This window comes from Lagopus muta, chromosome 3 (genome assembly GCF_023343835.1).
Source record: "Lagopus muta isolate bLagMut1 chromosome 3, bLagMut1 primary, whole genome shotgun sequence".
Taxonomy (NCBI): Eukaryota; Metazoa; Chordata; class Aves; order Galliformes; family Phasianidae; genus Lagopus; species Lagopus muta.
This window is the reverse complement of record NC_064435.1, coordinates 40,072,382-40,649,097: the sequence shown is the minus strand read 5'-3', so window position 1 is coordinate 40,649,097 and position 576,716 is coordinate 40,072,382. Positions and strand designations below refer to the sequence as shown.

General features: G+C 35.9%; 1 protein-coding gene and 2 long non-coding RNA genes across 14 annotated transcripts; all 3 read left to right on the top strand.

Moving 5' to 3' along the window:
* Window positions 1–88,194: 88,194 nt before the first annotated feature.
* LOC125690895 (uncharacterized) lies at window positions 88,195–111,133 on the top strand. Its single transcript, XR_007375824.1, has 3 exons — window positions 88,195–88,267; window positions 107,783–107,839; window positions 111,043–111,133. It is a non-coding gene; the product is annotated as an uncharacterized LOC125690895 (long non-coding RNA).
* Window positions 111,134–222,468: 111,335 nt separating this feature from the next.
* Window positions 222,469–547,594, top strand: SNTG1 (syntrophin gamma 1). Of its 12 annotated transcripts, none has more exons than XM_048940566.1 (19): window positions 222,471–222,885; window positions 368,577–368,618; window positions 398,401–398,455; window positions 410,111–410,245; window positions 421,750–421,806; window positions 429,744–429,801; window positions 433,330–433,373; window positions 433,481–433,522; window positions 451,130–451,232; window positions 452,556–452,638; window positions 455,519–455,649; window positions 458,715–458,844; window positions 483,558–483,596; window positions 500,802–500,918; window positions 504,556–504,627; window positions 519,743–519,895; window positions 523,748–523,840; window positions 537,658–537,768; window positions 546,180–547,594. In XM_048940566.1, the coding sequence occupies exons 3-19, from the start codon at window positions 398,429–398,431 to the stop codon at window positions 546,336–546,338; spliced, it is 1,554 nt and encodes a 517-aa protein (XP_048796523.1). In that variant the 5' UTR covers window positions 222,471–222,885; window positions 368,577–368,618; window positions 398,401–398,428; the 3' UTR covers window positions 546,339–547,594. The 12 variants fall into 12 exon arrangements, with proteins under 12 accessions (XP_048796533.1, XP_048796531.1, XP_048796530.1 ...); XM_048940568.1 differs by having other exon boundaries at window positions 222,471–222,889; XM_048940570.1 differs by lacking the exon at window positions 222,471–222,885 and adding an exon at window positions 223,355–223,371.
* A 10,108-nt stretch (window positions 547,595–557,702) lies between these two features.
* Window positions 557,703–564,063, top strand: LOC125691326 (uncharacterized). Its single transcript, XR_007376092.1, has 3 exons — window positions 557,703–557,740; window positions 562,738–562,796; window positions 563,679–564,063. It is a non-coding gene; the product is annotated as an uncharacterized LOC125691326 (long non-coding RNA).
* Window positions 564,064–576,716: the final 12,653 nt, after the last annotated feature.

Genomic DNA, 576,716 nt, shown 5'->3' with positions numbered 1-576,716 from the left:
ATGCTGGTTGTATTTTGTTCATGAAGTTATCACATTCAGAAAAGAAAAATATGCCAATGAAAGCAGTTTACATATCCATGGATAGCACTCTTAGAGGAAACACTTAGCACAGAGAAAACTGCTGAACTAGCATACCTGGAGAACACAGGGAAAAGTGACAGATTGCTTTCTATAAAGCAGTCACACAGCTTACAGTGGCAACAGTTTGATGTGCCACAGCAGTACTGACCCAAGAGCCATGTCACAATCAATCAGCATCTCAAAGAACAATGAAAGAATTTAAAATGCTTAACTAAGCACACAGTAAAAATTTATTAAAACAAGAAGTAACTACCTCTGGCTGCAGATACCTACTGCCTATTATTTAGCTTTACTTGGAAGAATAATCATATGAGCTTAATAACACTTCTAATAACTATCAAAATCACGAGACAACTCACTTTAGTTGCTATGCTCTAATAGTAATTTCAAGTCACATCAGAATGGCAAAATATGCCAAAACAAATCTCATCAACCATAATTTAATTCCAGATTTTCTTCAATATAATATACCTTTACTAAGCCATTGTGCAGTGCAAATCAAGATGTAAGATCAGGAATCAGTAGCATTTATGTGCCTCTTTGTCTCTGGATTAATATTTAGTCTATGAGCACACTTACTAGTAGTGGGACTTCCTTCACATGTATGATACAACTTCATGTTGAGGCTGCTATAACTCAGTAGAAATACCTGCTGTTACCTGTGCCTCACTCTGCTGTCATCAATGTGGATTTGCCATCTCCAGTTCTCTCCACTTCCCATCCCCTTCCAGCTTGCTTTATGCCTGTAGCAGGCTTGGGCACATGCCCCATAATATCATTTAGTAGCCAGGCTTCACGTAGTGTACTGACATAGACAAATCAGTCTTCTACAACTGCATGTGAATCTTTTTCTTGTATTATCTGATTTTTTTCAAGTGCAGATGAGATATAGGTCATAGGAAGATATTTTGCTATGCATTCACATTTACTTTCTCTGTTACAACTTTCACTTTTTTTTTTTTAGTGAAAAAAACAAAATTTTGCTTTACATCTTTAATGAAAATCTTACACTGCAGATGCAAAAAGAAGTTCTGCTGTAGATGGCATGCATTCTAAGTCGTAAAGAATTCAAATTCTAACTATGGTTTCTGTAAGTTCTATACATCATCTATAACTGCAGGAGTAAAAGCTACTCAAAAGTCTTTCTCAGGCATTTTTAAAACTAAATGTTGCCTGACATACTGTCTAAAACTAATTTCAAAGTCTTCTGTAATTATATTTCTATGATGTGATTCACCTTGGAAGTTTGATACCATCATTAAGGTTTCTTTATTCTTCTTTTCAAAGAACTGTCCACAGACAGTACAGATTTACTTCAAGGATTTAAGAAGTAATATAAACTGAATTTCAAAGTCTCACACACTGCTGTGTTTTTTTTTTTAGTCTAATAGTCAGTAGTGAGCTTTCATTAAACATCATTAATAAAGATCTTCTGTTAAGAATGATTGCAAATTTCTCATAAACAGGTGTAAACTGAATAAAAGCATAATGTTCTTAATGTGTATTTAAGTGCTTTAAGTAATTCATTGTTCACAATCATCATGGTAGAATTACATTTGCATTTGAATATCAATTTGAATAAAATATAATGTGAGAGTTATTTTAAAATGCTTGACTACTTCTGTAAGTGCTTCATGTGGAGATACATACACAGCAATGCCATTAATAAAAAATGGACTCCTACAGGCAATCTTCTGTCTGCAATCTCAACCAAGCTCTAGTCTAAATATCTGTATAGTCATTGAATATAAAGATGCTATAATTACGAAACAAGAGAGTTTGGCAAAGGAGATTATAATGACAAAAAGTGACTGGATAGAAAGTAGAAAGCTTACCCATATCCCAGGCTTGCTACAAAACTCCAGAGAAGGGATGTAGGGAATCTTCAAATTTGGGTTTGGGGCTTGCAGATCCTAGGAGAAACTGGGAGAACTGCAGCTGTAGCTCAGCACTCGTTGGTCAGAGTAGGTGTGCAAGCATACCAATCCAGTAGTCTTTTACTGTTAATATAGTAAAATTATAATATTTATGTCTGAAATTTTGAAGACCAAGAATGTTTTTTGTGTAAATCAATGTATGAAGCAAATGTCAGTTATGTCCACCTAGATGGCAGAGTTTTCTTGTTTTCCTGACCCAGCTCTAAGCAAGCGGATTTATACCCTTTCTTTCCAAAACATTCTCTGAGTAAGCATTGCAAAACAAAAATATGTGTAACTAGAGTCACTCAAGCTTCACCTTACAGTATGAAAATAGTATACAAATACTGAAGACAGAAGGATTTTTTGGGGAAGATACCATCACAGACAAGCTGGGAGGTCTTGGCTGGCTTCTGGAACTAGTCAATGGGCTGAGCCTCTCTTCCCTCCAATGGGGATGCCTATTAGGTAAGATTCACATACTCAGTTGCACTGAGCACTTCCCCAGGAAACTTAGAAATTTCTGAAGAATTATTCCATAATTTAATTTGTTTGTGGTTGGCTGTATTATTCATGTTCTTCGTTAACTTCTTATGCTTTGCAGACAGTGTATTTATCATCAAACAAATCAAAATAATCTGTAATCTGTTGCTTTAACAAAGTGCACTATTCACTAATGTGGCCGTGAGTGTACTCATTGAATGCAACCAAACTCCTTAAGGGTGGTTGTGACTAGATGTATTGGGCAGTGTGAAATTTGTGAATCCATAATCGTGATAGTTCATATATTGAATGTGACTGGACTCGGCATCACTCAAAATGTAAGCACAGCCAATCCTCAACCCTCTGATCTCTGAGGACAAGCTTGATTGCAAGGGTTTTATCTTCTGCCAAACTTTTTCCTTTTCCACATGACGTTGGACCTATGAATAGGGAGAAAAATGGCATCCTACAGTGCAATCTGAACAATGCCTCTACTCAGATTGCTCCTAGAGATGCTTCAGGAGCCACAGAATATCTGGTTAGTGACTGATTAGAAGTAATCAAATGCTGATGAAGAGAATAATAACCAGTAACAGGTAAATAGGATTTAGTGAGCCAATGTCCCCTTGCTGCCTATCTCTTGACCTTCTTTAGGAAGGATTTCAGATACAGTGTGATGCATCTTGTTGTTCCTTGAATCTCCCAAAAAGGAAACACATTGTCTGCTGAACCTATCAGTGCTGAAGTACTGTGACCTTCAGTGAAGTCAGCTATTTCTCTAACTAACTATAACTAAATTACATTTAAAAGAATATAAAGCAATACCACTTTTTCTTGTTTGTCAGATTTGTTGTACAAAACCATGGAAATATTATATGCCTCATTGTGTGAACCAGTACAAGAAACGTTCAGTGAACCTGTAGACAAAGCAAGGCTAAAGTGGTAGTCAGGCTGAAACATTGTTCTTTTATCTTGTATGTCTTATTTATTAAAGATAATACATATCTCTCAAAAGTCAGCTTCATCTGATTCCTCTAAGCCTAAGCACAAAGCTTTTCCTGAAGATGTTTAAAACTTGGCTGAGAAAGCAAAAATGGTCAGTTTGAACCCTTATTAAGTTAGTTTCAACTGACAGTTCCATTTTCTTTCTGTAACAATTCCCTTTCCTTGTTTGTTAGTTAGTTTTTTTTTTTTTTTTTTTTTTTTTTTTTTTTTTTTTTTTGCATTTTAAGATTTCATGTTTTCTATTTTGAAAATGCCGTTTTCCCTGCAAATGGCCGCGCGTAACGTCTTTACTATGGGGCTGAACAAAGCCCAAACAAACAAAAAGCAAACATGAAAACAGATCTGAAAGGAAAGAGAGAAACCCTGCAGATCAAGCATGTTTGTGCTAAGATTTATCAACCTTGCCCTCGGGGCCACTTCACACATTTACTGTGTCCTTGCAACAGATGAAACAGTTCTGGGCAGTGACTTTATAAAATCTGTGGCATACCTGAAATGTGCAGCAGACCATTTCTCACTGGTAACGTTTTTTTTTTCTACTCTCAAATGTTTCTCTTCACTGTTGTACTACTTCTAGGCACACCTGGCACTTAGTCTCTTTTACACACACACATACACATGCACAAGAATCATAAAGAAGCTTCTGCCCTTTCAGAGGCTGTTTTATAACTTGGAGTTCACAAGCAAATGTTGAAAATCGCTACTTCCTGATATGTGCTCATTCTCTCTTCTTCATATCTGTGGTGGACTAGGGCTCTTTCAGGAGCTGTCCTTTAAGAGCATGACCCTCTCACATAGCCATTCTGGAGATATCCACCTCTACAGTAGCAGTGGCTCTAAACATTTGTTTGTGCTCTGTGGTGTTGCTTCAAACAAATGGAACCTAATGGCCTGGGTGATTGCAATGCTACTTCTAGTGGAAATACTTTCAAACAGTATGACCTTGAGTCTGAAATCAATGTCAGTAACCACCGAAGACACAGGTGCAAGCCATGCATGGAGTATGAGACAAGGGATAACTTAACCAATGGCTGTTTTTTCCTTGCTGTGTGAATGTGCACACCAGTTGGTTTGTGCCCATCTCTAATACATCATTGATAAGCAGCTGTTACTTTTTCCAGTACAAGAATGTCAAGCAAGTGCCAGGAGTGTCAATGCTTGCCAGTGTAGATTTTCCAACAGATTATAATTTAATTCTACTTCTGTGCACTGGTTTACATCAATGCCCATGAAAGTATTAGATCTATCAAGGAGTATGGCAGATCATGTACACACAAATGGCAGTGCTAAATGTACTTGCACCTGCATCCTAATATAAGAAACTGATAAAAAAAGGGGAGATTTTCATAGTGAATGATTGACATTTTGATGAATGTAGAATGTATCCCAGACTTCAAATATAAAAATATGCCAGCCAAAAGTGTTGTGCAGTATAAAACAGAATACGAAAATTGAAAATTAGCAACTGATACAAATTGCTTTAAATAAAACATACAAAAAATTGCTCACATACTCATACACATTCATGCACATTTTTATCTTGCTAGGCAAATACAATTAATTCAGCTTATCTCTAGAAATTATATATTGATCTTGTGAAAAACGGGGAGGCATATTTTAATGATCCTGCATGCTCATCAGAGCTTGAGACAAACACAATAACTATTTTCCATTTAGGAAGTGTGGAGTAAAGCTGCACATTATTATTTTTTTTCTACTATTCTATATGGGTGGAGTGTCTGTATTTAAATTAAAAACTGAAATGAAACATTTCAACAGACAAAAATAAGCCAATCTAAATTAAAATGGTTAAAACAAAGTGTACTGTACTGCTGTGGAAGAAGAATCACTGCAAATAACATTAATGAATTCTTAAAATGGATTGAAAGTGTTCAGGAGTGTTCAAAGGCTTTGGCGCCTGCAGAACTCAGCCCACAGAGGATTAAAAGAATGACTTGGGGTTGCAGTGTTTAGTCTCTTTCCTTAAGCTTGTTAAAAAATCAGGCAGGCTGAGGAGAGAATGGTGACAGTAGAATGGAAATTTCAGATCCTCAAGTCTTCATAGCATAAAGCGCTTGAGGGAAAAGTATACTTCAGCCTCATTTGGCTATAACCTGAGTACAAAACAAAGCAACTGACCCTGGTGAGCTATGCTGCAAACCAGCAGCAGGATAACCAGCTTCTGAATAGGAGACCAAAGGCAAAAAGTGCTGGACAAATATACCATTGTATCACCATGGACTATCATGGTGGTGTCTGATTCTTACACGTGGCTTTGAATAGCCCCAGCAGTAGAATCTAGACAGACCATGGGCATGCAGGTAGATGGGCACATGGAAGATGGGTGCTTGTGGCAGTGCCACTACAGACTTGCCATGCTGCTGAGACTGGTTGGAGGAGACATTCCATTGGGTCGTACCATGATGACTTACTGGAGACATTAACAACTTTTGATTCCACTTATTTTCACAGTAAAAAATATATGAATATTTATCATGAGTCAGTAGCAAACAACAAGAAATAAGTGTGTGAGCAAGGTCTTTTAAAACAGAAATATGTAACCATACAATCCTCAGCACTGCTCAACAAGATTGAAAAGCCCACTGCCACTCCCATCTTCCCTTGCTAACCTAATTGTGGTTGTCTTAGTTATTTGCCTTGCCAGGGAAATGGGAGGAATTTGTTCATGGTCCTTTTGCTTTTGATACTGACGCGGCTTTAATGCTGAATCTGGTCAGACCTAGCAAGCATACTTAAGATTTCCTTGCACTCATGCTGTCTCCTGGACGATGTTACCTACTTTCATATGTTGTTTACCATCAAAGTTTCAGTTTCTGGGGGGTGGAAGCCTCCCGTCCAACACCATGTTTCCATACCAATTGTGGGGCATGTTGAAAACACAGTTTAGTACAGATTCTCTGTAAGTATAATCTTGTGCTTGCTTTTCTTCTGTTGCTTTGATGTAATTTGAATATGCAGAAGCTGGAATACAACAAATATTTGTTGTAAAAATATCAGTTTTACATTTGCCACTGTTTGCCAACTGTAAAAGAAATACTGCAGAGGGAAAACAATAGGTTTAAAAAACAACATTTAGAAAGAGGCACATAAATTTTACCTTCTCATTCCAGGACTCTCTTTTTCTTTTCACGGTTGCCATTGCATTACACACGAAGACACATACGCACACAAACACAAAAGCTGACAAGCTGGAAGTAATTCTATTTCAATATACCAAATAGATTAATATGGTGCCTTTTGACCAAAAAGAAAAGATTTACTCTTTTAAAAGGGAAGTATAAAAGCAAACCAGAAAAACCACAATGTTATTGTCACATCACAAAAATTAAGATTAATCAGTTTTTTCAGTTTTGCATCTGGATAATCTCAAGAAGTTAAGAATAAATGCAACTAAGAAAGAAAAGGAGAGGAGGAGAGAATGAGAGAAGGAAAGAGAAAGTGATGGAAGGAAGGGAGAGAGGGAGGAAGCGAGGGAGGGATACACGTGGGGAATGAGCAAACATCTGCTTAGATATTTGGCTGCTGGTTAGGGTTAAGCTCCCAAATTTATCACAGATATATCTTGCATTTGCTTTTATTAAACATCATGAGGTCATGGTCAGTCCATTTCTGTCCAGTTATCTCTGAATCAGAGATCTGTCCAGCATCTGTATGGCTGTGAATCCCAATGTCTGATCCTAGAACAAAGTTGAGATAGATTTTTATAGTCAAACACATTTTCAACAACTTCTTGCAAAAAAGTTTTTCAAAGAGATCAATAAAGCCACTGAGAAGCACAAAACCTATGTTCACTAAAAGAAAAATGTGGAAGCATCTGAAATCAGTGCTGAAGAGGTAAGATATATATTTTAACAAATAATGAGAATACTTTCCAGGTAATGAACAAATCCATTTCCTTAAGGCTATAAACTGTTGTCATTAACCGCCTTAAACCAAAAGCTACAATTGTTTTTTTGAGATCAGATGAAATAGGAAATAGACATATATATTTACTTATTTTAGAGCTGTTTCTCTCCTCAGTTACATTGATATAACTTAAGTGATTCTGTGACCCATCTCTTATTTATAAAGTTACAAGAGTTACTCTTTATTTAAGCAATGGTATATGTTTCATTGCCTATGGAAGGTGCATTTCAGATTTATGGCTCCTATATTCCGATATTCCTATTCCTATATTCCTGGAGGAGAAAATTGGCACTATGACTTGGATGAACTAATGATTGTGCTTTGAACAACTAATTGCACCTGGCAGTGGGAAATACATAAGAAGGCTAGTCTTCAAAATCCTCATTTTTAGCAGGTGTCATGGTAATTTAAACTTTCAAGTAACCTGAATTGCTGTAGCATGTGGCTAGTGTTTTAACAGAAAATGTGTTCTCTAGATTTACTATTAATATAATCACTGCTTTAGTCCATACTCTAACAAACAAAGTTCTATAATTTCACAAAAATTTAAATTGTACAACATGCTTTGCAAAACAGCCCACATAACAAGAGGAAATTCAATCTAGTTACTTAAAAAGAACAAAAAATTTTTGCTTTATTCATCTTCAGGCCCAGGAATACTGTCCCTTTGGAGGTCATCTTTCCAAGTTGCAACAGGAATGGAGGAGGAAAGGATTGCATATAAAAAATTAAAGTGATGTTTATGCCAGAACTATGCTGGAGGCTATTTTGCCTGGTTTAGCAGACCTAGAAATCAAAAATTCCAGGACACCTTGCAATTAAACTGGCTTTGACATGAAAATAAAGCTGCACTGCCAGCTATCGCTTATGGAATAACAGAATCACAGAATGCCTTGTGTTGAAAGGGACTTTAAAGACAATCTTTTTCCAGCTCCCTGCCATGGGCATGGTTGCCAACTCATGGGATCAACATGGGATCAGGCTGCCCAGGGTCCCATCTAAACTTATTTTAAGTACCTGCAGGAATGGGACATTCACAACTTCTCTGGGCAACTCAATCCTGTGCCTCACCACACTCAGAGTAATTAATTTCTTCCTAACATCTACATTTCCACTCTTTTAGCTCAAAGCCATTTCCCTGTGTCCCATCAAGTACTGGAAGACCATAATGAGATAAAGATGTGGTGTGGGACTATGTCAAAGACCTTACATAAGTCCATGTTTTTTTTAATTTGGCCACAATAACCCCCAGGCAATGCTGTATACTTGGGGTGGAGTGGCTGGAAGACTATGTAGAGGAAATGGACCTGGGGGTATTGACTGTTGCTTGGCTGAACATGAGCCAGCAGTGTGCCTGGGTGGCCAAGAAGGCCAATGGCATCCTCACTTGCATCAGGAATGGTGTTGCCAGCAGGAAAAGGGAAGTGATTGTCCCCTGTACTCAGCTCTAGTGAGGCCGTACCTCAAGTACTGTGTCCAGTTTTGGGCCCCTCGCTGCAAGAAAGACATTGAGGCCCTGGAGCAGGTTCAAAGAAGGGCAAGAAATCTGGTGAGGGGTCTGGAGCACAGGCCTTATGAGGAGCAGCTGAAGGAGCTGGGATTGTTCAGTCTGGAGAAGAGGAGGCTCGGGGGAGATCTTATTACTCTCTATAACTTCCTGAAGGGAGGTTGTAGTGAGCTGGGGGTCGGCCTCTTCTCTTGTGTAACTAGTGATAGAACTAGAGGGAATGACTTCAAGCTGTGCCAGGGGAGATTTAGGCTGGATGTTAGGAAATACTACTTTTCTAAAAGAGTGGTCAGGCACTGGAATGGGCTGCCTGGGGAGGTGGTGGATTCACCAACCCTGGAGGTGTTCAAGGAACATTTGGATTTTGTGTTGAGGGACATGGTTTAGTGAGAACTATTGGTGATAGGTGGATGGTTGGGCTGGATGGTCTTGTAGGTCTTTTCCGACCTAGGTGATTCTGTGATTCTATGTTGATTACATCAGCTGCCCTTCCTTTGTCCACTGATGACATCACTCCATCATAGGTCACCAAATTGGCCAGGAATGATCTGCCCTCGGTAAAGCCATACTGGCTATCTCGGATAACCTCCTCATATATTATGTGCCTTAAAATATCTTCCAGTAGGATCTGCTCCACAATCTTTCCAGGCACAGAGGTGAGGTTCACCAGCCTGTAATTTCCTGGATCTTCCTTTCTCCCTTTCTTAAAAATAGGAGTGATGTTTTCATTTTCCAGTCATCAGGGACTTTGCCTGACAGCCACAACTTTTCAAACTTGATGGAAACTTGGCGACCACATCAGCCTATTCCTTCACTTCCCTGGAATGCATGTCATCTGGCCCCATGGACTTCTATGCAGTTAGCCCTATGAGGTGATTCCTGACTTGCCCTGCTTTTACAGTGGAGGTATTTTGTTCATATGACCTGTGCCAAGAGGCTCAGGAACATATGAGGCATGAGAAATCTGACTGCCAGTGAAGAGTGAGACAAAGAACTCATTGAATATCTCAGCCTTCTCCATGTCTGTTGTTGCCAGTTCTCCCTTCCCATTTATAAATGGAGTACACTCCCTTGTCTCTTCTGACCAACGCTTGTTTTCTTATGCGGAGGGATGGAGAGCTTTTGTGCTATCAGAAAGGTGTCATTAAAGGGTGTGGAGATACTTAGCTGGGCTGTCAGCTGTATTACGTTCTTGGAGAAGCCCTCCCAAATTTCCCTGGCACAAATCTGAGTTTTTTTCCTGCTGCTTCTTTAAGTGAAAGTGTTCTTTAGCTCTTCTCTTTCACTCAGAAGCGTGTCTCCTTCCCTCATCAAATCTAGCTTAAAACTTGTGATGAGCCCAGCCAGCTTGCTGCTTATTATGTTCTTGTCCCTTCTGGTCAGTAGCACCTCATCTGTGTATGTCATAAAATATAAAATTAAGTCATTCTTTAGCATCTCCATTGTCTCAGAATCTTCTCCTAGGCCTGTTATTAAATTTCTTCTTTGTATTTTTTTCCAGGAGTAGGTCAACACTACACAGTCACTTTAATTAGTTTTTATTAGCGATCTATCTGCATTATGAAATCACTTGCTATAAATCCTCATCAGATCAGTGCTATGAAATATACTCATAGATGGGCCTTAAAAATAATTCTTGAACTATACAAAATGCAGAAAGTAAAAAGTGGGCATAGCATCTCTTAATGCCAGATTTTTGCACAGTCATCCATTCTACTGTGTCTCTTCTAAGAGTGCCCAGAGAATCATTTGAATTTTTCAGTTACAAATGACAATCTCTTCACATTGGAGGGGAGGGATGGATTGCTCATGTAAATGAAGCTACAGAACAGCATACTTATTAGCTGAAGGTACATTTGTTATCTGACACTGCAGAATGAATAGCTGGCATACTAATTAGAACATCTCACTAATCTTTGCTTTTATGGCCAAAATGAAGCCAATAGGGAAACTAGATTAGTAAGTTTTTACTTACTATTACTTAGTTTTAAATGAGAAAAGTATAATGGCTTGTTTCATGCATCATTCTGTAGGCTACCCTTGTTATTGTGTACTTAATTAATACCCAGTATGGGCAGAGAAAATGGAAAGCTGGAATAGGGTATAAATATAAAAAATGTATTCTTCCCCCAGAGAAAAGGATAAAGATGCCAGTGAGGACTCTGAATAAGAGATCTATCTGACAAAGGGGCTAAGGCAGATAGAGCAGATGTCACTAGAAAAGTGCCATGTGTTGCTAACAGTAATTTCAATATAAGAAGAAGAAATGAAAAAGTAAGATCCTACAACCCACTGCATAACTCAACTACAAACTCAACTACTACTCAACTTATCTCTCAGACATAGATCTCACTGTGCTTAGTAACTGTCCTGGATACTTAACAGATGCTTAGAATTTTATTCTTGCATAAGACAAGGTGAAGATCCAACTACCAAAAAACCTCTTAGTATTCTGTTAATGTGATTCCAGAGTAAGAAAACAATTAAATGTGAGCAATTACTAGAGTTGATCAATGTAGCATATCAGCCTGGGATTCTAATAGAGAGAGAGAAGACTTGGGAGAAGGAAGTAAATAAGCTAATTTTTTTTGTGTACTAAGTAGACAGAGAAGAGCAGGGAAGGGGACATTATTTATAAAGATTTAAAGTCATACTTTGTTTTAGCATAAGGTTAGTATATTCACTAGAAGCAATGAAGTCGGTAGCTTGGATTCATACTGATGAGACTGAGAAAATGATTCAGGCTCCAGAGTTCAACATTATGTGGATTTAGAAATACAGCATAAAAACAGAAGGGACTACTGTATAGAAAATATCGAAGTTTATGCATCAAAATTTGTACAAGTCTTAGGCTGTGTTTGTCAACAGTAAGAATCCTATAATTCCCTCTGAAAGAAAAAATAAAATTGTTTTTCTTAATGGGAAAAAACTGCAGACATTTTCAGGCATCTCTTAAAACTGTCACTACCAAAAATGCCTCCTAGAATGATTTTCATTTAATTAAAAATCAGTTCTACTGTTATGCAGCCTTTAGGTATATGAATATCAATTCAACCAATTGTCTCTGAGAAGAACTCAGATCCTTAATTCCAAGTATCACAACACACATTTGATTCTGGTTTATCATATTCCCAGATAAAACTGTAAACAAATGATTGGTTGAAACTGCATCAATTTGGAAACTCTGTTTATGGGACATTCTGTATAATTTATAAGTTATAGTATTAAAATGAGAGCTGTTTCCTGGAGTGTCAGACTTAACTGCTATGATGTGTTTTAGAATGAATAATGTACCAAACATACCTGTGTCTCACATTTGTCTCACCTTTGTTTGCATAGCAATGAATGCTGGCGAACACTTCTATCAATAAAAAGCTATTACACTGTCCAGGCTATAAAATGTAATTCTTTATCAACAGCTGTAAATAGATCTAAATAATAATGAAAAAGAGGCTAACCAAGTCAAATAAGTATTCTAGCTGTCTTCTGGTTAAAGTTTTACAAAAACATAATGAGAAATAAATCCACTCCCTTCCATTTATGTAGCCTCAATGAGAAGCAGCAGCTAAATACCAGCTGCTCAACAGGAGGGGAATAACTCTGTGGGATGCATAATGTAGGTGGCAGGGAAATGTGTATTAGTTGAATAAGTTTCAAGAAAAGAACATAGAACCATAGAATTATAGAATTGCTCAGGTTGGAACAGACAGATATTAATTTCAGCTGGATGTTTCACATTTCTTCTTTGTTTTATCCATCTGACAAAGCAAAAATTGATGTAATGAAAATAAGTATTTGAGTTACTATTTGGTCTAGGAATAAGAATAATATTAACTAAATGTAACTCAAATGTTTTACTTTTTGCATGTCTACTTGGTGGAATTGCAATCTTACAAAAAACAATCTTACTACAAACAGTAAAATTATTCCAAATTTTCAATAGAATACCCCAAAACTTAGAGCTTGTCAGTATAAGAAAAAGCAAACTTTACATTTCTATTACCAACAGAGAGCTGTAATTCACTAACTTGCTTCCAAAGGTCTCTATGGGTACTACTATTCTCAATTATAAGCACTTTTGAAGTGTAGAACAAACAAAGGAACACTTTGTTCCTCAGTATTAACAATCTGAATAATCCCGAGATCAATTTATTGCACTCTATGGGAGCATATTGCATTGCTTTCTGAACTGGAGAACAGCCATATGACTATGTTTGATACCTAAGAACTTTCATTTCCATGCTTGTAGACTGACCTGATTATCTCTAATCTATTGCTAAAAGTTTTCAGGAGATACCTTTCAATTTCTCTTAAAGTAGCTTCTGTAGGAGTTCTGATTGTTGACTCGGTTTATAAGAAAGTCCTTCCTAAAACACAACTGCGTTGGTAGGTAATGCTATTTGCAGGAACAACAATGAAATTGCAAGAAGACAACAGCGATTAACTTTATATGTTGTACACAAGGAATCAGTAATTCATCAGTTTAAAAATCAAAACCAAAACAAAAATAAAAACAAAAAAACCCAACACCATAACCTTTCTAAATATAGCCCTTCCTGCTCTCATCCACTTTCTTATATTTACGCAGTATTATTATTAAATTTTTTAGCCTCATTCAGGAACTGACTCAACAGTTCAAGTGACATACAGATGCTAGAAATCTCTCTACATAAAACCTTTTCCTGATTTAAATCAGAGCTACTGAACAGTTATTTATTCATTACCACATGCAGAAGTCCACAAGTATATTTGAGTTTTAGAAGATCCTCTTTTCTCTGATCCTGTTTTCTATACTAGCAGGTGACAAGAGTACTACATGCAAAATGTTGGTCAGGAAGGCATTTTATGGAGTTCCCCTGTACTGCACCTTCATCCATGCCGGAATGTCTGTGTCAAAGTCACTTGCTGCCATACAACTGGATTGTCTACCAAAAGAAACCAGAGAAGGGTAGGCAAATCTCCAAGGTCACTCCTGGGTCTCATTAGAATATTTAATCAAAGCACAACTAGTGGCTTTTTTACTGGGATTGAAGACTTCTGATTGTTTTCAAGTTTACCGGTTACCTAATGCATCAGAGCTTTATCTTCCCTTTCTAAACTATTAAAAGATTCCTTTTCTGTTCTTTACATAGATACCAGTATATCAACGTATGACTGAGATGCAAAGTAACTATGCAGCACCAAAGTCTGTCCTTGGTTGTGCAGGCCAGAAAGAAATCATACATCCAAGACAAAAATCAAAAGAAAATGCTAGTTAAGCCAGTGTCTCATCTCCACAGAGTCTTTTTGATGAATACTCAGGAACCAACATTACTCAGCAACAAAACTCTTACTTTTTAGTCTGTCTTCTATTTTGAATGTGAAATCATCCCTTGCATTTTAATGACACATCATAATTTCAAATACTATTAAAAAATGCATTCCTCTTTAGTGGTGGAACACTACGAATGACGAGTACTCTGAAAGTAATGCCTCTTATTTTATTATGTTGGTCCATGACATCAGAGGTAGATGTTGGGGGTATGGCAGTAGAGGTTGAACCTTCTTGCCAATATTCCATTACATTTTATTTAAGGGTGAGTCACCTCTGCTGGTGCACATTTCAACAAGTGTGGCATGCAGGCTCTTATTACTGGTAAAAAGGTAATAGCTAATGATGGTGACCGTGTTGAAAAAATTTACAGTTTTGTAGCTAATAATTTGTTCTTCCGAATAGTGTTATTGTTCTCTTTGAAGCACAAACAATTTTAGCTTTCATGGAAATAAATAGAAGGCATTAATTTTAGAGCAACCCGTGCATAATTAATCTCCTAAAATGACAGAGTAAATCCATGATTCAGCAAATTATCTGCATATATTTTTGACATGTCTTTGCAATCAAAATTTTCAGCTAAGAATCCCAGACTAATAGACAGGTAGACATTCTCTTGAGTTCAGCAGCATTATGAGTGTTAGCCAACTAACATGCTAAACATTTCTCTGTCTGTGGCATAAACTGAGAAGTGAAAGATTTTACCATACTGTATGGGAACTGCTGAGTCATGGCCTGAACCACTGACTGATCACCTGAGGAAAGGACTGAGACAGCCATGGGAGCACAGGTGAAGGAGATTCGCCTGTGTGACAGGAAGGGGTGTAGCCTGGCTGCACCTCTCCTAGACCCCACTTAAGGGTTGACTGCCACTGAGGAAGGATCTCTTTCTGGAGATCCCTTGTCTGTGGAGTCTTTCCTGCAAACATAGATCTTTGGATATGGGTGAGTATTCCTTTTCTGTTTATTTCTTTTCCCATTTTCACCAAGATAATCTTTCCAGCTGTAACACTATACAGAATATTTCCAAATATGTCAATAAAAATGGAGTTTCCCAGATGGCTAGGTGTCAGGTGTAAATGGCCATTTAAAATTGAGTTGCTATTAATGGAAATATCTTTTACTGTTTATGGTAATTGGGTCTTGTCTTAAAAGTAAGGCTGTAACAATTTAGTATGATGATGTGATTCTGATGAATGTTACTGAATTTAACTAATAAAATATAAAATGAAGGTATCAATTGCAAATACAAGTTCTCTCTGTTCTAGGGGGCTATTTCTCTTTAAGATCATCTATTTGCATGGGTAGTACTCTTTTGTTTTTTATATGATTAAGTATATCATAATACTATTAATGCAGTTTTGACAATAATTTTCCATGAGAATGTTGAGATCATGTTATGCAAGGATTTTTGTATCTTGTTTTGTTATTACAGTAAATTTCTTATATCCATCAATATAAATATTCAGTTGCCACAAAAAGCAGAGACTCTGCAAAAAATTTGGTTTTAAGTGCTGCATTTGCCTTTGCAAAAGTAGATTATGTTGTTATACTTCAGATTGCTCCCTTGATTAAAAAAATTGGCATGAATTTTTGGGATTGTTTTGTAACGTAAGTTGTAGAAGTTGTTAAAAATCTTCAAGATTTGGGAAGTGTCAAGTCTTATGCACTTTTTATTTCCTCAGTGCAACATTTTTAGCTTTTTTTCTAAGTTGTATATCTAGGAAAGATGCAAAGTAGTCGTTAAAAATTGCTAGAAACAATTGTAGAAGTGAGAGAACTGGCAAAAGTACTTCAAATAATTCAACGTGCTGCTGAAGTTCTCAGAACTGTAATGGTGGATGGTAATTGTGCCAATTGATAAAATAATAATTTTTCAATGAAGTCTGACTCTTACAGAAATCATTTTGCGCTTTTCCTTTTTGTAGAATGACCCCTGTTGGTTCCCCTTTAGAAACATTTAGTTTGCATCACATAAGATCAGATTAATATCTTCTGCCTGTAAAGAACAGTTTAAAAAATAGTTGTTGTAATATCAATCTCTCAGAATATTGGTTGCTAAGAACAGAAATTTGAAGACTAACTTCAAAGGTCAGTGTCTTATTTGGGTTATCTCCTGGACTGTATTTAAAGACCACACAAACACCGCCTGCTCTAACCTTCCTTTCCGTTGCTCTCAGATATGCAGATACAAAGGAAACCTTCAAGTCGCCAACATAACACTGAAGTAAATTTAAACACCATCAGAGCGATCAATCTACAGTTTAGTTTTCTTGAGGAAACCTACTTATAAGCTTATTTTTCAGATGAAGAATTGGAAGTCCAAGAGAAGTAGATAAAGTTTATTAGGCATGCTACCTTCATACATTATTTATCTGGACACATTTTTGCGTACAGGAAACCATGTGTAGGTTCAGATGATGATCCTGGGCAGTGGGAACTTTAGCACAACAGTACAGTATTTCAGAGCAAAGTATCTGTAAATAGTATTGGTTTGTATCTGTTGGCTCTAATACTTTGCATTATAGAAGAAAGGAAAAGTAAGAAAAGTGGTAAAATATATTTTGAGGAGGGATGTTGTTCCTTTTCTAAGTGATTTTTTTTTTTTTTTTTATAAACCTGTTTTGAAGTGATAATAATAGTTAAATATTAGCACGAACAGAGTTAATGGTCAGTGGTTACAAGTATAATTCATCTAGAAGTTTTTCCTTGCCTTTCAATGTGTGACTCCTTTAAATGACTCCTTAGTGCTTGAAGAATCCACTTTCCTTTATCTCTTGGAATATATTTTTTTGTTCATTAAAATTGGTCATGAACGTCTCTAGGCCTTCAGTGATACAAGACCTGTGGTCTGTTGCTGAAGAATTACTCTTCTATCTTATGAAGAGTGAATTCACAAATATTTTCAGTACACTCACTTTTAGAGCTGGATGATAAGGCATAAAGACTTGAACAAAACTGATGTAAATTAAAACTCAAATGGAAACTACTATCTCTTATCTCAACTACAAGTGACTGCTGTCTAATAGGAGAAGATACATAGTTCTAAGTTAAATTTATTTTTAAAGAAAAAAGTGAGACTAGATGACAGAGTTGATATAGGAATCTTAAAGAAATATCTTATTTGGTAAATAAAACATGCAGTGATATGGAGCAGACTGTTGAACAGGAAATGCTGTAAAGTATATGATCAAAGAACCATTGTGTGCATCAAATGTTACATCAAACAGCATGATATTAGAAAAATTAGATGCACTGTGTCCCAAAGGCAGGTGTCACTACCATATGCAAAAGATGCTTCCCATTATGTAGAAGAGAAGAGAAACACAAATGAGAAGACTTGGTTGGAATAATGCCACTGACTATTAAAGATGCTCATGTTATGAATTTGGGCCCTGGAGATCTATCTAGGTCATATCTGAAAAAAAAAAAAAGTGTTAAATATCTCTAAAAATAGCTCAGGTACTTAGAAAATGAGGGCTGGCTCCTTAGCTCCTTAGGTGAGAGTAGTTGAACATTGAAACAACAGAAACTGGAGGAAAAAGAAATCAATAAAGCCTCATATGAAAGAGAATTAAAAAAATAAATTGATAGGTTGTATTTATCTGCAGTACTCTGATGTAAAATTTTATACTTGCACTGATATTTTTTTCTAAACTACCCTACTAAGAGCATTCTCTAGACAGGCCATCAAACCTACACACTGATTTAAGAAAAAATCCTCTCTTTTTTCTGTCTTTTTTTTTTTAAAGCAGTTTGTAGCTGGAAAGCTGCTTTTTTTTTTTTTTTTTTTTTTTTTTTAATGATGTTGTCTACTGTCTACCCCTGAAGCTGCTCTGCATGCTTCTGTGGGATACACAACACCCTATTTGATGGTGTTGGCAGCACCAATTTGAGAGGTGTGTGGCAGCAGGAAAACTGCCTTTTCTTCTCCAGGTTTCCCATAGCCAGAAGCCACCCATAGATGTCTTGCAGCAGAAAGCTCTGTCCCAGAAGCAGCAGATGCTTGCTGCGAGGGCAGTGGTGAGCAGGTGTATGTGCTTGCAATGGGGTTAATGAGCTCAGTGAGGTGGCATGGGGGGCACCTGGGCAGACCAGCAATCCCTGGTGGGAGGTAGAGTGGCAGATAGTTGTGTACAGCTGGGTTTGGTGGGAATGTTGCACAGGTCAGGTTACAGCTTAGTCTAAGAGAAGGACTCCGCAGGCTGCTCAGAGAGGTGGTGGAGTTTCCTTTTCTGGAAAAGATCTTGGATGCCTTCCAATACAACCTACTTTAGAGAACCTGCTTCAGCGGGGGTTTGGTCTTGATCCCCAGAGGTTCCTTCCAACACCTATGATTCTGTGATTCTGTGACTCTCTGAGAAGGCATTTGATTAGACTTTGCAAGTCACTTCAGTCCCCTTCTTCTGGTATAATTACTTGCTCTTTTTCAAGATAAATGACAAATGTGTTTAAAAGACTACCAGCTCATCTGCAAGTTTTGAACTGTTTAGTTAGAGTAAATTATAGTATAAAGCAGAAGATGATGATTAGATTGTTCTATATGAAATTATAGTGCAGTAACTAACATTGGCTTTATCATGCTGTTGTGATAAAAATTGTTTAAGAATGTTTTTCCAATTGTACAAAGTATTTTACTTCCCTTCTGGAATTCAAAGAAAAGGAAAGAAATATTGTGAATGGAAAAAGTTACCTTTTGGCAGTGATATACAACAATCTTTCTTCTGAAAAAAGAAAAAGTGGAAAAAAGCTCCTCCATCTAGTAAGTTCCCAAAGACCATTCCTAAATTTCAGGAATAATTTGTATGTTATTTATTATGACTTAAAAATTCTTAATTTTAACTTAAAATTAAGTATCTATCTTGCTCAACCATATTCTACAGATCATTGAGATTTTTCAAAGAACTGTTAACGTGTATTACTTTAGAAGTATTTTTCTCTCTCCTCATGAGAAAGCAATTTAGTATTTTAAAATATTCAATATTTAAGCATATTCAGGATCTAAAGCCTAAATTTCTTTCTCTGTCCAGTATTATAAACAGTACTCTGTTTATGCTTTTTGACTCTTACTGGAATGTGCCTAATATTGTAAGGCATATGTAAGAAAAGTTTATTCCTACTGGCTCTTTAAAATACTGAAATTATTTTTGTAAATATAATGCAGATAAGTGATATATAATATCTTTTCACTTGGCAGTAGTGGTTCAGGTATTGCCATGTTCACTAACAATGTCTGTGCCATATTTTCACCAATATTTTCTGTGATTATTTGATAGTCTCTCTGTGTGAATGTGTTGCTTCTAGATTTTCTGACAAGATCCTTGTTGGGAGGCCATTGGGCTAAGGTTCTGGAGATGGTGACATCTTTGGCATGATGGGCCTCAGGAGAAATTTTTGGGCAAAAACTGAGGGATAGATTATTTTTCACTTATTTATGAGGTGAATGCTGAAAAACTGAGTTGGGGAACGTGCATAGGAATACTATATAGGACAGAATAAATTGGGAAGAGTCAGTAGTAAGTTATTTCATTAGATAAACAAATCTTAATACTTTTCAGGATAAATCTGCTCCATTTGTGCCTGTTCATGAAAAATAGTGGAAAGAAGAGCTTAGAAATGATAATTTTAAGGCAGGGTGACCTTTCTAGACTTTTAGTCTCAATGAAAAAGCTACTTTGTTTTTTTTTTTTTGTTTGTTTGTTTCCTGAGTCATGCCATCTGAGTTTGGGTCTGCTGACTAGGCAGAAGTTGAACTCTGCATGTAGCCTGCAGCTTAAAGATACATCTGCAAGCTAAAGTTCTTCTTTATAAGTATGTATTTCAGTGTTTGTGTTAGTGTTGCATTTCCACGTAGCTCCATTGTCAGAATGATGGACAGAAACAAGATTTAGTCTGTGCCAGAGTCTTTATAGTAATTCTGAAGCTGTAATGAAGTTCTAACACTGCTGATGAACTTTGTGCCGTGTATGTTGGACAACAAAACCATGATCTGTGTCCTCTTTAGGTAATGCCAGCTAATCAAGCTGAAAAATGTGTCTGAATAGGTTGTACATTTATTTGGCTATAGGGCTGAATTTAACCTGAGAAAGAATATGTAAAAGGAGGATGTCTTCTGCTGGAGTTTATTTGGATGGGAAAGCTCAGGAAACTCTTGCTTATCAGAATATACTGTTAGCTTCTGAATAACACTAAAAACAGAACAAAAAAATCCATTAAATGTTTTGGGTCTCTCCCTCTTTCTTCCTTTTTTTTTTTTTTTTTTTTTTTTTTTTTTTTTAAAGCAGGATGCAGTTAATCTTCTGAAGTGTATTTCAAATGAAAGCTAATGTAGCAAAATGCATTACCCTAATCAAGGAAATGATAATATTCTGCAAGTGTAACAGAGTACTGGGGGGAAAAAAAATCTTAATTTGTTTTTGTCAGTAGCTTTAGGAAGTGCAGTTGAACAATTAAAGTAATTTCTGTTGTCTGACTTATCTCCTGCAATTAAAAATTTTCTTGATTAGTGCAGTTCAATTGTCTTAACAGAGGTGACAGCCCATTAAACATAAAAATTGATTAGGTGAAACAGTATTTTTGGATAAGATTTGCCCTGCATGATCTGGTGTCTGATCTTCATTCACATCTTGTGTGACCTGAATTGTATGAGATCTGAAAAAGAATAAACTTGCTGGTCACTATTTTTATTTTGTAGACAAGTGCTTGTGATGTTAAAGTCACTCTACAATTTAACTTGGAGGAAACATTAAGGGAAATTGCCTTCCTCCTCCTTGAATCTGCATCTTAACTTCATGTTTTTGTTTTTTAGTATTTCTATTATGGGAGATGTAAAAAAGCTATTCATTTTTCTGTTTCTCTGTGCCACAAAGTTATTCCGTGATATTACTCATCTGTCTTTTCTAGGCTGAAAAGTCCCACTTCGTTTCATTGTTACTATAATAGGAAGCATTTCATGACTATAATATCTGTTACTCATTCTGTTAACTCTTCCAGTACTTTCTGACAGCGAGGGGAATCAGAACAGCAGGCCATGCTCATATATATCTGTGCATGGATTCATTTAGGTTGTTCTCAAAAGAAAATAGACCAAATAAATGAATCCCAAAACTCTATTAAAAAGAAAAATATTTCCCACAAAATGTGTCTCAGATATGATACACTAGACAGTATTTGAAAACGTAGTAGTTTTCTCAAGCCCTCCTTTGAGTCAGACTTCAAAGAGATCTTCAGGCTCCAGAGATGTCAGTTATTATCATGCAGGTGTATTCAGTTTACTTGTTATCCTTCTGCTCTTTTGTGGTCTGCTGGAATTTTAGTAAAGAACACATGAACTTGTCTTTAGTTTAGAAAAAGAATGTTATTCTTGACCAGCTCCCAAAATATTTTTAAGTAGTTCTTTCTGCCTGTTAATTCTATTACTGCTGGTCTAACTGGAAACTTGAATATGTTTCACTTTTTACAGAAATAGGTTTTACTGTTATTTTACAACAGTCATTAATGAATGTATTTTTGATATCTGAATATATAAATTCTTTCTCTTTTCTGTTTAGAAAATAGTTCAGCTGCTGACCAGCAAAGTGAGGGAGGGAATTGTCCACTTCTACTTTGACCTTACGAGGCCCCATCTGGAGTACTATGTCCAGACCTGAGGTCCCCAGCACAAGGAAGATGTGGAGCTTTTGGAGAGGGTCCAGAGGAAAGCCACAAGGATGATCAGAGGTCTGGAGCATCTCTTGTACTGAGACAGGTTGAGGGAGTTTGGCTTTTTCAGACTGGAAAAGAGAAGTTTCTTGAAGACCTCAGTACAGCCTTCCAGTATTTAAAGAGATTGTGGATGCCCTGTTCCTAGACATGTTCCAGGCCAGGATGGATGGGGATGTGGGCAGCCTGATCTTGTGCTTCATCTAGTGGTTGGCAATTCTGCTCATAACAAGGTTGAAAATAGTTGGAGGAGACCTCAAAGATCACCTCAAGACATTCTGCAATTCTTAAAATGTCTTGGTTTCTTTTGTAATATCAGTGTGTTGAAAATAATACCTCTTAAGACACTAATACTTCTGCCTCCAAAAAGTGCGTACAACTTCACTCCAAGTTTAGGAAAGGATGAATTACACTTTCTTTTTAAACATTAGAAATTCATTTGGCAACTACAGTATTGTCGAAGCAAATTGATTTATAAGATGCCAGGATCTCAACCGTTTTCTATATAACTGAACAGTGAAATAAAGGCCTGGGGAAGTAGTGATGATGTCCAAAAGAGACTTTTCCTGCAAGTGATAGATAGACCACTGGTTTTATGGAAGAGTGAGGTGGTGATAATACTTTCTTCTTGCATATAACAAGCCCTTGTTTAACCATAATTTGCAACATTCCACTTTCATAAGCTAGAAAGTTGTCTTACAGGACATGTTGAAGGACTTTGGCCTTCAAGCAGCTAAAGGAGAGGAACACAGCTAACCTGTTGTTTAAAGGGTGTCTTCAAGATAACACTGTTGTATATGCAAATACAGACCTTTTGCTACTATGGTAGTGTATTTGTCTTTTAATGTGTCTTAGATGACTAAAATTTCCCCAGATGTTTATTCTCATTTACAGGCAGCGATAGAATTCATTGTAGTGAGATTGTCTGAGACAAGTTGAAGAGACTATACTTCATGAAAGAAACAAATACATCTTTCTAGGCTTCAGTATGTGCCTCTTACTGAGGAGATGATTCAGGTAAAGACATCAGCCTAAAGCAGATCATTGAAACCAGATTTTAAACGCCCTGAGGTCAATGGTTGTTGAATTAATATTCAGTTTGATGTTTGCCTCACTGATTTCTTACTGATGTTTTTTAAAAGCCAGTGTGTTTGTATTGTAGTTTGTTATAAATAAAATTAAAAAATATATATTTATTCTGCGATTAAAATACAAGTTAAATAGTGATGTGTCTTCCTAAGAATTTTTGTTACTTATTTTGTTGAATTCATAAAATAACTTGCATGTGTTTTAGTTAAATGTATTATCAACCAGCTAGCTTTTATGCTGGTGGAAATTAATAATTACTATTACTAAGTACTATAACTACTATTACAAATTAAATGAGCACCCAACTCAGATTGAATCTCCTAAGGTTTTGTGTATAAGCTAGTCTTGCCTGGGTTCATAACAACCTAAGAATTTTCTACCTTATTAATATTATACTACCTTATTTACATAGAAACTGTATTTTTATTATAAATACCTGTTTTTTACCTTGTAAAAGGGGCTCAACCATTAGGAGGGATAAGAGGCAATATGAAATGTACAACAGGACTTTCATCTTTAGTATGTACTTGTTTCCATTTTTTTTTGGAACTGAAGGGTTCTGTTTTTAAACTTTGAAGCAAGATGAATATTTAAAGACCAATCTGCAGGGCCAATTTTGTGTTTAGTGGGAAGTTTGAGAAGAATTGTGATTCTTATAGCTCTCCTGAGCTCCAAGAGAAATTCTCCCCTCTTCATTTTCCCCAACTTTCATAAATAAACTGAATCTAATTGATCACAGTGACTGTGTGGGATGAAGTATTGTTCAAAGGAGCCTGTCCTCTTGCTGCTCCCCAGCTGCCTTTATTTTGTCAGAGGCAATGAACGGTAAATCTTCACAAATAAGACTGTCTTCTAAGTACTGTGTGTTTGAGTCCCATAGACAAGCATAACATCTATCGTTATCTAGCTTCAACTTCACAACCTCTAGGATGGTTTAAGGCAGAAGTCTGACATTTGTGAAGTCTTTATACTTTTTTGAAGACTTCTGAAATAGGAAAAGATGAAAGTAGTTCTGTTGAAGCCATTGTATTTTGCCAAATCCCCAGTGCCTGGTTCTCTTTAACAGCATCTACCTTTCTTCAGTACTGCTGTTTTTTCATGTGGAAGAAAAGGCTGCTTTGCAGTATGACTTGTAAAGAAAAATGTGATGCAACAAAGTGCTCTTTATGTGGGAAAGAAAACACCTAGACTTTTACCTTAAAATATGTGTGCATTTCTTTACCTACTACTCCAAGTGCAGAGTACTGCACTTGGGTCAGGGCAATCCCACACGTATATATACTGGGAGAAGCACTCTTTTAGAGTAACCCTGCTGAGAAGGAGTGCCGGTACATTAAAAAAAAAAAACAAAACTTAACATGAGACTTCAATGTGCACTTGCTGTCCAGAAGGCTAACTGTATCATGGGCTGCATCAGAATAAGGGTGACCAGCAGTGAGAGAAAGGGCTGTGGGAGTTGGGCTTGTTCCTTCTGGGAAAGAGAAGATCTTCCATTACAGCCTTCCAATATTTAAAGGAAAATTATAAACAGGAGAGAAATAGTTTTTACATGGGTAGATAGCAATAGGATGAGGGGAAAATGATTTTAGACTAGAGGAAGGGAGATTTAGATAAAAGGAAAGGTTTTCACAGTGAGTGGTGAGGTGCTGGGACAGTTTCCACAGAGAGATTGTGGATGCTCCATCCCTGGAGGTGTTCAAGACCAGGATAGATAAGACCCTGGGCAGCCTAATCTAGTGGCTGTCTAACTAAATAACTTTTCCTTCAGCAGAACTTTGGAACTAGGCTGTCCTTGAAGTCCCATCCAACTCAAGCCATTTGATGATTCTGCTTTGAGAATATTTTAAACATGGCTAAAGGAAAATGCTTTGGTTAATGATTCACAAATTTCCCATGCCTCTGTGGATATATAACCTTGTTTCAGCTGGGGCAGAGTTTATTTTCTTCACTTTGTCTGGTATGATGCTTTCTTCTGGCGTTATTTTGACTTCCGGAGAAAAATAAAGAAAGAAGTGTATGTTATAATGTATGCGGTGTGTGTGTGTGAAAGGTTGTGTGGTGTTTAGCTGCTTGCCAGGTTAAACTACAAATTCATAGAGTTGTTATAAAGTCATCATTATCAGTGAGACCCTAGAGTTTTCTATATGTGAGGTTGGCATCTTATTTTATTTCTATTGCTGCACTAAGGATGCAATATTATTACAAACTCATCAATCTAACTCATTCTTCAGCTCTATATTAAATATGTGATTGTTAAAAATGGTACTGAATACGAGTGCCTACTTTAGGTGAATAGTAAGAACCATACCTGAAGAATAGAACTGTTCAGAACAGAATTCTGGAATAAAATGTCTCCTCTGATTGTCCCAGAAAATTTTAGAGCTTTTATGAAATCTTGTACTTAGAATTTCAGCTTAGTACTGTATAAAGTTTAGGAAGTTCAAGTGAGATAAAACATGTTGGATATAGAATAAAAAAATGTTGGAATGCTGAAGTATTTTATTAGAAGGCATTAAGCCAAGCCTGAATAATTGAAAAATTTGACCCCTGAACATATCAGAGATGAAACTGAGCTCTGAATTTTGTAAGAAACCTTTAAAAAAGAACTACTGTTATCTATTGATTGTTGTCATTATTTGTTTCCAGATGCTCATGTGAAGGAGTGTGAGCTGGTTTCTGTGGGAGACATTTCTGGAAAATTAAGAGAGAGGCTGATGAAATTCAACTGCAGAGCTTTTTCCAGGGAGAAGGTTGAATTGATATTAGGAAATCTGAAAATTGGATGGTCTTTATGATTTTGGTTTGTTTGTTATTCTCACAACTGAAAATAACTCATCTAAGTTGCAAACAGAACATACATTATCTGTTTATTTCTGTGAACAAACAAAAAACCCATGTTTTCAATTGTTACTCTTCTTTGGCATATAAAGCTGTTCTTCCTGATTCTGTAGAAATATTGCATAGCACAAAAATGATGTTTCATTTGTGAAAAATTTCAACAAAATTTGCCTACCTGTGTGACGTACTGGAGGGTACCTGAATTAGCAAGGGGTTAGATGCTGTGATTTCTTGAGGTCCCTTCCAACCCCTGTGGTTCTGTTATTCTGTATTTCTAGTGTTTTTTTTTTTTTTTTTTTTTTTTAATACCTATTTTTTTTGGCTAAAAAAAGGCATCTTACAGATTGTTAGATTGTTATTACAGTCTTTTCCTAAAAAAAGTAAAACACTGATTTTGAAAAATATCTTTAAACTGTCTCAAATTAAATGTAATTTTCAGTATGATGGAGTAAGTGCAAAAGAATAGTAAAATACTTTAATTTTCCAATGAATAGCAGTTTCTGATTTGGAAGTGCTTATTTATTCAAGAGGTTGGAATGGGACATTACCATTTGGATGTTAATGTAAGAAATACTATCAATGTCCAGAAAAGCCAATTGTATTGCATTATTATTTACTTAAAATTTAATCAGTCATGTTCAAATTCTGGAGATTATTCAGTAATTTTTTTATTCAGTGCAGTAAGTTTGAAACTCCAAGCTTTATACATTTAGTGTATGCATGGGTTCAAAATATTCTGAAAATATTTCAGACAGAAGTAAAAAATACTTTATTTCCAGACTTTTAAATGAATCATCTACAAAAGCCATCCACCATTTTAGGCAAAATGTTACTTTCCATTTCTGATGTCCTGCAAAAAAAGGGTGTCTGAATTGATTTTGTTAAAGGGATAGCACTGCATGTTGCAATTTGCAACTGCACTTAGAGATGTGTGGTTATTAAAGTCTGGCTTCAAATGTATCTGTTAGAAATGTTCACAGATATAGTGAAGGTTACTAAAACTACATTAAAAAAGAAATCAGATATACATTTTTATACACTCACCTAGCACATATATATGTATTTACATATGTGCACACATGCTTATGCTTGCACATATTTGCATATATGTGGCCACATTCAAATTTATGCATGTGTGTGCATACATACCTATACACATGCAGTTACACACACACACAGAAATGTATTTATTCTCATTTCTGCACACACATCTATATATCTATATCTGGGCATATGTCTTTCCATGCACACACAAATTTACTCCTCAGCATGGGTGGGTACTTTGTTAATATGACAAGAGTATCTTAAAGAGGCAAATATAATGATGAAATATTACAGCAAATTCTTTGTAAGCATAAAAAGAAGCAAGGAAGAAATAAAAAATATACTTATTGGATAACTTGATAAATAAACAAGGAATTTGGACACACAGGAATTGTTTAACTGGAGTATTAACATCTAGCATAAATACTTAGAGAGAAGAAACTAGTAGAGATCATTAAAAGACTCTTTACGCTCCAAGAAATGTGGAAAGATATTCAGTGCAACACAGACAATACAAGGTGAAGAGGTAAGACATGATTGCCTTTGTCAAGAGAAAGTGTTTCAAGAATAAGGACACAGCGGGATGAAGATCTAAACACCTGTTCTGGCTGAGTAGGTATACAGGAAATGTATTTAGCAATCCTATGTTAAAAAAAAGAAAAAAGCATAAAACTCACCAAGATTTAGACACATCCTGCAACTGAGGATTTATCAGGGTCTGAAAAAAAAAAAAAAAAGCATGGATTTATATACCACAGTGTAAAGCAATATAGAATTTAATAGGATTTATGGTGTTGCTCTGATGGATAAGAATGCTGTCAAGAAGAGGAAGGGAAGGAATTAAGAGCTTTGTTTAGTCAAATTGTGCATGAGCTAATAACTACAAACCTAGGAGTTATTATTGGAAGAAGACGACAGAACTTCAGTTAGGTTATTATTTCTGCAGTGAAGCTGACCTTCAGATACGTAGTCTTTTCAGGCATTGGTACTTATGAATGAAAAGTGTAATCTTGTTACACCAGAGGGGAGAATCCATGAAAATATAAATGGACTATCTCTTCAAGAGAAGCAATAACAGTAAAGATGAAGAGAAAAGGAAAAACTAGCAGAGAAATGAGATAGGAAAACAATGAATCTATGGGAGAGGAGTGGGTATAAAGTAAGTGGACCATGAAAATGTCATGAGTAATTCAATCAGCATTTTTCAGGGATATAACGGTAAGACATTTCCCTTCAAAATGAGACTAAATGAAGACAAAACAAAGCTTAGACTTGACAGACTTTGTGTAGTATGTCAATGGCAGAGTGAAGAACTGGTTTCAGATCTTATATTTCCCTGTGCTGCAGTCTGTCCAAACAATAGCAGCATATGATAACTATGAAATACTGTAGGGAGAAAATGTGCTAATAAGGTATTTTTCTTCATTCAAGAATAGCAGGAGGGGTAAAATATTGATGAGTCAAAAATAAATAGTGAAATGTGAAAGTAAAAATAAGGATAATTACAACAATTGCAGTTATTAATGGATGTTTAACCCTCCAAAGTCAGAACAAATGACAGTAAAGTTCACTGGGTATGTGTATATTTGGAATGTTTGTGAGGGTGAATTGTGATAGAATAAGGGGGAATGGATTTAAACAGAGACAGGGGAGCTTTGGTTGGATATCAGTAGGAAGGTTTTCACACAGAAGGTGGTGACATGCTGGAACAGGTTGCCCAGGGAGGTTGTGGATGCCCTGGAGGCATTCAAGACAAGGCAGACAAGGCTGGATGTGGCTCTGGGCAGCCTGGCCTAGTGATTTGTGACCTTGCCCATGGCAGGGGAGTTGAAAATAGATGATCTTTGAGGTCCTTTTCAACCCAGGCCATTCTATGATTCTATGATTTCAGTGCATAAATCAAGTCCTGCTGATGTGCTCTCATTGAGACATGGCTCAGATATTTTGAAGACTGAAATGTTGAAAGGACTTGGTTATGTGCAGGCAGAAGAGAGGTCGCCATTAGAGTGTACCTTTTTGTATAACAAGTCAATGGTGGTTTCAGGTGGTCTCAGGTGAGCGGGGAGGATCAGTCCCTTTAGTGCAGCTGTGGAATTATCTTGATCAGCTGCTGCAGCTGGGGATAAACACCTGCCTTCCCACAGGCTTGTCACCTTCTATATCTTTGGATTATGAATTCGTTGATTACTCACAGTATCTGGAACTGTAATTTAGTTTAACGTATTTTTGGACTATTTCAGAAGGGTAATATAAACAATAGAGACAATTTTCTATACTTATATTCATGAAAAACTAAAGGGCTGAAAACAGTGTTCAGTCTTGTGACAGAAGTCTTAACATCTCTATAGAAATGTGTGCATTCTTGAAGGCACTTTGTTCATTTAAGTTTTGAATGAACACTGGATCTTGAGTGAAATGTACTGGATTTTGATTCAGATATGGAAGAGCTTGTAACTGAATATTTACCTACTTAGTGTTGCATTTTCACTAATCCACAAGGGAGAGTTTGTGTAAAGTTATAGACTTTGCTTTAAATTGCTATGGATTTTACTATCTTGCTAATGAAGGATGATGAGCAATGCAAGGATTTTTATGTTTGTAAACCTTTCAACCCTGAAATGCACAGCTTTGCAGCATCCTGAATGTTTTATCAGCCTACTCTCAAGCCTTCTTTCATCAACGCAAGATGATTAAGCAGACAAATTTCTCATACTGAAAGCAATATCTCTAGCTATTTGTTCTCTAGAGACCAGTATCAATCCAGAGCTGTCCATGTGATGCCAAATAAAATTTATGCAAATGATTCATCTGTATTGAGAAATTAATGATTTTATATCTTCAGTTTTTCTAATTCACTTCTTGTACTCATTAGACTACTTAGATCAAAAGAAAGGAAATATTCAAGGATGCTTTTCATAAGACATAATTTGCTCTTGAATGATAATGACAAACAGTATGATTGCTCACCTCTAAAATATATTGTGAATGTCTCTTCTAAATGTATTATAGTGATAATTAGTCTGTTCTGGATTCTATAGTTGGTGTGTACAAACCTTTCATACTTCTGCATTTAATATGGTTTTTGTCCAAGAATATGGATTTATAATGCTTTTTTTCTAGTGCATCAATATTTTCAAAAGTTTACTTTTACAAAAATTTCTTTAACAACATTCAAGTCAATCCTTGTTTTTTTCTTGTACCCGTAGGTCATTGGTGCATAGACAACCCAATGTGAAGCACTGTGGTGAGGTATAGACTATTTCTACATCCAGAGTGAGTGAAACTCTACCAGAATTGCTGTAATTATACTGATGAGGACCTCTGAAGCTCACACCTCATAAATTTAACTGGAGCGTGGTATAACTAAAATACCTTTGATAAGCTGAAATATATCTGACCACTGTGAACCACTCTCTAGAAACTCTTCTTTTTCATTTCAACTTTCCCAGTTTGTAGTGCATTCTGGAGTCTTAACAGTGAAATGTATCATACTGTTCAAGCTGTCCAAAATGTTTTTTCTAGTCAGTAGAAAGAAATATGTATGTGGATTCAATGAGACTGATTCATGCCAGATTCTCCCAGAGTTTGTAACAAAGAAAAGTAGTTAAGCATCTTTCTCTTCACAGACTGCTGGGTGACTAACTCAGATTTTGGTGTTCAATTTCTAATGTGTAGGGTAAGATCGTTATATCTAATTTAGCTGTATCTTTATTTTGTTCAGAAGAGCCTATTTTCTGTAGCATTTCTCTCATGTAGTCTTTCTCCAAAAGCATAACATAATAAATGTGTAACATTTTTTGGTGTTACAGGAAGAGACGTCTTTTTTGAATCTGAGAGGTTTAAGTTTGATGGGGTACAGGAAAAAAATATCAGCTGAGATCCGAATACAGAATAGAGAATCTTAAAGAATGACAGTGGAGATTGGTCTGAGTGAAAGGGATTCTACAGATGTATTTCTCTTTCCAAGGAAGAGATGGAAAAGTTTAGCAATGCATTTCCCCATAGTGTTTTAACAGTGCTTCCTTAAATGTTACTTGAAACAGTATAATATATGCATTTTGCCTAAAAGAAAACAAGCTTAATGTAATAATAATGTTACTAACTTCTATTCAACCCAACTATGTTGCGACTTCTGAAGATGTTTCTGAAAAACTTGTAGGTTTTACTTTGACACAGAAAATTGGTTGTCCCAACGGGTGTTGTTCTATATGATTAAATGCAAATTTGCATGATTTGTCAAGAATACTTAAAATGTCACTTTCTTCTCCAACCATTACTTACAAGGTGATACTTCTGCTTACATGTTTATTTTAGATCAGGTTAGATCTGTGCTTGTTCGATGGTTCTTGGGAAATACTGTTATGATATTCTAGCCATCTGCCTCTCACTTGAATGTTCTTCTTGCTCGTTTTAAATGCAAGGCCATGAAGCAGAAAAAAAGTTGTAAAATAAGTGGAAAGTACTCACATTGTTGCTATTTCTCCTCCCTTCAGGTAGGATGCTCTTCAACATGTGGGAGAACTAAAAAATACTATGAAATCATCTGGATTGTTACCAAGTATGAAAATGAGCAACTATTTCTGCATGAACTTGAACTTTATATGCCTGTACAATGAATTCCTGGGACAGATGGAAATCAACTGTACAACTACGTAAAGAGCAAGTGATAAAGAGGATCTAGTGCATTAGTTCATGCATATATAATGTACAGAACTTGTGGAACTCATGTAAATGCTTAGTTATTTGTGCACTAATCTGCACTAATGCAAGTAAGGAAACTCTCTGTGTCACTGTGTTTTCATAAGGAATGCACAGTGGACTTTCCCTCCTTAAACACTGTGTATGAAGTGAATGGCAGTTCACGTTTGCAAGTTTAACTTTGAGAAATCTATGTTACTAGTGAGGTGAGACACACCAAGAGAGATCAGAGCTCAGGCCCTAAAAGTGCTGCTGTCTAGGATGCCTCGAGTCTTGCAGGATTTTCCACAGGGCTTGAGTTTCTTCCTCTCTGGTTGCTTTCTACAATGCCTGCTAATTCTGTGATTTAGATCTATTTCATGGATGAATTTCAAGTGCCTGTACACTTATCTGGATGCAAAAAAAGAGTCCATTAACTTCTAGGTTAAATTTGTTTGTAGATGAGCCAACATCCTCCAGGTAGTTTGTCAAACAGAGTCTGTAATTTTGAATTTATTTGACTAACAGCACTGGTCCCTACAATGATTGCAAGGTGTACTTCTGGGACACGCTTTAGGAAAGACATTCTGTGATTAAAGCACTGAACTGGGAAACATGAGTTAACATCTATTCAGTCCTAGCTTTCCTTTGTGATCTTGAGCAAAGTACTTACAATATATTTGTAATCTGAAAAGCACCTATACTTAAACCTAGCACCTTGTTATTCAAGAGTATGAAAGCCTCTGAATATTCAAAATGTTATTTGCTGACAATTCAGAAATATATGTATATAATAAATATGTTATTCCTGTTCACCCTGAAAACCTATATGTCAGTGGAAGAAACCAGTGTTCCAGCTGATAAATCAAGTAAATGGTAATCACAGGGCCCACCTGACTTTCATTGCACATATAGCCTTGTAGCAGAAATGCTAAGTCACAGCTTGAACCATGATTGAGCACCTGGTGGGAAGGAAGGGCCCAGCCAGGGGAGCTTGGGTGCATGTGTGATGGTTTTGTGATTTTTGTTGTTGGTATTCCACATCAGAATATCAGGTAAAACAGTGGTAGTTAAAGAGTTAATGTTCTGGTTCCATGGACTGCTTTTTCTGGGCGTTTTGGGTTCTCAGAGTGGGGGAGGGGGGAAGGAGTGGCACTCCCAGAGAGCTTGACATGCCGAGGAAGAAAGGTGGAGCTGCTGGCAGGACATCAGCCACTCTTTCTCTCGCTGACTCACTCTATCTCAGTTCGCTGTGGAGAAAAGCACGTGCTTCCCCTGCGGTCTACTTAGTAAGACCCTGTATTTTGATACTTTTCTCTCTCACTTTGTTTGATTTTGTTGGATTTAGCAAATTAACATTCCTCTTCAGATTGTTGCTGTTTTATTTTTTATTTTTTTAGATCCATCTGCTATCTCCCTACTCATCCTACTCATCCTCCTCTCTCCCTCCTGGACCACATGGCTTGCAAGTGCCTTGCCTCATTAGTCACAGGCCGGGGCTGGGGGGCCAGCCACGCCACGCCACAAAAGGTGGGATAGTTTTTTTTCCCTTCTCTCTTTTGTCTCCTTTTTGGCTTGTGCCTCTGTTATGGACTCAGATCTAGAGATAACTCTGTGATAGCACGCAATGCACCTGAGTGACCAGAAGGGGTGGATCCTGGCTCCACCCCTTCCCAGACCTCATTTAAGTCTTGGCAGTGGAGGCAGGGGTATCTTGTTTGATGTCCCTGTGTACCTGAGGCATTCTGAAGTTAAGTAGCTTTTTTCCTTTGTTTCTGTGCCTACAGCTGTTGCGTTTGAGCATCTTCTCACTTCCTGAGCTTTTTCCCTGCTACTGCTTAGGACCTTGCTACTCTGATATTATTGTTGTGCTAATGTGTTGTATATTTCAAAGCATAATGTTTTTAGCTTCATACAAAACAAAATCAAAACTTTTCCTGGGGTGGGAGCCTGTGGCAGGTGCAAAAAGTTCAACAGCCTGATAATTGCATGTTGTCTTGAAAATATCACATAGTTTTCTGGAATTGTTTTTCCATTTGTATTTATTTGCTTGTTAATTTTACGAAAAAAAAAAAAAAAAAAAACCATTGGGAACCTGAAACTTTCTCAAGGTGCTTTTGAAAAGAATATGAAACAAAGTAGTTCAGAAGGTGTTCATTTATTTTAGAACAGTTACCAGTTGTAACAGTGTAACAGTTACAGTTAGAACAGTTGGGGAAGAAGAGGATGGAGGCCTGTGTCCCACCTGTAGTTTTGATTCAGAATGTTTTAAGTAATATGAGTGACTATATAAACTTACATCAATAATGTACCTGGCAGTAACAGTTTATAATATCTGAATGATGATATATTCAAGGAATATGAAGCAATATGAAATTGTGAGCTGAAGAACAAGAAATATGTCAGGGAAGCTGTGGCTTGCTTGCTTGAACTCTTCAGTTCTCTGAAGTTGTAGTACTGATTTTGACTAAATTTTTTGAACAAAATTTTGAACCAAATGAAAAGTTGAATCTGAACAGGCTTGAATTGTACTAAAAATAGAAAGGTTTATACTTCTCATAATCCTATTCTGATTTTTCTTTTTTGAGAACAAGAAGAAAGTTTGACTTTTATTTTTCATGCCACATTAAGTTTAAAACTAGTTCTTCTTAAATAAAAAGGCTAGAAGCTAGGGGAGATTCTTTGTTCTTTCATTTGAGTACTTTGATCAGTTTTGTGACCCTCACTACAAGGACATGGAGGCCCTGGAGGGCTTCCACGGAAGGGCAGCGAAGCTGATGAGGTGTCTGGAGCATAAGTCTTATGAGGAACAACTGAAGGAACTGGGATTGTTTAGTCTAGAGAAGAAGAGGTGCGTGGGAGACCTTACTGCTCTCTACAACTCCCAAAATGGAGACTGTGGAGAAGTCGGGGTTGGACTCTTTTCCTACGTAAGATGAGAGGGAATGGCCTCAAATTGTGCCAGAGGATGTTCAAGTTGAATGTTAGGACCTTCTTCTCTGAAAGAGTGGTCAGGTGCTGGAATGGGCTGCCCAGCGAGGTGGTGGAGTTGCTGTCTCTGGAGCTGTTAAATAACAGTTCAGATGTTGTACTAAGGGATGTGATTTAGTGGGGGAATGGGACATCTCATTTAAATTTTTAATTTTTTTTTTTAATTTAGCTTTACTACTTTCAAACTTTTTTTAAACTGAAAAAAAAGTTTTAATTTGACAATGAACATAAGAATAGAAGGTGCATTTCTAGAGTTTTCAGTCAGATGGCTCTTTATTACTCTACCACTTATTCATGTTATTCATAGGCAAATCTAATTTTATGCGTTCAAGCCTACGCAATCCGTTGCAGCTTGCAGAAATGTGGTATCCATGCATTTGTCTGTTGTTTGCATATGGTATAGAGAATTCAGCCTGTATTGTGCCAATTCATCTCTTTCTGAAGATTACATGCATAAACAGGATAAGAAGTAACTTTCATTCTGCATGAAGGGGGGGGAAGGGAGTTGAGGGAATCAAAACATCCTTCTTAAATCATTGAATTGATTAAAGTTGGAGACAGAATTATTAAAATAAAAAAGAATGCATCATTTAAAGAGTGATCTCTGTGACTTAGACCTTGTGTGTATTATTTAGCAGTGAGTTTGTGATGGCAGGCTGTGGTCAAGAGAAAGGAAGAAAAAATAAAAAGTATGGTTATAAAAAGACACAGTAGAGCAAAAGCTTATGGAGATTTAGTGCATTTTCATTAGCCCATTTACCTCTCTTCTGTGATGGTGCTGCACATCACTCGTTGCAGTGACAGTTATGTTTGCTAATTAATTATATGATGTCCCAGGGCAGTATAGAGGGCTGTGATGCAGCTATGCTTCTGCTTAACTTCAGCTGTGTGCTTAGAACAAAATGTGGCAAAAGGTATTCACACCACTACACCTGCTATGGGTGAAAATGATCAAACTTTGCATTTCACATCACCCATGCTATGCTTCCCATCTGCATTTGGGTTGTTTTATCTGGGGAGATACCTTCTCTTAGTGTGTAATCATTTTTGAACAGGAGTGCAGAATTTTCTTCTGAGCTTCAGAACAGAAATGCATTGAACATAGGTAGAGAAGAAAAAAGGCGGAGCTGAGAAGACAAAACCTGGTCCTTGACTTACTATCTCATTGGTTTGATGGCAGCACTGTGGTCAGGTTACTAACAAGGACCACATAAATTAACACAGAACAAGAGTCATACTGTCACTAACTCTGCCAATAGAAAACAGTACTGTTTAAATATATTCTCATAAAAAAACTAGGTAGGAGGGAGAGAGTCTCATTCTTCAATTATCTGTATGTTCTATTATCTCTTGATATTGGATTCTGTCACTTGAATTCATGAGCTAATTTATATATGATTAAAAACACAAATATAGAAGGAAAAAACCAAAGAAACCATGTGAAAAGTAACTTAATTTTGTTAGGTGTATATAAAAAGAGGGCTAAATAAAATAATCACAATGTAAATAACAATTTATTTGAAAAACTTTGGTTTACTGAGAACTAGCATAGGCTGTCTTTCATAAGAGCTGATGTTATCAATGCAATACTTTTTTAAGACATTGGAGAATGAAGAACTTTATTTAGAATTCAGATATTTTCTGGCATTGTTGTTGATAATGTAGTGTAGCAGATAATACAAAAAACCTTTTCCCTGAGAATAGCTTGAGATATAGACTGCATGGAGAGGTACATGGTACAAATTTGAAATAACTTGACTTCACTTGGCCTCTTCTAATAATTATAAAGTATTTTACTATAAATTTGATTGTCATAGGCTACATTCTCTGGTATTATCAGCACGCATGAATCAGGAAGTTAATACATTCTTCCAGTTTCAGAAGGGAATGGGAAAATACATAAAGCTAGATTCTTGCATCATCTTGTTACTTTCATGTCTTAATCATTCCAGCAAAACAAAGAGCTGCTGAGGAAATATAAGAAAGAAATAATCATTTGTATCACTGTACTTGAAATTGAGCTTAAAAAAAATAATTTAGTTGGAAACAGTAAGAGCTCAAACAATTTGCATTTTTATCTAGCGTAAATTCAGTTTACAGTGAGCATGTTTATTAAACATTACCTTGTTTCTTCTCCGTGGGAAACACAGGATCACTCCTGAAAGCACCCATGGTAGAACATATAAAAAGAAAAGACAAAGGAAAACTAAGAAAAAGGAAAACAGGTTTTCTGTTTTCAAAATACTCAGCCTAAACTTGCACTCAGGTGCTCTCGTAGATGTTCAGGTATTGGGGAAATCAGGGTATATGGAAATCAGTGATTGATGAAGAAAACAGTAATATTGCCCTCAGAGGGCAGGTTCTTATGAGTGTATGCTTTAGGTCAGAGTATAAATATGTGTACATTAAACCAGCATTACAGAAAACTAGTATTTTCTGATGGTGTCATAAACTGTTATTACTTCAGTTTCTCACAATGTTTGAAGTTGATATTGAATTCATAGCTAAGACTGACTCAAAAAATGAACAAAACAGAAGTTGTACCACCCATAGCCCCAGAACAATGCTTTCAATTTTTTTTACCATCTGATTTCACAACTATTATTTAATCATCTTAAACATCTTTCTCCCTCCAATCTTTCATTACTCTGTCTTAAACACATCTACATCTGCAGTAGATCTTATGTTGTTTGACAGACCCACCACTGATATTTCTTCTATGCACCAACCCAAACAAAGTCAAGAAATACCAGTGATTACAAATATAAGAGTGAAAAATTTCTTGCTCTGGGTGCAGCCAAGAATAATCCAGAAGGATTCTGCTGTTGCTTGATCTTCGAGAAACAACACCATCAGGTGTTTTCCTAAAGGTATAATGCCATTCAAATGTAATACACTGCAGGTAGGATGTTTAAATAGGCTCAGAATTGTTAAGAGGATGGTTATCTCCAGGCTTCCTCATTAAGTCTAGAAAATTCATTCGGAGTCACTTAATTTGATTGTCCAGTGATTTAACTGATTATACAAAAGCTTATTTTCTCTGTTAGCTGCTGAATATAGCAGTTAATTTCTGACAGTTAATGAAATATACAATCTAAGATGATAAGAGTTTAAAATCAGTCAGTGTTATGACTAACTATTCCCAAGCAAAGACTCTTTGTAGTAAACAGACTTTGGAACCTAATAGTGTTCTCCAAAATAGATGATTTAATTCTAGCTGCTTTGTATGCTGTCTTGATTTGTTTGTTTATTTCTGCACAGAAAAATGTGAGAGTAGACGGATGATTAAACAAACATTGCTTTAAGCACTGGAACCTCAATGAACCTTTAAAAAGTGAATGTGCAGCTGTATGTGTTCTAATCTTTTCTGTTATACTAGCCAATGGAATATATAGACAAATGTAGAGAAGTCAAGGCCTGTGTAGTGAAACACAGCAAGGTTGCATCAGTAAAGAGAGAAGAACATTCTACAAGAATGAACAGAATATAGATCAGGCTGGAAAAAAACAACCAACCACACCAGGAAAATTTTGACAAGCATTTCAAAACAAATAATCTAGATCTTCATCTTACCATATAGTTTAGTGGGGAAATATTGGTGTTAGGTAAACAGTTGGACTAGATGATCTTAGAGGTCTTTTCCAACCTTGCTGATTCTACAACTCTGATTCTACCTGGTAAAATTTTCCTGAGTTACTGAAAACCAAAAGAAATCTTATATGTGTGCGCATATCCTTGGTATATTAGCAAAAATAATTTGAGTGGTTGAGAGATGTAGGGCTTTTTGTTTGTTCTCAGAACATTTAATGCTTCTGCCTCTTCTGTTTTTCAACCTGCTGAGCACCCACAAGTCTTTCATATTTTTTCTGGGAAAAAAAAACATTGAAACATTACATAACAGAGCAAAGAAACAAACAAGTAAGCATCTAGCAGTATTAGAAATATCTGCTTGAATTCATTTCACAATCTTTTGAAGTAAGAAGGAAGACTTGTGGGATGGGGGGAGAAGAGTGTTGTGTCTCTGTATGGCAACTGCTGAATCAGGGCCTGAACCTCTGATTGATCACCTGAGGTGAGCAAGGAGTCAGCCACGGGAGCACAGGTGAAGGCAATTCATCTGTGCTGCCGGAAGGGGTGGAGCCTGGCTCCACCTCTCCTAGACCCACTTAAGAGCTGACGACCAGTGGGGAAGGATCTCTTCTGGAGATTCACTCTGCTGGAGTTTCATAGGTGAGCCCAGGATATGGGTAAGCTTTCTATCTATTCTCTTTTTGTTATTATAATCTGCTTTGCCTAACTCTCTTATTTATTTTGTAATTATAACATCTTAATATTCATTGGTTATACAGTCTCCTAGTCAAGTAAGACTCATTTTTAAGTAATTACTAATGGTAACACTACCTGTCAGTATTTAACCCTATTGCTGTTGAAAAACAACCCACCAGATTTCCAGCTGCTGTGAAGTAAAACTAACTCTGATGAAAGTGAGAATGCAATTTGAACATTGGAATCCCTCATTGCTTTCCACAATGTTTTTTCTTATCTGTATTGTAAGTCCTATGTCACTTCATGTGAACTGTTCTAAACTTCAGTTGTAGTCCAGGAAATCCATCTATCTTCAGTTTTAGTATGAAGTAATCTTTACAGTTTTATGTAGTAGGATCTGTAACTGTCATCTTTAAAACAGCAATTGGAATCACCACCATAGACAACAAATAAACCCAACCTATTTACAATCTAGTTAAGATTTTTCCAACAAGTGAAATTTATGGTTACTCATTACTGTCTTTTCTCATTACTATCGAGCATCAAAAGTAATGAAACCAATGAAAATGCTTTTGAAAAAACTACTTTGCCTTTTATTGCTTAATTTAGAAAGCAGCTAATGTTTTTATACAGAATTGGATGTAAAACATATTAACTATTTTGTCCTAATTTGAGGAACGTTTTCTGGAACGAATATGTGGATTGGTGAATATCAAGAGACTCACTTCTGAGTAACCATTACACGGATTCAACCAGGAACTCTAATGTGAGGTTATAAGTTACTAGAATCCAATATTGTGTAATATGGTCAAAACTCTCTAATAAGAAAGGAAAAGGAATGTGAAAGGGAAGCCTGGACAATTACGCGACTTGCCAGAGTGCACCAAAATATCCATAGCTAAACTAATACAAAATGATAACGATAACTTAATAGTTTCATATGTATCTATGTACTAGCTTTAAACTTTAATCCTACAAACAAATTATTATATACTTGTTCCAGTCATAAGGATTCCACTTACTCTTAAAAGTAGTTGCTGATATGCGTTAAGATAAATACATTCAAACTTCTGGTAGGATTGTAAGTAAGAGTGTCAGTTGCTTCATATCCATTCCTGAGACCTCTGTATATGTAATATATAGAAGACACTGCATTGTCAGGTAGATTGGATAAATTTGTTTTTCCGATATTTTAGTGTTACTGTTAAACAAACATAAAATTACTTACATGCTACTGTAATTTTATAAATATGGCTCATCCTTTTGAATTTAATTCAAATTCAATAAAACTCTTAGTAATTCTGAAGTAATAGAGGCATTTGTTTTCTGTTAGAGTCCATGGGGTTTTAATGGTTGTCAAGTACTAATGTTGCCAGGTATTCATTATTTTTAGACCTACACAAAAATGTAGAGAATGTCTCTTCATTTTTATTTGAAGTAAGCTAGTTGCCTTGTGCGACTTTTCTATTCGAACATAGAACATGCTCTTTGTACACTTTTATTCTGAATTCTAGAGAAGAATATTTTGGCTGGGGTCATGCAATACTTAGTGAACCAGATGCAGATATACTATTAAGCTCATCTATTGTTCTGGCCTTCATGTACCGTTCCTGGCATTTTTGGTATTATTTCCAACAGGAAAGAAAAAGATCTGCAGGAGATTTTTGCCTTTACACAGAGTCTAGCTACTCTGACTTATATTGTGGTTTTTCCTTTAACTTGACAATTCTTATTCAATACATAAGGTGACAGGTATTTTGTTATTAATTGTTAATGATGTATGCTTTTTCATTATTTTATTTCATTTTTATTATGGCAAAGAGTATAATTGTACTGGGCAAATCAATGGTAAGAATAGTAATTCCCTGCATCCCAGGAGAGGCTCATGGTGGAGCAGGCTGTCCCCATGCTTCTCATGGACACTGCAGAGCAGATCTGCCTGTGCAGCCATGGAGAGGCCAATAGTGCAGCACTGAATGTGGCCTGAAGGTAGCAGTCCCCCATCTGTACAGTGGTTGTACTGCCATCTCTTTCCCTTTGCACTTTCCAAAAGAATATTTACTGTTCCTTAAGAGCATGCTTTGAGACAGTGACGTATTTGGTGTTAATAGTAAGGTGTTGTGGTAGCTCTTTGTAAGTAATGAAGCTGTTCTAGAGTTGAATAGGTAGAATGCTTGCTTTAACAAAATATTGGCATGTTGGCCTACTGTAACAATCCTGTGGGGAATCAGTCCAGTCTCCTGCATGAAGCTGCTAGTTGCTTTGTGGCTGGGGTGAAAAAAAACTTCCACTGCAAGAAACCTTATGCACTAATACTAACTGAACTAACGCATTAGTATTTTCCTCTGGATCAGGTTAGACTACCTGAACTGTTCCGCTCATTTCTTATAAACCATTGGTCCTGTAATCCTGCAAACTACTCTGGTATCTGTATGATCTATTTATTAAATTAAGTAGTATGCAAAAACATTTCCAATCTTAGTAAGGGACTATTCTGTATGATAAATTCTATATCTGTGCAAGAGGTTTCTACTTAAGGTTACAGCTATCTATATAAACTTTGGCCAGTTTTACACTAGAAACTGCCTGGACAAGTCAGTGGACCTGCCATATTATTCATCTCAAATGTCAATCAATGCATTTAAGCTTACAGATGGTGCCTATCAATGGGTTTAGGCACAGTGGGAATTGCTTGGAGAAACTCCGATCTCCAGGCTCCTGACTGAAATACCAAATTGGAGAGCTTGTATATCAATTAAAACACTTGAAGCTGGCTACAGTTTCAAATGGTCTGCTATTCCCCTGGAGGCTGTTATCTCACCTGTGCAGAGACTAGGCAGATATTTCTTGCACTACTCAGAAAATTACTGACAGAGCATACATGCTGCATAGCGCTCATACTCAGCTACATCACAGTTGGAGTCTTTGGATAGACTTGAATTTGTTACTTATATCATGATTGTAACCTAAATTATATAGCTTTTACCACAAAAGCAACAGAGTCCTGTTGGAAACCCTGAAGATTGATGCATATATTTATACCTGAATTGAGTTTTGCTCAAGATCTTGTTCCTGAATATGTTAAAAGATCAAGAGACACGGTTGTGGTTTAGCTTTTTTGTCTGCTTTTTTTTTTTTTTTTGACTGATGTTTTCTTCAGTGAGGCTAAAAAAGAAAAGTGGAAAGTCCTATTTGTAGAAATGAATCTGGATCAAGTGCATGAGATCCTTATCTGTGTTCAGTGAGATCAATAGTGTTTACCAACTTGTGTTAGGGAAAAAAAAAAAGCATTCACAAGTCTGACAGACAACATAAATAAGAAGGTTACATATTATGACCTTTTTTCATTGTATTTGCTGTCCCTGTTCTTCTGAGAGGGAGAGTGACAGTAGTGTGGTTTAGTGTCCATTACTGTGGAACCACAGCATCTTTCTTCACTTCCATGCTAAATTTTTATTTACACGTATTTACATATTCAGGTTAACAAACTGGAATTTTTATTAATTGGGTCTACTTTGTGAGTTGAAAATGTCCCTTCAAACCAATGTTTGGATTACATAATTGTGGTCTTTATATTGTTTACCACAGTGCTTTTGTACATTGAGTAGTTCAAAGTATTCTGTGGTACACAGAAGTATTTACAACTAAAATATTTTGTCTTTCTGTTCTGAGTGCTGTAGAACAAGGTAGATCAATGTCTTTGTTCAAGTATAAGCTCAGTGGTACATATTTAAAATGCACGTATTTAAAATAACTTATAAAAGATGAGGAAAAGAAAAGGTCTGTGAGAATGACCCAGGGAAGAATTGTATTCTGAACTCTTGATAGTTACTAAAAATTCCAGTCTGTCGTTGCATGCCAGCTTATTGGAAACTCCTGTTGTTTAAAGAGTAAAATCAGACCTGTAATTTTAACTGGTCACATCAAGTGTCCTGTAAAAACACCTACCTTTGCTACATGTTGTATTTATCTGAAGGAGCTGTTGTGCCAGGAGCTCCTTGTTATACCAAGGGGCCTAGGAAGAAGCCCAAACATCATGTAAGTGGTAACTTCAAATCATCTCTATTTGTGACTGTAGAGGAACTGTGTGGTCGACGCCTGAACAGATGGTTGAGCTTGTGAAGAGCTATTTTTGCCCCAAGAAGCATAGGGGCAAACAATTTACCAACCACTTCTTTAGAAGGAGCTGTTGGCAGTCAGAGATCCTCATCCCCAGCTGGGTGAGTCAACCTTTTTTCCTGTGTATGGCTATTGGTATTCCCAGCTGTACTTTGACTGGTATTGCAAAGAAACTGTCAGAAGTACTTTTGCTGCTTCATATGACAGACAGTGACACAACCAGAAACAAAGAATTCTCTGGTGACTTCTTCGTTCTACATAAGTTTGTTTTTTGCACTGTGCTCTCTATGTAGTTCTGTACATTTCTTATTAGTATTTTTAGAAACTTAATGTAAATATAGTGGCTACTGTATTTGTATTTGTGGTATGATAACCAATTGGTGTAGAAGTATTTCTAGGACAGATGTGTGCAATTTTGTGTCCTTAAGAAGAGTAGCTAACTTCCTTTCATATTTGATGATTAAAACTTGTTCCAGTAAGCCATCTTAGAGATGAGTAATCAAATGTCTGTAGAGAAGTAGCAGCTCCTCTTGCAGTCCAGATTTGTGTACCTAACTGGGAACCAAGTGTTCTTCCCAGCGTTTTATTTTCTCCAGATTATTGAACTTTAGACTTATTTCTGAACTGTTTGAATATTTCTGAGTTTTCAGTAACGTACGTGGAGCTGAGGTACACAGTTAAGGCATGTGTTACAACATTCACCTTGACATCTTGATTATGTCTTTAAGGAAAATTATTCTGTTGTGGTTCACTGTAGACTTTGTAATGCGAATAATAATGAAAGTTCAAGCCTGTAATAACAATATATGCCAATGTGGAAAAGTAGTGGCACTGAAATGATTTCTATAGCCATTCCTCAGTCCTCTAAGCAAAGAATAATATTAAACATTTCTAACATAATGTGTATTCTCTCCTAGTAGAACAAGCAAGTTAGATTAAGAAAATTAGAGGGAAAACCCATTTTCTCCTACCATTTTCTCCAAAAGTGATCCTTTAGGAAAAGTCCAAGTAGTGGTTTACTCATACAAAGAAAGCCTTGAACAATATTAACGTGAGATGCTTGAGCACCTTTGGGAAGCTGGGTGTCAGCTCAGGGCATTTCATAATCAGTAGCAGCCATAGTAATATTAAGAATACGGAATATCCTGCCTATCTGACCCACTTACTGTCTCTAAAATCCAGTTTGCTTAAATCAATAACAAATACTCCATATAAATAAATGAGAAATAAAATGTGCTTGTGTATAAGCTGCAAAGATTAATCACTGTGAATTTGGCTTTTGATGTTGACCACATTAGGAACTAAAATGTTACTGCTCACAACAAATTATACAACGAGATGTTATGAGCCACTTAAAAATGCAGAAATTACCCACCACTGCTTAGAGATAGTTGTAGGAAGAGAACATGCATATAAATTCATTTGGCGAGAGGGGGAAAAATCCTTGGTATCTCAGATATATTTATCACATGAATAAGAGGTTAAAGGCTTAAGTAACAACGTTTGTTATACCTTTCAAGTTTTCCCTCTCTTGACAATGAATAATGATAATGTTCCAATCAAGTGAGCAAGAAAAAGTTAATTCACATGGCATATTTTACTTTCTTTAACATTAGTGTGATTCAAATAATGAAACGATAATTCTCAAGATATGTGATTAATGATTATCCAACACAGAATGATAGGACAGGAGAAAGGAAAACTAATGTGTTATACCCACAGACATGCCAACCCTGAGCAAAAGTCGATAATGGAGGCAATAACAGAGACCATAACTCTTGAGGTTCTAATTGATGAGCTATTGAAGGAACTGCTCAGGCATAACTCTAAGGAGGTTGAATCAGAACTTTGAAAATAATAAGATGTGGGGAACATGATTATTGTTTTACCTGGCAAAGTGGTAATATAAAAAATGGCAGAGGGGGATCATGATATAGTTTTCTTTCTCAACAGATGAAAGTTCATGTTGCATTTGTATGTATTTTAGTCAGTAAGTACTTTTAATTGAAGCTTAATTTTGGTGGTAAATGGGCTTTTCCAAACACTTCATGAATTGACCTTTGCAGAAAGTGACAATCAATCCAAATATCCCTATATCTTTAAAATTGTTAGTTAGGAATAAAAATTACCGAAGATAATTTTTAGATAATTTTTATAGCTGTGTTTTCTTTTTGGAAGAAATGTTATCCTGGTTCTGTTTATGATTAATTTTTGTCTTCTGCATTTTTTTTTTTATTTGGGGATGAGTAAGTAGATTACTACTCTGATTCTTTACATGCTTTTGTCTTTCTAATAAAGTCATTAGAAGCGTATAATTGGTACTCATTGTCACGTACTATAACTTTCTCTCCTAAATATATCAAGAACACTGTTATACAGAGATCAAGACAGACTTGATCAATGGGCCTAGGAAACCTCATGAATGTTGACAAGTCCAAGTATAAGGTCTTGCACCTAGATTGCAATTATCAACATGAGTTGGGGGATCCAAGGCTTGAGCACAGCCCTGCTGGAAAAGGACTTGGGGGTGCTGGTGAATGACAACTCGACATGAAAGAGCAATGTGCCCTCACAGCCCAGAAAATCAAACATGCTGGCCGTGCTTCTTTTGACTCAGCTCAGGAAGGCAAGGGAGGTGACTCTGTGCCTCTACTCTGGTAAGGCCTCATCTGATGTACTGTGTCCAGATGTGGAGTTCTCAGTAGAGACATAGACCTGTTGGAGTGCATTCAGAGAAGCGCCACAAAAATGGTGCAAGGGATGAAACATCTCTCCTATGAGGACAGGCTGTGAGAGCTGGGGCTGTTCAGCTTGGAGGAGAGAGAGATCTGGGGAGACCTGATTACCAACCTTTCAGTATCTAAAAGGGGGTCTGTAAGAAGGAAAAAACCAGATTCTTTACAGAGTCCATGGTGATACGGGAAATGATTTCAAACTCAAAGAGGGGAGATTTAGATTGGATGTAAGGAAGAAGTTTTTTACAATAATGTTTGTGAGGTACTGGAACGGGTTGCTTAGATAGGTGGTGGATGCTCTGCTCCTGAAGACATCCAGGGTTAGACTGGACCAGGCTCTGATCAACATGATCTAGATGTAGGTCCCTGTTCATTGCAGAGATGGCCTTTATTGGTCCCTTTCAACTAAAACAACTATATGGTTCTGTGGTCTGTTCACTGAAGAAGTTTAACAGTAAATTCATACAATTTTGGTATTATATTCTTCTCCCCCTTCCCCCCATGTCAATAGGCAAGTTACTCTATGGAGTACTCTTCACCTGCATTTTGTACTTGTAGTAGCAGAGTAATCACCATGCAGAAGTGTATGTGTCAGTGTGCATCAGTAGCAGAATTTTGCACAGCAGTCCTCTGTAAATATCTGTTGTGACAGTCTCTACCGTAAAATCATTGTTACAGTGTGATATGTTAGGCTCACCTTCAAACTTCTACTGCTGGAAAAACAATAAACAACTCATAAATGAAAAGCTTATTCTCATGGGGGGAATGTTATCTTGAGTCTGGGAATTATTGTAGAAGTGTTACTGTTTTGTTGTTTTTTTTCTTTGCTTTACCTATCATGTATCTCTATATACTTGCACAGCTATTTCCTACGTATCCAGAGCTGACAGTGAAATAAAGGTGCTTTTTTCTTGTTTTAGATGTAGGCATGTGATTTGTTAATGGCAATTATAATCTAGTTTCCACTGGCTCTGAAATCTGACCAAACTTGTATCTTTGTTAAATTTCTAGGACTGTGATTGGATAGGGAATCCCTGTGGCCCTGAAGATGAAGAAGAAATTATTATTTTTGGCTGTGATTGGAAGCATAAAAAATTGCCTTTTGATTGATAATCAAAAGGGTAAAAAAATATTTTATTTGGTAGCTTCCGTTATTATCATGTGTACTGGGTGGATGAAGACTTTTTTTTTTTTTAAATCTGAGTATCAGGTATTATTAAGCACACCTGCAAGGGAAGGAAAAGAGTGTGTAGATTGATAAGTTCAACATAGCATAGAAGGCAAATAGTGAATCATTTCTCTCAGTATGTCACAGGACATGATATTGACTGGAAGTAATGGAGAAATTTACTGGTGACTTTCTTGAGGAACCAAGTTATATAGGATGAAGTGATATGAAGATCTACATTGGTTTCTTTTTTTTTTTTTTTTAAAAAAAAAAAAGACTGTTAACTTATCAAATTTTAAAGTAAATTTTCCCCACAGTTTTTTTCAGTGAAGATTGTTAACTAGAAGTGTTGATTTTAAATGTATTTAGAAATGGGATACAAACTAATGCTTGCAGTGTGGCAATGAGATGAGTATAAGGTAGTTTTATTTGAGTACCGGGTATTGAACCTAGAAGGTAGTTCTTGTAGAAAGGGTTTATCACTGAAGATGTCATAGTAACCTATAGCTTTTCAGGGAGAGGAGGGGCAGAGCTGAACTCTGCTCTCTGTGACAGTGACAGGGCCTGAGGGAACAGCATAGAGCTGTGTCAGGGGAGGGGCAGCTGGGGATTAGGGAAAGGGTCTGCACCAGAGAATGGTGGGTATGGAGCAGGCTGCCCAGGGCAGTGCTTGTGGCACTAAGCAGTTGGAGTTCAAGGATTGTTTGGACAGTGCTCCCAGACATAGAGTTTGGATTTGGGGTTGTTCTGCATGGAGCCAGGAGCTGTGCTTGATCCTTGCGGTCCCTTCCAACTCCATGTATACTATGATTCTATGCTTGCTAATAGATGACAAAATAGATGATGTGTCAGTATATGATAGCTAAGCACCAAACACTGAGTTTGGTCTGCAGAAGTGCGGTATCACCGTGAAGATTGTACTGTATAGCAAAATGCAGCTGTATCCTGTAACAAACTTGCACACATCTTGGCACTCTGATTCCTGGAGGAGATTAAGTAGGAGAAAATTAATATAAATAAATCAAGTATTACTGAGTTATGAAAAAGGAAACCTGAGAACTTGGGCAACAAAAGATCCTATAGGAACAGGTCCAACTAAGGACCACAGGTAAGCCAAATGAAAGAAGCATATGTGAGATGTGGCCTCTTCACAAGAGCAAGTATGAGTCAACTCTTACTGCAAAGCTATCTGGCCTGCTATTATGGCTCTGTGCCTGAGTATTATTCACTACTTAGACGTATTTTAACTTGGACAAAGTGATTTGGTAAGATAGCTATTCATATTCTGAAGTGTCAGTCCAGCTGGGAATACAGATATAGCAAACTTTATGTCTACATCTACTTTCTCTCTTCAGTTTTGCAAGTGATATAAAATTGTGAGGTATAGTTGATATATGATATGATTATGCTGCCATTCAGAGGAACTTTGATGGGCTGAAAAGATGGACAAGAAAGGAATCTCATGTCCAGCAAATGGAAATGAAAAGTCCTGCACAAATAATTTCGTGTCCCAGCAGAGGAAGAAAGCCAGCTGGTTAGAATCCAGCTCTGCAGAAAGACCCAGAGATGCTGACAGGCATCAAGTTGAACATGAGCCAGCAAAGGCCAAGAGCATCCTGAACCGCATTATGAAGAGTTATGCCAGCAAGATGAGAAAAATAATCTTTCAGCTTTGTGCCACTGTGTTGGAGACAAACCCAGAGTGTTGTTTCCATTTCTGGGCTTTCTAGTATATGAAAGATATGGATAAGTGGGAGCAAAACCAGCAAAAGGCCATGAAGACAAGGAACTGGAGAAATTTTCCTATTTGGGAAGATGGAGCTGGATTTGTTTAGTCTGGAGAAATCTCATGGGTTACCTCATCAGGGTGTACAAATAACCTATGGGATGGAATAAATTAAATGGGCTTGAACTCTTCTCAGTGGCACTCAGGAAACAGAAGACAGGCAATAGTCACAAATTGAAATACAAAAGAAAAAGTAAGGAAACACTTCTCCATCCTTGGAGATCTTCAAAACCCTATTAGGCAACCTCAGATTTCTGTGATATTGTTATGTGTACTAAATTTTGTAAATATCAGATGCAAGCTCTTAATCTCATTTGATCTTAGAGAGTTGTTTTTAACTTGAAAGTCTAAGGGCTTACTATGGACGACAGCCCTAAAGGCCACCTCATGTATGGATGCCATATGCTGCTTTTCTCTCTAGTCTTTAAAGTTCTATGAATTGAGATGACAAATTATGACATGAAAACTTAACTAGAGTGGGTAGGAAATCTGCTGTGTTACTCTGGTTAGTAAAATAGCATGTTGTTTTATCTGCCAATGCTATGTTAAGGATTGAAGGATATAATTTCTTTCTGATTTTTCGTTTCCATGTTTATGTTGCTTAAATGAGCGTTGTTCACAAAGGGTCTGTGAAAGTAATGAATTTCAGTTGCTGGGTGCTTCAAACATAATAATGAAGATATAAATATACCTGGTGTAAAAATATTCTAGAGTTCAATTGTCTAAAAAACAAGCATGTACTGCCTTCATCATCTGTTCGAAACAATAACTTCCAGCAATCTTGAATCATCAAAAATAACCTATGGGCATTTGGATGGGATGGGCTTTATCTTAATTGGTATTAAATACAGAGCTTATGCTGCTTAAGACAGTCCTTTCCAGGCCACTTTTTTTTTGGGGGGGGGGGGGGGGAGGGGGAGGGGGAGCGCTGGGTGGGGATGGGTCAGTGAGGAGGAACTGAAGCAAGAACTGAAGCAGTATTGAATTTGTGGAACAAAATGATACAGCTAAAACATCCTGGCGCAGGATAATCTGCTGATTCCAAAGGCTTCCTGTAGTACTGCTCCTTATATGGAGTCATGGGCCTGCCTTGTTTACAGGAGGGCACCTGAGGATTTCTGAAGATATGCGATTGGCTTTCAGCTAGTCTAGCTGTTTCCTTTAGGGGTGAAGACTGGTGAAAGGCACAGAATAGACTTTTTGTTTTATTTTGTTCCATTTCAAGTCAGTTACAATAATAAGTAATTGCTTTGCATTATTTATGGTAAAACATTAGTTCTTCAGGCTTCTTCAGATTGACATAATTTGAAGGAATAAAACAGCAGTTAAATTTCCAGCAACCTTTTCTTAATTCCTATCTCTTCTCTTGCATTACACTTTTTAAAATAAGAATGGGATATAGCTGAATTTGAGAGCACTGGATAACATTTGTTCTAGTAAAGATTTTCCAGGCTACAATGTGGATCCATTCTGCTAGTAGCCTTTGAAAATGCATCTTTGTATATGATACAGGCTAATAACTGCAGTTTGCCCTACTTCTGTCTGAAGCCTGGTTGATCACACATGTTCTGGACAGCTGTTTAAACACAGCAGGTCTTGACCAAATCAGTCTTATGATTGTGAAGCATCAGTAGGAGATCAGTCAGGCTAGTTAATGCATTTTCTTTTGCTACTTGTCACTTTCTGAACACAGCTTTTCTTGGTTGTTTGCATTTCCTCCTTCTAAACACTTGCAGAAAAACTCAAGGTTTTTGGTACCCAGCTTTGAAAACTCTTTAAGTGCTTGTACAGCATGCATTGCAAAATAGAATTTTGTGCAATTAAAAGAAAATAATGTTATGGAAGAATGTCATTAAAACTGAAGTGCACGTTATTCTTATGGTGCTTGTGATAACCTGCATTCCAGCCTCAAAGAGGTTGTAATAGTAGCATTTGAAACTTTACTGTTTCCTTTGGAGATGCAAAGACAATCTATTTGGTAGCTAACAAAATACAGATTTTTCCGTCTAAATAGAGTTTTTCACAGTCTTCACATTTTCCGATTATTGAAATTCTTCTAAAATTAGTTTAAATGTATTATTTCAACCCACGCACTTGGCTTGTTTGGAAAAGAATATATGTGAAGAACTTTGATTTCTGATTTTTTAAAAAAAGTGGGTTTTTTTTGTAGGGGAAAAAAATATTGTATTGCTTCCCTTAAAAAAAATGCATAGCATTTTTTGAAGAATATGCTTTTCTACAAGTCATGGGAAGCAATATGTATTTTGACTTGTGGTATTTTGATTACACTGTGAATGCACAATAAAGCCTTTTTTCCTGCTTTACAGTTCAAATTTAGCTAGACCTTTAGTTTTGACCATGCAGAAGTAATGGCTATTATAGTGCTTTGAGTAGAACCTGAGTGAAGAGCCCAGCAGTAAAATGTGACAAACAGACAAAGCAATAAGACAATTGCCAAAATGAGTGCATTTCTATTGGTAGCAGGTACATTGGACCGGAAGATGAGCCCAAGTACAGGCATGTTGCTGTTGGTCAATCTCTGATGCTGCTTTGGCCTTGACCAAATAAACACTATTTGAGATGGTCCCTAGGTATGACTAGGCAGATACGTTGGCCTAGAGAGTACTCCCAAGAGTTTGTCTGGATGTAACGATCCAGTTTTAGAAAGTGCTGTGAGGCATGCCACACCAGATAGCCTCAGGATCTTACCTAGCCCACTTATTTAATCACGCAGGGCATAGGCACTGCATAATCAGTGTATACACTTTTATAAACTCAGGCTGGGTCCTATTCTGGTCCATATACGTGAGGAGTAGCTAAAGAAGCAGGATGGTGGGACTTGAGGTAAGAATACTGGCTGAATTCAAATTTTGAGATGTTTATTTCTAGACTTAAGAATTTGCTTCAAATACTTTCTCAATGCTTTTATCTGCGGAGGTGAATAGTGTGTATGATTAAAATATAAAAAAACTCAGAAAACTAACGCAACAGCTTCTATTAAATGTTTTACATTATTTATAGCTTCTCCATTTTTATATTCAAATTCCCATTTTGAAATGTTTTTCCAAAGGCAAATTGTGTGGCTTGTTTTATATATATATATATATATGTATATATATATATATATACACACACACACTTTTTTACATTGGCACTCTTATCAAAGTAACACGGAAAGTTCATAAATGTCTTAGACGTGTATTAAGTTTCGGTTCAGTTTGTTAATTAGCCACTCTTCCAACATTTTTTTCTGGATGGGGATATGTCTACTACCGTGAAGTATTTTGATCTTCCTGTATTAATGGAATCAAATTCAGACTTTTACATGACATGAACCATTTCTGAGCAATTTTTAGTATATTATTTATCTTCTTCTTACCTAACACCTCCCTTTGTAAATTCATTGCATTTCTACCAGTTTGAGTGCATGTGTTCTTTAAGGAAAATGATTAGCATTAATATCCAATGAGTCTCAAAATCTTAAATGATAAGGTTGCAAAATGTTGGTGTTTTTTTTTTTGTTTGTTTGTTTGTTTTTAATTAAAACCATAGAGATCTCTTTGGAAAAAGCAGATATTTTTTTCCAATGTTTTCTCCTTTTCCAACTTCTCAAGTTAATGGTGTACAAAATAAAATTTCCTCCCTATTTCTAACAGCTTTATAATTATCTAGATAGGCAATCTTTGTCCCAATGACTATTTTTTATATTTTGTACATATAGGTTTCTATGAGTTTATTTGTGTCACTAGGCACTCATTGAAGTGTGTGTAAATTGTACAAATGGAGTATAGAGCCCCTGATTCCAGCTTAATGGATAAAGTGCTGGTTCTCTGTCTGATGAGAGGAAATAAAAAAAAATCCCTTTGAATAGTTGACTTCTAATGGTGTCTCTTAAATTTTCTGTTGTCTGTTTGTTTCTTTGTTTAAACTTGTTATTATTCAGCATCAGGAATGTCTTAAAAGAAACAGCTGAGGGAAAAAAAAGGCAATCACTCAAACTAAGAGCTGAAAATCAGGGCTGAAAATAACTTCTCTCCTATGGGACTCTGAGATGGAAAGTAAAGCATGGTACTTCTGGGTCTGAAAAGTGCTATGTGGTCCTGATTTTGTCCTTATTTTGGTCAATTATAAGGTTTTTCATACATGAATATGAAAGGATAAACCTAGGTTTATTTTACCTGGAAACTGTAGAACTGAGAGCCTATAATGTGTTTGAAAAACCTAAATGGAAACAAAGATGAACAGAAAGTGTGAGTATTTAGCAGCAAGTTACAGAATGTATGGGGGTTTTTTTGAGATGCTGAAGTAACTTCTCTGCAAAGCTTTTTTTTTTTTTTCTTTTTCTGAGGGCAAAGGAAATGGCTTTAAACTAAAAGGAGAGATTTATATTAGGCGTACCTGGGTCCCACTGAGTGAAGGGGAGTTGTCTTGGGCTGCATATATGTAGGTTGCACTGAAAGCAATGCCTCCTATTTATTTCCATGTAATCTACAAAGAGCACAATAACATTGTTTGATGGAGAAAATTTTCAGCTACAAAACACTTTTTTTTTTTTTTTTTTTTTTCTTCAACTGCCATCACCATTAGATATGCATTTTCACCAGCCATGAACAGGACATGCTGTGCTCATAGGAAAAAAAGTCTGCACCAGCAAAAGTGATCCACTGTTCCTGTTACCACTAATGAAATGCACCACCTACCTCCTCGCAGTGCTCACATCCACTGTTTGGTCCCCATAAATGTTCAGTGAATGTCAGTAGGCACAATTTTTGCAAATGGAGAAATTCAGTGATGTATCATTGCTTCCATGTCAGATGCTGTTTTGTAAAACTGCTCTGCTGCTGCTATCTGTTGTCTGGCAATAAAATGTAACAGAATGTTGGTGAGAATACTGCCATACCACCAACATGCACCTCTGAAATTGTGGGGCAACATAATAAACTAGGAGGCATTACTTTCAGAGTAGCTCTCATTAAGTATATAAGTAATATGTATAAGTAACAAAACTTATTTTAATCTTTAATATTTTTTGTTCAAGCAACAAGTAAAAAGAGGGCTCTGAAACCGTAAAACTAGTGGGATATATGACCCCTTTTTTGTGAAACTAATGCATCAATGTCTGGTTCAATGTCAGTGGGTGCAGCTCTTAATGAGTTCTCAAGATGTTCATTGGAAGGGAGCAGCTGGAATCTAGAGTACAGGTAGTGGCTAGCTGGGGAGCTGAGACCTACATACACAGCACCTGTAATATTACTGTTAATGATTCAGAGAGGTGATAGGTATGCAGTACAGGTATGTTAATGCATTTCCTGATTTTTGCATAGAGGGTAGATGACTGTATCTGTTGAGCAGTCTCCATTACTGGTCACTATGCACTGACTTATTATGTCAAGCTGGAATAGAGTTCAGTTTTTTGCCACATCTGAGGCTTGGCAGACCGCAACTTCCATTTCATAAGTGGGGAAGATTTTGAGGGAAACCACATACACCTACTTTTACAGCAACCCTCATCATGAATAATGACTAATGACTTCTTTCAAGAATAAAGTGATTTTACAAGAGTTGAAGACTTTTTTTGTATTTTATGCTGAGAAAATGGTGTGTATGTGTGATCTGCCAGTTACACAGGAGTACAGTCAGTCATTTTTTTGCCAAAATAAAGAAAAATAGGTTGAGCACTGCCATTTATTTCTTGGACAGTTTCACTACTAGTAAAATTAATCTGGAGAATGATCCTCCCCATTTTTGTAGCAGGTTGAAGTGTGGTACAGTCAACCATGAAAAAGGATCAGAAAAATTCAAAATTGCTTGTAAGCACATTTCTTTTTCCAAGGCAAGAGGTTGTCTGGTGACTTTTTTAAAGAGCTGACCTCTACTCAATACAGTTATATGTTTTTGTTTTAAAGTGTTTTTAGAGAATGAGTGTTTATGTTTACTTTAAGTACGATGGAATACCTCTGGTGTGCAGACAACTGAACAAATTATCTTTGCACAAATTGTCTAAGCATCAGGAACTTTAGAAAGAAGACTGACAATTTCACAAAGGCATAGACTGTGTTGTGAGGAGGTGGAGGAAGAGCTGAAAAGCAGAATAATGCCTTGGACAAAATACACTGTATGAGTCTCTCTTTTGCTGCCCTTAATTGTAAGAGCTTTAATAATAAAGTACTGATGATCAGAAGGTGGTTTTGGGTATCATATTGTGTAAACCATACGCTAAAGTTTCTAGATGGAGAGTAAAGTTGTCTTCCAAAAAAAAAAAAAAAAAAAAATCAATAAGAAAGGAGCATTGGCATAATGTTGCCTTTGTAGGATAAAAGGAAGAGTTAGACGCTGTTGGTCGTTGGCTGCTCTGGAAAGAATAGCTGCTATGTGATCTTCAGTATTTTGAAGCTTCAAAATCACCCTTTGGTTTTCTTCATGATCTCTCCACACAGCAAACAGTGGAAAATATAGAGGAAAATCATAGTGTCTGATATTTCTGTAAAGCAATCCCTTTTTTATGGGAGGCCAGTGAGGGGCAGAATCATTACTTAGGAGTCTGACAATCTGCTGAGATCTCTTCCAGAACTATTTTGTATTTTTCTATGTTTCTCTAACTAGTAAATTGCAGTATGAGAGCTATACTGAAGTTGTTCTGCTGTAAAGTCTAATATCTGATACATAGTTCTTATTTTAGGTAGAATAAAGAAATATCGTGGCAGATTATGCATTTGGTATCAGGACTGAATAATATCTGAATAATAAAAGATTTATCATAGAATCATAGAATCACTAAGGTTGGAAAAGACCTAAAAGATCACCCAGTCCAACCGTTCACCTATTCCCAATAGCTCCTACTAAGCCATGTCCCTCAACATTTATCTTCATTGCAGGAGAATTTAGTAGGCTGAGCTTGATACTTAAAATTTATTTATTTAACCAGTAGTAATTGATCATTTTCTCAGTTTTTATTAAGGCTTTCTTTTCATTTTTGGGTACCTAGAATCTCCAGAAGAATGTAGTTCAAATGAATCAAGATGCAGACAAAACGGCTGAAAACCCAGACAGTTGAAGTCAGTACTGCTTTTAAGGTGTCTTTCTAAAACTCAGATGTTTTTAGTATCAATTTTTTTCTATACGGTGTTTTCAAAGATCAGTAGAAATGTAATCCCTCTTAAACGTTAAAATTGGCTCATAGAAAAATAATTTAGAAACTGAAAATGATGGCTTTCAGTACTCAATTTGTCACTGAATTGAATTAATTACTGTAATTTTTACACTCCATTTTTACATCAGTGCAAGTCCACTGAGATTTCCGTTCCAAAATTGGAGCAGTAAGTCAGAAGAGTAAGTCAGACTTCTTGTAGGAATATAATAAATGTCCAGTCAGAAATCTCTGGGGAGTGCACAATGAGCAATCTTTAAATAAGTTTTCCACAATACATTATGTGGAACACATTTATAGCCCAAGACCTTAGGGGTTTCCTTTCTCCTTACGTGGCCTCATTTTTTTCAGATAAAATGTGGTATTGTAATCAGTTCATTGAGCGACCAAATGCTAGGGTGAAATTTATGAGCTTTTTGATAGAATCCACATATTTTATTCACCAGAGTTGAATTTTTCTGACTATTTCAGTGTGGCAGCTTTCCTTCTAATCCTTCCAGGCTAAAATTCATGTCTGAAGTTTAGCTGTTTTCCACTTGCTCACCAGTCATTTTGTTTTCCTTTCTTCGAAAATTTCTTCCTGCCATAACCTCTTTTTTGTTTTTCTTTCTCCAAAAAACTCCTTTGTTGGTATATGTGTGTTGTTGTTCGTGATGGATTTTCTCTTTTCTTTGTATTTTTTTCTTTGTTCTAAAAGCCTATAGTTCCTCTAAATGACTGTAATTCATGCCAGATACACTAATAATATAAGACTGGGAAAAACATAAATGAAAAATCAAAGGTACGACAAAAACTGTCCTCCAAGACAGTTTTTGGTCTTCTTAAAGTGTTTTTTTTACTGTTAGGCAAGCTAGAAGTTGGATGTAGACAACAGTCTTCCAAACATGGAAGGAAAATCCTAGCCTTTGTTTGTTTGTTTGTTTATTTTGTGGAGGAGAAAGAGCGGAAAATATAAGGATTTACTCTCAGACATATACCTCCTTTGCTTTGTATCTGACCACAAGTTCTGCTCACTTTCTTTCAAAGCAACAGGGAAAAAAATATATTTGCAGCACTGCTCTGAGACTGAAAAGCAGCAACACCAGGGAGTGAGAGAGAAGCGTAACAAGGATGTCAAAGACCTTCTACATGGCTGTTGTTTGCCAGGGCAGACCTATCAACATTTTACTACTCTGCCTAGGATAATAGCAACCTGACCTGTTTCTGCTATCTTGATCCAACCTAGTCCTCCCTCTTATCATCTCTTAATTCACTTGGGAAGTACACCAACCCCTGACTTCCTCTTTAAGAGACTGAAGGTTGCTTTTCTATTGATAATTGAGTGTTTCACATTCCCAGCTATGCATGTTTCTTTTAAACATCTCTAATTAATAAATAAGAGTGAAGCATTTCAGTAAGAAACCTCGGCTGTTGGAAGAATAAAACAAAAATCACATCTAGACGGTCTGTTGTGAACTAGCATCAGTAAAGTTCACTTTCTTCATTTACTCTTCCTGAAAATGTTACAGAAATAGCTGAGATATCTAGATAATACAGCATTGATAGTAATTTGGTTTCCTTTCAAAAATTCATTTATCCTGATGGATTGTTAAACTCTTTAGGGAAAAGGTTTTGTTAGTTCTTTAGTATACGTTTACTTATTGAATGCTCTGTTGCTGACCAAATATAAATAACACTAAAATTCAGAGTTCTAAGATGATTATTTAAATGCTTCAGGGTGCTTACATTTTTTTGGTTCTGGCATCTAGTAAAATAAATAACCTTACAGAACTAAATAAAGGGTCTTCATTGCTTTAATCTGTAGGTTTTGTGTGTATAAAGCTATGGACCAGCAGCCATGGAAACTGAAATCCTTTGAATATAAAATTACGTGGCTATTATCTACACAAACTTCAGTACAAATACGTTGTTAACGTGCTTACTTATTCCTTGGCCGCTAGGTTGCAATCAGTAATTTAGATTTCCAACAGTGTAATCAAAGTTCATTGTGTTATACCCCTCTGCTATCCCATTTCATTCACGGAGCATGCCTATGTCCTAAAGCTTTTGATTTGGCAAATTGGAAATGTACTTTTCTCATAGAAAAACATTTTCATCTGAGTTCATAATGTAAGATATAACACCACTTGGGGATTCCTAAATTCAGTCCTCAGAAACAGACAAGGTGGGGGGAGTTGTCCTTTTGCCAAGAGTGACAGATTTTACTTTGTTTTCTTAGGAGAATATAAATACTGCATTGCCATTATAATATGCAATAGTAATAGTTGATACACAGAACTCTAAAATATTTTGTTTTAAGGGAAGATTTCCGGTGTCTGACATTTTTTTGTTATTGTGTTTGAATTGATACTCTTCTTTTTGACATATTTAGAAGGATTTGGAAGGATGTAAAAATCTTTACCTTTATTGATCCTCTTTTGCTCTAAATTACGTGAGTACACATTTGGGTTGTTTGTGCATTTGTGTCAGTGAAAAATGACAGAAAGGTAGAATAAAACTGGCAGAACCTGAAACAAGAGTATCCTTTCACTAACACCTGGAAGACTCAACTCTAACCCTCTTTCTGTTTCCCAGCCTCTGATTGCAAGATATTTTAGAGGAAGTACTGTTGAGCTCTTCTTTGAGAATGTTTCATGTGAGAAAAACATCAATGGAGAAATGACCAACAGTGGAGTTTTGTCCAGATAAAGACAGCTGCACCTACAAGAATAGCAAACATCTCTCTCACAGGATGTCCTTAACAGGTCTCATGTTAGGATGCTCACCTGAAAATAAAAACTCAAACCTCAAATTCAGAATTACTCTGATTAGGTGGGTGACATTCAGAAATCAGCTAGATTCCTCTTTGTGTTCATTATTTGTATTGCAAGTGATATTTCTGCAGCCTAAGTACATGAGCAGCGTGTCAGCCACAAATACTTTTATTGATGACAGCATCCACAGGAATTTAAAAAGAATAAGAAAGGTATTTCCAACATTAGGTTACCTGTTTGACATTCTTCCTCTCAGACTGGATAAAGTTGGGGATATATCTAAAGCAAGCTCAATAAGTAAAAAGAGAGTCTGGGAGAGATCTATTCTCACAATACTATTTCCCTGGGTTTCACAGGCATCCTGCTGACAGGTGGAACCTTGTATTCGCATCAGCAGAGCTGTTATCACTGGACATGGATGGCTCTCACATAAGGACGTGGGAAAGAAAAAAATCTTTCTTCCTCTGGGCTTCTATCTACCTAATATACTTCTATATACTTCTATCTATCTAATATACTGGTGTTTTTCATTTGTTTGTTTTCTGAAACTGCTTTAGATCATCCCAGATTACGTCATTTGTAGATTAATTATTTAAAATGTTGTCCATCCCTAACTGCTACTACCCTATCTTTCTAGATGTGTACATGATCTCAATTTTCTTATTATACCTATAATACTAGAAAAATATCCTAACATTCACTTTCCCCAAGTGCCTGTTTATATACTCATAGTTGGCTGCCTGAGTTAGCAAGCTACAGTGCATGAACTGAGTTATTTTAACTTAAGTATGTAGTTGCAGGAAAATGGCAATTCAGTTAATATTGCAGAGAAAGAACATTCATACAGGTCATTATGACATTGAACAATCCATTACAGTCTGTTAATGAGGCCTTTTTGTGTTTGTATGTATGAAAAAATGAATATATCTGCTTAAAGATGGGTATAATGAGAAAGCTAAATACTAGACATGACTCTGAATTTGCTGGTAAATTGATGTCTTGAAGTCAGACTGGCTGGTTGCATTACCTCTGCAGGAATGTAATGGGATACAGTACTCTAAAGGAGCTGGAAAATACCACTTTAGACAGTTCCTCTTGGATTGTGTCTGATTTAGTTTTTGGTGCTTTCTTTGTTGTTATTACTGAAATGCACCAGAACATCAGGATGCTAGAGCAAGCTGTTTGAAACCTGTCCAGAGAGACAAAGCAACTAAAACTTTCTTTGGAACAGGAAACAGAGGAAATCTCTATTAGTAGAAACAGCATAGACTAATGAATGTAACTTTAGTAAAAAGTTACTGCATTAAATGGATTAACAAATAAATTATTTTAATAGGACGTTGTTCTTCATGACAGTGTGCTTATTTGTTTTTCTAAGAATGTTCTGGTGGTAGATAGGACAAGAAGTAACATCCTCAAATTGCACTAGGGGAAGTTCAGGTTGTTAGGATGTTAGGAACAATTTATTCTCCAAAAGAGCTGTGAGGCAGTGGCACAGGCTGCCCAAGGAGGTGGTAGAGTCACTGTTCCTGACTGTGTTCAAGAAATGTGGAGACGTGGCACTGAGTGACAGGGGCAAGATAGGGATGGGTTGGTGATTGTACTAGTGGGTCTTAGAGTTCTTTTCCAACCTTAAACATTTTATGATTCTATGGTGTGGTGAAAGTGAATAGGCTGTGAAACTTAAGTGAAATCCTTGTTTTGCCACATATATCCTAAGTACATCTGGTACCTATCAACCTCTGATGCTTGGAGATGAAGGAGGTAGAAGAGAGAGAAATGGAGGAGTGAAGTCATGCTTGTTTTAAAGTATCTATGTTTGATTCTGGTTACCCAACTCTATTTTAATTAGCAGTAAATAATTTTATTATTATTGTTATTATTGCTTTGCCTGTCACAGTAATTGGTAAGTAATCTCCCTGTCTTCATCTCAACCTGTGTGTGTTTTTTTATCCTGTTACATACTTGTATATACTTGAGGAGGGGGAGTGAGAATACAACTGGATGGATGGATGACCAAGGCGAACTCACCACATCTCTACTAATTGTAAATCCCCATTGGTTTACAATTCTCATTGTCTGAATCAAAACTGGACACAAGAGAGCTGAATCTGAGATGAAAACTCAAAAGTAAGCACACAGTGAAATTACAAAGGGTGGATGAAAGAGATTCCTAGAAACTGTGGTTTTGATCTTGTATGAAAAGCTTCTAGGAGTAAAGCTCCTTCTTAAGTTGTCCATTAAAAATTACTCAGCCCAAAAGTTGGGTGAAAAACAAATATGCCATTTTAGTTAGTGAGCAAAGATATTTTAGAGATGTTAAAAACTGGCATATTAACATTTAAACTGTGATCAATCCATTATTTTTCATAAAGTGATCTGTAAAAAGCAAGCAGTAGCTGTTTGGTATTAAGGCATTTCTGAATCTATGATGATTCATTGATGATTGATTCAATCTATGATCATTCATTCATGATTCAGTGATGTGTCAAGACTAACGTAGAACAATTTCTCACTGTAAGAACATTAGATATTTATCTCTGAGTAAGGTGGATTGATTTGTTATTTTCAAATTAACTTGCTCTGCCCTGGGCATAATTTGTGATTATGTTGCTTTTTAATTTAATGCTGAGTTTGATGCTGTTCTAATATTAAGTAGGAAGAACAATTTTTTTTAAGGTGTAGTTGCATCAGAAGCTCTCCCAGGGCCACAGAGATTGCAACAGTTAGGGACTTTAAAACATATTATTGATGTGCCGCACCACTGTCCCAGAAGTTGTCACAGGCCAAGTTTTAGGACAGACAACATGAAATGAAATTGTATCTTTTGGTGTGCTGCAATGAAGCATTGCTATTCCTCATGACAATATTTGATGTAAAGCAAGTATTTGAAATTCTGAGCCCTGCATGTGGCCGTGGTGTCACCAGCAAGCATCTTCAAAGACTGTTACAATCCGTATTTTGAAAGAACCGCTATTTACTGTTATTTCATCATTATTTTTTTTTTCCTCACAGGAAGCAAGCTATTCAGATCAGAAATTTTCAGTTTAAGAAGGAAAGTCAATGTTATGTAACTAGTTTAGGATTTTAGTATAGAAATTATAGTGTCTGAGAAATTTACTGACAGCAAAAATCTATCAGCTTAGTTCAGTAGTTAGTTATTTGTTCATCATTCCAGATTGAGAATTTTATCCTAAAATAAGCTAAGCAAATACTGTATGCTGCTTTGTAACTTCTGACTTGATCTTAAGGTGTCATTGTTACAAATGAACTCAATTTAGAAACCAGAATCAGACGTTGATGCCAACAGATGCAGAGATATGGTGTACAGTAGATTCTCATATATATTTCAATGTTTTGTACTACTTCCTATCTAAATCAAGAGACACTACCTGAATCTGTTTGGGATTCAGGACTAAAGTTTACTCTTGAATCTTTACCTAATTTAGGTTAAATACCTATGCAAGTGCAATAGGAGAGGTAATAAGAAAGCTCATTGCTTTGAAAACAGGTAAGTATTCTAGCTTCTGGGGTATAATATGAGGAGCTTGGACTCAAATTCTCTCCCATGCAAATTAAAACCTTATATTTTTAAGAATGTGATCTGTGAGGGTATGGGATGTTTTGAGGAAGATAAACCACTCTTATTTTGTAAGGTATGAAATATTTTTAATTACTGCTAAAATAGACTGTCGTCTAGGTGGTGTCTGCCTTACCCTTTTTCTTTCTCTGGTAAATTCTGTAACAAGTGGGTACTAGTTCCTTTAACTACAGCCAAATGAATATTGCATTATTCCATGAAAAATGAAAGAATATCTGTGGGAAAAATAAAAGCTTTAAGTTAGAATAATTTATATCTGGGAGTAGACTTGGTTTAAATCACTTGGCGTAAAATGGTGTTTTAAAGTTCCCAAGCTCAGGTGGACCAAGCAAAGGTGGTCAGGTCGGGACTACTCTTTGCTGACCTTTCAGTTGAACTGAAACTCAGTAACATCTCTTAACATGTAATAAACAAGAAAATAGCTATTTCGTGGACACTCTTAAAGTTTCAGCATAAGAGAAATGATTCATTCAAGTTTTAATGTGACAAAAAGCTGCTAACAGACTTAGATAGCAGAAATATAGGTTTTGTGCTTAAACATTTGCACAGGTGTTCAGCCGCTAATTAGCTTCCCTGAAGTAAATTTTGCTAAACAAATATGGTGAGGAAGGGTAGTTTCATAATAAACTATTATGAATGCAAAGCAGATACTTTATAAATATCTCAGATGACTTGAATATGATGTACTGAATAATTTTTAAAGCATTTTTTATAAATTATAAAAAACAAATGAGCAAAATAAAACAAAAGCCAAACAATATGAAGGGGTAACATCAATTTCCTGCACTAATGATTGTAGAATCATAGAATGGCTTGGGTTGGAAGGAACCTTAAAGATCATGAAGTTTCAACATATCTCCATAGGCAGGGGCAACTTCCATTACACTACTTTGCTCAAAGCCCCATCCAGCCTGGCCTTGAGCATTTCTAGGGATTGGACATCCGCGATATATCTGGGCAGCCTGTTCCAGTGTCTCCAACTTTGGAGTAAAGAATTTCTTCCTAAAATCTAGTCTAAATATCCCTCTTTTTAATTTTAAAAAGCATTCTCCCTTGTCCTATCACTATGTAGTGATAGTGATATCTAGAATTATATCTATCATTCTACACTATTTGTGGAATATTTTCAATTGTATGCATCAAAACAGGGCTGATTTAGAAGTGTAACTGGCTTATAATGCAGGACTCACATTCTCGCCTTCTCTGTGTGAAATGACAGGCTGCAGGCAAGGAGAGTTGTTTCCTGCCTTCTCTGATTATTCTGGTAGCTGGAGGGTAGCTGGTAGATTGTGCTGGAAAATATCTTGTCTAATCATAATGCTTAGAACCATTTTATTCAGACTGCTCAGAGGAAAATTGAGTAACAACTACTATTCTAGCACTCTTATGACAAACCATTTAGCAAATCCTGTTTTATGTGGAGTTCAAGGAATTTTATTCATTAGCGTACCCAGCTGCAACTTGCTCAGACTTTTTTATATATACATATATATACATATTTATTTGATAATCTGGTTGTAAGGGAGCATAGAGAACTTGTACAAGAGAGAATACAAATAAAGCAGCAAGGGAGGTGGGGTAATTAAATGGGAGAGGAGACCTTGTGTATCATAACAATCTTATACCTGTATGTGGCAGCATCAGAACATGAAATAAACAGCAGGAAAGTAAAGTGTAAACATAAGCAAAAGTAAGAACTGAATGAATACACGGTTATTTGTCTAGTTTGCACTGGTGGCCTCATGAATGAACATTCTGCCATGGATCATCTGTTCATGATCTCTGCAGATGGCTCTCCTGTCATTACAGAGCATCTGAGAGCGCACTGTTAAGTGCAGCACCAATAGTGCATCATCTGGGACTGCAGCTGTTACCCAGAGAGGAGTGAGAAAGGAAGATGAGGAGAAGGGAGGAGTAAATCAGAAGCAGACTGCTTTTGGCACTTATCACATGATGCTCTTTCTTTTTTTTTCTTGCAAATGTTAACAGCTATGGGAATGCCGAGTATTTTCTGTAGCATACATATCCAAAAGGATTCTACAGGTGGGACATATATTCTGGAGTGTTTAGACTCTATTTTAGCCAAGAAATCTAATTCAGTCAGCGTTGTACTGACAATGCAATGCTTATAGAATCAATAGAAAAACATTTGGTTTAGCATGTAGAGACATTTATAAAGATAGAATGATTCTGACCAACTGCTTTTTATTCAGACAGAAATTCTCATTCTTTCAGTTTCCAGGATCTGGCTGCTTAGAAGGATGAAATCTGTATCCCTGTACAGATAAACTCTGAAACATAATGGAGGCTCACTTGGATACAGACATAGGTATTAGGACTAGAGGAAATGGTTTCAAACTGTGCCAGGGGAGACTTTGGCTGCATGTTAGGAAATACTACTTGTCTGAAAGAGTAGTCAGGCAGTGGAATGGGCTGCCCAGGGAGGTGGTGGATTTACTGACCCTGGAGGTGTTCAAGGAACATTTAGATTTTGTGTTGAGGGACATGGTTTAGTGAGAACTATTGGTGATCAGTAGATGGTTGGACTGGACCATCTTGTAGGTCTTTTCCAACCTTGGTCTTTCTGTGATTCTGTGATAGGTATACCTCATATGGTTGCTTGGGATGGTCTCCTTTAGAAAACAGAGGTAGACTTCAGTAGCCAAACTATCAATAAAGATAGATAGAGATTGAAAAAAACAGGCACCTTCTTTATTCTTTCTTTTCTGATCAATATAAGACTTTGTTATGTTGTTCACATTCTTTGCTAAATTCAGATCCAACTGTGTCTTAGCTTTCCTGATCCCATCCCTATGCACTTGTGCAGAATCCATGTAGTCTTTCTAGGCTTGTCCCCATTTCCATTGGCTATGCATTTCTGCCTATGCTTTTCTGCTTCATGTGTCAACTGATCAAAAATCAAATTCATTTTAGAATTAGAAATATGATAATATCTAACTAATTATAGATATACTGTAATAGCACATGTCTTAAAGGAAGAACACCTCATCAGTCAAGGGGTCAGTTGATTCAATAAGAGTCAATAAGAGTCATCTTCATAGCATGTTAAATAGTATCAAGTATTATGTTCATAATTCCTTTCTTGTGATTCTTAGAGTAATTTTGTAGCAAGTTGAAGAGGCAACGTTTTTATAAAATTGATCTTGCTTTCTCTCTCTTGAGTCAATAACCTGAGTCAGCTGAAGTCTTTCTAAGAGTATAAATAATGTATCTAGGTATTTCAAGAGTAGCTGCATGTCTCTGATTTTCTGACTAAGATTCCCAAACCTGTTATTATATGACCTTTACTGCAGCTTATAAATACAGTTTATGTGGTTGAAATATATGACCAGATGGATAACAGTGTCTGGCTATTGCTGCAAGCAGCTTGATACTAGCAAGTTTTAGTTTAGTTACATAGTAGTATAACTGCTTACTCTTCCAAGTAGGCTGGGCTGGAAGAGATAAATTGTGTGGAAGCACATATATAAATTGCAAAGCATCTCCAAATCAAATGTAATTGCATAAAAAGGTGTTCATTAGGAGAAATGACTTACAAACTAATTATTAAATTTAAATATATTCTGTTACCTCTCTAAAGTTTGAGGAAACTATTTCAGTTCTTCAAACATTACAGAAGAAGATGGAAGTTTATTCTCACCTCTGGATTCAGTGGTCTTGGTGTGGGACAGTACTGGGATTTATGACAAGGAAATGCAAAAAATCGCTATTATCTTTGGGTTTCTAGGGTTTTTCAGATGTGTTCAGCAAGACTTGTGCACTCTTTTAAAGAAGACAGAACTACTGCACAGATGTCTGACACCATCAACAGCTTCTCCTTGGTAACAGGAACAATCAGTTTGCCTCTAAATTTTGGCTAAGAGCCCAGGTTAGAAACAGGAAGCTTCATTTTATTTGGTGCTCCTACAGAAGAAATTCAAGTTTTAAGGGATGCCTTGGAGGCATAACAAACTTGGGCTTTGGTAGATTAATATGGAAAGTCAATTTAAAAATCAGAAAACATCTCAACACTGCCTACAGCACCATCTCATTTAGGCTCAGTGATCTCTAACTTAGGTATCTCTGAGGATCATAACTACAACATGAAATTTTAAGACTAAGAGTTGATGATAGCCTCTAACATTTGGTTAAAATGTCCTGAAGGTTTCTGACTAAAAGCAGCAAGGGATTTTGATCTGAATTTTCTGTATCCATTTCCAGGTAGAGAGTGCTGGTTTATTCACTGCTGCAGGGAGAGAAATCTAGAGAAAAAAAAATGTAAGGAACATATTCACACAGATGTTGAATGATTTTTCATTTGAATGCAGATGAAAATAAAGAATGTATTAATCCCTCAGTTTATAATATCCAAATATATTGAAATTGAGGGCAGTAGACCACTGTATAGAAATATAGGCAGCATTCTATTACTTTTTTACTTTTTTTTTTTTTTTTTTTTTTTTTCTGAATTAGATATTGTAAGCAGGAAAAGCAGGGTTAAAAGAAATAGGGGAGTCAGGTAGAACAAGCACCCTGGAATTTTCAAATAATAGAAAAGTAGTAGAATTCTGATTTACAGCAATAAAAGATTATGTTTACGAAAACATTTTTCTGTCTCAGCCATAGATACTTGAATAGTTTAATAAGTGAGATACTGAAATGGAAGATATGTCCCTTCTTATCATCAAGGATCTATTTTGTAAATTTTTCAAGAAGACGTTACCTGTCTGGCAAAGGATATCTTTAAGTATAGAAAACTATGAAAAGTAATATTAAACCAGCTTATGAATTCCACATTAACAAGAGCATGACAGAAATAACAGCTTCCTTATATGCTGTTGCTTCTACTGTATAATTAAAGAGGGAAGTGAAATTACTGCAGCTTCTGTGCAACCACACCATATTTCTGTGCAGTTGTATGTCAGCTTTCACTTTCACTTGTTTCACATATAAATAGGAAGGTTTTTCCTCTTTTCCAAGCATGATACTTCACTGGGTTTTCTTGCAAATTCTTCACTGAATCCACAGAAAATCCATCCCTCCTCCCTCAGCTAGCTTGGATCTTCCCAGTTCTTGCTAGTTGATTGAGTGCTGCCAATGTGAATGGCATTACAGAAACAATCTTCCTGGTGTTACAACTTAATTTAAAGGCTTTGAACGCTTAATTCATTTAAATGGCAATGAAATTATCCCATCTATTTCTCATTGTAATGCTTTCCAGTAAAATTCACTTCACCATTACTAATGACTAAGTCTGGTTAGTCAGACTATAGCATCTCTTCTTGTAGCTTAGGAATTTTCTGGTTCTTCTCTTTGAGGATGGAGCTGGACAGCATGTATAGTATGCACTATGGAAGAAAAGGAGCAATTTGGAAGCAGCATAATGGTGTGGTTAAGAACTTAAAGATCAAACGTTTCCTATACCATCTGTTATGATGCAAGTAAGAATAGTAGTATCAAACTTGAAGATAAAAAAGGGAACATTTTATGTAATTAATATCAGAATATACAGAAAAGGCAAGTTGGATCTGCACAAAAATCCCAACTAATTCAAATTATACTAGAACTGCTGTAAGTAAGTGTATAAAGAAGGTAGATGAGAAAAGGTTGAGCTAAACATTGAGAGCAGATGGGGTAACAGATAGTAGTTCTGGCCATCAAACAGAGATTATGGTTCATCACTGTTTAAGAAGTTAAACATTCAAATCTTTATATTAAGTTAAAAACTCAGTACGTATTTTAATCCAGTCACTTTTGCATTTCATAGCTTGCAAGTGAGAAATTGCAGAGGAAATCATCGCTGAATCAGTAAATGAGCAACATGTACCTGGTTGAAGTACATATATTTTCCTGCCTATGGAAACATTAGTTGTCAGCATTTAAATGCTAAATGCATTTAAATGTAAATCTAAAGTATTTGGCTGTCAAATTTGGAAGTTATAATATGCTAATATCTGAACTCATGGTCTTTGCATTTTGTATTTGTAATTTGTTGGAGAAAAAAGGGCCCTGGTACCCATATTACTTGGTACTGAAGAAGTGGTTGATATCTCCTGTGAGAAGAAATAAAAATAAAGTCTAAAGCCTTTGCATCATAATGTCATTGACATTATGGAGTTTATTTCAATGTTTAATATTTGTCACAGAGATTTGGTGAGGGTTGAGAAAAAAGGCTAGGTCTCTTATGGTTCAGGATCAATTTCATCAGGATGCTGTAAGTCACTGTTAATACAGTTAAACTTTTAGTTATCTCTTTGCTGGCAGAAAATAAGAAGAAAGCTCTTCTGCTTAGATCACAGAATCACAGGATGCCTGGGATTGGAAGGGACCTCAAAAGGTCATCTACTCCAATCCCCCTGCTGGAGCAGGAACATCTAGATTAGGTCACACAGGAATGCATCCAGGTGGGTTTTGAATGTCTCCAGCAAAGGAGACCCCACAACATCCCGGGGCAGCCTGTTCCAATATTCTTTTACCCTTATTGTATAGAAGTTTTTTCTCATGTTTATGTGGAACCTCCTGTGTTCCAGCTTGCACCCACTGCCCCTTGTCCTATTGTTGGGTGTCACTGAGAAGAGCCTGGCTCCATCCTTATGATGCTCCCCCTTTACATATCTACATTAATTAAATACATTAAACATTAATAAGATTGCCCCTCAGCCTCTTCTCCAAGCTAAGGACACCCAGCTCTCTCAGCCTTTCCTCATAAGGGAGATGCTCTTCTCCCTTAATTATCTTTGTGTCTCTGCACTGGACTGTCTCAAGGAGTTATCTGTCCTTAAATTGAGGAGCACAGAACTGAACACAGTATTCCAGATGAGATCACACCAGAGCAGACTAGAGGGGGAGGAAACATCTCTTCATCAACTAACCACATCCCTTCTAATGCACTTCAGGATGCCATTGACCCTCTTGGCCACAGGGTGCAGTGCCGGCTCATGGTCATCCTGCTGTTCAAAAGGTCCTTTTGTCCTCTGCTGCACTCTAACAGGTCAGTCCCCAGCCTATACTGGTACCTAGGGTTCTTCTTGCCTAGATGCAAGATTTTGCATTTGCCCTTGTTATATTTCATTAAATTTCTTGCCACCCAACTCTCCAGTCTATCTAGGTCTCACTGGATGGCAGCACAGCTTTTTGGCATGTCAGCCACTCCTCTCAGTTTTTTGTGATCAGCAAACCTGATGACAGTGCACTCTATTCCCTCATTCAGGGATAGTGATAGAACAACAGGGAATGGATTTAAACTGAGGCAGCGAAAATTTAGGTTAGATATTAGGAAGAAGTTTTTCACACAGAGGGTGGTGAGACACTGGAACAAGTTGCCCAGAGGGATTGTGGATGCCCATCCCTGGAGACTTTCAAAGCCAGGCTGGATGTGGCTCTGGGCAGCCTGGTCTGGTGGTTGGTGACCCTGCCCACAGCAGGGGTGTTAAAGCTAGATGATCTTTGAGGTCCTTTTTAACCCACATGATTCTATGATTGCAAGCCAGAGAACAAAAGTCAGAAATTATGTAGCATAAAAAAATAAGCGTATGAAGATATCTAGATTAACTTTGAAGCTGTTATTCAGCAAAACATTCAGGCCTCAGCAAATTGAGACAGCCAGTACCTTGTAATAAAAGTTGTGTACCCAATCTTGGAAGCTCTTTCGGTTCTTAATGTTTATTAATTTCAGGGAAGGCCAGTCTGTTACTACTGTGTGCTTTCATTCTGCTCACCGAAATGCATATTCATAGAATCATATTGTAAGGGTTAAATCACACTTCCCTGCTCCTTGGCTTTCCTGCAGTGTATATGAAACTTTATGTCCAGTTTAGGTAGTCCAGAGATGTTTTGTGCAACTCATAGTTGCAGTCAAACAGTATAATTTATAAATGTATGCTGGGGTAAAACTAAAATAATCATAGGTGTGCAGCTACAGGCATATTTTGCATTTTGGCTCCTCATCTTCCTGTGTACAGCTGTATTCCACTGTAGGCAATAGCATTTGCATTTTATGCATTTGAGGGATCTGCCTATAGCACATCAAAATTTCATGTGCTGCACAATTTTAACATTGAAAAACTAAATTAATATACTAATGGACATTTTATGTATTACACTATGATTTTCAAATCTTTATTTAAAAGTAGGCCATGGAATCTTCATTTTATTGAAGTAGTAGAATATATAATGTAAGAAAAACTGCAGAACCAACTCTTACCAAAAATCCCTCTCTTGTTCTTTAACATGCACAACTTTTCTGTCCTTTTCACAGCTCTGTAAATTCTATGACTTACCACAGTGATTTCCACTTGTAAAATGAAATAAAGCAAAGCTAATTTTTCATCTGATAAAAAATGAAGTTTATTTTCTAACATGAACATGTATTGGAAGTTTTGCCATTTTAAACATTTTGAAGTTTCTTACTGTTTACATTGACATAGCAGATGTTGTTCTGATTTTTTAATAAGATTTTTGTTTTATATTTAAGAATTTAAAAGCTTCTGTATCTTAGTTTTTAATTCTTAAGTAAATGATTAATAAGATTAAGCAACTGTAGACTTCAGAACTATGTATGTAAGTTTCAAAAATGTAAATAAGTATTTTTATGACGATTTTAGCATTGGGTTGATCTAAGTATTTTTTGATCACAATAGCTTCCAGGATTGTTTGAGATTATGCAGGGAATGAAAGTATTTGTCATGAGCATCTATGCAACTTGTAAAGTAAATATTCATACTTAGTTCTGTGTTTTATGTGCATATGTACAGTATATTCTCCTAATGAAAATTGTTGATTTTTTTTGCTTTGTTCAGAGGTGTGGCCATACATCTGTATTTTAAGTAGACTGTCTAATAGTAGACTGTGGAAAATTAAACAATCTTATTTCTGGGTTTACATTATTCTGTTAAGCAGAAATATTTTGCACGTAAAAGAACTGATAAAGGTTTACGCTAGAATTTCACAGTATAGAATTTGAGAAACATGATAAAAATCATTTGCTTACTCAAGGTGGCACAGGTGGCAGGACCTCTTTTGACATCAGAGAAAGCTAATACATGACTAGCATAGAAACAAAAATATTTTATTTACTAGGATAGGTCTTCTGTGTTGGCTGAAGGAAATGGTGATTCCCTTGATTACAGGGATGATTAAAGTTGTGTATAACATTTCATCAGTATTTCCCAGATGCAGTAAATTAAAGCAGAACTTCTGTTTTGCTGTATGAGGAATAACATGAAGATAATTGGAATAAACTAAAGTTGATATATCTGTGTGTAGGAAGTGATCTACCTATATCAAGTGATCCAAGAGAAGATCACTGTGCAGTGCTTAAGTAGTGAAAAAGAGGAAGCAGGAGGAACATAAAATAGAAACATTATTTAAAGTATATTGTTAAATTACATACTAGGAAAGTTATTTGGCTATAACAAGAATGGATGATATTTAGAAAATCATAGAACCATATAATTGCCTGGGTTGAAAAGTACCACAGTGATCATCTAGTTTCAACCCTCCTGTTATGTGCAGGGTTGCTAGTCACCAGACCAGGCTGCCCAGAGCCACATCCAGCCTGGCCTTGAATGCCTCCAGGGATGGGAAATCCACAATCTCTCTGGGCAACCTGTCCCAGTGTGTCGCCACCCTCTGTGTGTAAAGCTTCCTCCTAATATCTGACCTAAATCTTCCCTGCCTCAGTTTAAATCCATCCGCCCTTGTTCTATCACTATCCACGCATATGAACATTCGTTCCCCCTCCTGTTTATATGCTCCCTGCAAGTATGGAAGGCTGCAATGAGATCTCCTTGGAGCCTTCTCTTCTCCAAGCCAAACATCCCCAGTTCCCTCAACCTTTCCTCACAGGAGAGGTGGCGCCCCAGGCCTGGATGTACTCCTTTCCACTATTAAACATGCAGAAATTATAAAAATGATAAAAAAGGGAATGTTCCACTAAAAACAAAAACAGGTTGATTTGGAAGAGCAATGGTTACATTTCTGAGATGCCGAAATAACAGCTGAATGCTCAAAACTCAACTGCCTGTTTACATTCATCTCTGGCTAAAATACTTTTAGAAGCAGACCTTATTTATCAGCCAATCATGACCTTTAATATGGCCTTTGCACCTCTCATTTCCTCTTTGTTTTTTTTTTTTCCTCTGCGGATGTTGGAAGTATGGCACACCATGTTCTATATACTTCTCCCTGAAAAATTAACTTTACTTTCAGAGGAGATGACTCATTTCTTCAATTCTTTCATCTGCTAGTACCAGAATCCCTTTATGTTTCTTTCATCCCTTGGAGTTGCCTCCCAACTCTTATCCTGCTCAAAAAAATCAAACCACCTACCTTATTGTTATTTTCTAATTTAGGGGCCCTTTCCTTCTTCTTACATCCACCCCTGATTTGTCATTGATCTCATTAGACAATTCAGTCTTCACTCACTTCTCCTACTAAATCTGAAGGTCTGTGCTGGAAATCACAAATTAGAATATTTTCATTAGCAAGACTCTAGGAAATATATTCAACCTCATTCCCTCCACCCACAGCACACTCACACATTCTAGCAACCATTGTTCTTGCTAATACTAAGAAAAAATTAGAAAGACATAATTTTAGCCTAGACACTGATGAAATCTTGCTCTGCTTATGGAATTAGATTGTCTTGCATATTTAAACTTTCCTAGTCACTGTCTTTCTACTGTGGCTGTGATTGCTCATGCTTTCCATAAGGCTTCTGTTAATTTTTCTGACAATTTTTCTGAGATTCCCTTTCTCCTAGTCTATCTGACGAAAGCAAAATTATTATCACTGTCTTAGAAAGAGTATGTGTAGAATATTATTTATGTAAGGGGTCTCATACTCCTTAAACCAATTCCATTGGTTTAACAAAAATGTTTCCTAAATGAAACATTTAAATTAGTCATGCACAGTGTAATTCTGATATTGGTGCAACAATATTTGTAAGTACATTATTTGCAGAACTAAGCCCCTTTCAAAGAGGAACTGTAGAACATTGTACAAAATCTTAGGGAGGGTTTTTATGTACAAATGCTGTTCAACTGCCAGCATTGACACTTGCATCCAAAACATATTGTTCCTGGAAGTTTGTGAAGTTTGGTGGTTAGAAGTTAAATGAGTAAGGATGACCGGATAGTCAGCTAGACCACACCAACGTACTAAGCAGGCACTAGTATAGATTTAAATTTAGTTCTTGTAAATGTTCTTGTAGGACTACTGCTAGTTATCTGCAGTTGAAGTCGGGACCCTCCTCTTCTGTCAGTGTCACAGTGTTTGAATCACTTTTTAGGATATGAGAAACCAAGTGTGGGCCATATTTCCTTCTTTTGGAATGCATGCAGTATCTGTGACTTGGTTTTAAGATATTCTGAGAAATACCAAAGCCTGTTTACAATTCTTAGGTAGACTGAAATTGTTGTGCCACTCCAAGGGTAATTATATATTCATTTAAGGCCTCAGAGAAAGTGAACAGGCTTGATTCTATGGTTACATTATTAGGGCAATTGCCTGGAAGGGATTTATAGCCTGCTGAAGTAAGACAATTTGTATATTATATTAAAATACACAAAGAGCTCATTGAGAAAGTGAACTTGATGGTAAAAGGAGGCGAGCTGCAGTTCTGCTTTGAGCATCATCCCTAGGGTGTTCTTTTTTTTTCTAGTTCTCATTGCCATACACACAATTATTCTGGTTCTCAGTGCTTCTGAATTTTCCAAAGATGTCAACTATTACAGTAAATCACTGTAAATTTAAATTTTCAGTTATTCATCTTAGGAGACTTGATTTTCTTCTAGAAGTTGGAAAACAGCATGCCACTGTTTTTCTTCAATAATAAAGTATATGTTGATTTTCAAAATAGTACAAGTTCCTGTGATTTCCTTTTTATGTTTTCTCCCATCCATTCCCAACCAACTGAAGTAACAAACCTGCTCATTCTTAATAATTTTGATTAGTCTTGTGAGAGTTCTTTTTGCCTGGACAGCGGGGATTCAGCTTTCTGCCTAATTACTGTTTCTTTTTTGATCATTTCAATTTACAGTTCTTCTCCTGCTGTCCTTCATATACTGTCTTCTTGAGGTGCTTAATAAATTACAAGCTTTTTCTAGCATATCTGGCTGGACAGGAAACATTGTTTTTTGTTGTTGGTGGTGTTTTTTTTTTTTTTTTCCCCTCAGAATTTGTTTCTAGTGCTTACTCTTTTAAAAAGAATGCCTTTCCAAGCATAACATTTAATAAGATCATGACACTTGAATTTTGTCTGCTAGGCAACCATGAGAGGTTTTGGATTCTTTACAGTGAAGGAATGAGTATCTGTTTGAACAGAATCTGCACAATTATTTACAAATGAGGAAAATTACAACAAACTGCTTCATACATGTTGTTAACTTAGTCTGATTGGTGAGAATTTGTACAGATATGGAAGGAAAGAAGAAGAGGGAAATTACAGAAAGGAAGATTCAAATCTTAAAATATTGCACTTTGAAACAATTTAATTTGCATGCAAATTGAATATTGAATGAAAAAGCTTTAAAAAAGCTGAAGCATTAACAATTTTATAAATTAAGAGATGTAAAAAGCTGAGACATTTTTACATTTTTCTCTGCTATTCTCTGTGGTATATATGTAGAGATCTTTTGTATTACTTTTCTACTGAGTGTAAGAGTATATATTTAGCTTTAGACATATATAGCAGTACAAGACAGTATAATTTCAATGTAGTTATTAGTATTAATAGCTATGTATGCAATATCCTTGATACAATAACAGAAAAATGGAAGGAAACAAATTCATTTGAATGATGTGGCCAGTTAAAAGGCTCTTGAAAAAAAAGTTGAATTAAAAATGCTGTATAAATATTAATTGCATTTAGTTTTAAATATGTCTGCACATTAGAGATAAATTTTAGCAGATAAATTCCTTTGCCATTGGAAACTACCTAATGAGAATTGCTATGTAAGAAAGTGTCCAAGTTACTGTGAGAAATGATATCACACTGTGCTCTTTTATCTGCCTACCACTAAAATTTATATCAATTGGTCAAGATATTGCTCATGATAAAGAGTTCTATTTTTGCATAAGGTAGTATGTTATCTTAAAATCCAGTGCTTCTGTTCTCTTAGAATAATACCTTTAAGGATATTGGAAACTCTTTCCCTGGAGTACTAGAAAATAACTAAACATTGAAATTAATAATCTTTTCCAGACACATAAATTTTTGTTTAATATTTGACACAGTGAGGCCTGTTTATAAGTTTATCCTGCATGGACATACTAAGATTAAGAGGAGACATATATGTGAGGAAGGAAAAAAAAAAGGTACTTTAGCAACTACATTCCCTTATGAGATTTTACTACAAGAATACTCACTTTACCCAAAAAATTGTTGTGGAAACAATATGATTATCTCAATACGCTCAGCAGATCTTATGGAAATATCCAAATAAGTCTGGCTCCATTAGGGTCTTCTTTTTTCTGTTTCTTGGCTTTAATTATCTTTTGATTGGTTTTATATATTCTGAATTAGAAATGATATAAGAAATGTACTGGTGATATTAAGCAAACAGAAGAAACAATTAGAAGAAGGATATGTCATTTTTGAATGTGCAATCAGCATTAATGTTACAGGGAGATACATTAGAATTACTAACAGAATTATGTTGTTTTTGTCAGTTGATGAATGAAGGTTACCAACCAATGTGAGCAGTGTGATAGCTTGTTTGGCACAGTGTGTGGAGCATGGACACCTACCTGGCAACAACCATGGAGGAGCCTGGGTCTTGTTTTGTGGAATCCTGATAATTTTGATAGCTTTTTGAGTAGCAGGGGAATTATCTTGTAAAGTGCTAGAAAAGCAAATTCTAAAGGCAGAAGAATGAAAGTCCTGAGGCTTTCTGTAGAAAATGTGATTTAAGGAACTGGCAAGGAAGAGCCCAAGGAGAAACAGGCAATGAGATCGGAAAAATAAATGCTTCTGAAAACTGCCTTTGGCATTATCACTCCAATATTTCTGTGCAGTTTCTTACCTTGACACTGTATTTTCCTTAACAAGAAACCACAAAATAGTGGTTGCTTATTAAAATATGTAATATGTGGGAAATATACATGTTCAACACTGTTCTCGTGAACCGCTTTTTTGTTTTTAACTGAAACTTGAAGACCACCAATATATTTTTCTATGTAGATAAAGAACCATGCTACTAACATTGCTGGAATGGCAAACAAAATACTTATGTACTAAAAATATACAGTAAGAAAGGAGAAGGTATAAGCCAGATGTATGAATTCAGCATTATTTTAGAGACTGCAAAGAAGTGTAGCTAATTTTCAGACATGTGGAGATATACTTGCAAATTCCATTCATTGCTTTCTAAAACCTTTCACTCTTGAAAATCCCTAAATGCCAATCTTTGTTTTGTATGATTCATGATTGTAATAATTGCTTGTACTTGTATTTTGCTTTAAAGATCTTATAAGAGCAGAGGCTACTTAGTAATTACTGTAATGTCTTTTTGGGAATGATTACCCCACATGTGGTGTAAAGAGGCATTTTTGACAATCCCAACAAGAGAAGAACTGGTTTACTTAGTAAAACAGCTGCTGTAAAAATTCTTGTCCTAAATTTGAAGTATTTTGTGCATTATTAAATCAGTCTTTTCTGCATAGAATGGTAGCAGTACAGAATAAATGGATTGGTTTGCTGTCATGGCAAAGAACTTCTGTGTATCTTTCCTGTAGCACACTAGCAGTGTAAAATACAACAAAACGTTTGATATTTTACAGTTATTTGCCTAGGTGGTGGTGTTGTAGAACTAACTGAACACCTTTTAATAATGTATGTTATAAATGCTCTTATCTCTTCTGGTTTGTAATGTATTTGGAGGCTGTCATTAGAAAGAGGTGTCACTGGACACTAAAGTCCTCTTCCTTTGACTCCTAATATTAAGCAAGATCACTGGAAATTAGATAAGACACAGCCCTTGTGGAACCAGTTCAAGTTTGTCTCTAACTAAATCCATCAATTCCATTACTATTTGGAGAAAACCCATGTAGATTCTCAGGACTTATTTTTTGGCCCATGAGATCTTTCTTTCTTGATTATGATACATCATAAGCAGTGACAATTAAATATTCAAGTCCTACTGCATTTCAGGCATAGATGAGAAGTCTGCATTCTGTATTGCGTCAAAAATTCTAATTCTTGATAAATAACTGAAAGTATGCCTAATTTTTGCAACAAGAAATGCATAGGAATAGCAAAAAATATGAAAATGAATTCAGAAAATTACTAAGAGCAGAATAGATTTTGAGCCTTTTAGGGAGTGTTCATTTGTATTTTCTTATTTCACTATGTGACTACAAAACTTAAATGCTATTACGTTATGAAAACACTGTATTCATAATTTTTAATTCTTGATATCTAGTTGTTTTAAAATCTGTACTCCTGCACTGTAATCTTCTCTAATGATAATACAAGGGCAAGCAGCAAAACAAAATGCTGAGCACATCTGCATAAGTCTATTTCATGAGTTTCTGTATATATAAATGGATAATGTGCATAAATGTTTGAAAGGAACAGTTAACAAAATTATATTTATGATCATCAACTCTTATCAAGAAAAAATATATATTTTTAATAAAAGTAATATAAATATATAATGCTTCCCCAGAACCTATTAATGTGAATTCATCCATTGCAAGATAGCGGAAGTTAAATACCTCTGAATGCAAATTAAGTTTTGTTTCTTTTAAAATAGTATTTTTGAAAGTTGAATTTAAAGAATGTAAAGAGGATTGTGCTTTTGAGCGATTAGATGAATTCTAGGAGGAATTTTGCTTAACAGTTGGAGTAAGCTTTATGAGCAGAAAAAAGTTATGTATAATTGCTTAAGGATACTGTATTCCTGGTATCAACGCATATGCTATCAGCTGTAAAATAACTCTTCTGTTGTTCTTTCATACTGATCTGACATCTATTATTTTTCTGTGTCATGCCAAGCAACAGGCATCATTTCAAAACTGTGAGAGTGGTTTCAGAGCTGCATGAATTAAATGATAACTTCTGCTTTTTCTTAAATAAAAAGTGGATTTTGCATGCAATAATATCTAAAATAACTATATCTGCTCTTAGCTTCAGTCTCAGTCATTCCTTTATTCTTTCCTACAGTGCTACTTCCCACATAGATAGTAGGATCTAAAGATTTGTACCATTCTTATTACTGCCTCTGGTCTCTGTTTCTCACATCAGTTTGTTCCATATGATTGGCTCATCTGTCTTAAGTTCATCAGACTCTCGTGAAATAGTTTCATCAACATTTGAGGAAGACTAAAATACTTCCTCCTTCCTTCCTTCCATTGCTGTCAGAATCCAGCAGAAAAAACATTCACTTGAAAAAACTTAAATAAAGTTAATATTACTGAAATCATCATACTAAAACAGCAATGGAGTTTCCATTTTTCTCTTGTTAAGCCTTTTTTTCCTGGCCTTTAGCATTTCAGTGACACATATTCAAGAGCACTATAGTTACTTTTGACCTATGTTGGGTATGTTGGCAGCAGTTGAGTACTTAAGTAAGCCAGGTGAATTAAGGGAATACATTTTTCTGCTTCAGAAAGGAGGTGCAAAGTTTAAAGGATATTGCATCTTGATATTTTCAGTACTTTTATGGCATAACAAGGAAAAATACTACATTTCTGTATTTGTAGCAATTGTTTGTTTTGTATTATGCTGGTGGTTTTTTTTTGTTTGTTTTTTTGTTTGTTTGTTTGTTTGTGTGTGTGTGTGTGTGTGTCCCTGGACTGGTGGTCCACAAATACATCTTTTCAGTTTGCCTTTTATTTCAAACCATCTCTCCCCTCTAGATGTTTCTATTCCTTGGAAATTCTTGAGGTAAATAAATGATGTCCTGTAGCCTTTCATATTCAAGGTGTTTTACTGCGACTACCTTGTCCTTCATCTTTGCTTATTGGCAGAATCGTTGTACATATTTTTTTTGTGGTTTATGACGCTCTAACTTCTTTGAGTTCATGGTCTTACTACTATATTATGAAGTGTTTTTTAGTCACATAAAGAAGAATAGCTTAAGCTGCCGGTGTTTTAATCTTACAACACTATACAATCTTCCATGAAGGAAAGCTGCATTATTTCATAAAAGAATTATGGCCCATCCTTCATTATTTTTCCTTCTGAATCTTTCACTCATTTCTTAATCTGAAATCTCTGCTGAGGCTTTAGTTGGGTTTTCTCTTTTATTAAAAATTAAAGTGAGAAGGATCATCTTTCCAACTCAGTTTAAGTGGATAACAAACTCCTTAATTTAAAAAAAACATAAATGTATGTATTTACAGGTTCAGTCATTCCTATTATAAGTTCTGCACAATTTAGTTGAATATCCACCATAGTTTCTTCCATTATCTCTAGAAAGAAATCCCATAATAGTACTTGTAAAGAAAAGGCTTTCCACAATGCAGTCTGACAGCATGACTTTATCATTTTTTTCCAATTCTTTTGGTGTATGTTGTTTTTACAGAATTTATTCTATAGTGTCTTATCACGTCACTGCATCATATAAATAAATACATTTAATTCTCCTCAGAACTATTTTTTCAATTTCTACCAGTGTTTTTCTTGGGAACTAAAAAATAGTTTAGTAGCTGATTTTGCAGCTTGAATTTCATAAGCAAGCTTCTCTAACTCCACTGTCTATTATGCTGTGCAATGCAGAATCAGGTGTAAAATACATTGGCATTCTGTCTACAAAACAAGATGAAAGAGGTTTTTAATGGAAGGTATAGCTCAAAGAGATGTGGAGTGTACTTAAGTTTTTAGTACCTGAAACAAATTTACTGCCAATGGGCAGTACTACCACTGCAAAGGGCAATAGTAAAGAAAAGTTTCTGTTCTAGTTTAAAAATAATAAACTGTTTATGTTACAATCTGATTCAAACATCTTTGGTAGTGTTATTGTGTCTTTTTGTTGTTGCTCTGATTTGCAAGTCAGTTTTCAAGTTTTGTCTGTATAATACAACTTTAATAATTTGTGAGGCTTAATTTTATGAAGTGACTATGAGAAATTTGTTAATCCCATTGCTGGACTAGAACCATACAGATTGCATGGAATTTTGGGATCAGGTAACTGAGACAGGAAAGAAAGCAATGAATGGCAACATAGGTATTTTATAGCTTCTCTTCATTTGTTTCCCAGGCAGATTAAGCTCACTGGCAAGTTTAGGAATCTGAACAGGAAAAAAACACTAGGGTAAGAAGCAGAAAAGAAGATTATTGCACCTTTAAAAGGATGTCTCAGCCAGGATAGCTAAAATGTCAGCCTTAGATCAACAGAACAAGTAGGAGGGGATAAGATTTTCACTAATACAATGTTCTTAACCATTTCTATTAATCTAATATGCTTGCAGTCAATATGCATATTAAATGGATTTAGAAGCTGCACTCTACCAATATTCCTCTACCAATATACTTCATACTTCCAAATAATTTTACAATATCCTAACAGAATCTGGGGCATAACTTTCAGCACTGCCTTCCATTGTAAGTAAAAATATCAAAAAAGAAGTTATAAATGTCATCATTTAATTTCAAGGCCATCTGCTGTTTCTGTTGAACTCTTTCATACTGTCATTTCATTCAAAGCAGTATAGCAGATGGTACGGTAAAAACACATAAAAGTACACATACTCTTGTTTATAGGTATTTTAAAAATTTCTGTCTATATATCATTGTTAACTACCTACTCTGCAGAAGACCAGTAACATCAGGTAAGTAGAACTAACAGTAAATGATATGCATCTTGATATCTTCTTTTATTTTAAAACATAGAACCTTCACTGGAGGGAAGTTCTTACTGAAGTAACTATAAGCATTATCAGAGTATGGAGTGATTAAAAAGTCCATAAAGTTGCAGAATTTTCCCTGATACATTATTACGTTAGCTTTCAACTTGTACTGTGTAAAATTACTGCTTTTTCTAATACTTTGCTTTGATAACACTGAGTTTTATGTAGATCTGTGTTTTCTCACAGAATCACAGAATGGCGAGGGTCAGAAGGGACCTCAAGGATCCTGAATCTCCAACCCCCCTGCCACATGCAGGGCCACCAACCTCCACATTTCATACTAGACCAGGGCCCCATCCAATCTGGCCTTGAACACCTCCAGGGATAGAGCATCCACAACCTCTCTGGGCAGCCTGTTCCAGCACCTCACCACTCTCTTGGCAAAGAACTTCCCCCTGACATCCAACCTAAATCTTCCCTCCCTCAACTTAAAACCATTTCCCCTTGTCCTGCTGTTATCTATCCTCCCAAAGAGTTTACTTCCCTCCTGTTTGTAGGCTCTCTTTAGGTACTGAAAGGCTTCATTGAGGTCACCCTGCAGCCTTCTTTTCTCCAGGCTGAACAAACCCAGCTCTCTCATCTTGTCTTCATAGGGGAGGTGCTCTAGTCCCCTGATCATCTTTGTGGCTCTGCTCTGGACCCTCTCCAACAGCTCTTTGTCTTTCTTGTACTGGGGCTCCAGACAAGAACACAGTACTCCAGATGGCATTTCACAAGAGCAGAGTAGAGGAAGGCAATCACCTACCTGTCCCTGCTGGCCAGCCCTCTTCTGGTGGAGCCCAGGATACTGTTGGCCTGCTGAGCTACAAGAGCACACTGCTGGCTCATGTTCACTTTTCCATCTACCAGGACCCCCCAGTCCTTCTCCGCAGGGCTACTGTCCAGAATTGTTTATCCCAGTCTGTATACATATCTGGAATTACTCTGACCCAAGTGCAAAACCTTGCACTTTGCTGTATTGAACCTCATTAGGTTCACCTGGGCCCATCTTTCTAGCCTCTCAAGGTCCCTCTGAATGGCATTCCTTCCTTCTACCGTTTCAGTCGCACCACTCAGCTTGGTGTCATCAGCAAACTTCCTGAGGGTGCACTTGATTCTGTCATCAATGTCATTGGTAAAGCTGGTAAAGAGCACTGGTCCCAAGACAGACCCCTGGGGGGACGCTGCTTGTTACCAACTCCACCTGGACATAGAGCCATTGATAATCACCCTCTGTATGCGGCCTTCAACCAGTTTCTTATCCATTGAGTGGTCCACCCATCAAATCCACATTTCTCCAATTTGGAGATAAGATGTGGTAGGGGACTATGTCAAAGGCCATGCTCAAGTCCAGGTAAATGACATTGGTCGCCTTCCGCTTCTCCTACCTTTGCGTAAAGCGGTCTGTGAATGAGTGCTCAAGAATGAATGGTTTCTGAAGGAAGGAACTATTATAAGACAACTAGAAATATTGATTGCAAATACTCCTTGAGCCTTTGTCCTCTGATGTTTTGATGGGAATGTTGTTCTGAAGTGTATATGTTACCTAACTTTTGGCACATAACAGAAATAATGGACAAGCTAGGAAATTACGGTCAATTAGAAGTGAGCAAGAGAAAACAAATCACAGAGGGATTCAGAAGAGCAAAATTAGTACAAGAGATTAGACAAGGATAAGAGGTTTTTAGTTGTGCAGGGAAGGTTCAGGTTGGACATTAGAAAAATTTATTCTTAGAAAGTATGGTGAAACACTGGAAACAGGCTGCCCAGGGAGGTGTTGCAGTCACCATAGCTGGAGGTTTCACGAACTTACTTCAGAGTTACTGCAGAGTGATCCTCTGAAGCCATACCAACTAAGAGCAGTGGCTGAAGGTGGATATTATTAAGCCTGCAAAAAGTTGTCTGTTAAGGCAAGCCAGCACTAGAAGGAACATTATAGGTCACTTGAGTTTAGGCAAGTCTACATCAGATCAAATTCTGAATCAAGAGTTTTGATTATTTATGCAGTATAATTATGAATGTATAATATACAAGGAAAGAAGTACAAGCATTTAAAAATATAGAATTGTAAATATAAAAGGAGACAACAGTAGCTCCACTAATTGCTAGAAATAAATTCTAAATCATCAGTTCATCTCACTGTTTTACACAAGTGTAGTTAATAACAATAGTTGGGATACCATTCAAATTAATGTGATGAAGTTAGATTTTCTTTCAATTGAAAATATTTTTCTAACTGTGCTACTAAGGAAAGGGCTTAGAATATGTTCTAATACAGAGAAATGTTAAAAACGTGTAGACAAAATCAAATGCTAGTCAGTAATTTAAGTTATAATACTGAACATGCTAGTAAGTTCAATAAAAAGCTGTATATGACTTCATGTATTTTCATGAGTATGTGGATGTGGGAGCCTTAAAAAATTTCCACAGGACATTTTCATGGCACTAGGATCTGAGGTCAATGTGCTTGGGGTTATTGAATGTGTTATAATGTGTTTATAAAGTGTTTGTGGGTTTTGGTGTGTTTTGGTTTTTTGTTGTTGTTGTTTTTTGTTTTTTGTTTTTTTTTGACAAATAAGAGTGGATTTTAAAGATTCTGGATTAAATAGTAAGCTATCCATTGAAATCAAGGAGATGATTGGTGAATGTGGAAAACACAAGGTGGAGATCTAAGAGCATTTGTGTGTGAAGCCTTTGTGTGTGAGCATTGCTCTGAGATACAAGAATTTCTAATAACTAATCCACTTTGACATCAATGACAAAAATGCCTCCGAAGATATATCATGAGGGAATAACAAATGAAAGACTGGACTTGTGCTAATTGTGCATTGCTTTGTATTCTTAGATGGAGAAGTCAGAAAAATAAAATACGTGCTGTAGTTCTAAGATGATAGATGTACTGAAGGAGCACTCGAGCTTACTTTCAGTTTCTTTCATCATGCAAGCTCAACTTGGGAGTTAGTTTGAATTTTGCTGTTGACTTTAGGTAGTCAGAATTTCCTAAACTCGTCTTATTTATAGAGATAGAAAATCAAGGACTGGTTTTAAGACAGTTTGTCAAGTTAAATATGAGAAGATGATAAGATCATCAGGACAAGGAAAACTGTAAAGATTCATTTAAAGGATTTTAAGCTTGTAGCAGACAAATCACTATACCTGTGCCCATGTTTTCCTTTAGAAGAACAATTTGATTTATAAAAATATCAGTCCACATCATTTTCATAGCAAAACGTCTTTTTGCTTGTCTCAAATAGAGTTCTATCTGAAAGTTGAGCCAAATACATGAGTATCACTTTGGTGTGCAAAGATAAATTGGCCAGAATTTGCTATTGAGAAGACTGAACTTATCCACTTAGTAAATTTGCCATAATAGTTAAAGACACTGTTTTCATAATGCACCTTATAACTAAAACACTCCTCCCATGTGTTCCTTTTCTTTTGTCCTCATGTGGCATTTCTTTCTTTTTTTTTTTTTTTGCCCTTTCTACTCATAATTCTACCAAATTTTAGAGGCAAATGATTAAGACTATAACTCTTGTAGAGGCAGAATTCCTATACACCATGGAGGAGACAGATAGAAATTGCTTTTAATGACTAATGAGATGTCTATGTAATTTTACTATTTTGGAATCCATTCCAGCAACCCATTTTAGAAAAGATAGTCAAATAAACTGGGTAGAACAGATTCTATTAAACTAAACAAAAATGCTGGTAGGGAATCTCTGTCCCATTTGAAGGCTAGATTGTTTAAAAAATTCTGCTATTCTCACTTATAAATAATTTCAATAAGAACAAAATTAATTAGGAGTTAAAATCCTGCATGCATTATTTCCACCCACAAGTACTTCAGGAATTCCTTATGCATAAGTTTTTAACTGTAAGATATAAATGGTGCTGCTGCTGCTCTGCTGCTAGGCAGAAGTGTTAAGTGCTGACTTTTTTTTTTTTAACTACAGAATTTCTTTTTTTATTTTTAACCTGTGACAAGGTGCTATAAAACATTAATGTCAGAAGGATTGAGCTTGCTATGCTAATCAGTCTGAAGTGTTCAGGATGACCAGACTATGCTCTTTGCATATAGGGAAGACTTTTAGCAGTCTATAAATACTTAGCAGTCTTACTTATATATAGACTTAGCAGTCTATAAATAATATAATAATATTTTATTATTATATTATCATAAATTAATATAATATAAATAACTATAATAAATTTTATTATATTTATTATTATAAAAATTATACATGTCTGTGCTTCCATTATTTGCAATGTACACTTCACCTTCTCTAAGCCTTCTCTAGGGTTTAACTCATTGTTTCATCTTATTATTCTTTGTCACTGGAACATCAACTGAATAAAATAAAGTTTTTTTATTTATTTATATTCAATCTGAAAGCTGAAAAGTATGAAAATAAGACCATAATTAATACATCAATTCTGGCAAATGCATATAAAGGTTTGCTACGATTATACATACAGTCTTCAGTGATGCAATACATGGCAGGAGAGTGTAATCCTCAAGTATGAAAAAGGCCTTCTTACAAACTCCAACAATGGACTAAAATCCAGCTCTCTCAAATTTTAACTAATATCATTTGTATTTTTTCAGAACTTAACTGTTAAGGGTATGTGTCAAGTACATACCACCTGCTGAGAATTTGTTAATTCTAAAGTTAATGAGTTCTGCATTAAGAGACAATCAGACTGGAATTAAGAACTCTTTATCTTCCTTTCATTCTCTCTTCTTGCTTTTTGAGTTGGAGGAATCGTTATCAGCTGATTCTTACCTGTTGCAGATTATTTTTTATTGTTATATACTGGATTTTGTGTCTGGAAGTCATCTCAATCACACTTTCTGTCTGCTTGTTCTCATGTTTGCCCAGGATGAATGATAATGCTGCAGATAAAGAGAAAAAATAAAGACCGAGGGAGAGATTTACTAACTTGGAGAAAGCCAAAAAGCACTTTAATTCAGCAAAATATTGTAAATATGTTTTAGAAATTGTTCCATTTACCATATCCTCAATTTGGTAGAGCTATGAAAAAGCAGAACCTACTTTTTTTCAAAACCTGTCATCATTTCAGAAATATAATACAACTGTTGACTGTTACTGTTTCTAGGAAATGCTAAAGTAATTGTTTCTTAAAATTTAAGAAAAGAATTTCACTACAGAATATTTTTTTGCTGTCCACCTTATGCCTGCAATATGCAGACAAGAAAAGAGCTACCATAGAGCTACCATAGACAAACTGGTATCTCTTGCAGTGAACTAAGCTCAGCCTCAAAGGAGCATGTTGAGCTCTCATTATGAATTTCACTAAAAAAATTGATATAGACCAAGAAAAATTATAGCATTCAACTCCCTTAGCCTTCTAAGAAAACTGGTGCCAAAATGGAAAGGACAGTGTTTTCTCAGGCAAATAATTTCTCCTGAAGTTTTATGTGATGAAACAAGCAATATAGAACTACCTGTAAATAATTTAAGGTATAATTTTTATTCTTCACTCAGGTAACTGATCATTAAGCATCCTGGGAGACTGATAGAAAAGAGGAACTGTTTTTGTAAAATGAATTATGGAGGAAACAGATAAAATTAAGACTTCAACAATAACAGCTACCTGGACTTGTGCAAGGCCTCTGACACAGTCCCCCGCCACTTCCTTATCTCCAAATTGGAGTGACATGGATTTGAGGGGTGGACTATTCATGGATAAGGAGTTTGTTGGAAGGCCACAGACAGAAGGTTGTGATGAATGGCAGTATCCCTGGTGGAGGCCAGCGATGAGCAGTGTCCTCCAGGGGTCTGTCCTGGGATGTCAGGGGGAAGTTCATCACAGAGAGTGTTGAGGTGCTGGAACAGGCTGCCCAGAGAGGCTGGGGAATGCCCTGTTCCTGAAGCTGTTCAAGACCAGGTTGGATGGGGCCCTGAGCAACCTGGTCTACCAGATCTGAAAGTTGGCTCTGCCTGCAGCAGGGGTGTTTGAACTTGATGATCCTTGAGGTCTCTTCCAACCCAAGCCATTCTATAATTCTACGATATGATTCTATGACAGAGCAGACTTTCTTCTGTGTGATACTATCTTTCATACATTTCAAAAACAAACATAGACTTTGTATGTAAAGTCTTAAGTCGTTTTGACAGCAAGCCTTGCAGAGTAAATAGAGAACAGGGGAATGGTTGGTTGAAATAGGAGATCACAGAGGAAAAGAGGAAAGAAACTGTGACAGATATATGCTGTGATGTTGCCAGGGATATATGTGAGCAGACTCGGATAACCGCCAGGACTGTGCAATAAAACACCATGCACAGGGAATATGTGAGATGAGAAGTCTCATTACATATCTCTGAAAGCCTAAAGTGAAAAAATAGAGCATCCAAAACATCTTTGGATTAGTTTATCTACTAATTATATCCATCTTACAAGTTAAGCAGCAGCATAATTTCAATCCTAGTAAAAATAATACAGACAATCCAAGTAGCAAAATATACACTATAGGGCCTCATAGCAATGTGTTTGTTTTTTCTGGAATAAAATTAATTTCCATCATAAAATCTTTTATGATGCCATGTTTTGGCGTTTTGATGAAAGTAGTGTTAACAGTTGTAGTGGAAACCCTAAGTCAGGGTTGGAACAGTGATTGAGCATTTGAAAGATTGGAAAGAGTCCAGCGGAGGGCCACGAAGATGGTGAAGTGCCTAGAGCATCTCCCCTATGAAGAAAGGCTGAGTGAACTGGGTCTGTTCAGCCTTGAGAAAAGGAGACTGAGAGGGGACCTGTTCCAGGTCTATAAATATCTAAGGTGTGGGGGGCAGAATGGCGAGGCCGGACTCTTTTCAGTGGTGAGTGGAGACAGGACAAGGGGAAACGGCTGGAAACTGCAGCATAGGAAGTTCCGCACAAACATGTGCAAGAACTTCTTTACAGTGAGGGTGACGGAGCACTGGAACAGGCTGCCCAGGGAGGTGGTGGAGTCTCCTTCTCTGGAGATGTTCAAGACCTGCCTGGACGCCTACCTGTGCGACCTACTGTAGGGAACCTGCTTTGGCAGGGGGGTTGGACTCGATGATCTCTGGAGGTCCCTTCCAACCCCTACAATTCTGTGATTCTGTGATTCTGTGATTTGGGGGAAGGCAGAGCCAGCCCAGGGGAGCTCAGGTGTATGCAATGAACCTGAATATCTGGAAGGGGTAGAGCCAGGATCCACCCCTTCCTAAACCTCATGCAAGTCCTGTCAGCAGGGGCATTGGTATCTTACTGGAGATCCTTGTCTATCTGAGACCTTCTGAAGGTAGGTATTTATTTTTTTCTTCATTTCTGTGTCATCAGCTGCTGCGTTTGAGCATATCCTTGCTTGCTGAAGCCTGGGAATTTGCTACGATGTTATTATTGCTGTGCCTTCTGTCACATTGAGCACTATGATAGCACACTAATGCTTAAAGTAGTTCTACTGCTGAGTCAAAGATATTTCAGCTTCTCTCACTGTTCCACAAGTGAGAAACTGGGAGGAGGCAGAACCAGGACAGCTGATCCAAACTGGGTGAAGTGATATTCTATACCGTAAAGCAACATGCAGAGCTATAAAACTGGAGGAAGTTGGCTGTGGGGAAGCTGGTGTATGTCAGAAACTAGTTGTATGTCAATCAGCAGGTGCTGAGAAATTGCGTTGTGCATCACTTGTGATAAATCTCTGTATATACAAAACTACTGTTCCTTCTTCTTCTGCCTTCTTAAAGCATCAGCCCATGAGTTTTACCTTTTTCTCATTTTTTCTCTGTGGTGCTGAAATTACTGCCAGCTAAGACAGCAAGACTTGTGTATCCTTGGCAAGCTCTTAATGGTGAAAGTCATCATGAAGGATAACTATAACATTAGGTCAGCTCACCCTGAATTAGGGACCTGTAGTTCAACTGTAGGGGTCACTGATAGCTTTTCTCACTGACTGTGCAGTGATCTGGCTACAGTAGAGGCAATGATGGGTAGATTTTTTTTTTTTTTTTTTTTTTTTTTTTTAGGTAGTAACTTCTAATGTAACTTACTTGGTATTTTCCTTATATTTCCTCACATTTACTGTGCATTTTCCAGAATTGGGAAGCTAAATCAGTTATAGAAAGTGAGACGAGTGGGGCAGGTTACCCAGTAAGACAGTAAACAGTGCAAAAAAATTTAACATAGCAGAAATAATTATGAGAGGGTTTGAACTACTGCCTGTAGAGATAAAGGTAGAAAAGAATGAAGTTATTTTTTCCCCAATAAAGGGATTATTTGTAAATAAGGATGATATTTAATGAAATGGACATTAATATGTTCAAGTTAGAAGTAATGTATACAAAGTTGGTAAAGTTAAAGGATAATCTTCCAATGGGGTTAAAACAGAATGAATAAACTATCTCATTTGATGGTAATTGATTAATTTTTGATAGGTTGCACATACCAAAGCTGCAAGAACGTGATCATGAAATTCTCTTCCACTCGTGTATCAAATGGAATAACCTTTCTGTTATTTTTTGGACAAAGCAGGTTTATATGTGAAGTAACTGTGCAGTTCTTACATTTGTTTATTTTTCTTACTGTACAAAGGAAAGTAATTAGAATTAGATGAAAAGCTGAAAAGAATATGACTTTCTTGCTGACAAGAACTGGGAGTAAGTAGCTGTAAAACTAAAAATCTAATATTGTGGAAATAGTGGAGAAGTGAAACTCCCTAGTCTCCACATACTCTCATAATTTCAGTAAATTTAAGAAGGAATAGATAAAGATACTTGAATTGCCATACATCAGTATGCCTGCAAGGTATTCAGAATTGCTGGCAGGAATATTAACGTTCATTATCTTCCAGTTTATAATCGAAGAACAAACTGGGGCATACTGCATTAACCTGAGATTACACTGACTGTGGAGATTTAGGACAATTACAAGGTGTTTAAAACACTAGAAACAACATATTGAAGCTTTCATTATTAAAGTGGAGTTGTAATAAGATATCCCAGCTCACCATTACAAAATTATCTTTAAATGTAAAATAATGTTAAATAGATGCCATTTTACCAGAGAGAAGCCTGAGGAAGGAAAACAATTTACTAATGAAAGGCTGTGTTATATTGCATATATATTAAGAAATTAGAAGATTCCAAAGACTCGGAGCTGCTGAGCTAACTTTACATCTGTCAAAAGCATATTCTAATTGAAAATAGTGTTTCTTTTTTTTCTCCTTTCTAATAATTTGTAATCTGTCTTGTGTTCCACAACTTGCATATATATGTAACCTTCTTCACCAAAGTACAAGGGTTGTGCTGTTATTTCTGACTAGGATGCAATGAAGTGGTCAGGTGATTCATTGGCAGTGTGAAGTAATAGATTACTGAGTGATTATTTTTGTTATGTAACATTCAAACTGCATTATGTCTATCTCAGTAAATGCTCTGTAGAAGATGATTAAATTAGTTTCTACTGGTTTCTTCCCTTTTGAATTGTGCATGAGGTAATTATACTTGAGGTAAAAGCATCCCCTATAACACCAAGGGCTATATACTGGATCCAAAACTACTCGTACTACAGCTTCATGCTTCACCTGTACTGGAGAGAATTACATTCTAGGAGTTCAGAAAACAAATTTATTTTGCACACAGTGCTTATCAGGTACTGAGAAATTTGGTCTTCCCGAGAAAGAGATAAAAAGGGCTGCAGAGAAGGAGAAATGATACCCTGATATCCCCAAATGCATGCTGTCAGTGTCTTCTCCTTCCAAGTAGATGGGATGGTCAGGAACTTTGTCCCATAGTATTATTCATGGAAACAGGTGTATTTTACTTACATTTCTTGGAAACACTTTGAAGAAAAGACTTTTCACTTGAAGGAGACAATAGCTGCCTGTAAGAGTCAGAACCAGTTTTCATCTGCAGCATCTGGGAGTATTTATTTCATAAATCTTACCTTGAAAAAAATCACAGAATAGTCAAAGGTGGAAGGGACCTAGAAGGCATCAGGCCCAACCCTGACTCCAGTAGGAATGCCCAGGACCATATCCTGATGGCTGCTGAATGTCTATATGGAAGAGACTTTACAGCCTCTCTGGACAACCTGTGCCAGTACTCTATGACCTGGATAGAGAAATTTAGCTGTAGTAAATCTATCCTAACCAGATGCTCTGGGGAAAAATTTAACAGGGAAGTTGGGAGTCAAAAAATATACCTCAGACAAAAGCAAGAAGAACATTTAAGGACATCCCGGTGAGCAAATATTTTTGTGTCCCAAACTGATGCAATAACAAGGAACACTGTCAAATGCTCTGAATAATAATCATTTTTTGTTTAAACAACAAGACTTAAAATTACTGTACCGTTGACATTGTCTTATCCTTGGTGTTACAAATTATAATTAGATGGGTTTATTTGGGGTAAGATTGATTGGGAGACTACCATGAAACACCACTAGGAATAATATATCATTTTTTATCATTTAAAATGTACACAGTTTGCTTTTCATGTTAGTTTAAAGGGACTATAGTATTTTAGCAAAACAATTAACAAATTTGTGTTGTACAAAGAAGTGCAATTGTTTAAATATAGTTCAATAAAGCCAGATCTGGGGCTGTGCAGATAAACTGCTAAGGAGAATGGTGGTAAATTTCCTGATACAAGAATATTTACTGTGACAGTTCTGTGCATTAGTACCATTGGAATATTCAGATTGGAAAGTTTAACTCCCTCCTGTGTCCTCTGTACTATTGCGTTCAGCCTTGGGACTTCCACTGTAAGAATATATTGGCCTGTTGGGCCATGAACAGGAGAGTTGCTGTAACACCTCTGCTATGAAGATAGCCTGAGAAAGTTGGAGTTGTTCAGCCTGGAAAAAAAGAAGGCTCTAGGGAAAACTCACTGTAGCATTTTAGTACTTAAACGGGACATATAAACTGGAAGCAGGGAGATTTAGGTTAGATATTAGGATGTGAGCTACATCCAGTGGAAGGACAAGAAAAAAGAGGATAACCACAGGCAAAAATGTTATTAAACTAATTGCTATTTTAAGGAGTAGAAACTGCTTATATCTCTCTATTCAGTTTTTCAGCTAGTTCCTTCCTGCTGGCTTGGGAAGGAGTAGCTCGAAAGCTGTCTGACAGAGGGGACCTTGGTGTACTGATGGACAGTTGACTGAATATGATCCAGCAGTCTGTCCAAAGTGGCCAAGAAGGCCGATGGCATTCTGGCTTGTATCAGGAATGGTGTGGTAAGCTGTCACGGATTTGACCAGATCAATCTATGTCCGTGACAGGGGGGACAGGCCTCTGCCCTCCCCCCCTCCCCCCCAGCCCAGTCCCACAAAAATGGGAAGGAAGGAAGGGAGGAGAAGAACAGCGGCAACAATCTATGGAGGAAAACTTATTTTACTATAATATTGGAATACAAGATAACACAATAGATACAATTTAATTGCAATTGAGATGAATAAATCAGACAAGATGAGAGAGAGAGAGAGTTCCCGGGACCGATTCAAACCTGAAAAGCTTGGAACGGCTAGGAAAGCACCCTCCAGCACCCACTGCAAGGCAGCAAGAGAGCGCCCCCCCCACCCGGAAGGGTCAGATCCCGTGACTGCTGTAATGTACAGGGATAGGTACTTGGAATTGGGGCAGTGACACTTTAATGCCCCGTACACTACATGATGTTTTGATGTGGAATACTGAAACCCAAAAACAAAACAAAAACAAAAACAAAAACAAAAAACATAGAACCATGACATAAGCAGGACTAGGGAAGTAGTCCTGCCTCCGTACTCGGCACTGGTGAGGCCCCATCTCAAGTACAGTGTTCAGTTTTGGGCACCTCAATACAGAAAGGACATTGAGGTGCTGGAGCAGGTTCAAAGAAGGGCAACAAGGCTTGTGAGGGTCTTGGAGAGCACCCTGTAGTGACTGAAGGAAATAGGGTTGTTTAGTATGGGGAAGAGGAAGCTGAGGGGAGATCTCATTGCTCTCTTCAAATACCTGAAAAGTGATTGTAGTGAGAGCAGGGTTGGTCTCTTCTCACTGGTGATAGGATGAGAGGAAATGGCCTCAAGTTCCCAAGGAGAGTTTTAGTTTGGGTATCAGGAAAAATTTCTGTACAGAAAGGGTGTTTAAGCACTGGAATAGGTTTCCCAGGGAGGTGGTTGAGTCACCATCCCTGGATGTATTTAAAAACAGTTTGGATGTGGTACTCAGTCATGTGATTTGATGGTGGCTTGTTAGAGTTACGGTAGCATGGTTAGGTTGCAGTTGGACTTGATGATCTTTAAGGTCTTTTCCAATCTGAGCAATACTATGATTCTGCATGATTATTTTATAGATGAAAGGAACACTTAAGATGTGGTGACCATAACAATAGAAATAGTTGCATTTGAAATGGACATTGTTTTTTCATTTTAAAATTATAGAACTCTAGTTTAGCTTTTCCTATAATAGGTGGTCTGAAGTAGTTGATTCTTTGAGCAGATGGATAAGAGAGCCCCTACAAAAAGTATGAACAACAATTCTGTCCCAACAAGAATGATACAATGGACATGTGATTTTATTATCAAGGTCACAACACATGTACATATCAGATCAACTCTATATCTACTACAGAACTCAGAATTTCTTGAAATAAAGAATACTTGATCAGATTTTGAATGTTGCCATAAGATCGTCTTGATTCTTGTGGTATTTCCTGATTCCTAGTGCTATTCTTCAATTTTGTTAGATCAAGATTTTCATTTGATTTAATTTTTCACTGCTCTCTATCCACATAATTCACAGTTCTAAGTCTCACAAATACTCTATAGAATACCAAATCAGGAGTATTAATATCTCTTTATCACTTCTGCAGACATCTAGCAGTCACTTGATGTTTCTTCCTACTTGTTGCAGGCATCGGACTACTTCAGTTCATGTCCTATTGTCACAGAATAGGATTATACGTGTGTATTTTTTTGTTTCCTTTCTTACAAGCTCAACGTTTTTTCATTTCTTTGTCTTTTTTTGGCAACTTTTCTGTTTGGGTTGTTTGGGGATCAATCATACTGTCTGAATAAAAATTTCTTCCACTCATTACATATAATACATCAAAACTGTTGGTGTGTTGCAAAAGATTTTTAGGAAAAACTGTCTCCCTTTTCATTTCAAACCTCAACTGCCAATTAAGCCATTTGATCCATTTCAAGCTCTGGAGGCTAGTTTGACCAATATATAGCCTTTAGTTTTGTTTTATTAATTAATTTATTATTCAAGATACTATTGTGATAGTGCCCTTTCTTCATTCTTTATCATGGTGTCAGAATATGTCCTCCAGATGTTCTTCCCTCTAGCTGCCTGCTGTGAATATTACTGTTACTTGACAGAACACGGGTTAGTTATATTTTCAGAGCCTAGGGCACCATAAAGTGAAATTAACAGATAAAATAACATAAATACTATGCAGCTTATGAACTGAATGGTTGGATGCCCATGGGAGCCTTGTTTCTTCCAGCAATATTTCAGAACAGTCAACATAATCATGAAGTTGTGAAAGCTCTAATGTAATTTCAAGGAATTCAATAAATGTATACAGGGAAATATTAAACCATGAGTTCAGAAAAAGACCTGACTACACTGATACTGGAGGAAGTCCAACGTAGGGCTACAGAATGATTATTATGGGACTGGAGTACTTCACACATGAGGAAAGGTATTTAGAGCTGGGACTGTTCAGCCTAGGAAAGAGAAAGCTCAGGGAGACATCCTCAGTATACAAAGCCTGCTCTGAAAGTAACGCCTCTTATTTTATTATGTTGACTCACAGTGTCAGGCAGATGTTGGTGGTATGGCACTAGAGATTGTACCTTTCCACTAGTATTCCATTACGTATTGTTGCCACGCAACAGATGGCGATGGGGAAGTCAAAGTGATATCTGACATAGAAGTGCATATAAGACAAAGGTGTGTCATTGAATTCCTTCACATGGGAAAATTGCACCCATTGATATTCAGTTGCTGAACAATTTATGGAGATTGCTTGCTGAACGTTTATGGAGACCAAACAGTGGATATGTGCACAGTCAGGTGGTGGGTGGTGTGTTTCAGCAGTGGAAACAGCAACAGTAGGTCATCTCCACTGGTGTAGATTTCTAGAAGCGCAGCATGCAAGGTCTTGTTCATTGTTGGTAAAAATGCATAGCTAATGGTGGTGTCTGTCTTTTAAAAAAAGAGTTTTTTGTAGTTGAGAGCTTCTGTCAAGCAGTGTTACCATGCTCTTCATATCTGTTGCTGTTTCCATGGAAATAGAAGGCATTTCTTTTGGAGAAATTTCTGTTCATAAATACCTGAAGGGAGAGTGCAAAGCTGGTGGATGCAGACTCATTTCAGTGAAGAAGAGAGGGACCTGGGGATGTTGGTTGATGCTTGGCTGAACATCAGCTGACAGTGTGTCCAGGTGGCCAAGAGGGCCAACATTAGAAATAGTGTGGCCAGCAGGAGCAGGGAGGTGATCATTCCGCTGTACTCAGCACTGGTGAGGCTGCACCCAAGTAATGTGCTTTGGGCCCCTCCCTACAAGAAAGACAATGAGGCCCTGGAATGTGTCCAGAGAAGGGCAACGAAACTGGTGAGGGGTCTGGAGCACAAGTCTTATGAGGAGCAGCTGAGTGAGCTGGGATTGTTCAGTCTGGAGGAGGGGAGAACTCACTGCACTTCACAACTTCCTGAATGGAGGTTGTGATGAAGAGGGATTTGGCCTCTTCTCCCAGGCAACGGGCAGGACACAGGGTAATGGCTGCAAGTTGTACCAGAGGAGATTTAGATTAGACATAAGGAAAAACCTTTTCTCTCAGAGAGTGGTCAGGCATTGGAATGGCTTGCCCAGGGAGGTGGTGGAGTCACTGTCCCTGGCAGGTTCAAGAGGGGCCTGGATGAGGAGCTATTGATATGGTTTAGTAGTTTATGGTCTGTAGTAGCAATGGTGATGATCTTGTAGGTCCTTTCCAACCCTGTGATTCTGTGACTGTTGGTAATCAACATGGCTTCACCAAGGGCAAGTCATTCCTGATAAATTTGGTGGTCTTTTATGATGGAGTTAAACCATCATTGGATAAAGGAAGAGCAACTGATGTCATCTACCTGGGTTTGTGTAAAGCATTTGACGCTGCCCTGCATGATATCCTGGTAGCCAAATAGATGAAAAATGGATTTGATGGAGACCATCAAAGTGAAGACCAGTGATGAGTGGTGTTTCTTAGGAATTGGTGCTGGGACTAGTGTCATTTAACATCTTGTAGGCGACATGGACAGTGGGATCAAATGCACTCTCAGCAGGTTTGCAGATGACACCAAGCTGAGTGGTGCAGCTGACATGCTAGAGGGAAGGGTTGCTATCCAGAGGGACTGGAGCAGGCTTGAGAGATGGGCCCATGCCAACCTCAAGAAGTTCAACAAGACCAAGTGCAAGGTCTTGCATCTGGGCTGGGGAATCCCAAGCACAGGTACAGAATGCCTTGAGAGCAGACCTGAGGGGAAGGTTTTGGGAGTGTCAGTTGATGAAAAATTCAATGTGAGACAGCAATATGCATTTTGCAGCCCAGAAGTCCAACTGTATCCTGGGTTCCATCAAAAGAAGTGTAACCAGCATATGGAGGGAGGTAATTCTGCTCCTCTTCTTTACTATCCTGAGATCCCACCTGGAGTACTGTGTGCAGTTCTGGAACCTCCAAAACATGGAGGATGTGGAGTTGTTGGAGTGGTTCTGGAGGAGGGCTATGAAGATGATTAAAGAGCTAGAGCACCTCCCCTAAGAGGACAGGTTGAGAGAGATAGGACTCTTCAGCCTGAAGAAGGCTCTGAGGGGACCTTTTAGCAGCCTTCCAGTAACTGAAGGAGGCCTACAGGAAGGCTAGGGAGGAATTTTTTGAAAGGGTATGTGGTGAGAGTATGATGGGAAATGGTTTTAAACTGTAGGAGACTAGACATTAGGAGAAAATTCTTTACTGTGAGGGTGGTGAGACACTGGAACAGGTTGTATATGCCCCCTCCCTGGAAGCATTCAAGGCCAGGCTGAATGAGACTCTGAGCAACCTGATATAGAGGGAGGTGTCCCTGCCTATAGCAGGGAGGTTGGAACTAGGTGATCTTAAAGGTCACTTCCAACCCAAACCATTCTATGATTCTATCTCCAGTATTGCCAGAGTGAGCCATTGGCACTACTTACAGTTTGTTTTTTTTTTTACAGGAAATGTTTTCTACAATTTTGTTTTCTGTTCAAAAATGTATAAGATAAAGTCAAATCCGTCAGGTAACTTGATGGAAAAGAAAACGGAAAAAAGGCTGAAGAGTACAAATGTAATAAACCACTGGCAAAACTGAAATAAAAAAAATAAGCTTTGGCAAAAATGAGTTGTTCAAGATAGAAATTTAGACTTCTGCATTTACATTTTAAAAATGCATCCTGTCAGACTGACTGTTTAAAGAAAATTCTCTTATGCAAGTAGCATCTGGAAGATCTGTTCCATTGGCAGCCCAGCACCAGCCCTAAAAGACTGTGAACAGTTATGTATATGCTCATAAATTATGAATCTCTATGTGCTTATGGATGTCATATAATCCTTATGTTAATCACTGGAGCAAGTAAGTAGACCTGAAAATCAGCAAGATTGGCAAAAACAGTGAATGTAAATAATTTATGTAAAGAAAATATATTTGCATCTTCAGACATCGTTTCCAGCTCACTGAATACTGAGTAAATTAATTCAGTGGGAAAATCCTCCTGTAAACAGGCAATACTGAAATAAGAAAAACAATTAAAGTCAGGTTTAAATACATCAATATTCTGTTGCTATTAACATCTTTATGAATTCAGTAAGATGCTTCAACAAACACAGGCCATGTCCTGTTTTACACCACTTTTTTGCATATGCATTTGGAAAAGGCATTGTCACATTCTCTAACTCGATGTTTCCATCAAGCAGTAAAAAGCTGTGGTCAGTGCCCTTAAAGGCTGTTCGCTCTCCAGGTGAGACCTTGCCCTGTTCCCTATCAGCAAACTAAGCAGCAGGATGGAAGTTGGATTGAAATACTGTCTCAGTAATTTCTCTTTTAAAGCTCATGATTCATTTCATTCTTTTTGTTTAAAACGCTGTTTTTACCTGTTTTATTATTTTTATCTATTAAATTAAACAATGTACTGTGTGAACACCCATGTTTATTCCCTTAATAGTTTGTGGAGTAGGTACTTATATAAGTCATGCTATATGTGTCAGACAACTAGAGTAAAATGCAGTTCCTTCTAGGAACATCAGATTTTCATTATCAATTCTAAGGAGTACAAGTATTCTGATCAGAAGATATTTTATTTTTAATGGTAGTGTAACTTCTGTTCTTTTTTACCTGAGTCCCATGTTTTCCAGTGTTACAATTTTGCAATGAATCAGTGATTCATTTCTCATTTGTATTAAACACTACTTGCATGCAGCAGAAGTCCACATTCATATTGCTGTTACATAATAAATACTACTATTCAGCATAACATGATGGCACTGGGGAGTTTATACTATTAGGTATTCAGTCATTTGAAAAAATAAAGTTCACAAGTGTTTCTGAAAATAGTATAAAAGGAAAAAATTCTCCTGCCCCAATCGATGTACAGTAAGTCTAGATTTTTTTTTGTCTCTGTGATTTTTAGTTTCTACTTTTTTAAGAGCTCAGACAATTAAAATCTTCATAAATAAGCTTGAAAATAAATTAAATGACCTCATAATTAATGCATATATGCACACACATAAACATATTGCTTTTCATATCTATATATTCAAATATCAGTATTCACAGATGTAATCATTTTGTAACACCGAAATATTAAAAAGCAAAATAAACACAAATAAATAAAACTAGCAATATTCTTTACTATAGGCTTTATAAACATTTTGTAACACTGGGAATATATTTGTAAATAAAGAAGCTTCTGTAGGCAAAGTTTCTGTACAGAGCGCTTCTTGACAATAGGTCTTACTGACAATGTTGTCTCTTCTGTTATTTTTTTCATTTTTAAAGAGCACTCTTAGAAGATAAAGTGGAAATTTACCTGCTACTCAGCAATCCTTCACAATTTCCTAAGCTGTTATCCATGTGTGAATCAGGAAGGATTTAGAAACAAGACCACAACTCTGATTTTCAAGTGGCTGCTTAACTCTATGTTATCTAATTAGCAGGAACATTGTTCATGTTTTTGAGTGTGTTTTTTTTCTTGTTCTGCTACTACTTTATATACATAATTTGCTTGAACAGTGGTTCATTGGAAGATTGTCATTGTGCGAATCAGAATGCTTGAGTCTTGTGTTACTATATGAGAAACTGAAATTATACCACTGTTTATTATTTTTTTAATTGTTTGATTATTTTTTTTCCTACCAAAAATTTCAGTTTCAGTATTCTGAGTGGTTTGTTTTCATATATTTAGGATCATCTTTGGTGAATGACTAATGTCTCCTTTTACACTTACCTTCCCTCATTCTTCGGTACTGGAAAGATATAACAGAAAATGTGTTTCTGTTCAGCTTTTGACATCTTCTATTTTTCTCCACTGTTTGTGCTAAGTGCTATTAGAAACCCTGAGAGCCTTCATGATGTATCAGCCCTTTCACTTCTGGATTTTTGTTAGCTATGCTCCTTGTGGTCTCTAGGGCAATAATAACATGGTTCCCCCATCTTCACGCTGCGGTCTGTTTTGTTTCTGAAGATAATAAGTCTGACCATCTATCCTGCTTGTGCAGTGTAGTCATGAAGATTATTATATTTTTTCATTATGTATGTTCTGTTGCTTGGTTTCCTTTACCCCGGTCTGAAGGAATTTCATGACATTTTATTTCTGACAGCATTCCTTAATCCTTGTGTTCCCCAGCTATTTCTAGTCTAAGGGATCAAATCTCCCTTTATCTCGCTCACTGTCATTGTGAGATTGGAAAAGGGTATTGTACATGAACTGAAGAGTGTTTTGTGCGACACCAGGAAAGCCCCAGATTCCAACGCGAAGCACTTTCTGGAGAATGGGGCTGGGACACAGGCCTGTGGTGGTGCCTGGCACAGGGGGGACCCATGGTTTGGTAGGGCAGGGCTTCTATAAGTTTCTCAGTACTGTCGCTCATTATTATTCACATGAACAGCGGGGTTGAGTGCACCCTCAGCAAGTTTGCAGACCACACCTAACTGTGTGGTGCAATTCACACAATAGAAGGAAGGGATGCCATGCAGAGAGTCCTGAACAGGCTTAAAAAGCGAGCCCATGTGAACTTAAGTTCAATGAGGCCATGTGAAGGTGATGCGTGAGGGTCAGGGCAATCCCGAATATCCAGTGGCTGCCTTGAAAGTGATATCCCCTATTTTATTATCTTGACCCACAACATCAGGGGCAGTGGTTGGTGGTACGGCAGTAGAAGTTGAATCTTCTCGCCAGTATTCTGTTGAATTCTGTTGCTGTGAGACAGATGGCAGCAGAGGAGCTTTCCTAGCCAGTTGAAGGAAGTGATAGCGATGCTCTACACTGCACTGGTGAGGCCTTACCAAAAGGACATAAAACTATTACAGAGTGTTCAAAAGAGAGCTTCAAAGATAGTGATGGTCCCTGGAGGGCAAGATATATCTGAGAAACTGCCAAGGTCCCTTTGTTTGCTCAGCTCAGAGCAGAGGAGCTGAGGGGAGGCCTCATGGCAGCTGCAGCTCCTCACAGGGAGTGGAGGGCAGTGCTGAGCTCTGCTCTCTGTGACAGCGACAGGACCAGAGGGAACGGCATGGAGCTGCATCAGGGAAGGGGCAGCTGGGGGTTAGGGAAAGGGTCTGCAACCAGAGGGCGGTCAAACTCTGGAACAGGCTGCCCAGGGCAGTGATTATGGCACCAAGTTGCTGGAATTCAAGGAGCCATTGGACAGTGCTCTCAGACATGTGCTGTGATTTTTGGGTGGTTCTGTGCAATGTTTTAATACTGCATATACTGCGTGATCTCTAATCTTGAAAGTAAGTATGACTTCACGGATAAGATTCTTTATTATCTGGTAGCACAAATACAGGTTCCAAAAGGTTTTTAAAGGTGTACTACTAGTATTTACTGGGAGATAGTCTTCTAAAGAATGTTAGTCAAAGGTTTTCATTTGTCTGCATTTGCTGTTGAAGTCTCAATGTTGCTCAGGCTTTGTGAACATTAAACATCTTTCTAGCATATTTGTTAGTGGTTCTAGGCTTTTAGAACGAAAAGACAGTTCATAAAGTTGATACACTTTCTTGCTTTTAGTTTTCTATGCCTAGCAACACTGAGCTGAGAATAAAAGCAACAATTTCTCAGTTAGTTACAAAAGAAGTAATAAATCTTTTACCTAGTAAAACTTCATATCTATTCTATTTTATATAAATGTTGATTTAATAGTTTCTTCTGCTGTAAAGAGGAACAAAAAGAAAACAGAAGTCATGCAATCATTCATTTCACTCTTGGTGACGAAAACCTTTTGCCATCATACTTGTTTAAGAGTTTAAATTCTGATTAAACATTGATTAAAAAAAAAATACTGGAGTGCTTATGGAGAGAAAACAGTAGAGTGGTTATTTAAAAAAAAAAAAATCCGCTATTTGAAGATTAAGTGATGACATGGGGTGAGCAGACCAAGAGTCTGGCATCACAGTAATCATGAGTTTAATCACAGTTTAAAGTGGAGCATGTTACCAAGGACCCTACAGATTATGGCCAGTGGATAACATTAACATGAGAGGGAGAAATTAGTGCATGAAGGCAAAATAACTGACAGTCAACAACGTTAAGATCTGGGAAAATGACCTTTGTATTAGCACTATGAAGTAAAATGATTTGAAAAAAAAAAAAAAAAAAAAAAAAAAAAAGTAAGAATGCAGTGCTGCAACCCAAGTGTAGCATAAATGCTAAGTCATGGCTTCAAACAGTTATTGAGCACCTGGTGGGGAAAAATAGGGCCCACTCTGGGAGTTCTGCTGCATGCAATGCACCTGAGTGGCCAGAAGGTGCAGAGATAGGATCCACCCCATCCCAGGATTCCTTTAAGGATTGGCGGTGGAGGTAAGGGCATCTATTGCTTGAGATCCCTGACTACTTGAGGCTCTTCCTTCATTTCTGCATCCGCAGCTGCTGCATTCAGGCTTGTTCTCATTTGCCAAAGAATTTGGTGTCCCGCTATTATTGTGGTACTTTCCATTCCATTGTAGCATTACACCAAGACAATTATCAGAGAAGAAAAGATATAAGCTGTCAGTTTTTTCTTTTAATAACTGTAGACAACTGTGTTAAACAAAAAATATGGTAAATCTGTCAGTGTGAGTCTTCAGACACTGTACCTCATGTGGGTATAGATTTCTTGATCTATACCTATATTTTAATCTTCAAGATTAAACTTCTTGAGAATAATCTTTTATGTAATTCTTCTTTGAGATATAGTTTCAACCTAAACACACAGAAGGCTAACTAAGAACTTTGGTTTTAAATATGTAGTACCAGAATAAAAATGCAGTATTTTTCATTATATAAACTTCAACTGAAGCTGCATTATTTGTGACAGCAACTCAAAAACTGACAAAAAATCTGTACCGCAGAAGAAATAACTTGCATTTTTTTTAACGTGTATTAGAGTTCATTGCTACTGTTCATTCAGTAGCAATACCTGACTATCATCATTCCATAGCTGAATGGAAATGTTATTATTCCTAACAAAATAGATGATTAAAAAAAAAAAATTATTATTGCTGAATGAAAATCTGTGGAAGGTCAGATGTTGACTGAATATTTTCTGAAATACTGCAAAGAAAAGAAATAATAAAAGATTTGCCTTGATAAAAGTTATGAGCACATTACACTTAACTCTCAGTGGAAGTCTTTTAAAAATTTAGTGGCAGATTTGATACTTTCACATCAGAAACAGTCTGGACCTCTTGTATCCAATGTTGAAGCATCAACTGCAGACTGGTTCTGAACTGAAATGGAGTAGTTATAAAAATCTCAAACTGTAAAATCTCCTTAAAATTCTTCACAGAAGTTGGACAACCAAAAGTGAATATGGTAGGGAGAACCAACTGCAGCCATGATCGTGTGCACTGGGAAAGATTACCATTATTATATACATCATAGATCATTTAAATATTTCCTGTAATACTCACAGTTTTTCTTTCAACTGTTCTCAGATTTTGTGTTTATGAGTAGGATAGAGTGAGGAATGATCTAGTTTAGGTTTGAGAGAGCTTACAAAGATGCTTCTTCTCTGACCTCTGTTCATATCCCAATTTTGCATTGCAGAAAGTAAAAATTTAAATATTTTCTCTCAATATTCTGAAAGTATCTAATGGCAAGCTCTCTGAATTGGGATAAATGCTTTCCACTATGCATTCATTAAATGTCACTTATCGTCTTATTATCTTACCATAGAATTCTCAGAGTTGGAAGGGACTTCTGAAGGTTATCTGGTCTAGCTTCCCTGAAAAAAACAAAACAGGGATGTTCACAGCTAGAGCAGGTTGACCAGGGCCTCATCGAGCCTCACCTTCAAAGTGTTCAGGGACGGGGCTTATGCTGCATCTCTGTGCAGCCTGTTCCAGTGCCTCACCACATTCACTGTAAAAGACTTTTTCCTTGTAACCAACTGAAGTCTATCCTGTTTAAGTTTTGAAAATATTTTCAAAAACTTTTTGAATTTTTTTTTTTTTTTTTTTAATGTGCGAGCTAGGGAAAACTTCTCCAAGTGCCTGCAAATTTTCAATTGTGATTTGTGTTTTGTAGTGAAGTGTACTTATCTACAAGAATAAATTAGTCATGACTGCATGGTGTTCAGAATGCTTTGGCTATTAGCTGTTTCCACCTGAGGAGACAAATAAATGAGGAATGATGCCAGTAGATAAATGTATGTTGCAAATAGATCTAAAAATGTCTTGTAAGAATTAACTTGGGTACACAGCTGTGTTCTGCAAGCAGAGTAGTTGTTTATCTTCAAGACTGAGACCTGAAGAGTGGGTTTACTTGCCCATGTCAAGTGCTTTACTGAACTCTGAGTCTGGAGGCATCATCCAACAGACCAACTTTATAGCAGATCACTTCAAACATTTTCTCAGTATCTTACAAGCAGATGTCCCCTTGCTAAGGATAACAAAGGAAAAAGGAGAAAAGAACTAATGTTTTCATTTAAATATTACCCTGTATCTGTTAAAAATTGTGCATCCTATTTCTTGAACAGCATATTTGTTTCTAAAATTTTCTCCACTGAGGAGCTGAAATAGAAACTGTCTAAATGAAAACTTATATTTTCCATTCTGTCTTTACAGTTCTTTGCATAAATTCAAACCTACTTACAAAGGTTCAGTAAAAAAGTCATCACTAATTATGCATTGCAGCTTTTATTAATGAAATAACTATGATCATCTGATGACAGGCATCTCTGATGTAACATTAATTTATCCTCACTTTGAATAGTCTAAGGGGAGAAATCTTGCAAAATAATAGGGCAGGAAACTTAAAATGCTCTCTAGATGGAATTATATTTTAATCATTTTTTTCAGATGATCTTTCCATCTCCAAGGTAAAGCCTGTTTACATCCCTAAGCTCAAGATATTCCCGTCTGCTGTTTTATTGTCCTCTTTTTGCCTTAATCAGGTGTTGGTCTCTGTAAACTGAAGAGAAATAGTCTTCCTTTCTTCTTCATATCCCATTTTAATAGCAAGTTTAGGACTCCCAGTTTCCTTTCATTTACAGAAAATGTTTCTTCTGTAAATTTATGAAGGCCAACAAACAATGTGTAGATAGGTAAAGACAAAATATTCATGTTTATCTGCTACACTTCTAAATCTGTGTTGTTAAGACTAAGCAAGTGTGGAGCTGGTATATTTTGTTTAGTTTTATTTTTCTTCCAAGCTTTCCCCCAGAATATTTTTAATGAATACGTAATATAAAACAGAACACCTGACAAGGAAGGGGAAAAGTAAGCATTTGAATCTTGCTGCTTACTTGTTTATCTTTTGGAAATAACCAATGAATAAGAATGACTTGTGCTAACTGCTATATAAACATAAAAACATAATTTAGCTGCAAAGAGATTTGCTAATTGACAAGACATAATCTGAGTGAGGAACCAATAAAAGCTCATTACTATCCTTCAGTATATGATAGCTGGAAATACTGGGAAGCCCAATGTATATATATTAGCTGCTTTATTTCTAACAGCTTTAAGGTCCTCCATTAAATAAAGGGTATTTTTTTAGACCAAAAAAGGGGATGACAGCTTGGTAATGGTTCCACATAAACCTCCCTGTTTGATTATCACAAAGAAATAGGTAGAATGTCAAGTACATCAGAGTGAATGCATATGTGCATACAAATGAGGAAAAATTAAGTTTCTATAAAAGTTAAATGTGTGAGACAGCTGCAGCTATAAGGTAGAGATAAGTTGAATCCCTTCAGGCATTCTTTAAGCAAATACTTGCGGTGACTCACAGTTTATGATACTGTGAACTTGAACTATCTTCAAAATAAGAGATCTCTTGATATTTCTCATGTTTTACAATTGCTTCCGCAGAAAACCATTTTTTTTAAAAAAAAAAAAAAGCTTTTCTCTATAGAGTTCAATATGAATATCCCACCTGTTCATGCCTCAACTGAAGTCACAGATATGATTATGACAGTAGTAGCTCTATAGATTACAAAATCAAATTAAAAATGCATACCCAAGAAATAGAAGACATGCATTTGTAAAAAACATGCATTATGAAAGCATATGCGCTTCTAGTTGCAATACTTTCTGTTAGCCAGAGTAGTATTGTTGCTGTGGTCATAACAGAATTTGCCTCAAGTTCCTAATCTGCTTATTCACCAATCCACATTATACCGTGTGGTACTTCTACCCGAGTCTTCAAGTATAATGCATGAGCTGAGGGGCAAAGGAAATAATAGTTTTTTGCAGTTCACGACCCTCAGCATTTTCATGCCCTTCACTTATCTGTTACCTCTTTTTCTTGAAAGTTAACCTTAGATTTCCTTTTTAAACAAATCTCTAAACATCATTTCCAATGCTGTTAATCGAGCAAAGTATCTAGAGGTTGAAGACTAAATGTGTTAGATATAATGTATATTTAGTAACAGGAAAAAAAAAAAGTGTTATATGCATATGTTAGCATTACGAATGCACTAAGCTATGCATTTTTAAAATCTTTCTCCACAGTGACAAAATACAGTGGTGTTTATGTGGAAGAAAAGAAAAATAAGAAGGATTTACACCTTCTCCCATTAACAAAAAAAAATAAAAATGTATTCAACAGACTGCATGCACCACATTTTGGAAAGCTCCTATCTCTCTAGGAAACTTACAACATTGCTACCTTTATAAGAAATAAAAGCTAGTTATGCTAACTATGGGACTGTTATTCAAAACCAGCAAGACTTAATCAGTTGGATTGGCTTAGAGGGTGAATCTCATTTACATAATATGCTGATTTTCTCTGCATTAAGCATTTAGTTATAAAGACCATTTGTTTTTGTGGTGCTACAGGCATTCATTCATTTTTAGCATGCTTATAATCTAGGTATTGTTGTTACAGCCCATACTAAGAAACAGTGTACTTACTAATGAATTATGATTTTCTTTCTTCTGCTCAAGAATTTGTTCTTCCTAATGAGATCTCCACATAATGAGCTTACTTGAAAAACAAATAAACAGGGAAGCAAACAGTATCAAGTATTTCTAGTGTGATTAGCTCTATAAGTAACTGAAATATGAACAGAGGTATGTGACAGATTGAAACGAAACTTTTTAAGGCAGAAAAATCTGATATGTCCTGAGGACAGGTGTTATTGCCATCCATATCAATTATTTCAAGGAAGTGTTTATAAAAAGAATTCCAAGAAGGTGAGATTGAAAAGAGGAATTTCAAAGTTAGATATTTTAGTAGTACCAACTATCTCATCCATATTCAAGTTTGTTGTTATTCTTAGGTATACAGTTGATGGATACTGTCCATTCAGTCTGAGAACACTGAGAACCATAAATTTGTTGAAAGTTGTAGTTAGTGCAAGGTCAGGATGGTTTTGAATAATAAAAATAAATTTTAGTTGTAAACCGAGAGTTTGATAGATGAACATGGTTTGTAACACCTATTGAAGCTGAGTGAAAATATTTGTAAATAAATATGACAGGAATACCAAAAAGGGAGAAGACCTACTTAAACTAAACATCACAAGTAGAATAAGCAAAATCAGGTAAAATTTGTTACCGATACATAATGGATACAGAAATGAACATTTTTGTAGAATGGGAAGTTAATTGTTTGAATATTTGGTATTCCTGTATGGAGCTCATTTCAGCCTGGGCAAGTGATTCTATAAATTATGTTAATCTATGAGCAATAGTAACAGCCTTATCACTGACAAATTCCATTTGGAGCCAAATACTTTCAGCAAGTATAATTTTAGAAAAATAATTGGCTGGGTAACTAGTGCTGATATATTTTTTAAGACCTCACATACTTCCTTTCTTACCTGCAGTTATACTTATGGCTTTTGAAGATTTTGTGTCTTTGAACCTTTCAACTAGCTCTTCAGAAATAAATTTTAAGTATGTGACATAACATGCCAAGTATAAAAATAGTCCTGTTATAAGTTATTTATCTTCACAACTAAACTTTGTTTAGTTGAGAAGTAGCAAACTGTATTCTTGATAGAAGCTACAGTTTGCTAAGTGTAATTTCTGATGTGGTTGATTTCCCAAAACTTCCTTTACTGTCTACTGTGCAGGCTACTCTAAAAATGGATGCGCTTTAATTATAATTTTTTTTTTTTTTTCCAGTTTCCTAGGATGAAAAGTTAACACCAAAGGATTTCTTCAGGAATAGTATGAAGAAGGGTAAGTGATTTTACTCGTTGTTTTACATTATTGTGCTGTAATGCTTTCTGTCATGGTGACCTTCACATGCTGAAGAAATTTATTCTGCATAAAGAAAAGGCATTTCTTTCTCAGTTTCCTCCAGACTATCACAATCAGAACACTTTTCCAAACTTGAATTGAAACTTGATTCTGAAACAGACTGTTGATCAATATTTGTGTACTCCAATGTCAAAATTTTGGGGTTTTTGTCTCTCTTCTAGCCATGATGATACTGGGTCTGTGGTATCAATTGCACATTTTCCCTGAAACATCCTACGTGAGATGGTGGCTTTGCATTAAATGCTTATGCTTCATGAAAAATACATGTAATTTTTCTGCAGACTTAGGTCATTTGAAGAAAATGCTATTTGCCAGACACTGGGAAGATTAGAGGGTTCACATTTTGGGCTAATGATTTGAAACAAGCAAGATTCAATTTATGGACAGTACGCTAAAACACTAGATCCTAAGACTGAAATAAATTTCCTATTGTATGTGCTGATTAGTTTGGCAAGAAAAATTAGAATAACTCCAACATATTCTGAAGACACTCTCTTTATGAGGTGCTGGCTAATAAGCCCTTTCCTTGTTATTGATTACATTTTATATCTAAATATAGAACATGAGGAATAACGTCCTGACAGCTAAAATTATTACAGTACAAAATTTACCTGCAACTGAAAAGCGTAGCTTTAAAATACTGTCATTGTATTCTTGATAGAAGGTTTTTGTGGAGGCCAGTAACAGATACTCCAGAGATCACTACATTTACAGCATCTTTCCAAATGACTGTATGGATTTAACGAAGCTAAGCAAGGAACTTGCTTGTGCTTTCCGACACAAGTGTCAGAAGTTGCTGTAGATGTAACCAGTGGCTTAAAACAGCCCTGGCAGCACCTTCAGCTACTTCTAAAGAGCCATAGTAATTCTGATCTTCTAAACTTTAAACCTTCTTCTTCTTCTTCTTTTTCTTTCTACTCTCTCTTTTCATTGATCCTGTAAAAACAGTAGAAATGAGTCATCTGAATATTTTGAGCTTCCAATATTTAATTAAAATAATAGATTGGTTAATTGAAGTCTTAATAATTAATTTTCTCTCTTTTCTTAGGAAAACTTAATCTCTTTGTCTTCCTAAAAATAAAACAAAATAAAAGAAATTAGAAACTCTTCTACTGTAGTGAACTTTTTTTTTTTTTTTTTTTTTTTTTTTTTTCCCATCTTATTATATACTCTCTCTAGAGGAAATTCAGGCAGTCCAACATTACCGCCATAAATCCTCGGTCTTTTTTTACTTTCCCAAACAAACTTACAAATAAATAAATAAATAAATAAAAATCAGTATAACAGTAAATTATTTATTTAACATCAGTGACTAATGTTAACTTCATTTTCAGCATTCCTCTCTATTGGAAAATTTCCAGGTTGTAATATATCCATCCAGCCAACAGTTTAATGGATGCACAAGGTAGTCGGGTAAATATTTATGACTATAATATACGAGTTCTTAACTCATAGTATTCTGAACTTGACCTTTACAGTAAATTTCCTTTAATATATTAAAGAAAAAAAGTCTTTTTTACTAATACGTAAATGTCTAAAAGCTAAACAAATTATATTTAATAATGAGAAGAGGTTATATGTTGTTATTTTTCCCTATTTCCTTCTTTTCATTTTTTTTTTTTTTTTTTTAGCTTGGTCTTACCTTTCCCTTCTGCAATTAAAACACAGAACAAATGAATTGTAATTCTAGAGACAAAGAAATGCAAATAAAACTCTCATTCTGGATACTGTTTAATTCTATGATTGCATTTGGCAAAAAAGCCATTTAGAATAGTTCAGCCCTCCCACACATTTTTTTTTTAAAGTAGTAAATGCTGAAGAGAGAGGAGATCTTGCCCACAAAAGCCAGGTTTTATTAGCACAAAAATAAGCCTGAGTAACACTTCAAAGAAGTTCACTTTTAAGACATTTATATAAAAGAGAACACAAGGTGAAACAAAACAGGAATGAATAAAAGTCATTGTCAGTAATTCTCTCCTAGCTGTGTCCTTGTTTGCACATTCCTTCTCATAGTTTTATTCTCTCTGACTTATGAATCTTCTGTCTGCTTCTTTGCTGTGCATAGGAGGGCTTTCCTGAAAATAAGTAACCAGGAGAGAAAGGAGATATTTCTTATCTGTTCTCAAATTTAAATAAACTAGTAAAATTGTTGCTGTTCATGATTAGGTCAAACTGAAAATAAATAAGTGATGATGTTTTTCTTCTAATTTGCAATGGGAATATTTTCCATAATTTTTCCTAATTTCTGTTTCTCGAACTTAACTTCAAACATCATAAATTGCTGCAAAGATGAACTCATTATACATGAGTTACCTTGAAACAGTAGAAAAAAATCAAATTAAAATTTTAACTTTCTTGCCATTTGCTTTATTATCTTCAGTGCAGCCAACTATTGCTGTGAAACACTTACATTAATCTTATTAGATATTAGAACATTATGTTTTTTGTTTTTTCTGTTTCTTTTTGGGAGTGCTGTTGTTTGAGGATGATGGTTTCTAACACTGTGTGAACTGTCAATTAATTTTACATGTGCCAGATGCTTTACCTAGTGGTTTTCAGAGTATGAGGAGATTGTTGGCATGATGAATACTTTTTTCCCCATCAATATTTGCAGATTTGACACAATGCATGATTTTCTGTTACTGAAAGTCAGAACAGTGCTGCTAAAGATTGCACCCATTTGAGCCACTAATCTAGTTCTGTAAAATAACCTGACAGTCTTTTCCTTTTTCTTCCTTTTTTTTTTTTTTTTTAATTAATACCTTCAAGAGAAAATAATGATAGCTACAAAACCTGAGAAAACTGAAAAATTGAAATTTGATTTAAATAAGTGATTTAACCATGACTAGATGGGGAACCCTTAGCTATCACTGATGGTATCAGAAACCTTCAAATTCCAGATTTGAAGGTTTCCACCAGATAGTTAGAAAGCCCCCTATCTTAATGATTTCATGGTACTTTTTAATGTAGAGTTCTCTCCCCTTATAAGTGACACAGAGAAAAGGTAACTGTAAATGTTATCCATACTTCAAATGTCTGAAAAACTCAATTTATCGCTTCTTTTATTGCATCTAAATTAATGAATCCCCAAAACATGACTTTAATCATGGCTTTGGTTTTAGGTATTCTGAAAATGAATTATTTCTTAGGAGAATGAACAATTGAGAGAATGAAGTGTTTGGAGGCTGTCATCAAAGGAAACATCTCCTTCTAAGCGGTAAACAAAAAAAATGTGTATAACAGATCATATTTCAGTAGAATGTTTCAATGACTATTTTTGTAAAAATATTCTGTAATGAACATGTTTCAAGTCTGTAATTTGTTTTTTTGTAAGAAGCAGTTTTTCTTCTATGGTCTCTTTACCATATCAGTTCCCAAATTTCCTCTCTACAAGTAGACTAATACAGGCCAATTAAAAATAACACTTCATAAATTCTTTGTACTACTTTTGTGTTTACATATTTAACATTTTTAAAGAGTAATTTACATTTCACTTTTCTGTGCTTAACAGATCAACATGTTATTACTACATTAAAATATAGAACAATTTTGTATAATTAAGTGTAGTAATATCTTTTTATGATGTGCATCATGACAGGAGATGCTATATTCTTATCTCAGTAAATCCAACACTGAACTAAGAGAAAAGAGAATAATCACAAAAAATGAAGATTTTTTGGAGAAATTTCTCATAAAATTTGTATGCTTCACCTCTTTCTTTGTCATATATTCTATCACATGCTCAGAAACAGTTTATTTTTTTGTGTGGTTGCTAGTACATAAAACTAGACATGAAAATTTAGATTTTTTTTTATATATTCTACAGAAGATTTTGAAATAACTGCTTCTTCTAAATTTGTTGAATAATCTCAGCAGGCCTGTTTTCATTCAGGCTTAAAAATCATGTTTTTTACACTTCTTTTGATTACTATTTCTTCCATTTTTCTATTAAAACATTTGACTGAAGAACCAAAGAAATGTACTTTCAACAAAGTTAGAGGGTAAACTTGGATTTTAATTTCCTATTGTTCATGTTGATCAGTAATTATGAGAATGAAAACGTGAGCTTAAAAGCCTGAGCTAAAACTGTTCACTTCCTTAATCCACCTGTACAAAGAAACCCAGCAGGGACAAGCGAAGTTACAAGAACCATTCAGCCAGCAGTTTCTACTCTGGCCTTTCAGCAGTGTGCAGGAGCACCTCCATTAATGCTGATTTACAGCAGTTGAAATAAAATTCTTACTGATTGTAATTGGGTCCTTATGCTGACAACAAAAAGCAGTTTTCAAAAAGCACTTGAAAACCAAAAGTGTTTACTTTCAAAGAAACTATACTAAAGTTTTTGATTTTCCTCTACTCATAATGATCTGCCTGTAGAAAACAAAACTTTCTGATTTTGTGTTAATACTTTTATGTGTTTCAGTGTTTCACTAAACTGTAAGTCACCATTCAAGTCTTTATCATTCTCTATCTTTGAAAAGGCTGATACAACATTACTGCCTAACTAACAGCTTTTCTAACTCATGAAGCTCAGTTTTCTCATGTAAAGGTAGGTTAATATATAGCTTGCTTCAATTTCTTCAGCATCAACTCTGATTTGATAATTTTTAATATTAATCCTTACAGCTTACATAGTCAGCTGACTCTCTGGCTTTTGTAAAACAGTAATTAAGAATAAACAGAAGAAATGCATAGTGATCTGGAGACTTGTTTTTTTAAATGTGACCATGACTTGCCTCTGAATTGCATTATTGGCCAGTCACATGCAGGAAAATGCCCTAACTCTTCCTAACTGTTATGTGTGGATTACTGTAGAAGTAGATGAGAGACAAAATAATAAATTATCACCACAATAAACTAGAATGTAGTATTTAAAATTTCTTTTTCCATTTGAGCAGCTCTTCCTTAACTCATCACAAATCAATAGTTTGGATTACTAAGGCAAAGCAGTTGAAACAGTCATGTTTTCAGCTACAGAGATTAAAACTGTAACAATAAACACACAATCAACTTGTGGTTTTATCAGTTGTTATAAATAGTAAGTCCTTAACAGCAATCCATATAAATACTGACTAAGTAATGTATTTCAAGTTCTGTTGTTTAGGTGGCAAACGCCTGCTAACATGTCCATAAGAGACGGGAATTGAAGAACCTAGTTTCCATGTACACAATTTAAATTGAGTGCAGCAATGTCAGCGCAAAATAGTATATGGCAGAATCTCTGGAAGCTTAAATGTGAGAAGAAAAACATACTAATTTGTAAATTTGTAAATGTGCATACAATTTGTACACTGGGTGGAGCAGTGCAAAATTTGTGTTGATGATTACATTCATAAAGGAGTGCAGTAAGACAAAAAACATAAGATTAAAATTCTCGATTAAAAAAAGAAAACAAAATATTTTGAAAGAATTTAATTCTCAAGAAAAAAAATATTTTGGAACTGAATATTTTTATGTTAACTGTCAAAATCTATTAACACTTCACCCTGACTTGTAAGACGTTGAACTATCTCAATTTAACTTTTCTGTGAATTTTCCCCTTTTTTTCTCTGCACTTGCCCCACTTGGGATTCAGAGGAAGAATTACAGAACTAGCAAAGCTTATCCTCTGTTTGGCTAACCATCTCTTGAAAAAGGATATATAGCCATAGAATTAAAGATTCATCTGTCCGTGATGCATGTGCATATCTCCTGGGAAGTTTTATAGAAATTATATGCATAATAAGTGAAAACTACAATTATGGGGTAGTAAAAAGGAGTTTGGTATGCTCAGTGCAGAGGGAAAAGTGAGTTATTTACATGTGATGAAGTCTGAATTGTCTGGAAGAAACATGTCACTTCTTAAGTAATACTGTGAATTTATCATTGTTTTCTTCCTTTAGCGATGATTTCTTAATAGTAGCATTTCTCTGCACTTTCTCTGAAGGAGGCAATTTGTATTTTGACTTTACTTACAAATTCCTTCTTTACAGAAAATGGGCCATGCACCTTCAGCATCATGAATTTCCTGTGTACCCTGCTTCCACAAGCAACAGCCACTTTCCAGTAAGTCTCTCATCCATACAGCAGTAGTAGTAAAAGCAGTTTTCAAAATATATTGCATCTTTTGCCTCTATGTTACACTCTAGAGGAAAACTCTTTCATTGAGTACTGTGGTTCCAGTGGATTCCAGCTTCAACATTTGTCAAAGTTTAAGACTGCACTAAATAAAATTTGAAACTTGGGTCATCTGCTTTTTTCCTATGCAAGTATATCATTGCTTAAATTAAATCAAGGTTATTTGTTCCTCCTGAACTGCTTTCACAAAACAACCCCTTCATTTTGTGTTTTTAGCCTTATGTTATCAATATTTACTGACTTTTTTGGGTATTTTTAAACATAGCAGTGTAGTCTGCAGCTGATGAGCTATAGTTCATCAGTGAAGGAAAGCATCTAAATCCACTTGTTCAGGGATATTTTACAAGAACTGAATTGCAGACTATTTTCTGTATGCTTGCTCTAGAGGGATAAGGTGCAATGAAGAATGGTAACCCTGAAGTACATATGAAATAACCATTCCCACCCTGCCTCAGAGATTCATGCTGGTGATATTTGGTGCTTTGGACAATTTGGCTTTGACAATTTCTGCACACTCATAGCTTTTCCATCATTCTCAAGTTGAAACTTGCACATAGTCATTATCAGTTTTGTTCAACAAAATCACAGGAGACGTTTGGTAGAAAAAAGGTTGGTTTGACTTCAGGATAATTATGCTGATAATTTCCCTGATGCTTCCCATCTGGAAAAGGTACTGAGGTGTACTTGCACTGTGATATCCATCAAGACCTTTGTTCTTTTTCCAAAATTTGGCATATTTTAATGCATTATGTTTGCTGAAGAGTTCATAAGAAAGGTTACCTAAAGGAATTTTGGATTTTTTATGCTAGTGACCTTCTGTGGCTTTTGATAAGTACATACCTCCCTGAAAGGGAACCTGATAGAGTATATAAATTTAACAATGTTTTCCTGAAGTTTTCCCTGTCATAAGCTGACATATCCACAATATTTGCTGTTTTACAATTAATAAACAATAATTATTTTAAAGATGATTTCTCAATGATTCAAAGTACTGATTAATTCAACCTTTGTCAGTAGGTACTGAGAATGAAACCAATTGGATCATGTTATTTAGTCTTTAGTTACTACAGATTTATACAACCTGATGACACTGGCAATTTTAGATGTTTTCACAGTGCTTTTTATAATAAATGGTGTGAGGGGGAAGATATACAGCTATATTTTTGCAGGGGAGGGACAATATTTCTGTGAAGTCATCCCTTCAAGTCGAGTTTGCAAATTCCTACACAAAGAATAGAAAAACAGGAAATGTTAACATCAGTTAACATTCTCTTCTAGGAGAAAATGTAGTTCATCAAATTGTATTATAAGGAGAAAAATACACTATTTTAATGTGTTTTTCAGAATTCAAATGAATAGAAACAAAGCAATCAAAACGCCAGTCAAAGATTCTGATAACTTTGTGATCAAATTCATGTTCAACACAGGATATTTTACAGTTTATCTGAGATATTGTATGTTGAATCACAGCCTGAACCTCTGATTGATCACTTGAGGCAAGCAATGAGTCAGCTGTGGGAACACAGGTGAAGGCAATTCACCTGTGTAACCGGAAGGGGTGGAGCCTGGCTCCACCTCTCCTAGGCCCCATTTAAGGGTTGATTGTCCCTGAGGAAGGCTATCTCTCTGGACATTGCTCCTATTGGAGTCTTTTTCTATGAGCCCCGGACATGGGTAAGCTTTTCCATTCATTCCCATTTCTTTCCAGTTATATATAGATATATTGATAGCCCTTTCAGCTGTATGCTCTCTAAAAGACCAGCCTAACTTCTCTGTATACTTACCGATTTTACATCTGTATATTTGTTGATTATGCAGATACAAATTCAGTTTGAATTCACTGCCTCAGTGAAATACAATGATCTCTTTGTGACTGGTGGCCTATGTATAATTTTAATGTGACACTATCTTTCTCTAACCTAAGAAATGCCAAACTTGTGTGTACTCTCTTTGCAAATCAAGATACTTTCAAGAAAATATTGGAGCTTTTGCTAGAGATATTCTAAAGGACTGTTCAAATGCGTTTCCTGCATACCTGTATAAAAGGAACGGTTGATATCATTTGAAAACAATTTTCTATTTGTCTGCGTCAAAGGAAACTGATTCCATCCAGCTTCAGCCATGGAAGGACTCAGCTATGTACTGTATGCAAATTCCAGAGCAACAGTTCTGAAAACATTCCTGCAATATGAACGTGTTCACAGTCCAGTAAATTTATTGCTGAATAACAGATGGTAATGGTAAATTTAGGCACTGGGGTCCAAATGGATTTAATCTACTGGATTATATCCCAAAACCAGTCTGCAGTGGAGTTCCTGCCAAGTCAGTGAATTTATCATATGCATTTGGCACGTGCTCAAGTTTGTTACCGTGTGAATGCCAACAATCCATGTCAATCAAAAGACTGATAAATAGCAAAATGGTGTGGCATTTTAATTTGATGAAAATTTGGATCTGAATTCTGATGTCTAAATTATGCATTTACCATTTTAAGGGAATATAACACTGAACACAAAAGCATTAATAGGAAAAAAAATACGTACCCAGGTCATAAGGAGTAAAAGCTCCAAGCTATGTAATGGTATCTTTCAAATACCACCTCATGAAGAAATTTGATGTTCTAATACAAGGAGAAAACACACTGAAAACACTTTATAACAGATTTGACAGCAGTTTCACAAAGACATTAGGTATCATGCTGTTTTTTTTTTCTCTTCCCCAGTTGAGAACTTGTTATCAGTCAAATGATCATAATTTTGCTAACTCACACATCCATACATTAGTATAGGAGTACATAAGGTAAGAATTTTTTAGGATGGCTCCAGCCTAACTTAATTATCTCAGTTATATATTTGCTTTTATCTAATGTAACCATAATTCAGGTTAAAGGAAGACTTCCCAATGGTCGAGGAGGATTTGGTCAAAGAGTGTCCAGCTAGAACCAACTCGCACAAATCCATGGGCCCTGATGGGGTGCACCCGTGTGTCCTGAGGGAGCTGGCAGAGGTGACTGCTGAACTGCTCTCTATCTTCTTTGAAAGGTCCTGGCAAATGGGAGATGGGCCTGAAGACTGCGGGATATCTGGTGTCACTCCAGTCTTCAGAAAGGCAAGAAGGAGGATTTGGGAAACTATGGGCCAGTCAGCCTCACCTCCATCCCTGGAAAGGTGATGTATACCCTTTCCAAACAATTGGAAGAATAAAAGGTTATCAGGAGTAGTCAACATGGATTCACCAAGGGAAAATCATGCTTGACCAAAGTGGTAGCCTTTTATGATGTCATCACTGGCTGGGTATATGGGGGAAGAGCAGTCTATGTTATGTACTTTTACTTCAGCAGCACTTCAGACACTGTCTTCCATAATATCCTTTTTATGAAACTTAGAAAATGTGGGATAGATGAATAGACAGTAAGGTGAATTGAGAACTGGCTGAATGGCAGAGCTCAGAGAGTAGTAATTAGTGGCACAGAATCTGGTTGGAGGCCTGTAACTAGTGATGTCAGTGCTAGCTCAAAACTTGTTAAACATCTTTATCAAGTGCAAGAGGTTGTTTAAGGAAATATTTGTGAAAAGTCTTGGTGTAATGATTAAGCTATTTTACAATAAATAACCAGCAGCAGTGTGCGTGCTTGTTTTAGAGCTATTTCATCAGAATGTTGCTATAAAATTGAGCTTCTTAAGAAACCTGCCTGTAGTTACTAAAATGAATGAAGTCAAAGAACCAGATTTTGAGTCAGTTCTTTATAAACAATCCTGAAACTCAGCAAGCAAAACTGGTGGTTTCAGCACACTTCAGATCATATCAGTGGAGCTACTGGTGACAATCTGGAGCTATTTAAAGACAAAATTCACTACTGTAGATATGCCATTCAGATTGTCTTCAGTGAACGTGATACAGCTACAGACTGTAGGCAAAACAATCCTTGACATAACACTCAGTACTGGAGTCCCTGGGACCCTGTGGAAGTGGTGTGTGAAGAAGTGGTGAGCTGCTGTAAAAATTCTCCATTCTTCGTGGCACTAGGGAATCTTTCAGCCTTCACAACAAAGACTATATTAAGGATCATGCACAAAATTACTGAGCACAGCTATGGAATAAGAGCTCTAAATGGTGCATAATCACAGAGGCAGAACTTGCTCTTGGATTTCTCACTGAGCCCTGAGCACCAGCAAATGTCATGTTACAATTTAGTTGTTCCTGCTCTTTGTGGCTTAGCTGCGTTAGACATTGCGCTATTCTTGCCAAAAAATTCCATCTGATCAGCTGCTAATATTTATTATTGATGCTTCAGTAGAATATGTTGAGCTGTAAACAGCTTAGACAAATGTATTACTCTTCTCTTGAACAGAGGTAGAACTAAAATATATAGAGATCACTCAACTGCATATGATTTGTTCTCTCTGCCTGTCTTGAAATGGACCTGCATGGATTTTCTTAGTGATGGTTCTGAACAGATAAAAGCTTTTTAGAGCTTGTCAGTATCTCAGTGAATGTATTAGCTCAGATTTTTGTGTGCTTTTTGAGTGCTTTTCCCCTTTCTCTGGCACTGGGAGGAGAAAGGGGAATGGCAGAAGATGAAGTCTGGCATTTGAATGTAATGACAGAGAGTTAATTCTCTCCTTGCATAAGATTTCTTGCTTTATCCTGCTTCAAGTCACATGCTGAACCACTCTGTTGTGGTATGAGTTGATATTATTACAATATCAATTATTTCTCCCTTATTTTTTAATTGCCTATTGCCATAAATATTGTATCTGACTTGATTTTCATCTTAGAGTGCTGAAATGGAATTCTGTTTCAAGAATCTTTACCTCACCTTGGCTGTATTCAAAAGGCAAGTTATCTTGACAAGAAGACATTTTAAAATAATTTTGCTAAACACCTGCAAAGCCCTGCAGATTTTTTTTTAAAGATATTTACAATACCAATTTTAACTGGAACTAAACTAAGTTGTGTTGATATGACCTACTTAGATCAAATCAAAATGTTTATACAGGGTTTCCTTGTGGTTTAGCAATGCATTTCTCAGCTTATATAGAAAGTAAATTAATTTAGCTATGAAATCAGAGAAGCATAGTTTAAATCCATATATGCTGTGAAATTTAGGTGAGGTGTTTGTATGCTTTGTTGTTCTTAGGCAAACACTTTCCTCAGCATATATACCATCACATTTCCTAAATTTTCTGCTTTGTAAATGAATATTGAGGAAATACTTCACTAACAGGTCTTGGAATTAATTTCAGGGAAAAAAAAGTGATTTAGTAAGGAAGCCATTGTGGAATAATTCTAGGGAACTTGATAAAAATAAGCTTATGGCTGTTCAAATAAATTATTGCACAAGCCTCTGTAGATGAAAAAAATATTCATTTCTTTGTAATTTCTCTCACAGATTTATAATAAATACTACAGAAAAATCATCAGCTGAAAATGCCATTATAAATCCAGTATTTCCATTAGGGAAAAAATATCTTAATGATTTACATTGCTTAACAATTAGGAAGAATTAGCAGTATTTATCTTACAGCACTTCTAGGCCATTTACTCTTTTAATGGTTGAGATTGCTTGGCTTCACTTCCCAGTTTAATCAGTAGCTTCCTTTTAAAATCAGAAACAAATTTATACATTTTTAAATTACTGTTCTCGTTCTAAAATAGTTATTGATTAAGATTAAAAAACAATGTATACTGGATTCTTAATTGATGTGATAAAAATGTAAAAATAATTTTATCACATAAATAAACGTATGTGTTAACAAATCCTTCTGAATGTGTCTATTTATAAAATATCATACAATTTATGTTCCTTTTACTGGAATTCACCTGGAGTTCTACATGTGGGAAAAGGAGTATTGCAGGACAGGGGTAAAAAAGACTGATATGGAACTACCAACTTGCTTGTTGTTTTTTTACTTCAAATTAACGTAGCTAGTGATGCAGTAAGAATCTCTAACTCCAGAGCAACCTAATATACAGACTGCACCTGTTAAAATTTCCTGTATGCCTGTATTATCTTGAGAATACCATACAGAGCCCAGAAGTTTAAAGCTAAAATGTTGAAGTGAAATTCCAGTGTCTCTGGGTTTCCTATTGCATGGCTGGATGCTAGGTCACTGTTGCTTAGAATTTATGTTTCCTATTCCACAGAAAAGAAAGGCCTTTTTCTAGGTGAGTCTGCTTCAAGCTTTTTGACAAGGGAGGAAGGGAGACCCGGGGAACTGCAGTGCAGTGATCCTCATGCCTGTGCATAGGAGATCATGGAGTGGATCCTTATGGAAGAGATGCTAAGGCACATGCAAGATCATAAGGCGATCCAAGACAGCCAGCACAGCTTCACAAAGGGTAGATCGTGCGTCATTAACCTGGTAGCCTTCTGTAATGGAGTGATGATGGTGATTGATGGTGGGTTAAGGAAGAGCAACTGATGTCATTTACCTATACTTGCGCAAAGCCTTTGACATGGTTCCACACTATATCTTTATCTCTAAATTGGACAGATGTGAAGTGTGGACTGTTTTGTGGATAAAGATTTGGCTGGATAGTTGTAACCAGACGCCCATGGTCAATTGCATCCAGGAGGAGGCCAGACATGAGCAGTGGCTTATAGTGGAATTATAATACAAATTCGTGGACCTGGGAGAGATCTCAAGAGGTCGCATAGTGCATTTTCCTGTCCCAAAGCAAGACACAGTAGTTGTCTTGCTGCAGGTCAATCTTTGTTTAAGGATCTTTGTTTAAACTTCTTTCCACGCCCTCCCTTGATGGAGATGTCACAGGAAATTATTTGTGTTTTTATCCTATCCACATTGAACACAAGGAACAGATTTTCTCTGATAAAGTAATCCTTTTTGCATTTGGACGCAGTTAGCATATTCTGCTTAGTGCCCTGAAGGAGATAATGATTTCAATATTTCCCCACATGTAGTATTTCCCTGTTGGCTGTTCCTAGTTCCCTCTAGATATTCATAAAATAGGCCAAATCTTTCTGGAAATGAAATGTGAAGTACCCCACTTTATATACTCTCCTGTGACTGAAACTTTTCCCGGGGGTAAGCGCAGCATCATTTGCAGGTTATACAGTGTAGTATGGGACTTATCTTTCTGACAACAGCGTGATGTGTTGATTTGGGGATTCTTACAGACAAGCACCACTTTTTCTTGGCTGAATCTGTACTTTCCTAGCCAGGGGATGGAGGAGGACAGGGATAAATAGATGCAGTATCTCGCTTAATCTTCCAAAAAACAGTGAGGTTGCAGGAGCATGGAGTGATGTTGGGAATCCCACAGCCCTTCATTCAAAATAATAAAGCATGAAAGCAGTAGAGCTATTTTTACTGTAAGGAGTTTAGGTGAGATGAAAATGTGATCTCATAAAGAAATTTACCATTGTGAAAGTAATTTCATTATGAGGAAGTAGTTGCTTTCGTAAATGAATTATTGTTATTGTGACAGACATCAAAAGAATGTCTAATATGGAATTTATCATTGCCATTAACAATTGTGAGAATTTAAAGGTAGTGACAAATAAATCCTATACAATAATGCAAATGTTGCTAAATGGTCACCTACTGTCAGTGCAATGGTTGGCATCTAATCAGTCATGCGTTTCGTTTAAGGAAGCCATTCTGCTTATGTGTTAGTTTATGGATTTTGCCCATAATCTGATTAATTTGTTCAACTTGTCTCATAATCTAGAAATAAGAATAACCTATATGGTGCAGTATAAATCTTCTACATCAAGTAAGTATCTATTTGAAACAAAGTTTCTAGCCAGAATTACTGACCATTAAGACATTTCTGCTGTTGGAAATGACTGTGTCTTTGCCCTGGAGAAAGGAACTGTAAAGAACAGGTTCTGGATGTTGTGTTAGGTAGTGAACCTAGGTGCCTGGAAAATGTTAAACCAAAGAATTACACTTTCACAATTTTCATGAGTACATTCTCTTTAGGTCAGATCTACCCTATGATAGATGCACATGTCTTGTTTAACCACATCTTGCTATTTTACCTTCATTTTGATCCACTAATTTCTCTAAAAATTTAATCTGTGAGAAGATGGTACTCTTACCTAAAATCTTTCCTTTGGGCTCAGTCAGGTGCAACATTAAATAGAGACTTCTTTTCTGTAATAATCAGTAACATTCTGTGCATTTAAATTGCTATGTTTTAGCTGTAGTCACATGCTAATTTGAGTAAAAAGGTATTTTAAGACGATTTTTGGAAATAAAGTAATAGTAGGACATCTAATCCCGGTAATTAAGATTCTCCCTGTATATCTACTTCTTAAGAAGTGCTACCTGTCTGAAAAAGCAAACACTTGAAAGTTAAGATCTATCATATTACTTTTTAAAATTGTTTTCTTATTTTCTTCAGTACACCCTATTTTTCAAGGAAATACACAGGCTCACTTCCACAGATCAATGTTAATTACAGTTACAATTAAACCTATTATTTATCTAAAGCAACAGAAAACTCTAAGGTAAGGTAAAACACTCACAAGCAGCATTGTGAAAGGACAAAGTTTGTGCTGCAAGTAGATTGGAAAGCAAAAAATTATGAAAAATGTTTGTTCAATTAAATGCTAGGTATTCAAAGTCTGAATAAACTAACAGTCCTTGTCGGTGTAAAGATATACATTAAGAAATCTGTATTCACGTATTTTTATTGTGACTTGTCACCACCCGAGTAAACTACATTTCACTGAATTTCGACTGTTCTCTATAACATAGCCTGCTGATGGTAAAGTCAGGCTGTTGTAGGACCTACAGGCTAGATCAGTTCATTTGACTATGAATTTGTTTGCAGTTTTGCTTTCTGCTTGCAGCCGAAATGACCATCTTTCTTTGCAACTGCTATTCTGAATAAAAGTTTTGACGTTTCCCATATTCTCTTCTTCTCTCTCCCAATTCAAGTTGATGAAGAAAGAGAGAAAGAACTCTATTACACTTCTTTTCTAATGTAGCTGCATGAAACTTGATTCAGTAACTCCTTTGAGTTTGATACCAATGACAAATGAGCTCATCTGAAGCTCATTATCAATACCAGTTTCTACCTGGTCTGGATAATTAAAGATCCCTGAAATTGCAGACCTATTCATAACATCTTCTACCCCAAATATCCTGAGTGGGTTAATAATTGTCTTGCTAAAAAACATGTAAGTACATAACACTTACATTCTTATATAACGTTAGCAAGCATATACATCTCTCTTCCAAGTGTACACTTTCCCATTAATTTTGTTTCACTTGCATTTCCCTCTGGTCCCTGGCAATAGATTCACTAGAGATGACTTTTTTGTACAGAAGTATATTGAATTTTTTATCTGGTGTCTACATTACTTCACTCTTCTGTTTGTATTAAAGGATTTGTTATATTTTCAGAACTGCTTTCCTCTTATTATACTTTATTGACTTTCTTTCACAGTCTACAGGAAATTCAGTAATCCTTGTCACTGTTAAAACTTAGTTTCTTCCAAATATAGAATTTCACTGAACCAGAAAAAAATGGAAAGACAGCTCTATTTATAAAGAACACTCATAAATATACTGCATAAGAAATACCGTGTATAAAGTATGCAAGAATGAATGTAAAGCTGCAGTCCGGACATTTGTTGTTTTTTTTCATCTTTTATTGCCCTTCTGCTTGCTTAAAAGAAATATCTGCATTTCATTTTGTTTTTGTGCAAGCGGAGAGGAGCAGAACTGATGAAGACTCAAATACTTGGATTCTGTGCTATTGTATCAGGCTGAAGCGGTACCAAGAGCAAACATCAAGACATCAGAATAAATGCTGTGTGCATTCTAAAAATACAAGCAATTGAGTGAGATTTTGGAGCCATAAAATTAGAAGGTAAATATCTCAATGAGATTTTGTTTTTTGAAGGCATTTTTCATGTTTCTGTCTGTGTGTCTGAGAACTACTGATTCTGTGTGTAGAGTGTACACGATACTCAGAAAAAAAACTGATGGCTATGCAGTGTAAAGCAACAGAAAAAGAAGTTAATATTTATGCTTCAGAGATATGATGTTCCTCATTTTTCAGCAACATCTTGAGGGCTGAATATTCCTGTGTCCATAGCTTATTCTGACTGCCCCTTGCAAAGAACTGGAGAACATAATGAAGCTGAAAACGACTCTGGAAAGTAGGAACCTGAAAACATACACCCTTGACTATCTGTGAAAGCTGAATGCCTTCTTCAGAAGAAAGCTATTATCTGTTCTACAAGAGGTGGCTCAGAATAATCAAACTAGTACTCAAGTATCCATCCTACTTGTAAGGATGCAGGAGAAAGGAATTATGACCAGAGAATAAGGCTAGGAACCATTTACTTTTATTTGTGCTATCTCCTAGAGTGACAGAATCTCTTCCTCCAAATTTGTATTAATTTTCCTGATGTAACTACTATCTTTCTCATCAGTAGGTACAGCATCTCAGAGGTCATGTCTCTCCATGTTGCCCCTGTAGAGTTATGATTCTGGATGAAGAGGCTTCGCATCAGCCTGCACTGAAAAATGTTCAGCATACTTCAAAATGAATTAGGAAAAAAAAAAAACCCCACAAAAAAACTTTCTATAAATATAATTCAGATCTTAAATTTTAAAGCAGAATGAAATTAGTGTCTTAGAGAGTCAGTACTGAATGACTTCTAAATAATACAACCTTTAAATTTATTTTGATTGATTTGAGGTAAAATTCTGAAAATTCTGAAAGATACGTCTAGAATGTAGCATGTAGAAATGCTAAGTCACAGCCTGAACCAGTGACTGAGCACCTGGTGGGAAGGCAGAGCCAACCCAGGGGAGCTCAGGTGCATGCAATGAACCTGAGGGACTTGAAGTTGTAGAGCCAGGATCCACCCCTTTGTAGACCTCATTTAAGGGTTGGCAGTGAAGGCAATGGTATTTCACTGGAGATTCCTGAATATCTGAGGGCTTCCAAAGGTAAACATCTCTTTTTTTTTCTTTTTTTTTTTCTTTTTTTCTTTTTTTTTTCCTTTTTTCTTTTTTTTTTTTTTTTTTTTTTTCTTTTTTTTTCCTTTTTCTCCATCTACAGCTGCTGTATTTGTACTTGTCCTCATTTGTTGCAGCCAAATACTTTGCTACCTTATTATTGCTGTACTTTCCATCATATTATAGTGTTACAGTGTGCTTTTTTATTTCCTGAGACATCAGTAAAGTTAGCAGTTGAACATTAACAAGAGAAAGACATGGCATAATTTAGTTCTTCTGGCAAGTATTTTGCCATGAATTGAATGTCAGGCAAAAAGCATGGGAGAAAGAATGATCTTGTTGGGATAATGGATAAAATGGATAAAAAAATGGACAACAAATGGATAAAAATGACTTATAGATCTTGTTTAAGAGAATATCTAATTACTTATACAGCATGTAATATGATCAGAAAAAGAGAAAGAAAGTTTCTGTAATAATTCCAGATTATCCAGTAAAGACTATTTCACTCATGAGAAGTGTAAACCATGTGTTCACATGCTCACGTACAGAAGAAGAAATTGGGTATGGATTCTGTGTTTTCTATACAGGCGCTTCTTTAAACTGATCTCTAAGATGAATGCAGAGGAAAACATTCTAGTCTTGTGAAAACTCTGTCATAAACTATATGGTAAATGCTAACCAAGCTCACAGTCTTGCGATTACTAAAGCAGTATTTTTCAACAAAACTATTGTTTACCTCCACTGAAATAGTACCAGTAATACTAAGTTATGTAAGTAGAATTGTACTATACAAAGAAAACTTTGATTGCTGTGTTCATAAATAAAAAGTAACAATTATACTTTAGATGATATTGAACAGTACAGAGTATACATGCATTACTGAATATGTATAAAATGGTGATGTTAGATGTAACAAATGTTACTTAGTGTTATTGGTTTAGGCTTAAGCATTAAGATTTCAGTAAATTACTCAATAATTTTTGTTATAATGTCCTCTAAATTGATATTTCAATGGTATATTATAACAGTAATTAAACATTATGTAAAAACAACACACAGAACTAGAAAGTCAAATATATATTTTGCCAATTCTATAGGCATGTGATGATAACATATACAAAGCTTCAACTGCTCATCTATGTACGGTCACTAATGAACATCTGTTCTAAATGGTTAGGATTCTCTTATTTCTAGGTTAAATAATGAATTCTAATGTTGCATATGAGCAAACTGTACATTATCACTTGCGTGTGTATTACTTGATGTAAATGGGAATCTTTGTGCATTGCTGCCATTAAGCTGTAAATTTGTGAACAGTCTATTCCAGGTTTCTGTTATGGAAACTTTTGAGTGGTTTCTATGTTTTCTAAACTTCCTACATAAAATGTTTACAAAAATTCCTTAAAAACACAAACACCCATTGTTTCTGTTACAAAATAAGCTAGATTGTGTTACTTATCTGTGTAATCAAGGTGGTTTTTTTTTTTGTTTGTTAGTTTGATTGGGAAGTTCTTCAGGGTCACTCTAAAAAGATAAGGACAGCTGGCTATTTACAAGGCAAGATCACTGGGATTCCTAGACCACATGCTGAGGAGGTCTGTCTCAGAAATCTCCAAACCATGGTAATTCTGCCTGAGATTAGAGGTTTCCACTCCATATGGAAACGTATCTGCTTCCAAGAAGGCAGATAACTGAGGTTTGATGTCTATTTCAAGCACAATGTACTCTTATGTATTGATTTAACCAGCTGTTAGATCAGAGCAACAAAAAAGCAGCTATAATTAGATGAGCTACTGACTTTTAATGAAATGTGTCTTGCTAGTACAAAAGGAAGGAAATTTGGACTTAACTGAAGCATTAACTGAGTCCAGCGGAGGGTTGCAGAGATGATGAAGGGCCTGGAGCACCTTCCTTATGAGGAAAGGCTGAACAACCTGAGTCTGTTCAGCCTTGAGAAAAGAAGTCAGAGAGGAGATCAATGTCTTTAAGTATCCAAGATGAGGGAGGCAAAGGGATGAGGCCAGACTCTTTTCAGTGTTGTGTGGCAATAGGACAGGGGGTAACAGCCATAAACTGAAGCATAGGAAGTTTTGCACAAATTTGCGTAAGAACTTCACAGTAAGGGTGACAGAGCACTGGAACAGGCTGCTTGGGGGCTTGAATGTCTCCAGAGAAGGAGAATCTTCATGACCCACCTGGATGCCTACCTACCTAGCCTGCTGTAGGGAGCCTGCTTTGGCAGGGGGGTTGGACTTGATTCTAGAGGCCCCCTACAATTCTTTGAAGCCTAAGAAAGTTTTATTTCAGCGCCTTAAGATTTTTATTCTTAACTGTCTCCCCTCAACACTTTCTGTTTATTACAAGATACTAATGTTTTGTAAAAATAAATTCCCAGGTTTTTATAAATTGTGTGAGATATTTAGTATGTTGGAACTTAAAATGCATTATTATGGTTAATTGGTAGACACTTAAGACTGAATGAGGTCTATGTAGCTATTTCACCTGTCTAGAAAAGAATGTCTAGTGACCAGTTACTTGGGATGTGCCATTAGCTACTATTTCACAAAAATATCCTGTGGTACTACACAAACTATTAGGCCCACAGTGAAGGTACGTGTGCCAGTTTATTTTTAAAGTTAGGATGCTAGTACTGCCTTGCAATTCAAAGGAAGACAACAGATATAACTAATATTTTAACAATATCTGTTTCAGTAATTTGTTGTTATTTGTAGATAAGGACATATACATTATGTGGTAGAAATAAAGAATCGTGGTTGCTAAAACAAGTAATGTTGTAGGTAATCATTTATTTACTCATTGACGTCTTATGCTATAATGATGAAGAATTTAAAAAAGCAGTTTTGTCAGCTTTCAGCTACATATGCAAGTTTCAGAGGCCACTCCTAAAATTCTTTCTGCTAGCCAATGCAATCAGCAACTATAATAGTAACTTTTTTCTTTTTTCCCAGTACTGATCAGAGTAGTTCTTTAAGGGTTAAAGAATGATATACTGCAAATTGGATTTCTTGAGTCCAGAAATTTAAAATGAAGATAATGATCAAATTCTTTCCTCTTCATGTTCCAGAAATACATCAACTAATAAAAATAATAGTCAAATATCACTGCAATGAGACTAACTTCCAATGAGAGTACATAATATTTGATGGTTGGACTGTTGCAGCTGTCTCCATACTTTCTCCTTGCTTCATTGTAAGTCTGCTGCTATCATCCAAGTTTTGTTTGTTTCTTAGTGTAAACAAAATTAATCATATTGTGACAGCTGTCATAAACTCATTTGGTCATATATTGTAATAACTACAGGAAGTGTATCTGCGGTTCTCCAGCAGGTCTAGATATTTTTCCAGAACAGCTGTTTAATATATAAAATAAGAAGAATATCCAAACTATCTGTTAGTTATGGAAATTATTCAATAGCCTTCACAAGGAGCAACAGGTCAGTTTACAGCCACATCTCTTATCAATTTTACTTTTTTTGTTCAAGATGAATATAATCTTCAGTAGCTGACAATCCAAGTTATTTATAGCAGATAAAATACCATATCTTCCGTGAAGTAATTCTTAGTTCCTAAGATCAAAATCACTACTTCTATTTTTCAAAAAGCAAGTTATTTTGGAACAAATTTATATGAAATGACTCATTGCTAAATTTTATCTTATGTAAGGTGGAATGCTTTCAAAAATGAGAAGGAGTAGCTGAGAGTTGGAATTATGCAATTTATTTTTAACTCATTTTCTCCTAATTTCTTCTCTGCTCTGTGTATGCACTGTCACTTTTACACCATACAAAATGGAATTACTAATGTTCAGATTTGACTACTTTTTTAATTAGAAATGATCTAGAATTTTAAACTCTGTAGGATGTAGATATTAAAATAATTGACATAGGGATTCAGGAAAAAATTCTTAAAGAGGAGCACAAGGAACACTATCATACTATGCTGTCCAAATAGTAACTTCCTGTTCACTTGTTTAAGTAATGACTATAGTCTTGAGCTATATATTTTAATATCTGATCTAATATCTTTTTAAAGATTTTTAAAAATTAAGACTAGCACGGAAATAGTGTACAGTGAATGATGCCTGTCTTGTGCCCTATGCCTAAAAGCCACGTGTTTCCCATTCCCTTACTGTCTTCTGCTTGAGCAGCTTTGGAAAGAAATATTGCTACTCCTTCCCTTTTCCCCATACAGTATTTTTAAGACCTCATTATTTTTTCTCTTTTCCTCCTTCCCTGCTACGGTACTGAAGTGTCCTCCCACCTCTAGTTTGAATTCTTTCATTGTACCCTTTTTATGGAAGCTTGCGTACAAATGTATCAGCTTTTTATGTTTTGCTGCATCTAAATATTAACTTAAGTGCTCTCATGTGTTTATGATTTTTGGAGTTTAAAATCCTCAGCACATTTTTTGTATGTGTGTGTGACCTGCTGGACTGTCCTATTTTTGCTTTCCTGTTTGTACCTTCCCAATGGCTCACCCCCAGCAAGCCCTATAGCTTGATCCAATTAGTTCTGCATCCTTCTGGGTGTTTCCTTTCCTATTTTTCAGAATTGGTGAGCTACCAATTCTGCTCCACCAGCACTAAAAAAAAACATAAAACAAGCAGCAGTTCCTTTAGTCCTTTGTACCTACACAGGGAAGTAGAAAGACAACTTGCTCTTTTTTTTTTTTTTTTTTTTTTTTTTGTGATGTTGCTGTTTTGGTGATGTAACCCTACAGCAGCTCAGCACCACGCAGCTCACTGCCCCCATGTGGGATGAGGGTGGCTTCTAGAAACAAAACAGAATGTGTGTATTGAAATAAGAACTGAGACAAAATGGAAATAAAAATGAGTGATAGATCAATCAATCCACCATGCAAGACCTCGTGCCCATCAACTGTCCTACAGCACCACAAAGCAGAAGCTATGCTCCCCCCAAAATCTATACCCCTCCATGCAGTGCCATGGTATAGAATGACCTTGGCCTCATCCAGGCTCCTTTGCTGGCCCTGCGCCACCCCTGCCCTGTGGCATCGGTGGTTATATTGGTGTTTATATTTCACTATCACCAAATATACAGTTGAGCACTTTAAGAGACTAAATGATTAACTTTATTTAGTTTAATGGCTTTAGGACAAGAGTTTCAGTGAAGTCTGTAGCAAAGAAAGATAAACCCAGTCTGATTTGTCATCTTGGAATGGTAGAGAGGCATATGATAAGAGTGTAGAATATACTGTCTGAAGAAAAATGGTGTGCTTTCAGTGAGAAGAAATGCCAAATCTATGAATGGAGATTCTGTACTGTCTAACACTTTTGAAGACTATATTTAAAAGCACAGTCAAAAATTTCACAGTGGGGGAAAAGAAATGCTTTGATGAATGGGAAATAATTCTTTAGAAAGTATACAACATCTGCTGGCATAGAAGATGGTTAACATCTTTAATAACTTTAGTGTTTGTTTTAATCATTGTATGAAAAGGGGAGAAAATTCCTTTTGGATTTGAAGAAGAAAGTACTGAAATAATTCAGGCACATGTTTTTAGCTGAAGCATCAAAGCACATTCTTTTTCAGTGCAATTGATTGTCTGTTTAAGTTTTCTTAATTGTTATTTTAATAATTTTTATAACTGATAAGGTGGAAATGATGGTGCTAGAAAACTTGCAAGCTAACTAGGAAATTAGATCTCCTTCTGCAAAGCCTCTTGTATGTATATGCAACATTGTATACACAGATTTTGCAGGCTTTTTTTTTTTTTTAAAATCATTGATCTGAAATTGACAGTAACTTTTCTTTTTCTAAAACTGTTAGATATTCTCTGTGTTGCTGATATTATTGTGATTTTTATCTAGAGAGAGAGAGAGAGAGATAAACTCACCCAGCTGTCTCCTGACCTTGTTCTTGGGTATAAAATTCTGAAAAAAACTTACAGTTTCTTGTACTATCTGAGAGTTTATATAATGAGAGAGGACATCCCTTTTAGTCCTATGCTTCACTGTTGCTTTTATAGTTGACCTCTGCTCTTCTCGCCTGCATTACTTCTAATAAAGAGGAAGCAAAAGTGTTCTGTAAGAAAAGGAGGAGGTTATCTTAGAAAATTGACTTCCGGAGTAAAGTCAGAAATATTGATGCAGTTTAGAACAATTGAAAAGAAAATGAATCTTGTAAGGAATCTGACCGTGGAGTGTTTTTTGTTTTTTGTTTTTTGTTTTTTTTTTTTTTTTTTAAAGGAAATTTTATTTTCCCATTCTACAGGGAAATAATGCTCATCTTATAATTGAAATAAGATGTGAACTTTCAATCTCATTTAGATTAGACTGAGTATGCACATTCTTTCTCCTTATCTCTTTCTTAATCTAGTTACTTTTTTTATATATAAATTCCAGTTATCAGGAATGCTTGTATCCCATACGTTTGGGTTCATGTAATCACTTACGGGCAATTACAATCTGAACCAGGCAGATCAGCAAGCGGGAGAAAAAATGTCTTCTGTTCTAGTGGGGAATTTGTTAAAAAGGAATTACACTCCAGCAAGTTGTAGTTTTGATAATCCACTGTATTCTTACCATTCAAGATTCCAGTGTGCTGTAAACAAGACATGATTCTTATCACAGCTTAGTGGAAGCCTCTGCCACCAGGTGGTCTCTTTTCCTTGTGTAAAACACAATCAATAGCTTGTAGAAATTTTTGGGGATTGAAGTGCAAAGCAGAAGTATCAACCAGTTTCATAATTCTGAGAAGTTATTATTCACAGAAAATAAAGGTCTTAAGAAAACCCAAGGTCTTAAGTTAGTGTTTCTCACTGTCTCTTAACACTGGACTAATCCACCAGTGTAATACAAATAACATGCAATCCACAATTCAAAATCAAAAATCTGTATTTACATCTCTTTCTGTAGAATTTTTACACTTACTGAAAAAGCTATATTTTTTTCATAAAAGCAGCACAACTGAGTTTTCTGGGAATGTTGTAGTAAAATCCTCAGATGCTAGAAGAAAATCCACTCAAACTTTTTCTATGTAAGTGGCTGCTAAGAGGCATCTTGTGGCTCTTGTAGAGTAGCAGTGTATTTTGGATGCCCCTTTTGCATCTGGAAGTGTTGGTTTGTTATGCTCCCAGTAGGAAAAGCACTCAGACTCTGTAAAGTATCACTTAAAATTCTAGCTCTTCTGGTTAACATTATGAAGGAGGAGTCGTATATGCCATTTGACACGTCCTCTGATGCTGAGAATCTCAAGTCAGCTTCGTCAGGTAGTCTCCTGATCAGTGCTTAGTATGTATGCAGGCCTAGCTGTAGAAAGGATTACTTCATTTTTGATCATTCAAGTCATTATAGGATTTTTCATATAGAAAACATCTCTATTCATCTCTTCTACTGTCAAAGAGAAAACATGTTCATGTGGGAAATTCTTGCTCCACTTTTAGATAAAGGCAAAGAAACACGGAATGTGTAATTTTCTGTGCCAAATGGGGGATGCCTGTACTTCTAGTTTTGTGTATTTTCATGGCAGGGCTAAGGTTTGGAAGGGCATTGCCCAGAGCATGAGCTGCTATGTGCTGAGAGGAACTGTGAGGATCCTGTGGGTGTCCAAAGAGGCTTTTGTGTCCAGACCTGTGTTAAAGGTAAATGGAATCTTCTACAGTGAAGAAGAGTTAGACAAGAGTTAGACAAGTTTTGTGGTAGGTGAATGAATTGTCTAGTTGTCAGGCCAGAATTCATTGGGGATGGAAGTGGAAAAAGAAACTAATTCAAAATCTGTTTCACTCTAATTTATGTATGTGAATGCCCCAGAAATACAAGACTTCAAGGGATTTTTCTAATTTAAAACACTGATTCTGTTGCCCTGTATTATTGAAATAGCTATTGTATTGAAGCAGAGCGTGAAGTAGGATGTGAGTGGGAGTATCAGTGCAGCATGAATGTCCAAAAATGTTAGGGTTTGCTATATCTTGGGATATTTTTGTAGTCAAACAGGAAGCAAACACTGGGATACTGTACTTACTGCACAGCATAAATGTATTTGAAAGATATGGCCCAATGGTAAGTTTGTGAAACATAACAATATGTTCCTAGAAATACTGTGAAGCTGGTTTAGCTTTGGCAAGTCTGTTCCAAGCTCCTGCTCACAGACCTGTTTGAAGGCAGTGCTGTTAGCCTTCTCTAGCAGAGCTTCTACGGCAGTGCTAAGAGCAAGTGTTAAGTTTGTGACCACTTAAAATGTTAAATGTTAACATTTTCTGTAAGAAATTTCTTTTCTCAATTGCTTGTTTCAGATTTTAAATTGAACGTGTACTTGTCATCTGAAATATAGAGAATGAGCTTCTTGTATTAACAACTTCCTAAATAAATATCAGGATGTAAATAAGTTGCATCTTAAAATGATAATAATATCTTATGAAATTTAATTAAAATGTTATAGTTTCCTACCAAACTACTTTAACCCTATGGAAGAACTGCAGAACAGCTGTAATTAGTAATAGTAAACTAAACAGTCATACAATCTACTAAAAACTATTAAATTACTACTGAAATCAAAATCCAATTTATGGAATTTCAAATAAACCAAGTAGAAATTGTTTATCGTCTGTCAGGCATTGTTTTTTAAGTAGCGACAACTCCAGGTAATTTGTGAGGAGATTTTTGACAGAAATATTAAAGCAATTAGTATTTCACTGCCTGAGTAGGTGTTGAGGGGAAGAGATGACAAAAGGGAAGAGCTTAAATAAAAGAAAACAAACAAAAAAGCACACTAAGCATCTTCAGTTGATTTCTCCTGTTGTATTTATGTACATCACAATAGGAATTTGGAAGTGACATCTCTGTTGTTCTGCCTGATAAGAGAAAATATCTCTTAAACCATATAAACAGCCACGTGAGTAGAAAAGAATTGAAGAAAGCTGATAAGAAGACACTACAAATAATTTAACTTTAATCTACAGCGTAGGTAATTTGGGAAATGAGTTCAGATTTGATAGAATGAGAGATTACAGGTTACATTTAATGGTAATACCTAAAGGATTTCTCATTTTAGATTAATAATTTGGTAGAAAAAGGCCATTCAGACATTCTTTATACACTGTATGTGATCCATAATACATAAATGTGGAGGTTGTGGATGCCCCATCCCTGGAGGCATTTAAGGCCAGGCTGGATGTTGCTCTGGATAGCCTGGTCTAGTGGGTAGCCACACTGCACACACCAGGGGGGTTGAAACTAGGTGATCATTGTGGTCCTTTTCAACACAGGCCATTCTATGAATCTATGATATAGCATAGCCTGCATGTCTAACATTCTAAATTTTCTTGATTTTTGACGGAAGCTTTAAGGCACTTAATTGAATCTCAAGTAATGCAGTGTAGAAGATAGGCAAATGGATGGTGTCTTGAGTCATAAAAAGGACTATTTGTCACATGAAAAAAAGCCAAATAATGATCAGAATCATGTTTATGCAATAATGGCACCTGCCTGAACCCATTGTCTTCAGGGTCTTGGTTCAGACTATGGTACAGGATGATAGTTGGCAATGGGGGATGATTTCTGATAACTGAAAATGCCAGAATGTGTATTGGTGAATACATCATGCAGCACTGAATACTTTCTTTTATGCAAATGTCATTTTCAAATATGGATGATGCAACATTAAATAAATTAATGATACGTTGTAGTGTGGCAGTTTTCCAATTTGCCACCTTATTCCTTTCTTCTCCATTGCATAGTGTAATCAGCAGGAGCAGGAGATCTTTCTTTTTCACCCATGCATTCCTTCCCCCCAGCAAATTTTCAGTGGCTTTGCTCTGGTGAACAATTTTAAATACTCATCTACATCCATTGCCTTGCTATGTAAGAGCCAGTGTCTGATTCATTTCCTTGCTTTTATAACTACTGAGTGGCATTTTAGCCCAACCCTGTTAGCCCAAGCTTTTTCTTCTGCCTTATCGTTTGGTCCAAGCTACACATGGCCTAGTTTAGCTCTGACCTACTTGTAATTAAATTGACAGCTTACTCTTTGCATAGGCTTCTTTATTAAAATCAGACTGCCCTCAAGCCACCAAGATTTGAACTAACCCCTTAAGCTGTTTTAATATTGTTGGTGGAATTGCAGGGCAATTGCAGATATGTAGCATTTCTAAAGTATTTTGTAAGAGAGTAAACTGTAGCCAAGTGAAAAAGCCAGTATACATACCATAAATACTAATATAGGAGTAATTCTCTATGGAAGAATATTCTATGTAAGAACATCAATGTGAAATATGTTGTAATCTTTCTTTTAAATGCAAAGTAAGAAAGTATCCTTAATTAGTGTGGTTGGTTTTTCCTCCTAGAAAACATGACTGAGAGTTTTACATAATAGAAATGGCTAACTTTCAAAAAATAATTTTAGTTTTCGTCTTGCTTCAGAAATATCACCTACGATATTTGTACTTCATTTGTTTTCTTAGAGAATCTTAATTGCTAATGACCAATAAAATAATTTCCTTACATCTAGTTACTATAATTTTTTGCACGGTAGCAATGCTGTTTCTATTGTTTCTCATTGCTTATGTTGTTTGGTTTTTTTTCCCCTGAAAAGTTACTGATGGATGAAAAAACAAAAGTACTGTACAGGGCATCCAGTGTAGTGGTATTTTTATCACTATCTTGATTTTTCTAAATTGCATAAGCCAGAGGATTTTTGTACACAGATTGATTGTTAGGATTTTGTCTTTAGTTCAGTTCTCATTAGCTTTTCTTACGTTGTCAACCACTGGCAATTGTACATTCACACTCCTGTCAAATAACAAGAAAATAAAAACACTTCCTGTGTAAATTTTTTTTTTTCTTAAGTGTTTCCGTGTCACCTAAATTTGTGTATGGGAGTGTCTCAGTTACTAGGTGGAAAGAAAGTCATTTTAGGTATCATATATATGAAATATATATGACTTACTCTGTGTGTATATGTGCGCATGTCTACGGAATAGACTTCCCAGGGAGGTGATTGTCACCATCCCTGAATGTGTTTAAAAACTGCTTGGATGTTGTGCTCAGGGACATGATTTCGCAGAGGGTTCTTAGAGTAGTATGGTGAGGTTGTTGTTGGGCTTGCTGATTTTGGAGGTCTTTTCCAACCTGAGCAATTATATGATTCTATATCACTCTCACTACTGTATTCTCTCACTTCTTCCCAGGAATATGTTGAACTGTGTTAATTATATTTTTGTATATATTTATTCCTTTATACAATTCTGGGGGAAAAAAAAAAAAAAAAGGTACATGTAAGTACCATGTCCAGTTTTCAGTGTGAAGGGTTCCAAGTTTGATATTTCTTTAAATTTAAGTGGGAGAAGGAAAGAGCAGAGAGAGATGTTATCCCCTTGAATTGATGAGGTTTTTGTGCTCCCTGACTTCTGAGTGGGTTGCCTAATTAAGCTTGCATTTGAAAAGACAAAATTTCTTATTTTGCCTACTAGCAAAAATTTTATTATGAAGAATCTTACTGTACCATAGAAACACCAAAAGCCAATGGTTTTTATCTTGGAGTTTCCACACAATCTTGATAGGCTATGGTTCTTCCTCTGTCCATCACTTTAGAGGGTCCATGAGGAACAGTATATCTACACTGTGCTGTGATTTCATTACTAATGGAGAGGAGGTGACACTGAAGAATGTTAATGTCTTGTGTGGTAGCATCTCCTTGCTTCTATAATGAGCTGAAATGCAAGAATTTGAATGCAGAACTGCTGCTTTGCCCTGCCTCATGGAGACTACAGGGGGTGTGGAAGCAAAAACATCTTGAAGTCTGTCTTACGAGAAATTGAGAATATCTTTAGCTTTTAAAAAGCTCCAACCTAAGCAGCAAGCATAAGTGTATTGATATAGATGGGAGTGTCTGATGCACCAGGGCTCATCAGCCACCTGCTTTGTAACTGTAGGGTGTGCTAAGGCTCTCTGAGATTTTTAAGGACTTTAGGCCATCAAGAAAGGGAATTTGTAGATTTCAAGTTGTAGGCAGAAAGGACCTGAAAAGAACACAGAAATTAGAAATAATTCTTATTCCTGCACTGGTGACAATAGTGTCAGAAGACAAGAAGAATATTGCAGCTGTCTGTAATTTTAGAGAATTAAGCTAAAACCAGCTTCAGTGATGTTTCTAGTGCGAATTTTATTTTTGCTTTTCATAACAGATTCCACTTTATCTAATTTTGAGAGTAAGGGAATGGTTCTCTTTTTATTGTACCATCTGTTCATGACAAGGGAGGGAAAGGCTTCAAGAACACACAGCTTTTGTTGTAAATGTTAACGTAATGCTACCTTAGGGAAAAATAATTTGAAAATATTCTTGATCCTACCTTGATGGATCAGAATCCTAAGAAGCACAAGGTTACATGAGATAGCTGACAGGCTGTTGACCTGTTTTGCTGAAATAACAATTAGAGAAGCTATTTTCAATTGTAAATTTAAGTTTTCTGATGAGTACTGATGTTGAGAAATCCAAGGTCAAAGTTGGATAAAAGGTTACGATATACTGCTTATTTTCAGAGATCCACCAGCAATTACAGATCAAACTCTAATGTCTTTCTCTTCAACTGACAACTGTTTCTCATTAGTGAGATTCCGCTTATCTTATAAAATTATTCTTATTTGCACCTCAAACTTATAGATCTAGTCTTCTGTTTTAGCATAGGGGCATTGAAGTTTGCCCTTTTACAATATCACTACTGATGTTACTTTATCATTAAAACTACCATCATCTACCTGAAAACTCAATTTATTCCCCTACCAATTAACATGACTACTAATTAAAAAACATAAAAGATCTTTTCATTATTTTTCTCATTTCCTTCATAAATGCACATTCTCTGATAATCTTTTTCTTCCAAATTTGTAGGAGACAGTTCCATTTCTGTTTGTAAGGATGTTTTTTACTGTTGTTTATCTTTTTTTTTTTCTTTCTTTTTTTTTTTTTTTTTTTTTTGCATACACTGCTTTCATGCCATTCTACTGAGCAGTCAGATGCAGAATTTTGCAGTCGGATTAGCTTTATCAAGTACTTACATTTTTCTCCTAGTCACTTTTCCCCCTTTCTCTGTTTCGTTCACTGCAAATTCGTATTCTTTTCAGTTTCACTTTTGATTATGTACCCTTTCTTCACCTCAATTTTTTTTGTTTCTCAAAATCAGGCTAAACTTTTGGATAAATGTGCTGAAATCTTTTCATTTGAGATTTTCTACTTGATTTGAAAGGAGGAGATGACAATGTTTATTCTTTATTTACAGAACTTTACCTTTGTAGTAGGTAGGAAATATAACTCACAATATCCAAGTCTTCATCATTCATCTGAAAATCCTTAGGTGCTCTGAATTTAATTTTTTTCAATCTTATCTTTATTGTTTCATTTCCAAGACAAATTTGAGGTTTTAAAGAACTTTAAATAACTATGTGCTGCATCTCTTTCTCTTTTTCTTCTGTTTGTTATGCAAATTCTTAATTGCACTGCAGTTTGAACCAGCTCCAGGTGTTACTTAAGAGGGAGAAGATTTCATAGAATAATTGTGATGTCAGGGTGCAGCTGAATTGAAACAAATGTGTATTACGTATGTATGTTTGGTATTCTCTAACTTTTATATTAACAAGATTCTAAGTTTTGTAAAACTGCTTGAGGACCTGAAAATACCAGGTAACTCTCCTTGTCTTTAGAAAAGAAAAATGAGAATAAGTATAAAAACTTGTGTAATAAATAACTAAGTGGATTTCTGGATAGTGCAGTCACAAAAATCTGTGTGGATGAGAGAAGTTGGATCTGTTTTCCTTTTCTCCCCCTTTCCCCTCCCCCCCCCCCCTCCAAAATTTTTATGTGTTCATACATAAAGATTTTAAATAAATTTGACTTTATGCTTAGGAAAGGAATTAAGACCGAGCATCCCTTATCTGATCCATTTCACAACTCTAAAGTGAAGATTTAGGAATGGACCGTCGAAGCTCAGGCTTTCCTGCACCCTGCCTCCTTTTTCCTGGGTTTGACTTCAGATTATATATTGTAAACTCCAATTTGGAACTGCAAAGACATTTACAACTGAATGCCCAGAGATGCATCATTAGCACTCCAGTCTTCATTCTATATATTGCATATGAGTTATTACAGTTTATACTGAGTCAGTACAAAACACTCAGAAAGCTGCAACAGTAAGCTGTCCCAAGCCTGCACAAATCTAGAAGGAAATTGCATTTCAAATGCAGTTCATTGTTCTGGGCAAGAAATAACTGCCTCTAAGCCTTTACTGCTGAAGCTGGTTTTATCTCTATATACTGGTTCAACTCCATCAAGAAAAGAGCAAAGTAAGCTCCTTTTTTTCTGTGTGGGCATATTTCTCTATTGTAAGGCAGATTGTGCTGCAGGCTTCTATTACAGAATGTCTTTGACTCTCTAATTAAATTCTCTCTAATTATCTGACTTTTTTGAATATAAATTTTTCAAATGTCTTTGAACATCTGGAAAGAGTTCAACAATTTATTAGCAGTTTAGCTGCAAATTACCGGATTCTTAACATTAGAAATAAATATGGCTTGCAATACTGTAGGTTAAATGAGTAGTTTCGTGATATACTTGATACAGAGTTAGGAAGAGCACTGCAGTATGTTTTTCATTATTTGTTGCATTTTCATTGTTCATTTCAGAGATTATTTGGCTACAGTTTATTGTATAGACATAAGGTTGGTTATATATGGAATACCTTAATAGAACAGAAACAGTAATATTGCAGTAATTTTCAGTGATTAAAATTATTAAGATGGTGAAACTTCTTGTAACAGTAGGAAAAAAAAAAAACACAACAAAAACTTCAGATAAAAACAAACCCTACAATCATTAGGTCAGAACAAGATCTGTTTAACCTACTCTCCTGTATCTGTCTATAAATAAAAGTATCTTTCAAAGAGCTTGGTGACTTTTTGGTAATTTGAGCTGGAGTGCTTTATCACCAGGTAGTCTGATTTGAATTTTTGATTACGTACTCATTCAGCACAGGTGGTGATGGACAATGAGGTGGTGATAGGAAATAATGACTATTTCCTATCTACTTGTTCCAAAGCATTGTTAGCATGATTCCGCAATTCGCTATTTCAATGCTGGGATGGTCAAGAACTCTTTGCTAAACACCTTTGATTCTACTGACTTTTGTTATTCATTTTACCACTTAGAGTTTGATAGGTTATGTATTAAAATCCAAGTGCAAAGAGCTGCACCTGGGTCAGAGCAATCGCAGACATATGCAGACCAGGAGAAGAACTCGCTGAAAGTCCTGTGGAATAGGGCTTGGGATTTCTGGTGGACAAAATACCGGACATGAGCCAGCAGTATGCACTTGCAGCCTGGAAAAGGCCAAGTGTATCCTGGGCTGCATCAAAAGAAGAGTGGCAGTAACGAGAGGGAGGGGATATTCCCCCCCTTTGCTCTGCCCCTGTGAGTCCTCACTTTCCAGGCCTTTGCTCTCTAGAACAAGAAAAATGTAGAACTGCTAGAGCAGATCCACAAAGATGATCAGAGTGCTGGAGCACCTGTCCTAGGAAGAAAGTCTGTGAGAGGTGGGCTCCTTCAATACAGAAGAGACACTTGAGGTAGTGGAAATAGATCATTAGTAAGATCCTTGCCAACTCAAACCATCTGATTCTATGAACGTCTGATTGTCGCTTTCTTATTTGTAAGTGTGTATATATTTTCCCAATATATGTGTGGGTGTCTGTACTTACAGTTACATATTAGAAACACTTATCCTGAAGGAGCCCTCCTCAATTCTAATAACTTTTCTTCTCTTGCTCATTGGCCATAGTGACAGTTCATAGAATCAGAGAATGGCCTCTTGGTGTGAAAAGTTTTTCTGGAACATGCAGCATATTTACTCAGATTCCAATATCTGGTCAGAAAAAAGTCAAAAAGTCTGTGAAGGAATAACAACTCTACTGAATTATCAACAATAAAAATAATTTAAATATTTAAAATATTTAAATATGAAATATACACTGCAAAATGCTGCTTCAGGAGGGATGTCATGAAGGCACATCATCCTTTCTAGAGTTAGAGAAGTCGCTTCAGAAGAGCTTATTTTAAAAGAAGGGGCTATGTAAGATTAAAGAATATTTCTGTAAGAGAGACTGCAGCCACAAGGGTGAAATTCTATCAGATTTCTGGGATGCTTTTTAATAAAATTATACAGTATGTATCATGGTACTGGCATACAGCAGTGCTATGAAGAAGTTTATTTGTGAGGAAGTAAAGATTTCTAAGGCTACTTAGATGGTTGGTTGACTTGCTTATCAGGGGTAAATGCATGAGAAGCTGTAGAACAGAAAAATCAGTAATCCCTGTTTGAGTCCAGTGAGAAGCAGTCTACTTGCAGATGCAAATCTCTGTCTGTAGATGAATAGAAGAGCTATTATATGTTCATATGCGTGGATTTATTCATCGGTGATCACTTTAACCATTGTAACCTTATATGTAACCTTATGCATCTGTAATCCATCTGTAACCTTATCAGTAGAGTAAAAAGAAATGACAGGATCTCTATCACAGCTTATGCTGTGGAATTAGATGCAGGCTACTGAAATCATTTACTGTCTATACGAAAAAGGAGGTAATATTGTTGGATATGGAAGCATCTTCAATTAAACTAAGATTTGATGCTAAGATTATTTCCTTTTATTAATTATTAGTTCAGTTGCAGTTTATTGTGGAATTAAAACTTATATGCATAAGTACAGTAGTTTTAAATAGTTTTAAAGCTATATTTCAAGATAGAAGCTAATTCCATTTGTAGTGATATTTAGTAGGTGCTATTTAAATAGAATGGCAGAAAGTTAGTTGAATAATATGTGCAGAAGATACTTTATAACATTACTCAATACATAAAAGCTTTAAATTATGGCACAAATAACACTATCAAATTAATGAATGGAAACCAATGTATTTCCTAATATGGGCTCACTAATATAATTGCCTTTCTGGTTATTAATGGTCTTTAGATTAATTATTGTTTAGTCATGTCACACTGACAGTCTGTGTAGTGGTTCTTCCTCTATTATTTAGTGCTTCTTAAATTACAGGTTTAGAAAAAGACTCTTTTCTGCCTGTTTCTGTATTGCAATATGTCATACAGAAAACTTCTGTTGTTGGTATGAGTCACTTCTACCAACATATTACAAACTATTTAAAATCTTTGCAAATTGCGTACACATTTGTTATGAAAGTACTGAGACAAGACATTAGTCTTGTAGAAAATTTTTTTCTTTCTGATTTTCCTATTGATCTTTCTATTTCAATCATTCTCACTTGGTAAGCAAATAAAAATGTTGCCAAGATTTTTAATTTTTTTTTATTTTATTTTTTAGATTATTATTCTGCTAGTTTTGCTGTTAGATATTCCTGGCTTAGTGTCGCTTTTCAGGGCAAAATGGAAGTGTGCAACTTATGGGTATGCGTTTTTGCTGCTCTTCACTTGGATTGAAAGTGAGAAAGAAACGGTTGTTATTCTGGAAAAGAAATGGAGTGACTGAAAATCCAACTGATAGAGAAAGCCAATAAGATACGGTGCTGTTAAATATTACTAAAATTGTGTACATTTAGATTTTTTTTTTTTTTTTAGTTTTGTTAATGCTTTAAATCTAGATGTAAAATATGGCAGTGAGTTATTTAGCCTGATAAATTCTGTTTTGAATTATTCCTTCTTTCATAAGTCATCGTTTGTATTGAACTTCTCCAGGTTTTGTCTAATGAAGAAAAAAGTCCTGTTCACTATGACTGGACCGTTTCTCAACTTTTGTGTTGCTGGTTTCAAGAAAGAGCAGACAAAAAAAAAAAAAAAAGAAAAAAAGAAAAAAAAGAGAAACTTAATGATTTTGTGCTCAATAGATTTTTATTACTGGTTTTATGTGTTGACTGCGATACATCACTGGATGCTGAGCAGGAGTATTGCTATATTTTGCTCCCGTGTCTAGAAATCTGCCACTCATGATCTCTAGAGACATGAGAGTGGGCTGGATACAGCTTTGTTCTATTTGAGTTTGTAAGCTTGTGTGTTGATGGCAAATATTTAGACACTTTCATCTGTTTTTTGTATTCCCAATATCAGTTGGAAGTGTGTCTGTGAATAGTGGAATCTGGTTCTTTATTTCTCCCATGTTTTATTGCGATTAAGTTGTTGAAAGTTCAGAAATGGACTTGAAAGACAAGCAGGTTTAAATAACAAATTCCAAACAGTGCCATTGTCTGTAGTAACCTCTGAAATGTCTCAGATTCCTGTTTTTGGTGTAATGCTGGAGTATTCTATTTCTAAAGAATCAAGTTGTGGATATGGGGGAAAAATAAAAAATTTAATACCCAGACTTTTCCCTGCTTAGCACAGCAAGATATTGCACATTTTATTTCTTCATTGAGTTAATTTTTTTTTGGTAGCTCTAGTTTTAACTTGAACTTGATGGTGAAAGTACAGAAGCAAATTTAGCTTTTTTGTTTTGTTTTTTGTTCTTTTTTTTGCTCCAACTAAATTCCTTGGCTAATGCTGGAGCTACTGTAATACATTTTAAAAGGGAAAAAAAATATCTCGGCCCAAGAATAACCATGCTTTCCTCCCTCCACACCTTGTTTGGTCTGGCATAAGTGCTTTATCTGAGTTTAAAAAGCAGTTCTTGAAAATGTGTTACCTTTGAAGATACAAAGAATGATTTAATTTTTTTCCTGTATATTTTCTGCTGTGGATTATACTTAAAAAGTATCTGTCCTATTTTCCTTGATTCTTCTGGAGTTGTTCTGACTTATAACAATGACAATATTTTAGAAACAAGAGGAGGAGGCAAACAACTATCTCATCCAAAATAAACACTCTGACAGAGTAACCACCCCATTGATTGCTGTTGTTTTGTGAAGGTTTTTTGTCTTTTTGGTTTATCCCTGGTTACAATATTAAATGGTCTAATAAATTACTTAATTCGTTCACACAGCTTTCTTGTAAGTTCAGGACATCTGTGTTTGAAACATATCTGATTTCACTGTACCTATATCTCCACAGATATTCATGGAGATAAGAGAATCATAGGTGTTGAAAGGAACCTCTGGGGATCATAAAGTCCAACCCTGCTGATAAAGCAGGTTCCCTAAAGTAGGTTGCAAAGGAATGCCTCCAGGCAGGTCTTGAATATCTCCAAAGGAAAGACTGTAACCTATTATTGTTATTATTATGGGTTTTTGTATACCAGTTAATTAACAGTGGGGGTGTGGGAGGAAGTGATCTAACTGTTCAATTTATTTATTTGTTTGTTTGTTTGTTTGTTTGTTTGCTTATTTTTACTTTAATTGGCTTGTTTTCATATTGTGATAGTGTTACAGTCTTAAACGCTTACTGTACCTGTCTTGCTTTAAAATTGAAGTGGGTTTTAAGGCTTCAGTAGTAGATACAGTTTATCCGCTACGTGCCCTTCTGTAAGTGATACGATACTTTCATCCCAATGCGGAGAGATGATATAAACTCCCTTGAAAATACTTCAGATGTTCATGTCAACACCTGCCTTGGAATGACAGGAGGACTTTGAGCACAGCAGCAGATTGAGATCTTTGAATATCAGGGATTCTCAAAGTGCTAAAATATATTAGTGTTTATTTCTACACTAATATTTTGATGTTTCATTAAGAAGTGAAGGACCTGTATGTGGTAAAATTAAAAATGTAGCTTTGAAAGCCTTACCTCCAGTCTCAGCTTCAAAATTTAAACTTAACTACTCAGTGTAACAACTCTAAGTCAAATTATCCCATTATGAGCTAGTTTATTTTCTATATAATGCTTTAGTGATTTACTACATTCTGTTACTTTGAAGGAATTAATATAAAGTATCTTTGTTAAAATTATTGGTATCGTGCACTGAATTTTGCTAAGTGCTTACATTATATTTTGAAATAAGTCACAATAGCTGCTCTACAGTTACTTTTTTTTAGTCCACCACTCTTTCCACATAGTTAATAAAGGCAAAGTGCATATAAAGAGAAGCTGATCTCTGTACTGTCATGTTTGAGTTATAATTTCACCATTTTTTAACAAAAGTTTTCATAGAGGCATGTAGAAAACTGTATCAGTTTAGTAACTTCATGGCCATGCTCTTACTGCCTTTGACCAATTAGGTCATTGTTTCTAGCACGTTCATTATGTAATATTCAGTCTGTGAATACTGCCAGATCCAACTGAGTGATGTTGAACACCTGGGCAAAATCATGTTGTGCTCGTCTGTTGCACAACATGTTCAGGGATGTTAAGTAGCAAATAAATTCTGCTAATGTTGATAAGGGTGTACCCAAAGGAGCATGCACACTTTTAGACTCAGTTTTTAGACTTGGTAACATTTCCTCATTAGAGCATTGCTGTGTTAATTGACAAACCTTCTTATGGCAGTGAGAAAATAAAAACAAAAACAACTAGTAATCTGTTAGGAAAATCCCTCCACTTAGAATTCCCATAGTGAAGAAATTGTTCATGTTATGATTCTCAAATAAGGCTGGCCCAGTTATGCTTTCTGCTTCTCTATGTTTCTCAAGGTATCATGTTCCTTGCAATTCTAATTCCATTGACTATGTTGGTTGAGATTAGCAAGAAGGATGAGAGATTACTACTACCCTGATTACTACAAGTTCTATAATTGTAATCATTCCGGTAGAGAAGAGTAATTAATAAGATTGAGCTCATACTGAAACCTTGCCTTACTTAAGCACTCAACTTTTTGTGAGCTGGACCCAATGAATGTCCTACCAACAATATTTCGGCACCTACTAAGCGCACATTTACAACCTAAATCATGTTTCCCTTTATAGTAAATCAGTCATTCTTATTTCTTTTGCTTGCAGAACTACTTGTTTTCTTGGAAATTTTTCAGTGTCCAATTTTTTTTTTTTTTTTTTTAATAATTAGGAAAAATGTTTTATTTTTAATAACTAGGAATATAGATAAAGAAGTCTCATGCCTTTAAACTCTTCCAAGATTAATGCTGTTTACCTTCATGGTTTCTGGAGCTTTATTTGAAGGGGTGGGAGGACTGCAAAAAAAAAATGATGCTAGCAGGTTCCTGGGTACTTATGAACATCCCAGTGGAGAATAGGATTCATGACCAAAATAAGAAGCCAATCTTAAAATTATATTAAATCAGTCAGATTTAGTATGTGAACTGCAGCTCCAGGCCCCTATAAAACTAAGGGAAAAAATTATTTGAGGGAGTGTGCTCTATTCCTCATGGGAGGGATGGGCCTGCCTTGTGATCCCAATTATCTATTAGATTTGTATCTATATAATTTGCTTTGTCTGTATAATCAACAGGAACTTCACTGCCTAAGAAGAATGAAGGTAAAGTTGTTCATTTTTAGCAAATGTAAGGTATAGGTATTACGTTTAAAATGTGATTTTAGTATACTTTATTTTTTCTGTTTAATAAAAAAAGTCGTATAGCTCTCTGTACTACTATTATGTTGAACAGGTTTTAAAGCATGCACTTTCAGAAAGGAGCTCTTAATCAGTGTTGGCAGGTGGAGAAATCAAATAGCTAGAACTTAGACCTCTAATTTTTTTTCTATCATGCTAACAATATTATCTGTTCTAATTTATTTTTTTTTTTACCTTGAAAGGCCTTTTTTTTATAATGCTCTCTTTCTAAATTTCTGTACTTGCTGTTCTCTGCTGTGTACATAAATGAGAATATAAGATTCCCAAAATAAGATTATTCTGTTTTCAGAAAATTAGCAGTTATACAAATACTTAGCAGTTATACAAATATTGACAAATTAAAAACAGCTGTAGGTATGTTTACTGTTGTGTTCAAAGATGATGTGCTGTATGCTGCAAGATACAAATACAATATACAGAGTTAAAATTGAGCATCTTCAGGAGAAATATGTGAATTGTTTTAAAAAAAGCTTTCTTCCACTTCCTGATGTACAAAATCTTCTGTCAGCACAACATACATGTGTGTGTAATTGTGTACGTACATAGATGCACAGATTTATGCACATGTTCAGATACATATATGTGCATTTATAGGTAAAAAAATATAGTTTACAAGTTTCTGAAACGTACACTTTCTATTAGAAAATCTGGGCTCAAAATATCTTGCAGGTTTGAGACTTTAAGTCAGGAATTTGGTTCAAGGGTGGTACAGCTACCTCGTCCTTTAAAATAAAGTTATTTATTTAGTTGTTTAAACTGGCTAATTATGTGAGTTATGTTTCCTTCCCTCTCCCCCCAATCCACTTTGAATGTGCTTGCTCTACATGAAACTGTTCCATGTTTGTATAGTATAGCAGGTAACCATTTGCTTGGAAATACCTCAGCAAATGTAAGAAATAGTTTTAATTACGTATAATTAAAACTATGTTTTTTAATGCAAAATAGGAATCTGAATGTATCTTTGAATTACCTTATCTTCACTTTTCAGTTTGTTGAGAGATAGAAACAATGTCTTTTGGAAACTAATTTAGCAGCTATAGTTCATTTGTTCATACCTCATTATGCTACTCATTCTGACAAGTGTTTTTTTGTTGCTTTGATTGACAGTGGGCATACAGTATGTCATTATACTTACGAATCAGTATTTGTTGTCCGTATTTCTTAGTGTTCAGATTTCATAGAAATTAAGTTTTACTTTTCATCCTCCTTTACAAAGAAAGTGGGAGAAGAAAAGAGAGGACCCAGCTCCATCTTTGCATTGCCAGTAATATTAGGAGAGTTAGAAATATCTTATGTGTGAAGGAAGGATCCAGCTTGCATTCAAGGCCAAGCTGGATGTGGCTCTGGGCAGCCTGGTCTAGCGGATGGCATCCTCTACACAGTTGCGGGGGTTGAAAGTAGATGGTGACTACAGTCCTTTCCAACTCAGGCCATTCCATTCTATGATTCTATGATTTTTTTTTTTTATTCTACCTATTGCTCAATTTTCATCTCAAGTGAGCATTCAGAGTTTTGAAATACACTTTCTGTTTTAAGCCCTAAAGATTCTATCACTAGCTCTCCTTTTAAGTCTCCCAGTACACACCATCATTTGGATTTTCAAAGAAGACTGTATGCCACTAAAGGTTCAGCAGCTTGTTCCTTTTGAACGTCTTTCAAAATACTCACTGCGAACCAATTTTTATCACTAGAGATCCTTGGTTACTTTAAAGGAATTTTCATTTTTACTTTTTTTTAACTATTCATACACACCTTTTCATGACACCTACTCAGAAAGCTTTAGTTTATTCATTTGTTATTTTGACTTAGATTCCAACCTCAATCCACAGATAAGCTTCATTCTCATTTTTATCTTTTTTTCTTACATCTAGTTTCTTGATAACACTTCTTTATGGTATTATGAAAAGACAAAATTTCATGAATTTTATTTGCCGTTATTTACAGAATTATTTGCAAAGATTATGGGGTTATAGATTTGGTTTTGTGAAAACAATATGTCTACAGCTAGTGATGGCATTTAGAATTAGGAAATGCAATGCGTTTAGTTTTGACTCTGCTGAAATCTATATATATATATATATTTTTTTCTTCCTGGACATTCAGATTGACACATTTTAACTTGAATTGGCACTGGAAGTATTGCCTTTTCAAGGATGTGCACAGCACCACTGCCAAGTATGATCCAAAAGATTACTGTGGGAATCCTGGAATGTGTCAGCACTGGTTATCATTGCCAACAAATTCACATGACCAGTTCAGTGTGCTAGGCTGCCTCATGTGGGATCTTGTCAAATTCTATGCCCTTCTCTGTGCTGCAGTATGGGAGCCAGGACAATGTAAGAACAATGGCGACTGGCTCAAGTTCTCACCTTCAAGCCCTCACTGGGCTTACTTCACTAACTTCTCCTTTGTAATCAAGTTGATTATCAACTTAATGGAATCATTTGATTTTTCTATGAAGTGCTTGGACTAGCATATAAAATTTCTTGCCATCTGACTAATTTTTATAAAGCTGTTAAAGACTGTAATGAAGATAAATAGTTGAAAACAACAACTATAAAAATACTCTTCAGCATTATGATTAATTTACACCTCATTTAGGTCTTGCGTTCTGACTAGGCATAACTCAGTGTTCTTCTCAAACATTGCACTTGAGAAGTGAAGCAGGAGCTGTTTGTGTTCTGGTGGTTCATTCATTTATTCTTCCAGACTGTAGAGAGCTGGTTGTCATAGTGAGGCAGCCATAGGAGTCCCTTGATTGGGGCTCTGAGGAGAAGGCAGAACTGATGGCATCTGCCCGGGGGTCCTTTGGGAAGCTGTGGTTGCTCAGCAGCTCCTTCCTTCAGCAGTCTGGAGGAGCACTTAGCCAGAGTCTCTAAGGGCTGTAGAATGGGTAGGTGGAAAAGGGTTCAAGCAGAATAGATACAGACAGTTAGGTCTCTCTGCAAAAGGAATTGCTGGTCTGATTTATATGTCTGCCTTCTCTAGAATTATTACACTAGAAAACCAGATACATTAGCTCTAGGTAAAATTTTCTGACTCTCAGTTTTCAAGTCTAGGCTAAAAGAACTACCAGTCACATGCCATTATTTATCTATTAATCTTTCTTTGGGCTTCAGTGCCATCCACATAGAGTTTACTTTTTCCTCATCTTTATTGATGAACTACACAGATATTTCCCCTACTATATTAAATCCTACACTTATCCTGGATAGATTTCATTTTCTTGCTGCCTTCAGGCTTGCATCAGACAACACAGCAAATGATGTTGAATAAATATGATTGATTGGTACTGATCATAACAGAAAATATCAGCTTTATACTCTGGCATGGAAACTGAGCAATGCAAACACTACAAATAGATCTTCAGAAGAGGCACGCTTTGCACTGGGTACTGGCCTTGTCACGGAATTGTTTAATGCATCATCACTATGATATACGAACTGTCATACTGAACAATCTTCAAGATTCTGATTTTACGCATTGTGATTTTATGGGTCTTATGCTCAGTATGCAAATTCAGTAAATAGCAAATATTTGTTTCTACTATCAAAATTGCTTGCATGGGACTACCGCATGTATGCATTTTGTTAGTATTTTCTCAGTTGTCTGCACAGATAACTTCCAACTCATGGGGTGTTTCAAAGTTTTGACTGGGATTTTTTTGACATTTTTGGTATGCAATTGATAGGTATTTATTCTACATGTGTGCTAATGATGTACACATTTAAAAGCAAAAATGAAAAATAATGGATAGCAGATCACAGAGGAGACAGCTTTTGTCATAATGACAGGCTAACGAAGAACCATGTAATGATGTAGGTAGGGTAAATGAAAGGTACGCAAGCTGATGCTTCAAATTTAATTCCTCTGGGATTTAGGTGCAGTACAGCTAACAAAGTAGCTGTATGTATATCAGTGGAATAGGAAATCCCAAGGGCTAGAAGTATTTTCTGAAACTACATTTGAATAAGATTTAGATATGCTTAATCTTTAGTGAATTATCTAAATTAGGAGGTTATTGTGGTTTAACTTGGCAGACAGCTAAATACCATACAACCATTTGCTCAGTCCTCCCCTCTACTGCAGGAAGAAGGGGAAGACAAAACTGAAAAGTGCAAGGTTCCATTGGCTGGCGAGATAAGGACAGTTTAGTAAGCAAGAAAAGGAAAGAGGAAAGGCCACAGTAACAACAAAAAGAGTGTACAGCCAGTGATGCATGATGCATTTGCTCACCATTTGCAGACTGATGCCCACCTAATCCCCAAGCAACAGTAGCCCCAGCAGCAAACTATCCTGGGTTTATTGTTTGATGTGATGCCATATGGTACGGGATATCCCTTTGGTCAATCTGGGTCAGCTATCATGTCCCCTCCCAGCTTCCTGTGCACACCCAGCTTCTCAGTGTCAGGGTGGTGAGAGAAGCCGAAATGTTCTTGACTCAGCATTAGCACTACTGTGCAACAACTAAAACAATGGCATGTTATCAGCATTATTATCATCTGAAATTCAAAACACAGCACCATGACAGTTATTAGGAGGAAAATGAATTATATCCCAGCTGAAACCAAGGAGTTAGAATCCTGGGGACCCTGAAAAAACAGGCTGATTGCAGGCCCTGCTGATATCAAAAATCAAAGCAGAGATTTTACCACTCATTTGTCATCACTCACTGACAAAAGGTCAGTTTCTGGAACATCTGATATGATTAGAGTTTTGAAGACCAAGGATAATTTCTGTTACACCCAATATTTCATTCAGAAACATCTTTGGAATGGAAATTTACTGTTTCCTTTAGATAAATAGGAAAAATCTGAAGTAGGCAGATAAACCAATTATCTACGTGACTTTTTTTTTTTCCCCTTTCTTTTCCCTTCTTACTCCTTGGGATATTGTTGTGCATCCTCTTTTCTACCAGTAGCTGAGGTTTGGTGCTTGTTCTCTATTTCCTTTGTGAAACTTCCCATGAAATCTACTATTGTTAAGAATTTGGTGTTTGTAATTCTGACTGACCCCAATTGAAGTTGTGCTGTTGCTTGTTTTAAAAGCATGATGTCTAGCTAAGATTCAGTGTCATTCTCACCAAGTCACTGGTAATGGTTCACTACCATCCTCTAAACCCATGTTTTATTTTCCTTCCATGAAATTGGAGCAGCCTCATAGCTGATACACGTATTATTAAAAGTGAATACCTAAATAATGAGAGAATGTATCTAATAAATACAGCAAGTAAGTACTACAGGAAATGTTATTTAAGCTGCATGATGAATGCTGCAGCTGAATCAGGAACTCCATCTCCTCCAAACCTTAAGCTAGGAAAGCATTCCTATTATGGAAAACCACACGTACCTGCCAAAATTATGTCATATACAGTATCTCTCATTTTCATCCTTTGTATACAGTTTTGTCCAGAATTAATTAATTTTGTATGATGCTATATTTTGGATTTGTGAGCAAAACAGTATGCAAAACATACAGATGCTTTAGTTGTTACTGAGCAGTATTTTCACTGAGCCAAAGACTTTTCAGCTTCTTGTACTGTCCTGCCAGTGAGAAGCTGGGGGTGCACAAGAAGCTGTGAGGGGACGCTACCAGGATAGTTGAACTAAACTGAACTAAAGGAATTCCATAACATATGGCATCATGCTCTGCAAAAATCTGGATCATAAACAGAGGGGAGGAAAGGACATCCAGAGTGATGGTGTTTGTCTTCTAAGTAATGGTTAAGCATGATGGGCCCTATTTTCCTGGAAATGGCTGAGCATCTGCCTGCTGATGTGAAATAGGGAATGTTTTGCTTGTGCATGCAGCTTTGCTTTACCGTTGGTTAAAAACAACAATTTTACTTTTGCCATTGGGCAACGTGGTCTAGTGGGTGGAAACCCTGACTGTGGCAGGGGAGTTGGATCTGAATGATCTTTAAGGTCCCTTCCAACACCAGCAATCCTGTGATTCTATGAATGTCTTAATCTGAGCCCATGAGTTTTTACACTTTCAGTTCTCTCTATCATCCCGCAGCTGTGGAATTCAATAAGCAGCTTTGTGGTGCTGAGCTGCCTGCCTATTGAGATTAAACCTCAACAGACACAAAATATGCTATTTTCTGTTGGACTATAAACTGGACTGAAATAGCTGGAAAAATTATATAGTCTTGGTGGGCTTGAAAACTATATTTGTGTCTGAAATAGTTTTTTTTTTTCTTCTCTTTGTAGTTTTTCGACTATCATCATTTCAGATGGTCCCGGGAGCTGTTAAAATGGTCTTACATGCTCAGTTATTCTCCTAATTGTACCTAAAGGACTTCCTGCACTTGAGATTGTCTTTGATTACTAGTCCTTAATAGACTTTTCCTCTATACACTTCTTCCAGTGCTTTCTGAATACAATGTAGACTTTCTGCATTGCTTAATACGAGATTTCAACTGATAAGCTATGAGCTATGAATTATTTATTTGTTTGTTTTTTTTTTCCATGTTACCAAGTAGATTCCCTTGATGTCAGAAGTGTTGTATTGACTAATCTGTCCCTTTTTTATCTTATTAATACTATGCATAACTTTCAGTAGTTATTATTTACCCCATATTTATTGGAGGGGAGGTTATTTGTTGTTTCTCCTCTCATGCTGAATAACCATTTTACTATCCTTGATTACTCTTTCTTATTTTTGCCTGTTCCCTTTTGAAATGGAGGGGAGGGATTGTGGGAACCGCAAACAGCACTCAGGATAGGTTTATATGCTATCATATAACATTATAATATTTTCAGTATTGTTTTCCTTTTCCATTTTAAGGCTTTTATATTCTGTTTTTACTGCTTGTGAATATTGAGCTGACACTTTCATTGAACTATTTATTACAAGCTCATTCTAAAGATGCCATTCCTGCATGGCAAAAGTAATCTCAGAGCTTGTCACCTCATCATTAGTATGGTTTTTTATTGTGTGCATCACTGTACATTTACCTACACTGACTTCATCTGCCATTTCATTATCACTTCATTTCTTCTGCAGTTCAACTGCTCTTGTTTTTATTACTTTGAATAAATGAGCATCACCACCATACTTTGTCTCCTTGCAGCTGCTTTTTCTGCTTTTGCAGGTGATTTATGAATGTGTTGAACAGTTCTGAAATTGCAAAAATCCTGTATGACTCTGTTTGCTTTATTAGGTAAATTAATTTAAATTTCAAACACTGAAAATACATTAGATTACTTATTTGTGTTGACTTTTGACTTTCCGCATTTTTTCATCCACAAGGGCTGAACTGTATTCAGATGGTCAGGTACTTCACAAAACAAAAAATTAACCAGGTACCAGTCAAAGCTATAGTATGACAGACCATGTAGGATGTGAGCTTTTTTTTTTTTTTTTTTTTTTTTTTTTTTTTGCATGGGTTGAACCTTAGCTTTTTGCTTTTTTTACAGGAATAGTTGTTGCCTCATGACTTTCTAGAGATTTTATTTATCAGCATATGAGAGGATAGGATGGAAAACAGTTACTAACAACGTAAATGTAGAAGTACATGTAAGTACTAGCATTCATACTATGTTCAGATTTCATACTGTGTTATTGTGGGCAGAGCTGCTCTGTGTACTTTCATTCCAAAGGTTAGTGAAACCATTAGGAGGCTTGCTTTGTAGGGGGCTGGACTCAATCTCTAGAGTCTACTACTATTTTGTGATTCTGTGACTAGAAATATTTCAATAGTCTTGATCTCAAAAGTATCATGATGTTTTAAAGAAGGAAATTTCTCCTCATCTAGAGTTCCTAATTAGTGAAATGGACCTAGGAAATCAGATTGAACAGAATTTAAAATTTCAGACTCAGTTACAAAACTGTTTCTCTAAAAATTCTTATGAGGGATGCATTTAGGTACAGGTTTTGTTTTGTTTTGTTTTGTTCTGACAAACATTCTGTAATCATAATAGTACGGATAGAGTTTACTTATTGTTTGATGTTTTTAGTAAGCAATTCAGAAAGCTATATGAAGACGATGATGAACTTTTGGAGGAAGGAAAAGTCAATAATATCCTGTGAAACGTCGGGATATAAATGAGAAAAAGTAATGGGGAAGCAGATCCTGAGGCCTCAGTGAAGGACTGTGTTTGGTCAGAGCAAGGCACAATAGTGGAGGAATTGGCACACACAGCATGGGGAAAAGGCCCCTTTTATCCCAACAAAGGACCTGAACTCAGCCCAAAATTCGCTCTGCTAAGGCTGCTAAGTGCATTGAAGTAGTACTGTAAAACTGTGCTCAATAAACACATGAACATATGTGTGACAGAGGTGTGAGGTGTCTGTGTGCATTACACAACACCTACTTTCAAACAAGCGAGTTTATCCTGTTACTGTGAAATATCACTGGTAAAACAGACCTCTGGCAGATAGACTGTAAAGCACCATTAAGGGGGTGAGGGATTGTAGCATAAAGCAGAACAGTGTGGTTGAAGGAAGAAGTGGTGTAGAATGGTAAGATGCGAGGAATTTAAAATATATATGGGACTTTGGAAGTATGGCAAGTGCTCAAACATGGAGTTATTGAAAAGATGTGTGCCAAAAGAATATCTGAAAGTTCTTTTTTAGACGATCTTAGTTTGACTTGTTTTTCCTGTAGGCAAAAGTATGGAACAGGGCTTATAATGACAATATCAGCTACAAATTGGATCACAGCTCAGGACCAGGACTATATTTCTGTATGACAGATGATTTATATTCTGTAATTTTTTTTAGCACTTATACATCTGGGTTTGAGTGCAGTACTATTGACTCTATGAGATTAGACTGTTACATTAAAGTTTGACTGTGAATGCCATCTTAAAATATATATTTTAAATTAGCTGAATTTGGCAAATACCCAAACCCTTACGTTATCTCTTTCTTGTAAAGCTTTTCTGTTTGCAAGTAGAGCATAGGGTAGTGAAGCACTGGAATAGATTGTCTGGAGAGGCAGTGGATGCCTTTGAGACATTCAAGATCAGGCTGGAAAGGCTTTGAGAAACCCGATCTAGATGTAGACATCCCTGTTCATTGCAAGCAGGGGACTTGAACCGGAAGACCTTGGAAAGACCCTTTCAACTCAAACAGTTTTATGATTCTGCATCAGTAAATATCTGGAAATGAAGATTTAGGGTGCTCATAATCTTATTTGAGCAATAGAAACAATCAGGTTCAGTGAATGCTCTAAGAATTATAGCGTCAATCATTTTTAATACCTTTCTGAAACATCTTTTTACACTGGAGAGGGTAATAGAGCACTCATTTAGTAAAAAATCACTGTTGCAAAACGTTTTCATTGATTGAAGCATCCTACGGGAATATGCTGATTTCATCAAAATTTCAGAGATCAATGGTCGTTTTTTTTAATGTTTGTTTTTCTGCATGACATCAACAAATAAGGTTTAAAACAGTGTGCATGTTATTGGGTACTTCTGTGTTGTACCTTGTCCTTGCTTTATATCTGTGCTATGAAAACAAAATACTTTCTCAAGCTGTTGCTTCAAAATTGAACTATTTGAATTAATCATTATGCAATGATTATTTCAAATTCAATAAACTGATGTACAATGATTTGCAAAGGTTTTTACACACTGTTTTGTTTTTTGGTTTGGAGGGTTTTTTTCTTTAAGCCATTAGAGATTTCATGAAACATGAGAATATTTTTCTAAACAGTTCTGTATGTAGATAACAGACTATTCAAAATATTATCTTCCTAAGAATTTGACAGTGTTCTTAAAATTTGTAAAATGAGAGAAAGATGACTTACAGTCCCATTTTGTAATAAACTCAAACTCAGAAAATGCTACCTAGTGCACAGAAACTCGAAGAATTATATCCCCTGGGCTAAAAGAGAGTATCTCATATTTTTCTAAGGACTTTCTCTGTATTTACATAGCTACTCTTTTTGCTATTTTAAGTCAAACAACATCTGTTTGTCTGAGGCATTTATTATGTGAATATATCCTGTGTTGGCCAGAGGAATCCAGATTCAGAACTGTGAGATCACTTGTACTTTGTTCTGATTGCTGGCCACATTCCCTATCATAAATTTGTGTGTTGTTTGTCGTTAGCTTCTAAACATTCATTCTTGTAATGACTTATTCTACTAGGTTAAAAAGCCTTTTAGTACCTGATGGTTTTAGTACCTTATTTCTGAAGTATTTATCCACTGCAGTCACTCCACTTCTTAATGTCCTGATAATCCAACTGGATTAAGCTGTAGCAGTCTCCTGCAAAAATGCATTTATCTACTTCTCAAGTAATATTTGTGACTCTTTTCTACTTTTTCCCTAGTTTATCAGTCTCTATTTTAAAAAATATAGAAGACAGGACTTCATATATTCTTCTGATATTTCTGACCAATATTGTATAAATCTAACCACTATCTCCTTCTTTATATAATCGCATATCACGTTATGTTTTCTTGCAGAGGAGGACTCTGTGTCTTATCAGAACTTCACTAGATTCTTGCATTAATGATGGTGGAATGCAGAAATAGTGTTTCTGTGTCATAGCTTAAAAGCATGTCTAAATGAGATATAGTATTAAAATTACACTGATTTCATGACTAATATTTACTTTAAGAAATCTAGTTGTATATTAATCAGAAAGGTCAAATTTCTATTTTTTTTTCATTTATGCATGTTAAGTAACACTATATATTTTTGTATCTATTTTTATTGCTTTGGAAAGATGAATGCCTCAGACAACAATCAAATCTTACGGAATAAAAAGTATTCATTTTGAAGATTCTTTTAGGACATCCTTCTGCTGTGTGTTTTAGTGGCATTGAAATGATTTCTTGAAGCACTTAATGTAAGTAATGTAAGTCTATGGTGATTCCTTTGCCTTTAAACAGCAATCTGTTCTCTTCTAGGTTCATCTTCAAATATAGAATCCCACATGTCTACCTTGTCACAATGATAAAATGCAAAGTATGCACAAATTGCATTAGACCCAAGCATAAAACAATTCTATTGCCTTGTATAAAACCAGCTGCTAGGTAATATTTCCTGTGGTGTGACAATCTAATGTAATTTAGGGGACACATTTATTTTTCAATAAAATATCAACAAAGAACCTAAGAACACCAAGATATTATTTTTAGTATACTTGGTAGGTAACGCGAGTCAATTTTTTAAATATACATAACGTTTCTCCAAATTATTTTCAAGTTAGTATTGAGTTGACGCAGATTTTTACTGAAGAAAACAGTTTATGAAAAAATACTTTGTATTAAAAATTTTGTTTCTGCACTTTGACCCTCTGTCATCTTCAGTGATGTTTTTAATAAGTCAACATCTTACCTCAGATTTAATCTATAGATTTATATGATTATATAGTTGACCAATCCTTTATTCTGAGGTCTCCATTGATGATGATAGTAAGGTGATTTTATTTTAGAGTATTTTTTTAGAGCAACCAGCCCTCTGCATCCCAGCAGTATAAACATTTTCCACATAGAATTTGATCAGGAATAGTGAAATCAAAGGGGTTAAGCAGATCATACAAAGATAGGCATATATAGAAATACTTTTGTTAAATTAATACCTGGGTTTTTATTTGTTTACCACAATTTTATTTTTGCTTCCTTTTTCCATCCCTTTATGCATCTCTCATAGACTAGAGTGTGAAGATATCCTATCCTATATAGACAAGAGATAAGAGGATGGATAATTATGCAAACTATTCAACTATTCATTATTATTAAAGGAGTACTTTGTATCAACAGGTGTTACTATCTGCCAGTAATCTTTGCAGTGTTTCATTTAGATGTAACAGAAAAGAGATCTCCCACTTGAGAATCTTTAATTGCTTTTGCCTTTAGGCAATGCTGGAAGCTATAGCATCTGTCAGTCTTAGAAATACTCTTTTCCTAACTGTTTTCATTAAAAAAAAAAAAAGGGGGGGGGGGGAGGGGGAAAGGGAAATCTGGGAGAATAAAAAAAAAATTAATACTGATCATCAGTATTAATAAATGTTCCTAAATAAATGTATGTGGTGTAAAAATCCTTTTTGTTTTTTTGTTTTTTTTTTTTTGGTCTTGTTGCATATAAAAGATGATCTGTGGCTACTTCTATAGTAATAAAATGACAACAGAAAACAAATGACCTTATTTATGGAGTGCCTCCCTACTTTTCTACTTATTTTTAATATTTTTTTGAACAATGACTTACAATGAATTATTGAGTCATGGAATAACATTCACTGTTATATCTTGAATAATTTGATGAACAGTATTCAACCAGCCATAAAATTAATCAATCAACAAAATGTTTATCAATTTATTCAATGGTAAATTATGTTTATCCTAATTGTAAGTAGCATGCAAGATTTTTTTCTCCTATTTTAAGTGTATTGTTCTGCAGTTGAAAGGAGCTTTCAATACATTAAAAAAAAAAAAAAGTATATGTGCTTGAAAATTGAACAGTTACTTATAACCTCAAAGTTGCTCTGATTACTAATATTTATTTATTCAAATGTAATCAATTTGAATGAGAATAATTGATTCCATTAAAGGAGAGCTCAAATTAAAATCTGGCAACCTGCAGAATTGCATTTAATTAGAAAAAAACTATGCTATAAACATTCTTCCAAGTTTTCAGACATTAGCTCATTAGAGTTCTCTTTGACAAGTACTACATACATATATATTTTTGTGTGTGTGTGTGTCTATGTATGTATGTGTATATATATATACATACATACAAACAAGCCCAGCTCCCTCAGCCTGTATCTGTATCTGTATCTCTCTCTCTCTCTTTCTATATATATATATATATATATATATATATATATATATATATATATATATAAATGTGTATATATATATATTATATATATATATACAGGCTGAGGGAGCTGGGTTTGTTCAGACTGGAGAACTTAAGAGAGGATGATACAGGTGGGGAATCACCTTTTTACAAGGCATGGGGGAATGGTTTGAAGCTCAAGGAGAGAAGGTTTAGATTCAATGTCAGGAGGAAGTCCATCACAGAAAGAGTGGTGAGGTTCTGGAACAGGCTGCCCAGAGAGGTTGTAGATGCCCTGTCCCTGGAGGTATTCAAGACAAGGTTGGGTAACCTAGTCTAGCACCAGATAGGGAGGTTGGTGGCCCTGCCTGTGGCAGGAGAGCTAAAACGTAGTGATCTTTGGGGCCCCTTCCAACCCAAGCCATTCTATTGTTCTATGAGACATTTATTCCTCAGCCATGGATCTGTTATTTGAGATTTCATGTTTAGGGAATTTGGGGTCAGATGTGAAAAATCGTGTGTATTTTTGATTGGATTTCTATTGTATGTGAATGTTAATGAATATTTGTTAGAGCCAGCTGAATTTTCATGTCCTGTGAGTATTTACTTAGGTTGGGGAAAAAAAGCACAATCTTGCCAGTGCATCAGCAATTGTATCAAGACCAAGATTTCTTTTAGTCAGATATCTGTAGCTGCTACTTGATCGAGATTTAGCTTAAGATCTCACATGCTGGTATTCTCTTCCTTCATAGCCCATATGCGTGTTGCATGGAGGTACATGCTCCAGAAAGCCTTGAAATACCAGGTTATTAACAGTCCACTCAAGGTAAGCAAGCTAATCATCACTTTTGACCTGATCTTTCCTTATTTAGACACTGGGGGGGTTGCAGGGCTGTATTCACCACCCAGCCACGCTTCCTGTTGGCTAGTCATAGTAAAAAATAAATAAATAAATAAATCCAGAAAGAAAAGGACCACCTCGTACCCAGCAAGTACCAGAACTTACTGCAGCTCCACATAAACTTTAAATTATGCAGTGTAACGTCATTGATGATGTCTTCAGCAGGTAGTCTCCCCAGCTGTTCTGTAGCTGTTCTGACCAGTGGGAGCTGTTCAGGTGTGAGTCACGAATGAAGCATATGGATTAAACGTTTATGGCATTAAGAGTTCTTACTGAGCCAAAAGGTGGCCTGTGTAGGCCTATGGGGATGATTCACTAGATACATTTACAAAACTGTTAAATTTTCTACATGTTCTTGAGAGTGAAATAAGGCTTTGTTTTATCGAATCTCTTATTTGCAAGCTCACTATTGATATTGTGTCATTTTCAAAAGGTCATGATGAGATTGCTTGGAGAAAGAAGGTATGACTTGGTATTTAAGGTGCACATGTTATGTTATTTAGCCTATGGAACTCCTTCAAAACATACTGATCAAACCTCCCGTATTTCCAGATGCAAATAAATTTTACACCCAGCGAGGCTGTAGACTTGTGGACATTCCCCAGCCTGTATTCTTTTTTTCACTTGTGTTGTCCAATCTCTGGCTGTTCTATTTTGTTTTTATCTCTTCAGGAAAAATAGATCTTTGTTATGTGATATGAAAAAAAAAAAGTATGGAAAAAATTTAACAGAACAAGCTGAGGACTCCCACTGAGAATATTGAAATCTGGTAAGTTAAAGCTACAAAACATATGACAGCCAAGGCTAGAGCTTTGTTATGCTGTAAGTAGTCTACGAAGTCCCCTTGCTCCTACTGTTGTGGAAGTGGCTGGAACAAGGAATTAGTGCAGATAAATATGTGTATTCATCACTTCCTGGTCTTACCAGCTATGTCTTGCTTTCCTGTTGTGTGAATGAAATGGCAAGCTCTGTGAAAGTGGTTTTCAAGTAGCTCTGAATCAGAACTGTTTTTTTACAGTTACTAAGTAACTTCTAACAATGCAGCTATTGGCATTTGGCATTCTTGTGCCATTGCAGAAATTTTACAGCCATTTCCTTTTTCTCTGAGGAAGATCATGGCTGACCAAGACAGATTTCTATAACTGATATGTTATATAGGAACATAACACATGAGGTGATTTTTAGCTAAAGATTTCACTTATATTTTTGTTTACATGTATATGTACACATAAGCTACATAAAATTCATACTCCATATGCAAATATGCATTTAATATATATTCATAATTCAGTCACGTAGTATGATTCACTTTCGTGATATGTGCTATGAAGTTATGTAATAACCATCATCTGTTTTTATTTCAGTGGGTTTTTTTTGTTGATTTGTTTGGTTTTCCTGTCCCTAAATAGATGCTGTACAATAGAATTTTACCTATGTGGGCAAGAATATTGGTTTAATTTAAAACCAACTGAACTTTATTTCATACATGAATAGGCACCTTCCTTTCTAGAGATTAGGTGGGTTAAGCTAATGCCTCCTCAGGGCTGGAGTTGGTGATCTAGGAAAGGATGCTATACTGTATAAAGTGACAGAATAAGATGCAAACAAACCCAGAAACCATAAAGGAAGGGGTAGTTAGGACCTTCTTTCTAGTTATAGTCCCTCAAACTATCTCACTGCTTTTTTTCTGCCACTTAACTTCCTGATACTTTTTTGTCTGAGCAGTACAAATCATTTAGAAAGGAGACATAGCCCTCCTCCCTCTTTTTGCTTTCTTTTCTCTTTTCCAATTTCAGTAAAAGTGGCATTTGCCTATATAGCTCTAACACCTTGAAATTGCTGAAGTTGCCCTGCTGGTGGAATAAGCAAAAATTTGTGTTAGACAGGTCATACCTGTTCCTGATTTGCCATTTTAGCCTAACACCATTCAGTAAAGCATGCTTGAAAATGTTGGAAATCCTACTTTCATATACAGTTTATAATAAAATAACCCCAAATTGTAAGACTTTGTATTTGTGGCCAAAAATATGTCTATTGCATCCATAAAATAGCAGCAGACTAAGTAAGATATAATTAATATGCGTATTTGCCTTGCCTATTTAAGAATGACCAGACTTAATCAAAATATGTGTACAAGTAACACTATAACATCATTATAATGCAGCAGCTAACTGTGAATATACGAGTAATATAAATTATAATAGTCATAAGGGCAGGAGGGCAAATAGAGATGTAGTATAATTGCACAAATAAGATATTGATACAGGCAGGAAATTAGCTTGATAAATCAAAGCAATCTTGGAGAGTAAGTGAAAACATTCCCAATGGAATTAGGAAATGTCCTCAACCAAAAAAAAAAAAAAAAAAAAAAAAAAAACCAACAAAAAACTTGATCTATATCACAAGTATATGAAAATGCCCCCTTTTCTTTTGGGGAGCAGAAAATATAAAATGGCAGTCATGACTAAGGATAAGGTAGTGTATGGGAACTGCTGAGTCACGGCCTGAACCTCTGATTAATCACCTGAGGTGAGCCATGAGTCAGCCAGAGGAGCACAGCTGAAGGCAATTCACCTGTGCTGCCAGAAGGGGTGGAGCCTGGCTGCACCCCTCCTAGACCTATTTAAGAGCTGGCTACCAGTGGGGAAGGATCTCTTCTGGAGATCCCTCCTTCTGGTGTTTTGTGGTGAGCCCAGCGTAAGGGTAAGCCTTCCATTTATTCTGTTATCGTAGTCCACTTTGCCTAACTCTTTTGTTTATTCTGTGATTGTAACATCTTGATATCCATCGATTATACAGGTGGCAAAGAAAGATGTCATCTTCCTTAGTTCTATCTTTCCTCCTCTGAACTCTGTCCAGCTCTTAAGCACTGAGGCCATCAAGTGAAAAAGCTGTCATCAGCATCAGCTCTATGATATCTTATGCTCACACTAACTTAGAATAAATTTGTTCAGGACTACTTGTTTGAGTATACAAAGAAGGAAGCTGTAACAAGAAAGAACTAACCTTGTACAGTGTCTATTGCTAATGAAAGTCAGTCTAGTGGTGTTTCCAAGTTTGAAACTGGCTAAATTTTTCAGTCTTTTAAACACTATTAGTGTTTAGAAGTGTTAGCTAGTTGTATATATTTGCTGAATACACACACACATGCACACACGTATTTTCAGTTTCAGTAAGTTTAAGATACTGTGGTGATTCACCAAAGTTAAACACTGCTAAGGAACTGGATGTGTAAGGTTGAAGTTAAAACGCTGTTAATGATGTGGCTTCTGGTTCCCTAGGAATATGGGCAAATTTTGCATAGGTCTGCTTCTGTAAGGCTGCATAGATACTGCATAGATAGATGCAGGAACTACGCATTTTACAAGGCAGTGTGTATCCAGTACCTGACATATCAGAATATTAATATTATGAAAAATTTTGTCCAACAAAAATAATATAATAATCAGAAAAGCTTTAAATATAGGTTTCTGTTTTTCTAAATAAGATATTAGACTGGAAAATCTTTCAAAAGATACAAAATCAATGGAAATCATTTTTTTTTTAAATATGACTATATTTGATAAAATAAGGTCTGCTTTTTAATAAGTTTCATTTTTCTGAGAAGACATTTGACAAATATTTATGATATACAAAAAAAAAGTATAATTGTGGAATAAAAGCAACCATTTATAACTTAAATGCTCATAATCATACAGCATTTTAATAATTAAATGCTTTGATTTCATACCTTTTGGTTTAGAAAAAAGATAAATATGGGGTATTAGAGAATTTTTTTCAGGTAGAAATTAGCCTTCCATCTCTATATGCTATCTAATTCACAGAAGTGAATTAACATGTTATTGTTGATCATGTGATGCTCTCCGTACTGTATTTTCTTCTAGTATTTTATGTCCTCTCATCATTTTTAATATTAATTCATCAAATGCAATGCATCATAAAACAAAACAGACAAACAAAAAAAAACAACAACAAAAACCAACTTCAAATATCTAGGAGAAAACATAGCCCAGTTTCAATGGTTTGTAGGGTCCGCATTGGTTAAATAAATGGCAATTGTGTAATGATGGTATTTAGCAGAGACTTTGAAAACAAAAAGGAAAATATGTCACCAATGGTATACTCTTCAAACAATGAATTTATACACATAATGTGTTTGCAGAATTTTTGGTTGAGTATAGTTCAGAGTATGGGTAAGGTAGGGAATAGTGAATTTGCTGGTATGTACACAGTTCAAAACTCTTAATGTATAATTAATTATGTATGTATTCACATGTACAATGTACACATATAAAATTAGCGAAACTGTGTCACCATTACCATTGTATTAATACTAAGATTTCAGTAGCTGAATAGTCATGATATACAAATTAATTTACTGAGTTGTAAATGCTGTCAAAAGCTAGCTAAGTAGGGCTAGGCAACTTGTTATTGTACATTATTATGTGATTAGAACTGGTTTCATTATAAAAAGAATCTTGCATCTCTGTTTTCACTCTAAGATGGAAATTCCCTCTAACTCCAGAAAGGGTAAACCAAAACACAATCAAAATCTTAATGAAGAAAAAAAAAAAAAAAAAGTATGTCAGCTGACAGTTGCTGATTGCTCGATCGTTTAACTGATGTGTCACTTAATTCCTTTTTTCTTGTGCTTTTCCCTCTCCATCCATTCTTAACCAGTGTAGAAACTAAGATGTTGGGAAATGACTATCATTGTCCAGACTCCACTTTTCACAGCTCTGTCTTTCAGTATCTTCTGACTTGCATATAACTAGGTTTTTTTTTAATTTCTGTTTTTCAGTAGCCTCCTAACGAAACACAGTGTTGTTCTTTTTTAAATTGAATATTTATTTGGAAAAAGAAGTTGCTGTTCTACAGTTATTTGTAAAAGCAGTTTACTCTCAAAGGCAGGAGACAAAAAAGATATAAATGGAGGCTATTGTGAAAGTCGCAAGATATTCCCTTCAGTGATCATATTGATAAGGATGTATTTGCTCACATTCTGCTTCTCTTTGCCACAGATATGAAAGGCACAGTCAGAACATGAAGCATATACAAAGCACTGTCAATATCAGCTCTATTTGTTTATGAAATCAAGTGATAATCTAGTTGACTACAGATTAAAATAATAAGTTCCATAACTGCCAATAATAAGTTCATTTTGTATGATGTTATCACTCTTGGTTAGTAAAATCCAAGAATTCATCTCTCCTTCCAGAAGGTCGTATCAACAATAATTGGAATTCTAAGCCATGCTGATGCACTTCTGCAATTATAGATGAAAATTTATGTTCTCTGAGTAGCATAATAAAAAGTCACTACCTAGTATAACAGTAATAAAATAATAGATGAGAATCTAAAACTAGGAGTGTACTAAACATTGTGAATTAATTTTGTTGTTGGCATAAAAAAAAAGAAAAAAAACTCTGAATTTTTGATATCTACTTATTAAAAAAAAATAATTAATATATGGTATTATTTTCATTTTCATACGACAACTTATTTGTTTGCATGCTACATTGATTCTCATGCTCAAAATAGAATCAAAAACAGAACTAGAAGGAGCAGTAAACTATTAAAATTAAGTAATCTAAAGGAACACAGCCAGACATGAAGAACTGTATATACAGATGGTGACTGTATAAATTCACAAACATGTTTTCCATCATCAAAGGAGCGCTTTTATGTGAAAAGATGCAAGCAAATTACTTGGTGTTGCTTATATTCTCTCTCCAGTTACTCTGAGCAGTTAGAGAGGCAGCTACTTGTATTGTGTAATACCTCTACTCAACTGCCAAATTTAAAGTAATTTGATGTTCTCTTTCAAAGCATTATTCAGTGTTTTCTGAAATGTTAGAACTGAAGTTAACTAGCATATTTTATAAAAGATTACAGTTACAAAACAGATGGCATCTTATTAACATTTTGTTGTTTTGTTTAACCTTGTGTTATTTTTTTCTTGTCTGAGAGTACCTGCTGTACTTAGCACACTCTAGAACACATGTAGCAACTCACAGAACTTGGTGTTATGATGGACTGCTCTTTTGTGCATATTCATCATTCAGTTATAATAATAGTGAAATTTGATTTCTGATTTCTTTCATCATCTTTGCAAAGTGGGTTGTGTGAATTTGGATAGTATGGACCAGAAAAGTAATGGTCTTCTGATCTGTTTTCTTTATTTACTCCTGAATTCAGTCCAGATTGTTTCGTTTTTCTTGTTCCTTTTCTTGAGGAAAATCTGCTAATACTGTGAAATGCTTTGATTTATGGTGATGAATGTCAGGCTTTAAACATTTTACCCTTGTTTAGATAAGAGGTGGATGAAAAGTATGTTATTATCAACTGTTGTATACCACTTATTTTGTTAGTTTAACATATATATATGCAGAAAATTCTCTAGTATTAAATGCCTAATGCTTTACTGCTTCTTAGTATAACAAATAGAAAGCTATTTAGGTGGTATATCTCAAGGCCACAGCTGGACAACAGTAATAAAGACCTGAACTCTTCCTTAAAGTTTTGGGCACTAAATAATGTTACTGAGGAACAGAATTCTGACTGATATATAGGCATCTTGTTCTAGTCTTACGTCTGCTTTAGAAGAGCAGAACTCCAACAAGACATCAGTGTGGCCAAGAAGGCCAGTGAGATCCTGGGGTGCATTAAGAAAGAATGCAGCCAGGAGATCAAGATTTCCCCCCCCGTTCTCCCCCTTTACTCTGTCCTGGTGAGGCTAAATCTGTAGTACTGTATTCATCTCTGGGTTCCTCAGGTCAAAAAGGCAAGGATCTTCTAGAAAGAGTTGAGAGGAGGGCCACAAAAATCATGAGGGGTCTGGAGCATCTTCCTTCTGAAGAAAGGCTGAGAGACCTGGCACTGTTCATCCTGGCAAAAATTGAGAGGGGATCTTATAAATGTTTATAAATATCTAATGCGTGGGAGTCAAATGGATGGAGCCAGGCTCTTCTCAGTAGTGCTCAGTAACAGAATAAGGGGCAGTGAGCACAAACTGGAACACACGATCTTCCATGTGAATGTTGAGGATGAAAGGGCACTGGAACAGGCCAACCAGAGAGGCTGTGGAGTCTCCTCTGGAGTTACTCAAAACCCATCTGAATGCAACCTACTCCAGGGAACCCGCTTTAGCAGAGAGATAGACTGAGTAATCTCCAGGGGAGTAAATTACTTTCCTACAGTAAGATCTCTGTGATTGAGTTGGGAGGAGGATACCATAATTGCTGTTCTTTACTGGATGTAGCATTAAACAGCAGCAGCTAGAGCTTTCCTTTCTTTATACTTTACTGAGTAGATCAGAATCTTTGATCTGCTTTGTCCTGAATTGCTGTTTTCTCATATTACATCCCCTTCTATTTGGCTTCTTTGTGAAGAGTTCAAGTTTGCTTTATGTTCTGAAATTACTTTTGACTTCTAAACTTTACTGAGGTCACTACTCAGGTTCTGTTCTCTATTGTATTCATTGGAAAAGCACAGTTCTCAGTTTTCCTTTATATCCACTGTCAGGCTTTATGCTGTTCTGAAGGTAGCTCTGGGGAATGGCTTGTATTTATTTTAAATTTCAAAAGTGTCTAGTGATATAGACTTACAACGTTTTTGGGTCATCGCAAGTATAGATGGCCACTTGTATATGGTTTGATGCTGTCCTGTACACTGTGGCAATTCAGTGCCTGAACAGGATACTGTCCAAAAAATGTCCTCTTGAAAGGAGAGAATTCTAAACAAAGTACAGTCATTTGCTAAATCGAGATACAATGCTGGAGAAATCAAGTTTGCTTTGAGGTTAGAAAACATGTACTCGTGTCACAGAAAAATGTCCTTGAGTAGTGAATGCCAACAAAACTCTACTGCTAACTAATAAACTTGTGGCTACAGATAAAGGAACTGTAGGCTTCAGAGCCATGTGAAATAGTGTATGCAGGATTCCCATGGAGAAATTCAAACAGTCTTTTCAGTCTCAATGCGCATACTTTAGTTCATACTTTCTGATGCTCTGTGTGATGCCTGCCTAACCTTCAAAACCTAACACCCATGTAGTAAAAGATATAATTCCTTAATTGGTCCTATTACTTTTCTAATAAATAACTCCTCATGGTGGAATACTTAAGAAGTTAATAATGAAGCTGAAGTCCACGTTATGCTGCATGCCTCCTATTCCCAGCCAAATGTTACATATAACGGTGGCTGCCTGCTGAAACAATAATTGAATTGTCTCAAAGAAGGTACTTTTGAATCGAAGGCAACATATGTGAAAAGAAGGAAAACAAACAGAAAACAGGCAGAAATTTTATCTCCGGACATATCTTCCCAACATTCTGATTTTATATTCAATAGATAATCTTTAGGTTTTCTGGGTTTTCATACAGTATTTATCATTTTCCTGTTCATACCATCCATTACCTCTAAAATATTTCTAAATCCAAAAATGATTAGTAAGGCAGCAGACTCGAGGCTGAAGAAAGGCTAAAACAAGTCATAAATTATATATAAACTTGTAATGAAGGTGCTTTCTTTCAAAAAATGCCCATTCTATTATGTGGAGGAAAAAAAAAACAAACAGGTCGTAGTGTAAATAAAACCCTTTTTGTAATTACAGGTTACAAGATAATGTACATCTCAGCTCATCAGTAGCAAGTTTTCTTGCTGCACAAGTTTTATATCATGTGTGGAAACAAAAGAACAGTTTTCCCTCCACACCAAATTAAGCTAGCAATAGAAGTCTGAAATAAGATATTTTATTGGACAATGATTCCTTTGTTTTGTGTTCCTCCAGAAGTGACTTAAGGCATAAAATCCAAACCCAGAAACATTTTTTCCTATCAGGAAGCTGGTAGCTCCTTTGGGTGACCATGAAAGTTGTGATTGTATGGCTGAAGCAAGGCTATTACTCTAGGAAACAACTATTTTTATGAACAGTGTCAGAGAAGAAATATTGATTAGAATTTCAATGATCAGTGAAAAGCTGAAGCTGCATTTGATCTTGCTTGTTTTCAAGAGAAAACAATATAATCAAATCTTATTTTAATATCTCACTACATTGAGCAATCTGTAGTTATAAATCACTTTGAGGTGCAGGTCTGTATCAGTGCTGTTATTTATAGATGGCTTTCTTAAACTGGATTTTTTTTCCCTGTTGAGACTAGAAGTAAATCCAATTTCCATATCCTTATGTTGTTATATTAGTTATGCTTTTTAGATACAAAAAATGTATGGCAAGAAATACTCCTTTTCTATTTCCTATTCAAGCCATTTTCCACACCATCCTCGGGACAAGTGTGCCAGTTGTATTCCCTCCATGGAGACCTACTAGTTCATTCTCTGCTGCAGTCTTTCTTTCCACTTCTCCACGTTTCATGTCAGGACTCACCTCTTTGCCAGTCTCCCAGCAGCCTTTACTGATTTTAGTGACTGATTTATGAGCCCTAAGAAATATCGTGCCCTAAAGTACATGAAAGAATAGACATTGGAAGTAAAAAGGAAAATTCACAAGGGATAATCATCACAGAATTTTTGTTCCAGATACACCAGAATAAGTAAAAAAAAAAAATACATTTTGAGACTATATCAGGCCTACATTGGTTAGGTTGAAACTGATCACCATCTTCCTCCCCACAAGAGACATTTAAGTTTCATTGTTTATTGTTCATATTCATTTTTTTGTGAGTTCAAAATAATTGACAAATAAAATGGGAAGAAGAAAGGCAGTGGTGGGTTCTGACATGCAGAATTTCCACAAAATCTGGCAATGTTATTTTGTGTATATTATATAAAATGCTCTAGAAAGTGATTACTTTTTAAAGTGAATTTCCAAGACAGACTTTTTTTCCCAATTAACTTACAATTTTTCAGTAGTCGAGAACTCATGCTATTTGGCTGAATGTAAAGAGTAGTCTTTTACTTGACACTACACGACCGTTGACAGTGCAAGTTTAATTACTAAACATCTGGTTTCTACAGTAACAGAAGGACATTCAGTACATAAAAATAAGTTGCACATTTGTTTCAAGGCTAAAGCACGTCTCATTAAGATGCAAGTACCCAGAGACTGGATGAAACCAAATGAAAGTAGGTAAGAGGGTACTATGTCTGAATGAAAGCAACCAGAAAGCATCTAGAAAGAACTGGTATTTTTGTGTTTGCTTAAAGTTGGGATTTCCCTCTATTTGGATCAAAGATCAAGATAAATATATCTACAAGTAAGAAAATTTCAAAAATATACTCTAAGAAGAATTCCCGATGCACAGCAATTTGTGAGTTGTTTTCTAAGTTTCAGTTCTTCATGGAGGAAAAAGGACTCAGAGTGTCTTTTAAGTCCTATTCTAACTTTAGCCAGTCATTATCCAAGCAAAATTACTGTTAGGGTAGTTTTGTTTGGAGTTATTTTTTTGAGACTGGAGGCTCAGTCTGAATCACTACTTTACAGTGACTTTACATCAATGATTGCTCTAGGGTGTATAGCTACAGAATGCATTAAATGCAAATTCAGCAGTTCTAAATTCAGCTATCATAAGGTTAAAAAAGGAAAAACACAGACTCTTGAGTTGCTTGGGCTACTCCACTGGCATAAGCTATTGTTTTGTAACAGAAAATGATTAAAAACTAAGGATTTAGCCTGCATAAACAAATTCTCTTCCTACACAGTGCAGGAAGTGGTAATACTGTACATAGGTTCCACCAAAAGTAATGCCTCCTATTTATTTCCTTTTTTTTCCTGCAAGGAGGAATTCATTGACACAACTTTGCTTCATATGCACTTCTGTGTCAGACTCCAATTTGTCAGACTGTCCCTCTGCTGCCTTCTGTCACATGGCAACAAAATATAATGGGATATTGGCAGGAAGGTTCAATCTCTACTGCCATACCACTAACATCTGCCTCTGATGTAACTGACTAACTATTTTATTAATAGGAGGTGTTACTTTCAGGGTGTTACTCCCCTCCTATAGGGTGTTACTGCCTCTTTATAATCACAATAATAAGATCTGATCTTAAAAATCTTTTACGTTCTTTGCCATTCAATATATCTACACTCTAATGATAAAAGTAAAAATTAAATTGCAGGTTGTGTTCCTCATGTAGAGAAATATTAGTTGTCTGCCTTCTTTTGTTCAAGCTCTTGTGTAATTGCGTGTGTGAGAGCAGGGAGAGCATGGTTTTGAAATGAAACATTTTCATTTTGCATCACCATCTTCAGGTAGTTTCAGCTGATGAATGTTACATGGAAGCAAACAGTAATAAAGGCCTAAAACATTTGGTACTTTCCAGGCCAAAACCAACAATTTGAAAGGCATCTAGAAACCAACTGGCGGTAAATCTGTAGGCCCTATACTGGAATGCTCTCCTTGCTCTGCAAAAAGACAGACGTTTTTCACACCTGGTAAAACAGGTGGCAAAGGTCTAGTGCTACAGGTTCCATAAGAAGTTCTTACAAATTTGTGTTGAAAAGCAGAAAAAGATTTATGCAAAAGGAATTGCTGCTGCAAATAGAATGATTGTGGCTAAACAGAAATTACGCCTTACTGCAGAATACTGAGAGAAATCATAATTAAAAAAAATTGATCTGTGAATGAAAGACTGGCCTTTTGAAGTTCTGAGTTAATTCAGAAATAGTATTTCACTTTGCAGCTTTAAAAGAACTCCTCTTAAAAACAAATAGACAAGCAACAATCTGGGGTTAGAGCACCAGATTATGTATCCAACTGTCCAGGCAGTTGCCAGGCTCATCTGTGCCTTTCTGACCAGTAGCAGTTCCCAGCCCTGGCACTCGGGGCACTCTCAGGCAGTGACATTTGTTGTGGTCTTTGCTGGGTGCTGGTGAGCTGCCAGTCTATAGTGTCTTTTCCAATGAAATAGAGCTGTAGAGGTGACTGACAGTTACCAAGTTCCCACAGTCAGTGACAAAGATTAGAAGGGACAAGTAGCAAAAATAGAGATTATTTTAAAGGCTGTCTAGCAAACTGTTGTATTTCAGAGATACTCTAGGGCTTTAAAATTCAGGAGACTCAATCTTTGGGGAGAGAATGAGGAAAACTGAAAATGGTTCAGAATTGATTTGTTCTCATGACAACAGTTTTAATGGAAATGGGAAAGAAAATTAACCCATTCTTCTTGTGAAATGAAGATTGTAATCATTTTATTAATTTCGATGTTCTGAAGCTTTTAGTCAAACAAATCAAACAGAAAAAGCAAGTAAGGTGATTATGCTTTTGTTTATATGCTTCACGCAGTCTTTTCAGGGCCAATGTGACACTTATGGTATGCTGTTCTGCACTAGTTAATGGCATGCTATTTATGTAGAGCTCTTTTTTATCATACATAACAAGTAGACAAATCTGTAGTTAAACATTTTCCATTTCTATAAACATTTAATTAGAATTGCTCTACTAGGGCTGTATTTTTACTGTTTCATACACTTACTGTTCCCTCCCCCCATTTTCCCATAAGAGATAGAATCCACCCTGTAACTTTTTCATTCTGATAAAGTGAGGCACTAAAAATTGGCTTTCCAGCTTTCCATTCTTCTAGAAATAATCAGCTCTGCAGGTACTATTTTTTACTTGAATATTTTTGGTATCGCTAATTGCTATTAGATATTAAAGCTACTTTTTCATTTATTGAGCCTAACTTAAATCTCTTTTTTTTTTTTTTAATTCCTAATGAGTTTGTTGTCTCTAAGATTAAAAGAAGCCCAGAAAAAAATAAAAATAAATTGAACAAAGCTTTAAAACAGCTTTGATCTCCTAAGGCAAAACATATTTTTGGGCAAGACTTTTTCCTCTGTGGCAGGTTAACAGTTGAATTGATCTGGAGGGGAAAGAAAAATGAAAAAACAGATGGGTGAGAAAACAAAGAGGAAGGAAATGTGGGAAACTTACAATGAAAACTGAACTGCTTATGTTCAGGTTGTGCTAACAGCCTTTTCCTACTTTTACGTTTAACATAGAAAGGATTTAGGACTCAATTTTTCTAAATTCTCTGAAGAGAAGTAGCTGATTTCCTGAGCACTAGAATAACAATTTGGCATGCCAAAACTTTTTTCTTCTTTTGGATGGAAAAAAATGTTCTTTTAATTGGTTATTAATTAATTAAAATTAAATTAAATTTTACATTGAATGCAAGTCCAAATAATTTTCTGATTTGTCAGAGACTGGTTAAAACATTTAAACGGTTGTTTGTTGCTTAATGTCATGTAGAAAGATAAATCTGAGAATAGTATATGAATACACAAACTGGGATTGTTTGTTTGTTTGTTTGTTGTTCCTAATGAGCGTGATTTCTCTTTGATTAAAAGAGGCCTTAGGGATTTAAAAAAAAAAAAAAAAAAAAAAAAGCTTTCAACTAATTTTGATCTCTTGAAAGTAAAGCAAAGAGCCTACAGCCAGATTTTAGCCAAAGAACAGAAGACAGAGTTAAAGACACAAAATGGTGTGGTAACCTGACAGGGGCAGTAAGCTAACAGGTTTGTTAAAAGAAGCACTGTGTGTCTCCACACGTCTGTTAAAGCCATTGTCAATTGCTGTTTGTAATTTTGGCAACAAATAATATTTGAGAAAGGATTTTTTTTTTTTTTTTTTTTTTTTTTTTTAAAGCCACTCCATGTATTTCCTGGAGTCTCAGAGTTAGGGGAGGAAGAAAAGGCATTATGTTCTTTGCTTGCTTTGTTTCTTTGGGAACTCTTCTCATGCATGGAAGATGGATGAGTTTTATTTGCTTGTAAGAAGAGAAAGACTTGAAATTATGTCCATTACATACCACAGCTTTACTTTCAGTGTTGGTGATAATTATTTATAAACGCTTAAACAGAATTACACATCTGACTGTCCTTGGTGCCTTTAAAAATCTCAACCTCCATACATAATTTAGTGCATATCAATTATTTTTTTCTGAGTTTAATCTGGAGATATGAAAATAATGCAAAGGAAAGAAATGGCTAGTTTTGGGATTCTTCCCGTGTTGTCAGAAATTAAAGTCATAATTTCCTTTCTTTGAAGTGGGTAAATACAATCTTTATTTTAGTTCTGTTGCAAATAGTACTGTATTAGTATAAAAATTATATGGCATTCTGCATTAGATTTTATTTTCCTGACCTGGGAGCTGTGAAGTTAATACAACCTCAATGGTCATATTAAACCCCAGACTGTGCATTCAGAATTAGTAACAAAAGAATTTTAGGCTTCTGTCGTTATTGCTTGCTAGGATAGGTTAGTTCCTGCTCTTTTTACACATTGCAGTTTCAAAGTCCTCTTTGTTTAAATCTGGAAAGTGCCCGAGCTTGACCAATCCTCATGATTCATGATACTGCATGTATTTTAAGAAAATAAGATCTGATATATTTAAAAAGAAAAAATAATCAGTGGAAGAAAATAAAATCAGTGTATAAATATGTTACCAGTTGTCATGTTTACAGAGCCTAAAAATACGTAATGATAAATCTGAAATTCAGGAAATCCTCCCCTTGTTATTTCTTCAAATTTCACATCTCTGGAGCCTAAGTCATCACCCTTACATGCCTAATGTTGATGTTTCCATAGTGGTTATTGATCTCAGAGCTCATGTCTGCTGAAGGAGGCAGGGAGAGGGGAAGGAAATGACTGACAAGGACCCATTACTGCATGAATACAGAGAAGATCCTCATTTGTCAGGAGGATCTGCAATTGGAGAAGTTGGAGCCTGATGCATGCTTCTCACAGCAAGAGAAGCTGTTTTTTCTTTCCTAAGGAGCAGAGGGGAGCTCAGGAAATTTCTTTGTGTGGAGATGCAGCTGATTAAATCTATATGTCAATGCAGTCTTCAGCTGAGCTCCTTCCATCTTGGCTTTCCCAACTAAAATAAGGCTGCACCATCAGCAAGTAATTAAATTCTGAAAAAAATGAAGACCATGTTAAAGCAACACAAAGAAGAATAAGGCAAGTTATTAGGGATGAGAGTACAGTACAGGTTATGTCAGAAAGGGCAAAGGTTGGTGGATATTTTGATATAAAATTCTGCAAACATGTCTTGCTGAGAATTTTTTTTGCCTTTTGTGAGAATTGCTCATTTACCGTGGAAATGAGCAGCTACATTTCAGTTTTACAGCTAACTAAACATGTATTTATCTCTCCTAATTTCAATAAAAGCATAATTCAAAGATGGATTGAGAAAATGCATCGAGGAAATTTTATGCAACTACCAAGTAGCAATTTAATTTTATATCAACCAGCAGAGAGCAGTGCTACTTTGCAGTCTGAATATGATTACATTACAGTCCTTAAGACTTCTTCTGCAGAAAACTTAGTAAAATTCTAGGTAGAACTTTTATAATTCTGAAACTTGCATACCAGTTATGATCTCATTTCAGTTACAATCTTTTACTAGTTTCCCTCTGAAATTAAGCAGGAGTATCTGAAAGAATTTTGGCAAATAGGAAGAAGAAAGTAAAATAAATTGTTTTTCTTTTTCTAGAATTTATTTTGCATAACTCACATGTTCAAATTTTCTCTTTTATTCATTTAGAATTTACATTAAATCACCGTAGGAAGACTTAAAAAAAATTAATAATCATTTTAAATTAAGCAGTAAATAGGTAGAAGAGATCTCATACATTTTTGTCAAATCAGAACAGACCACACATACTAATGAGGCCTTGTGATTCATTATTACCCTCACTGTTTGGATGCAGTGAGGATGTCTGTTATTCAGTCATGAAATGGAGCATTACAATAGGTGCAAGAAGAAAAAAATGTTTAGAAAAATAGGGAATATTCATGGGAAGCTTTCTCCCACCATTGTCATGCAGTGAACACAGCTTCAGTTGATCCGCTTAACAGCATTTCTTCTTCTCAATATTTCTGTCCAGAAGTTATGGATTGCCTAAACAAAGTTGTTCAAGGTGAAAATGAATAGCTTGATCTTTGCAGGGTTTGTTTGCAGTATCTAGACCTTAAGTAGTACAGAATTCTGCCCAGCATGAATTACCATACAAAACAGGTCGCCAAATTAATCTGATTAAACGCACAATATGTACATAAAACAGAATGCAGATAGAGCTATTGATCAAGGTTTTTGGGTGTTTTCTTTCCTCATGGGAGGTAAAACTTCCAGCTGTGTTTTGGACTCTTATTTTATATTCATTTCTTCCTGTTAATTTTTTTAAAACTTCAGCCTAAATTTGTAAAATGGGAAGTGAATTTGAGTTTTCTAAGAGTACATCAGTTTTTCTAAGAATACTTAAAATCACTTTTATGATCAGTATTTTGCCTTCATGATTTTTATTTATAGGAATCAACTGTCTTGCTTATACTGAGGAGCTTAGGACACTAAATATTTTTATAGATTCTTAGTAACAATGTAATTAATTAAAAATAATAATAACTGCAGGATTTCAAATTTGTGCTACTGCTCTTGATCTGACTTCTAAAAGTGAAAGAACCTTTAGGCATGAGAAGAGGTACCCCAAGAATTCTGAGAATCACCATCATCACTTGTCACATTCAAACCTGCATGACTGCAGTATTCAGGTGCTGTGGACACATCAGAAATCCAGTGATTTCTCACTGTTTTGTTTGTCCTTACAATAACTTAGGACATGGTAATTTGTGGAATCCAGTGAAGCAATAGGGTATGTGTAGATGACCATAAAAACATAGCCCCAAAGAACTATCAAGCTATCAATTAAATACTTGGCATCCCCACTGCAAAAGTAAGGTTAAGACCCCATTAAAGTGAAGAGTGAGCTATAACTCATGCCTCTTTCTGAATTAGCTAATAGAGACTTAAAGACCTCTTGAGATAAGTTCAGAAGTTCATTTACACACCTGGCTATAAGTTAACTCTTCTGCAGAGGCGTACTCTACAGCTGAAACCTGCAGGGGGGTAAGGCCATGACTTTGCTGTTATTAATGGCTGCAGAATTAAATTTTTTGATAAATTTTTACATAAAAAGAGATGTCTTTATATGAGTGAATATCAAACCTGTATTATTTTCATTCCTTACTGTTGTGTAATTAACAGTCAATGATTTATCAATTTAAGAATTGAAGGGTGTTCCAAGGAGGTGTATGTTTCCATGAAATAGCAGAAGCTTTGTGAACCTCTTTATTTGGTAAACAGAGATGAGTATTACTGGTTGGAATGGTGACAAAATAAACTTCTGGCAAGTATATGATATAAAACTTGCTAAAGCAGTGATCCCATACAAGCCAAGTTGCATGTGGATAGAGTGTGAGCAAACAAGGTATTTCTCCTTTTTTCTCATTAAACCTGTCAGTGGTACTGATGCAATAACAGTCAAAAAAAAAAAAAAAAAAAAAAAAAAACAAACAAACAAAAAAAAAAACAACTGTGAAGTACTTCAAAGAGAAACACACAACATTTGGGTTAGATGCCTTTTGCCTGACAGTGTGTGATTTTAAGTGCAACAACAGAGATCAAAGCTCTGAGTAGAGGAACTGTTAAATCATTTGCCATGTGAACTGTTCTGCGAATTGGCTGGCTAAATGTAAAGTTGTGTAATCCTCTTTTTCTCTTAAATTATCTCTGATACATAGATGCTAATGTTTTGGCGTGGTTTTTTTTTTTTTTTTGTTTGTTTGTTTTCAGTGACTGTAGCTATATGTAATATAGTTCTGAACTGGACTGTGAAATTAAATAACAGTAATGCTAGGATTAGGAAGACAGTTGTCCAGACAGAGGGTAAGCCAAGGTCAGCTGCTGTCACTGCCCTGCAGCTGCAAACCTTTTCAGAGAGGGAATGGATCAAGGAAGGTGATGAGTCATAAAGCTGTAAGAAAAGAGGAAAAAAAATCCTCAGGGATATAGACTTTGCTGCTACAACGTTATCAGTGAAATTGAATCTCGGTTCTGCAGTCTGACCCAGGTATTAGGCTGGATACAACTCTCTCTTTCTGCAAAGTGGGCATGAAGACCTTTTCGACATCTTTTTCAAGCATTTAGAATGTCCTGCAGATATGAAACAAATGAGGTGAGTCCTTCGACTCACCTGCTTTGAGTTTGTAGTTTTTCTGATCCTGTTGTTGTTGTTGTTGTTGTTGTTACAAAATAACAACATTCTCAGTGAGATTATGAATTTAATCATGTCCCAGAATCTGTAGCATGTTAATTGCCGTGTGAGCTGGTCAGAGAAATGTGCTACATGTTCTTCTAACACCTATGACTCAGGCATGTACTTCTACTAGGTGTACAAAATGATCTGATTTCTTACCTCATTGTTTGGTCCTGTGGTCAATTACTTGAAACTTAAGCTGTTCTAACTCTTCAAAAACCTGGTGACAGTTTCTGAAACCTTTGTGGAAAGAACTGTACATTTAAAAATTTCCTTTCTGTGGTAAACCAAATAAAGCCAGTGACATATCAGAAATAGCTTTGTTTGTGTGTGTCTTACACTATTGAATTTTGTTTCTTGTTTGCGTACATTGTGTCTCTACTGAAACATTTTAATTGGATTTAAAGGACTTTGTGAGAATCCTACCATACACAAAACCTGGTGTCCATCAATAATGAAATGGCTCCCAGCTTCACCTAGTCAGAATAGAGAGCAGTGAAAACTTCTGATGGTTTCTGTAGATCAATTGTATCTCAATCAAATAACCAGCAGATGAAAACTCTCGTAATGATCAAGTTCTCTAGGAACTACTGCAGAGGTGCAATGGAATCAGAAGCTGGCTGAAAAGAGTATTCAAGAAATAAACTGGAAGATTATTTTCTTAGATTAATTGACAGATAATGTAGAGATGCCATTTCTATCTAATTCAATTAACACATGGTAGCATTAATGTGAAAAATAAAAAGGAAGGAAGAAAATTGTCCTTGCTAGTGAAAGTTGAAGAAAGTTCTTCAGTGGTCTTTTAATTTTAAAATTTTAAAGCAAGATTTAAAGCTTAACTTCTCTAGACCTAGACTATGAGATGGGAATGGATTTTCTGATCCTGTAAGCATTAAACTGACTCTTACATTTCCTTGGTAATTTAAGTCCAGGAAGTCCAAGAAGTAGGAAGGAAATGTGGTTTTGATTAATATATTTTTCTTATCACTCAGACTGAAATAATCAAATTTTTTGAGAATGTAAATTTTTTTTCTTCCTTTAGAAAATTGGCATTTTCCAAATGCCACTGTTTTTTGTTTTTGTTTTTAATTATTCTTTGGACCTAGAACTTAGTTTGCTTGAAAGAGATGTAGATGGCTTATTTTGACAACAAAAGATTTGGTTTTGTTAAATATGAAGAGATTATGTATATTCTTCAGTATGAATTAAGTCTTCTGAAATGTATTAAAATGCTGTGAGAACCCTTCTTTGTTTTCTTGCTCAAAGATTGCTTCCTGAGGTATTTCTTGTCATAAGACTCTAACTGATTTATTGAGGAAGCAAGTGATGGGTGCTCCTGTGTGACAATCAACATCACTTTGTGGACATTTGAAAGCATCTTCCTTCAGAGCTGCATGGATCAGCTCTGCAGTGTAGTCAGTGGAATTTTGTATTTTTTTTTTTCATATGGAATGGCTGTTGTCTATCTAACAAAGAACTCCATTGCAAATAAACATGATGTCCCTATGGCTTTAGTAACCTAAAGAATAGGTATCTACTGTGAACTGGTTAGTTTTCTTGATTGAGTCAAGGGAAAGTTATAGGTTCTTCCAGTGGGCAATTCATCTAAGCTGTTTGAGAAGAATAGATGACTGATTTAGACTAGAAGCCTAGTATTTAGGTATCTGAAGTGTGGTAAAGTAGATTCCACTTGGTTATACAACAACAAAAGAAGGTGGAGTCCATGAAGCCTCAGTGCTCATCTTTATTGTGTGTGCAGGACTTGGTGAAAGCTGAGTTTTTCCTACTGATTGAGGCTTGATAGCCTGTGCTACAGGAGTCCCTCTTGCTGTAAAGAAACATAAATCTAGGTTTTGAAATTCAAAACATCAAAGTGTTGGCAGAGATACACATCTCTAAACAGTGAAAGTGCTTTTGTTGACTTTATTTCTTTGTATTATCAAAACAAAATTCCTGCAAAGATGTCATAGAAGGTACTTTATTGCACAGACAGCAATGGATTATAAAGGAATGAATAGTATCACAGAGCTGGTTGAGAGGCTTAAGTGTTTCACAAGTTTCTTATGAATAATGTTTTATTTTGTTTTTTATACTTGACTGAAAACTTTACCTGTGATTGGACAGACAGTCTTATATACAGTCTTATATACACAGAGTCTGTGGTTATGAGACAAAGGGAAATGTTTTCAAACTTAAAGAGGAGAGATTTAGGTTGGATATAAGAAAAAAGTCTTTTGCAGTGAGGGTGGCAGGGCACTGGGACAGGTTGCAGAGAGTTGTGGTGGATACGCTGCCCCTGGAAACATTCACGATGAGGCTGGACCAGGCTCTGAGCAACCTGATCTAGCTGTGAATGTCCCTGTTCACTGTAGAGGAGTTGAACTAGCTAATTTTTAAGGGTCTCTTCCAACTCCTATGGATCCTATGAGGGGGGAAAAAAAAAAAAAAAAGCACAGTATTTAAAGAGAAAGAAATGACCCAGAGCCTGTACTAGATGGAAGAATTCCTACGATAACTGAACTCTTCTCCTTAGAAAAGTATGGTTATTTCTCTTGCAATATACTTTAGATTGTGGCAATGTGAACATAAAATTCAGCTTTGAAATGTGAAACTGTAACTAAACCCAGAGAAAGACTCATCTCCCTCCTACCTATCTTATTTTGAACAGTATACAAGCATACAATTTGAACACCACATTCTTACAAGTGATATTTTTTCACAAATCAGTTTTCCTTATGGCTTGAGCTGACTTGAGGCAATATAGATCAACCCAACTAACAAAACTTTTGCTGAATTTGACAAATATGAGAAATGTAACATCTTTAGATTATTTTTAAAGTATTTGATAGAGTAAATCAAGTTGTATTATCAAATAAATAGTCACTGCAGGATAGTCATGGACATTATTTAAGCTGACTGATGTCTTATCTAGAGAGAAACAGACTGTAATATCTCCCATAAGCTCTCCCACATCAGTTTTTGCTGTGATGGGATATTGCAGAATGCTGCTAGGAATGGGACAGAGTCTCTGAAGGCAATTTAAGAAGGCAGTGAACTAGCATGATCTCACTCCCAGAAGAAATAAAACCCTCTTTGTATAGCCTCTTTCTTGTCTGCAGGCTCTAGAGTTAGGAAAATCCCACTGAAATATTTTAACATTGACTTATCATCAGGAGACACCTTTTCTTTAGAAAGGACAAAACCTCTTGTGAATCTTTGATCTCTTCAGGTTATTATATGAAGTCTATGAATTCTAACGCATTAAAACAGTATTATTAATGCAACTTTATTTTGTTAACAAATGCTAAAGAATTTGTAATATTCTTCAGGAAAAGGGAAATGTACAGCCTTTATCAGCACAAGGTGATTGAAGAAGTTGAAGTTTAGTGCATAATAGGACTATCAAGTTGTGTATCATGTGACTAGTCAACAGCCAAAAGACAGTTTTCAGCTGGGGTAGATTTAATTATAGCTGGTATAGTGCAGAGTTTTGGATGTATGATGAGAATGATGCTGATTACACATTGATGTTTTAGCTTTTGCTGATCAGTGTTTACACTAAGTCAAGGACTTGACAGCTTCTCATACTGTCCTGCAGTACTGTCCTGGAGTATGGGAGGAGACAGAACCAGGAGAGCTGTCCAGAGGGATATTCCATACCATGGGAGGTCATGCAGAACAATAAATCTGAGTTGGCTGGGGGAGCAACAGCTGTTCAGGGACTGGTTAGTAATTGTATGGTGAGCAATCACTTTATATGTCACTTCTTTTGTATATTATTATTATTATTATCCTTTCGTTGTGTACCCTTTGAAAGGGTCTGTTTCAGCCCATTAGTTTTGCCTTCTTTCCAGTTCTCTCCCCATACCCACTGTGAGAAAGTGGGCAAACGTCTATGTGATGCTGAGCTGCATGCCAGGTTAAACCACAACACAGGTAAATACATTTCAGGATTGTGAGAAGTCATTTAGACTTTGTTTCTTATGGATGCCCATAGTAAGTGTTGGCAGACTAGAATTCTTCCTTATTCCTTTCTTCTGGTCATACTTATAGCTGTAAACTATTACATTACATTTCTTCCCTCAGCCTTCCTGTCTTCAACCAGGTTCTTTGAAACTTGCTGTATCTCCCCTCATTTCTAACTTCTGCACATAGCCAGAAAAGTCCCTTCTTGAAAGGTTGATGTCACAATAGGTTGCACTGCTGTAGTCAGCTCTATTTTTGCCATTTGCAAAGTAATTAAGATCATCCTTTGGACTTAGATATTTCTCCCATACAGTAAATGAAGGGTTTTCTTGTTTTGTTTTTATTTGTTTTTTTTTTTTTTAATTATTATTATTTTTTTCTGTATGTGTCTATGAAACATCATTTGTAAAAAAAAAAAAAAAAAAAAAAAAAAAAAAAAAATCTGAAGTGCCTAGTGAATGGTGATTTATTCAACAAAGTATTGTAATGTATTAACAGTTAAACTTTAAGTAAAGAATTTTGGAGAGTTTCTACTCTCAGAACACTGTTCAACTGAGAATAGTTTTTCAGTGTTATAGTACTGAGTTCATAGGAGTATTTAACCTTGTTTTCATTTTAGCAGCCAACATATGAAAAATGTCTATATGAGATACAACAAACAACTAAACAATTGTTTGCCATAGCAGGAAGAGAACTGAGATTACCAAATTATTTGACTTTTATTCTTTGTTTAATGACTAAGTTAAACAACTAGGCTTCTGTTTAGATATATGTGAAAAGCTTTACATTACATTTCTGCTATTTTGGTGAAAAGTGACTTAAAGTTGTATCTCAAAAGAGGTAGAAAAACATTTCAAAATGATCTAAGTTGAAATCTACAAAATGCTTTTTACTTATTTGACTTCTTTTTAATATTTTAAGTCACAGTAAAAATGGTCAAAGCTAACTAATTTTTATTAGAATGATAAAAATAAAATGTTTCCATCTAATGATATTTGAAAGTTCCTATGAATTGGATAAGGATAATTACTTTTAGATTTTAACTTTTGGTCCAATTCAAGTCAGGGTATTTTGAAATAACTCATCCTATTCTATAACTCACCTATATAGTTCACTCATATTTCTATAGTAACAATCAAAGATTTTCTAGTAATTAAAACATTATCCTTGATGGATTATCCAAATATTATAAATGAAATCTCGTAATTCATTTTATCATTTATTCTGTCATTATTATGTACTGAAAAAAGATTAGGTAATATTTTTTTTTTCCCTTTGGAACACAGATTAAAAAGGTTTCATATTTGTGTCTTTTGACCCAAAATGGATCCAGAGCTGGTTTTACTTTGGGGCATTAATATTCTGTATTTTGCATAAACTCAATCTGCTTAGAACAAAGTATTTTTTAGTATAAATGAATGTATCTAATGACATGAATTAGTATTTCAATTCACATTTTGTTAATTTTCTCTTGCTTACATAATTTTCTTATAATTATTTCCCAATTTCTCTGAAAGTTCACTTATTCTATGATGCAATAGTAATTGAAATTTCTGGCTGCCATGTAGCCGGTGTGGATTGCTGGTGGAGCTGATCAATTCAGATTTAAATATAATGACTCCTCCTACACACTTCTCCACCCTCAGTGTTCTAGAGCATATCTCATTTTTGGTAGTTAGCTTAATAAAGATTTACTAGGGTAAGAGGGGAGCTAATTACCTGTCACTGTATAAGTGCATACTGTGCAAGGAGCACTAGGTTTTGTGAGTCTAGGTCTGCTCTTTCGCTAAAAAGTAACAGCTAAAAGAAAAGGGTGGGTGGGGGGTCACAGATGATGCCACAGTAGTGAGATGTTTCAGAGTGGGTGCCTGTTCACTGTGACAACTTTGTGGTCCTCAAGCCTTAAAGAAGGAGGGAAATAAGCTGAAAATGAAGGTATCATCTCTGAGATGAGCCTCCAGCTGGTGCTGCTTTCACTAGAGGTACTCATCAGCAAGCTACTGAATGAAGCAAGTGGTGGTGCAAAATGTTACCATCCACTAGCTTGCACAAGTAGGTTTTATGATAAGTCTTGGTAAATAATTTAAAGGTGCATGGGAGTACTCAAGGATCACAATCTGAGCTGTTATGAGTGACAGGGTGGTGTAAAAGAGATACTCTGGAAGGCTGTTTGAGCTTCTTAGTACAATCACAGAATGGCTTGGGTTGTTAGGGATCTTAAAGATCATCTAGTTACAACCCTATTGCTGTGGGCAGGGTTACCAACCACTAAATCAGGCAGTAGATCGCAACCCTATCCAACCTCTAAGAATGTGCCACACAGCTTGTCTGGGCAACCTGTTCCAGTACCTCACCAACCTCTGAGTGAAAGAATTTCCCCCTAACATCTCACCTAAATCTCTCCTCTTTTTGTTTATATCCATTCCCCTTTGTTTTATTACTATAAGACCACATAAAAAGACAGTCTCCCTTCTGAGTATAAGCTCCTTTTCAGTTACTGGAAGGCCACAGAAGATTGAAGGAATTTTCACTGAAGCAATTGCCAAAATATTGCCAGTTCTAGTGCACAAGGAGTGAGAGGCAAGAAAGAGTTCTGCATTGCAGTACATAGGTGAGACTGTAGCATAAAGAGAACAGGAATGTCAGTTTCTCAGGAACTGGGAAATATTTCAAGACAAAAGGAGAGGAAGAATAGGCAGTATATTTATCAAGGTGGAGACAGACTGCTGGCTTTGAAAATTAAGGTCATACAGGATTATTTAAAATAGGAACTGGGAAGATGTTGACAAGCATGGAGAAACACCTTGTTCAGATTGATTCAACTTGGCAGGATAACTTGGATGATATTCACAACACTCCTAAAAAAGCCAGGAGGGAAATAAGCAGAAACAGGAAAGGTAAGTCAGTTTGCCGGTTATAGCTACCAACCAGCATGGCAAGGCCCAAAGAAAGGCACAACTAACAAATTCTGCATCTGTGCTAGAAACCTAAAAAGCTAGACGAGGGAGTTAGAATTTCTGGCACCAAACAACAACTTTAATACAACAGGCATTGCAGAGATGTGGTGAAAGGAGAATATTTAATGAGATACAGTATTGCCCTCCTGCCAGCTTTAAAGGATGATGGAATGAGATGTACTGGTGAGGGCATTTAACATGAAACAAAATGTGAATTGCCACCACATAATAAATATCGTGGGAAAAGAGAAGCACTAGGGAATTATTATGGATAGAAATCCCATATTCTAAGAATAGTTCAAAAGTAGTTCTAGGATGGTACTGCAGACTGTTAGCTCTGAAGGGCAGTAGTGTTTAGGTAATGTTTCACACTTAAGATAGGTTGCAGTAGTGGGAAATTTTGCTATACGCATACAGTCTGGATCATTGTTGCCTTAGGACAAGAGGTAGAGATAAGGTTGCTATACACAATAAATGACTGCTTCCTAGGACAATTAATCTTAGCACTTTAATGAAAAGCTGCCACAGAGTCTTTTGTCATGAGTAGTACAGAGGTCCTGATTCAAATGGTATTAGTGGAAAATCAGAATAAAATTAGGCTTAGTAGTGCTATGGGAGAGAGCAAGAAAAATAAGTCTTGAATGCAGAGATCAGATTTCGGGAAAGGGAATTACATAAAATGAGGCAATTAGGAAAAATACCACTAAAATGAATACTCCAAGAACAAGAAGCCTGCACATAGCCTTGAGGCTGCTTGTAAATACTCTATTAGAAGTCCAAGTAAACTGCTCAGGAAAATAAAACTATCCAGTAAAAAATGATGTATAATTCAGTAGAAAAGTCAAGGGGTTTAATATGCAGAAAGGACTGTCTTTAAAAAACTGAGAAGTTGTAAAACATGAAATATACACAGGAAATTAGAAAAGACATAAATGATTTTTTTGAAGAATACTCAGGTTGATAATTAAAGGTCCTTAAATACGTTGGAATCAGGAAGCCAGCTTTTAAATTGTCTGAACCACTTGATAACAAAGATGTGTAAGTGGCTATTGAGGATAAAACCACAGTGAATAATTTGAATTGCTTTTTAAAATTATTATTATTTTTTTTATTGTGAAAGGTGTTAGAGAGTCTCCAACATCCAGTGTTTTTTTGTAACAGATCAGTCAGGTAAGCTATATCAATTTATAAATTTGAGTTTAGATGAAGTATTGGACCAAATAAAAGAAGCTAGATGTCAGTAAGTCACCAGGATCAGCAGCCATTCACACAAATGCTGTCAAGGAACTCAAATGTGAAATTGCAGACCTGCTGGCCAAAATGTGTATCGTATCATTACAAGCAGCTACTGAGCCAGAGGATTGGAAGATTGCTGCTGTAACTCCAGGGCTTCACAGTGGATCTGGGAACTGCAGACCACTGAGTCTGTCTTTCATCTCTGGTGAAGTGGAAGAGTCTATATAAAATGATAAGATTGCTGAGCACGTGGATAAACACAGCCTGCGGGGAAAGGATCAGCATGGTCTCTGGAAAGAGAAATCCTTCCTTGCTAACTTGTTCTGGACACGTGGTACAAGACCACAGCTGCCAGGAAGTGAGACGGAGCAGTTCTGAACAGAGAAAAATGTCCAGGTACTGGGAAAAAAGCAGAGGCTGCTGAAGGAGTACCACAGAATAGACAGGACTGCAAGAAGCTTGCCCAAAAGGCAAGAAAGCACAGTAACCTTGCTCAGCTCTGACATTCCACCAGGTGAAAGCCAGCAGCCTTGTTCAAGAGCCTGCTGAACTTTACCAAGCTTTTTTCAACAGTTTATAGTTCCTCAAGGCATCTCACACAGCAGTGGGATCCCTATTGAGTAGCTGCGATTCCCCACATCAAATCTTTTCTCTTTGTTGAGGAACAGAAGACAAATGAGAAACTATCCCTATTCACCAGATGAAGGATGTTTTGGACCAGATACAAGTTATCAAAGGTGTTCAGTAATGGGACTACATGAGCCAAGTCTGGTTGAACTCCATTCTCCAGCACAGACCTGAGCTGCAGCAGATTGCATGCGCTACATGTCTACTGCTGAGGGAAACAGAATCAGCGTCTCAGAGCTTCAGCATTAAGACTACTCTGGCCTTCCTGCACAGAAAGAAGAGCATTAAGAATTCATCCCAGATCTTGGTGTGATCCAGGCCAAACTTGTCCCAGAACATGAAGTGAAAATCTGCAGCTGGCAGGGAGGAGAGCAATGAAGAGCTTCTGACAAAATAACCAGAGTGCATGTCAGCTCCAGCTGTTCTTCAGTGTCCTTACTAGCATGTGGAAGCTTGTTCTGCAGGGCATGAAAGCCTATGCAAACAATGGTATTTGGAGATATCAAAGGACAGTCCTCTTTCTTGCATCTGCTCCAGGTGAGTAAGAGGGGGTCTTTGCTATGCCAACAAATAATGTATTTCCTGGCATCCCTTTTCTTAAATGTAAAAATGCCTGCCATGTCCTTCTCTCAGAAGAAACAGACGTCTGAACATATGGAAACAGCTAGTGTCCAAAGGTCTTTTAGGATCCAGTATTTGTTTCACTTCTCCTGATGGTCACTGTTGCAGTGAGTGGCCAGGAACCTCTCCAGGCTCAGCTGTGGGCTTGTGCTGATTGCTTTCCCAAACTTTGCTGCAGCATGCCCCTTCCCTATATCTCAGTATCTCTAGGCTCAAGTGTCCCAGAAGTCCTCCATATGTGTCAAAGATTTTCTCTACTTAACAGTTATTGAGAAAATACTTTTTTCTCTTCTGATTTTTGTGATAACAGTGATGTAATATGCAACATCTTTTTAGGTAGGCTGTTGGTAAAGAATGCTTTTTGGGTGTCTTTATGACTGTTCTGGGGATGAGACAACTGCAAAGATTCCCAAGTAATCCAGTTTTGTTTACTAGATCCAGTATTGGATGAAATGTACCCTAATATTATACAGTTACCTTGAAATCACTATTAATTAGAGTTTGTTAAAGTAAAATTCAAATAAGAATATTAATTTATGTCATTTACAGTTTGGTAACATTGTAAAAAAAATAATTATAAAATACTCAAGTAAAGAGAGTACAGAAAACTTATGCACTGATCTATTACGGAATGGTTAAAATGCAAATCTGCCTGTCTCTCTCTTCTTTCCTCCCTCTTTCTTTTTTTTTCCTTCCTTCAGCTGACTTGTTTTCAATTGCTTGCAATCAAAGATTTAACGTTTTCCAAACTGCCTGGGAATATATTATGTCCAATGAGATGCATGATCAGTCTGAGAGCCTACCAACATAAGAAAGCTGATCTATTCTTTTTCAGTCATTACTCGGTACTGTGTATAAAAAGGTGAATAAAGAGTTTAAGTCAGTCTAAACAATTACTAACTTCTTGAATTCTGACAATGAAGAACAGGAAAGTTTACCTGTGTCTGACTGCACCAATTCAGTTACTTTTAATTAACCCCTTTTCAAAAAGAATTTAGAGGAATAGTTTCAGCTCTGGGAATTGAACTGAAGGAGGAAAGAAAGAGGTTCTTGAATTAATGAAGAGTAGTTCATAGGCTATCTACATCCCCAGTAGTTTTTTGTGCATTGTTTGTTACAAGTTCACTATCATTAGATATTGTGGGGAATTTTAAGAGCTATTATTTTTTGTTAGTATCCCTCTACTTTACTAATGATATTTCTCTCTCAAAGTATTTCCAAATGAACTTCAGTTAAGACGTCATTTAATGGAAAAGGATCTTGTACAGTTTTTGAAATACAGAGTGGATCATACACCTTGATGAAGAGCTCAAATGATGAATCAATTCAGAGCGACACGGCACAGTTCAGAGGTCAGTTTGTTTCCCTGCAGAAGGTTTGTATTTGAAAATCGGTGCTAGTCAATACATGACAGGCAGGATAAAGCAATCATTTGTCTTTCCAAAAACTGATTTTGAAACATATGGATTTCAAAAGAAGAATTAATTGGATACTGAGATCTTTCAAGGGCATAGAGAATGTAAGTGATTAAACAGTATTTGGAAGAGTTAATTTTTTCACTTTGACTCACTAGAATCTCATGTCTTGACATGCTGAATATTGCCAAGGGCAAAGATACCACGATAAGTCTGAGCACTTGCATGAATCATGCTGAAAAGTAATTGTTAGGGGGAAGACCCCACAAAATGGGATTGTAGAGCAATGAAATTAAATTTAAAAGGGAGTGAATGGATAGTGAGAAAAATTAACTTAGCCTTAGAATTTAAGAGTTTCTCTTTTTCTTATGAATATTCTAGAGATATGGTAGAACTGGTGAAATTGTTGTTTGCAAACTGAAGCTTGAAGAATACTATCTTTAGGCAATCAAAATGTATGAGTTCACCAACATCATTTTGCTTGCCATGCTTATAGGCTTAAGCATAAAATTCCAGGCTTGAAAATACAATTCAGTAAACTCTGTTTAAATGTTAGTGTTATTAAATTGGCAGTTAAAAATAAAAAAAAAAAAAAAACTCCTGAAAGTAAATATAAACATCTTATGTACCAAAGAAGCTGCAAGTCCTCCTACTTGCTGAAAAGGAGTTAGAGTTGTGTCTGTAGTATATATGTGGTATATGTGGCAACTAAAATACAAAGACACCAAGAAGAAGGTACAGAGATGTGTAGATTACTAAGTCAGAGGTTAGGGATATGGATAAATCCAAGTATTTCCTACATGCAACAAGAGATGAGCCAAAAAATGGAAAGCATGGAAGAACAAGTAGATCTCTCGATCAGAACAGAACAGGCTGATGAAGTATCTTTCTTTCATGGAAAAAAAAAGAGAAACGTTTAAAAACGGTAACCAAAATAGCTAACTGGTATTCTGGAAGAAAAAAGTTTATAAATCTGGATGAAGAACAGGGAATCTATTCAAAAGCTGCCATTTACTTTCTTGGCTGTAAATACTGTGGATAGGCTTACAGGGAGCGCTACACAGTAAGGCAACTGTCTTTTTTTCATGCTCGTAATTTAAAGAAGTTGGCACCTTAAAGACTATTTTCTAGTACAGTTATTTAAAAATTGAGCTGCTGCTTAAAAATGATGCAACTGTCTTATTGAAGTTCTTGTTCAGCATGAATTTTGAATTTGAATAGTTACAAAATATATACAAGTTTTCATCTCTCTACTGTTGATTTCTTAAAGCTTATTTACTTAAAGCTGTTTCTTTAACAAAAATTGATGATTGCTCTCCAGTAACAAATGCATTAAAAATCTTAACCAAAAAAGTGTAATGAAAGCAGACAAAAAAAAAATTTTAAATCTTAATAATTGCTATTATGAAGTTAGGAAAAACTTCTTCTCCAAAAGAGTGGTCAGGTGCTAGAATGAGCTGCCCAGAGAGGTGGTTAATCACCATACCTGGGGGTGTTCAAGAAATATTTAGATGTACTAAGGACATAATCTAATTTGAAAATATTTGGTGGTAGGTGGACAATTGGACTGGATGATCTTGGAGGTCTTTTCCAACCTTGGTAATTCTATTTTTATTTTATAGCTGAAGTGGTTTCAACCAACGTAGTTGTTCAATCAATGTTAAAAAGTTTTTCCTTCCATACTGAATAGAGGACAGCGTAGATTGTCTTTCTAACAGGAGTCACTGAGAGAAAAAGAATTTCTATTTAGCAGTAAAAAAAAAAAAAAATTGTCTTAAATGCCTGTGAAGGAAAGTAAGACCTGTACCAACAGCTACGTAAGTGCATTTGTGACTACTTTTCATACAAGCACTGTGTTTGCAAACTTAAACACAAGTACAAATTTACAGAATAAAATACTCTTTAATTCCCGGGTTCTAAAAAGCAGTCATCTCTATCTTTTTCTCAGTGCCAAGTTTGTAGGCCAGATTTGTATTTAAGGTCAGGAAAACTGATAAGATAAAGTGTAAAGTTAGACTTATGCCACAGCATAAGTCAGCAAATGAAACAGCAGCAAAATACTTTATCCATCATGAAGAAAGGAAAACCTAAATCAGAGAACAGGGGAAAAAATGAATGCCTGATTTCAACGGCGCTGTGCTACAGGTTCCCAACTCATAAGCTATGTAACTTGCAATGAACAATTCAGTTCATCAACCTACATATTGCTGACAAAGGAATTTGTCAGTAAAGTCAAGAAATTAGGTTCACATTTTCCCTTGAGGATACTCGTATGTGGTAGATTTTTGTGGATAAGAGAAAATGATAAATTTATTTAGCCATTCCAAGAACAGTTGACAAAATATCAATTTACACTCACTTAGCCACAGCTAAATTAATTTATATGCTAATTTCAAGAATTGGTTCATGGAAGCATAGCCTGGAATGAAAAGCATACGTGTGTCATGGAGTCACTATCTTTTTATGCTCTATGAATTATATCATTCTTTGAATCAAAAATTGAAAACTAAATGGTAGTCTGGATAAATTGCTATCCTCAAAAAGTAGTAAAAAGACACTAGGAAAGGAACTAGGGCAGGGAGAGCAGTATACTGGATTCTGATATTCACCTGTCACGTGTTAGCATTGATAAATTATTGAATATTCTTCTTTTGTTCTGTATTTTGCCTTCATGGCATGATAACCTGTAGCAATGTGCTCTGCTCTGGCTGAATCTGTTTCATTTCCTTTGTAGATGGCTTGCTGCCATGGAAGATAATGGGAAAAAAAAGCCTGGCAGACTTCTACCTCCTGCCAGTTTCATTAGAATTTAGGAAAAAATAAAAGAATTTAATCTTAAAGACCTGTATTATGAACTTTCAGCATAATAAAATCTGTAACAATATATCCCTCAAACAGTTTATTTTAATGTAACACTAATTATGCTTCACCAGACAGCTCCCAAAATTTTTCAATTGTTTTAGAAAGTTTTCATGATTTTCATGTTACAGCACTAGGAAATCTTGATTAGGATAGATGAAAAAGTGATCTGAGAAATAACAGTTGAACACCAGACTTAGATTAACAGAAGGTATTCATAGCATAGCAAGGAGGAAGTGTAGTAAAGAGAAAGAAGCTGAGAGAAGTGGAAACAATTTGTACGAAATTTCACAGACTTAGCTTCTGATTCATGTTTAAAAAATAAAATCATTTAAACATTTCACATCAGATCATTTCTCAAAGTGCTTAAGTCATTATATCCAAGACTTTATTCTTAAGAAAATCAATGAAGCAAACTAAGAAACCAATATGCTTTTTACTTGCTCTTCTGTCGTCAGCAGTGTTTTGTACTTTAGAAATGAATAATGCTTTTGTAAATACCAAAGCTGGAAAATTGCAATTATTTTACCAGATAATGGAAGAAAAAAAAAAGGTGTCCAAGAAAATCTACCAGTGTATGGTTAGATAAATGTAAGCTAGGAAAGATTTGTCTTGTATTTTTACAGAAAGTCAACAATCTAACTTTTTTTTTTAACCGTCACATTCTGCTGCTTATAATTTTTAACAGTTTCATTCTCTTGGCATTTCTTCCTCCTTAAATCTTCAAATGAAGGAGTAGGTCTAAGAGAGTGCCTTGAGTGTTATAGAAGGCTGAAAATGGTACATTTCACTTTGGAAAAAAATAGCAATGTGGGAAACAATTAGAACTGTAGAAACACAGGTATTATATTTTTGCATTTAAATAGCAGGAGTTGTTTTCCCCTTTTCTGCTTTTAAATGACTATCTATTAGCAAATGTGGAAAAAGATCATAGTCTTTTCTTGGTTTTCTGCCTGATACATACCTCACAGACTTTGGCAGTCCTTTCAATACACAGAAAAGATGAAGTCTGGTAAGTTAGAGTCTAAAATCCAACAAGTAAAGGACATCATTACTTAGAGAACTTTGAGGGCAACCAGTGAATAGCTTGGTTTGATAAATACCAAAAGCCATTCACCTCCTTAGTATGTAAAAGAATTACCATATGATACAGAGAATTGTACCAAACATTCTGGAGACATCACTGCCAAGAGGTGCATCTCTGCGTATTTTCTTTTGCTCTATTACAGAAAAAAGGCTTTCAGGCACTTCAGTAGGGAAATTGGCATCAAAAGAAGCCCCAACTGTAGCCAAATATATTCTATTGTTTACTGTTGTCATCTTCCACCGTATTTAGTTGATTACTACCAAAGGAGATAGCATCTCCTTCATTAATCCCCACTCAGTTCCCCTCCTCTATCTTGTTCTTCTGTTTCTGTTTTTAGTCATCTAGTCCTGGTGTTTTGCTTAACACTTCCACACCCTGGGTTTTTCTATGGGACAGTATTACAGATTGTGGGAAGGGTAGAGCTATGTTCCTGTCCTATAAAATGAGAAGCACATTGCAGTCCCCTTTCTGCTCAGTAAATCTGACCTTGGCTGACATGTTTGTGTTCTTATTCCTTTCATGGAATGTGACAGTATAATTTCATTGTTCATTCAATTTTATAATACTATTTTTACTGAGATGAAAATGTTGCAGATAAAATATGTAAAGTGTATACATATTCCATTTAGCAGAAATTATCCTTCAATTGAACAGAGTCCCAGTATTTACAGAGACAAATTAAGTCTTTGTTCTATTCTGTTTCGTATATGTAAATTTCTAATCTAAGCTCCAGGCTTTAATTGGTTTGTTTGACTCATCTCTCAAACTAATACAAAAGACAATGTAGAGGGTTTGTTTGTTTGTTTGTTTCCTCAGGTTTCTCTAAGTTTCTGGGGATTTGTAGTAATTCTAGCCTCATCCAGCATGGAGCCAAAGAGTAATACTCTCTCCACAAAAATAAACAGTACTTTAATATATATATATTCTGCACGTACAAACAATTAAGCATTTTCAATATAAGAAGAAAACACATATGCCTCCAGAACATCAAGTCTGTTGTATCCTGACAGGTTAAGTGATCAGTCATAGAAGCATAGAATAACAGAATCTTCTTAATTGGAAGGGATTTTTACAGCTCATCTAGTTCAATTCTCTTGTAATGAACAGGGAAACTCACTGCTAGATCAGGTTGCTCAGAGCCTAGTCCAGCCTCACTGTGAATGTTTCCAGGGACGGGGCATGCACTACCTCTCCAGAGAACCTGTTCCTGTGCTTCACTGTCTTCACAATCAGAATTGTGATTGTGGGAAAAAAAAAAAAAAAAAAATCCCTTTTTTTTTCACAGAGCAGAGGGACAGGACCACCTCCCTCAACTTGCTGGCCATGCTTCTTCTGATGCAGCCCACGATATGGCTAGCTTGGGCTAGTGGGGGCACACTGTTGGCTCATGTCCAGCTTCCCATGCATCAGCAGTCACAAATCCTCAGCAGGGCTGTGCTCAATCCTTACATTCCCCCAGCTTGAGCTGATAGCAGCAGTTGCTTTGACCCAGATGTGAGACATCTTAGTCAGGAGGCTGGGCTAACCGATGGCCACTCAGGGTACAAAGATGGATGTGGTAATCTGAAGGGCTTGATGGTGGGTATCTCATAGCCATCTAGAATCTTTTCATCAGGCCCAGGTTAGTAGTGCACTTCTTGCCAGCAATCATCAAATGCCCAAGAAGAGGTCCATCAGAATCTTCTGCTTTGGATAACCTGACAAATGCCTCCTCAAGAGTGACTAGGAAAATGTGTGACCTTGGGGTGAAATATCATGAAATGCAAGGCACTCAACATTCACAGCTCCTCCTCATGGATAACGTTGGTGGAGTACTCCTTGTGGTTGACTTTTCCAATGAGAGCACCACCAGCGGGCCAGTTAGCTGGTGCCCTAACAATCCTGCCAGCCATGACAGCGCCCACTCTCTACAACATTCCCTCAAAACCTTGCACTTGGATTTGTTAGTTATTCTTCATGCATTTCATGAGCCTCCTGGATTGCCTTTAGATTGCCGTGCTAATTTTTCAGCAGTTGCCAGAGTGGTTGACAACTCCCATCAGGAGGAGAGCCTGCAATCATCATGCCTCCTGTAGCTGGAGGAAGAAGGCTTCATCAACAGGATGATCAGGCAGCCTATGGTTGACCCCAGCCACAAATCTGTCTTTGTTGCCTTGGTCTGTAATTGTCACCCATAGGTTTTAGACTAGCTTGTAGCCATCCTTCAGGGACAGTTCTTCACTGTCTCTTCCTACCTTGATGTAGGGGGCAACACCTCCTCCCCTTCTCCCTTGTCTATCCCTTCTGATCTGCTCAGTAGCTGTTTTAATACGTACATTCCAGTTGTGGGAATCATCCCAGCAGGTTTTGTTAATGGCAACTACGTCATGGTTTTCTAGTAGCACGATGGCTTCCAGCTCCTCCTGTTTGATTCCTAAGCTGTATATGATGCCGTTGAGGCACTTCAGCTGCACAGCTGGTCTTGTCACATTCTGGGAAGATAACTCCTTAATTCCTTTGAAGTATTTTCCTTGAGTTTCCCTGCTTCTTTTTTTTATTGCCTCAGTGGACCCTGGCTGATTGCTAGAAGAATTCAATATCCTTCCATTATCCTTTCACAATAACTGCTCACATATAGAAGAAGAAAACTTTGGTATCCTGCTGCTTACACAGCATGTGCGCTATAGCTTCTTTCACTTCAGTTTCGTACCTCTTAGAGGTATGTAATCTTGCTATTTTGCAAACTGGTTGCATCATTAGTAATCCCTTCTTGATTTGTTTTATTAATCTTAATTTTTAGTTAACCCTTAAAATCTTTGTTTATATTAATCTTTATTTCAGTTTTGAATATAATTAATAAATAGCAAGGTTATGATCTGTCTACAGTAGAGGATAACTTTTTATTAATCTTACAGTGTGAAATTGTTCCTTATTTTAAACTCATGCTGAAAGAAATAAGAGAATTCTAACACTAGTAATCACTACTGCAAATGTGATTAATTTATCAGTAGTACTGTATTTCAGTGCTAACTGGAATACTTAAATTGTGCAAAACTGGGATTGTGATTTTGCATATCTTAATGCCAAAGCAATTATGAATGAATAAAGCTGTAATCCAGATATTTTTTAGCTCTATCTCTCTCCTCACCCTCAGAATTTGTCTTTGTTTTATGCCTTAGGATGTAATAATTACACGGTTCTGTGTAGTTCACAGGATGGCTCCCAGTGTATCTGTGAAGCTGAACAACTGATTGGAAAAGCCCTGGAGAGGTGAATTGGTCAGGTCAGGCTTTCTGATACCAAGCAGCTACCTGGGGTAGGCTAAAGAATTGCTTTGCAATATTTTTGTGTTTCTGTTACAATCTGTGAAATTTTATAACTCAGGAACAGATCAATATAAAACGCAAGTCACTTAGTCCTTGGCAATATCCTGAGCTGGAGTCTAAAAATTAATGAAATCATTAATCATGATTTCTAGGATGACTTACAAGCTTTGAAAGTTGCTTGCACCTATCCTACTTGGGACCTGTGTCTGCCCTTACAGTGAGGGTAATATAACGATTATACGAAAGTGTTTATGTAGCTCAGAGTAAGCTTGGAACAGGACTCATGAGCCAACTAGACTAAAACACTTCAGTATGTTTTTCTCTTCTGAGAGCTTATGATACGTCTTCTAAAGTTAAAAATAAATAAATGAATCTCTGATATATATATATGTATATTTTAAATTTCATTTAGACTCTGGGTCTTATTTTGAAACAAGCTATAGTCAAAGCAATGTACTCTCAATAAAAAGCCCAGATTTATCTGTTTTTCTTTCAAAAATTGTTTTCTTTTATGCAGGAAATGTGTCATTCCTGACCTTAAAACATCATCTCACTTCCAAACAAGCATCATCATTATTTTATCTCACTAGTAGATAATTGGAAGATGTTTAACTTTTTTTTTTTACTTCAAGTGAATATTCTCAATATAAATGCCTTGACTAATCAAATTACTTGCTTTGCATATTTAATTTCTCCTGGTTCTAGAAGGACATTCTCTTCATGGAATTGCAGACAAAATCTTCTAATTTTATTCAAATGAATAGCTACACAAACTGAAATAGCATTTGTTTTCCCTATCTCACATTAGAAAAACATTATGCATGAGTTAGTCTACTCTTGCTTTTGTTAGTATTTAGGAGGCCGCATTTCTCTTTGGCAATACAAAAACTAGGATGAAATTGGCTACCAATCATATAAATCTGAAATCATTGTAATTTTCTTCCAGGTATACACAATTATTCTGGTAATAATCCTTTATTTTTCTCCACGTGTTGACTAGTTTGTTGGGGTTTTTTTTAGTTTGCTTTTTGTTTGTTTTTTTTATCCTTATTAGTTATGTGTTTTGAACAAATGAGTGTGATGTGAATTCTTATAATTTGTGCTTTTGTCCTTAGGTGTCCATTAGAAATGATCTGTAGAAAAGACATTATTTTAAATGTGTGTATTCTGTTTGCAGTTGTTCAACACATAATAATTAGATTTACAAATTTTTAGCTAGTCTGTGATTAATTTCCATATAACAATATCCATAAAATAATTATCTCTTAGAGAAATATTAAGTTATTATTTATAATAACTTTGTGTATAAGTACTTACATATATTAACTGTATTTGAATTTCTTTAAAACAAGGGGATCTCTGAAACTGTGTTTGGATATTGGTCTGCGTGTGCAGCACAATAACTCCCATCATCCTTGACGTTGTTTCCAGGTAAGGTTTTTTACTGGCACACGGTCTGTTTCCATCTCTATTCTGCATATTTGTATTTCCTTCTCACACTATGAATTTTGAATTTTTTTCCTGGCATAAAACTGCACTATAGCCCCCCAGAAAGTACTGTGAAGTCTCATCCTACAATACAAAGTAGCCTTACATTTCAGAGTGTGCCCCAGCTAGTTTGCTGTACTGCAATTACATTGTCTTTTATCTTTTCCTTCTCCATAAAGTCTACTTTAGACCCAAGAAGATTCCAAAGCAGCAATTTTTATGAATAATAATTTTTCTCAATGTGGTGTTTTCTCACAAAAATGTATTTCTGAAAAAATCCTGAGCAGACCTAGTTACAAGTCACATTACATTGCTGTTCTCTCACTACCAAATCAGACTCTTCCTGTTGCTCATATTCATCGCTGCTAAAAGTTCTTACTTTAGTACTGACTCTGTGAAACACAGACAATAATATAAAATTACAGAATCACAAACTCACAGATGAGTAGGGTTGGAAGGCACCTCTGGGTCCATCTTGTCCAACTCTCTGCCCAAGCAGGGACACCAAGAGTAGAAAGATCATGCCTGGGTGGCTTTTGAAGTTCTCCAAGAAGAAAACTCTACAATCACTTTAGGCAGTCTGTTCCAATGCACCATCACCAACACAGCAAAGAAGTATTTCTTGATGTTCAGAGGGAACTGCCTGTGTGTAGATTGTGCCCACTGCCTCTTGTCCGGGCTCTGGGTACCACTGAAAAGCGCCTGACTCAGGCCTCTTTGCATCCTCCCTCCAGATATTTATTGACATAGATAAGATCTCCCCTGATTCTTCTCTGTGTTGAACAGTCTCAGCTCCCTCAGCCTCTCCTCATAGGAAAGGTGCCCCAGCCACTTCATCATCTTTGGGACCCTTGTTGTACTCTGTCCAGGAGCTTCATGTTTCCCTTCTACTAGGAAGGCCTACTCCAGGTATGACCTCATCAGTGCTAGATAAAGGGGAAGGATCACTTCTCTTGAACTGCTGGTAATACTTTGCATAATGCAGCCCAGAATACTGTTAGCTTTGTCAGTGGTAAGGGCACACTGCTGACTCGTGTACAATTTAATGTCTACTGGAAGTCCCAGGTCCTCTTCTGCTGACCTGCTTTTCAGCTGGGTTGCCTGCAGCGTATACTGGTATGTGGGGTTGCCCCTCTTCACATGCCGGTTTTGCGTTTCTCACTGAACCTCATAAGGTTTCTTCCAGTCCATTTCTATAACATTAAGTGTCCTCTGAATAGCAGCATGGCACTGTGGTTGCGTGATACTGACCCTATAATACCAGCCACTTCTAGTTTTGTGACATCTGGAAATATGCTGAGGGTACGCTCTACCCAGCATCCATAATAATGAAGGAGTTAAAGACAACAGGATCTGGTATTGACCCCTGACATACACTGCTAGTTATTGGCTTCCAACTTTATTTCATGTCAACAATCATCATGCTCGGGGCTCACCCATTCAGCCACTATACAGTTCTCCTCACTGTTTGTCCATCCACCCATACATCAACAGCTTGTTTAGCATTCACTCCATGAGGATTTTATGAGAGATAATGTCAAGGGCCTTACTGATAGTTAGGTAGACAATATTCACTGCTCTTTCCATTTCTACCAGTACTGTTATTTATTTCATCATAGAAGTTCATGAAGGTGGTCGAGCATAACTACCCTTTAGTGAATCCATGCTGACTAGTCCTATTGATTTTCTTGTCCTTTATGTTTTTTTGAAATTGTTTCCAGGATTGGCTGCTCCACTGTATTCCCAGAGTGAAGCTGAGGGTGCTGTAGTTCCCTGGGTCCTCCATCTTGCCCATCTCAAAGATAGAAGTAAATATTTGCTTTCCCCCACCTTCAAGCACTTTTTTTTTTCTTTTTCTTTTTTTTTTTTTTTTTAAATAATCAAAGACGATAAAATGTTATTTCTGCAGTGACATCTGCTAGTTCCCTCAGTATCTATCGGTGTTTTCCATCAGGGCCTGCAGACTAATATATGGCCAAGTTGCATAAGTATTCCCTGACCTAAGTCTCTTCCAGTTCTTGAAATGGCCACGACTTCACTGTACAGCCATTGGAGAGAATCAAAGCTATGATTTCAGATTCTTCTCTGCTATGATAATTTTTGAATTATATTTTTTCTTAGGACATTGATTGTATTTTTCACCTTATTAGGATATCTGAAAAAACTATAAATATTCCTCTAAATTTATCTAGGAATCACAATGATCTTGAAAAATAATTCACTACATTTTCTGCTGTCATTTATTTAATTATGCCTCATCACTTTTTAAAAAGAAAAAAAAATGCAGCTAAAGAACTGAAGGACAACTGCATAATATATTCCAAACGGAAATTTCCTGCTACAAATAATTGCACAAATATTCAATAGCTTTAATTGCAACTGAAAATTGTTCAACAATTTCCCTCTATGGAATACTGGCTGGGCCAGCCACCATTTTGTCTTCTTCTTGTGTTTAGACAGTTATACTCCCAGTGAGCACTAGCATCTGTGTTTAACGTGAAAAGCAAAGCCAACAAAAAATACGCGAGTGCCAAGTGCCTCTTCTGTGTCCACTTAGTTTTCTTTTTTAATTTTCTCAATAGTTCAATTTTGCTTTCAGGGTTCTATTGACTATTTAGAAATATAGGCAGAATTCTAGAAAATGCTGTTCACTTTTGGGTGCTTGCTTTGATGTGGAAATGAATAATCATTAAGCAGCCTTAAATTAGAACAGCCAGAATAACTGTCTGTAAAAGAATTTAGAGATCCATTACTTCAGCACTGGAAACATGAGGATGGAAAGTCAATTACCAACAGAGGAGAGACCAGGTTGTGGAAGGTGAAAGTGAGAGGGGAGAAGAGCAGGTACCTAGTTCATCCTTCAGATAGCCACTGTGGGACAGCCCACTGGGAAGCCCATCTGTATAACTCTCATAAAATTCAGGGGAAACTGGTCTGTTAAGGAAAGCTGAATGTTTTTCTCACTTGTCCATTGTTCATCTGATATCTTTATTACAGCTGATACACTAAGAATAGAAAATAGAAAAAGTAGGTTTTACTTTCACAGTTCTTCAGAAGGCAAGAAGTTATAAATCATATTGAAGCAAAATACCATATAACAGAACTATTTCTTCACCAACCTGTGAACAAATTCATAAGATGTTATTACTGGAAAATGGTTTTTAAAATGAAAATAAATGTGCCAAGAAAACCTTCTAGAAAGGCAGCATCTAAAAGGTGTAATTTATAATTGTGCAACAAATAAACACTGTATTTCTGACAGTGCTGTAGGTAATGGGAATTGTTGTAATGGGAATGTTTTGTTTAGAATTCAAGTTACATGTGAAAAAGCAATGTGAAATCATTGAAATGAATTATTTTCTTACTATTTCATTTTATATGTACCTTTAGCACATCCAGTTGCTGTAGTGGACAAAATAGTCATTTTTAAAATTTTTCTTAAAAGAAGAAATATTTTCTGGCAATGTCCCTTAATCCTTGAAGTAACACAGAACACTTTCATAGGCAGATTGGTTACCTATGCATTTACTTTTTGATGTAAATGATAATTTCTAGGGTTTAGAATTAAATATGATTAGTGGTATAGCTAGACATGAACATTTGAAAGCCTTGAGACTTGAAAGAGTATTAGCTACTCTGAATCTGTAAAATTTAATGTGCTGTGTTTCATTTACCTCTTTCCACTTCCTATCATTTCCTCACTTTTTCCCATTACCTCTTATTATTAATTTCTTTCAAACTCCTTTGTGAAGCTTAGAACAAATTAATAAAGACCAGATACCAAGTATCTGCAACTAGCTCATAGAATACAATACTGAAGTTTAGTGAACGCGTAAAACACTCCTCTATCCATCTTACAAAATATCTGAACAGAAGATTCAGTACTGAAGGCATGAATAGCTGACTCATATCTTATGCTTACAAAACAATTTAGTAGAGAATATCTTTCAGAAAGCAAATGATACCCAGGTGAAATAAGAGGCAGGGTGGCCCTTCCTCCCCAGCAAATTCTTCCTCAGATCATGATATCAGGTAGTAAAAGTACAGCTGAATGGCTCCACAACCTTTCCACTCAGGTAATGTAAACATTTGACTTAGTTGTCATTGAACAGAAGGAATTTTTTAGACTTATCTTCTGTCATCCCAGCACAGTTGAGTTAACATGACTGTGTCAGTTGCCTGCATATTCAAAGTAAATTTCTGAGGCAAGATCACAGAGGCCAGGGAACTATGTCATATGGAAATATCCATCTTTCAGAGTTCCACCTGAGGTGGTACTTCTTATGCATCATCTGGGCAGCTCCTATTGTCATGTCTTATTTGTACTGGGAGAGTATTTAGAAGCCTGAGTCACAGATCAGGGCATTACTGTCAAAAATAAGAAACAGTAAGATAGTTTTTATTCCAACAACACGTCTAAACACATGTTCAGGATTCTTGAATATAATGTAGAAAATATGATGGGTGTTCACTTTCAGATGGAATAGATTAATAATAATAGATTAAGAACATATTAATTTTCTTCAGAATGGCTAGTATAGTGCTGTACTTTTTATTTAGGATCAAAACAGTATTGATAATACTGATGTTTCAGTTGTTACTAAGCAGTGCTTAGGCAGAACCAAGGATTTTTCTACTTCTCTTACTGCCCTGCCTGTGAGTAGCTTTGTGTGCAGAAGGAGCTGGGAAGGGGTGCAGTCAGAGCAGCTGACCCATGCCACATGGCATCATGCAAAACAATAAATCTGGGGGAGTTGGTGGGGAGGGAACTGACACTGCTTGAGGACTGATTGGACATTGGTTGGGTGGATTGTGACTAATAGTACTATGTAATCACTTTTGTTTATTTTGTTTTTGTTTATTTGTTTTCAAGTAATTTTGTTTTCTTCTTTCCTCTTGCTTATTAAACTCTTTTTATTTCAATTGATGAATTATCTTTTTTCCAGTTTTCTTCCCTGTCCCACTGAACGGGAGCGAGTAAATGACTGAGTGGTGCTTAGCTGTCTGCTGGGTTCAACTACAAGAATAGAAGATGACTGACAGTAAAACAAGGGACATTCTGGCACTGCATATCCAGTGAGTGACACTGGACTGTTTCCATCTCATTTTTGCATAAAGAATCCTCTTTTCACTCCATTTTTGTACAAAAGAATAATATTTTCCAAAAAAAAGCAAGCCTGTCATGAAGTAACCTACAGCAGAACTGGCTGTCAATCTGAAAGAAGAGGAAAATCCAGTACTCATATTGCAATTTTCTAGCATATAGTCTGGGCAAATAATAGGTCAAAGACATACAAACTGTTCAGCTAAGGAAATTATAGGGCCTTTTATCAAGAAACACAGACTGTTCTGATGTATTACTTTACATCTAGATTAATTCCTCACTCTAGTGTTGGAAGATGGATCATCTAAAATCACCTTGGTATATGGGAGAGGGAATGATGTAAAGACAAAGCCTGGAGAAAGGTTTAGCACAGTCTTTTTTCTTCTGTTCAGCAAGGATAATGGAAAACCCTTGAGAAAAAGAAATGCTGCAGTTGAAGACATGCCTAATACCGAATTTCCTACTCAGATGCACTAGAATGGAACTAGAATGGAAACAACTTAATTGTTGATTAGAAACAGTAAAATCAGCAGGAGTTGTAGCTACTACTTAATACAGAAGATTCAGACATTGACCTACTGTGCTATTTCATCACCTGGGGTGATATAAACCTCACCCAGTCTTTTAACCACCTAAGAATTAGCTGTCTAATCTGTGCTAGTGATGTGGCTTCCATCAATGGAGATGAATAGACCTTTTCAGTGTGATTCCTCTCATCCCTAGGGAGGTATTAATAGGGGATAAGATTAATTGTCTTTTGGAGATGTCTCACTCTGAATTTATCTACATGACTATGATAAATCAGGAACCCACATGTTGGCTGGATGAAATTGGATATGACCAAGTTCATGTCTACATATTTATTAGAATGTGCACATCTTCACAATACAAATTCATGTAGGTGTATCTAAACTATCTTACTAAAAGATGCCTTGGGAATCAAAAGAGAAATTGATAACAGATAATTTGCCTAAGAAAAAGGCTGATTTGCTCTAGATAAATAGCTAAGCTGTCATTAACACAAAACATTTAATACCTGCAAAAGTACAGCGGTTATAAAAAAGGGGAGTAATACTTACTACTGGCAAGTTTGACAAACTCAAAATATCTTCTATTTAAAAGTTATCACAAAAAAATTATAAGGTAATTGGTAATTTTTAGGGTAGCTCATCTTATGACATCTCTTTTACCTCCACTCTGGAAACAATAGGCATTCTAATTTTTAGAATCAAATTTTATTCTTGTTACACATGAACTACCATTCTTCATATAATGCAAATCCAATGTAATAAGGAAGATGTGTATTCTGTTTATTCTGAATAGTACCAGATAGAAAAAGGTGCATTAAGATAGAAAAATTTATGTTTGTTTTAAAATACTTATGAAAATATAAGGAATAATGTGTAACTAAATGTTGGCCATGCACAGTTTTTAAATGTATAATTACTACAAACATATTATAAACCTTGATCAAATTATATCTCAGTGTAACGCGAGCTGAAAATCTTTTGCTGCACTTTACAGCTACTATTTAAAGAAATCTTGAAAATTATCGTGTGATTGAAATTTCAGCAGAAGGGCTCTCTTCCTCTCCATTTTGAGGGGAGGTGCAGGGAGGGGAAAAGAGCAGGGGAGAGGGGAGAAGAGAATAAAGAGAGGAGAGGAAAGCTTTGATGCTACTGATGAATTGGTTCTGATTGTTTAATGCATTTTTATAGTTGAATCTCCAAATGTATCTTAGAAATATTAATGAAGATAAACATTTACAACTGAGAAGTTTGTGACGATGTAGAATATATTAAAATTCAGCACACTAATGAACTTTAATGCTTTGCTGAAAATCTGGGAATAATTGAAAATATAAACGTCTAAAGCAAATCTCCTCTGAGGGAACTTTCTCTCTAAACCTTTTTGACAGAGTAGCAAAAATGTAACTTTTAAGTTGTTTTGTGTACACCTACACTATCCACAAATTGAAATGAAATTCTCTTATACAAAAGCTGTGCTTGCTATAAGGTGGTGTGCTAGACAGAATTACCATCACAGGGGTTTTGTTCAGAGCATTATAATTTTTTATGTTATTCTGTTCATCATTTTAAAAGAGAGCTAAAATATATACTTATATAATCATGAATATTTAATTAAACAAAAGACTTTTATCTCCATCCTAACATAGCCTGAAGCCACTCTAAAAAGATACTTTGTTTTCCTCCTTAATATTTCACTATGTTGAACAAATGACTGCTTTCTTGTTTATCTTAATGTAATCTCTCCCCTTCACTTATCAAAATTAAATTATGTACAGTTATTTAATTTTTCCATTAATGACACACTTAGATACATTCCAAAGTATGCATTCTGGATACAAGTCCTCAAACATTTAATTCCATGGAAGATTACAGATGTAAAACAAAGGGAAGTTGAGGAAAGTAGGATTAACAATAATAATCAGTTTCAACAATTTACTTTCAGTGACTTATTCCTGCAATAGCATTAAAAATCATGTTCCACAGACACTCAGCAGAGATTATGTGGAAATTTCACATACTTGACCATCCAGTGGAGCTGATAGATATAATTGTTTTCTTTTCTGGATTTCTGAAGATTCTGCTTTACCCTTGGGGGTAAGAAGATGAACTCTTTCTGCATCATTCCTGAAACTATTTATTTTTATCCACTGATAAATTAATAGACACGGACACAAATTTGGAAACCTTTCACATTTTGAAATTTCACCTCTGTTCTTCATTTCAGCCTGTCATTCAGTGAATTCATCAGTGTCACTCATGTCTTGTAGTTGTGAATTTTTATTGAAGCCTCAGGCATTACTATAGTCAGTCCAATTGAAATACGTTCAACATATTTTGAAAAGTTAACTATGTAGTTGTGAAAAGGGTGAATTACCCTGATTCACCTGAAGCTTTTAATAATTTAAGATTTAAAAGCAGTTGATGTACTCTATTGAGTGGCTCTAATGTATTTTATAAGAAAGCATTTGAGGTTGAAGCTTACGTTTTCAAAATTACCTCTCCTCTGATTCTTGGTGCATAAATTAAATGCAAATTGCTAAATACTCAGGGCAGCCAAGAACTGACAGCTCTGAGCTACAGACATTCCCTACCTGTGATAGTCAGGTCAAGCCATGCACTTAGGCTAAGAATTAAACAAAACAATAACAACAGCAGCAAAACAGAAATCTATGGCTCAAAATATGGGATCCAACTGGGACTTGGATCTAAAGCTTAAAGTGGAAGGCACTGGTTGTTAGGATTGTATTTATCCTGCTCTATGGGGCGTATAGATGAATAGTAGACCTCAGGTAGCTGTAGACTTCAGCAAAGTCCAGCCATGTCTTCTGCTATGTAATAGTATGTAATTGGGCTAAGGTCATAACATTATGAATATTAAGTACAATATATACATATGGTCACTTAGGGGGGAGCAAAGGATAGTAAACAATTAATGCTACTAAAGAGTCCTAGTAGTCTAGTTATTTCAGTAAAGAGATGGCTGGGCATTGAACAACCATATATTCAGTTGCTGCAGTGAGATATTTAAATAAAAACATACTTTTTGAGGGAAGTATTTCAGTGTGCTCAATCGTGAATACACTTGTTGCATTATTCCAGCCATAGTGAAATCTGTGCCAAGAGTATAACACTCCTTGAAGACCATGGTTGAAGGCAATATGGGAGTGTCTGAGCTGATATGTATGTTCTGCACACAAGCACAGGGAAAATAAGCAAGATTTTCTTTTACATTTTTATTGTTATTTCACATAATACCTTCAAGAGAACCAAACAGAGATGTACAATATACTGCTTTGTGATCTAAGTAAAGGGTAGCTGAGCTGTTAATTGTGCATTTACAGAATGCCACCAGGGTCTTTTGAGAGCAACCTTTTGCAGTCATATCCTAAAAGGCGTGCATAGCAAAACACCCTCAATCAGGTTGTGCAGGCTAGAAACTGCATTTAAACTGTGAAACTCTCTGTTTCTTCTGGAGGCCTTAAGGACTGACGTTCTCATGCTGTGACATCATTATCTTTATTTGTGTGCTTTTTATTCCAGTTTGAAACATGACAAGCAATGTGAGATGCACTTTACTGTCCAAAGCACAGCATTTTTAATACTGTGAACCTCAATTGTGAACACACAGCAGGTGCCATGCAGGTAGGGTTTGGCATGAGACCACTGCAGGGATGCACAGCCCATTCAAATCGTGTTTGAGCAAACCACAGAGCCAAGGCAGCTGCACCTGTGTCATCGTTTTCTGAAATGCTGATTGAAAGGTACCTCCTGGACCATGCCCAAGCTTGGATTTTTTTATTTTTTTTTTAATAGTAACTGTTCCTTCATATCAAAACAGAGCCTGAAAGTGAACTAGTGTATGTTCCTTGTGAATAATCTTTAGTGCAGGGCCCAAGAAAGAGCTGGACTGCTAAGCAACTTGTAGTGTGCATACAGCCCAAAATAGTAAAAGTGGTGGAAATGATTCAAAATAGTGCATTTCCCACTGAGGTAGTGTAAGCCACTGCTCAAAAATACAAAGACAAAGCTATTGCAATAATACATTCTGCAGCAAAGAAAGGAAGCTCGAATGAAGGTCATGTCTCAGTTATTAGTCCCTCTAGACTTCATAGGCTCTGTCATTGTACCAGTATAACTGCCTGGTTTTATTTTTTTTTAAACTAATAGTTAATATAAAGATTAATACAGCATATTCAGGCTGCAGATGAAAAGATACTTGCATTTAAATTTGTGGTATCTCCTGTCCTGTTGCTAGCTCTGCAGAGACAGGACAAAACAGCACTTCTAGCTGTGTTTGCTAAGTAGGAAGGTGTCTTGCAGAATATTGTAATTTCAAGCTACAAAATGAGATGACTTATACAATTTTTAACAGGAAATATGTTAAAAAACAAACAAACAAACAAAAGCAAACATCCAGCCATCAGAGCTAAATCCAGACTCACTGGAGGCCAGCTGACTTCAATTTGTTAGTACGTGCCCCCCCATTACCTAGCAGTTATTAACTATCTGTAAAAGAAAAAAAAATATATGTATTTACTTTTACATTTCAATGCATTCTCTCATCTTCATTGCTATTGTAAGATTTCAAGAAAGGTGTGAAGTTGTGCAAAGTGCCAAAAGACTAACCCGAGACCAGATAGAAAAAGAGAAACAAACCAAGGATAGAAAAAGAGCACAAAAGGAAGGGGTAAGGCAAATAGGTGATAAGAAGTTATACAAAATGAGAAACATAGGCTTAAAAATTATCAAAACTACCAGTATTCAAGGTATTTTCATCCTATGTTATTTTCAATATCACATTATACTACCTTACCTTTACTGCTAGATTGGCTCTCATTTTTGATATATATTATGTTCAGAAGCATATTTGTATTTCAGTTCTTCAGAGAGTGCTTCATTTCTTCTATTTCTACCCACCCTTTCTGCTTGCAAAAGGTCCTCTTGCCTTTCACAGCTAGCAAGACTGAGCTAAAATTAAAATCAATGACTCAACCTCGTTGCTTTTTGCTTGCTTGTAGAAGTCAACATTTCTAATCAATCTTTCTGCTTAAAACTATGTATTTTCAAGGACACTTATTACCTTCATCTAAAGATGTCTTTTTGAGAATCTATAAACAGAAGAAGATCACATCCACACTTGCCAACACAATTTCCAGACCCTCATGTGGTAGAAATGCAAACTAAATGTATGACAAGCATTCCTAAATGTTCCTGGAAAAAGCACTGATTTCCACTACTTCAGCATTTTTGTTAATTTGTTTGGAAGACCATGATAAATGTGAGCTATTTTCATTGTTAGCAGGCAGTATCATGGAATGTCACACAAATGATCAAAACAGAATTGAATTTTCCAACAGTTAGCTATGAAATATATCTGTGAATGCTAAAATAATAAATAAATAAATAAAGCGTTCATTGAAGATAAATTTTTATAGCATAAGTATGGCACTTTTTGGTAAGTGTTTATATTAAAATGGCTATGAGACAAGGACATTCACTATAACAGTAATCACACATTGATGCACGCTATCATGGTTATCTGCTTCTGCACATATAGGGCATAAGTGCCATAACTGTCATGAGGCTGAATCTGTTAGTTCTAACATCCTGGTGAACTGGTTTCCTTTACAGGGGTAAAAATAACTTCATTCACAACCCTCTACTGTCAAGAGGAAAATAAGGAAGGCTTGGCTTTGAATTCTCTAAGTGTTTTATATCAATTTATCAGATCATCTCAGATCATATCACCATCACTGGCTGAAGTTTGTCGGACCTGAGATAGCACTTCAGGCTTGAAGAAGTCATCCAGCATAGTTAACCACCTCTAAATCAGGGTTTCCTATGGAATGTGAGAGATTAAGTACTTTGCCTTGCAGTAAAGTTTTTCACATCCTTTGGCAATTTGAAAAATTGAGTCTTTCCTATGTTGTAGCTTTTGTAAACATGACAAAGATCTTTTCAGCTTAGATTTAATTACGTTTGCCTTTCTTTACACAGATGGCATTCAAATACTTTTGTCTAAAAACCATATGTAACAGATACATTTAATAGTATAAAATTATATTTATTTGTACTCTCTTCCTAATATCAGCCCAGATCTAAGAACAGGGAGGTGGGCTTCTGGTCTACTGACCATTAATGCTATTTATATTTATGAAAATAAGAGAACCAAATTTTGCACAGTAAACTGTGAGTTACCTTTTCTAACATAATGAAGAAAATAAAAGAGTCTGCTGCTGAGGCATTTTGCTTTTAAAGTTAGGTATGTCAAACACAGCTACAGTTGAAAATAATATGGCTTTTGCTGTTAAATAATTATTGCTCTCCCAAACTCTCCACAGATTTTGAGAAATAACATTATCTCCTATAATCTTAATGGGATTATTCTTTTTATGTGTTCTTTTCACTGGGCAGTAAAGTTCTTGCTGGTCTTGATACCAGACTGTCTTATGATCTGCCAGCTATGTTTATGTGCTAAAACTAAAAAACGATGTTGGCAAGATGGGTTGGTGTGATGAATGTTTTTTCACATTGTAAGCTCTTATGCATATTTAATCCAACTTTGTATATGCACTTCTGGTTTTACTTTGAGCCAGAAATTCGCAAGTGACTGTGAGATAATTATATTCTGCTTTGAAAGTGAACCATTTGGTACCTCAAACAGGTTACTTCCTCTGATGGCAATTTGCCATTTTTACTGGAAGGAAAGTAGTCATTCTTGTTTCAAATCCTACAATTATTAGGGTGTATTCCCATCTTAATGATGAGTCATGTTTCAGAAATGGAATCACATGTATTTAAAATGACATCTGCCAGTAAGGGCTAGTAGGACTGTTTCTTTAAGTTTTTGTTAAATCCTAATAAAAATGTAAAGGTGGAAGATCCTATAGAAAGGTGTGTTTTTTCATTCCAAAACCAGTTTCTCATCTGAGTACTTGTGGTTATTCAATATTTTTTTCTCAGTTAAACATTGTTACTGTTTTTCTTTCTAGAACCTCTGCTGTGCTATGGAGCATTTGAGATCCCATTGACTCCAGTGGACATTAAGAGAATCTCCAAGACTGTACTTGCACTGCAGGAGCCCAGAAAGCATCAGAACCAAACCCAGAAGTGCACCATCACCTTATTCTCCTTGTTTCCCTTCCCTACTTATCTCCACAGGTGGCAAGGTGAGTGATGTGACCATGGAGGAGCAGCATCACACAACTGTGATTGGGATGTGGGAGGACCAGCACCCCAGGCATGCCAGGATGCTCATCTGCTGTGCTGTCTAGACGTAGCCTAAGTGCACTTGCTACAGCACTCTTGACAGCAGTACTGTTGAGGCATTTTTCTTTCTTTAAAGAAATAGAAACAGTGAAACCTTCAACTGCAGCTTCCATTTTACAAGGTTAAACCAGAAAGCAGTAAAATCAAGAGTCAGGGGGTTTGGTCATCTCATTTTCTGTCAGCACAACTTCAGGATAACTGAGATAACTCCTAAGTATGACAGTATGGGGAATATTTTTTCAAAGGCTGCAAGAGGCATTATACATGTGTGGGGTTAATATGTAATTCTAAGACATTTTTGTCTCTGTGTGCATTAGAGTGTAGAGATGTGCCTGTGTGCATGACTATCTGTATATGCATGCCTTGACTGGGTTTTATAACATTACAGACAAATATTCCTCATTAGAAAAAAAGTTCTCTGATAGCACATGTATCGCTAAAAGCTGTGAGTAATGTGCATAATCAAAAGAGCACATTTTTTTGTTGGTGATATTATTTATTTATTACTCCTATTATGCCTACAGATACTGAATTATTTGTTTCATTATCTCATTTTAATTTCTAATTAGCAAAATATTTATCCACATTGAGACTTCAATTGTATTCAGATTTGCTACCTTTCCAAAGAGCCTTGCAATGTTGGCTATTTTCTCATTTGTGGGACTGGGGGGGGGATATCACTGATGACATCTGAAGAATAAATACTCTTCCAGGCACAAGAGTGGGACAACTTTAATTTTGTTAGTATTTTGAAGCACATACATCAAGAGATGAGAGTATTTATATTATATTTTAAACAGAGCATGAAAATACAGCTCTGGAGTACTCTGCACATTCAATTCCTTTGTCTAAGGATGAACACTGAGAAAGTCACTGTTTTACAGGTTATGCAAACAAATGACAAAGATGTTATTTGTTATTATCACAATGTCTGCAGCAAATTTTCTGGTTTCCTGCAATAGTCATTTATATCCCTTTTTCTGAGGCTACTCAAATATCAAATTAATAAATGCATAGCTGTCATTAATACTTGCCAACCTTTCCTGTGTGCAATCCAGGAGTGCTTAATCTGCTAAACTTAAAGAATTGCCACAGTGCTAACTATACGTACCAAAAATAACAGGCATTCTAAACAGCCACAGCCACCATCACCAATGCCTAAATACATGCATGTGTGCAGCAAAGATGTGCAAACTATTTTAAGATCCTTAAGAATGAAAAGTGTCACAAAGTGCTAGACATCTGTCAGTTCCCATACATATTTATCAGTATTTCCCACGCAGAAGCCAATGGAACTAAGGCAGTAAATTACAGGAACAGCTATAGTGGCTGTGAGCCTGGCAGGAAGTTAATCAGCACTGTTCCACTTTGAAGGACAATGATATTCCTTACTCTCACAAGTGGTTCCAAAGCAGACATCAGTAGACTTTTACATTGTTTTATATTCTTTGCAGTAGATTTTTAGAAAAAAATACTGGGAGATAGGAGATAGAATTAGTGCTTTCAGCTTATAGTTGGCTGCTTGCTTTTCTTGTGCATTTTCTTTTCTTTTATCTACTGATAGAACAGAGCACAGCCTGTTGGTGGAAGGAGGACTCGAGCAGTGATTTTTTACTGTTCTAGCTGCTAACTCAGAAGTCTGATCTAGGTCACTGATGCACAGGGCTTTCCTTTTTCATTTTTGTCCTCTGCTCATGGGAGAGACATAAAGAGATTAAAGGGATAATGGGTCTGATCCAAAGCCCTCTGTGGGTAATAGCAGAGCTGACAACACTTCTGTTTCGCAGCAACTTCTGAGATTTGGGGATTTGTTTCCATTCCACTGCAGAACAAAAGCAAAACCTTTTGGACGTTTTTGTTAATTGAAATTCTTTTGAAATGTTCATTTTGACTAGAAAATGTGATCTTTTTGATTCAGGAAGAAGTCTGTTGCTTTTAATCAGGAAAATGGCATGAGAGGTGAGGGATTGTTGCTAATCCCCTCTTCCTTATAACATGGGGCCAAGTTTTCCATTCCCAGACTGAAAAGATCAGTAAACTAATATTTCCCTCATCCAGGCCGTCAGGCAACTAAGTATGAGCAGATAAAGAATCTTTCCATTGACTTTATAAGTCTTTGAGACAAAATCATAGAAAAAAATACCGGCTTTCCTCTCAACTTCTAACACTGGCAAAAAGATATTAAACAGTAATTTCTACATTCTAATCCACACACACTGATGGAACAGAGTTTCTTTTATTTAGTCAGTCTTAACTGTTGTTGAATTAAAACTAGAATAAGTATTGTTTCTTTCAGTGCTGCTTTATTATGGGGAGCTCTTTAAGAAACCTGAATGACTTTCCCATAAATTTTCTAACTGATAGAAGCAGCCTTTCCTATATAGCACTAATTTAAAGGAACAGCAGTGATTGGATTTTTCCATGGGAAAAAAACTGGAAGTGTTATTGCTTAAATAGATTAGGTGGGATTGATTTATGAACTACACAGTAAAAATGTGGAATGACAATCCAAAATGATTGTCCAGTGTGCCATCTGAAGGGATTAATTCTCACCCAACATTCATCTAAGCATAACTGTATCACTGTCAAGCTTATGATGATCAGACACTGCTTTCAAAAGCCTTTGTATAAATACAAGCATGTTGTTAGAAATGCGTAAGAAACAGGTAAATGGGAGTTTCAAAAGAATGAGTATAGTTTTACCTCCTTTATTTATTTTTATTTTTATTTTTATTTTTATTTTTATTTTTATTTTTATTTTTATTTTTATTTTTATTTTTATTTTTAGTATATTGCTAGTACTTAAAGAAGTCTCAATTGCAATATGCAATGAAATATGTTCTTCACAAATGCTGAGAACTGTCCACCAGAACATATGGGTAAGATTGACTGTGTTTTTAAAGAACACGCTCATAAAAATCACAAATCTATTTTTTCTATTTACTTAAAAACAAACTTCCTTACCAAAACTCCACACATTCGGTATATTTCCAGCTTCATTTGCTCTATGTGGCACTTTGGTTTTTTGGAAAACATATGCAGATACATTCACAGTACAATACATAAATTCACTCTCATGTTATGACTACTGAAACACAAAATCTTTTCTTTGGATCTCTGATATGCTTTATGTTGTATACATTCATTTATGTAATGGTGTTATGCATTATTTACATTTGAATTAAAGACACCTGGTGAGATCATCACTAAAAATTTAGCATTCAGTTCTTTGGAGTTCTTTCACAACTACAATATTTTCCAGTATCCAGAATATTATAGGAGCTTTGACTGCTGATTTTCAGAAACTTGTATTGTGTATATGCATACATACACATAGCTCCCTATAACATTTGCTATCTGCCATTAAAAATATTACCATTGTTAATTCTTGCTCTTTGAAGAGCTCTCTAATTTGGTCTTCTTAGTGTCTCAGACACTAAGCTGGGTGCATCATTTAAATAACTGTTTACACATTTGGAATGATCAACAGTGGACAGGTGAGATTCAATGGATGCAGTATCAAAAGAAATCAGACTGAAAACAGTAGTGAGCTGTTACTACTTGAGAAGTGTGCAGCTTAGTGAAGCCTGTAACAGGAGAATAGCTCAGAGTTGAAAGATCTCAGAGTGCCCTGAGACTTTAAGCTCCATTGTCTAAGAACTAGCAACATTAAGGAGGTTTCAGGGAACTCAGCTTTCATGAAAGACCTTGGATTACTGCCCAGACTAGAATATCAAATTTGATGGGAATAAATCTCAGTTTGCCAGACCGAAGTAAGAGGTTTTGTAAGATCCTGTTCAGTTCCAAGTGCCAGCCTTCAATCTCTCCACAGGATCTTCATGCCTGGGTGTAGTTTTAATATTGCTCTTAATTACAAAAGACTGCAGAGTATCTCCTAGGTTATTCTTCCCCATGATTCAGGAGCATTAAACCATTTTGAGAATAGGGTAAGCCACAAGCAAAAATCAAAATGTAGATAAGAGATTCATAAGGGCCAGACACAACCTTTTGCCTGATGTACCAGAAGAGCAAGAATATCTTGCGTATGTATGTGTCAGCTCTTTGAATCCTTCTCTTTTTATCAAAAATAAGATTTATAATGAGAATTGCCATGTTTCAGATTTGACTTTTTTTTTTTCCCTCTGAGTATTTCAGTTTGTCAGAATATGTCTTTTTATCCCTCAAATGGCTTCAGGTAAATAGCCTTTTCTCTTCAGACAGGGAGCCAGCATGCTAATGTAAAACTTCTAGGAAGTAGGCAGCACAGGTGTTGAAAGTAAATGATTTATCTTTTGGCAGCTGTACATCAACTCCTGGGCTGTAGCTGCAGCAACGGATCATTCCAGGCTTCAGTTTGATACAAGGGCACAGAGAAGCTTTCATGTATATCAGCACCCATCAATACTAGCTTGGATTCAGATGGTGATCAGTCAAAGCAGCTTTGCATGAAGAGTACATAGATTTTCTGTTATATATAGAATTAGTCGGATTTTCTTTTCCTGCATAGAATGCTCCCATTGTTGAAAAGCCAATGTATCAACAGTACTTTGGTGGGGAGCCACAGAGGAATCAAGTCAGCTTGAAGAAATTGTGTTTTGAAGCAAGCATAGGAATGAACTGCTGTGACTGAAATAGGAAATGCAGATTTTTGTGGTGTGGAATAGCTTCTAATTTTAATGTACTGAGTAAAAGGAGAAAACATTATAAAGGTCTTGATTGAATTTAAAGGGAGTTGGTTTTCTTTTTTTTTTTTTAATTCTCCGGAAAATATTGAAATACTTTATGGTTTTGTTTTCATTTATTTTCATTAATACATCAACAACACAGCATTAAAAAAAAAAAAAAAAAAAAAAAAAAAGGTGACCAATCCCCTCACTTTTGGTCTGATATAACTCATAAATTTTGCAACGATTTAATTTACAAAATGAATGTATTGCATATATTTAAAATCCTGCTACCTTTTAATCAACTTTTATGCAAATGCCAGGATTTCATGTTTGTTTCTTTTAAAAGTTATTAATCAGTAATGGAAAATAAACCTTAACATCACCTTCAAGTATTTTCTGCTAAGAATTAAGCAAAGTACAGAGTTAACATTTCCTTAAAATGTTTATAAAAATACAGGAACAAAATCTAACTACCTGGTTACTCTTGGGAAGAAAATACAAATCCGTATTCATTTCATAGCCATGCAACACTACCCATGATCCTTTCCTAAGGATTTTGTAAGTTTCCAACAGACATCTGACCCATTTATACTTGGTAAGATCTGCATAGAAAAATAAGATTCCTTTGAAATACATCTTTCTGTTTTTTTTTGTTTGTTTTTGTTTTTTAAAGCTGAGTCCCATGTTGAAGGCTAATTAACCTGTGCAAAGTAAAATGTCTAACTGTTGCACACAGAAAAGTGGTTTGTTTTCACTGTGAACAAGCTGTAATTAATACATGAGTATGTATTAAATTATGGTGATTTTCATCCCATCTCTAGATAATATAAAAGCATTTTTGAGAGCTGACTAAGGGAGAAACAGGATCAAACTCCAGTCAATTTACTCTTCTGAAAACAATAAACATTTTGATATAATTTATTTAAATAGTACTTATTTTTCCTCAGTTAACATTTCATTATGATAGCAAAAGTCAACTAAAATAATTAAAAGTGTTCAGAAGGGAATAAATGTTTTCTTTTTACATAAACATTTGTAACAAAGGAAAGTGTCTTTATGAACTAATGAATAGCTACTAAGTACAATTCAGTAAAATCTGTGTAAGTCTCACAACTGAAATTCATACGGAAGCTAATAACTTGAAATCAACATACTAATTACTTAAGACAGAAAATTAGATATGTGTTGTTTCTAGAGAAAATAGAATATTAACTGTAGTACCACGATTTTAAGTCCTAATTCCAATTTTTTTTTCTAACATAAATAACTTCTAAGTAATTGGGCAATTATATGAGTTGCTAAAATGGTTGGTTAAATTTGTATTCAAAGACAATAATTTCATTCACTCTGCTTGTATGTGCTACTATAGTTTTACCCCTGGTTAGTGGAGTTCCCTTCAGGAAAGGGCAGGATAACGCAGGCAGAAAGACTGTAGCTCTGATCTGGAACTAAGATAATGCAGAAGTCACTCTTAGTTTTAATAGATCTCCTACATAACACTGAAAAGAAAACTTCCAAGGTTATCCCCTCCTTCATTCTACTTCTGTGAAAAAAAATAAAATGGATTTTAGAAAGATGTAATATTTATAGAGATGTAATACTTAGAAGACAGATTATTACTGTGAAAGACAAGTGGAGGTGGATGGTCTGAACTGATTCCTTGGTATCGTTGCTGCTGATTGCATCTTGAAAGGAACACTTCAAAGGTACCATGTAAAAATGTTTTTCCTTGTGTAAAAATGAGAACCACTTTGTTCAAGAGTTTCTTATACTAATAAAAAAGTACTCCTTTCATGATTTCTGAATAAGATGGTGTGGGTGTTTTTTAAAACTATGAGAAAAACAGTACTGCAATTGCACAAGGGCTTACTTTGCCCTCGAATCAACAACTCCAGGGAAATGCTGCATCAGAGCTGGAGCTTCAGATCAGTATCTTCATGTTTTTGTAATGAGTGATAATCTGCTACTCATACACATCACTGAAAATTTTTGCAGTGTATTTCCTATCTGTATGAACTAGGAGGCCCTGAGGGCACTGCCTGACCATTCAATTCCTTTACAGTTTACTTTGGGCCCCCCGTTTCACTTCTGCCCAAAGGCCCGGAACCACATAAAATAAAAGTACACACTGTAAGTTGACCTGTCTGCAGTTCTCTCATAATTGTGCCCAGGCCCAGCTGTGAAACTCACAGAACTGGACTTTGATCTATCAGTTGTCTTCCCATCTTGGCCTAGGATATGACCTTGTGACTATAGTGGTCTGGCCCTCAGGGAGTCTTTGCAGGATCCTGGCACTGTCCTTGAAGATGCATGTCCTAACCAGGTGACAAACAATGCAATTCCTGACAGACAGCTAATCAAGATGGCCTAGAGGTAAGGCAGGCTGTGTTGAAAAGAGAGAAAGAACTGCATAGAATTAGGTGGGGGCTGAGAAGAGTCCAAGTGCATTGAGCCCTAGAAAACTGGGCCAGTGAGAGTGATGTGAGAAAATATCAGGTCACACATCACAGAATCATAAAATCATAGAGTCATTAAGGTTGGAAAAGACCACGTAGATCATCTAGCCCAACAGTCAAACCACCATCACCATGCCCTCCATCTGACCCACATCCCTCTGTGCCAGGAGAGCTTGCCTCCTTCATCCATAAACAGCACCATACCCCATTTCTTTTGCAGCCACGGAAGCAGCTGATGTTTGTCTATCTGACTGGGAGCAAAGAGTGAGTGTGAACAGACTACCCAGCTGTCTGGAAGCATTTCTGATTAAATAGTCATTGTGCTCCCCATTCTTCCACAGGAGAACACTTGGGCATGGCTGAAGATGTTGGGTAGACTGAGTTCTACCACCCATCTGCAGGGGACTATCTGTAACAGCCTTACTCCAACAAAAATGGTCTTGAATAAGTATGTGCAAATGATCTTTAATTACAGGAACACAGCAATATTTTTTTTAGCTGTACCCACATATATTTTAAAATAATATAATCAATGACACCATTTGAAGATGACATTTTGTATTTGAATTCCACCTTCCCATATTTTAACTACCACCTCAAAAAAAGTGGTGAAGTTGAATAAATTCTTCTATATACTCAGTTATATTTTCAGCTTTTTCATGAAGACTTATAAATGCCTCAGCCTTTTAGCTAGTTATTTTTGAACGATACTGGTCTTTTATCACCTATTTGATTTCCCAAGGGAAAAAATGTTTTGAACATTGTAATGTGTAAAATTTATTTATAAACATATGGAGGGCAATTTTATCTTTATTTCGAATAGAAAAATGATTATTTGTGCATAAAAACACATACTTTTTTAGTGAAGATAATACAGAAAAAAATTAGTTGATTATTTTCTTAGATTATGCTATTTATAGCCTGCAATTTGTTACTTGTCTTTTTCTAATTCATGGTAACTGATTTCAATAAATTAATTACTAAGGCAGATAACACAGATAATTTCATTGAAACGAGTTAAAATCTTTTCTTATAATTTTATCTAAATTACTTTACAGATTAAAAATACACGTCAATGAGATGCAAACCAGTTATAGCCTGGCATAAATAACAGCAGTACTGAAGATGATGTACAGGCTGCATGCAAGATTTTGGATTAGGGAAAGTTTAACTCTGTAGCTTCCTTGAGGCTCTCTGCTGTATAGTTTCAATGTAGATGGGTCTAAATTCTCCAAGCTTTGAGATGATTTGAAAATCTTAGAATTTCAAAGTAAAATTCACATAGAATTCATAGAATTGCTAATATCCTGTTCACATGTGAAACAAGTGATTTAAATCTGCAAGTATGAGTATATTTAGTTCCATCCTGGACAAGCCCCCATGTCTCTTTTTGGGTCTATGTGAGTTTCAAATGGACTGTCATGAGCTCTCCAGAAACAAATCATGGCAGTGGAGGAATGTTGTGGAATATAGCTGCAGCTTTTTTAGCCACCCACAGACTGTAATGGCTATTTTGGTTTCCATCATTTCCCTAGTCAGATTTTTCAGATTACAAGCCATGGTGACAAATGACACATTATTTTATATAAGTGTGCCAAATACTGGTAAAACAAGCTTGAATTTTATTTTAGTCTAGATGTGGGGAAACAAGAAAGTACATAAACTTTTCTGGACTCAGTTGTGTGGATTGTTACAAGTCTGTGAACATAAATGAAAAATAATAGAAGGTCATCAGAAAATGGGCATTTATATTTCAGTATTGGAAGCAGCAAGAGTTAGATGCTCATAGATGACTTTGTGACCTTCTTATTATCCAACCTGCGATAACTGCTGTGAGAGTTACATCTGCATTTCTGCTTGCTCTTTTTCAAAAGGGAGTATTGAAAAGAAGTTAATTCTGTTCTGATAGAGTCCACAAAACCCCGTCAGTACTGAGACTTTAACTTCCTTTGGTTTGATATTCTGCTTAAGAAGGTCAGTTCACAGACTGATCATGTCCTTTTATTATTTTCACAGGAACAAGATTTGTTATTATCTAAGAACTAAAAATACATCTTTGTAATTCTAAAAGAGCATTTGTCAATGAAGATCAACCATGCCTTATTTTATGCCTTCATTTGCAGACTAGTGTATTTGATATTGCTGATGACTTCAAATTAGCAATGAACTAGGCTCTGTCAAGGAAAGAATAGGTAACCGTGATGTTCAGATGTGCTGGGACCTGCTACGTGAGTGAAAGCAAACTGCTGCAGTGATTTTGGATACAAAGGCCTCCCATCACTCTTCAAATCATCTACAACATCTTTTCATATATGTTCATCTTAATTTTCCATTAGTAGAGTAGTCTTTCCCCCTGCACTTTTTCAAAAGTCTTAGTTTTCACCTCTTTGAATTTCAGGCCTTCCCCAGTAAGGTGCTGATGGCCATATGCACCAGTGCTGATTGGAAAATGTAAGAATTACCACCTACAATCAAAGTGCAGTATACTTTAGCTAGGGAAAAAAAAAAAAAAAAGATTGGGTGCTGTAATAATGTTGCTAAATGAAAAGAGGACAAATGATCTCTCGTAGATAGACTATATAATTTAACAGAGGATATAATTTGCTTTCTTGTTGGGTGACATTCTTACTTCCATTCCCTCTTTTTTTTTTTTTTTTTCCTTTCTTTTTTAAACAGCTTCGTTTACCTGGCTTCAAATTTTGACCACCCTCCTCTCAGCTTCATGCTTAACCCCCACTCCATCTTTTAACACTACTTCTCTTTTGTCACTCCATCCATGTTAGGAACTTGAGTGGTGTCAGTTTGCTCATGCTGCAGAATCTACCACAGATGGCAGCCCACTACCAGCTTGTTATCCAACACTTCTTAATGAAAATCACCCAGATGACACAAAAGCAATTCTGGCTCACCCACTCTGATTTTTAATGTTCAATCATGCTCTTGTCCTGAAATATGCTTTCTGCTGATGTAAGTATTCTGCCTTGTGTTTGCACTGCCTGAAGCAACAATGCAATACAAACCTAACTTTTTAATCTTGTGTAAAACTGACAGCCACACATATTTCATACAATCACGTGCCATCAGCTTTACAATGATTAAAAAATGCCCACTGTTCATGTGGTTTGTTAGAGTTCATCTTTAGCACATACCAACTGCAAAAAGTTATAACTGGCACATATGTGCTCTAATAAACATAGGAAGAATTTGAAAGATCTTGGCGATGACAATTTTAACACCGTTCTCTTGTAAAAATGGATCTTTCTTGCTTACAAAGACTATCTTACTCTCCATTGTGACATAGACAAGAGATGGGTCTTCAGGAAGAAGGAATTGGAAATTGAGCGTGGGACTGGTTCTATTAGTTAACATTCACTTGGCTTAAGCACTGTGCTGTTCTGATCATCTCCACAGTGTGTGAGCAGAGGGTTACAGTTCTGCTTCTGTGTTTGGCATGGAAGAGTTTTCAATCAATTACATTTCAGTTATTTCAATTCTAAGACATGTGTTTAAATTATCCCAGCTCTAATATATGTATTGTTGTAGTCATTTCTTTCCAGTCTTGTCAGGAGAACTGTCAGTTCACACCACTCAATCTTTCAGCAGAGCCACAGTAGGGCAGATAACTTGGTTGGCTCCTAGCTATCAAGAACTCTGTTAACATCAATCAGTATTAAGAAAGAGGAAAAATAAGGATCTGTATCTCTAGATGAGAACTGAAGTACAAATCTGTTCAATTAGGCATGAAACCTATCACTGCATATTCTCATGCATTTATCAAGTCAACACTTAACTACATTCTTCAGAGCAACTCTATTATCTGCATGTATCCTGCACGAAGCTTTTAAAATCCTTTTCCCCCTCAATGGCTCACTGCACTTTATTGAAGTTAATATTTACAAAAGCGATTCATAAGGAACACAAACATTTTTATTCGCACCAGCTCTGTGCAAAAAGACCACCACAAGATTCCTAAAGGAATTACTTTTGATTTCACAGTGCCTAAGAAACAAGCTGAGTCGAAAAGGGCGAGCAGATCAGCTGCGGGAAAACTACGCTTAAGCTCCGTTTACCCGGCTTCAAATTTTGACCACCCTCCTCTCGGCTACAGCTCAACACGTGGACGCGGATATGGCCACAGCTGCCCTCACCACCCCGCCTGGCAGAGACCCCCGACGGCCGCCTAGGCTCCAAACCGCGGAGGGGCGGCGCCGCGATTCCTCCCCCGCGCCCGCAGCCAGCACGCAGAGGCAGCTTCCCCCGGGTTCCGTGTCTCTCTTCCAGGGTTTATTTGTGCCGCCTCCGCCCCGGGAGCGTGTGCGGCAGCCGCCCCGCGTTGAGCTCTATGCGGGGGCCGTGAGGCAGAGGCTGACTCCGGTGAGCGGGGATGTCGCCGGGCCGACTGCGACTCTGTGAGATTCATAAACCCAGCACAACACTGAGATGGGGATCGATGTGTATTCTCTCCGGCAAGCGGGCGCTCTGTACCTGCTTAGGAGAAACTGCACGGGAAGTTTGAAGCGGGCAGGCGGGAGGTGGGCAGCACCCTCTCTCCGAGCACTGCGCGCGGCTTCCACGCGTCCCGGCAGCTCCAGCTCTACCAGGGGGGCCGGCCCGGGGGAGGGCCGCGCGTCACAGAGGTGGGGCGGCGTCACAAAGCGCCCCGGGAGCTGCGGGCGGGGGTCCCGGGCGGGGCCGGCATCGCCGCGGCGGGCTGCGGCCGCGGTGGCGGCGGCGCGCCGCCTCGCCTCTCCTCGCTTCGCCTCGCCTGGCCGCTCGCCGCCGCGGAGGGGCGGCGCTGCCTCCCTGCACTCCCCCGCCCGGCGCCCCCGCTCCGTCTCCGGGAAGGGCGCGGGGAGCCCCTCGTTGCCCCTCGGCTCGGCGGCGGAGTTGGAGCCGGCGGCGGCAGCTCGGTGCGATGCTGTGTTAGCCCCCCAGGGAGCGCCGGAGGGAAGGGGCGCGAGTGGCCGGGGCTGCGGCTGGCACCATGGGCACCGGGCTCGGGGGCGAGGCGGACGGGCTCTCTGCGCACTCCGAGTGAGCCCGGAGATGTGCCGGCGCCCGGGGGAAATATTTTGGAAATAGCACGGAGCGGTCCGAGGAGGACGAGTGGCGGCACCCCGTTTCACCAGCTGAGAGGAGGTCGCCCGGCGGTCGTGTACAGGCAAGTAAGCGCTCCTTTTCTTTCTTTGATGTTTGTATTTTATTTGCTTATTTATTTATTTTCCCTGGCTTTTCCCTGCATCTCGAGTGACTGCTTCTTGCAGCTGTTGGTTGCCTGCGCCGCGTTTGGAGTTCAGTCTCTCGGCGGGTAGGTGCGGGCTGGGCTGGGCTGCAGGGGAGCGCGGTCCCGCATCCCAACGGTACGCGCTGCGCAGTGGCACTGGGGGAGAACTGCGTGCGGGGTGCCCGCGTGTAGCTGCAACAAATGGTGACTTACAGGAATTGGTGTGAAATGTCTTTTTCTTTGTGCTGGGCTGTAACTCTATTGTAGGAGACTCTTAATTGTTTTCTGGCAGCAGCAGGGCTGCGTATGAGCATTTCAGATCCTGCCAGGGTTTAAGCTAGTGAAGCTGGAGTTTTGATTTTGATGCCTTTAACTTTCTGGTGTCCTACCTGGAGATTTCCTTTGAGGTGCTTTTGCTGTAAGGTATGGTTTACTCGATCTTGTTTGTTTGTTTGCTTTTACCTGTGGCTACCTATTATCATACTTGGTAATGCCATGAAACAGAAAGTTGACCGTGATGTGCTCAGGATGCAGGACGTGGGCAGTAGGCAGGAGGCTGATTCTGCCCCTGAGGAACTCCACAGGAGCAGGCCCATGAGTATATAATCTCCTGCTAAAACCTCAAAGAGCTCTGAACAGACCTGTCACGCTGCAGAGGATGAACCCTCCTGTTCACGGTTCAGCACAGATAGTGTATAAGCTAACAGCCCTCATTCCCCTATCTACAAAGCACCTGCCTCTGAAATGCAGGGTCTAGAGACATGTTTTCTATGCCAGTTTGGGAGCACACCGAACTTCAGACTGTGTTTAATTAAGTTTGCTGCTATTGATTTTCTTAGCAACTTCTTTCTGAGCCTGAAAACTACAATCGTGTACAGTGACCTTGATGTATGTTGTGTTTGAACATGGGAGCATCGCAGAATAAAAGCAGTTACACAGATTTATAGTTCAGCTCTGACACTTCACTAAGAGCTCTGGCAGCGCCAAGTTGAAGACGGTAGAGAGGCACTGGGCATGGTGTGTGTACAGGCTCGGGGAAATAGCTCACTTACAGGGATGAAAGTATAAGTTACAGTCTTGGAAGCTCGTGCAGAAATGTCAGCATGTGTGAACATCTGAGGAGTCTGGGATATTTCTTTTTCTAATGAGGGAGACCTCTCGCAAAAGATGTTTGGGGACAATCTCTGAGCTCTTCAGGTTAAGGCACGTTGATTTGCTGACAGGAACAGATCTTCTAATGGGCTACAACAGATGTTTTTACATAGATGTGATGCTAACTGCATTAAAAGCTGTTGACTTGCCAGTACTGTGGACACGTAACTAACTCAAGCTTATAGCAGAAAGATAAAGTAAGCCTTTCCTGTAACAGTGGATGGAGCTCCCTGTGGATAAGCAGGCAAAGGGGAATGTCATTTGTTTCAGTGCAATTTCAGGAGAGCTTTCTTGTGGTTTGTATTTCTGACTGCCTGAAGGTACTATGAAACACAATTAGAATAACTATTGAAAAATATTGGGACACGAATCAATCCATTACTTTAAACAGCTTCTGTGTCATATCAACAAAGTACAATTTTAAACAAAGTGCATCTCTGGTTTTGTTGTAGCAATTCCTTCCTCTGTTGCAGAGTGGCAGGCTTTCACTAAGCATGTGCAAGGGAGATCATGAAACAGTGAAGCATGCACTGATTTGAATTAATTTGGGCTATGTATTACAGTGGCGATTTACACAATTAATATAATTAACTGCTTATAGTTGATTCTATAAATGGGTTTTAAAAATAGTGTCAGCTTTGCCTCTTCTGATACAAATTACGGAACTTTTATTTTCTTTTTGGTTTTTCAAATTAATCAAACGCTGTACTCGCTCTTTGCCTCAAGAGAAAGAAAACATAATTTAATGATGTATCGTTTGGCTTTTGCAGTATCTTGTCCAATTGCTATGAGATAATCTAATGAAGGTCCTCGTCACTGAATTAAAGAACATGCTGCTCTAGACTTTCATTTATAGAGAAATTATTATTCTGTTACATGGCCAAAGAACCAAGTTTTCACAGAATCTAGTAAAAAAAAGAAACCTTTCTTTTTCTGTTAGGAACTTGAAAGGGGGAAGGTAAGACACGAGGTCTTCAAGGATAAAATTACAAAGCAATGACTACTAAGATACTGATCAAAACCCTTTATCTTCAGATATTTTCTTAATCTTTGATTTGAAACTTTTCCACATACTTGTAGTTAAGTTTAAATTATGTGTAGTTCTTAATTTTAAAAACTAGAGAATGTCTGTTGTACCATTTACTGTAATGCTATTCAAGCATTCTCTCTAATGTGCTGTATCACAGTTTGCTTGTACCTTTTTCAATTAGAGATTTCCAAAGTACAGTGCATTCAACTTTATGGCAGGCATTTTTATTTTAATACTATGCAAATCCTTTTAATAGAGAAGGTATTGACTTGATTCAGAGATTTCAGGGTAAGATACTACATTTCCTTCCTGATTTTTTTTTTTTTTTTTTTTTTTTTTTTTTAAATTTTTATTTTTTTCCCCCTGTATTTGCTCAGATGTGCTGTTTGGCTTGTCAGGCATAACTTGCATCAACTGACAGAAAGCCCTGTAAGCAAAATTAAACATTATCAACAGTTCAATAAGGTTTTGCTTGTCAGTCCAACCCAGAAGAGTATGTTATTTCAATCTATCTATCTATATATATATATATATATATATATATATTCATAAAACAACTGTAGTCTGTTCTGAGTTCTTCACTCTGGATTTCTCAGATAAGCACCATTTTTTCATGCTTGTAACTTAGCACTGGTCCTTGTGCCTGAGCCACCACAAACGTTGCCAGTATTCCTTACCAGTAGTCATTGCCAGCTTTGCTTGCATGCATTGTTAAAAAGGTAAGGAGTTGTAGCAAAAAATGTCAGATGGGTTTAGCATGCAGTCTTTCATGGCCCTTCTCATGGCTGTGCTCTCAGTTCAGGTTTCCAGCATGAGAATTGAATGTGGGTGGGTTGAATCCCAATTTAAGTCTGCTGCATCAACATGTTCCTCTGACAGGCTGCTGTGACATTGGCTCAGCATGACAACGCAGATAACCTTCTGTATTTACCTTGAGTTTCACCTGCCACAACTGGAGAAGTCCCAAAGCCTTTTTGCCACTGAGGCTAACCTGATTTTTCTGTATTCCTGTCGCAGATCAGAAAGACAAAGCGCACATTAAGGAAAAAAGAACAGATTACACCTCAAATATACTGCTCTAATCTACACCAGGGAATGCAGTGGAGGCACTGTTAGTGAAATTTGCACATGCAGTCATTTTCTAAAGGGAAACACCTGTCCATCTTCAGAGGCTGATGTAGCAGGTGATATACCTATTCATTATGAAGAAGAGGAGATACGTAATAGGGAAGCAAAGCTTTCCTTCATTGTGCACTTCTGATATGGTTGTTGCTGTCATTTGCAGTTGTGAGCTTTATCTTCAGTAATTAGCTGAAGCTGGCCAAAAGGGGTGGCACAGAGATGTGTAATGAATCTAAAGGAGCAGGAGCTAAGGGCTGATTTTTTTCATGAGGACTTTCTCTCTTCAATTTATTAAAGTAAATATTTTTGCCCTCAGAATGGATTTGGATCTTCCCAGGTTGGAACAGGTGGATGAGGTAGAGCTCATCTCTGACACTGGTGCTTGCAGTATATTTTAGTGGCCACTGAAATTCTTGTGTGAGATGTGGTTGAGGTTAGGGCTGTGAAGGAGTTTCCAGTTTCAATCACCATGTACTCAACTGATTGTTGTCAACTCACAATTCTGTGGGTAGTTATAATCTAGGTCTAATCTCAAAATTACTGGATTTATTTATTTATTTATTTTCTTTGTCTTCTTATTTATTTATTTATCTATTTATTTATTTTGCTATGATGTATTTGCTACTTGTTCTTAGGTTTGAGTGTTCCTTGCCGGATCTGATGAAAAGTAAGAATGGGAAAGTCATCGGCAACATTTGTTTCTCTTTCTGTCAGAGATTACAGAGATATTCACATCATCCTGTACAAATGCTAGGGTCTTGTCCTGCCTTCTGATTCTTTCTTTAGTATAAATATCATTTTGATATTTTTACTGAACTTAGTGTAAAATGCTCAGTGATTTCAACAGGACTAATACCACGTTCTTGGAACTGTTATCAGAGCTTGATATTCATCCATCATATAGCCGTTATCACTTGCCTTACTATAAAAATATAGATTCTTAATTGCATAATTGTTTCTGAAATTCTTTTTGTGAAATGCTTTGCTGTTTTGAAATATATCATCATTCAAAAATATGTGATAGCTTTTTCTAGTCATCTACATGGCAAAATGTTTTGATTGACTATTTTAATAGTTGTGAATAATGAACTGTATGTTTCAGCTTCTGCTACACAAATGGAGATTGATTTTCTTGGCTTGCTTTTGACCTCTAAAGAAGTAAAGCAATTAGAATTATGTTTGCATCTCTTCTCTCTCCCTTATCATTTCATATATATTATAAACAGACTTTGAGAACTGATGTACATTAATCAGATTTTTTTTTTGAGTGAAAAAGGCTATGAAAATCAATGGCCCTATGTTTGTGTTGCAGCTCCAGATTTCATCACACACAGCTGTCTGCCTGTATGCATTATCAGTTGATATTACAGCTGAATGTTCCTAAATGTGGCAGAATTCACAAAAAGCTGTTTTAAAAGTACACCTGTTTTAACCAGTTATTAAGTGGCAAGTGTTTATGAGGCAATATATAGAGAGTCAATCAATGCACAGCACTTGTTGTCATGTAGTAAAATACATTCCAATGCCTGCACAGAGCTCTTCACTGGGGATAGATTTATGAATAGCAATCAGTGTCAGGCCTATGGGTTTTAAAAACTGAAGTGTCCTCATTCTAATTCCTTCTTTTTCTTTTTTTTTTTATGAAACAACTTTATGAACACAGAGGGTAACATAGAATGAACTCTTTTCAAATTCAGTCTTAGGGTTTAATAATGAGAAGGAATGGATTTAAAAGCAAAGTGGTGCTGTAGTTCCAAGAAACTGGAGTCGTTAATGCGCTATGAATATGGCATGATTGGCTGCTGTCAGAGGTGCAGTTAATAGCAGGGTTCCCCTGTTGGCAAACTAAACATCTCTATTAATATAAGTGCAAAAATAACTACTGCACTGCCTTTTCAGCTGAAGCAATGTCTCAGTAAAATACAGTGACATACATGAAATTTATTTATTTATTTATTTATGTTATTTTTTCTTGAAAAAGCTTACTGGTAGACATTTCTAAGCAAAATATATAGAAAATGTAAATAGAAATATGACAGCACCTGAAGATGATCACCTTTCATTTTTCTTTTAATCACTGAAATTAGGAAAAACATTCCTTAATGACTGAATATACAAATACACCATGCCATTAGTCTTTTAGCTAGTTAATTCTTAAGCATCTGCAGTAAAGGCTTGTAACATGCTTCTTTTCACAAGTTACTGTTTTAAGTAATTAAGAGGTTGTCTAGTCTATTTGCTCGGGATGTCTTAATTAAGTTTATCTAAATTTCATGTTATGAATCTGTTTTATGAAGCAACTTCCGTTTTTACTGTATTTGAATATATAGCTTTCTCTCCTGAGAGGATCACTGATAATCACTGATCTCACTGATCAGTGATTATACATTCTTTGTGTTGTATTACCATGTTCCCAACACCATTTATATAGCTATATTTTTTTTGCAAGATTTTCTTGCGGTCTTGTGTTCCTCCCCCCTCCAGGGAAAGGTTTATTTTTCTGAGACTTCATTCACTGCATCCTTTGATTAATGGAGAAATCCAGTTGTTAGTGGTGATTAGGTATTCCCATTTATCATGGTGCTTACACAACGTGCTCTTTCATGTACCTCTTAATTTTTTTTTAACATCTTCATAATGCAGTTAAAATATTTTTTCCCGATATTAGAAATGGTTAATGTGCTGCATTATTTATTAACCTCATATAGTATAATTTGCATCCAGTTCATTGTTATTTCAAGTCCAAGATTCTGTAGATTTTTGTGAAATCTGATTTTATTTTGACTTTTATAATGGTTCTTCACAATTAGCTGCAGTTGTCTAACTTCAGCAGACGTTTGGTGCTTTTTTTTTTTTTTTTTTTTTTTTTTTTGGGAAAGCATTTTAGGAAATGGGAAAACAAGAAATGCTGGAGATGGTTCTCTTTGGGAAATTCCAAAGACATAATCCAGCATCTGTACAAAGTAGATGGGAATCTTATTTCTCTAAAATCTGTACATTGTATACAGATTTATTTTGTTTTATTATTTTTTATTTTATTTTAAGATTACTTCTCTTTTAAGTTTATTTTCAGGTTTCATTCTGAACTCTTCTGTCCTGTCCCACTCCTTCCTGTCTCTCCCATCCCTAAGGAAATAATGACTTAGGGGTGTAGTTGGAATACCTTAAAAATGAGTTTTGGAGGAGGGTCTATGATGCTGTAGACCTTATTACATGAGATTTGCGGGAACAAAATATGCTTCCTGGTCCAGCCTTGTTCTGTTGCTTCTGCATTTTCTAGAGAAAGCTGCTAATGTACCAAACGTCATAAACTTAAAATAATTGATGTAGAACTGTTTTGTGCTTTTACCATAAATAAGATGGGAAATTCTGTACAGCAAGATACTAACATGGAGATTGGCAGATACGTTTAGTTATAGAAGAAGTCTGTCAGAGATATGTATGCTAGAGAGGTTGTGGATGCCCCATCCCTGGAGTTGTTCAAGGCTGGGTTGGAGGGGACCCTGGGCAGCCTGGTCCAGTATTACATGTGGAGGTTGGTGGCCCTGCCTGTGGCAAAGGGGTTTAAGGTTCACCGTCCTTGAGATCCCTTCCAACTCTGGCCATTCTGTGATTCTGAGATTCTGTATGCAGTCCTCAGATTCCTGATTGAAAAGGATGGGGGTGATGGAGGTAAAACTCAGGAAATGATTTAAATATCAAAGGATCCCATCCATGAATACTTTTTTAAAGGGAATCTGATCTAGTGAGATGGAATAGCCAGTGGAGGGGGAGAACATTCTGTTCCATAAAAGTCCATCTGGCAAAGACCTGAATCTCCAGTCCTTCAGCTGCCAGATATGGTGCCTGAGGTGTTTGGAATAATCTACGGGATGTGGGTATGTACTAGTTTCAGCTGAGACACCGTTAAGAGCAGGCTGAAGCGCTGGTCGTTGCTGAATGATGGGAGCCTGCCTGGGGCTGGGCTGCCCTGTGGCACAGCTGCCGCCATGATGGTGGGAGCAGGGGCGAGGTGGGGCCAGCGCAGGTGCTGGAATGAGGCTGGGGTCGTTCCGAGCCGCGTGGCACTGCACAGAGGGGTGTGAAGCTGCGGGGAGTGAGACGGAACTGGATTGTTGCTTGGGGGTGCTGTGCGCTGGTCAGCGCGGTGAGTCCTTCTGGTTGTACTATTGCATTTTTGTTTCCGTTTTACTCTTGGCTTAGTAAATAGCTTTTGTTTGAGCCTGCCAGTTCTGTTCTGTCTCCAGTTCTCTCTCCCGTCCCTCTTTGGGGCGGTGAGTGAATGGCCGTGTGGTGTTCAGCTGCTGTTGGGTTCCTGCGGCAGCTGAGTACTTCTGGGGTGAAATAGGAGCTCATACAACATTTTTTTATTAGTTGTTTATTTCAGCCTCGTGAATCCAGTGGTTTCAAGACAGTCTGATTCTCTGTAGGTGGATGTTCTGACTGGACTGATCATGGATAAACAGCTGAGAAGCTCTTAGGTCTGTGAGAATAAGTTTGGGGAAGTTGTAGCTTGGTACAGCTCCTACTAGGAGTGCCTTTTGATGGCCTTGTCCGGTGTTCATCAACATAAGTTGTTTACATTCTTAACATTGTGAAGAGACATGATGGTTGCCTTTCCTAAAGAAAAAAATATAGCAGAGAAGAATTGGGTTTGTTTCCTTGTGACAAACGATAGGGAAAGTTTAAAACCTCATGTGAAGTGTTGCATGAGAAATACCCACAGGCTCAGCATATGCCCAGTAGTACAGAAGGGGTATAGTAACTTGTTATCATAGGAAATCATGGGAACTTACCCTTTTATGCAGGTGAATGTATCTATATGTGATTTCTTAGGAGAATGAGGTGTGATACAGCTGCTGACCTTAGAGGTTATAATGTTTGTGCAGGGAGAAATAATATCTTTAATGCAAATTACTCACCCTAGTTGTCCGTACTATGGTGACATCAGTGGCCAGGAAGTATTCTCCAAATTTCAATTCTAAAATTCTAAAAGAATCTATATACTTATTTCCTCTACTTCTTTCTTACGGGAAACAATTCAAGTATAGCATTTCTGTACATAAACAAAACTTTACCCAAACGCAGCAGAAACTTTTAATTACTTCTGATGTTACAAAGGGCATTAGTAATGACTATTCAGCAGATAGAATGACAACCATTCTAAGTGTTGTAATGGGCTAGTAAAGCTGCCACGTAGTTGTTCATTATCATGATAGGAATGATAGCGGGCATTTAAGGGTACAGATAGGGAACTTTGATACTTTTCACTATAGATTTTTTTTTCCCCCACCTTTTATTCACAGGAGTCTAAAATGACAAAACACTTTCCCTGTTAACTACTGCATAGTAGGACTGACCACCATGCTTGTGCAGCAGTAAGCCTTCTGTACAGTTCTTCAGTGGCCACAGGACTGTAAGCCCCAGACTGTCAGTAACTGGAGTAGTAAATATCTGAGCGGACTGTAAGAAAGATGGAGAAAAATGCAGTAGGCGCACTGTTTCAATTCTTTATGCTGTGATGGAGAGAAGATATATGTGACCCTTGAAAAGAGGATAAGGAGAAAAGCTGAGGTTTTTATACAAAGCAAACAAAGAATTGTAAGAACAGAAGCAAGATGTTTAGTGAGAGAGCTGCTGCTGGGGCTCTTGAGGGGAAAGTTGTGCTTCTCGTGATTACACTTGTTCAATAATTGAAATATGTCCTTGAAATATGGACCTGCTACTTGTGTGGAAGAGGTTTGTTGGAAGTGTGTTCTCTGTCCATCTGAGAAATATCTAGGAAACTCTGTAGCTGTGCCACTGTTCTCTGAAAGTCCCATGAGTTTCCCATTTTTAAAGCAAGACCTCATTTGCAGGAATTCATTTGCATCCTTAGAGAGCTCCTGTGGGTCCATTTGAGGATGTAGTTGGCATGCTCTGGTTCTTAAGGCTGTCTGAGATTGACCTCGTCATGCACTAGAAGCAAAATGAAAATTTATAATGCCCTGAGGTTGTTTCACGGTAGGAGAGACATAGAAATCATCAGGATTTCTTTTCCTTTTTGCCCTGTCATACATTTATATACGTGTGTATCTGGCTCAAGATAAATTGGGCTTTGGGCATATGCCTATTTTTACGATGGACTCTGCAATAGTTCATTGGCGCTAAATAGAGTTAAGGATCACATTTCGCAATTCTGATTTTCTTCAAAAAAATTGTCTAGGTGCCTTTATATTTAGCATGCATGACTGGAACAAATGGCTGGAACCACCTTTAAAGGCAACTGTAAAAGTGTGAAATTATGATTGTGGACTTTTTAAATGCAGCTTCTACTTTTGACACTGTAGATGAGAAGGCTGCTTTGGTGGATCAGGTGTCAATATTACTCCAGTCGTGAAGTGATGCACAAGATTAACATGCATTCTTCATTTTATGTCACCAGAACTATCTTCTCTGGATGGTGAAATATATTTTAGATTTTTCTAATTATTAATTTTCTAAAGTATTTAATTTCTCTACAGGCATTTAAAAAGCGAGAAAACAAAAACCAAAACCCATCCATACTGTACTTTTAAGTTTTGCAGTTACAATAACTGTTATTTTTTGCAGTTTTTACAGCATGTAAATAGCTGGGGATGACATTGCAGGAAAAGGTAGTCCTTTAAAATATGCACTTGCTGTAGTAGTCTGTATTTATGCGTAAACCCCGTGTGCATTTGAAACTTGTGGCTTTGTCCCAAACACCCATCTGTTTATTCATAAAAGCATTTTGTTAATTTAAGAAGGTGGTACAATTATGTAAGTAGTCTTTTACTAAAAAGATGTTTTTTTTTAAGTTATCTGACTGGAATATGCTCTTGTATTTAAAAAATGTGAGAAACAATGGAAAGTATGCTTTTAAATAGCATAGAGAAATGTTAGTCAACAAAATTATGGTCTCTTCCACAAAGCTCTTACACACAGTGCTAGGGCACTTTGAGGTTGCAAGTTAGGGGCAGCGTTTGACCTTTGTGTGTGTTTTTGACTATGCAAACAAATCCAGGGAGCACACCTGCAAGATGCTGTACTTCGGGAATAACGCAATAAACTAATAATGCCTACCTGTGCACCCTTCGATTTGGGTTGGATGTGGGTTGCTGTAGAGTCTGCATCCAGATGATGTGACCAAGGCGGTGTATTGTTTAAAATTGTAAAATAAAGGAAAGCAAAAAATCAGTGAAGAAATAACTTATAATTACTGTAGGTGAAATCAGCACAGCTGTGGGCTGAATGGGGGGTCTGGCATAGCCAAGTTCTTATTCACTAATACACAGAAAAGTCACTCCATGATGTACCGAATAAAGCTAATTTAGAAGGGATAGTTGCCTTCTTATTTGTCCCACTACTATTCCTGTACATCAATACCTCAGAATAAATTTAAACTCTTGGCCTGCAATCTCTGGATGTAGTATTTAAATACTCATAGTAATGCCATATGACGCTGTCTCTAGTGATATCTTTTTAGAACTGATTGTGAATAGGCAACTGACCAAATATTTGTCTTCCTCTCAGCTCCAGTAATGCTTTTCTCTTTTGGTGGTTTCTTATGATTCTACTTCCCAGACTGTGAAAATTCATATTTTAAGTAAATAACGATTCTTATTTTTAATCTATGTATATTGCGTTATTTCTGCAGTGTTCTCTAAGAGTCAAGAAATGAAAAGAGAATTAGCTCTTATGCCTGAGTCTGAGTTCCAGTAAACATCCTTCTTATTTGATGAAAATGAAGGCTGTTATGAGTTATGAAATATAAAGGCATTTTTAAGTGGTAAACTTGTTGCTCTACATTCAGCAGATATGTTAAATTAAAGCATGCTGCTTCTCCTAATCAGAAGGCTCTGTAGTTTCTGTAAAGAGACTGTATGCTGCTCTGCATATACAGAAGTTGAAGTTCTTGGGATAATTTTCATCTCAGCCTTCATGCACTTGCTTAGAAGGAGAATGCAGATGTTTTGTCAGAAGAAGGCGTGACTTGTGACTGAGTCAGTTCTGTCTTCCTCAGTCATCGAGAGGATATTCTTCTAAGCAAGCTCAGTCTTCGTCATTCTGAGAAGTCTTTGATTTACGGATACGTATTAGGCAGCTTCTGAAGTGTGAAGCGATTTATCTGGCAGTCCCTTCCATCTGAGTAGCCACCTGCTGTCTGGGGCTTTGCTGGGGAGCTCCTGTTAAAAGAAAGTAGATGATGCATACCAGAGATTTCTGTAGTGACATCCTTGTTATTTACAAAGATATGGTATTTCCTCTTAGGTGTCAGTGAAAGTGCTGCAGATAGTTGCTTGTAGCAAAAACCCTCTTGCTGCCTTGCAGGGAGCAGATACAGTTCTGTTTTCTCACACAGCTATGATTGATGCTGTGTTTCTTCTTACCAGAGGGTGATGAGGCTCTGGCACAAGCTGCCTGTAGAAGCTGTGGATGCCCTGTCCGTGGAGGTTTTCATGGCCAGGTTGGAGGGGACCCTGGGTAGCTGGATCTGGTGGGTGGCAGCCCTGCCTGCAGTAGGAGGTTGGTGCTTGATTTGTAAGATCCCTTCCAACTTCAAGCCACTTTATGATTCTGTGATTACCTTCCGTGTTAGATGTTGTGTTCTAACAAACCTTCAGCTCCCATGTTTGCAGTTAGCAGGCAATTCTTTCTGGCTCTCCGCTTGGCTGATAGTAGCTGCTTACAGGAGAGCATGCAGTTAGTCTTGAATATTTCTGAGAGTTCCTTTATCTTCAGCGTAAAAATCCTATAACAGCAATGTTAGGATTATAACAGAGGTATAAAATTAATTTGAAGAAGAAATACTAAGTGCTTGAAGTGGAGAATGTTTCTTTATTGTTCACATGGAAAGCAGTGAGCGCAGATGGCACATCTTTTAATGAGGTACAAGGTGCCATCATGATAGAAGTGAAAGCAACTTCGATTAAAAAGACTGTTGGCAACTTGTCCTTAAAACTAGAAGTGTAATGTTTGTTTCTGTGATGGGTTAAAGATACATCTATACATAGAATAACTGCCTTAATTGTATATATATTACTCTTAAATTGTCAGGCTGTTGAATTTCTACTTTTCAGCCAATTTTGTTTTCTCAAAGGGATGATAACATTAAACGTGACCAACACTCAAGTTATTAGTTTTTTTTGAAGAATAACACTTTTTTTCAGTATTTATATTATGATTTGCCTGTATGTTTCTAATGTGTGTGCATACATGCATTTGTAATAGATATACATCTATGTGTTTGCATTAAATGTGATATATTGGGTACCTTTATCAACCCAGGTAGTACTGGAATATGGAAATCTGTACTAAACCCATTTTTGATCTCCACAATGGCCGCATTACTTAACTGGATGTTCCTGGGGCTTCTCTTAGATTACATGCATAGTACTGTGCAAGTGCTGGCATTGACTCTCAGTTGATTTTTTTGCATGTTGTGTACTCAAGCCTATTCACAGTCACTGCTGAGGGTCATCTTCCAGGCTTGTTATTCTGACTTCATTAACTCTGTTCTTCTCATGCCTCTTGTGGTTCTCCTTCCTCACATCAAGTTGAAGCACTCTATTTACAGTGGTTTTGCTTAGTAAAGCTGTTCGTTAGGTTCTGTATTTAGCAGCTTACTGAGATTTTCATTGCTGCCACCCATCCACTACCATCTTAGTTGCTGCTTCTTCCCTTGAAATTCCGTAAAACGTACTTCTGTCTCAAATGAAAGTAAAAATGTCCTACTTAAAACTTGCATGTCTACTTTTGCAACCTTCAATTGTCGACTGACTTAACTTTCATCTGGAGCTGATTTCTAGCCTAAATGAGAAATTTTGTTCAGTGGTTCATTTTGAATAGTTGAATATAACTTGGTGAGATCTCAGCATCTCATTTTTGAGTGACTGAAGTTTTGTTCCTTATTTTTCTCCTCTTACTGCAATGATAGAATCTACCTAACGTATGCTCTTTAGTATTAAAACATCCCATCATAAAGCGTGAAAATAATGTTTCTTGTAATAGTGACACATGCATATTTAATTTATAGTTAATCCCATTCATTTAGTGAAATTCTGGAAGTTACTTGAAGTGAATATTTCTAGACATCTGCCTTGAGGCAGTGCATAGCATACAAGGACAGATTACCTAGAAATTTACTTTCAGCTTGATAAAATTTCTTTTTTTTTTTTTTTTTAATGGATGACTTCAGTGTTTGACATTCGTGACAGAGGTTAATGTTAAATTTTCTTGGACCTGTTTCCACTGGTTCAGAGACAGGAAATTGCATTCAGTTTTCAAATAAAGCAAAAGGACTTAAAAACGAACTGTTTTAACAAAAAAAAATTACACACACTTGTTTAACTGCTATATATGCCATTTCTTATAGCGAATTAAAAAATAAACAGTGAAGGAGTGAAAGGAAATGTTTCTCTTGAATCAAGACTGTGAAGATGTAGAGTTTGGGGAAACCTGAAAAGGAGATGTGGATCCTGGTATGTTGTCATCAGCTGCCGCCCAACTAAAATTTGGTTGCCCTGAAGCAGTGAAAGTTTTTTAACTGAAGAGAACCTGGGCTTGGAGGTTGGGTTAGTGAGTGGGATTTTGGGGCTAATTAGGGGCTATGTGAACAACTAATAGCAAAATTGTCCTGTTATGGTTTTTGAGTGAATTGTCTGATCTATAATTTGTTGATGTTTTTACCCCCAACCTGTTTTGTGTAAGATTTTCTTGTTGCTGAAGTTTCAATGAGCTTGAAAACTGTAAATTGTTTTAATTTAAGCCTTGATATTTCGGTTTTGCAGTATCAGGCCTGTTGAGTGGAGCAATATATCAACAGGAAACAAACTTCTGAGTAAGATTTGCTGTGATCACTGTATACGCTTGAACAAGTTGCTTACATTTCTTCTGGTTCATTTATCCTGTTTAGCTTAAATTCATACTTTGTGAACTCATGGGTAGATACTTGGAGATTTCATTAAGGAATGGTTACGTAAAGGGTTATTTCAATCAGTTAAGAGACAGGGGAGGCATGTAATGTGTTAGGTATTGACTTATACACGTTTTAGGCTTCAGTATTTGGTATGGTCTAGTAGCAGAGTTCTGTATACTTAAGATACTTTGTTTCTCTGATGTATCTTTTGGAAGAATGCTATCTGAAGCTGTGAAATAAATGGACTCCTAGGTGCACTTAAAACGAGTTTGTCTAAACTACTTGACATAAATTTAATTTGATACTAAGCCATCTTTGTTCATTTTCCAGTCTCTGTCTGAATGGAGTCTCTGTAAGGAAGAATGTTTGGAGGTCTTAGGATTCATTTACTTTAATAAGCAATTTAAGGAATCTCCTTTCAATCTTTTTGTCTGTCAGTAGAGCCTCAACTGCTAAATAATTTCATTAGTTTTCTGTTACAGTACTGTAAAAAGAAAAGGTGGACCTCTTTATTTAGAGAGCTGTAAATTCCCCAAATAAATTACAATTTGTTTGTGTTTAAAAATTTGGAATAGTAAACTTCTTCATGCACTCTGAGAGTTGTGACTTAATGTGAAAAAAATTGATTTGATGTGATGTCACATTTTTCCTGTTTTAAACTGTGAAGTACAAGAGGAATTTAAGTAGAAATGAAGAGGTAGCCTAGTGTGAAGCCAGCTAACAGTGCTGTAAAATGTACTAACGCTGGCTTCAGCCTCTTTGCAGACAGACTTCTGCATGCCCAGGCCTCTGGCTTCTGTGTTGGCCAACACAGACTTCCAGATCATGCACCCTCATGCAGTGTGAACTCCTGAATTTCTGCCTTACTGATAACTACAGCTTTAGGTGGAGTGTGTTTTTTTTTTTTTTTTTTTTTTTTAAATTTTATTTTTCTCCTGCTGGTGCATCATGTTTTGAGGGATTGTTAGATTGCTACTAGTTTATGGAAATGAAGTTGTTAGTGAGAATCAGATGCTTTGATAAGAACCAGAATGAGGCTAGGATGACTACACCATCTCACTAAGTATTCATGTCTTGGCAAGGCTTCTAATGTACTGGGCATGTGTGTGTAGAAGTCAGTGACACTGCATAAGTAATGCTGTAGTAGCAGCATAGGAGTTATCAACTTAAAACTGGGAGAGGAGCTGGCAATTGCGATCCTGTTGACTGGTTCCGCAGTGGAAACCAGCCAGCAAGTACATTAGTCACTGATGTGAGATATTAAACAACTTACAACTTAGCATTTGCCATCCTTGCATACAGTGTCTGCCAAGATTTTAGCACTGTTGCTTCTCCCGCAGTGGATTTGTTATCAACTGTAGTCAACCACTGTAGTTGATATTCACACTGCCTCACCTTTAGATCTGTACTCTAGTTAATAAGAAGTTGATGTTTCAATACAGTATGATGGCACAGCTTTGTGAATTGTGTGATGTTTTCTATTTAAATGGGATAACCCATGTTAGTCTCACCTGTATTACATTTAGGTGAGTAATAGCTCTGTGGTCCCATCACTGTTGTACCTCAGTTCTTCCACAGCAGTTACTCATTCTGCAAGCAATGTTTTCATTTGTCTTCACTTTATTTTGAGGTGGTAGGTTATTATGTATCAAGAATAAAAGCTCACATCCCTGGTGGATGAGCTAATTGCCAACAGGATTAGTAATGGATTCTCTACCTTAGCCAGTTATGTGTTTGCATAAAACATTGCAGTTCTTTTATTGCCTCTATGTCCAAATTTACTGAAGCTGAATACTGGGGAGAGACTGCAAACTAATGGCTGTTTTTGAAGTTGTTTAGACATGTAGGTATGTTCTCAGACTTGATCTTTGTGTGGGCATATACAGGCAGCACAAAACCAGAAACTTCATTTTCAAAGACAATCAATAATGATGACTACACGATGTCCTTTTATTTTCTGTTACACTGTTGTTTGTTTTTTTTTTTTTTATGCTATGTTGTATTTCATAGAATAAAACAGTTGTGTATTTATAGAAAATGTATTATGGGTTGTAGTTAAAGCTTTGTGTCTAAATTGGTAATTGTGATACAATTGGGAAAGCATTTTATTAGTGTAGTTGGGGATATGAGATGCAGGCTTCCATTAATTTAGCTGATTGCTTTTTAAGTTATGGCTAAGAGTCTGGGGAAATTATTCTAGCATTCAGCAAATGGGCTAAGAGGTTCTGTGATCAGTGGCAGTAGGCGTTTTGCAAAGAAAGTGGTTGGATAAAAGGCTAAAAACCTTTTGCCACATAATTCTGGGCTCCATAGCTCATTATCATGCCATTAAAAAGATTAAAGCAGTAGAAGCTTTTATATTCGACCTGTCCAACAAAGCATTCAGAGGCACAGGAGAGTCTTGAAACTGATATACAAATGCACAGTGATAAACTTCCAGAACCCTATTTTTGATTAAAATTATGATCTTTGTTCATTCTGCCTTCCTCTGATTGACATGGTTCTCTCCCATGCCAGATTTCCACTCTTTGTAAGAATAGCTACCATTTTTCACTTTCACAGAGAGAAAGCTCACTGCGTACTGTTTCATTCTTGAGTTAGTGACACACAAAGTTGTATAGTGGAATTTTTTGCTTACTGATAAGAAGTAGAAATTTTTGCACTTTGAGCTTTACTGTTTCTTGCGGTGTCTGAGCCACTACAGAGAACTTGTGGCAAAATGATAAAGTTTATTGGTCCTATTTTTGGGGAGAGAGATTGTTCCTAGAGCTATTGAGATCCTCCAGTATTCATGCAGTGCTCTTGAAAATTAAATGTAGGATTTAGACTTGATTTGCATTTTTAAACACTATTAAACAATTTACCACTAGAGCTAGGGGAAAGGCTTCCCACTGACGGTAAAAATGGTGCAATTTGTAATTTGGCTTCATGTTCTCTATTGCTTTCTATGCGACTGGAGGGGGTAAAATGTGCCTGTCTGGCTGAATGTAAATCTACTGTAAATATTAAAATTTAACTGTAATAAATACTAGTAGAATTGTGCTACTGTTAAATAATTGTGCCCACATATTATGTATTCTTGGAAAGCTGAGACCGTTTTAGAGCATCAGATTTGGGAACGCTGCGAAACGTTTGCACAAGAATATTTGGAAGTATGAAACCACGTGTTAATAAGGTCTGTGCTTTGGAAGGTTTTCTTAAACCTTGCAAAGAAGAGAAACACCAAAATACAATTTTCCTTGGGTTTTTGAATGCTGTGTAAGAATTGAACATGTGTTGCAGAAAATGTGAAGTTTGAGGAGTGTAATTCCTTGCAATCTTTTTGTATGTTTCATATATACTGCTGATCTTATGGGCTAATTCTAAACAAAAAAGCAATCAGTGCTCAGACGATCCAAGCACACCCACATCATTAAACAAAAAAAAAAAAAAAAACAAAAACCCCAACAGATCTCGTTCTTAGCAAGAAGACTTAAAATATGCAGTACTAAAACATGCTGGTGGATTTACATTCCTTTGTTGTCTTCACATATGAGTAACCTATTTCGCTGAATATGTAACTTCAATTTCCTGCATTTTCTTCTTTTAGTACACCCGGTGTACTTCATATGCAAGTAGAAAAAAATGCTAATTTTGCTTTATTTGGTGGCAGCAAGCAAGCAAGTTAGAATTGTTATTATATGCTAAAATAACTTTCATTTACTAAAGGATTATAAGTCACTTCTTGAGACTTGGGAAGCAAATTGGACAAGTTTATATCACAAATGAAAATACTGAGCTGTGTGTGTCTAATAAATGTGTAGCGCTCTGAAGAAAGACAGGCTAGGTTCATTGGGTCTGAAGCCAAGAGGAATGCCACAGGGAATGCATAATATGCTGTGATATCTTTTCCCGTGGTAGCTTTATGAATAAGAGGGTAGAACGTATTAGCAATTATGCCGATGGCTAGGACTAGATTGAATTATAACTGCATTAACTTGTACTAAGAGTTGTATCCTTTTCCTTGTAGTTATTAGGAAATTATTTTCTTTCAAAGGAAAACAAAGCAAGCATATTGTTCTGTCTTAACTGTAATGAACATTAATTTGTTGATGTGGGTAATTATCTTTTTGGGAAAAAATGGATTCATTCAGTGAAATCTAGCCTGGGGCATAAAACAAATGAAACGTAAGGATCAGGCTGAGAAATGATTACACTGGTCATTTTTAAGCATCCGAGGTAAAATAGATTAATGTTGATCAAAAGCCTCGTGGTTGTTTCTTCTCCTCCAGTGAAGGAATTTACTAGGATTCCTCTTACATTCCTGAACATTAATTAATGTAGAAAACAGTGCTTCTAAGTGGCATTAAATTATTCAACTGAAATAGTAATATTTAGCCCTCTTCTGCAGAAGTTGTGTTGTGCATATGATGCCAGGTGTGCTGCTCTGCGCTGTGGACCATTACAAACAGCACTTCAGAACAATTTTAATGACACCTAAGGTCAAGAAATTTGTAGTCCATGTTATCCCTACTGGTCCATTTCCATGTAGTCATTGATAAAGCGTATTCTTGATAGATCTCATGATGGAAGAGGTTGATTGGACTTCTGTAATTGAGAAATGAAGTCTTGATCACAAAAATGTCATCTAAAGCAGTAGAGCAAGAAGTGAGGATGAGCTGAATTTGCTTTTATAGTGGAAATGACAGTCCCACAGTCAGTGCTAAACTCTTTAATGGTTCTTGCTTCTGACCATTACATTAAGAACTTGCATCTTATGCGACTATGCAATTATTTCTGAACAGTTTCAGATGTCCTGCAGTACTTGTGTTATCATTAACCTCATCTTTTGTTTGTTTAAAAGAATGTAAAAGGCTGCTTTTACTGCGAAATTATCATTTTTGGAGTCCTGCAGTTATTCTCTAGTTGGGCTAATGTTATTATCAGTGCCTAGTATATATATACTTACATCTTTATGCACACGTGGTTTTTATAAATACTTTACCTCTATATTTCTCTTAATTTTGCCTGCTGTCAAAATAATTTATCTTTTCTTTTTCTCTCCCATAGTTAATTTTATTTCCATTTTTTCTTTGGTATTCCTGTTGTCCTAGGTTTAATTTAACCTGTTTTTACTTCCTGTGCCCATTTCTTCTAACTTGAAATTTTCTCTTCATCCTTTTTTCCTTTTTTTCCCCTTGAGCATTGGCAGTTGTGGAAGTGATCGTGGCTGCAGAATGATTCTTTGTACGTCAGCAAATGGCGACGTTTCAAGTGTTGTTCTCATAGATGTAGCTGTGGAACAGTGAGCAACTAAACTCGCTGAAGAGGCTTCATCTTATCAAAGAATGTTAAGCAGCTCTTTTTGGCTTGATCACGGTGGAAAATGGAGCAAATCAACCAGCAAAATTTTATGCTTAGTAGGAGTGAACAGGCATGAAAGGTTTCATCCTTGACGGAGCCCATTTATCTTAGTTCCGGTTTCCGCTGATGTGTTATAAGCCTCTGTTCATCTTTGGGAAGCAGGCAGGCTAGGATGCTCCTGGCACGCTGAGAAAATATTGCCATCCAGGAGAATCATGCTTTTATTTTCTTCAGCCTTTCTAAGCTCTTCTGTGCTTTTGTTATCACAGAGATGGACTTTGTTTCATCTCAAGAGTCATGAGTCTGGAAGGGAGGGACTGTAATGCAACTCGGAGCATGTTATATAAGAAGGTTTCCTTGCCTTCTTCCTAATTAGACCAGATGACCTTCTCCTAGAAATTACCTGCTCTGATCAGCATTAACTCTCTGATAATGTTCTTATAAGCTTAAAAAAAATATATATGATATTTTGTTTTTATTTTATATTTTCTTCTGTTATCTCTCTAGGAAGGACTTAAATCCCGTTTGTTGTGACCTGACTTAATTAAAATAGTATATTTTGACTGATTTGGCATTGATGACATAAGTAATTTTGAAGAAGCAGAGCAAGTATGAAGCGTCTTATGGGGAAAATAGGACATACAGCTGATGTAAGAAAGGTAGTATTTTTGATAAAAGTTGGTGTACAGGGGAGATGGTGGCTATGTTGCCCTGATTTGGCAGGTGCCAGGAGCTGAGGTCCAGGGGAGCAGTGTGTTCTGCTGCCGTCCTTCACCCTGTTTGCCATGCTGTTTGAGTCAGAGGGGGTTGGGCTGGTGGATGCTGTAGGTGTGAGGCCTGCTTGTGCCTGTGGTGGCCCTGACTGTGGTGCCACCCCTGGGCACAACTGGCTCACTGGGACACAAAGCTCTTCTTGGCATCCACTCAGCTTCCCTCCTTGCTGAGGCAATGGCTGTGCATAAGGTCTGATTCCTGCGTACATCTTCTTTGCTACTGATGTGATTGTGCTGGAATATAAACCAGTGGTTTCTTTTCTTGCAGTAAGTAATGTCTATAATTCATAATTATCAATTCCTCTTTTGTGCTCCCATCTTATTCTTTGGATTTCCTGATTGTACCATGAGTGGTTGTTCTAAAACTTACCAACTCTAAAATGAAGATGATGAATTGTCTAATGTCTTCTTTTGTTTACTGCGTGGCATTCTGTTCTTCTAAATTTATTCACAGAGAAATTGCAGTGAAAGCATGACTCTGATTTCTTTTAAGTGTTCATCTTGACAATTTACTGTCTTTCACAAAAGGTTTATCCTGTGTCCAAACCCAAAAATGAAACAACACAGTTTTTGATAATGCATCATTGAGTTCATGCCACTTTGAGATGTATCTAAGTAAAAAGAGACTTGAATCCCATCTAATCAAACTTGTGTCACCAAAGATGAAATGTTAGGATTCTTTCCATTCTGGAGACAGCATGAAAGAGCTGGAGTGTGGAGTAGGTGAGAGAGGGCCAGCGCTGAAGCTGCTTGGAAACTCTGTAGGCAACAAAGGCTGCAAAGTGTTTCATATTTGTCCGTGTTACTTCAACTCTCAGTTGTAACTTTGTAAAGATGATTTTAAATATTTTGTGAGTCTTTATCAGTTACTTTCAACAGGCATTTCGATTTCTGCAAAGTAATATGAAAATAGTAAATTGTGATTTCTTGGAAAGATGCTTTGGGATAACTGATTTATTTCCACACTGGAAATGGACACTGTGTTATCAGAATGGCAAGCTATCCTGCTAACCACTGTTGCACTGTTCTCTCATTATATATAGTACACATCAATTACAGTTGCTGTTGCAGTTATTTTTTTCTTTTAGCCAGATCCCTAAACTGAATTTCCAGTCTACAGTTTGGCTTCATCAAAATCACTGCCTTCTCTGATTTTTGGAATTAAAGATGAAAAAATGTAAACTTATTCTGCACGTGATTCATGCTTGCTAAAGTATATATTTTAATATTACGTTCATGAAGCTGATGCAACACATTGCTTTAGCAGTAAACATTGAGGCATATGCAAGACGACTCTAAGCTGCTTTGTGTTTATGCAGTCCTCACCTGAGGAAAGGACTGAATCAGCCATGGGAGCGCAGGTGAAGGTGATTCAGCTGTGTGACCAGAAAGGGTGGAGCCTGGAGCCTCCTCCTTAGACCCCATTTAAGGGCTGACTGCCACTGGGGAAGGCTCTCTTTCTGGAGATCCCTCCTGTGTGGAGTCTTTCTTGCAAACGTAGATCTTTGGATACTGGTGAGCATTCCTTCCCTGTTTGTTTCTTTTCCCATTTTTGCCAAGATAATCTTTCCAGCTGTAAAACACCAACTGTAACAGCATGGTAAATGGTTTTTCTTTACCATAGTAGGTGATGAATGAATGCATAAGTTAAATAAGCTTACACTCCATACCTTCAGCCTGAAATTCCTAAACTGTATGGAACTGTGTAACCTGGTGTGGGTGTGTTATAAGGTCATGCATCATTTTAGTGCTGCTGATTGGCCCAGAGGTGATCTTTTGAATCAGAACACCAAGCATCAGGTAGGAAGGCTGAATGAATCTGTCACTGTTTTTCTTGCGTGTACCCAGCAAATACAGAACAGGACTTGCACATTTTTCACTGCTACGCCTTAACATGTCTTCTTGGCATCTTGTGTTTAATCTTTTTTTCCTTTCTCCTACTTTTCTTCTCGTAACCCTTTACTCCACTTGCACAGTACAGAAACAGGTTGGGTTTCTGAATGCACTGCTCAGCCAGTGGCACAACTAATACATTCTTAGAAAATATGCCCAAGGCCTTTCCTTTATGCCAGAAGGTTTTTTTTTCACGTGTCATTTTGTCTAGCATAATAGTAAGTAAAGAAAAGCACCATTTATTTTTTTTTTTTAAACCTTCAGTTTTTAAAATTAGAAACCATTTCAGTTGTGACAATAATCAAATAGAATATAAGGTAACATTTGCAACTTCCTGTAACTCAGATGCCTTCAGGAATGAGGTGAGATGTTGAAATTATTTTTCCTGCTCGTGTTTTGGTGTATCAAGACGTTTCTCAGAAAATCACTGCACCTTCACACTCTTTCACTTATTTCCATTTATCACTCCTTCTAAATTTATACATATATCTGGCTGCCCAAAGTTTTATGTGACTGTAGGCACCTGTCAGTTCTCCTGTGTGTACCTTGTCACAGATTGCCCCCTGTTTTCTTTGTAGAGAAACCACTTTCTGAGTTCTTCAATTCAGATAAAATTCTTTCTTCCCTGTGTGGTCTCCTAGTGATTGCTCACTGAAGCAAGTCTCCTGTACAAGATGTGTTCCTCGAACAATCAGTGGTAACATTGTAGAGAAGGAAATACTAAGGGTAATGCTGAAAGAGGTACAACAGCTGTCAGTGAAATGGCTCTATTAGAAATCCTGCCAATATTAACAATTTGAGCTCTTCATTAATCTCAATTCTTTTGAACAGTTAAGATTCATTCTAAAAATGCAAAACAAAATCCTCAAACCTTACATCATTTGTCTTCATCCTTCTGTTCCAGTTGATCCATTTATCTATTTCTAGATTCCAGGATTTTCTTTTTGGGAAAGATAGTTTTTTAGCTCTCTTTACAGATAGGATTTTTGAAGTGCCTCATTCTGTTTCTGTTTATGACAAATTCTGAATTTCTTTTTTTTTCTTTTTTTTTTTTCTTTTTTTTTGTTCATATACACATGCACAGCACATATGAGCATAGTTTGTAATGTGGACAGAACCTTGGTTTGTCTGTAGATGCTTATGGAGCAAAACAGCATTTCTGGCATCCAGGGGACTTGCAAGACTCCGTTAACAGTCACCATGAGACATGGATTCTCTGTGCACAGGAGTCGTGTGTTCAACAAGAAATTGACTACTCGATTTCAATATTGAAAGGTCTCTCAGTAATACTGTAGTATACCTGTGGTATATGGGGTATTCTGTTTAGTTTTGAAGCTGTGCATCGGTTAACAATAATTTATATTGTATTCTTGTTTCCAGCTGTTCCCATGGGAAAAGGGTAGTATGTGACTGATTTAGACATGTATTGTTTTTTTCTTATGAATTCATCTGAATATAGTGCCACCCATATACGTGTATATTATGTATTATGCGCATATATATCTTCTGCTTTTCATCACTGTAAAAAGTTCGAAAATTTTAAATGTAAATAATCTTTCACACTCATTTCATTAAGGGTTTACATATAAATATGAAAAAACCTTAAGGTGATTTTTTTTTTGTTTTCACTGAAATTTAATCAGATATATTGCATAATCAGAACATTAACTTCCTTAATTTTTCATTATTTTTCATCATTTTTTGAAAAGATTAGAATTTTAAAAGATGCTATACTTGCAGTTTGGGTAGTATTTAGCTCTGTTCATGACAGTGGTTATTTTTACCTCATTCCTGTCTCTCTATTGCTGATTGATAGACATTTTCATGTTTCTTCAACCATGAAATATATATATTAACACTGCTGCTGACACTTTTGAAGCTGGTTTTGTGTTTTTGGCTAGTAGGAAAAGCAGATATATATGATGGTTCTTGTTCATATATGTCTCAGAATTTCTTAGCAAGTGTCACAAATCATTAGTTTTAGTTACCTTCCTTGTATTGCTGTTTGCCAGAAATAAGTATGTGTTATTTCCTTTTCATTTCTAGATTGATACTTACAGTGCACCTGTGTTCATGTCCCAAGTACTTTAGTTATCTATTTTCATTAGTTATTTATAAAAAGTTGGGTTAAGTGACAGTTGGCTTATCAGTTTTTTGTTGTTTTTAATTATTATTCTTTTTCCATTTTAAATGAATAGATAGTAAGATTGCTAGTACTGAAGTACTGAATCACAGAATTGCAGGGGTGGGAATATACCTCAAGAGATTGAGTCCAATTGCCTGCTAAAGAAGGTATCCTGCAATAGGTTGCACAGGTAGGCATCCAATCAGGTCTTGAATATCTCCAACCTCTATGTGCAACCTGTTCCGTGCTCTGTCACTCTTAATCATGAAAAAGGTGTTCTGCGTGGTAGTACAGAACTTTTTATATTCATGTTTCAGGTCATTACTGCTTTTCCTATTGCTACGTACCACTGAGAAGAGCCTGGTCTCATCCATTTGCCTCACATCTCCCTTTAGATGCTTGTGAACGTTAATCAGATCCTCCCCCCCACATTCTTTTTTTCCCCAGGCTGAACAGATCCAGGTTACTCAGCCTTTCCTTATGTGGAAGATGTTCCAGGCCCTTCACCATCTTTGTGTCCTTCCGCTGGACTCCTTATAGGAGATTCCTGTCTTTTTTTGAACTGGGGAGCCTGGAACTGGACACAATATTTTAAATGTGGCCTTACCAGGACAGAGTAGAGGATCTCCAGCACGCTGTCCATGGTTTTTTTTTTTTTTTTTTTTTTTTTTAATGTACCCCAGGATACCATTGGTCTTCTTGATCACAGAGGAATACTACTTCCTTATGGTCAACCTGTTGTCTAACAGGACCCCCAGGTCCTTCTCAGCAGAGCTCCTTTCCAGCAGGTCATCCCTTAACCTGTACTCATGCATGTGGTTATTCCTCCCCGGGTAAAAGACTCTACATTTGCTCTTGTAGAACCTCATTAGGTTCCTCCCTGTTCAACTTTCCAATCTGTCCAGGACTTATTGAAAGATAGCATAGCATTCAGGTGTGTCAGCCAGTCCTCCCAGCTTTGTATCATCAGCAGATTTGCTGAGGGTGGACTCTACCTCATCTACATCTACTCAATCCAGGTTATGGATGAAAATGTTGAACTGGATTGGACCCAGCACCAACTCATGAGGAACACCACTAGTTGCAGGCTTCCAACCAGGCTCTGTGCCACTGATTACCACTCTCTGAGCTCTACCAGTCAGCCAGTTCTCAATCCACCTTACTTTCCATTCATCTATCCCAGTCTTTCTAAGTTTCATAACAAGGATGTTATGGGATTGGTCAAGCATGATTTCCCCCTGGTGAATCCATGTTGACTACTCCTGATAAGCTTTTATCCTTCCAATTGCTTGGAGATGGCATATAAGACAAGCTGTTCCATCACCTTTCCAGGGACAGAGGCAAGACTGTTTGGCCTGTAGTTTCCTGGATCTTTTTTCTTTTGGAAGACTGGAGTGACACTGGCTATTCTCTGGTCTTCCTCTCCTGTTTGTTGGAATCTTTCAAAGATGACAGAGAATGCTTCAGCAATCATCTCTGCTAGTTCTCTCAGCTCACTAAGGCCCATGGATTTGTGGGTGTTGCCTTTTGCTACTGACCAGATTCACCTCAACCAATGTGAAGTCTTCCTTTACCCAGACTCTCCAAGGTCTGGGATTACTGGAGATAGTCTTAGCATTGAAGACTGAAACAAAGAATGCATTCAAAATTTCTGCCTTCTCAGCATCCAAGACCTGTTACCAAGGCACCTACCTCATTTAGTAGGGAACCAGTGTTTTCCTTAGTCTTCCTTTTACTGTTGATATATAAAAAAAAAACAAAACAAACATGTTCTTGTTATGCTTTATCTCCTTTGCAAAGTTGATTTCCAAGAGGGCCTTAACCTTCCTCATTGCATCCGTGCAGACCCTGACAACATTGCTATGTTCTTTCCAGGTGGATAGGCCCTTTTTCCACATTTCACAGACCTTCTTCTTTCCTTTTACTGTATCCATGAGTCCCTTGCTCATCCATGCAGGCCTATCTTGTCACCTTTTCCTGATTTCTTAAACTTGGGGATGCATTGATATTGAGCTTGAAAGAAGAGGTGTGTAGGCGCCAACCAGCTCTCATGGGCCCCCTTACCTTCCAACACTAGCCCATGTGATACCTCCAAGTAGGTCTTCAAAGAAGTCAAAGCTGTCTCTCCTGAAGCCTGGGGTAGCAATTCTACTAATTACTTTGCATCTTCCACACAAGATCTTGAGCTCTACCATCTTGTGATCACTGCATCCCAAGTTTCCTCCAGCCATTACATTGAAACCAGTGAACGTATCTGTTCTCCACGTTGGTGCTCTAAGTACTGAATAACTATGTCCCACCAGGGATTGCAGCAGTCCCTGAATAGGATGAAGGGTGATAATGAATTGGAATTCTCTCATGTATGCAAAATAATGAGTAGGTATGAATGCTGTGAAGGAAGAGTGAATGGTTGTGAACTTGACTGCCACTGACACAGTTGGATGCAATTTTGTCAGGAGAGGTTTAGACAAAACTCTTGGCAGATGAATGCTAACTGTGTACTACCTGATGTTCAGTCTCACAGCCATAACAAGCAATAGTACTACCTTCTGTTTTTTTATTATTATTATTGTTATTGTTTGTATCTTTTTAATTGGCTACCTAAGCTTTGTGGAACAGCACATCAGTAATAACAGAACTCAGTGATGAGTTTTGTCACAGTTCAGTGGGAAATAGAGTAATGAATTTCCCACCTTGAATGGGAGACAAGATGATATATTAATCAATACTGTGAGTTTTTGAGACAGCATAGTTACAGAGATAGGAAGGCCAAGGAAGAAAATAGGAATCTTGTATTTAACTTGAATTTAGAACAATGTTACAGATAAAATATGTGATGAATTCACAATATGGATGAAAATACTGAAATGAAATAGTGAGCTCTGGTTACATACCTCACAGAAGTACTCATCTGTGTCCCATGGTGAAAAAATAACATCTGACTTTTTGTTTCTAAAGTGCATTTGAGCTAGTTTTTCTTGTGATATATGTGTACGAGGTGTGGGTGTTTCTGATAGGCCTATTTCATGTTAATCTTGTTTGATTTGGGATAAGGCACAAAATTATTTTTTGGAGTTCTGACTGTAGCATTTGTATGCTTTTTAAATTTTTTATAAGGAATGCGATAAATGATTGAACCTGATTGTCAAAATTTTTTTTTCTTAGTTTTATCATCTATAAGCTGAAAATATGACTCATGATCTCTGAATTGGGCTCAACAGCTTGAACTGCTATTTTAATCCTTTATGGGACATGCAGATTTGTTTGTCTGTTTGCCTTTTTAATAGGCTATGGACAGTTTTTTCACTGCGAGAGCAAAATAGCTTTTTTTTTCCTCCCTCAGATATTTCTAGAAAATACCTGATAGTATCTGGTACTGGGAATGCAGGATTAAAGAGCCAAAAATGATCCATACATACCACGTATGCATTATTGGATTATAACCAAACAGTAAAAAAAAAAAAAAAAAAAAAAGCGCTATATGATTTCCTGCATTATTTCCAATGTGCAAATATTCCTCTTGTAGTGAACACTGTCCTCTATGTAGTACTGGAGCAAGCTTAACATTAAAATAAATTAGAACTTCTAATGTAACCTAAGGCAATAGGTTGGTATCTACCTGAGGATGATGAGGGAGCTGGTGAAGGTGATAGTGCATTGCTTTCCATCATCTGTCAGTGTTCCTGGTCAACTGGAGAGTTCCCAGAGAATTAGAGGCTTGTCAATGTGACTCCCATCTACCAGAAGGGTTGTAAGGAGGACCAAGGAACTACAGATCTGTATCTCAGTGGCAGGAAAAAGTTGTGGAGCTGATCATCTTGAGTGAGATCTCATGGCCTGTGCCATGAACAGGGGGATCAGCCAGCATGGGTTTGTGAAAGGTGGGTCCTGTATGACCAACCTGATCTCCTTCTACGATTTAGTGATCTGCCTGGTGGATGACAGAAAGGCTGTTAAGTCTATCTAAACTTCAGTAAAGCCTCTGACTCTCTCTGTAGCACTATTCTGGAGAAGCTGGCAGGTTGTGGCTTGGGCAGGTACACTTCGCTGGGTAAAGAACTGGCTGGATGGCAGGGTCCTGAGAGTGGTGGTGAGTGGAGTTAAATCCGGCTGGTGTCTGGTCAGGAGAGATGATGTTCCCCAGGGGTTGATGTTGGTGCTTGTTCAGTATTTTTTGATGATTTGGATGAAGGCATTGAGTACAACCTCAGAAGTCTGCAGGTGATACTAATTTTGGAGGAAGTGTCAATCTGCCTGGTGGTAGGAAGGATCTACAGAATGATCTGGATGGCTGGGATGAGGCCAGTGGAATGAAGTTCAACAAGACTAGGTGCTGGTTCCTACACTTCGGCCTCAACAGCCCCAGACAATGCTACACACTTGGGGCAGAGTTTCTGGAAAACTGTGTAGAGGAAATAGGCCTGGGGGTATTGGTTGATGCTTGGCTGGACATGAGCTAGCAGTGTGGCCAGGAAGGCCAGTGTCATCCTGTCTTGTATTAGAAATAGTGTTGCCAGAAGGAGCAGGGAAGCAATGATCATCCTGTACTCAGCTCTGATGAGGCTGCACTTTGAGTACTGTGTTCAGTTTTGGGATTCTCACCACAAGAAAGACTTTGAGACCCTGGAGTGTGTTCAGAGAAGGGCAGTGAAGCTGATGTGGAGTCTGGAGCATGAGCCTTATGAGGAGCAGCTGAGAGACCTGGGATTATTTAGAGTGAAGAAGAGAAGGCTCAGGTTGACCTTATTGGTCTCAACAACTACCTGAAGGGAAGTTGTGAGGTACACTCTTCCTGTGTAACTAGTGATAGGACTAGAGGGAATGGCATCAAGTTGCGTCAGGGGACATTCAGTTTGGATGTTAGGAAATACTTCTCTAAGAAAGTGGTGAGATGCTGGAACAGGCTGCCCAGGGAGATGGTTAAGTCTCCGACACTGGAGGTGTTCAAGAAACATTTAGGTGTTATACTGAAGGACGTAGTTTTCTGGGAAAAATTGGTGAGGGTTGGACTGGATGACCTTGGAGGTCTTTCCTAACTTTGATTCTGAGTCTGTGATTTGTTGGAGGAATGAACTTGATTCAAGAGGCATTTTCCAGCACTGAGAAGTTACTTCTCTGTCTTCTTCTGAATATTTGAAGGTAAAAACTTCTATTTGTCATTCTAAATTAATTTCAGATATCATCTTCCTTCTCTCTCATATATATAAAAACAAACAAAAACACCAACACCCTAACAAAATCAAATCTGAATGAGCAATGCCTAGGGTCAGCTGCTGGAGCTTAGCAGAAACATTAATGAAGGCTGGAGTAGGAAGGAAAAGTATTTACAGGATGGGTTGATTTTTTGGAGAATGAAATGCTAAGAAAGGTGTACAGCAAGAAGGATGCTGAGGGAAGATGGTGAGGAAGGTCAGGTGGGGGAGCAACAGTTGCAGGGAAGGTGAGTCAGTTGAAGAATTACATACTCACTGTGCAGGAGGTCTGGATCAGGAACTGGTCTCAGGCAGTAGAACACATCCATGATAATGAGGAAGAACTGCTTTTTTTTTAATTCTGCTACTGATTGATGTAATTGTTAATGTCTCAACTCCCTCCACTGTAAAATATTGACAAGTACCCTTAATTACCTCACACAAGCAGTAATTAGTCTCTGTTTGTCTCAATGAAGGTTTCTGAGATATTTGCTGCACATGGCTATATTGTTAATCCAGGGGAATTCAAAGTATAAATACTCCATTTCACTGTGCAGATGTTTTTGTATCTGTGTTTAGTTCAGTGCCGCTTTCTATTTTAAATACACTTCTATATTTGAATTTCGATAGAAAAAGCTGAAAACATTGTTTTAACAGCATGACTTCACAGTTACAGTATTTTTTCCCTGTGTCATTCTGAAATGAAAACAGGGCAACAACTAAAATTATTCCAGAATTGAGCTTTATAGGGAACAGCAGTTTAATATGTTTAGAAGAGCTCTGAGTTACAGTAAATGGCTAAAGCTGCAACTTGGCTCATTTCAGGTCAGACATACTGAGATTATCAAGTTCAGAGATCCCCTGGATCTCTATCCACCAATGGAGTCCTTTGTAGTTGTGAATTGATTTTAATGTCAACTCCAATTTGTTCTTAGATTTTTGAGGCATTTCCCAACAGACAGGGCTACAGTGATTTATTTTTTGTTGTAAACAAAAAATGTGTTCCGTTTTTCTTGAGCAGCACTTATTTGCTGCTCTCAAGATTTGTTTCCTGCTGTTGTGAAGCGTGTTCTGTCCTTTGCTTTGGTGGGAGATGTTGCTCAGCTGAGCGTGCTTTTCTCTGAAAGAAAACAGAGAGAGCAGAATATGAGGATAGTCTTTCTGATGACTTCCAAAGCTGTTGCACAGAGGTCTGAGTGGCGGGATCTCTGGCTAGAGAAAGCTTCCTAGAAGTATTAGTGTGTATGTGTAGGTTTTGTGGTTGACTTTACTATTTAGTCTGCAGAAGCTTCTTTTGAGTGTCATGTTAGGGCTTGAGCACCTCCTCTGTGCAAACAGGCTCAGAGAGTTAGGGCTCTTCAGCCCAGAGGAGGCTCTGGGAAGCTTTGTAGTGGCCTCCTAGTACCTGAAGGGGGCCTGCAGGAAAGCTGAGGGACTTTTGTAAGGGCAGGTAGTAACAGGAGAAGGGAAAATGGTTTCAAATTGGAGGAAGGTTGACTTAGAACTAGATATTAAGAAAAAATTTTTTACCGTGAGGATGGTGAGACATTGGAGCATGTTGCCCAGTGAGGTTGTGAATTCTTCCTGGAAGAATTCAAGGCTAGACTGGATGGGGCTTTGAGGAACTTGGTGTAGAGGGAGATATCCCTGCCTATAGCAGAGGGGTTGGAACTTGATCTTTTCCAACCCAAACCATTATGTGATCTCTTTTTTTTCTTTCTCCTACCCCACACAGAAGTGTACCATGTAATGATTTTAATATTTGATTAATCAAATGCTTGGACACTAAAATATATTTGTTTTGCTAAATAATTTATTTTAAAAGTTTCTTAAATACAACCTAACCTTTCTTGATTTAGATTTAATGTCATCCTTTTTGCATCAGACAATTTTTTCCTGTCTCCATCATGAAATAATTAACTGAATCTCCATAAATTGAGAATTTCTTAGTCATTGGCTTCTCATAAGTGATGAACCACAGTAAATGACTAAGTAAACACCATAAGAAATTATGCTTAAAAGTTTTACTGTGAGCATGCACTAGTTCAGTGACTGTACTGTAAACCATGTAGCAATACTGGATAATTCATTTGTAAGTTTGAAGCCCAGTCAAGGATGACAGTGATTTGTTGCTAGAACAGCTACATCATTATGACATGTGTTTTCATAAAAGCTCTTGGCCAACTGTTATTACCAAAGGCACTGTGTTTTTATTAAACCAATTCACTTCTTTATTGCAATGATATTCCATTGAATTAGAATACAGTAAACTGTCTGTCTTCTGCTTCCAAGAATAAAAGCTTGATTAGAAGTTGTGGATGCCCCAAACCAGGAGGCATTCATGGTCAGGTTGTATGAGGCCCAGGGCGACTTAATCTAGTGAGTGGCAATCCTGCACTCTGCAGGGGAGGGTTGTAACTGGATGATTGTTGAGGACCCTTCTGACTTGATCCATTCTACAGTTCTGATTTTGTGATCTCAGGGAGGCAGAACAGACTCGAATCCCATCTAAATAACTTGATGTTGCCTGCTGCTCATGTTTAGTTAATTCCTAATACATTTTCAGAGAAGTAGCAAACAGTTTATTTCAATATTTTGTAACTGTAAACATTCTCATGCCTTTGAGTTGCTGAAATATACAGAGTATCATAGAATCAGTCAGAAAATCACAAAGTTGGAAAGGACCTACAAGATCATCTAGTCCAACCATCAAATATTCGAGGTTCCTGTGTCATAATTAACAAAGGTAATTTCTTTCAAACTGAAGATAATGTTAGAATGCTTTGAGCATCCCTGTAACACAAAATGCTGTTACTTGCCCTTTGTCCCTGATCTCGTTTTTTCTGCTCATGCAGAATAACCACGCTGTGGAGGAGGTTGTCTTCCTCATAATGAGAGAGTGCTCACTGATTAATTGCTGAGTGAGATTTCACTTGTGTTATTTTGTGAGAAAGCTTTGAAAGTGGTGAGGTGGGGCACTGACTTCCATTGTGCAGAGCAGGAAAATGGGACCTGCACTCCAGGAGTGTATTTACTGAAGGTCTTCTGTACCTGCTGGACCCTGTTTGTCTGTGTTGCTTTGCTTGTTCTTTTCCCTGAGATGAGGACAGAGCAAGGCCTAATCTGGCCTTTTGCTATCTTCAGTTTTTCACGTGCTTTACAAGAATACTCTGCATTATTTTGCCTGTTTGAAAGGCTTAAACCTTCAGAGCACTTTATTTTCTTTTGGCTTTGGAAATAAGCTTTTAAATACATAGAAATTGTCTGCAGCTTAGAGACAGTAGTCTCTTCCTAGCCTGCTCTACTCTCCACAACAGAAGAATTACTAAAAAATAAGATGAACATTGCTTTCAAGCTTAGCTTTACTGATTTGGCATGCAGCTGTTTTGAAATTGCTTTAGACTTCAAAAGAACATAATATTATTTGAAGTATGCTTGGTGAAATAGAGATGAAACTAAAATTAATATTTCCTCTCCATTTAAGGAGCTTTAGAAGGTAGTGCTTGGAACTACCAAAAATGCTATGGCTCCACTGTCATGCAAGCAATGTGAGAAGTCTCTAGGAAGATGCTTTGACTATTACAGAATGGAAATAGTATCCATCAAGAACAAGATTACAGGGGAGCATTTGCATTATTCAGCATGTAGTGGAAATAAAATTGCACTGCAGTTCATGGTGATGAAACGCTCATGAGACCATTGATGAGATCATGCTATGAAAAGAGATTTCACAATGCTTTGAGGTTATAACTGGATTATGTTGTGAGATTCAATGGTACATAAATAGTACTGTGTAGGAAAGCTGTAACATTCGTATCTTCTTCAAAAGGACTGAGATAATGAAGATAAAATTCTATTAGTGTGGGGCAAGTTTTTTTTTTTGTATTTTTTTTACTGTTTATGTGGTGATGCAAGATTTTTAACTCACTTGAAAGCTTTTACACAGTCTTGCTTCTTATTTCTGCAGACAGTATTCCAGTGAAGTAATTAATGAACTTAATTTAAACAAAAGAGTTGTATGTTTATTGGTTATTGCTTGTCATGTGCCCTTTAGTAATATTTTAGGATTTTCCTTTTGCTGATGGAAGGTGGTTTCAGTGCTTTCAGTATGGAAGGAAAACCTTTCTGAAATCATTTGCTGAGTAGTATCCACTTTATTAAAAAATCTGTTGTTGTCTGCTTGTAAGGAAATAATGTTATTTTCTTACTAAAGAAAAAAAATAAACATTTGGAAGCAAATTATACATTAAAAATGATTTATCCTGCCTTTAAAAAGCCTTAAAACTGATTTTGAAATGATTCTGGAAGAGTATTGTTTTTCTTGTCATATTTGTTGAGACTGAGATGAAAGCTAATATTTATTATGCAGTAGAACTGACAAGTAACAATCTATCTGCGATTTCTTTTGATACATTTTTATTATGTTCAGAGTTGGAATCTTGTTCTGTGGCTGTAGCTACAATTTAATCAGTAAATAATATAAATTTATAGATTTGACAGCCTAATGATACTGAAAACTCTGAAGAAGAAATGGTCAGAAGAGAGGTAAAGGCTTAATTTTCACACCTCTTTTCCTAGGGAGATCTCATCTCTGTCGTGTTAGGTAGGTTCTGACTCCACTGGTGCAATAAATTGTTAGTACCTTAAATATAAGTAGCAAAATGTTGTCCGTTTAAAAAGCATGTTTAACCAGATAAACAAATTTCCACTTCATATAGTACTTGGAATTCTAGATATTGTCCATATCACTCGAATTGTCAGGGATGTAGACCAAGTGTTATATAATTCATTAGCCTAAGTTGTGTCGTGAAAAATAAATATATACTGTAAAGATGCTTTGTTTTGTTTTCATTTAAAAAGTAGTTTTTTCATTTAAAAGTAGTTTTTCCTGATCTTCCTACATAAAGGCAAATATTCTTGCAGCTAATTTCAACAGCATCAGAGGCCTGAGTTTTCTGGGAACAAAATTGCTTCATCTTATTCTGGTTTCTGTCCATTAAATGATGTTGTATAATGTGAGTTATTTTGCAAACCAGGGTAGTACTGACAGTCTACAAACTTCTTTGTGAAATGATTGGTATACAAATAAACAGAATTACTTTTCCTGGGCCCAGTTAATATTTTGGTGTGAATATATATACTCTTGTATTTGAATTAGTGGTTATGCTTATGAGCAATGTAGCAAAGAATAGATGAAGTTGGAATTAGTATGCATAGTAACAAGTACCGATGCTGCTTTGTATCTTTGTATATTTCAAGCCCTATTTATTATTTAGAGAAGTAGTTAACGCCTTGTATTCCAACAATTCTTTCTAATAGGAATATATACCCTAGAAGACCAAGTTGACAATATCCAGTTTGCTTGCTCATAGTAATCTTTTTAGTGTATTTGTGTATCACTCCTACTAAGTTCTGCATCCTGCCACTACTACTGCAGATCAGCTGAAAATAGTCGTATGTACTACTTATTTTTCTGAAATGGTAAATCAATGGACAGTATTATCAATACCTGTTTTTTTTTTTATCTTTTCAAGAAACATGCACAGTGTATTCAGTACTTTAGTTATGTCCAAAAACTAAATCATAGTTGTAGGCATTTTGTGTTAGGCACCATCTGGACAGTAAATGACTTCAGAATTTCATTAAAACAGTTATTGGGATTTAGAACAAAACACTATGGAAATCTCATTTTCATTTTAACAAAGCAGGAAAGAAGCTAGTCCGACATAATTTATTAATTAACATTTAGTTAAATTTATTCCTGCCTAGGTTGTTTACAGATTCTTACCACAAGTATTTTTGTATACAGTTTTAAAGGTACAAATTGGGTAACACGTTTTTTTTTTTCCCTCCTTGTTTACATTACCTTTGTGACTTCAGAGAGTATTCAGATACTTTAATCAAGGCTGCTTCTCAGTTTACAAGTACAGTTTACAAGTACAGGCTTCTCTAGTAGGGCATTTTAGAACACCTAAATCAAGCTCATCTGTAATAAGCTCTAAAAATTCTCTCTCATAAGGGAGCTTTCAGAGTGCAGTGAATTTGCTTAATCATGTACAATACTGAATGTTCGGTGACATGAGTGCTCTTGACTTGTGAGTTTGCTGGTAAAATAATCCAATGTACCAGAACATGGTTTGATATTTGAAGATGACGGGTGGATGGGTTGGACTGGATGATCTTGCAGGTCTTTTCCAACTTTGTTGATTCTATGAATTCAGAACTTGAATAGGCTACAACTGTGTTTGTCTTGTTTGTAGAGGTTATTCTGTAATAAAAACCTTTTGTTTGAAGTACACTCCAATTTCATGTATCACAGAAATTCAGGGATTTTTATATTCGGATAAAGCTTTACATTGTTCTTATGGCAGGAGCTCCAAGCCTGGATGCATTATTCCAGATGTGGCCTCACAAGGGTAGGTTAGATAGAGACAGTCACTATCCTTGCCCTGCTGGCCCATCCCTCTGTTGATGCAGCCCAGGATACAGTTGACCTTCCAGGTTGCTGGCTCGTCTCGAGCACAAGGACCACAAGTGCTCCTCTGCAGGGCTGCTCTCAATTTATTTTATAGCCTGTACACATATCTGAGATCACCCTGACTTAAGTGCAATGCCTTAAACTTGACCTTGTTGAGCTTCACTAGGTTGAAGTGGGCCAACTTTTAAAGCCTGTCTAGGTCATTTTGGTTGGCATCCCTTCTTTCTCTCTTATCAACTATACTGCTCAGTTTGGTGTAGTCCACAAACTTGCCAAGTGTGCACTCAATCTGACTGTCATTGATAGATGTTAAAAAAAAAACCAAAAAAACAAAAACAAACAAACAAACAAAAAAAAAACAGTCCCAAGATGCATAATTGGAGGGACACCATTCATGGCTGGCCTTTATCTGGACATAGAGCCACTGACCACAACCTTCTTGTTGTGAACAAGCAACTCTTTATCCATTGCATAATTCATCCTTCAGGTCCCTCTCTCTGGAATTTACAGGCAAGTTTGTAGTGTGGGGCCTTGCCAGGTAGGCGTCAGTTGCTCCCCTTTTGTCCTCCGGTGCCATCACTCCATTGTAGAAGGCTATTGGATAGTGCAGGCACTACCTGCCCTTGGTGCAGCTGTGCTGGCTGTTTCGGATCACCTCCTTGTCTTGTATGTGCCTTATCGCAGCTTCTGGGACTTTCAGATATGATTGAGAGTAGCTTGGCAACCACATCACTCAGCTCCTTCGGGGCCCTGGAGTGCATGTTGTCCAGCCTCATAGACTTGTAGATGCTCAGTCTGCTGAGGGGGTCTCAACATGCTCTTCAGTCACTATGAGAGTGATTTTTGCTTCCTTGACCCTCACCTGGAGATTCAGGGACATGAGAGATGTGGGAAGCCTGACAGAAGTGCAGAAACAGACAGTGAAGGACACACCTAGTTGGATGAATAACCAAAAACTGGGTAGGATCATGTCAATCAAAGCATACCAGACAGTGTTTCAGTCTTTCATTCTACAAATAGGATGCCTGCAGGAGTCATACAGTGTAAATAAAATTTGGGGAAGTTCATGTTTTCATCAATGTCTCTCTTAATTTGGTGATCTCTAATGTGGGAAAATGCTCACTGCTTAGAAACTATCACATGCATTTTCTCAAGAGAACAGTGTAAGCTGTAGTTCAACAAAATGAATAGTTTATTCTTGCAAATGTGTAGTGTATATATATATATATATATATATATGTATGATAGCCTCAATTTGGTTGTGTTGAAGAAAGTTAATAATAATATTGCTACTGGGAAAATGTTGAACTGTGGCCTGTGTACCAGTCTTGCAAATTGCTCGCTGCTTAATAATGCCCAGTGACATTTCTGACACTTCTGTATGAGGAAATTGAATTTCCTGAAATAGTTTGAATGACAGGCTCCAACTTCTTGGATCTACATCAACTCAGAATATCTGCTGCATGATTTTTAGATCTGGTACCTTGAGGTCAGTGTGAAGCACTTGGCCTGCGTGCTAATGTTGATTGCTGGAGGGATGTCATAAACACAAGGCTGACAGACTTCTTATACTTCCTCATAAGTGTTTTACCTCTGTTGTACATGGTATCTTTACAAACATCTGTCAATCCAAAGTTAAGTATGAGTGACTTCCTGATATGCTTAACAGGAAAGAGTTCCCACCTGCTATTTACTAGCTTTTTGAATGTGCTATTGGCTTGGGCTTGTCTGATTCTGCCATTGAGCAAATTCAGTCTTTTTCCCATTGGATATTGTTGCTTGGTCAAAATCCATATCTTGCAGTGTTTAAGTATTTGCAATGCAGAGCTAGTTTTTTAAAGTGCTCTCAGTCTATGAGAATAAGATGTCAGCTCTCATTCAATCTTGTGAGCACAAGAGTTCTCAAATGTTTGTACATTTGGTCACATTTCCATCCACACTACTGTGTGGGCCACCTGCCCCTTCTTTGCAAATATATTCCAGGAGAAGTAGAGCAACTGATTCCTGAGGGATGTCTTTGCTCTAGTTTATGGAGTTTTTAATGAAGGTTAGCAGCTGGAAATACGAAAGAACAGAGCAGTATAATCTTATTTACCTCTTTGTGAAGCATGGAAAGATTTATAGGTTACATGGACTTGATCCACAATGCAAGAAAACCTCAGTCCATTCCCCAGCAGTATAATTGCTTTGAATGAACTATTCTTCTTGCATATGTGGGGGAAAAAAAAAAAAAAAAGCAGCAATATGCTGATGGGGAATTTATTAATGGATAGGAGTAGAAAGCTCACGCATGTGTAGCAGCCTATTCTTTTATGAGAATGTTCTTTGAATGCCTTTGATTACTTCTCATAAAGATCCAAAATGCAAGTGTTTTTTTTTTTTTTTTAACTTATACAACTATACAGCTAATACAACAGGGAACAGGGCCTTTATTAGACATGACTATTTTCTTTTTAACAAAGATATTCAATTTTTAGGTAGGCAGCATCCAATCTTTTTTCTAAGTGAAGTGTTCAGGGCTAGGACTGGACCACCCAAATTTGTGAGGTACAGCATTTAAATGTATTCCCCTGCTTCTCCCTTAGTATGTGCCAGCCAATATCTTCGGTTTGATTGACTTGGAACTAAGTAGCATTTTTCTTGACTCTGGTTGTACCTGATTTTGGGCTGGTTACTGGCCATATCTGGGCAGGAAGAAGGACTATTCTTAGCATGCTTAGTATTCTTAGCTTTGCAAAACATTCAAAGTGAAGACCTTTCTTAGAGTACCCACTGTGGCTACAGGGCTCTTTTAAGAAAATGTTCAGAATACATTTTTTTTAATGAAGAAATTTCCATAACGTGTTTTTCAGAGAAGTCTTCTGCTCTTCTGTATGTATAGGTGTACACATAAATACAATTTTAAAACATAGTCAAAATATGAACTTAGGAAAAAAAAAAAAAAAAAAAAAAAAAGCAGCACTTGAGCATATTTATCTTGTATTCCAGTCAAGGAAAATACATAAAAATACAATAAGCGCCAGGTAGTATTCATTTTGAAATTTTTGTTCTCACTGCATTTTAAGAAACATTTTTGAAGTTTCTTCTTATGATCTTCAATATGCTCAGGCTTTCATGTTTTAGGATTGTAGATCAGTGCTTACAGCTGATTTATATTTAGCATTCTTTGTTCTTGGTGCTTGCTTTTACCCAGGAATGCAATTGTGTTAACTTGAGTATACTGATCAGTACTCCTTATTAAATATCACTATTACTGATGAACAGCTTGCTTTGACATTGAAGTTTGAAATACAGTTTTAAACCCTGTTTTTTAAAAATTGTTTTACACTGCTTTTTACTACCTGATAGACTGAAGATATTTTAGGTACAAATTGAACTGTGTTGTATTGTATTGTAATCTAACTTTGTACTCAGTAGAATAGACTATAAGTCTATTTCATACTGTGATTGAACTGTTTCTTCTTTGAACAAATTTGAGGTTGTTTTTTGACCTTTGTCGCACAACTGCAACCTTGAGCTTGTGAGCTTGTGGGAAAACCCGCCTTGACCCTACAAGCATGGGTACATGAGTTGCAAGGTAAAAATATCACTGGGGGAGTCCATGCAGGCAAATAGGGGCTCCAGTTTTCAGCAGGCAGTTCTCTAGACAGAGAAGATGGTTTGATCTTATCTCTGATGTTGGCATTGAACATTCTGGCTCTCATACGTGAGAGATGAGTAATATAAGAACCAGAACTAGAGGGACCCTGCCTTCAACTGGGTGGAGGAAAGAGACAATTGAGTTGATTGAACTGTATGGATTTGATGATCTGGCACATCAGAACCACAGAAATATGAGGTTCTAGTGAACGCTGGTGCACAGTGTACGCTAGTGCCATTGAGTTATAAAGAGGCAAAGCCTATTTTTATTTCTCAAATGACAGGGTGATCCCAAGAGTTAACTGTATTGGGGGCTGAAGTGAGCCTAACCGGAAATGAATAGCAAAAGCATCCCACTGTGACTGACCCAGAGGTTCCATGTATCTTTGGTATAGATTATCTCAGGAGAGGGTATTTCAAGGACCCCAAAAATGGTACCAGTCTAGGTTGGTGGCATATGCCCAATGGCAGTGGTTATAGCAATGCAAGCACAACAACTGGCAGTGCTACAGCAAATCTATCTGGGCTATTGCATTGTAGAAGGATATTGGTAGAGAACATAGTTGTAAAGGTATGGCACATAGGAGCTCTCATACCCAAGAGTTGTGCCCCTGAAGAACATCAAAACAATCAGCAGGTGGATCAAACTGCTAAGATTGAAATGGGTAAGATAGATCTGGACTGGCAACATAAGGGTGAATTATTTCTAATTCTGTGGACCCATGACACCTCAGGCCAAAAAGGAGGAGATGCAACATATAGATGGGTTCAAATACAAGGGGTGAAGTTCATGGGGGGTGCTATTGCACAGCCTGTCCATCAATGTGAGGCATGTGCTGTAATTAAGCCAACCAAACAGATAAAACGTCTTAGATATGGAAGACAATGGCTGAAATATAAACATGGAGAGGCCTGGCAAGCGGATTATATCACACTCCCACAAACTTGTCATGGCAAATGCCTTGTGTTTATAGTGCTAGAGGCAACCACTTGGACGGCTGGAAACATGTCTTGTATCCCATGCCACCACCTAAAATACTATTCTGGGTCTTGAAAAGCAAGTCTTATGGTGACTTGGCACCCTTGGGAAATAATTGAGTCAGACGATGAAACTTATTTTTGAAATAATCTCAGTACCACCTGGGCCAAAGAGCATGGCATTTAGTGGGTGTATCACATCCTCTGTTACGCACCAGCCTCTGGAAAAACTGAATGATACAATGGACTGTTAAAAGACTACATTGAGAGCCAATGGGTGCTTGGATATTCAAATGTTAGGACACACATCTAGCAAAAGCCACTTGGTTAGTTGACACTGGGGTATCTGCTGGTCAAATTGGTACTGCCTAGTCAAACCTGCTGCATACTGTAGAAGGGGAGTCCTGGTGGTGCACATAAAGAACATGCTGGGCAAAATGGTCTGTGTTATTTCTGGCTCAGGCAGAGGCAAGCCTATTCATGGGATTGCTTTTGCTCAGGGACCTGGGTGCACATGGTGGGTAATGTAGAAGTATGGGGATGTCTGTTTGCCTCGAGGTAGCAGATGGAGCCCAAAGTTATGAACTAAAGGATTATAATGGACAATTTACATGAATGGCTCATAGAGTATGGGAATAATGTTGTGAGACTTGAGCATTATGTACATAGCAGCATAGGAAGGTCTGCACAAATGTGGGCAAGAACCGCTTTATAGTGAGGGTGATGGAGCACTGGAACAGGCTGCCCAGGGAGGTTGTGGAGTCTCCTTCTCTGGAGATATTCAAGACCCGCCTGGACACCTATTTGTGCAATCTGGTGTAGGGAACCTGCTTTGGCAGGGGGATTGGACTTCAATGATCTCTGAAGGTCCCTTCCAACCCCTACGAATCTGTGATACATAGTGAGAAATAAGGTCTGGATATTGTCTTAGTTTCATCTAGGGTGAAATTGTGTTCTGCAGATTGTCTGGTGTAATGCTATGTGTTTTTCTGTAGAACAAAAGGAACGCTGATAGTGCACTGATGTTATTGCTAAGCAGCAATGTACAGAGCCAAGGCCATTCCAGTTTCTCAGCTCTTACTAACAAAGTGTTGGGAGGGGACAAAATCACAACAGCTGACTTAAACAGGCCAAAGGGACATTCCATACCATATGATGTTATACAGAAGAAGAGTTTTGATGGGGGTGGGAGTTGACATGTTTCTTTTCCACTGCTTGGTGATCTAGCTGTGTATTGATGGTATGTATGGTATAGTTGATGAGCAATTTTTTGTGCATCGCTTGCTATATACATTCATATATATGTCATAATTATTTTTTTCTCTATCTTAATAATTTCTTCTCAACCCACAAGTTTTTTTTTTTTTTTTTTTTTTTTTTTCTTCTCCCTCTTTTCATTCTTGTCCCCCATCACACTGGGAAGCAGTGAGAATAAGCCAATCACTGGGTGGTGATTGGCTTAACAGTGCCAGTGTTATGGTTTACAGCTTGGAATAATTTCACTAAAGCTCTTCATAGTTACCTTGTGATAGCTTCATCCTTTCAGGTTTAAGGATCCCTGACCTTGGTGTCTGGATGAACTGCTTTGATTTGCCATTTACTGGAAAAAGTTTTCTTTTTTACCCTAAAATTTGCTTCCTGGCTTGCGTATTGACATGTACTACTTATTTTTAAACAACTTTGAGTACTTATTTGCAATTACTGAGTGAGCTGGTGTGACTATATATTCAGAATACTTTCAGGGTTCAATTATAACCATGGTGGGTGTCATGAAAACACAAAGATACCATGTCTAGAATTAAAATGGTAGCTCTAAACTTGTTTTGTTACCTTCTGTTTCAGATTTCAGTCTGTTCAGTTGTTTTTTGCCAAGCATCCTCAGAGTTGTAACAGACATTAGTATATGTTCTCTCTTCTCCTGATATTAAATAAATATTTGCAAAGGCACTCCTACGCTAGCAAACCTTTTGTATGAGGTCCCTTCTGGTCTTTTGGCAGTGTTACAGTAGCTATTCTTCGCTCTGTTTAGGATCTGTTTTCACTCTACTGAAGTTGTATTAACGCTGTGCTTTGATATCTAGTAATTTTACATGTTGACAGTTTTTTTTCTAAATTTATATGTTCCTGTTGTCTTCAAGGTATCTGGACTTGAAGGAAGACTGTACATTTAGAGTGATTACCTAGCAAGTAGGTTAATTGAAGACCGATAGTCTAAGTTGTAGAATTATAAGTTATATATATATATAATTCAATTTAAGTATTTATTAACAAATCTATTAAAATGGCATATTCGTTAATAACAAACATTAAATAAAAATAAGCTTATGAAGATGAATCAAGATAAATTTAATATATTCCTATATTTAGTATTTATTATCAATGAGCCATCAATTAATGTATTAATAAATTATGAATATATATTTGTATTTCTGTAACTTAAATATTTCAGTTAAAATAATGACTCATTTGGTATGTAAATACTTTTATTCACTCATTAGATTAAAGTGCTTTTGATGTGTACAGTATCTAGGGTGCATTCGTATCACAGATAGCTCTAGAAATGAGGACAAGATTTTATTAAATACTTTCAGGTGGAAATGCCTGTAAGAGTCAATTTCAATATATATATATATTTAAAGTTTAAATATTTAAGTAGTATTTCAAACTTTCATCAAAACTTTTCTTGCAATCTCAAAAATAGGCAGAAAAGATTATTTTCTAAAAGGTAAACAAATTCAGTGGTGGTTTGCTTATTATAGAATGGTTTGGCTGGAAAGCCTCTTAAAATGATATAATTTTCTAAAGTCCCAGTAATGAGGCTCATGTCCATACATGGTACTACAAATAAAAATGGATGTGAATTATGATTTTGTTCTCACTGTGGTTCTTATTTTTTTGTAATTCTTAATCCAGAAGTCCCCCATATAGCTTCCTTTTGATGGTCAGAAATGCATTTTCTGTATACAACCTTACAAAAATATCAGAATTTGCAAATAATAAAAAGGTATTTTTTTCTTGATGGATCTTGTAATTCTAGAGGTTGGAAGGGACCTCTGGAGATTATCTAGTCCAACCTCACTGCTAAAGCAGGCTTCCTAGAGTGGGTTGCAAAGGAAAGACAAATGAAGCAAATTGTGGTCTAGGTACTGAATAAGAAGAGCTTTGAAATCCCTGTCTGTGTTAAAGTTTATCAGGAGTTCTCATCAGAAACAGGTATTTTAAACTGCTGTGGAAGTAATAATCTCTTTAGTGTAAAAGGCTTTAATTAATAATTTGTGTTTAGATGGAATCTAATGAAACTCTATAATGCAAAAGCTAACATGAACATCAAAGTTCGTGCTGTAGGTAGTATCAACATATCAATCAGTTACAGCCATTTATTGGGTACAAAAATGCAGTTCTTCATAGTTGCTGCCTTATATTGACTGAGGATGAGCTGGTTTCATGAGTAATGATCCAGTTAATGGGATGGAACAGCATTATTGCAGAATGAATACTTTTAGTTATTAATCCGTAGCATCTTAACACGTGCTACTGAAATATTCTGTAGGAAAAACAGTCTTCATTACTGATACTAGAATTGGTTGAACTGTTTATTTTGGGCAGTGGTTGAAATGAATTATTAAATGTCTGCCTTCAGCCTCATAATTAAACTTAACTTTTGTTCGGCAAAACACATGAACAAATTCTTACTGTACACAGGTTTAAATCCTGTTGCAATCCACGTGTTGCAGGGAGAATTTGTACTTCTGAGTGGAAGACTGGGTAACTGTCTTTTCAGAAGTGGATTTCAGGAACAGTAAAAGAAACAAAACATTTTCTCAACTAGGTTAATTAATCTGAAAGCAAGGTGCAAAACTATATGAGGATTATTATCAGTAACTATCCAAGGCAACTACATTTGAAAACTCCAAAAACCAGCCATGCTTCAGATAATTACTGTATTAGCAATTTTTGTTAAAAATAATTTGGAAGATTGATAGAACTTGAGTAAAATTTAAAACTAGGCGTTATTTTTTTTCTAGATGTAAGCTCTCTATGTAAATTGCAAACTCACGAGCTAGGTGTGCACATGGCATATTGTTTTAGTAAATTGGTAATGTGTTCTCTATGGGAATATAATGCCTCGATTGCAGACATATGAGCTAATGAGCTGGATTCTTTACAGTGTAAATCATCTTTCCTTCATTAAGTGCTAGTGGTCAAACAGCAGCGTTGTAAATTAGAGAAGAATGTGATTTAAAAAAAAAAAAAAACATGTAACACAAAATGGTACCTCATGGGACTATCTCTGTTTTAAAAATTCAATTTTAAATAATGGTTCCATTTCAGATACATGGGTGAAATACCGTGTGTAGTTTGTCTTCTGAAATCAGATTCTCTTATGGGCACTTAAACAGTCATCTGGTTAAAGCTAGGCTAATAGCAACTCTCTCCTTTGTCCATACATGTCTTCATATAAAGTTTTTTACATATAGCTGTTTAACACTGTGGACTTCAAGAGTAGTTCTGAGAAAAATATTCAATATTGTTATGTAAGAGCAAATACTAATGAACGTTTTTCAGCAAAATAGTATTAAAGGAGAAAAGCACACGCACACACAAAAAAAAGCCACACTAAAAACTTCTAGAGATTATTTATGAAGAAGAGAGTACTCAAACATAGTAGCTAATAAGTGATTAATTGGTGGAGCGGGTACTGCCAGTGCAGAGAACGACAACCTGATAAAAAGGGCTTTGATGTACTACTCAGTTAATGTGTAGGAGTGATAATTAGAAGTCCTCTACAAAAATAGAAAATATGGAAGGTGGCTTTTCACCTGAGAATTTTATCTGTCAACTGTTGCTGGGTTTCTCAGAGCTAAATGTTGATTCTGTCATGGTAGATGTAATAACAGTTCCACATAGCAAGAGCTCCTGCAAGCACCTGCTACTTAAGTAGGAAAGCACTGCCTCTGCTGTGTTATGATTTCTTATGCTATATGATGGATTTATTGATACATAATAAAAACAGGAATGGACTGTTGTACAGGAAAAAATAAATTGGTGATTACTTGTTCTTACCTATGAATTAAAGTCATCATAAAATCTGTATATATGTGTATGTATCACACAAATATTTTGAACTCTTGTTACTTGCACTGGATCTAGAAACATATACACAAAAGTAGCTGCTATACATTTAGCAGCGTATTGCAGAAACGTTCATGAAAAATAATAGTTCTTTAAGTCTAGAAATGTGAACGTACACCTACTATAGAAAGTCACTAGTAAGAACTGGATACGTTATACAAGACTTGTCCAATCTAGAGAGGCTGTGAAATCTAGGTTCTTTTTGTTAGACACATCTGAGAAGACTTACATGTTTTGGAAGAATTTATTGTTTCTCCCAGAAAAACTTGATAATATTCAATAAACACTTTTTATTATGTTTTGGAATGTCAATGACATTCATGTCTTGATAACACACATTCAATTTTACTTGATCTTTACAAATAGTTTTCATTTTCATGTGTACTTTCCCTCGTGATAATTATTATCTAATTTGCTTAACTGTAGATTTCTTTCATAGTTTGCTTTCAACTAAACCTGTCTTGCATATCTTATATGTCAGTGTACAAAAAAAAAATCTGAGTTGGAGATGGAAATAGTAAAAAAAAAAAATTATATTTACTTTGCATATAGGTTAAGTTTCTGTACATGCATTTACTGAGCTGTGTTGAAGTAGAATGATAACTGTCTGTCATTACATCTGCTTCTGCAGAAGCTTTTATTATGGGCCCAAGTGTTCAAAAGATTAATATAGAATAACTGTACTGATTGTACAATTGAGATGTGATTTGACAGCTGCTACTGATGACTGTTTGACTAGTAGGGCAGGATCTAGATGATGTAGTTGCAGTTGCACAGTTTCGCCTGGAGTCCTTATACACCCCTTAACAATCAATGACATGAGGATGGGTGGCTCTGAACTTCATTATTGTCCTTACGCTCTACTTCTCTCTTCTTCTCTGTTGCTCATCTTACACTCTCCTCTTCTGTACCTACTAGAAGACATTCGCTATTTAGTATCTTAGAGGAGATACAGCATTACTGGTTCAGCACTTGTTAGAGCTTCTTGCAGGTCTGCCCTCAGAACCACAAATTAAATGGCATGCAGGAAGCAACTGCTACAGTTGATCAAAGTAATGCATTGAGAGACAGAGGTGCGAAATAAGAGAGGCATGATTGGTTGCTCAGGAAACAGAGTGGAAAATACTTTGGAACAAATGTGTGTTTCTTTAGTGGCAAATTGAAGGTCTCTGAATATGCTTTTGTATAATGTAAGGATTTGTATTTCATGAATACATAATCTAATATAAATTGCTTCTAACTGTTCAAATGGAGTAAGAAGTCAGCCTTCTTGGACAGTTTGCTGAGGTAGTGTCTAATTAATTCATGCACTGTAGAACTCAGTGTTTTAGTAGCATGGAATCATGAAAAAGTATGTATTGGCAGGGAGCTCTTGAAGGTGATCCATTTCAACTTTCCCTTGAAAGCAAGGCTTTTAGATGAACTTATCAAGAGCACTGTCAAACTAAATCCTGAATATTTTCAGTGAGATTCTACTACTTCTTTGTTAACTTAATACCTTACGTTCAGTTGCCTTCACAGTGAGGATTTTTTTTTCATAGTATTGAGGAATTTTCATTGATTTGTCTTTTCACAGAATCACAAGGTTGGAAACGACCTGCAAGATCATCTAGTCCAACCACCCTCCCATTCCTATTAGTACCGCAGGCTAAACCATGTGAATTATGTGGAGGTAGCCTGTCCAATTTTTCCATATCGCTCTTGAATGGGGGTAATCAAAGTAAAACAACAGGAACATACTGTAAAATGATGAAGAAAAGCTAAGGTGTGGGATAGAGTGAGAAGTAGATTTAACTTACAATGCAGTATTAGTACATTGATACAATTGATACAAATATCTCCTGTTCTCCATTGTAAACTTTTGTTTTGGATACAGTGCTCCTTCTTTCCTTTCCATGGGTACACAAATTATTACTTTTGTGGGCTGTGTGCATTCCTTAAGGATTCAGGTTAGGAAAGACTTGTCTAAGCATTTCGGAAATCAGGATTAGCAAATCTACTCCCATAAAGGAAGATGATCTTTCTGTTCTTAAAACTGTCTGAGTCATAATGTATTTGTAAACTAGCAATCATGCATAATTCAAAGTAGCACGGCCCATTCACCAGAATGTGTGATTCATCATACTGATATTGCCTGGGCAGTCCTGAAGGACAGTTTGTTGTAACTCCTGTCTGTTCTGTTATTCCCAGAGAATTCTGCCCGTGGAGTTCTTGAAACACACTAATCCACACTCCGTCAGAGAGACTAACTGGCTTTTGATCAGGATGGAAAGCAATATCTACAACTAAATTTGCTTATTATACTGTGGAGCAAGTTGTAAGTGTGACTAAGCAAGCTGGCAGTACGATGAAGCATAGCTATGCTTTGTTTAATAATTATAGGTGAAAAAAGCTGAGCTGTATCAGCAATGCAAGGTTTCAGTTCTAGAACAGATGCCTGTATTGCTACTTCAGTTGTGGGATCTTAGCAAAGCTTTCAGAAATAAACATACATCAAACTAATTCAGCAGTAAACATTTTCATACGAGTAAGAAAAATACACTAAATATTTTCAAGGCGGCTTCTTATTCCACCATAAAATAGAAAAGCATTCAGTCAGTAAATACTTTCCCTACCCAAATTGTGTTTGTTTATTAAGTTTTCCTGCCATCAGGAAGCAATACCATGTAGGACGTTAAAAACAAACAAACAAACAAAAACAAACAAAAAAAAAACCAATAAAATGCATACAAGTCTTATATTACCTTGATATCACTGGCAGTTCCCAAACTGCTAAGGGATGTGCTGAATGGCAGCTTAATTCTTGGAAAGGATCAGACGTGAAAGTAGAAGGTGAGATGAAGCCTAAGTCCTTCAGGCTGGTGAAAGAAGAGCTGGTTAACTTATTTGTGTTACTGCTTAAAGAAGGGCACTCAGTCCTAAGAATAAATAAACATTAATTGTGGTGTTAAACGTGTATATAAACCCACCAGTATTTTACTTTTCCCATGTCTAAATTCTTGTATCCAGATATTTTTCATAGCCTGGAATACATTCCTGTGTATCATCTTTCTAGTGAGAGCTGGGATAAGTTCCAAGCATGCACTGTGGTGTTCTTGTGTGTTATGATTCCCTTTGAAGACTGGAATACTTCAGAAGGGGAGAAAGTACCAGGTATAACCCAGGTGCCAGGCTTGTGTAACAACTTGTGATGCAGAAGTACTGTACACATTATTTGTCCCTAGTATTTGCAGTCCATCTGTAATGACATAATAAGGTTGTCGTGGATCACACAATGACTTGGGACCCCAGGCAACTAGAGATCTTGGGTATTCATTTATGCTTTTGGCAAGGTCACACATTAGCAGCAGGATGAAGATTCAGAAAGGAAGGAGGTGGTTTGTGATGGACAGAATCATAATTTAACAACATGTAGAACTAGAAACAGTCCCACTCTAGACTAAAATTCAGATAAACTTTCTTTTCTTAATGTCATCAGGCAAGTTACTGTAGCTAGGGTGAACAAGGTTTTCATGTAATGAGCACTGTACTCTTGTTCAGAGCTCCCTAGGTGTGATGCTTAGTGCTATGGTGTAGGTCCTGCTATTCATAATATATATATGCACATAAATTTTCAGCAATCCAGAGTGAGCTGTAACTTTTCTCTGTGCCTTTTTATTGATGTTCATGTCTGTGATTTTCTTATCTTCTTGTTTTCACTTAAAACTAGGTCCCACAGTGTAGCTATTCTGTGTGCCTTTCAAACATGAGTTGGTACTCCTGTTCCCCAGAGGCAGAGATGCACTCTTAAAAAAAAAAAAAAAAAAAAAAAATCCATCTTTGAAAGAAATGTGTAGTTAGAAGTAACCTTGTTTATGTTGAATCAGTCTGCAAATTGGATTTGTGTGTCACATACTATTTATTATTAGATTGCTATAAAATACTTATCTGGTCATGGTTGTGCAATAAGCTAATTAGAGGAGGATCATCACTTTCTATGTAGCAAGCAAAAATGCCTGAAAGCTGAACAGATTCTTTTAAGTTTTCATGCTATGAATACTAAGTGTGATGTTTCTAATCCTTTTCTATTTAGTTTTTTTTGACAAATCAATTGTCAATCTAAATATTTACAGCTACCTTACCTGGAATTTTATTTGATTACTTCTGAGCTCTGTTTCTGAAACTAAACCTCTCAGAGCCATGTGGATTTCAGTGATATTTGTTTACCATGTGCTTAGATTTTTGCGTATGAGTTAGTCCACACCTTTCATATATTTCAGTTATGATAACTTCATTCCATGTTGCTTTTCCAATTATTTTTCTGTGATACTTGGTTCCACAGTGAGCCTATTTATTTTATGGAGTTTGTTAAATTGACCTACAATGTTTTCAGAACTAATCTTTCATTTTTTGGCAGTCACCAATAATCCTGTAGATTGTTATGATTATTGTCTGTAGTGCATAGCAGGGTCTCCCTGAGCATAATATATAGGGACTTTAGGATTTTACCTGAGGTTATAAGTATGCAAAAGAAACAAAAGGGTGATAAAAATCAATATATATAAAAACAAAACAAAATGAACAAACCAAAGCCAAGGGTTTCTTAAGTTTCTTATTTATAATGTTACATTATTTTAAAATGATTCACATAATTTAATAATAAAGATATAAGTAATAATAATATATATAGATAATAATAAAGATACAATTAATCAAATCAGCTATCTTACTGTGGGTACAGTTGTACTCCCCTCTTCATGTATGTTCAGGGAAAAAAATGGTGATACTTTTCAAAAAAAAACATTGTTTCTATAACAAAATTTCTGGAAGCAGTATGTAATAATTCACTCCTGCATAGGCACAGTCATGTTGAAACGCGCGCAGTAGGTAAAATAATTCACAGTTGCAGGCTCTATCTCAAAATCAGTGAGTACTAATGAAATTACACAGTTCCTCTTTATCTGAACTCAAATTTCTGAAGCTAGGGATATAAATATGAAGATAACTCATTGTAGTAGAATTACTGATGGCCTTGGGGTCAGACATGAGACTCTTGAATGGACCATGGGATAAAGATGACTTGGGAATGTGCAAATGGTAATAAGCCTTCAACCTGAACAGCAGCCTTACTTATAGGAAGCACTGTTTGGTGGGTGGCTGCTTCCACTTGTTCCAGGCTGGTTTGGCTCTGTAGATAGTTCTTGTCTCTGAAGATGATTCTTGTCTATGCTCCAGCTGAAGCCAGGACCAGGACTACAGCTTAGGTATGCTGGTGAATGGAAAAGATGGCTGCCTGTTTGCTGCCCCAGCTAGCGCTCCCTGCTAGGAGCTGGATCTGTGCAGCTCCCAAGTGTTTGAACCAGTGGCTGAGACAGCCAGTGTTACTCATCTTGTGCCTGACCCTCTTGTGAGAGCAGCTGCCTGCCAGCCTGTGCCTTCACAAGTGCGACTTGGTGTCAGAGCCCAGAAACCTCCTCGGATAAGCATAGGAACCTCACAGGTCTCAAGTTCCTGCAGCTCCTGTTGCTCTAGGGAGTCCTGCTTGAGCAGGGCTTTGGTCCAGATGGTTCCTTGCAACCTCAGCTATTCTATGAAAGTATCCCAAAGTAAAAATACCAAATGGAAACCTTAACTCGGTAAGTTACTGACTTAAGCCCTAAGGCTTAAGGAATTTTTAAAGGTTTAAAAAAGTTTGAAGTCCATTGCTATTAGGTATTCATTTTATCTGATATAACTGTAACTTATGAACTATTCAGAGTTTAAACCAGCATATCTTTAATTCAACTGTATTGCTTTTCTTTACATTCCTTTCAGTATGGCAATATTCCTTTGCTAAAATGCCGATTATATACAAAAACAGTAGATTTTTATCAGCTCTCTATCTCTTATACAGTAGTGATACACACGGGCCCCTAATGGATGTCGTATTGTGTGTAAAGGGCCTGACTAATTGAATAGACTATTTTCTTCTCTGTACAGGAGTGCTATGTATGACTATTCTGAAGATGGCTCTGTTTAGATTTGGTTTAGGATGAGGGGTATATCATCATTCTACTTTTACTTCCCTTTTGATTTTTAAAGGTGCTTTAGTTTAAGGTGTTCAGTTCTAAACATGTCAGCTTCATCCTACTAGAAAGGCAAGCTATGGAAGTGGAAAACAGCATATGTATATTACCCAATTCTCTTGCATAGATAGGCATTAGAATGATATTGGTTAAAACTGGTCCATTACCCCTGCCAAGAAAGGATGGATAAAAGCACCCTTGTGACTCATTGTCTCTGCTTATGGTCATGCTTGCCTTTATGTTTTAATATTTCATTAGTTAGTTGTTTTTGTTTTTTTTTTTGTAGCCTTGTTTTTTATAACAGTGAGGCATATCAACTGTTCGGCCTGATGAGCATCTCATGGGAAAGCTGGGACAAACATGGTTATTTGCTATTATTATGATTTACACAACCAAAGCAAGTAAAGCACACTGTGGTATAAAAATTAAACAGCAAAAAAGAACAATGTAAAGCATGTAAGACGTCTTGATCTGTGCTTTGATGATCTTGTTATGCCTTCAGGCATCTTGTTATAGAGTCTAGTTGCACTTATATTGTATAACCTGCTACTTCTGTAACCAACTTCAGGCCATACAAGCATATAATTATTAAGAATAAATGTTTCCAGTGGCTTTTGCATAACTTCTCTTATAACTAATCAGATCCTTGCCTCTGTTTTTCTGCAGTTTTCACATGGGATATGTATTCTGCAAGTGTGCTCTCACAGATCAGAGCTGAACATTTTAGGGGAAAAGGACCTGGAATTTCATGGTTTTGCTGGATTTTCTTAGCAGTTAGGTGCAGTCTGTGACTGACACAGTGATAACGACTCTTCTATCACTGTGTGCCTAACTAATCTCTTTTGAGCATAGCTAATTTCTTCTCTCTTCGAGGAAAATGTAGGCTAAAATACCTGCTGCTTAGTGCGGGATTCATGAATATAGGATTCATTTCAGAGACATATAAAAACAAACCACCAGTGTTTATCTGTGAGCAGAGTTTCTAAAGTGACCTTGTTCTACCATTTCCACTGCAAGTGGCCAGGCCAGCTGTCTCCCCTATCTACCATCAGCCCTCTCCTGCTTGTATTCCATTCAGACACAATTTCCTCTTAAAAAGAAGGGCCTGTATTGGGAGAGTTCCTACTGGAACTACAGTTTGGTTATTAAAGCCAGGAGGCAAAAGCTGAGGAGGGGATCGAGCTTCAGTTTTCAGGATGACTGGGGCAATGTAGCCATTAAAATAGACTTTCCTTTCAACAGAGGGCTCAAGAGGAAAGAACCCAGATTTTTTTGGACTGGTCATGAGTGGTTCCCCAGGGGGTCAGTATCAGGGCCTGTTCTGTTAAGTATCTTTGCTGATGATCTGGATGAGACCATTGAGTGCACCCTCAGTAAGTCTGCAGATGATACCAAGTTGGGAGGCAGTGCTGATCGGCCTGGGGGTAGGGAAAAATCAGGGCAGTGTGGATAGCTGGGCTAAGGCCAGTGGGATGAAATTCAACAAGACTAAGTGCCAGGTCCTGTACTTCTACCACAACAACCCCAGGCCATGCAAGAAGCTTGGGCTGCGGGGACTGGAATACTGGGGGGGGGGGGGGGGGGGGGAAGAAAAGGACCTAGGAGTGTTGATCAGCACTCGGCTCAATATGAGCCACCAGTGTGCACAGGTGGCCAAGAAGACAACCGATAGCATTGTGACTTGTATAAGAAATTGTGTTGCTGGCAGGAGCGGGGATTCCCCCTGTTCTCAGCTCTGGTGAGGCTGCATCTTGAGTACTGTGTTTAGTTTTGGGCCTCTCGCTGCAAGAATGACATTGAGTCCCTGGAGGATGGATAGAGAAGGGCAGGGAAGTTGATGAGGGGACTAGAGCGCAAGTCTGATGGGGTGCAGCTCAGAGAACTCTGTTTCTTCTGGAGAAGAGGAGGCTCAGTGGAGACCTTATCACTCACTATAATGATCAGAAAGGAGGTTGTGATGAGGTGGGAGGTCAGCATCTTTTCCAACATAAATAGCAATAGGGAATGGCTTTGAGTTGCACCAGGGGAGGTTTTGAATATTAGGAAAATATTTCTTGTCTGAAAGAGTGGTCAGCTGCTGGAACAGGCTGCCTGGGTACGTGGTTTAAAGCACCATCCCTGGAGGCTTTCAAGAAATGTAAAATACGGTACTAAAGGACATTGTTTAGTGGGGAAATATTGGTGGTAGGTGAATGGTTGGACTAGATGATCTTGGAGGTCTTTTTTGACCTTGGTGATTTTCCTTCAATACTAACTAAGTTGATGATGGGAGAGAGAGATATTTTTTTAAAACTTACTCGTTTTTTTTTCTTGCTTTTTCCCATTAGATGGTTTGTTGTTTTTTTTGTTGTTGTTTTTCCTGTTTGTTTCTTTTAATATATCCTGAATCCTTCACCTTTTCTTGAATATATCTGGTTGTAAAAGTAAATATTCTTCACTTTATTGACAGGGTCAGAATGAAACTGTAGAATTTTCGTACTATGTGGCAGAACATTATTTAGTAACAGATAAGTATGATACGTGTAACTAATGAATTTAATGGAAAATTGTACTAAAACCTTGCTATCCTTGGACTTGATTTAAATAATTGAATATCCCTATTCACTTTTGTTTCTGTCATACGCTACAGGTAAGGGAAACTGTTGATCTGCTCTAGAAAGGAATACTCGTAATTTGAAATATGGCTAATGCAGCTTAATTAAACTTGCCATCTGTACTTCTATTTTTTTTTCTGTGAATTGAATGAGTACCAGATTGCCATTTTTAAAATACAGATATCTAGAAATGTCTTTAAAAAAAAAAAAATATATATATATTTTTATGGAAGCTTGAAAAGCTGCTTGCTAGCCCGTTTACATGTATGTGTTATGACCAGGCTTCACGCACGTTTTATTCTGCCTCATCATTTATCTTGTCTGCTTCCAATAAGTATCTTGAAATTATAAAGATGTTTTAGGCTGTATTTAGAATGGACCCACAGATGGCACATCATTCAATGCTACAGGGATATTGTCAAAGAAAGGTTATTGATAAGGAAGATCTAGCTGTCTAGGAGGTACAAAAATGCCTGTTTCCATTTTCTTAACAAACAAGCCTCGTTAATGACTGTTCTCAATTAAGGCAATTCAAGAAGGTGGAAAAAAAAGGTTTGCAGAATAGCTGGAGAAAAGTTTTAGTCCTTGGGGTTTGCAAGTGTGTGTTTTGTTTTTTGTTTTTTTTTTTTCTTAGAGCCCTGCTAGCCTTACCAGCTTCTTTACCCAGAAGGCATTAATCCAGAAAAAGTGTTTTTTGGCCACTCAGGTTTTTATACCAACTGCTTTGCAGTGTGTCTAACATTACTTCAATCCCTATGCCAGCAAGATGGTTATACTCATCCTTTTTCACTACTCTTTAATACCGTGGATATTAATGCACACAAAATCTATGCAAATGATGATCCAAAATGTATGTTTTAGCAGAAGAATCTGTCCCCCATTTGTTCTGCATAGGAGTTAAGCGAAAGACTATGAAACTGTATCAGCCAAGTATGTTAACTTGATGTGGGAAGGTGACAGACAACAATTTTACTGTTTTCCCTAGAACTCAATTCTCTTTCCACAGAGGCACTAGTAAAGGCTAAAGCATCCTTTCGGGTGTTTTTGTCTTGTGTTTTATGTAAGATTTGCCAATACTAAAGGAAAAATGCTATTTCATGCTAAAAATTGATTTACATTTATTGTGAGACTTAACGTTTATTCTTAGACCTGAGGATCTTTACATTAATGGGCAAATGTTTGAAACTTGACCTCCTTCTTTAGTCTCAAATTTATTACAATACATGTAGGCCTTTGGAGTAATCCTGTAGTAAATTTGAACAAGTTTCCTTGGTGTTCTCAGGAGGCTTATTAAAGCCTGTGCTGCACAATGGACAAGTTTGTCCATTTCAGAAATATTGCATGCTTAAAGCAGGCAAGCATCAAGCTGCAGTTCAGTCATCTATTGAGATCTCCCAGGAGGAGCTTTTTAAAAGGCAAAGATGAAGCATAATTGCCATGTCTCAATAAGCACAATATCAGCTTAATCTTCTAAAGACAAGAAGAAATGGTTTTCGTAGAAAACTATTCAATAGTCTTCCATTGTGATGTGAGTCTATTAGGTACTAAGAATCAAAATTACTCAGCTTTTATAATTTTCTTTTCAAAAAAACTTGTCGTTCATCAGTTTCAGTACAAGCAAATTTGTTGCTGAATGTACTTCACTTCTGTTTGTTTTTCCATATGTGCCTGAATTTTTTTATAATTGAAGCCTGAATCGTTTTTCATTGAAATACACTTTAAATGTATTAAATAAACACTAGAAATAAGATCATTCTGAGGCTGTCATTTTCAAGTGATGCAGTAATTCTGATTTCAATTTTTATATTTGTGATCAAAGTCAGCAGTTAATATAAAAATTGCCAGTTAAAAGACATTTTTGCTATAGAGATATTAATACTATTCTTGGGATTTTGTTTTTGGCCTTAAGTAAAGGTGACAGAGCTAGTAAAAAGCATGCCACTTACTACCCTACCCATAGAGTTAGCCTTGCCTTTGAGTGCTGGTGAATCTCCCAGAGAGCAAGACTAGGAGGAGAGATCCTGAAAGCTCTGAGTGTCAACATACCTTTGAGTAAATCAGGACAATTTTTTTCTTGGCTTCATTTTCAGCTTTTCCAGATCTTCTTTAACACACTTGTGCTGCCAAAACTATAACTATTTGCTATTTCAGTTTATATGAGTATGCTAAAGTGGAACTTATCCCTTCATTATGTAGTACTTGTATGTGTGGTGGCATGCTTTAGTTCCTTGAAAAGGAAAAACAGGATCACTGTTGAAAGTGTCCCTTTGGTAATGACGAAAATATCTACATCTTACTGCTTTAGTGATAAATTATTCTGTGAATGCTTTCAAATGTGCAAATCTTCTTGAAATGTCTTTCTTGTGCAAACTGTTTCTTTTCAGAGTCTGGTTTAATTTTGAGTAAAAGCATTTTTCATTTGGTGATAACACTGTCTTGTACATCTGATTACTTCAAGCCAATGTTAGATTCAAAGAATAAGAGGTCCTGTATTTTCTCAGCTGAAAACACTACAGAACAATTATGGGCTTTCTGAATATTGTTCACAGAATGGGAATTTTTTTTGCTGTTAAACTTTCGCTTCATCACTTCTTTTTTTGTCTTCATTACTTAGAAGTATGTCACCAAGTATAACTTCAGGATGATATTTCTATTCAAGGATTTGATTCACCTTTAAAGGAACTGTGCACATTTAGTTTTCTGCTGCCAGTGATGGGCTCTCAATGTTCAGATCCTTTGTAATGAAGAGTGTTGCAGAATGGGAACGGTTACATTTTGTCTGTTAATAGCTTTTATAGTTAGGATACCAGACTTTTAAATCTGTATCACAGATTTTGCTTGGTCCTGCAAGCTCATAATTTCTTAATTATATGCTTTATGTGAAAAAAGAAAACACTCTAAAAATGTCCTTTGGAGAAATCCTGATCCAGCTATTAATTGGAATTGTGGGTTTTTTTTTTGTTTTTTTTGTTTTTTTAATCAAGTGTGAAATACTTCTTGCTAAATATTTGCAGCTTCTTAGACAGATATTTTCTCAGTCACGTAGCTCCTGGCAAGTGACAACAAATTATAGGTGAAGATAATTTTTTAAATCTATTTGGTTAAATAGATTTCTAGTAGAAATCTATTTAATCTAGTAGATTTCTTCTACTTAGAAGGTTTACCGAAGAGTGTCTGGAAAGGTGATAGACCTATTTAAATGACACAGTGTATTTAAGTCAATCTTATAAAATACATGTTTTGGGATGAAAAGGAATGCGATGGCAGAAATGCAGATTCCAAATGCGTGTGCAGAGCTTCTTTGAACAGGATGGAGACAGTCTGGCGTGGTTTATATGATTCAGGTCAATGAATATGTAGTTTGCTCAGAAGTTTTCTATGATAAAAAGATAAACAAACCTATTATTATGAATAATTATTATTACTGTGAATTTCTATCGTTGCTATTTATTATTGCTATCATTATTATTATTATTATCTTTATTATTATTATCGTTGCTATTTATTATTTTTAATGTTCCTCATGTAGATATAGCATGATCTTTGATCCAGTTTTATTAAATATATTTATAGTGTTTTTGCGTTGCAATTATCCATGTACAAATAATAATGACATTGTTCTCTGTGCGCTTGTGTCATTTCCTCATCATATTCTGAAAGGTAAGAGCCACATCCTTTTGGACTCAAGTCAAATGAGTAAGCACTGCAGTAGTGCCTTTGCCTATGGTCATGCTGAACTCTTTCTTGCGTGACACTTTGCTTTGCAACTGGACAAAAAGGAAGAATATCAGAAGGCATGTTTCAGAGCTACAAACAAATTAGAGCTCACTCAAGTGTAGATTTAAGAGTCTCCCAGAATGAGCTTGAATTTTTGAACTGTTTAAGATCAAATCTACTGGAGTATTGGCTTTGTCTACAGTTTGTAATGCAGTCCTTAATGACAGCTGGTGTGGAAAAGCACACAGCCTTCTGTGTTGAAACACTTCTGATGGACTGAGAAAATTGTTTTATATGGATACATGCTGAAGGTTATTGCTTATGTTTTTGTCGTGCTGAGTATTTTGTTCAAAAGGAGAGCACCATTTCTAGTCATAGCATAAAATCATAATCATTAAGGTTGGAAAAGACCTCTAAGATCATCTAGTCCAAGCATCCTTATACCACTAGTATTGTCCATTAAACCTAAGACTTGTGTTCTAGACTCCTCAACAGCTTTGCTGCCCTTCTCTGGACGTGCTCCAGGGCTTTGATGTCTTCCCTGTAGTGAGGGACCCAAGTGACTGGTCACCAGCTGGATTTAACTCCATTCATCACCACTCTCTGGGCCCAGCCATCCAGCCAATTCTTTACATAGAGCATACCGGTCCAAACAACGGGCTCATGGCTTCTCCAGGAGACTATTGTGAGAGACAGTTTTGAAGGCTTTGCTAAAGTCTGGGTAGATTACATCAACAGCCTTTCCCTCATCAGATCATTCAATCGTAGAAGGAGATCAGGTTGGTTAAGGAGGACCTGCCTTTCATGAACCCATGCTGGCTGATTCCCCCTGTTCTCCTGCACATGCCATGTGATCTCCCTCAAGATGATCTCCTCCGTAACCTTTCCTGGCACTGAGGTCAGGCTATCACACCTGTAGTTCCCTGGATTTTCCTTTTGACCCTTCTTGAAGATGGGAGTCATGCTGACAAGCCTCCAATCTTCCAAGAATGCTGCTAGATGATGGAGAGTGGCTTGGCTATTGTCTCTGCCTGCTCCCTGAGCACCCTTGGATGGATCTCATCCAGCCTGATGGATTTGTGATGTCTAAATGGAATAGAATGTCTCTGTCTCCACCTGAGCAATGAGGATTTGTTCTGCTCTCCATCCCAAACTTCCAGGTCAGGGAGTAGAATGCCCCAAGCATAACTGGTCTGACTTTTAAAGACAGATGTAAAGAAGGATGTCTGGATGAGGAGCTATGAGATATGGTTTAGTGGCTTGTGGTAGCAAGGGTAATGGAAGGACAGTTGGACTAGATGATCTTACAGGTCCTTTCCAACCCTGTGATTCTATCATTCAGCATTGAGAACCTTAGCTTTTTAGTTATCCTCAACAGTCACATTCCCTGCTGCATCAGTAAAGGAAGGAAAAGGATGGAGATTCTCCTTAGTCCTCCTCTTACTGTTTGAATATTTGTAAAAAAAGCCTGTTATTGTCTTTTGCTGTAGTTGCTAGGTTGAGCCTTACCCAGAGGATCAGCATCTCCCTGCCTTGCCTGCCCTGCCTGTCCCTGCTGAAGAGCCTGGAGCCATCCATTGTGACACACCAGTCACGTGGCTTTTCCACCAGGTTGCGCTTATGCTAGTGATGTCATAGCCTCAGCCAGGTTCCTCATGATGTGTGCATTAATACTGAAGCATCTAATATGTGCCTTGTTGTGCCCAGCACCTTCTGGAGCAGACTGAAAGATCTTGCTAGTGTGTAGTCTCTCAAATTTGGCACTGCCATAGCTTATGATTAATGGGTGTGGTTGTATGCCTTTGCCACCTGAATTGAGTTTAAAGCTCTGTCTTTCAACATTGCTAACTCCTGCTCAAAAATCAGTTTGTGTTAATTGCCAGGAAGTTATAGTAAAGCTTGTTTTTCTCTAGGCATCAATCTGTATCCTAATGAGAGAAGTTGCCGTGGCTCTTGATGGAGCTATGTGATCTGTTATATGCCAAGTAGTGTTGATCCTCCTTGTTCCTCATTCACCTCGGTGCCTGGTTCCTGCTCATTCTGGAGGTTAATCTTATGTTCCTGTCACAGTCAGACCTCTCAGAACCAAGCTTTCAAACCTTATTTGTCTAATGTGTCTGTCCCACTTTAATTTCTGGTATATTACTACTTTTGTCTGGTTTCATTTTCAGCTCCTCTGACCTTCGTGACTATTCAGCACTCTTGTAATGAGTACAATATGAGAAGAAACTGTAGTTACAGAACTAGATACTTGCTGTCACTTCTTGTACAGTGTAGTTCACTCTCCATTTGCAAGGCTGATTATGCGGAAAATTTAAGTATTATTTTGAAGATGGTTTCAGAAAAATTATTCAGTTGCTCTTTGACTTTTACATCCAAAAGGGATGAAACTCAATTTTTGTGTAAGCCACAAGAAGAACAATTTAATTTCTATAAAGATTGTTGGGAACCGTATTGTATTCATTTCTATTTTGGCAATTTAGTATATTTCAGTAGCATTCTGAGCATAGTAGAACTGCCACAAAAATGCATGATAATTTTATTTTGACATAATCCAAAACACTTCTCTCTGTGTATGAGGGCTGCTCTGAAAGTAATACCTTTTATTTCATTATATTGGCCCACATGTCAGAGGTGGATGTTGGTGGTCGAACCTTACCTCCAGTATTCCATTACATTTTATTGCTGTGTGACAGATGGCAGCAGGGGGGCAGTTTAGCAAAATTACATCTGACATGGAAGTGTGCAGGAACTAAAGGTATGCCATCAAATTATTCCATTCAGAAAAAGTGGCACTCATTGACGTTCATCAATGCTTACTGAACATTTATGAAGACTGAGCAGTACATATTACCACAGTGAGGTGGTGGGTGGTGTGTTTCAGCAATGATCCTGTTACAGCAGCTGTGAAACAGTGGATCACCTCTGGTGGTGCAGATTTTTATAAGCACAGCATGTTGGCTCTTGTTCATTGCTGGTGAAAGTGCATAGCTAATGGTGATGATGGCTGTTGAAAAACAGTTTTTTGTACATAAGAATTTGCTCTATCAAATAGTGTTAGTCTGCTTTTTTTTCTGTTGTAGTTTCCATGGAAACAAACAGGAGGCATTACCTTTGGACCGAGCTATATGTGTTTAGGGATAAAAATGACGTCCTTATGACAAGTGAATTTTAGAAAAATATAAAAGAATAGTCTCTTCACTGGTTTCAGTGTTCACATTAAATAATGCTCGCATTACTTAAGATACTGGTTAAGGAAAGGAAAGCGCTCCTTTGATATATGATTAAGATATATGAACAAATGGATGGCTGGTCATAATGACAAGTAAAGTAATTGCGTTTAATGGAATGAGTCCGTCCTATGTGTAAAGGCTGAGAGAGCTGGAGATGTTCAGCCTGGAGAAGAGAAGGCTTAGGGAAAATTCTGTCACTGTCAGTGAATACCTGGAGGGATTCAGGCTTTGTTCCGTGGTACTCAGTGCCAGGACCAAGAGACAGTGAGCATGAACTGGAGCACAGGAGAACACAAGGTGCACTTCTGTGCTTTGTGGATGATAGAGCACTGGCACAGGCTGCCCAGAAACTGTTGAGCGTCTTCCTTGGAGATCTTCAGCAGTTGCCTGGGCCCCTGGCTCTGGGTGGACCTCCTAGAGCGAAGATTAGGCTCGATGGATCCAGAGGTGCCTTCCAATCTCAGCCAGTCTATGATTCTGTGAACCTGCTGCCAAGATCTGATACTGAGGAAAGTAACTCAGTGGAAAGAGGTGTTATCTAACTGCTAGTTCATTCTTGCCTGTTCAGGTTGTTGTTGAGCCAAAAAGATGGAGATAAACAGATTTTTGTTTCAGACTATATAATCAGAGTGTGATCCCAGATCAGTGACAAGGCAGATTATTGTTCATTCTCGATGGCTTTTGTGAAAATGTTGAGCCAGGTACAGCTTTTTTGATAGTCTGAAAATTGAATAGGAAACTTAGGCATGATGCAAAAACACCTGTTGATTTTGAGGAGACTGACTTTCTGTAGTTAGTAAATAAAGGAACATGTCTGTAGGTACTTAAGTGTTTATAGATCAATGTAAAAAAAAAAAAAAAGTCCTTGAAAAATAAAAAATAATGGGAATGTTTCTATTAACCATAGATATTTTTAATACAGCTGTATTCATAGGACCTATTTAGTGATGCTGTTTTGAGACATGTCAGAATCTGCAAGGACCACCACTGGTGTTTTGTTGTTTTTTACCTTCTGCCTGATTGTGAATGATGTTTTAACCAGTAATACCTGCACCAAAGTAGAAATGGCAGGTTGGTAGGGAATGCTCATTTCAGAAAAACATCAAATACTGCTCCAAAGAATTAGAATGAAGACTATTGCACTCCTGAGAAGCTACTAGCTTTTTAATTCAACACAGGCTCATTTTTTGTTTTGTCTGATAGCAACAACCAGACACTGAGTCATAGAACTTTACTGGTTGTCAGTTAACTATAATTTACATTTAGAAAGTAAATTGATCTCAGGTATATAGTTACTGGACACACCTTATCAGTCCTCAGGTGGCTTAGCACTGTTGTAAAAGGTTGATCCAGATTATTATCCACAAATCGCAGTTCTGTAGTTTGTATGTTATAACCTTAAAAATTGCAGTCACGTTGTGTGGTTGCTGTTTAAGAACAGCTGTTTGCGACCAATTCAATTTCTGTTAAGTGAGATAGATTACAGAAACAGCTGGTTATCACATTATTAGAGATTAAGTCTTAAAGACACTGCAATTAAAGTAATTATGTTATTGTTATTTTCTGGTTACTGAAATGCTACTGGGGCTGTGAAGATGAGTCTTGTCCAAAATAACTCCATATTCAGAAATGACTAACCTGTTTAAATGATAAAAGACAAATACGTGACTGCAGTATAGCTTTCTAATAGAGTTATTATAATTTTTTTTTTTTTTCGTCTTTGTCTGTCATTCCACTGAAGTGGCTTGCCACCATTGGGTGCACCTTTAAAGGTCTGTGATGTTGGCAGGCATAGAGCCATAGAGAGCTGCTGTTTGGTAGGCTTCAGCTGTGCACTCCTGTGTCACTAAAATGAGTGGATTGCAGTATAGAATTTGGCTTGTACCAAGCCAAAGAGTTTTATATTCTTATCTCTGCCATCAAATTGATTGTTGTCAGACCTCAGGCACTTTCACTGAGATGACTGTGTAGTGTAGAAACTTATCTTTACATTTACATAATAATCATGCAAGCACCATCACTTTGTGCTACTCCTATGGGTTGAGTCATCCCCCAGAAATAACTGTGAAAAGATCATGTATCTTGCTTCCACCCTATTCTTTGGGACAGCTGTGCTGCTTGTTTTTGTAATTTGACTGAGCATATTAGGCACATACCTCTCAGCATGAGTTGAGCCTACTTTTTTCATGGGCCAGAATATTTTTGTTTCCCCTAAGAGCCTTGTCTTCAGCGTTATCTCTCGTTTTAGTTTTGGTAAAGCTCTGACCAGCCAGCAGAGAGGTTAGGAAAAAGAGAATGTGCAGGAAGAGCATTTTCTCCCTGTTTCCAGATAATGAATAAATGATTCGATTGCTCCCTGGAGACCAAAGCTTTGTGGTCTGCCAGTAAGCTCAACATTGCCCGCAGGACCTCAGGAGCACCACCAGATGGGCTGGGAGCCTGCCCAAGCCCTGGCTCCTGTGCACCTGCTGCTACCCACCAGCCTGCCTGCTTCGTGTTTTGCTCTATGAAGGGAGTATGAGGAATGTATTCTGAGGCAGGTCTCTGCAGCAGTGTGTGAGCATATTTCTAACAGGCTAACTATGCCCTTGGGTCTTGTGGCTGTACTTGGCGCTTTCTGGAACAACGAGAAAGGGATAAACTATCTGTAGAGATGAAAACTGTTCTCCTCCAGGTTGTTAGGGGAGGCTATTAGTGAATTCAGTGTAGCAGACCCTCTTCAGTCACAAATAATGCTGAAAAGTGATAAAATGTCATTAATTCCCACTATTATGAATTCTGTTGTAGGGATCTTACTAGCTAGAAAAGAGGACGGGGAGTAGTAAAAAGGACACAAAAATTAATCTTGCCTGCAAAAGAGATTGCAAAGGAATTCTGAATCACCGTTCTATGATTTTTCAGAAACAAAATGCCAGCTTTCATTGTGGCTGTATTACCAGAAATACTTCAGCAGTGTTCCAGCTTTACTGTCTAGATTGCAGAATGTTTGTTTATAACTCTGAACCAAGGGAGAAATATGTGATCAGTATGTAGTTAGTGGAAACTAAATTCCTCATATGGTGAAAGTAAAATGACAGGTTATGGAAGATATTTTAGTACCTGAAACTATTTCTCCTTGACACGTTTAAAATGAACCTTCTCTGAAGGCCTTTCTGACAGGTCTCCTTGACGTGACCTCCAGCTGTACCTGGGTTATCAAGCTGCTTTTGCAAAGATGGTGATATTGGCATATACAGTGATGAATATGTAGAGAAGAGTGAGGCATACCTCTCCTAGAACAGAGCAACAGAGCCATGGGCAGTGATGATGGAGTCCAAATGCATATCATGACTTGCCACGCTATGCGTCTCACTGTCCAAATATTTCATTCCCACAGCAAACAAACATTAGAGGATTGTGTGTGTAAAATAGGCAAAATAACAATTAAAATAGCAGTGGCAAGCCTAATGATAAACAAGCCAAAACTTTAAAAAGTTCTTTTAAAAAGACTGGAGACCTTATTTAATGATGCAGTACAAAGAATAGAAACGTATGTTCCAAGAGTTCCCACAAAGTTGTATGGGAATGTAGCCATTGTGTTCTTTCTAAAATTCTGCTGCTATTTTTGCAGATAGGGAACACTTTTGTTTCATTTAGATCTAAATGAGGTAGATGCCAAAAACTGTGTGGTGTAAACTGTGGCTGTGTACTGTAATTATTCAAGGATTTTCATGTTTAATAATAATTGAAATAAACTATGTGAAATATTTGGAGTACTCTTGTGCAAGAAGCCACACAACATATGGCAGTCATCACCAAAGCGCACTTAAATGACTGTAGGAGGAATGTGAAGGACACATTTTGTATTTGTCTAAGATTTTATATTTTTTTATTTATAGTCAGTCTCTTTTTTTATTTTTATTTTTATAAAGGGAGCCTGATGATCAAATATGGAGCGAGCAGTCGAATGTCTTTGAGGGGAAAGGATACAATCACATCATTTGTCATGAGATTGGTAGCCCTAATACTGCTAAGTGATGTATATAATACATTTGTGCTACACAGTGTTTCATAGTAGAGAAACTTTGGGGTTAGTATAGCCTGCAGCTGATATAGCTGCATGGTACAGCACTGAAGAAAATTGCCTGAATGTACCATTGCGCTACTGTGACTAAGCACATCATAAATGCACTTTAGTGTCTTTTCCATTGTAGTGCCTTGCATGGTGGCATGGAGAAGTGTTCTGTAGGCTTACTTACTTTCTATAAAAAGTTAGATCTACCTCAAAGGAGTGAGGGAATCTGTCTAATAAACTAGATTGTCCTAGGTGTTTACTGCTTCAATATTACTAAATTTATTTTGTTGAGTTGTCTGCTTGCTGCCATGTTTTGTTTTTAAGCTAATAAGTGGTGCAATATTTACCTGAGCATGGAAGTGACTTTGCAAATAAACAGATAATTGACGGTATTTGTATCAAGATGGATCTTAAATATAATAGGGCTTTATGACTTCTTTCCTCTTGCCAGTCTACCTCCTTCTCCCGTACTCCTGTGGATTTAGAGTTGTTCACAATTTACCAAATGCAACCACCCTTTTTCTTCTGCAATCTTGTTTCAAATCCTGATCTTCTGTGCCTGGCACCTTTGAGGTGCTGCGTGTGCTGAACTGTGCATGCTGGTCCTTGTGGAGAGCACAGTGATAACACCTTGTCTCTATAAAATTATCTCAATCTGGTTTTCTGTTTTTGAGTAAGAAGTTCAGGTATGAACCTGCACACATTTTTAAGACAAAAGAAAACTAACATCTTAATACAAAATTTCCACCTTTATGTAGGTATGTTTGTTTAAAAGAGATTATTTCACTGATGTTTAACTCACCTTTCTGAAGAGAATATGATTGTAAGGGTCTTACAAATGAGCTTGTTTTACTTATTTGGTGACTCTTGGAGGAACCTATTTGAAAATGGAAACCATATCATTGCATGGAAAGAAATGTTAAGATACTGGAGCAAGAGACCCAGCATTACAGTCAACCTAAAAATGTGGATATGTCCTTTCTTATTGCTGTCACCTGGTTAACAGACGGCATTCATACTTTCATTTGTATCAATTACTTTGGAAACATACTTTTTTTTCTAATATCTTGCTTTTAGTAGTATGTCTTTACCGTATAAAGCTTGCATTCTCTTTTTATGCAATTGGCAAGATTGGAAGCATTGCATACTTGGTGAGATATTTCTTTGTGGTCTGCTTGTCTGTATCTGTGTCTTTACGGTGTTCTTGCAAAGCTGAAATAATCTTTTTTTTTTTTTTTTTTTTTTTTTGAGAACAAGTTGCTTTTAATTGAAGGATTGCCAAAAATGTTGCTGAAAATACCTGTTATCTCTGGCAAGCCTCACTAAAAAGGAAAGCTGTGAATGCCTTTTGTTATGAGACTCTCTTCTTTCAAACAAATGTATTAATTGCTTGGTACTGCAAGACATGATACTGTTCATTTTTAAACAGCACTATCATTAGATAGTCCTGGGATTTAGAGGTTGTTTTAGAATAGTTTTACTTCAGATTGTCAGATTTTATGTTAGAATAGGTCATGCAAAATTTTCTGGTCATGAATAATACTAAACAAGAAATTACTAATTCCTGGGATATTAGGCAGGTAATAACAGATAGTCAAACTCTCAAAATATAGTACAGCTGAAATGCCTTTTTCAGTTCTGTGTGGGAGGTTTTACTCCTTACAACTGCTTGCAACAAGAGAAGATATCAGGTAAAAAGAGGAAAAAAAATTGACCTGGAAAAAAATAAAAATCTTCCTGTTGTTATCACTCAGCACTCTCTGAACCAGTACAGATAATTTAGCAAAATGAACACAGTAGTAAACTCTATCAAAATCTTCTCACTGTAGCATTTAGTAACCATAGTAATGATCAGATTATAAATCCTCTCAGCATCACAATACTCTTTGCTGGCAGATCCTTGGTGGTAAATGTTGACAGATAATGTTCAAACACACTGAAGGCAAACAGGGAGCTCTTGAAGGTCAGTTGTTGCATAACTAATAAAATTGCTAAGTCATCGAGTTCTGCGGTATGACTCGACATACGACACTGATTTCAGAGGAGTTTTTACAGTCTTCTCAAGACATATCTCTGGAATGACAGCATAAGCCGTGTAGATACAGAAGTGGCGTATGTCCAAGAGGGAGGCAGCAGGTTGCTATAGTGAATGTGAATGTTAAACTGCTTATGTACTGCTAAGCTGCTTTGATGCTTTTATTCACCATGATAGCACCAAACATCATTCCATAAACAATTCTAGCATGGTTGTTCTTTGTCGTCTTACTAAATCAGATTTAAGGGTTCTATATTCTGTGTTTTTCCAACCATACTTTACTTTTGTATCAGAATGAACTATCAGCGTATCTTTTCTTTCAGTGATTTCCAGCATAGTTAATGATGCAGATCTTTAGTCCTGATAGAAGAGAACATGAACAGCTCTCTGCACATAGCTGCATCTGCACTCCCTGAGTCCTGGCAACAAGAGAAGAACAAAACTGCTGAACTCATGTCTGTTTCTTATGACCCGAAAGAGATTAAAAGTACCAGCAGTTTTTGTGCTAGTAGGAGGGAGCCTGGGTGATACAGAGGTTGTCATAGAAACATCATATGTCAGAAAGAACATTTGAAGAGATTAATTTCTTTTTTTCACACTGAAATTTAAATTTCTTAATTGTGTTCTTGTTTTGACTCGGCCTTTGGAAGAATGTCTCTCTCTGCATTTTGCTGTGGAGGTGAGTGCTGTAGCTTATTCACCATCTGTAAGCATGTTTCACCTTTGAATTTGGGTAGCCTGATATATGCTGGTTTCCAAGTTGCTTGGTATCTTCCCAAACAGAAGAAAGAAGAAAGTCATTACTAATAACTCGTGTCTGCACATTCTGTCTTCTCACCTTTTCTTCATCTTTATTTGTCTGAATAATTGGGCTGTCTTAAAATCTTAACCCTGAGAATCCAAATATTAACTACAACTAGACTTCGCCTATTTGTTCAGGTGGTGTCATGAAGGTTATCTGCCTTTGAGAGCTTCATCAGGTTACAGATGGGGGCTTTTTCAGGCATCACACTGCACTACTTCCGTCCATGTAGTAATGGATGTTTTTGTTTGTCAGTTTCATAACTGTTTTTGAAATTTTTCTTTATGTCAATCTTGAGCATCTGCAATACCACATTTAGATGCGATCTTGGAGTGAGAGAATATTGGAAGCAAGAATGAATTTAAGGAAATATCTCGCTGTCTTTTGGGAGTGGCTGAGACCACTTGTTTTTTTTTAACCAAGTGGAAAAGAGATTAGGGGAGGCCTGATGACGGCTGCAGTTTCTCACAGGGAGCCGAGGGGCAGTGCTGAGCTCTGCTACCTGTGACAGTGATGGGGCCCGAGCTGCATGGAGCTGTGTCAGGAGAGGGGCAGCTGGGGGTTAGGGACCAGAGAGTGGTGGGCATGGAGCAGGCTGCCCAGGGCAGTGCAAATGACCCCATGTGTCTGGAGTTCAAGGAACATTTAGACAATACCCTCAGATGTGTGGTCTGATTTCTGGGTGGTCCTGTGTGGACTCTGTCATACTTGTGGACCCCTCCAACTCAGGATATTCTATGAAATACTTTAGTGAATTAAGAGTAGCTAAAATTGTTCTGTAAATTGCACTGCATAGGGGAAACATGGAAAGCTGCCTCAGTTTAGTCTCAGTCAATTGTGAAATCTCCTATATTAATCCAAAGCATCAAAACATTCTGTGTTAGTCAACCTCTGCTGAATGTCTTGTTATAGCAACCTGTCTCACAGGGTTTTTGTTCTTTCTTGGTCCTGACAAAGCTGAAAAAGGAACGAGAACAGCTGTTGCTTCTCATTCATAGTGTTTAAGTACCAAGAAAGATATGAATTAAAAAGAGATTGAGGATTCCCAAGAGATTTATTTGGGCTTTGAGATTGGCTCATCCATAGATACAGATGTAGCTGAATTTGTCAGTTGCGACAACAGATATATTTAATAACTGTTTTGAGACTTCTAAATTAACACTTCACATTTTTCATGTGAGCAGCTTTGTACATAAATATTTCTGACAGTATTTATAGTCCAGTTTCTTGTGGAGTTATTTGAGCCTCACAGCCTGAAAAATTTGGGAGTTTTCTTTTCTCCTGTGTTGAATGGTTATTTTCCAACATTCTGCAGTTAGGTGAGTCTATGGTACTTTTTTTGTTCTACAGAAGGAACTTATTTCACTATTTCTCTTTTGCACTTTTGAGAGCAGAGACATTGAAATCTGTTCAAGTACTGAAAAAGTTTTTTACATTTGACAAACCTGCATTTCTCTGAAAACTGTACTAGCATGGGTAAAACTTAAGATGATATTGATACATGTTTTTGCATTTCTCCTGCTCTTTAGGAATTCCCTCATGGATTAGCTTTGCTGTGACCACATATTTATATTTAGCTGCAAATTCAGGATTCGTGGAACCTTTTTTCCTTTCCTATTCTGAGAGGAAACCAAGTCTGTTCTGTCCTTTTCAGTTTTTAAAACAACAGCAATGAAGTTGGAACTGAGAAGTAGTGGAAGTGCAAAGTATTTCAATTTTGTCAAAAGCTGGTAAATGTGAAATATTTAACTTGATTTTCAGTACTTTTTAAAGATTTTATGTAATGAATTTCTTTCATCCTCAGAATTGTTCCTTGAGTTTGTTTTTTTTTTCATTGAAACTAGCTTACTTTTCTGTCCAACACTGAAAAAATAAATGAGTCAGATGAGTTTGTGCTGATGAATCAAGTGAAGGATCGTGTCTGTAACACTGACTTAGAGTACAAGGAGGATAGCAGTGATGAGCAAAATGAGTGTTGATGTGTTAGTGAGTGAGCAAAACTTGCATCTCATTTCTCTTAAGCCAAGAGGAGCTGTCAGATACTAGTATATTTTTGTTTTTATGTGACGTGGGCTGAACTTTGTTGAACATGTTAGTAGCGGTGTTCTCTTTATGCCTCCACCTTTATGATATTTCATTCTTTACGTACAAGTAAAAATTGAAACAAAAAACATTGCATATTGCTGTAAATGATAGATCCCTCTGTCTTGACAACCTGTAAGTGATCATTTGTCAAATGCTGCAACTTAAAGTGCAAACACAGTTGAATTTGCAAGATACATTTTAATATAGCTGTCATTTTGTGTGGAGAATCATAAAATCACAGAGTGGTCTGGGTTGAAAGAGACCAGAATGATCATCTAGTTTGAACCCCTCTACCACAGGCAAGGTTGCCAACCACTAGAACAGGCTGCCCAGAGCCACATCCAGACTGGCCTTGTGTGCCCACAGCGGTGGGGCATCCACAACCTCCTTGGGCAGCCTGTTCCGGTGAAACAGCTCGTGCCTCTTTGGATAATACCTTTTCTTTTGATATTGATTACAATAGAATCATAGATACTCTAATAAATTCTTAATGAAAAGTAATGTACCTGATTAGATACACATGAACATACAAGTGCATTTAATTACAAATAATCTCCACTTACATACACTGTAGGTCCCAGCTAATATGTTTAATTGGTCTAATAATCAAATAAAAACACAGATTTGTTAACTTTATCAATCCAGTGAAATAAATGATTTCTAAAATCTGTGATTTTAATGAGATAGCTTATCTCCTACATACATTGAAGGCTTGCAGTTAATCCACATAGATTGAGGTTTTCCTCAAATTTTTTTTTTTTCACTAAAGACTTATTCATGTAAATATAATTGTTTTCCTTTTTCTGAAGATACTATAAGGAAAGCAGACAGTGTAAATTGTTTCTACAAAAGTAATTAAAAGAGCTTTATCTTTTTAAGTGTTTAAAAATTTGTTATGAAAATATTTTGTAATGCCTTTGTATATTTTGATATATATTTAGAAATGCTTTAGCTTGTACTTATTTAAGAGACGCATGGAACCCCCATGTTTGGAGATAGTCAAAACTTGCCTGGTTTAAGGCTGGAGTTGGATCTGACACTGTATTCGTCCCTGGTTTGACTGAGGTTTATGTCACATTGTCAGAATCTCTCTCCCAAGTTGCATCTTCTTATGATTGTATTTAAAAAAAATAAGTTTCAAAAAAAGCCAGAAGGATTTCCATATGTTTATAAACAAAAGAATTTTGCTTCTTGGGTAATTTTTTGACAAGTAAACAAATCTCTTTTTTGCACATGTATTGCAGAGAAAACCGAATGTCACATTCTTGAGTCAGCTACTTTGTGATAGATTTCTACAAAAATAGATTTTACCATTTACACTGGGTAAGCAGGGAAGTATCTTGATAGGGTAAGCTTAAAGAAAATGGGGGGATGGTTGTCTGTAGAAAAAAAAAAAACAAAAAAAAACCTTGTTGAAACATTTTGTGAAGAAAGCATACTGTAGGAAAATTCTGAGTCTGTAGTTGTGTAGATACTTATATGTTTATATATACTTGTATTTTGAATCTGGATCCTGGAGAACTAGGCAGACTTATTTACTTCAAATGACGCAGGGGTAGAGAAATAAGTGCCTGATATGAGGATGTAAGTCTTTGTGAGAGATGAGAGTCAGAGGTTATGGAGGAAGTGATATTCAGTTGACCCTGCTGGAGGCTGCTGTGATGACAAAGGAAAACGGCAGATATATTGGAGGTATTGCGGTAAGGTGGACAACTGAGTCACTAAATGCAGAAAGTCTTTTTTGTGTGACTTGAGTTGGGGACATGAACTTACAAATAATGTCACAATTTCCAAGCTTGCTTTAACTGTCAGGAAAGGTCAGCAGAGCTACATACACTTTCAACAATGATTTTGTTAGCAGTGCCTTCGTAAGACTGATCCCAGCTGGTAGAAGGAGGTAGACTGAAGAGTTAAAGGTTTGATTATAAAGTATCAGTGCAATAAGAAATCTGAACTGACTTGGATACTGTGTAACTGTAATACTTGCTAGAATTTAAAAAAAAAAAAAAAAATCAGGAACTGACAAACAACCTTATAGACAACAAACTAGTAATACTATTTAATTGCCCCTGTATAAATGGAGTGATTGTCATGATGTGGAATAAGTTAAAATGGTATTTTGTAAATGAATGAAGGAACTATTCAGGGAGCTCACAAAAGAATACTCTTGCTTTAAGACTGAACAACTAAATATAAATTCAAGATGTAACTACTGAAGAATCATTTTGAAGCGGTGACTATAAGAAGAAGTTGTTATATCTCAGTATGAAATTGCTTTTGACAAATTCCGTTGACTAATGCTTATAATTAAACAAAACTAAATTGGAATTTGCAGGAAAAGCTTTTTACAGAGTAATAACTAGTTAAAAGATAACAACTGAAGGTGAGAAACTATGGCTATTTTGCTGAAGTGGAAGGAAGAAACACAGTTCTGCAAGCCATTTGTTTTGGGATGCGGCTGTGATTTGTACTCTCTAATGGAACTGGGAAGCTTAATAGGACAGTACTGTATGTTATTTCTGGTTAGGTGGAAGATAGAGGACATGTAGCAGTTTCAGAGTAGTTCAAAAATATTTCTTCACTGACTGCCTAACACCATTTGAGATGATATTATTATTTAACAAGTTCAAAAAATGGTAAGGCAGAAGAAAATTCCACATTGTAGTATTAAGCATAAATACCCTTATAGACATGGATGATTCTGGCCAAGTTCTGAATTAAGTGCCAAATTGCAGGTAGCCAAGACAATAAATAAATAAAATCCTATATTTTATATGCTCCTGTGTATGTTCTACAGGTTGTTCAGTAAGATGTACCGTTATGGAATTGTATTTCCCATTAGTAATGCTGACAGTGCTTGTAACAAAACAATACGCACAGAAATCCAGTGCTAGTTCTGTTGTTGATGTCGGTTACCTACGGTAATTTTGAGATTTTTGCTGATGATGCAAAGCTGATAGGATTGGCTGACACACCTGAAGGCTGTGCTACCTTTCAACAAGTCCTGGACAGACTGGAGGGTTGGACAGGGAGGAACTTGATGAGGTTCAACAACAGCAAGAGTAGAGTGTTGCGTCTGGGAAGAAACAACCACATATGTACAGGTTAGGGGATGACCTGCTGGAGAGGAGCTCTGTGAAGAAGAACCTGGATGTTCTTGCAGACTGCAAGTTGGCCATGAGCCAGCAATGTGCCTTTGTGGCCAAGATGGCCAATAGTGTCTTGGGATGCTTTAAAAAGAGCATGGCCAGCAGGTCCAGGGAGGTGATCTCCCTCTGTTCTGCCCTGGTGAGGCCACATTTAGACTATTGTGTCCAGTTCTGGGCTTCCCAGTTCAAAAAATACAGGAATCTCCTAGGAGTCCACTGGAGGGCCCCAAAGATAAGAGAAGGCCTGGAGCATTTCCCTTATGAGGAAAGGCTGAGTAACCTGGGTCTGTTCAGCCTGGGGAAAAGACGAATGAGAGAGGATCTGATAAATGTTTACAAATATCTAAAGGGAGGTGGGAGGCAAATGGATGAGGCTGGACTCTTCTCAGTAGGGCGTACTGATAGGACAAGGAATATTGGCCTGAAATGTGAATGTAAGAAGTTCTGTACTAACATGTGGAAGTACTTCTTTACAGTTAAGGATGATGGAGCACTGGAAGAGGCTGCCCAGAGAGGTTTGGAGTCTGCTTCTATGGAGGTAGTCAAGATCCATTTGGGCACCTGTCTTTGCAGCCTATTGTAGGGTACCTGCTTTAGCAGGGGGGTTAAACTCAATGATCTCTTGATGTCCCTTCCAACCCGTGCAATTCTTTGATTCTGTGAGATAACATTAAGCTCAAGTAAATTATGATGCAAGATATGGTATTCTTTCTTATGAGTCAATTGTTTCTGAACCAAAACAGGCAAACTCTGTGTTCTTCAGGAAGAGTACATTTTGAGTGAGGTAAAGAACCATAATTGTAATCATTTGGGGTTATTAAATGGCTATTATTGAGGACACAAACTTAGATTCAAAGCAAAACTGAAAACAAATCTTTACTGAAACCACTCTAAGGTAACCAGACTCTTTTTTTCTAAAAAGGGAGTTCTTGAACCAAAGCAGTCAATTTTTATTGCTGTTGTTGACAAGAGGGAATGGTTTTAAATTAAAAGAGAGGATACTTAAATTAGACATTAGGAGGAATATTTTTACTCAGAGAATGATGAATTCTCTGGCACAGGCTGCTTAGAGAAGCCATGGATGCCCTGGAGGCATTCAAAGCCAGATTGAATGGGGCACTGAACAAAATGTTCTTAGTGGGAGGTATCCCTGCCCATGGCAGGGGGTTCAAACTGGATGGGCTTTTAATATCCCTTCCAACGCAAGCCATCCTGTGTTGGAATGAATTGCATGCTAAATTTAAGCAAAATATATAGTCAGCACTATATCTGACTGGTTTTAAGCCATTTGCCTCATCGGTGCCCACGTATCAATCATCAGCATAAGGTAGTTTACTGTGCAGATCCCTCTGTGATCTCACTTCTAAAGAGATTTTCTGTTGATGAAAACTTCTGATTCAGCATTTTGCTTTCACCTTAAAATGGTGGTTTTATTCATAGGTTAATATTTTCATATACTTAATATATGTAGATAGATGAATATATATGAATATACAAGGATAAAAATGCAAGGGAAGCAGTGAAGCAATACAAATGAATATAGGGAGATTAAGTAGTGAATATATGTAACTAAAATGCTAAAACTATATTTAGGAGATGATGTCCTTAATATAAAACTCTATTAATTCAGTTAATAAATATAGTGGATTGGATTTGCTTCATTGAGCAGGAGGCAAAATTACAGAAAAATGTCAGTGTGAAACGAGGTCAGTGGAGCTTTATGAAGCTTAAAAATGAACAATAGAACTGAATTAAAAGGAGCCTTAGTACTTACTTTCAGATTCTGGTATTTGAATCAATTCCAAATATAGGTCCCCATTTCTGACTAACTGATAACAAGAATGAAAAGATGTAAAGCTGCGTCAAAGAGAAAGATTTCTGAAATAATATAGAGGTCCCTGGAAACCAGGGTGGGAATGATTTAAAAAAATAAAAACAAAAAAATACTGTCTTGAGACACCTGAGATTTTATGGTGTTTTTAACTTAAGAAGCCACTAATAGCAGACTACATCATGAAATGGGAGTAGTAATGATCATAGAGGATGTTTTTGTCATCTGTCTGTGCTCTGCAGAAGTCCGAGTCAGAGGTGCCCATGTGGAGATAGATGTTGAAGGTCAGGCAGGTCTGCCCACTTTTACCCATCAACAGCCAAGCACTGCTCAGGGCCTGAGCTGTAGATAAGTTCTCTGAACGTTCTCTGAGCTTTTTTTTAATGATATCTCTGTCAATTACAGGTCTGAGGTTAGTGTGGGTACCTGCTCAGGTCTCTATGTTCTTCCAGGAGAGTAGATGTGTCAGGAGATGCTTACTGGATTTGCTGTGCTGTGATTGAGTAGAATCTCTCTTTAAAAATATATCAGGTAACTCAAGAGAAGCAGGGTTTGAGTGAAATGGTTTTGGCAAAAAAAAAAAAAAAAAAAAAAAGAAAAACGGTTACAAATACAGGGGGAAAAAAAAAAAGAATTGGCCTGGGAATTAAGTGCAAGAGTGATGCTCTGGAACAATGTTTTAATGAGGAATGGAACAAAAGCTCCTGCTTTTGAGGTGGCGTCTCATATAATAAGAAGCTGAATTTGATTTTTCCAGTGGTTTCCTTCCAGTTCTGTGACCTTAACTACCTATGTGTAACTGTATGCTGCACACAATGAATCCTGGAGTGACCAGGCTGATGAGTTGCCAATATTTTACTGCCCCTGCAGTGGTGTAGGATAGAGGACAGCTGAGTGGAGGCAATGCAGTGTTGCTTCTCATGATGCTACCCACTGTTGGCCCCGGAGGCACATAGAGGTGCTCAGTGAGAATATCAGTGGTTTTAGCTTCAGCACGTCTCTGCAGTAATGATAACTCAGGCCTCAAAAGTGAGAAGTCTTTTAAAAATCATCCTCACTTAAAAGTGCTCCTGATTAAAATAATAGAATATAATATTGTAAAACAGTAATATTTTGTTTGCGTAAATGCTAACTATATTTACCTACTGGCTGTCTCTTGAACCTAGCTTCCAGGCAAGATAATTGGTGGGTTGTGGATTTAGTGTTACTTTTTCCTCCTCCCAAAAATGGTAGAATGCTGGTTTATAGGGAGGTACACGCTGGAGCAATCAGAACTGCTGTCTGTGGAAGTTGTTGTAACAGTACTGAAGCTGAATACACGTGAAATAAATAGCTTCTTCTGGGATATTTTTCTGCCTTGAGAAAAATATTGTAGGGTATGCCTGGTTTGTTTTCTATTAACAAAGCAATGCTTTAGCTTCTCATATTTTGCTGTGCGCATTGTCCTGAACAACAATACCCATTTTTCACTTTAATGAGCACTAAAGCTCCTGCCAGTTTTGTTTAAATGAAAGAAAATCTTGAAAATAGCATTTCATGCAAGAAGCGAAGATGCAGTATGAGTCATTTTATGGTTACCTACTTCTCTCTTTCCCTGTGAATACGTAAATGTTTGATGCATTTAACTCTTCTGTATTTTAATGTAAGTTTTCATCTTCAGTTTTAATTTTCTTTTTTTTGCTCTCTTTTTATAGTATTTGAAAGATGTGTTCAATAGCTTTTTCAACTAATTGTTTGGACTTTCTGCTTATGGTTCCACTATATGCTTCCAGACACATAGACTGCTTTCTAGTTTTCAAGAGAAGAAGCGATTATACTGAGGAGGTAATTATGTTGATTGGGTACTAAGTAGGTAGTTCTCCTCAACCTGTTTATATAATGCTGTCATGATAATCTGATCATCAGGCTGTCAAGGGAAAATAATCTTACAGAACTATGTTATGTGACAACTAGCAAGTGATTAACTTTAGGGCATTGGGTTGATTTTTACAATTACAAATAATTACTGTTAATTAATTACTTAAATTTAATTAGCTATATGATCAGGGTTCATGGACATGACAGCAATAAATCTATCTGTAAAACAGTGACACAAAACAATCTGTTTTCCATTTTGGATTCTGGAAAGGATATAATCAGTTTGATCGCCCCTACATCCAGGTTTGACTTCTAATTCTAATCTGCAGTGTCCTTAGCAATTCAGAGGCATGGTGATACAATGTGAGCCGTCAACGTGTAAGATTAGAAAAATTATGCTAATTCACTGTCTACGTAAGTCCACAGATGCTCATGGTAGGTGATAATCTCAGAAAATCAGCTACAGTATCAACACAGTTTAACGCTTTCTGCTTTGGTATGGCTGTGTACCAGTAATTATAATTAAATACCAAATAAGAGTTTCAAAATTCTGAATGTATCTATGGATCATTTTGAAATGTTGGCTAAATAGCTTCTAAAGCAATTTCTATCTTATGTTGTTAATGAATATCCAATCATCTTTCATTAGTAGACTACTGGATAATTAACTAGAGTTTTCTTTACTAAATGTATTCTAGTGATAGGACTAGAGGGAATGGCCTCAAGTTGTGCCAGAGGAGATTCAGGCTGGACATTAAGAAATATTTCTCTGAAAGAGTGGTCAGGCACTGCAGCAGGCTGCACAGGAGGGTGGTGAAGTCACTGACCCTGGAGGGGTTCAAGAGACAATATGTTGTACTCAGGGACGTGGTTTAGTGGAAACTATTGGTGATGGGTGGATGGTTGGACTTGGATGATCTTGGAGGTCTTTTCAAACCTTAGTGATTCTCTGATTCTATGGTAGGAAGTTATTAAGATCCAGCTAAAAAAGTATAACTTCAAAAGTTAGCAATAATATGACATTGTCATTAATAATAACGAATACCTGGAGGTGTATTCCTACACTTTTTCTGCTTTTACTTAAGCCAGGTGCTTTACAAAGAAAGACAAGTTTTCCTCTCTCTCCCTCTCTTTCTCTTTTCAGATTAATCAAGCAAGATATTAATTGTTAACTGCACGTTATTCTCATTTATTTATAAGAAGAAAAATAAAAACTCTGTCTGCGGCCAAGGAAAAATGACTGTGAATAATAGCATCTTTTCTTAATGAAGCAGATCAGATATATTTTTGTTTTTATATGGCTTCCTTTGCTATAAACAATGAGCCGTATCTAGAGGGAAATAATTCTATTTAGTAAATTCTGTTATTATGATTTTAATGGAATTCAGTATTTATGTCTTTAGTGTAGTAAGAACACAATAATAAATGGTTAAATAACCAGTTTCTCAAGAGTATGTAGTTGCAAATTCAAATATAATGCTTTTTTTTATGTCAACTGATGGTCTCTAATCTTTGCATACATAAGAATGCATTTTCTCTTGTTTATATTATGAAGTTTCTTTCCATTTAAACAATCTCCCCAAGCTGAAATGAAAGGTGCTAAACACTACAGGGTGAATGAAGATTATACATCTGTACTAAGCATACAGTACCTGGAAAAAAATAATTTTCTGCCTTTATCTTCACAGTACTCTATGATATGGCAACTAAGCAGCCCCAAGAAACTCATTTCAATACCTAGTTATTTTATCTTGCCTCTGGGAGCTTGGACTGTGGTCCACTGTTGCTCATTAATTTCTGATATTTCCACAGTTCCTTCAGTACAGTGGAGTTTAGTGGTCCAAAAGTGCATTATGAAATACTGCTTTTGTTGTTTAAAAGCCCAACTTCGAAGTGCATATTAAAAAATAATGAAGCAGAAGAGTAGTAAAAGAGGCAGGATATGAAAACAAAGACTGTATCTTGAGCTATGATATTGTTAATAGTATACAAGTATTTTTATTGTTTATAATTAATGCTCTGATAGAAAAAAAACAACAATATTTAGAAGTATAAGGAGATTTATCACAACTGAAATTATAACATCAATTTTGCACACATTTCTATTTCAAATTATGAAATTTATTTGCTGTTGTTTAGATTTGTCCATACGGAGAAAATTGCTGCAAGTTAATCCAGGTGTTATTTCCTAAAAGGACAGGGTTTTTCTAAAGCAGCTATCAAATTTACACAGATCTTGGCTTTTTTTAAAAGTATATGAGGTGAACTGTTTTGATTTCTGCTATCTGAGAAATCTTTTCTGTTCTTCTAAACAGAACTCTTCTGTTCATGTAGCAATATCTTGTCAATCCCATTTTTAACATCTATCTTAAGTTCTAGTTCAGAGGTGTTTTCCTGTTGGGATTTGTTGAAGATCACATAGGAAGTTCGTGATGCAGAGAGAACTTAAAGACAGATTTTCTGGAGTTAGTCCCGGAATCGTAGGATAATCCCTTTTGCATAAGGGATAGCAGAAGGGTTTTAGTATCTTTAGGAAAAAAAACTGGCTTATTAAATAAAGCACTGGTCCTAGAAACAATGAGATGATAGTTCTCTCTGCTCAGGTTATCTCGGGTACTTTTTTCTCCATTACTGAGATTCTCAGTTACACGCTTGCCATCCAGTAATATCTACTGAATATTTTACACCAAGACTTAGGTAATTTTAAAGATTACCCAACTCAAATCCGTAAGTACAGTAGGCTTGTAAAATTTGTTGAGTCCTGTGAAATTACCAAGTTTTGCTTCAGGTGTTTCTTCAAATAATTTTGTCAGAAATGTGGGAAGCTACTCATTTTTCTTTCAAAGAAAGACCATTTTCTTACCCTATAATTCTTAGCTTATGTTTCATGAATAGGGTTGCTTTAAAAAAAAATAAATACAAGGAAAAGTAATTTCACATCAAGCAGGATATATGTGGAATTCTTTGTTCATTTGTATTATCAAGTTTGTCTTAGCCCCTTCACTACTTTTAAAGTTTCTAATCTTACTGTGGTAATGGGACATGTGCCTTTGAATCTGTAGAGTCAGGGGTTTAAAGTCCGAACGTGTAACTTGGGTGAGTCTGAGGAACTTGAAGAGCCATGATTTTACAGTAAATGTTAGACTGATACTTCAGTCTTCCTAGGCAAGGTGCTCACCCTGGTGTGGGCTGTAGACCTGTGCTTAAAGCTGGCTGCGCTGCACTCAGGTTTTTGCAAAGCTATGGGTGGCTTCACAGCCCCTTGCTCATCAGGTAATGCTGAATAAACCTTCTGTCAAGATACGGCTTCTGTGAGAGCAAAGCCTCTTGCTTTGGCCAAGCTCAAGCTCAGCAGGAGCTGCTGAGTTCAAGGATATAGCTGGGAGTGAAACACTTCACTTATTCAATGATAGGTGTGTTTTTTTTTTTTTGTATGTAAGAAGCAGCAGTTAGATCCTAATGAGCTGGGAGCTCAGCAAGAGACTGTGTGAATCAAGAGCTCTTGTTTGTCATTGTGGCAGATGTTGCTTCTGCAAGCAGCAGCCGTGATTGCTGTCTGGATGGGCTTAAGATGTGACAAGCATTATCTGGCTGGAAATTTGTCATGCTTGACCCCAAGCAAAGGCAGAAGAAAACTTGTCAACATGTGTATAGCCTACAGATATGTCTGCCTGCTTTCCATCAAAAATCTCTAGGAGTTTTTTCATTAAAAATAGAGAAGCATGAGAAATGTTTGAACTGGTTTGAATTTGGAATACTAACTGGGGCTTAATTTAGTTGTGATAACTCAGAAAGTTTTAGTATATTACTAAAATTTATAAGTGAGAGCTTTTTATTAGTTAGTTTGTCGAATGGAAAACGTTTACAAATCCATCAAAGCTCTTCTGACTGTTCAGTCAAGGTTTACATTCTTCAACACTTTTCCTTCCTCCTTTTTTTAGTTCCATTAGAACTATATATATATAAACTGGGGAAAATATTCTTAGCTCAAAATGCAGTTAGTTTCACATGGAAAATTCCGTATCATTCAAGTGGTTGAGGAGATGCTGAGGATACCCTTTATTTCTAGCTACGTATCCACAGACATAAGACAAAAATAGTGGAAACAGAAAGTGCAGCAAAGGGATTACACTGGTTCTACTACTACTTCTGATTCTTACTGATAACGTACTGATAGAAGTTCAGGAGTGCGACACTACTTTGTCAACTGCTCCAAGACCTGGTGAGCTTTTATGGACAGCTGGCTGTATGATCCTGAGCTCCTTGTAGCTGTATGGAAGACAAGAGATCAGTTAAACTCTTTTGGTTAAAAATAGTGGAAAAAAAGAGGTTAAGAGAGGAAACTGGATGCCTTAAATAATTGATGTGAGAATGCTAAAAATCATTTTTTTTCTTGTATGGACTATTTATTAGCAATTTATGTATTGATCTTGATGTGTGTGTATATATGTGACTTTAAGATGATTAAAATCAAGATGATGGGAGATGATGTAAGAATATACCTAGCTCTCTATTGCACAGACTAGCAGTAAGCCCTGTACACTACATGAAAAGTCTCCTAATATTAATCTCAAGGTTCCTATTTATAGGCAGATTTTTAAAAATTAACACTCTACTGGAAAATGTATGAAAAATGTGAATCATTAGAGATGAAACTGCAGTACATATTGAAGATGAAATCTTACATGGTTACTGTCTTTTATATGTGAAGGAAAGAAAATGTGTTTTCTTTTATGTCACAGTAAGAATAACTAAACCAGCTGTCCAGTGATGCTGCTGGAAGAAGAAATAAGTTAATTATTTTGTGATGCTTGTCATAGGTAACGCTGACTGGATTACAGTGCACAAAAGCTAAAAATAATGTGCTCAAGTGTCATGAAGATGAAAGAATTGTCAGGGTAACTGGTTCTAAGTGGCAGTTGAAAAGCCAGAGGGCTGGCTTTTGAGGTTTTTATTTTTTTAATGCTGCTGTTTTCTGGGTGATCTGTCCAGAATTTATTTGAATATATTAAACTAATTTGTATTTCACACGCAAATATATATATATTAGATTGATGATAAAAAGTGCAGCTGAAGAAACAATGACAAAAAATAATAATGATAAAAAAAACCAGCTCTTCACAGTGTTGGAGAAAAGATTTGGAAAGGGAAGAAATGGCTTCTGTCTGAATATAAGTCCACCCATAACTGCCACTTGTGGTGGCTTCACACTGATGAACAGCTAAACACCATGTTGCTTTCCTTTTCCTCAGAAGAATGGGGAGAAAATAAGATTTAAAAAAAAAAAAAAAAAAAAAAAAAAAAGGGAAATGTTAATGGATTGGGATTAGAAGAAGAGAAAGACAAGCAGTGGCCATATGAAAGCAAAGAAAACAATGATTCTCTACTTTCTATTAGCAAACAATGTTTGGCCACATCTGAGGAAGCAGGGTTTCAATGCACATGGTGGTTGTTGGTAGGACAGACATTCCTATAGCAAGAATTCCCCTCCCCCTTCTCTAGCTTTTATATCTGAGTATGACATCGTATGGTACGGACTATACCTTTGATTTGCTTGAGCCTGCTGCTCTGGTGATATCCCCTCTCAACCTCATGTCCATTTCCAACCTCCTGGCTGTATGTGGTTAAAGGGATCTTTGATGAGAACTGCTCAGCAACTGTCAAAACATAGGTGTGATATCAACGCTGTTTTGGGTGCAAGTGCAGAGCACAGCACTGAATGGGCTGCTGTGGGGAAAATTAGTTAACTTCATCCCAACCGACCTTGTACACCATCAATTACATGCTCTATAGCAGCAGTAACAACAAATTGCTGTGTTGCATATTAGAAGGCAAGATGACAGGTCTGTATGGAAGAACCATCTAGGACTAGAACAGAATTCATTCTCTTTACTTACTTCTGGTTTGAAAGTCTTGGAGTGGTGAGATTTGGAATTTCCTGTGAGTTCAGCACAATGTCTTGTTTTATGCAACAAAAGGTAATTTGTTCAGTAAAACAACAAAGTCTCACAGCGATATAGATACTCCCATGCTGCATTCATCATTACATAGTATTGTGAAGGTAAATTGTTCTTCTGTGTTAAATGATGTACTGTTACGATTTTGAATAATTTCTGGATGTATCTACTGGTTATGAGAGTGGAACTTCCAATTAGGAAACTTCAAAATTGCCTTTTTTTTTTTTTTTTTTTTTTTAAATTATTGTAAAGTCTTCTTTAATGGAGCATTTAAATACATTATTCCTTGCCTTTGGCATAAAATACAACAACAAAAGAACGCTAAGCTGATAAAAAAAAAAAAAAAAAACAAACACACACAAAAAAAACGGTAACACAGTAAGTCAAGACCTGACTGTAGTCCTAGACTTTTAAATGTTCTTCAGCATGTCCACAGATTTCAGTGTGGCACATGCACTTAAACCAATGTGATTTTTTTCTGCAAGCCTGCCTAGAGATGCTGCAGTTGTTCAAAAAGACATTACTAACCAAAAAGAAGAGAGGTCTCCGGGACAGATGTCTTAGAAGAACAGCATTTCGGAGCAAATTGGAACTTCTTGACAAAAGCCTTAGGCTTTCTACTTCAGAGATATACAAAGTCTGTAAACAACTTACATATGCCACTTGGTTGGTGCCAGATGCTTGCAGCCAGGTTAGTTGAGTTTTCAGAAGCTGTAGGGAATATATACTGTATTTTTTTATGCTCTTGAATTTTTTTTTGTTTTGCTTTCTGTTAGTGAAATGTTTATTTGTTTGCTTGTTTTTCCAGTGCTGTTGGAGCTTGAAAAATGATTTATCCAAGTGAAGGTTATGAAAGAGCACCAGAATGATCTATTATATCTTATTTCCTTTAGTTGTTTTCCATACTAAGGAAGCAAATTCTGAAAAATGTCTTGCTCTGCCTTAAACAGGAAAACTGGGCATAGTAGAGAGTGTGGTAGGCTTTGAGAAGTATAAACATATATAAACTTGTAGCTTGTTCATATGGAATTAATTTCTCTGCATAGCTTAGTGACAGTGCACATTCTAATATGATACACTTGTTTTTCAGAAGATCATGATCTATAGTGTTAACCTTTTGGAAAACCTTGCTTCTTTTCCTGAAGTGGTTTAACCAATGTATCTCATGACTGTTCAGTGCTGCTTCCATGTATTCTCTTGTCCTAACAAAATATGCACAACTGTAACAGTAGAGTGCATTATAGATTATACTTAAAAATTCTTAGGACATGCTTTTTGTAAGGCAATACTTAACATTCCATCAATAATTATAATTATTTCTTTACAGCCCTTTCATATGAAATTTTAATACTTCTATTTAAGAGATATTAGTTACCAGAAGAAAGGATTCAAAGAGTTATTGTTAAATAAACACGTTCTAGGATTAAACCCAGACTGTACTTCTTGCTTGTAAAGATAAACTGCCTTCCCTCTGTGCCTTGTGACAGCCTTGTGTGCCATCTGTAAAATCTGTTGGAAGATAACGTGGACATGTCTTCCCCTGCATCATTCTCAAAGACAGTCACTTCTAGAAAGTGATTGTCTTTAATGATCATTTATATAATACAATTCAGCTTACTAAAATGCATTTAAAATATTAACTGGTCTGGTACATCATAATTTTATGATACTAAGCCTCGCACGCACTAGTTTTATGTAGGAAGACAATATGTTTGATAATTTATAAAATTATGAACAAATGCCATTCTTTTACAAAGTGAAAAATGTAAAAGAAACTTATTTTCTTTTTCCTAGGAGAGCAGGATTCCCTGAGTTGTTTTAAGTCTTTTATGTCATTAACTTTTTCAAGTTCGGTTTCTTATTTTTTTTTTGTCCTAATATGGAATTGATCTGCCATCTCTGTAAATAGCTATGACTAATGGCAAGAGATCTGCTCTGTACGGTTCTGATGTATGGTGCACATTGGATCTGAGTCATGGTATTATGCATTTATGGGAGAAAGGGCAGGACTCTGATTTTCCTGTTCGTGAACCGTATCATACTTGGAACATCTCTGTCCTGTTTGTTTTTTTTCTGAAAAGATTTATTTTACTGCTAGACAGTGCAAAATAATATACTCATCTTATCTGAAAGGTGATATGAATGAGAGTGCTGATGTCAGTATGACCTGGGGGAATCACGTCTTACTGTCACCTCCGTCTTCCGTTCTGTTGACTGAATGAATGATCTATTTGTTTGCTTGTGCTCTGATAAGAAACTCTGAAGCAGTTGGGAATCCAACCTTAGAAGGCAAAAATCTTAAGTAGCAAAATGTGTAGTTTTTTTTTCTGGTTAATGTTTTATATTTTTGACTTCCATGAGTTTGACACATTCTTAAGTGACTATGAAATTCACAAAATACATGTGATTTTTTTTTTTTTTTTTTTTTTTTTTTTTTTTTAGGGCCTTGATTGTTCAATCCTGTTAGAGGGGGATTAGTGATCCCTCTTCACTGCATCAGTATACCTCTTCACTGCATGAGTATACATGTCATGGTTTGCACTCCAAGTTCATCTTGGGTTTTTTTTTTTACCAGATCACCTTAATGTGATTGTGTTGTTATGTTACTGAAAATTGTTCCTAGGTCTTACTGTACAAAAAGGTTTGAGGAAGTATTTTCTGGTTTATGATGTGCTAGTGGAAATGGTGTCATGCCATTAGGTAATTAATCACAAAGTGTTACACAGGGTAAGAATAATTAATATAAGATATTGGCAGCGCTCCCTTTTAAAATTCAAAATCAAAAGCCTCAAACTTCTTAAGTTATAAACTGTATTCACTACTTTCAAAAGCACTAAGTTATCCATTCCAAATTACAAATATTCTTGATTAAGTTACGTTTTATAGCTTAATGTCCATTCGGTTTTTAGCAGAAACGCTAAGTCATGGCTTGAAGCAGTGATGGAACACCTGGTCGGAAGGCAGTGCCAACCCAAGGGAGCTCAGGTATATACAGTGAACCTGAGTGACTGGAAGGGGTGGAGCGAGGATCCACCCCTTCCCAAACTTCATTTAAGGGTTGGCAGTGGAGGCAAGGGTATCCTGTTGGAGATCTCTGCCTACCTGAGGCCTTCCAAGGATATAAAGCTTCTTTCCTTTGTTTCTATAGCTGCTGCGTTCAAGCAGAACTTCACTTGCTGCAGCCTAGGACTTTGCTACCACCTGCTATTGCCACATTTTTATCACATTACAGCGTTATAGTTTTAATATTAGAGAAATACATGATAAGATTCAATTTTTTGCCATTGTCATTGTTTTTGTTTGAAAATGACAGATCAGAACTTTCAGAGAAGTCATATCAATAGAAGCACTGAAAACAAGAATTAATTGATTAGTAATATGATAAAACTTGATACATTTACAAGCATGATTACATGATGAGGATTGCAGTTGTTAGAATTTATACTTGTTAGCTTGGTAAGCTCTTTCGGCCTTACATCCTACAGTGCAATGAGGCAAGTAGATATTTTCAGATACCACACTGCTGGAAAGAATACTGTTCATGGGATAAATCATAACATTGATTTGGGGAGAATTTGTTGTTTGGTTGGTTTTAGTCCTTTCTAAAACGTTCAGTGCCCTTGAAGATGTGTGGTGGGCTATAGTGAAATTCTATTGATGATAAAGTCAGTCCAGCACCCAGCTTCAGTGCTTTGCTCACCACTGTAGGCCCTTCATACGATTCAGCAAAATTTCCTACGCAGGCTTAGTTTGTCAGCTATCATTGCCTTTTCTTTTAATTTCCTGTATTGTGTAGGCTGCTGGGAAGAGTGCCTCTTTGAAAATAAATGAAAAAAAACACCACCTGTATATTGATCTTGAAGTGAACTAGCTGTGATTCTCTTCAAGTTCTCCCTTGAATACCTTAGGACACAGTGGGTTGTGGAGTGTGGGAAAATGTTTTGTGGTATGTGTTGTGTGAAGATACTTTTCATACACAGCCCTTTTGGACTAGATGACTTCTTCAAAATGGGTTGAGATTGCAAGAGACTTGAATTATCAGGACTGCCCACATCAGTCCTCTGTTCCTAAATTTAGGATTTGAAAAACTGCAGTGTTGATGTAATATCTAGTGTCCATATGGAATAGTGTGTTATTTTCAATAGAATGCTCTCAGTAAGTGTTTTAACCAACCTACATTGGGCTGTGTTGTCAATTAAAAAGGAAATTAGGAACATTAAAGATTTTCTTAGTTTTATGGTTACTGGATTCAAGTGGTCGTTAATACATCATGTTCCTACACATACATACACAACCTAAAGGAGAGCCTAATTTAAGGTTGTCACTGCATTCTGAGATGCTGTGCTTTGTAAAAGAATTATTGCTGCATGAAACTTTTTTTTTTTTGAGTAACAGAGAAAATACCCTCCATTAGATTTCATCAGATGCTTAGAGTAATAAGAAATGAACTAAGTTAAACAAAGCTTTTATGACATTTTTATAAGAGGTTTTAACTCAAATTTTCAAAACATTCCTGAATGTGTATAATGTATCATTATTTTTAATCTTTCTAATCATTCTGTCAAATACCTGAAAAAGTTAAAAGGCAATCCTTATAAGCTATTCCTGTCAGTAGTGGTAAACCAACAGGAACACAAAATAACACAAAATTGTTCACAATATATGTAAACGATTATGTTTATAAAAGCATATCAATTCTATGAGGAAAATATGGAATAAAAATCTGGCTAACATTCAGAACTTTGATTGCAATATATTTATTTTTTAATATTTTTAATATTCATGTGCAGTTTCAGCTTGCTTTGTTTTCACTTACCTAGAGTTGGGCCTCCGTAATCTCCAAGGACTGTATTTAACTTCAATGAAGTCAAAAGAGAGGTTTACCTAACATGCAAGAGTTGACATACTCTGCCTATGCAAATTTATTGTTTCCTATCCCTGAAGTGTTCAGTCAAGGCTTACTATATTTCTAGTCTTTTCAAGGTATACAATGGTATGTGATCAGGAAAGGAGAGCTGTTATATCTGTTGTACTTGAATGCCCTCCACCATATCAAGCTCAGTGGAAGCTTGAACTTGTATTTTAAACTGGAAATCAAAATGTAACAAAGCTACATCAGTAATATACATTCTTGCATCCAAATTTTAGTCTTATGTGAAGAAATCCGTATTCTAATGCAAACTAATCAAGTATATTTAAATCGTATTTTTCTGTTACATGCTAGCTTTTCATGTGTGTAGTACACAACCTTTTTTTTTCCTCTTTGTAAGATTTAACTGCCTGCTATTTTGCAGATATCGTGAAACAGATATCATGAAATGGTAGCAATAAATGTCAGAAAATAATAGTTCGGTTTTTTTTTTCTCTGACATTTTTTGGATGCAAATTTCACTTAATGCTTACATGCTTTTTGACCTTGGTCTCACATGTTTTCTTCCTATAGAAGGTTAGTCTGTATATTTTGGTATTCTGCTGTATAGAAGGTTAGTCTGTATATTTTGGTATTCTGCTGTAGGTCCTTGCTCTAGGCTTATTGGCTGTGCTGCAGTCCATAGAGGTATATAAAACAACTGTATTCTATCCTGGATCCCTCAGCTGTTGTCTCATTGCCCACGCCTTATCCTAATGTGTGTAGTCTTTTCTGTCATGTATTCCTACTCTAACGACCTCTTTACTCGATCTTTCTCCTTTATGCTTAGGCTTTGGAGTAGACCTTTTTTTTTTTTTTTTTTTTTTTTTCCTCTGGTGTATTTTAACATGACTCATGAATGCAGAATCTGACTATACTGCATTTTAAAAGGATTTAATTGTGACAGAAGAAGGGACATTGTAGATGTAAAATTAGTCTGTAGGCTTTAACCTATAATTTTTTTTGTGTGAAGATTCAAGCTAATTTATCAAAGTGGTGGATCATAAAGCAGTCTCTTCAATTCTTTGTAGTATTACTTTTATAATAATTTATTGCAGAATGAGGTTGTTGTAGCTGAAAATCTGCTTCAGATAGTTAAAAAGGTAAAATTGTGTTTCAAGAGTGGACATTGTTTTCTAAAGCAGTAACAATCTCATAGAATATTTATATTGAACTGTTCTTAGCAGTTTTATGGAGATTGTGTTACCTGTCCTATGCTTCTACAGTGTCCTGTCACCACAGGCAAAATCTCCTTTCCCAGATCTTCAAGTCATTATATGCTTATTGCTAGAAAAAATTATTATCTGTTGGAATCCAGCATTCATATGAAGCTAGGATAAAAAAGCTCACTTCACTGAAGGAATGAATGAAAGAATTAGTGACTTGCAGTCTTTATTTGACAGAAATCAGTCTGTGAGATTTGATATGTGTTCAGTTTGTAATTACTTTAAGTGCCAGGAGTTAGAATTAGTATGTCAGTTACAACACTGGAATAAGCCTTCCAATACTGGAAGCTGAAATAAAGAATTGAATTTCATTGTGTAAAAATTATGTATGATGACTGTAATGTGGAAATACGTAAGTGCTGCAGAAGCTATATCTTGCCAGAGATAATAATGACAATAATGAAAATTTGTGAGCTAAATGCTTAGTGAAACATTGTGAATTTTTTCAATTCTGCAATCTGAAGAGTTCAGTTCACTTTGTATATTAATGTAAATGAAGTATTTAGTAGACCCATTGGCACTGCTGGAAAAAAAACCAGCATGCCTTGAGAAACATGGTCTGTCTCTCTAAGAAACGTGTAGCAAATTCCTAGCAAAAACATGTTAGAAACCATGGTTTCTTATTTTAGTCTAACTAGATTAACAGTTGGATAGCTTACAAGAAATAGCATAGTTACTGTCTGGAGATATGTTAGCTAGAGATAGAGGTAACCATGGCTTTAACTCACTGGAAAATAAACAGAAAACAATACTCAGTAGGGTCAGTTGGGCTATAAGATATGAAAAATAAATTTTACCATGAATCCATGTCAAGGTTTTTGTCAACAGAAATAATAGTACTTTACAAGCCCTAGTGGAGACCTAAACAGTACTACCAGTATCCTTCCATCCTATATTACAATCTAACTACTAGAAGAATTATTTGCAAATCTATTGAAAAGATAATCACATACTCAATTTCCTAACTTCACTTACCGTATATATTTCATGTAAACATGAAATGTTCAGTAGTTTCCTTTATGAAGTTGTGATTTTTTTTAAAGTGTCTTTATTTAGCTGACATGGAAGTTTCTCCATGTAAAACTGGGTTGTATTTAACTTTAAGAGAATGTAGAATAAGATAGACTAACCAACTAACCAGTGACGTACTTCACTGAGTAAGCATATTAAGTCCTTTTTCTTCATTGCCTCTGATTTAAACAAACCGCACAACTATGTGTAGAGAGAGAGAGAGAGAGAGAGAGACAGAGACCGCGCGCGCGCTCAGGGCTAGGTAGTACCTGAAGTACACATAAAATATCTGTAGCCATTGTTTCCCATTGTTCTTAGATAATTTGGTACCATGATAATCTGTTATACATGACTCTGTGGTAACAGAATTAGTGCTCTCATGCATACATCATTAAAACAAACAAACAAAAAACTCTTTGCCGACTGCTTCTGTGTTATCTGTATTACTACAGTATGATTGCAGGTACGCCTGCAGTTCATGCCTCCAGCATATCATTAGGCTACTGGTTATTTCCAAATGCTGACTCCTGCATTTTATTATTAGTAGCATGTTCAAAAATGATGTATTCCTTTGGTTTCAGTGAACTACATGATACATAAATGAAGGGCAAGTAAAAGGGAGAAAATAACTGTATCAGTGATGAAATTAGGTTCTCAGAAGTGCTGAGAGAAGATCTTTATAAATGTGGTGTGTTGGTTTAATTTACCATCATGGTTGCGTTCGTTGTTAAATATTTCTGTTTCGTACTTCGTTTAAAATAACTGTAATACCTTCAAATGCAGAGATTTTCTTTGCTAAAAGGTCATAGCACTACTTGTAGTTCCCAAGCACAGAAGCTTTTTTAAATTTCCAACTTACACTTGAGGCTTTGTAATCATGAATTATAACGTATTATTGTATCCTGATGTTTCTAAGTGTTCATTGCTGTATTCTTCAGAAGTTGCTGGACTTACAAGCCCTCTGTGTTAGCAAACAGCTGTTTAGTTGTTGCCAGGCTTCCAAAAACGCTTTGGCTTGTGTAGTTAACACTTTCTCAAGCTATAATTACGGACAATTTAGGGTTATAGATCAAGTGCTATTCCTTAAGCTTGTATAGATAAGTCTCCTCTGTTCTGGAATGGGGATTCTTACATTTCTTTCATGTAAGCCATGCCACTTGTTCTAAGTGCCACAGGGCAGACTTTGATGCATCTAATTTTCTAGAGTATGTATATACACATTCCTAAATTGATGTGTTTCCTGTATTATTTGTGTCGCATTAGACAGGTCAAAAATAGCAGTGAATACAGAAATCTACATTTAACTTAAATTGTATCAAGCTGTTTAGAAGTAAGAAAATTCAAATTATAATTACAAAGGCTCTGTGTTCTCCTGCTATAATCATAATCTTTTGTTCAAGAAAGGCTTAGATGTTGTACTATGGGGCATGGTTTAGATGGGAAATAGTATAGTAGGTGATGTAGAAGTAGATGGTCTTGGAGGTTTTTTCCAGTTTAAATGAATATTAAAGTTAGGAGAAAGAAAGGATAATAAAGAACAAAGCAGTGAACCTCTGAAAGTGAGAAAAAAAAAAAAATAAATCAAGCAACACTGCCTGAGAATGTTGTCTGTTGCTTTTCTTCTTCTGTGCTTTTAGTAATTGTAAATGAAATTATGTTTCTTGTATGCATAATCACTGGAAAAAAATGTGCAATTTGTGAAGCAGCTCTCTTTCATTTTCCTTGGACTTAACTTTATGACTTTGAATTTGGACAATTGGTTAACTCTTTCTACCCAGTAAATCTAGTTTATAATGTTCTTTCTTAGACTAACTGAAATTTTCTGTAAATTGGAATACACTTCTTAAATGTGATCTAAGCTCTGAAACTGTAATAGTTCAGTTTCAAGTATTCAAGCAATATCTTTAGGTTATGGAGGTTTATGGACTGATAATATCTCATAATTCCGCTTATTGTTCTGGAATAAACTAGCATTCCTATTTAAGTAAGTGCTAAAGTTGCAACAGGAGCAGATAAAAACCTGTGAACGTAAATAAACCGTAATTTATTTTTCCACCTTTTGTTGTTCCCTGGTAGAGTTAAAAACCACACTAATAAGGGTTCAGAATTCACAGCATAGGATTCATTAGAGTTGGAATTATTACAGAGGAAAAATTCTCACTGGCTTTTGCGTGTGGTAGCTGGCATTGTAAGATGAACAGAAAAACGAGTTACGTGGTTTGATTTCAAACTGGGGTTTAACCTGACATGTCTGATCAAACCTATTCAGGAAATAATTAGAAGAAATGAATTTCTTTTTCTCTAGAAATCTTCTTTAAATAATATGTTAATCGCAAACTGACTGGTTAGGTATGGAGACATAGAATAAAGAACACACAGAACTAAATTAATGCTTTGTGGAAGAACAATCTTTACTGTTAAATACACTTACGTTGAATTAGATTGAACATAAGCTGTGAATAATGATTAAAGCTGTTTAATGAACTAATGATTTATTATGAAGGTGAGTAAATTAATCATTTAAGTATTCAAGCTCTGTTCTAACCAGGAGCGTCAAAGTGAAATTTTTGGAAACCATTCTTAATCTGTGTTAAATTTCTCACTTCTGTGAAATCATCTGAAATTGATCTGAAAAACAAATGAAAACAACTAACTGAAAATATAAAAATGGTATCAACTCTAGGACAGGGAACTTCAATGTGTAGGTTTATGTAGTGTGTGAATTGAAACTGAGGTATGCACATCTACGCTACTTATGTTCTCTTTATGAAGCCTGATTATTATTTTTTTAATCATAACCAAGTACATTAGGCTTCACAGAGAGAAATAACTTAAAGACAAAGTTAAACAGATTATATCGGTGCCAAAAGACAAAGTTGCAGTAGAACTCTTGAACGTTATTTTTCATCTGTTCTACATAATAATTCTGCAATGGAAAATCTTTTTGCCTGTCACTCTTCATGCAAACCAAGCATGAAAATAGTGTATAGATTTGAGTGGGAATATTACAAAAGACATTCCTAAATTTCATGTTTCCAAATCTTGATCTGCAAGGTAAGAGTTCAACCCAGTTTCATTCAGGGGAAAAAAAAATAAAAATCATAAAAGGAAGAAGGCTTCATATATGGAAATGAGAAACTCGGCTGGTCAAGTCAAAATGATATTTTTAAAGGGAAATGGGCTACCTACTGCTGAAGTGTAGTTTTGATCAGCTCAGAAGTAACGTTTATACAATGGGAATGTATGTCTTTAACAATTTGTTAGACCCTGTTATCATAGAATCACAGAGAGGCTGAAATTGGATGGGACCTCTGGAGATCATCTTGTCCAGCTCGCTGCTCTGAAGTAATACCACCTGCAACAGGCTGCCCCAGATCGAGATTTATCTACTACGTTTGTTCTTATGCCTTTATGTTTTAGAATATGAGATTAAGCTCTCAGCCGTTACTTCATTCTGCCTCTTGGTTCATAGCTATGATTAGTTAATATAGACAGGTGGGCACAAATTAGCATGAAGAATGAACAACAGTAATTTTTCCTTGTCACTCCAAACATACTGGCAAAGGAAGGATTAGCCTTTTTTTAGATTTTTGCTGCTGCTTCATATATCTTCAATATTAAGCTTTAAAAATATGCTTTAGGAATCCAGTGCTAGAAAACAAGTTGGGAGTACTGTAATATGCATAAACATAATGCAAGTCTGATGTGAAGCACTATCTGCTAGCTTTGTTTATTATGAACTGAATTTGTTGTTTATGTATTTTAGCTGTGTTTGTATCTTTAACAATACTTAAATGTCTTCCTGTCATGTTATAGAATCTTATCATGCTTGTGCTTGATATGATTAGCACCCTCTCCACAGTAGGAATCTATGGTCTGAGATATCAAGTAGAGAGTTTGGCCACTGAGGGTATCTTTTCCCACGGAAGCATTATTCCTGGTACACTTAAAATGAATTGCCTTCTGAACAGTTCACAGCATGAAAATTCAGAATCAAAGGGCCTCTGCTTCAGGGCTTGACCATTATTAGGATATTTCATCATATGTCAGCCGTTAGATAGCATGTAAAAAGACAAGATCTTATAAATCCAAATGTGATTAAAACAAAGTGTTTGAGGAGTTCTCTTGAGCTTCATGAAACTACACCATTCATAAAGCTAAATGTGCAAGCACTGGAAAATGGGCAAATAATTTTAAAAGAACAAATAGAGTAAATACAACAAAGTAGCTTTCTGAAAAGTATTGGATTTAAATTATGAAATTGCTTTATATTTCCACAAAACTTGATTGACTGATTCATGATGTTTCCTAAATATTTTCTTGTTATTGTGAACATTTAAGAAAACTGACTGTATGCTCTAAATCAAAATACAGTAAGTGGTTTGGCCTTTCCATTTATGATTTAGAAATGTCTGGTTTGCATTTGTGTGAGAATCATAGATTATAACCCAGGGTATAAAAGAATTGATAAAATGAAATTTTGGTTCTAGGACACAGATTCACATACTTGACTCGTATCAGTACTTTGTTTTGTTTGGGACTGTGAGAAGCACTGACTTGAGTGCCTTGTCTATGATCACATCCTTGACAGTTCTCTTTTTTACTGATCAACTGTTTGTACTGCAGTGAGAATTTATTCTGCTAAGCTTTCTGCTATTTATAAAATTGCAGTCCCTCTGGATATCCTATGATGCGTACATTTATCTGTGGAGAATTCTCTCCTGATTTTACAATTTGTGCTGGACAGTTACGTTTTTGAAGTTGAGTCAAAATATGCATGCCACATTGGCTCATCTTAATCTTAAATTGAGATTCATTTAGCTCCAGGTTATGTGTCTTTCAGGGGAAAAAATGAAACAGCGATGTTGTTATACAATATGGAAAGTTCTTGGAATGTGGAACATTCTGAGAAGTACATTTTTAATGCCGTCTCTGTTACTAACTTGTGATGATTTTGAACATAATTATCTTGATTTTGCTATAAAATGACATTCTTTAGGAATTTTGAGTCTAAGTCTTAGGAGTTGAGTATATATATATATATATATATATATATATATATATATATATATATATATATATATATATATATTTTACAGTTTAGATAATGAGAATAATTTAAAAACTGACCTCAAAGTAAAAAAGGTTGCTTGTCAAATATGTTTAAAAGATTTAGAAACTTATTGACTCCACCAGTGTACTACTACTACACTGTAATACTTGTAACTCAGCTTTGTTGTTTCAGTTGAACAGAGTTTGGGTAAATGCCTGAAAACTGAAAGAATGTGAAACTGAAAGTATTATAAATGAAAGCTACTGTTTGAACATGAAAAAGTATTTGTTTAGATTGTTTAGTCTGGAGGTGAACTCGTTGCACTCTACAACTTCCTGAAGGGAGGTTGTGGTGAAGATGGATTTGGCCTCTTCTCCCAGGCAACTAACAGGACTTGAGAAATGGCCACAAGTTGTACCAGAGAAGGTTTAGGTTAGACATAAGGAAAAACCTTTTCTCCCATAGAGTGGTCAGGCACTGGAATGGCTGCCCAGGGAGGTGGTGGAGTTGCCGTCCCTGGCAGTGTTCAAGAGGCATCTGGATGAGGAGTTGCAAGATATGGTTTAGTAGCTTGTGGTAACAATAGTGTTGGGTGGATGGTTAGACTAGATGATCTTGCAGGTCCTTTCCAACCTTGTGATTCTGTGGTTTTATGATATTGTTTTCTGAAATAGCAGCATCTGTATGCGTTTGGTTATTTAGCTGTAGAAATTTTGGTTATTCTGAAGTGAACATCTAAGTGATGTTTAAGAGAGTTTAATCACTTACTGAATGTATTTTTGCCCTTTCAAGTATAGAAATTAAGTTGGCAAAAGGATATGAAATTCATATGGAAATTTCTCTGGAATTCTGGGTATATGGAATTCAATTTAGTAAGAAAATGAGATTTCATTTTACAATTAAATAAGTGATCTGTGTGCATGTATTTTATTCTATGTTTTCTGCATTTGGAACTGGTAGGAAATGCAATATGTATCCCTATGTGTACCTCTAAGAGATATTTTATTTTGATTGCTGTATATCCCTTTGTTTCTTGTGCTAGTTAACCTTATTCCCTTTACCAGTGATCTCACTTAAAACATCTTCCCCCCTGTTGTTGCAAAAAGACCAGTTTGTAGGAATATGTGTGCTGTTTTTTCGTGGCATTGTTTGAAATGCTCATGGATACTTGCTGTAATAAGAATGTGAAGTGCGTCTCTCAGAACCTGGTACCTGGTCTTCAAAATTGTGACTTGAAATAAGGGTTGTATAAAAGCCCGTGTTCATTTTTGAACACTTATTCCTTGAAGTAAACAAAGAATGATACATATAAAAACTGGGGCAGAGGTTTATTTGTGACAGATGGAAGTGAAAATAATGTGTTTAATTTGAAACCTAAGTAAATAGGGAAGCAACTTAGGCTGGATTTATCATTTGGTTCTGTGCTACTGGGAGCTTCCTAGCAATTTTACTTTTTGCTATTCTTTTACCTATTTATGTCACAACTATGCATTTATAAATTTTCTGCTAAGAAACATCTTTTTATAGGTTTAGAAAGTACATGTTATGTGTTAGATACTGTCATAATTTAGATGATATGTTTTGGTTATGTCTTCTCTAAATGCAATTAAGATTGACAAATGAAGTTTGAATGTCTATACAGCTTTTAAGTAAATTAATTTAATAATCTGAAAAATATTTTTGTCTTCGATGAATCATAAGTCAAATTGAGGCATAAAAAAGTATAAATTACATCATAGATCAGAAGAGTATATAATGCGATGAACAAAATGCTTTGATTTTATTTGAGGAAAAAAAGTCTTATAAGAAGGTTGAAGGAAGCTGAATCATAAGTGCTAGAGTTCTGTTCAAGAATGTTCTCCACTTGCTTCTTTTTGGCATAAACTACTGTTTTGTAATTGGTTTTTGCTTTTCCTTTTATGCTGTGCTTATTTGCCTGGGTACTTCATTCACCTTATTCTGTTTGCTTTTCATTCTTCTCCATGAAGCAAACATTATGGAATATAGAAAATTTTCTAACCGTAACCCTAAATACTTTGAGCATTTCCATTGAATTTTTGAGGAGCGTGAAATTGCGTTGTTATTAATTTGCCTGTTAAGAGCTGAACAGAAAAGTCTTGCGTGTCCTTGTGTTTCCGATGAGCAACAGGCCCAGACTGTCCACCAGTGCTGCAGGTTATGAAGAATAGGAAATAATTTGCAACTTCCATGCACAGATGATTCTCCTGTTACCTTGTTTTAGTGCTTTGAACTTTTCTCTTAGGCTCATATTTGAAAATATGGCAGCACTTTCCACCAGGGGCATGAATGGTAATGTTGCTGATAAGGTTGTGTTAAAGGATGTAATTCTCTCTGGTGGCTGTTTAGATCAGATACAGCAAACAGCTTTCATTAGGGTACTGAATGTGTCAGTTTTGAAGGATTCTTTGTATCGTTTGAAAATGAGAAAAACAAGATCTACTTTGTCAAGATAGGAAATGTCATGTTGTGTCTCCGTTGCTGTTTGTATATAAAATAATCAATGGAAGTAGGACCTTCAAAAATGTGAGGGTTATGATTGTCTTGACTATATTATGCCACTAGATTAGAACTTGGATTCTTTTTTTTGGTGTATTTTAGTAATTCAAAAAACAATAATAAAACAAAACTGAAATGAAGAAGTAGATTTCTTTTTTTTTTCTGTTCCCAAAATGTGTCACTTATATAAATCTTATGGAAATATTCACAGAACGAATGAATGCAAAATACTTTTATAGGTATAAAAATAGATAGACAACACAGATTTAAAGAACACATATCTAAAGAACAGTATATACATAAAACCACACACAGTTTGAAAGAGCAATTTTCTGCATAGCAAACTGTAATTAAATCCATTCCTGCATGAATAATTTGCATTTAGTTCTATGGCATGCTGAGTTATAGTACAACATTGCGTACTTTGTGCCTTAAAAGTAATTGATCTCAGACAAGCCCAAAATATATTGTAAAGAGGATTCGTTTCCTTATAATGTAGGCAGCTAAACTGGATGGAGTATTTGAACTTTGGAGAAATTAAAATTTTTCTGTCAACTAAAGGGGAAGCTAACACTACCTTTTAAGTGGTTGAATTATGCTCCGTAAATTCCACCATAAAAGTTCTGTATCAATTTCCTTTGTATCATTCTGCTGACTGATGGTGTATTCATGTGATTGATTACTGAATTGTAAAATTAACTCTCTGTCTTCCAAAATGGAGGCGTGACTTGTTTGTTAATCTCAGGGGACGGAATTGTCACAGCAGTGATGAGAATCTTCAGAAGTAATTCTGCTGGTAAAATGAAACAGTTGAGGTGGCAATTGAGTATATTCTTCTGACTGAAGGGAATGATTGGAATGTCATAGGAATGACAGACTGCTACCAGTAGTAAATTTATCTGAAAGAGCTGAAGAGATGTAGTCTCACCTCTTTATAGTCTAGAAAGATTGTCATGAAAAAAAATCTTTAGAAATATCAGCATTTCTCCATTCTTTGATTTATTTTTTTTTAAGTGTGTTATATAATTATGATATTATAGTAATGAAGACTTGCAGTAGAAACAGATTTTTCTTTATTTGAGAAATAAACTTTGGCTTTAAGTCTGCATTTTTCTTTTTCAGGTGGTTACTGAAGAATCATTCTGTCTGGTATATTCTTACTTTCCTATATGATAGGTAGAATTTGATATGTTATTTCATATATTTTTGCATGAGTAAAGACTCCTTTTCATTCCTTTTTAGAAGTCATTCACTAGTTAATATCATTGCTTGATGTGTGTGATAGAAAGTGTGTATAATTGTTTGTTCTTTGAAAAGACTGAAATCTTTTACTTATAATTTAGCAGTTTTATTAACTTCTTTGGGAAGAAAAATTGCTCCCGTAAGTCTTAGCTTAGCTGAGCAAATCTCCTAACACTGCCATTGACTATTCTTATTCTAATATTCTGCAAATGCTTAGAGTACTTGATTTATCTTGCAGTAGTCTTACTAATCTGCAGAAAGTCATCGAGTGTCCTCTTGCCTCTGAAGTAGGATTATGATAGAAATCTGCTTTTCTTGCTGCAAATCCAATAACAAAACCACTGTTGATTGTTCTGTTTGTATTTATGCCTTCTGGGAACCATCTATATTATACTACCTATCAAGTAATACATATGGTTGTACTTTTGTCTGAGTTATTAATTCATTCCAAACTACATGTTTTTCCTTTCAGCGTTAATAATCTAGTTATCTATATTTTACAGCCACAGTCAAGATAATTACTTTGAGTCTCTGCCATGAAGAGAAATAGTCCTATGCAATGAGGTGACCATGCATAAAGAGAGGGCGTAGATTCCTCTGACATATTTGCTAATGATGTGACATTTAAAGACATCTCAATGTACTGCTGTTACAAGAAGAGTTTTTCCCAACTCTTATTAGGATATACCTGTTGAGAGATGAAATCATTCAGCTCCCAGTTTCTTTTTCTTCAAGCATTATGCATAAAGTTGTTATGCATAAAGTCTGCCCTTTTCTTGGGCAGATCTAAAAACAGGAATGGATTAGTCCTCTTTAATGATAGACATTTGATTGTACTGTGTCCACAGTGCAGCCAGCTGTTCTAGTGCCCCTGCAGCTGGTGGGGAAAGAACATCCTTCAGGGCAGCAAAGGATTGGATGAACTTTGACTGTGCAATAGAGGTTCCTGTCTCTCCGCTTAACATGAAGGGAACAGAAGGTGAAATTCCTGTGGTCCTGTGAGACCATGTGTCCACAGGGTTTTACTTCTGCATCCCTTTCAGTCGGAATTCTTATCAAAACAGTGTTAGTGCTTTCTTCTGAGTCCATGCTCAGAACATGTGCTATTCCTTTCCCATAGCTAATACCCACGTGACTAGGTTCTTAAGTAAAGATAGCATTAATCATCAGTTGCTTTACCATAGGCAGTGTCGGTGTCATCAGTTAGCGCTATACAGAACGCGAAGCAAATCTGTCTTATGTGAGTCAACCTCTTTACAAAGACCAGCAGTACAATGTTTGTGGACATCAGCTATCAGTGGAATAGGCTGCATTCCCAACAGTCACAAAAGAAATTCTTTAAATCAAAAGGAGTAAGTGACAACTAGAATATAACCTGCTCGAGCATCCATATGATACACTTAGGATAGAGAGTCAGTTATGGGCCTTTCCTTAGTAGATAAGGAAATCTAAAATCCCCCAGAAGGGTTTGCACTGCACTCAACCAATTAGCAATGCACAGTTATCATCGTTAACCTTTATTTACTATAGATGTTTATTAACTTGTTTTTGTTACTAGCTACTGTAATGGCTGTAAAGACATCACTGCTGGCCTCAGAAAATTATAGAAAGCAGTGTAAAATAAACCTTGAAGGTAATGGAAAATATTCTCTTTCGTTGAACAAACATCTTACTGAATGAGCAAATTCTTGGTCTCTGGAGTAAATGAAATGTTTTTAATCTCTGTACATCAAGAAGAATTCATTAGTTCTGTGACCAGTTTGAGACAAAAGCTAGTTTGTGACTAGACCAGATTTATCCTGGAGGAAAATGCAACATATGGGAAGACAGAGGAAAATGTGTGTTGTGGGAGGTTCTTTTTATGAAACATGGAGTCACTGTGAGCACTGCCCAGAAAATTGGAATTGATCCAAACACAGTGCATTAATAGATAAACTTTATCTAGCCAGAGATATGACAGACACTGTTGCTACAGTAAGGGATACAGGAAGCAAATCTCATTCTGTACATTGTACCTGGCATAAAATTCTTTGAAAAACTGCTTCATAAAATTAAATTGGATTGTCTTGTATATAGTTAAATTAATTTTAAGAGCCACATGGACCTGGGCAGAAAGTCAGTTTATGCTTCTTTCCCTTTTCTGCTTAAACCTTAGAAATTATTACTGTTTATGTGGTGTCTTCCTCTAATTGTAGAATTATTCCCTAGGTATTAGTCTGTTATCCTATGTTTCTATAGCTAGATAGCTTCTAATTTCAGTTTTAAATAAATGTGAATTAGTAACAGGATTTAGAATTCTGTACAGATTAGCTAGCAATCTCTTCTGAAATGCACAGGTGAAATCTTATTTCTCTTCTATTATTGATAGACTTCCACGACAAAAGATGAATGAATGTGTGGAAGTAGATTTCTGCTATATTTATGTTATGCTGGGTGCAAGGTGCTAGCAAACTGTTTCTCTTCTACATCATGATAAATCAAAGATGAGATTAGTCCCATCTTACAAAAAAACCCACCTCCTCCTCCACAAAATATAATTAAAAAAAAAAAGCAGAAGAAAAACAGCAACAAAACCAACCTAAAGCATCCCATTCCCATGTGTTGAATTTTAGAATAAAGTAGTAGATGTGTATGAGTTGGTAGCGTAACATTTACATGGAAGTAGTGCAAGTGAGTAGTCAAAGTACAAATTAGAAGCAAAATAATATTTAAATTTCTAAATAAGTGGCAAGTTAAACAACTATAGGGAAGTAGTCCAAGATTACCTTTTTGGGAGAAAAAGAATTAATTTCAGGATTGCTAGGATTACTTAAAATGCTGAATACAAGAAACTGGGAAGAAGTACGGTCAAATATTTCAGAGCATCTTCATTAACAGCTACAATAGTAGCTGGAAAAATAATAAACACTTTCACTTCAGCTTTTAAATAATTAAACTTCAAGTTTTAAAAATTACTGAATCTGAGGATTTCAGTATTTAGACTTAGTAATGTTGTCGTTCAAGACAGATTTACTGGAACTACAGAAAAATGCAAAGAATAGTTTGAAATGGCTTTTTTTTTTTTTTTTTTTTTTTTTTTTAAGTGCTAACAGTAGCTGTTTTAGGATCACAGTTAAAATGAGTGCTTAAATATTTGATTTTGTGTTGTGGCTGAGGAGGTTTTTGGGTCAGAGCACCAGTGTGGCTGAAGGTTTCTCACTCTGATTTAGACAAAGTAAAGTACCTTCTGAGCAAATCAGATTTGGAGTTCAGGTCTAGCACTAGAAGACCAATAGAGTTATATGGAAAGTCATGTCTTTTTTATGAAACTTGTATATAATTTAAAATGTATCACCAATCAAACTGAGAAATTTTAAGTGTTACTAGTAAGTGGAAACTTCTGTTTATACATGAGGAATTTTTTGTGTTGTGAATTCAATTGTAGAATGATGGGTACAGGCATGGAAGACACTTTCTCCATTCACCTCCGGGTATGTTTGTTTTCAGAAATCCTAAGAGAAACTCTTGCTTGTCTAATTATTTGCTTTCTTTTCCCTTATCTTACATGGTATTAACAGCAAGGAACTCAACAGTTTGAAACTACTATATAATGTGTATAATACTCGTTGCAAGCTGGAAAAATGTTTATTATTCCTTACTCAGATTATGCTTTGTGTTATCTTTTTTTTTTTTTTTTTTTTTTTTTGAGGTAACTTTGCAGGTTATTATTCAATGATACTGATAATATATATATAAATACTATTTGAATTGGTAGGCATTGAGGCATTGTTTGTATTGACAGTGACAAAGGCTGCAAGTTCTCTGTATGGCATTCTATTTCATAGGGAAATTACAGTGCGTCAGTATATGTTCTGCTTGTTGGCTTCTTTGTTAGAGAAACTCATTTTGCTTAATGCTGAGAGTGTGCACTGAATTACTAGTTCACACTATTGGAGCAGTACGAGTGCTAAAGTCTCTGTTGCCATGCACTTACCATCTGCAGCTACCTACTGTGGGACCTGAAAGAGATCAGGTTGCTTAGATCAACTGGTAATCCTTGGAGAAAAGCCTAGGAGATTTGATTAACTTCAGGATCCGATCATGATAAGATCAGGAAAGGCCTGGGAAAATGTCTGATAAAGTCAGAAGAGTGTCTTGTAAAACACTACTCACACATGGATATTGACAGTACATTACATATAGAACAACTAACAGTATCTAATCCAGAGGAGGTCAGGTAAACTGGTAAGAGCTTACAATACTTGCCTCTCTATTGACATTTCAGGTAATACATCTCGACAAGAAAAAGCTTTGTACCATTTCCTCTTGGAACCTGACATTTATAGTTAAGATTAGAAACTGACTTGTATTCCTATTTTAAGAGAATAGTAACCAAATAGTAGATATTACTGTGCAATAGCATGAAGTAAAGCTAAGCTTTTGAGTGCAGGTGTGTTGTCATTTTTTATTTTCCAGGAAAATAAAAAGCTAATGTACTCAGTTAAAGCTCCTGGTTTTGAAAGCATTTGTTTTTCCATTTACATGGAACTTTCCATTCCATGTACACGAGTATTTATGATCAAGCCTCACTTCTGTGTACTTTGCAGGCCCATGCAGAAGCTCTCTAGATTTACACTGTTTAATGCTTCTGCTTGTTGCATACTGTAGTGCAGGTGGAAAGATGTTGGGCCCCTTCTTATTTTTTTATTTTTTTTTTTACTTTGACTTTGACCACCTCAAATAGGCTTTTGGGTGCCATCTCTCTGTATTGTTTCTTTGAGTCCAGGTTTTGGTTGCTAACTTTGATTCGATTTCCTGTATGTCTTAGGATAATTAATTGCATATTCTCTAAGAAGTCTAAATGTATTTTTTCAAAATCTCACCTTATCTCAGTTTCTCTCCGTGTTACCATCTAAGCGTGTAATTATTTTGCTTATTTTGAAATATTCAAGCGTCTTACGTGTGCACAGAGACCACTTTGGTGATATGTTTTACTGTTTCAGAAACAAGAAATAATTGGCATATTCTCACATCAGTTTACAGTACCAAAGAAAAATAATTTGCTGTATCTTGAACTAACTGTAGATGTTTCCTTACTAATAATGTAAGTTGTCCATAGAAGTTTTTATAAGGTGGTGTTTAGATTTGTCAGACGCTTCATTGTGTTTTGTGACAAAGAAATGTTCCTTTGAAAGAAACAATTAATTTTATAATATATTTAAGCAGTTTATTTTTCTTTTTATTAGGTTTCCTATTAATCTGTTCTAAGATGCTCATATAATAGTTCTGTTAAAAGCAGATGTATTGATGAAGTTAACTTTGGGCTAATCTCTAAATATAATCATAGTTTTATGCACTGAAAGCTGCTATCTTCATTTACTAAATATATTTTTCCTTTTCTACATATTCCTCTGTTATACTGACAGATAGTTTATGTGACTTCACCATGCTATGAATTAGTTATGAACTGTTTTTATGACTATAGAAACATCAGAGATTACTCTGGTTGAAAACAGGCTATGAGTTAATATTAGGGTTTCCTGAGATCTTTGAAATTACAACAACTATTTTTTTTTTTTTTGGTACAATGAAGACCATGGAGTTTACATTGTGGGTGGGCATTTGGCTTGTATGATGTGAGCAATGCGTATGATAGTTGCTTTATGTTCTGCCTTGATTTGTTCAGTATGCCATTGCCACTCTGCTTGTTTATCCTGCTCATGAAATAGTCATTTATTCTCCCAAAATCCAGACAGGATTCAGTTCAAGTGGATTGATATACACATAAATGGCAGGAGGGAAGAAAAAAAAAGAAAGCTTTGAAGATGGAGTTTGGAAATCCTATTTGGTGTAAGACAGATATGAGTTGTGCACCAGTCCTTCTTTCAGCTTGTTTGATTTTTGTATACAAAAAGCAAATACTTAGTTATCTCAGAGGTCCAAAGCAGAAAACAGCATACTTAGGATAAATAAAATTGGATTTGGTGAGAAAATCAATAATGTGAGACGTGCAGTTGAGCTTATTAAACTAGAAGCTTAGCCAGCTGAATTCTGAATTTACAGTAAAAGGATACAAAATATATATAAAACTCAAGTGATATATTTTAAAATAAGTAATGCTTCAGTCCTCAAATGTCATCACATCAGGAGCTTTCTCAAAGCTTGATTTTCATTTATTAAAAGTGAGAAGTTTGAGCCAAAGTGTAACTTCCTTGCATCATTTATTGCTTACTTTCAGACCCCTGATTTGTGGAACATCCTACTGGAGAGATGGATTTTAGTTTTCTAGAAAGATCTAGGGAGTGATTTTAATGAGAAACATAAATTTGCTGAACAAAGGTTTGATGTAAATCTAACTTGTTCATCTAATTTTGTAGATTTATTCCAAGTATTTATTTAAAATATGTTAATGTACATCAGAGTATTTGAAGTACAGAGTGTTCTCTAGTAGAGATATTTAATAGCTGCTAACTGTATCTGGTTCCCAATCAGGAAAGCTGTATTCCAGCAATTATTTAAAAAGATCTAAGTAATTAATTTCCTAGGTAATACTTCAGCAAAATTGTGGATTTGAGAACTTCCAGAATTCCTTTGCAACAGGCACAGTTAACATCTTGTTGGTTTTTTTTTTTTTTTTTTTTTTTCCTATGTGAACCAACAATAGTTTCTGAAAGTCTGTTCCCTCCCACTGATTGTAAAGGTTTTGTTTATTTGTATTGTATCTTTCTCCATGGCATTGTATCTTATTAGCCACTTTCCAGTGCTGCTTTTAGGAGTGCACCAAGTATAGTAAATTGAAGTAAATTTTGTCTGGATAGTGAAGTATAGCAAATCATGAAGTATGCAAGCCATTGATGTGACAGTGGGAAGAACACCGTTTTCAGTCATGTAAACAAGCTCGTCAAACATTTTTCCTCCTTCCTATAGTATTTATACCCTTTCCTAGCAATAGAGGTGGCTTCTTTATTCTACAACTGTGATATTATAAAGCTTACATTCCTCCTCCGTTTTATTGAGGAAGTTCTGTCTGTTCTGATTCACCATGATTCCTATCAAACTGACGTTGCAATTTGTTTGAAATTGTGTGCTGTGTTTAGATACCTGAGGTTGTTACATGAGGATTAGATACACAGCTTGTTCTGAAGAATTCAGAAGGCTAGAGAACAGCATTTTAGTCTGCTCAAGAATGTCTTAATGTCTACTGTAATCTCAATATCTGCCATTTGTACTGAGTTCATGTAGTCCACTTTTCTCAAACATATGATTCAGCATTATAGGTCTTAATTATTTTCTCTAAAGGTCTGTGCACCACTTTCTTTTACTGTTCTATTAGTGCTCTTTCCTACTATTACAGCTTCACTCTCCCATTAAATTAATGCTTGGCTCTTGTTCAACAATGTAGCAATTGTAGCAATGATAGATCAGGTTTGTTAGCAGTAGCTTAGGAGAATAAATGCGGTTTCTTCATGTGAATAATCTTTTAAAATTTTGCAGAGGTATAAATCTAATACCCAGAAAGATTCTTTCCTCCTCCTCCTCTTTTTATTACCTGCCTTTGCCTTTAATTCCATATGCTTTTTGTCAATCCATTCTTTATATCTTCACAATCCTTCAGTCAATACAATTACTCCTTTTTATTTCTTTTCTTATTTTTTCCTTCATTTTATCATTTCATATTTCTTTTATTTGCATTGAAAAATATTTTAAGAGTTTATATTCCATATAATATTATCTTTTTTCATAAATTGCCTGTGGTCTTCACCTAAATAACAACAATAAGCTTTTTTTTCTTTTATTCACTTGCTAACTTTGTCTTCTGTCTTTGCCTTTGAATTCTTTTAGTGTAAATAAAAGGTGCCTGTGCTGCTCCTCCACTGGCACTGGTTCTAGAATGTCTGCAACGTGTCCTCCATCTACTTTGCACTATAGTAACATATTTACTTCTTAATGTAGATTTCTCTGTTCTCTTTTGCTGTTTCTGCTTTCCCTGACTACAAGAATGACATTGAGGCCCTGGAGCATGTCCAAAAAAGAGCAATGAAGCCGGTAATGGGTCTGGAGCACAGAAGTCTTATGTGGAGCAGCTGAGGGGGAACAGGACTTCTAACAGGACTTCTTCAGTCTGGAGAAGAGAAAGCTCAAGGGAGATGGTTTTTGGAGACTGTAGGTTGTAGTTGTTAAAGGAAGTTGTAGTGATGTGGGAGTCATCCTCTTCTCTCATGTCAGTAGTGCTAGGACAAGAGGCTTAAGGACAAGAGGACCTTAAGCTGCTCCAGGGGAGGTTCACACCAGTGTGTACAGCATGAACAACAAACAAGAGGAACTTTCAAGCCACTGTGTAACAGGCAAACTATGACTTAGTTGCCATTACAGGAAAAAGGTGGGATTGTTCCCACAGCTGGAGTTTTGCAGTGGATGGCTATAAGGTCTTCAGAAGGGATAGGTGAGGAAGGAGGAGTGGTGGCATGGCTCTTTAGGTTAGAGTGGGTTTTAATGTTGTTGGGCTTGTGGCTGGGAATGATAAGATTGAGTCTCTGTGGGTAAGAATCAGGGGAGGGCCAACAAGGTGGACATCCTGTTGGGGTCTATTATAGGCCGCCTAGTCAGGATAAAGAGATGGATAAGGCATTCTGTAGGCAGTTGGCAGAGGTTGCGTGATTACCAGCTCTTGTTCTCATGCAGGACTTTGGCTTCCCTGATATATGTTGGAAATACAGTACAGCACAGAAGAAGTGGTGTAGGAAGTTTGTGGAGTGTATGGAAGATAGCTGGTAAGAGAGTCTACCAGGAAAGGTGCTAAACCTGCTGTTTACAAACAGCAGGATTGATGGGAAATGTGGAGGTTGGGATCTGTCTTGGATGGAGTGACCATGAAACAGTAGAATTCTTGGTGAAGTCAAGAGAGGGGACAGCAAAACTGCTACCTTGGACTTCCAGAGGGTAGGCTTTGAACTGTTCAGGACCCTGACAGGGAGAGTCTCTTTGAATTCAATCCTGAATAGTAAAAGGATCCAGGAAGATTTGGTCACTCCTCAAGAAGGAAGTCTTAAAGGTGCAGGAGCAGGCTATCCCACTGTTCTGTAAAAGGAGCCGGTGGAGAAGAAGACTGTTGTGGATGACCAGGGAGTTCTTCCTGAGGCTCCATGAGAAAAAGAGAATCTTCCTGTGAAAGAAGGGTTGGAGAACTTGAGGACAGTACAAAGAAGTTCTTAGGATGTACGGGGAGAAAATTAGAAAAGCAAAAACCCAGCTTGAACTCAACTTGGATGTAGGGGTAAAAGAGAATAATAAATATATAAATATATAAAAATATATTTTTACAAATACATGAAAAGTAAGAGGAGGACTAAGGAGAATCTCCATCCCTTACTGGATGCAGTGAGAAATGTGATCTCTGAGGATAAGTAAAAGGCAGATGTTCTCAATGCCTTATTTACATCTGTCTTTCAAAACCAGACCAGATGTCCTCAGGGTACTCTACCCCCTGACCTGGAAGTCCAGGATGGGGAGCAGAATAAACCACCCACAATTCAGATGGAAACAGAGATCTGCTTCTCCACCTGGACTGTCACAAGTCCATTGGACCAGATGGAATTTACCCAAGGATGATGAAAGAGATGGTGGAGGTGATTGCCAAGTCACTTTCTATCATCTATCAGCATTCCTGGTTGACTGGAGAAGTCCCAGAGGGTTGGAGGCTTGCCAGTGTGACTCCCATGAAAAAGAAAGATCATAAGGAGGTTCTGGGGAACTTACAGGCCTGTCAGCCTGACCTCTGTACCAGGAAGGGTTACGGAGCAGATCATCCTGAGGGAGATCACATGGAATGTGCAGGGAAACGGGTTGGGCTCAGCCAGCATGGGTTTGTGAAAGGTGGGTTCTGTTTGACCAACCTGATCTCTTTTTATGTTTGAGAGATCTGCCTGGTTGATGAGGAAAGGTTATTAAGTCTATCTGGACTTCACCAAAGCCTTTGACTTTGTCTCCCACGGTATTCTTCTGGAGAAGCTGGCAGCCTGTGGCTTGGATAGGTACACTTTGCTGGGTAAAGAACTGGCTGGATGGCAGGGCTCAGAGAGTGGTGGAGGTCAGGAGAGATGATGTTCCCCAGCGGTTGGTGTTTGTCCCTGTCCAGTATCTTTTTTGATGATCTGGATGAAGGCATTGAGTACACCCTCAGTAAGTCTGCACATGATACCAATTTTGGAGGAAGTGTCACTCTGTGGATCTGCAGAGTGATCTGAACAGGCTGGATAGCTGGGCTGAGGCCAGTGGGGATGAAGATCAGCAAGACTAATGCTGGATCCTACACTTCGGCCTCAACAACCTCAGACAGCACCATAGGCTTGGGGCATAGTGGCAGGAAGACTGTGTGGAGGAAGTAGACCTGGGGGTATTGGTCAGTGGTTGGCTGGATATGAGCCCAGCGGTCTGCCCAGGTAACCAGGAAGGCCAATGTCTTCCTGTCTTGTATTAGAAATAGTGTTGCCAGCAGGAGCAGGGAAGTGATGATCTTAGCTCTGGTGAGGCTGCACCTTGAGTACTGCATTCAGTTTTGGGATTCTCACCACAAGAAAGACATTGAGGCCCCGGAGCATGTTCAGAGAAGGGCAGTGAAGCTGTTGTGGAGTCTGGAGCATGAGCCTTATGAGGAGCAGCTGAGGGACCTGGGGTTATTTAGAGTGGAGAAGGCTCACGGTGACCTTATTGGTCTCAACAACTACGTGAAGAGAAGTTGTGGTGAGGTGAGGGTCATCCTCTTCCTGTGTAACTAGTGATAGGACTAGAGGGAATGGCATCAAGTTGTGCCAGGGGAGATTCAGGTTGTATGTTTGGAAATACTTGTCCAAAGGAGCGGTCAGGTGTTGGAACAGGCAGCCCAGGGAGGTGGTGGAGTCACCACCCTTGGAGGTGCTCAGAAGCATGTAGATGTGGCTCTGAGGGATATGGTAAATGGACATAGTGGGGATGGGCTGATGTTTGGACTAGGTGATCTCAGAGGCCTTTTCCAACCTTAATGATTCTATGCTGTCTCAAGTGTCTTTGACATAGTACACCTTTCTCATTCCTCGATCAGTCTCTCTCTTTTCTTCCATTTGTCAACTCTCCATTTCTTTCCTGTTTCAGTATTTTTCATTTTAATTAATTTATTTTTGTTTTTTATTTATTTTACTTATTTCCTACTACTTTTTCAATTTCTCCCTTTGTACTGATGCCTATTGTCTTCCTTCTATACTCATATATCCACTCAGAGAGTTTCAGTTCTCTAGTCTAACAAAAATGCTACTTTTGAAAGTCATTTTCCTCCAACCACATAACTCTCTCTTTAAATACTTTTGTGTTCTTTCTTTTACTATCTGAGGCAACTCTCTTCTCTTTCCATTCCAAACTGTTTTATACTTTCGTATCTGCTGACCTCTGCTTCACACTAAATATCTTCTAATTATTTATTGCTTCTCTGTTGTTTTAACTCCCTCTGTTGGATTAAGATTTTTCTCTACCTATTCTGCCTTTCAGAACAGTCACATTTCTTCTCAGCTACAGGCTTTCCTGTTTTACTGAGTGCCTTTTCACCCTAGGGAAAAAACTCCATAAATCCCAATACATCATGGAATACTTTCTAATTTGCTCATCTTGCCAGTGATACCTGTGTACCTTTTTCATTGAAGCTTTATGTCACATCTTATTTTATGAAAGATGCTCTGAAGAGATTTTGAAGTATGATGTAAATACGCAGTGTTAGAGAAAGAATGAATAATATTATGACAAATTCATATTATTTCAGACAAATTTAGAAGTCTTTCCAATATAGTTATGCTTTGTGCTTTTCATCTCATCATTTTTGGCTCTCACCTTGTAATGTACTTTTCACTTCACTAAAAGTATGATAATGAACCCCTTCTGATTGAATATGTTGAGAATCATAATCAAGCACTCCTGAAGTCACAGAAACTATGCATATTGATGCGCAGCGGAAAGTCTGCGCTCTGCGTGAGTCGCTTACTTGGATGATACGCTGTCCTTTGAACTATTTTAATTACAAAAAAGGTATCAAGGATACACTAATGGGCAGTAAAACAAATCAATAAACTTACATAGGCACAAAAGAACAGCTCTATCAAGCTAAGTGATTAAATGATAGTGGTAGTTATTTGATGCATTTTATGTTCAGGAATGGTCTCCAAAGGAGCAGAAAATCCTCAAGAACAAGAAATACTTGTCTTTGATACACCCACAATTCTCTCTACAGATGCATTTTTTTCCTTTTGATGAGCATATTTATGTGCTTAGTTTGCAAACTGAAGCTATTCTCTCCTGACTGTTTAAATAGTGAAGTATGACTTCAAATAGTTCAGTTCTGATCACGCTTTAGTTCTATAATATGCCTTCTCCTTAGAAGCTTCTTTTTCTGAGTGGGTTCTTTTGAACAGCTGATTTCTCTCTCAGAATTACAGATATTGCTAAATTGTGTAATACATGGCATGCTACTGATGAATAGTTGCAGTTAATTTGACATAAAACTCTGTTTAAAATATTAAAGTAAGAAAGTCCGGGGCTGAAAAATTAGAAATGCTGTGCAACTTTTTTGCAATTTACAATTCATATTAGGACATACAGAATCTATAACTGCACAATTAACTATCAAAAAGCAAAATGCCCTGCTGATTGCATAAGGTGGATAGCACCGAGGAAAGGTAGATTAATTCAGTATTTCCTGTTCTTGCCGTGTCACTGTGCTGTATTTATTTCAAACCAACAAATTCCTTGTGGATAAATATTGTGATTGGCTGTTCTCTTACTTTCCCATGATAGTTTTAGGATCCTTTATTATATTTAAAAAGAAAACAAACTTTTAGAACATACCTGTTAGGTATTTCCCACTTTACCTAGCTGTAAATGTAAGATGGAACAACAGTAAGGCTAAATTTATTAAATTTGTCAGCTTATTCTTTCACACAATTCTGCACGCTGTAACTCATTCTTTGTTTGAATCTATACTGCAGTACTGGTTAAGCAAGCAAAGCACTTAGGAGATCCCAGAGGTTGTGTTGTATTACAATAGTGTTATGATAAAATGAGGAAGTTATTGAAGCTGCAAGTGATACCTATGATTTATGTTTCTTGTCCTTCATTGTTTAGGGATGATGTGGTTGTTTCAGGGAAAGAATTTGGTATTCTGTGAGGTGTGCAGGTGATATAACTTGCAGTGCTCCCCGTGGCTGCCTTGCCATGCTCAGCTATGACTGAGACACTTGTCTTGCAGGCACTGTCTGGCTTGGGCAGTTGATGGAGCACATATTCTGTGGGGAGAACAGTATATGCAAACACCATTAAACATATGGCTATGTATGCTTGCCAGAAACTTGAAGCAGAGTGATCTGGATGACTTGTTACTGTGCACTGATTCTCAAATACTTGACTACATCTGTAATTCACGTGCTTTTTATGTGTTTGTGTGCATTTAATGTTCTATTTTTTCTTGTGTTTTACATACTTTTTTTTTTTCTCTCTGGAAGCTGAAATATTATAAACTGGACCATGCATTCCTACTGTCAGTTTGGCTTAAGTATTTTCAGTCACACGCTCAAAATATTTCACAGCATGGCCCTCAGTAACTGAAGGTAGTAATGTTAGTGAATCAGGTGAAAGCCTTTTTTTTCCTCTCATTAGAAACGTAACTCTAGTCAAGAACAGAGGCATACTTTTCCAATTGATTTTACAGCTTTTTGCTAGTAACAGGTCCATAAAAGCTCAACACAGGTTGATGTTTTGCCTACTGAGGCACATCCTCAATTGGTTACAGAATTTTGTGTGCTCTTCACTGTTACTTTGTTCCATTTGTTCTAATCAGTGCTGCCCAGATCACATCCTCTTTTTCATCCAAGCATTTTGAATAGCAGTAAGTATAAATGTAAAAAAGAAAAGCATTTAATCAAAAGTAATACTACAAGAGATCACAAAGCCGTAAGGAATAATTTCTGAAACAAATCTAGCAACTTCTGTAGCCGTAGGGTGCCGTTCTCTCATACATAAAGAAAGATAAACAGTATTAAAAAGCTGTACTGAATTTACCACACCCCATAAAGCTTTAAAGATTTTAGAAGTCATAGAGTATGTGTAGAACATATGTCTTCCAAAGAAAGCTGGAAGCTGGTATGCTGCCTGGTGAGGTCAGTTTCCTGTGGAAAAACCTGAATAAGTTTTTGTATAGTAAAAGCCATATTTCTTTTTAACTCCTGGATGTAGTGACCTCAGTTTCTAAGAAATTATGTTAAATGGATGGGAAATTACTTTTTTTTCCCCCGAATTTCACTCTGAGAAAGAATAAAACTTCATAGCTGATGTTTTCCAAAAGAAAGAATAAGAGAACCAATAAAACAAATAAAGATATCTTGTTCAGTAAATGATAGTCTAAGCAGCATTAGCAAGAATAGAAGCATATGAAAACTTTCTTTGGCGAACTAACTGTATGTATTCTGTGAAAATTGGTGCAGAATGCTCTGTGTGATGTTGGTATTGTAGATTAACTCTAGAAACCTCTAAGCCCTTAGCCTTTTTAAGATAAAGACTGCAGCTCTGGACATCATCCAACTTTTGCAGTTAAATATGACTGTCGACAAGCTTCTAAATTTTGAATCTCAGTCATATCTGTGATAGTTCTTCCTCTGTGTCTAAAAGAGGTTTGACTATTAATGGAAGCTTGTTGATGAGATTCTATCCAGAAAAGCTGTCATTATTTTTTTTATCCAAGCTTTTTTTTAATGTAAGTGGCTTAACACTGTGCGGTGTTTAGTACTATGCTAAAACACTTGCTAATGTTGATAGTTTTATATAAAGGAATATTCATTATGAAGGAATAATTAACAATCATAAAATCAGATGTGAAAAAATCAAAAAAGTACTACAAAATAGTTGTATCAGAAAACACTCAGTACTATTAATGTGGCTTTTTAAGTCTTTTCATATAGAAAATGGTGAGTTCATAAGCATGTGTTTTTAAAATAAGTCTTAGAAACTTTTGACCACTAAACCATTGTAAAATATTTTATATATTATGTATCTATTACATGGCAGTTACAACATTCTACTTAATAATTGTTAACTTGTAGTAAAGAATTTTGCTACATTCAGTACTTGTTACTAGTGCATGGTTACCCATGTAGTTCATTTCTTCCGGCAAGTGACTGTTTCATGAGGCAAAGAATCTAACCATTCTGGTTCAATTCCCACTCCAACCTTAGAACTTTTCACCTACAGGGTCTGCAGGGCTGCTCTCAATGAGTTCTTCCAGTCTGTACGTCTGAGATTCCCTGCACTTTGGGAATCAGTTTGGAAAGGTTCTGGTAGTTATGCTTATTTGCATGATATCTATCTTTAGTCCTATTGAAGACTAACAAAATAAATCAAAATTGTACCTTGACAACATAGGTGGTATCTTCATTGCAGCCTCACTTGAGCTTAGATGGAAAAAAAGAAAAAAGAAAAAAAAAGAAAAAAAAAGGCTAGTCTACACTGTGACAGCCTGTGGGGCATAGATTAGTTGCACTGTGCATATGCAGTGTTTTGTTCATGTTGTTGTTGAAGGTTTTGTTGTTGTTTGTTATTATTTTGTCTTCAGTGGTTCAGTACTTGGACTTTCCATTTCTTTTATATCAATACAATAATTGCTTATATAAAAGCAGAGATTTACTGTGTAGGTTTGTGGGATGCAGGGAAAGAGGAAAATAAAAGATGACCTTTTGAGGGGTACAAGGATAGAAAAAAAAATTGAAAGGCTGGTTTTATCATTTGATGATGGCAAATCAAGTAAACATCGGCTATCTTGAGGTAAACAATAATTTCTGCTGTTAGAAAAGACTACTTCCTATGGCTAGCAATTGATTCTATCCACATACTTTGTAGCAGATAGTGCCCAATGATAGAGAAAACTGCAAGCTAAACATCATATTACAAAGTAATACAGTTTACTTTGAATCAATAAGATAATTGAAACCAGCAGGGTTAATGTTTTCTGAAGCAAAGTTCAAAGAATCCATTCTCTGCTATTTATGCAGAAAATCATTCTACTGGCAACTTGGTCCTTTTGTGTTCCTCTGGAGTCCTATGTTTTGTTCTGCTTTGTTGTCTTAATGATGCTGTCTTTGTCCACATTTCCCACTAAGTTCATTCCTTTTGTCTTTAGCAAAATGTCCCTTATGTCTTTAGCAAAACTCTCTAATGTGCTATGTTTTCACCTAGAATATCCATTAAAACTCAGAGCTTTTGCACTTATGTTAAAAAGAGCGTGTCCAGCAGGTCGAAGGAGGTGATCCTCCCCCTCTACTCTGCCCTGGTAAGGCCTCATCTGGAGTACTGCGTCCAGTTCTGGGCTCCCCAGTACAAAAAAAGACAGGGATCTCTTGGAAAGAGTCCAGCGGAGGGCCACGAAGATGGTGAAGGGCCTGGAGCATCTCTCCTATGAGGAAAGGCTGAGTGAACTGGGTCTGTTCAGCCTTGAGAAAAGAAGACTGAGAGGGGACCTGATCCAGGTCTATAAATATCTGAGGTGTGGGGGGCAGAATGGCGAGGCCAGACTGTTTTCAGTGGTGAGTGGAGACAGGACAAGGGGAAACAGCCAGAAACTGGAGCAATAGGAAGTTCTGCACAAACATGCGCAAGAACTTCTTTACAGTGAGGTGACGGAGCACTGGAACAGGCTGCCCAGGGAGGTGGTGGAGTCTCCTTCTCTGGAGATGTTCAAGACCTGCCTGGATGCCTACCTGTGCGACCTGCTGTAGGGAACCTGCTTTGGCAGGGGGGTTGGACTCAATGATCTCTGGAGGTCCCTTCCAACCCCTACAATTCTGTGATTCTGTGAAACTAAGTGGACTGGACTGTACAAAAGAACATCTAATGCCTGAAATTACTCCGAGGGCATTGTCAGCAACTATCCAAATATAAAACTGAATATTAAATATTAATTAAATATTAATATATTTATATTTATAAACATAAATATACTTAATATTTATATTAAATATAAAAATTCATTAAGTAAAACTGAAATTCAGATTGCAATGTGGGAGCCAAGTAAAGAGATAGCACTGTAGAAAGATGGTGAGTTGGATCAAAATGATTCTCATGATTAACGAGATGCAGAACATATGCTTACTGAATGGTTAGAAACCAGTAAAGGAGGAAAATGAGAACTATGAGCATTTCCAGAGCATGAGAAGTGTGGAAAAATGGGAGGTGTAGGCAAAGGAAATGACTATAACAATGGCTTTTTGGAATGATCTACTAGAAACAGTCATATTTGTTTTTCTGTTAGACAAACTGATTTGAAAATTATAACCACCAAGAAAACCCATGACAGTGTGATTTCTTATTGAAGCTCAATTACAGATTTTTGTGTATAATATACAAAAATAATAGAGATGAGACACTGAAATTTGTTGAATGGATTACTAGCGTTGACAGTGATACATCTCAGGGCAACCTGTTTGACACAAAAAGAGGCTGGGCGGATCTGTTGTAGGCCAACCAAAATTTCCTTCAAATAATAATAATTAAAAAGTAAAGAAGCTTTCTGATTGAAAATGAACTACATTAAGGAGTGTACTTTAGTGGGTTTTCTATATCTTATCAAGGAATATTTTCGTACTTGCAATAACTTAGAGGGATGCCAATGAAACAATGACATGTTTGCAATCTTTGGTACTTTCGGGCTATATATAAGTAGATGGAGCAAGGGATTGTGGATGTGCTGGTGAATACTTTGTATTTTGGTTGTTTTTTTATATTCAAGTAGTTTAGCAAGGAAAGAAAAAAAGTCTCATGAAATATAATGCTTCTTGCTGTGTTGATTAAAATGGTATGAATCATTGTCTTAATGTATTCCAGTTATTTTTTTCCTCTATCTTTTAAAAATTGAAAACTGCTACAAAAGCACAGTACTTATCACATTTTACAGAAGTTAATTTTGATACTGAAAAAATAATGAAATATTTTTATGACAATACTGCTTATTTTTTTCAGTGTTGATTTACCAGATTACTAACAAAGATTGCTGGACAAAAATGTGTGTGCTACACATTCAGTATGTTTTGATTCATTTTGAAAATGTTTTTTTCTGTACACATGTATTGTACAGAAATGTTTGAGATTCTGAATTTGCTCAAGTAAATTATTCAGTTCCTAGGACAATGCATGCTTGCATTTGAAGGTGCACTGCTGCTATTTGATATAACTTTCCAGAAAAATAGCCCATGTTTTCCAGCTTCAAGGGGGAAGAAAAAAAAAATTTCTTTTTGAATTGCTTTAATGGAAATAGTGCTGAAGAGAATTAGTGACCTGAAAGGAAAATCAAGAAGCTGTGCATTTCAAAAGCTTAATAAAACTTTGTAGGTGGAACATGATGGGCAAAAGACAATAGTAGCAAACTAAGAGTGAGTGAATGAGTGCCGTCTCTCAAGCAGAGCAATACAAATCTCTTAGAAAATATATTGTTAGGAAGGCTATCTTTAAGTGGCATAAATAGCAATGCATAGCTGCTAATGCATTATGTACATTTGTCAGGAACCATGGCCAAAATGTAGAGGGCAGTCTGTTCTGCAATCCATTGAATCCTAAGGTTTCAGGTAGTTAAAATGAACGTGAAAGAGATATTTACTGCAAATATTTTAATTCTGTTGCTGTGTAGGAAGACATTTAAAATGTACTATCTAGCCATTAGTGTTATGGTTTAACCTGGCACATAGCTCAGCACTAAACAGCCCTCTCATTTTCCCCTAATAATTGAATAGGGTAGAGAAATGGAAACAAATGAAAACTCATAGGTTGAGGTAAAAACTAAGACTGAAAAGGAAAATAGAAACAAAACCACAGTTGTAACTGTATGCATCTATATATCCACAGGGTGATTACTTGCCACTTGCCACCTAAAGTCCAGCTATCAGTACACCTACCCACCGATCGATGTCCCACTGGCAATGCAGTGTCTCGCTGACAGACACCCAGCAATCTCAGAGCAGTAGCCCCACCACAGTCAACTCCCCACAGGTTTATTACGCCATATCACACGGCATGGGATAACTTCTTGCCTAAATCAGGCTAGCTGTCCTGGTTTGTCCCCATTCCCTGCTGCTGTGCTGTCATGGTAGTTGCTCTTCCCACTGAGTGGCCTGGCCTGCTGTATGTGAACTCACTATTCCTAAACAACCAAAACATTGTTGTGCTGTTAACACTGTCTCAGTTTAAATCAGGAAAGTCAGTTATGCAGTTATTGGTACATTTTGTACAGTAGTCTCTCTAAATCTTTTACAATGTAGAAAAACTGAGATTGTGTCTGGGATCTGATTTGAGTATCTTCTATGAGCTTTATATTTTTTAGTTCTACAAGATTAAATAATCAAGATTCAAGATCATTATGACAAAGCAAAGAGTAAAGGCAGAAATTATGTTGAAGCATGAAGAAAAATTAGAACATAAGAAAGATAAAAATAGGAATAGATCTAAGACTGATTTTAGGAGAACAATTGCAATTTAAATTGTAAACACCTTGTGTGGCACTTTCTGCTTATTATAGTCTTTGCAAAGCATAATTGTATTGTCTAAATTAAAGTCATTCATCAAAAATTAATTATATATTGTCAGATAGTCTGCTGCTAGATGTGTATGAATATTGCTCACTCTGGGTTCTTACCAAAACATCTTTTTCATCTTATGCTATAACAAGACATAAGGAAGAATTTTTTCTCTCAGAGGGTGGTCAGGCACTGGAATGGCTGCCCAGGGAGCTGGTGGAGTCGCCGTCCCTCGCAGTGTTCAAGAGGTGTCTGGGTGAGGAGCTATGACATATGGTTTAGTAACCTGTGGTAGTAATGGTAATGGGTGGACAGTTTGTTGTCAGCAACTGCGAAGCTGCGAGACCCCCCTGCGGGGTCTGATGTGTTAAGCTCCCTCCCTGCTCTAATGATTGATGTGTGATGTGCCCCCTTGGGGGCGTAGACGAAGTAATTAGGCTATATAAGGTAGTGTATACGGGTAATAAACAGCTTCGCAGTTGCTGACAACAACAGTTGGACTGGATGATCTTGTAGGTCCTTTCCAACCTTGTGATTCTACGATTCTATAGCTGAGAAGTTCTGATTTACTGGTGGAGAATTTCTGTAATTAGAATGTATTTCATTTTGCCTCTTATGCAGCCACTTTTTTCACTGTTGAACCGCATCACATAAATCAGTGAGAATTAGAATATATTTTATTATTTCCTAAATATTTAAGTTTTTGCTTGGTTTTGATTTCTATATGTGGAGAAGCTTGTTGAAACAAGGACACAACAAGTGGTTAAATGTTTAGGTATTATTTTTGATATGTATTTGTTATGATTCATTCAGTATAACTTTAATTTTCCTTTGATTTTTCCATGTAGTCATCTTGAGTTGTTGCAAATGAGTAGAGAAAAGCATACATTAAATTTCTCTGGTAGACTACTCATTTCTTTATATGTTCTGCTGAATTTTAATCTTCTTTTCTTTATTAGTAAGAGTAGAAACTTCAAAGTGCTAAAGAAAACTGACTTTTCCTATGTTAAGACTTTGTCTCCTATTCCTTAAAAACGCTTTGCAAAAAAATACAGAAGTATGTAACTATGTAATAAAAAGCTGGATCACAAAGCTTTTGCAAAAGGCTGTGTTGTGATAATACAAGCAGTCACATCTCTAGCACTTCTGCTTTTTTGAAAAATGGTCTTCAAACCTTAACATCATTTTTCTTTTTCTTTCGTTAAGCTGCTTAACTATGAAATCTACATTGGCCATCAGTATTAACGTAGCCTAAATGCTTCAAGTTGGCGTCCTATCCATCATTTAAAAAAAAAAAAAAAAAAACAACAAAAATGAATATCAGTCAGAGAAAGAATGAACAAGTGTTCTCTCGTGCACCAACATTTAATCTCACACATACCTATTACTTCATAAAATAAAAAATAACCATGCAGGGATGCATATGCATCTTTCTATGCATTCACCTTTAAAAATGAAGATAAATTAAGAGGACTTGTTTCCTTACCCTTTTAAAATATCATTTTAATCATTTCTGTAAAAATCAAACTGGACCATTTGTGCCATGAAATCAATTATTTAATACTTAAGAAGTTACCAATCAAGATCTATGCAAACATGCTTGATGACTGGAAGAAAAAAAAAAAAAAAAAAAAAAAGACCCCAAACCTTTCACATTCATCATATTGCCTGCTGTTAGCATTACTCTAACCAGCTGAACTGGTCGGGCAGTACTTCCATCAAATCATTGATTTGGGATTAAGATCTGAACATTCCTTAGAAGTATAGGAGTCTGAAGTAAACTCCAGTGAAATGGCTGCTCAGCAACTCATTATCTTTGAAGAATTTGGTGAAATTGCTAATTTTGCATTATAAAGTCTTAACTCTTGAAGATAACAAATCTTAGTAAATCAGTTATTTTTGTTATATTTTAGTTACGTAAAAAAAAGATGGGAGGAGGAAATTGCTAAGATCCTCTTCATTGAGGGTGAAGTAGGATTAGTGATGAGGACTGACATTTGGTATTTGTTCTTCTACAGGTTTCCTCTATGACAAAAGATGTGTGGCAGTGCTTATCTAGCCATACTTTATATGTCTGCATTTTTATATTTTATAATGTGCTTATGTTATATTTTAAATTTAGGCATTAGTTCATGTTAAGTCTCATTCTGTATGCTTTGTGTAAAGCACTAAATGTGGTGGAAAACCTGCAGAGAAAGTTCACATTTAAAGCAAGATCCCATATTATTTCTCAGTGCAGGCTGAAGGAAGTGTAGCACTGACTGCACTGTAGAGGGGCTAAGCTGTGTATGTTAACAAAAATGAAAAGTAGACAGTCTTTGGATGTCACCCTACAGTTGCACTGTTAGCCTTTGGCCTTTATTGTGCTTTTCACTACTGTTTTTCAGTACTCCCTTACTGTGAATACGCCTTGTAAATTGCAAAATACTTGCATATGGAGAGACATAAGTAATGGCTGTATGAGGCAAGAACTTGTTTCTTGCTGCAGTATTTAGGGTGCATATTTTGTTGTTCTGAAATGTTTTACAACTGTCACTGTTGGAAACATTGTAATGCTCAACTATGGCAAATTCTGCTTCTAGCCTACTAATTTTTTCTTAACTATCCAACAGCAGTGTTGTGTGAAATGGAAGAGAAAATAAAGGATCTGGGGAAGAGAAAATAAGGGATCTGGTGGATGGCAAGCTGGACGTGAGCCAGCAGTGTGCCCTTGCAGCTCAGAAAGCCAACTGTATCTTGGGACGCATTGAAAGAAGAGGGGTCAGCAGGGCAAGGGAGGTGATCCTGACCCTCTGCTATGTGCTGGTGAGGCCTCATCTGGAGTACTGTGTCCAGATGTGGAATCCTCAGTACAGAAGAGACATAGACCTGTTGGAGAGCATCCAGAGGAGGGCCACAGAAATTATGCAAGGGATGGAACACCTTCCATATGAGGACAGGCTGAGAGAGCTGGGGCTGTTCAGCCTGGAGGACTTGTAGAGGACTCTGAGGTGCCTGAAAGTATCTAAAGGGGGACTACAAGAAAGGGGACAGACTCTTTAGCAGGGTCTGTGGTAATAGGACAAGGGAAAGTGCTCAAATTTAAAGAGGAGAGATTTAGGTTAGGTATGAGGAATAAGTCTTCTACAGTGAGGGCGGTAAGGCACTGAAACAGGTTGTAAAGGTTGACACCCTGCCCTGGGAGGCGTTCAAGGCAAGACTGGACCTGGCCCTGAGCAACCTGATGTAGCTGTGCATGTCCCTGTTCGTTGCAGGGGAGTTGGACTAGTTTAGCCTTTAAAGGTTCTTTCCAACTCTAAGGATTTTATGATTGTATGAAAGGAGTTCAAAAAAAGCTCTTAAAACCTTTGGTGTGATCTTCATGCATTCTAAATAGCTGATTTTTTGAGTCATTTCACAATGGTTGTGAATGCTTCTGACTGTGCTGTTGGGTTAAAAGAATGCATCAGACAGCTTTCTTTTGTAATATGTGAAAAGATAACATCCAAACAAAAATTCTTCCTGACAAAAGCTGTGGCTTGTGTCAGAAATGAAAATTAAGTACAAGATTGATGACTTGATCCAAAATGACACTTTAGCCTTGAGGATGCACCACGACTTTTTATTGTGTAATCTGTAATTAAAAACCAGAAAACATCTAAGAAAACTAGAAGATATTTTGAAAAACAAAAATACAAAGTGTGTGTTTTACTAGAAAGCTAATTCACAGATTTTTTTTTATAAGATCAGGAAAAGAGAAAGGGGGCAATCACAATACCAGACTAACTGGCTATAATGTTCTTTCTCCAATTAAATGAATGAATTAAGAAAAGAGGGAAGTAGAGAAAACAGATATGTACCATCTGTGAAATGAAGACATAAAAAGAGAGTTCAAAATTTTCTGTTATTTCTATACATAAACAGGTGTGGTTATGGGAAAAAAAAAGTGACTGGGTAGAACTTAAAAAAAAAAAAATCTTGTTTTATAGATATACATATATATCTAAAATATATTTTTTCTGAAAGTGTCCATTATAAAAATATAACCATATATGTGTTTAAAAGTAAGTTCTATGTGTTTTATGAGTATATTGCAAGCAAAATAGATAAATAGACACAATATCTTCATTCATTTCTAGTACTTATTTTCTTTATGTAAAGTAAGATTGATTTTTATGGTTATTCTGGTTTAAATGGATAAAACTGAAAAAAAAAAAGAGAGGAGGGGGAGTTGCTCTCAGGTATTTTCAACTCAATGTTGTTAAATACAGGGTTGATCCAAAGTCCTTTGTTACTAGAGGTGTCTTAATGCAAATAAATTTATTTAATGGAAAAAAGTGTTTTATTGTTCTCTTAAATAAGTGGGACTGTATTCTTTTTCAGAGGAGTTAGTGAAAGAATGAGAGAAAAAAGATGTCAGGCAAACAGAGCTAGTTCATGGTGAAAAATACAGATAAACATAGACCAGATTTTATGAAGAAGCAGCATTTTTAAAATCACCAACTTGAACATTTACAGTAACTAATACTATATTTATGTATCTATATATTTACATAAACTGTATATAATTTTTATTAACATAACAGGCTACTCATTTCTAATTTTCTTTTTCTTTCCACTATAAACCATCCTTTTGGGCAGTTGCTCTAACAATTCTTAACAGAGGCAATATCTTCCCATGAGCAAATTCATTCTATAAACCCCTACCAAAAAATCTCAAAGTAAATTTATTAAGAAATCGTCCGAGTCTTATGTAAGATAAAAAAAAAAAAAAAAAAAAAGGTCTCATATTTGAAGTTGATGTTAGTGTAGTACACTTATCTTAGCACATGCACTAAGTTTACTAGGTACAAGAGATATGAAATAAGTTGCACTTCTAGTTCATCATGCAATAATATACTCAATTCTTATCATATAGATTAAGGCATGTAAAATATGACTTACAAAAATAATGCTAAACATACTATTCTACAGGACACAGGCATTTTTTTCTTGTACTGGAAAGTTAGGAGAGCAAGAGATGTCAAAATGGGATGACTTCAACATAACTGAGAAAACAGCTCTCTCATCTCTGTAGAGAGTGGAACTGTCCTAGCATCCTAGCATAATATTATTCTATATGTTTTCCACACTTTTTCTTTAAAATATCATATACATATACACAATCTGTATGTGAACATTAACTGTTGAAGAATTTAATGGAAATCATAGAATCATGTAATAAATTGGGTTGGAAGGGACCTCAAAGGTCATCTTGTTCTGGCCCACCTGCTGTGGGCAGGGTTGCCAAAATCCCTTCTCAGTTATTTATTTTAATCTTCTATGGATGTGCATGTAAGTAATGAAGTAAATTATGTTTTATCCAAAACAACACATGCTTAGTTCTGTTCTTTTTATGGCTACTCAGTAGCTTTTCATTTTCTGAGCACAAATCCATGAAGTATTAATTATCTGAATTTAATGTTTAAATATTAAATACTGAATTGTGCAAGTCATGCAGGTTTGTTTTGCATATGTTGACAGTAGAATCCAAAGCTCAAACAGAAAGCTGACTTCAGGCCATATTCTCTGCTGTAGTATCATTGAAACTGAAGACTTTTTTTTTCTACTTATTTATCCTCATACTATTTGAAAATCTTCAGCAGCCTCCTACCAAATAGAGTAGAGTCTAGTGAAGTATGTATTTAGGACATAAAAATAAATGCAACTTTATTAGTCTAAGACTTGTCACATTTAGTATTTAGTTTATTAGTTGTATTTAGTATTAGCTTGATTTCTAATATCAGAAAGAATGAGATTTTGCCAGAGGAGGCTTAGGTTTGGATATCAGGGAAAAACTTTACAGAAAGGGTGGTTAAGCCCTGGAATAGGCTACACAGGAAGGTGGTTGAGTCACCATCCCTGAATGTGTTTAAAAACTGTTTGGATGTGGTGTTCAGGGACATGGTTTAGCAGAGGGTTGTTAGGGTAGCATGGTTAGGTTGTGGTTGGACTTGATGATCTTGAAGATCTTTTCCAACCTGGGTAATTCTATAATTTCCAGTTAGTAAGATGTGTATGCAACATTATAGGATATTTGGCTTAAGTTTCTCTGGTGCTGGCCTTCTTGTTGTGACAAACCATCGTTGTATGGGGCAAACAATTTCCTAAATTCTCAGCTACATTGTGAAGATGATGAACAGACATCAGAAGATTACACATTCCTTATGGAATTGTAAAATATGTACATATAAAACTTTCTCATCCTAAATTTTCTTTGTTATGACTTTCAATGTCTATCAATCATAAAACAGAAGAGTAATCAGTTTTACACAAAGAGTCTGGGACTGGTCATAGATGAATGCCAAGGGATCTTCAGTAGTATCATCTATGAGTATTGTATGAGTATCTGGGAAAAAAAAAAATCCCCATCAAAAAACAGTAAGTAAAATTCTATGGGAATTCTCTTTTTTCAAAGACAAGATTTCATTTGTTTGTTTCTTTTAGTTGTCATATTCTTGAAAAAACTATATTTTGAAGCGACAAGGAAATGGTTATTATTTATTCCGTTTTGTCTGAAGTGCACATGGCAAAGGGATGAATAATGTCCTGCTGGAGCTGTGTTTGATGTTTATTTTGTGGTTTCATTTTTATATTTAAGATTCATATTTCCAGAAATTAAGACTTTAGTGATGGTATTTGCTAATGTTGTTCTTAAAACTTATGATCAGTGCAGCAGAGCTACATTGTGGAATTCTTTACATGGATTACACAGACCGATGCATTCTAATATAGGAAGATTTTATGTATTTAAAGATCAGAAAAAGGGATTTGTAAAGGTTCTCATTTTGTTTATAGCTATTTGTCTTATTTTTGCTGTTATACAAGATATCTTCTACACTTGCCAGCATTTGTAGATTTGTGCATAAACATCTCAGGGATAAAAGCATGAGAAAGACAACACATTATCTTTCATAGTCTCTTTATTTTTTTCTGGTTTGTTTTACAAATTACAATTTATTATAGCTAGTTGTCTCATTTTATCTATCCAGTTGTATTTAAAGCCTAGAATATAACTGCACAGGAGACAATTGAATCATAGAATCATGAAGTGGTTTGACCTTCAAGATCATCTAGTTCCAAACACCCTATTATAGGCAGGGATATCTCCCTCTGGACCAGGTTGGTCAATGTTCCATTCAACCTGGCCTTGAATACTTTCAGGAAGATACCAGTAATGCATGGGTACATAAGTTGCTCCAAAAGTAATGCTTTCTATTTATTTCCCTAGAAACGACAAGAGATACAAAGTGCATAATAGTGCTATTTGATGGAGCACATTCTCAGCTAAAAAACAAAACAAAAAAAACAAAACAAAACAAAAAAAAAACACAAAACCAACAACAACAACCAAGCTGTTTTTCAATGTAGTCACTCCCACTGGCAATGCATTTTCACCAGCAGTGAAAAAGAGCCTGCATGCCATGCTTGTAGAAATCTGCACCAGCATAGAAGACCCACTGTTTCACCACTGCTGTAACTTTTGTTGCTGAAATGCACCACCTGCTGCTTAATTGTGCTCATATCTACTGTTTGGTCTCTGTAAACATTCAGAAAACATTAAAAAAAAAAAAAAAAAAAAAAAAAAAAAAAAAGCCAGTGGGTTCCATTCTTTCTGCTTGGAGGCATTCAGTGGCATACCTTTACTTCATAAGTGCTTCCGTGTCAGATGCCATTTTGTCAGACTGCCCCACTGCTGCCATCTGTCACATGGCAACAAAATGTAAAGGAATATTGGTGGATTGGTTCAATCACTACTGCATACCACCAGCATCTGCCTCTTATGTTGTGAGCTGACATAATAAAATAGGAGGCATTACATTCAGGGCAGTCCTCATATCCATGCCTTATTTTCTTTTGCTGTGTTTGGAGTTTAGATGTATCTTGTACATCAAAAGCGATTTCGGAATTGTAGAAATTCTAATTGGCTTTTACTGCAGTTTTCCACCTTCTTAAAATAGTGTTGTTTAAAAAAAAAAAAAAAAAAAAATTGTTAAAAAAAAAAGTGTAAGAAAATACAGTAGTCTATCCACCTTCTATTTGTATGCTCTGAATCTTGGATTTTTGTATAACTTTAGCCGCTCTGATGTAAAAATCAGATTTTCTATCTCAGTTGTAGCAAATGGGAAACCACTTGCATTTCACAGATCTGCTTCATAAGTTGCATTAAGAATTTTCATGTCATGATACGTAGTGCCATGATGCTTGATGATTAGATGTCCAGCTAGAACAGTGAGGTTCAGGATGCTTAAGGCATCCCCAGGGTTGTTAACCTGAGGTACTGTCATGCATCAGAAAGCTGTTTTAACTGCGTAAGTCCCTTTTATGCCTGAGCAGTTAGAAAGGAGTTGGATGCCTGAGAAAATCTTTACAAGCATAGCCAGAACTGCCAGCATCTAGGTCATGCCTGTAAAGACTACTTTTCATTAGGGAACATCTGAGTGAGTTTCTATTGCACTGTTTCCTTTTGTTTCTCTTACTGAAACAAAGTACATTAAAATCTTTATCTAGGAATAGACTATGTATCCTTAATCAGTGGAACTATTCATCCATGAAGCTACTAGTGAATGAAAATCTCTCTCTTGTACATGGTGATTTGCTTTAGGAAAGATGGTTAAAATAGGCCCAATGGAAATAGGAATAGTAGATTCAAGACAAAGGATCTGAGAGAATTCAGGCCATCTCAATGAGCATGTGTGAAGCTACAACCCATGTTAGAGTTGCACATTTTCAGTATTACTGGGTCACGTATTGTGAGGAAACTGATTGCTCTGCAGTTATTTAATGTAGTCTTTGGTGTTATTGCTTAAACCAAGGGGATTTCAAAAAACCAATTTTCTTCTCAGTGTTTAGTAGTTTTTTTCCCTCTCTATTTTGTTTTAATAGATGAAAGTCTCTGTAGTTGGTTTCACAGTTTGATTGAGATTATTAAGTGACATTGTGGAATGTAATGAGAGTACAGGGCGTATATCTCTCGTAACCTGTAAGAAAGTGTTTCGTGAATGCAGTGCTATAGATGAATGTTTGAATTTTCAGTAATGCAGGATAATGTTTATTTAAGAACAATTTTAACTAGATTAAAAAAAAAAAAAAAAAAAAAAAAGACAATTACATTGTGATTTATTTAAAAATTCTACTTTGAGGCTAATTCAAAAATTATGGAGTTTCTTCAGTGTAATCACTTCTATTCTTAGAAAATTGAGTTTTTATCACTCTGAATACTTCTTGGTCCTGATTATCTACATTTCAAACTAACAAAGCCCAGATAGTACTCGAGTAAAAAGAATCTCATTCAGCTTATGGGAAAGTGCACTAATGAGTCACACATTGTTCTACCGTTTGCAATGAAATGGCTATAGCCACTAGTCATTCTTTATAATTACCTTTCAGTTACACATTTTGTTATTGTCTGATAAATGGGAGAATCTTAGCAAGTTTTGGAATTTCATTGCAAATGAATGCAAAATACATTTAAACGCTTTTGGCAGTGGACACAGTTAAAGATATGTTACTTTATATTATGAGAGGCTTTACTCTGTAGTCTCTCAGCAGGAGCCAGAAATTTCCCTGAAAGTTCACTTTATTTGCTGTGAGGAAAGCTTACTGAAGAAAACTGAACGTTTTGCTCAAGACTTTCAGAAATGTGCATGTGAAATTGTTATCCCATATATTGCAGTTTTACTGTGCGTTGAAGTAGTCCACATATACTGTAGATGAAAGAATGTGCAGAATTATGTTTGTATTGTACGGGCAGAGCCGCTAGTAGCTGTTGACTTAGCAGTGAATGCTGTTTGGTAATTCCTCAAACTGTTTACCTGAAATACATCAGAGTTTAAATCTACATTTGCTGACTCTGATTGCTGTGCCTGGAGAGCTATGCTACAAACAAGCATAACTTCTGATACGTCTTCTGTAATTTGTTCAGTTCTTTACTGTGCTTGCACTGATAGTGGACAAAATATCACTAAACAAGCAAAAGGATTTTGTAATATTCATGCTCAATAACAGAGGAAGCTGCTCAGATACAAAGGGGAAATGAAAGACTTCCCTGAACGTGTTGCCTTCTCACTCTCTGTTCAGAGAGTGTTTGTTTCTGAATTCTTTTTTATTCCCAAGGCTATATGCTGTTGCCACTCTGTGCTGCTCTCATTCTGTTGTATCTCAAGATAAATAAACTAAAACCTGTATTTCCTATTTCTACTCGCAGGTACAGCGATCTATTTTTCTCTTCCTACTTCAAATCTCTAAGGAAAGTTTCACTTTGGTTTCTGTATTAGTGGTTTGTCATGACCACAGCTGACCTCCTTCCTCCTCATTTGGGAACATTTCAAGCCCATACACTGGACCAGGCAACTTTGGGCCCAGACAGGTTTCAGCAGCTGACTCTGATCTCTCTGATGAAACTCGGGACACTGAGCAATATGAAAATGGAAATCTTACTGGGAAAGGAAAATTTCACTCAAAATTAGAGTCTAGAACTTAAGCAAAAGAATAACTTTGCAGTGCTTTATGTGCTGTGGTGTATATAAGCCAAGGTAATGTGTCTGAGAGCCAAAGCATTTGGAAAGAGAAGTGGGAACCTCGGTGGCTTAGGTAGCTTTATGCACAGTGTAGGCAGGTGGGAAGATTAATTTGGAAGGGTTAGTCTCTGATGAAATGAAAAATTTTGCAGGAGATAATGAGTGCTTATAAGCAACTTGGGAGGGTTATTCTGACAGAGATGTGTAAAGCAACATGGTCAGCTGTGGTGACGTTGCTGTCAGAAAATAAATAAAAGTGAAATTAAACTTGATAACAACAGTATTTAGGTAAAGACAGGACTTTAAGGGGATTGTATTCCTGCTGACTAGTCAGATAAGCGTGCTGGCTAGATATCCATTCCTACTGCACCAATAGAAAGGTGCTTTGTGCTGTAGAGAGGGAGAATATCTATTGTTAGATGAAAAGGAATCACTTTATATTTTTCCCCTGCTAAGGAAAAGTAATCATTATAATGATTCGGAGTGACCACAAAATAGTATTTGAAATGCCACTCTTCAGAGGGTGGGAAATATCTCAAGAACAGTGAACAGAAATCTGAAAGTTCTTTAAGGATCTGGATCTTTGAAAAGCTCCTTAGCCCTAAGATGCCAACAAAGGAAGAATACACTTGCTGTTCTGGGAAATATGGAGAGACAAGAACAACTCTTCTCTTAGCGTTCAAAAATAATTAAATCACAGTGTACAGGAGCTTGTCTCCTATTTATGGGAGGTGGAAAAGTTTTGAGAAACAGCAGGTGATATTTTTCTATACTTAGTAAGAAGGATTCTGGCAGCTGGTCATAGAAAACCAGGACGTAGGTTTATGATCACTAATGACTCCTTGTGGGAGTGATACTTGGGCTGTGTTTTTCATCCTACAATCTTCCCTGAGAAAAAGCAGGAGGTAGAAGAGTTCATCTAGATGATATTTTGATCTGGGGAGAAATAACAGAAGAATTGAACTGGTGACCCAAACCAGCCTCTACCCCAAAACAAACCTGCAAAAGAATGTCTTGTTGAGGAAATGAGATTTCTGATACTTTCATATAAAAATCAGGCTTGTTCTTTTTCTCTTGTTATGATTTTTTCCTTTTTTTTTTTTTTTTTTTTTCCTTCTTTTTTCCAAAGTACACACAAAAGAGCTGAAAGTGAAAATAAAGCTGGGTTAAATTGCAATGATGAGTTTTTGAACAGTGCCTCCATACTGTATACTGTATAGTTTTGCATTATCTCAGTCAGAGATGCATATTCAACTGCCCTTGTATTCTGCATCCAGCCTTTTTGGCTGGCCAGAATCTTCTGCAATGCCAACTTCATGTATAAATAGACAACCTAAAGCATCCATGGATCTGGACAGAATGGCCTAAAGTTTTAATTATTTAATGCATTATGGCTAGGATACTATTCCTCAGCATCTAACTTTGAGATTCTTAGTTACTTTTTCATAATGCCACTGTCCAAATGTTCTGTAAGTTCTTTCTGATTCCATACTCAAGTAAGAGTCAAACAGGAGACTGTTCAAACTTCTATTCAGTAGATCTTTATTTCCCTATCTTTCAACTGAAGAGACATTAGAATCTGAAATATGTAATCATGTCATATCATAGAATCTATCATAGGATGGCTTGGGTTGAAAAGGACCACAATGATCACCTAGTTTCAACCCCCCTGCTATGCATAGGTTCACCAACCACCAGACCAGGCTGCCCAGAGCCACATCCAGCCTGGCCTTGAATGCCTCCAGGGCTGGGGCATCCACAACCTCACCTGTTCCAGTGTGTCACCACCCTTTGAGCGAAGAACTTCCTCCTAATATCTAACCTAAACCTCCCCTGTCTCAGTTTAAAGCCATTCCCCCTTGACCTTTCACTATCCACCCATGTAAACAGCTGTTCCCCCTCCTATTTATATGCTCCCTTCAAGTACTGGAAGGCCACCATGAGGTCTATCTGGTGCCTTCTCTTCTCTGATCTAAACCAGACCGGTTCTTCAACCTTTCCTCGCAAGAGGTGCTCCAGCCCTCTGATCATCTTAGTGGTCATGCAATTTTGCATAAATAGCCCTGTGTGTTACCTGGTTCTGCATAACTTTTCTTATGACTCTTCCCCTTCTATCATATGTTGAAATACATGAGAGTCAGAGAGTAAGTGTCAGCAAGATACTTAAGTGCAGAATGTGGCAAATGACACTTAATTGTTTATCAGTATCTTGTATCTTTGCAGTGACTGACATTTGACATCTCTGGTGTTCTTACTGCAGCCTCGTCACACAGCTTTCCCTATCTCCTAGTAGAGCTACACTTTGTCTCTGCAGAAGTTATTTAGCCAGAGATCATTCTGTTTTATATCTTTTTTTTTTTTTTTTTTTTTAATTTAAGCTTTAATCCATACCCACTTTTCATATCATTGTCCTGGTAATAACCTTTTCTTGCATTTTCATCTGCAGTTCACTTGACCTTTGTTCTAGTGCAGAGATTGTTTTTCAGCATAGACAGAAAGGCTCTTGTGTTTGCTAATACATGATCGCAGGCTAATAGTGGTAGTTCATCTGAACGTTTCTTCTGAACAATACTTGGGGAAAGCAGATCTGTTGAAAACAGTTATATTTTTTATGGAACTAGATTATTGTGATCCCATCATATTATGTTGTTTCATCTTGTTTCCGTAGCTGCAAACTTTGTGATTGGATTTTTTTTTACTACTTACATTTTTTACTAAGAAAAAAAAGCAAACTTCCAAATTGAGATAGGTAAATTACTTTTTTGAAGCAAGATTTGCAAATTATAGAAATGATATATAATTTCATACCTTGCCTTCTACTGGCTTAGGTATATAGCTTTCTTATTTTCCCTTTTGTTTATTCTTCAACTTCTAGAGAGGCCATCACTGTTGGTTCAGTCATTTCTATGATTGCAATTTGAACAGGAAAACTTTTTTGTTATGAATATCTAAGAATATGTACAGGACAAGGGTGGCAGGTAATATGAATCATTAAATCATTAACTAGTTGTACAGTCCTCTTTTTCTTTTAAACTGAAAAAGTAAAAATATTGCCAAATGCAGAAGTTATTTTCAGCCACAGCAAAAGCCATAAAGTACATGCATCAGATGTGGGATTTTGAGGAACTGGTTTTTCTTTTCTGTAATCTTTTGAATGCATCAGGATAGCATCAGAGGAACATTCTGTAGTGTTTAAATATATGTTAAGTTATAGTATGTATTGTTTATTATCCTATCTTCTCTCCAGGAGGAAAAACGTCAGCAGTGGAGAGGGAATTTTATGCTTTATGCTTTTTAATGTATGCATGTTGCTGTATACTTATGTGGTGGTTTTACCCCGTTGGGCAGCTAAACTCCACCACAGCATTCTCACTGTCCTTCCACAAAGATAGAGAAGGAAGTATGATGGAAAGAAAGGTAGTTCATGACTTGAGACAAAGCTAATTTAATTAATGGAGAAAGAAACAGAAAAAAAATAAGGCACGTGGTAGCAAAGAGAGAAAAGAGTTGTTCTCTACTTCCATCAACAAGCAATATTTGTCCATGTCTCAGGAAGTAGGGCCACAATACATGTAGCAGTTGTTTGAGAGGACAGATGTTTTCATAAAAAGAACTCCCTTTTTTCTTGCCCCTCCTCAACTTTTATTGTTGCATGTGTTACTATATGGTACAGAATAGCCCCTGGTCAGCTTAGGCCAGCTGCTCTGGTCATCTCCTCTCCTCACCTCTTGCCTACGATCTTCTGGGCTTTGGAGGTCATTTGAAAGTTTTGTTTCTGTGCTAGTTGTGCTCAGAAATAGTTATAATATCACATCGACATTTTGTCTGTTCTAGCTGCAAGTACAGTGCACAGCACCATGCGTGCTGCTAGTTCTATTGAGTAAGTAGGGGAGTTCTATTTATACGTTATTAGCACTTAAGATTGTGCTATTAAGCACTTTTTCTGGAAGCTGCCTTTAATTTTTGAAAAGGATGGAAAATTACTGGTGCATGAAGGAGGTCATAAATAAGTGGCCTTTAAAGCAGTTCCCTTGGAACCTGCCTGTAACCCATCACACAGTGCAACCTTGTCTCATAGTCAACTTCACTGAAGCTTGCAGAGAAGAATGGAATAAGAGGATGGCCATTTGCCCTTTATTTGCTGAAAAAAAATGTCCCTGAAGAATGTGAAATTCCCTTTTAGCTACATTTGACCTAAGGTATCATCACTATCATATAAAGCTTTCTGCCATCCCCAGATATGTGTTCTTGTCTCAAAATGCTTCTTCATCAGTTGTGCACACAAACATGCACAGCCTTTCTAAAATCTTAGATTTTCATTGAATGTAAAAATATATCTTGCTATTAAAAGTTTTGGATTTTAAACTGTGCCTGCCATGAGCACTTGAATGCCTGAGTTTCGAAGACTGTAATTTGGAAGTTTAAATGAAACTGTTCCTATTTACACTAACTCTAAAGCAAGTTGAGCTTTCCTGTTAAAATCCTTACAAAACAACAGTGGATTTGTAGCATAAGTTGCTATTTTCCAAAGGTTTCACTTAATAATGTCATTCAAACTCAGCTAAAGAGAAGCTATTTACTGTATACTGCTCTGCCCATGGTGAGAAGAGATGTCAAGAGATGTTTGGCACTTTTTTCCAGTTTTATTTTTTTCTACCATGTGAACTTTTTTTCACTCTTCAATTCTTCCTTACAAAAATAAATAAATAAAGAATGGTGATGCAGTATAAAGGCAATAAATTAAACAGTGGCAAATAATGTTCTGCAGTAAATTGAAGAGTGGGTCTGACTGTGATCTCTGTATCATAGATTGGAGTTCTTGCTGAGTGCAGTGATGCAATCTAGAAAGATGTTGACTTATTTTCACTGGAAATTTATGAAGAATCTATGTTTAAATGGATTTCATTTAGAATTGTGTTACAGAGGTTCGTACTGTATTTATGTGATCCTCAGCTTTACCAGAGCTTCTTGAAACTGTTCAGTTAGTAAATCTACCGTGAGCCTCTTCTGTCCCTCAAGAACAGCTGGGTCAAAAGTGCTTAGCTGCATGCCTAGTAAAATCAATTTCTTATAGCTCTTGTGTAAGCTCTGTGGTTATTGTCTTAGAGGGAAGACACCCATTCTCTTCCACAGAATGTAAGAAAGGCTGCTAAATCAGCAGAGAGTGGTTGTAAGGTTTGAAAATACATGTGTGTTTGTTTGTGTTTTTTTTTCCTGGGAACTGAGATACTTCTGTTGCCAAAGTTTTTTCATCCTGCTAGATCCGGCAATTTTAACTTCTCATAGGAGAGGTGGACATAGCTGTTGCTATCAGGGCACCTTGGGTAAAGCAAACAGTTTCTCTTGCAGCTGGAGGGCCTGTACATTTGAGCCATGCATGTCAGTGTGGATCTGCCTTGTCTTCACCTGAGGAGTAAGGGACAGCAGCAGAGAGGTAACCTCAATATGAGGAAGGCAGATGGTTGCTAGGATGAAGACAATAGGAGAGAGCTAACAGACAAAAAGAAGTCTGAAGTTGTGTGATAAAAATGATGAGGATTATTTTATGTTTTATAACCTACCTAGAAATAGGTTTCTGGTGAGTGACTTAGATTTTCATGACTGCAGTTGTAAGGTGGACTAGATACTTTTGTAGGCATTTCCATTATGTATGCGCTATTAATGCTGGGAGGTTCCTGTGCATGATTTCACTGATGCTCCTTCTATTTAATGACACAGATATATGCTATGGAGGAGGAAAAATATCTGAATTTACAAATAGGGATATACTTTTGTTTATTCTTGTCAGATATGTCAAAGGTTCGATTGTATCCTGATCTCTAATTCTATTCATTCTTTGACACTAGGTAAACTGTAAATATTTTTAACATAACAAGAAAAATGCATTCCATTTGAGGAACCCATATTTTATTGCACTGTTGTGAGAATGTGTATGTAAGCAGACATAACGTGCCAGAAGAAATAGCAGCCCATTTTGTTTTATACGCTGCTGTATATGTTTATGTTGCTATTTAATTGCTTGAATGGGAAGATAATAAATCCTGGTGCATACACAGTATGCCTGTTGTAATCATTTGTAATTTACATTAGAATAAGCTAGTACAGAGGCACATAAGAAGCTCTGAAAATATTTACATATCCTTCACTTCAAAAGTTTAAAATCATGGAGAGTGTTTGCAGTTAATTACCAGCCCAAATAACAAGAACAGTCAATAACTCCAGAGAGATTTTAGAATTAATGCCTTCCTGAATCCATCATGATCATCTGGCTTTTATTTTGTGACTATTCCCTCTTTCATGAACTCAATTATGTTTAAGAACAAATACTTATGAAGGCAAAGTAACAAATGTAAGAGAATAATTTACCCATAATGATCACTAATTATCATCTCAGTTGACCAAAAGAGTTTATTTCTGTCCAGTGACAGCAAAGGTACTCTAGAGAAGTCCAGGTTAAAGTTAACTCTTTTGTATAAATGCTTGAGAGCTGACTCTGGGATGAATTGAATATATTAGAAGTAAAAGAAGAATCAAAAGGATGATGTGAGGAATGGAACTCCTGCAGTCAACTTTTAGGACCGCACAGTAGTTTGAGATGTTTTCAATTAATTTCCCCCGTCTAGAACTCTAAAATATTTTTCTGCTTTCAGTATCAATTCTGAAGGGACTAGGGACTGTTTTGTGGTTTGCTTAGAACAAGTAGAGCTAAGGCAATGGTGAAAAAATGTGTAACTCTTGCTATTTTCCAGGATTTGGGAGACAATTACTTCATCTTTATTTTCCAGTTTTTAAAAAGACATAAGCATAAGGGAAATGAGCCATTAGACCAAATACAGCTTTTCTGTAATAAAACAGACTTTATTATAATAGGTTTGTACTTGATCACTTTTTTGTGTGTTTCAATGTGGTTTGTTTGATTTGATTTGCTTTTTTCAGCTTGAATATTTGAACATTCTTACAGGGAAAACTTGGTATGGTCACCAAGTCTGCCTGTACTTAAATTCTTCTGTAACTGAGCTTAAGATAGGGATGTGCCCACTTTGCTAACAGTTCATTGACTGTATGATGGGGGTGATGGCATAGCTTGATATGTGCCTTAGACTCAAGCAAGGAGGCGCATTTACGTGTGTAAATACAGTTACCTATACAGATACAGAAATCTGTATAAATTTTGACTAGGCATATGGCTTGGATCATTATTTTGTGAACTGCCATCACAAGTGCAAGGCTGCTAAACAGTGGAAGTCATGTTTTTACAAATATAAATGTAAAGTTCAGTTACACCATTTATGTAGAAAATGAGAATCAATATTTATGCAGCAACAGGCCTGTAAAATGAAATTATAAGTTGAGTATCTCTTTCATCTGCCTATAGTTTCACCTGCATGAAAACTTATAATTTACATCATAAATAAAGAACAAGTAGTATTTGCATTCAATCTGGACATTGAGAAGTTCATGGAAGCAATATGAGAAATGAACACTATAGTATTTCAGGTCATTATTACCCATTTCAATTGCTTTAATTCTGACTAATTTCAGTACTTCATTTTCTTTTGTATCATCTGATTTCCATGTATTCTGATTTTTTCCTTCTTCATAGAGGAGAATAAGAGTGTAGAAAAGAATCATCTAACATTGCCAAGCCTAGAGATCTTGACATAAAACTTTTGCTTTTCTTCTGGTTCACTATATGTAACTGTCTAGAAAATTCGTATTGATTGTGCACGAGCAAAGTGTGGGGATGAATTTTTATTGGTAGTGTAAGTCTGTTAGCTAACTGATGGCGAAGTCCTTTGTTTTTTAATAAAAGAGCTTGTGAATATTCTTCCAGAGAAGTTTCTCTGTGTTCCACAATATTGATGCAATTACAAGGCATAAAACCAGGGCCTTTTCTGCTCGAAGGGGAAAAATGGAAAAATAGCTAATGCTGATGAGGTAAAGCATTTTACCTTTTTTTTTTTTTTTTTTTTTCTCCTCCTTCTGGAGTGCATCTATGTTTACTAATCTGCTATTTCCATTTACTTATTATCTGCAGGGCATAATAACTGTACTTGCGAGGTTTATTTGAGGATATTTTCAGTTGTCCTCTCCAGAGTATTTGGCATATTCTATTGAATTAACAGGTAAAAATAAAGGAACAGTAGACCACTGTGAAAGTCATTTCATTTTTGATCAACCTCATTTATTCAAAATAATAATCAGAACATTGCTAAAGAGGAGACAGAGCTTCCATCTTGTAACTGTCTACATAATGTGGGTGCCCTGTGGAGCTGAGATAGGTATCAAATGGCAGAGAACAGCCAAGCAGAAGTGGTTAGGCCTACCCCATTTCCAGATTAATTATATTCTTTGTAGGGGTGCTTTGAGTTCTTTTCAGATGACTAAGCTCACAGTTCAGTATTATTATAGTAATCTTATATATATTTTCGGAAGAAATAAGAATTAGATTCTTCTTACCTGCAAAGTGGATTATCGCTTTTGTTACTGATATTCTCCATATATTACTGATGCTGATGCTGTAGTCCAACTGTGGACTACATCATTCAGAAATTCATTTGCATCCAGGCCATACTCAGTATTCTAATGTGTAAGGTCTGATCTTTCATGAGAATAAATATGACCTGGTGTTTTGCTTCTGCTGGATTTTTAAGACTTCTTTGAACTTTTTCAATATAGCATAATAAATACAGGAGTTAACTATCCAATTTAAAATATAGATACCAGATTTTGAAAACAGGGAAGCAGGCTGTGTCCTGCCTTAGTTCTGTCTGAAGCTCCATTTAAACTTATCTGATGATGTGTTCTCTGCCCATCTTGTTCCTGAACAGCAACACCCCTTTTGGAGTCAGAGATCCTTCGCATGAAAATAAGGGGTGGAAGAAGAAAGAAGGAAGGACAGGAGCATTTTGCTCTATTGAGGAACTGACACTAGTCAGGATGCAGGTTTTTTCTGGAAACTCGGAAGCCCTCTCAGGCATTGCAGTACTGAGCTGCTGTGGGCTCAGTGTGGATCGCTGTGTCTCCTCTGCAGCTTTACTGACATGGTTTTGGGACAGTCTGTCAGCTCTAGCAGCATTCATTGGCTGTGCAGCCTCAAGAATCCATGTTTTGTCTGATGTTGTTGAGTACCATTGGGTTTAAAGAGATTGGCATGTGTCTTTAGTGGGTAAAGTGTTTCAGAATCCAGGGGAAGAACCTATTAGACTATATTAATGTGTAGTAAGTTTTTGCTTTCCTCCTAGTGTTCTGAAGAGGTGACAATTCAAGTTGCAATGAAATCTAAACAGTACTTCAGTACTTTTTGTGTTTTGGAAGCAACTGACTACCCAAACCATCTGAGAATTAGCTTTTCTTTTTTAATTTCTTCTAATATATTTCTTCATTCAGCTCTAACATTCAGTTTTGAGTATTTTTTTTTTGGTTGAAGACAAAACTTTTCATGGTCTGAATAATGTAAGCAAACATTTATGTTAACTGAATAGGTGCATGAGATATTTCAAACCAGGTGATTGAATATACGGGTTGATTTTGCTTTAAAATTGTAAGTGCTTATGATCTTCAGTTTTGACTCTATTAGTGCAAGAGGGCTGGGACAATATTTCCTAGAAAGTATGTGTGAGTTGTACAAGGCTATCATCATACTTTGAGGCAGAAATATTTTAAATTAGCTCTCTGAATTTGCAGAATATTTATTATTTAGAACATAGAATATATCCAAATTGTAATTGTATATGAAATTGTAATTTCAATTAATTGTGTATGTAATTGAAATTGTATACTTCAGCAAAACTGTTTTGGCTCAGCAATGATTCAAAATAGTTTTCTAAGGTTGGCTCCCTGAAAGTAAAGAAGTCTGTCAGTCTGTCAGCTTTTCCTTGTAAGGGAAATTACAAAAATTGTGTGGTATTTCAGAGCAACCTGGGTAATCTTTTATCAAGTGTGAGAATAATGATCTCTGAGACAGAATATGCTGAGAATTTCAACAGAATGGTTGTCTTTCACTACAGTTCCACTTAAAATTGTACTCATAACCAGCTCGAGGTGGTTTTTCTTTTTTTTTTTTCTGTTCACTACTTTAGCAATATATAAAGGCTGAGAGTTTATTACATTTGAAAGAATGTTACACTTAGGGTAGATGCATGTAATACACTGCTCCACATTATACTCCTGTCTGTCTTGTGAGTTCGTATCTACTGATGTTTATTAATAAGTAAATTTTATTACTTGATGCTTTAAGATGTTTATACACAAAAGGGTTATTTATTTTCCATTACATTATTGCTAACTTCAAAGGGAGCAAAAAGTGCTCGCTCATAGTAGACGTATTTAACCCCCACAAAGTCACTCATATTTACACAGATATGCACCACTCCCTACACATTTTTTTTTTCCCCAGACCCTCAGCTATTCTATTTAGCATGTTTTATTTGCCTAGTGACCTTTCCATTAATGGACTGTTTTATTCCTGATTGGGTAAAGAGACATCTCTGCAAGATATTTCTGAGGGTCTAAACCTCAGTGACTTTCTGCCACCATGTGTTATTTTTTTTTTTTTTCTGTTAATGGCATGTGGAGCAGATCATGGCATTATTAAGAATCTGATCTGTGTATGAATCATTAGGAATAATGAAACCAAGTATTTTAGCTAAAAAATTATATTGAAAATACATAAATTGATTCCTGATATTCTATTTTCCATCAGAATCATATGCCTACATGAAAATGGGTAGTTTGAACATATTTTCTAAGGTTATTGAGCTGTAGTTTAGCTTTTTTAGTTGATAATTATCAAGTTATTATAATTCTCCATAATTTATATTTCTTTCACGTGTTCCTGTCAAAATCTCTTAGTTTCTTTTTCAGTATAGCAGTGAAGTCTTTGTCCTGCTTTCTTCTTCCTGATCATTCTGAACTACCTGTTCCCTACATTATTCAGATCTCATTCTGCCCTTTCCTTTGTTTGAATGCAGCTGTCATGATACTTAAAAATTGTATTAATTTTCACAGTCAGACTCTTTACCTTGAAACTAATTTTTGTTTTCAAGACTTTGATCTTTACTTCCAGTACATTGTTCCTGAGTTGATTACATCACAAAATATTTTCCCCAGCTCGTTGGCTCTTAGACATTGTTACTAACACCATATCTATTTGTGTTTTACCATTTGTGAATGCCGATAATCGTATTAAATTCATCAAGAAAGTTCCCTGTGGTGCATAGAAAACTAAGACTTTTATTAATTGCAATCTTTTGGATCTATCCTAAAACTTTATTCTTTTCATATAAGACAAGTTTAAGTGTCGCTCCCAGGCTTAGCTTGAAATCTTCCCAGTTATTTGTTCTTCCAAGAAAACAGGTTACAGTTTCAAAGTAGGAGTAGTTTAATATGTATAATAAAGGTTTTATGACTAAAAAAAAAAAAAAAATGTTCTCACAATACAGGATAGATTTTACAACTGAGTTATAAAAAGATTGTCATGTGGAAAGTATGACCAAAATAACAGATTCTGCATGGGTAACTTGTCAGAGTACTAATCTCTGACTAAATCATGCAAGCAGACCTAAATGCGAAAGGATCATGGGTTTGAGCTTGGAGAGTGTTTGCTCATCATGGTAAAAATATGGCTACTGGTGCACAGAACTCAAGCAAATATTGGAAGTTGGGGCATTGAATCATAAAATGCATTGGGTTGAAAGGGAACTTAAGAATTATGTAGTTTCAACCCCTTTGCCATGGGCAAGGCTGCCACTCACCAGCTCAGGCTGCTCAGGCCTAAAATGCCTCCAAAGACAAGACATCCACAGTTTCTCTGGGAAACCTGTTCCAGTGCATCACCACTCTCTGAGTAAAAAGAAATTAAAAATAAAAATTCCTCCTAATATCTTATCTAATCTCCCCTCTTTTAGTTTAAAGCCTCTTGTATTTCACTATTAGACCATGTAAAAAGTTGGTCGCCCTTTATAATCTCCTTTTAAGTATTGAAGCACTGTTCATTGCATTGTTCAGCAGAGCACAGCTCTGGTTTGTAGCTGGTCACATCTTTCTGTCTCACATTATAGTCTCAGTGCTGTCCTGTCCAGACTACATGCATACACAATCTGCCAGGCAGGCAGACCCTAAAACACAATTTCCTTCCCAGATATTTTATTTATGCTCATCAGTAGCTGTTGCGCTGGCCTGGTGTTTGTCCTTATGTATTTTCAATGTATTTATGAAAATGTACTCACACTTTTCATCTCCCTTACGTAATATTCCTGAAATAAAACGTCAGGGAAGAACTGTATAGAGTCTCTCAGTGCAAGAATCATTTGGTCTCTTATCAAAATCCATGGTCCATAGGCTTGCACTGAAGCTTATCTGTCACTGAATGCTTGAACTGCCACACCAATGTCTTCTAAACTGAAAGTTATGAAGAGAGGGAAGATAGAAGGAAAAGCAGCCCCTGGCACCTGCTGGAACCCAAGTAAACAAAAGGCAGTTATTCGTTCCACTATGGAATATTTATCCACAATTTACCTAGAGACATGCTTGATTCTTTGGAGATTAATGGAGCTTCACTGTCAACAACTCAGTCCCTCCTCACGGCTATTTCTTTTTCCATCTCCACTTTACAGGAAATAGTTATTTTCATTTTATCCAGATTACTGTAACAGCAGAAGAATAAATGACTTTTTTTAACATCCAACCAAAACGCTGCAGTGCCATTCCTCTCCCTTCAAAGAGGCAGCATAGTACAGCCATTATCTTTTTGAGTGATTTTGTTTGCTTTTTTCCTGTGAGAACTTAGAGGAGTGGTGTGTTGTTTGATTTTTGTTTGTTCGTTTTGTTCGATTGATAATTTTGGAGAAGTATGACCAAATGAACAAATAGAAGATGGCCTGTGTCTTGTTTAGTGATGTCATTGTGCAGTAGCTGTGAATCAGCAAGCTTCATTACCTGAAGGCCTTTTCTAGTAGGTACATCCTATCTGGTATGTGAAAGAAGACCATTTTCAAGTTACTTGCTCTTTGTTAGTCTGCTTTTAAAGGAGGTCTGCTTCATTTTGGATCTCGTGTAATGTAGCTGGGAAAGTAAGACTTGGAGGTGCTAAGAGGTTCCCCTGTTTCCCTTCTCATTTCAAAGAGGATCAAAGCGGCAGGGTTATTTGCCTGGCTAGAGGTGTCCTCTAGCACACTTGCACTCTTTTTGGTACCAAACATTTTGAATGTTTTTTATATGCCTGTGAATGCTTACCTTCAAGATTATCTATCAAAAACAGATATGCTGTTGCTCTGAAAAAAAGTGTTTGTCTCATAAATCAGACGTGACTTAAGTACTTGCAGAAGTATTTCTCCTCTGCTGCAGATCTGAAATACCTGTAATATTCACTGTCAGAGAGAGAGGATTCCTCTTTACTATTTTCTTACCTATGCTGTTTTCTCACTTTTTAAATAAGTGGAAATTTCTAGTTGTAGAAACAGAGCTTCTGACTGCTTGAAGGCAGTGGGAAATAAAAAAGCAGCTATCTCTCTAAATGTACACAAAATGATCTAGGCTGTGTTTGTTAGACTTACTATTCCATAAGTTCCGTGAAGTAGATAGGAATGGAGGCTGGGAAGCTTTAGGTAAGTTAGATTGTATCCACGGAGTTTTTCTGGTCAGATAGGCAATAGGATTCAGACCTATCTGTACCCTGTCACAATTCCTGAGGGTCAACCACAGAGTAGCTCCAAAACAACCAAAAATCATTTGAATGAGGAAGCTATATTGAGTAAAGCAGATTAAAATTAAAATGTCTGCAATTCAATTTGCTTTTAGGCTAATGTTTTCCCTGAGGATATTTTCAACTTCAGGGGCAATAAAATCATAAGATTATATTTGACAGCTTGAAAATTACATAGAGGATAAGGTGTTTCCTTTTAGAAGAGTCTGTTCTTCAACTAACAAATTACAGGTTTGCCTCTGGGTTGCTATATAGATCTAGAAGCTCAGAATTTGCTGTTTATTTTACCAGGAGTATTTCAGTCTTTATCTTATGGGTCTGAAGTCACCCCATCCCCTGATGGCATACTTAACATTTTGTCTCATCTGCATTGCCTGCAAAACACCTGTTTACCCTCCCACTTCTGAGCACAGAATCCCAGATAAAGAGAGCAGCACAAGAGCATAATTGTGAAATAATGCCAAATTCCTTTCTTCATTTCGTTTTTTGAATCCTACTTTTGATTCTTTGTGCTTTACTTTAGGAAAGAATGAAATTTGTGTTTGAATGATAAATAGCAAAATAAATTGTCAATCACCCATTGGGATTTTAGCAGATCCCAATTCCAGGATCTTAAACTACTACCTGAAAACAAACTAATGAGCTGTAATTATTCACAAAGATTTATAACTTTAGATGTCCCTGATAATTTTTTGTATGATGAGGGTATTCATATGCTTTGATTCCTAAACATGGTTCAAGCTGAACTGTTAATCCTAGATGTTAGGACCAATTACATGTAGGGGAGCTTTTTTCCTGTTTGTTTGAAAAACGTAGTGAAAACTACAAGTTATTCCCTGTTACAACACAAATCCAGTACAGTCACTTTTCCTGTTGGACTTTGTAAGCTCTCAGACAGGAACATAAACCTCTATTTCTTTCTCTGTCAGAAAATTTCTGCGCTGGGTTTCTCAGTGCACATTATTGAAAATGGTGAATAGACATGCTATAGATTCTTATACACTCCCCTATTTTTTCCATTTCATTGAATTTGTGGAACATATCCGCTTCAAAATGCTTTCATAATTCTTTTTTTTTTTTTCTTTCTTGTTTTGCATCAATCTTTACAGTTCAGAACAGCTTCAGATCAGACAACTTACTTCCAAATCAATTCATTTAGATACATCTATGTCTGAAGAAAATATCCCAAACTTTTTACTCTTATGGAGAGGCAAGTAACAGCTTTCTGCTTGAACAACTACTCATGCATATTTATTGAATATCTTCTTTGAGGATGTTATGATGAGCTTGCTTATCAGTGAAAGTGACTTGACGTAGTCTCAGATCTCAGTATCTGTGATTCCAATTAGGAGTTTAATAAATGTTGAAACCTTTTAAATCTTTCATTTATTGATAATGTAACATGACAATAAGCAGTTGATGATGGTGGAGAAATTCAACAAGCATCTACTGTCTAGATTAATTTCTTTTTCTTTTTTCTTTTCTTTTTTTTCTTTTTGGTAGCTTGCAGAGCCTGCATCTGTGCCCCACTGCATGTTTAACTTCAGAGAACTCATTATTAGTTCCTTTGTGCTCTAGCAATTTTCATCCTTCATAGTCAGAATTGGGCAACCAATTTTAAAGAATTTCCATGCACAAAGGAGTAATAAACATACTTTCATTTCTTCATACTCCAATAAGAAAGCCAATTCTGCTTAAAAACATAAAAGATGAAAGCATTGGAGGTACGCATTTAGCATGGCTTTATTTTACATTCCTATAGAAAGCAAAAATAAATACTTTATTAATCTGAAGACAAAATATATGTCTGGCTAACCTTGGAAACTTCTGTTATTAGGAAGTTTGATAGTGAATTGTAAGAGATACAGACTTCAGTTTTACACCTGCACTTCTCAAAATGTGTTGGAACCTGGATTCTTTCTCTTTTCTATATGGCTTTGCTGGCTGATGTTACTGACTGGTGTTAGTCCATAGGGAGCATAAATAGATATCTGGTATCTGAGGGACATCTGATAGATATTTTCATAGCTTATTCTTGAGAAGTATCTATGATATACCATGCTACTTCTGTAGTATATGTAGTGTAGTTCCTGGTGCTACAATAAGAAGGTACATTAAGAGTGAACCAACTTATCACAGTGAATAAATAACTGAGCTTACTTGTGGAGAAGCTGTCCTTTTCATCATATAGGTCTCCTATGGATTCACATCTGATGCAGTCTGCTAAGTCATTTGTTCATACAGCTGCCAATCTTGTGAGTTTTCTCATGTATCCTTTCACTACAGAAATATTTTCTCTGGATGAGTCTTGCAAATCTCTGAAAACTCCTCAGAGTTAAAGTACTGTAAGAAGCGCTGCTGTATATCGGAAAATGCACTTCATGCCTCCTGGTTTTGCAACATCCTGTTAGTAGCTTTGAAGGTAGCAGTCTGAACATTTCAAGGAGATAGAGATTTACACAAAGGTACAAAAAGCTTACATGCTGCTGGTCTCATTGCTTCCAGATCATCCAATTCTTGGGTGTTTTTAAGATATATACCTGTGATACTGTATTTACCATAAATGAACAGACAGTCTTTGCAGAAAAAGTCAAATTTATTTAATACAGCTGTTAAACAATGCATTTCTGTGTAATTCTGTCTGAAGATGACACCTGTTGAAATTCAAGTCAGCTAAAACTGCTTAGATAACTATATGCCATCTCCAGCAATTCTCTCTTAAATAAAATTATTTATTTTTGTTTTCCAGACTGTTTTGCCATATGAAACCAACAGGAAATTGTAACCCAAAGTAAGTGGAAACTGATACCAAAATAGGTCATTATCAGAATTCCATACAATTATATTTACCGGGCTTTGTTGGTTTTTATTTGTTTTTGTGGGAGAGAGGGAATAAGTGGAAGTTACCTTGATTTGAAACCTTCAAAAAATGTCAGATTTTGCTCCTAGTTATACAGGATTTACATTTCTAGCTATGACAGAACTTTGGCAGTGATACATGATGACTGGGATTAATTTAGAAATACAGGTAAGCTTTTGGACCATGGCTACTTCGTTTTCAGGATGGTTAATTGCAATCAGTCACTTTTTCTTGCCTTGAGAGCTGCTTGCTGAAAAAAACAAATCTGTAGACTTGCAGTCTACTGAAATTTTGGAATATTCTGTCTATCATGTAGGCCAAAAATAAAATTGGCTCAATGCAATTAAAAATCTTATTGATGGTTAGAGCGTTAATTGTTTTCTCTACTCCAGTTTACTTAATTTAAATATTGTCTTCAGAGTATAGAATATAATGCAGAATTAATTAGTGTAGAATTTAATAATAGTTTGGCCGATGATCGTAGTCTCTTCCTTTCTGGACTTGTACCATTCATTTTAAAAAAAGGATTACATTTAATGAAGTAAATGTGTTGTTTTTTATGACCATTTTCTGTAGATGCTATTTTCCAAGAAGAGATCATGACTGAAAATAATCTAAGCATGCTGGTTTTGGAGGTTAAATGTTTTTAGGGAATATCATAATTAGAAATTTTGAAGTCACAATTTTATGGTTTTGATTTATTTTCCATTTAAGCACTTCTGTCTTTTTAATGCTATGGGATCTTTCTGTCTATATCAGCAAATTAAGAGCCATTTATGTTTCTGAATGTGAATTAAGGATCCTATAGATTAGAGCAAAAATCTGCTGCGTAATCATCACTGATGAAAAAGAGATGATGAAATATTTTGTACTTGTAGACATCTTTAAGATTGTTTTTTCTTTTTTCTAACATAATACACATTTTCCCTTCAGTGCTTATTTTTAACCAGTGAGTGATTACCAGCTCCCCAGCAGAGCTTCTGTAGCCCCAGTAATGGCATTTTTTTTCTGAGTCGCATTAAGAATTACCTCTTCGAGCTCAGCTTTCATATGTTCTCCAGGCATAAGGCCTCTGCCCAAGGAAAAGGTGGATTTGGCTGTTTCAGTAGTGAATTTCACTCTTTTGATTAGTATTTACATCCTGCAGCTAGCAAAGTGTTTGTATATGTGTACATTCGTGTACTGGAATCATGACAATAAGTTTATGGTGGAAACCTATCAGTTTTATGAAGAATATGAATTTTGCAAAATTACATTTTATAATTCCACTTAAGATGCAGAGATTTAAAAAAAATAGTTTATCACTGTGGTAATAATAATAAAAAGAATTTCCTGCAAGACAGAGCTTACATATAAATAATGAGTGCAAATGCAAATAGGACTTAATAGATCTGAATTGTCTAATAGTCACTAGTTACTGCTCAGTGCTTTCAGTTTTTCTGTCAAAACAATCTCAACCAAAAATGGACAAAGCCATCATATTAAAAAAAAAACAAAACAAAAACCACATAGTACGCATATTGAGTGTCTGATGCTTGATACGAAGTTTTAGGTTTTCTTTAATGTGGGTATTTTTTAAAGTCTAGTTTTGTCTTGTTAAGGCATTGCTGATTGTACTTAAATTGAAGTGTTTTGAAGTCGTTATCTGTGCTACACCCTGTTTTGACAAGTTTAATGAGCAGGTTATAAATATTTTCAAATAGCTCTTCAGAATGCTCTGTAACTCCCTTGTTCATTTTCTTATTCATTTTACTTATAAAAGAGTCTCTCAGGAGTAGGACTTTTAAAATGTAGTACATGCCATATTTTGTTGGAGTGCAATGCTGGATTTAGTTCTTATTAATGCAAATAAAAAAAGAAGAAAAAAAAAGGAAGCTGAGATTTAATTTACATGAAAATTAGTATTCAAAAAAGGTGATATATTAGGAAAAAAAAAAGAAAAAAGATTGAAATCAGACCAATCTGTCCAGTCGTTCCCTACAGCATGAGATCAGCTGTTCTTGAACCATTCCTTAAATATTTTTATTTAATTAATTCTTGGAAAAAAAAGAAAAATTAGGGTGGAATACATCTAGCAACAGAAGTTCACAGTTCTCATAGGCAATTGATTTCTGTGAACTGATGAATGGTTTCTGCTACTGGAAAATTCCTATGTCATCTTCGTTGTGATTTAATCTCGTACTTCTTATCTTACATTAAACATGGACAGCAGCTTGTTTCCATTCTCTTTGTTCTTTTTTTATGTACATATATACGTAAGTTTATGTGTGTATACAAAATATCTAGATACACAATTTTTAATATATGTGCATATATTATGTATATATATGAGAAAATTGAGATTCAGTCTTCTTTGTTCGTGACTAGGAAGACTTGAATTCTCAGAGTCTATGGGCCATATTTTTGTATGTGTCGCCATTCATACTGCTGTCCTCTGAGCTGTCTCCATCTGCTTTATGTTTGTTTTTTAATGTTTTGTACCTAAAGCTGTAAAGAGCAGATAACAGAGGGATGTAGTAGTGTTTGAGCAGATTGGGTGGAAATGATGCTCCTTTATTGTAGTTGTCTCTGGCAATGTATACTAGGGAAACTTTGATTCAGCTGTGCCAGCATGGCCTTCTGTTTCTGGAATTAAAATGATAACTCTGCTAATAACTAATGTTGAGGGAGAATAGAATCACAGGTCAGTCTTTAGAGTAAAGAACTGTACATAGGAACTAACATTATTATTGAAGTTATTTCAGATGTTGCACGGGTCTTATGATATCAAGCAGAAAAAGAAAAAAGAGTTCAGTGCAGCACAATGGGATACCTGTTCTCCCTTTGGCTTTGCCTTATGTTTTTGTTTCTTTGGTAGTTCCTTTCATTTGGGTAAACAGTCTTGCTGTAAGGTGAAACTTCCTTTTTTTTTTTTTTTCCTGTACCCTGCGTGTATTATGCAAAGACAGATTATGTCTTTGTGGAATATACAACCTCAGTAACATTTTCAGTAAGGATAAGTCTGTCATTAAAATTGTGATTTTGACTCTGCGTTTGTTGCTCTATTTTTGCAACTTAGAAGGCTGATGAATTAAGCTAAGCTGCAGAAATCCTATTTCACATTTTGTCCTTGTTGAAAGATCTAAATTGCTTTTCTCTGTCAGATAAATTCCAAAGTAGGTACATATAATCAAGGTAATGAACATAATGTATTTTCAGTTGTGGATATTTTTCAGCAGGTCTCTCATACCTTAAAAGTCTGCTGCTGAAAAACATAATTGCAATTCTCTATTTTAATTCTAGCATATTATCTCACCTTCTTTGTCTGTTTTTAGGCACTCAACTAAGTGATTTCTTACATGTTGCTGGATTGATATTGTTGTTTGATATCCCACTGATTTCAGTGGGACACCATGCAAGCGCAGCAGCCTACCAAATGTTGATTGGTGCCCTTGGGAGCTCTAGTTCCCCTAGGCAATGACTGCCTTGAAAATGCATTACAGAAAGAAGATGCAGAGATACTTTTGAAGTTCAGCATGTTAGAAGTGCCACAATAGAAACTTTACCATACGTATTTAAAGACTAATGCAGTCCTTTAAAATATAATTGCTCATGTATCAAAACAGCTACATACTTCTATTGTATAATTTTTTAATTACGGCAGAATCGCCCTCTTCTTAGTAGTGAAGTCACTAATATACACTGTGTGCAGTAAAAGATACCTGTGTTAAAAAACTGGAATATATAGAAAAACTGACACAAAATGAAAAAAAGAGGACACCTTCATTTCACTCTTAGTTCAGAGCTTAAAAAATGACAAGGAATTGTATGAAAGTGCATATTGCTACCAGGCTAATACTAATAAGTCCTCTGAAAACCTGCCCAGGTTGTCAGAGGCTTTTATATGATGTGAATCAGGTTTGAAGCATTTTGAAGAAACAAAAAGGCTGACAGGAAATTAATTTCTAAGTACAAAATAAATTAAACATTGAGACTACTATTCTGGTTTCTTTATTCATAGAGGAAAATCTCAATGAATGCTGCAGATATTAATAACAGTTGAATGTAATGAAGAATAACGCCCATATTTTGGGGTTACTCATCTCTTGTCTATTTTCATATCTGCTAAAAGATAAATACGCTGTCCTAGAGTTTGCAAGTTTTTCATATTTAAATTATTCATATTTCATATTTAGTGCTGTAATTTACAGATTTTTTTCATTTTTTACTGTTTTAATTTACATTTGTGGAAATTTTATTTCTTTGATTGCTTCATTTTAGAATTTTTCCTTGGTTAAAGCTTTCTCCATCAAAACTGGTTACAGAACTGCAGTGTGTAGAGATCTCAAGTATTGCTTCCATACTAAGATTTTTTAGAAGGAAAAAAATGCTTCTAGATATTAAACCGTGTCCTGGTAAGTGCAACTTGGAAAAAAATATGTCCATTAGAGAGCTCAGAAGAAAGTCCGTAGCCACCTTACTTGTACACGGAACACTGTGGTCAATGGCATCGTTGCTAATAACACCCCTGGAAATACAAACAAACACAACACACACCTGAAAGCAGGATCCTTTCCTTACTGAAATAGGAAAAAAAAAAGCCTGAGGGAGCATTCGAACATGGAAATTCTCAGTGCATCTGAGAGAACTGAGAGACTTCCTTGTAAATTTAGAAATATTTCAGTTCCACATAACAAGAGCGTTTCTGTAAGCGGGAGAGCATGAGATTGCTTAGGGGGCTGGAGCTAGCATGCATGCTAGTATGTATTCGTGAAATCATTAGGCAGCTCCTATAACAAAAGTTCCTGTTATGTGTAATCATTTTCTGTGCTGTGTGGGAGGAGCCCTTGTACAACCAGGAAATGCAAAAAATGGCCCATATGAAAACATTCTAACTGATGCTTTTTTATTATAATAAGTTGAATGTATTTTCATATAATGGTAGTGTGACTGATAGAATTTGAGAATATTTTAAGAAAATTACAGTTTTTCTTATTAAGGCTTTTAGCATGTTTTCTATCCCCCTCCATTTCAGCTGTTGTCCACTCTGACTGAATCAGATTGACCATCTATGTCACTTTCCTCCTGCTGTGTTTATTGCTTGCCTATTGCTGAAGTAAAGAGAGTGACTAGGATGCAAACATTACAAAGAGAGATGGTTCTAAAACACTGATTGCTTATCAAAAGCTTCTGTGAACGATCATAAATATTTATTCTCACAAACTGAAATGGAGTGACAGAAAACTACAAATAGTTTTGTATGTGTGAGAGACTTATCTGAGTTTAGTCCCAGGAGGAGCCTTATAGTGCAGGTGACAAAACGTAGATTATAAAAGTTTTAAACTTTTTAAATGCACATTTATTTTAAAAAATGGGAACGATCTCCATTTTAATAATTTTAATCTCTGAAAAGAAGCATATGTGAGGTTTAAATTTAAAATCTAAAACCAGCATTGTTATGAAGTTGAGTCAACATTAGTGGATATAACAGTGCAAAATAATGTTTTCTTTACATTTGATAACGTGCTCATTTTTACTATTTTTCCCTTTTGTTACTTCTTATCTGTACATGAGGCATAATGAATGATGTGTTCTTTTGGAAGTCTGAACTGAAGTTATTTCTGTCCAAGTATTTTGAGAAGCAAGACAGATTATGACAGAAGTCCATTTGATTACGATAGAAAAATGTGATATTATGATACAATAAGTGAAAGAATTATTTATTTTTATTTGCTTTGTGTGAAGATAGATTGTGTGGCTAATGGCGTATAGGCTGTTCTGCAAAGGACAAATTCAGAAGATCCTCTCACAACAGCAGTCCCTAAAATATACTCTTGCAACCGTTGGCATAAGTGAAATCATGGAGTTTTAGTATCTTAACTGTACTGCTGCAAAGAATGCCACTCTACTTGTTGTAAAATCAGAGGTTTGAGGATGGTTGCTTAGTTCTCTCAGTTGCTATATCTTTATGGAGTGCAATGAGAGTGTGAAAATACGAGATTCAGTACATTTTTGTTAACCGAAAATAACCATTGAGAAAAGTCTTTGGTGTTTTTGAAGGTAATTGAGAGGTTTCCACTGCGATCAGAAGAGAGAAAATTTCATCTGCAAAGTTCTGAACAAGGAAGTAATTACTTTTAAATTAAAAATAGTCTGTGTCCGGTAGATTTCTGCAGGGTTTATAAAAGGAAACATTTAGGAAAAAATAAAATATAGTATAAACTATTAAGCATGTGACTGATACTGTCCTGTACAACATCCTTGTTTCTAAATTAGAGAAACATGGATTTGATGGATATATCACTGAGTGGATTAAGGAATTGGCTGTATGGTCACCCTCAAAGAGTTGCAGTGAACAGCTCAGTGTCCAGGAGGAGACCAAATGAGGTGACTTTCCTCAGCAGTCTGTATTAGGATCGGTATTAACATCTTTGTTAGTGATGTGGTCATTGAGATTGAGTACAGCTTCAGCAAGTTTTCCAGCAATACAGAACCGTGCTGTCAACATGCTGTGGACATGTCAACACGTCCAGAGGGACCTTGTCAGGCTTCAGGGGTGGGCCTGTACAAAACTCAAGAAGTTCAACAATGCCAAATATGAAGTCCTGCACCTGAGTTGGGGCAGTCCCAAGCACAAATACAGGTTGGGCAGGAAATGGATTGAGAGCAGCTTTGAGGAGAAGGACTTGGGGCTTTTGTTTCATGAAAAGCTTTGCATGAAGTGGCAGTGTGCACTTGCAACCCAAAAAGCTAATTTTATTTTGGGCTGAATCACAAGAAGTGTAGCTGCTGGTCAAGGGAGGTGATTGCACCCCTCTAATCTGCTTTCGTGAGATCTGACCTGGAGTACTCTGTTCAGCTCTGGTGCCTCCAGCACAAGAAAGACATGAAGCTCTTGGAGCAGATGTCGAGGAGGCCATGAAGATGACCAGAAGGTTGAAACACCTTTCCTATGAAGAACGATTGAGGCAGCTGGGCTTGCTCAGCCTGGAGACAAGAAAAACAATGTTCTGGGGAGACTTTCTAGTAGCATACCAGCACTTAAAAGAGATCTACAGGAAAATTAGGAAGAGACTCTTTAGTAACGAACGTAGTGATAAGGGACAAGATAATGACTTTAAACAAGAGGACATTGAGATATTACACATCATTCTTCACTATGAGGACAATGAGGCACTGGAACAGGCTGCCTGGAGTGTTGTGGATGCTGGATGTTGAAGGTCAGGTATGATGGGGTTTTGGGCAAACTGATCTGATGGAAGATGTTCCTGCTTGTGACATGGGGTTTGGAAGTAGTTTTCTCCAAGGCATCTGATACTCGGCTCAAACTTTTGCCTTCATTACAGAATCACAAAATTTTAAGGATTGGAAAGAACCATCTGGAGATCATCTAGCCCAAACTCCCTGCTAAAGCAGGTTCTTCACAGTAGGCTACACAGGAAAGCATCCAGGTAGGTTTCGGATATCTCCAGAGAAAGTGACTCCACAACCCTTGTAACTAGACTCGTCTAAGTGCTTTGTAACCCTCAAAGTTTTTTCTCATGTTCATATGGAACTTCCTGTGTTCTGGTTTGTGTCTGGCATCCCTTGTCCTGTCACTGGGCACCATTGAAAAGAGCCTGGCCCCATCCCCTTGACGCACACCCCTTAGATATTTCTATGTGTTGGTAAGATCCCCTCTCAGCCTTCTCTTTTCCAGGCTGAATAATCCCTGGTTTCTCAGCCTTTCCTTATAAGGGAGATGTTTCAGGACCCCACCAAGATGATTAACTCTGTAGCCCTCCACTGGATTCTCTCCCATAGTTGCCTGTTTAACTTCAAAATTATGAACAGTAGTGATATCGTAAGTAATACTATAAATCGTTATATTTCCAATTATAGATAAGGTGTAGCTAATTCATTCCATATTCAGAGTAAATCTTATCAATTATGGAGTTTTAAATACACAAAATAAATGCTTTTACGATCTTTAGAAAATTAGTGTTAGACATCACTATATAAAGAATAAAGACACGTTGTGCTTTCAGTTGCACTGCTGTAAAGTTACTTTCTTCTCACTGAATGCTATATTTTATACTACAGCTTAATATACAGCATATATTTAAAAAATAATAATAGCACTTAGGTTTGGCTTTACTGCTCTCAGTCATTTTCCCTTTCCCAGTGAAACTTGTCAGTATTATTGTAATTATCTTGCACAGGTTTTTATTCATGTAAATGTTTTTCTTTGTGTTGTTGATGCAAAGTTCCTTTAACTGTTGTCATAGAAGTCAACTTTTTCATAGAAACAACTTTTTATATAGTCACTTGTGCAGCGGTTGGCTGTACAGTCATTGCATTTCCATGAGAACGTCTCACCCCATTCAGCTGTGCAACACTGAGTCTAAAGAGTGATTATCTTTCACTCCAGGGCAACTGTTTCTGTGGCATGTGAGGAAACGGGCAATGTACTTGTGTAAATTAATCTGAATGAGCATTTGGAGGGTGAATGAAATTATTACGGAGCATTTATATTATGTCATTGCTGAAGGCACTGAGCAATCCTCCATAATTGTAGCCATAATTCCAGACATAGCAATATTTTAAATTTTATGGCATATATCATTCCTTCAGTGAAAAAGAGAACTATTAAAAATCCTTTTTGGAATAAGCTGTATGACGTATAACAAAGTAAAAAAGTAAATAAATAAATTTTCTAATATTAAATACAACTTTTAGTTTTATATTTCAGAACATAGATGCATTCAACCTCATATCAAAAGACAAGTATCTCATTTATTTTTAGTAAATTGACTTAACATTTGCAAAATCATTGAGAGTTGCACAACTGTATAAGAGTAAGGTATAGATGCACGCTACTTTTTCTTTTACTCCCATTTTCTCTTATCTTGAAGTGGCTTTGTTCACATGCTCTTTAGAATTCTCTGGTTTCTCTGTGTGTATGTCTGCCTGCTGTCCACTGCCACACTCAGAGAATAGTGAAGCTGGCTGAAGGGACAGTTTTCTGGTCTTTGGTAGCTAAAGACCACAGCCTGATATGTTTAAAGGCTCTGCCATCGTTTTCCACTTATTGGAGTGTTTCTGAGTGCTGTGTCTGCAGAGATTCTTCAGATGTGGTATCCCCTCCCATTTGTGCTACAAAATCAAAAAGCATCACAAATGAAAATCTCAGACGTAGCCAATGCTTCTTTTGCCTCCTCACTCATTCCAGTTTGATTTTCCCATATAGGCCTGGATCTGCAGCCCAGTCTGCAGTTTCTTACAGGCAGCAAGAAGAAAAAATCATTCCTTAAGAAAACAGTATACGAACACTGTCACAGTCTGCTTCGGTCCCAGTACCAGGAATAAAGTGGATCCATCTGTCAAGTCTTTACACCTTTTGCTTCCTCTGTTCTCACCCATTTGTGTAGTATGAGTATGTCCTGTACAGCCAAGGGCAGTGGTGTGGTTTCAGTGGGACAGTGTAAACACCATTCCTGCCTTGTGTCTTTATGTTGTCCTGTTATTTATCTTTAAATTCTTTCTTCTGTCCCTTTGCTTTAAATGTCATTCATAGGAATTTAGGAGCATGGAAGGGAGTGATTTCTGAGGTGTTGTGCAACTTGGTATTTATCTCTGGATGCCCAGCTATCTGTGTCTGTGTGCCAAGGAGTTAGGCACAATGAGAGACAAACCTGAGCTGCCAAGCTCATAGTTCTTACCTCATGGTGAGAACTCAGCTGAATTAATGAATTTTCATGCACTAAATGGTATTCTGAACCTGAACCAAATCCTGCTGTGCTTAATTTCCTTTACTGATCCCCTTTTTCCTATAGCAGATAAAAGTTAATAGCTTGTTGTTGATCTTAAATGAGCTTCTTAACTGATATTTCTTAGTTGCAGAACTGGTGACCTTTCAGTTTTGGGTAGGCAATTGTGAGTTAACATGAAGACACTGAAACCAACAATAAATTATTTGTGTTATCTGTTTCTGGTAGGCATTAAAATGTCTTCTGATTTACTTCTGCACCTGCTTTTCATGACTTCTGGCATTTAGATTTTGAAGCCAAATGTGACATGCAGATAGGAGTTTCTATTTATTTATTTGGAATTTATTTGGTGAAAAAAATGAAAAAAGGAAGATATTCTTCTGCAATGTAATAACTGACATTAGAGTTCTTCATTCTCTGAACCCTGTGTTTGAACAGTTTATGGGCTGGTTCACCCCAGTTCCATGACTAGCAGAGTGGGGGACCCACAACCCGGTAAAGGGAAAAGGGGAAAAAAGGGAAAGGGTAGGGAGATGGGCCTGAAAACAAAACAGCAGCAATGATCTAAGGAGAAACAAACTAATTTACTAAATAAGGTATTGGAATGCAAGATAACACACCGTAATACAATAAAATACAGTATAATTAGAATCAAAGCTGGTAAATTAAAAAAAAAAAAAAAAAAAAAAAAGAGACCGTCCAAAAGCCGAAGGCCTTACTTTAATTCTGAGATGAGATGTGCAATTGGGGTGAGCAGAAGGGGAGAGAGAGGTCTCATGACTTTGCCAGATGTTTTATCTCCTCTCTGAACACAAAGTCCTGTGGGAATGTAGTTCTTCTCTTCTGGGACAGGTGCCCAGAACTGGAGCATTAACTCTTTAACTCCCAGTGCATGATGTTATGATGTGAAATACTGATAACCAGAAAATCATAAAAGATCACATCCATGGCAGAGACTGTAGAAATGTTTTAAACAATGCATTAATTTTATGTAAAATGTTTATATTGACTTTTTAAATAAGATTCCTTTCCATAATTGGCATTATTGTCCAGACAGTTCTTAGGAGAACTTTGTGATGTTTCTTACTGGCTTTCGAAAGATGCTTTTTAGCATTCAAGAATTGTATGTATTTGGTCCAATTTGTATACCATACCTTCCTTGACAGGTGGTTCCAGGCTCTCTGTGTGGTCTTCCAGTGCTTGATTTCAGCCTGGATTGCCAGGGCAGCACGTAATAAGTATGTGCTGAACATGACTGACATTGATTGCTATTTTCACTGACCATCAGTAAAGAGCAGCTAGGCTCTGTGCTTCTTAGTGCTGTGGAACAGAAATGTGGATCTCAATCACCATGATGTGTTTAACATCTAAGCAGTTCAAATCTTCCAAATTGAATTCTAATTCTGCTGCAGCAAGCTAGTCCCGACAGTTTCATGAAATGTGAAAAGAGAGATGGTTGAGGAAAAGAAAGGAGTATTAGTCAGTGCTCTAATTTAAGGGCCCTCTGAATTTTGATCTCAAAGTAGCACATTTTCTAGATGCTTTTATCCATGTTTTAGAACAGTATCTCTGCAGATTTCTAGCTGAGAGATTTCAGAGCAAGAGTATAGAGAGGTAAAAATTCACTTTGTTCCTGACTTAACAAGAAGCACGGGAGCAATTTCTCAAATCTGTTTCGTTGTTTAAAGAACAATCATCATATCATTTCTCAATGTAATAGTTTAAGGACAGTTAGCTGCTAAGCGTTGCCAGGTTTACTATGTATCTTTTTCAGAAGTTATAGAAAATGAAGAATTTGCCAAATTGGCTGGATTGAAATAGAACCAATATAAGCTTGTTGCACATTTATTTAAGTAATGATATCATATGTAAAAACATACAAACCCTACAAACATAAAACTGTAAGCGATAAGTTTCATCCTGGCACAACTCATCTGTCAAATGAGCTGCTTATTGAGAAACAATTTATTTTAATGACCTTACACAGCAGTCTACAGTGTCTCACTTCTTTCAGTGTTTCTTCCTTTTCTGAAGCAGGAACTTTTTTGGCATTTTGTAGGTCAGTTTTTAAATGTTCTCTGACTGATGTCTTGTCAAGTTTATGTGACATCACTATGTAAGCGTCTAAAATTGTGCATACTTGAGCAGTTTTCGTTTGGCTTTGTTTACGATGTGGAAAAGGCAGTCTGCTCTATTATTCTAGTGTCATTTTGTTTTCTGTTTTTGAACTACTCTTGGACTTTGGTAGATGATTCTTGTATCCAGATTTAAAAGGAAGAAGGAGAAAAAAGTTTATATAAATTTCCTGAGTATATTAGATTAAATGACTTAGATTTGTCAAAAAGTTGATAAACGTGATACCTCATCTTCAGAATTTGGAAATGAGAAAAGCTATAGTGCTTGAAATACTTGGAGCAAGAGAATTTGCAGCACGGTCACTCAGTTGAAGCTTTTGAGTATTTGTGTAGTATATTTCTAATAGTGTCTTCTTATTAAATATACAACATTCAGCTTTTTTTTTTTTTTGCATAAGTTTCAGACATAAGTAATGGCGATTTGAATTTTGGAAGAACAGTGGCAGAAAACGAGAGCAAGATCTAATATAACTTGTGAAATGTTAGAGTGAGCGAGAAAAATTTAAAAAGAATAATAGAGAAAATATGGACAGGTTCTGGAGGTGGTGAGATAACACTCCTGGAAAAGATTTGAAAAGATGAGAATTGAGAGGGATAAATTAGTAAATATTTTATCTTTTTATTATTTTCCAGCTTGTTGGTATTTTTATTTCTATGCAAAACAGTGCAAATCATGACTATTTCCAAGGAACTTAAGATGAAACTAGAAAAATAGTTCATTCACACATAACATACAGATTAGAATTTAAGCTTTGCCATGATCCAAATATCTTGTATGAAAAAATAATCAGTTAAAATACTATGTTGATTTTATGTTGGTTTTGTTGTTTATTCTCCTAAATCTCCTAAGTCAAGGAGAGAACATCATAAAATATATTCCACATGATTAAATTCAATAAAGTGCAAAGGAATTACAGTTTTGAAGTATGTGCTCTGTTAATGAAATCCTGAAAATTACTGTGGTGAAGAGAGACGTTTTAAAGTCTTGTGGCTGAAATCACATCATAATTTTACTGAAAGATTTTAGGTTAGATATTAGGAAGAAATTCTTTACTCAGAGAGTGGTGAGGCACAGGTTTGGGCTGCTCAGGGAGGTTGTGGATTCCTTACGTTCAAGGCCAGGTTTGATAGGTTCCTGAGCAGACTGATACAGAAGCTGGCAACTCTGCCCATGGCAGGGGGCTTTGAACAAGATGACATTTGGGGTCTCTTCTATCCCAAGTGATTCTATGATCTATCATCTCTGATGATCAAGGGACTCTCACGCATATCTGTAGAGGGTTGTAAAGTATATTATAGCCTGGAATTAATCTTTGTTTTGTTGTTTTCTTTTTTTTTAGTTTATATATATATATCCCTTAAAACAAATGATACAAGAAGAAATCTAGAAGGAAAGCATGTAATACAGTTTCTAGATACATCAATATAACAAAGCTCTTTAATGTTAGATTTTGAAAAATAACTTCGGTGTTCTTTGAAGTGACAGCTTGAATGATACCTCAAGCAGTTAGACTAATTTATATTGGTTTTTAAGTACATTTTGCCATATTGACTCTACTATGCAGCCTTGTAAATAGGAAATTTCCCTCCCTGAAACTTTCCAGTAATTGTTGTAATAGCATATGTCAGAGTTTGTACTTTATATTGCTCATGTGGGCTGTTTGAGATTCCTTGAGTTCTAAGGGTTGGTTGTCGTTCTACAAAATGTCATCTTATATCTTTATAACAAGGACCAGTACTATTTATTTTTTATGATATGCTCAACTGTGAAATTCAAATATTACCACCAAATTAGAAAGTCTCATTAAATCTATTACTTCTGGAAGTTAGCTAATCCCAAAATAATTTTGTCTTCATAATTTTTTTATACATAGGAAGAAGAAAACCCACCATAAGACTTCATTGTTGTGAAAGCTGAGTTCAGTAAGATATTTAAAATATATTTCTAACTTTAAATACTTGAGTACTTCTAATGCTATTTTCACAAAACTGTTCCTTCGGAAGGAGGGAGGAAGAGAAAAATAGAAAGAAAGATTCTTGAAAAGACCAAAGTCTGCTCTCCTGATGTCCATAGTAGTGAATTTACTTTGCTTATCCTTTTCTGCACTAAGGAATGTGAACTTCAGCATTTCAGGGTCACTACAGCCAAGGCCACTCATTGAGCTTTGCATTCCCCACCAGTCTCTCCATGCTGGTAAGAATGAGGTCAAGCATAACATCTCTTCTTACTAGCTCCTTTGTCACTTGGATAAGGAAGTTATCATCAACGTAATCCAGGAACCTTCTGGATTCAATGAAGGCCAGGGCTGCTTCTATCTATCTATACTCTGTCTGACATCCAGGTCATATGCCCTGTACAGACCCTCATTGCAATGTCATCTATCCCTGTCCTCCATTTTATCTTGTCTCATAAGCTCTCAGATGGAGCTCCATACATTCTAGCTGCTCACTGACATCGAGGATGATACCTCCCTCCTTATCTACCCTGCCCATCTTTCCTAAAAAGCCTGTATCCTTCCATTTCAGTGCTCCAGTCATGGAAGGCACCTCACTGTGTCTCTGTAGTGCTACTGACATCAAAGCCCTGCAAGCATGTGCGCAGCTCCACTTCCTCTTGTTTATTCCCCATGCTGCAAACATTTTCATAGAGGCATTTGAGTCCCTGATGAAGCTGACTTACTGTCTATTGTCATTGAAGAGTTACTGTCTTGAGGGCTGACAAGTAACTGGCCCAGGGAAAGACAAATTGCTAAGCAGCTGAGTGTTATCAAATATACTGAAAAGGAATAAAACCAATGCAGTCTAGCGAAGTGTAATTTGGCAACTTGAGAGCATATATACCTCACTTTTCTGTGGGATAAATTCTGAAGATACAAGCTCTGGCATCCTGCCCTGTTCCATGAGGAACAAAACGATTCATTGTACTGGCAGTTCTTAAATAATTTTTGAGGGGTTCACTGCAGCTGAAAGGTCCTCATAAAAATCCTGTACAGAACACTGCTCTCAAGATTGGGGCAGGGCTAGTCTGTTCACCTCTGGATAGGAAGAGCTAAATGTTTTTTTTTGTTTACTGAGTAGAAAGGCTTAGTGGCTGAATGTAATGATTGACAAACAGTACTCTAAATCCTTTGATAAACTCCTCTGTACATAAGAATATGTGTTCTCATATGGCCTCGTGTCACAATAATCTGTCAGGTGTATTAGAAACGGAGGGAGAATTCAATAAGGGAATATGCTCAGTGAAAGGCATCAACAGAAGAAGCATATGCTTTTGATCCCAGATGGTGAAAGGTGGGATAACAAGGTTTACTCCTTAAATGGAAATCTGTTGAGGAATAAATTTAAAGATTATTTTGTTGTTTTTTTGGCAATACTGAACAGAACTGAAGTTTGCTTAAGACAGATTTGGAGTTTGTTTTCCTTTCTACTTGGTTTTCTTAGGCTCTAGAAAATATGAACTATAAAGAGAAACTTGGATATTTGCTTTTTCAGTCTTTGTGAGTGCCATTATGTCATTCCCTGCAAGGACTAACGTGGTAACTCACATGACACCATGCCATCTCTTTCACCACTGATTGCAAGAATCAAAAACACTGTGGGTGAAAACTTGGATAGATATTTACTAATTGTCAGTCTTGTGAATCTTTCACAACTAATGTTCTTCTTTAATAGATAGGTTACAAAATCTCATAACAGCACAGTATATTTTATAGACTGACTATTAGTGATTGTTAGTAGCGCTGTATGAAAAACCACTGCTATAAAACACTAGCCAAAGCAGCAAGAAATGTAAATATTTCTCACTGAGGGAACCAATTTTTTAGGCAGTCTGATGGCTGTTAAAATAGTGGAGGAATACAAGAAGCTGGAAACAGTGCTGTTGCTAGGAGAGGTAATATAAGCAGATCACAGAAGAAATCTCAATTTTCAATGGTGAAGCATTTTCTAAACAGGGAAGCCTGTCTCTAATACCTTCTTTAGCATTCTAGTTTTCACCTCACTTTAAATTGAGCTCGATCTGTTATGCTCTGTGAAGAGTTCTTTGAAAATATGATGAAGTATCACAGACACAGCATGCATAGAATAGTATTTCTGAAGCTGGAACCTTCCCAAAGAATTTCCACTCAATGTCAGTATTTATACTTCACAAATTGTTTTGTTTGTGGTTTTTTTTTTTTTTTTTCCTACATGCATTCAAGCTGAGGTAAAGCTATTTGATACCAGGGTGTCCTAAACTGACTTATTCTCTAATATGTTCACTAATTGGCAAAAGGATTTATACTTTTGTGACTCTGGGTAACAGAGAGCCCTTGACATTTATTTTGAAGAACTCCTCCTAAGCCATCATTTCGCACTGTCTTCTATCAGTCTCATTTAACTTCTCTAGCATTTACTCTTGGTATGTCCTTGTAACTTACTCTGATGCCATTTCTGTCACACTGAAAGTAAGAGGCCAGTCTTTTCCCTGGGCTATGCGGATGCCAACATTTTCTAAAAATAGTCATGCATTTTGTTCTGCTGCATGGTCCTAATTTAGCTGAGCTTCCTGCTTTAATCATTGCTCTGCGACAGGTTTGCCAAATCCCAGATCCTCAAACATACTGTACAGCCCCACAACACCCATATTCATTTCCTGCATCGCTGTGTTCTGGTAACATCTGCTCATTCACTGTAATTCAGTGTGTCACCAGACATCTGTACAGTTTGTTCGCCTTATATCTCCCTCTTTCACTTGAATATTTCTACACTGATAAGGAAGCAATAGTGAGTCAGGTAGTATCCAAAGCTGCACTTAAGTAATTTGTTCTCAGTAGGCACATCACAAGCAATGAACTTTGGTAGTTCTGGTAATTTTATGAAAACATTTTGAACTGTGGCACAGTTATTGTAGCCATTTAACCGAAGATGTAAAGAAAGCATCTCTTAATGCATCTCTGACCTGATTGCTCTTCTCAGCTTTATTTCCTATAGCCAGCTCAACTCTGAGATTTGTGTTGTTTCTGTTTCTGCAAGATTAATCTTTGTTTTCCAGGGCTGAGAATGTGTGTGTTGGGGGGAGGTAGTGAGGGTGGGAAGGAGGAGGGAAAGAAAACCAATTGGGATCCTTCATATACCTGAAAAAATATCCCTTTGCTATACCAATTAGAATATGGAATAGCATTGATGAAGAAAATAGTAAGATTAAACTTTGTAAATGTGAGTCTGATCAAGCTGACATTTATATAAAACCAGTTTTGAAAAAGAGTGTGTAATTTGGAATTCCAAATGATTTTATAAAACATACATTTATTTTCTCATCTCTCTGCAAGGTAAAAGTTTCTTTAATATTCATTTTCTAAAATTCATAACTTGTACCACTCTTTCCTTACTATTTCATTTCCTGTTCTCCATTTTCTTCTCTTTCAGATCTTTTTCTTTTCATGTCCTTTTTCTTATCAGCAATCTCTTAACTCTTCTTTCACATTTTTCTTTTCCTTTTTAAAAATTATTTTCCTTTTTCCTAGATTTTCTCAGACTGGCACTATGTTGTATCTCTTAACACAGTCACATTCTGGACAGTTCATAGAAGTTTCTTTCTTGCTCCCATTGTGGGAAGATGTGCTGAAAAAGTACTTATACCTCATCCAGTTCCGGATGGAGTCTTTAAACTATGGCCGTTCTGTTCCCTGAAATAGATTTTAAACTTAATAAAGGAACTGTGACCTGAACTTTGTCCTCTCCTCTCCTCTCTTGACTGAGAGTCTTGGAAAGTAAAACAAAGGGCAAAACTCCTGCTTAGCTTCGGTGACTGTGTCTGAAATGCACAAGTTGTTCAGTACTATTTTAGTGTACCAATATAAATGCACACCTATTATAGCTGTGCAATTTAGTGACTTTTTTTTTTTTTTTTTTTTTTAATCTGGAGACTTATTTACTTTCATTACTTATGTTTAAAATATTTCAGTAAAGTATAAGCTGGAAAATACTTGAATTAAGCACAGCTATCCTCTTGGTGCTGTCACTGGTAGGCTTGGAACCTGCAAGGCTACTATTACAGCTACTATAGCAGTCGCTGTGATATTCTGCTGCTTTTTGTGAATTTCCACAAAATGAATCTCCTAGTTCATGTTATCAATGCAACTGGTTTCTGGCATGGAGAGTAGTTGCATAATGTAGCCTATATCAGTAGTATTTAACAACCTTATCCTCCAATTAGGAAGGCTGCAAGAAAATTGCCTATTGAGAATGATTACATACTAATTACTCAACCATGTTGCCTCTTGTTTTGAAGAGTACTAACTGAAATGGATCAAGCCCATAATACATAACAGCATGTATAATAAAATACTAGCACTGCTTAATTTTAGTATTCTCTACTATAAAACAGGTGTAATACTGTCATGAGTATAGAATTTTCAGCGTTGATTTTTGGCTATTTCCTCTCTGGAAGCAAGTGCTTTATGGTGGTTACAGACTTTAATTTTCTCTCTCCTGAAGACTGTCTCTTTTGTCTCTTTTGTTGCTCACCTTGCCCATTGCCCAAAAGGTCCCCAATTGGTCTATCCAGGTAGCTCCTCTGTTTTGGCCTACAGAGTTTCCCCTTTCACTGATTTCTATTTTTGTTTACATTATTTCATTTTGTTTTATTTTTTGCAGAAGTGCAATTTAATCTGTCAAAATTCCAGGGTCCTTTGCAGACGTGGGAACTGTAAGGCTTTTCGTAGCAAGACCAACAGCTTTTTTATTCCTCTGTTTATTAAGTAAATTAATATGCCAGTCCTTACCTTTGTCTTCAGAGACAGCTTTTCTTTTTTGTCTATATTATTGCAAAAAAAAAAAAAAAAAAAAAAAAGATATATACTAAGTAGCATGTAATAAAAAACAATTAAAACGTGTCTAAGTTACATCTGAATAAAAAGATGGAGTTTTTGTGACAACAATAGTTAGGAGTTACTAATATTAATCTCACATTAGTCTACATCATAATCAGTATCGTAACTATGTCCAAGACTTTGTAGCCAAAGAAAAAATTTCTTACAGCTTTCAGTTTTTGCCATCCTGGCTCTCAGTGAGTTTAATAACACATTAAGTAAAATCAAAGCAGAGCAGTAGTCAGTGAGGTAGAAAATTAGATAAACAAAATGACTAATTCCCATGAGGTGGGTAACTGATTAAACAGGGGGGGTTCCTGTAGCTGTCCACCCACATCTGCTGGCACTGGCGTCATTGTCTGGTGGCTTTGTGTTCCTAAACCAGATGTTTTTACCAGTAATCAGTGTTAATCTGAATCAACCTCTATTTTCAAGAGAGGACCAGGCTGTATGTGGTATTTTTTTCTCCTTATTTCTATACCTCTATGGCTGGCATTGTAGCCTCCAGAAGAGAACTGTGTGAACAGCTGGGACACTTTTTCATCCCAATCCAATCCAGTGCCATACAGAACGATTTTCAGTGATTAATGCTACTGTTACAGAGAAAGAAAGACTTGTTTTCTGATTAGTTTTAAATTTTCTCATAGGCTCCTTAAATTTGTTTATTTTAATTTTGCTGTGATTAAAGTGCTGTGTTTTCCTCTGTGGCATATTTTGCATATTTCAAGTTTTCTTATATATTTTGACAACGTATCACTGCAGGAGCATTCTGACAATAAACGAATGTATGACAGTACTGCTATAAGTTCCTGCTTTCGGAGTTCAGAGGAGTTAAAGAGGCTTTCATTGCAATTATATAAAAACTCAACTGAAAGTTCTAATTATGCTGATTGAGTCAAGTTGTTGATGTTTGTTTTCAGTAAGTGTTGAATGTGCTATATCTGCTATATGTAGAAGTAACTGCTCTGAAAAAAGATATATATGATGAGAACTGCAAACCATGACTGTGGTATCTCTAATGGCTAGAAATACCTATATTGTGAACAGTATATTTGAAATAGGCTACTGTCTGTTTCTCTTAACCTGAGGAAAATTAATGTTCTAATGGTAGATACTGTCTTTATAAGTGACTTTGCAGATATGATACTGGAGTAGCAATGTCAATAATCCTTGGGAGTTCTCTGTAATGCATCATGGTTTCATCAGAGATGGCAAACAAATGGTGATTTTAGTGATTTTAGTGGTGAGTATTCACTGTGTGTGAATACTTGTCATAGGAATTCTTGGATAGGAAAGCCACTGTTGAATATGGGGTCTGGTAACAGAAGCTGAGTTGCAGTTCTGACTTCAACCTGAAGCTGTGTAATGGTGCTTTAATTGTATTACTTTAAGTCAACCTTTGTTATTGTTTTTATGTTTTCCAAATTATTCATGTGATTAATTTGATTATTTATGGAAAACCTCTTAAGTTCATATGTTAGAAGAACAAAAAAAAAAAACCTATAAAAAAAGTTATTGACATTAAAGATCAATGACCCAACAGAATAAGTGACAGAAAATTTCTCTGGGCTGAGTCACAATCTCAAGATTTCTTAGCCCACGTAAATAAGAAGCCTGAGCTTTTGGCTCTTATAATCTTCCATGAAGATGGACTTCTCTACTTTTTTTTTTTTTTTTTTTTTTTTTTTTAAATTAAAGTTACTTTTGATATTTGAGTTCAGTCATTAAAGATGAGTATGCCAGCAAAGAATATTGATTTGACAAAAGCAAGAATAACTGGTTTCTTCTATTCCACCAACATGTACTGATCTAATGTACTCTCATGCGATCCGCCCATCTCCCTCCTTAGCTTCCAGGCTTATTCCCCTAATTTTTCTACTCCTGAATACCTGAATTCCATTTCCAAATTATAGTAAAACTATCAATTGCAAAAATAGAGATGACAATAAATGCCAACTCAAAAGAAAGCTCCAAATATCAAACAGTCACTGAAAGTTAATTGATGCCAGGCTTTTTACTGGATTGTCTTGTTTATTGCTACCATCTCTAAGGAAAAGACTAGTAAAGCCCGGTGCCTTTCAATGCTGCATTTGACATACCTTCTCAACAGGTATGAGGTATCCTCTTTTGTTTGGGCCAGGTAGACGCTTATGACACAAATTTGGTACAGAATTTTTATTCACACTTACAGATGTGACAAGAAAAGATTTTAAAACCCTACTACCACTCTATCTCAAAAAAATTGCGTGTTGATTGCATTGTGTGATCTATAGTCTGGTAATTTAAAATATGTCAGACAGTGTTTTGACCTCATGAATTTTGAATAGGAATGTTCTTTCTTGGACTCTGAATTATTTCATAAAAAGAGATGGTAAAGTAACATGAAAAAGTTTTGGTGATTAGTTGAGTTGTGAGTCAAACAATGTTTACTCCTTCAAAAACGAAGAAAGGTAAATGCTATTTAGGTTATGAAGTTTCAAATGAAGCTTGAATTTTTATTTCTATTTATTTATTTATTTATTTTCCTGGGGAAGTTTAAAATGGCTGGTCATTTCATTTTCAGTGGACTTTATCTTTTGAATTTTGTTAAATTAAATTTCTTTCAGTCGTGCTTACCTTGTTAGTTCAATCTCTATCAATGTATACCAGAGACTGTGATTCAAACAGTTGCATATAAAGAGAAAGAATGCCATACCTGTTGAGAAATCTTGTTTTGCATTTTTGTTTTTATGTGGAAATCTTATCAGTCAATTAACAAAATGCAAATATGTGCAGCTTTCTACAAATGTTTACTGGAATCAAAACATTCAGCTGATGCTTTAATTGATAAAATGAATAACTTCTGTACTACTTCTAGCATTGTGTCCCTCCTTCACATAGTCTGATTTTGCTTACTGTTATTAATTATATATTATTATTTTGATTTTTAAGCATGATTTTTGCAATGTATTATGTGTAGGAAATGCAGATTTCACAGGTTTCACTGTGAAATATTTTTTTCCCATTTAAGAGCTTCTGAAATAAACTTGAATCTTTTTATCTGTTATATAGAGGTATAAATATATATGTCAGATATTTATACAGAATCTGAAAAATCCCAAATAAATGTGGTATTATTTTATTTCCATTTAATGAAAGTCAAAGCATAAGAGAATAAAATTACCATGTTGACTAAATGTATTAAATATAGGCTAAGACACAGGCAAAACTTATATTAAATTGTGAGTTTTCTATTAAGCATTATCTTACCTTCTCATGAATTTGAAAAAACATGCTAAATTTCAGAAGTGCAAACATTCCTTTCTTAAACTTAGTTCTTCAAGCAATTCCCAAGAATCCTGCCAAACAAAACCTCCTAAGTCTTTACAATTGATAATTGATTTCCTTACCTCTCCTAGGAGATTGGCACAATGCGTTTTTGATTTTTTAACTTAAATGAAATGAAAAGATGCAACGCGATATTGAATGTCTCACTCCAAACTATTTGCATTAGGCATAATGCCAGAGACATGAAATTTATATTTGACTGGGAATCAATTGCCATGGCAAAGGAATTGCCAGTATCTCTTTTATTAGGAAGCTCTGTGTTGAGAGGTAGCACAGGGAAAAAGCAGACTGCAATAGCAGATAGTCAGAGAACTTCTGTTTGTCTTGGATAGGAAGCACAGTTATTTTGGTAAAACTGGGAAATTGACCTAAATTATGTAACAGTTTGTACTGCCTTCAGAGAAGCTTAGAATATGTGGATATTTATCCTCATTTGGGCCTCTGGTATCTGTGCTACATCTGTTCAAAATTAAATACATTATTGTATTCAGATAATTATGGAGAATCATCAAAAGATAACACTGGAAAAGTGAAGGAACATTTAGTTTTTTTCTGAGCAACATTCCAGGCTTTAATACAGAGCCAAAGTTTCCTGTCCAAGCTTGCTGTAGAGCATTCCTCCCAAAAAAACATGCAGTAGCAGTCCATTGATATTTAATCTTGCCATTTTCAAATGATTCTCCCATAGTACTGCTTTTTTACCTGTGAAAGATCATGTGTTGCATTGTTCTTTTTATTTTTTGCCATTTCCATCAGTTTGCATTTGCCAAGCCATAACTGCCTGCGTTACACGTAGATGTGGGACACCAGATAACTTTTGATGCAAATAATACTGGAATGTATAACCACGAGTCCAGTATAACTTCATTCAGTTAATGCCACCATGAGGCCCACTTAATTTTGAATCCTCCGTAACTGTGCTTGCGGATTACGAATGCTTGCAATTAAAACAATAAATTATGAGTAGGAAGTAAATATAATTCTTATTTTAACTATGGTAATAGGAATTAAGCATTTAGAAACCTTGTTAGCTACTAATTGCCAGCTTCAATTCTTTTGAAGCATGTGCTTTGCTGAGAGCTGGACATTTTGTCAAAAAGCTTTGTCAGATGTTTATGCTGCTCACTGGCAAAAAAAAAAAAAAAAAAAAAAAAAACAACAAAGAAAACAAAGTGTGTGTCTTTGCTCAGTTGAAACTTTGCCTTGTTCTTTGAACTACTGGGTAGATTAAGTATATGTATTCCAGATCTGCAGGTTTCTGGCTATCTTTCAGTATGAATTAATTCATGGAAGCTAAAATTCTGAATGATTTCTCCTTGTGTATTGCATTCTGTGAGAGAAGTAAGGATGTGTTTGGGTATTGGGAATACATTCCCAGCTTATGGACAAATTTTTCAACAGATGGGTCCAATATGCTACTACAGTAAATGACTAAATACATTATGTTAACTGACTGTAAGTAACTCTGTTTTCAAATGAAATATAATGGAAGTAGCCTTGAAAAAAATAACAGAATATGTTGTCAACCTGTGGTTACTAAATGGTTCCTTTGGACTCCTGTGCTGTGTGCATGGCTCAGAAAACTGTTCCAGCCCAAAACACTTTGTGGCAAGCTGTCCAGAATAGAGAAGAGTTCGTGAAATTTGCATTTAAACTAATGCCTCTGTTTCCCCATGTGTTTTGTTTTATTTTGTTTCCCTTAAAACAGAAAGGACCAGCTATGCTGTGGATAAGAGATAATTAATAATCAATTTTAATAAATTTCTCTAAAAACACCCTGCACAGTTACATAGAAATGTACTTCATTTCTCAGCGCACAAAGAAATGAGATTTGATTCAAATATCTCCAGAAAGTGGAGCACAATTTTGGTAGCAATGAAGGCAGGAGAAGGACTTTAAAAGGTGAACATGTAGTTTATTAGTTAATAGCTGTCACAATTGGTTGCAAGATGCGGTATTTATGCCTTTGAAACATGGTTTTAGTCTGCTTGCCAGTAAGCAATTCAGACAGTGAACATTCTTGTGACTGCAGACTGTCTCTATATAAGTAAGCTTCTTACGAGTTCAAGACTCTGTGAAGATGCACACAGACAGCTCTCAGAGTCAAACCACCAGACAGATCTCCCCATTTGAGGAAGGTAAGTATTAAGAGGAGTAAAAAATTGTTTACTCAGTTTTCCAAGAAAAAAAATAATGTGATTTATCCCAAGTGAGTAAGAACTATGCAAGCTGCAGTGGTATCATGATAAATTCAGTTGTGTTTGATAATACATCTTTCTCCACGAATTTGTTATTTTTGGATACAATATTCTGTTCTTTGCAACAGTAACCTTGAGAATTGTTTTGTACTGCTGCTCCAGTTGTACTCTGTTTAGCTTGTGTCTTTATGAAGACTTTACAAAGTGTTTGTTATCATTGTCATGCATCCATGAAGTTTTCTTTTGGTTTGCTATCTTATTTTATTAAAAATAGTGGAATGTTCTGTCATGGTGAAATTGCATCTATCACACTACAGGAGTATAACCTGATTTATTATAGGAAGACCTGAGCATAACTCAAGTGCTCAATGCATTATCCTAAATGAAGCTTTGTCTCTGAGGGCTGCCTTAGTCTTCAACTTTGCCATTATGTTTTAGCCATTGATTTCCCATTAGAACAAAAATGCCATAATATTACAGCTCAGTAAATGCTTTCTTTGGTATTGAATAACTGCTTGTTCTGTCAAGAGGGTGTCAAATTCTGTTCCCAACCTGTCATTCATGTGCTGCTTCCTAGACATCTATCAGTAGAGATGAGCTAAATAAGTTTGGTAACTCAGTTTTAGAGGAAGTATGGATTGCAAATCAAGTAGAAAGGAAGAAAAGTAACTTTTTAAAGCATGCTTGTGTAGATAACTTTGATTACATGTCCCAAAGCTTTTCAGAGGTAGTGTCATTTTCTCTTTTAGCCGTTACTCCTCTTTGAATGATATACACTGCTCATGCTTCACACTACGCTTGTGCACCAAACCCTGTCGCAACACTGCTACTTTTCCTCTGCATGTCAGCCTTTCACAGCCACAGACAAGTGTTTTTTTCCTCACCTTATAAAGCACAGTTTGTGCCAAAGCAATTTATGGATGGGGAGGCAAAAAGAAAAATGAAATACTGATGCTGAAGGTATCTTTGGGCGCTGATATGTTTGTGTGAGACTGAAGGAAGCTCTTTAGAGAGTTGGAAAGATACTCAGGTAAGTGTGGCTATGATTTCAAGGTAAGGAGATTGCCGAGGTTAGCCAGAGGCAGGCCAAGAGACATCAGTCAGTGGTGGATTTCACAGTTTATTGTTTTTAAAATGCTTTGGTTTTAGAATTTCTTGGATTTCTTGGTTTTATATGTATCTATACATATATATACATATACATATATATATATATATATATATATATAGTGTATAACAGAAGGAGAAAATTACTAATCATTAAAATATTTTACCAGCATAGCATCATAAAATGTCTGTGTGATGCATTATATGTATTCTTGTAATTTAATAACCTAGAGAGTTCTTCCATGGAAACAGGAAACAATGAAGTTTCTGAGCTGATGTATGAGATAATGAACTGTGTAATCTTAGATGCTGTGTGCTGTTTCCAAAATATCAAATGTTAAAAAATTGCTTGATGGACTGCAAAAAACCCCCTTTGAGAATGGGCTTGATTTCCGCTCTGTACCACAGCGAAGAAACAGTTGGAAACAGTGCTATACAGAAACAGTGCAAGCCATGCTGCAGAGATCAGTGACTGAGTTTGTGATGTGTGAAAAAGGTACGCTAACTGCGGGAAATGTGGTTTTGTGCTGAGAATTCTGTAGTTCCAGATACACATCTTAGATGTCATTTTAATATTAGAAGATCTTATCATCAATCATGAAAAACTGCCTCCAGACATCATTCCCAGAGGAAGTCTCAGAATCCAAAGGCAGAGGACCAGGTGAATGAAGAACTGCCCACTGTAGGAGATGAGGTTCAAGACCACGTATAAAGATCTTGAAGGTGCACAGATCCATGCATCTAGTGATCCTGAGGGAACTGCCCGATGAAGTTGCTAAACCACTCTCCATTGTATTTGAAAGCTCTTGGCAGTCCAGTGAAGTTCCCAGTGACAAGAAGAAGAGAAACATAACCCCCATTTTTAAAATGGGAAAAAAAAACCCAAGGAATTGCAATTATTCTCACCTCCATGTCAGGTAAGATCATGGAACAAGAGATCCTACTGTAAGCTATGCTAAGGCACACAGAAAAAAAATGATATGACTGGGGACAGTCAACATGGCTTTACTAAGGGCAAGAAGTGCCTGAAAAATGTGTTGGTGTTCTGCAGCAGAGAGGAGTTACTGTTGCCATCTACCTGGACTTATGCAAAGCACATGATACTGAACCAACACTACATCCTTATCTCTAGATTACAGATACATGATTCTGATGGATAGACCAAGTGGAGATTGGTGACAAGCAGTTTTCCTTGGTGGGTCTATATTGGGGCTGGTACAGTTTACTATTGTTGTCAGTGATGTGCATAGTGGGATTGAGTACATATTCTGCAAACTTGTTGAAAACATCAAGCTGCATGGTGCATTTGCCATACAGTATGTAAAGGATGCCATCCAAAGGGACACTGGCAGACTTGGCAGGTGGTCCCAAGAGAAACTCATCAAGGTCAGCAAGAACCATAAGTCCGGTCCTGCACCTGGGTTGGGGCAGTCACAAGCCAAATACAGACTGAGCAGAGAACTTGTTCAAAGCAACCCTGAGAAGAATTTGAGGGTCCTGATGGATGAAAAGCTTTTCATGATGTGGAAATGTATGTGCACTTGCAAGTCAGAGAGCCAACCATGTCCTGGACTGAATTAAAAGAAGCATGATCAGCACATTGAAAGAGTTGATTCTTCCTGTCTACTCTACTCTCATGAGACTCTACCTGGGCTAGAGCACCTCTTCTGTGAAAAAATACTGATAAGTGAGGTTATTCAGTCTAGCAAAGAAAAGACTTCAGGGAGACCTTACAGCAGCATTCTGGAGCCTCAAGGAGGAATCTAGAAAACCCGGGGAGGGACTCTTTATCGGAGAGTATAGTGACAGAACAAAGGATAATGATTTTAAACTAGATGAGTGTAGATAGTGTAGATTTAAATTAGCTATTAGGAAGGAATTTTTCACTATGAAGATAGTGAGGCACTGGACCAGGTTGCTCTGAAAAACTGTGGATATTTCATGCCTGTAAGTATTCAAGACCAGGCTGAACAAGGCTTTGGGTAACCTGGTCAAGTGGAAGGTGTGCCTGTCTGTGGTAGGGGATTGGAATTAGATGATATTTAAGATTCCTTCCAGCCCATAGCGTTCTGTAATTCAGTGAAACATTGTGTGTAACCTTCCTTGAGAACTGAACTAATTATTTCAATATGAAATGGATGTCAGAAGGGTATTTGTTGTATTATCAATTTTTGTGTGTGTAATATATCATGTAAGGGAAAAGAATTGTCGGCAGGTAGACTTGCCAAATATTAGCAGATAGAGAGAGGCAGTATTTATAATTTGTGATCTGTCCTCAAAAATGACAAAACAGGGCACTGAAAGTCAGTGCTTGTTTGCCATGACATCTCTCAAGCCATAGGATAGAGAATTTATTTTCATAAATAACATCATCCAGCATATTAGATTTGCTGGAATAACTGTAGAGATTGAGATGTTTAAAAGATTTTTTGTTTCTTTTTTTTTTTTTTTTTCCTTCAGTAAAGCTGATATTCATATGAAAATTCATACTATATTCACTAATTATCTGAGCAAATTAAAATTTATTTAGGATCACCAGCTGTACGTAGAATCATCTTAGTTCCTGACTTTGGTTCTATATGGTAATATAGTAATATTTATTAAATGAATACATAAATACATCAATAATACATGAAAACAACAAAAGAGATGAAGATAGAATATCACTTAGTTGTGGAAAATGCCTGGGTTTAACAGGATTTGCATTCAAGTGTAACTAAAAAGTAACTGCAGAGCAGTCATCAGTTATTGTGGAACCAGTGTTACCTGAGTATTGCAGGACGTTTAGGAATTAATAGAGTGTAACTGGAGGCACTTTTTTTCTGTAGCAGAAGTTACTGACTTGATATAGTCAGGGTCTAAAAAAGGATAACACTGTGCAGCACTCCAATTTTTATTTTAAAGATACAAAAGTTTCTGGTTCTAGAAAGCTAAGAAGTTCACAAAATATTTGAAGTAAAGCCTCCTTCCCATTTCAGCTTACTCAGCTGTGAGAGGGAGAGTTTATAAAAAAATACAAAATACAAACTCATTTCATAATAACTGTCCCTCAAGAATGAAAAGCCTTTGAAATTGTAATAGTGACCTTGTCTTTCATGAGCATTTTGAGAGCAGAATTAAAAATATAGATGTTTGTTCATTCTTGGTGCACTTGTAAGGCTGACAAGGAAGCAATGATGTGCTGTAACCTAGCCAAAATAGGCTAGCTCTGTTAGAAGTAGGCTTGGTGCACAGGCTGCAAAACAGACAAATCTCAGTAAATACAGAATATTGCCATGTGTGTGCGCTTGGATTTAATAAAACTAAGTACAAGACAGTAAAACAAATTAAGATGCTTTAGAGATTAAGATATTTTTAATTAAGATTTGCATTTTTGTATTATGTTGGTTTTTTTTTTTTTTCATTTCATTTTAGCTTGTGCTCTTAGGTTGAAGCTTTTGAGTAGAAAATTTATACAAAAAATCATAAGCACATGATTCATTCCGAATAATAACAAACTACTTGATGGGTAGGATTTTGTTACAGGTTTTGCATCTCAGGGCATTGAATGAAGTGTCTGTTTTGCTCGGGAGGTGTTGCCTGGAAATGTTTTATGCAGAAGGATGAGAATTTGTATTGTAGAATCAGGAGCAGGACACTGTTCTGGTCCTCTGATAAAAGCCAGCTGTGGTAGCTATATCTCATAAATAAATGAATGAATAAGTGTGCATTGGGATGAGTATACTTCAGGTAAAGTTCTTGCAAAGTAATAATAATAGGATTTGGTATGACATTTTGCCAGCCCTCACTCATATCCCCAACTTTTCTAACATTTGTTTTTTTTCAACTCATAAATATTTCTGCAGCCGATACACTGTTAAATGATACTGGATTCCATGGAGAGGTTACGTATGTTAATAAAATGGGAGACAAAGGTATTGATTCCTGATGTTTCTTTTGCTATGAGAGAAAAGAAAAACAAAAAATCTTTCATGAGAACAAGAACATTCTGAAAAGCAACTCTTAACTGTCTCCTTCTGAAGTGTTACTTTCCAGTACACCCTTACTTTTGAAAAGAAATGAAAAATAAACTCGTTTTTGCAATATGAAAAATAAATTTGAATGCCCCATGGGAGGGACAAGATAGTGGGAACTGAAAAATATCTCTGATCATACCCTGTGAAACCAAGTTGTGTACTTTATAAGGAGCAGAAATTACTTACAACATCTTACGCTTCCTAATCCTTTTGCAACATTGATCATTTCTCTTTTTAAGGAATGACTATATCTGGACCTGACAAAGGCTAGTTCAGTTGTTCAGCTTAGACAGATAACTTATGTTTTGCAATATCTTTTTCATTCTAATGAGCTCTTTCTCTCTATTTTAGACAAATATCACTTGCTGTGTCATAGCACATGGATTTCAGGACCGCCTGCGAAGAGGTAGGATCAGATATTTTTCTTTTCAAACAATAGTAGATTCAAAATCAATGCACTTTTAATCCTTTTTATATGCTAACACACCCTGCCCCTCCTTTACCCCCTTTTTCTGCAATGTGAGGAATTATATAATCAGATGTAAGTTATTCAGTTGATTGCTTCATGGTGGCAGGCAGACTCTGTAATAGAACATGAAAGCATTTTCACAGGTGTTTTCATCACCGCCCCTCACCTTTGTCCCTTCCAATTTACCTCTTTGGGCACAATGTGGGTGCAGGTATCTACGTTTTGTGTGAGCGTTGCCCTTAGTCTTTATCATTTATATTTGAAAGCCTGTACATGAAATAAAACATCAGTGGAGTCCCAAATCTATCTCTGTTCAACAAAATCAAAGGCAAAATATAGGAGTATGGGAAAAGGGTAGGGAAAGATTGGAAGGTATGAAAGTGACCCAAACAAAAAGTACTTCAATTTTAATTTGATGAGACAAGAGAGTAACTTTCACATAGTATAGGTATATAGTTTCAAAATATCAATATAAAGTAATTCAATTTCCCCTCCACTAACGATGGAGGAAGTGTTTTTGTTTTTTTTCCTGTATTTTTACTAACTTTGAAGGTAAATAAGATATATTTGAATATGTTATTAAGTGCAGCAAATCTTCTCAATGGTTTCCCGTGGACAATTTTTCTTCAATATGCTTACACAACTTTAGTTACACCACATTATGTTGTAATGTGAAGTCATTTTTAAGATTAAAAAAAATCATTCAGTTGCCTTCATACTGAGAATAGCAAACAGTGATCAGGAAGGTGGTCATGTCTTTATAAGTGACCATAATTCCATGAAAAATAGAAGTGGAAGGAGGAGAATAACAATAGGTCAGAGAACTACATGTAGCCAAAACAATTTTGACTTGAGAATAAATTGATGCAAATTACTTGGGGGAAGAGAATATGAGCAGGCTGAAGATTATTAAATCATGATAGCCTTCTGAAAAGTGCACTGAGATTAGAAAATAATATTAAAGTGAATTTGGTCTTTGGGAAAGGATACCATGATGGTTACCCACAATACTGTATGAGAGACTTTATATGCAATCTAAATTCTGTAATACAGTATATCCCAGATTGTTTGCCTGGGGTAAAAGAGACATTTCTACTTTTTTTTCTTGCTTTTTTCTTTTTAAGTGATTTATGGAGCAGATATGCGTTATCTTTACAGGATTTTTGTGTTGTTACTTTAACTGCAGCCTAGTAGAGATTGCTTAGCAGCAATTAACTTAGCTCAGTGCCCAGCAGCAATAATGACAACAGCAGCCACAGAGATGACCTGGAATATGAGTCATGTCTTAGCCTTTAAAGTGCAAGTATACTGTCAGATCTGTTTCATTCAGTATTTGGTTTCTAATTGGGCATTCATTTCAAACTTAGGTCTTTAAAAATCTTTTTTTTTTTGAGCTTCCATGATGGACATTGGAAAGACAGGGTTACTCCTCCCGCCATAAAAGATGCTTGATCTAAGCAAGCATTTCTAACTTTTAAATTAATTAAATTAAATGAAGTAGATTCAACTCCATTTTATCTGCTTTGCGTGAAATTAGGTCTGTGCCACAGAATCAGTGGTGCCACTTCTGAGAAATTCTTAAAGCTGCAATGAACTAACTACATCTTGTGTCCCAAGCCAATCAAAGTTAATAAAATATAGACTTTTAACCTACTTTCACCACTTAAAGCATCAGTAGCCTTATGCTTACAGGTTTAGCTAAATTTTTAACTAAAACCTCAGCACTAACATTGTAAGATATCCTTTACTTTCGTTGTTGTTCATGGAAAATATATATCAAGCTGTATTCTCATGGCCCAAGAGACATGTAGCCATCACAGTTCTGCAGCCCCAGATCCAAACAGTAGTGGGGGTGAAGATATATACCCACTAGGCATATGCACACAGAGCACACATAAACACTACATATATGAATAGAGATGTACATATGCATGTATGTGGCCAGCCATTTGAATTATGTGAGGACATGCAAAGCACTCGCATAAACACAGATGGCATCAGCAGCCTCATCTAAGCTTCTTCTCTGGCTGAGCAAAATAGATTTTCATTAGAGATTATACTTATGTATGCATACATAGAATGTAGGTGCTCCAGCAGCTGAGCTTACCACACAGCCTGCCCAGTAGCTTCTCCTGGGACCCGGTCTCCTCAGATGCTGGCACCTGAAAATACACACACAAGAAGTCTCTCATCCAGGAAAAAAGTTACAAAGGAATTCAGTAAGTTACCTCAGAATATGACCAGATAGATGTGCTGACCAGTGGCCTATTTAGATGCAGCCAACGTCTCTTTATGTCCTTGCCCATCTACCTTCTCCCCAAATCACTTAAATACCTCTCTTTCTCTGCCCGTGGCTCCTTCTTAAAATTTCCATAGTAAGTCCTGTGCAATTTAGAGCTGCATCCCTTTCTTTCAGGATCTGAAGAAGGGCAATAACAAGGAAGGGAATAGACTCTTCAGCAGGATCTGTTGTGATAGGACAAAGGAAAATGTTTTCAAACTAAAAAAGTGGAGATTTAGATTGGGTATAAGAAGGAAGTTTTTTATAATAAAGGTGGTGAGGTACTGAAACAGCTTGCCTAGTGAGATGGTAGATGCCCCATCTCTGGAGACATCCAAGGTCAGGCTGGATGGGGCTCTGAGCACCCTGATGTAGCTGCAGATGTCTCTGTTCATTGCAGGGAGGTTGGACTAGTTGACCTTTAAAAGTCCCTTCCAACTCAAACAATTCTATGATTTTATGATAATACATTTCACACCCCTAGACAGTGAAGCTTCTAAGTCCCAAAGATAGTCTGGTATTGTATCATCACGAGGAACCTGTCCCAGTGGGTTCATCACATTCATTACATCTAGATACTAGGACTGGGGCTCTCCCAGGACAACACTGGGAGTGGATCAGATAGAGTGTCCCTTCCTCTGAATCCTTATTTTGGGTTTCCACCTTCCTGTCTGTGTGCTTCCCTAGCTTGTGGAAGTGGAACTTTGATAGGCTGATGGCCTCTGTGATGGGCCTGGATTAGCCAGGCAGGGTGTTACTCAGGCTCCCACCGTCTGTTGTCTGTATAACTTTGTGCACACAGACCAGGTTTTATCGCATTACCTAACAGTTGTATTTTTCATTTACTTGGTTTCCAGAAGGGTTTGGGGTTTTTGCTCCGCTATGTGGACAGTTTCCTTTGACTTGTGCCATCCAGTTCTATTAATCAGTTAATATAGATTTTAATTTGAGTTCAGTGTGAGATGCAATATTCCATTCTGTCAAGTATTTCAATTCCAAAATATCTTTCAGCCAAGATTTTATCTTTGAGTTTCTTGTGAAAGTGATGATAGAGACTAAAGTACCATCATGGCACTGCCTCCTTAATGAACTTATAGTTTTGTTCCACTGGTACGTCTTCAGCAGCAGTTTAATCTCTCCAAGCTGTATTTTGTGTGCAATCACAAAAGCTTTGTTATTATTTTATTTCAACTACTGACAAGAAACATAAAATAGCTCTAGTCTTTGTTTCACAGTACTTTTATTTGATTGGTTATCTAGTCAGTACATTTACGACTTTCAGCCTTCCTTTCTGTACTTCCCTAGTTGCATCAGTTTCTCAATTAATCTATGTATCTGAGAAAAGTAGTCACTGATCTTGTATGCCACTATACTTACGAGGCAGTTTTTGAGAATGAAGGTAAAGGTTATTACGAAGCCTTCCTCTTCTTCCCCTCTTTGTTTCCTTTCTACTGAATATCTTATTGCTCTTCTTTCCCAATTCTCCAGAGACAGGTAATCACCACCACCACTTCAGAAGAACTGAGATAACTCTCCCAAAATGCTGAGTGAAACTCAGACACTTCACTGGTACTTTCATCCCCATCCTTACTAATGGCAGTAAGTGATTTGAACTGAGTTTCAACTAGCATAAAAACAAAATATTCCTCATAGATGCACTACAGACAAGGCATACTAATCATAATATCCATGGCAAGCTCTATTTTTCCTAATACTGATGTGAGTTAAATTCAGTAAACAGCCAAATACCACACAGCTACTTGCTCACTTCTCCCACAGTGGAACACAGAAGAAAATTAGAAAGTTTAAGTGTGAGAACTTGTGTATTAAGACAGTTTAATAGGTAAAGCAAAAGCTGTGTGCACAAGCAAAACAAGACAAGGAATTTGTTTACTGCTTCCCATTCCCAGTCAGATGTTCAACCTTTTCCAAGAAAGCAGGGTTCCATCACGCCTAATGGTTACTTGTTAAGACAGACTCTGCAACTGTGGATGTCCATCCAGATGTTCACCCTTCCTCCTTCTTCTCACAGCTTTTATTACTGTGTACTGTGTCACATGGTATAGAATAGCACTATGGTTCATTTGAGTAAACTGCCCTGGCTTTGTCTCCTCCCACTGTTACGTGAGACAGTCTCAAAGGTCTTGCTGAAGTCCAGGTAGACAATATTCACAGTTCTTTCCACATCTGCCAGGTCAATCATTTCATGGTAGAAGTTCATCAAGGTGGTCAAGAATGACTCCCCTATGGTGCGTCCACAGTGAGTACCTCCTGTTGACTTTCTTTCATGTTTCTGGAAATGGTTCCCAGGATTAGTTGTTCTGTTACCTTTCCAGGGATCAAGGCGAGGCTGACCAGCCTGTAGTTCCTTTGATGCTACTTGCCTTTCATGAAGATAGGAGTGATATTTGCTTTCCTATAGTCTTCAAGCTGTTCTTCCAGTCACCGTGATCAAAGATTATCACTAGTGGCCTCACAATGAATCTTATTCCATGGATCTTTTCCAAGAAGATCCTTGAAAAGATCAAAGTCTACTTGTTCAGGTGCATGATGTTCAGGGTTGTGAGCTTGCTTTTCATCTTCCTCCCTGTCCTTAGGATCCTGAATTCTGTCATTTCATGACTTCTTCAGGTAAGACTGTCTCTGACCTTCATGTTCCCAACAAATTCTTCATTGTTGGTATGAGGTCCAGCAGAATCCCTCTCTTTTGTGGATGCCCTATCACTTGGAGGAGGAAGTTATCAACAGTGCACCTCAAGAACTACCTGGATTGTTTATATCCTCTTGTCTGGTCCTTTGCAGCAGTTACCAGTTTGGTTAAAGTTGCTCGTGAGGAGCAGAGCCTGCGAATATGAGGCTGCTCCTATCTGTCAGTAGAAAGCCTCATTTGCTTGTTCTGCTTTTGCTTGTAGCAGACACTCACTGTAACACCACCTTCAGCATCTAACAGGATTTTGATTTGAGATTAGAGTGCTGAAATTGTCTTTCCTATTTACAGTTTGAAGCTAAGTTCCTAATGCAGATCTTACAGTCAGTGGAGCTTAGTGACCAATTCATCCCAAACCTGATAATCAGCTCAATTGCTCTCTGAGCTTTAGTGACCACAATGAGCTCTTCACTGATTATAGTAAGAGCTTAGAAGATAGATGCAGTTGGGTGTCAATCTCAATATGATTCTGATGATTACTTTCTGCTGAATAATCTCGTCTGTAGACTGTGCTTCTTTTCAAGGCATCCTGAAATGAGTTTTTTCTTCAAGAAAATTATTCTATGTTGAACAATTCAAAAAAGGAGATTTTGCACATACACATAATTTTCTTTTTCTAAAGGGTTATTCTGGTTTTCATACTCTTTTCCTTCACTGATCATTAGATGTATGAGTTGTACTGATTCTTGTAAAACATTTTTTTAATCAACTTATTCAACAATTTCCAAGCCATAAGACTATCTATCTCCACTTTTATCCTTTATCCAGAGCTTGCTGAACTTCTAAAGAGTGTAAGTCATAGAGTCACTGAATTCTTTAAACTCTGACCTCAATTCACTTGACCTTTTTCTACATTCTGAAAATTGTTGCTTAAAAGAAAAATTCAATCTCTGACTAATACTTTAGTTTTTGTATTTATATTTTTTAAATCCAGCTTCAAATCATAATTATATCCCAAAATCACAAGATGGAAAATGATGGACATTTTTTGATGCCTATAGAAATGTTAATGAACATAGTAAATTTGAAGAAACATGCAGAGTAGCCTTTGTTTTATATGGTCCTATCTCTTGACCTGAATTGTAATTACCTAATCTACTCCTAGTAAGTCCATTAGCAATCCAGGTATTAAAAAGCATTCATTTATAGTGTCAGAAAATGAAAGGTTTTTTTCTACAATTTTGCCTTAGTTCAGAAAGAAACTCATATGTACATTTGTATAATTGTATATGCATATATATACATTTTCCAAATGTCTAATTTACATATAGAATTAATCAGATTATGTGAAACAAAGAAAATTCTCTGTAAGACTTCATTCTTTTGAGAAAACACTTATCAAGAATGCCATAGCTAAATACTCAGACCTGACAAATCAAAGAAAAAGAAGATGGAGCCCAAATTCTCTGTTTTCTTCAGTTATCTTGGGTTGAAGTATAGAATTCATGTGCAGGAAAGTACTTGTTATCCTCTGGATTGAAAAATGTTGGTACCTGGTAGAACAGACTCTGAATGACAGGCTGAACACATTCCTGTATTATCTGGGCTATGTTCCAGTTTTTGACAGTGTGTTTTTCACCTACGCTAGCAACACTCCTCCTACAGAATGAGTAGCTGGACCATTTAAAAAATGCCTTTTATGTGGTTCTGGCACATATTTCTACTTCTTGTATTCATTGCCATCACTCCCTTACGCCTCTGATTCACTTTCCTTTTTGATTATTATACTTGCCATTGTAAAGCAGTGACAGGAATGTCTCCGTATGCCTTGAGGTCAGCTTCTGTTCAAATAAACATCCCAATGTGTAGGTATTCCTCTGAAGTTAACTGCATACATTTTTAAGGCAGTTTCTGCAACCCATTATCCTTACTGGTACCGGATTCTTTATGGCTTTAAACTAAATTGCAGAGTTTTGTTATGCTTTGGAAGACAGGAACCAAAGGAGAAAATTAAAGTCCAGGTCATCCTGTGTAGAAAAATCACTGAGAGATTTTTTTTTTCCTCTTCCTTTCTTCCATTGCTTCACAGACTGAATTCTTGGATATCTGCTGAGGTGCCGAGGTCTTTTAAAAAGGATCTGAAACTGGAGGAATTAAAGTAAACTAAATTGCTTTATTACCAAAGGGCAAAAGCAATAGATAAAGTAGCCTAACCAAAAGATATATTATCTCTTGAAAACTAATGAAGATTAACTAAGATGGATTGGAATACTGATTAAATTTCCTCTGGAACAAAACCCTGGAAAAGCTTTGGACTATAGGAAAAAGATTAAAATTCTTAATAATAATAATAATAATAATAATTTAAAATTGAAATTATTTAACAGTAAATCTGTCAGTAGCCTTATTTAGGCCAGGTAAATTAAAAGGTATTGATGTTTTATGTCCTGCAGGGAAATGACTCTGAAACCAATGTGTAACCTTATTTATTTTGGTATACCTTTAGTAAAGACCATTCTGCTAGCCAAAATGTACAAACCATAGTTTTAACAGAATCACAGAATGGCTGAGTCTGGCAGTGCCCTCTGGGTCCATTGGGTCTAATCCCACTCTATCAGGGACACCAGAGCAGGGGCCCCGGCCCATATCCAGGCAGCTGATGAAGGTCTTTGAGGAGCAGAGAGTCCACACACAGCCTCTGGGCAGCCTGTGCCAGTGCTCCATCACCTGCACAGCACAGAGGTGCTCCTGGTGCTCTGAGGGAACATCCTGTGTTCCAGTTTGTGCCCACTGCTTCTTGTCCTGGCATCCTCTTCTCCAGGCCGAACTGGAGCTCTCTTTTGTATATATTTCTTCTGAAATTAATTTCTAAATATTTGTGAAGGCCATATATATTACAGCAAAAATTTTATAATCTCTAAGAATTTATAAATTCTTTTTAGGAAAGATATCAGGACTTGATTTTTATGCACAACCAATATGGCTATGTGGAATAAATCAGAGTATAATGGAAAAAGATTTTTGAAACACCTTTTTCACTGCCTTGTTGCTGGTAATCATCTGGGTGTGGCCATATTCTTTGTAGAAGTATCCTGCTTTGAGGGCTCTGCTAACTTACTCCATTCTCCAGCAGTGTTCTGAAACAGAAAGTTCAACACACAGTGGTATCGCAAAGCATGGATGGATCAGTTTTCAGCTCCTCTCATAATTATGTTAGTTCAGAAACAGCAGGCAGTTTCTAAACTCGTACCAACGACATCATCTCTTACCAAAGCAGTGATCCTTTGTAATTGAGCTAAAAAGTAAGTGGCATCCAATGGCAGAGACAATACAGTGGAGGTGCAAAATTCACTGCATCTGTCACATAGGAAGGAAGACACCTTTATCTTCTTCATTGCTTTTGCTTGAAGTCACTAACTGCTCTCTCATACAAAACCTCATTCTTTCATCACTGTTTATTACTTCCCTATCCCTTCCATACCCTGCCTTGTAGACTTCATAAACAAATGCAGCTTGTAACACTCAGTTTTCTTGCCCTCTTTATAACAGGTGCCTAATTCTACAAATAGGATGAAGAAAATAGGAAGAAATACAAGCATTTTGAGTGAGCAGTTTGGGCTCACTCACATGGGCAGTCAAGGTGTGCTGGCATAACAAAATGTTAGCAGCTGAACTACACTCCTTTTTCCATGTCTGTTTCAATGCAGTGCAGTTTATCATACATTTGAGCAGGAGAGGATGCTTTGCCTGACCTCACACTGACAGTTACAGTAGCTCAGCTGACATGACATATGCTATTTTATTGCTGTAAGTCAGGGCAGGGCAGGACCCTCTGGCAGTGAAATATAAAAGCCTTGAAGGGAAAATTTTTGGCGCACTCTCTTGTGGAATCTCATAAAAGTTAGTCAAGGGAACAGAAGCTGACATCAGCCACAGCCTTGGCACATGCAAGAGATTATGGGGGTACAGACAAGACAGCCCTCCTGATCTTCCAGCCAGGTTAATTTTTCTGCATGCTGTGTGGATAAAAGGTGCTGATGTGCACTGTGATTTTACATGAAAACATATGTGCAGAAAAACTTCACTAAGTTGCAGCTCAGTATAAAGATGCAGGAATTTGCCTCCTTATTTGATTCAGTTTAGTGCATGCTTTAAGGTGGGAGGGGAAAAAAAAAAGAGGAAGAAAAAAGAAATGTCAAGAGATATAAGTAGAACAATGAAAAAAATAAATGTAGGTCTTTGTTCTTACGGAATTGTCTTGAGCTTATCTAATGAAACTGAATTGGATTTTTAGCATCATCTCCTAGGATCTTATCCTTTATATAGTTGTTTATGCTGCTCTCAGATAACATAGGGAAAGACGTAGCATAATTGAAGCTTTAATTTTGAACTGTATCATAAACCAGCTTTCATAAAGCCCAACAACAGTGAAGTGGTTCATTGCATTTTAGAGTGTCTGATGTAAGTAAGATGCCTGAATGTGCAAATCAATCTTTCCAAGAGCCAAAATGTTTTGCTGTTCCCAAGCTTGGTTTCCTTTGTTCAGACTGAATAAACTCAGCCCACACGCATTTGGAAACTGACTTGAATTTTAAATTTTTTTCTAATGCCTAATTGTGCCTGCTATGGTTATGTGCCTCTTAATTCCCACAAAGAAGCCCCTTAGCTTTGTGCAGAAAGATTCTTTTGAGACTTTATAGGGTAATAGACCAAATCAGAAATGTGCAGTCAAGTAAGGCAGTGCTACTAAAACCAGTATATTAAAGTCAGAATTTATCCCATTGCCATTTATCCAGGGGATGAGGGAGAGCATGTTTGCTAACGTTTACTATGGGAGAAAGGTGTTTTATAAATGGTGTGTGTTTGTGGGCTTATCTATTCTGTTTGACCATAGTTGTTTACTGCTTACTTCAAAACTCCATACAAGGAAGATCCCTCTGAGTCTATAAAGCAAAGTTATGAAGAGAAGGAATTGTGCAATTTAACTATATTACCATCTCTTTATTTTTATTTTCTAATATTTTATGTGTTCTATGAGGGAGTTTTTCATTGGTACTGAAAACTTAACTCTTTTTGCTGATCCAGTTATTTAATTTGTCTGTCCATGTCAAGCCTTTTCTATCCCATCCTGTTACAAAAATGACACATAAATACTAAAACAAGTCTGTATAATCAGAGCACCCACTACCTTTAGTGTGAGTTTAGTGTTCAAAACCCTTTTGTTTTTGTTACTTGAATAAAATATTTCAAAGATTTGAGTAAATTATACAGTTTTGCTGCCTGTCCCTCAGAGAAAACATTTTTTTGAGTATTGAGCATGGAGCCAAAGTAAAAGAGCAGTTCATCAGGGGAGATTATATAAAACTATTTAAAGATTGTTCTTGACCTTCCTACCTCTTTTAGCGCCTTGTAGGAATAATTTAAGCTTTCCTTCTTACAGTTGCCTACTGTCAGTTCTGTATTTCTGTTTTTTCTCTTCATGCTATAGATCTAGGGTATCAGAGCTTACTATGGGGAGATCTTCGAAACGCTCTTTTAAACTCTTTTCTGAGAAAGAGCCCTTAGATTCAGCCAGGTCAACCTTGGCAGAGAAAGTTCACCGCAAGACTTTTGTGTCCTTGATCTTCTCTCAAGTCATCTTTCTACAGACCATGGATTAAAATCTGACCTGAATGAAGAAAACATAAGTTCTGTTACTGGCATTGATGAGCCTCAGATTTAAAACCATTTTCAACTAAAAATTGTTTTCTGAGATATATACATAATTACATATATACTTGTGTCTATGCCAGTACTTGTAGTTATATGATAAAGGCAAATTCTGTGTTAAATTGCTAATTTTTACATAATATGTAAATAAATTTCTCATACAAAAATGTCCTAGCAACTTGTCTATTTATGCTAATTTCAATACAGCCTTCAAGGACATACTGCTAATACTGTGTGTGCTTCCACCTGCAGATTTTTTCACTGCTCTTATCTCTTATAGGTAGAATCCCAAAAGTTGCACCAATATGTGCTGACAAGGATTCTGTTAAGTTGCTCAAAAGCCATATACTTTATACAGGAGAATCCTATGGAATTCCTGACCTGTAGCTGTAAATACAGAAGTGGGAATTAAGTTACTGGATGGAGTTATATTCCTTGATCCTGTTGTCTCTTAACTTCAGTATTGTCACTGAAAAGTACTATAAGTCGATGTGCTTGCGCTTTGGGAAAAGCCCAGAGCAGGTTCACGTAGGCTGTTAGTGCTTAGTGGTTAGTTTGGAGATGTTATACAGTTGTATGTCTTTTTGTGCCAAAAAAGTTGCAGCGCGCAGAAACAGCAGTTTTGATTTTGTATCCAAGTGAGCTGTCATCATTTAATCCAGAGATGGAGACTATAACCAGAGCTACCCCAAAGCTAACCAGAGATGTGTTACAAATTCATCATGGACAGAATTAGGCTTTGTAATTGAAAAACATACCTCTGCTCATTACAACCACAGCCATTTGTTCTCTTTCAGTCTAAGCACAGTAAATGCATAGCAGTAACTGGTAATAGCTTTGGATACTTATTGAAGTATGAACACAAACTGTATCAAACTCTCAACTAAGACTTATCATCTGTCTTTTTTGAAATTTGGAGCATGCTGAGAAAACTTTTTTCTTTATTCCTTTCAAGACAAAGACAGGGATTTGTTTGCTGCAGGATGGTAACCAGGAGCCTTTCAAAGTGCGACTGCACTTAGCCAAAGATATATTGATGATCCAGGAGCAGGATGTGATCTGTGTGTCTGGTGAGCCTTTCTATTCTGGTGTAAGTAGTTCTTATTTCCTCTTTTAAGATGTACTTTACAAAAAGTAAAAATACTCATTGTGTGTGTACATGTGTGTGCATTTACTCTATTTGATATTTCATGTTACATTGTTAATACTGAGTATAGTTTAATATATCAAACACTAAATATATTCTAATATATCATCTCCAAGAGTAAATTTTAATAATACTCGTCTAGGAAGAATCAGTAGGAACAAGTCTGTTGTATGCACATCTTATTGTATTGTTTCTCCACACCTTAAATCTTGGAGCCACATAATACAGTTAAGAATACACATAAGAATGACAAAAGCATTGACTTTTTCTGCAAATGCAGATGTACTTCAATATCTGATTATTGTCTGTGGAGCTTATGAGACAGTTGATGGTTAACTGTTCTGGTAGAGCTTTACTGGATGAAAGTGTAGCAATTACATGTTATCCTCTATTGCTTGATTTGCCTCATAGGATAGCATAATATCAAACTTAATATATGTTGCCAGTCAATAATTTGAGGGCCACCAGCTAAACTAGCATTTTACATTAATAGAAATGGACTTCTGTTGAAACACTGTAATAGTGAAATTTATGTATTACTATTTTACGTGATGTAATGTAAAGATGCAGGATTTCTTACTTAGCACATCATTGAATTTTGTGGATAATAAATTGAGTTTTGGAGGCAATTTTTTGAAAGATCTGTGAAACGTTATGCAGGATAATATTGTAGTTACTATTGTAATGCTATGTTTTTATTTTATTTACAAGATAGCAGAAAAAAAGGAACAGTTACTATTCATTTCTATAGACGTACTGCAGAGAGATTTCTTTTATATTTGTTCGGAACTATTCTGATTATTTAGTTTGCTCATTTAAGTGGAATTTTCATAGGATTTCATGTTAAATCCTGTGAGGCATAGCAGTGTAATACCTATATTATGTCTATGTTATTAGTTACTGCTGTTGCCACATGTCTATATCTCTAAATACAAATATTATATATATAGTATAATAATATATTTTTATATGTATTATTATATATAATATATAATATATAATAATATAATATAATATATAGTATAATATAATATATATAGTATAATAAAAAGATAGGAATGAAAATCTAAAAATAAATTGGTAGCTTGGGTTTATTTGCATGTCTTTTGACCATTTCATGTTGTACAGTTTGTTAATACTGGTCCATGTGCTGTATATGTAATAGAGATGTTCCTTTTAATGTTTCTCTACAGACATGACATCTAGCAGCCCAGGCAGAAAGAAATTATGAGTTCAAACTCTGGCTATAGCTATAGCTGTTCAATTAGCAAGACACACTGCAGCACTGTTTCTCCACCAGCACCATTCTGGCTTTATTTATTGCAAGATTTTATCACTCAAAAATATGACTTTAATTATTACGCTGTAACGTGTATTACTTCTGCTGAACTTGGTATTTGAATGTCTTCATGAAATGCACATTTAGTTTTTTCCCATTTCACAGCAAGACTCTCTTACAGCTTTTCCCTCTTTAGGTTTGTCACATCCCGTCTGTCAAAAGAGGGAGGGGTGAGGAGGGGTGACCAGATTCTCAAATTCCCTCTGGTTAGATTAAGGTGAAGCTGGCACTCAAGTTCCGAACACAATCATCAATTTTAATGAGAATCTCTGTACTACAACTATCTTAAAAGTATTGGTATTCTTACAATTGTATCTCTCTAAGCCGTGCAGATAAACTTTGCAACTTTATAAGAAATCGAAGTAAGGCTTGCATTACTTAACAACTTTTTGATGGAAAAAGAAAGAAAAGAAAGTGAAGAATTGGCAAGAGACAGAAAGAGAAATGGACAGAGAAAGAGAGCATTAGTTTAGCCTACAGGGTAACCTTGGTCTGAGAGAGCACCCGTCCTGAAGTTTCAACATATAATTGGCAAGAGACAGAAAGAGAAATGGACAGAGAAAGAGAGCATTGGTTTAACCTACAGGGTAACCTTGGTCTGAGCGAGCACCCGTCCTGAAGTTTCAACATACTGAAGTTTCAAAGCCACCCTGAGCTTTTCTCAAGCATTCTTTTAAGCCTGTTAGATTTCAACAGGGTTGTCATAAACAAGTTTGCTTGTCAACAAGTTAATCAACAAACTGAGGAGCTTTGGACAGAGCAAGGCTGTCCCTTCTCCACAGGGCCCCACTGCTCTGATGGTGACTATGTCTTTAGCCTTTCGCCTGTTGTCATGGTGATGATCTTATTTTGTATATGTTTGAGACAATTCCAGACATAGCACAGATAAAGTGTTTTTCATTGGCCTGCTACAAGGTTGGCACTGTCATTGTTGAAAATAGTGTGTTTTGCTTCACTGATTACAGTCTCCCTACTGTATTAGCATATTGAATCTATAACTCACTAACTAATGGATATTAATGTGGTGCTGAGGAGTTTATTTTCACTTGACAGTGTCATTGGTAAGCTAGTAATTTTGACCCCTTTACTCTTGTTTATTCTGAGATTAAGACTAGATCTTGAATCAGTAGGCTCATTCTAGCTAAGGATGATTGGTATTTCTCAGATAGTTAACTGTCCTTTTGTCACAGGCTATTTAAATAATGTGGAATTATTAGCTGTGACTGTGTAGCATGATCAGAGGTACCACAGACTTAGTTTTTGCTTTTTTTTTTTTCTTTTCCATTTTTATTGCTGCTGTTTTTAAGCTTCTCTTTTAATTGTTTGCTTGTTGCTTTTTTTACATTTTACTTCGTTTGGCTGATTTTGCTTTGTTCTTGGTGTCATTCTAGATGACTGATCACATCTATTTTTCTTTTACATGCTTTTGAAAGAGCAAGTTCTTTCATTAGAAACTAACATTGAATGCCTCGTTGAATGAACTCTAAAGAACAAAAATAAAATTTGTAACTGAGGAACAGTAGCATTGTTAAATTGTACAGACAAGAAGCTACAGCGAAAATCCTTTTTAATCTGTTTTAATCATCAAATAATTTGACTATAGGATGTTAAACTTACCACTTCACTATTTAGAAATGAAAGATTATTACTACGCTTCTAGTTCAGAACAGTGTCTCTTCTGTTTGTTGAATCGGAATCAATTTGCATGCTCCTCTGTGTAGGACAGACTTTAAACAGTCACTGAACGTTCCTGCAGTATCCTGATTTGCATCCTGCAGAATAATTTAAATGAAAGCAATGAACCCTTAGGAGTGAGGTGCTGCTTAATGTGAGTACATGAAATAAAGACCTAGTTCTTAGTATGGAATTCTTCCTTTTTGCTGGAAAACAATTTTAATTTTCTAAACCTGAATAGATGCAAAGGAACTTTGTTTCTGCCATCATTGCATGCAGTTTAGAGTAAGAAACTAAAATGTGTAAAAGATTATAAGCAGCATAGCATAAAAATAGTGTTAAAATCTAAAAAAAAAGAAAGCATCTATTTCTTCAATAGTTTGAATGAAGTGATGGTGTTTGTGAGGATAGTGCATTAGTCATACCTGAAGCAGTTCCATGGAGCAGTAGAGATAGTTCTAGTCACAGGTTACATAGATCTGAATTTCAGTGTCACTTGTATCAACAAGTATTACAGAGATTTGCTTATGTATTTCCAAGGGATAGAAATGTTGTGGATTCACCATTAATCCTACTAGCGGGCATCTGATGTAGATTTGGATTCCAATGCAAATGAACAAGTTAGATGTGACATTTTGTGAATCTTGAAGTCTAGAAGGCAATGTCTGTGTTATTACAAATGAAATCCTTGCCTGGAGGAAGAGTTGATAGTGTGCTGAGTGTATGTCTGAGTTTTGACTAGTGCATGTGATGAAGATACCCATGGGTCCATATGAAAAAATTGGAAGATGGGTAACTGTTAGGTCAGCTACATTTTTCTTTCCCTCAATGTAGTAGACTCTTAGAATAAGATCTGATCATATTTGTGGTATTGCCAACAGATAGCTTTATTTTAATCATCACAAATCTCTACAACAGTTACTTGTGCTGCAGAACAGTCAGGATTTTTTCCTCTTTTCATCTCAAAAATAAATTCCCTGAAAGCAGATGGATTATATACCACATGGGCACTTGCCCTCGTTATTGATGCAAGGAAAAATTTTATTTTATGTCTCCTTTCAAAATGCCTTGAATGGCATGAAATGTTATTTGCAGAATTTTACTCTATGATGTTCAAGTTGACGTGCAATAAGGCAAACTCCAGACTTTTCAGATGCATAGGTCAACTAACACGACTAACAAGGATGGCCTGATACGCCTTGCTGCAAACTAGGTGGGGAGGTACCCCTAAGACATAGTATGTCTCCTTTGAAAGAAAAATCTTCAGTAGGCTAATTCCTAGGAAACTTATTAATCTTTACAATTCCAAATCATAACTTTTATTTTGTAGTTAATCCTCGTAATTTCTATCACCTTTTCTGTCTGCCTGAAAATCAAATAAATGAGTGGCTGTCTTTTATCAGGAAAAGTAGCTACGTGTCGAGGAGGATTCTGTTTGTTTGCTAATTGTACTCAGGCAAGCATTTTTTCTAATGGAGTGTATCTGCCTGTTAGATCCAGAAACCAGTGATGACAGTGTACCATCTGACAAAATGGGTGGCTTAAATCAGCTTCTGTTTTCCTAGAAGACTGAAAATAAACAGCAAGCAGCTGGCAAAATGCTAATTTTTTGTTATGCCGGCAGTTTGTTTTCTTCAATAATTTTCTTAAAGGTTCTGTTGAAGACTAATAGATTTTTGAAATACAGCTAACTTGCTATTGAAAAGACAGAGGTAGCTCTGATTCATGTTGAGTAATCTAATTCCTTACAGCCATGCAGTAATGCTTTATTTAATTAAACATTTAATAACTTGTTTTTAGCTTTTTTAAGGATGTTTTCAGGAGATAGATATGAAGATCATCTATACTTTCAATACTAATAAAAACTGAATATACATTTTTATAAATTTTGGAACATCAGTTCTCCAAGAATTTAACTGAGTTTGATACAAATGTATTGAAATTTAACCTAGGGTCTGTAATTGCTTTTGGATAGGTGAGAAGCTTTCATCAGTAAGCATCTTTTCCAAGGTCAGAGAGTAACACCAAGTTAAATTGTTGAACCGAAGCCAGATCTGATTTCTGGCATTACTAATCAACAGCCATTCTTCTTTTTCTTGTAAAGATAAGAACCTATTATGGCTCACTTTTAAATGTGTCCATTTGCTATTGTGAAATCAACTACACTGAAAGATTTATAACTCTATAATGTCAGTGTGGATTACAAAAAAATTAGTTGCACAAAAGAGAGCCTTTCACCTTATAAAATTGTACAATACATTGCTTTTCTTGATGTTATCGATTTAAATAATAAAGATATTATGTCAGAATGTCACTTAACCCTGACTTGCCTGAGAAGTCAGATGCAGTTATTGCATTTCCTTTGTTTGCATATTTTGGATTTTCAGTTATACTGAAAGTGTTTTTTAAATGTGTTACTTTAGATCTTTAATTTTGAGAGGATTGTGGGTTTTTCTTCATATATCTTGGTGTAGGTTCAAATTCAATTTACATTATCAAAGCTAATGACTACAAAAACGAGTGGAAAAAAGGGAAAAGCTTAAAACATTTTTGATTCACATGAAGCTTTGATTTACTTTCTGCTTTCTGCTTATTCCGTATTTATTTACTGTTTTGATTCAGATGTGAGACTGAATTGTGGGAATGTTTCCAAAGTGAAACTTTCTCTTCAGAAGAGAACTGCAACTGCAAGAATGGATGGGTCACCTTTCCAGCATTGTCTATTTTATTACCTTCACAAAATCTATCTAGAATGTGTTTGGTTTGTTGTTTTTTTTGTTTGTTTATTTGTTTGTTTTTTAATTAGTGCTGGTATCTGTCTGATATTCAGTGGACTGGATGAAATTTTCTCACAGAAGTTATCAAATATCTATCAGAGGATGGTAACTTTTGTTTTCCTGCCAATCTGGACTATTTATAAATTACAATATAGACCTGACAAATGTAAATTAAAAAATGAAAAAGGTTATTTTAGGGCAATCCAAGACAGCTTATTTTTCTGCCTCTATCTAAAAAAATAGTAAGTGTAGCAATCTATGGAGGTTAAAACACAAGGCTGCCATTTGTAAGACCAAATTTGAAAGAATAGAATAATTTCTTGTCTTTGCTTTTGCTGTTTCTTTTTGGTTTTTTTGTTTGCTTGTTTCCTTACAAAAGAGGCAATACAAGCATTGAAAAAGATGAAACAGTTGGAAAACCCAAAGCATTGATCAAGATATGATGGGAGGTGGCAGCTGGAAACTACACCTATGATGAAACTACAAAGGGCATTCTTTACTTAACCATGTGAGAAATCAGATCAATGCTGACCTTGGATTTCCTTTCTTCTTCTTTGTTTTCATTTTCTTCTTTATATACTGAAAAATTCAATACTTTGAAGGCAATACATCCTAGAAGTATAATTTTTACAAGTAGAATTTTAGATGAGTGTTTCTGGTTTGGGGCATATGCTGTATTAACAGTAACACATTGGAGTGAAAAAAAGCAGAGTCAGGTGCTCTTGTTTATTAGAGTCAGTTTTAGCAGTTTGTATCACATCTGCATTTACCATGCACAGCTGCAGAGGAGCTAGGATTCCCAGTTGACCAGGTGTTCTGTTGCCCTTCCATACTGCCAATGTTCTTCAGTTGTACAAGGAACTGAAATAAGGAGATTTCAGCAGTTGAGCGAGGGCTTTGGCATTTAGACTTTTAATTCAAGTCAGTGATGTGAGTGACCTGTGTATTTTTAGAATGAGTGTGAAGTTTGACTGCTCACATCAATTAATCCAAAGAAAAAACAGTAAAAAAAAGAATAAAGCATTAGCGAAAAGAAGATGTAAAATCTCTCTACTGAAAATGGATGAAATTATTCAGTGGATAAAAAAAGTGTTTTTTGTTTTTTGTTAATATGTATCACAGAATCACAGAATTGCAGAGATTGGAAGAGACCTTAAGAGAACACTGAGTCCGACTCCTCTGCTATAGCAGGTGCCCTGCAATAGGTCACATGGGTAGGTGTTCAGACAGGTCTTGAATATCTCCATAGAAGGAGACTCCACAGTCTCTCTGGGGTGCCTGTTCCAGTGCTTCTTATGTTCAAATTTTAGGCTTTTTGTCCTATCACTACAAAGCACTGAGAAGAGCCTGGCCTCATCCATTTTCCTCCTGCCTCTCTTTAGATATTTATAAACATTAATCAGATGCCCTCTCAGTCTTCTTTTCCTTAGGCTGAACAGTCCCAGGTTCCTCAGCCTTTCCTCATACAGGAGATGCTCCAGGCCCTTCATCATCACTGTGGCCCTCTGCCGGATTCCTTCTAGGAGATCCCTGTCTTTTTTGAACCAAGTAGCCCAGAACTGGACACAGTATTTTAAGTGTGGCCTCATCAGGGCAGAGTAGAGGGGGAGGATCACTTCCCTCAACCTGCCAGCCATGCTCTTTTTAGTGTGCTCTCTTTTTAATACTATATATATGTATATATACACAGACATATGCTTAGTATCACTGCAACAGTTCCATCCACAGTGAAAACAGAGTTCTTGCTTTCTGCCTGTAAATAGTTAATTGCATAGACTTCTGTGCTTTTTCTTATTATTTATTGTCACCGCATGCTCACAAGATCATTCTTCATTTCTAATCTTTAAGATGATATCTGTAGTCTCAAGTTCATACTGGTGTTTAAGGGAAAATTTTAATACATCTTCAGTGGAAAACTGAAAACTACTGCCTTTCTGTTTCAGTGCGTAGCTCTCGGATGAATAAATTTTTGGCAAAACTCTTAGCTCTCCTTTCCAGTCAATGAACATATGCGTGGATGAGGAATTTTCTGAGTTACAAGCATAGAAAATGCTGACAGCTTGGCAGCAGCTTTGACTTTTTCAATAAAATGATAACTGCTTTTTTTTTCTGTTCCAGGAAGCAGGTTGTAAAACACTCTTTGAATACTGTATCTAAAAATCCTAGGAGCTCTAACTTTCCTTTTGTTTAGTATAAAGTAGCTAATAAATGTGATAAAGGAATTATAAGCTCACAGGATGTGTTGTTATTCTTATATCAAACTGGGTGGGTTCTTATTAGACTCAAATCAATCAAAACTCAGAGATGGCATAGTTTGGGGAAGCTGAAAAAAAAACAGTGTAAGCTCAGTGATATCTGTGTAAAGAGGGGGATGTATTGTACTCAATGGAGGATATAAAGGGTGAAATAGATTTTCACCTGATGTGGGCACCTACTTAGAATCATCTGAGTTAAATGGTGTTTTTTTTGTTTTTTTTGTTTTTTTCTTTGCTGATTGATTATAGAGAAAGCTACCTTTGACCATTGTCCAAGTTTTAGATGACTTAACATTGATCAGATTGAATCTCGTTATTTTTCTTCCAATGTTTTGGTTAAAAAAAGGAAAATTGATGAGATCTGGGGTGTGATCTTGTGCCAAGATTCTGGTGTCTGACAGTTTGGGAAAAGCTGTTTCATTCTACTGTTTATGTGAGGCTTGTAGTAGCACAGTAGTGGATTATTGGTGGTGTAGTAATGAAATACTTAACTCTTACGTAATTCTGGTTTATATTTTTGGAGGTTGTTAGCTTGCATATTTATGAGTGTTAGATGTTTTGTTGTGAAGAATATGTAAGTCCTTACATTTAAGGTACACTAAAGTAACAAGATTCTTTTTTCTAGGAATGCAAAGTGTGTAGAGTTTGCCTCAGCTGACTACAATGCAATACTTTGCACGTAACACATAACTAGAGCGCATCTAACATACAGTATGCTCTTGAATTTCAGTTCTGTTCAATAACAGCCCAGACCTGAAATATTTAATATCTGCTCTCAACAGAGATAGAAACGAACCTAGAAAAAGTACCATATGAAACCCTCTGATAAACTGTGTTGTGCTGCGAAGTTACAATTGCTTGAATTATTTCTGGATGTTCTATTTGCTTACTCTTCCACAATTTTTCCACTTTGTAATCTGCTATATTGGTAAAATATTTTTGAAGTATATTCATTTTTAGCTCTTACAAAGTAATGCCAGGCTACAGTGTAAAATATTTATAGTTTTATGTCAGATGGGCTATCAAACTCAGGGAAAACAAAAAATAAAAAACAAATGAACCAAACATTTTTATGGCTTGCTTAACTCTGAAGTTGAGTGAAAACCAGAATGCTGACTCTGCTGACTTTTTTACATAGGTACGTATATGTGTGTGTTTCAATAAGAAAGAGAACAAAAAGGCAGTTTTTATTAGGCTTTTTTAAAAGCATAGCTCTAATGTAGATGCCACTCTTTGTACTTAATGGAGATGATGAACTTTAAAGAAGATTTATGTCCTTTAATGAGCGTACTGCTTCATTTGAAATGTATGAAGTATAATATGCTTTGTTCCATGCATAGATAATGTAATACTGTTATGCTAGTTCTCTTTAATTAAAAAGATTGTTATTTTTCAGTGTATTCTTATGTAATGTAAGTATTTTCTGTGTGATCTGAACATATATAACAAAAATATTAGAATGTATGGACTAGAATGTAGCAGTCAGTCTATTGTTCTTAACTACTTATCCAACAGGAGACAGAGCTGAAAATGGGAGGTATCTACCAGAAAAAATTACTACTATCAGCAGAGCCACAGCTAAGTGTTTCATGTTCTTATGTGTAAACTCAGCTTAGACCAAACATCAAGCTGTGTTCTATATTAGTTTATCCTGACTTTATTGTTGTCAGCATTATCTGACTGAAACCTCCTGGTGGATGAAAGATTTTCTGAGTTGGTTTGTGGCCTGGCATAGCTCTGTGGTTTGAACTCTCTTTCTGGGCACTTTGTTATTAAAGTTCCTAGAAGGTGTCAGCGAAGAGCTGAGAACGCTCTTCTGGACTCTGTGCACAGCATAGATGCACACTGATGGAACAGGTTAGGCATATGTTCTTCTACTGCCATGCTGTACATTCGTTAAGTTATTAATACATTTCAATACATCTCTTTCTTAGAATTAAACATTTACAAAGGTTAGTGTAAATAAATAAATGTGACGTCTCATTTTAGGCAGCTATCTTTTCTTGGCTCTTGAAACACTCTACAGGTGGTTTGTGCTTGCTTTTTCTGGAGTTTCACAATTCATATTTGTCACAAATGTGAGAGACAACTGTGTTTTCCCTCAAATTCAGCATTATCCATTTCCCAAACCTCTTACCTCCCTACCTCTTTTATTTTCTTTTTAAATATAAAGGAGGGGAAAATAGATCTTTAAAGCTTTCAAGCTCATTCATGCTTGGCAAGTTTCTCATAGGAGACAGGAGAACGCTTTATGCTTCCGTATGCTTCTTGCACTCCTCAATAGCCATATGGACTGAATTATGATCCATTCCTTAATGTAATAAATAACATTGATAGTATATATATTTTACTTGTGCATGCAAATCTGAATAGCACTGGCAATCTTTGCCAATTGGACTGGAAAGTATGAATGTATATATTCAGACGTAAGAAATTATATGTATTGAAAGGAATATAAAATCTAAACCACGTATACAAGACATGAGAATTCTAGCTATTTCTTCTATTTGTGACTGGACGTATCTGCTGCTAAGATTTTCACTGCAAACCAGATTGACTTATATTAGATGATTTTGGGGAATAAAATCAACATGAATGAAAAAAAACCACATGATTTTGCTTTTTAAATGTTCGTATATAAGGCAGACACTAGCCTACAATTATTACAGAACAAATTTTAAGGATAAGTAATAGAAGAGAAAACATGGGGTGCTTTTAATAATTGCATCTATAACAATAGCCAATAGTTTTAATTTTTAAACCAGAATCTCTGTGAGGTTAAACAGTGACTGTGTTTACGTTAGTCTCTTAATTTGGATCTGGAATGAGCCTTGAAATGAGTTTCTGGATCATCTAAACCATTCTTGCTTTTGTTCATGTCACTGAGTGCTGTTGGAGTACCCAAGCTGTATTCCTTTTTAGATGAAACTAAATTGGAGAATGTGCTTCTGGAGTGCAATTTATGTGCTTCAGCATCTAGTGTTCAGTCTGTCTACAGGACCAATTCAGGGACAGTTGAATTGATGTCTGAAATGCATGTGTTGTGGATGAAGTGCCCTGCACTAATAGCTTAATGCTACAGATCTGCTCTTGTTTCACTGCAGTATTTGCTAGGGCACACATTGCTACTATCGTATGAACAGAACAAATAAATTTTTGTCTGAGTCAAGCTGTGCTATACTTTGTTGTTTACTCCTGCAGCATAGGTTTCACAGGAGTTTCACATTCAGGAATTTACAAGTTTGTCATTAAAGGTAAAATCAGTGTAGGAGGGTAGCACAGAAAGAACTTAATGAAATGTGATTCTAGATGTTGTGGCAGAAAATACTAAATCTAACCAGACTTGATTGGACTTTTATTTTTTTCTTTTTTTTTTTTTTCTTTTTTTTTCTTTTTTTGCAGGAAAGGACAGTCACAATTAGAAGACAAACTGTAGGAGGATTTGGATTAAGTATAAAGGTAGGATGATTTTTTGGTATATTATTCCATATCACACAAGAAAGTGTCTTTGTATATAGTTAATTTTAGTTTTAATGAGGACAAACTATATTTCAGAGGACTAGGAACATTAGATAGAATATATTCTAAAAAGTTTGATGCTATCACAATAGGGTAGCCAGCAGCTACACCGCCCTGTGGAACAGAAGGCAATGGAAAGATCATTCCATTAAGATTCGAACTAAACAGATCTGTAGTATGATTTCATGTGAGAGTTGAACAGTATTTGCAACTGCACAGTCTGTACTTTTGTTCAGTAGCACTCTAATTTAAGTGGTTGTTAATGTTAATTTACAGTGGCAGGCACAGAGAAGAGCCAGTAAGTTCATAATCAATTCTCCTAGAAATAATACCATATTACTTCACTGCAATTCATTAGTTGGGCAGAAAGTGTTACCACTTTCTTATATTGTTTTCTGTAGATCAAGCAATTGCAGTAATTTATCATAATAGTTACCTTACTTTTGCTTTCCTCAGTAAGAGTTAAGAACATATGGAAGTGAAAGTGATCCTTTTTGAGGGACAGGGGGGTTAATCATTTTTGTCCTCATAAGCTCTACGTAAATCTATATTGCCATTATTTTGAAAACCTTACCTTAGCTTAGAATCTCATTGTGGAGATTCAACATTATTTTATCTTCTTAGCACAGCAGTCCTTAGCCTCAAGATGGCAATAGAAAAAAATCAAGTGTACTTCACATGAATGCAAAGAGCCTTAAATGATGCATATAAAGTTGAAGTACAGGCTTTTCTGTGAGCAGCTGCTAGAACTGACCTTATAAAAACTGACTCAGAAGAGGGATTAATGTCCATTTGTGTTGTCATTGATAAGAATATTGCTGAATAGAAATACAAATTCTTAAAATATATCTTGGCACACTTCCTTTTATCTATTTGATCCACTAATGACCTCTTTTCAAGGAAAACTAATTGCTATTTTGTAGTCAAAATTTCTCATGAGTTTAGTCAACAGGGTGCAGTGTCCTTACAGGTTACAGTTCACTGAATACTTTTTCAGTAATGTGTGTCAGGTTACGATAAAGTATACAGGGGAATGAGGTTTTACTCGTTAGTAGTAAGAAATAGCTGCTAAGAGTAAATTTTGTTGTGGTTTGGAAAGCAAGTTTCATGAAGTTGAATAAAAGTGACTGAAATTGTTTGGAGTTTTTTTTTTTTGTTATACTTTACAATAGGCTATCTTCTAAAATTAAAATTGTGAAAAGAAATCAAAATCACTTTGTGTTTAAGTATCAGGTAAATAGGAGAAACACAATCACTGGCAAATAGAAATTATAAAGTGCATGGGTGGATGGTCTGTCTTAAAGTAGTGGTATTTTTTTAGAGCAAAATATCCACTGTTCTGAACAAATTCCTTGGAAGATGCAAAAGGATTTAGAAATGCCAGTGTGACTATGGGTTTTTCAGATTATAAATTCAGCCTCGGAAGATATCTTTATGCATTCATGAAAGACCATATAAACTGAATAAGGTCCTATTTCTGCAAAATAATCTATATTAAAAGCTGCAACAGAATTTATGAATCATAGCATTAAATTATTAAACATAGCTTCTAGTTTTACTGCCAAGTTGTTTTGATCATAATTAATAAGGTAGTGGAGCTACATACATTCAGGCTTGAATAGACATTTTCTTTTCAACTTTTAGAATGACTAATGACCAGATGAAGATTGTTACTTACTTTAACAGATATTGCTTCAACAGATCTCATCAAGTAGACAGATCTTTCTCAATAAAATGCATTCAAACTCAATCAGATAATATAGATTAGATAATGAAAACGGTGAGGATAATTCTGTGGTCTGCAATATTCTATAAGTGTGTTTGAAGCAAGATGATTCTGCTTGTTCTAAGAGTCAATGAACTCATTTCCTATCTTGCTAGATTCTTTCTTTTTTTTTTTTTTTTTTTGTAATCCCATATTCTTAATAAATAAATAAATAAATAGATGAGCAATTGGATATTAAATTCTACCTAAAACAAAGTATTATGCATAAGCTTATATTACCTATTTAACTTGTAGTAGGAAATAGAAATGGAACTTAAATGATGCTTTTTGTAGTTTTCTAGGCAAGCTGTGTGAATGCTCATTGACAATGACTTTTTGGGTATGCAGTATAAGTTCCAAAAAGTGTCAGCTTTCTCTTTTAAAAGGTACCAGTCAATCTTCTTGAAGATAAGTAATAGTTTGCTACTTTGTTTTGGTTTGTTTGGGAAAAATACTTAAAAAAAAAAACATATATATATATATATATATATATATATATATATATATATATATATATATACAATTATATATAAAATAAAAATAAAAAATAACAATTTTTTTTTCCTGTGATATATATATATATATATATATATATATATATATATATATATCACAGGAAAAAAAAATTGTTTTGTGAAAATGACTTAAAGTAGGGATCTACAAGTTACCCTTAAGGAAAGGCTGCTATGAGAGCCAAACCTACTTCATATGTTTCATGAAGTTTATCTCACAGCGTGTAAGGAATTCTTAATGTACCCTAGCTTTATCTTTTCAGGATCTAGGAGATATGATACAGATGTCTCAAAACAGAACCTGTAACTATTGAATTTGAGACCTAGGCAAAATGCTAGTGGTGGAGGAAAAATAAGGAAATTCCACACCTTATCCTGACTGATCACTTTCCCGTGCCTGGTGTTTGTTCTCATTTTTGGCACTCACATGTACACACTTACACAGAACTCATGACTCTGTATGTAAGTATAGTTGCTGAGATATCACATTTCAAGTTTCCAAAGTCCCTATGCCTTCCAGAGAAGAGAAATACTGCCATAAGAATATACCAGGAGCCAAATTTCTGTATACGTCTGGAAACCAAAGCAGCTTAGTTTTGGATGGCCAACTAATTTTGTTTTTTTTTTTTTTCTTGTGCCTGTGAACCAGCTCCTGTACTTCTGTTGTTTCTTCTTTTATGAAAAAAACATCACTGATCACTTTGTTTTAAGACTTGGTCCTGAGTGCTGCAGTGCTTCACTTTCTGCAGTGGATGTGAAGTGAGCAGCTGTAGCTGATCAGCCATCATAAATTAACCATCCGTGCTTGTTAGTCAGCTTGCTGAACCTTTGTATCTGTGTTAGGGCTTTTGGAAAGGTGCTTAAACCAACGAGCCATGCAGGCGAGGTGGGATAACTCACCTGATCTCCATTACTCAGCTGCCACTTCTTGATGCCAACAACTTATGCCTTAAGCACGATTCTTATTTGAGTCACTGCATGTTTTAGAGACTCAGTCTGGATTTAAAAGTTTTGAATAAATGTGAATGTAATGCATCCCCTGCTACTGCTATAAGTGGGGCAGATAACAGTAGCAAACCCTTTCTAACTCAGCAGCAGTGCAGATTATGTGACAAAGTCTTAGGGCTTTTGTGTTTGTTTTGGTAAATTTGTCTCCCATAACTTCCTGTATTACAGCAGTTCTGTGTCTTAAGTTACTTAAGGATGAGTTCTATCTGAACTCTTTCTTTCTGTCTTATCTGAGATGTGAGATATAAGTGTACAGTGATTAATGCCTCCCACTTTAAAGTATTTGTTTTGAGTATTTGCTTTTAGCATTCAGCTGAAGAGTATTATCATCTGTTTTTTCCTGTTAATTTGATCGTCTGTTTGCTACCAGAAATCTTACTTGAACAAGTCACTTTCTCTTAAATGTCTTACTCTACCTTAAATATTCTTGGTTTTCTTCAATTGATTGCTTTCTTTCTCTCTCTCTACCCCCCTACCCCCCTCCTTTTTTTTTTTTTTTTTTTCCCCTTTTCTTTCTTAAGAGCAGACAGATAAGAAGTTAGTAAATTCAAAATGAAACTCCCCTGTAGTTTTTTGGTGATTTCTTTGTGGGGAGAAAACTCTTTTGTGTTCTTAGATGCTCCAACTAAGTTATAAAAATCAGATTCATCTTAAAAAACTGCTTACAAAATTGATTTTTACACAAGATCTGAAACTAAGCCCTTTTAAAAATTGATTACAATCCACTCTTTGTAGGTTTGATAGCAGAAATACTGTGTTCTGCTTTACTTCATTTTACTGAAGTTAATGGCAAAAGTTTAATTAAATTTGGAGCAAACCTGATCTGTCCACACTGCTCAGAAGGAATTATTTTCTCATTTCTGAAGCCCTTTCAAAACCCTTATTAATAAACCTCTGTGAGAAGAAACAGTCGTGGAGTAAGATTTGGAAATTGATGACTGTAGTATTTCAGTCATTCATCACATCTCTGACAAGTTTGAGATGTGCAGATTTGACACAAGAAGCGGCAAAGTGTATGACTTATGAAAGAACATCATGTTTCTTAATAATTGTAGAGTGTAGTGTTCTTGGGGAAATAGTCAGTAGAAGTAATAGTTCATTAAATTAATTAAAGTTTGCAGTTGCAGGCTGACTTCTAGATACCAGAACTCTGAACTGAGCCATTTTCATGCTTCTCTTTTGATCATTCTTTATATGATGAACTTTATCACAGATTTACAGATTTTCTAAGATTGTTTGACTTCTGAATGTGTGTCTATATAAAATATCTATAAAGGTACTGTTCTGAATAACCTTTGAATATATTCAGATATTTTTCTTCATATCCATTCATTCTGTGGTAATCTTTGTTATGAGAACATTTTCTCTGCATTTCAAGTGGAAACAATAAAAGTTAGAAAGCATTGTTTAATGTTGGAAATATGCAAATAATTTTTTTCAGGATGGTATCTCTGACAAAAGCAGATTTTATTCGCAATTGCAATGGTGGATGACCTGCAAGCAGGAGCACCCTTAAGGACACAATGACAGCTTTTTGTACCTTGTTTCCCCCTTTGCCTATGCTTCTCCCCTGTTTCCCCATTGGCTGGGTACTCCAGGTTCACAATCTTGTCAAAGTTTACATTTGTTAATTGGTGTATTATCTGGTGTCAGCAAGTAGCCATCCTGTTGTTTCCAAGATGTCTCAGTGCTCTTCTTGTCATATTGATATGGGGATTTTCTTCAAAGCCTTCGTTAGACAAAGAGCACCGTGGGGTGGGGTGATGCCAGGCCTTCCCAATGTCTCTTCAGGCACTTCTTTGTGCATGCCATGACTTGTTCTCTGATTTGATCAATCTCGTGCAGGATATTCTCTCAATGTGTATGATAATATATATATAGATACACTTATATACTGCACGTGCATTCCTAGGGAAGGTTCATCTAGAGGATAAGTAATGCAAACTATCAGAGACCACGCTCCCCCCACCCCCCCCAAGTAAAGTAGAAAGACTCCCAAAAAGAACTATGACAGTGGAGACCATGAAATAAAAAAAAAATATTACCTAATTCTAATGCAGAAACAACATTTGATTACCACATTTAATAGGTGAATTATCTAGCTTTTAGTTTACAAATCTATCCAGGTAAACTATTATATCAAACAGTGAAGTTGCAAAAGGATAATTAACTCTAGCATGTTGTTGTCCATATTGTTTAATTGTTAGCATGTTACCTGGCATGATACTGGCTTATGCCAACTGGTGTTTTGAGATAAGAATGTTCATGATCACAGATCAGAACAAAATGCATCACGTCATTCTATTTCAGTCTTGAAGAGTTTGTCCACATGGACATGAGCCATACTGTTAAGACAAAAGCAAAAAGGACCAGAGAAATGATTGTCTCTCTCTGCTTTGTGCTGGTGCAGCGTTAGCTGATCTACCACGTGTAGTTTTGGGCCCTCAAATGCCAGTGATTAAAGCTTCCTTTATTTCTTTTAATAGGACCATCTCTGGAGCTGGGCAGCCAGCTTTATTCCAGGCTAATACTTGCACAACTTTTCTGCTTGAGGAACAGTGGCAAAGAAAATTTCAGTTACAAAGAGCAGTGGTAGAATCTGAAGACTGAGTCATTAAGCCTTCAGTAATGTTAACTGACATGTATTTGTCCCATCCACTGGTCTGGGATTGTAGGTGGAGAGTAGATTGATAGACTTTAATTTAAGAGTTGAAAAGTAGCCATTGTTTCCAGAGCTTTCAGAAGCAGTGTATCTCTTGAGCCTGTAAAGCCAGAATTCATGCACTTTTACAGAGAATCAGACATGTAGGAGTTAACGAGTCCTAAGACTAATTCAAAAGGGATCATTTGTAATGACTGGGTGTGGTTGCAGAAAGGGGGCCATTTTTTTTCAGAAGTACTGAGAGATGCTTCTTCAAAACTGCAGTGAAACGGAGTTAGATATAGAAAGTGGGAGGACAAGGTGGTGCTCATTACTGTTTGGTTTAGGAATAACAGGAATTCCCCTCTTTACTGGAGAGCTGAGTTGAATCAGGGAGAGCACAGTTTACAGAGAGAAAAAGACCTTAGTTATGTTGAACTTCAATCACTGAACTCCTTGGCTGAACTTCAAATACCTTGCATAGTACAATATTTTTGTAGTATATTGAAGGCTTAGAGAGGGTACTGATATTTGTTTATTTGAAAAATATAGAAGAAATTAAATGTGCATGTACCTGAGAAAAACTCTTAAAGTCTTATTAATTTAGTGATCTGGAACTGGTTATCTAAAGTGAAGCCATTGTTTGCGACTGCTGTTTCTATGGTGAAAACCATCAAAATATATTTAACAAGTTACAATGCTGCAAACTGTTTCGTTTCAATATGTGTGTAAACCTGACTGAAATGAAAGTAACATCAAGGTATTCGTGGAGACCATGACCATCTGGAACATGTGCAGTGGCAGATATGAAAGGCTCTTTCTTTGTATAGATAGAATTTAAATACTTTATGAGACTGCCCATAGAGAAGGGAGACACAGAAGCATGTTTTCTATGGTTTTCTTTTCCTCTATTCCATAACAGATAAAGCTGTTGAATACAGGTCTCTGTTCAGTTTCAAACAATTGGTTCCTGCATGAAGAAGGAATCTGTACTAATCCTTAGAACATCAAAATATCCAGGTCAGACCACTCAGTTCATTGACACAGAGTGCCTGGACCTAAGGAGTCAGTAGTTTTCAAACAAAAGAAAAATAAGCAAACATTGAACCAGGATTCTTAGGCAAAATGACAGTGTGGCATATTGTCATTTCTGATTATCTGAATTTGTATAGGTTATGTTCAGGCTGGCACTTTGGTGCTGACTTCAGAGGAAGAAACATATTTGTGATTCTGTTACATACTTGTCTTTTTCTTTCTTTGAGAGTGCTTTTCATTTAAGGTTTCTTTTTAATACCTTAAGCACCATAAACGTTTCCAGCTTCACTAGGATAAATTGAATGAAACAACAGCATTGAATTGCTGTCAACCTGTTGAATTATCATTCAACTTTCCTTTATTTTTCCCGCATTTATTGAACACCTACTGTTCCACTTAATGTTTTCTTTTTCTGTTCCTTGTTACTTACCCCACTGCTTTGCTCACTCTTTGTTCATGTGTGACAGAGATGGAAACAAATAAAGGCTGCTTTTGAGATGAAAGTCCAAACTTGCTTTTCTTGGGTTTTTGTTTACATGTTTCTTACCAGCATGAAAACTGAGTGTTCACAGCATGGTTGCTATTGTGGTGTGATGGCCATTCTGCCTTTGTAGGGCACAGTTTCATACATTAAACTGTCCAAAAATTGTAGAAATGGATGTTCTTCAAGTCTTGTTCACTTCCTTGGCTAATTATGGAACCTGGGAGCTTCTTCATGAGAGGCAATAAGAAGTAAGGAATTAATCCAAATCAATTCTATATTAGAATTAGGCATAGACAAAAAGAAGAAGAAAATTTGGATTCAGAATTATTTTCTGAGTCTCTTTGAAACCAAGTTACAGAAAGGGTAAAATATAATTTCATACAAAAAGATATTTACAGTGACTCATGAGATTACTGTTTATTTTATTTTCAGGGTGGAGCAGAACATAATATTCCAGTGGTCATTTCTAAGATTTCCAAAGAACAACGAGGTGAGTGTCAGATTAGTACACTATGTCTTGACATGCTCTTTAGAGCGGGGTGTTCTAAATCTTATTCTCTATAAATATACAAAACTCATATTTGGAGAAGTTTCTAAACATTGTCTTCAAACGATCTTTTAAATGTTCTTGTAAAGCATAATTTTTAAGGGAAAAAAATAGGCATGAAAATATTTAATAACTTTAAGCAGTGCAAAAATAATACTTCTGTCTTTTATTTCTGAATGCTTATTGCCAGAAAGAAGTAGCATGTTGAAAGTTTGATCATTAAAATATGTGAATGCAAGAGGAGAAGCATGTCTTTTTATACTGGATAGTAGGATAGTACTCGTGTGGGTAGTGGCAGAATCTTGATAATACCCTTTGCTATTTCAACTAGAATCACTGAATCACAGAATGGCCTGGGTTGAAAAGGACCACAATGATCATCTAGTTTCAACCCCCCTTCTATGTCCATGGTCACCAAGCACTAGACCAGGCTTCCCGGAGCTACATCCAGCCTGGCCTTGAATGCCTTCAAGCACATGGCACCCTCAAACTCTCTGGGCAACCTGTTCCAGCGTGTCACCACCCTTGGAGCAAAAATCTTCCTCCTAATATCTAACCTAAACCTCCCGTCTCAGTTTAAAACCGTTCCCCTTTGTCCTATCACTATCCATCCTTGTAAACAGCCATTCCCCCTCTTGTTTATATGCTCCCTTCAAGTACTGGAAGGCCACAATGATGTCTCCCCAGAGCTTTCTCTTCTCCAAGCTAAACAAGCCCAGGTCACTCAATCTTTTCTCATAGGAGAGGTGATCCAACCCTCTGATCATCTTAGTGGCCCTCCTCTGGACCCATTCGAAGAGCTCCGTATTTTTCTTGTACTGGCAGCCTGAGGCCTGGGCACAGTAGTCCGGATGGGGCTTTGCAAGAGCCGAGTAGAGGGGGACAATCACCTCCCTCTCCCTGCTGGCCGCCCCTTTTTAATGCAACCTAGGATATAGTTTGCCTTCCAGGCAGCAAGCACACACTGCTGGCTCATGTCCAGCTTTTTGTCCACCAGGACCCCCCAAGTCCTTCTCCGCAGGGCTGCTCTTAAGGAGTTCTTACACCTGGGATTGCCCTGGCCCAAGTGCAGCACTTTGCACTTGTCTTTGTTGAACCTCATTAGGTTCACATGGGCCCATTTCTCCAGTCTGTCTAGGTCCCTCTGGATGGCTACCTTTCCCTCCAATATATCGACCACACCAGTCAGTTTGGAGTCATCTGCAGACTTGCTCAATTCCATTGTCTGTGTCACTGATGAAGGTGTTGGAGAGCACTGGTCCCAAGGCTGAACCCTGAGGGACGCTACTTGCGACTGGCCTCCACTCAGACATAGAACCATTGATCACAACCCTTTGACTGCGACCAGCTAACCAGTTCTTAATCCATCTAATAGTCCATCTTTTGAATCCATACCACTCCAATTTAGAGAGAAAGACATTTAGTGCTGCGGTCAGTAAACTTTTGCAGCAACTGATATTTAGCAAAATCAGTAGTGTATGAAGGCTTTAATCATGCATATTTTTAACTGCCAATGTTTTGAAGTTGTGGGAATTATACAGCATGTGCTATGAAGACGGGTTCTTGTTAGATGACTCGTGATGCACTCGATGAAGGATCAAGGTTGTGAATAAGTACTTCTAGGGTGTATTTATGATCTTTGTTATGTTTATGTGTATTTGTATATATAAGCATAAGCAAACTTGGAAGCATTTTCCTCCATCTGCTTACAGTAATTTTGGAATGCTGCTTCTGCACAACTAAAAAGCTCAACTAGAGAAAAAAGCTCATATTCATCCACACACTGTAGATAAAGAAATGTACAGGGGAATCTTAAAATACTGAGATCCGAAAGCTGACCCTGAAATGTAGATGTAAGGGTCGTGTGTAGAGATGCTGCAGTGTAGCAGAGAATGAGCCCCTAAGGAAAACTAAAAGGTTAGCCTTAAGAAGTGACTCCATTATTTTCAGTGTAAATATAAGTGTGTAATACATAATAATGTGGCATATATTGCTTACACAAGCTATTAAAAAGCTATTAAGCACTGCAGGAAAAATAAGAAACATAGACAAAGTTTAATTGAGCACACCAAAGTGCATGCTGTTTCTTTTTGTTATTATTTTTTTGTTTGTTTGTTTTGTTTTGTTAGAGTGATGCATTATTTCTAACTTCAGTACATACTTGAGGTATAAACTCTATTACTGCTTTCAATAAAAGTGTTTAGAGAGCTAGTTGCAAGGGACATCTCTTCTGTAGAACAAGGCTATGCAAGTGTCATCTCTGCTTAGTATCTTGGAAAATGCTGTTTAACCTAGAACCTGTACCTCAGAACGTTGGAGGCTTAGTTCTGCCCTTTTACCAATTGGATTCTGGTTCATTTTTTAGGCCTCTAAACAAGAATGTGATAGTTCATGCAATTCATACCAACCGTGTTGTATATAGGTAATTAAGTCATATGTAATTTGATAATAACATGCAAGCCCCGTGTCTGAAGAGGAATATTGAGATACACATTTCTTAAACATAAAATATATTAAAAATCCTCTCATAATTCAAGAATCCATTGTTGTATCTTGCCTAATAAGGCCAGACCTTCAAATATATTATCATAATTTATGTGAATATTATTGCCAGTCTCTCATGTAAAGAAGTAAAAATTAGTTGGACAAAGTCAAGTTTCAGATCTTTCTAAACAGCATCTTCTGTGATGTTTTAAAATACTATAGACAAATAATTCCATGTATTCTGTTAGTATTCCTTAGTTTTCATTTTAGAGATTATATATTGTTTATACACACTTATCCTTTATTATATTAATTTTGTGTTTATGAAGTGCATTTGATAGCTCTGTAATATAATTCAATATTTTAAAATGTTAATTTTTGAATCAGTTTTGGTTAATTCCCTTATGACTTGGAGGGTATCTATTTTAAAAATCAAGTCCAGTATTTATGATGATTTTGTACAACACCCTGATGGTTTAGCTCTTGAACAGAGAAGGTGTTATCCAGCATAAATATACCACTGAGTTAATCAAAAACATAGGATCTACAGATTCTTTGATAAAATCTTACAAGTTAAAGGTTGTCTTTCATAAGTAGCTCTAGAGTTCTTTTCCCTCAGAGCTTCTAAGAAATCATGTCTCACAGGTAAATAAGACCTAGTTCTGTAGTCACTCTGTTTTCAGAAAAGTCTGCCATACTTCACCATTATGGCCCGAAAGATGCTATACATTGATGGAAGATGTTTTGGAGTTTTGTTACTTCAGATGAAAGAACTCTTTCACTGAAACAATGAAAGCTGGTGTTTTAGGATTAATATGATTCCAAATATCTACTTAGAAGCTACGTATTGCCTTTTTTTTTTTTTTTTTTTTTTTTCTTATTTTTTAAAGAAGATTATGTAAAAACATAAATGAAATATAAATGTAAGTACAAGAAATATGGGATATTTTGTGCAAATTGAGTGAAAAATATGCTTTCTATTTTCAGCTGAACTTTCAGGTTTGCTCTTTATAGGAGATGCAATTCTGCAGGTGAGTGAACTTGGAAGTACTTTTATGTATAATTTTCTAGAAAAGTGAAATAAAATCTATACTTATGAAATGTAGAGTAAGTCTTCTCTTTATCTTTTTAATAACAGATTAATGGAATTAATGTGAGAAAATGCAGGCATGAAGAAGTGGTGAGCTTTTCTGTTTTTCAGTCTACATTTCATCTATTATAGTTATTGAAATGATAGCAGTACACTGGTGTCAGTTGTATTATTGTTATTCCTAAAAAAAAAATAGACTGTACCTTCTTGTTTAGAAAATCTTTGATCTTCTTTGTAGACTTGTTATAATTACTGTTCTCAGATTGTTTACTAAAGGTGGTTATTTTATTATGAGGATTTTAGCTGTATGTTTTCCTAACCATTCTTCTTCTGGCTTATAGCTATCAAATTTAAGTACTGCTAAACCTTTCTGGTTGTGCGAGGTCATTTTAATTTCAAAAGTCATAATTTTCACTATGTTGGGATTTATTTGTTGTTTTAAAACCTATTTAAAATCAAAACAAAGCATTAGTCTGGCTTCCATTCTCTGGCTTTAATTTATGAGGATGCTCTCCTCGTTCATAAGGGTAGAAATGAACAGAGTATTAAGGAGATTCCTCATAGAGAAGGCATGTGTATTTGAGATGTAAAAGTATTATATGTGTTATATTTGGCTGTTTGATTGTCCTTAAGTACTTTCAGAAGCAGGAAACACTAAGCTTGAGAAATAATGCCATGAATGGAAGATTACCAAAGATTACTAAAGAAATTATCCTTTATTCCTGTTTAGGTCCACAGCAACTATAATTGTACAGCTCATTTTATCAATTCATAAATGCTCTGCATTTAATACTGTATTCTGCATTATGATAGATCGATAAATGTATGCCATTCAGGTATAGAAAGCACGGGTTGATGAAATTCTGACAAACAAATAAGTGCAGGCTGAAAGACAAAATGAGTGCACTCTTCCACCTCTCAGAATGCATTTATGCAGTGGTTTTGTGCTGGAAATTTGTGTTGCAAATCATTCATCATTCCTTAGAACTGTCAACTGTTTATTGGCTGGTTCGGCCCAGTTCCGTGACTAGTGGAGCGGAGGGTTTTCACACAATCCGTGCCATCAGAAAAGGGAGACAGGGGAGCCCAAAATAATTAAAAACAGTGGCAGTGATCTGAGGAGAAACAAACTAATTTTCTAAATGTGGTATCAGAATGCAAGGTAACATGCTATAATACAATATAATTAGAAATGAAGCTATTAAATCAAATATAATGAGAGTGTCCGAAAGGTTGGAAAGGCCTCACCGTAACACTGAGGTGAGATGCGCAGTTCAGTTGAGCAGCAGGGAAGAGAGCCTGGTGAAGAAGAGGACATCAGGTGACTTTGCTAGGGTTGTATCTCCTCCCTGACCTCAAAGCCCCCTGGAGTATGTAGTTCTTCTTCTCTTCTGGACAGGTGCCCAGAACTGGAGCATTAACAGTTTAACTCCCAATACACTACATGGTGTTATGATATGGAATACCGATAACCAAAAATCATAAAACCATGACAAGAAACCTTAATCCATCTTCTGTATAAACAGAATAACATTCATATTTGCCTTAGTTTTAAGCTTTGGTTGTGCAGTAGTGGCCAGATTTTAATCTTTTATGGGATTACCATAGTTTTGTTTTAATGCTTTAATATGGTAAATATCTCAATGGGATTTCAATGTGATGTTGAAATTTCAAGACATGAGAAAAAGATGTTAATAAAAGTGCAGACCTGCACACAAAAAAGCAAATTAAAACTGGTAAGTTTATTCAAATCTGCCCAAAAGGACAGATTCGCATAGAGTAGCCAATATTATTTTATTTCATACCTTTTTAGTCCCATGAAATATTCTTCTCAAACTCCTTATAAATAATGTTATTTAAATAAGAATAATAACAAAGCAAAGATGTTTGCTTACTAGCTATGAATGTGCCATTGTGTATATACAAGTACTTGTACAAATAATAGTACTTGGACAAATAATTTCTAAGAATGAAGAAATGATATTGGCCAATATTTAAGTAGTCTATGTAACATTTTTTAAACTAAGATCTGCAGAGGAAGAGATGTAAAACAAACATAAATGCCATATTTTGATTTTTTTTTTCTAGAAACATTGAATTTAGTATGATAATAGCATCACAGAATCACAATGGTTAGAAAAGACCTCAAATATCATCCACTCTAACTGTCCACCAATCATCAGTATTTCCCACTAAACCATGTCCCTCAGTACAACATCTCAGTGTTTCTTGAACATCTCCAGGGATGGTGACCACCACCTCCCTGGGCAGTTTGTTTCAGTGACTGACCACTCTCTCACAGAAGAAATATTTCCTAATGTCCAAAATGAATCTCCCCTGGCACAACTTGTGACCATTCTCTCTTATCTTATTGCTAACAGACCCCCACCAGGATGTCCACCTTATTAACCCTCCCCCTGACCGTTATCCACAGAGACTCATTCCCATCACCAAGCTCAACAACATCAAAGCACTCTCTAACACAGAGAGCCACACGACCTCTCCTTCTTCCTTGTCTGTCCCTTCTGAAGAGCTTATCACCATCCACTGCAGCACTTCAGTTGTGGGAGCAATCCTACCTTGTTTCTGTAATGGCAACTAAGTCATTGTTTGCCTGCTGCACAGTGATGTACATGTATGTGTAGTGAATTTGCTGAAAGTCTGATTATAATAAGTGCTGGTTTATTAATGATAGATCAGGTAGTTCATTGTACATTTATGTAGGATTTTAGGCACAGACTTGACTAAGGAGCAGATACAGAAACTAGTTTGCCAGCAGGAGTTACAGGTAGATTTTGTCTGTAACATGTTCCATGAAGCTGTTATAGCACTCCTATGCTAATCTTTATCAAATATGCGATCCATAGTTCTAATGTCAAAGTAACAGAGAAAATACAAAATATGTAGAACATAGTTGCTCTCAGCATGGATTAGAACTGCAATGAATACTTAATGTCCAATCCTTACCACATCTAGGTACTTTTGAAATGGCTGTGCAGGGTCCATAATGTTAGAGTTTTGTTTCGTTCTGATCATAATTCCTTTTTTTCTGAATCTAGTTAAGACTTAGCAGGTATCATATGATGAGAGAATATATTAACATTTTGAGTTGCCCTGATATCTTAGAAAATATTTACTGTGAAGCAGTAGGAAAGATTTTCCAGTGTGTAAAGCTGAAGCTTCCCATAGGAAATTCAGATGCGTATACATTATCTGCACTTGGAATGCAATGTGTGTTTATTCTTTTTCTTTTCTAGATCCAACGCTTATTGCTGTTTGCAAAAACATTCTAAGCAAATGTCCTATCCTCATAACTCAGTAATGAAAAATTCTGCATAATGATCAATGCAGCCTGTAATATTACACTGATTACTAATCAGCCAACCATGGTGTTTCACTATACTGTTTTTACTCTGCCACACAAATCAAACTATATTTTCATTTGAATTTCAAAAATAAGTCGTTATATCAAATTAGTACAGTCTTTCATAGTAGGGAGAATCTCTGATATGCAGCAAACTTAGTTGACTTAACCTGTGTGGGCACCTATGGTATCCTTTGTTGTCTTCCATTAGTTACTAAGTCTGTTAATAAAGCATCCAGTGGAGCACAGATCGTGTTATTCCAAAAGTACATTACAATCTGAAGCCTGAATATGAAAAATCAATAGGTAGATAAGACTTATAAGGCTGAATATGTAAGCTTACTTGTTTTTTGGTTTAACTTACAGGAGATGTCTGCCCACTTCCCATTGGAATTTTCTTAGCTTTAGGTGAATTTTGAGCTTAGTTTTCCATTTGTAGAAGGTGAGGATATTATTCGTTATCATGAAAGGATATTATGAGTTTCTATCAAAGACTGAATGTCAATTTGTTGTTCTACTGGGGTTGTAAAGAATCCCATCTGAATACAGCAGAGCATTCCTTCACTCTTAGTACTCACCTATGGTAAAATAAATATGTTCTGTCTGGTAAAATATCAGCATTGGAGGAGGTTGGAAAAAAAAGTTAAAAAATCATCTCTCAACATCATAGAGATAATTTGTCTCTAGAAGCACAGTCTCAAGTTGAATTTGGAAGTAGGGGATATCTTGTTATATTTCTTAATTTAGATGAGTTGGAACTCTTTCTACTCTGGATATATATATATATATATTTTTTTTGCCATCTTTTTTTTCTCTCTTTAGCATTTTGCAAGACTTCTTATAATCTGAAATTAGGAATAGCATGCATAGACAGGCATACACATTTAGGCTTCTGCCTGAGGAATTCGGTGCAACAGTGCATAAATCCAGTCGCCAACAACGTCAATCCAAACAGTAAACACCTAGTCTTTTAAGTGCTCATAACAAAAATGGTTTCTTACCAAGTAAGTTACTTGAAAAGCGAGGTTATAGTCCAGGGAGAAGCTGATATTTGTAGATATAGAATCTGTGTAGGTATTTAAACTTTGGTGGTTTTTTTGATACAGCGAGGTATTCTGTGTAGCACCATATTACAATTCAAATATCAGCTACATTTTGAACAAGGCATCTTTTCTGTGAGTTTGACATGAAATGAGATGCCCATGTGCATTGCATTGTAGCTTTCACCCTTTTCCCTATATTCTAGCAGAATTTCAATTATGATATATATTTCGTAAAGCCGATGGCATAGAAGCTGTAGTTACTTAACTGGAATTATGTGCAGGAATTATATGCAGTTGACAAATCTTTTTTTTTTTTTTTTTTTTTTTAATCAGTTTTCATCCAAGCTGATTTTTTAAACTTATGATGAATATCTTCAGTAATTTTTTTCATGTTTTAAACAGAATAATAATCATATTGCATTTATAAGGCAAGAGATGAAACCGAATAGATATTTAGACATTGAAGCTGCATAGTCAGCACTTGTAAGAGGAGAGCTTGATCATTCCTCAATAGTTTTCTTCATATGAAGAGGCCAAGATGTTAGTTATTCCATACTGCCATTCTGTTTGAGACCTGTGGTTGTAAGAAAAGTGTTAACCTCACCTCTTTTACCATGGTATAATTAATGAAGATATCTGTAACAACATATTTATAATTTCCTTATTGTTCACGAAACTTGGAGCTAATAATGATCTGTCAAGTATTTTGACGTTAGTTTGAAGTGAGTGTACATCACGTAGAAAAGAACCTAGCTGGTATAAATAATCCCTAGAGGTACCTGTTTGTCTGTTTTTGTCTTGTTTTTGTGTTTTGCGGGAGCTCTTGTTTCTTTTTCCTATGTAGTAGAAATTCTTTTTGTTAGGATGCATCCTAGAGAAGTAGTATAATATGTATTCAGCCATATTTTTGTTGTTTAAATAAACAGTGTTTGTGCAGAACACAGAAAAGGCTAGGGTTTATTCAACAGCCATGATGTTAAACTTTATAAATACACTGATCTGCATTGCATGTCTTCCTAACTTACTTTTCATATATTTTTCTCAAGTTAGCTATACTTGCATTAATTGTTTTAAGACTCCACCTCTTAAAATTATTCAACACTTCTAGTAATTTTAATAAGTGGGTAGAATGTTAGCATGGGGAATATTGAGTCAATATGATTAATATAATTATTTTCTTTTTACACTGCTGTAATTCTCAAAGTCAAAATCCTGTAAGGTTTAGTAAGGTTTAGTAAGGGTAGAGTGAAAATATGAGTCAGCAGAGTGAAAGTATGAGTCGCATAGAAAACATGAAGTGCCACCAAGAATCAAAGGAAACAAGAATGCATATAGCATTCTGTGGGTTCAGGACATTTTAGTGTACGGAAAAGGAAACCTTCTATTGACAAATATTATTTTTCCTGGGTCACTATTAAAAAATTTTCTCTAACTCATATGGACTAGAAAATATTATCTGAGAGGCAACATCAGTATCTTCTTTAAAAGGGAAATGGCCATGTGACATAGACTAGTAGGAAATGTTCAACTCTGAAAGACAACATTTTTATTTCTTATGGCTTGATATAGATCAGAGAGATTACATTGGTTGAAGGAAAGCATGTATACTACTTTAGCTAGCCAGAAAGAATCACAAGTAAAGAGTTGTGCTCAAAAAAGTGCCAGTATTTATCCAGGGCTTATCTAACACCTGTACTTCTAGGTCCCCCCCTTTTTTCTTTCTCTCTTTTTTTTTTTTTTTTTTTTCTCCCTCTTTATATTGGGTCTTTGTATTCTAACTGTTTGGTGGACGAAGAAGAGGAAAGGAAAATGGAGTCTATATTTTTTCATTTGTATTCAATGTTGGACTGTTCAGCCAGATATAGGGAAGCTTCCAAATGGCCCACTCCATATTTCTTACCCATTAGTATGGAATAGTATAATACTGGTGCTTTGCTACCTGTTTGTCAGTACTGTGCCTGTTTTTATAGTTCAGCAATTTCTTTCTTGACATTACCGTGTTAATAGTGGACTCTTCCTACAAGTTCAATTTCGTATATCCTGTTTCCCATTAGTTATTCTACTAATGTAGAAGATAGTGCCTACTAAAACACTGGGTTAGATCACAAGAAAAAATTGAGTGCAGGTGTCGTGTCAAAAGGAAGAAGTTCTACATTAGAATTTACAAAGGTTATCCTTTCTTCAGACTGTAGTGCAAAGACCTGCAGATGTTGTTGCCTGCTTGTGCCGTTAGTACTTTTCTGAACAAAATGGGAAGTAGTCAGTGCTCAAGCTGAAATGGCATTACTAAGGTAATGACATGTATCTTTAAATTAGGTCTTGTAAGTGTAGGTAGATATGCTCTACTTCACATGCCCTTGTCAAACCAGTCCTGATTCAGAATATTTCCAAGGTTCTAATTATGCTGACCCACTAAAAAAAAAGTTCAAAAGAACAGTCTGCATTAAAAAGTCTCCCATATTTTAGCATGTCAATGTGCAAGTACTAAGTACTGAGAGTATCTCTGTTTTCCCTGAAATACTGAAATTTCTTCTTATAATATTTTGAGTATAATGCATTTTACATACTAAATGGGTAAACGAACATCCTTTACAAAACCTTCACATCTCAGTCATGTTAAGGCTTTTTTGGAATCTTATATATAGTCATATTTACATAAAGTTCTAATACAAAACACATTCAAAGTCTCCTGTACATGTTAGGTCATAATGTATTATTTTTGAATTTCTGGTTATCCAGAAAAGTTTGGTGAGATCTTGCATCTGCTGCAAGGAATTCTAATAGATAAAACATTGCATTTAAACATTTGTACTGGAAGATTATAAGATTTTACAAGTTATATAAATCATCCTTCTGTCAATCAATAAGTGAGGTTTGAAAGTAAAATTAATCACCTGCACAATAGTGATCACAAAAACAGTACAAAGACATTTAAAATTTTACTAGTACAGCTACACTTCTCAATGTCCAAGAAGTTATGAAGGCCAAGATCTTTTCATCTTATTGGAAGACTTCTGTTTAAATGAAAAAGTGTGCCTCCCTCCTGATGATACTTTTTCAGTAGGCTTTTCAGTAGGTTTTTCAGTAGATCTTCTTGGAGCCTTCTCTTCTCCAGGCTGAACAAGCCCAACTCCCTCAGTCTTTTTTAGGAGAGGTGCTCTAGCCCTCTGGTCATTTTCATGGCCCTCCTCTGCATCTTTCTTGTATTAGGGGCCCCAGGCTTGGACGCAGTAAGTTCTCCTGATGGGATCTCATGACAGCTGAGTAGAGAGGGATAATCAGTACCCTTGCCCTGCTGGCCACTCCTCTTTTAATGCAGCCCAGGATGCAGTTGGCCTTCCAGGGTGCATGCTCACACTGCTAAGATCTGACTGTCCAGATCTTTATCCATTACCACCCCCAAGTCCTTCTCCACAAGGGTGCTGTCAGTGAGTTCTTCTCCAGATCTGTGCATGCATCTAGGATTGCTCTGACAAAAGTGTAGCATCTTGCAATTGGCCTTATTGATGAAATTCATTATGTTTATGTGGGCCCGATTTTCAAGCTTGTCCAAGTCCATCTGGATAGCATTCCTTCCTTTTGTTGTATCAGCTTGGTACCATTCACAAACTTGCTCAGAGTTCATTCAATCCCATTATCTCTGTTGATAATAAAGATGCTCAAGAGCACTGGTCCCAAGATGGACCCCTGGAGGATGCCACTCATGACCCTTCTCCATATGAACATACAGCTGATGACCACAGTTTTCTGGTTGTGACTGTCCAACCAATTCTTTATTCACTGGATAGTCCGCCCTTTAAATCCGCATTTCTCCAATTTAGAGATAAAGATGTAGTATGGGATCAAGTTAAAGGCCTTGCAGAAGACCAGGTAGATGACTTACCTTTGTCCACCGATGCCATTGCTTCATCTCAGAAGGTCACCAGATTGGTGAGGCAAAATATTCCCTTGGTGAAGCTCTGCTGGCTCTCTCAGATCACCTCCTTGTCTCACATATGTCTTCATGTATTTTCCAGGGGGATCTGCTCCATGATTTTCACAGGCATGGAAGTAAAACTCACTGGTCTGTAGTTCCCCAGATCTTTCTTTCTCCCTTTCTTAAAACTAGGAGTGATATTTCTCTTTATCTGATCACCACGGACTTAACCTGATGACGAGTTTTCAAATATGATGGAGAGTAGCTTGTCAACAACATCAGCTAGTAAAATATCTGCAAGTGTCCTCCAGTTAATTAATACCCAATGTGAGTACCTCCAAATTCAGTTCTCCCAAAATTTAAATTTAGATGCTATTGAAAAAAAATGTAAAAATGTTTAGACAATATTGTTTACTGATATTTCATATTTTTGGATAACTGTGTTGGATCCCAGCTAAGCAAAATATGTATGCCTTTGCTTAAAAGTAACAACTAAAATGTTTTGATGAGTTAAGGACTCTTTTTTTCTCAGTTTTATATAATATTTATAAAGTACCAAGTCAGTTTCTCAGTTTTAGTTAGATGCAGTAGAATTATTTCTCCACAGTGAAAAGGACACCATTACATTAAATGTCACTAAAGACTCTTATTATGCATTTTCTCAGTGAAAACTTCTGCCACTGAGTATGTTTCCAGAACTACTGAAATATCTTTCTCTGAGATTAGAGCCTCACTGCCAAGAAGCTTAACAGAGTTAACTGCATACATTGATCTAAAACATTACTTAATATACAAATTTGTCCAAGAATTATGCTTTATGTCATTGTGAAGTTGATAACATTTAGTGTTGAACAAATACCACTAGGCTTACACATTAATATTTATTCAAATTCAGAATTAAAATTTGATTTCAAAGTCTTTAAGACTACTTTTTATTAATTTTTCATGAGGACTTATATGCTGGTGCTTGATTAGTGTGACTGTTCATGAAAAGTAAATGTTAAGGTCATATTTGCCATCAGCAAATTTTATATTGAATATGTAAATGTGAAATTTGCCACTGGCTGTGTGTTTGACCCCAGTCTTGCAATGAGATTAGTGTAAGCACACTTATTCTGTTACTGATTCCATCATCACCCCCTCACTTAAACTGGGATTCTGCTTTCTCAGAAAAGCATTCTAACAATGTTTTGAACAATCTCAGACATATTTCTATTCAGAAAACATTTGAAATTTAAGAATATATTTCAAATTGCTGTGCCAACTGGGCAACTTTCACTCTTGAAATATTAGGAACAGAAGCAGGAGCCAATGTGATATTTGGTGTAGTAACATGCCTGAATTTTGCGTATTACTTATGATATTTTCACAAACAGTGTGCAGAAATAAGAAACTTGTTTAGTAAATGCTTATAAATGTCATATATATTAATCAACTGTGAAAATGCTTTTTCTGGTAAATTTGAAGTGTCTAAAAAGTTTTAGTGAAGAAGCAGTGAATTCTTGTCTGTTTAATAGATAAAGAAGCAGCTTCTGTGTTAATAATCAAGCCTAGAAAGCTCAGACCCTTTCAGGGTTCATTACTCTAACAAAAAAATAATAATATTAATAAAGTGCAGTATAACCAAACTGTGAGGGTAAAAATGAGCTCTAAATCCTTAACATGGAAAATTAGATTGGAATTATTTCCTCCTGTAAGTTATTTTCTCCAATAAGTAATTATTTCCTTCTCTCAGTTTTGTAGTGGGAAGCACACTTTACCTGGAAAATCTCAAGTCCTTAATTCCAAGTCACATTCAGTTCCTCTTTCAACTTGCTAGGAAAAAGAATTTCCACTTTCAACCTCACTTCGATTTTTTATTTACAGTTACTTAGAAGAGAAAAAAATGTTGGAAGTGCTAAATCTTTTATATGAAGCCTTTTGGCTTTAGCATAATGTCTTCTATCATTAGAAAATACATTTCAATTAATAAAAGGATTTCTAATGGTCTTCATTCAAACTGTATCTACGTAGTCTAGAACTCATGCACGTAAGTGTGAATATAGCTGATGTTATTTATTTTTCCAAATATGACATGGATAATGTCTTTATATTATATGGGACTAGTGCCCATTAAATATACTACTTGTGTGACTAGTAAAGGATTTTATGCTTAAGGATTAAGTAGGAGGAATTTCTACATCTGATCTCGGTGTTAAAATGTCCTAGATTGTTTTTTAAGAAAAAGTAGAAAAAAAAGTCTTTGAAGTTTTGCATCAGGTTTCCTTGAAGGTAAAAAGCAATTGCCATTTGTTACGGAGAAGCCATGTGCAAAGCTTTTGCAGGTTGCTTAAACATTCTGCAGGTGTTGATAGTTTTCTTTGAATATTCTCCACCACATGTAGTAAAGAAGACCTAAAAAAGAACAACCATCTCATTAAAGCCTGCTGTCACAGTTGGTTTCCGACTAATAGTCAAAAACATCTTGTGTCTTAAAGGAGAAATCCATTGCAGGCTGATGGGGGGTGATTGTTGGTAATCTGACTGCACACAAAAGTTAACACAGGTATGATGGTGTTGTGTTGAGAAAGCTTTGGACAAGTCTGTAGATGTTGTAACAGTACTGTAAACACCTGATTCCAGCAGGAGTTATATTTTGCTTATAAATAGATCACATATTAATTCTAAAGTAAATTTGATTAATTTTTATTTGGAAAACGGCAGTAAGATTGATCCAAGCCAAATTCTGGTTCATGTGTATATTTCTGAGCTCTGATACCAATGAGAGACTTACACAAATAAATTCTATTGTAATTAAGGCATGTAAGTCAGTAGGAGATGAAGTATGCATTTTACTACAACTAGTTGAGATTATAAGTAGGCTTCTTGACTTAAAATGTTTGACAGACGATGGGGTTAAGTAGTTTATCTAAATGATGTTGGCTTTATCAGCCTCATACAGTTGTGATATCCAAAGCCAAAAAAAAAAAAATTTTTTTTCTTTTGTCCAAAACTTTTCAAGCTACTAATTTCATACCTTTAAAAAAAATGTAGAATAAACATAATTTAGTTTCAACCATACTAGCAACAGTTCTACTTTATTTTTAACATTTTCTGTACATAAGGGCCTTTGTTCACTTTTCTCAGTCAGCTGTTTTGAAACTCTTTAAATATATAATTTTAAAATGTGTTTATAAATTAGTGTAGAAAGATTGTGGGTTCCCAGCAGTTGAGTATATGTTAAGTTTCAAAAAAAAAAAAAAAAATTGAATAGCTATGGGAGTTTAAATAAGAGTTTTTGAAACTGTATAGCTGCATAGATAATTCAGTGTAGTTGAGTAATCCTAGAGGAAAACTATATGGGGGTTGATAATGAGAAAAAAAGGGTTGGCAGTTCTGTGATTCAGCTCTGGCATTCACTCTACATATAGGCATATTGAAAAAACTCGTGAAACATGGACAGAGTTTGGATTAGTCTTCTGGTTCTTTGAAATTTGTTTACTTGCATAGATTATTTTTGCCATATATGAGATATGAGTAACTGTTAATACTCAAGTAAACTCTGTAACAAATCAAGTCAAATTTCAATTGACTCATTACTTAAACTTTAGTCAGAACATGAAAAGAAATTTTGTCCATGTTGTGTATATTGTAATATATGCTGTAGGATACAAGAAGCATTTAAACGTAATGTGCAATGAAGTGTAAATTTTCAACACTTAAAATATTAATCTTAGCACTATACGGTATCCTTTTACAGTACTGATATATTATTTTCTACTCATTTTCTTGTTGGAATGAATGATTGCTCAGTGACTAATTGGTGTATCTGTGTACTTGTTTCTTTTGCAGACTATGGTCCCAGACTAATAGAAATCCATGGAATAAAGTTTAGGGAGCATTTAGAGAACTCACTGTTTGAAAGTTACTTTTGCATTATTATAATCACAGAATCATAGAATCCTTAGAGTTGGAAGGAACCTCTGAAGGCCATCTTGTCCAACTCTCCTGCAATGAGAAGGGACGTCCACAGCTAGATCAGGTTGCTAAGGGCCTCATCCAGCCTCATCTTGAAGTCTCCAGGGACACATCAACGGTGTCACTGGGCAGTTTGTTCTGGTGCCTCACCACCCTCACTGTAAATAATTTTTTCTTTATATTCTAACCTAAATCTACCCTCTTTGAGCTTGAAACCATTTCCCCTTGTATTCTGTCAACTCAGAATTGACAGTCTGAAGGTTAGCCGGTATGATTCAAAGAAAATACAGATAGATCATTGTAAGCAACATAGTCAGATTTTATAATGAAATGATTTTTTATTTTTCTGACGGTGATATGGAGGTTTGAGTATAGGACTGCCACTGGCATTTCCATTCTTCAAACACAAAAATTTTAGCAAGTTCTAATTCCTTGTTTTAGTTTCTGTATTGGCCTGCTAATAATTTGATTGAATATGAACTGTGATGACCAGTAATAGGCTATTTTTAGTAAATATAATATTTTTATTTTTAGTAAAACAGAATTCCAAATTAGAGTACGTGACCTAAGGAAGGCAAATTAAGCACTTCTAGCAATATTTTGGGGGATTTATTTTTATTAATGATGCTAAATTCAATGAATGAAGAACAGGAAAATGCTGCCAGAACATCTTTCCTGGCAGTCTTTTACTTTTGCGATTCTGTTAGTTTCTCATTTCTCCTCCTCCATTTTTTGCATGATTATCTTTTGCTGAGGCTCTCCTATGTTATTTTTGAAAAGAAAACATCTAACTCAGCAGTAGTTGCTGTCTGTTGCTATTTTAATATTCCTAAGCATTTTAGTGCTGATTATGGAGCTTAATAATAAGAGTTAAAAAATACCATTTTACAAGTTCAAAAACTAATCTTTTCTTCCAGCTTGGTTGTCAGTGTATCACTGAAGTGACAGAATTTTCTTTTTACCTTGGCACTACATTGAAGAAAAATCTGACAGAAGTCAGAGTACTCTGTGGCTCATATTTGAACCTCAGAACATGATTATATTTTTTATCTCTTTTTAAAGGCAGATCACTTAGTGCTCTACTTTGTACTTGAGTCTTCAGGTTACTGGAACTTTCATGTCTACATTGGCTCATAAGCCAATAAGAGCAGGTGCGACAAAGATCGATGAGTGAAGACAGAAGATAGTTACAACAGACTGGTGTGACATTGCCCATCTGAGAAATCACCTGATGGTCTAGCTCAAATGAGCACTGTCACTTGGAATTGAGAATAATTTTGCTTCTGAGTGCTAAGTCTGATGGGACTTGTCAAAAAGCATCAAATCCCGAGAGACTGTGTATATTGCTTTGAAATGATTTTTTATATAGCGTCTTTGTAGCTGGATCATTCCCTGTGTTAGTGCTACCTTGGTTCAATTCCCGTGCCATCTTGAGAAACACTAAACCTTTTTCTGCCACTTTTCAGAATAATTGCTTAGTGATAAACTGAATGTGATCTTTCTGCTGTAACTACGAGTATTACTGTATCCACCTTCCCTTTTATAAAACAGTACTGGTAGCAAGTTAGGTGCAGAAGTTGTGTACGAATAGAAGTTAATGTCTTCATACACCCTCGGCACATGCATTTCTTCTTCCTTTGCTTGAGGAAGTTTTCCATTCCAGTGTGCAACTCATTTGATTTTGTATCTAAATATCTAAATCAAGTTCTCTGACCAGACAGCAGTCAACTTCTCTGGTAATGTCAAGCTATGATCTGACATATGCTTTCAGTTGAGCAGCGTGAGTTGGAACTGCTGTCACAAAATGATGTTCTACTTTGTGCTGTACATCAGTAAGAAAGATTTTGTGAAGGAATAAAATTTTTGATGATTTTAACTATTATACTAATTGATTTATTGTGGGCAAACATTTGATAAATATTAGAGCATGGGAATTTAAATCTCCCCACACTGGCATATTTTTACTGTGAATATCTGTACTATTCTATATCACATACTTGGGTTTTACTGAAAGAAACAATTGCCTTTTTACATAATTAAACATAATTTGAGGCAGTTGTATGCATGTGTCAAGCCTTCTAGCCTTGGGCCCTTAAGTCATTGTACCAGAATACGTATTGTGGGATCTGCAGATGAACCAGTACATTGAATAACAGTGCACAGTATCCTTCTTTTGTTTTTTCAAATGATAATAATTTAAGATATTCATTAATGAGCTAATTTTTGCTTTCAATTACAGTGAAGAATGGTGTTTGCTGTGGTTCAGAAAATCATAAATCTTAAGGAATATATGCTTTTTGTTGTCTTCTGTTTAAGTCTGTGCCAATTCATTTATGTATAAATTTCATTTGTAATTTAAGAGTGAATTTAGTGTCTCATTCAAGAAAAATACTTGCTGAAGTCAGAGGGGCTTCATACATCAGTGCTTTTGTGAATATATTGAGACAGACATCAGCATATGCTCTAATGTTGTCTTTAACTGGCACTTTAAAAGGTTTTATAAAATTAAAGGGCAACATTACTATAAGCATTACTGAATGCTCAGACTACTGTTATTGTTATGTAGAGACTTTATTCAGAAGTATCACACACCACCATAAAATCTAGCTCTTTAAAACTATCACTTTGTCAGTGGAATATGCATTTTCAGATCTGCATAGATATACTTGTGCGGATAGATATATTTTCATTATCATAGATTTTCCAAGCCTGAATAAGCAGTACTTTTGCATTCATGCAGGACTCATTTTAATGAAATTGCTCTGTAAAAATTTTAGCTACAGTGCTGACAGACAATAATGGAGAGAGAAGAAAGAAAGAATATGCCAGTATTTCTCATTGTTGGGATTCCACTCACTTTTGTAAAATCTAGAAGCCCATTCTGTATTGTATCTTCTAGTCAAACTGTTTGACTCCCTGTTTTCAACATGTTTTTTTTTTTTTTTCCAGAGACACAACTCTCCATAACAACTAGACACATTTATTTTGGCTGTTACCCTTTTATAAAAGTTACCAATTTTTCCATTTCACATTAGCTGTTCCAGTATATTCCTAAAAACATTCCCCAGCAATTCTCAGTAAGAATAGATTTACTCTCATATCTCATTCTCTTTCTGCATGAAGGAAAGATGCTAAGGGAAAGTGCCTGTTGAATGAGGACATCAAGTAAACCAGTCTTGTGAAGCACACTTGATTTAATACAGTTCAACAATTGTTCATTGTTTATATAAAAGAAAGGCAAAAATCTAAAGTTGCAGTAAAGATTTCAAATGAAAGCTTCAAAAAAGAATGTTAATTCAATTAAGAATCAAAGTTTCTTCAATTAACTTTATTTTCAAGAATGGATTTGATAATCACTGAAAAGTAAGTGGCATAGGATTGGTAGCTTATTTATTCTCTTTGTAGTAATCATTAACGAGTAGTTTTCTTTTTCAGTATTTTACATCTCTTTGTTGTACATGTCAAGACCAAGCACTTTCTGTCTTACGTGTTTTATGTACTTCAGTATATGCTTTACTTGAATAGGTATTGGTATTGCTGATTTCATCTAGGTTTTGTACCACTTCTTCATCACAATTTTTCATTCTATAAGTTTGAGAGAGAAAGAGAGAGCTTGGAGTAAAAAGGTAATACCAGACTACTTAGGACAACTTCTAGCATTTCTACAGCAATGTTATCAAACACATAATCATGTAGACTTGTGGCTTGTTTAAATTTTGGAAGAAAAAGTGTTCAGGGACAGAGTTTTTTTCACAGGTGGTATCCACTTAGGTATCTTCAAAAGGTGACTGTAAGTTAGAGTTGCTAATTCTGTAACTTCTCCCTTTCTTTCCTGTTATTGAGTAAAAGCATTTTTTAAAAAAGGTAAAGGATATCTTTATTTTTCCTGCACTTCGTCTATCCACATCTGTGATTGCAGTTTAGAAAACATGCTCCTGTTTGCTTTGGCTATGACTGTTCTGAATCATGTGACTGGTACAGGAGAGAGAAGATGTGTTTTCTTTGAAGGCTGAGGTTACAAGATATCTCTGATGGAATTCAGGACTTCAGAGTCTTGATCTGACTAACTATTCCACTGACAGTGTCATTGTTATCCCATGAAATAAGTGTTATTTCTGAATTCTGAGGTCTAAAACATCAGAAATGTGAAGTACTCACTGAAGATCTCTGTGCTACAGCAGAAGTTTTGGGATGTGATTTAAGATGGTGAAATTTGTTGTGACACATGTTTGGTTATTGGCACACATACATACTACATTGCAAAGTATGCCTTGACAACCAGTGTGCTACTTTACATAATAGACTAAAATTTCAGAGTGGATTTCAGATATTGGTACAAATAATGTGCCATCACATTGTTACTCCTCCATAGCAGCCACTATAGAATTGGAAATATTGTGTCTAAGTGAGAAGTTGACAATTTTTCTTGACGGATTGCTTTAAATTAGCCTGATGTAGTGCAGTGATTTTCACATGGAAGTATCCCTGAAAATAGCAATATATATGTATGCAGTTAAATGTGTAGGATAGGTTTTTCATTGGCATGGATTAAATAATTGCATCAATTAATGTACATGGTGTTTTGACACAGCAGCATTGCAGAAGGGTTACTTGTAAGTTACCTGGACACAGTGAGATCACAGCAGAAGAGAACAAATATATGCCAGATTAAAAAGGCAACTTAAATTAACTCTTATAAAATCAACAAGTTATAGAAGCAGAACAACTGGTAGGGTTCATTCTGATACCCAGAGTTATATCACCTCATGGCTCTCATGAAATAAAATGATTCTAATATAAATTATCACCTGTTGAGTATAGCATTTTGATTAGATGCTTGTGTGTCTCCTCTTTACCAGTCTGGGACTGGTAAAGGGACTGCCTGGACTTCTCTTTCTCTGCTGTGTAGCTTGGGGTGTCATCAGCCACATCACAGAAAAGCTAAAAACATGAAAAGGAGCTACAGAAGCAGTTATGGGAGAGAGAAAATATGACTGAGAGCATTCACAAATGGATAGGGGATTCACTTGTATTCCTATTCCTTCATAGTCCTACCATGCCAGGACTCTGGCATAGCTGTGGAAACTACAGCTTTTGTTTTGTTGGAGATTTATTAGACAACCTCAGCAAAACTAAACTGAACCAAGAAGAATTTATACATGTGGTTTACTGTTCATGCCAGGTCTGGAAGGGAGAAGTACGCAGCTGAAAAACGTCAGAGAACAGCCAGTGCTGTTTCCACACTGGTATTACCTGTTAGTGTGACTAGGAGCAGAGCACATAGAAAGCTTTACATCTTCCTTTCTTTTTTGAAAGATGTCATTGCAATACACTGCAGGTATAAGGAGCTGCATGGCATTGCTTATACTTCTGCTGTGTTTTGGTCATATATTGTCCTGTTTGTGCTTCTCTCCCAGGTTCAGGTCCTTCGCAATGCGGGGGAAGAAGTGACCCTTACTGTGTCCTTTTTGAAAAGAGCACCTGCTTTTCTCAAACTGCCATTGAATGAAGATTGTGCATGTAAGCCTTTATTACTTGACCAGAATAAACCTTAATTCAATGCTTGTGAATACTTGCAGCTTCTGAATCTAGTGTGCATTGGGGGTGGTTAACAACAGCTTTCTCAGTCAGCATTGTTGCCCAAATATGAGCTTCTCATATTGCCAGATCTCATATTAGCAGTCACCGTAAACAAAAGTGTGCAGTTGTTGCTTGAAAAACGATAACTTTTGAAAAACAAGATTGCCTTGTATTTGGCTGGTGTGAATCAGCAAAGTTGAGTCAGAGGAATTACATTAGGTTACAGTAGCTCACATTTTGGTGTAGAGTATTAAAAGCATTTTTCCGTGGAGCACCAGATAAGAGTTTACTCCAGGAGTTTTGTGTTCTAGATGTGAAAATGAGATCATGTGTATATATTATGAGAGGTTAACTTTCTCATTTAAAAATCAGGAGTTTTCATGTAGGTGTCTGTATACCTAAAAATAAATTTGTCTAAAATGTTTAATATTTTAAGTCCAACTGAGTTTTAGTAAAATAGCCCCATCAGAAACAAAGGAGACAGCTGGCTTCCTTTAATTGCCTGAAATTGTGAGTGTGGGCACTTAATTATACAGTTGCAGCATACCCAAGCATATGTATAATCATCCTGTGCCTTTTGGCACCACTACTTTCTGCTTTTTTCTCCTAAAGGGAGCAACAAAACAAAAAAGTGTTTGATTTCAATACTTCTAGGCCTTGATGTTACATCAGTAGCAATTAAATAAACTAAGTTTTGATATATCTTATATAAAATCAGTTGTAGAAGTACCATCTTTATCTTGTATCCAGGTATTGAACTTTAATCAGGCAAGAAAAAAAAATACAACACCAGAAATCTTCTTAAATAAAAAAGAATCCCAGTAACTCATTGCTGCTTTTATGAAAGGATGTGGAGCATAGAGAATGCTGAGTAAAGCACAGTAGCATGCACTTGAATAGATCCTATCATATATGATTTATGAGATGTGGCTCTGTATCTTTGTAAGTTGCTACAAGAACTGTTAAACCTGTGAACTTCATAGAGAATGACAAAAGCATTGTCTGACTGTTTCCTTTAAGTGAGAACCAAGCAAGGAAGTGCACTTTCCATTTATTATCAGATTAGCAAATACATTTGTGATTTTTTCTTACTGAGTAGATTATTAACTTTTTTACAAATCACTAAGGAGTTGAGCCTTGACTTTTGGATGACAAAATCAATTGGAGAGGGAAACATGCAAGCACACAAACACATAAACTTTTATTATAGCATTATAGATAATGATACATTTTTGTATATTCGTATATCCGTGTTGGTGTTAGGTGCCCCCAGTGACCAGAGCAGTGGCACTTCCTCTCCCCTGTGTGACAGTGGTTTGCATCTCAACTACCATCCCAACAACACGGTAAGAGCTTATATTTCTTTCATGAAATTACATCAGAAAATAAATCGCTAAGTGAAAGTAATAAAAAACCAGCATCATGGGAGGCACTCAAATTAGCGTTGGAGATAGTTCCATAGGGGGCTAAAATTTGTCAGCCAGATATTATAGCTAAGAGTAACACTGTGAGAAATTGTAGCAGCTGAGATTATGCTCTGATAAATGTGATTACTATTTTTATCTGGACAATGGAAATTTTTGGGAAAGTTTTGTCTTCTACATTTATTTGCAGAGCAGGGGGAATAAAATTATTAAAGTGACAATATATCTATTTAAACAGGAGTTAGAAAACCTTTTCAGAATATTATTACATATATTTTATTTATTATTTAGAACTTTTGACCAAGGCTTACGTAGGTGCATGTTTTTGCCTATTTTTAAGATGCTAACGTTTTTCTCCTATTAACTAGTTCTAACAATTGTATTGAAGAACAATAGCATTACACAGCAAAGTGCCTTTAACTTGAATTGCTACAGATCTTTGTTCAGATTTGTCATAAAAGATTCCTTTGAAATGCAACACGGTGCTTTTATTGTATTTCTTAGTCATTAAATGCAGCATTTGTGATATTTTGTATAGTTCTAAAGATTTTTTTGTATGTATTTGGCTTTGTGATAGATATACTAGAATAGAAATCACAGACTAAATAAATCTGTATATGACATAACTATTATACTATATGATAATGAACAGAAGTTTAAGCACTATTCAGTAGACTTCCTGTCTCTAATTTCTGTCTTCCTTTATTGTTCTTTCTCATTTCAATAATAAAAAGTTTAAAATGGGAGCCAGAAATTTAAAAGTCAGTAGCACAGATTTAGGGTCTAGGAATCCAAAAGATTAAACTAATTAGGTTATACATGTGCATAGGAGAAGGAATTCATCAAAAAGAGTTAAAAGTAATAATATTGAGTCTTGCTGTAGGACAAAAAAAAAAAAACAATAAATATATATCTTCTAATAGTGGAACAACATCAGAAACAAACACCTGAGCTATTTGTATACATATGTAAAAAGGTAATTGGAGGAGATTTTAAAGTTATTTTGTTAGCCACTTCAAGTCTATCTTTGCTTTGAGGGTTAAAGCAAGGCTTCCATTCAGGAATCCTATTGCTGCTGAAGGTGTCAAAATTATGTAAGTTACCTACAGTTTCTTTTTGAACTGATAATAATTTAATGAAAACAAGTTTGTTTGTTTGTTTTTAGTTTTCTGTTTTTTTTTCACTCAGTCTTCTTGCCTGGGGTATCTCCTTGTAATGGAATGGAATGCTTCATAAAGTCAGATGAGAACTCTATATGAATTCTTAACATATGCACAAAACTTTCACTGTCATTCCATATTGTCAAATTATTTTCTAGAATGTATTGTGCCTTATGGACATAGGGTATTTCGTAGATACAGCCTTGGTGATCCACATGACAAAGATTTCTTGCTCAAAAGGATTTGGAGTAGACAGGTCCTGTTTGGACCTAATTTAACAATAGAAAGTGCTATGCAAAGTGAGGTTACCACTTCTGTTGCTCTTGAACATAGATCTACTGTCTCCATCTAAACTTCTTGCCACATTTCAACTTTTTCCTAAAATTTTGTCACAGCTGGAAAAAGTTCCTGAATATAGACAGAACTTGAAAACTTCAAGGTGTTGTTCAAAACAGTATGCTAGCTTAGTATTTCTACTCAGTCATTTATTTATGTGGATTTATTTTGTCTGAATCTATGGAATGTTTCACCAGAGCACCAGTGTTTTACGTTCATGAACATACTTTTGAAAATCCTGCTATTCAGATAAACTGATGTTCATTGTGATCTTTCATGTTACACGCATTACAGATATATGAACATTCATTTAAAAACTTGCTAAAGGGTTAAAACTTGAAAAATCAGGGTATGGGGTTTTTTTTACATTTATTTTCAGAAGATATGAGTAAGAAAAACTATGAAGAAAAAAATTTTTAAAAAGATTATGATTCAGGATCAATAGGTTCAATTTTACTGATATATAGAAAGCACTTCACGTATTTCAGTGCAAATGTTCTTTAAAACATGGCATGACGACTACCCTATTTTGAAAGGCAAGTGTTTTGTAAAGAAAGAAAGAGGTGCTGGATTTTTTAAAAATAATTTTGATTTTTTACTCAAAAAATATATCTCATTCTAATCTATATTGTCTTAAAATATACTAAAATTAGGATGTATATGTATAAATACCCCTTTGTAGATATGATCATACGCATGATCTAGTTGAATTTTCATATAAACAGTATCTTGTGTAAATAGGTAAAATTAATATATTGAGTGAACAATTTTCATAATTTATTAATTCATGTGAATTAATATAAAATATTATATAGTATTATAATATATAATAAATTCATATATAATATAATATTATATACCAGTGAAGTGAAATTAGAATAGATGTATATGTAATCGAGTGTGGAACCATAGAAAACACCTGAATTATGATTGAGTGACATAGAAATCTCCCTTACTCAGGGTACAGATATGAAGCCTGTAACCAATAATATAATATACAGGAAATACTTTTATTTATGACTAATCACCCCCAAGAATGATGCAGTCTTTTTTTGCTAGGTTTCTAAAATAATGTTACTCATAGTTTCTCTAAACATGTTGATGTTGAGCTTTACATATGTTAGTTTTATTTCTGACAAAAAGTTGAGAATCTGTGGAGTGCTAGCTAGAATTTGTGCCGATGATCTGAGAAAAGTGGATGATTATGCTAAATATAAGGTCTTTGAAGTAGCTATCTTTCTTTCCAAATTTGCTGACTATTTATAATGAAGCCCAAAACTGAGAAGGGCCTTCTAATGTTTTTCAGGATACATTATCATGTTCCTCATGGCCAACATCCCCAGGACTTAGATGGGAAAAAAGGTGGTGTGATCTCCGATTAATTCCACTTCTTCATTCACGATTTTCCCAGTACCTTCCAGGATCAGATTTGTGCAGGTAAATAAGTTCAGAAAGCTGAAACTATTGACTTCTTGATTTAGAGATGCAATCGCCAGGGATTTGCAATATTAAGAGAAGTGGCATTATTAATTCCAATGCAGCTCTGAGAGATAGGGGACAGAAGACCTTGGGCGCTCACAGTCAGGCTTAAATTTATTGCATCGTCTGATGACCCGACTAGTCATCAAGCATTAATAGCTTGAACTTTTGCTATTCCTACATTCAAAAACACATAAAGTTAATATGTAAAATCTTCATTAATATTTCTGTTATAAGTGTTTTGCAGAAGGTTTCAATTATCATTTCTTTGTTGTTATACTCACACTTTTGCCTGGAAAGGGGTCTTGCAGTCAAGTGTTACCACTTTCCTCCAGATGTGGGTTTATGATGCCAATGAAAACTGAAAGATCATAAATCAATTTTGGGTTTCTTTGGGGTCAATTTTGTTGTTTCTCATCACAACCTTCTCTTCGGTTCTTACCAAATTTTGAAAGTTATGTAAAAGCCTCCCACAGCCTCAATTAATTCAAAGGGCTATTGTTTCTTTAAAGTTTACCATGTAGGTTTGCAGTCTTGTTTCCTATTCAACAGAGCTGATATTAAAGCAGCTTAGTAGTCACTAGATGACTGTTAAACTAAAAACAGCTTATGGTCTCTGAATTGCGATAGCAAAATCATACTTACTTGTCAGCATGATTCTTGATCTCTTGACAATTACTGGCCCAGAGAGTTAACTTGTGATGCAAAAGCTACATTGGTTCATTGGCTGAAATGAGCAGGATATGGATACCAGAGATGTAAGATTTCTTGTACGTGATTCTCTGAAAACCTTCAGCTCAATGTTTTACGGTGGTTGAAATATATATAATTAACAACATCTGTCATAAAGGACCCAGAATTATAAAAGTCAAATCTGAGATCTGCTGTACACTCCAGATAAGATACTAGAATGGGGAAAATTAGGATATATTCGACTATTCATAGATTTAAGACTTTCACATTCAGTCTTCTGTAGCAATAAAACACAAGCTTAATATGCTCATTATAGAAGTTGTACATTACAGAGAAAGATTATGTGTAGGCAGCAATATTCCTGAGATTTCAATTGCAAAATAAATTTACAGATGTATACCTGAAGTCATGCTCACACCTTGAGTGATTACTAATTATCTCCCTGTATTTTCCTGTGCTATCTATCATGAGGAAAATTACTTAAAAGTTAAAAAAAAAAAATAAAAAAAATCAAGTTTGATAGAGAGAAGCAGTTTTTGGGTTTTTTCCTCAAAAAGCTCAGAGCCAATATTTTGTTGGTAACAAGCTAGTCTATGAGTGTTTTAAAATAGTTTGTAAATCTCTGTATTTTAAAATATGACTCCCTCCAAAAATTTGTTTTCAAAGAAAGATAGAAAAATTTTTAAAGGGACTGAAAATGAAAAGAGCATAAAGAACAATGTTAAGAAAAGAATATTGCTAATAATAATAAAGAAAACAACATAAAATGTTACGTGCTATATAAAGTTGTCTTATATCATTTTTAGAACCCGGGATGTGTAATTGAATAAGAATATGATCTTAATTTTTTCTTGTTGTTGTATTAAAAAATGATCAATAAGTAGTTTTTAATAACATATCTTTTAGATTGTGCCTGTAGGAGTTTATAGACAGATGACCACCTCTGTGAAAAGACAACTGAACTGATGAGTTAGCTGATAGATTTAGATAAACCATCGGTGTCTTCATGATCATGTTAGGATACATAAGCTTTATCTTCCAGTCAGAACTTATTCTTCATGATGGAATTGCTCAAGGAAAAGGCATGGCTCTAATTCATTTTTATACTAGTCCTAAGTGAAAGAAAAGCGTGTACTTGACACAGACACAGAAGAACAGTTATGGTTGAGGTAGATATTAGCTCTGCATTCTATAAAATTAGTTGATATTTTTGTGAAGTAAAAAACTGATAATTTTGCAGAATCAATATCAGTCTTAAGATGTCAGAAACTGTCATTAGTGACACTCAGTTTTATGTTGAAGATAACACTCGTTTTGCCTCAGCCTTCTAAAAAATCTAAACAATTTTAAACCATGAATGGATGAATTTGTAGGGGAATGCTAGCAGTGGAACTTTATGTTCTCTTTATGCTTAATAATATCCTATTCTGTGAAACTGATTATAATGAACTTTTGAGGTTCTGAAGCTAGAGACCTGTCAACCTTCCTAAAGGCCAAAAAGGCCTTTTACAGAAGTTAGATCTCCTATAGCTTTATAATTTGAAAGTTTCCTCGTGTTCTGTAGTTGTTTAGCACTCAGTTGTGGAAAGTCAAACTATAACGCATCATAAATCATTGTGTAAGTTCCAAGAATGTTGCTGAGGTAGAGACACTCCAGTGGCTACTGCCTTTATCAGTGGATGTCTGTTGGCATTCCAGTGTGATTTCCTAATGATTCTGCATTCAGAAATGCAACTGAAAAAATCATTAATGCTATCTCATAAATTTGAATTCACCAGCTATTCCATCAGCAGGTAAGAAGAGGATCATTTACAATGAAAATTCTATCACCAAAAGCAGCTAACTAGCTAGCAGTAACCTTAATGTGTTTTGAAAATGAATTTGGAGAATAAAACAAAATTTTTTGAGAAAAAGGTACGGTATTCCACTGAATTTCATGAAAGGCTACCTACAGACTGCTACACTTTCCTTCTCTGTGATCTTCATATTCAATTATTAATGCTTTGATATGCATCAACTATTCCACTTGTTTAGCTTCTGAAATCACACAGGGTTGGACAAGATTCCATGGAGCTAGTCAATAGGATTTTCTTATAGCTTCTTGGAAACTTAATATAGGAATAGTTGACCTTTTTATATGACATTTAACATGTAGCTGATTGTTTTAATATGTCAGGTATTTATAAACAGGAAAACCAGCAATTTATCAGTGTTCACTGACTGACCTTCATTGCAGTTGAAAGAAAAGCACTTCTACAAGTATTGTTAAGATGATATGCTAGAACAGATGAAATTTTCTTCTGACCTGATCTGTTATGACATGTCTATAGGCAAAATGCGTTCCAAGTAATTGCTGTGGATGGGGTTTGCAGTGGAATAATTCAGTGTCTCTCTGCTGAAGACTGTATTGACTGGCTACAAGCAATAGCAAGTAACATTTCCAACCTCACAAAGCACAATGTAAGTATGGATCCAAGCAAGCCAGAAGGTTTCCCAATCATGTTTGATTATAACTGTCATAAAATCCTAATGGGTTCAAGCACAGAATTATCTGCATATAAACAATGCTCGAGGCTGTCTGAGAGAAGTCAGCTCAAGTTTATCATCAAATCAGACTTTGTGAGAAATCACTGAATGGGAAAATATTCCCCCCTACAGTCATCTAGTTCACTTCATCGCTATCAGCATTGCATATTTAGCAATACCAGCTACCATGAGAAACAAAGACTAGACACAAGAGAAAGCCAGGTGTGATGGATAAGAACATATAAAAGCAAAAGGAAATTCTGCATTTTCCTGATGGATTGAAAAGGTATATCTATATTGAAATTTTTGTAATTGGATCTGAATTAGATATTAGGTCTGTTCAGGTGTCATTTAAGGCAAGGGCAATACAAGTCCTCACTATCGAGAAAGATTAAATGCGTTTATGCTTCATGCACTGTACTTTTATGGTCTGATCTTGTGGGATAGGTAACTTTTTATTGCAACAAGGATAACTGTTATGCATAGGTTTTGCTATACTACTCCTAAGTTCAGTTGAAAGCTCTTAAGTTTGTTGGTTTTTTTTTAATCTGTGTAGGATATATCTTGCATTTGATAAATAAAATGTAGTTTGCAGCTTAGAATTCTATATGATTCCTTTTCTGTTCTGCCTACAAAAATACAGAACACATGGGTAACTCCATTATTTTGAAATAATTTAGAACAAGGAAGCCCTTGAGGATTTAATTTATATTCTTTCAGATTTCCTTAAATCTGTTTCAGCCTCCCAAATCTAACTAAATTTGCTTTTCTTTCAAATACAGGGAACATATTGAAGGAAGTTGTATTTCTTGCAGATTTATATTCAAGATGCAAAACTATGCTCCATCTGGCAGCAATATGTAAAAGTCATTGTATTATAAAAACGTGACAGACATGAATTAATCCACCATCTGCAAGCTTCCATGCAATGCAAGCCAACTTTATGGCTATTTATTCCTCCTTACATTGATATTGCTGCATAGAACTTCTTGTCTATGAGGCATCCTGACAAATGAGTGTGCTGGTTAATTTTTTTCTCACCATCGTTAGTTCAGACTATTGATTATTCTTGCAATCTAAAGCAGTATGTTTGTTTACTTATAACAGTAGATAGAAGACTTTAAAATGTATCTGATAATACATTATGTATCTCTTATGAGACTGTACCCATGGTTACTTAGTTACTATTGTTATATAAAATACTTTCAGTGTTTTAAAAAGGAGTACAGTGTATTCTAGACTAGTTTCCATAAAGAAACACAAACACTGTAACTGCTGTTACAGTGATATATATATAACAGCTGATTATATAACTATTATGCAAACATCTATATTTACCTTACCCACAGACATCCTGTAGAGAAATTGTGATTTAGTTTGGGCTTACGACTATAGTAAATGATGTGTTTTACAACTGTCCCAATTGTTTATTGCTCGTGTGAGTTCATGAGAACCAGTGAGACTCTCTTTTTCATGATATACTTTTCTTAAAAATGTCAGTTGCCGGCAAAAATTGTTTGATAACATTTATGATAAGTGAATGTAAACAATATTAGACAGTCAGAGGAAAAAAGAAAAAAAGCAAACTGTTATTCAGAACAATGATTAAATATGAGTAAAGGTCTTTTTTTAAAAAAATGATTATTGACCTACACATACTGCTGATGCTAGCATTCTTCCTCTGTGAGAATCATTTACTCACAGTCATTCTCCCTTCCCGTTGGTGTGCTGTACCAAAGAAACAATGTGAGTACAGGACTTTATTTAATTTTCAGACAAAATATATCGACTATTTTTCTTTTTAGTTTCAGTTAATGTTTTATTTTTATCTAGGAGTTATGTAATTTTTCACTTAAATACTGTATAATAGTTTGTTGAAATGTAACCATACATGCTTTTTCTAACTTATGAAACAGAAAGAAGATAAAAACTAGTAAGATTATAAAAACTATGTTGTTTCTGAAAGCATGTCCTTTACTACTGTGTCAGGTTTGGACTCAGTAGGTTTGGGTGGGATTTATCTTGCCCAGTGCTAAATGTCTTAAAGCAGAACATCTGAATAGTTATCCCTCGGCTTTACTTCTGACATCTGTTTTCTGATTAGATGAATCCCCTCAGGACATATCTTTGTTTCCTTTGACTGGTTATGGACCCTGAGGTGGTGAGTTCAAACTCAGATATCTAAGGATATGTGTAAATTCTGTCACAGGTCTCCTTATGGGGCAAAAGAGAGCTTCTCTAAAGAAATCTAGTGAAGAAATGTCTGGGTATTTTGACAGAAAACATTCTAATTTCAACTAGCATTCTGAACTATTTTACTTTTTTACACACAAACTGTCTGAAAACCGTCTGATGGTTCAAACCCCACAGATGTGTGTGGTAAAAAGCCAGCTTTCTTTCCCTGTATTTCTTTGCAGTTGTGAAATGTAAATCCCAGGCTCCAAAATCTTCTGTTTGAGTCTATGGTTAAGTTACATTTTTGTACAGATAAAGTCAGAATTTCTTCTATTGCAATGTAAAATGTTCATATCTGACACAACAGTGGTGTAGTTCAGTTGAAGAATCAGCAGTATAGCCAGAGAGCAACAGGATAACAAAAAGGCATGTGTGGAAGCAAAACCAAAATGTCTTGATAATCATCACCTCTGAAAGACAGTTTTGCTAATTGAATCTGAGTAATGGAGTCGAACATTTTGTCTATGGGCCAACACATATTACCTGCAGTAATTTGAAGACTGTCCATCCTTGTACAGTGTGAGATAAAACTTGTATTACTGTGCAGCAAGATAGTTGCAGTTTTAATGCAAAGATTTAGAAATTTATATTATGACTATTCATAAAAATATCGGTATGCTGACTGATGTAGTTGACCTCATTAGTTCTCAATTTTTTGTCAAAAGACAGACTTCAAGCATGCAGTATTTTTCCTTCTATTTGTAGTTTAGGAGCACTGTCCTCCAGTGTTTCAGAAATCACAAAATCACATGATACTGACAACTTGCATTTCTTTAGTTCCCCAGGAACAATAAAACAATTACAAATAAGATGGAATGCATCCCGTTAAGATTAAAAAACACAGATTGACTTGTATATGGGTATGCAGTTCACAGGATATTATAGAAATGCACTGCTTAAAGTGACATGCTATCATAGTATAATTGATGATGTGATGAATCTATAAAGGTCATTCATTTAGGAAGTAGAATTCTTTTCCAGTGTGAGCCATTTAAGCTGCTTCTCTGTGAAAAAATTATCAGTTTAGAACTACTCAGGGGTTATATTAAGCTCAGAGTTTTGTTGAAGCAATCGTCAAACTAAAGTTTGTGTGCTGAAACCTGAATAGGTTAAATTGAACACACACTTGGGATTCTAATTCCCTTGTGAATTCATGACATACTTGCTGCTAGTATGGATGACAGGCCAAAGAAGATTTGAAGGAGAAAAAAACTGCCACTTCTACCTTTTTTATCTGTGCTTTTCTGTTCTGCTGTGCCAATTCAGCTGTGAACTATTAGCCCTTCAATAAGCTACTTTTAGTCTGTATTAATTTCTTTGATAACTAATACTGACTTCTCATGTTTCACACAGTATCCAATGGATCATACAACTTTTAAAGAACTATGCTCTTGGAACAGTCTAAGAAAAGACTCTAAAATCGCATGCTATATAAAGATCCACTTGATGCCAATGCATCCCTAGTTTATGTGATACAGTTTTCAGAGGTCTCAGGGACAGTATTTGTAATGACTTTAGCAGGGATGAGGTTTTAACTAAGTTATTTTTCAAACCTAATTCAGTTCAAAATCACTGGGTACCCCAATGTATTTTCCAAGTGCAACAATAAATAAATAAATAAATAAATAGATGCGAAGGAAACATGAACAGTAGTTTTGGGTTTTGATAACAAAAGAATATTATATACTTATTTTTCAGTTATCATCTTGTAGGATACAGCTTAGCTGATTCTTTGGGAATTTATCCTCCCAACTCGATATATGTCACTCTTGTCTATTGCTTTCAAATTTTTATATAGTGAGTGCTATGGTATTTCTTTACCGCTTTCTTTTGCCATCATTTCCTTGGAAGACACTGCGCTGATTGCAGATTTATATTTCTTACCTTGACTTTTACACTTGACAGAGAAGAAACAACAAGAACTTCAATAGACAGAAATGACAGGTAGCTGAGTAAAGGTTGCCAAGCAGTAAGTGAAAAAAAAAGAGTTTTAAATTTATCTTGGGAATGCCCAGAAGATCTTGCAAGAATTATTACCCAATAACTTGACAACATTCCATCATTTTCTGTGTAAATCTTGCAAAATACCATGTGTCTGTGAAATTAATAAGGCACACATGTGCTACAGATTGAAATATGGTGATAACACAAAAACAGTAGAATTAATAGGTCTACAAAATTAGTATCTGATTCTGGGCATGCCATGCTTTCCTGAACATAAGACTCTATTTTGAACAGTTTCAAAAGTTCAGTTGAACTATTCGATCATATGCTTAAAACATACTGCCTAATAAAAAGAAACTGCTGCTAAGATCACAAACTAATTTGTCCTAATCTTCACCAGAGACAAGAGAACAGTAATAACTTATTAAATATCTATATAATTCTGAAGTTTGGATTGTGAAGTCTGAAGTAAGGATTGTATAGGTTATTAGGGGGCAGAAAATAAACACAAAGTAGGAGAAAAAATGCAATTAGGTTAATATGATCTGTTCTGCTTGTGGGAATAGTTAAATATCATAGGACTACATTCAGTGTTTAGTAAGATTTTTAATGATGTTGATACTATGTGTGTCTTTTTTTTTTTTTTTTTTTTGTTGAATCGTTAAGAGCATACTGTGGAATGCTATTTTTTGTGTATAAATCAGTGTCAATTATATGAAATGAACAGATTTCACATTTCAGTTTTTTTGTTTGAAATACCATGGGTGACTATCAGGATGCTTTGAAGTAAGTCATTTTGGAGTTTTCAGGAATTTTAATCTCTTAACTGTCCTGTGTGTATTGCAGTAACAGTAAGCTTTTTGCTGATTACTAAGCTATGCATTTTAGGAGCAAATCAAGAAAGATGAGTATTAGTACCAAACCTCATCAAGTGGTATATTCTGTAGTAGTGCAAAAGGTAAACATTGTCTTCTAGAGTTTAAGGCCTTTTGCAATGAAGAAAAAATAAATTGAAAAGTGTAAGAAGTCTTCAGAAGAGTCTTAATGTATTTGCTTTTTGCTGAAATTGAATGAATTACACAAACAAATTGGATGGTATCTGTTAAAATGTATAATGATCTGTTTCCTAAGCAATATTATGGATTCAGATGTTTGTAGATTTCTGAAACTTTGTTTCATTGTTTTGCATTCCATTCCAGACTTTGTAAAAGAAATCACAGAGCTTTTTACTCCAGTGTTGATATGTAGGTCTCCATAGGAATGTTTAAAACTCTGAACTGGATGCTTTTGTATCATAACATTGTCATATATCTGTAGTTTTCATATGTAGGTCTCTTGAGGCACATTGGTATAAGTAAATAAATGTAGTCAGATCAAATTTATATAAACTGTTTCCTATTTTTTCTACCCTTTAAAGGATAAATGTTTCCACTTTGATATCTAGGAACACATAAGTTTCTATGTCATTTTTATGAAGTATTACATATGGCCTTGTATTCACAAAAAATTTGTGGAGTTTGCTGCGTGTCTTATTTGAGTAACTGTTTCTTGTTTATGTGGTATATCCTCTTGGGTGTACTGACTTAGCTGCAAAGAAGGACAGGTTTTTCCAAACTTTCTTGCTGTTGCTCCTGTGTATTTCATCTATATCTTAATAACATAACTTGAATTTGAAGGTTATTGTCTAGAATATCATAAGTCAAGAGAAAAATGCGAGGAAAGAATGGTAGTTAAATGTGTTTTTATAACTTGTGCAAGTTTTAGCATTTTCCAGAATAGTCACCTTATCTGGGAAACCTGTAACACAGAACTTCTGCCTTCATGACTGGAACCTTTATTATGACACATTCTGATTATGGTGATGTCACTCATCATTCAGATATGGAGTTTTTGCTTGAAATATACATTGTAAACTGTAGTCATGATAGCTTTGAAATGAAATTGTCTTTTTATACTAAATTTCTCCCAAGTATGCAAACCTTTTTAATAATATAATTCTGGTTTTACTGAACACATTATCACAAGTCTTGAAGCAGTCAATAAAAATGTAACCATCTCTGTCACAAATTGCCATCTATATATCTCTAATTTAAGAGTAATAACATCCTTTAAAACAAACAAACAAAAAATCAAATAATCTGTGAACTGAACTATAATTTACTTCTTACATGTAAACCTTAAAAAAAAAAAAAAAAAGCCACACAATACTGATGCAGAGAGAATATTTTCTCAGCTTTATCTTCATAATGTTGTCACATAGCAAAGAATCCATACATTTTCTCCAATTTGTTCAGTTTCATATGGATTCATACTGAAAATGATAGTCTTGCATTGGTACTTAGATAAAAGCAAAACATCAGAATAGATGATTTGCTCTTTATGTAGAATTTATTTGAAACTCTGAAGTTATCTCCCTCTTTTCTTTAGCATCATTATTATTGAAAGCTTAAGTTGGCGCTCTATAATAAAGTCTGTGCTCTGGTTACAAGACAGTTTAGAGAGTTGTTTTGACATCCAACCATGGTAAAGTATAGAAAGGAACATGTAATTAAGAAAAACTGAAATTTTCTTCGTTGGTTTAAAGGGACAAAGAAAGGATGACAAGAATAAAAGAATAAAAAGGATGACTGGGAATGCAGGTAAGCCACTTGGGTTTTTACAGAGAGGCAGCATGTGGAAAAAGAAAGTACTCGCTAAAAGTTGCCCTTTCCTGCCAAAATGCCAAGCTGCCCTTTCAGTAACAGCTGGAGACCTCCATCTATTTTACCTTTTTTTTTTTTTTTGTACTACATACTGTTCAATATTCCACAATTGGTTTATTGTAAGTGAGAGTGCGTTGGAAGAGGCTACTGAATCACAAACTGCTGTTGATAAAATTGCAACTGGGAACTGAGAGGCTAAGCAATACTATAGAATAGTATACAATCCTCTTTGTATCTATTCTTTTTGCTATCTAAAACATAAATATCATTATTTTAAAGTGGTTAGCTTGTTTTCACACCTGTTTCCTCTTATCATTAGGTAATGTTTATTAAAATATCATTAGATAGTTTTAAAAGATGGCTACATCTACAGCTTTGCCTTTCTTGCACAACAAATTAAAAAAGAAAAAAAATAAAAAAAAAAAAAAAAAGAAGACTTAAAGGAAACTGAATGCATTCAAAGAGCCATAGCACACCTTAGGGTTTATATGTTATTAGTAGATTAGTGTGTTGAAAATATTTTCTCCGTTTGGTTGTCTTGCTTCATAAAGTGCCATAGACATCCAGCGCGCTCTGGTAGCACATAGCTTATATTTGCCTGAGAAAGAGGAGGACTCAGAACACAGGGGAGTGTGGTAAGAAACAGGGATTTGGTCATTATAGCTTCAAGAGATTGGGGGAAAAAAGTCTAACTGATGGGAAAATAAGCAAAACTACAGATGACCTATAAGCAGAAAGTCCTGCATAGGAAATGTGCCTGAGATTGCACTTGTGATTTATACACCAACATAATGAGTTACGAAAGTCTGTTTCAAGTTTTGTATCTCCTAATAATAGTCTATGTAGTAGTTGTGGCAGTTGTCTGTGAGCAAAGTCTGAAACTATAGGCATGCTGATGGCTTGTGCAGGCAATGATCCAATTGTAAGGTTTTGTTTTGTCCATTTGTTTATTTCAGAAAATGAGATAATTACTTATTTGAGAGAATGTCACTGAGATCATGAAATTAGGCATGAAAAATTTAGGATGTAGTATCTTGGTTTCTTCTTACTGTGTAATGCGTGGCACTCCAACTTACCACACTGGAAAGTGAATTATTCATTTCCTTGTGGGATTTCTACCTTTTAAAACTTTTTTGGTAATGATCATATGCAACTTTTCTGTTGTTGTTGTTTAAAATGTTGTTGTTGTTGTTGTTGTTTCAATTTTTACAAAGCATTTTAAAGTTTTAGAATTGTGTTTTCTTCATTTTACCAATCACTATAACTTTGGACTATACTAAGAAGTAGAACAGGGGTCCCAGAGATGCAGCACTCTTCATAGAAACTTGAATTATAATCAGTTATTTCATCTTGGGAGAGAGGAAAATAAAGAAGTAAACTGCTTTAATGTTACATATGTGTTACATATATATGTGTTTGTATATACAGAAATCCTAGAATCAGAGAATGGTTTGGGTTGAAAGATGCCTTTGAGATCCTCTAGCTGCAACTACCCAGCTATAGGCAGGGACACCTCCCTCTAGACTAAGTTGCTCAAGCCCCATACAGCCTGGCCTTGAATGCTTCCAGGGAGGGGGCATTCACAGCCTCCCTGGGCAACCTGTTCCAGTGTCTCACCACCATCACAGTAAAATATGTACATGGAGCTTAAGATTTTAAAATATTAAAAAAGAAAAAGGTAACAAATCTACAAAACATATTTTACTGCTTTATTTCTTAATGAAATCAAAACCTGTTATACTCTGCTACATAGAATAATGTCTCCCCTATATTTGATTAATATAAAAATGACTATGCATTTTTATATTCAATGCAGGTAATCAGTTCTTTATTCCCCAGTTTTGCTTTTTTAATGGGAAAACTGTAACTTATGCCTGGATAGTCTGTCAAGAGAGTGCTTCATGACAGAAGTGTGCATATGGGATCTCCAGTTTTAGATAGGAAAACTAGTCCCTAGTCTTTAGATATGGAGAATGAGGAAATAATAAAATACTTCTGGAAATATGACAACTGGGTAGTTAAACAATGCCTTAAACATTTCATCTGTCCCCTCTTACGGTTCACTTTCATGAAATATAACATAAAATACATCTGAGGAAGCGCTTGATGCCCATTAAAAACCCTGCACTTAGTTTTAGCTGTATTAACAAGGAGATGATATGAAGTCAAAGCACATGTACAGTTTAATTCTTTAACAAGATATATTGCATTTTTTATCATAAGGCTACTTTTCAAATGCCAAAAGAGAAAATGTTTTTCTAATTGCTAATAGATAATTTACTACTCATCCAGCATGATGCATTGAAACCACATAAAGAATCAGTAGAAAGTATTTTTGTAGCCCATTGTGTCAACAATAGAGTGGCCAGTCAAGCAATGTGATAGAACAATTATTTTTAGGTCAAACTGTTTAGAGATAGGTTTGAGTATGTTCAACTAAACTATGTAGAGGTGATTTATTTGCACATTTTATATGCTTCCAGTTTGTACAGAAAATGATTTTTTTGCATGGTGAATCATCATGCAAACTTATGACAGTTTTCTCCACAGCAGAATCTGTTACTTTTGTCTAGCAGAAAATACTGTTTTAATTGTGTTTACATCCTGAGGTAATTTTGCAAGGTAATAAAATAGATGAAATACTTCCAAGAGCATGTCATCATGCTGGAGGATCTCACGTAATTCAGGATACTTAAAGGAATTTTATCAGGTCATCTTTTCTGCTGTTGGAAATCCTAGAAAGTAATCTCATTTTTTACTAATCAGATAAAAATATAGGAATTCCATACAATTCAGATAAATTAAATGGTCTCAGAAACACTATGCCTTTTTTCCAGTAAAGGCAAGATCCTCTCTACCTGAACTGGCTACATAGTCTGTAGGTAGAAAAAAAAGTCATTAAGATGTAAAGAAAGTGAACCAGTCCTCTTGACTTAGGCACTTACTTCTTTCCCATTAACTATATAAAGAATGCAGATGTCTCCAGAGGATAATTCAATCTCCTTAAATTAAGTAGCTACCTCTTCCACTTCTAATAGGAAGTGGCAAGAGGATACTTCAACGTAATAGCCTACAGGTTGGAAGAATCACCCTTACATGAGAGAAAGGAGCTTTCTGAGTTACTTGGCCTGCAGTGCTGATGCTGTCTCACCCTTGGCCAAAGTACTTCTAGATACAGCGCATGGCTAAGGCTCCAGTCCCCTTTCCATACAATGTTCTCTTGGCTATCCATTGAGCCACATGTAAAATTTGTACCTATGCCATTTAGCAAAAATCAAGGGTTGTCTTTCAGTCTCTCTTGAGTAGGAGTATTGCTTAAGTACAGCGCGTGTGCTAATCTAAGCCTTCAACCTAAGAATGAAATGTCTTCTGTCATTGATGGGTACTCTAATATTGCTTAAAATGATCAGACGTGATTCCCTGTATTATAGCAATGCTTTTGCTTTTGCAGATTTTTTTAGCCAAACTCATTTTGCAAATATCATTAATAGTGCAAAGTCTCAGAATGGCATACAGGCAGGACGAGAGAAGTAAATGCAAACTTCTTCAGTCATGTTTGCTATGAAAGAAAAAGCAGAAAAGTCAGGCCTCAGATAGACACCTTCAATTGAGCAACTGAGGATTTTCTATGTTTGTGAATGTCATGTAAGCCTGCCATACTTTTTTCAGTACTTCTCTGTCTTAGGCTTTTCATTGCAATTCACAAAAGTTTTAAGAATAAGAAAAGTTTTGATCTCTTTCTGAGATCAAGTTAAAAATGCTTCCCTGACATGCATGGGAGATGTACCCCACTGTTTTGGAGTACCAAGGCTTCCTAATTTATAGCATACTTATTACTGCAGAACTGCACACTGCTTTGGGAAAGCCAGATTTTTGCAAAAGTTTGCCTTTCCTTATAAGCAAGACTCAGTCATTGCTGAATAGAACATAACTGAAAATATTAATTTTGTTTTTCCTGATTTACTTTCTATTCATTGTGGTTGCTGCTTGCCCCACCCCTGTACAGGTGCAGAGACTGGGGAAAATACAAGTTTCACTGGGAATTTTTAGATATGTGTGCTTAATTATATAGCAATTTACAGCTGTTGTGCAGAACTCCTAATATCTATTTTAATGATTTAGTAATTCTACTCGAAAAGAAGAAAATACTTCTTTTCTCATATGTGGTACATATTCATTTCACTAATGTTAATCTTGTTCTGTTCATAAAAAGAAAAGAAAAGAAAAGAAATACAAAGGCTCATAATGTCTTAGTTAAGATGTTCTCATAGGTAAAATAATCATAAATCAAAGAAATTTTAAAAAAAAAAAAAAGGGAACAGGTAGATGTGGGATTGGGAAGAGATTTAGAGAAAGGAGTATGATTGTGATCACACATTTGTTAAGATATCACAACTTTGGCTGCACAGTGTAGCTCTGGGGTTCAGCTAGTTTTATGTTGGACAGTGTCTGTTCTCCAGATGATACCCAACATATAAACTCTTACTAATTTATATAAGCTGTCTGTAAGGGACCATGAGGATATGAATGAATTCCTCCTTGCTCAGTTACTCGTAAACAGTAAACATTTTTTAGAGTATAGGTGGGTAGGTAGATAGGTAGATATAAGGAGACAGAAATAGATACATGGATGGGTTTTGTTGTTGGTTTTTTTTGTTTGTTTGTTTCTTTGTTTTTGTTTTTCCAAATTTTCAGTAAAGAATCACCACTACCCAAAGGTCAGCCATATCTGAAAACCAAGATGGCATAATTCAGAAATATTGAAATGCTGGAGCCTGACAAGGGTAGTGCTGCTTGCCTCCCTGCCCACTGGCTAGGCTGCCTCAGGCTTAAGAATTTCTGTCAAATGAGTCTGTGGCAGTACTGCACTCCGGGAAAGATAAATGGAAGATCCTGGCATGTGGAATAGATGATTAAAACATCAAGGACTCAAAATGGCAAAATAATCCATATTCTCTTTAGAATGAAGAATTAATGAAAAGTTTAATCCTCCCAACTTTTAGTAAGTTGATTTTATTGGAAAATGTCTGCTGACAGGTGTCTACCTGTTTTACTCTTTACTTTTTTTTACTGTACTAATTTTATTAGTAATCTGTGTTGAGTATTCTGAAATGCCACAAAGGTTTTTCTCCTCATGAGTTTTTCTGAGATACTTCAGATGTCTGCAGAGGTACTCTTGAAGTTTCTTATTATGAAGAGAAATGCAAATGCAAATAAGAAATAAATCTTCAAAGAAATTAGCATAATAATTAATAGATTTTATAAAACTGAGCAATGCCTACATAGATGTTTGAACTTTTAGCAGTGAGATTTGTCATTCAGTTCTACATACTTGTATACGACAAAGACATCAAAAGGTGTGAATGTATTTTGTTTATTATTTGTTTTGTTCTTTGCAATGCTGAACCCTACTCATGAAAATATATTTTAATAGCATATGCATTCTTTTTAAATGTTTGTCTCGTAGCAATAGGAATATTTTGAAGTATTTTAATTTTGCCATCATATGTAGGTTGTTTCAGAGGAAAAAATATATCCTTAGGCTAGCACGTTCCATGTGGAGTTGTGGAGCTAAACTTTCTCTTTCAGCTCCCCTTTAAATAATCGGTAAATTGTAGTCTGTGTGCATGCTTCATATCAGAATTGTTTCGTTTTAGCATTAGATTAACATAAATGGATCTTAATATCACTGTATAAGTATAATCTATAAATTTTAAAATACTATTTCATAATTCTAAAAGTTGCTTTTTAGAAGCTGTTTCAAACTGATTGTTTTTTAAGTTATGTGCCTAAAGAGATAGTATAACTTTTTTGTCATCTCCATCAATCTCACTGAAAGCAATAAAATATTTGTGAAATATACCTGCACCCTAATTAAAATAGCTACTCTTGCTGCAGCATGAGGGGGATTAGTACATTCATTTGCCAAACAGTAACCATAAATAGCATTTTCATTGAAAAAACGTAATGAGCAAAAGTCAGAAAATAATAGTATGCAATTTGCATAAAAAGGGAATAGTCCATGGACTCAGCAAATAGAACTCCCTAGGGCTTGCAGATGGTTCTACCAATAAATTAAGTTGCTATTCACTTAGCTGGTTAGGTTGTAGGTCAAACCTAGCTTGAAGCAATTATAGCTGACAGACCTCTCTTTAGTCTTTTGATGCAAAACTCATTTCTCATTACCTTTGTAAATTCATAGAACAAATCACAGTTTCCACGTTATTCTTAAAACTTCTTTCAACCCTAAAATGAATCTCACAGAAACTTCCCACTCACTCTCGGTTATAATACCATTCCTTCTTTATGCTGGAATGATTTAAAAGGCAGACTAATTCTTGGCCAAGTCATCAGCAAATATTAGAAAAGAATTGACTTGCAGCATTACTGATCTTTTTATCTCAAATGGCAATGTCATTTTTATCTGTTTAGAACAATTGCAAATCCAAGGTGTGTTTTTCAATTCTTTATTTGAATAGATGACAAACCATTAGCTCTGAAACAAAAAGCTTTCAGCTTGAAATTTTTGTGTCTTCTTCTCTAGTCACTAAAAGACAAGAAAAGTTGATAGTAATAGTGGAATTATTTTCAATACAAAACTCTTCCATCAGTCTGTCTGCAGTTGAAGAGTTCTTTTTGTCAGTTATCCCTGTTGTCTTGTTTGCTGCTACCAATGGAGTGTTATCAGTGATAAAGATTTGGGTTTTTTTACATTTTCACATGTGAATATTTGTATTATCCGAAATCACTAAATAGTCTTTTTTTTTGTAAGTGGAATCCATACCTCACTAGTCTACTGGGAGAAAATGCAAGAATGAATGTCTTGGCTAAATGATTAATATCTTCATTAACCTAATACACAGGAAAGAAAAAGTAGAGAATTAACTGGTTAATAAGCTTAGGCTCAGGAAGTATAGCAGAAGTATGTGGAATCAAAGAGGTGGTAGCACTACATGAGATTTCCTCTAAAGGAAAGCAGCAAGTGCGAAAAGAAATAGTTTTGGCATACACTAGCATTAAAAGAGAGGACAAGGAAAGGGCTGGTTCACAACATACTGAAAATAAGATTATTGCTGGATAATGTAAAGACAGTCAAAGTATTTAATGCTCTTTTGTATCAGAAGTTACTCAAGATGTAAATTGTCCATTCTGTACATAGTACATATTACATTGTATGTGTAAATTGTTGTAATCAGATGACTGTGACCATTCATAAGTGTGACAGTCTAGGATAAAATCGGGATGGGTTAGAGATCAAACAGGGAAGAAATTATATGTTAATGAGAAGAGTTCTAGGTAAACATATTCTTCATGATTCAAGCTAGAGCAAATATAAAAATATTTTAGGAATTAAAATCTTTTTATCCTGTTTACATTAGACTAAAACTGCAAAGGATTGAAATTATATTCAAAATCAATTTCTGAGTACAGAAATTTTCTAGATCAAATAAATATCAAAGTAGATACAATAGATCCTGTATGTCTTAGAACACACAATGAAGACAGATTCTGGGATAAAGGCTGTCTTTATGTAGTGCTGACTTCATTAATATGTTTTCAGTTGTGTATAGCTTTAGAGAAAATCTTTTGCAATTTGTATTGTGAGTATTAATACCTACATAATGACTCCTAAGTATATTTAGCAGTCATAATAAAAGAGTAATTCTGTATTTTATATATGAATTTTTGCCTTCATTCAGCTCTGGGATTATTTTTTTCATTCTGGGTTTTATGATTTTGCTATCACAATCAGCTTATTCTTTATGAATAGGGATGAATGATATTAGTTAGATATTCACTTCGTTTGCTCTAAACTTTCCAAATAATGTGCCATTGTGGTATATATTAAGTGTTGTTATAATAATGTGAAATTTCTGCAGCCACATCTCACACTATTTACTATGGCAGTAAATAACAATGTAACCACACAATTTTACTCATGGAACATTAGCCATTTTCCTTGCAGCTTGGCATACGTATTTCATGTACTGTAATTTGTAGCTTTGTCATTATCATCATGGACTGTTATATTATACCTTCGCTGAATAATTTGTTTCCTGTATTTTAACTATAACACAGTAGTAAACATGTGTGTCACATTTTCTTTTCTCTCAGCAAAGTTAATGTCCATAGTTGTTGACTAAAACTTCAGCACAGTAACAAGAGAAAATGTGTTCTAAAAAAAATATTTTATTCCAGTAACTTGTTTTCAGTGTCATAAGGATGATTCCTCCTTTAATAGTACATTTTATTGTTGGTCCACCGATATCTTGAAAAGGTGAAATGGTGCTTACATTTATTAACTTATGAAATCAGCTTTTCATTTGGACTGCAAGAAGTATTGATATTGCAAAAAAAAATCTATACTTTTCAACTACACAATCTCTTTTACAGCAGAAATGTAATTAGTGAGATGCTGTTCTGAAATCTGCGGAGACAGATGCACTTTGAATGAAAGATTTTAAAAATGTATCTTGAACTTTATAGATCATGTGACAATTCTCACTCCTGCACAAATATGTCATTTTTAAATGGATTAGAAAATTGTCTTGCTTTTTTTCACTTTTCTGTTCTCTGCTGGGGGGGAAAAAAAAAAAAAAAAAAAAAAAAGTGATTTTAAAAGATCACATTTATCTTAATATAATGCATTGAAATCCAATAGACGTTCATAGTATTTGCATAGGTAAGCCTGAAATCAACATTAAGGTAAAACTTACCTTTAAATTTTATTGTGTTATCTTCTGAAGTGCTCATAGTTGTTCTTAATTGCAAGAAGCTGATAATTCTCAAGAGGACGAGGATAATTCTTTTGACTTTTAATTATTCAAAATTCTTCCTATTTAAGGATTATAAGGTCATATCCAAGAAAGAAACTGTATACCATCAATTTCTGCTATGATAATTTCACATTACTTTGTCAAAACTCAAATAGTTTTCAAATGTAGTTAAGTTTTTAACAGGCTTCTTAAAAATAAATATATAAATAAATAATAGTCTGAACTCAAAATGTGTGATTGTGAGAAATATGGGTTTCCCCCATATTTCCAGTACTGCATCCTTTTTGGTACTTTGACAAATTCTACCCCATTGGCCTGCCTTTCAGTTATAATCTGACAGATTGAAAATGACCATATTGCTCGGTATTTGAACATAACTCTTCAGAAACACCAGAAAATGCTTCAGAGTCCCAATATTGCATCATATTTTATGATAACGTTTGAATTCTTGAATTCTAATGGGGAGAAATTGGAGGTTAGTAGGAGCAACTGCATAATTTAGAAGTGAACTGAATTCAGGATTTCTCAAGCAAATGGCTCTGTAACTTTTTGAGAGAAAGAGGTCTGATTTTTCCTAAAAAAAAAAGCAATTAAATTAAATTAAAACAATGCAGTGGTTTTATTGCAAAAGTTTCTCATTGAAAAACAGCTCAGAGTATAGTTTAACACAATATAGATTTAGTGAATAAAGCAAATGTGGAGTACAGTGGGTCTTCATGTGAGTAAAAATGATTGTTTACATGGGTTGATAATAATAGGACAAGGGAAATGGTTTTAAACTAAGACAGGGGAGGTTGAGGTTAGATATTAGGAGGAAGTTTTTCACTCAGAGGGTGGTGACACACTGGAACAGGCTGCCCAAGGAGGTTGTAGATGCCCCATCCCTGGAGGCATTCCAGGCCAGGCTGGATGTGGCTCTGGGCAGCCTGCTCTGGTGGTTGGTGACCCTGCACATAGTAGGGGGGTTGACGCTAGAAGATGATCACTGTGATCCTTTTCAACCCAGGCCATTTTATGACCCTATGATAAAGGAGTGACTAACTTAGAAGCATTTTACAAAATGTTTTTAAAATAAAAGTAAGTATTTATGCAGTTTCAAGTGAAATTTCAAGTGATTATTTGAGATGAATTGTGAGTTTTCAGAACAAATGAAGCACTGTAAATACAAGGCTTTTATAGCTATCTTACAGTCACATAGTAAAACATTTCATTATTTATTTCCTATCAAACTTAGAATTTATATTAATATCTAGTTCATTATCACTTGAACCTAATGTCTCAACAACTCTTTCGTATTATGTCAAACAAATTATTTAAATAGCATAATAGCAAATAATCTGACTTTAGCTGACTTGCAAACAGATTATTAGCTGGTGCTGTCAGCCAAATTGTTTCTGAAATATTGCTTTTCTTCCTGAAAGTTCCAAGAGAATACAAGTTTGTAATTCCTTTAGACAAAAAAGTCCAATAAAGATCTTCTTATGTATATGAATATATTTTTTAATCCAGTCAAACTACAGTAATCTGAGCCTTGGGATGGTAATGGGGTGATGGTAGATATAGTAACTATAAAGACTACAGAAAACTTCTTCAGCTTCCTTACTTCTGGTAATGGTATTTGTTCATTGGCAGCTGAGAGATTTATTTAAGTTAGCCTGCAGGAGTACGTTTGGAACTATATGCTATGATATAAGTATTAACACTATTTTAAAAATCACAATTTACATTTCTGTAGGGCATTAGGTTCTGTCAGGAGGGTTAATTTTATCATGCTATATATAGTCGTATAAAATTCCCCATTTCTTCTGCTGTTCTACTGTCTACTTTGTTGTATAAAAAGACAGATTGGGAACTGTGAATGTTATCTCTGCAAAAGTGAGAAATAAAGCAAATCTTGGCAAACTCTAAACTCTTCAGGGTCAAGGTCAGAAGCCTGCTGATAGATCTCAGTCTCAAGAGTGAGAACAAACCAGATTTAGCTGCAGAATTCAACAAACTGCCCATCATTCACTTTTAATCAAGTCATATTACTTGTCAGGAGGAATTTAAAGGCATGCAGCCATGTGACTAAATAAATGAGCAACTCAAAAGATATGAAAAAGGACTTTGGGGGGAAAAGGGCAGGAGGAAATTAATGAGATTCAGTGTGCTGTATACAGAGCAAACTGTTAGAAGATAAATCCAGTTATCCAGTATTTTTCCTTGTACCATCTACTAGTAGTGGATGTAGAAACTGGACATAGGAACCAAAGCTACAGTTGTCTCAGTCCAAATGTTTAAAGTGGGTTTCTAGAAGTTATGGTTTGCATTTCTCATTACAAAGAAGTCTGAGGAGAGCAAGATGTCTCAACTGGAGCATACATTCTACTGAAATGTCTACTTGCAGGTCTTCTTGAGGGGGAAACTATTCCTTCTAGGCAGTGATTTAATACATTGCTGCCTCATAGTAACTAAAGATACAAGCCTAATGACAGAAGCAATAAAAAATTAAATGAAAACGTGGCAGGCTGGAGAGATTGTGAGATCAACGATTTCCCTTCCCACGAAGAAGTGATGTATTAATCATTGGTGATGAAAAATTCTGTCTAGTGACTGAACCAAACATTGTAGGAAGCCTTTTGTCTGCCAAGGGCTTAAATCTCAGAGATGTCGATAAAGCCATCTAGCCAAAAGAATATTAACTGAGGCAACTCATTCATGACATGCATGACCTAATTTCAGTGTGACTATAAGAAGATCAGAAGTGACTGAGACTTTTGGTGGTTGGTGGACAGAGATCAGAAGCTGTTGTAATGTGCTAGCAAATTCTCCTGATCATGCAGGAAAAAATGTGTCGTGGCAACCAAAGAGAACGATAGCATGAACTTGCAAGTAAGGGGCGAGATGGAACTGTTTGGCCTGAAGAAATGAGTAATATTTCAACTTGAAAAAAAGCTACACAAAGAGAACACAGTTTCTTTGTTTCTGTGATGGATTACATGAGAAGTAGTGAATGTGATTCTCATGCAGTCTAACCAGAAATAGTCTGTTTAGGTATTAAAAAAACTTTCCACGCTCAGTGGAGCAGTATTTAATAATAGATTGACTCATAAGGCATTGAGAGTACCATCATTACAGGGCTTTATAAACTGCTCAACAGTTTGATCTATTGAGTTCAGTCATGTTTCTATTATTTTGTATCACCAGCAGCATTAACTTATTCATTGTCAGTGCTTGTAACTGCATTCAGAAATATTAGGATAAGATAAATTATTTAACTTATGTTTATCCTCATTTGTTTGGAATTCTGTGAAAACTGGAAGTAAATACCGTATCTTATTTATTGTTATATCTAACTGTTACTTCGTGATAAAATTGTAAGTGAAAAGTAAAATTGAAATGGGAGTTATACATTTTATTTAACTTCCACAAAAAATCAGAAAGTGTGAAATCTGGTGTTTTATATCAGAAGATATATGTAAGATTATTTCCTGACAGTATAACAGTCTGATTTCTGCTGGGTGAATAATATGCTGTTGGTTATCGTAACAGTTTCACAGAATGGTTTGTGTTGGAAGAAACCTTTATCCAGTTGTAAACCCCTACCATGGGCAAAGATACCTCCCATTAGATCAGGTTGCTCAAATCTCCATCCAGTCCAGCCTTGAACATCTCCAAGGATGGGGCATTCACAGCTTCTCTGGGAAACACGTTCTAGTCCCTCATGTTGAATTTCTTCCTTATAACCAGTCTAAATCTACTCTTTTGTTTAAACCTCTATGCCTTCTGCCATCATTACATGCCCTGTAAAAACTCTCTTTTCATCTTTCTTATAGGCCCCTATTAAATAATGAAAAGCTGTAATAAGGTCTCTGTGAAGCCTTGTCTTCTCCAGGGTGAACAATCCCAATAATAACTGAAGTAACAACTGGTGGACAGAGGGACCAAGAGATGCGGTTCTGTTAATCAGCTGTCTAAACCCATCACTGTTAAATGCGAGTTTCTTCACCTCAAGATCTGTTATACTATATGCCATATGCATTCCTTTTTATATTTGATGTTATCCTTCATGACTTCACTCCATTATTAGCTGACATGAATTACTGAATTTATAACATAAATACTTTACAAATGACAAAAAATGATCCTTGTTACTTCCTATATGTATATTGCTTGTTGTTTATCATCCCAGTTTCACAACAAGCACAAATAATTTTATGTATTAAATATACAGTGATCTGATTTACTACATTTACTCTTGAAAACCATATATTCTTTTTGAAAAAAATTATTCCAAGTCCAGAAACCTTTCTGACTGAATCAATGACATATCTTAATCATATCTAGCACACTTACTATATAATATTTTCTTCAACAGTATGCATATTCAAGTATTTTTCATGTCTTTTTGTATAGGCACCTGTACTGTCTTGATTTTGTGAAGAAGAATGATCCAGTGTTTGCTTCACTGTGCTCTTATTTCAATACCTAATTCTTTTCATTGCCTTAACCTCGTTCTTTTGACACGTGTATGTATATTGAAGCTCCAAGGTGTTGGCATTTTGAGGTCATAAAGAGTTCAGGATGTAACAGCTTCCTTTACATTTTGTCATCTACTGAACCAGTCATTATGACCTGTTACTCCTACCATATTCTGAAGTTTAAATGTTATTTTGTGGTCTCTGTCAAAGTAAATGTGACTAAAATATAATTTGGAGATGCCCAACAGATATATATTTAACTATTTTGTGAGTAATTATTTTACTCCATTTTAAAATTTTTTTTACTTTTCACAGAGTTGACAATTCAGTAATTGTACTGCAATGAGCAATCAGTATTATGAGATAAGTGACAGTTATCCAGTTGTATTTCATTATCAAAGTAATGTTTCCTGTATCTCCTTCTGGGTCATTTGTTTTAATCATTTTTTTGTTTTTATATTGTTCAAAATGCTTCTAATAAATCTTCAATAGGGAGACAGATGTTTTTTGCTTTCTCTTGGAACCATTATAGCCTTTTTCCAGCATTGGCTTTTGATTGTTAGCAATGTCGCTTTAACAGCACACTGTGCTGGTAGACTTTAGTGCATCATTGAACCTGTCTTGATGTGGAAGCACATTAAACAGATGTGGTAATATGCATGTTGGAATCATAGTTCAGATGGCCATTTTTCCTTTGATAGTGTTCTTATACACCATAAATTGATTATATGCTTAACGTATTCCAGTTTTTTAATATGTAAGTATACTGCCTAACTATGCATCAGTGTAAGACCTCTATTAGGAATGACAATCAACTGGTCTGTATGTTTTTATGTTTTTGTTTTGGGGTTGTTTTTGTGGTTTTTTTTTGTTTTGTTTTGTTTTGTTTGAGGGGGGCATCCCCACGTCATACTAATCATCCTGTGTGTGTAGCAATATTTAGCAAAGATCTGCATGTGTCAGCAGCTCATGAAATGTGCAGGTTTTTAGTTTATTTTATCCCACTGGCTAATGCAAGGATAGTCAGTACAAGAATTTAACAAAGAAGCTCATACAACTACAGAGCTACTTTCCAGATGAGACCTCAGCACCATCTGAGGTATTTTCTTCCTCTTATATATAGAATTCAAAGGAAACTTACAGTTTCCATATGGAAAGTTAATCCAGGGTTATTTACATACTAATACTGACCCAGAATAAAAATCCGTCAAGTATCGTGTATAATGATAGCAAGAATTCAGTTATAATCTTTTTAGCCAACTGCTACTTCAGGACTTTTGCCAGTCTGCTCATATGGGGCTTCCTGAATCATGCTTACTGTCTCTTAATTGCCCATTTACTCTTTTGTCCTCTTCCATTAATACAGGATCATCACAGAATGGATTCATGCTTTTTTTCCAACTTGCTCCAATTTGTAATGATCTTGCTGCCTGTTTGCAACCACTTAACATCCTACTGGCATGCACTTTCTTGTTGCATTAATGCATGAGAAAGTTATTGCATTTAATTAGCCATTAATGAATGCAAATCAGCAGTTATGAAATGCAAAAAAATTAAAGAAGGCTCCAAAGATTAAATTGTTTGGGGAAATCTATATATATGGCCAGCATAAATTAAAATAATAGAGGGTAATTTTTTAATGGAAAATTTGTGGTGACGAAGGAAACCTACAAAGCTACATGACTTCTGTTGATTGGAAGGAAAAGATAGATCATATGTGAAAGTATGGGAAAATATTATTTACTATCTAAGTCAACAAAATACTGAGCAGGAGCTGGTTCACCCTTATTCTAGATGTTGTACAACAGTCTTAGTGGTTCCTATATGTAATAAAGCGGTCTCTGTCAGTTGCTCTGTCCTGACAGTAAACACTTACTGTACTGTTGCTTCTTCCAGAGGCCCATTTATGGTACCTGAGACCCACACTATCATTGCACATTTTTCCTCCTATCTCATTAGACCTATGAGTCCCTCATTTACAATATATTTTTTTTCAGGAAATAAGAAAATAAGATTAAAAAAAAAAAAAAAGGGTTTTTTTTTTTTGTAAATTTAAATTGTTGAGAATTGGAAAAACCTGGAATCTGTGTCCTTAACTTAGAGTTTAGATAATACTTAAGAGTCCTTAACGACTGCATATGCTCATTGAAAGGCACATTTCCTCATCATCTCATGAGGATCCTATGATTACATTGGAATGGCAAATTTCATTAAAATAAATGGGTAAAAAAGGTCAAACTCCCTAATAAATAGTGCTTTTTAGATTGTACTTTAAAATTCTCTTCTGGGAACCAAAAATAGTTATTGTAGTACTATTTGCTTAAAGAAAGTCTGACATAGTAGCTCTCAGTGGAGTGAACAATTTAGTTCAGTTTCAACTGAATTTTAAAGCTTAAAACCCAGGTTTTGTCAGTTTCATCAGCTGCATTCCAGCAGCGGACAATGAGAATAGAACAAAAAAATCAATAGTATGTAGGGGACATTCTGCTAACTTCCTCCTTCTCTGGGATGAAGGCAGTTAAAAAATAAAAATAAAATACAAAATAAAATGATCGTGTACACCTAAAACCTCCTCACCCTTTTGAGGAGTGATATCTCCCACATAATTTCTTTGTTTCTTCTGCAGAGAGGAAGCTTTTGAACATTATCCGTATGTGTTGATACCCAATGCACAAATTAACTGAATATGGCCATAATTAATTATTCTCTTTATCTCACTTCATATAAACTGTCTGTCCAGTACTTTTTATGGCTATGATATCCTGAAACATTTGCCTGCTTGAGTTTTTGAAACGTATCTAGTCATAATTTCTGTATTTTTACCCCAATGAATTATACTTCAAATCATTATTTTAAGATAGCTTCTGCTATTATCTCTTCTCCATTTTTCATCTCTTATCAACATCACTTGCCTGCTTAGCAGTCTGAGGCAGATACTTGTTTTTGACCTCATCTCCTTTTCCCAGGTTTTGGTGATCACCAAATCCCAAACTACTTTTGTTGCAGCTTTCTTAGAATTTTCTTCCTAATCCACATTCCAGAGAGTTGAAGTTGAATAGAATTAAGCCCTTAGCACCTGTTTTGCTGACTATGAAGTAGACATAGGTATTTCTCATTCACCTAAATACATCTTTCATAATGATTTCTGCAGTTTTCTTCAGAACAGAATGTTTAGTGGTTTCTACTCTTGTACCTCAGCTGATTTTGTATTGCTCTAGTTAAACAGATCTTTCTAATGCATATTCTCAGATTACCTGCCTACAAGGTTTTATTTAAAATATCTGCATATATCTCTGCAGTTTATCATACTGGTATTCTTTGTCAGTCCTCTGGAGAAAACAAGTGTTATTCATTCAGCATTAGTTACGTAGTGCATGTCCTGTTATTGTGCTTAGTAATTTTATGATGAGTCGAGTAACATTATGGAAAACTGAAGAAGCATTTCTCTTTTAGATAATCTATCTCAAGTAACAAGAAAAAATTATTTTCTTATTTAATTTTTTTAAAAATGGGGGTTCTTTTCTAGAATGATTCTTATTCGAAAAAGATGTTCTACCTTTATCTGAAACAGTGTAAATGTTGCACTGCTCTGTTAGGGCTCAGTGGGCAACAGAATTCATTCCTTGATGATAATATCTTTAATTTTAATATGTATTTGACTCATTTACCCATAGCTACCAAAACAATTGTGAAAAGTGGGCATAAAAGATCATAAAATTAAATATAGGAACAAAATATCTATAATGAATGCAGATGGTAAATATTCTAGGTTTGCTCAAAAAAATTTCAGGGCTTATTCTGAAAATAAAAGAACATTTTTATTCTTCTCCTAATGTCAAGAATGGGTATGTTCCACACTTAATTCTCCTATTGGACACTTTTTAGTGAGATGGCTGGCAGTGTTTGTTTAGAGTGAATCAATCATCAATAGTGTAAATGCAAACTCCTCATGAGTCTTCAGTCTCAGGTTAGTAATAACATTCTAACTAGTGTATTTCTTATTGTTCTAAAGATAAAAATTACTTGATTATCAAATTATAATTGTCAAAACTAAATTTGTACACTTGATTCTGCACCTAGTTTAGGAGTATAGAATAAGTTAATCTAATTTCAAATGCTCTTCCTGATCAATTTTCCATCTTTCTCTAAGGAAAAATATTTTCCTAAAGCCCAGTGACTTTGTGGAAGGTGATAAATAGACCTGAATAGCTTTTACTTAATACTTCAGTTTAAATCACGGCTTCCGCTCAGAAAGTAGGGAAAGTATGTGATGTTGTAGAATTTAGAAAATAATTCAGCATATATTCTCCTTTCATATTTTCTGAAAAAGAGCAATAAGCCATGGAGTTACTACAGAAATGTCCCTTTAGTCATGTGATTTTCATCATTATCCTACAGTAGATTTTCTTTTCTTTTTTTCTTCCCACACATAATTTGGAAGGAAGTGTCTCACACGTCTCCAAATCTTAATGCATTTTTTTTCTTCAACTGACTGAGATATTAATCTATTTTTTCATTCATTTTTATAGATTAAAAAAATCAACAGGAATTTCCCCGTAAACCAGCAGGTAAGAAAAATAAAATTTGGGTATTTTCAGTCATAATTCTAATTTCATCTGTATTTAATTCTGTAGTAGCTGTGCATTGTCTTAGGTTAAAAAGTTCTTGGTAAATTTTCTTTAGAGAGCACCTTGCTGCTTTTGTGTTTGTTTGTTTGTTTTCCTGATGTCAGTGTGATCAGTTTGGTATGTTCACATTAAATAAGATCATGCTTAATCTTTTCAAGTTAAATGAAAATTAATGCATATATTCAAACTTAGTTTCTTCAGATTGCATGCCGTCCATTTTATTATAAAAGCAGGAAGGGAATTGCTATGCTTAACAGAATTATCCATTATTAATCAATGTTTGTATAATATTTTTAAAATGTGAAAAGTCTCTTGTCTAAATGAAAGCATAAAAATGGATATAAATGGTTATGGGGCAGATCAGTAGGAAAATTTGGAACAAACTGCATTATCTGATTGTCTCCAAGTTCACCCTTTGACAGTATCGTGATAGTGGAAGGCATGGCAATGCCTTGAAATGCCAGTAGAATTGCTTGAACAGAGGTGTTTTCTTGCTAGCAGAATGGCTGCTCTTCTCTAAAGCTGAGTATCGGGTATTTGGATCCTTGAGTCAAAGGGAAATGTTTAGATGGCTTGAAACTGAGAGACTGGATTTCTGTTCTGATCTTGTAGTTGCTAGAGATCAAATGAGAATGGAGAATAATCACATCTCTGCATTAGGATCAACACATATTTATGAAAACCATAAAAATAAAGCATGAACAAAAAAATTCAGAGTAAAGATGAGTACACTGTAAAGTGATCAGAGGGTCGTTTGGAGCATAATCCCATACCACAGTAATGTCTTTAGGCTATGATATAGCATATGAGCAGTTGAAAATGTGCCTGTTTGGTAGTGGGCTACTTATCTCAGAGTACAAGTCTAGTAAATAAGATGAGGTAATTAAGTTTGCTTTTTTGTTGTGTGTCATAAATGTTACATAATGGGGATTTCTTTTTAAGTAATGGAGTAGTGAGAAACAGAAAAATTAGGTTCATCAGGAGGAATAAATTGCCTCCATGTTGACCGAGAGAATTATGTACAGTACTGAGCTGCAAACTTGACTTCATGAAGATATATTTGAAGAATGAAAGTACTTTCACCTCACATTTCAGTCAAGATTATTTCTCAGTTACAAGTCTCTGGTCCAACTTCATTAGTATGGAATTTTACTATATGTAATTCACATAGCAGGAATGGGCATTATTAGTTTCTTTGCTTCTTTCTTCTTCAGAAGGTCCGCAAATCATAATAAAATAATAACAAGTATTTATACGCCTTGTATAAATAAAGTTAGAACAGATGAAACATAGTAAACAGACACATTTTTATTTGCACATGTTTTTTAATTCTTTACAGTACAATTTTATATTACAATATTTAGATAATATAGATATGTTTATTTCACTGTTGCTTCCTGTTGTTACCAAGAAGTTCTTTGCTACATTTAGCAATCAAAGTTAATTTTATTTAAGCATTTTCAGAACAATTTCTGTAATGTCATCTGCTGGCAGTGACTAAGAAGTGCTCCTGTCTCAAAGGAGGGACAAAATACCTATTTAAGAAAACAACAACAACAAACACTTAACATTTCACTGTTACGATTTACTCTGAATTTGTGTCCATGTTTTTATTAACTTCAAAAAAGTAAGGACAGTAAAATTATAAACAACAGTTATAATGTCCCACCAGACTATTATTCATTCAGAGTTATTTGCTGGTTTTGAACTCCTGACATATAGAGCATTTTATTTCTCTTCATTGGAATTCCAGTGTAAAGCAAAACTAACTTGCTTGGCTTGAGTAGCTTGCTATCCACTGGATTGGCCTACAATTAATGTGTTCCCTTATCAGCATCAATCACTATCTTTGAAAAGAATTACCATGAACCATTTCAAGGAAGTCAGCCAAAATGTCAAACTGAAAAGTAGGAGGCGGATCAGGAGATAAGGTCTCACTGTCCATCAAATACTGGAAAACATTTATTGATCCACAGATATCTTGAAACTTTAGGGAATATTTATTTTAAAACAGACTCCTGTTTGGGTTTATTTTATGTAGTTTCCTTTTGTTTTTAAATTGTAAGTGGAGGTAGGAAATAATACCCTATTTAACTTAAATTAGGAGAACTTACAGAGAAGAGTCACAAAAGAGTACGTAGACATACCATTAATTTCTGTCTTCTGATATGCAGCAGACATAAACAATGTGCAGGGAAGCAACAGGCCTTTTTCTTTGATAAATCATTATATGTTTACTAGAATATTAATTATCATCATGAATATCTTTATCATTGTGGCATTTATTTTAATAAAAAAACAATTTTGTCTATGATTTTGAATAGCAATTTTTAACTTCTTTTAGGCAAGCACATAATGAACTTGAATTCTGAAACTGATCTGATTTGGATTTTATTTCATATTATTTCTTACAATATATTTTATCAAAATTAGCCCAAACTACAAGCACATTATCTTTCTTACTGTCCATCCTATGTATCTTCTTAGTAGGAAAGCAGTACCAGAACAAACTGCTGGATAAGATAGACATGGGAAAACCAGGGAACTGATTTTCCATTTACTGCGTTATAGCTGTGTTCACAAATGCAATAAATTGCCTCTTGCTTCTGTACTACAAAGACAAAAGCCACGCCTGAAGGCTTAAATACAATCAAAGAATCTACACAAAATGATCTTATTCTGTAATAAGTACATGACCTTAGGAAATACCTACAATTAGTATAAATTGAACTGCTGTGTTCTTTTAGTTCTCAGATCTTTCTCATTACACCAACAAAAGTTTCAACATGTTCTCTCTTTCAAGATCTGAGCATTAACTCAACAAAGTATCCAAGCATCTTGGTTTAAATAGGCTATTTTCCATGGTTGCTGGAAATTCTATCTGCAGTCTCAGCGTAATGCTTAACTGTCATCATTAACTACCAAAAAATTACCAGCTTCAGAGGGAAATAAAATAATTTTGTTTTAATAAAATGATCTTCATAACATTGTTTTTAAAATTAATCTACTTTTGCTCTGTTAAACAAAGAAAGCAAAAATATTGTAGCACTTAAAGTGTCATACAAATAAGGCAGATATGCATATCTACATATAACCCTTAGTTTTATTTTCTCAAGGTTACCAAACACTGTAGGCATCACTTTCAAAAGCAAAGAGCAAAATGCAATTTAATCCCATCTAATAAGTATGTTTTATTTTCTAAGGAAGGATAAGTATCCTAATACTAGAAGTGCATTGGTATTGGATGTATGATGTGTGTGATGTATTGGATTGGATGTGTACGATGATTTTTCCACATATATAACATACCAAAAGAGGGAGAATTCCTGCTCGTCTCTCACAGAGATTTTAAAAGTTTTGCAGAATCATAGAATGGCCTGGGTTGAAAACGACCACAATGATGATCTAGTTTCAATCCCCCTGCTATATGCAGGGTCGCCAACCACTAGACCAGACTTCCCAGAGCCAGAAAGAAGAGATTTCCCCTGAGAACAGCCAGCACTGTTGTTGGCTTTGGATTCCAGCTAATTGAAAAATCAGTTCAGATGGTTGCCTTTAAGACTGATAGCCATTCAGAACTGCTTGATATCAGAAAAGGGAATGGTAGATGGGATAGTGTGACTTTGGCTTTATATTCAAATATTTCATTTTATTCTCTTTTTTAAAGCTTAGTTTGACTTACATGCTGTGTCTTAACCGTTGGTATTCATAAGGCTTCATACTTGGAAGAATAGTTGAGTATTTGTTTCTAGGAGGCAATATTCATGTTAAATTAACAGGAATGGCTTTCAGATTTGGAACACTGTCTGAGTTCCTTGTGGACTGCAAAGACAAATTATTTCACATAGGGTGCTACCCCTAGATGTCTTGTATTCTCTGGGAGGCTCACAACACTAGCTGAGAACAGAAAGATATCTCAGTGAACTGATGAAACTGAACTTAGAAACAAACATTAAAAGAACAATTTTAGACAAACAATTAAAAAGAAATTTATGTTTCTTTTTCTAATGCAGCCCTTAGTGTACTCCAATTCAGACTACTGCCACTGTTTTTCTTAGCCATGAAGATCGTTCTGCTCATTCTCACATGTCCCTCTTGGTTCTGTAATGTTAGTTCTTTTTTACTGCTTCAACAGGGACTTCAGCCCAATACATCTAAATTTTCCCTTACAAGGAGAGCATCCCAGTGTTTCTGTAAGAAAGAAGGCAGTGCTTCCTCTCACCAATGCAGCCCTGATGGAACGCTTTTTACATGGAACAGTGATTGGAATGTCTGGGCACAGCAGTGTATTTAAAACTCTCTTTAACCATGCTGTATCTCTATTACAATGAATTAAAATTATTTCCCTCCACCTTTCATCAAGTACAACTTAAAAAAAAAAAAAAAAAAAGTATAATAGAGAAGAAAATCCTTTAGTTGTACACTATTTCTCTTCTATCTACAGGTAGCATGAGTATTTTTGAAACATTTTTCTTGTCTGCACAGAAGATATTCTCATTGAGTAGTTTTGACTATCATTTTTAAGAGGAATCTTTCCCTCTAGAGTTTTCCTAAAATTAGATAAGAATTGGTAGCTGTCCTGGGCAAAGTTAACAGCTTATAATGAGATTCATGCAGCTCTAATATTTTATGATATTACTTTGGAACTTATAACAGCCTATTTCTTACTTAGATTCCTATGTCTCTCTTTATTGAGTACTGTTTCCAGTTCCACAACTGTGTTTCATTCAGTCTTAAAATAACATAGTGGCATGAGTAACTGATGTCCTATTAACAGACAGAACTGGAGTGTAACTGTGCATATCACATTCTGCAGTATTCAGTTTTCATGAGCTGTATTGCATTGCAGGCATATCGTGGAATCATAGAATGGCCTGGGTTGAAAAGAAACACAGTGATCATCTAGTTTCAACCTCCCTTCTATGTCCATGGTCACCAAGCACTAGACCAGGCTGCCCAGAGCCACATCCAGCCTGGCCTGGAATGCCTCCAGGGATGGGGCATCCACAACCTCCTTGGGCAGCCTGTTCCAGTGTGTCACCACCCTCTGAGTGAAAAACTTCCTCCTAATATCTAACTTAAACGTCCCCTGTCTTAGTTTAAAACCATTTCCCCTTGTCCTATTAATCTATCCACCCTTGTAAACAGCCATTCCCCCTCTTGTTTATGCTCCCTTCAAGTATTGGAAGGCCACAATTAAATATTTACTTTCTCACTGAGATTCAGTTGAGTGTACCAGTTTTTCTTGTTTTAATATAATTTAATAAATGCAGCTACATGTGGCAATGTCATATCATATCAGCTATATGTCACCTTATATTCTGGCTTAATAGGCTGCTGTTCCACTTGATTAAAGTAAGGCTCTTAGAACAGTCTCTTTTAAAATTGCTTCTAAAAATTATACTCAGTGAGTTTGTTTAATAAAACCTCTTATGAAAGCTGTGTAAAGGTAAATGCATACAAATGACATGGTAGCTGGCATGTCTGTCACCCAAGCCAGTGTCCTTTGCTGAAGATGTGTTGCATCTTTATTACACTTAGAAAGGTGAAAGGCATTGCGTAGGTGGGCTCATAGGACATCTGTTCTAGTGGTAACATCTGGTGGTAACACACTCCATATATTTTATTTATTTTAATAGTATCATAATAACATTTCAGATTGTATTGTATTCATATTTTTAAACTGGAATGATTAAATGCTGGAATTCTGCTGGAAGGTGACATTCCTTCAAAGAAACCCTGTCATTATTCTAGTAGTTCCTTAAAGACAGTGTGTATGTTCACTCTTTTTGGTGTTTTGATATTTTTTTTTCCCCTGATTTGGCTTAATTTTTGAATTAGCTGTTTTTCAATACACCACTACTATAATTCCTCAGAGTCACCATTCTGCATCTCTTGATTGACAGTTGCTGAACTTTTGGGTCTTGTGGTACATCTGCTGTAACACCATCTGTTGTCACTGTACAGTTTTTTTTTAAGGGAAATCTCTAGAAAGAAAATTCTGTTGTTAAATGTTTATAGACACACACAGGGGAAGCTGAGTTCTTGCTGTTAAATTAAGCAGAAGAACACGATAGGGTGTAAATTATGCTCTGCTAATTCACCACATTGTATTGTCAGTCATCTATGGCACTTGGCATGGATTATTACTCCATAGCTTAAACCTACGACAGGGTTTTATTGATTATTAATATTCTATTGGACTTTCTGTAAAATAAAGTGAATACATTTATATTTATATATTTATATAAAGGTATACTCTCTTTAGTTGACAGGAAGTAGTAACAGGGTAGTTTCTGTGTTGTTCCAGTTGCTTCTGAGACACTTTCTGTTATTAAAACTGTGCTTCATTTGGCCAGTAAGGAATTTTTCTTTACATAGTAGTTCTAAATAGTGTTGAGCTTCAGGATATAGGCAAGCTTTAAAAAAGACATGAGCACCATTGCAAGAGAGTTTTTAGATTTAGGAAACCTATATGTTGACCTTTGAGAGGAAAGCCAGATGGCTTCCCAGAGAAAGTGGATTACCTGATGAGCTAGACAATATTCATGTTTTGAGTCCCTTGATTAAGTTATTGGATAGCAGTGCTGGTATCGTGGGGCTGTGTCACCTATTGCTTAAGAGACAATGGAATTAATTTGGATGCCTGCTGGAAATTTAGATGACAGAAAGGAGTGATGAGATGAAGTTCTTATTTAAATCTCAAACTATAAGTCTCAAGCTGTGTATCAAATAATTTCTGCATATCCAGCAAATTCAATTTTGCTTCAAGTATAGATTTCTCCCTAATTTATTCCTACTTACTGATTTTTTTCTTGCCTTTTTTTTTCTCCTTTTTTTCCTTGTATCAACTTATTAGCTCTTTTTTTTTCTCTGCAATATTAATGTCACACCCTGGAAATACTTTCCAGTAAGGATTATTTTTTCCTGATTGAATTTATAGACTATGTCCACATTAGATCTGAGTTCAAATTTTAGTTAATACAGGAAAGAAAGTACTGTGTTCTCAACTAATGGCCTACATAAAGCAGATGAATGAAGGAAGTCTTACTGCCTTGCTCTGTTGTAAACACTTGAAATCTTCTAACATAGACACATCCCACAACTGCAAGTTGTTAAGTAGAATCCTAAATTGTAAAGATAAAGAGGTATCATTTATTTACTAATTGTAAAAGAAAGATGATTATTTATTGTACATATACTAATGGCATTTCAATGGCAGATTGACAGAGGACTGTGTGGAAATGGTGGACTAGCTACCCGTTTGCCTTTTGGGTTCTGGAGAATGGAGAACCATTCAGGAAGCTAAATGCTTGCAGAGCCTGGTCTAGCCTGACCTTGAATGTCCCCGAGGATGGGGCATCCATCACCTCTCTTGGCAACCTGTTCCAGTACCTCACCACCCATACTGTAAAAAACTTCTTCCTTATATCCAATCTAAATCTCCCAACTTTTAGTTTGAAATTACTTCTCCTGGTTCTATCACATCAGACCTTGCTCAAGAGTCAGTCCTATTTTTTTCTTTCTGCTCCTCTTTTTAGGACCTGAAAGTTTGCTCTCAGGTCACCTCAGAGCCTTCTCTTCTCCAGGCTGAAGAGCCCCAGCTCTCTCAGCCTGTCCTTGTAGGAGAGGTGTTCCATCCCTTACATCATTTGTGTGGCCCTTCTCTGGATGTTCTCTAACAAGTATGTTTCTTCTGTACTGAAGACACCACATCTGGACCTAGTAATCCAAGTGAGGTCTCACAGGTGCAGAGTAGTGGGGCAGGATCACCTCCCTCTCCATACTGGCCACACTTCTTTTGATGCAGCCCAGGATATGGTTGGCTTTCTGAGCTATGAGAGTATACTGCTGGTTCATATCCAGCTTACCATCCACCAGTACAACTAAGTCCTTTTTGGCAGAGCAGTGCTCCATCCTTACATACCCCAGCTTGTATTGATAGTGGGGGTTCCCATGACCCAGGAGAAAGACCTTGCACTTTGATTTGTTGAACTTCATGAGGTTTACCTTGGCCCACTGCTCCAGCCTGTCTAGATCCCCCGTAAGGCATCTTGTCTCTCGGATGTGTTGACCACACCCCACAGCTTGGCATCATTCACAGACTTGCGGAGGGTGCACCCCTTGATCCCACTGTTAAAGTCATTGACAAGATATTAAAGAGCAGTGGTCCCAATACTGACCTCTGAGGGGCACCACTTGTCACAGATCTCTGTTTGAACTTTGGGCCACTGATAAGCACTCTCTGAGTATGATCTCGTAACCAGTTCCTCATCCATCAAACAGTCAATCCATCATATCCATATCTTTCAAATTTGGAGAAGAGAATGCTATGCACAACCATGTCATAGGCCTTAGTGATGTCCAGATAGATGACATCAGTGGCTCTCTTCCCTTGTTCACTGATGCAGTCATGCCATCATAAAAAGCAACAAGATCAGTCAGGCATAACTTGATCTTGGTGAAGCCATGCTGGTTATCCCTTATCACCTCCCTGTCTTCCATGTGCCTTAGCAGAGCTTCCAGGAGGATCTGTTTCTGTTCTCTGGCACTGAAGTAAGACTAACAGGTCAGTAGTTTCCTCAGCCATCCTTTCTACCCTTCTTAAAAATGGGTGCTACATTTTCTTTTTTCCAGTCACCAAGGACTTCAGCTGACCACCAGGACTTCTCAAATGTCATCAAGAGTAGCTTGGCAACTACATCAGCCAATTCCCTCAGGACTCTGGGAGGCATCACATCAGGACTCATAGACTTATGTGTTACTTATTAGGGAGGGTATGCTTTCCTGGACTTTCCTTTTCCAGGTGATGTACTATAGAAGCCTTTCATATCCTTCTTTGTGCCCTTTGCCAAGTCCAGTTCCAATTGGATCTTGGCTTTCCTGACACTATCCCTATACAGCCTTGCAGCATTCTTATACTCCTCCCAGGTTACCTGTCCCTGCTTCCACTGCTTGTGTATTTTCTTCTTGTACTCCAGTTTGACCAGCAGGTCTCAGTTCAGCCATAATACCTCGCTCAGGAATTTATCCTCAGTACACTACAGGAATCTCTTGGATTGCCTACAAATCACTGTTCTACTTTTTCAACAGATATCAGGGTGGTTGAAGACCTTCAACAGGATATGAGACTGCAGTCACGATGCCTCCCGTAGCTGGAGGAAGAAGGCTTCATGAACAGGTTTAACTTGATATGTGGCCTGTAGTAGACCCCAGCCACAAGGATTCCTCTGTTGTCCTGGTCTCTAACTCTCACCTGTAGGCTTTTGACTCCCCCGTGGTCACTCTTCAGGGATAGATCTTCACACCATATTCCTTTCTTGATGTAGAGGGCAAAGCTTCCTAACCTCTTTTCTCACATATCCCTTCTGAAAGGCTTGTAGCCATCAGTAGCCACATTCCAGTCATGAGAATCATCCCAGCAGGTATTGTTCATGGCAGCTACACAGTGGCTTCCAACTGCTCCTGTAAATCTTCAAGGAACTGGCTGATGTGATTGGCAAGCTACTCTCTATCGTATTTGAGAAGTCATTGCTGTCTGGTGAAGTCCCTTGTGACTGGAAAAAGGAGAATATCACTTCCATTTTTAAGAAAGTGAGAAAGGAAGACCTGGTAAACTACAGGCTGGTGAACCTCACATCTATGCCTGAACGCATTCAAGGCCAGCTTGGATGCGGCCTTGAGTAGTGTCATCTAGTGAGCTGCAACTCTGACCACAGTCACAGGTTGGAACTAGGTGATCTTCAAGGTCCCTTCCAATGTAAGCTATTGTATAAATTTATGATTCTGTAAGATCCAACCAGCTGGGGTGTAGAGCTGCTTCAAGCTGTTCCCAGGGAGAAGCCTGAAAGATTCTTTGAGTGTTTGGGGTCTGAGTCAAAGCTTCATTCACGTGAGTTTTCATAAATTTGTTCAATCTTATAAGACTCTCACAAGAGAAGAACTGAATTGGAATTCCCGCTTTGACTAAATAGATAGATAAATAAATAATTGCATATACTTTGTAACATATGTTTATGCCCATTTTTTTGTGATGGTCATAGTTTAAAAGTATTTTGCCAAGTAGACAGCTTGATTTACTACTTTCCAGATTAAGGACTTTTTACCAGATCATTTGCCTTACCTCATACGCTTCTTTCAGATTTAGTTTTGACCTCTTTCTGATCTCACAGTTCCTGCATGTCTTTCTGCATAATGTCATAGCTTCAGCAGGAGCAGTGTACCTCAGTTAGGTGATGAAAGATACAAGTTTGATGCATTCACTTTCTGAGTGCTATAATTAGTAGGTTGCCATAAAAAGGGCATGCCCTTTAGCTGCTACTTTTTGCAAAAATATGATTTTAGCAATTTTTTTTTTTTTTAAATAAACATGTTCCTGTCTGTATGTATCTAGGACTCTTCTGAATCAGACATCCCCCTAGCAGATTTATGCAGGGGAATTGTTACTTCCTTGTTTGTCATAAAGCTTTAACGTTGGATGAATTTTTGCAGTTAAGTTATACTTAGAAGCATAACAGTGTACATAGGGTGAAGTCAGACAGTGAGAAAGCACTCAATTTAGAAAGCAGCTTGAAGGGATTTGATTGATATTGTTGCATCGGTTTATCTCTGTATTATGATTATATGCATTACAGATATCTATAAATCCTGCTTTAAGCCTCTAAAAATATTTAGATTTATATTTGACCACTGAAGGCATTGGTTTTGTAAAATAAACAAGTTAGTGAAAGGGATTCCTTAAATTTATAAAATTAATAGAAGACTGCTTTCTTTTTTTTTTTTTTTTTTTGTGATTGAGAATTTATGACTGGCAACATAAGTAGCAATTACTAAATCTAGAAAGGATCATTTTTAATTCTAGAATAGATTTTTATCTAGAATAGATAGAATATATAAATAAATAGAATATTTGCATCATTTTCTTGCATTTTGAACCAGACTTCTAGCCACTGTGCAAATGGTTCATGAAAGCAGGAAGACAAAAAGTATCTTCCAACTACTTTGTTTAGAAACAGATGCCTTCAATAATCAGTACGTTCTGTACCTCTCTACTGTCTTAAAATGTCCTGAAAAGTGGTAGCAAATACAGAAACAGTGAAAGAAGTCAAATCATTGTATTGATAAAAGACACCTTTCCTTTAAAGTTATAGTTAGAAATACTAGGTATGGGAAAAACAGTTTTCTGTAACCCTAACTTGGGACTTAATATGGACTTAATACCTCTGGTTATCAGATACAAATTTGTTCTATCTGGCCATTTTGGAATTTTTGTTGAAAGCTTAGGGCTTGAATTAAAAACACTGCAATAATTTATTGAAATATTTTTTCCTATTGCCTGAAGTCAATTTACATTTTCCCAAGAATTACATTCATTTTGTAGATTAGAATGGAGGTGTTCAGTAAACCAATACAGACATTACTCCTTAGGGAATCGTATCATCTGAATAAACTAATTGGAATCAATGAAGCATATGCTTCAACTGTTGATCTCATGTTGAAGAAGCACATGGAACTCAAAAAGCTTAAAGAAAATATTTCTAATTAAAGTGTATATCAAGAGGAGAGGTGAATACACATTTCATTGTTTTTCACTCACCTATTTTATATCTATAATAATGATATGCTTCTCCTCTCATATCATACCCTGGGAAAGTAAAATTATTTAATTTCCTGAACTTCTAAGAATAGTGGACAATAGAATTCTGAGGAGCATAGACAGTTATTGATCTTTCCCTTTCACTACAATAATGTTTCATGTTACCAGCTATAAGGTTGCCACTTGAATTTTATAAAATAGTTGATGCGTAGAATTGTGCAAAATAATCAACCATTTATGGATTACATGCAAATGAAATAAAAGAACTGAGAAGGATTAATCACTGAAGATGTGGGAAAGACAACTGGCAAGAAAGCTGAATAGACAATGTAAAAAAATTGTTAATTTGGAATGAAGAAGCATCCATTATAAAATCATGATTTAAGAACGCTTTTTGTGTTCTTTTAAACAATTGCATTACCTGGTAAGAAGACAATATTTGATGAGAATGCATAGCTGTTACGTGTTTAGCCTGTAAAAGAACTTTTGATTTCAATTTTAAAATTTTCAGAAACAAAACTTCCTAAGTCCATCTTATCTTATGACACAGCGAACAGCAACTTAATAGCAGTAAATATGCTCTTCTCAGAAGCTAATGACAAAAGCATTTATGTATTTATTTGTTATAAATAATTTTTCTTGTTGGAATTTCTCTAAGAGATGCAAAGTTTAGAACCAAAAATGTGCATCTTTACTTACATAGAATCATAAGGGAAATTGTGCATGTCTGAAGCAGCAGATAGGTAATGTTGAGTCTGGGAACTTTCAGACAAATTCCAGACAGGCATCTAGCTTCTCTCAAGTCTGTGGCTGATGGCTCTGGTGGCATATAAGTGGCTGAGTGTCCATATGCACTTTATCCAACTGATATTCCCAGAGTACTTCTGAAGTCCAGCAGAATCAGAATAGTGTGATACTCAATTTCTAGCTGCTTTATTTCAAGTATACATTGAGAAGTCATGCTGCTTTCCATAACTTTTTAACAACCCAGTGTTTGTGGTACTTGCTTCATAGCCGCACTAGTCACTCATTATTCCAACTTATTATTCCTACAAGTCTGCCCTAATGCCAATAAATTAGATAGTATGGCAGCCTCTCTTATGTCTCCTGCTCAAGCTGGTCTGCAATTCAAAAACTATCCAAGACAATGGGAGAGGACATCATGCAAAAAAGGGTCTGAACCCCTGAAAATATGCAGAAAGATCCTGAAATAGAAGTGAGCTCTGTGAGAGGAAAAACTTTTGGCTGTTATTTACAAGTCTACATCTAAAAATTGTTTGATAGTTCCTGTTGGTAACTTTACACTTTTCACAGGGCTTGACATTTTTCATAAAGATCTCTTCTGCAGCCACAAAAATGGCTGCCTTGGCTGATTTTTTACATTATCCTCCTAGGGGCGAAGAGACTGTCTGTCACACTGCAGAGCTCTCTGTGGATACAGAGCCTCTGAGTCTGTCACTGAAGTTGGAGCTTCATGTAGGATCAACACAGCTATCTTAATTTTGGAAAACATAAAACCTTTATGGGATTTTTCTTCCATGTTATTCATAATGGTGGAATGCTTCTCATTGACAGAATGGAATTAAGAGAGTAGTGATATTGCAAAATGATTGTTAGTCAACACTCCTTAAAGGACTGACTTTTTCAAAACTCAACATTCATGGAAATACTGAGATATGTCAGAGATGAAGTAACATATTGACAGGTATCAATATATCGTAGAAAAATAATTAAGTGCAATGTGAGTTCAATAAGTGTTGTGAACTTCATTAGTAATTCCCTGCCAGAGGCCACGGGCGTATAACCTGTGAATGATTCTTCAGGTTCACTTTAAAAGTAAGGCAAATGAAAATAAGCTTTATTCTAACACAGCAAAACAAGGTTTAAGAACCAAATCAATGATAAAAATTAAGGTATAGATAGAAGCATGAAAACAGTAGCATGCAGAATCTATTGAATATCATGTTCTTCATCTAATCATCTCTAAGGTTTTCTCAACTCCAGGAGAAGGGATTTTAAAACACACAAGTAGCTGTGTTGTGGTTCTCTTTCTCAATCTAGCTATACTTGGATTCATTGTTTGCAAGTTAATATTTGAAGTAGTTGCACATTGTTCTCACTTCTCTTACTTTCTGAGTAATTAATTTAGGAAGACTTTTATATAAGAGAGTATAAGAATGTAGGTTATATATATTAGTACGCAGTATCCTGTTTACCATGGAAGTACCATGACACTGTTAAAAAAAGTCACGCTGAAGTTGGATGCTAAGAGTAGTAAACTGTGACTGCTCTGAAACAGATCCCAAGACACATATGACTGCTTTGATACTAATGATTCTGAATCATACACAGATTTATGTTGGATGACTTATTGTAGGTTACTTGGTCAAAACCCTGTTCCAGGAAGGGTCAGCATAAGTCATGTTGGTCAGGACTTTGCCCAGTCAAGTTCTGGATATTCTTACAAATGAAGAGTTCATAACATCACACACAGGGGGAAATAATTCAAACTTTTCTATATTTTTTAACTACTAAAAGACATCCAGGATGCTTTGGTACACATTTTCTTTGCTATAATGCTACAAGGTAGACATATTTAATAAATGCATAGACTTAGCATGATGTATACTGTGCCTTTCATTTGCAGAATATTTATTTATCTTTATAAAAGAAAAAATGGACTTTTTTTAAACTAATAGCAATTTCCTATAAGGAATTTTGAAATTACCATACAGGAAAAAGTATACTAAAACAGCTGTATGAGTATAAATATGAGACTTCCATGATAGGAAACTGTCAGTGCATCTGTTCTAATCTTGGAATGGCCTCACATTAAAAATAGCATAAATTTTACACTTTGTTTCTAAGAAATTTTATTTTATCTTATTTATACTATTTTTATTTTACCATCCTTCCTAAAATATGGTAAAGACTATGTTAAAACTCTGGAGAAGTAGCTAATTAAGAAATTTAAGCAGTATTTTGAATAGATAAGAAATACAGTAATTAGCAGTTTACTTTCTTCTTGCCTGGAATATCTATGTGAGGTAAAGAATGACTGGGAGATTATGAATTTTTGATTGAAGAGAGCATGCTGTTTCATTTTTCATAGAAATACAGCTTCTTTCAACTGAACATGATTCAGCTCACAAACAGTAATAACTTACTGAATCTTTATTAGTAAGCCAGCAGCCACTAAATTAACTGGTTTGTATCACCATTTGATTTTGAAGAATGAGCTGCTGCAGTTAAGTTAGAAACTGCCAGGACTGGGGAAATAAATAAATAAATAAACTGGAATGTTATCACAAATAAAATGTATTGTTTTCTTACTATTTTCTTACTATATTTATTTTCTTACTATTGTTGATAGTGGTCAGCAGTTTATACAGAAACATTTCTGTGATTAAAAAAATTACCCTCATTTTTAAATGTGTAAAATGGGCATTCTGTGCACTATTTCTGGTTCCATATACGTCCTGTATCCACAGTAATAAGCATTTCTTTTTAGATAGAATCTTATTAAATTCAGCTTTTCAAGTCAAATTTCATATTCATCCAAAATGTTAGTGTGTGTATATATATATATATGAGCCATTAGTTTGAAATGTTCTGATCCCTTTCCAAATGAATAGTTTTTTTGAAGTTATTAATAGTCAAACTTTTTTAGAAGTCAGAATGTTTATTAGTAACATAAATGCTTTAAGCAAGTGGCCTCAATTTTATTCCACAAGGGAAAACATTTCAACAGCTTCTCACCTCAATTATGTAAAAACTACCACACTTTAGCATCACGTGTTCAGTTTATTTAGATAAACAGAGGCCATTGTAGGAGGATGCAGTTAAAATAGTAATCAAGTCTTTTTTTCCATTTTCCAGAATCTATCCAATGTTATTTTAATCCACACATGTGAATACACTTGTGCATTTACACAACTATGTAACTGTTGCTAATTACAGTCATACAGCTTTTGTTTAAGAGTTCTGCTGGGTTTCTAAGAGTACTCATCTAGCCTGAAAGAGAAATGTGTTTTGTTAATAAAACCTTAGTGTATCAGGTTGTCTGAAAAATCAATCAAATTTCTCCTTGTGATCTATGGAGGCAAGGGAGCAATGCCAACAGGAGCAATTGCTTTAAATTTCATGGCTGCTTTAGTATTAAGGCAATCAAATGTGAAATATCAGTGCATCTGCACATCATGCATAACTATGCCCTGTTATTTTGATGTAGGAGAAATAGAAACTTAGATTAAGTGAGAAATGTGAAAAAGAAAACAACCTAAATAAACATAGATCACACACTGTGAAAAAGTGATATGAAATCTCATCAGACAAGATTGCATCTTACTATATCCAATTCTAATGAAACAAATCAATGATGGCACAGAATTAATTAATTAAAAAGTTGTCTTAATGCCTAGAAATCAGAGATCATTCATTCTCTTTTCATTACAGAGGAAAAATATATCATACTTCTCTAAGTAATAGTACACTTATATTAATTTCACTCCCATGTGTAGCTTCTGTCAGTCAATAAGCTGCACAGATTCCTATCAAGTCAGAGGAATGGAGCTACCTATCTTCATTGCACTGAATAACATACAAAACAGGAGAAATTAGGAGAATATGAGTAACCGTTGAACTGAAATAATTTAAAGCTTCTCTCACTGTACCTATTGGACTGTATTCTTGAGTATTTTTCATTCAGGAATGAAAGGGATTTTAGAGAGCATGGTTTTTCAATTATTGCATGGCAATATAGTGTTGAGTACTGCTTAATTCTTGAGTATTGAGGTATGGCTATATCTTTTCTTTGAACATTATAAACTTCTTTGATCACCAAATCAGAGGTAGTTGAAGAAATATTTATAAACGTGCCATGTGATCTGAAGTAAAAAAAAAAAAGCAACTAACCTTTAAAACCTTTACAGCATTCTTTTCTAAATCCTTACTCTGAGATTGAAATGTTATTTGAATTAAATAGTATAGGGTTTTTTTTTTTCAGTTACGCAGTTATCTGGAAATGTTTATAACTAATTTCTGAATATATGCAAGTACAAAATATGCTCCAGAATGTCTTTATTTTTTCCATATTGCATTAAGTTCCCATGTATTCATCTATCTGTTGGTCTTGTATCTGAATACTTCTTGATTTTGTATTTCTGCCTACTGGCTCTCTATACTTCACTTGCATCATATTTTTCTGATGTGATTTGTCTGCAAATATTTAGAATTCCTTTAGAGAACTTTTAATGAGATAATAAAAAAAAAAAAAAAAATAGACACCTGTTAGGTATGTGGCTTAGCTCTTTTGTTGTTGCTAGGGCAATAAAGGCATTTTCTCTTATATTTTGATTGTTGTAACAGGCTTGCTTTACGCATTCATGTGATTATAAGTAAAATGCCAGTGTATCACATTGTGTCAGTGGTTCAAGGTTTGTAGTTCTGTAAGATTTGGCAGACATCAGCTTTCTTGCATGAAGTATTTGCAATTGATTTGAAGAAATTGCCTGAGGAATTTGTCAACACTATTGATTTTTTTTTGTCAGATAGTCTACATGGGCTGGACGGAAGAACGGGAACAAGACTCCCTTCAGGATCGAATGTATACACCAAAGTTTCTAGCACTGAGGGGATCTTCTCTGTATAAATTTATGGCACCTCCAGTAAGTATATTTCTCATGCTGTGTGGACATAAATGTTATTAAATAAAATGATTTCATGTAATATGTACCAGGCTTTTACACTGAGCACTCATTTTGTTAACAGCATTGTAACTCACAGCACTGAAAAGTTCCAGAGAAATGTATTATGAAAGTAACAGAAAATAACTGTTCATCAGATTACTGTGCAGCTAACAAATACTTCTTTCCCCTCGGTCACCTGAACACTTAGAACAATACAGGAGAGAGCTATTTGTACTAAAAGGGGGCTTTTCATTTCCCTTTGGCAAGCAAAACAAGCCAGAAGCAACTTGGTTGCATTTAAACTGAACTGTCATTCTGAATGCAAACTGCTGAGATTTTGGGTAATACCAAAGCTTTTTGCAGGCTGTGGAAATGGCACAGCTTGTAGAGCAATATCTCTGTCTTTAATTTTTACCCTGAATATAACTTCTGTGTAGTTTGAGAGCACCAAAAGGAAAGTAGGGAAGCAAATGAGGCAGTTCAGGTTGAATATTAATTGGAATCTGACTGACAAGAAAGGGCAAAATTTCAGCTACTGTCTCCAAATCAGCAGTTTAATTTCATGGCTTTATGGTACATCTAAGCTGCAGGAAACACACATATCATCTAGCTACGTTTTAAGCCAGTAGCTAAGGAGTTGGCTGCAGACCCATACAGGCAGTACTAAGAGTTTAGCAGTTATCCTGATTTGGGCTGTAGATCCTTCCTGTTGGAGGTAGTTCAAATTTAGATGGCAAGTGTCCACGCCATTCTTCATTCACAATTCTATCTTCCTCCTAGATACAATGCTGAATGCTCCTGTTCTGTTCAAAAGAAAAAGATTATTCTTTTGTAAGCAGCGTGGAAGAAACTACAAATTTCTTTACCAAGAGTTTGTTGTTATATTATTTGTATTTATATAAGATATCATTTTTACTATTAGTTTCCAGAAGTAATATGTTGCTTGTGGGTAAATGACTATGGGAAGAACCTATTTATAGTAGGAATGTGAACCACAGTGCTGTGAGCTAGGACAGCTCTGTCAAGCTGCTGCTTTATGAGACAAGGCTGATTTCAAAGTCTTTATTAGGGCCTTGTTTCAGATAAGCTGTAGCAAAACAGAATTTAATTATTAAAAATATAACAGATTCTGGTTCTTATTCTAAAATAGGAGGGCAGTTGAAACAAAAAGAAAACAATTTCTTTCCATTGAGTAGGAGGGAAGAATAATAATAAACAAACTCTTTAAAAGACAAACTGGGGAAGAGTTTCTGTAGAGGTGCTTAAAACCATTTGTATAATACTTGTACACTTAAATGCCCAGAAAAATTTTCTTCTTCTCAAAGACTGCAGAAGGCTTTTTAGAAGGACATTCTCTATGCAAACTTCTACACGTACAATTGTTTGCTGTTCTGTGGGCATGTATATTCATCTCTTCCAGGAATTAAAAAAGATTAAGAATAAACTTTCAAGGCTACAATTTTGGAGCTTCTAATTATGTAACATGTAAATGTTGTTATAGGAAGAAAAACAATTTTAATTATATTTGTATTATAAGCTTCTTGGATTAAGCTGTTTCTGAACAGATCTGCCAACATTTTAACCAGAAAATTAAAAGAAACTATTGTCCTGTTAACTCCTGAGGGAGGCATGTGTTTAAACAGTGTACCTCAGCTGCCTCCCCCTGCTATATTTTTTTATCTATTTGATCAATAGTACTTCGCCTCTCTGTGCTCAGGTGCATGATCAGTTCTAACATATCTTATTTGCATCTTAAAACTTAATTACCTTTAAAAGATTTCTTGGCACACTGGTGATCAAGACAGGCAATTTCTAAAGATGCTGTGAGAAATTTTATGAAGAAGGGGGAGCTCTCATGTGTTTTCCCCAAAGCATGGAGCCTGTAATGAACTTCTAAACGAAACTTCAAGTAGCTGTGGCCTTCAGCAGGAGTAGAGGTTACTTTTCCTGATGGGGCAGGACAAAATGATACTTCTCTGGCTGGTGCTTTCTGTTCAGTGGAACTGTAGCAAAACTCAACTCCCCATTCCTCTGTTCCTTGTGAGAGATCATTTCATTTTCTGCCTGAATTAGATTAGTTGTTTGGTGTGGGTTTTTTTGGTTTGGTTTTTTGTTTTTGTGTGTTACGTTTGTTTTTTTGTTGGTGGTGGTTTGTTTATGACAAAAACGTTTTGCATTTTTTTGTCACATCTCAGAATAGTTTCTCAAAATTCATTGACAAAGATTGTATGTTTCCAATATTTCTTCACTTCCTCATTTTATATGAAGCATTATTTATTGATCCATAGTATTTAGTCTCTTTCTTCCTTCTAAATCTGATTTAATACCCATACTTCAATAAGATGGTAAAAAACTGAGTTTGAGGATGACAGCAAATAAATAAAATTCCATTTTGAAATTTTAATTCTTGAAGATATGAACTATGAACTATATATATATGCATATGAGTATATGAACTATGAAGATTTTTCTTGAAAGTGTTTCAATTTTAATAGTCTGTATCCCTAAAAATTAGTTAAGTATAGAATTTTATCATACGGTACCAAAATCATTTTGAACAAGAAAGTAATATGTCACAGCATCCAAGCCCATACGTGCTTCTTAGCAATATTGGGTCTATTCATAGTTTTCTCTTTATATAAAAAATAAGTTGGTCTTATGTATTATCTTCCTTTTATGCTGTGGCTGTAATTTGATGATATTTTTCAAAGAGTTTTATATTCTTAAGTTTTGAAAAGCTGACTATACTACTTCTTCGACTCTTTTGTCTTGCCTAGCTGTGTAATAACCATGATCCTTTGAAGCTGAGGCACTGCAGTAATTCTTGTAGGCCTCAGTTTTTCTTTTCTCTTTTTTTTTCTTTGTTTTTGATTGTTTTGTATTCCGTCTTTTGAGACTGTGACTAATTCTCCTCTTTCCTTCTTGCAGCTTCCTAAAAAAGTTATTTATAGGCTTTTTTAAAAATAATTGCTTAAAATAAATACTGTTAAAAGCAATTGCAAAAACTGTGAGATAATGTGAAGAAACAGACTGTTATTCAAATCTCACTCTGTTCGAATTTAAGAGCAGATTCACACTGGTAAGAAAAAAAGTGTATATTTACCTTTGTATTCTCTTGTTAGTTTTTTCACCTAGATTGCAAGTCACATGTGATAAGTGTCTAGGACACTGCAAGGTTGGAAACTTCAGTTTTAGGATCTCTGCAAACAATGTATGTATAACAAGAAATTCTGTTGTAAGAACAGAAACAAGGAGAAACATGTTAGGGTTCTGTGAGAACATTTAAAGGGCTGTATCATTTTGCAATCTCAATGCAACCCCCACCAGCATGGTTAGGAGACTCCCAGGGGAAACCTGTTCGTTCAACATAGATTAGTCTGCATGAAAAGCTATTGAAAGTGCAAGGAGACAGACGCCTTTTCAGCACTTATCCACGGTAGTTTCTGCTCTGAGGTAGTGCTTGCCCTTTCTGTGTACATTATACTGGATGTAAAAGGTAGAAAGTTTTAGGGATTGATTTTTATTTTATTTTTTTAATAAACTGAACTACTGAAATGAAGAATAATAACTTGGTTTCTTTTCCTGTTTTTTCTTTTTTCTATTTTTTTCTTCCAAGGTCACAACCTGGGATTGGACACGAGCTGAGAAAACATTTTCAGTCTATGAGATAATGTGCAAAATTTTCAAGGTATGATGAAAAAGTATAAAATAAATTACCATTTTGTCAGAGCAGTCGAGAAGCCAGAGGGTTATACTGGAACTAGAAATTCCTTGTGACTGCGTTGCAGAAAGACATCAGATCTTGTCCCTATGAATCAATATTATAAGTCCTGAAATCATTATATACTGATTAATTAGATAAATTTAGAAGAATTGATTGAACTGATTTTTAACTCGGAAACTGTTTTATTTCTCCATCATGTAGTATGTGTTTTTTACTAAAAAAGAGTTTTATGGCTTTGCTTTACTTGCACATTCAATCATTAGAACATTTCTTTTTCTAATTGAGGAGTTAAAAGAAATACAGATCAGTTCTATTACTTTCTAATGTGTTGAAGCAACTCACAGTTGCAGTGTAAGATCACAGAATCATAGAATCACTCAGGTTGGAAAAGACCTTAAAGATCATCGAGTCCAACCACAACATAACCATACTACCCTAACTCTAACAGCCCTCTGCTAAATCTAAGATTGCACTAAGGCAGACAGCAAAGTCATTAAAATATGGAATACCATTCTAAAAATGTTTGTCCTTTTTCTAATTGTTTCAGTTTACTTTATAGGAAATGGGAGAGCTAATTAAATGTTCTGGAAGCTAAATCGATAAGTAGCAAATTGAATAGATCCATTTCAGTGCATTGTATTTATTTATTTATTCTGATTTTGTTCAGAATTAAAACATACTCTCTCTTTTTAAAACATTGAAAAACAATCTTCCAGATATTCGATATTTCTAAATCTAAAACATGAGGGAGAGAGAAGGAAAAAAGAGACGAAAAATTCTCTTTCCATTCATCTGAAGTGCTTTGCCATGTTGTTTTTACTAGGTTAAATTTTTGTTTTTTTGTGTGTGAGGATTTGGATTTTACTTTTCATCCAGGCAGAGTCTAATATCAAGAGGTATGAAAAAAATATTTTAAAGAAGTGTGTCCCTTTGGGAAGACCTTGTACTGACATACATGTACATTTTCTAGTTTTTGTAGGTCACGTAGGTGAACTGTATTCCTTTAGGAGGTAGATTACAGATGGAACAACTCAGTAAAATATGGAAGCTTTTTACATCAGAGACTTCAAAAATAAGAAACCACATTTTTAATCTGAGTAAAAAGCCACTGTTAGCAAACAGAAATAGAAAAGGCAAAGATGTTCTTATACAACTAGTTTGGACAGAGGATGACTGTGGTTAACTACCAAGTGTGTGCAAACATTGACTCAAGTAGGAATAAAATTAACAGAAGCAGCTGTTCACTCTGTGAAAGCATTGCACTCAGGAGTAATATGAGCTACTGTGCTTACTACACAGTTACTTTTAGTGACTAATGAAATATGTTGTTAGTGGCATATGCTTTTTTTATTTTAATGGTAGTCTGTTTACTTCAGGGCTTCAGTATGGAAAACAATAAGCCCCTAGCACCTTCTCTTAAGATTTAAGCCTGTAGGAGCAAGGACAACTCCTTGTAACTTTATCCAAAGATTTTACTATTCCCTTTGCACCTATGATGTGTACTTTTTTCTAATTCAGAAGTCTTCCTTCTATTCCTTCTTTCTACTGTCTTACTTTGTTGATACTCTTCTAATTCACTCGTTTTTAGCCATTTTTTCTTTTTTCCTCTTGTTCTTTATCCCATTTGTGTGTACTACTGTAAAGATTTATTTATTTATTTTCACCGGTGTAGCAGAAGTTTGTTACATGAAAGTAGGGCTTGCCCAGTCAGCCAGAATGCAGGCCATCAAACTGTAAAAACTGAACCAGGACCTTCCTGGTGCAAGAAAGATTGCAAAGATGCTGTTCTTTCTTATCATTTAGTTCTTCAGACTGGTTGTAGATCCTCCATTCTCAGTCTGTTTTAATATAGGATTATCCAGCATAGGGATAATTGCTGGTTAAATGATCTAAAAATATTACTGATGTGTTTACCTCGTTATTTATATTCAGTTATTTTATGGTCTGTAAGCATGATCACATTCATAAAATAATGAAGTGTTTTAAACAGGTTTGTTTTTTTTTTACTGTTGAAAAAATCACTGCAATGAAATTACAACTTCCATCAGCATGTTAACATTCATCATCTTCTAGCTTTCTGCAGCAGATTATATCGTACTTATCCATTGTTTCACTAAATATTCAAGCAAGTAAAACCAGGAGAAACAGCTTCCCATTACTATTACTACACTGAACCTCTGTAATGACTTAAGTCTTTGTTCAGCTTTTCTGCCAGCATCAAAAAGTGTCCAGGTGCATTTGTACAAGACAGATTTTCTATATAGCATGATAACTTCAGAAGCCTGATTAAAAATGTGGAGAAAAGAAACCTGGACTCTTCTAGTGCAGTTTTCCCTTTTTTACATTTACTGTTCTTCCATAGGAGCTACTGAGTTCATGTCATTCTTTTCGGAAATATTGGGAAGATGGCATTGTTCTGTGCTTCTCCTTCAATAGAGATAATTGTATGTCACTGGGCAGAGATAAATCCAGGAAGATACTCATTCAATTTGCAGTGGAATGTTATCACTCAGTGTGTCTTGAATGGGTTTAGTTTCATCTTCTTTAAGTTCAAATTGTTCAGGCTACTCATTTACTTGGAATAAATATCACAGAACATTCCCAATTTGAGGGATACAATCAAAAGACTATTAAGAATATTATTCTTAACTATTCTTGCATGATCACCATGGATTTTGTACCAAATACCCCACCTAGCACTCACCCATGCAGTTCCTAGTCTACTAGTTTAGACTTCTCATGGGTGAAGAAATGTTTTCTAATGAGCAGTTTTCATATGAATGTCCTTGTTGTGGTTTAACCTGGCAGAGAGCTTAGCACCGTACAGCCTTTCACTCATTGCTCACCCCTCCCAGTGGAAAGTGGGGAGAGAATCTGAAAAAAGTAGATGAGATAAAAAAAATTTGCTAAGATGGAAGAGGAGAGAAATAGGAGTAATGATAATTATACGTGTGTATATATATAGTACATATATTTATACATACATTTACAAATTAATTGATTTACAATGTAATTTCTCACCATCTGCCAACTGATGCCTAGCCAGTGCTCAAGATTTTCAACATATGAATATGGTGTGGCCCTTGTCAGTTCGCTATAGAGTCAATAAGCAGTCCCATACGTACTTAATATATTAGTACAGATACAGCTTCTGTAGCTAGTATTCAGTTTAAATAGAAGGACTTGAAAATGGTCTTTGCTAACCTTCATATGAATTTGCCATGGAATGAGAGGTAATGTTTTAGAATTAATGTTTCCACGGCATATTTCCTTCTGTATTGATCAGGCTGCTGAGCTTACTTAGAAGGTAAAAGATATATTGTTTGCATGAAAGACTGAGTGTGTTGGCTTGGCCAGAACTGCTGCAACGTCTTTATATAGCCAGAAGGTAAGCAAGTCTTTGGTTATGTCTTCTTTGTGAAAGTGAATTAGTAACTGTCACTGTAGCGCTTACTAATCAAAATGTATATGCATTACCTGGTTTGTTTAGATTGGAATGAGACTTTCGGAAACTTTTTCCATTTTTAGACTTATGAACATTATAAACTAGCATGCAACTTTCACCAAGCATGCTAGTATTTTCTGTTGCTGTACTCTGGAAACTTTAGGAAGTATCTTTTGTGAAACAAGGACAGGATTTACTACTAAATCTCTCAGTGAAAATTTTGTTCCTTCTTCCAGTCCCTAATTCTGTCAAAAATTCCGATGAATGCCACTGGAAGAATTTTGATTAAAGAAACCTTCTATCCTAAGTTTATCCTTTTAAATGGTATTGTCGTTTTCATCAGTTAGAGAGATTTGAAGTTTCTCTCCATGACAGAAGCACTGAAGTGAAGAATGTGAACTGCCAGATCTTACTGAATGCACATTAATATTTCAGATTTTTAATATGAGAGTACTACTTCTAGTGACAGTAAAATATTAAAACACTAAATAAGTATTAATGTCTACCAGCCAGCAAAGGACTTCACTTATTTAGTCATCAGGAAGGCAATGTGTTAAATAAAACTCAGAATCATGGCAAACGTTTTCTTCATACTTGACTGTATGCATACAGTGTGTTCTCCTTTGCATTAATTCCAAAGGCTTCTCATGAACTATGTATGAAACTGAGATGCCATTTTCAATTTCTGTAATTCTCTCAACCTCAAGGCAGGATCTCCTGCGCCTCAGAGATTAAAGTATTATGTGGTTCAAAACTTGTGGATTCATATTTATTAAAGTCCTCATGATAAATCTCTGTTTTGTTGTCACTATAATGTTTTTTTTTCTTTGTTTGTTTGTGTGTTTTGTCACATTACCAGGAAAAGAAAGAGGAGGAGACTTAACCTAAGCAAAGCAATAAGTCATTATTGTTAATCTGATTAGAACTTTCTAAATAATAAAAACAAAAAGAAGAAAGATTTTAAAAAACACTGTTTTTACTTTCCAAAGCAGTTTTACTGACATAAATTCAGAAAATGATCTCTGATAATATAATTCAATATTTAAAATCTAGATAGATAGTGAAAAAATAAAATAAAATACAGTAAAATAAATCACATTCAATTACTGGAATAGTAATATGATACAATCCACACCAGTGGATAATAAGGAAGTTTCTATGAAAAGACTTCAAAGTATCTATTAAAAATATATATAAGTGTAAAAATTTTCACAGTCACTATTTTGGGGGTGAAATTTTAATTTGACAAGCCAATTATTAAAACAGCCTGAGTACAATAATCACATTTTAATTATATTACATTAAATTATTCATTATGCTTCAATAGTGGTAACATAGCAGTGGGCTGTGCTTGACAGGAAAGGAACATTATTGAAGATACAAATAATTTAGATCTGATGGAAAGATACATAAATTGATAGGCATAAGAATTAATTTACTAAAAATACAATATGTTTTTAATATGGGTTCAAGTACCTTAAGAGGGAGAATAGAGAGCTCTGAAAAACTCTTTAATCCTAAAAAGAAAAAGATAAAATGGAAGAAAAAGCAGGAATTAAAGTTAGGGAAGTTCAAATTAGGAATAAGTTAGAAAATTTAACATTTCTTATAATTAATCAATGGAATAAATTGCTATGAGAAATTGTTACTTTTAAACTATTTTTTGTACCACCAGTTGTATTCAAACTGATACTACTGGAATATCAACTGCATACAGATGCGATCTATATTAAATAAGCCTTCATGCAATATAATCTGATATCACTTCTGACATTAAAATGTGTCAACGAGTCATTTTCAGCACAATTGGTGGTGGAGTTTGCCATGAATATATATTGTTAATTCATTCAGGAAGCAGCTTGTTTCACCCAGAGCTTTATGGTGACAGGTAAAGCCCCATTAGTAGTCAAATAATTCCAATGTTAGCACTGAACAAGACTTCTAAAATTGAAACCAGAAGGTACTCATGTATCATTTGCTTTAGAAATAGGCAAGTGGCATTGGCTCGTTCTGTAATTCAAAGCTTGTTGAATTGAATCTATCTTTTGGTAACTCCTACATTTTCGATATGCAGTCAAATGGTGTGCATCTTTTGAGTATGCTTTTGTGTGTGCTTGTGTGTGTAAATGCAAATATATGTAGGTGGTTCCAAAAGTAATGCCTCCTTGCAAACTGTATGAGTTTCAGTAGTGCTAAGTGTCAAGTCATGCATTTTGGTCACAACAACCTGAGGCAACCCTACAGGCTTGGGGAGGAGTGGCTGGAAAGCTGTCTGACAGAAATAGACCTTGGTGTACTGATGGACAGTCTGCTTAATATGAGCCAGCGGTGTGCCTAGGTGGCCAAGGACAATAGCATCCTGGGTAGTATCAGGAATGGTGTGGTGAGCAGGACTAAGGAAGTAATTCTGCCCCTGTACTCGGCACTGATAAGGCTTCACCTCCAGTACTGTGTTCACTTTTGGGCACCTCAGTACAGAAAGGACATTGAGATGCTGGAGCAAGTCCAAAGAAGGGCAACAAGGCTTGTGAAGGGCTTGGAGAATATGCCCTATGAGGGGTGACTGAAGGAACTGGGGCTGTTTAGTATAGAGAAAAGGAGACTGAGGGGAGACTTACTGCTCTCTTCAAATACCTGAAAGGTGCTTACAGCGAGAGAGAGCAGGGTTGGTCTTTTCTCACTGGTGATGGGTGACAGGATGAGGGGAAATGGCCTCAGGTTGCAACAGGGTAAGGTTAGGATGGATATCAGGAAAAGCTTCTTTACTGAAAGAGTTGTTAAGTACTGGAATAGCCTCCCCAGGGAGGTGGTTGAATCACCACCCCTAGATGTGTTAAAAAACAGTTTGGATGTGGTGCTCAGGGACATGATTTAATGTTGGGTTGTGAGAGTTAGGGTAGTGTGGTTAGGTTGTAGTTGGACTTGATGATCTTGAGGTTCTTTTCCTACCTGAGTAATACAAAGGGCACAATAACACTATTTGACATAAAAAATTCTCAGCTACAAAATATTACTTTTCAACTTAGTCACCATCATCAGCTGTGCATTTTTGCCAGCAATAGACAAGAGCCTGCATGCCATGTTTGTAAAAATCTGCACCACTGGAGATGACCATTATTACCACTGCTGAGGCATACCACCAACCCCTTACTCCGCTCACACTCACTTTTGGTCTGCATAGACATTCAGCAACAGTTTGTGAATGTGAGTGGGTGCCGTTTTCTCTGCATGAAGGAATTCAGTAAGACACATTTGCTTCATCCTCACTTCCATGTCAGATGCCATTCAATCAGACTGCCCCTCTGCTGGAATCTGTCACAGGGCAACAACATATTACAGAATATTGGTGTGAAGATTTCACCTCTACTGCCATACTACCAATATTTACCTTTGACATACATAACAAAATATAACATTATTATGACAACATAGCAAAATAAAAATAAGCATTACTTTTGGAGCAAGCCATATATAAAAAAAAAAATAAAGTATCTTTGAAAAATTGGTAAATATTATTTATGTAATTTCTTCCACACAGCAGATAGAATTAGTGAAAATTTTTCGGTAAATTGTAAAGAATAGTAGAAAATGCTACATTTACATAAAGTGAGTTTGCTTTGTGTACTTGAGTTACTGATATTCTTCAGCATAATTCAAGCATCTCCTTGTAATTGTGAGAAAATGTTTTCTATCATTCAGTCACTCCCCTCTCTCTTAAGTGTGTCATGCAAACACATTCAGAGGTTTACGATTAACAGCATATTTTATTTAGCACTAAACAGGAACCATATTCAGACGTCAGGTCAGATCTGAAATGAAATGTGAGAGTAATTATGAATGGCATTCTATGTTGACAGTGTGTCAGGATGGTGAATTATTCATTCCCATCACTGTAGCTATACTTTTCTCTCTACAGTATTAATCTGGACCAGACATGTGGTTTGTTCCCCATTTTTAGCAGTTACTGTGTAAATTACTTAAATACAATTATGTTAATTTTCTCATTTAAAAGTCCTCTAATTTTGTTCATCATCCCCAAAAAGACACGTAATAGCCAGCCTTCATCTTCACAAAATACAAGTTGTGTTTTGCAGAGAAAAATAATTTACACTATTGCTTCAGTTATTGTTTCTAGGAAAAGGATGCAAAAAGCATGAGACTATGGAGAATGCTAGATAAATTTTAAAATCATAGAATCATAGAATTATTCAGGTTGGAAAAGATCATCAAGTCCAACCACAACCTAACTATAGTTCTCTTACTAGCAACCCTCGGCTAAATCATGTCCCTGAGCAACACATCCAAACAGTTTTTAAACATATCCAGGGATGGTGACTCAACCCTGGGGAGCCTGTTCCAGTGTGAATGCCAATATACTCAAGTGAATGCCATACTCAAATATTTAAAGTATCAATATATAAATATAATTCACTCAGTGGCTGAGGCTTACATGCTGATATGATTCCAATAAAGCACTTTACACAAACTCATGCTTAGGTGGCATAAGTCATGAGTGCATTTTACTAATACTAAATCTAGGGAAAAATGCATTTTTAGCCAGAGCTCAGCAAGGTGTCAGCTCTTGGAAAAAAATACTAAACTGCTGAGTATTTCAGTTCTAAGTAATTTAAATGATTTTCAGTCCTGCGACTCTAAAATTAGATGTATTTAATGTCTCCAGAGAAAAGAGGTTCTGTTCCTACTCTAACTTATTTTGGTATAAGATAACAGTGGAAATAATAAATGTTCCCCTTGTCCACTGGCATTAAGGCCATCATAAACTTGTCTCTAGTTATACAATAAAAAAAAATGTGTCAGGTGCTAGTATCATTCAGTACTGAAATAGAACTACTACAGCTGCTGAATTCCTATCACTGAGTCTTTTTAAGCTTTCAGGGGTGTGTAGCTGCTCCTTCCTTGAACTGAGATGTGCTCCAGATAAACACGTTTCTTACATGATCTTCCATATTTTCTGTGATTCTTCTTTGGTGTGAATGTATGTAGTGATAGAATCCTTAATTCTGTTATGTTGTTAAATTAGAGAAATTTAATTTCTGCTTCTTTTGAAAGCAGAAAGATTTGTTAGTTGCATGACAACTGCTGCCATATCAGGTCTTGTTAACTTTTTGTTTGATTCAGAAGGAAAAAAAATATATATTTTAAATATAAAACTTTCAAGTAAGGCTTTTTCTGTTTCCCTCTAACTTTAGAAAGTTAAATTTTGTTTTGTTTTTAAAAGAGGTGTTTTTAAAGGAGCTGTTTATTTTTTTTTTTTTTTTATAATATTAAGATAGCGTAAACTGTCTCTCTGTCAGAAAATGTAGTCAGCTGAGATGGGCTGGGGCTTCCATTGTTAGAGTGATCCTGCTTCATAGGAGGAATAATAAGATGAGCACACAGACTAAAAGGAAAATAACAAATACAGAACAGATACTTAAATGATTCTTAGAAATTTTCTGCTGGTTAAAGACATCAACTTTTCCTTCTAAGAAATTGCTTCTTACTACCTGTCTATGAAACGCTCCGGGGCATTACAACATCCGTGTGATGTAAAGCCAACTTTTAACTTCTAACATAAGGTGAAAGGAATGATGAAAGAGAATGGAAATTAAGTGTTAAAGAAAAATGATGAATGAGCATACCCTACAAAAGCAAGTGTATGTTTTACATCCTAGTTGCCGTTCAAGATTTATCAAAAGTTTGAGCACTGATTTAGTCTGAGCAGGACTCTTTTCAGAATCTGTGATGCATTTCAGTGTTTTCTTCACTAATATGTTCTTATTCATCAGTTTTTGCAGGCTTTTTTCTTTTTTTGGTGTAGCATTTTTCTTCAGTTTGTTATTTTCCTCTTGTTTTCTGGTCACAATCCTTAATTATTTGAGTTGATTCCAGAAACACTTTATGGTTAATCCTGCCTTTCTGACTATCACAATAATTAAATTTATTGTATGACATTGGAGTTTTATTATGTAAAGAACTTAGCACTGTAGGCCTTCACACAACAGTGATTCTATTGTATTTTTCACTAGATATGTGCTCTGTTCATCATGTGAAATATATTGTTCCTGTCTCAGAGACAACTAATTGATATTTGCTTCTGTGCAGAGAAGTACTCTCAATAGGCAGAACCAACACTGAAAATAGAATTATTAATTGCGTAACTACTTTTTATTTGTAGTCTTATTATAGAATCTGCTTTTTCATAGGCTCTTTTGACTTTTTCTTACACTATTAGAAAGAAAATATGTTCTTAAGAAACACATATAATTATGGCACTAACTCAAGGGGAGCCTATATTCATATTCATGTTCTGATTCAAGAGAGTCTTTAAGACTGCATTACCTTTTAATCAGGAAGAATAGGAAATTAATTTTACGTTTGTGCTTACTACTGTACCTAGTAGGTTACAGGGAATTAACTTTTTACTTCTGTTAAGGAATCAAACAGACCTTCATAACAGAAATTTAATTGAAACTAAAACTTATCCTGTCCTCATAACTATTTTTCATTTTCAGAATGTGTATTTTCATAAAATTTGAACATTGAAAAATACTGTGCCCTGTTTTAGTTTGGCTGTTATTCTGTAGCTATTTAAACAATCGCATGTATGCAATTGCAACTTTTTTTTTTGTATGTTTTTGATATTAAAATTCAAAAAAAAAGATTTCATGTGTTTGTTCGTGCTTGCATGCAAGTGACGTGGGGTGTTTTTTTTCTTTATTATTTGATTAATGAGTATTTTTTGGAGAAGAAGTATCTCTTCTTTTTCACTTTGGAGTGAATCAGTTTCCTGCTGCCTGTAAATGCTATTAGAACTATCACCATAGCAACTAATGGTGATGCCTGAAAGGAGTGTTCCCAAAGTTTCAGAAAAAAAAAAAAAAAAAAAAAAAAGATCATTAGAATCCCTTAGAAAGGAGTTTTGTTTATGTAGATGGAGATAATAAGTGTAAAATAATCAGTGCTCTAATGCTAGTGCCAGCAGGTGTAAAGGCATGATGTGATCATTTTTTACAGTCATCTTAATATTATTGCACTCTTGAATTGATGGGAGAGAGTTTTGTAAGACAGATTTCTTTTTATTTCAGGACTGTCTAAAGTAGTTCAAAAAGGAGGCAGGTTTTGTTGTTGTTGTTGTTTCAGCTCTGTGTTATTAAGAATTATAATCACTATAACAAACATTGAGTTTTACCTCACTTTAAAAGAGAAAATAAAATATATCAAGGTCTGTTTTGTCTGTGTATATAGCTCTGATTTGAATGGTTTTGAACATCTTACATAGTTGATTGCACATGTCAAGAACTGCTCATGGTGTCACTGGTATATACAGTTCCACCTCCTAATGACTTTGTCCATTATATATATATATATTATATATATATATACTTGTATATATATATATAGCCTATATTTAACAAGAGAACCGGTAGTAAGACTGTTCTCAAATAAGTCCTTCTGGGTGAATGTCATAAATGGAACACATGGACATAGTTTTGTTTAATCCTTCACAAACTGTTGTAGAATAGAACAATTGGTCTTCATTGCAGTCAGAGTTCAGAGTCTCTAACATCTTAGTGGATTTAACAAATAGCCCAAATATGAGTATTTATTGCATCCATCTTACAGAAAATGAAAAAAATACATGTAATCAAAAAGGAGCACTATTATTTCTGGAGAGGCCAGGATTTCAAAGAGAAAAAATTCTCTTGCTGTAGAGAAAGTGATGTAATTGCTTAGTGATAAAGAGGTATTCTGCCTTAATTTGAAAGGACCTGCCTAATGAGCCATGCTTAGTTCCCTTAGACAAATTTATTACTCTCACTTAACATGGACATCATTATTAATTAGATAAGCAGGAGTCATACCATCCTGTCAGCAGAGATGCTGGATTACCCTGAAGCTGGGTATAAGCCAAAGACTTTTCTCACCACTCATCCTTCAGCAGGGCTACTTTCCTTCCAGTAGGAAATTAGCATACTGCTACAAGCCTTCTGACTGTTCATCCTCAGAAAGTCTGTATTAATTCACGTTGAGAACATCAGGGGTAAATGGTACAGTTGATCATTACCAGTATGAAAAATGGCTCACAAATAAGATGAAATTAGCTATTGACTATAATTGACTTGTGAGTAATAAAAATGCAGGGTCAAAATACAAAGTTGTAACCACATTTAAACAGAGTAGAACATTATTTTATATTTTAAATGAAGTAAGTATTCTGTAAAAGTCAATTAGTAATGATTTCTTCTTAATCCAAGCCTATTTTTAAGATTCCTGACAGGTTCATCTTAAACTTCCAGGGAGATTTGGGTAATTCTCAGTTGGATTCCTGAGACAAAATTTCAGTTTGATTTCCAACTTTTTCTAGGATTTTCGAATAGCTGTCTTTTAAGTTTGTGTACTTATTTTTTCCTACATTTATCTATAATATAAGTAAAAACAGGGTTAAATCTGTGAATTGGTATGTAGGCTTCACTTTTTACATGCCTGAGCACAAATAAAAGCTTAAAGAGAAGTCTTGTAGCAAAAAGGAGCAGAAGCACTAAAGAGAGCCTTGCAGGGATATCAAATTCTGTTTACAAATAGAAGATTCTACTAACGAGGAAGCTACTATTTCATACGTATGGAGACGTCATTGTAAGTGAAAATATACCATTCACATATATTTGACTGGATTTTGTTTTTACTGTTACCATTTTTACCACATCATTACCATGTCCATGGCATGGATATCAAAATCACAAGTACATACTGATCATAAGAACTAATTAAATATATATATATTTTTTGGTTTGATAAATTGTCATTCATTTTTGTTTGTTTGTTTGCTTTTCAATCCAAATAAGAAAAGATAAATTCCCATAAAATTTATTATTATTTTTCTATGTTATTTTCTGGTATGAAGAAATGCTCTTTTTTTATTGTATTTTTCTTTTTTTAAATATCTTTGCTTTTCTCTGTTTTGTTAGTATGTACATTGTGCGTGTAATTTGTCACAGTCTGTAGTGGTTGAAATACTTTAATATTTTTTGTAAACCACTGAGAAGAAGTGCTACCTTGTACTGATTAGATCTTCTCTAAGTGCAATATTGGACTCGATGATGTCTGGAGGTCCCTTCCAACCCCTACAATTCTGTGATTCTGTGTGATTCTGTGAATATGTTCTCATGTTAATGTGTAAATAGCAAAAGCATGGGTTAATATTCCAGATCCATTTTATCTCCTTTCTCCCTCCAATCACTAGGATTAATGAAATACTCAGCAGGATCTACTACAATTATTGCTAAAAAATATTGGTAATAAAATGCATAGGCTTTTATTTAATCACTTCAAAAGACTGTTCCAAGATTCTTGCACTTTCAAACACATTTTAACAGAGGTCAGTCTCAATACAACTTTTAACACTTTCATTTTCACAATTTATAGAAGAGCACACCCCTTTTACATAGCCAGCATGTTCTTAGTAGGAAGAAAACACACACACACACACACACACACACAAAAAAAAAAAAAAAAAAAAAAAAAAAACCCACACAGTAAAAATCTGAAAGTCTAACAGTATAATTTAAAAGAGTCAAACCTTAACTGTTCCCAGCAAAGCAGAGACATAGAAATATGCATTCTGGAACCAGGCACTGTAATTCCTCCCATTTAAAATCAGGGTTTGTTGCTTCAGTTGCTTGAAGTGACTGCAAATCTTGTAATCCCACATAATGCTGTAGCATTGTTTTAAAAAATGAACAATTGTGCTATTATTCATAATTTTTTCTGTATTGCCTCTTGTCAAGAATAAGTGGAGATGAGTTCAAAATATTTCTAGTTTTGTCTGAAATTGCAAGTATGAAGAATTAAATTATTCCCTGGAAACAACATGTGCCTACACACTACTTTTGTAAAACTACATCCTGAATAGGTCTGTTTGATTATGAACCAATAAGTGTATCAGTCAGGTGTAGTTCTGGGACCCTGATGAATTTAAGACTCCACTAAAGACCTATTAGCTGAGAAGTGCTGCTACACTGTATAAAGTAGCTGTTCTTCCTTGGAAGAAGGAAGCTGGACTGGCCATCACCTTTATTCAGCCAGTTCCTGGTTGGTAGAGTTTATATTGCCAGATACTGGATGGTATGTTTTATGTTGATACACATATTCACAAGATTAAACATTTGTCATAGTAATACTGTTCTGTGTACTTCAAGGATGAGCATCCAGTATAACAGAGTTGTCATTGATAGCAACCCAGACATTATGACCAGTATTTTGAATGCTGGCCAAATCCTACTGTAATCAGAATTGACAGAGAAGTATTTTCCATAGGAGACAGACTTATTTAGCTACATCTAACTAGTTCATCTAGTTCATCTGAACACAAATGATTAGTCTGTATTTAATTTTGAGTATGCTGTTTTTAAAATCAAAACGCCTATGTTCATTCTGGTTTTTCTATCCTTCTGTCCATTACTGTGCTAAGGTGCTAAGCTTAGAAACTGTTTTTAGGTACATAACAAAGGAGTTCATTGCTTCACAACAGTTGATCGTTTTAAATTCTGAACAATTCAGTTTCATCAAAGTGATTGGAAAAGAGAGGCTGTATTGCCTTCACAGCTGTTTTTTTCTAGACACTAAAACTATTTTGAGCCATGAGCACCCAGGAATGGATTCTGTCCTACTTTCTGAGTAAGTCTATCACTTGAATGAAAAGGAGGAAAGTAGTGTTCATTCCACTATTGCCTTCATCCTTTCTCAAGATTAATAGTTTATCATAGAGATTCCTGTTTTGTACATTTCCATTCTCTGCCAGCTTGAGGTTCCTGGTAGTCTGCCCCAGGTTGGCTTAAACAATATAAGGCTTGTATTACTAGTTATGGTCCCCCTTTGGTCTGTTCAGGTTGTGATAACCAGATGGCGATACTATCCTGGGAATCTTTTGCTGATCTCAGTTATGACCTCTGAAACAGGATAACATGTAGAAATTTCACCTAAGCTACATGTACCCAAATTTTCCAAACTGTTTTCAAGGACAGCTGGTGAGCCTGTGCTTTGTGGCAGCTGCTTTGCTGTAGTAGGAACAATATTAATTAAAACATTTTCTGCAAGGACATTTTTCACAAGGACATGCTAGAATTTTAGCATATAAAGTATCCTCTACTCTTTCAGAAAGAAAAAAAAAATCTTTGAAAAACATTTAAGTGATAGATTTCCTGATTAACTTGATTATTCTTTGATTTGCTAGCAATCATTAAATGTTATATATTTCTGCAATCAGACGTTCCCTGTATGTTGTCTCATTGAAAGTAAAGCCAAAAGCATCTTCCTTCTCCAGGTCCAAAGCCAGCAAACTAATCACTGGTCGCGAACATAGTCTCTGCTAGTAATATATAGCTGTACACAGATTTTATGGTGGATATTTAAGCTGTCAGAAATATGGGCTTATTTTATCTAGCTTCCATAGGCAAAGAAGAACAGATGGGCTTTTTAGATACTTAAATAAATCTGTTGCTTCCTTTGGCCAGCCTTTCAAACTAGGATGGGAGAGTCACACAGACCAGAGAAACTTAGCTTTTTGTTCTCACATGAATAGAAAAAAAAAAGTAATGATGTATGCCAGATTATATAACTTCAGGTTTTCATCAGGACAGTGATCTACTGGACCGGCGGAAACATTGTTTTGGTGTCCAATCTGAATCTGGAGAAGATCTTTACTTTTCCGTGGAATTAGAGTCTGACCTAGCACTATGGGAAAAAGCATTCCAGACAGCAACTTTTTTAGAAGTTGAACGGATACAGGTGAGAACAACTGCCTTGATGATTGCCTTTTGGTACATTAACGGATTATGACAAAATAAAGACTTAAATGAAGATATTCTCTGTCATTATGGAACTCTCAAATCATTATCATTGGAGAAAGATATGAAAAAAAAAAGGGAGAAAAAAAACATAAAAATTATTATTAAAAAGTTATCTTCCTAATGGATGTTTTAATGTTCCAAGCCTTAAAAATAATGTGGATGGAACAATTTTAATTGAAGTTGCCGTGAAATCTGTACACACTCCTACAAAATTACTAGTGTATAACCCTGTTAAAATATTGGCTAGTACTTTGCATGCCATCATTTTCTGCATCCTCATGTTAACACAAGCTCTGATGGTTGTTTGTTTTTTTAGCTTATCTTTATTTAGACAAATTGTTAGCTACATATATATATATGTATATATATATATATATATGGCCTTCTTCTGACCTATAAACCAGTATTGAAGATCGACTGAGCACTAGCTAATACACTAATGGTGATCCATTTTGTAAATGATGCATTACTCTCGGTTTTAATGCTTATTATCTTTGTTGGAGGAGGAGTTTGAGAAGATTCCGTTTGTATCTTTTAAGTTGATGCGCTCTGCTAGCATTTACAGGAGCTACTCTTACCTTTTGAGCTCTGGGTATTGTGCTAAAGAATACTAATGTCGTTTTTCTAAATAAAATTTTCCATTGCATATGCCTCTGCTACTAAATATTTAGGATGCTTTATGTTTCCTGTACAACTATCTGTAATGTTGTTCACAGAAAGCCTACTGCAGCATCCATAAAAGAAGATATGGCAATTTTATAAAATAACCTTTAACCCCGAATTCACTTCATATTTGCCTCTGATACTGAATCGTTCTGTAGCATTCCTAGCTCAGTTTTTTCTCTCGAGTATGAGAACTTTATTTATTCAAAATTACTCCTGTCTCCAAAAAAAGAGAGATTCTCTAAAAAAAAAATCCTCGGATTTTTAACTTGTTGCACTGTTGATGTTCAGAGTAGCAGTGAAGAGGACAAGGTATTTATTTCCTGAGCCTAAATGATTACAGCACATTTGGAAAAGTGGACAAACAACCATTTTGTGATAGATTATTATTGTGGAACATGCACTTATAATTTCACCTCTCTTTCTTGCCTCTCTTTCTGTTACTTTGTTTCAGTTTGGAAATGAAACAAAACAAAATGTTCATTTTTTTTTATAATATAACTGGCCTTGGTTCCCCTATTTTCTTTCAGCAATCTGTTGCTGCTTTTATCCATCAATTTCCAGATGAATATGAAGCCTGGTTGAAATAGATAGCGATGTAATTTGTCTCTAAAAAACTCTTTCATTGCTCTGAGAGAAAAAAAGGGAGCAAGTTCAAAATCAAGGCATCAACTGTAAATGTTCCCTAAAATTCTGTTTAATGCAGTTATATTCATATAAATATTCACATTTCATGTGAATGATAGTCCAGCTGTATGCAGGTTTGTTATATTATGAAATCATGTAATTTTGAGAATGTAACCACTGTTTAAAACAACCATTTAAAATTATCCATGTTTTGCATATTGTGCCATAATCATGGAAATAATAACAGTGTTTCTCAACTAATATAAGTTAGCATTAACCTCTGCTGAGTTTAAATGAGATACAAATTTTATATATGTCTAAAGAACATATAACAAATGCAAATATTTTTAAAATGCCTCACTACAAATATATGTAAGTTCTATTTAAGCCTAATTGATAGCTTTTGCCAAATATCTATGTAAAACAAAAATTAGGCAGACGGATGCGTTGTCTTTTTTTTTTGCAAAAAGAATCAAGCTGAAAATAATTTGGCCATAGTAAATGATATGATACTGTACTGTGTGTTATCATAATATGTTATGGTCACTCTTTAGTTACTTTTATTTAGAATAGCAAAAGTAACTGATGGTGTTTTATAATTAACTATTAAAACAATTAAGAAAGAACTTAAAATGGAGATCCTTTTTCCTCACTATCTCACAGCTTTGTGAAGAATCATGAAACTGAAATATATAAATAATGAAGTGCAATTATATGATTGCAAGTTCATGTAAAATTCCTACTACTTATGCAATTTTTTTCTCCATTTTCATCATCTTTTTTCTCTTGCTGTTTTTATTTGTATTGTATTTGCTTGTGGCCTAATATAAAGATTATTATGTAAGCTGCTTCGTAGTGCCTCGCTTTAGAACTTCGTCTCCTCTGAAATTGAATCCGAGTTTGAGTCTGAGTTGTACCTTGGACTTCTAGTCTGGTTTCCCTTTGCTTCAGATACAGTAGGCTTACAATTTATCATTCTCCGTAAGTTAGACTGGATGTTGTTGAGGAAGTAGACTCAAAAGAAAATAATGCTCTGAGTCGTCTCCTTCAGCCCCTGATCCACTGAATTATTCAGAAACTCAATTTAAGATTCTGTATTTTGTGGAAGAACAAGAAATGAATGCTGGATTATTTTCTTCTGTATTTTGAGAGGGGGATGCTTCTGTTTTGATAAGTTTTTTATGACCTATATGTGAAAAAACAATTATCAAAGCCAAACTTCCTCAGGACTAAAATACATGATAAATGTATACAGACTTCTTAATTATCAAGTCCTAGGAATTCTCCTAGGAAGAATTATTTCATACAATCAGCCACTCCACTGGTGGCCTGCATATTATGATGCGCTTTCCTACCACTGATGCCCGTGTTGTGCTGAACAAGGCCTTTTTCCACAAGCTGTGTATTGCCTTGCAGAAAGAGCCTACAGCCTGGGAATTGGGCAGCTTTTTCAGTGCAGCACTGAGTCTAGGCTGAGATGTCCTGCTTCTCATAAATCTTATCTTCTCAGTGAAGCTTATTGGCTCAGACACAGAGCTATGTTTAAGCAGTGTTGTTCTAGAAGTAGCTGTGCCAGCTCGGTGTGCATTGTAGACTGCTGCTGCTGAAGGGGAGGTCAGATGAATTACACAGGGATACATATTTTGAATCTGAGATACTCTCTCCTTGCCAAATTTCTATTCTAAGTAAAGGCTGTGTGTCTGTTCTAGATAACTTGCAGGTCTGCGAATAAAAATGTAGTTGTTTTACGTGTACTGTAAGAAGTTAGCAAAATAATTCTGCAAAATTATTTTGCTTTGCATGCAAAACTTGGCCATTTTGCGTTTGACAACGTATTAAGTAATAAATCACTCTGAAATACATAACTTTCTACTGATTAATGCTTTTTTCTTCTACTAATGAGGTATTGCCAAAGGCAATATCACCTCCTTTTCAAACAGCAAAGATTTAGATTCAAATTTTACATTTTCTTAGCAAAACAACAACCCAAAACAAATAAACCCCACGATTTTATTTGCTATCGTAAATACAAATACCATATGACTGTGACAAAACAGAGTTAAATCATTGATTTTCTGATTAAAAATTGCCATTTTTTTCATGCATTTATAATTATAATGACCAAGTGCATCCCTGTATTGTCTGAATTTAGATTTTATACATCTAGTGAAATACTTGGAATTTTTTCAGTGTTGTAAGAAAATAAACCAGACACTTTTCCACCTCCACTTTAACAGTAAGAAATCTTCAATTTCCTGAGGGACATTTATAGCTTTCACACCTTTGGTGGTTCACATAATAGCATATGATTTATTGTTACTCAGCGGTAAATTGGCCTATTTACACATAAATTGCTTGCCATTTTTCTTTTTTCTTTTCCAGATGCTAATTTTGAGATATATGTACAATAAAACAAAGAAATTCTGGTCCTGGAAAGAAGTTGAAGAAATGTTTTCTATATGTGCTGTGGTAACTGCCTTCTCTCATTTTTGATTTACAGTGCAAGACATATGCCTGCGTTTTGGAGAGCCATCTCATGGGGCTTACCATTGACTTTAGCACAGGCTTTGTCTGTTTCGACGCTGCAACAAAGGTAAAGATCTAAGACTTCTTTCCATCATGGTACTATTATTTCTTCTAATTTCGTACACTTTAAGATAAACAGTACATCCTTAAAACGTACCATTTTTTCTTTATGCTCTTGCAACAGATCATCTCGTGTCAACTCTTAACTCTCATGCTTTAGTTTAATCTTGAAGGTGATTTCTAAATGATAAGAGAATCTGTATTTTGTAATGTGTGTGTTACTGAAAACTCAATGCCAACTTGAAACAGTATCTTCATTTTTTAATTTCATATGAAACACAGACTTATTCAGTTTGATGTTTCCTTACTGATGCATTCTATTTTTTGAAAGGAAATAATCTTAAGTTCAATCTGATGTATAAGCTTTAAAAGGAACATATCTTTCTTTTCTCCTGATTGGGCGTGTGTTTTATTATGGAAACTCCCAAAATATTTTCTTAGATATCTTTGCTCAGAGGTCTTCAAAAAGAGAAATATGATCATACAAGTATTTTTGGTACTTCTGCTGCCTAACTCATGCATCAGAATTGTGCAGGATCCAAAAGGGGCAGCCAGTTCGTAGAATCATAGAATCACCAAGGTAGGAAAAGACCTTCAAGATCATCCAGTCCAACAATCCACCTCCCACCAGTATTTCCCCACTAAACCATGTCCCTCGGTGCCACACTTATACATTTCTTTCAGGGATCTCATCTCATTGGGCAGCTCATTCCAGTTTCTGACCACTCTTTTGCAGAAGTTTTTCCTAGTATATAACCTGAACCTCTCTTGATGCAGTTTGAGGCCATTCCTTCTTGTCCAAAGGCTAGATATTTGGGAGAAGAGGCCAACTCCCACCTTGCTGCAAACTTCTTTCAGGGAGTAATAGAGAATGATAAGGTCTCCCTCGCACCTATTTTTCTACAAACTAAATAATCCCAGTTCCCTCAGCTGCTCCTCATAAGGCTTGTGGTCCAGATTCTTCACTGGCTTCATTGCCCTCATCTGAACACACTCTAGGATCTCAATGTCTTTTTTGTAGTGGGATGCCCAAAACTGAACACAGTTCTTGAGATGTGGTGTCACCAGTGCTCAGTACAGGGGGGCGATCACCTCCCTGCTTCTGCTGGTTACACTATTTCTGATACAAGCTGGGATGTTACTGGCCTTCTTGACCACTTGGGCACACTTCTGGCTTGTGCTCAGCTGAGCATCAACCAACATCCCTAGGTTCTTTCCCTACGCACAGTCTTCCAACTACTCTGTCCCAAGCCTGTCACGGTGCTTGGAGTTGTTGTGGCCCAGCACTTGATCTCATTGGACTTCATCCCATTGGCCTCAGCCTAGAAGTCTAGCCTGTCCAGATTTCTCTAATGGGCCTTCCTAGTTCCAGGTTGACACTTTCTCCCAGCTTGGTGTCATCTGCAGACTTACTGAGCCCCTCATCCATGTCATCAATAAAGATATTAAACAGAAGAGGCCCCAGTACTGACTGCTGGGAAGCGCTACTCGTCAGCAGGACACCAGCTGGATTTAATTCCATTCATCACCAATTCAATTCAGTTCAATTGAACTATTTGTCACTATATCTCCTGCTTTTCCAGTTAATATTAAAAATACTCAGTACAACTGGTGACAGGTAAATAATATGCCATCACTTTCTGCATTGTTTTAATATGGGTCTGAATCTCAATAAAGTCTCAATAAAGGTGAGAGTGGTCTCTACTAACTGTTGAAAATGCCCTTTTCTCCAAAGAATGTGCTTCTACCCTATATCTCTAGTCAGCCCTTCTGACTACGTTACCTCTGTTACCTGATCAAACTCCTTTTTCTTCCCACTTCAATCTACTTTTTGCACAAGTTGAGATGAATTGAAACCAAATTCTTGTGTAGACTCTCTTGTTGTTGTTGCTAAGCAGATTATCTTTTAAGATCCATCAATACATGATTTTCAATTTAGGAGATATTACATAAAATGTCAGTGCAATAGAATTACATAGTGGAAAAAGATTGTGTAGGTTTTCCCCCATTCACTAGTAATGCTGTAGTAGTTTGCATCTCCTTCAAAGTTCTTGTACAGGTCTTGTTCTTGTAAGACTTTTGAAACCATTATTTGCAGTTCATGCACACCACAAATTTAAGGTTGCAAAGTACAAGCAAAATTACATTTATAAGTACACTTTCAGGAAATGTACTGCAGATTTGCAGATACAGATAAAAAGCTTTATTAGAGATATAACTTCACTGTACTGTTTTCTCAAACAGGTCACTGTACCTTTCCAGTTTTTCAAAGTTTCTGGAGACTTCATTGTCAAGAGCAATATTACTTATAAAACAGATTCTGTTTTGTCTAATGTTTTTTAATTTTCTTTGATAGGAAAGAGCAGAAAAATATTTCAAATATTGAAATTGACTACTAAAACAATAAGGCAGCAATTAGCTTTGCCAATTAGTCCCCCACCAAAATACACTATAATCACCAACACTAGAAGAAGTTCAGAAAAAAAATTTAATCTACCTTCCACTTCAAGCTAGAAGATACTTGATTGGGTAGGCTGGTAACTTTGCCTTGTGGAAGCACTGCTTTCTTCCCTACTCAAACTAAAGCCATACTGCACAACCAAGTAGCAGAAGATCCATAATACAAGATGACTGAAATTAAGCTTTGATGATTTGATAATAGCATAAGAAAACTAAAAAGGAATGACCTCAAGTTGTATCAGGGGAGGTTCAGGTTGGATATTAGGAAGAATTTATTCTCTGAAAGAGTGGTGAGGTATTATAAAGGGCTGCCCAGGGAGGTGGAGGAGTCACTTTTCCTGAAGATGTTTAAGGAAAGGGTAGATGTTTTATTAGGGACAAGGTTTAGTGGGCAGTATTGGTGGTAGGTAAACAGTTGTACTAGATCTTAGAGGTCTTTTCCAAACATTCATGATTCTACAGTTCTATGTCATGCAAATTTCCATCTTCCAGGTCGCCAAACTTGAGAAGACTCATGATTCATAAAGCCTTATAAAATCATCTGTCAATTTTACTCATTTTCCTCTCACCTTCATCTTTAAAGCCATGAAACCACATGGCGAAGCTGATGCTTCTACGGTGGCTTCCAGGCTCAGCATCCAAAAAGTTGTAAAATTTCAAGCCATGCACAATTTTAGTGGACTGTTGGGGAATCTTGAGGATCTAAACAGTGATGAAAGAAGTACACTTAAAGAACCAGCAGAATGTGTCACCAAAGCGTGTCTGAAGTTAGGTGAGAAAGGGTAATATGTTATGCATCATCTGACAAATTGTGGAGGTCCTCCTCCTTCTCTCCTGCTAGCCCTGCAGCAATCTCTGTTGATACTGTGCATTCTCTGTGCATTCACTGCACTTCCATATGGGCTGCAAGGAGAAGCAGTGGTCTTCTGCTGATCTGTCAAATCCATCATTAACCACCTCTTATCTCATTCTAATCTCCAAAGCTCCCAGCAGCACCATAAGAAAGACTGCATGCTCTGACAGGAGTGATTTCCCCTGAAAAAAATATTTTCTGTTTTTTTGAAAGTTACTCTTATCTCCTCGTTTTTCCATCTTTCACTGTCCATGTATTTCTTTGTATTTCTTGTGCTTTTGCCTGGTAAAAACGTTTTGGCTTTCACGCTAGCTAGATTTCTTTTAAAAGCAGGTTGCCTTCAAGAATGGAGGGAAAAACCAATGATTGTAAAGCTCAGACACCAATACACAAAGAATTCTAATGTTTTCAGGGTTGATTTTGTTTACCTTTGATATAGAAAAGCAGGCAACCAGAATGCACAGTTTAAGATAAAGACACTGTGTTAAACATACATGTTCTGTTAGCATGCATACCAGAGAGCTGACAAATGCTAATCCATTTTCATGAGCTCCTAAATAGGAAAAGCATTACCTCCACTATTGTGATTGTGGCAGGTGTAGGTTGTGACTCATAATGTTCTTCAACAGTACTGCTATATGCACATAAAATGAAACATGAACTTGAGGTGTTCAGTCACATGAACTAGAAGTATTATTCTCTACCTAATGTTCAAAATCTCTTTGCAAATAAAGAACAGTGGAAATGAAAACAAACAAAAAAAGAAAAAAAGAAAGAAAAATGGAAATCAGTCTGTATAACAAGGAAAATGAATAAAATTTAAACTAAGTTATCAATATTTTATGAATGTTTCAATATAAGTTTGTAAGTTAAGATTGTATGAGTGTCCTAGGAACTACCACATGAAGTAACATACTCAGGATTAAAGACAAAAATGCTTCTTGGAATACTGTGCTATCCATGAACAATTGCATCTAGTTGTGTATAGACTGCATGCATTTTTACAATTAATATTTCAAGAAACAGTACGAAGTATTATCTTTCATAAGTCACTGTAGTAGAAAAATTGTGTTCAGTCACAGATTTCATCCTTCCTAAAATAAATAGAAATTCCCCAAATAGATAGAAAATATGAATAAATTGGCTGCCAGTAGCAGTTATGATTCTTTTGCTACCTGCTCACTTCTATTATTTTTCCATTAATTCAACTTCTCCTTTTTTCGTTAGCACTGAACTTTAAGGCATATTCTATAGACTCTGGAGTTCAATGTCAAATAACTCATTCAGTCTAGCTTTTACTCATTGCAGAATAGTACTACAAATAGAAAATATTCTAAAGAAGTTGAAGGGATCTTGGACAAGTACTTGGAGGATAGATCTAATGAATACCATTAAATAAACAAGCAACATCAGTTTTACAAAGTCTTTTAAGCTGCAAAACTTTGGATGCTATAATTGCATTAGGAGATTCTGTATAGGCATTTTTATTCTTCCATGCATCTTGGTTTTGATCATTTTTGAGAACAAGATCCTGGGATAGATAGATAGACCTTTGCTATAAACCACTATGCCAGTTGTTAACTCTCTCAAGAATAACTATCCCCAGGTTACCTCTAAATCGATGATTCCACTGTTAAATGACAGCTGACATAACAGTGCTTGAAGAAATTGGATCGATAAAATTAGTAAAAATTCTTAATATTCTGAAAAAAAAATTATGTGAATAATTGCAAAAACAGTCTGGCATTGGCTGGGAAAAGGAATTTTAGAACCCCCAGTGCACTGCATGCACTTATGCACTGCACTGCATAACTAGAGAAAAGTTTTGAAAACAAAACTTGCTATAAACTTTCTCTTGTGATGCGATTCTTCGGGGAAAATGATACTTTAAGATAAATTATCTGTCCTCTATGGGTCACATAATATTTCTTAGACAAACTCGTAGTTTTTAAATGGTTCCATTTTAAAATATTCCCTTACTCTCTTTTACATTCAACTTCTAATTTTTACTTATCTACTTATTTATTTATTTGTGATGTTTTGATATTTCCCAGAACACAGGGCTCAAGTACTAGCTTCTGGACATATCTGAGAAATCCTTTTTAGTACTGTGGTGTAGTATAAGTTTCCTGGTAATTTCTGTTTTATTCTAAAGTATGTGCTCATGGTTTTGTAAGTATTCTCTTTTATTTACTATTGAACTGAGAGTGAACTATTTTTTAATAGTGAATAATCACTACTAAACTAAAGCCAAGTTCTTCATTTTATGATATGAACCATTGGCCAGCTTTTCCAATATTCATATTATTGAAGCAATTAAGCAATATTTGATTTATTTTCCCTTCTTATACTTCCATTTACATTTTTCCAACATACCTGACAAAACTTCACAGATGTTCTAAAATCCAAACTCACTACTAACATTCATATGGACCAAACAGTTATTATCAGATATTTGTGACACAGTAGAGATCAGAATCTTACATGGAAAAAACAAAGAGATAAGTAGAATTGCAACCTTGAACTTTTAGAGAGAGAGTTTTAACTTCTTCAAGGATCTACTCGGAGGTATCCCATAGTTAAGCACTGGGCCCAGGTAAGAGGGCCCAAGAGAGTTGGTTGGTACTCAAATCCATTGGCCCAAATGGGAGTGCTTAGGGAGCGGGCGGAATTGATTGCTAAGCCACTCTCTATCAACTCTGAAAAGTCATGAAGAATGAGAGAGATGCCTAAGGACTAGAGGTTAGCAATATCACTCCAGTCTTCAGAAAGAGGAAGAAGAAGGATCAGTCAGCTTCACTTCCATTCCTGGGAAGGTGATGGAACAGATTATTCTGCATGTCACCTCCAAGCAGACAGTAGAAGATTATCAGGTCTTACCTGATATAAGGTTTTACCAAGGGGTAACCTTGCTTGACCAATCTGGTAGCTGGGTAAATGGAGGCAGAGCAGTAAATGTTGTGTACTTTAACTTAAGCAAGGTGTTTGATGCTGTCTTCCATAGTAACTGAAGCTTTGGAAGTGTGAGATAAATGAGTGAACGGTAGGATAAACTGGGAACTGGCTTACTGGCAGAGCTCTGAGTGTTGTGATCAGTGATGTAGATTCTAGTTGGAGGCATGTAGCTAGTGGTGTATCTTAGGAGTCCATACTTACCAGATCTTGTTCAACATCTTCATCAGTGGTCTGGATGAAGGAATAGAAGGCACCTTCAGCAAGTTTGCTGATCATATGAAGCTTGGAGGAGTGCTTGACAAACGAGAAATTTCCATTCAGCAAGACCTGTACAGGATGGAGAGTTGGGTGGAGAGAAACCTGATGAGGTTCAACAAGGGCAAGTGCAGAATCCTACACATGGGTTGGAATAACCACATGCACCAGTACAGACTAGGGGTTGACCTCCTGGAGAGAGAACAGGGTGTCCTGGTGGGCAACAGGTTGGTCATGAGCCTTCAGTGTGCCCTTGTGGCCAAGAAGACCGGTGGTATCCTGGGATTCATTAAAAGAGCATGGCCAGAAGGATGTGGGAGGTGATCCTCCCCCCTCTGCTCTGCTTTGATGAGGCCACATCTGGAATATTGTGTCCAATTCTGGCCTCCTAGTACAAAAAAGACAGGAATCTCCTAGAAGGAATCCAGCAGAGGGACACAAAGTTGATTAGGGGCCTTATCCCATCTCGTGCCCAAAAGAGCATCTCTCTTATGGCTGAGAGACCTAGGGTGAGACCTGGGACTGTTTTAGCTGGAGAAGACAAGACTGAGAGTGGATCTCACCAATGTTTATAAATATCTGTCTAATGGGCAAGACTAAAGTGGATGTAGCCAGATTCTTTTCAAAAGTGCCCAGCAACAGGACAAGGAACTATGATTAATTTCTATGATGCGGTCCTTCATTTACAGTAGTAATATACCTGGTATGAAAAGGTCATCTGCCTAATGATCACGTGGAAGCTTCAAGGTAAAATTTGAAATGTCAACTGGAAGTATATATTAGGTTTTATATATAATCAAAAAATGCTTATGATACCATCAGCATATGTAAAATTTTAAATGTGATCTCTGGTTAAGTGTTCTCACAGCATCTAATCCATTATGGACTTCTTCAAAAAATGTTCACCATCTTTGAAGTAATTTGTACTATTTGAAATCTGCACTATTTGAAATACTGGAAGAACAAAATCCCATCTTTCTTCCTCTCATATTACACTTGTATTCTGCTAAAAGTTAATTCAACAGCCTTTGTGAACACTGATTGGATATTTTCCTTTCTGTTGTGCGCTTAATCAAGTTTTCCGGACTCTGTTCAGCTACACCTTGCTTAACAGAGAGTCACAAGATATGCAGCATCTACTGCAGACACAGTTTTTCTTTTGAGATGTTTTAGGCCCTAAATGTTATTTTTTAAAAAATATATAAATTCTAAACATATGCAAAATATCTGTTGCAAGTGTTGAAAGTTACAGAGTTATTGCTTAGGTAATTTTTGCAGCACTGAATATCAGTGTCTACTGTAGAGAATGTTTTTCCCAAGAACTATGATTGCAGGTGGCCACTTCAAACCGTACATTTCTCTAACATTGTCTACTTGTGTTGCTAATTGGCCTACCAGTAATTCAGAAGAACCATAGATGAGATGAAAGCCTCATTGAACATGATCCAGTGCAAACACCTAGGTTGCTGTTAAGTAAGCTTTAATCTCTTTTCAGTGAGTGTAATCTTTGCAGAATTTTCTAACAGGTGAAATAAACACATACACTCAATGATACTAAAGGAACTCATTTTATTATTGCTTATCAAAAATTCATGTCAGCTTTTGTTAATCTAAATATGCAGGTACTTTCCCACAATTCCCTTTTCCGATGTTAGTTTTCCTGTTTCCAAAATCTAATCTGTGAGGTTCTGAACTCCTGCCACATCTTCACTCAATTTCTCCCTAAGCGTTTTCTGTGTGTATTAAAAAAGGAAATAAGCTTGCACTTTTGTGTGTGTCTAATCCAATAACTTTCTCTTATTTTATTCACTATGAATAGCAAAATATATATTCCATTTTTCTATTGTCTCTCAACATAGCCCCAAAAGAATACAGCAGACCTTTTTATCAGGATATGTACTACCAGTGTCAGAGAATTCTACAATTTAGCCATTTTCAATTACCCTTAATGCACTCTGTCTGCAATATGTGTGCATCTATATATACTTTTTGCCAGTATTTAAATATGGTGAAGCTGGTTTATGCCCATTTGGATTCATTGCTCTATATCTTAGAGCACTACTGAAGTGCCTTAATCATCAGGAAGAAAACACCACAACAGTATGAGGCGTGTTTTTTATTTCTATTTTTTCCAGCTTATTTCCAGTTTTTGGTTTCAATAACTATTCAGTTATTTCTTCTGAGGTCAGAGGGAGATCAATGTAGCATCAAATCATAATCAGTGAATCGTAGAATAGCTTGGATTGGAGGAATATCAAGGATCGTCAACTTCCAATCCCTGGACACACTGCACACTTCAAGAAAGAGAATACATTGCAAACAATAAATAGCATTGCATTTTTAATATCACTATTTTTAATATCAGCTGTCTACTCTGTAATGCAGAGCAGAATTTGTCTGAATTTCTTCAGGAAGAAACTTCTAAGTAAGTATACATATATGAAGATCTGTGCAAAAAAAAAAAAAAAAAAAGAAAAAAAAAAAAGAAAAGAGATCCAGACTTCAGTTATGGAGAAGGCAGAAGGCAACTAGACTCACTTCAGGGTAAAGAATTTAACTCATGTAAGCAAATATTTGTTCCATACTTAGAGACACTGAATAAACAGCTACTGTACCTTTGAAATAAATGCAGCATGGTTCTTACAATCCTGCTTTGTACTGAAGGAACAAATTTTTAATAGGTTATCCAACAGTACTAAGCAAATAAAGTATACTCTATTAGTATTCTGTGTATCTTCAGTAACTGACAAGGCCAATTTTATTTTATTAGGGATGACTTCCTTTCTTTTTTCCTATATCTTACTTTCATTCTTTATCCTCCATATCCTCTCCTGTCTTTCCCTTTGCAGTTATAAAGCTACAGAAGTTGACAAAGAAAATTGCCTTGTAGCATAATTATTTTGTAGTAAGACACTCTCCAGAGATCAGTGACACAGTAGAACTGAACATGAACAATATCTTAATCTTTTTCCTACTGCTATCATTATGGGCAGAATGCCTCTTTACAAGAATGCCATTTTTCTCAGTTACAACTGAGACAGACAAATTAAGGAATATACAAGATGTCCAAAGACCCAATTACTTTTATTCTTGAAAATAGAGATCCACTGGACGTTTTTTACATGATTTAGTTTGACTTATAGAAGTATCATTAATTTTAGTCAGATGAGAAACAACATTAGTTTGAAATGTGTATGCTGAAATTTAGAATGATTGAGTAATATATATATAAAATAAAGATTTGCCTTAGAAAGCTAAAGAGAAGCATAATTCAATCAGTCAGATTATAAGAATAAAAGAAGATATTAATGGAAAGTAGAACTACAGCTTTTTGAAGATGTCAAAGAAAAGACAACAGAAGACAGTTCAGTAATGAAACTATAGGCCATAAATTAATTCTATTCTGGTTAAAGGCTCTCATGTTGAGAAAATATAGTTATTGTTTTTTATGTAATGCCAATGCAAAATGCCCTTGCTAAATCATATAATTATCACAGAGTCGAGAAATAGGCAAATACAAAGAGTATGTATATTCCTCATAGTTAAGTAAATAAAAATACAAAGATAAACTGCTTATTCATTGTTGGTTTGGTAGTCTAGTCTTTATTTAGTGTGAATCAAGCCTCTTGATCAAATAGAGGACCAAAACCAACACTCCAGTCATACCCTAAACTAAGATAACAGTGATTTAGCACTATACTGGTACAATTGTTTAGAGGATAACTGATTTGGTTTTCATAGCACTATCAGAAAAAGGGATAACTCATCAAAATTGCATGTCATTTAGTCAGCACTTTGCAATGACAGCAATTGGTACCTAACTGTCATAGGATGCAGTCATGACAGTATTTTCTGAGGTTCCTTTTAGCATATATTCTCTAGATTTATCACCAGTGCATAGAAAAGAAACAATATAATTTTCTTTCATCTGTGTGACTGTGGGGAACCATAGCAGAGTATTATGGGAGCTGAAGTCAATAACTTTTCATCTGTGTACCATTTTTTTTACTTCATTGTTGTTGTATTCACAAAACAAAAAAACGTAGGTAGAGAGCATCCACAGGTAATTGCAAGAAAATAACATTAGCAGGAGATAACATATGCTAATTTTACTAAAAAGACTAAATAATTCCTAAATAATTACTTATAAATAATACATTTATAATACTGAGATTCTCAGACAAAACTTTATAAGAATAATACTTCTCTTACAAAGTTTTGTCTGAGAATCTCAGTCCCAGATATCAAGTGAAAAATATCCTGTTGCTTTCAGTCAAGACATGATTTCAGTTTTTGATTATATTTTTATTCATCTCGGGAGATGTCTTATATGTAATTTGTCAGCTATTCTGTTCATATGCTAGCATTGCATTTTTCTATTCTTTGAGATTAATTTTATCAAATAGTACAAAATGTAAAATGCAACCTAAGAAATCTATGAGTAACAGCTAGGGAAAGGATGTAGTTCTTTTCATTAGCATGCTACATACCATATTCAGTGTTTTTATTAACTAAAAGAAATCCTGCCAGGATGTATTATAAAGTGTTAAGTTCAATGAAAATGAACATTCAAGCCTGTAAGCACTTCTATTACAAATGATGCATAAAACACGATTTAAAGATAGTTTATATGACACACATTGGTTCTTTGGTATTATTTGACAGCTGTTTTACAAATGTACTTATTGCTCAGTTTATACATAAAAATAAATTAATTTATTTATACAAAATTATTTCAACCTAAGTTTAACTCTCTGTGGCAAGCACTTACTGTACAGTTCTGAAGAACTATGATGCTCAGAACGATGAAAAAATCATTGAACTGTCTTTGCTGATGATATAGATTTCAGTTCCCAAGGATTCCTATTCCTATTGCAGAAGAATAGCTATCCAAGCAGTCACTGAACTGAACACTTTGAAGCTAAAATAAGTCCGTAGGACATGTGAAAGATAACCACATGTGAAACTCTGTTTCTTGTGTGTTTAAGTCAGAGCTGTAGCTATAAGTCTCTGTGAAACTGCACGTAAGTCTTGCTTCTTTGTTCTTTGGGTCGATGAAGTAGTTGCTGAATAAAGACAGGCCAGTCTCTGTTCTCTGCTTAAATATTTTGCACTAACTAAAAAAAAACAAATAGTCCTTAAAAAAGATGAACACATGGACTGGCAAGAAGAAGTAAAGCAGTTCTTTCATTTTAAAATTATTCCATGCATAGTCAATGGTCCTTTTAATCTTTATGCTTTAGATGACGAGGATTTAATAGCCTCTGCAAAGTTTTCTCTTAAAATGTCTGTTCTGGGAACCTGTTTTGATATTCTGAAGAAACAAGTGCAATCTTGATGGGATTAGTCTCTACAAGGATTTTGGCACGTCTATACTACAGACCTGATTTTTTAATGTAACACAGCCATTGCTAAGTAGAACTCTCAATACTTGTGATATGCTTAAATTGAAGTGTGTTCTTGAATTATGCCTGTGGTTTGGTATGACCATTATTCACTGTCCTCTGAGTGGGAATGAAGCAACTGTCAAAGTTGCATGGGAAATGCCAAAGAATTAAAGTTTTATGCATTCTTCATCTTCATTCAGATTTAATCTGAATTTGGAAGAAAGTAATGCCTCATATATAATTCCATGAAAACTACAAAAAATACAGAGAGCACAATAACACTATTTGATAGAGCAAATTCTCTGCTTCAAAACAGTATTTTTCAACATACCATGTGTACCACTAGTACACAACCACTAGTTATGTATTTTTGTCAACGATGAACAAGAGTCTGCATGCCATGTTCATAGAAATCCGCACCAGTGGAGGTAACCCACTGTTGCTGTCACCACTGCTGAAATTCACCACCCACTGCCCACTGCCTCACTGTGCTCACATCCACTGTTTGGTCTCCACAAACATTCAGAAAGCATCCATGAATATCAATGGACACCATTTTTTCTTTGCTTCATATGCACTTCCATCATTTTGTCACACCTCCCGGCTGCTGCCATCTATCACACTGAATCAAAATGTAATGGAATACTGGTGGGAAGGTTCAACCTCTACTGCCATACCACAAACATCTGCTTCTGACATCATGGGCCAATATCATAAAATAGGAGGCTTTTGGAGCATCCTTCATATAATTACAAGCTTCAATTCCAATACTGGAAAATAAATCTTGTAACTTGGATTGTTACTGTGCACAATTAAAATATCATCATTTTTTCACCCTCTTCCAGTTACTTAGACAATTATGATGTAACTAACTTTACTTAGGTGAAGGTGAAAGATGTATTTCAGCTTAAAGCATAAAGAAATTAACACACTTGTAGAGGGAGCTTGATTTTATTTTGGAAAGTTGAGAATTTCACGTCTCACATTCTGTTTTAATATCAGCTAGATACAAAAAAAGAAAAACCATTACGCCAAAACAAATAAAAACAAGGATGATCATACAATTACGTGAAAAAGTACGGAAATCACAATGAAAATATTACTTCTTCAAAACACCTGCAGGGAAAAATACCTTTTAATTAGGTTGAAACTACTTACAGTTAAAAAATGATTCTTCTAGGCAAAATGAAGTTTCAAATGCTCTTTGACTATTTAAATCTACATTAGATACAATAAATGTAGAAGATTTTTTTCGAGCCAACTATATTTTTTTTAATTATTATTCTATGCTTATTTTGTCGAGCAATCTGTCTTTTTTCAACATGGTATGATGCAATTCATAATATAAAGACTTGAATGACAATGTAATATGTGTGGAATATGTAATACGCAATTCTTTGAGAATATGTGTGGAATCCATAATCTGCTTAAATTCCTAGTTAGAGCTTTAATAGGTAAACTCAAAATTAATTTTTAATTACTGTGTTTTCTTTTGTTATGTTATAAATTTAAGTATGATATGCCCTTTATGTAAATACAACTAGATATTTTTTTTTATTCCTGTGTAAGTGAAAAGAGAGGAATTTTATGAAACATAATCACTTTGTATGGATTGGACAATCACCAAATATTCAGTGTAAAAATCTTTGGGTTTAGACATGATAAATCAGGATTAAGTATAGTTAAAGAGACTTCAGAGTACATTTCACAGATATGGTCTGTCAAATCTCAGTCAAATACTGTCAAAGTATACTACATCCCAAAGAGGCATCAGAATACATAAGACTCAGCTGGTTTTATGATGTACCATTGAGAGGTTAAAAATTCTGCTAGAAGGAAATCAGCTGTTTGTCATACAGTTTACCACAACAACTGCACTGACTTGCTTGTGCATATGTATTTTTTTTCCTCTAGGCTGTACTTTGGAGGTACAAATTTTCCCAGCTCAAAGGTTCTTCAGATGATGGGAAGAGCAAAATCAAATTCCTTTTCCAAAACCCAGATAATAAACAAATTGAAGCAAAGGTAAAAACAACTTTTTTTCTTTTACAATTTTACCTTAAAACATCTATTAAAGCAGCAGCTGGGAGACAAGATGAGTAAATCAAACTAAATTATTTAAAAGTCATTCAATGTTTGAAGTGAAAATAAAATCAAATAAATCTGAATAAACTGAATTTTTGGTAAGTTAAAGTCTTTTATAGAGTGCCATTACATTAAAGAAAAAAAAAGACTTGCTGCGTTTAGGAGTATTTGCCAAGTCTGTTAATAAAAGAGAATGGCTGAGAATTTCAATGACCTATCTTTTTCTCTACACTTGGTATCATGAAGAAACAGTGCAAAACATGTTTGAGTCAATTTGGGCAGAAAATACAGCAAAGATTTAACATTTGTTACTAGAGCTCAATAAAAAATATTACAGATTAAACATATATCCTCTTACAAGAAGATGGCATTGAAGCTTTGTGCCATGTCTATTTTAAAATTCTGTTTTGAGTTGTGCTTTTGATTCAGGATTTTTTTTTTTTAAAACAGTTACCCTGGAAGATTTATGCCTAATTTTATGAATATATTTTCAGAATTTATTGTCCCAGTATGCATAAGGAAGTGATCTTCCTGGGAACATTGAAACTGCCTGAGAATCTGAATCAAAGGTCTTTTTCATTAGAATCCCAACATTTTTGTAATCCTGATTATGTTTGCTTGGATGTGCTTTAAAGCTGGCTTTTTAAGCCCTTACTATACTGTTTTCCCAGCTATTTATTTGATTTTAAATTTTAAATTCAATATAACGAAGCTATACAAAAACTCCTATTAAATCAGTAGAAATGAAGTGTGGTAGACTTTCAGTACATTCATATTTTTCTTCACTCTTATATAAGAATGTAATAAGAATATAATAAGAATATAAATATTCTTATTTCCTTCAGCAAATATTACAGTAGTACCGAATTTCTTTTTTTCACTAATCAAAGCCATAACTTAACACCCTAAAGTTGTGAGGATGATTTTCTTTTAAGCAAATAATGGGAAACTTTTATTATGCTTCTAAGTATAGCTGGAAATTGAAACTCATTATTTCTTTTCTTACATTTATCTCGTATTGCTATTACATGGACACAAGATTTTAGAACTAATTTAATGATGCAGTATTTCTTAGAATTTTCTTTGGAATCCAAGAGTCGAATAGTGATGCTTTATTTCATCAATTTAAAAACAACGCATAGTTACAAATCTAGATGTTGAATAAGAAACATGGTTTCATCATTTTATTCTTTTTTTTTTTTAATTAAATCTGTCATGCTAATCACTTTTTAAGTCTCTGAGATATTCTAGTATTTTATAGTACTGTTGTTCCCAGTTAAACTGAACTGAGCTTTATTTCTAGGAAACTTCACCTTTCCACCTTTTATCAAAGTAGAAGTTATACCTCTAAATTATGAAGGAATAATATTGTACAAACTTACTAGTATCCTAATTAATATACTGACATGTTCTTTAGCTGCTTTTATTGATTATAAATTTAATCTTTCAGGTTTATCAATTTAGAAATATATATATACATAATTTTCTTGATACTCAAAGCAAGTCAGTTACATTATGATGAAAAATGTCAGATTGTATTGTGTTTGGACAGTGTTATAACATTTATCAACTTCCTATTTGCTTAAGTACATTGTTTAGTCTAAAAACTATAAGATACACTTGTCTGAAGAAAGAATGAAAACATTTTTATGTCATATTTTTTAACTTTGGTTAGCTTAAAATTCTGTGAATAGGCCTCTCTGCATCCACTGAACCTTTCAAGTATTTAAAGCACTATTCAGCAAGAAAAGATGCAGAACATTTATTTTTTGGACTTTATTAGCATTACAGAACTGGAGACATATCTATTTGGGAAACTCTCTAGTCATTAAAAAATGTTAATCAGATTTTAAGAAATGCTTGTAATGCCAGGTTTCATGCATGCTGTATGCAGGCTTCATTTGGAATCAGATGATGGGAATTTTCTCAAACAGCTGTTAAAGGTTGTGATGAATATTCATAGCAAAAGCTATCACCACCTGTTAAATGAAATTCTGAGCTGCAGAGCCTGGAGACCTGCTGTTGTAAGGAGGATATACAGGGTAATGTTTTATTGAAATAAGTACAATTGTCTGCCTATTATATTATGTGGGGAATATAGTGGGATGAGGACTTACAGCTGAGACAAAAAATTCTAAGGAGTCATCATTACCTCAAGTTGTTAGGGTTTTTCATTTTTGCATTCTCAAACAGTAGTGAGAAACCAGTGTGGCAAGTAACTGTGGTACAGCTCAATAAGGTACTAGAAGTGAGAATTGGTTTTTCCTCTTCATTATCAACATTATCGTGCTCTATGCAGAACCTGTTATGGTGTGCGCATGCTTGATTTGAGACTCCTGCTCTTCTTGTTCTGCAGTACTTTTCCTCCATCTCTGATACGTTTAAAGTTTCTAATGTGCTATAATTCAGTTTCACCTTGCAAACGTAAAATGGTTCAGATACGGATTGATTGATTGATTGATTTCCAGTAATACTGGTTTAATCCTAGAATTCCTTCATGTAAAAATGTGAGTTATCAAAATCCAAATGCTTCCTATCTTCACTTTATGTAATGCTGCACATTTGTGTGCAGCCTGTATGTGTAAAGTTATGGCTTGTTGTGTCTGTGTGATAATATTCTTTATATCTCAAACATTTACTCATGACCTAAAGGATTAAGAGTAGTAGAGTGTTGAGGTAGTTAATGTTGATTGACATTTAAAAAGAAAAATAATTATGCGGCAGTGTTTTAAATTTTAGCCTTAGTGACTTTATAGTTTCCTCTTTGTTGTGATTGAATATAAAGAACAATAGTTTCTAGTGTTATGAAATCTGAGATTTTTTTTGAAAAAGAAATGCAGAACTACATGCTTTCATCAGTCAACTTTTGTTTCTGAAAAACACACTTGCCACCAGAGTTTACATTCCTAAGTGAAAGTCCTTCACTGGCACAGAAAACCTAATATTTTTATAACACTGTCAAAATATTTTAGTGTTTTTCATGCCTGACATAACAAAATTAAAAATGGCATGTTTTGAGATGAACAACATATGCTTTATATTTGGTTACTGTTTAATTAGAAATACTTCTTTCAGGCTCAAAAATGGTTTAACATTTAAACTTAGAGACTTTGTACTGGTGTTTTTGTTTGGCCTCTCTGAAACAACAACATGCTACTGTAAAGATGCATAGTATAGAATAAGGGAAGTGTTTCCTTGTAGACATGAACAATTGCAGTCTGAAAAACCTGAACAGTAATTACCATAGGTCACACTGGTGGTCAGTGGCAGTGCCTGCCAATCAAACACCTGACTTTGAAGGTCTCAAAGTTAAGGTCTAAGTAGTTTCTGAGATGTAAACCATTTAGAGGCAACATTAATCACCAATACCTCTTAGACGTTCCAATCTGTAGGTTATTTCCCAGCTGTCACTCAGCAGGAGATATTGCACAGGTTTGCACAGTCAGACAGAATTTTTCTGACTGGGAGCTACAAAATAGAGCAGTTGGCATGGAAAAGAACATGGAGCCTATGTGTCCCTCTGCTTCATCCCTGTTGGGCTGCTCTGGTTGCATTGAAAAATATTAACGGCAGATCTTTCTTTTCAATTATATAACATAGAGGAGATACATTATGCATCCTGCTATCTAATTACCTATTTCTTTAGCTATAACTTCATGATCTGTTAATGGCTTTTCAGCATTAGAGCAGCCTCCAGAGGCTAATGGAATTTCAGCACTGTAATAAACTCAGAGCACTATAATCTTCTGTTGTACCTGACTGAGTAGTGGATCACTGCAATGGAAACAGTTTTATGTTTTTCTGAGAAAAATGTCTTAAACCTATGAAAGATTCTGTTTCTATACACATAGACTCCCAAACATTGCCGTATCCAGTATCTATATATCTAAAGCAGAATTGTTGCTAGGTTTTTTTCTGTTTGTTTCTTTTTGTCCTCTTTTTTTACTACATACCATTTCTATTTGAATTTTGTAAGTAAATATAATAACCAGGAATTTCTGTAAACTGAAAGGTTGTGTGCTCCATTGCAATGGCAAGGATTTGATGCCTGATAAAGTAGCAACAGGCCTACACAGTTGGACTGAGAAAATGAATGTCCTTCTTACATTTCAGCTCTGTAACATAAAGCATGATGTATATCTCAAAAACTATTCTCTGTCCTTTTACCTTTCTGAACTTGCAAGGATTTTTCACAGCGTAACAGCTTTCTCAGCAAAACTCGGCCAAGGTCACATAGCTGTGCTGTTAGCTTTTGTTCACAGACTAGCTAATGCCCTAAACTAAGTGTCATGGAACAGCGGTGAGCAGCACATGAAGATGAAGATCTGGTCAATTGGGAAAAACTGTGGTGTCAGCAAAAGAAGGTGCATAACTTTAAAGATCTGGCATTAATATGGAGTAATGAATAATGCACTAATAACAATTAATGGTAATTAATTTGAACTTGAAACTATTCCATATAGAAATCGAATATAAAATAAGACAGCCTGCATTAGAGAAGTAATGTGAACAAAAATGCTTGCCTTCTGGTGTGTTGTAAGATATCTTGATGAATGCTTGCACTATTTTTCAGGCTGATATTTCTGCTCATTTCAAGTATATTCTCCAAAGTATAAGTTTAATTTAATCCTTGTTCTTAGCCTTGAGGACTTTTCTGTGAGCATCACAGTGCTCTTCAAGTTTAGAATTCCAGCTTTAAATGGGTTTCAAGTATCTATCCTTAGTATTTTTACGGAGTGATTGCTCAATTGCAGTGACTGCCTTCTGAGTTCAGATTTTTGAACTGTTTGGTTTTGCATGACTCAGTTTTTAGTTTTCCCATGTCTTGCTCAAAGGCTGTATTTTTTTGTATCTGTTTAAAATCACATTCTACCTTAGTATATAGACATTTGATGAAGCAACAAATATATTCACATATCAGCAGTTTATATGTAACAATACAATGTTTTTTTTTCTGAATCACAAACTAACAGTTTCTTGAGTTTGCATACATAGAGTTTAGGTAGCTGTGACATTAATATAATGAAAAGTAGCTGATTTTTTTTTCTTTTATCTGACAACATTATCTGTATTCGTTTTTTCCATATTTGTCTTCTTCATCTTTTGTTGGTTTACATTGTCCTATGCAGAAACAGTGAATCTTCAGATTAATAACCTGAGAATATCTGGTATAGTGACAGCAATGTTGAGTGAAAGTAGTTTGGTCAAGAAGGTGGGAGGATGAAGATCAAGATCAAGAGGATACACTAATATTTCAATCTGGAAAGTGGAATAAGAGTAAATTGTGTTTTTGTGCATGGATAAGTAGTTGTGGCTTAAATTTGGATTTCTTTGCTTTTTTGTGATTCAGAGCATCTGCTTTTCCCTACAGCTTGCAGACGTAATAGCTTGACAGAATATTTCTTCAGGTTTCTTAGGATTTATTTGTTTGTTTACTTGAAGCTGTGTGTGCAATGTGCACTACTTTGCTAGATAAAAGTGTGTTCAGACAAGCGTATGACTGACAGCAGAGTATTCTAAATACGAAAACAACTAGGGACAGTTAGATGTGCAGAAAAGTCTGTGGGTTCTCCTCCATTTTATGGCAGTCCTGCAGACCTATGGTGATTTGAATGTGCAAGTTCTCAACACAAGTTGAGGGAATGTTTTGTCTGTCAGCAGTTCTCTGTGAGCCTTTATCTGTTCATTAAATTTGATTGTGACAAGGCTAATCTGCCTGGAAACTGTTGTTCCTGATGAATCCCTTTGCATCAATCTTACTCCCTTAAATTCAGCTGCAGCTATTAATCAGACATTTATAAACTCATCACATACCAATATCAGCCCACTGTGTTTCACACTGCTTCAAATTCCACTTTTAATGTGAACTCTGCTTGTAACATAGTCAGCATGTGACTTTTTTAGCCTCTGATCCACATCCGCTGCTGGGGAAATAGATGTGATCACAAGAGTGTGACTTCTGCCCTTCACAGTTACAACACAAGCCATTAACAACTTAAAGCCAAGTCTTTAAGTAGCTTCATAGAATTTGGTTATATGCATGTATTTATGTCTTCTAAATAAGCTGCATTACTTGGATCCTCTACCTAAGTCACCTTAAATGCATGTAATTTTTTAAATTGTGTGATCAGAGAGATATCATTAATTCGCTGCATGATGTACCCATTGACACTGAAAGAATTATGTTTCAAGTAGTATCTAGCATTCGTTGACTTGTTAGTGCTCATCTTTACTATCAAATTGATTTATGTAATGTTTCATTGTTAACGACAGTAGCAAACCATTGGGACCTTCAGCAGTTGTGCCATTTCCTCACACGTTTTCATTGAAGGTCCATTGAGCAGTGGATCTTCCCAATGTGTTACTGTTGCAGAAACACCTGTGTCAACTAGTGATAATAACTGTATTAATGCACTGTGAAAATTCAGTGTCCAGCAGCCATAATTATGATGTACATAAGAACTTTCAGCAATAGGATTACCTAATTGACTCGAACAATTCTCAAACTGCAATATTTGTTTTAATAGACTTGCTCTGTGGACACATAGGTGGAAAGACAGTCTTTCCAAATATAATACAGAGCTGACATCACAAATATTTGTAAGATCCACTAAATATTTATATTTTCATCTTAAGCCTTAGTATTATTTTATAGTACCAAAGAATAGATGTTAATAGATTGCAAATGAAAAGTAACAATTTGAGCGACTGATGCTTCTTATTCAGACATAGTTTCCTTAATTCCTTGTTTCCTCATCTTTGACTTTCTCTTATTTTTCCCATCTATGATAAATTTTCTTATTTTGAAATTTGGATAGAAGGGGAAGAAATCTCTGGCACTGTAACAAACTACACTTTTTCTAATGTTTAAAAATGAAAGTATCTCTAAACAGAATTTTTTTAATGAATACAGATGGCAGGTATGCAAAACTTGGCTCAAACTTCATCATCTTTATTGTGAATTGCTACTTAAGGGAGTTTAAAGAAGCTTGTAAGCAATTAAAAAATCATTCTGAACATTTCCAAAGGACATCTGCTCAGGTTGTAAGAGAGTTGAGCAGAACTCCACCCGTTTCATACATTGCTGGGATACTCTGCGTATGTAGTCTTCTGCTTTCAGGCAGTTGTTCCATCTCACACATAAGGGATTTCTGAATGTCTCCACAAAGCTTTTAAAGCAATATCTTCCAGAAAAACTCAAGAGGAAGGCTCATGTAATTTTTAGAATTTTACCTTTTTTTGTTCTTGTTAGATTCACGATACTATCAATATTTCTTTATACAAAAGCAAAGCTGTCAGCACTAAATAACCTGGAAATATCAGTACTAGACAAAAACACAAATAGGATATACCACAGTTCTCTGTTCCTGGTTTCAGTGCAGAAATCTACATAGGCAGTGAATCAAAGCAAAAAGATCATAAATCTGCATCACCATCCCTACGTGCATAACATCAGTGTCTGCTTTCAAACACAGCACGTTCTTATTGATTAAATGCTAACATCAAAAAACCATACTGAAGAATTCCTAGAAAAAATCCATCATCATTATGATCCCATTGATAAGATAAAATCAATGAGACACAAAGGAAAACATTTATATGTGTATATATATATAAATTTGGTTTGTTTTGTTTTCATCTTGTTTCTAAGAAAATCTCATCTGAGGAGCTGTAAAAAAAAAAAAAAAAAAAAAAAAAAAAAGCAAAAAAAGCAAATTAAAGTAGAACAAAAAGAGCTTTCTCTAATATTTTTAATAAGATCAAAATTCCAAGTATGTTCCTTACTTTTGGTACAGTAAAATAATTGCCTCAGTGAAAACAGAGCCAGAATATCTCTGTATTAGCACTATGAAGTTTTTTGTTTTGTTTTCTTTTTTAACTAAAGATTAGTGTAGGTGAGATAGTAGTTACCACTATGTGGTGACATGACAGATAAACATGACATATGTAGAACTCAACGTTACTGATCTTTGTGGGTACATGCAGCAGTAACCCAGAGGTATGTAGACACAATGCACTCATTCCATTGATTGATTTATTAAAAGAAATCAATCTGCAAAATGCACCAGATTCGCATATTTGTATATGGCTGTCACATTCCTTCCTCTTTAGCAGGCAGGACCTCATACTTCTGTGCAGCCACTTTACTCAGAAATTTGTTCATATTAGCTTCCAAAAAAATATTTATGGAATAAATAATGCTGTCCCTTAAGTGCCTGTAATCTAGAACTATCAGATAGATCAGCAGGATTACATCAGACTATTTCCATTTAAAACTCAGTTCATTCCTAGGTGCATGTTTGTGATGTCTTCTTTTGCTTCATGATTAATCTTTCTTTTTTCACTTCCAGGAGCTGGAGTTTTCCAACCTGTTTGCAGTCCTTCATTGTATCCATTCGTTCTTTGCAGCCAAAGTGGCTTGTTTGGACCCCTTGTACGTAGGCAGTCAAGCAACAGCTTCTGCTGCTCCCACAACTTCTGGTACTGGCAAATTAAAGTATACAACTTGATATCTCACATTACAGCACTGCCATTTATCAAAAAGACTTAATGTATAGATATTCATAAGATGTGAAACTGGTGAACCTGTACATGGAAACCAATTCTGGAGACAAGACATCTTGCAGCGTCAGCAGATAGATGGTCACGTGGGATCATAAACTCATTTCTGTTCTGCAAGACACCAGTAAATAATCCTCGCAGAATCCCCAGAATAGGATGGATATGCTTTTAGTATGATCTATTTGTACTTATTTAGTGCTTTAACCAACACTGGAAGCAAAGGAATAAATGATGCAATGAGGCATTTCGGTATTTAATAAAATTTTCAAATTGCTGTAATAACACACAAAAAGAATTGTCATTTTCCTGTTTTCAAATGTTTTTATGACAATATGCTAAACTCTGAGTATGAAACTAGTACCCAATGATTATATTATAAATGACATAAGAGAAAGCGACAAGCATTTAGTACCTAATGATGAGGAGATGAGCATGAAAAGACATTTGTGTAAGTATTTCTTCAAATAAGAAAGCACTTTAAGCACCGTTGTAATCCATAATTATTTCCATACATGGAGTCATGGTACTTTTTCTATTTTGTTCTTTTAGCATTAGCAACAAATATATAGCCATATTGACTGACATAGTTCAAAACAAAAACCCTACAACCCCATTTCCATGAGTAAGTTCCTCTTCTTCAATTAAAAATATTATAATATTACTTCAAACGTAATGACAAGTGAAAGTTTGTAAAATATCATTTCTACTATTTACTTCCTCAATTTTTTGGAGAACTAAGAATCTGATTTTTGCTCACATGATACAGATGTATTTGCTTCAGAAACAAACCACATAATGCATTGTTTCCATTATTAACCTTGATTTCACATCATAAGGTCTCAAGAAAATAGACATTAATATTATTTTTGAAAAATGAGTCAAACCATTGAATTGGTAGTGATTTCTTTTTTTATATTATTAGTAAAAGGCAGGAATAAAATAAATAGCCTTTAATGATGGAAGCAATGACAGAACGCATACTGTCTTTGTTTATTAAAAAAATACTACATCACCCATGACCATATAACAGAAATAGTAGTTCCAGGATCTCATTTAATGATCAAATCTGAAAGAATTTTACATTTATAACTAATAACTTATAAAAATAATTTAATGTTGTGCTACTACGTATCAATGAAAATGGCAAAATGGTGGAGTTATAGCTGAAAGATCAAAAAAAGGTTTGTTTGTTTGTTTGTTTGTTTGTTTGTTGCAGACAAAAAAAAAAGACTGCAAAAAATGCATTTGTTGCACATTCAGAATGTGTAAAATATTTTAAATGATGCTTTCTGGGATTTCTACTTATAATATTGAAATCTATATTTCCTTTTTTTCCCTCTTCTTATAAAAGCACATGGAAGGTAAGAGTTAAGGATATAATCTCTCGTGTAACTGAAAGACAAACTATTTCCCATCCATTTTTACATATTAAAAGAAGAAAAAAATCAGCATTGAATCCAGAGGAAAGCTTTTTCCAAATGGGAGCAATTCAAACGTTAAGTGGGGACAAAAGATGAATGAACTGTTGGGGTAAATCATGCATCTGTCTTTTTGCTTTGCAGTAGAGGTATTTGGATTTAGGTGTGTTAGAAAGCATCCTTGCAAAATGGAGACTGAAGGTAAAGTTGATTCTAGTTCAAAACAATCTGAAAATGCATTTTCTGGGAATTCTTTGTCATTGTCGCAGGACTACCATTATGTTCTTACTCCTTAGTAGAACTCCAAGTGTTACAGGATTTCATAATTGTGTTCCACGTTTATTTTCCATGTTACATACAATGGCATCATGTCATAATCCAATGATTAAATGTTTTAAGTGTCATCAAAATCCAACATTTTCATAGTCATTATCCTGTTTACATGAATCTTTCCTAAATAAGGGGGTTAGATCTTAGTCTCTGCATGACTTGTGAAACTGCTGTGGCTATTGAGTTTATTCCTGAGAGATTACAGGCCCCAAATGTTTTGAATCCAAAACTGCAACTTTCTGAGAAGTTTGCTGATGACAACTCAGATGTTCTTCTCGTCAAAAAGGCATGTTCTGGAAAGACAGGTTGACAAACCACTGTCAGTGATGAAGCTTTGTATTCTGTGCTCCCAGATCATCTCATTCTGGTGAGCATTGCATTCAGACATCCAGCACAGGCATGTGAGTGTCTCTCTAAGTGCTCTGGTGGTAGTAGAGGAATCTAAAATTAATCAGTTGAATGTTTTCCCTTTAAATAGCTCAGATGATGTGCACAATGGCACCATTGAAACCAAGGGTTATTTAAGGGAGATTGTTTAATATGGTTAAGTGAGCATAGCATTTATCTGAAAGAGCAGAAACTATACTGTTGCAAATTGATGTAGATTAAGGTTTTCCATAATTTGACAGAAAAATAAATAAATAAATAAAAGTTGCTACTTGTGCAGAAATGTCTTTATGCCATGCACTTTTGGGGCCTGGACTCTACCAGGGTGTTCTACAGAACTGTCATGTATTTTGTTTGTAGAAACGCTGTATTAATCAATGAGAATTTTTTTTTTAGTTGGGCATTGGATACACAATATTTAAGAGGCAAATAGACACACAAAAAAAGAACCTGCAATTTTTATATTTGTTTGTGTTTTGAAACCCCATATTTCAAAGACCTGAACTTGTGAAGCATAATATTTTTAGTTTCAAGAAAATAGAGGTGACCTTGGGAGAATATAAAATGCCGTGGCCTTGACTACAGGTCAGTACTGGCTTGTAAGTGTGTGGTTCTGAGGGTCTTTGCACTGACCTCCGATTATTCAGAGGTGGCTGCATCAGGCTTGCCCTCTCATAGCAAGTAGAAGAGAAATTCAGCCTTGAACCAATGGGAAAATTTTAAAGTCTGTGTCATAAAATAGGAAAATGTAATTTTAGTGACTATGTTTTTTATTTAAATACAAGAAGACTCCAAATTAAAGCATAGTTAACTTCATATGCATATGTCAAAACCAACCTCTATGTTGCAAGCTATCATTTAATATATCAAATATAATGAATACAAGTATTTTGTAAGTCAGCATGGCCCACTGATTACAAAGAAAAACAGAAAATTATAATAAACTGTCAGCTCTTACTGAAAATCTGTATGCAAATAAAAGCAAATATTGGAAAAAAAAAAATAAAAACACAACAAACCTTATTTCCCACAAAGTAAAATGTAGTTTTTCTTTATGACATCATAAATAAGTTAAATTAAAAAGTATATGTCTTTATACTTAGTACTGTGCCTATTGAAATGACGTTATATAACATACCGTAAATATACATTCCTCAGTACACAAAATGTATTTGATTTAATTTGCTTTGCTTTATGATGGAAATTTTAGATAAGCTGACCTCCACAGGATTAACCATATGTTAGGTTATAGTGTTATCATAATTTTGTTATAAACGTGTTGCAGATCTGTAGACAAGTTATTCTAGATTTCATAGGTGAATGAATATATTTCATTTCCTATATCTGTTTAAAAACACAGTTCCAGAAGGCACTTTTGAAATAAAGATCAGGATATTATAAAATATTGGTCATTTTATTTTCTTAATAAAGTGCAGCAAGAAGTTTGTAAATTGTAAGCCAGTTATTTTTTAAAAGAAATAATTTGACATTTTGGCTGTTTAAACTAGAATTCATAAAAATGTAATATAATAATATACAGTATCAATATACTTTGAAATGAGATTCCTGAAACATATTGTTTTCCAGCTTAGTCCTTGATCCCACAGAAACTTTGCTTTATATTTATTTTATATGCTCTGACTTTATCAGAATATCTCACAGTGCACAGACCATGAGTAAGTCATTGTGGCTACTACTGCTTTTTCCTTTAAATATGATTTCTTTTATGCATTGCCTTAAGATGTTTCTTACATCAAGAGAAATATTAAAAAGGCTAAAAATCTCATGAATGTATAGTTGCTGCCCTTAAAAATTCAGCAGCTTTGCTACATATTGTTGTCTAAGTACCCCCAGTATTCTCAATGCCAAAAAGAAAGTACAATTTTCATCCTGATATAGCAATGCCAAGTCAAATGTAAATGTATTAATATTAAACACTCACCTATGTACTGCACTTTTAGTTCCCTTATAGAATCTAGTCCCTGAGAAAGTGTTTTGTCTCAAAAAAAAAAAAAAAAAAAAAAAAAAAAGCTAATTTTAGTATGTTCATCTTTGGGGCAACTTAAATTGTTCAAATTTGGGCACTCACCCAAGTTACTTAAATTTAAATACCTATCATAGACACCTAGGATAGGACTTGAAGCCCTCAAAATCGCAGGGCAGGGCCGTTTTGAGGTAGGACCATGACTTAGCAGCTCTTAAGGTGTGTGTCTCCCTGGTGTGATGAAAGAGATGCAGCCACTTTTGTGTGTTCACTTGTTTTAGGAATGTGCTTTTGAAGTCAGGTTCCTGCCCTTTGCCTGTTAACTATGTTGTTCTTCATTTGCCAGAACAGTCTTTAAGCACATGAACTGGAATTTTAGGCTAAAACTAAATCAGCGTAACACCAATAGTTCCAACTCCTAAGGGGCATTCAGCTCGTACAACCTAACTAAAGCAAGACCAAAGCCAGAATTCCTTTAAATTGCTACAGCTGCTGGATTAAGGTGAGTGTCCTTTCTGCACAGTGGGTGATGCCCATGTAGGGTGGAAGGACCTCCTTCATTTACAGAAGGTGACTGGCAGATGTCCAGGCTAGGTTCATCTGCATTGCCCTCTTCCATCACTCCAAAGGGAAATAATTAAGGTTACATTATGCTGCTCAGCCCTCTCCCTGCTGCTTCTCTCTTCCTGTCTATAAGAAATGCATACTTTAAAATTCACTCAGAGTGCTCCAAGAATGCTGCCCCATTCTCTTTGCTCTATGCAGATAGCGGAGCTGCACTCACTCAGCTATGTAAGGGATCCTCTAAATCTGTAACATAGTCAGGGGACAATATTCAGGCGTTATGGCAAGGGCATCTGTGTACCAGAAGAGTGTTGTGGTCTGTGATCAACATTCAGAGTAAATTGAGTAAAGTCATCTTCAAGCTTAAGTGCTTTCTTGGCTAGGAGGGCTCTTAAGTGCAATTTTAGTATTCCTGGAATAAGGTCCATAAGGTCAATAAATTTTTATTTATTTGGCTCCATTTTCCCATTTTCAGGAAGTTTAGTGAGAATAGCAATTCATATTCTGTCAGAATCAGATGGAAAATCAGGGATACTGAAATAAAAAAGAAATTTCTATTCAGATTCTGTAAATTGTTACAGTACATTACATATTCTGTTAAAATATATTGAACAATGTAAAACTAAATGCATTCATTTAGCTAATCTAGTCAGTTTTCATTGCAGCGGTATGCACACCTCCCACTTTCAACAACTCACTACAAGAATCTCAATCATATGTTACAGAAATGGCTTTATTATTGAGTATATACTAATATATAATGCATAGTGTGTGTGTATTTGTGTGTGTGTATATTAGTATATACTAATGGAAAATATTCAGTATATATTAAAGAAAGTTCCATATTAGGCACAATTATAAAACAGAAGCATAAATCCATGAAGCTTTACATTTAAAATCTTAATCTTATATTACTATAAAGAAAAATGTGTATATTAGTTGAAGAAATGGCTATTTTTGCAGAACATGCACAATCTGGATATATGATAATAAATTAATGAACATTAACTGATTTACTATTTCATACCTCCAGGAATTTTGATTTTTTAATTATTCTTATCCTTAAGAATATTTGCAATATATGTCATAAGTTTTAATTTGTTATGGATAAAAATGACTGAAAAATGTAATAGAAAGTGCTATATATTTTATAAATATTAAAAATTGAAGATAAGTATTCAATTTATTTATTTCATTTTCAGTTACTTTTTTTTTGTGCTTGTTTGTAATATGTATTTGTGACAAACATAAGTCGCCTAGTTGTTAAAGCTCATTAATGTACCACTAATAAAATGCTATCTTGTGTTTTGTTTTTGTTATGTTTTATTTTGTTTCTTTTTGTAATGGAACGTAACAGAAAAAATATAGAAAATAAATACTTTTTTAACTAATCTTTTGCATTCAGTCATACAGTGTATGAGTTTTATATCATTGAAAGTCAAATCTGTGAGATCAAAAAAATACTTGAAGAACTTGGGCTGCTATTGTCATCTCCCACCACCATGTTCAACTACATAGTCATTTCTCACAACCCTCTTACAGATGTCCAACATGTTCCTTTGCAGCAGTTTTACCCCATTGCCAACTTCACCCACTTTTATAGTCCACTGTGACATTATATAGTATGGGATATATCTATTTGTCCAGTTTGGGTCAGCTGTCCTGGTCCTGTCCCTCCCCAGCTCCTTTTACACCCTCAACTCCTCACTAGCAGAGCCACAAAGTCTTTGATTTTGTGTAAGCATTGCTCCACCACAATGAAAACATCAAGGTGTTATCAATATTATTTTCCTCTTAAATTCAAAGCAAAGCATCATGCCAGCCACTGTGAAGAAAATTAATTTTATCCCAGCCAAAACCAGAACATTTGTGTACAGATATATCCTAACAATCAATCAAGATAAAACTGCAAGACAGATAAACGCAGAGAATGCCTTACTGCCCAAGGGGCTCAGGAAAACAGTTTTGAGAATGAAAACTGAGTTCCTCTGATGTAGGAAAGAGCTGAGGGCACAGAGGCTATGGAAGAATAGGTGCACTTTGGTATTCTTGGGTAATATGCTGTAAATCAAAAGATAAATTTATCTCTAGAAGAAGAATGAGGAAAAAAATATGATTTTGGAGAAATCATATTTTTTTATGAAATTCAAAGCATTTATTCTTGTGTCACTGCTACAGTGAACAGGACACATTGCATGGGTCATGTGATTATGGTAATAGTTATATATGACTTGTCTGGAGATTGGTTAAAAATCAAGAGGATATAAAGTGAAATCTATTCATTTTCCTAAAAGACACAACATAGAAGACATAGAAACAACAGCATCTGGCTAAGGGTGTCTTAAGAGCCCTGCTACCCCATACCCCTGGATTTTGCCCTGTAAAATAGTAATGGTTGAAGACAGTAGTGATAACAGTCACTTTCTTATTTTTCTGGGATTCTGAAAGTGAATCTGGAACCTCCTGCAGACTTTTTTTGCTGAAGAGCTGAAGGCTAGGAAGACTTTTATCCAGATACTGAGCCATCAAGTGGGCATATGTCCAGAAACTGGTGTTTCAGCAAACACAAAGAAGCTCAACAAAATACCAAAAGCCTGAGTGAAAAGAGAAGAAACTTCCTACGTTGCTAGATCTAAACTCCCACCTTTATTTTATGAACAGATATATGATAGAATCCTTTAAGCTAGAAGTCTTTTTTTCCCTTTTCCAGAGTCTAGTGAGGGAAGAGACAGCATCTCAGATATGTCAAGTCCCTCAGCTTAAGAGAGGAAGAGAAATCAAGATGTAGTTTGCTGTAGCTAATGCAGTGCTACCAACTACAGCAAAGGCTCCGGAGCTGAAGGCAGTGCTTTGGTCAATTTACATTCTGTTCACACTCAAAGCCAAATGTTTGCAAATACCATGGACCTAAGGCTTTCCATCAGTTTCTGTGGGGAAAAAAAAGAGCTTGTACTATGATAAAAATGGAAATTCAAAGGCAAGGGGAACTCAGATCTGTGTGATCTGTGCTTTCAGTTGCACAGAAATATGCACGGAGCAGTTCCCCGATAGAAAGGTACAGGCCCAGTCAGTTGAGTGGTGTATAAGAGATCTGAGCTGTCGGGGTGGATTAGTTGTGTCCAACTGTGTTGTGTCCAACTGTGAAGGACTGAGGGGATTGTAAGATGGTGGGAAATTCTTCAGAGGAATGTAAGTTTAGGAAGAGCAGCCTAAGTCACTGAATCTTATCCAGCTTTCTCAGGCAGTCGTGTCATATAAACCCTCTCACAAATGTTTAAATTTTATCTCAAAAGTAATGAGGCTTTTTGGCCCTCCTCCTCTTGTTGGAAAACCTTCCAGAATTTCACTGCTCTGATGGCTTGAAACTGTCTTCAAATTTCCAGTCTAAACCTATTTGTAGCTAGTTTATATCTATTTGATTTTGTGCCAACATTATCCCCTAATTTAAATAATTTTTGCAGTCCTGGTATCAGTTTCCACTTTCCCTTCCCTTCCTTGATGTATTTATAGCAAGTAATCATATACCCTAACAGTTTCATTTTGCCTGAATGCACAGCACAAGCTCATGCAGAGGATGTCTGTGCAGTGCAGTGAAATTCGGTGCAGACTCCTGAGCTATTGCTGGCCCCAACCGATATGTCTACCTGTTGTGTTGCAGCTATACAAGCTCAGGGCCAGAAGCAGCTCATCCACTTCAGTGCAGCTAAAGATAACAAGTACCACTCATCTGCACCATGACATACTGCTTCCAGAGCAGATAAAGTCCACATAAAGTCTTTCTGCACCACTCTGCAGTGCTCAGTGCAGGCATTCACTAATTGGGTTCCCTGGCTTTTTTCCATTCCATTCTCTAATGGTGCAGACTTACTCTGAATCTGCCCTAATGTGACTTTTTCTTCTAACCATAACTACCTCTGCATCACGTACCATGCTCCAGATATGATTTCCCTTATGTCCTGCCCAATGGCCTTACTATTTGTCGATCAGCTGCGCGGACTGTGAGTAGTTGCATGAGTTACTCCCATGGCTTCATCACACTGGTGACTCACAGAAAGCCTGTGAAAAGCCAGTATATCATGGACCTACTTGTTCTTCTAGTTGTGTGATCAGCTCTCAGCTCATCAGTAACAGGGATGGGTTATACGAACAGGTCAGTTTATCACTAAGAAGATAAACTAGGAGCCTGTCTTTTTTTTTTTTCCTCCTCACTTCACAGGGGAAGGGTATGAGAGTCAATGAGAAATGAGTCATCATTTTAAGAGTTCATTTTCAATGAGAGAACTCCAACGGGTGTCAGGGAAATGATGCAGATTTGGATGCAAATCTTTTTTTTTTCTGGGAAGCAGGTTAGAGGATTTATATTCTAGCCCTTCCTTTTCCACATCTTTTGGCTTCTAGCCATGACTGAACAGGCGAAAATAAAAAGCCCTGTAAAGGGCAAAGGAGAAAGAGTGAAAAGCTCATAGGAAACCTTTTCTTTATGGATTTCCAGAGGTAAAATATTTCCAGCATTTATCAAGTCTTGTTCCATCTTTGCAATCAGACAGTTTAATTCTAAGTGATTAATCTTTTCATTTTTTTTCTTCTGCAGTTGGATTATTCAGGTAGCCTTGGTTAGGACAGTGCTCCAATGACAAAATCAGTACTATATTCTATATGCTTCTTTCTGTTTGGGCCAAGTAAATCACATTTCTCAAATCTTGTTCTCCTTTTATACAAGTAGAAGTTTTGGAATACAAATCACAATATACTGAATTTTAAAACTTTCAACGAGTAGGGTTTCTCGATTTTTTCCTTTTTTATAATTTATTTTATTTTAAATAAGAACAGGTGAAGCAAATAATAAACAATATTATCAGTAATTCCATTTGTTTTAATTGCTGAGCAACCAGTCTCAAGGACTTTTACAAACAGAATTGAAAATTAGTACAAAATCAACAAAAACTTGATATGCAAGGATTAGCACCAGTGATGAGCATAGATAATTATTTGAAGAAAAGTATTGTTTAAATGAACATGAACATAAAGTTATTAAACATAAATTCAGATTAGCTTTAAAGTAGGAGTTATGAGACATTCCTCCAGAAAGAAATATAACTTCCAGTACATACTACTCCCAATTGTCTCATAGTAAATAAAGTTTTGACAAAACTTAGATCAAATACAAGTCTTAGATCAAATGCAGTATACTACCTCTATTGTAATAAGATGACTTTTTAAAGCAGTGTCAGCATTTTGGCCTCCTGGAGATAAAGCAGCTGTGCCCTTGAAAATACACACTGGAATTTTATGGAGTCCATCAGTACAAGCTAGTGCTAGCTTCTAGGAGTAAGGCTGTCCTGTTTCTGTGTCAATCACAGAAGGCTCTGTGGCACTCTGATACATTCCTGAAGTCTCAGTAATGGAGACTTCTGTTTTATCCTTCCATTATTATATGGGAAAATACACTGACCTCAAAAAAAAAAAAAAAAAAAAAAAAAAAAAAGAAAGAAAAAAGAAAAGAGACAAAGGCAAGAGACAATTTTAGAGTAGGCTGGATCAGGAGGGCATCTACTTCAGCTTTTCATGTCCCTGGATAAGGAAAGGTCAGAGAATTACATCCAATTATTTTTCTGTTCTAATCCTAAATTCTCTAATTATATTATGGAATCATAGAATCGTAGTATCACCAAGGTTGGAAAAGACATCCAATACCATCTAGTCTGACTGTTCACCTACCACTATTTCCTCACTAAACCACATCCCTTAGTACAGCATCTGAATATTTCTTAAACACGAGATTATGGTTGTTGCAGAAAACTATGTAAAGCTTTTCTAATTATAATATTAATTTTCTTACTTCTAAACAGCTCAATACAACTTAAATCTCTTAAATCCAGTTAACTTTAGACTGTTATGGTACGGTAAAATTCTATATTCATTGCTATTTTCAGCCCATCTAAGACCTCAAAAGTAATTCAGGAAACACATCATGTGATGCATAATACCCACATAACCTTAGTTTTAGGAATAGTAGAAGGTTTTGGCAGGAAAGAAGTAGAAATGAAAGAGTTATTCTATAATTTTTTTACTGTTGAATTTCAGACTAGTATGATTCCTATCTATCATCTAGTATAAATAAGAAACAATGTTTTGTTTTATGCTAATATTTTAATTGCAACAATTTCATTTATTTGATTTTTATTGTGATTCCTGTGTATTTTACCATCATACATCTAACCATTCTTCTTTGTAAAACACTGCGTTTATGGGAACGTTTTCCTAAAATAACTGTCTTCCTAACATTCAGATGATTCAAGCTTCTATTCTGGTCCATTCTTGCTGAATTCTAGTAGTTTATGGATTTTTGTGATTTCCATTCAGTTTTGTGAAAGGAGTTTACATTCAGTTTAAATTAGCTTGAGTATACATTTTATTTTTCTGAATAATGTTAAGAAAAGTGTATGGGAACTGCTGAGTCATGGCCTGAACCTCTGATTAATCACCTGAGGCAAGCCATGAGTCAGCCAGAGGAGCACAGGTGAAGGCAATTCACCTGTGCTGCCGGAAGGGGTGGAGCATGGTTACTCCTCTCCTAGACCTATTTAAGAGCTGGCTACCAGCAGGGAAGGATCTCATCTGGAGATCTTCTCTTTTGGTGTTTTTTGTGGGTGAGCCTAGCATAACGGTAAGCCCTCCATTTGTTCTCTCTTGCTATCTTAATCTACTTTGCCTAACTCTCTTGTTTGTTTGTTTTTGTGTGTGTTTATAGCATCTTAATATCCATTGATTATACAAAAAGTATGGGCAGATAAGGTATATATTCCTAGCAATAGTTAAAATAATTGTCGCTATCTGAAAAAAATTAATAATCTCATTTATTGGTGTTTGCCTTAGGATAACAAGAATACATGTATATATAAATCTCCTATGAGCTCTGATTTATATATATATATGTATATATATATGTATATATATATGTATATATATATATATATATGTATACATGTATATATATATACATATATATACATGTGTGTATATATATGTATATATATATATACACACACTAAGATATTAAATGTGGGCTAAAAAAATGCATTTAATTAATTAATTAATACCTTTTGAGGCTGAAGTGTTATGATGAGCTTCTGTGACAGCCTGGGGGGGAAAAAAAAACTGAAAATCATAGTTATTCACGTTATTTCTACTCCTGTTATATGTTTTACTTTTTTTTTTTTAATTGTTTTACTTATTATTGTATGTGAAAGAAAACTGAACATGATCTATTCTAGAAGTTACATGCCATGCTCTTTCCCATTTTCTTGAATTCCACTACTACAATGCCGGCTATAATTATCGAGTTCGAGGAAAAAAAAATAAAAAAACCTATTAATCTCTCAGCTTTCAGAACCTGCTCAAGCATTCTCTATGGCTTGGATTGTACTTTCTGAAATAATTCCTGGGTCTTGGCAGTTATGTCATTTTTATTAATCTGTTTTCCTACAGTTTAACAGCTCTTGACACTACTTTCTATCGTGGCTTGGTTTTGGGTTTTTGTTTTGTTTATTTTATTGGTGGTGTTTTTTCTCACCATTGTGTGTTTGGTACTGTCTCCTCTATCCCCAGCAATATCTTTACCTGGAATATTATCTTATGATCTTGGTGGCTTTCTGGTATGTGTTTTTCTTTTTTTTTTTTTTTTTTTTTTTTTTTTTTTTTTTTTTTTTTTTCCCCTAGTGCCTTGGGCTAACACTTCTTGTCTAGGGTTTTCAGGATAGACAAACATTTCCACTGGAAAGAGACTGCTGTTAAATATGTGTGTATATATCTATTGTCAAGATATTTGTGGAGTGCTGTAAGTTTATACTGTAAAATCCTATACATAATCCTTCTCATGTCTTTAGAATTGATCTGTAAAATGTGTTTGGATAGTGAAGAAAGAAAAGAGATTTTCAGAGTTATTTGATGAGAACATAATTCAGAAATCAAGAGACAAAAGTATTCTTTTCTTCTCTTTTAGATTGTTTTAAACCTGAGGGAGGTGGGGGGATGTAAAAATGGTTTTGAAGTGTTTCTTTGCTTACAGTTTGTAACAGAAACTGTTGTCCCCTGTCTATTTTTTTCCCCACTTTTATGAAGGTCAATATTAAAAATAAATGTCTTTCTATCAAATTTCCCAAAATATTCTAAAAAGATTATTTTTAGCCCCTTGATGTATAGTATGTATTGTCAATCATCAACTTTCTCATAATGAGCATTTCTATGAACACTGACATTCACAAAGCACTTCTTTCCAATATGGATAATAGAGCACTGGAATAGCCCAGGTGATGTCTCCCTCTTCAGAAGTCATCTGGACATATTCTGGATAATCTGATCAAGGTTGCCTTGGTTGAATGGGTGGCTGGACCAGGGGACTTCTGTAATTTCCCTTCCAAGTTTAAACATTTTATGATTCTGAATGAGTTTAAGGTGCTGTCTCCTTGGATTTCATCAGGGAGTGGTGGGCTTTGGGGTTGTGCTCTGTGCACAGTCTGTCTGAAGTTCCTTATTTTTCCATTTTTACTTTCACACTCTTTCCTTCTTCATTCACTGTTCCCTGTGACATTTTGTTGATTACTTTTCCCTCTCTCCTCACCACTTCACAAGGAGGACTATGAGATTATTATCAGTCAGAAACTCAGGTGGTCCTAGGGGAAAATCTGTGAGGACAGGAAATAAGTGATATTTAGAGCTATTCCATACTTCCGCACCATAAGAATTTCTGTGTGAGTGATAAAGGAAGACATAACCATGCCTCATCCATTTAGTGCTCTTTTCAGATCTGTTGTCCATAACATTACCAGCCCTATTTTAAATTAGCCAGTGTTGTCTGCTCCAACAAGCTCTTTAACATCAAGGTCTAGAAAGTTACTACATAAATAATTACCCTATTTTGTATACCTTTAAACAACCTAATATTAGTTTGATCAAAAGCCTTAACTTAGTGAATAGTTCAGCTGCTGTGATCTTGTCCATCATCTCCATGATTTTATAAACCCCAGTTATGTTCCTCCCCCATTCTCCTCTCCAAATTAAAGAGTTGCAGCCTGTTTAGTTTCTCCTCACACAGAAGTTACTCCATCCTCCTTACTGTCTTACGTGTTTTTCTCTGTATGTTGTCTACATTGATTATGCTATTCCTGAAGTGTAGAGGCTGGAACCATATGCGATGCATAAAGCTGAGGGCAGCAGGATTTTATTTACCAGCAAAAATGACATCCTCTGTGTTGTTTTTTTTTTTTTTGTTTTTTTCAGTGCCTATCATGAACAAAATCCATTCTGGTAACTTTCATCATTTCTACTGCTGCAGATGGAGCCAATTATTAGAAAACTTTTTAGCCTTGGCTCATTCTTAAATATCAGTTCCAAATTCAGCCTCATGGAGCCACTTAATGGGAAAGTTTCTTCATATGTATCTTCTAGAATGATCATTTGTTTGGAAAGTCTTTCTGCAACACTGTGACAGTGATGTGGCATTTAACTACTTGCAAAAGTCTAATATGATTTATAAACTTTTGTACGTACTGCTTAGCTCCTTCTGTGTCCTAAAAAGCTGAATAAGGCTGGTCAGCAGGAATCCACTGCTGATTCTTGTCTGGACTGGAAAATAAAGTTCTAACCTTTCCTTCCAATTTTTAAAACATCCTTTCCTCCAACCTGTTGGCAGCTCAGTTCCTTTAAAAGACTTGGGTGAGAAAGACCATAAGAAGCCTTTGAAAATCTAATTATATTATATATATATATATCTAATTATATGGTTTCCATGGTGCTGCCTTTATCTGTGGGCTAGTTGACCCCAGCCCATGGACAGAAGTCCAACAGGTTACTGAGGCGGTTTTTTTTTATCTCAGTACTTAGTGCTTTATTGTAGGCTCATCTGCCTTTGCAGTGAGTGGGAGTCTCCATCCTGCAGCTCCCAGAATCACCTCCTGAGCACTTTTTCAGAGATGTGAGTCTGGGCAACTAGAGCAAAGAACTGACTTATGTCTCAATAGCACAATGTAATATTTTCCACAGTGCTTTAATTTTGTAGCTGAGCTCCTTGGATTACTTGCCATATTATCCCAGTGACTTCTTCATTTAATACTTTCATATATCTCTCATGGTAGCATCTATTGTACAACATAAATACACAATCCTACAACATACCCCACAACCACACTGGTTGTGGGAATCTCCTCAGAATCCCTAGATTCATATAATTGATTGAGTTTCTTTCTTATAGTATTTTTTATACCACTATCCTTAACCATTTCATTAAATAATTAATTAAAATGCAAACAAATTCCGAACTTATTTTTGAATGTATGCCACCGCATTTGTCCACAGCCTGAAATGTTTCCTAAAATAGTAAACATAAGTACAGAAATACAAACTTGCTAGTTACTTAGTCTTAATCTACTTGAAGTTGATGCAGAGATACAAAGTATGTGGTGTACCACAAATAGCTTCTATATGCTAAAAGTCCTGAATTACAGAAATTCAAAACAGAAAAGAAAGAATTAGAGTAGGAAATAAATATATATTTTTAATATGGTTTTGCTTGTCATATTTGAACTCTCCACTACAGGAGATCAAAGTCCCCCTATGGTGCCAAGCTCACAGTTTGAGAACTGCTACTTTGCACTTAGAAAGCTGTGAGGTGCAAAGTAAAAACAAGATCGAATTCTTGGAAGAGGTCAGTAGTTTATTGTACTCTTTTGTTCTACCAAAAGTATCTTAAATGGTATGTAATTTTTTTAATCTGTATGATTAAATTAAAGCTGACAAATACCAGGGAATTTGATTACTTTTGGAAAACATATACATATATTCCATTTCAAGAACATCAAATATGGAGTCAGTTAAAATTGTGGTCTTAGAAAAACACAAGTTTTTCTGATTTTTCTGAATCTTTTAACTTGCATACTATTGGTAAGCCACGTACCTGGCTCATAGCTTACTTTTGTCACCTCAAAAATTAGTATAACACCTTAAATATTTTGAGATTAACAGAAGAGAGCTTACTGAAGAGAATGAACATACCAGTTCAAACAAGTATATCACACCGAAGTTATGTAAGTCAGAATTATATACTCATAGAAAAATTTAAAAAATGCTTAAAAGATAGAATGATTTCAAATAAAAGTATAGATTTTATAATGATGCTTTTGATCTATAATCTATAAGATCTATGTATGTATTAGTTTTTAACATCCCACAGCAATTTGGCAAGTTGATCTCTCAGTTGTACCATTGAAAATTTCGTATATAAACCCAGTATTTCAGTAACTATATCAGTACTACTGGAATATGGCTAAGTATTAAAAAGATTAACATTCTATATGTTAATTATTCAGAACAAGAAAGTGTAGCATCTTATCTGCCAATATAAAAAAAAAAAATAGCATGTATGTGAACTGTGATTTTTTTTTTTTTTTTTTTCAGCAAGTTACTGCAGATCTCCATGTTAAAAGCCACTTTTGGTTGTCATTCCATTATATATTATAAAATGCACATGGCTAAGCTGCTCAGTTACTTAAATTGGTAACTAAATTAATGAGCTGAACTAAGATTTAGGAGCATCAATAACTGGATTGTCTGGAGTTTATTTAAGAAAAAATTATGCAATAAAGAAGTTTGTAACCCTGATCCTCCTAGGTTTAGACATGTGGTATTTGGTGTTTGGAGGACAGGAAAAGGAAGAAGAGGCTTCAAAGGTAAGTTAAATGGATATTCCTCCCTTACACTATCTCTTAGAAGAACACATGTAGACATTGTAATTCCCTACAAATTTCTGCTGGCTCTGTGATCTAATAGTAAAAGACGTGTCATGTGCCAATGTTGTTTGTTTGTTTTTATAGGTTTTCTTTTTCAGGTCATTCTTTTCAATAGCGGCCACATGCAAAGTAGCAAAAATGCTGCTGATCACAATGTTTTTGTAGATAAGATGCTGTAAATTATCTGGAAGTTTATCTAGATAATGATAACAAAAAGCAAGTTATGTTACAAATATTCCTATGGTCTTGCTGTCATGATCCTGTACGATTTTTCTACATGCATTTTGTCCTTCTCATATAGCTAGATTCTCCTTTTAACTGTAGTTTAAGAGTAGAATTAAGCAAGAAAATAGTTAGAAGTCATATCAGGAAAAGAAACATAAAGGAACACAAAGGAATCTAATTCAAGCCAGTTGGGAAACTGCCTACTCTTTCTGTGGAAATATATTTCTTTCATGTATCTGAGCAAATGAGTGAACAGGAACACTGGGAAAAAAAAAGTCTGTAAATTTCATGACTAGAATGTAGAAGTGGAGGTGACTGGAAAATTACATTTAAGGGGACTTGAGGACTGTGTCTTTTCATTCTGTCTTTGAACTTGTCAACACTTAAAAAAAAAAAAAAAAAAGCCCTTCTATTCTCCAGTGCTTCAATAGAGTTTTATGGAGCTAAATGTCATATGTACTACAAATATGCAAGGACTGCTCTGAATGTAATGCCTCCTATATTATTATGCTGGCCCACAAAATCAGAGGCAGTGGTATCCAGAGGAGGATTAATCTTTCCACCAATATTCTGTTACGTTTTGTTGCCGTGTGACAGATGGCAGCAGAGGGGCAGCCTGACAAAATGGCATCCAATATGGAAGTGCATATGAAAAAAAGATGTCATTGAACTTCTTCCTGCTGAAAAAATTCCACCCACTGACATTCATCAACAATTGCTGAATGTTTATTGAGACCAAACAGTGGAGGTGAGCACAGTGACGTGGTGGTGATGTGTTTCAGCAGTCGCAGCGGCAACACTGGGTCACCTTCATTGGTGCAGATTCTTATAATTATGGCATGCAGGCTCTTGTTCATCACTGGTGAAACTACATAGCCGATGGTTATGGTGACTACTGTAGCTGAGAATTTGCTTTATCTAATAGTGTTATTTTGCTCTTTGTATCTTTTGTAGTTTCCATGGAAATAAATATGAGGCATTACTTCTGGAGTGACTCTCATAAAACCTATTCTTTTCTGTGGATAACCTAATACAAATTTATTACTTATGTGGTTATTTGTGGCTATTTTTTTCCCTAGTGTTGTAGAATAGCTGATCTCAGAATTAGGGCCTCTCGCTAGTCCTTTCTGATGTATTTTGTGTAGGAACATATTTACCTGAATTTTATAACTTCTACTTTTCTTCTTTTGTGATCTTGTATTTTCTTAGATAATCCAGCATCATACTTAAAACAGCGTGCTTTCATTCTGACATTATCAAAAAAAGCACAGTGATTATAAAGTACCAAATAATGTGTAAGTACTTTTTCCTAATTCAAGCCTTTCCAAAAAGGTGTGTGTGTATACACACACATATATATGTATATAAAATGCTGTATCTCATGTGAAGTCATATCCAATTCACATATGCAGCTATGCTTCTCTATGTATCTGGATGGATTCTCCCCTCTGGATGTTAAGTAGTAGCCCTAAACTCTGTCCCTCTGTATAACAGAAAAGTTTCTTCATTCCTTTATTTGTGCTAGTGGGCTCTTTCCCCTTCAGGTTCGAAAAGATGTTGTAGGCCAGAGCCACCAAATAATGAGGTTTTTTTCTTAATGATTCTTACACAGGACATATTCAGTCATCTATTTTCTGACTCATCTCAAACAATTCCAAGTAAGAGACACTTAAGCCAAAAAAATACAGAAACCACTAGGTAAGACCACTGCATTATCAAATAATTTAAGAGCAGCTCTAAATGAGTCACAACAGAAAAACTGCATTGATGAATCCTGCAGGAATCAATAGCTCTCTATGTCTGCTCAGCAATCTATATGAATTGTCATTGAAGAGTCTAGAACTGTGGCCAAAATTCAGCATGCTAATGAAATCATATGTCAAGAATTACATTAATATTACATCTGATCTTCAAAGTCCAATGGCTGATATATCACTTAGAGGTCAGTAAGAGTCAAATAAGGACAGCAGCTGTTGGACAAAGTCCTTACAGGATTGTTTAACACATACTCATTATCTTCATCAACAAATAAGCTGGTTTTTCACGTAAGATAAGTGACCTTAGGAAGACTAGTCAAAAGGAGGATTAAAATCCTTTTTTTCTCTTTATGAAGATTTAACTGGAGGTTTTGAAACCAAGTAGAACTCTAAAAATACATTTCACTTGCTGTTTCTCACTTTAAAGGAAAGAAAAAGTCACTGAGTCATGAAGAAAAGGCTCCAATGATGTGAAAAATAGATGTTTACTTCTGCCTAGAGTTCTTTTCTGTTATATATATTGCCTAAAAAGTAGTACTGCAAGGTAATCACCAATTATAAGAGAGCCCTTGCTTGACCATTGTGGTAAGTGGTAATGTACCGAGAATCAGATCTTTTCATAGTTTTCAGAAGACAGAAAAACCATACGTTTAATAACAATGTTGGCTGACCAGAAATGTTCAGTTTCAATACTGTCTATCTACATGTGTGTATGAATGGCAAATAAAGATGAAAATATCTGTAACCTCATGGCAGTTTAACTTAGAAGGCAGGTTCCCAAAAAAGGATCTCTAGTTCCAGTTGAAAATAGATCCACAAGGGATTACAAACTCAAATTGGGTTTCATTTTGTGAGAAATACAATTCAATTAACAAGCTATGTCATGGGATCACATAGTGATAGAACAGAATATAACTGTAGTATTAATCTGTTAGTGAGTTCAGTATCAGAAAATGCTTATAGACTACACTGTTAAAAGTAAAATAGATTTTGCCGATATGCAAAGATACTACTGCAAGAATGCTACCTCCCTCCACAGATATCACCTGATTTATATACAACATAATTTCATGGTGACGTTTTTGCCATATTGATGTCATACCATATTTGCAAGAAAACCAGGCTTTTGATATGACTTATACAACTTTAGGTGTATATATATATACACCTAATATATATATAAAGTTTCATATATATATATATATATATATATATAAAAGAAACTTCTACTCCTGAAATGTAGCACTACCTTCTCTTCCCTGTCTGTATGAATTTTCAATTGTATTTAAAAAATCTGTTAATGAAATATCTATAATATTATTTTTGTGGACTGTTCTTAACTGCACCTCCAGTAAAATACCTGATTCTGTACCTAGTGATCATTATCCCTTGGATTAAATCAAATAAGCAGAAGTGTAATGTCACAGACTTTGCTCAGTTAGGTTTCCTCTGTTCTAGTAAGTAAAGTGATGCTGCATAGCAATCCTGGGCACTGAAACTATACTGCTTTTACTGTGAAATTATTATGGCTTTATACTCCTACGGCTCTGGTTAAATGAGTGATTGAAGCGATCTCTGGCACAGAGTCTTCCTCGGCTGTCTCTAAAACAATTCCAGGTGTGATTAAGGAATGAGCACAGAGAAGGGCTGTTCGCAGTGAGTGTCATCACCCTGTGAATTGTGCAGATGTATGTATGAGTACTACTCCATGCCAGCTTGTCTCAGTGCCAGAACACAATATTGGGTATGTTTAATTTAGTAAGACAGATATAGCCTTGGAGGCCTTTTCCTGTGTATTAACAGAAAATCATGTAGGAAATCACAGTCCTAAGTAGAAGAAAGGCATTAGTATGATTTATACCTGTTTACTGATACTGTAATGTGTTTGTGGAACTAACTAGTGGCTGTGTGGTCACTGACTGTTGCTTTCAAGGCATATAATACATTCCCTGTTCTCAAAATGCTGCATTAGAACTTTCTTATGGGAAACCACGTACGTTTTGAGTTCTGCCTCTCATGGTGCTCAACGAATATAGAAAAAAAAAAAGTACCAATTTGGATGTAAAACAATATCATTTGGATACATGAAATTTTATTGAAATATAGAATAGGAAAAGAAGGATGGGAGCCAGAACTTTGCATCAGAATGGTCTGTTACAACCTTCTGGAAGATGCAATAGCCTGTGTAGTCTATCTGGGAACAGAGCTTCGAAGAAAATTTGCTCTGTCACTGGACTTGAAATCAGTAAAAATAAAGATGTCTCTGATTACAGTGCTATTTTATCAGACTTGAGATATGACATAGCAATAATATAAACACAGTAGATTTTATATACAAAGTGTTTCCTGATCCCATTAGATTATTATCAAAATATTTTAGTAAGTCTGCTGAGGAGAAAAGTTCAAATACTGGTATTATATAGCAAAACTCAGTTATAAAGCATTTCTTCAGAGTGTAATATTGCCTTAATGTGCTTTTAACAGGATTATAATTGTTATCACCAACTAGTCTGTAAATCTTCAGTAGTTGTTATAAAATGCAATAACTTTAAAGCTTTCTGCAAGGTAACTAATGATTACAACCAGCACAAGAGAAGTGATAGATGGTCAAATGTTGCAGCATGTTTCCAGCAAATAAACTCTCTATGCCTAATGAGAAAGTGATTTCTCAGGGAAACTCTCTTAATATGGTGTAGTGATCAATATCACTGGGCAGGTATTTGTAGCATATTCACCTGAAATATGTGCTGAAGACATTATAGGCAAAAACATGTTTAACTACAGTCGTGGTCATACAAGATGAGCAAACATATCTTAGGAAAATCTGTCCTTGTTTGAATATCTTTAATGGAGATATTAAAAATGTGACAGTGGTTGGTAATTAGAACTCTCTTGCAATAAACTTCAATAAAGTAGCATCTATAGCAATCTTTTTTTTTTTCTTTTTTTTTTTTCCATTTAAATAACATAATGAAGCATATGAAGCATTCTGGAAGCTTAATTTTAGATGTCATATTCATGTTGTTGTCTTACGATGTACTAGAGATCATTTTCATTTAAGAGCTCCTGACTCCACAGTAGGCATATGGCTGTGCTAAGTATGTCAAGTTTCCTGATATCTGATCAGTAAGTTATAAACTCCAAGCTTCTGCTTATTTTGCCCTATCTTGACTACTTGTAATGTGTTGGAATCAAACCTAAAGGAGAACTACTATTCAAGTAAATAACAATGTTTTAATGATTAGAATTCTGAATGAGCACGAGCAACAACAAACAAGAATGTGTTATGAATGGATTGTGTGCTAGTAATTCTGAGTTAGCATCAAATATTTTGTTCAAAGCTTATGATCTCAGTTACCTTCAAGTGCTACTTTGTCTTTTAATTTCTTCTTGTGTTCTGAGACAAAGATACACAATGCTTTGCGAAAAAAACATAAACAAGAAAAATAAAATCAATGGTCTAGGGAAATTAGTCTTTTACACAGTAGACAGTTTTTGAATGTTTATGGTGCTCACTATAGACTTGAGCTCTCATCAACTCTTCTAGGGCGCTTCTGACACCATTCCCCAGTAGCAACAAGAGTGGAAGCAGTAAGGTAGAATGGCTTACGCAGTTGCAGCCTGCTGAGACTTGCCATTCCCACAGAAAAGCCAAGCTGCCCCAGGTGTCTGCAAGCATAAGGAGGCAAAATAATCTGCCATTTTCAATCAGAGCCTCTTTCTATACTACCTGCAATCTCGTGAATATCAAGTGGTGACTTACATCACTATTCCTCTTCCCCACTTTTCCAAAGTGGATTGAAAAGCAATTAGTAATGATTACTGTAGAATCCAAATGCAATTACAATGACTGACAGCTGGAAAACTGTATTCTGTCTACTGTTATCATAGGTAAACATTTTTTCAGTAATATTCTTCATTAATAACTTGTATTGTCTCCTTTCTGCTATTCCTATGCCCCTGTACCTAAGAACTAAACCATGTGCTTTTCTATTTTGACGCATGGATTTGGAGCATTCAGGGCTGAACAACCTACGTGTTAGAGCTGTAAAATAAAAGAGAATGGACACAGGCAATTAAATTTATTTGAATTTATGTAATTTATGCTCTAAATTAAACTATAAATGTACTTTTATGTTGTCAAACATACATCTTAGGATTCAATAACTTTTATCTGTTTCTGTTTTCCCTGAATATCTTATTTTCACATTATTGCTTTGAAAAGTACTGTGATAGTTCCATTGGTGATGATTTTAACTGATAAATTTTAGATGTTAAAGATACTCATGGTGGTACTGTTGTTGGAAAATGTGAATATCTTGATAGACTCAAAGATGTGCAAAATAACTCCTGTGAGACCTTGGCTTTTACAGTATATCTTATTTATCTATTTGCAACAGTTGAACATTATTAATGTCACAGCATATGCTCATGGAAATATCACCTTCTATAAATGACACATTCTTTTCAGCCTTCTGAAGTATAAAGAAACTGAGTCTACAGAAATCAGAAAACTAGCAGCACAGTTGTACAGAATCAAGACTAAAGATATGTCTCAGGCTCAAAATGAAGTTCCTAATGAAAAATTAAAGGATTTTCAGTTCTAATGTTTCACTGTCTTAAATAAATTAACCACATGGAAAATACCATCACATAACTTTCTTAGACTTTATCAGTATTGAAATAGCATTGCAGAAAAGAAAATAAACAGAAAATATATACTGTGAATACATCTGACATCTTTGGCCTCAATCTTACATGCTCCAGTTCATCCTATTGTGCAATCATTACTTACTCAGACCTTTTAAAAAGGTGAAATTGGTGCGTCTGAATATTGCTGATTGTTCCTTTCTGTTTAAAGTGTAAGACTGAGTTGACATTCCTGATTTATTTTGCTCTACTATATTTGCTGGATCTATTTTCAACTTTCTTCTTCTTACATTCATGGCTTGGCAATCACAATTTCCACAGCTCAAACTGAAAGAAAAGAATCTCCCTACACTAATAAAAAGCACTTTTCCAGAGAGCAGTTTTGACTCCGTAGTCAAAATTAAGTAAACTAGTATTAGGAAATACTATTATTAGCCCTGACTGCAAAAACTTAATCGCTTTTTTCCATTCAAGTGTCAGGTCAAATTCTGACCACTCTGATTACATTATCATCTACTGATTGTTTGTTTGGTTGATTTTTACAGATGCTTTCTGTCTTACTCAGTGCATAAATGGACAGAGCTTAATACTTTGGTTTTCACTAATCATTCAAATTCAGTTTCTGCTGCACACCATTAAAGTCCACTCAGAATAGAGAATTAGTAAATCTCCTGGGTTTTGCTGTCATTCTCATCACTATGATGTCTGAACATCTCTGAAATAGCAATAAATTTGCTTTTTCAAAAAGTGCTGAAAAATGACTAGGTATTGTACTTGCTTATTGAGAGGGAACAGAACACAGAAGAAAAATCAAAAGCAGCAAAAACTGTCCACTCACATTTGGTATCAAGTCAGGACTGCTAATGGTTTTCAAATCTGCAAATGTTCAAGGTCTGGTCCCTCTGGCACCAGTCAAGAGTGGGCGTGCTGGGGAAATTGCAGACAAATACCCTACACAGGATAAAAGTTGCCCATAAAACAAATATAGTTCACACTGGTTTAAGTACACTCAAAGGAATGAACGAAATCTGTTCTTCAGTCATAACTCATCTACTTATCTACTTCAAAGACAAAGACTATCCTTTCTTTACCAGCAAGGGTAGGTCATTTGTACCACAACATTGCATGCCTACAACGAAACATACATTAACTTTGCAGACAGCTTCATTTTCTAATCAACACTGTTTATCATCATGGTGTGAAGCCTACCTGAAAGCACTGCTCAATAAGTGAGATGTTGAGTGTTTAGCTCAGCTCTAACTCAACAGATGGCTTGGGTAAGTGATGGAAAACCAAAGTAAGCATAGATAATTGTCATAGGGGAGGTTTCCCCCCCCAAAAAAGCGTTATATCTGTTCAGATTTACAGGACTGTTTTCCATGGAAAAGAAATAAACAAACTGTTAGGTAAAATCCATTTAACAGGTGTTTAGGGCAGGAAATTAGAATCAGCAAATCAGGTAACGGCAGCTCGTTTTCTTTCAATACAGACAAAATCAAAGAGAATGGCTTGGGATGGCAAGATGAACAAATATTGTGAAAATAAACATATTTTTTCCTGAAAATACAAATTGTTCTGAATGCACTTCTGAATAAGATATCCTTCTCTGAATCTTGCCTCCCATGTGTATGGGAACTGCTGAGTCACGGCCTGAACCTCTGATTAATCACCTGAGGTGAGCCATGAGTCAGCCAGAGGAGCACAGGTGAAGGCAATTCACCTGTGCTGCCGGAAGGGATGGAGTCTGGCTGCACCCCTCCTAGACCTATTTAAGAGCTGGCTACCAGTGGGGAAGGATCTTTTCTGGAGATCCCCTCTTTTGGTGTCTTCTGGTGAGCTCAACCGAAGGGTAAGCTCTTCCATTTATTTTCTTTTTCTTATCGTTGTCTGCTTTGCTTTACTCTCTTGATTATATTGCGATTATAACATCTTGATATCTATTGATTAGACACAATTATATTGTGATTATAACATCTTGGTTATACACACATGAAATCTTACCATAGTGTCATTCAGATGCAATACATTTTTGTCTTTATTTTTTCTGACCTCTTCATGTTGTTTCCTTTGTTTTCCCCCTCAATTTAACTGCATACTGCATTTTTTACTTATCTGTCTATTGCAATATCCAAGACTAGTCTCTAAAACTTATCTTAGGAACATCTTTTAAAACAGGATATTCTCTTTCCCCTTTTCTGAAATCGCTTGCTGCCACGTTTTCTGCCCAGAAGTCATTTGTTTCTTCTCTGCTAATGCATGCAAAGGCTCTGACCATGAATCCCCAAGTCTCCAAGATTTCTCTTATAGCTGTATAACCTGTGTTCCTGTGTCCTGCTCATTCTCCTACCTTGTCCCAAGGTTTTTATCTCTTACTAAGTAACAGAGAAATTCCCATCCTGTGCAATATAGAAATGAGGTCTCCATCAGCTTTTTTTTTTCTTTCTTTTTTTTTTTAATACATATAACAAGCTGTTATATGAAGGAATCCTAAAATTAATGTCAATTTTGTAACTTTTAAGCCATTAGCAGCCACTTCATGAGCAATTGAAATCTCACAGGTGCTGAAATGTAAACCTATGACTGGGCACCAAGGAAAAGAATTGAGGCAGAAGCTGCTATAGTTAAACTAAGATAAGTCATTCCCAACACTAATATTTCTCTATTTTAATTTTCCTATCATTATAATCTTTCAATATTAAGAATAGAGTATACAGAAAAGAAATAAAGGTTTGAATATTCTCAGGCTTAAAGCCTTAAACATTGAAAGTCTTCATCTTCTTGTATCTTGGAATAGTAAAAACAGCAGAATACCCTTGCTTCTATGAATCTCATTGTCAAAAAAATGTCTAATTCAGTACTATTGAAAACCAATTTTGTCTAAGTATTTGGAGTGAAACCATATCTCTCTCTCCTAGGAAACGATCACAATCCTGGCATTTTTAGTACACATTTAAGATATTAAACTCACCCGGGCTTTCTGGCTTTCAGAAAAGAATAACAGACTTCAGATGCTCCTTAAATAAACGTGGATTGTGTAATGGGATTAGTGAAGATGTACCATCTCTCATCATTTGTTCCATGCTTTTTTTTTTTCCTGATGCCCTAGCTTCAAGTGGAAGTAAATCAGGGAGAAAAGCGTTCTCTAGCAGGTCCTCGGCAGGGTAATAACAGAACAGATATTGACCATCAGCATTATGTATATCGAGGTGGAAAAATTAGGCTGCTGAATCTAGATTTTTGCATTCCACTTGGCAGTTTGGATGAACTTAACCTGGAGAGTTACAGCAATGAGTAACCTACTGCTCAGCTTTCATTTGCCATGGCACCTCATTGAAGCCCATATGGCTCTTCTCTTATGATTAGGAGCACATAAATAAGGTTGAACGGTAAAGATTTTCATGTAATTTATACTTACATGTCATTGATTACTTAGATTACAATTCTATAGAGTTGTAAGTGTCATGTCAATGTCTGTATGAATGTAAGAATGGAAAAAGAAGACCTCTCAGGACTTCACAGAAAAAAAGATATTTTGTAATGAGTTTCAAGGTGGGAATTCTTAAACAAGACTAGAATATCTCAAGATGTCTGTCTTGAGGAATGACTTTGTGATGACCTGTATTTCTTTCTACCTCCTTTAAAACATCCTTGTTTCCATGGAAACAAAAATAAAGCCAAATCTGAAAGTGAATTTTATAGATGGATAGAAAGCTGCTTGTTTAGTAGCTACATAAGTACAGCATAAGGAAAACTCAAGCATACAAGCATGTAAGAAAGGATTTGCATAATGGTAGACAATTCTCATTATGAACTAAAAAAGTATTTCCATGAGAATATATTTTTACTAATACAGGAACCCTAGCAGCTTGCTTTCTTTGTAAGTGACTCAAGTAGAGGGGAGAGCAAGAAGTTTGTGCACATCCTTAATCATTTTTTTTTTTTAGTCGTATAAAGAAAGGCCTACAAGAGTGTGATGGTTTTTTGTAGGTCAGAGGGTGGTGGAAAGTAAATATGATTCTAGAGAATCCAAACCTTTCAATCAGGAAACTGTGAACAGCTAAGAGAATCGTACAGTGAAGAGTGAAATGGGATCATGTCCAGAAGATAATGCTGCCTAGGGAGAGATAAAAATGTCATTTTGAGATTGTGAGTATAATCTGTATGTGAACTGTGGGTGCTAGTTCCAGATACAGATGCACCATTGTGCATCACTGAACAGTAATCATCTAAAATATCACTTTCTATTCTGCATTTGGATTAGCTGCTGTGTAAACGTCTTGCACAGTCATATCTTAGAAGCTGCACTACTTATTTGGACAGATTGCTGTTATATGACATTTACTTTCAGTTCCTCTGCATTCCTGATCCGAGAGGCAAATGTAATTACACAGGAAATATGGACTACAATTTTTAGACAGATACTCACTGAATAGAGCTCAGTTGCCAATCAGTTTTGGATCTGTACTACCAAGACCAAAAATATTGTTCTGAGTTTCTTATCATCACTGACTACTCTACATATATACACATTCACAAATATCTTTGCAGTCTGCCAGGAAGCCATTAGATATTGCAGATGTCCATAGAAGCTGAATTTGAACATAAGAAGCACAACAGCGTTGATCAAAGCTGGAGAGGTTAATGCAAGGAAAAGCCAACACAATAGCATTCCTGGGGTGCTTGAGTGTCTTCTTTGATGGTGGCAGTTCTCTGATACTTTCCTGCAGCACACAGAGTCCCAGTGTGTGTCACTAGAGAGCAGAAACAAGTGTTGAATTCAGTAGATCCCCCCTTAGAAGGCTGTTGATCATATGATAAGGGCTAAGGTGTAACTGACCACACTTGATCCTTAAAATGTTTCCCTCAGAGGAAGAATTTTTTATTCCTAAAATTAGTATAAAATTATGCAGTGTAATACTTCTGTATGTTAAAAACTTTCACACTTTGACAGGCAGATCCTAGCTTCTCTCTTTTGTTAGTCTGATAATTTCCAATCTGAGACATGGAAAATTCCATGCACTTAATGTATATGGGTTAGGCTTGTGAAATTAGTTCATTTTCTTCTCCATCTCTAATCTAACATTACAAAAAGTTACGGACAAGCTGCTGCGGTATTAAACAGGAGGATAAGAGCCCTTCATACTCCTCTTGAGAAATCTAGCAAGTAAGTGATCACCTATCTTTAATTAGTTTGTTTTACTAATTCAGAAAAAGGGCACATTCAAATGAAGACACTACTTATATCTCTGTTTCCACAGTTTTGTTGGTGTTTTTGAAGAAAATGTACAATTTTCTTTTAGAAGGAATAATATTTTCTAGTATTGTCTCATTGTTTTTTTTCTCAGCCAAAAGAAGTTGAATTGTGTTACAAAATTGATATTTTTTTACATACTGACACCCAGGTGGCATTCTCATTTTAGTCCATATATGAAAACATGTTCTTGCATGCTCTCTGGATACTAAAAATAGATTTTCATCCTGGATATTGAAACTGGCAGTTTTCAAGGGTAAAAATTGTATAACTTGTAAGAAATTGCCTTTTCTTTGAAAATGAAATGCAATTCTCAGTCAGTGAAGCTATAACAGAAAATCATATTTTACAACAGTTTTTTCATTGTTGCATTCTTCAATAAAAATAGTTATCAGAATAACATCTTACATCTATACAATTTATTTTCCTTGACAAGTATTTTCCACACTCTTGGGTGCATTTAGCAATAATTGCATTGCTTATTGTCAGAGCATTTTTCATTGTCAAATATACCAAAAAGAGTAAACAACGGTTTCTGGGATTAGCAGTGCTATCTCATCATTTTAAGTGAATTAGTTTATGAACACCCTGCTACATGTGATTTTGTCAAAAATACAGCCTTTTTACAGGAGAGTTTAGAATACAGTTAATAAAATATTGTCTACGCCATCTCTCCTATTATCCTATCTTAAAAAAAGGAACAAAAGAATTAGTTATGTTAATAACTAATAATTAGTTAGTTAAAAATCAAATTTAGTGAAGAAGTGAAAACTTATCTAACTCTGGCCTTTCAGCTATTCTGGACATATCTTTCCATGCTGAAGGATGTGGTCAGATGTAGAATAAAGTCGTGGGGATAGAGGAAGGAAAATGAAGAAGGTAGGGAGAAAGAAAAATTGAACTGGTTTGCCAAATTTTACAGCAGGCAGTAAACAAAAAATTCTGGAAACAGATCTGAAGCTGTAACCATATTCCTCATCCCTTTCTTCTGGTTCTATCACTATTGCTTGATTAACACAATGACAACCTTGATAACAAATTTCCTTCTTTCTTTCAAGAGAAGATTTAAAGACATTAGAGAAATAAAATCAAAACTTCCTGAGTGGACACAGTTTTATTCAGGCCATTAATTTACTGGACAAACATATGTTCTTGGCCAGCAGGAAATTATACAAACAGTGGATGGTTTTCTTTAGCATTGTTTTCAGCTCAGGCATTCCAGATTTACGGATCAGGCCTATCATTCTGTGACTAAGACTGAGGCTAATCTGTGAGATCAGTTAATCTGGGCAGCACAACACTGATTGTATGTGCGGCCAACTAATTGTGAGTTCAGCATTTGTAGGTATCGAAAATTAAGAAACACTGAAATGCACAAAGCATTTTTATACAGACTGCAAACAGATACCTAAAAAGATTTTTTTGTGTTTAGTATCCTTAAAATAAAACAAACCAATGCCAGATGAAGAGCACTTCAAATAGCTAATTGCTCCTTGGAATCACAACTGCATGAGATTTCTAATTCTTGGAATGTTATGCAGTGCACTGTTTTTTACTGCACTGGATGCCTACCTGTGTGACCTGCTGTAGGGAACCTGCTTTGGCAGGGGGGTTGGACACGATGATCTCTGGAGGTCCCTTCCAACCCCTACAATTCTGTGATTCTGTGAAAATGAATAGCAATCAAAGTTGTTTAGCTAGCTAGGGCACAAACTGTTTCAATTCACCTACATGCACTCATTGTAGATTTACTAAAACTGCATGTAATGCATGGTTTTCTCTATGTTAACTGGGAGAACTATGCATTACTGAAAGGAAATTACCATGGATTAAATAAAGTGCCACGCTAGTCAGGGAAGGTGGAAGATGGTACCTCTGGAATCTGTTTTATTTTGAACTTAGTCCTACAGAGAATGTATACTCTTCTATGCACAGCATATTTGCAGTTCATGACTCCCTCTGGGCTTAAGTACTTAC

Coding starts and splice junctions, on each gene's coding strand:
- SNTG1 (XM_048940567.1), top strand. CDS start 398,429: ATGGATTTCAGGACCGCCTGCGAAGAG. Junction 421,807..429,743: donor GATTTGGATTAAGTATAAAG/GTAGGATGATTT, acceptor TTTTATTTTCAG/GGTGGAGCAGAACATAATAT. Junction 537,769..546,179: donor ATAAACAAATTGAAGCAAAG/GTAAAAACAACT, acceptor TTTCACTTCCAG/GAGCTGGAGTTTTCCAACCT.